General features: G+C 51.0%; 20 protein-coding genes and 3 long non-coding RNA genes across 47 annotated transcripts in view; 9 read left to right on the plus strand and 14 right to left on the minus strand.

The window, feature by feature from the left end:
- Positions 1 to 6,121: 6,121 nt before the first annotated feature.
- Positions 6,122 to 27,645, plus strand: COPG2 (COPI coat complex subunit gamma 2). 3 transcript variants are annotated; one of them, XM_054192930.1, is made up of 24 exons: positions 6,122 to 6,251; positions 7,755 to 7,807; positions 8,552 to 8,632; positions 9,496 to 9,567; positions 10,685 to 10,764; positions 11,603 to 11,678; positions 12,120 to 12,212; positions 13,350 to 13,436; positions 14,493 to 14,650; positions 15,339 to 15,472; positions 16,194 to 16,261; positions 16,881 to 17,069; positions 17,833 to 17,928; positions 18,327 to 18,570; positions 19,822 to 19,897; positions 21,011 to 21,114; positions 21,998 to 22,123; positions 22,806 to 22,868; positions 22,989 to 23,128; positions 23,487 to 23,658; positions 24,661 to 24,758; positions 25,466 to 25,604; positions 25,985 to 26,083; positions 27,122 to 27,645. In XM_054192930.1, exons 1-24 carry the CDS (start codon positions 6,215 to 6,217, stop codon positions 27,250 to 27,252), a joined length of 2,616 nt encoding a protein of 871 aa, XP_054048905.1. In that variant the 5' UTR covers positions 6,122 to 6,214; the 3' UTR covers positions 27,253 to 27,645. The 3 variants fall into 3 exon arrangements, 2 of the variants coding, with proteins under 2 accessions (XP_054048905.1, XP_054048915.1); XR_008465066.1 differs by lacking the exon at positions 27,122 to 27,645 and having other exon boundaries at positions 25,438 to 25,604; XM_054192940.1 differs by lacking the exon at positions 7,755 to 7,807 and having other exon boundaries at positions 6,177 to 6,251.
- A 129-nt stretch (positions 27,646 to 27,774) lies between these two features.
- MEST (mesoderm specific transcript) lies at positions 27,775 to 37,610 on the minus strand. Its single transcript, XM_054192978.1, has 12 exons — positions 37,537 to 37,610; positions 35,614 to 35,768; positions 34,942 to 35,021; positions 34,432 to 34,509; positions 33,876 to 34,012; positions 33,472 to 33,530; positions 33,175 to 33,215; positions 32,706 to 32,776; positions 32,034 to 32,135; positions 30,184 to 30,260; positions 29,583 to 29,646; positions 27,775 to 29,115 (listed from the first exon to the last, which is right to left on the minus strand). The coding sequence occupies exons 2-12, from the start codon at positions 35,765 to 35,767 to the stop codon at positions 28,998 to 29,000; spliced, it is 981 nt and encodes a 326-aa protein (XP_054048953.1). The 5' UTR covers position 35,768; positions 37,537 to 37,610; the 3' UTR covers positions 27,775 to 28,997.
- CEP41 (centrosomal protein 41) lies at positions 34,742 to 52,626 on the plus strand. 3 transcript variants are annotated; one of them, XM_054192962.1, is made up of 11 exons: positions 34,742 to 35,376; positions 38,913 to 38,976; positions 40,024 to 40,071; positions 44,261 to 44,322; positions 45,385 to 45,454; positions 45,929 to 46,064; positions 47,055 to 47,206; positions 47,489 to 47,556; positions 48,299 to 48,413; positions 48,601 to 48,816; positions 49,265 to 52,626. In XM_054192962.1, exons 1-11 carry the CDS (start codon positions 35,365 to 35,367, stop codon positions 49,396 to 49,398), a joined length of 1,077 nt encoding a protein of 358 aa, XP_054048937.1. In that variant the 5' UTR covers positions 34,742 to 35,364; the 3' UTR covers positions 49,399 to 52,626. The 3 variants fall into 3 exon arrangements, with proteins under 3 accessions (XP_054048937.1, XP_054048942.1, XP_054048929.1); XM_054192954.1 differs by lacking the exon at positions 34,742 to 35,376 and adding an exon at positions 37,687 to 37,893; XM_054192967.1 differs by lacking the exons at positions 34,742 to 35,376; positions 47,489 to 47,556; positions 48,299 to 48,413 and adding an exon at positions 37,685 to 37,893.
- Positions 52,627 to 53,117: 491 nt separating this feature from the next.
- LOC128915647 (carboxypeptidase A1-like) lies at positions 53,118 to 56,439 on the minus strand. Its single transcript, XM_054216319.1, has 11 exons — positions 56,315 to 56,439; positions 56,021 to 56,102; positions 55,683 to 55,817; positions 55,503 to 55,604; positions 55,259 to 55,360; positions 55,065 to 55,166; positions 54,825 to 54,935; positions 54,489 to 54,579; positions 53,906 to 54,105; positions 53,529 to 53,613; positions 53,118 to 53,379 (listed from the first exon to the last, which is right to left on the minus strand). Exons 1-11 carry the CDS (start codon positions 56,437 to 56,439, stop codon positions 53,192 to 53,194), a joined length of 1,323 nt encoding a protein of 440 aa, XP_054072294.1. The 3' UTR covers positions 53,118 to 53,191.
- Positions 56,440 to 57,233: 794 nt separating this feature from the next.
- Positions 57,234 to 61,596, minus strand: LOC128916901 (carboxypeptidase A1-like). Its single transcript, XM_054219128.1, has 11 exons — positions 61,514 to 61,596; positions 60,730 to 60,811; positions 59,845 to 59,979; positions 59,594 to 59,692; positions 58,973 to 59,074; positions 58,795 to 58,896; positions 58,549 to 58,659; positions 58,239 to 58,329; positions 57,894 to 58,093; positions 57,507 to 57,591; positions 57,234 to 57,421 (listed from the first exon to the last, which is right to left on the minus strand). The coding sequence occupies exons 1-11, from the start codon at positions 61,576 to 61,578 to the stop codon at positions 57,234 to 57,236; spliced, it is 1,260 nt and encodes a 419-aa protein (XP_054075103.1). The 5' UTR covers positions 61,579 to 61,596.
- Positions 61,597 to 64,999: 3,403 nt separating this feature from the next.
- On the minus strand, positions 65,000 to 74,735 carry LOC128916151 (carboxypeptidase A2-like). The gene is made up of 11 exons (XM_054217459.1): positions 74,671 to 74,735; positions 72,037 to 72,118; positions 71,038 to 71,172; positions 70,139 to 70,237; positions 69,433 to 69,534; positions 69,155 to 69,256; positions 68,293 to 68,403; positions 67,839 to 67,929; positions 67,259 to 67,458; positions 65,470 to 65,554; positions 65,000 to 65,238 (listed from the first exon to the last, which is right to left on the minus strand). Exons 1-11 carry the CDS (start codon positions 74,733 to 74,735, stop codon positions 65,051 to 65,053), a joined length of 1,260 nt encoding a protein of 419 aa, XP_054073434.1. The 3' UTR covers positions 65,000 to 65,050.
- Positions 74,736 to 81,636: 6,901 nt separating this feature from the next.
- TMEM209 (transmembrane protein 209) lies at positions 81,637 to 97,382 on the plus strand. Of its 4 annotated transcripts, none has more exons than XR_008469628.1 (15): positions 81,637 to 81,791; positions 83,534 to 83,673; positions 83,789 to 83,847; positions 84,611 to 84,742; positions 85,740 to 85,978; positions 86,330 to 86,534; positions 87,147 to 87,322; positions 88,024 to 88,095; positions 89,214 to 89,310; positions 90,251 to 90,376; positions 90,810 to 90,907; positions 92,769 to 92,883; positions 92,975 to 93,072; positions 93,146 to 94,706; positions 95,793 to 97,382. XR_008469628.1 is itself a non-coding variant. In XM_054222954.1 (15 exons), the coding sequence occupies exons 2-15, from the start codon at positions 83,537 to 83,539 to the stop codon at positions 95,845 to 95,847; spliced, it is 1,683 nt and encodes a 560-aa protein (XP_054078929.1). In that variant the 5' UTR covers positions 81,637 to 81,791; positions 83,534 to 83,536; the 3' UTR covers positions 95,848 to 97,382. The 4 variants fall into 4 exon arrangements, 3 of the variants coding, with proteins under 3 accessions (XP_054078929.1, XP_054078939.1, XP_054078951.1); XM_054222954.1 differs by having other exon boundaries at positions 94,633 to 94,706; XM_054222964.1 differs by having other exon boundaries at positions 85,743 to 85,978; positions 94,633 to 94,706.
- Positions 97,383 to 99,322: 1,940 nt separating this feature from the next.
- Positions 99,323 to 105,283, plus strand: LOC128906787 (uncharacterized). The gene is made up of 20 exons (XM_054194676.1): positions 99,323 to 99,502; positions 100,000 to 100,146; positions 100,230 to 100,351; positions 100,452 to 100,560; positions 100,654 to 100,770; positions 100,939 to 101,006; positions 101,094 to 101,231; positions 101,387 to 101,572; positions 101,671 to 101,773; positions 101,866 to 102,007; positions 102,094 to 102,277; positions 102,396 to 102,495; positions 102,579 to 102,697; positions 102,837 to 102,874; positions 103,092 to 103,204; positions 103,300 to 103,448; positions 103,647 to 103,741; positions 104,051 to 104,129; positions 104,411 to 104,519; positions 104,873 to 105,283. The coding sequence occupies exons 1-20, from the start codon at positions 99,445 to 99,447 to the stop codon at positions 104,944 to 104,946; spliced, it is 2,250 nt and encodes a 749-aa protein (XP_054050651.1). The 5' UTR covers positions 99,323 to 99,444; the 3' UTR covers positions 104,947 to 105,283.
- A 3,021-nt stretch (positions 105,284 to 108,304) lies between these two features.
- On the minus strand, positions 108,305 to 131,578 carry KLHDC10 (kelch domain containing 10). Its single transcript, XM_054194663.1, has 9 exons — positions 131,416 to 131,578; positions 117,889 to 118,110; positions 117,190 to 117,344; positions 115,846 to 115,994; positions 115,102 to 115,186; positions 114,109 to 114,175; positions 113,443 to 113,490; positions 111,133 to 111,272; positions 108,305 to 109,841 (listed from the first exon to the last, which is right to left on the minus strand). The coding sequence occupies exons 1-9, from the start codon at positions 131,528 to 131,530 to the stop codon at positions 109,632 to 109,634; spliced, it is 1,191 nt and encodes a 396-aa protein (XP_054050638.1). The 5' UTR covers positions 131,531 to 131,578; the 3' UTR covers positions 108,305 to 109,631.
- Positions 131,579 to 131,709: 131 nt separating this feature from the next.
- On the plus strand, positions 131,710 to 142,599 carry ZC3HC1 (zinc finger C3HC-type containing 1). The gene is given in 11 exon segments (XM_054194649.1): positions 131,710 to 131,981; positions 131,983 to 132,077; positions 134,075 to 134,186; positions 134,368 to 134,518; positions 136,586 to 136,669; positions 137,215 to 137,342; positions 138,776 to 138,933; positions 139,818 to 140,043; positions 140,542 to 140,748; positions 140,953 to 141,162; positions 142,121 to 142,599. Coding segments are annotated over 11 exon segments (1,467 nt in total). The 5' UTR covers positions 131,710 to 131,954; the 3' UTR covers positions 142,190 to 142,599.
- A 2,704-nt stretch (positions 142,600 to 145,303) lies between these two features.
- On the plus strand, positions 145,304 to 198,988 carry UBE2H (ubiquitin conjugating enzyme E2 H). 2 transcript variants are annotated; one of them, XM_054188766.1, is made up of 7 exons: positions 145,320 to 145,605; positions 173,208 to 173,284; positions 173,975 to 174,049; positions 185,942 to 185,981; positions 186,688 to 186,740; positions 191,072 to 191,200; positions 197,329 to 198,988. In XM_054188766.1, exons 1-7 carry the CDS (start codon positions 145,553 to 145,555, stop codon positions 197,451 to 197,453), a joined length of 552 nt encoding a protein of 183 aa, XP_054044741.1. In that variant the 5' UTR covers positions 145,320 to 145,552; the 3' UTR covers positions 197,454 to 198,988. The 2 variants fall into 2 exon arrangements, with proteins under 2 accessions (XP_054044742.1, XP_054044741.1); XM_054188767.1 differs by lacking the exons at positions 185,942 to 185,981; positions 186,688 to 186,740 and having other exon boundaries at positions 145,304 to 145,605.
- A 16,246-nt stretch (positions 198,989 to 215,234) lies between these two features.
- Positions 215,235 to 289,258, minus strand: NRF1 (nuclear respiratory factor 1). Of its 8 annotated transcripts, none has more exons than XM_054187892.1 (12): positions 289,111 to 289,257; positions 269,934 to 270,162; positions 267,311 to 267,425; positions 264,943 to 265,069; positions 264,227 to 264,367; positions 256,706 to 256,864; positions 254,749 to 254,946; positions 252,971 to 253,072; positions 249,575 to 249,732; positions 245,288 to 245,412; positions 229,884 to 229,940; positions 215,235 to 217,496 (listed from the first exon to the last, which is right to left on the minus strand). In XM_054187892.1, the coding sequence occupies exons 2-12, from the start codon at positions 270,154 to 270,156 to the stop codon at positions 217,333 to 217,335; spliced, it is 1,569 nt and encodes a 522-aa protein (XP_054043867.1). In that variant the 5' UTR covers positions 270,157 to 270,162; positions 289,111 to 289,257; the 3' UTR covers positions 215,235 to 217,332. The 8 variants fall into 8 exon arrangements, with proteins under 8 accessions (XP_054043867.1, XP_054043874.1, XP_054043873.1 ...); XM_054187899.1 differs by having other exon boundaries at positions 269,934 to 270,165; positions 289,111 to 289,251; XM_054187898.1 differs by lacking the exon at positions 289,111 to 289,257 and adding an exon at positions 270,290 to 273,011 and having other exon boundaries at positions 269,934 to 270,165.
- Positions 289,259 to 289,508: 250 nt separating this feature from the next.
- On the plus strand, positions 289,509 to 299,157 carry LOC128904074 (uncharacterized). Of its 2 annotated transcripts, XR_008464398.1 has the most exons (4): positions 289,509 to 291,159; positions 294,644 to 294,734; positions 294,870 to 295,087; positions 295,885 to 299,157. It is a non-coding gene; the product is annotated as an uncharacterized LOC128904074 (long non-coding RNA). The 2 variants fall into 2 exon arrangements; XR_008464399.1 differs by lacking the exon at positions 295,885 to 299,157 and having other exon boundaries at positions 294,870 to 295,118.
- On the minus strand, positions 291,065 to 312,830 carry LOC128904072 (uncharacterized). Of its 5 annotated transcripts, none has more exons than XR_008464391.1 (6): positions 312,677 to 312,830; positions 307,001 to 307,114; positions 306,815 to 306,872; positions 299,151 to 299,313; positions 293,625 to 293,856; positions 291,065 to 293,029 (listed from the first exon to the last, which is right to left on the minus strand). It is a non-coding gene; the product is annotated as an uncharacterized LOC128904072 (long non-coding RNA). The 5 variants fall into 5 exon arrangements; XR_008464394.1 differs by lacking the exon at positions 312,677 to 312,830 and adding an exon at positions 308,309 to 308,330; XR_008464393.1 differs by lacking the exon at positions 312,677 to 312,830 and adding an exon at positions 308,285 to 308,320.
- On the minus strand, positions 300,367 to 306,807 carry SMKR1 (small lysine rich protein 1). Of its 2 annotated transcripts, XR_008464390.1 has the most exons (3): positions 306,686 to 306,752; positions 304,845 to 305,328; positions 304,178 to 304,263 (listed from the first exon to the last, which is right to left on the minus strand). XR_008464390.1 is itself a non-coding variant. In XM_054187900.1 (2 exons), exons 1-2 carry the CDS (start codon positions 306,761 to 306,763, stop codon positions 304,030 to 304,032), a joined length of 312 nt encoding a protein of 103 aa, XP_054043875.1. In that variant the 5' UTR covers positions 306,764 to 306,807; the 3' UTR covers positions 300,367 to 304,029. The 2 variants fall into 2 exon arrangements, 1 of the variants encoding a protein (XP_054043875.1); XM_054187900.1 differs by lacking the exon at positions 304,845 to 305,328 and having other exon boundaries at positions 300,367 to 304,263; positions 306,686 to 306,807.
- Positions 312,831 to 312,953: 123 nt separating the features above from the next.
- LOC128904073 (uncharacterized) lies at positions 312,954 to 315,660 on the plus strand. Of its 2 annotated transcripts, XR_008464397.1 has the most exons (4): positions 312,954 to 313,539; positions 313,988 to 314,085; positions 314,617 to 314,702; positions 315,580 to 315,660. It is a non-coding gene; the product is annotated as an uncharacterized LOC128904073 (long non-coding RNA). The 2 variants fall into 2 exon arrangements; XR_008464396.1 differs by lacking the exon at positions 313,988 to 314,085.
- Positions 314,825 to 343,816, minus strand: STRIP2 (striatin interacting protein 2). The gene is made up of 21 exons (XM_054187890.1): positions 343,667 to 343,816; positions 341,790 to 341,859; positions 339,778 to 339,852; positions 339,555 to 339,689; positions 339,237 to 339,357; positions 338,619 to 338,687; positions 338,400 to 338,506; positions 338,157 to 338,284; positions 337,640 to 337,825; positions 336,176 to 336,399; positions 334,800 to 334,865; positions 334,058 to 334,121; positions 332,894 to 332,965; positions 332,524 to 332,598; positions 329,819 to 329,916; positions 329,147 to 329,273; positions 327,004 to 327,104; positions 325,313 to 325,379; positions 321,674 to 321,778; positions 320,606 to 320,810; positions 314,825 to 316,727 (listed from the first exon to the last, which is right to left on the minus strand). The coding sequence occupies exons 1-21, from the start codon at positions 343,793 to 343,795 to the stop codon at positions 316,477 to 316,479; spliced, it is 2,475 nt and encodes an 824-aa protein (XP_054043865.1). The 5' UTR covers positions 343,796 to 343,816; the 3' UTR covers positions 314,825 to 316,476.
- Positions 343,817 to 345,444: 1,628 nt separating this feature from the next.
- Positions 345,445 to 458,533, minus strand: AHCYL2 (adenosylhomocysteinase like 2). 2 transcript variants are annotated; one of them, XM_054200676.1, is made up of 17 exons: positions 458,116 to 458,533; positions 384,320 to 384,428; positions 372,681 to 372,824; positions 371,890 to 371,990; positions 371,390 to 371,492; positions 370,401 to 370,495; positions 362,248 to 362,354; positions 360,346 to 360,462; positions 356,556 to 356,619; positions 355,409 to 355,497; positions 353,727 to 353,797; positions 353,305 to 353,399; positions 351,624 to 351,722; positions 351,116 to 351,184; positions 350,952 to 351,030; positions 350,051 to 350,171; positions 345,445 to 348,292 (listed from the first exon to the last, which is right to left on the minus strand). In XM_054200676.1, exons 1-17 carry the CDS (start codon positions 458,500 to 458,502, stop codon positions 348,286 to 348,288), a joined length of 1,857 nt encoding a protein of 618 aa, XP_054056651.1. In that variant the 5' UTR covers positions 458,503 to 458,533; the 3' UTR covers positions 345,445 to 348,285. The 2 variants fall into 2 exon arrangements, with proteins under 2 accessions (XP_054056651.1, XP_054056660.1); XM_054200685.1 differs by lacking the exon at positions 458,116 to 458,533 and adding an exon at positions 388,404 to 388,533.
- A 5,902-nt stretch (positions 458,534 to 464,435) lies between these two features.
- SMO (smoothened, frizzled class receptor) lies at positions 464,436 to 472,994 on the minus strand. Its single transcript, XM_054188788.1, has 12 exons — positions 472,632 to 472,994; positions 470,850 to 471,055; positions 469,474 to 469,683; positions 469,223 to 469,395; positions 468,816 to 469,035; positions 468,587 to 468,710; positions 468,412 to 468,504; positions 468,080 to 468,188; positions 467,697 to 467,882; positions 467,201 to 467,349; positions 466,975 to 467,109; positions 464,436 to 466,811 (listed from the first exon to the last, which is right to left on the minus strand). The coding sequence occupies exons 1-12, from the start codon at positions 472,888 to 472,890 to the stop codon at positions 466,282 to 466,284; spliced, it is 2,394 nt and encodes a 797-aa protein (XP_054044763.1). The 5' UTR covers positions 472,891 to 472,994; the 3' UTR covers positions 464,436 to 466,281.
- A 2,805-nt stretch (positions 472,995 to 475,799) lies between these two features.
- TSPAN33 (tetraspanin 33) lies at positions 475,800 to 480,487 on the minus strand. The gene is made up of 8 exons (XM_054188683.1): positions 480,276 to 480,487; positions 478,501 to 478,558; positions 478,273 to 478,400; positions 478,112 to 478,186; positions 477,908 to 478,003; positions 477,436 to 477,564; positions 477,018 to 477,179; positions 475,800 to 476,764 (listed from the first exon to the last, which is right to left on the minus strand). Exons 1-8 carry the CDS (start codon positions 480,378 to 480,380, stop codon positions 476,663 to 476,665), a joined length of 855 nt encoding a protein of 284 aa, XP_054044658.1. The 5' UTR covers positions 480,381 to 480,487; the 3' UTR covers positions 475,800 to 476,662.
- An 8,340-nt stretch (positions 480,488 to 488,827) lies between these two features.
- On the minus strand, positions 488,828 to 492,112 carry LOC128904400 (uncharacterized). Its single transcript, XM_054188699.1, has 5 exons — positions 492,082 to 492,112; positions 491,108 to 491,189; positions 490,281 to 490,661; positions 489,953 to 490,078; positions 488,828 to 488,997 (listed from the first exon to the last, which is right to left on the minus strand). The coding sequence occupies exons 2-5, from the start codon at positions 491,163 to 491,165 to the stop codon at positions 488,909 to 488,911; spliced, it is 654 nt and encodes a 217-aa protein (XP_054044674.1). The 5' UTR covers positions 491,166 to 491,189; positions 492,082 to 492,112; the 3' UTR covers positions 488,828 to 488,908.
- Positions 492,113 to 510,180: 18,068 nt separating this feature from the next.
- Positions 510,181 to 550,471, plus strand: TNPO3 (transportin 3). The gene is made up of 23 exons (XM_054188599.1): positions 510,181 to 510,405; positions 523,946 to 524,146; positions 524,950 to 525,023; positions 526,371 to 526,527; positions 530,630 to 530,773; positions 533,195 to 533,370; positions 536,339 to 536,477; positions 538,011 to 538,157; positions 538,759 to 538,866; positions 539,277 to 539,368; positions 540,802 to 540,941; positions 541,683 to 541,874; positions 543,878 to 543,969; positions 544,823 to 544,899; positions 545,229 to 545,289; positions 545,778 to 545,918; positions 547,337 to 547,453; positions 548,079 to 548,173; positions 548,315 to 548,471; positions 548,884 to 549,051; positions 549,194 to 549,306; positions 550,016 to 550,107; positions 550,270 to 550,471. Exons 1-22 carry the CDS (start codon positions 510,280 to 510,282, stop codon positions 550,074 to 550,076), a joined length of 2,778 nt encoding a protein of 925 aa, XP_054044574.1. The 5' UTR covers positions 510,181 to 510,279; the 3' UTR covers positions 550,077 to 550,107; positions 550,270 to 550,471.
- A 1,021-nt stretch (positions 550,472 to 551,492) lies between these two features.
- IRF5 (interferon regulatory factor 5) overlaps positions 551,493 to 559,299 on the minus strand; it is a 13,324-nt gene continuing 5,517 nt past the window's right edge. For both annotated transcript variants that reach the window (XM_054188654.1, XM_054188644.1), the window contains exons 3-9: positions 558,062 to 558,251; positions 556,439 to 556,491; positions 556,276 to 556,306; positions 555,882 to 556,157; positions 553,934 to 554,323; positions 552,681 to 552,799; positions 551,493 to 552,587 (exon numbers count right to left, since the gene is read on the minus strand). In XM_054188654.1, coding sequence (XP_054044629.1) covers positions 552,387 to 552,587; positions 552,681 to 552,799; positions 553,934 to 554,323; positions 555,882 to 556,157; positions 556,276 to 556,306; positions 556,439 to 556,491; positions 558,062 to 558,251 — 1,260 coding nt within the window. In that variant the 3' untranslated portion in view covers positions 551,493 to 552,386. The remainder of the gene's footprint in view (positions 552,588 to 552,680; positions 552,800 to 553,933; positions 554,324 to 555,881; positions 556,158 to 556,275; positions 556,307 to 556,438; positions 556,492 to 558,061; positions 558,252 to 559,299) is intronic.

A 559,299-nucleotide genomic window follows, 5' to 3' on the forward strand; every position in this document is an offset into this window, starting at 1 on the left:
TTGATAAGAAAGAGCAATCCTGCATAGATGTTTTAGCCTGTGTATTTCCATGGCTTCTCATCCTTCTTTGCTGTCCATTCTCACAGGCCACCGTGCCTGCTGTTCCTGGTTTTAAAATGGGGCTCAGGTGGGCTGTGATGGGAGTCTCTCCCCCCAGCACAGTGCACATACTGGAGCCCAAGAATCTGTCTGGAAGCAGCAGGGTAACAGCTGGACTACGGCACTTAATATCTGGAGAAGGGCACTTAAGGGGTTCTGCTCCACCCTAAATCAACACTTACGGAGTCATTTCAGGACTGGGGGTTGCAAGAGACACCAGTAAGTCTGCCTTAGCCGCAGCCCATCAAGGAACAGGACGTGCTGGGCCCAAGGTGATGCAATACCCACTTGTCTTATTGTGCCTGATGCATGAAAAGGGCTGCTCGCTTTGTTATTAGCATGATTTACCACTGTTGAGTACTCAGAAGCACAATCGAGTAACACAAAGCTATCCTTGGGACCTCAGGCTGCTTTCCTGAGTCTGCTTCTCATTTCACACCCTAGGTTCTCCGAAGACAGCAATTTTGAGGCTGAAGGACGGTTCTCAAAAACCTTTGCCAGGAAGCAATTAGAAAGGCAATATCCACAACTCTGCTACCAAGCCCTCCCTAAACCAGGTGGGAAATTACCGTTCCTTGAGATGGGGAGAGAAGGATGGGTTGAGTAAATCCAGTACCCAGCCATCACCTGCTGCACGGCTTTTATTAAGTCAGAAGCAAACAGAAACCAGTGTCTAGTTCCTTGAGTAGCTGGAGGAGGAGGACCAGAGGGTGTGGGGAAGGCAAGACACAGCGTTGGTACCCTCCAGCCCATGGGTGATAACGCATAATAAGATAAAGAGTCTCCTTTTCCAGCCTACTACAAGCCCTTCTCTTTACAGGATCTACAAAAGTCCACCAGTCATTCTCCATCCATCTGCGGCAAAGCTGCGATCAGTAAAGATTTAATGGTGGTGAGCGAAGACACACCTCAGCCCTCTGAAAAAAAGCTGCTCTGGCAGCTCTAGTCATCCTAAACCCAAACAGCAACTCTCCAGCAGGGACCCATACGTATCATCCCTTATGGCACTTGCCACCATTTAAGACCTCTGTGTAACAGCTAAAGCTTTGTACATGTGAAGAAGTTACGTCAGCTTGACATCTGTTTTTAAGTTCATTAAGCTAAACTTTTAGGGGCGTGTGTGCCAGCACTTCCTAGATGATGAGACATGAGCACATCACAGGTGAGGTAAAGCATGACATGCCATCTGCCGCCTCTCATTCTCTTCCCGTAACTTATATCAAACTAATTTAGCATCCAGAGCTTAACATTGCAATTACGAGAGCCCCCCTATCCCACCTGCTCTTCTGTACAGCTCTTGCCTTTACACAGGACTCTCCACTTCTCCTCTTTGTAAATGCCAAGCTCCATGCTCGGTACCGCTTCATCTTCAATGCCAAGACCTGATCCATTCCCTCAGCATTTCTGTCAAGAGCTGGGCTTCTCATTTTATACAGAGAGAAGCAGGTGGACCTCTAACCAAAGAATTCAGCTCCAAAAACAATCGAAAGCAAAGATCCTCGGTTGAAAACTAGGGTCTGCAGGAGCGTTGAGAAAAGGGACATGATGGCTGCTTCTGTCTGAATGAGAGTTGGGGTTTTCAGTCTTGAGGAAAGAAGGCTCCGAGGAGACCTTATAGTGGCCTACCAGGATCTTAAGGGGGCCTACAAGAAAGCTGGGGAGGGACTTTTTAGGATGTCGGGTAATGGTAGGACTAGAGGGAATGGATTAAAACTAGAGAGGGGTGTGGCGGTGTGCTCTTCCCTTTTTCCCCGCCCCCGGCTCCTGCTCAAGCCATGGCCATCAGCGGGAGTTGTGATGAGTTGCACTTGAACTGTGGGAGGTGGCTGACAACATAACCAGAACACTGTCTGGAGTGGGAACCTAGGTATCTTGTTCCCTTGAGAATATGACTGTAGGTCAATTCTCTTACCCCATAAATAGTGGACAGCCCAAGAGCCCTTTGAGCTCTCCTGCACGGCAGCGGGCTGCACGACAGGATCTCCCCTTGAGTGGGGACGCTCGCTTAAGGTTCTTCTCCTCGAGGTTGAGAGATTCCTTGCCACAACAGATTCTCGGTAAGTGACTAATAGCATGCTAAACTTTGAAATCTTAGCTAAGTGATCTAAGGATTGATTGCGCATATATAATCCTTTAGACATAAACCGTTGACCAAGTCTGGGACTAGGATTGGATCCAGCCGCACCCAGACTCCTCTCTGAGAAGGAGTTTAGAAAGCCAGGGGGTCCTTTCTGAACCTCGTGACTCAACGGGAGGGTCTCCCTGAGAGCTTGTCTGACCCTGGCCTCTATGCAGTAAATAATCAAGTGTACCCTGGCATCGAATCTCGTAAAACACTGTCGCATTCACTACTAACTTTGTTAAATCACTGTTTTATGTTAATAAACATTCCACTACTCTCTTACAAGTGAAGTTATTCACTCCGCCTGCGACAAGGGGGTCAATTCAAACTGGACGTTAGGAAGAAGTTCTTCACCATGAGGGTGGTGAGACACTGGAACAGGTTGCCCATAGAGGTGGTGGAAGCCCCATCCCTGGAGGTGTTCAAGGCCAGGCTGGATGGGGCTCTGAGCAACCTGATCTAGTGGGAGGTGTCCCTGCCCATGGCAGGGGGGTTGGAACTGGATGATCTTTAAGGTCCCTTCCAACCCTAACAATTCTATGATTCTATGAATGTAGAAAGTCAATGAGACTATGATACCAAGCTGGGAGGGGTGGCCGACACTCCAGAGGGCCGTGCTGCCATCCAGCGTGACCTGGACAGGCTGGAGAGCTGGGCAGAGAAGAACCAAATGAGGTTCAACAAAAGCAAGTGTAGGGTCCTGCACCTGGGAAGGAAGAATGCCAAACACCAGTATAGGTTAGGGGCGGACATGCTGGGAAGCAGCTCTGAGGAGAAGGACCTGGGGGTCCTGGTAGACAGCAAATTATCCATGAGCCAGCAGTGTGCCCTTGTCGCCAAGAAGGCCAATGGCATCCTGGGCTGCATAGGAAAGACTGTGGCCAGTAGGTCGAGGGAGGTTATTCTCCCCCTCTACTCTGCACTGGTGAGGCCACAACTGGAGTACTGTGTCCAGTTTTGGGCTCCCCAGTTCAAGAGGGACAGGGAACTACTGGAGCGAGTCCAGCGAAGGGCAACCAAGATGATTATGGGACTGGAGCACCTCCCTTATGAGGAAAGGCTGAAAGAGCTGGGACTCTTTAGCCTGGAGAAGAGAAGGTTGAGGGGGGACCTGATTAATGTTTACAAGTATCTAAAGGGTGGGTTTAAGGAGGACGGAGCCAGGCTCTTTTCATCGGTTCCCAGTGACAGGACAAGGGGCAATGGGCACAAGTTAGAACATAGGAAGTTCCGTTCAAATACACGGAAAAACTTCTTTACGGTGAGGGTGACAGAGCACTGGAACAGGCCGCCCAGGGAGGTTGTGGAGTCCCCTTCTCTGGAGATTTTCAAGACCCGCCTGGATGCAGCCCTGAGGGATGTGCTTTAGGTAATCCTGCTCTAGCAGGGGAGTTGGACTAGATGATCTCTAGAGGTCCCTTCCAACTCTGAAGATTCTGTGATTCTGTGATTCTGTGAGGCTGTCCTCAGGGTATCAGATGGAGCATGAAGAAAAGAAAAGCCTTACTGATGAGATTCTCCTAAAGGAAAGCATCTGTTTGCCTGCCGGTCTGAGGGAAGAGAAGCAGCAAGGAGGTGCTAGGGATGGCCCTTTCCTCTTGGCAGAAGACATGGAAAAATCCAGCCACTCAAAACACACAAGCAGGTGCTGGATGTTGTTGTACACTGGCAGCAACATGCTTCCAGGATCAGTCCTTCCAAGGCTTCAGCTGCAGCCATGGGGATTTGGGAGGGAGAGGAAAACATTTGGCTCATGAGTAGTGCTAATCTGAGATGCAACAGAAATTCCCTGCTCCGGTTACCTGGGAGGACCTGGAGCATGGGGGTTTCCTCACTCCCCTCCAGGGAATTTCTGAGTTTGAAATACTCCAAACAGTACCTGTGATAACACTCACTAATAACTCCTGCCGAGCACTCTGTACCTCCATCTCTCACCCCAAAAGATCACCATCTTTTGATGTGAAGAGCATCTACTTGCAAGGCAACACAGCCACGTGTGAGAAGGGGCAGGCTAAGCCCAGGGGAGCCCTCAGCCACTTCACACGATGGGTGCTTGAGGTAGGCAGGAGCCAGTTTTGCAGCTGGCCCCGAAACGTGCCCAAATAACACACCCGAGACTGCCCCGACATGAAGCGCGGCCACAGAATCATTGAATCATCAAATCATAGAATCATAGCATTGCCTAGGTTGTAAGGGACCTTTAAGATCATCCAAGTCCAACCATTAATGTAACACTACCAAAACCACTGCTAAACCATGTCCCTCAGCACCAAGTGTACCTGTCTTTTAAATACCTTCAGGGATGGTGATTCAACCACTCCCCTGGGCAGCCTGTTTCAATGGTTGATAACCCTTTAGGTGAAGAAATTTTTCCTAATATCCAACCTAAACCTCCACTGGTGCAACTCAAGGCCGCTTTCTCTTGTCCTATCACCTGTTCCTTGGGAGAAGAGACCAATCCCCATCTCACTACAGCCTCTTTTCAGGGAGCTGTAGAGAGCGAGAAGGTCTCCCCTCAGCCTCCTCCAGGCTGAACACCCCCAGCTCCCTCAGCCGCTCCTCACCAGACTTGTGCTCCAGACCCCTCACCAGCTCCGTTGTCCTTCTCTGGACACACTCCAGCACCTCAATGTCTTTCTTGCAGTGAGGGGCCCAAAACTGGACACAGCACTCGAAGTGGGGTGTCACCAGTGCCCAGCACAGGGGGACGGTCACTGCCCCGGTCCTGCTGGCCACAATGTTCCTGATACAGGCCAGGGTGCTGTTGGCCTTCTTGGCCTCCTGGGCACACTGCTGGCTCATATTCATCCAGCTGTCGACCAACACCTGCAGGTCCTTTTCCGCTGGGCAGCTATCCAGTCGCTCTGCCCCAAGCCTGTAGCGTTGCTTGGGGTTGTTGTGACTCAAGTGCAGGACCTGGCACTTGGCCTTGTTGAACCTCAGACGATTGGCCTCGGACCATGGATCCAGCCTGTCCAAGTCCCTCTGTAGAGCCTTCCTACCCTCAAGCAGATCAACACTCCCACCCAACTTGGCGTCGTATGCAAACTGACTGAGGTTGCACTCAATCCCCTCATCCAGCTCTTTGATAAAGATATTAAACAAAACTGTCCGTGGGGCCCTGGCGAACACATGCCGGGGCCGCCTTGCTGAGGAAACACCCGTGCTTCCTTACAGGCCTGCTGCCAGCCCAGCCGTGAGGCAAGATGGCAACCTGCCCATCAGAGCCCTTGTCCCTCTCTGTCCTTCTCCAGACCCACCACATCGTCCCTGTGCCCGGCAATGACAGCTTCCAGCAGGGACAGCAGCTGCGGAGAGGCTGGGCAGCACCTACCACCCAATAAATGCCTCCATTACCTCATGGGTTGGCCATGGCTGTGGGGAATGGTGCTGCGATGGGGGATCCGTATCATTTCTGGGTGTTTTTCATGGGTATCATCACCATGAAGGGGGCTGTTTGCACCCCATCTTTCAGAAAGACCTTGTTGAGGCGTTATTAACTTATGACAGCTCCTTTCTAGCTTTATTATTTTTAGAAGGGGCGGGGAAGAGGGCAGCAGAGGCCTCCTCAGAGTGCAGCAGCAAGGCCATTGCTTCCAAAATACCTCAGCGTTCGAGCAAAGGCGCCTCGCCTCCCCTTTCTGAAGGGAGCTGGTGGCTGAAATGTGTGTTTATTTTTTTGCCAAGGGGCTCAGATGGTTTGCCTGTCTGTCAGTCAGTGAGTGAAGCCTGAGTACCCCCTCACAAAAGGGAGGCGCGGCTCCTTTAAGACACGCCCTCACTCCGGCCCGTCTCAGCCCCGCCCACTCAGCAGCGGGAGAGGGGGCGTGGCTTAGAGACACGGAAGGCACCCAGGGGCCCTGGGTGCGTGGAGGGTTGAGTGACAGCGCCACGGACCAATGAGATGGCAGGGATTGAGGCGGGGAGGTGGACCTTCCGGAGGGCACTCGCGCGGCGGTGCAGCTCGAAGGGAGGGGGGCGACCGGCGGCGACATGATTAAGAAGTTTGACAAGAAGGACGAGGAGTCCGGTACGGGGCTAGCGGCGGCGGGAAGGGAGCTGGGGACGGGCTCGGGGGCGGGCAGGGCCCCGAGGGGAGCGATCGTTAGGCGTCCAACGGGCGCCGTGGCCTATACGGGCCGCTGAGATAAGGGAGGGGGGTAACGGCCGCTGAGGTGAGGTGAGCGACAAGGACCGCTGAGGTGAGGGGACGGGGGGGAGTAACGGCAGCTGGGGTGGGGCGTGTAACGGTTGCTGAGGTGAAGGGAGTAACGGCCGCTGAGGAAGTAGGCTTCGCCTGCTCTCTGGTGCCCCAGCTTCGCTCGGAGCCTCCCCCCGGCCCTTCGGGACGGTCCACGGGCTGCGCCCTGGGCCCCCTGAGGCCGCACTCGGAGGGAGCCTGTGCCCCCCAGCCCGGCAGGTCTCTTCCCGCCCTTGCTGAGGTGAGCAGGAGCAGTGCTTGCAGGGCTCCGTTGCCCGGTATCGGGACGGCAGTCGTCCCCGCACACAGACTGTGTGGGGTGGACTGTGTCAGGAACATCTGTGTTCAGTTACCCGGCGGGCATGGGCGGGAAAAACATCACATTAGGCACAGATGTGGTCGATGAAGCCATCACTTGCACGTTTTCGCTCCATAAAATCTTCTGGAAGTTAAGTTCAGGTTGCCTGGAGGAATTGATGCTGTCTTGAATTTTCTGTTGCTGCTGCTCAGAGGTCTTCTGAGCCACAAGATGTGCCCGGCTGGGTTGAGTTTTGTTTCATTCTGTTTTCTTCTGCTTGGGATGTGAGAACTGAAGAATGAACGCACTGAAAATGAAAAATTACTGCTGGAGGAAGAGGGTCAGAAGCAGCAGCGAGGGTTTTATGTGTCTAACAGTGGCTCTGAGAGGTGTTTTCACTGTGTGTGTGGATTAGAAGGCTGGTCTCTTTTGTATGCTGCTGACAGAGAAATGAATTTCCAAGAAATTAATTGCTCTCAATGGCTGGATCTGGGCTGTTAAAAGGCTGAGAAGGTACAGTATGGAGATAGTTTAGTGTTAACGGTTTTGTGATGTGCAGCAGCCAGACTTTTTGGAGTTTGCTGAGTAGCCCCTTTTAGTGCTGCATTGATCGATATATTTCTATTTCAGATCCTGATTAGCAGCTCTGTCCTGATGCCTTCAGTGCTTTTTGTGCCTGAAGGAATAAAAATAAGGGGAATAATAAAAAAAAAAAGAGTAAATAGCTTTATGTAAAGGGAGTATTAAGGCAAATTTACTAGTAAAAAAACTTTCTTCCTCACCCTCCAGCTGTGTTGAAACTGCTCTCCCCCGCCTTTTTTTTTTTCCTGTTTTTCTGAATATGCAACTTAAGAAAGTGGATTCAAAGCTGTTGATGGAGAACATCAGTTATTCCAAGAGGAATATCACTGTAGCATTGATGTATTTTTGTAAAGTTGAGGGTCTGTTCCTGCATGTTCAGTTCTATTGGTTTTAGTTACTGGCATTTGTGGAGAGCACATTTCCCTAACTGAGAGGTCTCTTCTGTTCTTCAGGTAGTGGCTCTAATCCTTTCCAGCATTTGGAGAAGAGTGCTGTGCTTCAGGAGGTATGAATAATTATAGTATAATAACTGTTTAACTCTTTGATCAGTAAGTGTGAGCAACGTAGGGAAGTTTTACAGTCTGACTCTCGGGAAATGTGGATCGCTAAATTGATATAGTTAACTTAAAATCACGGGATATATAAATTAAGTGCACATGAAGTTACTTTATGAGGGGTTTATGTATGGTAATTAGATTATATGTGGCTTCTGCCTTGCATGCAGACATGCAGGATCTCAGCGTGTTCGTTCTGAAGAGGTGACCTGCCTGTTTTCCTGTGCTTGTTCATTGTACTGTGTAATGGATATTCCTGCTTCTCTTTGAATACTCCAGGAGTGATTGCAAGTGGTGGGGTGAACAAGCAGTTAAATAATGCATAATTTTGGTAGTTGCAGAGAGATATAAGTAAGAGCTTAATAATTTCCTTTTGGTGTTCCTGCAGACTAGTGCTTAGTAGTGTTTGGGCTGCAGATGCTATGGAAGGAATTAAGTTGTTACGCTTTTATTTTAAAGTATAGCTAGTTTCATATGGTAAACTGAGTCATTGTCATTTGTTCAGATTGCTGCCCATCCAGCAAACTAAACATGCATGAGCTGAATGACAGGAATATGCTCGTTGGGACACATTTTCAGAATGAAAAAAGTTATAAGCTACTTGGTTGTAAACAAATTGCTTTACTTTTTATGGTGAAAGAGAAATTATTATTATTACGTTACAGTGTAATACAGTATTTATGCTGTGTTTGCAGGCACGTATCTTTAATGAGACCCCTATAAATCCACGAAGATGCCTACACATCCTTACCAAGATCCTTTACTTGCTGAACCAGGTAACGTACCACTTCTTCCCAGCCAGAATGAATATTCCTGAAGCTAATTTCTGATAACTTTCAGTGTGAGAGTTTTGTACCTCTTCCTGTCAGACTTGGGAGGTAGCGTTTAAGGAGATAAAAAATTGAGCATTTATGCTATAGTATTATGCTCTCCCTTCCAATTTTGCCACTGAGGTGAGTGAGTTATATGTCTCTGAAGCCTGTAAGACTTTTTTCTGAGTGCCAAATGAGAGCTGCTGTTTGGTCTGTGTTCTCTGCAGTTAATCACTGTGCAATTAAAGAGCTGCTTGTGTTTGCCAAGCTAAAGTAGAAATAACAGGTGAGGTAAGAACATGGGCCAAGAAGTGATGAAGTGGAAGGTGTCATCTTGTTTGGGCAAAAACTGGAAGCATGATAAGGAAGGAAATTTTCTTTAGGTATCCACATAGATCAGGTTTCCCATGTGTCAGGCAGTATTTAACATAGAGTTATGATCAGTTAGGAGGGACCTATGCTGTTCAGTCTTAATTGGCACCAGTCATCTTTAAGTAGATCCCCTTTTAAGCAAGGGGATCGTTCTGGTTAACAAGCAGGACACAAAACCAACTGCTGACACACTAATGTCAAAAAGGAAACACAGGCTACTCGTCAAACTATTCTACCACTGTACCACTGTGGATGGCATTTATATTGAAACCAAGTAGATAATAGTGGTAAACTTGGCACATATTCCCCAAGAAACACAAGGTGAGGGAGGGACTGTTTCTCACAAAAGAAAAGATTCTTCGTGTGTGAGTAGGTATTATGAGTGGGGGCTGAAAGGTGGAGGCGGCTAGATAGTGATGGTGTTTTTTCTCTCGCCGCTTTTGTGCTATTTTCAGGGTGAACACTTTGGAACCACTGAAGCCACAGAAGCTTTTTTTGCAATGACCAGATTGTTTCAATCTAATGATGTAAGTACCTAGTGTCTACCACTTGCTGCCTCCCTGGTTTTGTCTGGATTTGCATTAATTGCAAAACAGTTGAATATCAGGAGGTGGGAGGAGAGTGAGGCAAGTACTTCAGAGAACAAGCTCTGCACACAAAGTACTTGCTGAAGGCAATTCATGGTTTGGAAACAAATGACTGAATAATAACGTACGATTACTTTTGCACCAAAAACAAGGTGGTGGGGTTTTTTTCCAAGTTGAATTACTGTTGTAAAGAATGTGGATAATGTCAGAAAACCTTAAGATACAAATAAGTATAATTTTATGGCTGTTTCTTACACTTGCAAATAATCCCCATCTGCTTAATTCAAAATAGAATTTAAAAGTTGTCTGTTGATCAAATACTGCAGTTCTCTAGAACAACTTGATCTATTCGTGAATCAACATGGAGTCAAAGGATGAGACCATCCTAAAAATGCTGGATTAAACTTTGGACTTTGTGGGATGTCAGGTCCTTCTCTGGTCTCTTTTGCAGAGAGTGTAAGAGCTTAGAGGAGTGTGCTTCATGGGATGAGTCTTACTAATTTTTGTTAAAAATGAACTGGCACTTCAGGGTTTTGGAGATGCACGTGTAATTGTTTAAAGGTGGAACGAAAATTTTGGAACTACAGAGTGTTTGAGACCTTTCTCATATCCACAGTTTAGAAAGTAGTTTTTTTTAAAAATGTAAATATGTTGTTTGCTTTCAAAGAATTAAAATGTCAGTGTTCTGTGCATATTTCACGTAGATCAGAGGAAGCTGTTTTTAAAGCTTTTAATTGATAATTGTGAGGCTTCTGTATACAGATGTGATGTATCATTTCTTTCATAATTAACATGGAATTTTTTTTTAGTCTTATTTTACAAAATAATATACCCCTTGTTCTTCTCCTGGTTTGTTTGATAACAGGGAGTAAGGCTGTGACCCAGTTATCAAACATGGTTTTACTTATTTGTTTACAACTTCATAGATGTGGGGAATAGTGTTCTGTTTTAAAAGTTTGTTTAACTTTTGAAGTTTATTAAACTTTTAAAACTTCTAGGAGGTGTTTGTTCATAATTGCCATTGGGTTTAATGGTTTTCTGCAATACACTTTGACAGCAAACCCTTAGAAGAATGTGTTACCTCACTATCAAAGAGATGGCCAATATTTCTGAGGACGTCATCATTGTCACAAGCAGGTAATAGAACCTACAGAAAACACCGTATCAGAGCTCTGAAACAAGTAGCTGCATTTTAATGTGTTTGGTTTAGCTGCCGTGGTTTTCTGTATTTATGCTTTTTAAAGGATACAGCAAGGGAAAAGAAATTGTTCCATGATAGATAGTATGTGTCACCATATGAAATGTTAATTTCTTCCTATTATGTTGTTACGCTTTTCTAAAAAAGTAAGAGGCTTGCCTACAGTTGATCAATTGGTTGCTACTTTGTTTTCTTGTTTGTTTTTTTTTCTTTTTTAAGTTATTGGTGCTTAGTGGGTTTGGGAAAACTTAGGCTGTGACTTCCATTTCATTTTGCTGGCAGAGCAGTTAGGGGAAAAGCAGAGCAAAGCTCAATTCATCCACCAACTGAACTATCATTTTTTTTGACTACAGAATAGACGTTACAGTCATTGTGAGAGCAAAAATTGCATGTGTTGCATGTGCTAAGCAATTGTTTTATTTTATATTTGTTTAAAGCGGTTCAGCAAACTAAACTTTGCTATTACCTAAACCAAAATTTCATGTAGTAGAAAGAAGAGCAACACTAAGAAGAAGAATGGCTGAGCTAAATAAACCAGGCCTACAGCAAAGCAATCTTATGGACTATGCATTTTGTAATGTTCTGTATTTTCACAGAATCTGATGTTAATGATTTTCAAATAGCTAATTATTAAGTTATTTCTAGACAGTACTAGAGCTTAGCAGTTATGAGGTAACAGCTGGAAAAACAGCTAAATGAGATGAAGTGAATGTCACAAAAGGACCAAGACATCGAGATATTAAAGAAGTGTTCACAGGGTGTCTTTGATTGTTTTAGTTTGACCAAAGACATGACAGGGAAGGAAGATGTGTACAGAGGCCCGGCCATCAGAGCGCTCTGCAGGATCACTGATGTAAGTACAAATCACATCACTGTTGCGGAAGAGATGATGAGCGTATTTAAAATAGAAGAGCTGCTGTCTCGCAGGGTGTATTCTTGTAGCAGTAATGGAACTGCTGCTTTAGGGAGGACTGTTCTGAAGCCCTCTGCAGATATGAGAAACTCTGAACACTGTGGAGCTGTAGCACTGTGAGCATGGGATTAGAAGGCAGGAGCTTTAGGGCTCTGGTTTCTGATCTGAGCTTGCTTTGCTGGAGGCTTTGATAATGTCACTGAACCTTCAGGACTGAGCAGCTGATAATCGCATCTCCCTTGCAGAACTATGCGTTTTCAGAATTAGTTTGAGATATTTTTTTGAGGGCCTTTTGAATAACACTGCGCATATATTTTTGCCTTATACTGCTTTTATGCTCTGCCTCAAAAGTATCAACACTTTTCTTTTTCCCTTTCACAGGGGACGATGTTACAAGCCATTGAGAGATACATGAAGCAAGCCATTGTGGACAAAGTCCCCAGCGTGTCTAGTTCTGCTCTGGTGTCTTCCTTAGTAAGTAAAGCAGTAAATTATTGTAAATCTGTGCATTGTGTGTGGCTGGGAAGGGTAGTCTGCTGCATGTGTAGCTCTGCTTGGTCTTTGTTTTGTTCTTCCTTCATTCCCTTTTCCTTTGATATGACTCTTTTTCATCTCCTCAGCGGAAAATAAACAAAAAATAGTAGCAATGGAGTTTCCTTTGTCTCAAGTGGACTCTATCTTCACAAACTCCCTCCTTAACATTCTCTTGCTTTAGAGTACAACAGTTGTAATAACTTTAAGTGCAAAATGCTCAGTCATCTCTCTATGCGGATAGAGTAGAACATTAATTTCCCTGGGGAGGGGCCTTGTCTGTTTTGAAAAGTCAAGCACACTATTGACCGTAAAAGTGCTTATCAATTTGGTGAGCGTAGGTAGAAACAACTGTTCTGGTCTGTGGAAGAACTAGTAGTGAAAACTGCAAAAGAGTGTATGAGTTCTGTAACAGGCAATAAAAGCAGTCTGCTTTGTGCTCTGCAAAAAACAAATCCATGAAATTGCTGCCCTGATAAGACTGCAATTCAAGATTATTTTTGCTAATATGTAGTAGGAGGGCAAGATGAAGTAGCTCACTGTTTTTCTCACCCTTGTTTAGGAGAAAAGGCTGGAAAAGATCTCGTTAGGTTAATATTTTTATTAAAGAGGAGAACACAAGTGAAAGCATGGTAGTCTGAGACTGAGATGTAAGAAAAACAGTGGTTTATAGGTGTAGAGGATAAAGAGTCTGGCTGCATTGGTAAATCAAGAAGGCAGAGGAGGAGGTAAGAGCTCCAGCTGATGAGGTCGAGTAGACCCTGAGGGTGCAAACAAAGCTATATTAATACCGAAGTCTTCCTGCTGGACTAACCGCAGGCAGGTGAAATGTCCTAGCATTGTCTTCTGTCCTGTTCGAACATAAACAAAAATTCTCGAAGTTACTTTTTCTCTTTATTGAAACACGTACATCCATACAAACTATGTATTTGGGAGTTCTTCTTTGTTACCTGTAGCATGCAACAAAGCCCTAGATTGTCTCAAACTCTTTAAACTTAAAAACTGAAAACAAAGCTCGTGGTACTTCACTGTGCTTCTAACGTTAGCTTGTCTGCAGTCTCAATTTGTGGTTTCTTCCAGCACATGATGAAGATCAGTTATGACGTAGTCAAACGGTGGATCAATGAAGCTCAAGAAGCAGCTTCTAGTGACAATGTCATGGTGCAGGTATGTTTGAGAGTCGTTGCCCCAGGAAACTGTAAACACACGACAGTTTTAACAGTATTCTGTCAGTTCTTAAGATAACCTTAGAAAAAGTAACTTGATTTTCCTTTTTCCCCTTATTTTAAAAACAAGAATTGTGCCTTGAGGGAAACAACTTGACTGTTTCAAAAAATCTCAAGTTTCTCCATGATCCCAGTGCAAGATTCTTAATTAAGAGTTGGCTCTTTAGTGCAGTCCTCTAGCCTTTCCCTGCTAACCTTCTGATAGATGGGATGCCACTGACTGTTTCACAGTAGTTGCTGCAGAAGAGCTTTGAATCTGAGTTTTCAAAAAGCTCAAGAAATTATCTCGTTATCTCCCGGAACACCAGCATCTCTCGTCTTGTCCTTCAGAAAATATGCCCTACAGCACCACAGAGATTAGCCCGAATACAGCATATTTGCATATCAGCAAAATCTTTACACAATCATTCCGGAGAGCTGTGGAAATGAAAGCGTTCTCTATGTTCAACCAGCATTGCAGACTAATGATCAGAAACAAATCTGTAAAATCGGGTTTGTTCTTGCCCAGTTTGCAACTGCATTAAGCCTTACTTTGAATCGGTCTTACGTCAAAAAAAAAAGCCAAAAACAAAACAACTTGGCAAGCAATTAGAAATGTTCTTTTGTACTTTTACCGTAAATGCCTCGAGGATTTTTGTAGGGTCAGCTGTCATTTAAAGGCCTTGGTATATCCTGGATGTTGAGTGTACTAGAAATGCAAGTGCTATTGCGCAGTGTAATTTAGTAAGGTGAAGCCTTTGAAGTTCTGACTATTAATGGGGAGAAAAGGGAGTAAACTAATTTCATGGCTCTTTTGGTCTTCAGAAATAAGTTGAGGCTGTCCTATGGTGGACAGGAAGGGGAAGGAAATACTGTAGATCTTTCTAACTTGTCAGGAAACTTGGATCATTTGAGGTTAGAAGGTATTATTATTAGCCCTCTTTATGTCTTACCATCTGACTTTTCCATCTGCGGTGTGTATTCAATACCTGCATATCTCTTGTTTCTGATTTCCTAGTACCATGCTCTGGGGCTGCTGTATCACCTTAGAAAAAACGATCGCCTTGCGGTTTCCAAGATGCTGAATAAGTTCACTAAATCTGGGCTGAAATCCCAGTTTGCGTACTGTATGCTGATCCGAATTGCAAGCAAACTCTTGAAGGAATCTGAAGAGGGGTGAGTGAAAGGCAGCATGTGAATTACCAAACTAATTATTGTTTGAGGTAAACAGTATCTAGGAATTTAGCATGTTTTAAAGTTTATGGAAATCTACACAGACCTAGAGGACTGTAGTGTTAAAAATAAAATGCAGGTAGAAGTAGAATGCTAGACTGAACTGGCTGTGAGTACGTGTGGTGGGGTTTGGGTTTTTATTTTGACACTGTACTACCAAAATTTAGCTGAGAGTAGGATTAAAACTGCAGAATAATCTCTGGAGAGGTTTTGTACTTTGTCTGGTTAGATGCATTTCAAATGCAATAAGGATCTACCTATGTTGTGGGGATATAAATAAAAGGATCTGTCTTATTCTGATCTTGCACTAGCAAAGGAGGATATAGTTACCTGAGAAATTCACCTCCTGATGAAATTCTTTTATCAGTGGAAATTTTTGTTAGTGGTGTGTGATTAATAAAGTATGTATTTCTGGAGTGCAGCATTTCTAGCTTGAAGAAGATAATGTAAAGATGATTAGAATAACAGTAAATAGAAATCTTAGAGCTCAAGTATGAGTTGAGCAATACGGCAGTGTAGGAAACATGAAAGCGTGTGCATTAGCTGTGCTTTCTGTCAAGTTCTCACAAATGTGGTATTAGTGGTTTGTACGTAATTCAGCGTCATGCTGTGAAATGTCTTCTGTTCGTAGCCATGAGAGTCCACTGTTTGACTTCATTGAGAGCTGTCTGCGGAATAAGCACGAAATGGTTATTTACGAAGCTGCTTCTGCAATCATCCATCTCCCAAACTGCACAGCCAGGGAGCTGGCACCGGCTGTTTCAGGTTGGTCATAGAATCCTTTGTACCACTGATGCAGCTGAAAGAAAGGATGGTAAAGCACATCAGAAACAGTACAGCATAACTAAAATACTGGACTCAAACCCTGCATTTTCTGATTGTCCCCAAGTTAGAGGGCTTGTGGATGAGAAACATCTTGATCCCGTTTTCCCACTTCATCCAAAGATGTAGAGAATGGATTCTAGAGGTAGCACAGGGTGATGGTTGCCTTTTTCCAGCTGTGGGAAGTTGGGGTGGGAGGGAGGGAAGGTAGAGGAGGACTCGATAGCACAGATGTGCCACAGACGACTACACAAACCACGTATTATTGATATAAGATGAAAAACAGGAGGTTATTTTTAACTTGCTTGTGAAGGTAGTCGTAAATTATGAATAGAGCTGCATGAGCACTTAGCAGCATGTAGTTGAATGTAAATACCTTTGACTTTCCTCTCTACTGTCTCTCTTTGAAAGAGGCCGTGTCTGATTTTCTGCCATGGTGAATTCTGACTAAACTGTTTGCACGTCTCAGTATCAAAGTGCTGGCACGAGGCAATTTCCCTTTCCTCATCTGGTATGCTCGTGAGGGCTCTCACCTTCTGCTCCCCAGACATTACTCATGCCTAGAGTTGGGAGACATTTTTTATTAAACACTCTCTACTGTGCAACACTTTCTTGTGAGTTACTTCTCTTGATTATGGGTTTTTTTTTAATTATTTATTTTCAGTGCTGCAGCTCTTCTGTAGTTCTCCCAAACCTGTGTTGAGATACGCAGCTGTACGGACCCTTAATAAAGTGAGTGCTTCCAAAACCTCAAAACTAGCATAAATCTCTGAGCATGAGAAGAAGCCAGACTTCAGTACCTAATGATGCATTGCCTAAAGTAGAGCAACTGCTCATGTGATTACTGTATTTGGAAATACTCCATGTTGGAGAATTGGCTTTTCTCCAAGCGTGTCTCCTGACGTGACAGAAATTTTCTGTACTCAAGCTACCTCTTCTCATTTCTGGACCCCAGGGCTATAACAAGCCGTAGTTTGGTAACTTGTGAGCTCTCAGCTGTAAGACAGCAGAGTCCTAGATACTTAATGCCGTGAAGAGCGTGAATAGGATGTGTGTGAAGGAAATAGCATTCTGACTTCAAAGCCGCACACCACGACAGAAGCGGTTTGAGACTGTCAAACCCACGCGCTGTAACTTACGGTTAGAAGAGTTCATTTGCAACACTGAAGCAAAAGAACCTGAGCTTTGGTTGCATCCTGCCAGCAGTCATATGATGTAGGTTTAGTTGCAATCCTTGGGGAACAGAGCAGTGCTTGGAAAAAAAAATATGGGCATTAATCCTTCCCCATTGAAAACTTTGACTTGTTGGATGTTATTGCTTCCATATAATTTGGAATTGCGTTCTTTACAGGTGGCCATGAAGCATCCATCTGCAGTCACTGCCTGCAACCTAGACCTGGAAAACCTCATCACTGACTCCAACCGCAGTATCGCTACCCTGGCCATCACCACCCTGCTGAAGACAGGCAGTGAGAGCAGTGTAGACAGGCTCATGAAACAGATCTCTTCCTTCGTGTCAGAAATATCAGATGAGTTTAAGGTGTGGCATTGGAGGCCTCTGCTCTTTCCAGCTGCAGGTTTTTCTCCCATTCTTGTTATTACGAAGCTTTTCCCATTTGTTAATCCTTCAGTGACTTAATCTGATAGAGCAAAGCCAGCTTGAAATTCAGAAGGTGTAGTGCTCTGCTTTCCAACTTAAATATGCTGTGTCATTTTCTCCCACTGCTCCAAGAAAGGATAAATGTCATTTGGTGGACTCCTGGCTCCCGTGTAGTATCCTGCAAAACTTTGTACTGCCTTCTGGTTGCCTCTTTGGAGAGGAAGAGGGATTCAACTGTCCAATTGAGTCTATATCACTGCAGTCTGATGTGTAGCTAGCAAATAGTGTGAACTGTAAATTTCTACCTAATTTGTCAAGTTTAGTCACTGTGAACGTGCGTAATAACTCGGTTAAGGATGGTAGCTTACTTGTATCCATCTCTTTTTACACCATGGAGTTGCCTTGAGGAGCATAGCATGTCTCTGCAAAGTCATTGTCCCCTAGTGTACAATGGTCTTGAATTCCTATTTTTACGAGAAAAGGAAATAAGTATTAGACAAATTTAAAATTGCAAAGAGTTTTAATGACAAAAATGTAACTAGTGAAGTTAGAATCACTTATGCTGAGGGTCCACCACCTGATTTGTATCCTTCTTGTATGTGAATTTAATCTATCAAAGTGACAACTTGAGATAGTGAGAAGCCTGTATTTTTCATAGAAAAATAAATGCGCATGACTAACGTCCTTCTCTGTTGTTTTGCAGGTAGTGGTAGTACAGGCTATCAGTGCTTTGTGCCAGAAATACCCTCGGAAACACAGCGTCATGATGACCTTCCTCTCCAATATGCTCAGGGATGATGTATGTTTGAAACTTTCCTTGTGTAGTTGCTGGCAGGTAGCTCTGAGAGATAGCATGAAAGGTCCCTTCTGTCTTACGTCAGTGGGTACACAGCAATGCTGAGACCTGACTGATTACCAAGACCTTGTTTATCTCATGGGTCAGGCCTGTCTGAAATGTGCTTATGAATTAAAGCTGGTACATCAAAAACTAAAGAGACGTTCCTATGATGTGCCTTTATGGGTCGGGGGGACTGGGAAGGTCCCGTTAGGTTATCCAGCCCGCCTTCTCTTTTCTCTTTATGTGCAAATGCTGTGTTTTCTCAATGAAAAGAGGTAATCGAAGCGTGAGGGGAACTGAGCAGCACCGAGGTCTGAGCTCTGCCTGCCAGCTCAGTGTCCTTGATTTTTCTTTCCCAGGGTGGCTTTGAGTACAAGCGAGCCATTGTGGACTGTATAATCAGCATCATTGAGGAGAATCCTGAGAGTAAGGAATCGGGCTTGGCTCACCTCTGCGAGTTCATTGAAGACTGCGAACATACTGTCCTGGCCACAAAGATCCTGCACCTGCTGGGGAAAGAGGGGCCAAGGACTCCATCCCCGTCCAAGTACATCCGCTTTATATTCAACAGGGTGGTGCTGGAGAATGAGGCTGTGAGGGCTGGTAAGTTCAGCTCAAGTGCTTGATGGTTTTATGTCAGCTCTTCTAGAAATCTTGGGTCTGAAACTGGGTTTGGGGGTAGGAGGCAATGGTTACTCCACAGGCCCTGTAAAGAGCTAGCTCTTACCTGCATCAGCTGTGAAGGTGGTTTAAAACTCCTCGTATCATCTTAGCATCATCACTTGGTGCTCCTGCTTCGCAGAACATAAGCAACATATTAGCTTCAAGTCCCTTCTTTGAATGTCTCCCAGAAGTCAAGAGGTAATACATGAGGAGGGAATGCTGCTACTTCCCTAAGAAGCATAATTGTTTGTTATTGTGTGTGTGTCTGTGCGTATATATATATAAAAAAATGTATAATGTTTTTATATGGAAATCTCCCCTCCACAAGCCAGGGATTCCTCCTTGGAAGCGTGTCGCAGACTGATACTTCCTTCCTGCAAAGCCTTTATAATACCCTTTAAGAGTGTTCAGCCTCTTTTCACACTTGGGACTTGGCATTGGAGGGATACCACACGCTAGAAGACGAAATACTTCTAGGAGAGAGGAATTCAAATGAGCTTACACATACAGCCTGGTCCATATTGCATTTGATTTTTGGTGACGGCTCTTTTGGTCACAGCTTCCTAATTGTGATCTAGAGCACATGAAGAACATCCCCCAGAGAGCGTATGCTGTATAGAAACTTCATCGTTGTAAAAATATGGGTTCTTTTTTAACCACCAAGGCCGTAAAGCTTGTACTTCCTTCCAGAACTTTCTCTTCTTTCTGTGTGTGGAATTTCTTCAAGCCAATGCTGAGCTGAAATTAAATCAGTTTGGACAGGCAGCTCTAAGTAGTTGCGGGAGGTTTCAACTCCTTGCAAAGTTGCTGGGTGCAGCCTGGTCCTGATCCCCACTGGGTGTGGAAAAACATTTATCTGTGGCTGTGAGCTACAGGTTATGGCAGAGCAGCCAAAAACTGGAACAAGTCACGGAGATTGAACTAACCTTAGCTGATAGAGCGTTCTCTCAGAACAGAGTTGCAGGGCTGTTCAGCTGATCTTGTTCTGTTATTCCCGGACGCAAAACTATTTCCCTTTGAAAATATGGAAATAGTTTAGGTTTTCCTTAATGCTAAAAGGCTTATGGTGTGGAAGGGAAAACCTGTGTAGTGAAAGCACTGCATAGTATGCGCAGTGCTTTGGATCGTGACTGTTAGAAGTGTTTGCGTGTAGCTTGAGCACCTCTGACATCTCCCCGTTTTCTCCTCTAGCTGCTGTAAGTGCGCTAGCGAAGTTTGGTGCCCAGAATGAGAATCTTCTTCCGAGCATCTTAGTGCTTTTGCAGAGGTGAGTGGGTATGGCTGTGCTGTGCGTGTGCTGAGCTTGTTGGTGACACTGGGCAATCTGGCTCCACAGAAGCAGCAAGATCAGACCAGGTCAGAACTTGCACTGGGTTTTTTACGACATACCAGTAGAGGAGTCGGGAGATGGCTATCTTCTTTCCTTCTTGGCTGGAGAGGGGAGAGCACTGCTGGAGATAAGCAAATAAAAGGGGTGCATAGTCTTGAAAATGCGATAGTGATCTGATCTGAGAAGATTCCTCAGCAGGTAATAAATCTACAGTGGTTTAGTACTTGTCTATATCTTTTGCATCCCTTGAAGCAAGAAAATATGTTTCCGTAAGTAACTTCTGTATATGGATGAGTAGTGATCTCAGGTGTTCCCATCTCACAGATTTGTGTGTCTTGTTAAGACCGTTCAGCTTCCTTAAATTGTCTGTACTGTAAATGTCATGTTCTTCATTTGTATAGCACTATAGTGTAAACCCATGCCATGTCTGGCTTCTGGTGTGTGAGGGGTAATTCAAATTACGAAATGCTTCAGGCAGAAAGCAACCTCAATGTAGGTTACAGCTGCAAGAAGTGACTTGAGCAATGAGAGGAGGGAGGGAAGTTGCCAGGAGAGAGAAAGAATCTTTATAAACCACCTGCTATATTTGAAAAACTAGCTGAATACTTGAGCACGCAGCCATTTTTCCAATCTGAACTAGAAAGCAACTTTAACATATTTGTTTTTGTAATCTTACCTATTTCTTCTGCTTTTGTTCTATTGTGAAAGAATGCTGTAAAAAAAAAAAAAAAAAAAAAAAAAAAAGTGCAACCACATGGTGCCTGTCAGAATTGTTAGCCATAAAATGCGGGTGTATATTTTATAATCTATCAAGTTTGCCTGGTGTTAACAATTCACATGCACGTCTCCTTTAATCTTAGTTTTCTGGTGTGATGCTCGCATATAAACTTCAAGTTAAACTTCAACTACTCTGTTGTATGAACACTTTTTTTTTTTTTTTTTCCCCCCTAATCTGCACATCCATTGAGAGAGTTCAGACTGTCCTTGCAGGATCGAGTCTGTGTGGTGTCCTGAGCTGGCTGACCGCTGTCCTCTTGTTCCCCAAAACAGGTGCATGATGGACAGTGATGATGAAGTTCGGGACAGAGCAACGTTTTACTTGAACGTGCTGCAACAGAGACAGATAGCACTGAATGCTGCCTATATTTTTAACGGTCAGTGATAGAAGGGAAAGAAATCTGAGCTGTTATTTCACATTCTGTATTATGGGTGAGCTTTGTTGCTGTAAGAATAATTTTCTGTAACATAACTTGGGTCCGAACAACTCAAAAGGACAGAACTGTGGGTTTTTTCTGGCCCTAGCACTTTCCTGTGAAAACTTGCGTTAACTAAGAATGGCAGAATTTGCAAAATAGGGGAAGGATTGTCTAGGAAATGGAGCAGGAGTATGGGCTGAGCTTTTTTCATCATTACCTCTTCCTTCGCTTGGGGCAAGTTTCTTAACTTTTGCTCCATCTTCTCCGTTACAAAATGAGGATGGCACATCTTGTTGCCAAGGCTGGTTATAAAAATGTTTTATGGTTTGTAGTTGAAAGTTCATGCAAGCAGAGTAATATATTTAAGACTATTGCAAGATGACTTTTCTAGAGTGAACTGTTTAAACTCCAGTACCCTCTGGAATGGAAACTTTCTGTGTCATCTTCAGAGCAGTTTTTTTATCTATCCAGTGTCTTGAAGTACTTAACGTGTATTTTGTGTTTACTGAGAAAAGAAAGTGCTTTTACCGGTTTTTCATTAGCCAAAGTCCAAATCATATCTGTCTAGCTGCAAACTCTAGATTCCTCGAGAGTTTTTCTCTGCAACCTGAGCCAACGGCTACAGGAAAGAGCTCTTTAAATAGTCTTCCATGTTTATATCTCAAGAAGGAAGGTAACGGAGACAGAAGTTTTCAGACTCTGGCATCTTGTTGCTTTCGGTGCAGTGGGCAATTCAGAATTCATGCTGTTCACTTGTGAACCCTGGATCGTGGCTCCTGTAGGCCTCTGACAGTTCCTGCTGTTAAAACTGACATTTTCTGCCTGTCCCTCTGCTTTGCAGGGCTGACCGTCTCTGTTCCTGGGATGGAGAAAGCCTTGCACCAATATACACTGGAGCCTTCTGACAAACCTTTTGATATGAAAACAGTTCCACTGGCTACTGCACCAATCTTTGAGCAGAAAGCAGGTAGCGCTGAGGCTTCGTTTAAATAGGCTGTAGGCAAAGCTGTAAGCATTCAGGTTGCGTAATGGTATTTGATGTCTGCAAACTGGCTGCTGTCCTAGTAGGGTCAGGCCAAGACCAGAGGTGGTTCTGCCAAATGCTGTAAAGGTTGCAGTGTCACTAGCTTTGCAGAAGCGGGTCAGCCTGGTCCTCACAGATAAAGGAAAACAGCGCCTCTTCCGAAGGAATGTGGGTTGGCAAGAATGCCATTATTTGTTCTCCTAACCTTGTTGTCAGAGAGGAGTTTGTACATCATCAGGATTTATTGGTTCGTAGACGGTTGAAAAAAGTACAATCCAGAAGCGCTTAGTCACTTCACTGGCTTTCTGCCATAATCTTGCACAACTTTTTAAGAAAAAGTTTGGTGGGTTTTTTTCTCCCTTCTTCTTCCAGCTTTTTTTTTCTGGCTGTTCTGGACAAAAGTGTGATTTCTTCATCATTACTCAAACATCTCTTCTTACAATCCAACATTGCCTAGCAGAAAAAAATATTTTGGGGTGCGTGTGAGGAACCAGGCTGGTAATGGCTTGCAGAAGAATGTGTGAAACGCTACAGGCTAATGAATTTTTTAGTGGCAATATAAAGGCATTCAGAACTCCTCCGCAGTGTAATTGACAGTACCGTGTCTTTGCTTTTTTCTTCACAGAGATTGCCCTAGTGACCAGCAAGCCTGAGAAAGTTGCTCCTTCACGTCAGGATATATTCCAAGGTATGAGAGAAGATCAGTGGGTCTCCAGCGCTTGAAGCGTTGGGAGGATCGCCGCAGGTCAGGCAGGGATGAACGAGCCTATTGCTAAGTGTCTGTCATCTCTCTTTCCTTTCTGTGAAGAACAACTGGCAGCCATTCCAGAGTTTAAGAGCTTGGGTCCGTTATTCAAGTCTTCAGAACCAGTGCAGCTCACAGAAGCAGAAACAGAGTATTTTGTTCGTTGTATTAAACACGTGTTCACAAATCACATCGTTTTCCAGGTAAGAGAAGTTAACGCGCTTTTGCCAGGGTGCAGTAGGAGTTGGCCCTTAGTGATGCCTGTGTGTAGCATGAACAGTGTGGTTGCTGTGCCCTGGAGAGGACGGCTTCTCTCCTAAGGGAGTTGCAAGGTAGAGTTAAGAAGGTGTGTGCTCAACAATTGAAAAAGGGTGGGGGTTATGACCCCACCTGTTAAAGAATTCTAGTAAAATTGGAGAGAAAAGCTGTTTAGTGAGAATGACAGGCTTGATCAAAAATGTGGGATGTATGCTCTGGAGTATTGTAGCTGACTTGGGGAAAAATCCTTGATTAGAAATGTTTCTTCACTGCTCAAGTCCTTTTCAATTTATCCTTCTGCAGTTTGATTGCACAAACACATTAAATGATCAGCTGTTAGAGAGAGTCACTGTGCAAATGGAGCCGTCGGACGCTTACGATGTGATCTGTTGCATCCCAGCGCCCAGCCTGGCTTACAACCAGCCAGGCATGTGTTACACCCTTGTCCAGATTCCCCAGGATGACCCCACTGCAGGTATGCACTGGGAGGGAGTAGTTCTGCACGACAAATCCCTCAAATGAACGTTTTGTAGAACAGATAATAAAATGTTTATGTTGCGGCATTTGGCAAGTGCATGCTGAGGTTCTAGTACTGTTTCTTTCTCATGTGTCGCAGGTGCTGGTCTTTATGTAGAACCTGTGTCTGTGCAAAATAGTATATGCACTCTTTATACAAATAGTATACAGACTTTTTAACTAATTAGTGGTATTGGATGAGTAAAAATGGGATATTTAAGATGGCTGGAGAGCGTGTAGGTAATAAAGGAAAATGAATTTATTATCTTGAGTCAATGAAAGGAGCACCCTTGAAAAAAATGGATGGTGGTTAGTAGTAGTCAGGAACAGAATTGGTAAAAGGACAATATAAGTAGAAAAAAAAATTGGTAGTTTGCTCCTCTACATATCTGGCTAATGCAATTTTTCATCTTGTTAGCGAATTAGAAATGACTATGAAATTTAGGAATGAGAGATTTTTCTTGGCCATTAAATTTCCCTTTCTCGTTTTTATTCTTCACACTTAGAAGAAACTCCACCGGATTTGCAATTGGTTTAACATGACTCACCTCATCAGTGGGGTAGATTTCTCGGTTATCACTTAAATACCAGAGAAGATTAGAACGAGTCTGAATTCCTTGAACTGTGGCTTTGGATCATAATCCACTTGTCATAAACCCTTGCAGAGTTTCTGCTGGTAACCAATGCCGAGTGGATCTCGCTGCAGCACTCTGAGTCAGTGGACCTGGCCGTGTTACCCTATGGCCCTGGCGTACTCCTCCCCTGAAATCCTCTTTTGGCCTTCATCTTAGAGTCAGGGCAGGGGGGGAACTTTTATGTGAAGTTGAAAAATGCTCTGCCTACGACGTATTTTCTTTGGCAAAGCTAATGCACGTTCATTCCAGTCCCTTTATTAGAAGCGAGGGCTCAGGCAGAAGAAACTGGACCACTAACCTATACGGGCTTTTCTTCTTCTCCCCAGTTGCTTGTACTTTCAGTTGCACAATGAAGTTCACTGTTCGAGACTGTGACCCAAACACAGGCGTGCCAGAAGAAGATGGCTATGACGATGAATACGTGGTAAGTTCAGGACTGCTTTTGTTTTTCCTTGTCACCAGTTCTGAATACACACGGCCATTGAGTTGACAGTTTCCGGCTGGATCTAAAGCCAGTAGGAGAGAACGGCAGGCCTGCCTGAAACACCACTTCCAAAATACTATAGCTTGTAATTTTTGGATCCTTCCCCAAAACCTTGCCTCTGTCAAAAGTTATTTTAGCTTTATTGCGCTATGAAGATAGGGTTTGTGAGGACAGAGAGGAAGGAAAGAACTTCCATTGTCTCTTTTCAGAACTGTAACCCAATCTTTCCACACCAAGCATTTGCAGTTCTGTTTATTGCGTCAGATCTCAGGAAAGTGCCCGTCTTCTGGGCTTGGAGGATGTAAGGGCTCCTTCTGGATTCTGAGAAAGTCTCTCTCCTCAGATGCCGAGAAAGGGATAGAATGGGCTTTGACTCACAAACCAGTTTCCCCATTTTCTGCTCTCTTCTGGTATCACTGATGGTTTTACATCAATGTTTTTAAGCTTTACGGATGGCCACCATAAATACTATTTTTCCTCTCTGCTTTTTAGATACTGTTATTATGTGCTTCTCCTGAAATTAAAGCCAGGCGTGCCAGAGTTGTCTTGGCAAAATGCTGCTGTCTCTCTTTGTCTTTCTTTCCCTTTCTAAGATTAGGATCGTTTCTGTAACTTGCAGCTGAAAATCTCCCTTGCTTTTCTGTCAGCTGGAAGATTTGGAGGTGACTGTGTCTGATCACATTCAGAAGGTTTTAAAGCCTAACTTTGCAGCTGCGTGGGAAGAAGTGGGAGATGACTTTGAGAAAGAAGAAACCTTTGCACTTAGTTCCATTAAAACCCTTGACGGTGAGATGATCGCTCCTTGTTTATTGGTGACCCACACAGTAATCCTGGTGAATCCCACCATGCTGGGGATATATTTAGTGTGGTAGGAAGGAGATATTTGGTGCCTTCCCACGTGACATGTCCCAGCTTTGCGTTGCAATGTTGGGATAATAGTGAGTGGAAGTTTGGCAGTGCTTGAGGCAGGTTGTGAGGAGGGCTATGGTCCTAGGCTGTTAAAACAGCAGAAGGGACCTGGCAAAGTAGGTGTGTTGGTGGGGCTGCGACCAAGATAATGACTGGAAATGGCTAAGCCATGTGGCTGCTTAGAGAATGCTCTTTAATTGCAAACTAGTTCTCACACCAACCTGGAGGTAATTTTCTTCTTCAATCTCTGAATGCAGAAGCTGTCAATAACATCATCAAGTTCTTGGGCATGCAGCCCTGTGAGAGATCAGATAAAGTGCCAGAGAACAAAAATTCTCACACGCTCTACTTAGCTGGTAAGTATTCATGCCGTTGAACTCAATGTTTCCATGTCCCCATAGATTTTTGCTAAATGAAGGGAAATGGGTTAGGAGATTCTGCTCTTGTATAGAGAATTTTATCTCTATAGAAAGCTGAAGTGAACCAGTGAGTTGAATGCAGCTGATGCTAATTTGGAGCCTGCTGTTTTGGGTGTACTCAGGCGAGGCTCTGTGTCTCTCAGAATGGAGATATTCTACCTATGGGAGCGGCAGTGAATCCTTTGAAGCGTCTGCTCTGGAAGTTCTTCATTCACTAAATTCCTTGACAGCTTTTTACCTCGAAAGGGGGTTCCTAGGACCATCTTGGTTTCGAGTTCCTGTCACTACAGACAGATCCTGAAGTGGCCTGCAGGACCTGTAACTTCTTGTTTGGTGACTGTGCTCCAGGCTCACAGTTCTGGGCAATCCCTGGAAGTGCCCTACAAAACTTCCTTGCCGTTGTTAAAGCAAAACTGCAATGAACATGGCGCACAGCGGTCAGACAGAAGAGTTGGATCTCGGTTTATTTCAGGGGGAAGAATCGGTAACTCCAGGTCTGTCTGCATAGCGGTGTTGAAGTGGGACTGGAGATGGCTCATCCCACACTCTGAATTGCCTCTAGGAGCGCCGCTTGCAGTCTAGTAAAAGCATAGGACTATTGCTCCCTTAATGGCAGGGGCGCTGAGCCAACGGACTGTGCCTTCACGGCAGAATTATAATACGCGTTGCCTTCTCAAACTGGAAGTGAGCTTCAGCTGCCCATTTTCTGGTTTCTACCTCTTTAACTCAGCCTCGCCCTCCAGCAGCACTTGCTGACTGTTTAATTAAGACAATATCTATAATCTTCAGTCTTGACCTCAAGAGCTTAGGGGATTTGGGGGGCTTGGTATTTTTTTTTTTTTGTCATTTTCTCCCTCTCTGCAACTGGCCATAGAGTGAATCTGTCTTGCACTCACCGGGTTGTTGGCTCCTGGGCTGGGACTAGGTCACTGAGCCTCTCTCACGGTAATCGCTCAAATGTTGCTTTGTCCTCAGGTGTATACAGAGGCGGCTGCGATGTGCTGGTAAGGTCCAGGCTTGCGCTCGGAGATGGTGTGACCATGCAGGTGACAGTTAGGAGCAAAGAAGAAACGCCCGTAGATGTCATCCTGGCTTCTGTAGGCTGAGCGTTACAGCACATCAACTGCGGTGGAAAACTCCTTTGCAAGCACCGGTTGGGTATTTACCGGGTATCAAGCAGCCTGTCTGTCCTTCTGCATGTAGTTTTTATTCCTCAATTTGGTAAATATTTTGTATCATGTTACAGTAGTGGCAATAGTGGCTGGCTGGTACTGAGCCTTTCTTGTGTCCCTTTCCTCGTTGTCACTTACACATTCCCGTCTAACTTATTGCATCTCTGGCCACTTGTAGTAGAGCAGGGACGATAAAAGATGCAGGTGGTAAGAAAATGGAATCAGACTTTTGTCAAAACTGATTTTTATTAACAGAAAATAAACACTGGTCCAAGTGGTGGAATTCATATGAATTACTGTTAATAAAATAGAAATTTCTTGTTCTAATTCTGTCTGCTTCAGTACAGAATAAGTAGCCTATAATGGCTGTTTACTCAGCAAAAAAACCCTTATTCCTAAAGGGAAGCTATTAAACTTCAAACATAAGCAGTTAAAAACCACACAAAACCCTGCAGAGTCTTCCAACCTGCAAATTTACGATTTCATGATGATTGTCTCCTCTGTTCCACACAGAAAAATCAATGTATAGAGAGAGAAAGAGATAAAACTTCACTTATCAAGGCATATTCAGTTCTCTGATCCTTAGTCATGTAATACCAGACAACAGTGCAGGCTCGAGAGACCTTGTGGTGACTTCCTTGTGAGGGAAGTTCCGCGTCTCTCTGCTGATGAATTGTTTCTTTTCGTTATCAAGTCAGGGTGAGGAAGGAAGAAATACTGTTTTCATGGTAATTGAAACACCTGTCCCAGCTCCCTGGGGCTGAAATAGCTATTGCTCAGAAGAACACCTTGGCTTTTGCTAGTGCCAGTGCTGCATATTGGGCTTGCTCTAGTGAAACGGGTACGAGCCTGCCCTAGTAGAACTGCGTGCTACAGCCGAGCTTCAGGGAAGCTCCTGAGACAGTCCCAAGGGTGTAGTGTCAGTGAGTGGCTCTGCTTGTTGAACTGAAAATCAGAGAAACAAGGGATGTGGTAAAAACTTAAGGTTTAGAGCTTCCCTTTGGGTAACTGGCCATTACAAAGAAATTACTGAAGACATTACAGTGCCTAATTGCCCCTTTATGGGTGCAGATACAGCAGAGCATCATTGCCTGTATTTTGGCGGATTACATATCCAGCTCTCCTGCTGTACTTAGCGTAGGCAAGCTCAGTTTCAAATTCTTCGGCCAGGTGTTAGAACACTTAGCAGAAGGATATAATTTAAGCTGCCTGTGCAGCGATTCAAAGAACAAACCAACATCCATCTTGGGAATACGCGCATCAACCCTTGGCTGCTAGTGGTCCTGTCTACCCATGTCGCGCAGCGTAGCCTAGCAGTGAAGGCAAGTAAGGACTCTTGGACTGGTGTACATGCTCTGCCTCCCCTCAGGTGCCCCTCTTCTCCCTTGAGCCCCCCCTGGCTCTAAATTCAGAGACAGGCCAGGCAAGAAGCAAGGTGAGTGCAGAGCTGGAAGAGCTGTGGGCATCCTGTAACTGTACCGAGGTTTAACAGTTTTGTCCGTGCCTCCCTGCAGGCTAATCTTTTCCGGTGCTCAAAGGATTTAATTGCATAAAGGCAGCAATTTTGCAGCCAAATATTAGGGTGTTAGTGCAAAATGTTAGATCTGGAGATAAAAATCAAGGTTTCTTCCTACCCCCAAAGCCTGATTCGTAAACAGCGAGAACTGAGCTGCACCAGCTCAGAAGGAGTTGATGAAGTTCAGGTATGCATTCAGGAAGCCTGTCGGATCCTCCAGCTGTGGATAGTGGCTGATGTGGTCATCCAGCACAGACACCGTGGACATGGGAAGCACCTTCCTGTTGGAAGAATGCAGCAAGGCTTAAGCACAGGAACTGCAGCTTGGTGTGCAGCCAGCCAGATGTTACCGGTGAGGAGGACAACACCCTCTTGCACAGTTGGGATTCTCCCCATAACGTGGTTTTGGCACAAAAAAAAACCCTGTAGCAGCTACAGTTGATCGCTCTTCCAAGTGCTGGATTTACCTCAAGTAATTTGGAGGAGAAGACTACCTCAGGCAATAAATCTTGCCTCTGTCTGATGTGGTTTTAAAATGCATGATTGATTTGTCTCAGACTTGTGACTTGGATGCCTAAAATGGGGAAGCCAATTTCCAAACTGCAGAAGGTTCCGACTGAATCACCTGGCTGTGCAGGTCACAGGTGGGAATTAAATACAGGGAATTGGAGGGAAAGTCTGAGACAAAATCTCCCTCGAAATGAAACCCCAGTTGTGTATTCCCACTTTATGGCGGGTGTTATCTTACTTGTAAAGCTGAAGAAACTCTGGGTGCGGATTCACAGGGTCCAGGGGCCCATAGATTAGGTGCACTGTAAGAGAGAAGCACAGACAGAGCTTTTATACCCAAGGACATCCCTAAATCAAGCCAAGGAGGTCTGGTGCAGACACATCCTTCCCTAGCACGGAGCTTGGGAAGCTTTCAGCACAACACTGAGCAAACCAGCTGCCAAAAGGGCTTCTCTACCCTGGGGTCAAGTTCAGCCTCCAAACCTCCTTCGGCAAACATCAAACCTTGCCGTGACACTTCGGCTTCCCTGGGGCAGCAGCTGGAGAAACTGAAGGCTGTGGACCAGCCCCTAAAGGAAAGTTACCTCTGCTCAGTGGAACAAACTTTTTCCTCTTACCTTAATAAGCTCACAGCTCCCCCCTGTAACCAAGCCTTAAACTGGAGCTTGTGACACTACCCCCTGCACAAACCAGATTCGAGCCACGTTGTCCTCCTCAGAATAACGAGAGGCTCCAGTGATTAGTGGAAGGAGCCAGCACCACACTCCAGTGCCTGCAGGTGAGGGGGGCGATTCCCAACATCCCAGCCAGTAAATCAAGGAAAACTGATTCCTACTCACGTGGGACAGAGGTGGACATCAAAGCCCCAACCCAACGGTCTCTGTGCTTCTTTCTCTGGTTTATGTACTGCAAAATACTGAAGAGAAACCTGTTGTTACGCAGCGGACGCTGCCTCGAGGTGCTGCACAGCCTGGAGATTGCTCTCGGAGCAATGCACGCCTGTGCAATGAGGTGGAATCTGCATCTCCCACATACAGCCTCCTAGGGCAGCAGCAAGACAGAAATCAGCCTGCTGATCATCTGTGAGCTTAGTGAACTGCCCAAGTTTGTTGGTTTTTTTATTTATTTTATTTAGATAGTCAGCAAATAAAAGTGCAAATGAGGTTGGGATGCTGACTCCAGGTCTCACCCCTGCCAGCTCTGTGCCTCAATGCGGAGTCCAGAGTCCTGCTGCAGGACAACCCAGGTTCATTCAGGAAGGGCGAAACAGCCCATGATCTGGGGAGGTGGGAGGATGAGGTTTGAATCTTTCCCAGCTGAGATGGAAGCAAGTTTTGGTCCTCTGCTCCCAGTCAAATGCCACTGGGTTGTAAAAGGGGGTGAATCATCATAATCCTTGTGCCAGCCGGTGCAGTTGGTCACAGCGGGCTGCAGCCAACCAGCAAACGAGCACCGAAAGGTTGGTTGCTCCCAAGCCCCTTTAGCAAACTCCACGCTTGCTCAGGTGGCAGAGCAAAAAGCGTGTTTGCAGTCAGATCCTACAGAACAGGGCAGAAATCAAAGCCCACGCAGAGGCAGCACCATCTCAGCACTCCCATGCTCGGCTCACCAGTGGTGCAGCAGCTCTGAGACCATTTCAGTGCCCTGCAGAAGAGGAGTCAACACTGAACTACGGAGCGTGGAGGAATGCAGGAGAAGATAAATTGCACTGGTCAGGTCTTACAGTGAAAATCTGAACTGTTAAAGGCTCCTCAGCCTGTCTCGTCACCCCAGCCAGCAACTCAGGGGGACTCCTTGCTCCGGCACAGCTCTTGGGGGCTGAGGCTCACAATTTAAACAGCAGCTTCAAGTCAGTTGGGTTATAAAAAGCCTTCCAAGGATGGGAAGCTATGCTAAATAAACATACTGATACTCTTGACGTGCGACTTTTAAGGGGCCGGAGATATTTTGGCACTGAGCTTCTCATCACAGCTGTGCTGCTGACAAAGGTGATGTTGCAAGAATCAAGAATGATGTTGCAAGAATTTGCCACGATGGGATTTGCCGAGTGGACGGCGTGTCAGACGTGTATCCATTGCTGGGCTTGGGCAAGTATCCCTCGTTATAAGAGGCAGTTAGCGAGCGCCCTTTGGAAGGGCTGAGCTATTTGGTCCTTGCTGTGATTTATCCAGAGATTGTCCCCAGCAGGAGGAGAGAGGATTTTCCACGCCGGGGGAGAAGGACACGCGCAGGCCCCGCTGAATGGATACTCAAGTCACAACCAGAAGCCCAAGGTCCTTCCAAAAATCCCAAACTGGAGAAAACTGCATTTAACTCCAGTTGTTAACAAAACCCCACAAATTGAAGCCCGTCATTTCCAAAGAAGAAAAAAAACCCACCACGTTGTACAGCTCCAGCATTGTCCTTCTCCCACCACGTGCAGGCTTAGATCCTCCTGACTCCAGACTCCATTTATCTGCCTTGCATCATCCCAGGAAGAATCCCTGCTCCTACATCACACCCCAGCTCTTTTTTGGGGTGCAATGATGATTCCAGACCGCAACAGGAGGAGCTGGAGGCTCTGAGGAGCCAGTGTCCAGGGATGTGGCTGAGCTCCAGAAACCTCCGAGCCATGGCATGGATCTGCCTGCAAACAGAGCGACGCCATGGGTGTAAAATGAAGCTCATGCAGCAATTAACAGCAACCTACCTGTCAACGACGAGATTGCCATCGTTGGTCCGCACTGCCGTCCACATGTCCCAGTACTCTGCTGGCGAAGGCTGTGTGTAGGGCCCGAAGACTGCCCCGAGCCTTTAAAAAAAAAAAAAAAAAAAAAAAGAGTTCAGAGCGGCACGGCAGGAGCCATGTTAATGTATGACTCGAAAACTAGCCAAGGGCAAAAAAAAAAAAAAAATAGTTGAGTACTCCCACTGAAAAACACGTGGGTGCAAGTGCAGCACTGCAAGTTGTCCCCCAAAGGCACCCAGTGTTGGATTTAGCGGCCAGACTAATGGGATTTTGGAAGAAAAAAAAAAAAAAAAGTTTTGCAACATCTGATAAAAATATATATCTGATTGCGCACCACGTGCGGAGTTCGATTAGGGTTTTCATTGCCTCTGTCACACGTGCAAGAGAAGGATTTCAGCGTAGTGAAAAGCTGCGTGGTTTATTATTAGGCTGAAGTGCTTTGGCAACGTTGGGGAGGGAATGGCCTAGAGGACCAAGGTCATTCAAATGCAGGGGCAATCTCTCCTGGGACAGTGCCGGGGGATCCGCTCGTCTGCCAAATACCTGCTACACTAATTCCTACGTTCACCCCTTCCCTGCTTGGCTCACATCCCCCATACGGACTGTGCCCAGCAGCACGGGGACCCGACTCACCCCCTGGAGAAGAAAAAGAAGTTCATCAGCCGCATGATGACTGGGGACAGCAAACCCCCATCCTTGAGGATCTTGGGCAGAAGAGAAAAAGGAGACAGCACCACTCGGTATCGTACAGATGGATAAATCCTGCCTCCCCTGAGGGCTTTTACCCCAGGAAAAATCCCCATATCGCAGCAGTTTCCCAGCTCGGCCACAACCCTCGTTAATCTGAGATGTACGTGAGCTCTCGACAGCAAGACATCGGTGCTTCAAAGGGCAATTAGCCGGGATGTTCAGATGAGGTGAGCCGCATCCCGACAGCCCCTGCCTCTCCCCATCGCCTCTAACGATGCCTGCGAGCAGCTCAGGTGCCATTACCAAAGTGGGAAAAGCAGCGGGCGTCTGAGCCAGGTAAAATCCCAAACACACAGAGTCAGATTCCTGCTTGAGAAGCCGCTCAGCACGACTAGAGGGGGTGGCAGCTCACCTTCTGGATGAACCGGGGGTAGTGCGTTTCGGGGAAAATCCCTGGAAGGATGTCAGAGAACAGAGTTGTAACGTTACAAGTGTTTTGCTCCGCATCTCCCAGTCTCTCCCCTTCTCCACGGTGCCATGAAAGGTGGCACAGGCAGCCCGAGGATGGACACTCCTCATTAATTACAGCACCTTAATTGCTATTTGCTTGAGGTTTGAATGATGCTTTCCCTTGGGTGATAGAGATGGGAAGGCCACCCCATTCCATGGATCCCATCCCTTCCAGCCCACCCAGCTGGGCAAACCTTACCTCCATTGGATAAACAGAGGCTGTTGATCAAGATGCTTCCAGTTTTATTGTTCTCATACCTGGGGACAGAAGAGAAGAAGGTGAAATACAACTTGACTTCTCCAGGCTCCAAGTGACCGACCAGCAGGTCAAATTAACAGTGTCAGATCATCTCTGCTCCTCTGTTGTCCCCAGTTTGATAAGAAGGAACTCAGGAGGGAAGTTAAACATCCTACCAGCCGGGAACTGATGGATGGGAACCTCAGATGTGCCTACCATGGATGTGCCCTGAAGCCTCCCAGCCTTCGTTACAGCTGTAGGTACAGGGGGAAGGGGGTTCTGTGCTACATTCTTCCGCTTATCTGCTGGAAATCATCTTGATGGGGACAACAAAGAGCAGACAGAGCATCAGTGATTGCAGTGACCTGTGGAGCAGCTCCTGTGCAACCGTATCCCCATAATCGTGGGACAGGAGATTAATCCTCTGGTGGTGAAGGCCAAGGTGACGCACCAGCCCCTCAACGATGCTGGCTTGCTCGAAGATGGAGTAGCGATGGGGCCTCTGTGAAACAAAGCACAAGAGAAGCCGCAGTGAGAGCCTGACCCCCTCCATGAGCCCACAAACACCTGAATGGAGGAATATGGGGTGGAGACCAGCAGTCTGCGACCCCAAGCAGAGCAGTCGGGATGTCCTGGGCCAGCAGCTACATCCACAAGGCGACGGGAGCACTGCCTTTGCCCCAAAAGGGTCAAGGTGTGCTTTGGAGTCACGTCAAACACGAGTAAAGGCAAGACGGTGACAGAGCCAATCTCCACCACACACCTTCCCCATCCCTTCTGCTATTATAATGTCTTATTCCTTTTCCAGATGTAAACAGGTGAAGAAACGACTGCAAACACCAGTTTTGCGGGGATGCTGGTACGGCAGAACGACCTCTGGGCCAAAAGCAACAGCACAAGTCCTCCTCGCAGGCTACTTACAGGCTTGTCACTGAAACCGAATCCTACAAAATCCAGAGCAATCACCCGGTGAAACCGCTGGGTCAGCCCTTCCCAGATCTGGAAAGAGGAGAAATGTGTTAAAAAAAACAGTTGATGGGAATGGAGAGAGGAAAATGCTGGAGCGATGCGCAAACACGGATGGCGATGCTGCCCTCCACTCCGCAAGACAGCAACTTCCAGCTCCAAGAAAACCACAGGAGGGTGAAATTTCCCAACAAACAGCAAGACCGTCCCAAAAAAACCCCCAATAAATAGTTGCGGGTCTTTTCCTCTCACTTTGGGCTGGAGTGTGGGAAAGGGCAATGTGAAAAGAGCTTGGGTTCTGTGCAAGGCATTGGGAGAGGCTGATATCCCGGAGCGCAGTGGTACCCCCAGCAGAAATTCCTCCGGAGCATCACCCACGCCAGGCTGAGCACCACCTTGTCACCAGGAGAAACCTCGGGGTTTGCTGTCAGCATCCCACCCCCGCCACGCGCTCGCTCCCCTCACCTTGCACCAGTCGTAGCTGGAGGTTGGGAAGCCGTGCAGGAGGACAACAATGTCGGAGCTGCCGACAGCGCCGGTCGAATCTGGGGAGGGAATGGGGCACCCGAGGGTCAGCTTTTTACCCCCTAATTTCCTCCTCTCCCGCTGGGAGCCCAGCCAGCGGCGCGGTGTTACCTCTCCCTGTGCTCCCTCAAAACCAAGCATGGATTTGACTCGCACCACAGCTTCCCAGTGCCAGTGTGGCTTCGGAAACCCAGCCAGATGAGTCACCACAGCCACCAGCACCAGCTACTTGATGCAAACCAGGGTTTTATTTAGCACAAATTAATTGCAGCTGCCCCAAAGTTTCTACAACTGGTAACAACTGCTCCAGCAAAAAGGCTTTTCCTTGCTGTGACCCCTCGGAGGCTCTTCGGATCCTTCCCCATGAACACCAAGGTATTGCTAATGCTGCACATGAACTTCATGGCTTCACCCAATTAAAACATTTTGATAATGAACAGCCACACTGCGCCTGGATCTGCACAGCAGCTCCCCTTAAAGCCGTTACGCTTTGGGAGGGATTTGCCATCACCCTGCCTGGCCTTGGGAACATCCCTGGGGCCACAGAGCCCCCAGCCCCGCTCCCCGCCAGGACAAACGAGGTGTCCCCAGGGCTTGGCGCAGCCCCGTCACCTCTGTAGAAGATGTTCTGGTCCTTGTAGGTGAAGTAGCCTCCGGAGGACCTCCAGGAGAGCAGAGCTGGGGAGAGCTTGGGGGGTGGGATGTGCAGGTAGACAGCGAGGAGGGGCACGCTCAGCAGCCCCACCTGCACCCACCACTCCTTCATCCTGCGGGACAGAGCGAGGTGTCCGTCTACCAGGATTTGCCCCACAACCCCCACGTCCCCGTAACCCACCACCATGTCCCCAGTAACCCCCACGTCCCCCTAACCCACGACCAGGTCCCAAATAACTCCCATGTCCCCAATAACCCCCATGTCCCCCTAACCCACCACCAGGTCCCAAATAACTCCCATGTCCCCATAACCCACCACCATGTCCCCAATAACCCCCACGTCCCCCTAACCCACCACCAGGTCCCAAAAAACTCCCACGTCCCCATAACCCACCACTACGTCCCCAGTAACCCCCACGTCCCCAAAACCTACTGCCATGTCCCCAATAACCCCCATGTCCCCATAACCCACCTCCAAGTCTCCAAAACCCCCACATCCCCATTCCCTGCACATCCCTGGGGTGGCAGGTCCATGGCAGAAAGTGGTCTCTGCAGTAAAGGGGGGTCTGAGGGGGGATGTGGGGCCCATTGGGGGTCTGAGGGATGGATGTGGGCCCCATAAGGGGTCTGAGGGAGGACGTGGGCCCCATAAGGGGGTTAAGGGGGTGCGTGATCCCACCAGACGTCTGAGGGGGGACATGGGCTTCACAGGGGGTTTGAGGAGATGTGCAGCCCTCTTGGGGGTCTGAGGAGGGATGTGGGCCCCATAAGAGGGCTGAGGCGGGACGTGGGTCCCATGGGAGGTCTGAGGAGGGACATGGGCCTCACTGGGGGTCTGAGGGAGGACATGGGCTCCACAGGGGGTTTGAGATGTGCAGCCCTCCTGGGGGTCTGAGGGGGGATGTGGGCCCCATAGGAGGGCTGACGGTGACATGGACTCCACTGGGGGTCTGAGGGGGTTGTGGGCTCCACAGGGAGTCTGAGGGGTAACATGGGCCCCATAAGAGGTCTGAGGAGGGATGTGAATCCCATGGGGGTCTGACAGAGAATGTGGGCCCCATAAGAGGGCTGAGGGGGGGATGTGGGCTCCATAGAGGGGCTGAGGGGGTGTACAGCCCCCTTAGGGGTCTGAGGGGAGACACGGGCCCCACGGGGGTCTGACAGGGGATGTGTGGCCCAGGGGCACCTGAGGGGGGAATGTGGGCCCCACAGGGGTCTGAGTGGGGAATGTGGAACCCATGGGAGTCTAAGTGGGGGACGTGAGTCCCATGGGGGTCTGAGGAGGGACATGAGCCCCATAAGAGGTCTAAGGGGCGATGTGGGCTCCACTGGGGGTCTGAGGGGGAAATGTGAGCTCCATAGGGAGTCTGAGTGGGGAACATGGGACCCATGGGGGTCTAAGGGGGGAACGTGGGACCCATGGGGGTCTAAGGGGGGAACGTGGGACCCATGGGGGTCTGAAGGGGGAATGTGGGCTCCACAGGGGGTCTGAGGGGAGACGTGGGTCCCATGGGGGTCTGAGAGGGTGTGCAGCCCGTGGGGGTCTGAGGGGGGATGTGAGTCCCGTGGGGGTGTGAGGGGGGACGTGGGCCCCACGGGGGTCTGGGGGTGTGTGCAGCCCCACGCAGGGTGCTGAGGCGGGAGGGAGTGGCCTAAGCCCCGCCCCATATCAATAAGACCACGCCCCGTGGAGAAACCCCGCCCCGTGGGCCCCGCCCACCGGGGGGTACCAGACCACAGACCACGCCCCCTCCCCGCGCCCCCTCTCGGAGGGGGTCAGTCCCCGCCCCCCCCCCCCCCCCCGGCGGCGGTGGGCGGAGCCTCCGCGCGCGGCGGGGCCCGGTGGCGCGGGCGCGGAAGGGGGGATCGCGCGCGCCTCACCTGCCTCAGGTGCCTCGGTCGCGCGCCGGCACGGCGCTCCGAGGACGGGGCCAGCGCCCCGCCCCGCGCATGCGCCGCCCGCAGGCCCCGCCCCCTCCGCCCCGCTTCCCGCGCGTCACGGCGCGTGCGGCCGCGGCGTCCCCTCTCGTTGCCCGGCGACGGTTTAGGGCCGTTAGCCGACCTCGCGCCCCTGAGGCGGGCTCTGATTGGCCGCGGGCGCGGCGGGCGGCCAATCGGAGCGAGGGTTGTTGCGGGGTGGGACGGCAGAACAGGACGGCGGGTGGACGGACTGGAGTGAGGGAGCGGTGCCGTGGCAGCGGCGAGATGTCGAGCAGGAGGAGTGTCGGGGACCCGGAGGTGGGACCGGGGGCCCTGCACCTCGCCGTCGGGAGCCGGGGGGACCCGGGGGCCGGGCTGCGGAGCGGCGGCGGCGGCCTCCTCCTCTCTTGAGGGGACAGCCCTTGGGGCGCAGGGTCCCCAGGCTGCTGAGGGTGTGGAACGATTCGGTGGGGTGCCCAAGGGTCTGGGGGGGCTCTCAGGGGTCTCAGTGGGCCGGCGCACCCTCTGGAGGCGTAACTCGGGGCTCGGGGGGATGGTTTCCTGCGGCCCCCCGAGCCGGGCGAGTTACGGGTGGCGGGAGAAAGGGAGAGAAATCCTCCCTTTGACGCTTTAAAGCGGTGGTTTGGCAGCGATTTAACATCGAGTTGGGGATTCCAGTTGTATCCAGTTCTTGGCTCCCCAGTTCAAGAAAGACAGGGAACTACTGGAGAGAGTCCAGTGGAGGCTACAAAGATGGTGAGGGGACTGGAGCATCTCTGTGCTGAGGAAAGGCTGAGAGCCCTGGGGCTGTTCAGCCTGGAGAAGAGCAGACTGAGGGGGGATCTCATCAATGCTCATCAATAGCTAAAGGGTGGGCGTCCAGAGGATGGGGCCAGACTCTTCTCAGTGGTGCCCAGTGACAGGACAAGGGGCAACGGGCACAAACTGGAGCATGGGAAATTCCATCTGAACATGAGGACAAACTTCTTTCCTGTGAGGGTGGCAGAGCCCTGGCACAGGCTGCCCAGAGAGGTGGTGGAGTCTTCTCTGGAGACATTCAAAATCCGCCTGGATGCGTTCCTGTGCCACCTGCTCTGGGTGACCCTGCCCTGGCAGGGGGTGGGACTGGGTGATCTCCAAGGGTCCCTTCTAACCCCTGCCATTCTGTGATTCGGAGGTCTGTCTTTCTGCCTGAGAGGATGCCTGTGGTCTCGCTCGTCTTTTTGCTGTATCTGAGAGCTCTTCAAATTGCCTTTTCTGTTAAGGATTTTTTTTGCCTTTAAAAAAAATACATGGCTATATATTTACTTCCTCTTATCTTTTCCTTTTTAAAACAGTATTTAACCAGGCGCATTCCTCAGAATCCCAGATACCAACATATAAAAACCCGCCTTGATACTGGTAAGTGAAATTGTTGTAGGGTGAAAACACCAAACGTGGTTGTAGGAGTATACAAAAATATGCTGAATGTCTTAACTGTCTCTGTCCTGAGCTGTTGTACCCCAGAGACTGTGCAGCTTGTGACCGTTCCCATAGAAATTACTGGTCTTGGAGTTTCTGTGTGGGGGCTTTTCTTGTATAAACTAATATCTTGACAAGGGTGTTGGTCAAGATAATTATTTGGGGAGTGTCTTTGGGGATTTTTTTGTTGTTGTTGAAGCGTTTGAATTTTATCCAGTAACACCTGCCTATAGTATCTACACAAAAACATTGGGGAAGGGACGGCATGGCCACAGTTGCACTTGGAGCCATGTGTTGGAGGCAGGATTTGAATACCAAGGTCCTGGTTTCAGCTCTGTAAAGAGAGGGCTGTAACATATGGACTCTGTAATGTTCCGAGTTTTAGGTAGTGACTTTCTGAAGGCAATGACTTTGTTCTCCAAACCATCATCAAAACAACTTACCCTTTTGGATAGAGAGGACTTGGTGTGGAACTTGTAAATGGGAAGGGTGTTATGAGGCTGGGTTTTTGTGAATATCACTATTCTGACTAGCAGGGTGTGGACACTTCTGTACCCTTTGAAAATCCTGTAAAATAAGACTCGGGTGCATTCTGTGGAAGAACTGAAATAGTGCTGGGAGGATATTGAGGAGATTTGAGCTCCTTCTGGTCATGAACATTTACAGTGACTTCCCCTCTCCAGTACAGAGGCTTTAAGCTACAGGGCACTGCCTGTTCCTAGAGACTGTTGGCAGCTGCGGTCCAGCAAGTCCTATGTAGCTGGGCCATCCTTGCAAGAAAAAAAGCACTAAGAAGAAAATTATGGTACTTCTTAATTTATGTCTGCCTGGCATTGTCATGGTGAAAGAGGATCTGCAATGAACACTTGTTATTGTAGTCTGATCTCTTCCTTCGAAAAGATAAAATTCAAGCCCTAGTAGTGCTGGAGAAAACCACTAATAAAAAACTTGTAACAAACTGATTTTATTTTTTTTTTTTTGGTACAGGAAACAGTTTGACAAAATACACTGAGAAGCTGGAAGAGATCAAAAGAAGTGAGTATCTGGAGAGGAGTAGAACATAGCTTGTGGTGGGTTAGTTCAAAACTGAGAGAGCGTCGAGGAGCTGGTTTGAATCCCAGGCTTGCGAATCTCCACTCTGAGGATTCCCACAGCCGTTTGCAGGAACGAACTGCAGAAACATGCAGCAGTAGGCTACAAAGATGCTTCTACCTTGATTCTTTGCTGGGCACACTCCACTTTGTCTTGCGCCTTATTTCTGTTTCTCACAGTGCTTTACAGGTTTAACTCAAGATGCCAGGCAGGCAGGTCTAGGAGTCTTTCCAAATTCTTTGTGAAAATTTTGTTATTGAATGGAAACCAGGCAGGCAGAAGTTCTCTGGATTAAGAAAACTAGATTAGACTCATCTGGGAAGACTCAGTCTGTGCTTTTGAGACTTTAGTGCACTTTTAGGTAACAAAATGATTGAGCTTGAGATCTTTTACTTTTGTATAATTGTAACAGAATTCTGTTAGAATGCTCCAAGACTGGAAAGAGACAGGCTCATCCCTGCGTAACGCATTGAATTTACCAGAATAACATTGTTTACCAGAACAGCATTGATGTTTCGAAGACTTTGTGTTGTTCAAGCTAATGAAAGCCGAACTGATTTTTATTTCAGTCTGGTTTTCTGCTGAAAACAGGCACTTTAAAAATTCTTACTAATAAAGCTAATGTTTTACTACTTTATTTTCAGCTACTGTCCAGATTATTTTCACATAGAGAGCCACGAAAGCTATTAAACCTAAAAGCTGCATTTATTGATGTGAAAGAATAATCGGAGGATTAATTAGGATTTTGAATGTTCAGGTTTAGTTCTTAGACCCACGTACTGTATTCCTCGAAGATGGTAACATTGAGATTATAAGGGAGGTCACTAATCTGTCACGTGAATATATTTGTGCTTGGCTTCAGGCAAAATGGTCCTTTGTTGCTCATTTGTTTGTTGGTATTGTGTTTTTTAAACACCATGGGTCTTTGGGGAAAATCGAAAGAGAAATGACCTTGCTTTCCAAAATCCTGTGTTGACAGACTGAGATTTCAGTGCTTAATACTGGATTGCCATCACTTTTTATCTGCGCTGAAAATCTTGTTCTAGGGGTCTAGTTGGTTTTCAATCTCTGCTGTGAATCTGATTTCGTTTCAGGTAGGAGTTCTTTTGTTTAATCGCGGTTCTGGAGTCCGGTAGAAACTTTCTCATTATATTTGAGCTGAATAGACACCTTGTGTTCCCAGGCAGTTTAGAAACTTCTCTCCATTGATTTCTCATGGATAGATGACACCGTTTGGACGCAATTTAAATACCCAGCACAGTCAACTCTCTGTCTCTTGTGTAATGTGAGAGAGTGGGACTTAATACTGCGAGCCCGCTGTGGAATCAAAAACGGTAAGAGAGCTGGAACCATGATGATTTGTGCTTTGGAGGATTGACTTGAGGAGAGACACCAAGTCTCTTCCTTTTCTCTGGTGTTGCCTTCGCTCATTTCTGAAGCTCTGAGGAGCATCTCCTTGAATACGCAAAAATTACAGCTTCAGACCAGTTCACTGAAGCAAAAGATGTCAGAAAATCCGAATGGACCTTCCAGGACAGAACCGGGTACGTCGTGTTGCTTTTGTAGTCGGAAGCAGCACTTCTGAATTTTCTGGTAACTGCTGGGAGGCTCGCGCAAGCATTCACATTGGTGTGATCCAGGTCGGGCTTTGAATAACAATTTTGTGGTTTTGTTGTTGGTTTGTGTTTATTTTCTTGTTGACAGACGTAGTTTTGCGTGGTAAAGGCAAGATCTAGGTCATAAAGGTTTGTTCTGGGATAAATAGTCCTTGGTGGGAGGAAACCATCCAGCAGCTGTTTTGTATAAGCACTCTGACAACAGTTCTGCTTTGTCAGTGTTTATGTATATGTCCAGCACTTCATAAGCTTTGCTGCTTTTATTTGTCCTTCTAAATTAAATTTATTTCCTGCGCTTTGCATGACTGAAGGGCTCTTTTTGTCCATGGCTGGGGAGTTTTAATCATTTGGACATGGGCTACACATGGGGTTTGTGTCAGGCAGATGAGATGGGCTGTAAAAAAAGATAATTGTTGCTGATATTTCTGAGTTATAAAGGGAGGCTTTAGCAAGTTGAACTTCAGGCTTGAAACCAGGTGGTTTTGCAAGAACCACAAGGGTCATTTTCAAGTTAATTGACATTCTGAAGTCTAGTATATACGCAGGTCTTGTACTTCAGACCCATGGTTTGAAATGCGTAGTGCACACTGCAGTGCACTGGGGTATTTTGGATGGGCTCCTTCTTCCTAAGACAAATTGTTTAGTTGCAAATGGACATCGCTTTGCAGCTTAATAAACATTATGTAGGGTATAATGTTGAATTTGGAAACTGCGTGTTGAAAAAATGCTGAAAATTAATTGGACTACCTCTGCAGAAAGTGTATTTAAGAGGGAAAGGATAGGAATAAAAAAACCCAGAGATGAAAGTTCACAATATCTTTTCTTGTGTCTGTTCTGCTACCTAATGTGCCCGTTGGCTGTGTATGGGAAGAATCTTTTCTGAGCAGAATGTCTGTTGGGAAGCGCGTGATCACCGCCTGTATTGGGAAGAGATCTCAGCCTCCAGCGTTCGTGCGGCTTCTTTCTAAACACATGTCAGCTTGAGAGTTTCCATAAGCTAATGTTGCGGTAAATTTTTGTGTAGTGGTTACAGGAATATGGATTGGAGCCCTTCCCCCTTTTTCCTCATCTTCCTTTGCTTAAGCTAATGGAGCATTCAGCAGATGGTTTTTAGAGGATTTAGAATTGCTTAACTGGCTGGATTTGCTAAAGGTCCTGTGCTCCATTGTTAGTCCTCTTAGCTGAACAGCTGCAGAGAGACCAGTTTGGAATAGCCTACAACAGTTACTAAAATTGTTAGAAGAATGCAAAGGACTTCTCTTTTTTAAAAACATAAAAATCTGTGGTTTCAGAGGTGGAGCCTAGTAAGGGAGGAGGAGGAAAAGAAAGGAGGAGCAATTTTATTTCTTGGGAGAGTTTAGATTTGCTAAACGGTAGCTTCAAGAGCTGTAGGCAGTACTTGGTTACAGCTGCAGTGCTTGACACAGGAAGAATTTTGTCCATCATCTTTGCCTGTCCCTGCAAGTGCAGGATAGTTTTGGGGGGTTTTTTTGTTGGTGTTTTTTTTTTTTTTGCCGCCTGTGCTATCTTCTTTCTAACTGTAAATTTCCCAAAGGACAAGGCTTCCATTACTTCCCATGGGAGGCTATTTCATATCAAGATGTTCCTACTGATACTTGTCTTAGCTTCTCTCTCCTACCACACACACCCTTTTGCTTCACACTAGAAGGCTCCTCTCTTCCTTGCGTTTATGCATCTCGACTATCTGTATGCAATCAGACTTCCATCCTTGTCATCGCTTACTTAGCACTGGTAATCTCTGCTCTGGTTGTTTGCCAGTTGTTCCAACAGACCGCTCGGTTTTCTCGCTGCCTGAGCTTTGTCTTCAGGCTTAAGACTCAATTAGTCCAGTTTCTCGGTAGCAATTAGGTGCGCTTCAAGCTGGTATCCGTACCAATCTGCTGTTCAGTTTTCTGCATTAAACACCTTCTGTCAGTTATCCGTTCCTTTAGATATCTGTATCAGCATATTGTAGGAATTAGAATTTGTCAGATGAAGTAAGAAAACCTGGAGCATTTAAATCAGTAAGATTAAACACACATGTTTAGCTTAGTATTTGAAAAGACATAGTCTTGAGATACAGCGCACTGTTTCTACTGTAAATTACACAAAATGAAAATTCAAGTAAATTAAATCTTTTGGTTTAAGAGGCTTTGTGACCATAGTGGGCTTCAAAGAACAGCAGGCAAGGTGATAAACTCATGAAGCTGCTTCCTGCCTCCAGTGAGCACAGAAAGCACAAAATAATACAGATTTGGGTCTAAAAGCAACTAAATCTGCTTTCTCTGCTTTAATCACATCTGGACAAGATTTCTCTTTATAACTGGTGTTACTTTTCACAAAGTCTTCAGGTTTGCTCCTCCGATCCTTCAGCACAAGCTTAGTGCCCAGAAATCCTGCCTTGTTGGAAATGAGATTCTGCAAGAAGAGCTGGGACTAAGCCCGTTACCCGATGTTTGCAAAAGCTGGCAATTAACTGGAAACTGACATTGTCCTCTTCTGTTTTGTTTTTGAAGATTACAGATATAAAAAGGATGAGCTGTTTAAAAGACTGAAAGTGACTACTTTTGCCCAGTTGGTATGTATTGGTCCCTCGCTGGCCTCTGAAAGCTATCTTTTATAAATAGCATTTTTGCTTTGTCTAAAGCTTTCTATGTATATATGTAGCCTTAGTGTATAATTCTTCCCTGTCAGCTTCTTCCTGTCCTCATAGATTTCCCGAAATAAAAGCAAACCGTTCACGCCAAATGTTTTCAGAGTAGTCAAATGCTTTTAGTTGCAAACTGAAGATTGTAGTGACTCTGTCTTTGAAATTTGTTCCCTATTTTTTTGCCCATTAACTTAAGAGGATCTTCAAGCCTCTTACAAAAGAAAAGGGCTATCTAAAGTAGCATTCAAATCTGCTCTCATCGAGATTTGTGTCAAGGAGTCACAGCCTAAAGCCCTCTCTTATAGTGGGTTTAACTGCAGAAGATGGGAAGGTTGTGACTGCAAGGCTTTCCGCGTATTTTTTTTAATTAAAAGGAATGCATCAAAATATTAAAAAATGGAAAATTTTGTCAGTAAATAAAGAGCTGTGCGTTGCTTACGTGTTGGTTCAAGAAAATTAGTAAAAACTAGAAAAAGACAAGCTTGCCTCTAAGGAAAGGAGGAGAGGGAAGGCTAAACTTGCAGATATTGAAGGAGTGGTTTCTGCAGACTCATATCTTTAGTTCCACCAGATTGTTAAGACCAGTCCTGTGATTCTCACTGCCGCGATGAAGTGATTTATTTTGCGAGTGTCGCAGGTCTGCTCTCACAGACCAATTAACCACGTGGAGTTTTATCCAACGTAGTGTACGCTCTGAAATGTTTCAGTGACTGAACTTCATAAAAGTCGGAAAAATATTCTGCCTGCATGGCGCATCTGGCTTTTCTTTATTATAAGGTTGAACGTTCTTTTTTTGCTACAACTTTTGCTTAATAAAAGGACAGACTTGCAGTACAGGCATCCTATATGTGACCTTGAAGTCCAGTAGAAGTTCCATTGAGTTAAATGTGTTTTGGCTTGAGGATTGTTTTTCCTTAAGCTGATCCCCGCTGTCTTTCATTGTCGGTGCATGTGTATCAAGGTATCATTGCTTGCTTTTGTTTCCTGCAGGTCATCCAGGTTGCTTCTCTGTCTGATGAAACCTTAGAAGTGACAAATGAGGAGATCCACAAGCTGGAAGGTAACAATTATTTATTGTAAGCACAAAGAGAAAGAGCTGGAGATCACTGTCATGTGGTGAACTGTGTCCTGACAGACATAGCTGACTATCAGTGAGTCTTTTAATCAGGAGGAAAAAATAACTTAACCTGTGGCCTGCAGCCGTTCCACTTCGGGAACAGAAACACTCCTAAAACAGAAAGGCTTGAAAATAAGAAAGGCCTCATGCTGCCAAGTTTATTGTAGTAACTCAGTAGATATCATGCAGCGAGAATTACATTTTTATTGAATTCTTGAAATGAGATCTTGAGCCTTTAAAAATCACGTGTCTCTATTATTTTTAATATGAGGCTCTCAGTAAGTCATCCTTATAAGAGGATGAAGATAAGGCTGTCTTTAAGGGACATGCTTTCTTCTAAGAATAGAAACTGCGCTTAAAACCTGCTTGTTTATTTCCTGCAGCGTTTTAACTCTTTGTACCCTTTTCTCTCCCCAGATGGTGATTCTGTTGCTCCAGACGCTGAAGTCACAGCAGGAACAAATGGGAAAGGAAGCCCCGATGGGACACCTAGTCCAGTCCTGTTCATAAACAACACAGGAGCCGGGGAATCCTATCGGTCCACGCTGCAGAGGTGCCTGATAATAATACACTATTTTCTTCCTGTCTTAGCAGATAATTATTTTTATTCAGCTAGCTATTTTAAATTGCTGCTAAGTGGCTTTATATTGTATTTCTCATTAAAGCCTGATTTTGCAGGTCTGGGGATGTGGGTGTGAGCGATAGGCAGGTTTTCATGTTTGAGTGAGTTTGGTTTGAGGCTGTAACCCAGCACCGCCACCTGATAATTGTCTGAATGTCTGACAAAGAAATATGTTTGTGGGATTCAATCCAGGTCCCTGGGTTCAAGAATCCATGTTACAAACTGCTCTGGTAAACTCAGTAATGTACCTTCCTGATGATCTTAATGGATTGTCCTGTGATTGAGAATAAGAGTCTGATTTCCAAACCCACTACATCCCTAGTCGAGGTCAGAGATACCAGGAAGACGCTGTAAGAGGAAGCTTGGTCTCAGCCCTTCCCTTGCTGCACCTGTGCAAGTGTTAACAGAAGAGTTGACAGGCTTGGCGATCACGTATCAAAGCCATCAATTTAGTCACCACTAAGAGTATCGGGAGGTTTCTGTTCACGTCCTGTATCCAGTCCGGTGATGAAATGGGAAACCTCTGCATAGCACTGCTTGTAGATGACTGACGGTTATTTATTGTGTCTGACTTGCTGAGATCTTGACACTGGCAGCTTCTTAGAATTATTCTCCCTCACCCCAAAGTCGCTTATGACATAAAACACCTGGAATTAGCTGATCCAGAAGAGTATGGTATGTTCACATAGCAAAGCTGTACTCTGTTTATTTCTTTATATTGATAAAAATAAAATCAGCCTCTTATAAGGTAATGGAAAGCCTGAAATAGAATCTTTCCATTTTTATGTGGTGTCTGGCTGTACTGGAAAGTAATTGGGCTATTGGAACAGTTTGATGTTTTCCATCACTCTGACCTGGCAAAGAAGTACAGAAGTGTTCAGAGTGACAGTTTGCACCGTAATCTTCTCTTTCCTCTTGTAGTGTGATAAGTGGCATTGGTGAACTTGATATAGAAAAGGACACTCCAAAGAAAGTGGACGCTCAGGCTAAAGACATGCCTTATCCCGACTGCCCCTTCCTGCTTTTGGATGTACGAGACCAAGATGCATACGACCAATGTCACATTATTGGAGGTGAGGAGGCCACGCAGCAGCCTCGTGTCAGCTGGGATCATATGTTAACTCTTTCTGTCATTCTGGCTGGCTTCATTTTTTTTCCCCCCCAAGGTGGGACATCACTTGGGTACAGAATGTTCTCAGCACTCATCTTCCCTGGAAAGGGATGAGGGGACTGAGCTGATGTTAGTCCCTTATTCAGTGGGTTTTCAAGTCTGTTCAACTCTAACAAGTCTATGTCAGTTGTGTGATGGTTGGTATTGAGCCGCTATATGATTTTTCTCTTTTTCTCCTCTGCAGCTTATTCGTACCCTATTGCAACACTGTCTAGAACAATGAACCCATATACAAATAGTATTCTGGAATATGTATCCTTTACATATAAAGTGCTGGAATAAAATAAATAAAATTGAGGGGATGTCAGTGGGGGCTTCCAAAATCAATTGTAGCTATAGCAGTCATTGTGACCAGGACAATGCTTAACAGACAAAATCTGGTGATTTCAAGGAGGGTGGGAGGGGAGGTCCTTTATGCTGTCTGTGATTGCCTGGTGGGAGCTGCCTGAATTTGGCTTTTCTTGGGATTTTGACTGCTGGAAAGCAAAGCTGTACTACTTGGACCCCCTTCTCCTGCTGTTGCTGGAGTGCTGGGCTTCTTGAGGGATGCGTTCATCAAATCCTTTGGCTTCCTCTCAGCGTGTTGATGGGAATTGGCTTTTCTGTGGAGGACAGAAAGAGGATTATTAGCTACGATTAGGCTGATAATTTCCTGGATTGTTAGCTCGAGGGTTGCAGCGGAGAGGGGAGGCTGTAAAAGAAGGTGCTTCTTGCTATTGCCTGTTCCTAACTAACCATCAAAACAGTGGTGGACACAACGGGGCTGTGCTCCAGTGGGGATTAGGCTGTGTTCTTCCAGCATATGGTAAACCTCAGCTACTGAGAAATCGGTTTTAAAGCACAGGCGAAGGGAAGGCATGCCTGCCTGATGCTCGCAAATCAAGTAGGGAGTCTGTCTACAGTCCCATTTGTTTGTCTCTCTTTTTTTCTTTCTAAAAGATATTAATGGTCACCTTCGGTTTACAAATGAATCCTTAGCTCTTCTATCTATCAGAAAAACGCACATGGAAAAATCATCATTTTGTATGACAATGATGAGAGGTTAGCCAGCCAGGCAGCAACAACTATGTGTGAGAGGGGCTTTGAGAACTTGTTTATGCTATCTGGAGGTAAGTGGGGATGGGCAGGACTCCCTGAGATCTCCGTGGTTATACGGAGAGCAGAGAGCAAGGATTGTATGAGCTGGAGGTTGGAAAGAGTTGGATATTCAGCTCTGTTGAGTGTTTGCAACTGATAAAATCACGGATCCCTTTTTAGCTGGCAGTCACTAATAACGTGTGATCTGTATGTCTGCAGGCCTGAAGGTCCTTGCACAGAAAATCCCAGAAGGACTGATCACCGGCTCGCTCCCTGTGTCCTGCCAGGTGGCAGGTCCCCCTGGATCTGCCCGAAAAAAGACCTCTCCCAAAGCGCCACCCACACGTGCTGAGAATAAATGGAGATTCACTGCAGAGGATCTACAAAAGATAAAGTACTACCTGGAAGAGGAGCACATTCCTTCAGACACTGCCAGTAAGACTCCAGGACAAATGCTGTAGCTGCTTTCTGTAGCTCTTGAGCCTGCCCTGCAGCAGTTCCCTGCTTTGCTGTCTTCTCTCCATGAGACTGCTGGGAGAGGGAGAATTTTTTTCTAAACTGTCTGAGAAGATCTACCAAAACCTATGCTATGCTGATCCCAGAGGACTTAAGTCTTATATAGCTACGTGATGGCAAATCCTGGCCCAGCTGAGGGCGGGCATATACCGTTCTGTCTTTCAAATTCTTAGCCCTGCACAAGTAGATAGAGACTGCCTAGAACCCCCTGCCGAATTATTGATGGCTATATATGTTTACAGGGAGAGCTGGAGAGACAGCCAGGGGCAATAGATCATTGGTGTGTCTCTATGTTCTGTCATTTGCACAGCTTCTGATCTTTTCTGTTTGATTTTTTTTCTTTCTCCCCCCCCCGCCCCCTCCCCAGGCCATCTTAGTCGTGGTTCTTCAGGCCGCAATTCCAAGGTGACAACCGCGAGGAGCAGCGCCACTGGCAACGTGGCATCCCTCACTGCCCGCTCGTTCAGCAGGAGCAGCCTCCAGAACAGGCCATGGAAATAAGCAGCGGTGTCTTCCAGTAAATGAATGTCCAGGTTCTGGGAACCCTGAGCAGTGCAGCCCGTTTGTCATTTTAGGAATCCGCAGGGAAAAGCAGCAGTGGTATATAAATGGCAGCTCGGGTAAGGCTGGGGGAGCTGGAACGGTTGATGTTTCATAGAAGCAGGAACGGGATCACTTTGGCAAGGCGGAATTTTAGGTACAGTGTCAGGACAGAGTTATCTAATCGATTTTGTAGGGGAGGGAGGAAACTGGTAGTAAAGCCTGTGACCAGTAGAAATGGTTCTGCGAAGCTTGTAGTTCAGAGGAGTGAACTTGTGTCTGTAACACACTCCTCCTGTGCTGTGCCCGGAACCACAGACTGTGCAAACAGGAGAACGCATGTGAAGATAAATGGGCCAGAAATCATCCATGAGCAAAAAACATGTTTTGTAGCAAAGATACAGACATTCAGCAACTTGCCAAAATGTTGGAGAGAGAATTCCGTAAGTTTGTTGGTTCGTTTTATTGGGGTTTTTTAATTTTTATGTTAATGAACAGAAGTATTAGTAATAAAGATGTTTGTGGAAATATCACCCAGCATGGCACTGTAACCTGACAGCCACGTTTACTTGTGAACAGTTTGTGAAACAATTCTGTATTTTTAAAGGTGAGCTGGAGGAGAAAATAACTTCATTTTCCCTCTTTTCTCCTTCATTGTCTAGAAGGCTTGGCTTCTAACTGTGCTTTTTCTGCTTTGTTCCTTGCCGTTGTTAGAGCTACTGTGTGGTGGTTTTGGTTCTAAATGAGATTAAATGAGAGAGTAAGGCTGCCAGATGTGCTGAGCAGGGTTTTAGCTGGCATTTCTTAGGGCAGAATCATCTGCTGTGCCCTTCTTCTTGGTGTGCAGGCAAGGTGTCTCCTTAGTTCGACTGTGCACCGGTGGTTTGCTCCTTTTCCGACTTGCCAGAGCAGGTTGCTGGTCACTAGAGCTCTAGAAAATGATGTATGTGGAGGAGCCAGTCACTCTTCTGCTGACAAGGCTGACTTCCCTAACCATCATACAGGCAGCTGCGGGTCAAGGTTGGGGAGCAGGATGTCATTTTTGCTTCGTAAAATGATTTTGTGATACTTGGAGGCAAACTGTATTCTTCAGTGGAGCAACGAAGAGCTCTGCGGTCCCGGTGTCTGATAGAGGCTGGAAATGTGTTCCCAGCTACACCCTCGCCAGTGCTTTTGGAGTAGCCCCTTTAAGGTTAGAGGGGCTTCTGTCCCTAAAACCCAGCAGGAATCATGAATTGGGTAACTGAAAAGGGCAGGAAGATTTCATAGATAATGAGTATCACAGTTTTCATCCAATCTGTTCTTCCACCATAGCAGTATTGGCGGGATGACCTGGAAATCATCTGAAACTGGCCGGTGACAAAGCAGAGTTGCCTACTAGAGACATCGTAGGTGGTTACGGAGGGATCCTGCTCTCTGGCCTTTACCTACAGGATTGCTTAGCTTGGTCCAGCTTTGGCTTCTTGGTCTTGTGGGGTTTTGTGTGTGGCTTTTTGGTTTTTGGTGGGGTTTTTTTCCCCCCTTTTCAAAGTAGACAAGTAATCTTTAACAGATCCCAAAATTCCCCCCTGGTGCAGACCATCAGGGGATAATTCTGGTGAAAGGGCAAAGTGAGAGAAATTGCACATAATTTCCAGTTTGGCGGTTTAAGACTCGACATCCCTGAGCACATTTATCGTGTTTATTGTGTCTCCATGAGTCTTAAATCAGAGGAGTGCTGATACAGGGAGCGGCAGTCGCATCCTGATGAGAGCCATAACTTCAGTCCTTTCCAGAGAAGAGCGAGGTGATCGGCACAAACCTCTGATGCTGTGTTGGGATCCCCCGGAGGGAGAATAAGGGGACGAATCAAAGGGCATAGGGCAGAGCCAGCATTTAAAAAGTACTGAATGAAGTACTTCAGAGCTGAATGCCCCCGTGTGTTCAAATGCACATCTATATTTTTATATGTAACAAAATCTGATTGCAGGGAGGTAACTTAAAGCTCTCGGCTTCCCAAAGAAGTCCTTGGATTTTAAGTTGTACAAACCAACTCTAATTTGTACAAACTCCCTTTGCAACCCTTCCGCTAAGGATTGCGCGTGTCCTGGGGTTCCATGAGCAGCGTGTGTGTAAGTATGTACTGTAAGGGTTGGGCTGGTCAGGTATGAAAATCAAAAATTTAAAGATGTTATTTCAGCCCATCCTTAGGAAGCTGGATGCGTCTTGCGAACCGCTCTGCGTTCTTACTTGATCGCACTTCTGGAAGACTTCTTGTTGGTTTAATTGTAGGCATGTTTATTTTGAACGAAATAGCTCGTCTTCCTGTGTCAGGCCGGTTGGCTTTTCATGGAACGGCAGCATCGCTTTTGGAGATTAAACTGGTTTTTAAACGTTCCAAGTGGGAGCTGCAGGGACCTGGATCTTGTCTTGTGCTTGGGAAGCTGACTCATCTCTTGGGGCTTTAGTTACTGATTGACAATGCTATTAGGTGGCCTAATAAAATAAATAAAAGCTAAATAAAGTTTTCAAAGGAGTTTGGTACTGAAGCATCGCAGAAATGCCCCATTTAGCTTTGAACGTGTAATGTGGCGCTCGCATCTGCGTAGTCTGACCTTGATGTCTGGAGTCTGCTGCTCCATCCCGCTCTGTACGATACCTCCGTTTTTATGTCGTCATGAAATAAAAACAATGAACAAAGCATAATTCAGTTGGTATCTTGCCTAGGCATCATGAAAAATTATACTATTGGATTGATGTAGCTGAATGTGCACCAAAGAGGTGAGAGCCAGTTGTTACCCCCTTGAAAGATGGGGACTGGTACAGCACACAGGGTCTCCCTGGTGCGCGAGATCTTTCAGCTCCATGAACGCTTGGAAGCGTATAAAATGCGTCTTTCTGAAAACAGACATGAGAATAGTGGTCATTGTGTCGGCTTAAAATCCTGATTTTGCTATCCGGCTGTGGGAGACAGATCCAAAATCCCTGGCTGCTCGGGGCTGCGTGAAAACCTCCTTCTGAAACGGAGGGACGAAACTAGTCTGAGCTCTCTGAGATCCTCCAAATCCAGGGCATCAAAGGAAGAACTGAATGTACTTTCCCATCGTCTCGATGGATTTGTCTGGTTTTGGACTCTTTAACTTGATATGGTTTGGAGAACAATGTCAAACTATATAGTCTGGAAGTTTTAATTGTTTAATTTAATAAAAAGTAAACGACACCATATGGGTGAGTGCTTCTTTTCAGTTTGAGCTTTGACAACTAAAGCGAGAGTGTGGAACAGCAGGCGCTTGGCTTCCCCTCCCCGTGGGATTGCAGCGGGTGAGGAGGGACCAGCACTGTGAGTTGGTGTTCAACCGCAAAATCACGCTAACCCAATTTCCTCATGTCCCAGAGCCACCCCAGTTCCCCGGGAGGGCTGGGGAAGGTGGGCCCCCCTCCTGCTGACACCGCAGTGGTGTCCGAGGTCTCCGCTTACGCGGTAAGTGTCAAACCGAACCTCTTTCCCTGCTCTGACAGAGGGAAAACAAGCACTTTTTGTGTCCCACTATTTCCGTGCCCTTTTAATGCCCTTTTCGGCCCACTGGGCCAGCACGTGCTGTTTACGTTGGCTGCCACCTTGTGCACCTGCAGCAGCGCTGAGTCAGTCTCTAAAAAAACCTTTTCAGCGTGAAAAAGGGAAAACAACGAAAGGCGTTTCTAATCCTTTACATTTATTTAATGCATTCTTTTCCCTCTCCAGCTAATTCAACCATCGCTCGGCCCCCGATCCCGGTTAGTAGGGATGGTCCAACGTGTACTGCATGATGACCTTCAGCGCCAGCCACGTCTCCTGGGCGGTCGGGACGATCTGTTTGGCGGGGAGCAGGAACCCGTAGCGCCCCGTGTCCCGCAGCTCGAAGGTGAAGGAGTACTTAATGCCCTGGTTGTACGTCCAGTCGATGGTTCCTCCGCTCGCCTGATCTGAGTGGGGAAACAACAGGAAGGATGCGAAACGGTAGTCGCTCTGCGTCGTATGGATATTTCATGGCACCTATTGTCTAAGCCGAGGTGTGAGCGATGATTTTGGCTTATTTTGGGGGAACCACTTCTGCCCCCCCCCCCTTACTTACAGATAGTGGTGATGATGCTGCCGTACTTGTAGTTGGTGCCGTACAGAGAAGACAGAGCTGCGACTGCCTTCTCGGAAATCTCATGCTGGGAATACACAAAACAGAGAAAGATGAGCTAGAGGAGGGGAAATCCTGTGGGATACAGCCTGCAGGAGAGGTTTTTTTTTTTGCTCGTGCCACAGGAAAAAAGGATGCCAAAGCTCAACGGCCTTAGCCTGGGTGAGTCCCCAGGGGCTGGCAGAGGAGCCAGGGCTGCTTCCCAGCTTGCCAATGCCACCTTCACAGTGCAAGATGGAGGTTGCTCCTCCTTGGAGAAGGAGGAGAGCAGCCTCGCGTCATCCCAGCCCCCTTCAAACCTCCGCATTAATTAGCCCTACCAGTTCCTTCTGGTCAGGCACTGGGGTGGTGGTGTAGCCGTAGGGGTAGAGCAGGAGCTGGGAGTAGCTGTGGATGGAGATGAAAGCCTTGATGTTCCCATGGCTCTTCACGAAGTCCACGATGGATTTCACCTCAGGCTCTGAGTTGGCATAGGGTCCATGGTATGTCTCGGAGCAGGCGTTCCCGCTGGCCCCAGGCCCTGGGGAGAAGTGAAAACACAGTGTTGTGGGTGTTTGGTGGCCTTTGGGTGGCTTGGAGAGTCACAAGGGTGAAGGGCCTTTTCCATTTCCAAGCCCAAGAGCTTTTCCCACCCCTCAGCTGCTTGGTGGCCAGCAAGGAATGCTCTTTGTGGCTCCTCCTAAACATTTGTATGATGACTTTCATTTGTGGTCACCACCATGCTGGTCACTAGAGGACACCAAAGCCCTGGTGGAGCCCAAACCCACGTCTCTGCCATGGAGAGCAAATCCCATCTCTTCCCCAGGGGATATCACGTGGGTCTTTCTGAGACAGAAATGGCCTCAGACTCTCCACCTGGAGGATGGAAAACGCCCCCTGTGAGGTTAGGGGGAGAGCTCTGACCTCCAAAACCTGCGTCCCAGTTGCGGTTGGGGTCCACACCGACGCAAACGGAGCCAGAGCGCCTGGACCTGGTCTTGCGCCACATACGATTCTGGAAGGGCAGAGCCATCTCAGCTGGTGTCCAGGGCAGGAACTCCACCAGCCTCGAGCAAGTGGGGGGGCTGACATCTAGTGGGGCTAAACGTCACGGCAGTCCCCTTCCCATCCCATCCCATGGAAATGTGGACAAGGAGGCTTTGACATTTTGGGGGCCTTGATGTTCAGCACCCCAATCCTGCTCCCCAGCCCCATCCGGCATGGCTGTAGGACCTGGGGGGAGGAAAGACGGGGCATTACCTGGGTTTGGGTGAAGACGAAGCCATCCGGGTTGGTGACAATCTCCAGGAAGATGTCCATCTTGTCCAGGATGGAGGCCACACCTTCATTATTCTCATGATCTTGGACAATCTAGAGAGGGTGGCAGTTTGAGGGTCCCTGGTGCTGCTGGAGCACCGTCCTCTCTGTGAGGTCAGCCACAGTGGCTGCAGGGCCTTGTGGCCCTTTGGGGACGTAAGCCGTATCCAGAGGTGCCCCTACCTTCTTGGCAAACCAGACGCCGCTGGCTTGCGTCACCCATTCGCGGGAGTGGATGCCGGTGTCAATCCAGATGGCTGGGCGGTTCGTCCCCCCTTTGCTGAACTGGAAGAGCAGAGTGTGTGTATGGGGGGGGTCAGCTTTGCCCCTGGCCCTGCTTCCCCCCTCCCGTCGCTCCATGAACCCCAAATCCTCACCTTGAGCACGTAGAGGGGACGGTTCTCCGTCGACCGACCGATCTCAAGCTTGCTGACCAGGTTGGGGTTTTCGGCCACCAGCAGGTCCATGAAGGTGTAGATCTGGAGGTGGGGGAGAGGGATGGGAGGGGTCATGCCTGGCTCATCCCCTGCCCTTGATGCACATGGAGCAAAGGGCTTTGTAAAAGCAATTCCAGGATGTCATTTCCCTCCCCAAAATGCCCCAAATCTTGCGCTTTCTCACTTCATCCAGGCTGTGGTAGGTGGCATAGTCGAAGGTGTTGGTGGAGACTGGCAGCCCACGGCGGCCGCGAAGCATCTCCATCTGCTCATCATCCACCAGCGTCTGGGGGACACAGGGCAAGATGAGACTTCATCCTCCGCCGCACCGAGCCCCCGTGTCCCACCCTCTGCCACCGCTGACCTGCACGTCCTCAATCATGATGGAGTAGGAGATGCCGTTGGCCTCCAGGTGGGCTTTGAGGGGCTGCAGGCTGGGGAAGGGCACGCGGATGTCGACCGGGTGCCCCAGGCCGCGGGGTGCAAGCCAGAAATCCAGCTGGAGGGGGAGAAAACAAGATGGGGGGGGGTCAGATCTGGCCTTGGGCTGCCCCCCCCGTACCAGCTTCTCACCAGCTGATCCCCATCATCCCACATCCAGCCCCATCCCTGCTCTACAGCGTGACTTAGGGGGGTGCGAAGTGCAGGGCATGGGCTGGGGAGGGTGTCCCCAAAAACCACCCCTGCTGCTGCCCCCGGTACCTGCAGCTCCTCGAGGTCCTGCAGCTCCTGCACCTTCTGCAGCTCCTCATCGTTGGTAGGGGTGACGCGCAGCACCTGGTGCCTGCAGGGTCAGGGGGTGCTGGGGGGCGCGGGACCAAGCTCCGGCCCCCCCATGGCTCCAACCTATCCCCCACCCTGGGGATTTACACTGAGCCTCTTCCCAGGGCTGTCTGTGTCACCTCGCTGCTGAACCAGCTCCTCCTGCCCCAGCCGGTGCCACCGTCCCCATCCCGGCCACCCCCCCACGCCCCCCCCACCAGCCAGACACCCTACCCAATAAAAGTCTCGGTGCCAGCGGCCACTGCCACCAGGGCAGCCAGCAGCACGAGGGCCCTCATCGTCAGCCGAAAGAGCCCGTCCTGTGTCCCAAGGGCACCCCAGGGCCTCTTAAATCCCATCAGGACGGTGGCCGCCAGCCCGTCTGTCCCCTTTCCCACGGCCGTGGGAAGGCTCCAGCTGGCTCCGGCCAAGGTTGGGCACCGCACTCCCGCCGTCCCCCCTCTGCCGCATTCCCGATCCCAGCCAAACCCGTCCCAGGAACCGGCCAGGGCCGTCGGTGAGTCACCTGCCAGCGGGGCGAAAGGCGGGGAGTTGCCAAAATCCCACCACCCACGGCTGAGGCTCAGAGCCGCGGGGAGGAAAAGGGCAAAATTGGGTCAAGAAAGTGCGAGATGTGGATTTTGGCATGGGGTGGGGGGGAGGGGGTCCAGCAAGCTGGGGACCTAAACTGTGGCCCCGTTTCGGGGGGTGGTGGTGAGGAAATTGGTTTAAAGTTTGGCGCAGGACAGAGGTCAGAGCGGGTGATGGTCATCACAGGTGGAAAAAAATAAAATAGCAAATGCCTGAAAGCACTTTGCACCCAGCGATGGACCTGAGGGTGCCCAGTGTCCCCCCTCCCAGCCCCAAGGGAAGGGACAATGGAGCAACACTGCGCAAAACCCCAAAAATCTGGGGTTTGTTGCCCAAAAAAACATCCATTCCCTCCCAGGTCCTTCAGGGCTGTTGTCCCCAAAGGATGGGGACTTGTAGGGCCAAAGCCACAAGCGGGGATTAAACACCTCCAGGGCTGGGAATCCTTTTTCATCATTTTTTGGAAGTCTAGCGTGAAAAAAATAAAGGTGCCAGCCTTAAACTGTCAACGGTCTCCAGGATTATTTATTGAGATGAGGGGACACCGTGGCAGTCACCAGGCTCAGTATGGATTCTCCAGGACGTGGACCATGATGTCCAGCAGTGCCGGCCAGGTCTCGGTAGCGGTGGGGATGATCTGGGTGCTGGGCAGGAGGAAGCCGTAGCGTCCCGTGTCCCTCAGCTCGAAGGTGAAGGAATATTTCACCCCATTGTCATAGGTCCAGTCGACGGTGGTGCCGTCTGCCAAGTCTGCGGGGAGAAGAGGGGAGATGTGATCCCAACGCTGAGTGTTCGTGGTGGACACGATGCCGCAGGAAGGAGAAGGGACACTTACAGATGGTGTTCGCGATGCTGCCGTAGGAGTATTTCGTCCCATACATGGCAGCCAAGTCGCTCACCGCCTTTTTAGCCAACTCATTCTGCAAGTGAATGAAAAGTGATGAGACCTGGTGACCAAGACCTTGGGGCAGCAGAAACCCCGGGGCAGAGGGATCTAGAGCCCTGCATCATTTCCCACCCCCTCTGGTCTTGCTTTTCCCCAAAACACCCTCAATTTTTGACAGACATCTTGCAATCATCCTCCCTCTGAGAACCAAGTGATGAGCTTCAGTGTGCAGGTTGCATCTAACGAGAGAAGGGAGAGTCCTACAATGATCCGACTGGACTCTTCCAGCAAGGCTGGCGGTTCCAGCCCCATGTCTACGTTTTGGGGCCATCTCACCAGTTCCTGGTGATGGGCTGCAGGACCTCTCTTGTAGCCATAGGGGAAAAGCAGCATCTGGGAGTAGCTGTGGATGGAGATGACCGATTTCACGTTCCCATGGCCTTGGATGAAGTCCACGACGGCTTTCACTTCACGCTCAGAGTGGGCATAGGGGCCGCGGTAGAGGTCGGAGCAGGGATCGCTGCTGGAGCCGGAGCCTGGGGCAAGACGGAGGAGGCACCATGCGGGGGGGCTGCCCTGGGGAAGGGTCTGTGTCCCCCAGGTCTCTCCTCTCTAGCAATAACCTTCATGCTTGAGGCACAAGCGGTGCCCAACATGGGGACCTGGTGGCCTGGCTCTCACCTCCAAAGCCTGCATCCCAGTTTCGGTTGGGGTCTACACCGATGCAATCGGAGCCGGCGTTGATGGACCTCGTCTTGCGCCACAGGCGGTTCTAGGAGCAGATGGGGGCGAGAGTGTCACAGGGATGTGAATCCCCCCGCCATGGGGGACAGATGATGCCCTCCTGCCCAAGCATCTCCAGGGATGGCTGGAAACCTCCTCCACCATCCCATGCATGAAGGACGATCCCTCCCCACCCAAAAACCATGACCAGACATGGCTGCCGGAGCCAAGCTCCAGAAGTTCCCCCCCGCAGCGTCCCTGCGCTCACGGAGCTGTGGGTGAAGACAAAGCCATCAGGGTTGGCGATGATCTCAAAGAAGATGTCCATGCTGTCCAGGATGGCAGTCACAGAGGGGTCCTGGCCATACTCCTCAGCGATCTGCACGGGGAGAGGAGTGGGAGGTGCCTCGGTGGCCCTCGGGAATGAGGGATGCGACCGAGTGGCACCGCAGGGAGGTGTTAAAAAAGGGCTGGGGTAAGAATTGGGGTCTCATGTCCCAGGGCACACGGTCACCTTGTTGGCCGTCCAGACACCGGTGGCTTGGGTGATCCATTCCCGTGAGTGGATGCCAGTGTCCAGCCAGATGGCCGGCCGATTCGATCCCCCGGTGCTGAACTGCAGAGAGAGGGGGGGGTTCAGCCCCGCACCCTCCCAGGGCTGGGCAAGGTGAGGTTGCCCCCCCCGTACTCACCTTCAGCACATACAGGGATCTGTTCTCGTAGCTCTGCCCGATCTCGATCTTGCTAATGAGGTTGGGATGATCATCCACCAACACGTCCATCCAGTCGTAGATCTGAAAGGAGGAGTTGCTGGGTGACGAGGCTCGCTCTGGCTTTCCTTTGGGTTTTTAGGGTATCCAGCACCAGATGCATCATGCAGAGCTTCCCTGGAGAAGATCTGGTGCTTCCCTGCAGAAGACCAGGTGCTTGGACCCCTGTGCAAGCAGGGATGTGCACACAGCGAAGGTTTTTGCAAAAGCAGAATGAACAGCGAGGGGAAAAAAGCTCCGAGATGCCCCAACACCATCACAGCCTTCATCAGCCACCCACTGGTCTCCAAGCACAGGGTTTGACCCCCAAAATGAAGTTGAAGGTGTCTTCTAGCAAGGTGGGGAGATGCCAGGAGAGGCCACGCTGCATGTAGAGGGATGCCTGGTCTCCCAGCTCAGCTAAAACCTCCACCCAAGGAGGAGAGATGTGTCCTGGGGAGGGTCTCGCTGCCATCACAAACATCACCACACGGATACAACCATGGCATGGGCTGAGGGTCAACCCCAGCAAGACAAAGCAAATGCTCTGCAGAGCCAAAGTACCTCCTCTATCGTGTGGTAGGAGGCAAAATCGAAGGTGCTGGTGCTTCTCTCTGTCCTCCTGGACTTCGTCATGTTTTTCTTTTCCTCATCCAATAATTCCTGTTTAGGAGGAGAAAAAAACCCAAACACCCACAGGCTGGAAGGAACAAGGGATTGGGTTTTTTTCTTCTATCTCATGGTTTCCAACTTTTTGGGGCTTCTGTTGGGACCGAGCCTTGGGAGCTCATGCTGCTCCCCGCCGCAGCCCTTACCTGCACGTCCTCGATCATGATGCTGTAGGAAATGCTATGGGACTCCAAGAAGATCTTGACCGCTTGGAGGCTGGGGAAGGGCACCCGGAGGTCGGCCGGGTGGTCAGGGCTGGTGGGGTCACGCCAAAAGTCAACCTGGTGTAGAGGAGAGCAGAGAGCTCAGCTCCATCCCATGCTGGTGCTCATCTGCTGAGCTCCCCGGCACCAAAAAGGGTCTCATAAGAGTTTCCATTGAAGGATTTAAAAAGGTTTTAGGACAAGTTTTGGGACACGCATGGGTACCAAGATGGGTCAAGGTCCCTTTGCCTCACTCAACGGACCTTCTACAGAAACATCTTTCAGCCCACGTTGCCTGTTGGCTGCAAAGGTCCCTTTGAATGATGAGTATTAGTGATTTGAGCAGACACGGTGAGACACCGGGGTCGCCGTGTGCTGGTTTTGCTCTTTGATTCGATGGACGTATCTCCTTACATCAGCTTGGCGGTGCAGATGCAGTTCCCCACCACCCACCTCTCTCCTGCTGCTCCCACAGCTTAAGTTGTTCGCTGGGATTCACCCCCCACCGAAGCAACCAGGGGAAAACACAGCGGGAGCAGAGTCACATCGGAATTCAAGCCAAAAAGGGAATAAATGCAATGACATTTTAGGGCTGAATACTCAGCCTGGGAACAGCGATGCTGCAGTGGACGGGGTGTTCCCGCTTCACCTGAAACAGGAGGGCTCACGGTGCCCCAAGCTAAATATTATATTTACATCGTTATAAGTGACACTTTTGCAAAATGGGAAGGAAAATTGGATGTGAGGTCGAAAGGAGGAGGGAGCCCTAGATGTCACCAGCGTCTCTGTTTTACGCCGGGGGACGCTCGGGGCCCCGTCGCAGCTCACCTGCAGCTCTGCCCGCTCGCCCAGCACCCTGAGCAGGGCGATCTGCTCCTCGTCCCTGGCCGTGATGCGCAGGACCTGGTCCCTGCAGGGAGGCACAGCCATCAGAGCACACGGCAGGCATCAGGGGACGTGGGGAGGAAGGAGCTGAGCCTCCAGCGCTGACGTGGAGCCATCAGGGTGGAGGCTGCGAAAGGTCTACACCGGCTCGGTGGGTTGGAAAGTGCATCAGTTGTTGGAGGTTTGGTGTCGAGAGTGAAAAATGCAGGTTCAGAACAGCCGTGATGGGAAAAAGAGCAAGTGCCAGAGAGCCCATGGTGGTCTCCGTCCTTCCTTTGATCATGAGAGCTCCCAAAATGTTAGTAAATATCAAACATATAGACATTTTCTAACAGAGCCTCTGCTCCAGCCCAGCTGGGTTCCCCTGGGGATGGCTCCAGCCCCCAGCAGAGAAGGAACCGCTCTCCTTTCCCCAGCAGCAAGGTTTCTCCCTCCCAGTTCAGTCCTTCCCTTGGCAAAGCTCAGGGTGATGCTCCCAGGATTCGGCATCCCCTAATTTCTACCCTCCGCAGTAGCCAGGAAGGTGCTCAAAACCTCCCTCCAAAGCTGGGGTGAAACCCCATCTCTCCTGGCGTCCATGTGGCAAAAGCTGCCAGATTTCCCTCCTTTGGGATGTGGCCCTTCTCACTGACCCCCAAAGGAGGGCAGACGGGGCCGGACACCTCTCACCCCCGTCCCCGTCCCCACCCAGGGTGCCCCACCACCCCCTGCTTTCGGCAGGACTCACCCCACGAAAAGCCGCTCGCTGCCGGCGGCTGCCACGAGAGCGGCGAAAACCAGGAGGATCTTCATGGTGAGTGGATGCAGAGGAGCCTCAGGGTGCTCCCCCCTCCTCCAAGGGTATATACAGCCCCCCGCTATAGTGCTCCGGGGGCACTCGTGGACCTTCTCACCAAGGCCACATCTGCTGTTCCTGCGGAGCCGGCAGCGACAAACAGATTAGCCGGGAACGGCTCCCGCCAGCCCAAATGTTTGCTTTATTTGGCGAAGTCAAGGAAAGAGCAGCCAAATTAGGGAGGATCTGATAACGTCTTCCTCGGCGCTGAGGAGGATGCGCACCCACGCACCCAGCTCGACGTGAGTAGGTGTCACGGTCACTGTCATCACCCAACCCACGGGCGGGGGACGGTGGTGACGGTGGGGTCGTAGGACCCTGTAATACACAAGGACACGGCGCTTTGTTTCCATTAATTTCTTTATTACGGGTTACTCTTAGTAAGTTAATTATGATTAGCAAGTGTATATTACAAATTGCTGCAAAATTACCAGCAGAGAAGCAAGTATATATACGTATATATTTTTATGACTAATTACTTACATGCACACCTATCTATCGTATCTAAAATTCAAACTATATCTTTCAAATCATTACCGGTGCCGTTCCCCAAACCGCTCCCGGGAGTGGGGCCAGTTGTCGATGGATGAAGTCTCACTTCAAAGACGATGGGCGTCACGGAGACCGGAGCCAGGCGTCCCCGGCGAGGATCCCAGGGGTCGCACAGGGACCTTCACCTGGGGGTTATGCTCAGAGAGAGAGAAACAGGGGCTCGGTTTTGGGTAGAAAGTGAGTTAGTTTTATGTCTTTAGTGTAGATGCATGAGTAGGTGCAGGACAGCAGCTCCGGGAGCAGCCGTTGCTGATTTCTGCTGTCTTAGGAGGTCAGTTGGTTATAGTGGTTCCTTTGTTCCATGGGTTATAGCAGCGTCTTTGTTCCCCAGGTTATAGCAGTGTCTTTGTTGTGCCCTTATCTACGATGCCCCTGAGCTCCCACCTGCTCTCGTCAAGGATGCTCCGGGTTGCCGGGCCGGGTTCCCAGGCTGGCAGACACCACCTCCCTCAGTATTTTAGCAGACATCTTCTATCCGTGGTTTTTCCCACTAAAACCAGGTAATCTTTCTGGTTGTGCCCACGGCAGGGTGTGTGGCAGGGAAGGTGTCGAGGCTGGGGCTCCATTACAGCTTCATAATGTGGAACCGGTGACATCGGTGAGCTGGTCCTGGCTGGTGGGGCCAGGGGGCAGGTCCTCATTGAGGCAGGATCACGGGGTAGTTGGGGTGGGTCACAGAAGGTCTGTATCGGACCTCCTGGACGAAGCAAGGTCAGCTCTGGGGCCAGACCAGGTCCCCCCATGTTGTGTCTTGGAGTCCCTGGGCAGCCCCTCTGGGCGATGTGTCCCACTGCTGGACTGTCCTCCCGGTGGAAAAGCATTTTCCTGTGTCCAGCCTGTCTCTCTCTTGTTTCGGGTGACGCCATTGTCTCTCCCATCACGCTTTGTGGTGAAGAGCTTGGCTCCAGTTTCTCAATAACCTCTTCGTAGGGATGGGAGGGTCCCCATTAGGTCACCCCACCCCAAAGCTGTCTCATCTCCAGGCCAAACCAGCCCTTCTCCCTCATCATCCCATGATGGGACACATCCTGCTGTTCCTCTTGGTGGCCTCCATTGGTCTTGCCCCAGGTCTCTTTGGTGTCAAGGGTCCAAAAACTGGATGCAGCTGCCATCAAGCCATGCACTTGCAAGAAGAGGGGCCTGGTGGCCTCAAGACCTGGACGGTTGGAATGAGCTTCAAAGGCAGGGCGAGGCCACAGGTCTACAACCCTGGCTGAGGCTCCTCAGGCTCTGCAGCTCCTGCCCACCGCGTGCCACGAGGTCCCCACGCCGGTGGCAGATCGTCTGTGTCCAAGAACCAACCGTGTACCCTGGGCCATCCCCCTCAGCGGGGTTTTACCAGCGGCGTTTTACCAGCGGCGTTTTTATGGCTGGATGAAGCACAGGATTCTGGAAGGGTGGGTCAGTTTGGGAAGCAGGTGGCCACCAGCCATGGCCACGAGCAGAGGGGACAGAGATACGTGCAGGGAGCACCGGCTGCCCCGTGCTCATGTTTGCTTTCCAAAACAGCTGCTATTAACCCAAAACCAAACCCACGTGGTGCTTCCCGATGCCTCAGCTGCACCTTCGCCTCCTTCTCCCTGCCGAGAGCCGCGTGCCCTTTGAGTCTGAACTGGCATTTCACCCGCTCCGTCAGGTGTGTTCGCTCTCCTGCCAACCCCCGGGATCACAGGGCACGGAGATAAACCTGTTAGACTCGATAATCTCTGCGGCAGCAGCAAGGATTGCTGATCTCCGATCCTTCACGGCCCTGAGCTGTTTGCTCTTAATCCCCAAGAAATTAGGTGGGTGAACAACAGAACGAGAGAGTGGGGCTCTTGAGGGACCGTCGGACTGGCCGTGCTGGGTGAGAGCAGGCGTCCTCCCACCTCCACCCTCCAACTGCGCCCCGCTGGGCAAATCTGGGAGGGAGAAAAGGGGCAGGACAAATATATGGGGACATGAGGCCAGGAGACCCCCCTCCCTCCCACCAGCCCGGCCGTGTCCTGAGGCTCGATAAAGGACATTAAATTCCTTTAATTAGTCTCGCAGCCTGGATTACGCTGCTTGACATCAGGCCCTCCGCACAAGCCCATTCTGTCCCGAGAAGCGAGAGCTGCTGCAGCCCCCAGGTTTACAAGAGCGGCACCACGGAGTCGTTTTGCACAAAAAACCGAATTCTTCCCTATTCCCTCTAAACAGCCACTGGACGCTACTGGAGCGGACGATAGGGCAGGCTCAGGTAATCCCCCCCAGCTGTAGTTGCGCTCCAGGAATGGAGCGACTAACTTTCTCGGTGATCTAGTTTGTCATTCAAGTGTTTCAGCAGCTCTGAAGAGCTCACACCACTTTCAATCCACAAATTTCAGAAATACGTTAGAAAACCCGCGCCCTCACCCCGCCGCCGGGAGGCAGTTTCTGCCCTGGGGACAGGGCTGGTTGTGAGGAGGGGGCTGCTGCGAGGGCAGGGAGGTTTGCAGAGGTCCCAACGCACCGCTAAGGGCTCGGGTCGCTGCGAGCAAACACATTTCGCATTTACTAATAGAGATGGAGCTGCAGAGGGCACCAGGCAGGACAGTTTGCAGCTCGGGGACGAGCATCACCTCCTTTCCCAGCACACCTTCCACCCTCTTATCGCTGTTCCTACCGTGTCTCACTGAGGCGGACCACAACCGTGTCCTAAAATCTTCTAAGGGGTTCTACCACGCGCACAGAGTTGCAGTGAACAAGACAAGCGTTAAAAGCTTTTTACAGGCAGACAGACACGCGTTGCTGTAGGAGGAATGCACACAGGGGTTTTATTCAGCCAGGTGCCACATCATCACAGCTGTCGCAAGCGCACGAGGGAAGAGGGTTTACGAGCTCGCTGCCGCAGACAGCCCGTTCCCACCCCAGCTTTTAGTACGGGTTGTCTCGCACGTGCTCCATGATTTTTTTCAGACCCAGCCAGGTCTCCTCTGCAGTGGGGATAATTTGGCTGGCTGGCAGGACGAAACCGTAGCGACCCGTGTCTCGCAGCTCAAAGGCGAAAGAGTATTTGATGCCGTAATCGTAGCTCCAGTCAATGCTGCCTCCGCTGGCTTGGTCTGAAAGAGAAAGAGCGAAGAGAGGGGTGAGCAGAGGGTTCATTTGAGTTCTGCTGCCCTACTTTGTGTATTTGTGAGTATTAGTATGTATTTGTGCTCAGGCCTGATGTTTGACTGGCGGTGTCGCTCTCCAGAAGCATCACTGCTGCCAAGAGGGAGAAACCTTGGCGGGGGGGCAGAGGCGGTCGCCCTGGGACAGCCCGTAAAAGCTCAAACTAGCAAAACACTCACAGATTGTAGTGCAAATGCTCCCCACTGTAAAGGTGGTGCCGTACAGGGACCGGATGGAACTGGCGGCAGCTCTTCCCAAGGCATCCTGGAGAGGAGGAGAGGAAGGACGAGTCAGAAAGCAGCCACACTTAATGAGATCAAACGTGAAGGTTTCGCCAAGCTGAACCATGCTCAGGGAAATCTCCACAACCTTTCGCACGATCTCCAATCTTTCACATCCGCCCCCAATAAACTAGCGCCAAATCAATCCGTTTCTTAATCACCCATACTAGTGACAGCGCCCACAGCTTCCACAGTATTTTTGGGGGAGGCGATATTGTGGGTGAATTAAATGGACAGCAGGTTCTACACCTGATCATCCAGTGTTTCATCTCACCAACCGACCTGTCACGAAAAGGTTCCAGAGATACTGGAAAATCCCAAGGCAGTGGGAGATCTCCCAGTACTGAGTGATCAGCTTTGCGCTCGCTTGTCCTGAGTTGAGCGACACAGGAGTAATTTCTCTTCTAATGCTGGGTAAAACTCCACTTTTGGAAGACTCTAGTGTCTGAATTTGTGAAAATATTTACTTTATAGCCAGCTCGGCTCTGTGGGATTCAAGGCCTCAGTGTTTTCAAGCCTCGCCAGGTGCAGGGATGAGAAGGAGCGAGGCCCGGGCATTTGACCCAGGCTGGCCAACAGGGTTATTTCATACCATGAACGTCACATTCTGTATCAATTAGAAAGTTTGCTGCGTAGTTTCTCTCTCCCTTGATGGCGGCAGTCCAGAGAAACTCCTTGCCCCGGTGCTGGACGCCCGAGCCCTTCCCTTCCTCCCGAAGCCATTGTGCTCGCAGTGTCGGACATTTACTGTCCACTGCTGGGAGCGCACAGCTTCCTACTGATAGAATTGGCGGAGCATAATTCTTGTATATCTTACATTAGTATCGGGATTAATACTGGTTCTTAGTATTATTGTTAATTATTTAGTCTTATCCTATTAAACCCATTTATATTTCAACCCTTGTGTTTCCTTGCTTTCCCCGATTCCCCTTTCCGGGTGGGGAGGGGTCATCGGGTGATAGAATAATTACAATTATCCTAAACGACAATAAATTGTTATGGGTTTTCTCAAACCATAACATCACTTCAACCACGTAACGGGTGGTTGTAGAGAACACAGAGCCAGGTTCTTCTTGGAGTAGGGCAAAAGGACGACTGGCAACAAACAAATCGCCACAAGGGAAAATTGCATTTAGGTATTAGGGAAACAAGAAAATTCCCATGACAGTGGGGAAACTTTGGGACGGGCTTGAAGAAGCTGTGGAATTCGTCTTTAGAAATATCAAAACAAATCAAAACCATTAAGCAAAACTCAGCTGGGCAAGGCCCTGAGCGACGCAACCCAACCTTGAAATTGGCTCTGACTCCAAAGCCTGCCTGCTTTCAGCAGGGGCTTAGACTGGAGGCCTCCAGGGGTCTTTTCATTTGACTTATGATTGCGAGAGCCATATCGCCTCAAAGATATTGTTACAGCTGTGATGCTGTCGTTAAAGCAGAGAGGAGGAGACGTGGATGAGCAGAGAGGGCTGAGAATGGGTGGGGATGGCACGTGTTTGCATATGACCAAGACTTCTCTTTTAAAGACATTGCGTTGCACCGGGTTTTTGTTCGCTCTCACAGATGGTTACTGTTATGGACGGCGGAGTTCAGCCTCTTGTTTTTATCCTGATATCTCACAGCAATGCTTGAGGACAGAAAGCCAGCTGGACAGAAGAGAGGAAGCCAAAGCCAAGTCATTATGTCTCACCAGCTCGGCGTAGTCTGCCGGTTGAGTGCATTTGTAGCCATAGGGGTACATCAGGAGCTGAGAGTAACTGTGGAGGGTGAGGAAGGCCCGGATGTTTCCGTGATTCTTAATAAAGTTGACAACAGATCTAACTTCCACCTCTGAGTTGGCACTGGGCCCACGGTAGGAGTCAGAACAGGGATTACTACTGGCTCCAGGACCTATCGGTGCAAGGAGGGAACAAAGGCAGACCTGTAAGAGCTGACATTCATGAAAGGTCAAAGCAGACCCACACAAAGCCGGGCTTTCCCAAGAACAGGTCTTCAGCCAAGGGCAAGGCCTTAAATCCTGATAAATGCTCAAACCAGAGCGACAGAGCATGAATACTCAAGGGACGTACTTCCAGATGATACACATTACTGCCTTCATCTTGTGCTCACTGGCAATTAATCAATGCAAAATTATCTTTATAAAAGACAGCTGCCATCCTATTTGACCATTTTCTGTCCGGATCCCTTATAATAAGGCAATTGCTGCTCCTATGGGAGCTATGGGAACTTTCTCCTTAGTGACATCCAGAATCCAGAAACTTTATTCCTACCTCCAAAACCTGCATCCCAGTTCCTGTTTGGATCAACTCCAACACACACACTGCCTGGATTCTTGGAGCGGGTCTTCCGCCACATGCGGTTCTAAAAACAAAGAAACACTACGGCTTCAAAACGGAGCAAATCTCCGTCCTCAAACTAAAACCGCTACCCAGAAATAGTTGCCATTCACCAGGAAGCGATCCTAGGCACGAGCCTAAGATTGTTCCTGATGGGCTGACCGCCAAGATGGGCCAACGGACAAAAATCGAAGGGCTGGTGAATTTACAGAGGGCTAAGATGGGTTAGACAAGTAATTAGTATCTTTGGCTGCCCAAATCTTTTGTAACTCCTTCTTACAGCATTAAGAAATGGACTTTCAGAGTCTACTTCCCTCGCATTTATTGTTCGCTCGGAAGAGCGTGACGGCTTTCTAAATCAGCTTAGACACCCAGCTTGCTTACTCACTGTGGTGTGAGTGAATACGTATCCATCGGGGTTTGAGACTGTCAGCAGGAAAATGTCCATTTTGTTCAGCAGAGAGGTGACGGATGGATCGTTCCCATAGTCGGAGGCAATCTACGCAGAGACAATATGACACACCGTGATTATCGGCGTATTTCTTTCCTGCATGCTTACGCTCTAACAGCTATGTACAGAGGCAAATCTGGCTTTTGGGGCGGGCAAACAAGAAACGTTAATTATCCGCTGGCCATAACTGTTCCTCGTTAGACTTGGAGCTTGGAGAGAGCAATGAATCTCGTTTACTATTTTACTCTGAGGACAGGAAGTTAATGGAAGAGGGCAAAAAAATTTTCTCCTCTCTGTCCCTGAGAATGGGCCGAGGCTGGCTCCAAGATTGAGATGGATTACCCAGGTTGGGAATACACAACTGTGCTGCACTTCTCTGGTGGCTCAGTCATTTTCAGCGCAACTTAAATGCTCATTTATATCGAGCTGGAAGCTTTTGCCCTTTTTATGGAAGGTAACCAACAATACGGTGTTCCTCAGTGTCTGCCGACCGAAGCAGCAAACTCATCTTCAAAAAGTCCTTGGTTATTGGTTTAACTACCAGCCATGCAGTCCTCAAAAATTTCACCTGAGCTCCTACATTTTGTCTACCTAAACTTCCCCCAGCTGCTCTAACAATACACAGCATTTTTCAATTCTTTGTCTAAGCAGCTGCCATATCCTCTCTGGAGTCGGCTGTGTTTTAAGGGGGGTGAAGGAGAGTGAGCAGAGCTGGCTAAACACATGCAGGTGTGATACGCTTTTAAATAGTCAAAGGCATTCCCAAGATAAAAGAAAAATCCATCACTGCTGAAGTGACCTTTTTAGCTATCCATATCGCACTCGCTTGAGTAACCCACTCTCGGGAATGGATCCCGGCATCCAGCCAGATTGCAGGACGGTTCCTTCCTCCCGTGCTGAACTGTCAAACAAAACAGAAAGTTTTAAAACTCTCACCTTTTTTTGACACCTTTTAGTCAAAAACATCCTGTATAGACTGGGATGCTTCGGACTGAATTGTGCTGTATCCATAATACACATGTATATTAGCAGATGCACACACATACGTATGCACACATTCTGTGATACATGTCATACCTTCAGCACATACAAAGGCCGCTTTTCATAGGATTGCCCGATCTGGAGCTTGCTGACAATGTTGCTGTACTCAGATGCAAGATGATCCAGTTCCGCATAAATCTGAAGTGAAGAGACATGATGACATTTACATTACATTTATGTATGGTACTGCCCAGAACAACTGTAGGACGCAACGAAATCTACTTTTCTCTCCTTTTGCCTTCATTACTACGACCTCTCCAAAGCCCCATCTCACGTCAGTGTGGTCAGTGCTCTTCTTCCCGTCACAAAGTAGAAGAAAGCACTGCTATATCATCGAGATGTACTTATTTCAGGAATAAGTTCAAAACCCTCTTTAAGAGCTTCTGGTAGTAAAAAGTACCTGACCTTCTGCTCTGCTTGATGGCTATCGCCTTCCTATATTTCCCTATTTCGAGATTCATTTATTTCTCAATCTCTTTTGAGGCTCAGGAGGAAGGTTTTGCCAGAACTCTACAGAAGAGTTTATGAAAGAGTATGATCAACACTTGTCTGTTCCAACACTCCAACAGGGAAAGCACTGGCTCGTGGTGCTGTCCACAAAATTAATCCAGTTAAAAACAAAACCACATGCCAAAAGAAGCTGGAAAGACATTTTAGATCCTAATATAGGATGCTCGATTGAAGACAGCGTGAAAAAAGGCCAGAAAAAAGAATCTTCTTCCCCCAAAGCTGAGGTACTCACGGAATCTAGAGTGTGGTAAACTCCGTAGTTGAAGCTGTTGCTGCTGCGCTCCCTTTGTTGACCGTAGGCCATATCTTCCTTTTCTTTATCTAGAACAACCTAAAAGAAGCCATTCAAATGTTAAGAAAAACACCTGCTTAATTCGCAAATTTCTGACCAAACGTTTATCTCAAATAATGACCTGATGGCATCGCACACCGGCTCCAGCCCCAAGCTGCCCACAGCAGAAACACGTGTTTCTGCTGAACGTACCTGTGGCGAAGCAGGCAAGAACATCAGTGTTCTTGCTTTAATCTTTAAATTCTTTAATTGCTTTAATTTTTAAATTCTTGTTAAGATGAACAAGAATAGCATTGGAAAGCTTGCGGGGGGGGCGGGGGGGAAAGCCAGCGTTTGTGTTGAGTTAATGCTATTTTAGGTGCCATTTTGGGATTACTGCTCATGGAGAAATGTTAGCTTAGTGCCCAAGGGGGTGAGTTTTTTCTCACATGGTGGGGTACGTTTCTTTCAGATTATGATCCAGAGCTGCTCTTAACACAGTTTACTGAATTATAAGTAACTTCAGTGCGGGGATTCCCAAACATCTGAGGCCAAAGGACCACACAAAATTCCTCAGGGGTTAGAAGAAGAGCCCCATGGAGTCTATGAGTTTATTGATGTCACTATTCTCCACGGTTTCAGCCAGCATCTGCAGAGCGGTCAGAGCTTCTCAGCGCAGCAGCGATCCACATGCCATCTTTAAAAAAATTAATCCACAGGCTACAAAAATAAGGGGAGGACCTCAGGGAAAGCAGAGGATAGAAGAGTCCATGAATTAATGAACGAGGCCAGATTGTGAATCACTATTTTTTTTTCCCACAGGATTTAAAAGCTAATCACCCACCAATGGCATTGCCTACCTGCAGGTCTTCGATCAGGATGGAGTACTCAATCCCATGGGATTCCAGGAAGGCTTTGACTGCTTGGACATTGTTAGCAGGGATTCGCACATCCACAGGAAGGGCGGCGGTGGAGGGATTTATCCAGAAATCGAGCTGAAAAGAGAGGAAAATGGATTTGGTTTGGCAAAAGCATTCTGCAAACAAGTCTTCTAAAGCTTTAGAAATGCTGATTTCTCCCAAATTGAGCAACTCCTGCCGCATCGTGCCCCATTGTGATTACACCACACTCCATTCTTTAGCTTGGCCTCACCACAACCTTGTACCAGTTAATGTGACGAACTCACAAATAAAAAGATCCACGGGAGGCTAAAGTCAGCATTTTCACTGACTTCAGAGCTTCAGTCATATAAGCAAGAGGAAATTTTAGTCTTCTGCAATGGTTTTACTATTTTCCCTTTTACCAGAAATAGGTTCAAAGAAATCTCCGTATCACAGTATTAGCTAATATGAAACCCATTGTTTTTATTTCTCCTTTGGTAGAGCCTTCCTAAATTCTAGTTTCTATAATACTCAAATCAGTATTTTTAAAGAAAGTGATAATAAAAACTCTCCCCAATGGCAATAAGAACAGTAATAACCTAGAATTTTATAGTGTGTTTTCCTGTTTCAATACAGTGTAGACTCAAACTAATAAATTCCTCCCACAACGCTGGGAGATAAGTACAAAAACATTAGTACCTCTACTTTAAAAACAAGCTTTTTGATACTAAGATTAAGAGCAGATCAATTCAAATATGACTGTAAACCCAGCAGGAAGAAAATATAAATGCAGTCACTCCTGAACACCAAGCTGGTACTACAACTTGCAGATGAAACACCAAATGTTGAGACAGTAAATTTATTTATGGCAGCTGCCGCAGTATGGTAAGAACCTTCCACACACGATGCAAAGTCCTGCCCTGCTGAGTCCTACCCCAGTCTGAAATGTTAAAAAATGCCTCTGTGGTAATAACATACCTCAAGGTGTTCCAGTGATTCCAAAAGCTGTAACTGCTTAACCTCCTCCTCATTTCTTGTCTTGATTCGGAGAACCTGGTGCCTGAAATAAATCAGTAAGTTTTCAGAAACAGTCTCAAAAAAGGGTCTGGAACTAGCTTGTTATTAAGATAATTAATCTGGTGGTTAGCTACTTGCATTCTACCAGCCATTGCAGACTTCTTTAACGCAGTTGACGTAGCGTCACCCAAGAGTTCAAACAACAGCCTGCAGGGCCAGCCTGCTACACGTGAACTAGATTAGTAACTAGTTAAATGGCAGTTTTTGAGATTTCATCATAAACAAGACATCAAATGGATGAGTTTTTAATTGCTTACAAGGATCAGTCTTGCATCTACTAGTTATTTTTTTGTCAACAACTTGAAAAAAATAAATCTGGTTGAGTTTGCAAATGATCAAATGTTTGGGGGGCACTATACAACAAAGCAAACAGGACACTAAGTACGGAATTCATTTCACCTTTCTTCAATTTAGTCAAAGCCAGTTGACAATCCTCCCCGTGTAGTCAGAAGCTGATACCATCAGAGGGTGGCTTACACCATTCCAGGTGGAAGGAATCACCATCTGGAAGTACCTCACTCCACGAGTTATAGAGGTAACCTCAGCGATTGACTCGGACTACATTGTACAACACACGTGATCTCAGCGTACAGTCTCTACGTGGTTTTTAGATCTCCAAAAACATCTATCCTGTTCAAGTACACAATGTTCCAGGCAGCTTGGTAAAATAGGTACAAGCAAACAGCACCACGAGGAGAGGCTGATGAACCCGGGCTTGTCCAGGCTGATCTAATTGCAGCCTACAACTACTTGAAGTTACAAAAAAATGACGAACTCTTCTCAGTAGGGGTAGATCATGATTACAAGGGGAAACAGCTCCATGCCCTGCTCTGAGCAGCAGGGTGGACTAAAGACTTCTGGAGGTCCCTTTCACCAAAGGCTTTTAGGAAATGACAAAAAGATCTACAAACAAGTGTATGTTACAGTCGGGGGACAGAAGATCATAGAATCATCGAATTGGCTAGGTTGTTAGGGACCTTTAAGATCATCAAGTCCAACTGTTAACCTCCCCAGGCCACCACTAAACCATGTCCCTCAGCACCATGTCTACGCGTCTTTTAAATACCTCCAAGGATGGTGATTCAACCACTTCCCTGGGCAGCCTGATCCTGTTCTGGAGAACCAAGGGGGATTCTGAAGGAAATCTGTAACCCGTAATGAGTTAACAACTGGGAGTGTGGCCCGGGATCAATGCCATAGCCAAAAAACACGGATGGGCTCCTTAGCTGTATAGCTTGGGGATTACTGCAAGTGAGCCGCGCATTAATGCTGCGTTCGCAAATGGCATTTGGTGGTTAAAGCATTTGGTGTGTTTGTTTTCATGCTCTCCCTAGGCATCTGCCTTTGGCTACTGTTGGGAGACAGAATAAAAGTCCACAGAGTTCCATACCCTGACCTGGCCCAGCTGCTCTGCTGGCACCCGCTGCAAACAGCACTGAAAAATGGAGATGACTCAGGGCAAATCGACATGCGTAACTGCAGAATTGGAAAACATGTCTTAAGACAGGATAAACAAGGGACTTGGCATATGAGCTCAGCTGTGTGTGTGTTTATTTACTGGTGTGGCCTCAGCTGCTGAGAAGGGACACTCATTAACACCAGGTTTCTCACTCTGGCCAATTAAGGTGTAAGATTCTTTTGACAGACCAAGTTAAATCAACACTGAAGGCACTTTACCACATTCTCCACCACCATAAGCTTTATTTCTGGATTGGATTCTTCTCATTAACCACAGCTACTGGATGTGACCGAGGAATGAATTAACGAGAATCCGGCCTACGTCATGCCAGAGCCCAGATTAAATGATCAAAATAGCTTCTCCCGGCTTTACAAATCCTGGAGTTTTAGTAAATTACGGATATTATTTCTTATTCTTAATACTTTACATTTTCATGTACATGTTTACTCACTGGAATCTAGTGCTCGCTTACTACATCTCAGGAAGTATCTATCATGTTTTTTATCATCTTCTATTAAGGTTCTTACACGGTCAGTAAGACTCTGAGGAAATACACCAGAAAGAGAGAATTTTGCAACGCAACATGCAGATAACGATTGGAAATAAGGATTTGAATTGCTTAGAAAGGCTCTGAAGAGTATTAAGTATTTAAAGATAAATAAGACACTTCAAAACCAAAGAGATAATAGCGACCTTTTTGATCTGATGCCAGGTTCTGGTTTGTTGCTCTGCTTTGTGCTGGACCAGATCTGTCAAGCTGAACACTTGAGTTTTGCAGTGAGGGTCAGCTCCAGATCGGGGCTCGAGACTGCTCCCTAGGTACAGTCAAAGCCAAAGCCTTGGGTGAACATAAATTTACGAACTCAACCCTGAAGCTAGAGCCTTCTCCTTGGAAAACTCAAATGAAACTAAAGACAGGGGTTCCTTCAAATACCGGAGTACCAAAGCACAAGACAAGTCAGTCATAAAAAGCAAAGCACGTGCCCCAAGGAGATTTTGTAAAGTTAAGATCATGAAAAGCAACAGCTGGAAAATAAGGCCTTAAATTAAAAGTCTTCCACAGAAGCGTAACTCACCCAACAAAAGTTTCCAGGCACAAGGAAGCCCCGAAGAGGGCACTGAAGATCAAAATCAGCTTCATGGTTGATGTGATGTTCAGCTCAGCCTAGCAAAGGTGAATTTATACAGGACTTGTTAAGAAACCCTTTCTCAGATAAAACGTATCTGTATTCCATGTGAGTAAGTTCTCACATTTATCAGAGCTTTCAAGGCAACCAACAGACAGGAGGCCAATTTCACCTCCAAAAAAATATTTTCCACTGACACATTCAAACCTGTACGGGAGGAGTTGTTTTCAAAGCTTTGTCCACAAAGCTCCTTGGTGTCCTTTTACACGTTTTTCTAGGTAGAGGAAAATAGAGTCAAACTGAATGTCACCCCAGCTGTCACTGGGGGTGAGAAGTCGACTCTTGGTCATAGGTTTTTCCCCTGACAGTTTTCTAGTAGCCCACTCCTTGTTACAAAGAGACAGTCAGCAGAAAGATCTCACGCCAGCAGAAACACTCAATCTGAGTGATTATTTTGAAGAAATAATTGAAATAATTGGCTGAAACACTATGGTGATAGCACGCAAGCTCTGAGTCCCGCCTGCTATGCAACAAGTTCTCTCTGATGGACTAGGCCAAGGCCATGCTATACATTCCCTCTTATATACAAGTTCCACACTTCTAGATGCAAGCCAGAGCGTTTAAATATATTATTTATTGAAGTTACTAGCATCCCCCTGAGCTTCAGTTGGCATGGTTTCACACAGACCCAGCCAGCCGGTGCTTCAAGCAAAGTAAGGTTGCAGCAAGATCCACGGGAAAGCAAGTTTTATAGCAGAAGCGGAAAAAAAGCTTTGGGTGAACAGGAAGTTAAGAGCTCAGTTGTGCAGCTAGACCCTTCTCCTTGGACAGGCTTGCCAGGAATCCTCTGCTAGCAAAGCGTCCTTCTCAGGAAGGGGTGACACAGGTTTGAAGAAGGGCTGCAACAGCCACTGTCGGGTCCTCTCAGCTTCACAATGCCCACGGGGCTGTTCCCTGACCCAGTAGCCCTCTGGGTCCCTTTGCTCTTGTGCTGGACTCTGTCTATGTCTCACTCACAGGAATAGCCTCCATCTTGTCACCTTCCCTAAAGGTGCCCAGATATTTGAGGTGTCGTTATCTACGTTGAAGGAGTAACGGTGACGGGCGCTCTCCTGGCTGAGCTTTGGGAATCATCTGACTTGCTTTTGGTCGTGGGAACACCCAGCTGCAGTTGTCCCAGAATGATAGGCAGAGCCAGAGGGCTGCTGGATGCAGTTTTTGTTTGTCCCATTACCCCACCTGGAGTACTGCGTCCAGCTTTGGAGACCTCAGCACAGGAAGGACACGGAGCTGCTGGAGTGCGGCCAGAGGAGGCCACAAAGATGATCGGAGGGCTGGAGCCCCTCTGCTGTGAGGACAGGCTGAGAGAGTTGGGGGTGTTCAGCCTGGAGAAGAGAAGGCTGCGGGGAGACCTTATAGCAGCCTTCCAGTACCTAAAGGGGGCCTACAGGAAAGATGGGGAGGGACTCTTTATGAGGGAGTGGAGTGATAGGATGATGGGGACCAGTTTTAAACTAAAAGAGGGGAGATTTAGATGAGATATTGGGAAGAAATTCTTTGCTGTGAGGGTGGTGAGCCCCTGGCCCAGGTTGCCCAGAGAAGCTGTGGTTGCCCCATCCCTGGAGGTGTCCAAGGCCAGGTTGGACGGGGCTTGGAGCAACCTGGGCTGGTGGGAGGTGTCCCTGCCCAGGGCAGGGGGTGGAACGAGATGATCTTTAAGGTCCCTTCCAACCCAAACCATTCTATGATTCTACAAAATGTTGCTGAGGAAGAGCCAGATGCTGACCCTGCAGATACCTGCAGATGGGGTTCCGGGGAACTAACATGGGACAGAAGGGAGACGGTTCAGCTACTCTACAATCAACCTCAGGAGACCGAGGAAAGGAATTCTCTGACAATCACCAGAGGGTGTCACCCGTAACACTCTCAACATTTGCCAGCACCTCCAATCCCCACGCCCACCCTACCCCTCTGCAGCTGGGGCAGTGGCTTCTCATCATGGGTTCACAGCAGCCTTCAAGCAAGTCTTTTGTAAGGCGAAGTCTCATGTTTTTGGGATCAAGGGGAGCCTCAGGCAGGGATTCTGCCTGTTTTGACATAGAGGAATTAGTCATCCTGAGACTGTTGTAACTCGGGGGCATAGTGTGGAGAACGTATGCTCTGCAGGGAGATAAGGAATGTTCCTGCGAGTCCCCAGGTCTCTGACGTTTAACCTAAACCAGTCCTTGGGAAACAAGCAGATCTCTACTCCCCTCAACGTAAATCAGACAACGCAAATTTATCCTAAGAGACAGAACCATCACGAGAATTTCCTGCTTCTAGCACCACAGTAATTCTGGGGGAAGTCAAATCCCGCCTGTAGCTTATGGCCTTCAACATTTCATAAAGAACCGATAGACTGTCCACACCACCTCCTGTGGACACACTCTTTGAAAACAGGAAGGAGGGACTTAATTCAGGGCAAAATTATAGCTTGCTTCATTACTCATGCTACATCCTGCACGGATTTAAAGGCTGCCAAGAGATCCCGCCAAACATGATGTCAGGGTCTAATGTACACCAACAAGCTCCGAGTGCCCCGACCAGCCTCATCTGGGGCCTCCACCCATTGCATTTAAGGAGCTGCATTTAAACCCAAACCTTTATACGCATTCCCAATCCCCACTGAAAGGGCTACAGAAACCTGCAGCACTGTGACCTCCCGCTGTAGCCATAAGGTCCTACAGGGTTTGGAGATCAGCCTTGAACCACAGGGTAACCTATGGGCGCCATAGGTTGAAAGTCAGCCTCCGTTGTGCTCAGAGCCCAAAACACCTGAGCAAGTTAGGGAGCTGCAAGAGCAGGGGTGCACCGCCCAGCAAGCCAGAAATCAAAGGTGACAGCAAGGCAGGCAGGGGTAGACAGCTCACCACAAGCAGCACAGCCCCATGGGACCCAAACGAGAGGAGCAGAGCAGGTCTGGTGGCGCTGACCAGGGACAGCCACAGTCCAGATCCTCAGGTAAGTCCACTGTCACACAGCAGGTCCACAGCCAGGATGTCAAGAGCTACAAGCCCAAGTCCACCGTGCACCTACCGCAGCTCAAACAAGGGCCAGAACAAATGGCCTCGGCTTAAACACAGCTCCCACGCCAAGAGGCGGAGGGTGTGTGGGTGGGGGCTCCGCATGAGCCCGCTCAGGGCAATTAGCGCGCTCAGGGCCCTGGCACACTAAGGTGGTCAGGGTGGGACATGCCTTCTGCACAGTCCGAAGAGGATGTGGTATCACGCAGTGAATCACGGACACCCTGGTGACACGTTAAGAAGCAGAAGATCAAATGAATCTCATCTAACCAAACTTTGTCTCACTGCTTAAAATTACCTTAATATAGAATCATAGAATCATAGAATCATAGGGTTGGAAGGGACCTCTGGAGATCATCTAGTCCAACCCCCTGCCAGAGCAGGGTCACCCAGAGCAGGCTACACAGGAACACGTCCAGGCGAGTTTGGAATGTCTCCAGAGATGGAGACTCCACCACCTCTCTGGGAAGCCTCTTCCAGTGCTCTGCCACCCTCACAGCAAAGAAGTTCCTCCTCATGTTTAGGTGGACCTTCCAATGCTCAAGTTTGTGCCCATTACCCCTTGTCCTGTCGCCGGGCACCACTGAAAAGAGCCTGGCCCCATCCTCCTGACACCCACCCTTTCAGTATTTATAAGTGTTGATAAGGTCCCCCCTCAGCCATCTTTTTTCCAGACTGAATATAATATATAGATAGTTCGCCTGTGCTGTCGTTGACAGAGAGACAGAGTGGATACGACACCCCCCCGCCAACTAGAAAGGCTTCAGAAGTCATCAAATTTCGGTGGAGTCACTCCTTTTCTGTAAGGTCCGGACCCTCTGTTGTTGCTCCCTGTCTAAAAAAGGTTCTTGCAACCAAGGCACAGCGTAGTGGTCTCTCCCATCACATGGGAAGGGTAAAAGAGTCCACGGCTTGCGGTCCCCCTCATCTCCCATCCTCTTGAAATAAATGTTCAGCAATTTAGTAGGAAAGGGGAGGAGAGAGAAGACAACCCATGGTGGACTGAACCTTCCTTGTGCTCCCAGTGCCTCACGTGTCCCCTCGCTGCCCTCTCCGCATCCGTTCTGCATCGCCTCCTGGTCTCTCACAGGGTCCCAGGAATTTTCTAAACTGCTTTCTTGAACCCTACACATAACTCAGAAAACTCGTATTTACCTTTCGAGTTGCTCTTCCTTTCGTCAGAACATAATCTTTTATCTTGGGCTTTCTGGAGGATCTGTTCCAGGGAAATAACATCGTACACATGATGTTACTTAGAACAACGTATATAAACGTTAATTCCTTATCTAATGCTAATTCTCACAGCGTGCGTGAGCTCGTGGGAGAGGCTCTGGGAGACAAGGCTGAATGGCCCTCACACAGCTACAGCGCGGGGAGCGATGCCAGCCCCTGCCCCAGGAAAACGCAGCCAGGACGGGAGCCCTCGTGCCTTCGCCATTTCCACTGAGACCCTCAACAAGCCCAAATTCCTCAGAAATCCCATACACGTTTCACCTTGGGGTACAAATCCTTCTTTTCTCAACTTCTCCAGCTAGACCAGTAACACCGACGTGGCGAAGGGCTCCGTCTCCTGGATGATCAAAGTTAATTGGCTGTAACGCAATTCATTTTGGATTACTGGCAAGAGAACTATTATTTCTGTAAGTAATGGATTATTTACCCGTCCCTAATCTGCAGAGCACCTTGGTAATGCCCTGGATAAAGAATGAGTAGGGATTTCAGTACGTGGCTCACCATTTGTAGATGTGAGTGGCATCATTTTAGGAGCAGAACCTTCATTTTGATCTCTCTGGAAAGCCTGCAGCTATATGCCCGTGTAATAACGCTGGCTGCGGTGGCACTACTTATTTCCAACTCAAATTTCCTTAAATTAGGAAATCAAGACCTTCAAGTTTCCAGGATTTTCCGCAGATTTCATGTGTCTGAGTCGTGCAGCAGTTTATAGCGCACCAAGCACTCCATCGGATCATGCTGTGGCCTTGCATTTTTAGGACAGCAAGCTCACGTATGAATTGTAACTGGTAATAACGAGAAGGGGATGGGAAGGGTACTGGGAGAGATACAATCAGTTGCCTATACTTGGAGATTAAAGACCGGTTCTAACAGTGACATCATCCCATGAGGTAGTTATAAATAATAATAACTTCAGAGGTTGTGAAAGCCTTTTAAGCAGGAAGGCAACAATCTTCTGCTAAGGGCCAGCAGGTGTCAGCAGAAAACACATAATTAAATACCTTACTCCAGCACAGCAGACAAGACAATCAAAATGCCAGAGCAGGATTTTCCCTCTGATCCCCCTCAAAGCCTTCCTCATCCTCATCACATTCCCTCATCTGGTTTCTGACTTGCGCCAGAGAGCAAGGGCTTGTTCTGCCAGTAATACCACCAAAGGGAGGGAAAAAGGGTACCCCATGGAGCCTCGTCGCTGGATGTGGGGCGAGAATTTCTGCGTTCGGAGCAGCCCCTTGGCAACCCATTGTCCAGCTGGCCACCTCAGGAAGCCCCGGTATGTTGGAAAACAGTGCCCAAGGAGCCACAGGGACGACAGCATTGCAAAGTGGCCTCTTTTCTGCCCGTTAACGTCCCTCGGCTGCGATTCGGGGAAGATTGGAGCGCCCTCAAGTCTTGTTGGTCCATAGCGTTTGGGGGATGTTGGGAGGGATTCATCTCTTCTCGCTTGAGCTGTGTCAAAGCCGGGCATCGCACCAAAACCAAGCGTCTCTTCCTCTGTACCTGAGGACGGGAGATTCACCCCATCCTCAAATAGCTTTTTGAGACTGGAAGGCCAAATTAGGCTTTTAACAGCCCTTCAATATTATCTCCATTTCATGCTTTTCTTGCTTTCATCCTCTTGCTTAGGAAATGAATCAAAGTCAAGAGATGTTTCAAACCAACTGAAATCGCCCATGGGTGTAGATCTACTGAACCAACTTCCAGCCTGTTTAAATTTGTCTCCTCCCCTTTTTCTCCAACTGTATTTTCATTACCATACGTTTCCTATAACCAGCTTTTTATGGCAAGGTAATACATTCCACCAGCCTTTACAATGGGACAACTTGGAAATTATTGTATGTACCCAAATTGGAAGCAGAGTGAGAAAAATTAAGACATAGGCCAGATATCCTGGATAATCAGGGCCAGGGCTCCAGGAAAGCTGGGGAGGGACTCTGGATCAGGGAGGGGAGCCATGGGACAAGGGGGAGTGGTTCTAGATGGAAAGAGGGGAGATTTAGGTGAGATGTCAGGAAGAAATTCTTTGGTGTGAGGGGGGTGAGCCCCTGGCCCAGGTTGCCCAGAGAAGCTGTGGCTGCCCCATCCCTGGAGGGGTTCAAGGCCAGGTTGGACGGGGCTTGGAGCAACCTGGGCTGGTGGGAGGTGTCCCTGCCCAGGGCAGGGGGTGGCACTGCGTAGGCTTTAAGGTCCCTTCCAACCCGAACCAACTTACGATTCTGTGACTTACAACATTTCAGAACAGAAATATGAAGTTACACCTGTACAGCACTCAAAGAGACCCAAAATCTCTTAGTTGGCCTTGGCAAGGTGCGGTCTGATTACTACGTGTAATCAATTAATTTAACTATAACTGGGGGAAACACGGCAACGCGTGGCTCTGCACCACAGAGCACGGGACAGCAAGTTTGCCGGTCACTCTCCCCTCCGCCATCTTCACCCCCTCCGCTGCCATGACCAACATGGCGCCCAACATCGCCGCCGCGGCGCCCGCGTCACGCGCCCCTTCCCGCCAAAACACCCGCGGCGCGAGCGCCCCCGTCGTCCCCATAGCAACAGGCCCCGCCCCCGCGCGCGCGGCGCAGGCAGTGACGCAGCACGGCGGCGCTCGCGCAGGCGCAGACGTTGCGGCGGTTGCGGCGTGGGCGGTTCGTGAGGGGAGCGCTCTGCTGTGTATCCCCCCTCACACGCCCCCGGCTGGGAAAAGGGGGTGCCCCTGCCCTCCCTGAGGGGAATTGTGTGTCCCCTCCCGTCCCCTGACCCTCAGCCCGGCGGCAGGTACTGTGACTGTCTCCCCCCCAGCCCCGCCTGTCTCCTCCTCGGGCCTGCACGGGGGTTGGTGGGGCTCTGAGGGGAGGCTGAGAGCTGTGTGTGGCAGCGAGGCGTGTATGACAGGGCTGTGGGCGGGTGGATCTGTGGGGCCGCCTCCGTGTGACAGGGGACAGGATGGGGGGCACATGTCGGGCCTCTTCTGTGTGACAGGGGTGTGGGCAGTGCGAGCTGTGGGGTTGCCTGTGTGTTGAGGGAGGTCTGGGCGGGGGGAGCCGTGAGGCAGCTTCTCTGACGGTGGGATCTGAGGGGGGGGAGCTGTGGAGACCCCCCCGGGGTGACGTGGGGGTGCTGGTTGGGGGGAGATGTGGAGGCTGCCTGTCAGTGACAGTGGGGTGTGGGCAGGGGGAGCTCTGAGGGTCTCTGTGTCGCAGGGGAAGCTGTGGGGGTTCTTTGTGCATGACAGTGACATCTGGGTGGAGGCTGCCGTGGTGTCTTGGGCAGGGGGAGCTGGGTCTGTGTGTGGCAGAGGGGCATGCGTGGGGGAAGCTGGGGCATCTGGGGCAGGGGGAGGTGTGAGTATCTCCATGTGTGGCACTGGGGTTAGTGCCTTATGGGTTGTCAAAGTGATGCCGATGCCTTCCCTCGTTATTGTGCCTTAGTAGAAGAGGGCAAGGGCGTATGTGAGCATATATTACAGTCTGGAGGTGAAAACCCCACACCCATCCTTCTTAAGTGAGTAGAATAGGACCAGATCTCACATTTATTTCAGTGCCCTAACAGTACAGCTTCTGCTTCTGCAGGAGGACCTGGTTCAGGGAGAGAGGTTGGGAGTGTGAGGATGGGGGAGAGGATCTCTGATTAGGGCTGCTACACTTGTCAGCATGGGAAGGGAAGTCCTGGGGCTCAAACTGGATGAAAAACGAGTCAAAAAAACCCCAACCAGGCAACGCGTTCTTGTATAATTCTTCTAGTAATCCTGATGGTAACTATTTCACCATTGAATCATTGTACCAGTAAGAAGCGGATAATGGGATTTGGGTTTTGTATTTTTTAAATTTTTTTAGGTGGTAATGTATAGTTGAAGTACTTGTCCCAAAAAGCAAATTATTTATGTTCCCACCTAGTGAAGATTTATGTGACAAATTTTTAAGCGAATGGCAGGAAGGAACAGTAGCATATTTAGGTGACGGGACTAGCAAAAAAAGTCACCAGGGTTATTTCTTGTACATAAGGTGTTACTGTGCATAAAGGTAGCTACCGTTCAGGTGTACTGAACCCACAGGAGGTGGCTGTACAGACTGAAAATACTCTGCTACCAACTGAAAAGAGTGGGAATTTTCAGTAGGAAAACTGCAGAGCTGTGCAAGGCCTTTCCTTCCTCTGGCTTCCTTTGCCTGGAGAAGGCAGGAGCTTTGCCTCTTGCTTCCAAAGGAGGTTATTTTTCAAAAATGAGGTTGGAATTGGTTTGTGTCCTCTTGTCTGCACCTCACTGGAGAAGATGGGTGCTGTTCCTCAGTAATGAGGTGACAGTGCTGACAGTAGAATTCATCAAAGAAATATTACCTATTTTTACAGGTAAAAAGAATCTGCTTTTTTTTTTTTAATATCTAAACATGACTCAGTGGCAAAAGGTAAAGCACGTTTATATCATTTTGGATTATGATGTTTTCTTTCATCTCATGCTCACTGAGAATCTTACTGTATAAAAGATGATAGATTTTGTCTTCTCTCTGTATCTTTTATTACAGATAATGACACCAGAACAGAGTCCAGCGACTTCCCTCATCGACAGGACCATCAAGATGAAGAAGGAGACTGAAGCCCGGAAAGTGGTCTGGGCCTGGGGACTCCTTAATGTGTCTGTTGCAGGCATGATATATACTGAAATGTACGTTAATTGTTACAACCAATCCAAATACGCAAAGCATCTTACTTTGCATGTTCCTAGATGTTTCCCAGGACTGAATAGTTGCAAAATGATAACTTCTTGTTTTTCTTTTCAGGACTGGAAAACTCATAAGCTCATATTACAACATCACGTACTGGCCACTCTGGTATATTGGTGAGTTGCTGCAGCATTTCAATTCATTTTCAGCGTTCTTTTCTTTTTCATTTGTCAGTTTTATTGCTGGGGAGGTCATTTTTAAGAAAGCCTTTTTTTTCTTCTTGTTTTTTTTTTTCTTTTTAATTTAAACCATAACTTTGTTTTTCTGTCTGTTACCTGCCTTGAAACTGTTGGAATTTCATCCTTTTTAGTGACGGATAAGGAGTGTTAGCAGCTTTCTTAGATGTATCGTGAAAGGACATGAAGAATTTGTTTGTCGCATTGAATCTGTTTAATGTGTGGAGAACACTGCAGATTTTACTACTGTGTTGTATTGTGTGGGTGGCATTTAATGGTAATTAAAGTTTGTTTTGGATAAATAGACTCTAAGCTAGCTGTATCAATTACCGTTAGAGGATGAAACCAGTGGGGGAGAAAAATCATGAGGTGAGTGACAGGTGATTTGACAGAAGACGATTTTTGAGAAATACTGTGAAACTTCATTGCAGTAGTTTATGTCCTTTTTGGAAAATAACTGTCCATTAAAAAAAAACCAATTTTAATTATATAGATTAGTCTCAATATAGCAAGGAAAATTATCTCCAATGGTTCTTGCCATTGGTGAAGGTAAAGAATCTTAGATACTTCCCCAAACTGGTACTTATCAATAGCACTAATAATGGCCTATTTTTGATGGGCATATGCCTGTTTTTGCAAATAATATACTTTTATTATTCCCCATGCTCAGTCTACGGTAAAAACTTCTGTTTGTTTCTTCTAGAACTTGCCCTCGCATCTCTGTTTAGCCTGAATGCCTTGTTTGATTTCTGGATGTACTTCAAATACACAGTGGCACCGACGAGCTTGGTCATGAGTCCTGGCCAGCAGACCCTCCTGGGGTTGCAGAATGCAGGTGGGTGTAATAAATATCTCTGGCAATCTTTTTTTTTTTTTTTTTTTTTTTTCTTTTGAGATGGTATCTTTCTCAATGGCAGGATTCTTTAGTGAAGTGAGTTCTGAATTACCTCATCTGACATGAGTGGTAGACTAAATCACCTGCAGCATATTAAAATTCACAACATCAAGTGGTAATTTGGTGAGTGTGGGGAGAACTGGAGGGGAAGTAAACACACACGGTGAAAAAGGACAGGATGATAGCAGCTGCTGAAGGACGGTGAGGGACTCGAACATAGTGAGGCTGAACAAGGAATTTGTAACCTGTATATGGGACTAGGAGCAAGGCAGAGAGTGCACGTTTATGTTTGATTTTGATATCCTACTGATATCACACTGGGTATCAAAAACCAGATTAGAGGGACAGACAGACCTTCATGTGAAGTTTGAAAGAGAGCAGAGAGCAGTCACTCAGAAAGCTCTTGAATATCAAAGGAAAGCTTTAACATGCAGCAGAACCTGACAAGGTAAATAAACCGAAAGCAAAATGCTAGCACATAGTGTTACACACTGCTGGTCGGCCCATAGGAAATAGGAATCAGACAGGAATAATGCTGTGTCACCAAAGTTCAAGGATCTCGTATGTTTATTTGCACAGATAAATTAAGGCATTCTGTGTGCTAAAGATGCATGAAGTAGGTGGGTAGAGCAGCTGATGCAGTAGCTTAGAGAAGCCCCCTGGCTTATGTGAGGTGCCTGGTAACATTTAACCAACATCTGAAGCTGTAGGGTTTGTACTGAGTTGTGGTCATGTGTCTCAGTCTTGTCTTTTTTCTCTATCAGTGGATGAACTGCTGAGTTCTGTAGGGGCCAGATTTTTCTAGCGTCCTTTCTATCATCTTTATAAAATTGCTTTAAGATAGCGTTGTGTGTGCATTTTGTTGTGAGTTTAAAGAGGGGAGGAGAGTTCGGGGCTGCTGCATCCACATTGCTAATTCTGTTTTTCCTTATTGCAGCAGTACAAACAACTCCACCGCGTGAGCTGTCAGCAAAGAAAGTCCCATCTTCGACGCCTTCTCCTCCGATCCAGGGTCAAAGTGTGCTGAGTTACAGCCCATCCCGCTCCCCCAGTGCCAGTCCAAAGTTTACTACCAGTTGTATTGCAGGATACAGCCCTCAGCTACAGGCTTTGCCAAGCAACAGTGCTTCTTACGGCAGCGCTGTAACCTATTCACCAAGCAGCAGCTACAATAAGGTAATGACCAAGACAGCACCCAGGGGTACAGTTTGGTTCTTGTGTTGTGCCGTATGCCATCGGAGGTGAGCGGCAGCCAGTGGAGAGTCGTGTATGTGTGTGTTTGCTCCTTTTGCAAAGTAGATGGAAATTCATCATATTGGGATTTGTCCTTTTTCCCTAGTGTCACTTCATTTGTTTTAGAGTGGCTAGTTTGTTTCAGAACAAAGCAAAAATAAGAAACCAAAATGTAAATATAAGGAGAAAAATAAAACCAACCCAAACCCCAAGTCTTTTATATTCATGTTGTTTACAAACCAAGGTGGAATTCTATCTTCTTCATATGACACCATTTGTTTTTATTCACCCAAGGTCTCCAGCTTCAGCCCCTCTCCCAGTGGATCACCATACCCCACGAGTATTGGACCAGTGGAAAGCGGGGGGCTACGGTCTCGTTACCGCTCTTCACCCATTCCCTATAATTCTCCTACTGGCAAAGAAGACTATATGACAGACCTCAAGTCACTGGACACCTTCCTTCGAAACGAAGAAGAGAAACAGTACAGAGTTCAGCTAGGTAAATAAACTGATTTAATTGGAAAAGCTTGGCAAGGAGAAGGTGTTTGGTTTTATTTGAGATTGACTTTTGCGTGTTAGAAAAGTTTTAAAGGATTCCAGCATACTTGTACTGGTAAATAGAACCTAACTTGTGTATGGTAATTACCTGTGACCTTGGTAAAGGCAGCTGCTGACCAGTTTAGTCTTCTACTGCGTAATTAGGACGTGAGGTAGAACGCCATTGTTTCCACATGTCTCCATGGCTTAGGAACTTCAGAAAGTTTTCCTCCGAAGTTTTCCTTTGGATAGGATGTATGTGCTGATAGATTATCTCTGTAGCATGGTTGGCTGACCATGATAAGATGACAGGCTTTATCACCTTTATTGTGGAGGAGGCATTTCAGATAAAGGGTGTGAATTACCTGCAGGCAGTTTTTGTCCTGTGTAGGGACAATCGAGATAAGGGTGAAATCAGCGTTTATGCAGACTGACTTCAGTGTATGTATTCATGGCAGTTTGTGTTTGTGTTTCTTGTCAAAGCCTTAATATACTGACATGTTGCCTGTACTGTTGCTTCCAGAATTACTTGGCGCTAATTGTACATGACTGTTCAATGAATGAATCGTTTCAGGAAGTTCAGATTCCAGCTCTCCTTCTAGCAGCCCAACTTTTTGGAACTACAGCCGTTCCATGGCAGACAACGCACAGATGCTGAGAAAGTTCCAGTATCAGCCAGCTTGCAGGTCCCAGGCTCCATCAGCACACAAGGATGACGCTGATCTGAGCTCAAAACAAGCTGCAGAAGAGGTAAATTCGGCAGCAAGATGGTCAAGAGGGAGAAACAGGCCTCTAAAATATACAGCTTTGTGCAAAGGTTTGGATTTGAGCTGTATTAAAAAAAGGTTGGAGAGAGAAATCCTCTAGCATTTAACCATCTTCATGCAGCTTCACTGTAAATGGATTTTTCAAATTCTGAATTTTCGTTGGGAGATGATTCCTCCCTTAGAGAGCAAGGCGTACTGTGGATAGCATATATTTGTGACATAACAATCGAGTTGAAATGGATCTGTGTTTAAACCCAGTGGAACAGCTGAAGGGTATAAAGCATAAAGCCTTTACTCTTGCGTCTGAAAGAAGTCTGATGTGAAGGAATACAATTCCTGTGCCTTCAATTAAATTTGATCAATTTTCTTTATTTCCTACATTAACCTAATGAAGCTTCCCATTCAAATACCTCTTAAATCAATCCTACAATTCTGACCAATTTTATCCTAATAGAGCAGAGAGCTTAAAACTGAATTTGGGCTCACACAAAATGATTGTACCATGAACAGAGAGTGGGAGTGTTGTATGTGAAGCTGCTATAGAAGTCACATGATACAGCCAGCAGATGTCTAAGAATTTTGGGAAAAATGCCGTTTGAATTACGTGCTGTAGTTAGTATCAGAAATTGTTATAGATCCTAGAAACTCCTGGTATTTCTCTGTACTTAATAAACCTTTCCATAGGTTTGGGCACGGGTGACAATGAACCGACAGCTCCTTGATCACATGGATTCCTGGACCGCTAAATTCAGAAACGTAAGTCCCGTCTCTAAGGACTGCCTGGTTTTTAGGAACAAGCAGAGCAGAGTGGAAAATCACCTCCGTGTCCCCGGATGCCGAAGGAGGTGGGAAGAATTGCAGTGTCTGTTTGAGGATTGGGGTGGGCTGGCACAAGGAGGTAAAAACACAGCATGCTTTAAGAGGGGACTACTGAGATGCGTTTTCGACCTGACCTCGGTGTTTTGTGTTCTGAAAACGTCACAGTGGTAAAGTTCATCCACCTTTGAATGACAAACCGAAGCGTCTCAGATATGACAAGACTTGGTTTTCCTTGCTGTAACTCAGATTGCTAAATTGATGTTTCTGCAGTATTTCTAACTCATCCTCCTGCCCTTGAAGCATGGAAAATTCCAACCCAAAGGCTGACTTTGAATTTCTGACAGTCCTGAGCAGCGTAATAAAAAGCAAAAAGAAAAACCTTCATCTTATCAATAGAAATTGCTATAGCAGAGGAGACTTAATTGCACACAGTGGCAAAATAATTAGTAAATCTCGCTTTGAATTGCCCCTTGATAGCAACTATCAAGTATGTAGTTTTGCCTGTGTGTTTTGTGGGTGTTTTCTTTTTTTTTTAAAGTAATAAGATTGGTGAAAAGCAAAGATTAGCATGAGATTCACACCAGATTCCTGAGCATCTGTTCCTAAACCTCGGGCCAGCTTGCTTCAGTTCCCAAATCCTGTCACGTACCAATCCCACACGTAGTGTTTATCAGCTCCTTGATTTCCTGAAACAAATGTGAGAGGGAGTGGATCCATCAAAGTATAAATTATCTTTATGGAGGGAGGGCTGTGCTTCCTAATAGCCCTTTCCTCATTGTTCAGAAAAGCTTTATCGGATACTTTGTAGAGATCTGTTTGCCTGACTCCTTTACATTGAATTTTCTGGCTTTTTAGAAGGTATTAGAGAGTCATTTAAACTCTGCCTAACTTGATATTTAATTACTCTCCTCCTTGGTTGGCTTCAGTGTTTCAGTTGTTAATGTACTTTGTGATTGTAACAGTGATAATTAGCAGGATGCAACCTAAAGGTTGGGGTTTTTTTAACATTTTTGTTGCTTCTGACCTCTTGAATTTTCACATTTTTTTTTTCCTAGTGGATTAATGAGACTATTCTAGTGCCACTTGTCCAAGAGATCGAGTCTGTGAGCACTCAGCTGAGAAGAATGGGGTGTCCCGAATTGCAGATCGGAGGTAGGGGTGAGGCTTTGGGATTCCTGGTGGTGGTTAATGGAGGGCCGGATGCTTCATAGGTGGGGCGTTGGATAGGGCTTACATAAATCAGGTCTGTTAAATATTAGTGTTGTATTTCTGCTCTGTATTGGTGTGGTCTTTGTTCCACATCATGCATTTCATTAAGCTGAAACAGTTCTTCATAAGACTCCTGGAAATATTGATGAAGTCACACTGATGCTCGTCTCATATAAAATTCATAAACCTCTTTTTTTTTTTTTCTTTTCTTCCCTAAACTTACAGCTGAGGAATTACAGGCTCAAATTATCATTGATTATTGCGTATTAAACTGTGAGAAAACATTTCAAGGATAGATGTGCTATGAACTCCCAGTGTCTCCCTATAACCTCTCAGTGTCTCCAGTCCTATGTGCTTTCCCAAACTCTTCCTTAAAATCAGCTGCTTTTTGAAAGAACTATTTTTTTAAAATTCTGATGAGTGTTCTGTTTTCATGTCATGACACATCTGAAGGAACTGCTTCTCTTGTTGCTTCAGATCTATATCCCCCTAACCAAGAATTGGATTTGGTGTGCTGCATTTAAATTAAATTCACCTTTTATGGGCTGTTTGTTGTAGTGTCTCCTCAAGAGCTGCATCATTTGTGATGCCTGCGGAAAAACCGGTCAGTGCTGACCTCGTCCCCACCTCGTTACTCTCCCTTTGTTCATCGAAGTAGATGTTGGTTCCTTGTAGCTTTTATATTCCATGATGTAAAGCAGATGCCTGCTACACCATTTGAATTGAAATGAGTGTTTGGCGTGGTGTTACATGTTAAATGTTTTGAGGACATTAAATGGTGCACCAAAAAGGAGAGCTCTTTGTAGCGACGCCAGGTAAGGGAGGCTGTTTGGAGTCCTGTGGTGGTCATAGCTGACCTGCGCTGGCTCTTCTTGTGTTGCAGAAGCCAGCATCAGCAGTTTGAAGCAGGCAGCGCTCGTTAAAGCTCCGCTCATTCCAACTCTGAACACTATAGTGCAGTATTTGGATCTTACACCAAACCAGGAGTATTTGGTCGAACGGATCAAAGGTACGTGGTGTCACCATGCTGACTTTAAAACCCCTCCGTTACTGCAGTCAAGTGTTGGTGGTGTCAGACGTTCCTTCAGTAGAGATGTTTGAGGAGTGACAGCAGGGATAAGAGCTACTTTTAAGCAGGAGAGATGTTTCTTCGCAACTTCCCCTTTTAATAGTGATGTAATGAGGCAGGACTTGGATGTAATTTTGGGAATGTTTTTAAAAGCCTTATTTCTCATTTTCCTCCTGTGTGCTCAGGGTGCAAAGTGCTGGATTTAATCTCTTCATTAACTAAAAATAAAAATTATCCTGTAAGTTTCCCTCCCCATATTAACTTTCCCTATTTTGTACACTGGAAACATGTATGAAGCCCCTGAAACTAGCATAAAATACCGCTTTTGTACGCTTTCAGCCCCCAGTACCTGAATAAATCGTGTTGCTTTCAGAGCTTTCTCAGGGAGGATGCATGAGTTCATTCCGATGGAACAGAGGAGGGGATTTCAAAGGCCGCAAGTGGGACACCGATTTGCCCACTGACTCCTCTGTAAGTTTTTGAAGACATCTTGATACGATGGCTTAAAGTGGGTTGCCTTTCCGCATAGGTTTTGGAGGGAGTAGCCCATAAGTCTTTTGGGGAACATGGTAAAATCCTGTTTGCATCACTTACACCGATAATCCTGTTGTAGTTAGTGAGATTCCTTAGGGAATAATGCAAATGGGATTGGACATCGCGTAGATCACAAAAATGCAATTTGTATCTTAGTCTTAGGCCGGGCTTTTACTTAGACTCCTCTGAAATGTCTGTCAGTCTCATTTTCCTTTGCTATAATGGACAGAAGGAAAAAATGCAGATTAAACTGCTGTTTAATTTGGTAATATTTCATGAGAAATCTGAAGATATTGCCTGTCCTACTTCAGAGAAGATTTGTAGCGATGCTTAGCCCTTTAATCTGAAAGGTCAGGAGGAACAGCACCTCAGTGTAAAACAGTGACCTGAAAATTCAACTGAGGTAATTAAAATAGTTAAAAGGAAGACCACAGAACAATTCAGGGAGTCGAAAACGGGCTTTACAGTGTGCGTCTTCTGTTGAACTCTGAACTGTAAGTAGTTCAGAGTTCTCAACTGGAAGTAGAGTTTGGGTGGTTTTTCCTTTTTTTTCCCCACCGTAATTAGATTTTCAGTTACTCAGGAGAATAAAAACCGGATCGGAATGTCAGAGCTTCACAACTTTGCTGACAAAGATATAATGAGATTTCAGTTGTACAAAATCAGTCTTGAAATCGAATTTGATTTCCTGTTTGTGAAGATGATTAAATATTTGGTGGTGACTGGCCACAGAGCAACTCTTTGTGTCTTGACGGGCAGCAGGGTGAACAGCTCAACAGCGTTTAAAGATCATGAGACAGAGTAGCGCACCCTGGAATTCAGTCTTTTCTCAAAACCTGCTGCGAGAGGTGGTGTTGGGCAGTATATTAAACTTTTAAGAATTCTGGGAAAGAAATTCTGATATAAGAGATTAAAATAAACATTTGTCATGAAGGTTTGACATTAACTTACTCAAGACAATTACTATTAAAAGAACCTAAACCACAATTTTGCATTTTTGTTAATCAGATCGCAGGTAATACAAAGCTGTTGTTTCCAAGGTGCATCTCCAGACTTCTTGAGATTTTTGGCTTTTGTTTTGTCTGTGAAACAGATCGTGCTATATATAATGAACACGGAAAGTACCAGACTACAGCTAATTTGGTGACATTGCCCACATAAAACGTTGAGAACTCTCCAGGAAGGCTTAAAACACACACAGCAGATTGTGGTGTGGTTTTCTGGATGCGTGTCCTAGGACTTTATTTCAAAATTTTGGCATTCTTAATAAGAGTTGTGGCCAGCTCATGTTTTTCCAGTGCTTTGTATTTTGCCTTTTGTGAGGAGAAAGGATAAATTTGCTGAATAGGTGTAGTGTCGGTGAAGCTGTAATTTGATTTCATCTGCCCTTTTTGGCCAAATCCTCGCAGCTCATACAAAACCCATCACTAAAAGAGATCGCTTGGAGTTCATGGCCTGAATATGCTAAATAAGATCTGCGACTTTGCCAAATTCTGCGAGATGCCGGGGTAAAGTTGCTTGTGCGTGAACTGAGCTCCTGACGTGCGGCACTGGTTTATCGCCTTGTGACTTATGCTGTTTCACTTACTGGAAAAAATAAACTTGCCAGTGGCGTGCCTGGACCGCTGAAATCTCTGCTCTAAGCATTGAGCTGCCTTGGGGTCCTTAATGTAGAGAAGTTAAGTCAACGTTGCAACCACAGACTACCAAATACTGGAACTAATGCCTGAGATCATGGCAAAAAAAAGCTGCTGTATTTTTAAGGACACTAAAGTGAGATTTGTTTTTCTTTGCCCAGATCATTATGCATGTGTTCTGCACTTACCTCGACTCCAGGCTGCCACCTCACCCCAAGTATCCCGATGGCAAAACCTTCACTTCCCAACACTTCATTCAGACACCAGATAAACCAGGTACTGGCGCTTGCATTTAGCTCCTCTTTGCCTCTTGGGTCACGTCGGCACCCTTCAAATCCTCGTCGTCTTTTAAACTTTTCATTCGCAGACACTTCAAATGAAAACGTGTTTTGCATCTACCAGAGCAGCATCAATCCGCCCCACTACGAGCTGATCTACCAGCGCCACGTCTACAACCTGCCCAAGGTACGATGGTGGTGGTGGTTCTCCTGCTGCCAGAAAATCATTGACAAGTCTTATTTTGGGTGTTTTTTTTCAGGAACTGGCTGCTTTTATTGACTCTTTACATGCAGGCTGGCCCAGTGCAGGAAGAAAACATTACCTTGGTCTTCGACCATGACGTGCTACTTAATCTGCTACCAAATGATAGCTTTAGTATCTATTTAAGTTACACAAATACCTAAGTAATAGCTTCCTCTTGTTTATTTTCTGATAAGTTCTTTTAAAATATCAAGTCATGTAATCCCTGATGTACGTTGATGCCCCTTAAGGCCAGCGAGCCCAGTGCTTTCTGAGGGGAAGCTTCCAGTCTCAAAACAGTGAAATCCTCCTGTGAGTTTTCATTTTGTATTGATCCCTGGTTGTTGCTGGATCTCTGCTTTCCGAAAAGCTCTGGCATTTAAAGTATTTGGAGATGATAATCCAACCAAAACCCACATCTGGTCTTTTCTGGTGTTTACCAGATAAATCCTTATCAATGATTTAGACAGTGGGATCAAGTGCACCCTCAGCAGCTTTCCGATGGCACCAAGCTGAGTGGTGTGGTTGACAGGCCAGAGGGATGGGATGTCATCCAGAGGGACCTGGACAAGCTGGAGAGTTGGGCCTGAGCAAACCTTATGAAGTTCAACAAGGCCAAGTGCAAGGTCCTACTTGGGGATGACGTGATGGGGAGTAGCCCTGCGGAAAAGGACTTGGGGGTACTGGTGGATGAAAAGCTGGACACGAGCCAACAATGTGCGCTTGCAGCCCAGAAGGCCAGTCGCATCCTGGGCTGCATCAAAAGAGCCGTGGCCAGCAGATCCAGAGAGGGGATTCTCCCCCTCTACTCTGCTCTCGTGAGACCCCACCTGGAGTACTGTGTCCAGCTCTGGAACCCTCAGCACAAGAAGGACATGGACCTGTTGGAGCCGGTCCAGAGGAGGCCACGAAGATGGTCAAAGGGCTGGAGCCCCTCTGCCGTGAGGACAGGCTGAGAGAGCTGGGGGGGTTCAGCCTGGAGAAGAGAAGGCTCCGGGGAGACCTTAGAGCGGCCTTCCAGTACCTGAAGGGGGTCTACAGGAAAGCTGGGGAGGGGCTGTTTGCGAGGGCATGTAGCGATAGGACGAGGGGCAACGGCTTTAAACTAGAGCAGGGCAGGGTTAGATTAGACATTAGGAAGAAGTTCTTTCCAATGAGGGTGGTGAGACACTGGCCCAGGTTGCCCAGAGAGGTGGGGGAGGCCCCATCCCTGGAGACATTCAAGGCCAGGCCGGATGAGGCTCTGAGCAACCTGATCGAGTTGAAGATGTCCCTGCTCGCTGCAGGGGGGTTGGACGAGATGGCCTTTAGAGGTCCCTTCCAACCCAACACAGTCTATGATTCTACCTAATTGAAGAAAGTAAAAAACTAAGGCAAAAAGCCTGACAGCCCTCCCCGGAATGCCATTTCGTGATGTCTTTATGGTCACTTTTCTACCTGAAATATTGCTGTGATGTCTCGTCAGTGACTTGGTTTCTAAGTTCTTGTCTTTTCCTGTGGATTCAGGGCAGAAACAACATGTTCCACACGCTGCTTATGTTTCTGTACATCATAAAGACAAAAGAATCCGGGATGTTGGGGTAAGTACCTGATGCTACGCATCATTGTTCCCCGTAAGGATGTGAATGGAGCGTCCTGTTTTGAAGTGCCTTGTCTGAAGGTGCTTCAAACTGAAATGGCTACAGCGGGATGATATTAAGGTCCTGCACGTGGGTGGGGGCAATGCCAAGCACAAATCCAGGCTGGGCAGGGAATGGCTGGAGAGCAGCCCTGAGGAGAAGGACTTGGGGGTGTTGGTGGACGAGAAGCTCAACACGAGCCGGCAACGTGCGCTGGCAGCCCAGAAACCCCCCTCAGCCTGGGCTGCATCCCCAGCAGCGTGGGCAGCAGGGCGAGGGGGGGATTCTGCCCCTCTGCTCCGCTCGGGGAGACCCCCCTGCAGTGCTGCCTCCAGCGCTGGGGCCTCAGCACAGGAGAGACACGGAGCTGTTGGAGCGGGGCCAGAGGAGGCCCCGGAGATGCTGGGAGGGCTGGAGCCCCTCTGCTGTGGGGACAGGCTGAGAGAGCTGGGGGGGTTCAGCCTGGAGAAGAGAAGGCGCCGGGGAGACCTTCCAGCCCCTTCCAGTCCCTAAAGGGGCTCCAGGAAAGCTGGGGAGGGACTCTGGAGCAGGGAGGGGAGCCACGGGACGAGGGGGAAGGGTTTTCCACTGGAAGAGGGGAGATTGAGGTGAGATATTGGGAAGAAATTCTTTGGTGTGAGGGGGGTGAGCCCCTGGCCCAGGTTGCCCAGAGAAGCTGTGGCTGCCCCATCCCTGGAGGGGTTCAAGGCCAGGTTGGACGGGGCTTGGAGCAACCTGGGCTGGTGGGAGGTGTCCCTGCCCAGGGCAGGGGGGTTGGAACGAGATGATCTTTAAGGTCCCTTCCAACCCGAACCATTCTGTGATTAATGGTGTTAAAATCATCTTCTCGTTTGAAACAATAGCAGCTTTTTTATAAAATTGGGTAAATCTTAGGTGTGTGAGCAGTAAAAGCCATGTCCGGATTCCCCAGGACGCCCACCTGCGCGTTAAAACACTGAAGCATGAAATTGATAATTTTTTGTTTAATATTTTAAACAGGCATTTTAATTTCTTTATGATTTATTACAATAACTTTTGGTTTTGCAGGCGTGTAAATCTCGGTTTATCAGGAGTCAACGTTCTGTGGATTTTTGGAGACTGACCTCTCTGGCGGAAGCCGGTTCAGAGGAACGACGCTCGTCTGGCGAGACGAACCGAGCGCCATCCTTCCGTGGTTGACTCAAACACGCACTTACTACGAAAGGCGATAATTCAGGCTCTGCTTTGTGGGCCAAGGGGAAGCGTTTCTAATTTCCTCTGCGGGTTTGGAGACATTATTTAAAACATTTCACCCTCAAAATGCTACTACGAGTGAAATCCAGGCAGGGTTTCTCTTTCCGGCTCCTCACCTCAACGGATCCTCTTTAAAAAGCCTTTTGCCGGTTGTGTCCCATGTCCGTCGGTGCCGTCGCCCCTCAGCTGAGCTTAACTGGCCCCAGGACTCAACTGCGACCCCTCTGCGGGCTGGAGCACCCCCCCCTCGAGGGGGTGCAGAGCCATGAGACGTCGCCGGGAAAGATCCAGTGATTCGGCCAACTTCAGGATCCAAGAAATTCCAGAGAGGCACAAGGAAAGCCAAGTTTAGACACGTTTTGGTTCATTTTATTACATACGATAAGAAAAACATTTTATTTTTTTTTATCCCCGTCGGTGGAATAGGGTTCACTGACCCCACGAGGTGTGTTGGGGGTCTGCGCTGCCGGTGGGAGGGAAAGAGAAAACCATGTTTAATTTGCGGATTTCAGTAAATGAGAGACTTTTTTATCGGTTTTTTTTGAACAAAATAAGCATGCCGTCCAACCTGGGCGGCCTTGCGCGCTCTGAAATAGTGCGTGTCCTCAGTACGACCCCAGCGTTACCCTGCCTTTGCCTTTTCATTTATTTTTACAGCTCCCACCAGCTTTTTTTTTGGCTGGTAACCTCTTATTTTGGGAGCCTTACGGACCGGCACGTGGCTTCAGCTCCTCGGCGGGAGACGAGGCTCTACAAACCCGCAGAGTTTTTAAGTCCTTGCTTTTGGGGATGAACCTTTGAGGGGGGGGAGAAAAAAAAAAAACAAACCCCAAGACTTGGAGTTGTTTCAAAGAAGGGGTCGTTCATTATTTGCCAAAAAAACTTTTTATATAGAGGGTGGGGGGGGAAAGAATCTGTTGTAAATTCTGACAAATGAGCTTTTTAGGAGTGTGTAAGGTTAGTTTTAGTAGTTATTTTTTTTAAATGGGGGTAAAAAATCATAAGCCCTTAGATGCTGAAGATCTTAGCGATGCTGAAGACGAGGTGTTGCCTTGTTCCCCTCATTGTGAACTGCCAAAAAAACGCTTTTCCGTATAAAACATGAAATTCCACTGGCTTGTTACCGGGGGCGAGAACACCACATGTTTTCTTAACGATAATATATTTTTGTACTGTATTTTTTACTGCTGGCCTTGGGCGCACACCAATGGGAGGGAGAAGAGGAATTTGTTCTGTTCCGGGGCCGGGTGCGCTCGTTTTTTATCTCTTCGGGAGGGAATCTGCTATTTTTTTGGTGTGAACCGACTGTTCCTGGCGACTCTGGGAGGCGCAGGGTTTTTCTGAGGGACTGATAACGAACTGGCACATTTGGTTCCCGTATTAAACGGAATTTGTTTTGGCAAACGCTTGTTTGGGTTTTTCCTGCAGTTCAGCATCGCTAAATCCAGCGCTGTGCCAAGGAGGGGATGTTCAGGACCCGGGTTCACCCCAAATCTCGCGCCGTGGGGCAGAGCGGGGCTGTCCCAGTAGCCTTTTGCCCCACAAGCTCCATTACTCTGGGGTGTGAAAGGCTCTTTAAGTGCAGAAATTTTCTTCTTTGACCAAAAAATGGGTGTTTCTCGAGCAGAGCCCATCCTGCGGGGCACCCTTGGGGGCACCGGGTTCCTGCAGCTCCCCCCCGTGCACCCCCAGGATCCTGCGCAACCTCTTCCCCACGCGACCCAGGTCCTCGTGCACCCTGATAAACTGCACCCCGATACTACCCTGCGCCCTGGTCCCCATCCATCCCAGTCCCCGTGAACCCCGATAAACCACGCGCCCTGCTCCCCGTGCGCCCCAGTCCCTGTGTGCCCCAATGCCAGATAAACCACGCACCCCCCTCCCTGTGCGCCCCAGATTCTCCTGCACCCCCCCCCTGCCTTGCCATGCCCCCGGGTCCCCGTGCACCCTGACGCACCCCGGTCCCTGTGCACCCCAGGTTCCTGCGTACCCTGGTCCTCGTGCACCCTGACGCACCGTGTAGCCTGATTCCTCTGCACCCCGATCCCTGTTCACGCTGCGACACCGTGCGCCCCGATACGCCACGCACCCCAGTTCCTGCATGCCCCAGCCCTGTGCCCCCCGATGTACCTCACACCCTGGTTCCTGTGCACCCCTGCACCCCAACACACCATTCGCCCTGGTCCCTGTGAACCCTGATATACCACAACCCCCCGCATTCCCACACCCCCCGGGCCCGCGCACCCCGACCCCCACACACCCCAGATGCCTGTGCACCCCCATATACTGCCCACCCTGGTCCCTGTGCACCCCAATACACCGCACACCCCAGCCCCACACACCCCACATCCCCGTGCACCCCGATACACCGCACACCCTGGTCCCCATGCACCCCAGATCCCTGTGCACCCCGATACACCACGCACCCTGTATCCCTGTGCATCCCCGCCTCTGTGCACCCCCATATACCGCCCACCCTGGTCCCTGTGCACCCCAATACACTGCGCACCCCAGCCCCGTGCACCCCAATACACCGCACACGATGATCCCCACGCACCCTGGATCCCTGCACATCCCCGTCCCTGTGCACCCCGGTACACCGTCCGCCCTGGTCCCCCTGCACCCCGATATACCACGCACCCTCCGTTCCCACGCCCCCCCCCCCCAGCCCCGCGCACCCCGATACACCTCGCACCCTGGATCCCTGGTGCATCCCCGCCTCTGTGCACCCCTATCTAGCGCTCATCCTGGTCTCTCTGCACCCCGATCTACCGCGCACCCCAACCCCGCGCACCCCCACATCCCCGCGCACCCCGATACACCGCGCGCCCCGACCCCACGCACCCCGGATCCCTGCACATCCCCGTCCCTGTGCACCCCCACAGGCTGCGCAGCACGGTCCCTCCGCACCCCGATCCACCGCGCACCCCAACCCCGCGCACCCCACATCCTCGCGCACCCCGGTACACCGCGCACCCGGGATCCCTGTTCATCCCCGCCTCTGCGCACCCCCGTATACCGCCCATCCTGGTCCCCGCGCACCGGGGTATACCACGCCCCCCGTTCCCACGCACGCCCCTCCGGATGCCCGTGCATCCCCGTCCCCCTGCACCCCCATGTACCGCGCACCCCGGTCCCTGAGCACCTCGCTACACCGAGACCCCCCCCGTTCCCACGCACCCCGGATGCCAGTACATCCCCGTCCCTCTGCACCCCCACGTACCGCGCACCCACGTCCCCCTGCACCCCGCTACCCAGCGCATCCCAGCCCCCGGGGTAGGCGGATCGGCCCCGGCCCCTCCCGGTGGGATGGTCGGGGAGGGGGGGGGGCGCCTCCGGGGGGGGCGGCTCCGGGGCAGGGGGGTGCCTCGCGCATGCCCGGCACCGCCCGTTAAATACCGGCGGGCTGGGAGGGAGCGGGACCGCCGCCCCCGGGAGCGGGACTGAGACCGACACCGCCCCCGCCATGGCCAGCGAGGGTGAGCCCGGGCGGCGCCGCCGCTGCTGCACGCACGATGCGCCGGGTGAGCGGGGGGGGGGAGGTTTTCGGGGGAGGGCCGGCACCGGGAGTCCCCCTCCCCTCTCCCGAGCACCGCACCGGGTCCTGGTCCTGGGGGTGGGGGCCTCCCGCACACCTGGGGGTCCACCCCTCCCTCCCCAGCATCACACCGTGTCCTGGGCGGGGGAAGAATCCGCTACCCTGGGTACTTGGGGGGGGGTCCCCCCCATCCTGAGCATCACACCAGGCAGCAAGGGGGTGTATCCCCACCCCGGGCACCGGAGGGTCCCCCAGTCCTGAGCATCACACCGAGCACTGGGGGGGGGGTGTCCCCCTCCATCCTAGGCACCGGTGGGGGTTCCTCTTCTCGAGCATCACCTGGGTACCACCCTGGGAGCTCTGTGTGTCCCCCGTGGGGTTTGGGGATCAGGGTGACATCCCAGTGCAGCAGCACCTGGGTGTCCTGCAGCACTGCGCCCAGGCAGGGTACAGCCCCAGCGTGACTCCACTCCACCCCCCTAGATGTCCCCAAGGCCACCGAGCCTCGGGGTGACAGTGATGGCCCCCGCCGGGGTTCCCTCTGCGACCGGCACTGCGCCGCCATCAACAATGTGCAGGGGGACTTGAGTGACCTGGGCCCCCACCTGCACCGTCCCCGTGTCCTCCCAGGTAGGTTGGCCATGGGATGGGCATGGGGCTCCGGGGGGGGGGGGTGTCCTACAACCCCTGTCATCTCCCTATCTTGTCTGCAGCCATGTCCCCCCCGTCCTGCTGCCAGCAGCACTCGGAGGAGGTCTGTGAGAGCTGCGTGGTGAAAACCACCCTGACGGCCGAAAATGTCGTGGAAGCCAACAAGCTCTCCAACAACTACAAGGTGGGTGCCCACGGTGTGGGTGGGGGCATCCAGGGGTGTTCCTGGGGGGCTGTAATAAGTTTTCTCCTTCTCCCTCCAAAAAAAAAAAATCTCTCTGTAGTTTGGGTTCAAGAAGTGGAAGAGCCATGTGACGGCGCGGCCCTGGGAGGACCGATCGGAGATCGTCAAGGAGCTCTACTCTGACCTCAATGTCATCCGGGGTTCTGGAGGTGAGTGGCCCTGGGGACAGCCCATGTGGTGGCAGCGTGGATTTGGGATGGTGCAAGTGACAATGGTCCCATCTGATGCCTTTTCTCCCGCAGGGTCCACAGTGACATGTGGGAACGTCCTCTACCTGCTGCTCTTTGGCTGGTGGCTCTCGTTCATCTACGTCCTCATGGCTGCCATGATGTTCATCACTATTGTGGGGGCTCCTTATGGTGAGTCCCAAATTTGGGACCCCCACGTGAAGGGCTGGGTGAGCCATGGAGCTCCTGGCTGAGCCCAGAATAGCACTGATGGGTGTTGGGTCCCTTCCCTTCAGGGTGGCCCTGTAGCTGGAGGGGACACATACGTCCCCAACAGAGCTGATGCTTGTGTCCCCACAGGGCGGCTCTGCTGGGACCTGGCTGGGTATTTCCTCTGGCCCTTTGGCAAAGTGATCCAGAAGGTGGAGGTAACGGTGTGCCCAGACTCGGGACCCTGCGGGGGGGTGGTTGGGGTACCCCATGCTGCGCCCTGACACCCCTCGTCTTCCCCCCAGGTCCCCAAATCCCACCGGGCGCTGGGCGCGCGCGAGGCCGGCGCAGAGACGAGTGGCGCGGGGGAGAGCTCAGCCCTGCTCGGTGGTCCTGTGCCACACCGCTGGCGCCCATGGTGCTGGGCAGACGGCAGACACTGGGTGAGCCCCATACTGGACGTGGTGACAACCTTCTTCTGGGTGTGGGCACCCCAGGAGCTCCCCTCATGGTGGGGATGGCACCCATAGGTGCCTCTGCTCCCCTGGGGTGGGTGTTTTGGGCTGAGCAAACCCTAAAGGTGACTACCAATTTGCAGCAGCGTGCTGGGGCCGTGGTGTGGCTCTGCCTGGGCTACCCGATGCTGGTGCTGGCCCATGGACTAGTGTGTGTCATAGCATGGCTCCTCGTCGTCCTCATCCCCGTGGCCAAGCTGAATGCCCGCACCATCACCCGTGTCCTGCTGCTACCCCCGGAGCAGGTGGTCGTCCGGCGCCTGAGGATGGTGGGTGTCTTTGTGCTGGGGTCCTGCACCCTGCTCCAGGGTGGATTTTGGGGTGGGGGCAGTGCTCAGAGCAGTGTCACCCACTTGTCCCTCCACAGACGGAGGTGCCACTGGAGGGGGAGGTGATCCTCTGCTGCTACCGTGCCGTCAACCCCTACTACTACAAATATGCCGTGGACGGCATCAATGTCTTCGCCGTCAGTATCCTTTTGTGGGCTGGAGGGGAACGGGGTAGGGGGGGCCTGGCCACAAATCCCATCCACCTTGGTCATCTCCTTGACCGGCCACCCCAGACCTGCTGCCGTTGGTGCTGGTGACACTGGTGCTGGGCTACGTGGACAGCCACAACCGCCTGACCAGCTCCCCCGTCAAGTTCACGTTGGCCCTGCTCTCCATCATGCCTCTCTCCTACTACATCGGGATGGCCATCGCCAGGTGAGCGTTGATGGGGGGGGGACACAACATTTGGTGGCAAGGTGGGGACACATGCCAGCCCTGCTGACACCCTCCTTCTCCTCCAGCATCTCGGCCCAGAGCAACTTTGCGGTGGGAGCTGTGGTGAATGCCACGTTCGGCTCCATCACGGAGCTCACCTTCTACATCACGGCCCTCATCAAGGGCTCGCGGGAGGGCAACCGCTGCTATGCCGAGATCGTCAAGTCAGCGTTGACGGGGACGCTGGTGGGCTGTGTCCTCTTTGTCCCGGTGAGCCATGGTGGGGCACACTCATGGCATGAGGGTGCCCGGTCTCTGAGGAGAGCTGGGAGGATGCTGCAAGCAAAGTGCTGATGGACATTTTTTGGGGGCTTTCTCCATCCCCAAGGGTCTGTGCATGGTGATTGGGGGCATCCGGCACCAGGAGCAACGGTTCAACAGCCGCTCGGCGGGTGTCAGCTCGGCCCTACTCTTCCTCTCTGTGGGAGGTGAGTCTGGGACAGGGGTGTCCCCAGGCTTGGGGGGGACCCACCAGCATGGGTGGCCAGCCCATGTCCCTCCATCCCCACAGGTGTCTTTGCCCCAACGCTCTTCTCCAAGGTGTACGGGAAGCTGGTCTGTGGCGAGTGCCACAACGTCACACAGAACCCGCTGGGCCACTACCTCTGCCACAACTGTCACTTTGACTTGGTGAGTGAGGATCTGGCCGTCCAGCCTCTGGGGTTTGGGGTCAGGGGTGCTCCAAGCCCACCTGGCTCCTGCTTTTGATGGTGGCAGCGGGGCTGTCCCGTGTCCCCTGCATCCCCGTTGACAGGTTCTCTCTCTGCAGATGGAGAACAACGGCACCCTCTACTACAGTCACGTCCAGTGAGTGTCTGCTGGGGTGGGGACAGTGGTGTCCCCGCAGTGGGGTGGCACCTTTGGGTTGTGGCCCCGCATCCCTGCCAAGTCTCCCCTTCGTCCCCCTGAAGGGCTCCAATCCTGCACCCCCATCTCTTCCATCCCCAGATAGTGCATGGAACCCCCCTGGGGTCTCCATGCCAGACCCTGGTGGCACTAAACATGTGTCACCCATGTCCCACAGACCCCTGGTGTACACCGTGTCCCTCCTGCTCCCTGCTGCCTACCTCATCGGCCTCTTCTTCACCCTGAAAACGCACACGCACATCTATGACATCCACATCAGCGGCTGTCACAGTGAGTGTCCCCAAACCGTGGGCTACCCCAGCTGTGGGGCTGGCTCTTCTCACTGCCCTGGGGCGTCCCACCATGTCTCTGCTCTTCCCCCCCAGTGCCTGGCCACCACCACAGCGCTGTGGTCCACTGGTCTCGCTGGCGGGCCCTGGTCATCCTCCTGCTCTCCACCCTCTGCATGTCAGCCTGTGCTGACCTGGCCACGGAGCACATCAGCCCCATCCTCACCAACTCCACCATCTCCCAGGTGAGTGGGGGAATGGTGGTGAACCCTGAGGACCCAGATGTGCCCTCCAGGGATGGGGAACCTGCCCTGGCTGTGGGGTCGAGCTCCACAAGCCGGGGAAAAGATGCTGAGATGCTCCAGGGACTGAGGAGCTTGGTTGCCCACAGCTTAGATGTGGTCAGGATCAGGCCATGCGCTGATGTTACCTCTTCCCTGCAGTACTTCATCGGCGTCACTGTGCTGGCGATGGTGCCTGAGCTGCCGGAGATCGTCAATGGCATCCAGTTTGCCCTGCAGAACAACCTGAGCTTGAGGTGAGATGGCCCAAAGGATGGGTTTTGGGGTGTCTTCCTCCAGCATGGTCCCAGTCCCATAGCTGGGCCTTGGTGCCAGTGATGGGCTGCCCAGCTTCATGCTAGTGGTGGGTCAGATCCCTGCCAACTTGCCCTCAGGAGGACCTAGAGCCACTCAAAAAAAAAAAAAAAAAATGGGCCCAGAACCAGGTTGGGCTGCATGGTTTGGTTCCTCAGGTTTTTGGTTTTTTTTCTCCCCCTGAGCTGAGCAACCCAAGGGCTGCTGAAGACCTGCTGCTTGGCTGCTCTTAAGTCCTTTGTCCTCCCCAGCATCGAGATTGGGAACTGCATCGCCGTCCAGGTCTGCATGCTCCAGATCCCCATCCTGGTGCTCTTCACCATCTTCTACGTGAGTAGCCCCAGAACAGCCCCTGGGTGACCTCCCACAGCAGGGCTGGGGACACGCAGCTCTCCATGAGACGTGGCAAGGGCACCGCCACTGTCCTCAGTGTCTCCTCTCCTCTGCTCAGTGCAGGGGAAAGTGGGGTCGGGTATCTCTTACCTTGGCTCATGCTGTCCCCAGCCTTATGTGGCAGAGGAGGGTTAAGGGGTCACATGCAAGTCCCCAACGACAAACAGTGTGGGGCTGTCCTGATAGGCCATAAACCCCAAATCCTCTCTGCCTCGCAGCCAACCAACTTCACGCTTGTCTTCAGTGACCTCCATGTCTATGCCAGCATGTTCAGCGTGGTGCTTATGAACTACATCTTCATGGATGGCAAATGTGACTACTTCCAAGGTGACCGCCGGCCCCCGAGGCTGCTGTGAGACCCACCTTCCCTGTGCTGATGGGCTGGGGGGGGTTCAGGGGGTCATCTGCTTGCTGCAGCTCTTGACATGTGGTGGCTTGAGCAATTCTGGGGTCTTGGGTGACCACCTGGGAGGTGCTGGGGCTGCCACCCTGCAGCGGCTCCAAGGGGGATCACTCCCTTCTCACCCTTAAGAGGGAGTTTTAAACCCCTTTTGATGGAGATTTTTGCAGAGGCCCATGAAAGTCCTCTACAGTGGGCTAGTACAAACCACACCAGAAGGTCTTAAAAACAACCTTGCTCCAGGGAGTAACCCCTTCCCAACCTGCTCTGTCTGTCCTAGGCACGGTGCTGGTGATGGTCTACTTCATCCTCCTGGCTGTGTATTTCTTCGCCCCATCGCCCAGTGGTTGCTGAGGTTTGGACTCTGCTTTCTCCAACCCTCTCGTTGGGCTCAGCGCCTGTCAAGGCGTTATCCGATGTCTCAGGGACTTGGCTGGGCCGGTTCCGGTCCGGAAGCATCGTTTGCTGAAGCTCCTGCTGCTGCCTGGCTCCCCCAGTGGGGTGCCAATGGGGCTTCATTGATGGGAAGGGTGGTGGCAATAGAAGCACTCGTGAACCAAGAAGGAGCTTCAATGCACTTCACAGAGGTATTTCCAGCCCACGCTTGTGTGGTTGGAAGGAAAATTGTCCTTAGTTGGAGGGCCTTGAAGGGGATTTCTGTGTAGTCTCAAGGACAGACCCCTCCCTTGGGACATGTTGCACTGGGAGAAAGTGCCTGAGAAGAGCCTCTCGTCCTTCCAGGCAGCGGGTGATCCCGGGCCTGGAAGGGACTTATGTCTGGGGATCACACAGGGCTTCTTGATGGTACTAGAAACACACCAAAAGGTATTTTTCAGCTGTTTTGTCATTAAAGCAGTTTTGTACTAATCAGAAACAAGCTTGTTTCTCCTTAAACGAGCCTTCTGTCACCTGTCTGGGTCCCTCTGTGCTCACCACCCAGGTTAGTGATGGTCTTGGGGTGATGGCCGCTTGGTGCCCACCAAGGATGGCTCTCGGTGTGGTGGGCATTGGGCACCAGCAATGGCTCAGTTGGAAGCAGCATCCCTGGGAGCGGAGCAGGACAGCACTCAACATCCTTTGTCACAGCACCAGAGCAGGTGGCAGGGGAGATCTACCACCAAGCCGGGGGACAGAGACAGCTCCGTGGGCTCCAGCTTTCTCCATCACCCTCCCTAAGCTCCAGCTCTTGTTTCCAGCTTGGTCTTGTCTGACTGTCCTGGGTCATACTTGCTCACAGGTCTTTAACAGGCTCCTAGGAAGGGTCAGGGATGCTCCTGGTGCTGTTTGCAGGGTACGAGGTGTGACATGTCGGGGACCAGCTCATCTCCCTCTGCAAAGGGAAATGCCAGCGGGTGAGGTGAGAGGACAAAGCGGGTGGCTTGGACTGATTTATTATCAGAGCTTCAGAAAACAAAACAAAAATCCCAAAAAACCCCAAAGCCGCTTGTTAGCAATTAATGATGCTGCTTTATCAAGTGTTTGTGTGTTTGTTTGTTTTCCTAGTAGAGCCTCAGTATGGACAATCCTACTGTCATTAATACGGATGTTAGGGACGATTCCCGGGTGAGCACCCAGAGTTGGCAGATCGAGAGCTCAACGGCACAGGGCAGCAAATGATGGAAAAGGTGTGGGACGGGAGGGCAGAAGATGATGGCACTGAGCAGGTTCTCCTACATCTCATCTATGGCTAAATAGAAAACACCTACCCTGGGCTGAGGGATGTGTGGGACTTCTCCAGGAGCAGGATCCAGCCATTGTGTTTGGGAAAGCGTGGCCACTGCAGGTCCCTTCCCCAGTGCCCTGCTCTGCAGCAGGACAAGCCCAGCAGTAGCTGCTGGTGGCTGCGAGGATGCCCCGAAGAGGTCCCACAGCACCCTGAGCTGCTCTGCTGGGAGCAGGGGTAAGTGGTGGGGTGAAGGCAGCAGAGCTGTCCTACGACACCCTATTCCGAGATGGCTTTCTGTGTCTTGGTGTGTCCTGTCCCCATCTTGGGCAGCATTCTGGATGCTCTTACCTCCTCTCCCTCCATCAGATGCTGAAGCCTTTCCTTCTCCCTTAAGGAATTGGTCCTGCCCTGGCAGAGGCGGTAACGCTCTGCTCTTTTGCTCTTGCATATGGAATTGCACGAAGGGAGTTAACTTGCTCTTAAAAGGGAGGAACCAGTACTTGGGCACCACCTGGGCTGGAGGTGAAGACAAGCAGGCAATGGAGCAAGAAAAGCCACGTGTCCTTCAAGCCGCAGCCCGGAGCGAAGCCTCTGCCACCATGAGCCAGCCAGCAGCTTCTGTCATTCAAACACTCAACATGCAGTAGACAGGCAGCAACTCGAGCAAAACCTCGAAAAAGTGAGCTGTGAGCTTTGCAAGTAACTTTTAAGGAAAGGCAGCCTCTAAGATCTGGCCCCTGGACGTCCGTAAGTGGATGATGCTGGTATCCGCTTTTATCAGCAAAAGCAAGTCCCTGGTCCTTTAGTCTGTGGCACTCTGGGCAATACTCTTGTTAAGTCCTGTGTGTTGGGGATGCAGCGCAGCTGTGCTGGAGGGGTGAAACCAGCTCCAGGCCACTGGTGGAGGGCACAGGCAGGCTCTGGGCTTGCACTTTCCAGTCCAACCAGTGGAAGAGGCTTGGGCTGACCCAGCAGTGCACTGGTGTGTCAGGGGGACATCAAGGACTGGGTGGCTGAACGTGTTGCGTGTCAAGATTTGAAGCTAAGATTAAGCGATAGCGTTACAGGTGTCGGTAGGGAGCCAGGCTGAGGCCAGACGTGCCCCAGATCAACACCCACCACCACCTTCCCTGTGTTCACATCAGGGGGAAAGCTCCTGCCTGCCCACATGAGGTTGTTAGAGCAAGGATGACACAAGAGCTTAAGGAATCTACTTGATCAGATATCCAGGCTCGGATGGTTTTAATATTGCCTTGGTGATGATGGGGGATGCTCCTTAAAAGTAGGTAAGGGAAGAACCAGCGCGAAGCTCCCAGAAGGCAAAGATTAAGTGCAGGTGTTCAGCCTCTGGGGTGGGGCTGGGGGGGGGGAAGAGGGAAAAAGTGAGAGCCACTGACTTCAGGTCAGAAGAGGGAGCTGGAGAAAAGGCCCACCACAAGCCAGGCGGGACAGGTAGCCAGCACTTCTCCAGCCCACAGCTGCCACCGGGGTCTGGGGTCAGCCCCTGAGCTGGGAGCAGTGGGATGCTGCAGCGAGCAGCCAGGGAGCCTTGGAAGGGGTTGAAATGGGATGATGACACCTTCCAGAGAGCTGGGGGGGGTGTGTGTGTGAAAGCCAGGCATGGCAGCCAAGGAGCCCAGCTTTGCCCAGTGAAGCTGCATGTCCCACAAAGGGGGCAGATACAACGGACCTGCAAGCAGCTGCCACCTCTTTCTGTGGTCCAGAGCACCAGAGAACAATTCAGATGTGATGCACAACCTATATTTTTCTTGGCCTTAAAAAAACAAACAAAAAAACCCAGCAACTGAGGCTACAGAAGGCGGGGGGTAATCTATCCCCAAGAACAGGGGCCGCTTAAGAACAGGAGTAGGTGCCCCCTAAGATGGGTGGCAGTGACTCAATCAGCCAGCGCTGTTCACATTAACAACATGAAGACAATGCTATGGTTTATTTAAACATAAATGCAATCTCTTAAAAAGAAACTAAAAGCCCAGAGTCTAACCTTTGCCTTTCATGATGGAAGGGGAGGGTACTAGGAGAAGCTGATTTTTAAAAAAAAAAAAAAAAAAGGCACTTAAAAATGGTCTTCAAATGAAAAGGATTTTGCACAAACCTGATACCTGCCCCATAGAGCTGCCCAGAGTTCAATGGTCTCTTAGACATCGTCTCTAGAGCTGACTTCATACTCTGTGGAGCACAGCGAGACAAGAGATGGACATCCCTTCCTCTCCCACCTCTGCAGAGATGACCACTGCCCACAGCAAGACGGAGAGGTGTTCCCTCTCCCCTTCTTTTATGCTGTGGTTCCTGGGATGAGTGATCTGAGGATCCACATGAAAACCACGCGCAGCAAAACATCCCTCAGCCCTGGAGGAACATGAAGCGAACCAGAAAAAGGCCAACGCGTGATGTGTGGGAGGGAAGAAAACACAAAGCTTACAGGTCCACGTTAGAGTCAGAGGCTGATACCCAGGACTGAGCTGACAGGAGCGGTTTGCACCCAAGCGCAGGGGAGAACGTGCTGCAGGTTCAAAGACAGCTCTGAAATCTACGGGGTGAGATTTTGCAGTTAGCTCGTTCAGAGTGCAATGTGAGCGGAAAGGGTTAAAAAAGATTCAGCCAAACCTTTTCCCTCCCCCTCACCACACCGAGTAAACTACACAGTAGTCCGTTAAGTGGCAACTTTTAACCAGTCTTCCAAGCAAACCTTTCAATATGAAAAGGTGAGGAACACAGACACGGGGTGTTTCAAATCACTGCAACACTGCACCAGAAAAGCTGCACAGGCAAAGCTTCGCTCACTGCCCCGTGCGACGTTCCAGACGTCTTCTGAAGCTCAAAGAGAGGGGAACATGCCCATGAAATACATGCAAAGCCTTTGAGCGGCACCAGTTCTCAGTTCTACAGAGGGAGAGCTCAGCTGGGCGTTAGGGGGATGAGTGTTATCCAAAGCAAAAGAACGGGTCGGCTGTCGCTCTGCATTGAGTGTCCTCCGTTAGATACATCTTGTGAAAATATTAAGTTGAATGCGCCACATGTAAGCGTGGGCTCAGACATTCGCTAAGCTCCCCACCCTCCCCAATTAAGTTGCAAGCATGTGCTGATGACAGTTTGATGGCTGGATGTTATGGATTAGTCCCAGAGAACATTTTTGATTAATGGTGTAATTTAGAGATCCATAAATAAAAAGTGGATTTTTTTTTTTAACAACTTAAAAGTAAAAATTTCTAGAAAGGCATCGATGTATTAGCTGAGTAAGGCGTTGAGCGGGTTCCTCCATATTCTTAGCAAGACCATCCACCGTATCCATAAATAGGGGGTAGGAGGGGGCTTCTTGAACGTAGTGTGTCTCAGACAGAAGCACGAGATGTTCTCATTTTAGCCGCTCAACGAGTCCCTGCGTCAGTCCAAGGTGCAAAAGCTGAGATCTGGAGAGAGCGGCTAGATGAGGGAAATATTCCAGGAGCTTCTCCCACGACAGTTCCAGCAAGCTGGGTACCACCAGCCACATTTTAAAGAGAGAGCCAGTCCGTTTGTTTTCGTGGATGTTGACCACCCCTCCGTGAACATACATGCAGCCGGCCTGGATGGGAAAAGGGGGAGAGGGGAGTTACATGGGGCACAGACCGAACTGGCATTCCACAAGGTGCTGAGGAGTGACGCTGCCAGGAAAACCTGCATTTGTCTGTTCAAATTCCCAGCTGGAGAACCAGAGGGTGAGATTTATCTCGCACACCTTGATGTGCCGGTAACAGAAGCGTCACCACCTGAGCCAGTCACCCCTCACAGCCACGGGGAGGAAATCGTGCTGCTGAGGGACATAACTCATCCCAAAACACGTATCCGTTAGCTTAGAGTGCTTTGCCCTGTGCTTTAGGTGCATTCTACCCCACGAAATCAGTTTTAGGAGTGGGGCAAAGTGTTAATAAATTAGTATAGAACCATACTTAGTTTTCAGCTAAAATGTTTTTAAAATTAAACCCCCACCATGGGATTTATGGTGCATTATGGTACAGAGACATGCTGCATTCCCTCCGCTGGCTCGGCAAAACTCTGCTCCAGGAATCACATGAATACGGAGAGACAGGAAAAGCTCAGCTGCTGGCCTATTTTGAGAGTGGCTTTTCTTTAGTGTACAGGAAAAGATGAGGCATTCCTGCTGTCCAGGCGCTCCCCTGCAGTCACCGAGCCGCCTGGAAAACACCTTTATCAGGCCTACAGTTTCCCAGAAAGAGCTGCATTTATAACAATCTCCAAACTAGGTGACGCCTGCTCTTATAACCAAAGAACCCCAATCTCTGCCCTCACATGCTGCCCTAAGGCAACGATCAGCTGAAGGAGGCCGAAGCCAGAGCTAAATGCATTTCTTGCTGCCTGCTGCTTATCAGCCACGGGTCTCTAAGCTTCTAGTTTTGGCAAAAAGCTCCAGCAATGCCAACTTTCCCATTAGCAGTGGTTTCCAAAGAAGGCTGCTCACCTGGCTAATCCTTCTACCCAGGCTGTTCTCAGTAGGCTAAAACCAGTTTAACCTGGGGGAGTATTTGTGCTTTTTTCCCCTTTTGCAAACAGGAACTGCTATTCATACACGGAATTACTCCTAGGAGCTGGTGCAGTTTAAAAGCTAAAATTCTGCATCACCGCTTTTAGAAAGCGGAACATCCTGAGTGCTACCGCTCCTCAAAGAGCAGCGGCAGTAAAAGGAGTCAAGGCAGCGACCTCACGCCAGCCCTCAGCCTCCATCAAGACACAGCATCCAGTGGAGGTCACCTCCTTGGTAACATCGGTTCAGCTCTATTTGCAGCCCACACAAACGTCAGAGCGCTTGGACAAACGGCTTGAACTTCAGCTACGTAGGAAAGAAATGAGTCACTTACCGGTGTAACAGCAGCACAGTGAAAATACACTGGTTCCGGCATGGCAGCTGGGAGCTTGACCCACTGGAAAGTTTGCAGATTCAGCTTCCAAACGTCTCCCAGAATCACTTCTCCGTTATAGCCTCCGCAAACGAACACATCTGTAAGAGTGGAAACCCACAGGGCTTACAGGCCCAGCCACCCTTCATTCAGCAGCTGCAGAACGCGTGGGGACTGAAGTCAACAATCACCTTTGCCAAACAGTTTTAGGATCAACGCTTATTTTACCTCAACACAAGCTCTCAGTACCTCCCAAATCAGTTCCAGCCCACGGGTCATACCCACGGAGGCCACTTATAGGAGTCACAGAATGGTTTGAGTGGGAAGGGACCTTTAGAGGTCATCTAGTCCAGCCACCCTGCCATGGACAGGGACATCTTTAACTAGATCGGGTTGCTCAAAGCCCCGTCCAACCTGGCCTTGAATGTTTCCAGGGATGGGGCATCCACAACTTCTCTGGGCAATCTGGGCCAGTGTCTCACCACCCTCATTGTAAAGAATTTTTTCCTCATGTCCAGCCTAAACCTTCCATCTCACAGTTTAAAGCTTTTACCCCTTCTCCTGTCACTACAGGCCTTGGTAAAATGTCCCTCTCCACCTTATTAGCCTCCTTTATACACCGAAAGGCTGCAGTAAGGTCTCCCTGGAGCCTTCTCTTCTCCAGGCTGAACAACTCCAACTATCTCAGCCTTTCTTCACAGGAGAGGTCTTCCAACCCTCTGATCATTGTTGTGGCCCTCCTCTGCACCTGCTCTAACAAGTCTTTCTTCCGCTGGACACAGTACTCCAGATGGGGTCTCATGAGAGCAGAGTAAAGGGGGAGAATCCCCTCCCTCGTGCTGGCCACGCTTCTTGTTACGCAGCCCGGGATCCAATTGGCTTTCTGGGCTGCGAGTGCACACTGCTGGCTCACGTCCACGTCCCAGCCTGCCTGCGATCACAGCCCACATTCAGAGCTAAATGCCACTGAGAAGCAGGAGCGCAGTGCAACTCCCGCTTGAAGAAGCTGTACGAAGCCCCAGCTAACCTGAGTTCACAGGCACCTGGGTTCGATCAGATTCCAGTGGTTTTAAACCCACGGGGAGCAGCCCCAGCCCCAGCTCCTAGTCCTGCTGCCTACCAGAAGCAGGTCCTTGCTTCCGGCTTCACCCAAGTTCTCGACTCAGAGGTTTGCACTGCAGCGAAATACTGCTCATGAAGGTGACTGGAAGCATCTTCCAGCTCCTGCCTTCCTTTTGTTGGCACAATTAGAACTCCTAAGAAATATAATCTGGCGTATCACTCTCCTTCCTGGCTCAGCATCCTTTAATATACAGCACTCAGTAATCGATCTGAAGAGTTTTGAAAAGAAGGATCAATACTGCAACTGCTTCTTCAGTCCATTATGAGCAATTTGGTTTTTATCAAGTTTGGGGGAATGCATTCTTGAGGACAACGATGCTACAGGAGAGGCTCAAAACTAGTTGAAGGAACACTCTACCATTCAAAATTGTGGGTAACTGAACAGGGATTGCACATGCAGAGCCCTCTCTAAGCTGTGCCTCAAACAGCACTGCGCAAGTGATTTACAGCAAGAACATCTGGAGGATCAAAGCGAAGACCAAAAGGCTCTACCAAGCTCTGTGCAACTCCTAACATATAAAACATCCCTCGTTTTAATAGAGAATGTAAAGACTCAGGTGCTAACTCTGCTACTGCCTCATAATCCACTCCATATGAGCACCTCGGATTTACAGCACCACGAAAAGGACCCACTATCAAAGAAATCCCTGAACCATCTTGTCTCGAAAGAACTTGGCTTCCAGGACTTGGCCCCACCTTGATTTTCACAGCAGACTGTGAAGCTGACAGGTTAGTCACCAAGGTGTAGCAGTAGCATCATTCATACGTGTTTCTGAGCTTGCAATCAGTAAGTTGCAAAGTACCACGGCCACTTGTGGCTAAAATATGTGATATTTTACACTGAAGTGGCCACACGTCCAAAGGAGATTCAGGTGTTGCATAAAATACTGCACAATTCCAGAGAGCGACAGTACTGTCCAGTACAGAGGAAAATTCGCCTACAGCAGCAAGATCCCTCTTATGTAGAATGGTGCCAGCTGGGCAACTTAAGGCCCATTAACAAGAAAGAAATCATCTTCCAGAAAAGACACACGTGCCCTACAGTTCTCTCAAGCATGTGTTGGAGGCCAGTATCTCTCAGGCTAGAAGGATGGGCTTGTCATTGCTAGGTTGTATAAGATACACTGATTTTCAAGAGGCAGATCTTACCATTTTTTATCTGAACGCAGCTATGGCATCTTCTGGCTGCTGGGAAACCTGAGGAGAATTAAAAAAGAGCATGATCTATAGCTGCTTTAAGTGCTTGGGCGAGTGGCGATTATATCTCAACATATAATCATGGACTAGAGTCACTTGTTTCATTTATAAGGGGCTTCTGCTTTCCTACAATCACAGGTATAACGATCTCTAATTTAGCAACCAGCTGTTTCAGGTTTGACTGCTACTTGCTCTCCAGGGAAGGAAGAAATGTGCTGGAATCTCATTCCCCACAGACTCCAGCTCTCATCTCTGGCTTGGTGAAAAGCAGCAGCCAAGGGCCTACAAGGTTTCAGGGAAACCCCTGCTGCTAACCAGGCCAGCACGTGGTCCCTCAGAGGGAGCAGAGGTGATGCATATCTTCTCCTGGGAGGAGAGCCAACCACTATCATCTTTCCCACCCAGGGAGGGACAGAAGCCAGAGTGTTAAATATGCTTCAGATGGTTTAGTCCTCACTGCTAAAGCTCTTAAAAAGCAGAACCCCAAAGCCAGCGTTAAGTCACACACTGTACCGCAAGGTTATGAAAAAGGCTTCCAGCCTGCCAGAAAACCGCATCTTCGAACACCTTGGCCCCTCTCTGGTTTACAGGGGAAGATACGGGAAATTCCAGACTCACCAACTTTTTCATGAGGTTTTGTGGCAATTTCCTCCCAGGTATTGGTTTCAAGGTTGTACGCATGGATCTGAAGGGACAAAGAGGAGCCATTAGTTCCTCCTGGTTCTCCCAGCACTACAGTGACGCAGTTACGGGCTCTGACCCAGGGTGCCACTATAAATAACACCTCTTTTTCACTAAGTGTAAAAACAAAAATAGCTAATTGCAGCCAGTGACTAAGCAGGTATAAAATCACCTTCAAATCATACTGGCTTACTAAAGCTTTCACCTCAGGCTTTGCTACTTGAGCCCCACAGCTAAAGAAAAAGAATGCTGCTTCTAAACTACTGGACTGACTAAAGCCCACACCCTCCAGTTCTCAAAAGTATTTAGAAATACCTAACTTACACCACATGTAAGGAGAAAAGAAACGCAGAGAATGGAGAGATAAAAAGTCATGTTAACTGCTGCAGTTTCTAGTTTTTTGGAAGCAGAGCACGATTTAAAGTCTCCTCGTTTATCATTTTGGCGTTCAAGATTAATTCACTCCTCCCTCCCCAAATTGTATTGGAGAAAAACGCTTGCCACAAGAGAGGAAATACGATTAAGCATATGACTAAGGGAGAAGACAAGAAAAGAGTCACCATATCAATATCTGAATTTAACATCAAGGAATTATTTTCTTTGGCACTTTCCTCTTTTGGCACAAATACACATAGAAATATTTCCTAAGTGTTTTTAAATGAGAATCTTTGATAACAGGTCTACAGGAAATGAAGCTGTTTTGCAGATCGGTATGGTCACTGGGTACCACAGATGCAGCATCTGTAAGTCAACAGGACATGTTGATGGCAACACTGTTTTTTACAGAAACAGGAAAACGATCTGCTCCCAGTTACCTATTTTTTTACCGAGCTCTTCAGGCAAAGCCAGATGAAGAGACTGTGCTGGTTAGGCTTCACTGTAAAAACTCTCCAATCCAGGCAAGCATTCAAAGGTTTCTGATGGCCTTACCTTATCTAAGGAATAAGCTGTCCAGGAAGTTCCGCCTCCCAAGATATAAATCCGTTGACCATCATGAGCGATTTCATGTCTGTACCTGAAGGTGCAAAGAAGGACATTTAGCAGCACAAGCAATTAGTGCAAGTGAGCAACAACAAAAGCCTTCCGGAAAAGACTATCAAATTTGAGAGTTTTAAGCAGACGCCCCAAGCCTGGCTATCTGTATCAGTCCCTCAGGTTGGGAGCATTTAGAAGATGAGGAAGCTTTCATGAGCAATCTAAGCAGCCCTCCAGAAGCTTGAAAGGCGTTTTCTGAGAGCTGAGCATCACAGAACTTAAGTACAATGATTTATGGAGCACCATGATGGCCCTCAACATTCTGTCCCCTTCTCTCACTAAGATGGTCACTGATTGATCTCCCAGCCCTCCTTCCCCACGCCTTGCTACAGAATAGGACAAGCGACAGGGTTCAACTGGAGCCTCTTCCCCTCCCCAGCACTCATCAGCTGCCCCAAGTCCCCAGCTCTGTTCTGCCACTACACAGTCCAGATCAGTGTCCTGGCAAAGGCTTCACACCCCACATCCCTACATCTCCTTGCACGCCAGATTGCTGGAGCACTGGTTGTGCAAGTTCACAGCTGAAAACACCACTCCAAGAGTGCCCAGAAGCCTGTCTGTGCTCTCTCAGCTTCTCACTCCCAGTAAAGGAGGTGACTCCTCTGTGGAAAAGTTCTCTGAGAATGTCCAGCTTCTCACCTCTCCTCTGGCATGTCACAGGACATATTGTTGGGTTTCAGCTGGATCCACTCTCTAGTGTTGAGGTCTAGCTTGTGTAGGTCAGTACTGTAAACGTAACCAGTTGTTCCTCCAAACACGTAGAGACAACCATTGATGATGGCCATGGCCTGGAAGGTAACACAGAGAAACCAGTTAGAAAGGGACGTGTGACATCAGTGTCTGAAAAAGAGATGATTTCCACCCTCCCAAAGCAAGACACTCCTTGCAAAGCTCTACCTACAACTTACAAAATGATGCGTTCAAGAGGAACACGAGGAGCAAACTAGGACAATACCCAGAAGGCGAGTGGGGGTGTCTTTAGGAATGGAAAGTAACTCCATGGTCACAAGACAAGGACCTAGAAGTGGAGCTGCTGAGTTTCAAGCATCAGACAAGACAGATCTGTGCAGCAGGTGTTCCCGGGAGCTAAAACCAAAGTACAGTTAACCCTGAATGTCTTCCATGCTGACCTTATACAGATACTGTTACGGAGAACCTTATAAACCAGGTATCAGATAGCCAGCTGCATTAAGCCCCAAACACAGCGGATAAGTCAGACTAAACAACGGAGCCGGCCTGTACAATCCCAAAGCACGTGGACTATCAGCCTACTGAAACTGCGAAGGTTGTGCAGGCACCATTCCCGGATGCAGTCCGAGGTGGAAGCAGAGATGTAGCTCTGCTCCCAGCTGCCTGTTTGCCAAAGGTCAGCTCAAGCTGAGCTGGGCAAGGGTAAGGCTGCTTTCCTTCCCCCAAGTGTGTGGCACACATCTAAATGAGAAATTAGTTGGGTTTTAAATGTCTGCATCACAAGTCCACTGGCAGTATTACTGGAAAGCATGGCAAAAGCTGGCAGTCCTCCTGTGAGAATGAATCCAGTTTTTTGTGCACCGTGCTCATCCAGGACATTATGGACAGTTTTAAAAGTTGTTATTCTAAAACAAACAAGTCCTACTAACACTGGTTTCATTTACAGTTTGGGGTTTTAATGGCTTTGAGGAGGCTAGAGAGCAACTCCAGAAACTACCAACCACTCTTTGAATCAAACATACTTTTTCACGCAGCTGCATCCGGCATTTAGTTAACACATTTTGGCTTTTCTAACTGCAAGAAAACTACTCCTTTCCTTTGAAATCTCAAAGAACCAAGACAGCTCTATTTCTTTATGCGTGGTAGTTGCCTTTCCTTATACTTAGGAACGCAGAGGACAACTCCGGTTACTAGCAGCGAAGAGATCTCCGTGCTCTAGCGCCTTTTCTGTGACACACAGCGCAGCACACGCAGGGACACTCAACGTGCCTCAACAAGGGGTGTCCTTCGTACCTGGCCATAGATTCGATTTGGTTTCTTTCCTCGGCAGCTGAGCAGAGCCCATCTTTTGTACTTGACATTGCAGACGTGGACATCATTGCCGTTGCTCTCCCCAAAGGGGATTCCGGTGCCCCCGAACACGAGCAGGTTGTTGCCATGCAATACAACTAGGAGAGAGAGACAGAGCAGAGAGACTCGTTGCTGTGAGACGCAGTAAAACAGAATGACTCTCTGGTCCGGAGACAGTAGGCAGCGAGCGTTCAATATTGTTCAAATACGCTACAATTCACACTCCACATTTATGCTTTTGAAATGCTCTAAAAGAGAAAGAATGAAAGCTAAAACCATGGTAACCAAAGGCCTGCTTTTAAAAATGGCTAGTGAACAAAGAGATCTATTTTTGGATGCTCTGAGATGTCTGATTGCACTGAGCACCTGGCTGCTGAAAGCGCAGGGGCCTTGCAATGATCAAGCTAAACACCTGAAGACTACCTCTTGCATTTGAATTTTTTTCTTCCCCTCTGCCTCAAACCAAGTGAAAGGGGAAAGAAAAAAAAATCACAAAACCAACCCAAACACAAAGCCTACTTGCAGAAGAGTTGGAAACAGGATCCAGATTTCCCAGTTCTTGCCTGGTTTTGCATTCCACCAGGGACACCGATTAAAATAGCTTCAGGAGTAGGCACATAGGAATTGAATTTCCATACGTACGTGACATGGAGGCGAGTTCCCTGGGCATGTAGCCTTCAGTACCCATCTGATGCCAGGTGTCTGTAGCAAAGTTGTACCGCCAGAGTTCCCTGAAGAGCGGGTAGTCTTCATTCTCTGGCCCACCGGACTCATCATAGTCAGGATTGTAGCCTCCAAACACATACAAGTTGGCATTATCTGCCACGCAACGATGGCCACTTCGTGCTGGGGGACATCTATGGCCTACAGCAAAATGAGAAGGTGAAACAGCCTCAGTGAAATGTCAGCAGAGGAGCTGAGCTTGTGTCCGAGGGTCAGGACTACACCCGCTGCGGTGGTGCTCCAACGAGAGCGATTGGTGGTTAGCTGTATGGAAGTATGCCTAGAGGAAACAGCTCCGTAATCACAGATCCACACCACGAGCAGGAATGGGGAGAGCCTTTGTGCGTCACCGTCTCATTCATGTCCACTCTAGCCCCTGGACCACACCTGCCTAAGGAGACCTGTCTGCAGGTCGACACATGACAATCCTTCCACGTGACAATCCTTCCATAAAAGCTATTTCCGAGATATCTTACAAATCTCCCCTTCTGTCATTCTGTACGGCAGATTTCATTTAGGTAACAGTTCCAAAATGTTTATATTTAAAGCTGCTTGGTGGGAACGAAGAAGAAAAGTAATCATTTGCTCTCCCTCCTACACAAACCTTCCCCCCGTTTCTTGCTTCTGGCACCTTGTATCTCAACAAGGCTCTTTCACCTCAGACACCCCTGGGCTTCCCAAACATTAAGGAAGGCAGGTCTGACACCGCAAGTAAAAGTTTGCTCATAGATAAAGGCATTCACACCGGGAGCGAATGCAGCAGGGAACCCATCTGAGATCCCACAGGTTGAGCTTGACAACTGGCAGATGCAGCCCTTCCCAAAAAGAAGCACTCTGCCTACCCACCCTCTTCCCTAAAAGCTGATGCAAATAAAAGAGGGAAGGACAATTCAAGCTCAGACTTCAACTGGAACAGGCAAAAAGACTGATTCCATCCAGGAAAATCTAAACAGCAATATTCTGGTTTGACAACGGCAACTGAAGTCTCGGCTGACAAGCGATCAAAAAGTAGTTCTGAGCCTGCTTGAATTCGAGGCACAGCAAGAGCCAAGCACAGTGCCAGAGGTGGATGTTCTCCTTCAATGAGACACAGGATCGCATAACGAATGAGAAAGATGAAAGGAACAGAAAATGATCAGATCCCTGAACAAAGGCGCTGGTTGTGAGACACGTGTAGAACATCTCAAGCTGACTAAACCAGGAAGGTGTCGAAAATAATTTTTTGTATGCAATACAACAGTATTTTGGTAACTCTAACTTTCATCTTGAGAAGAAGGATACATGATAGTCCCCTAAAATGTACAATTTCAGTAACCATTACCCCTTCAAGCACATCCTCTGCTTGTCACACCTGAAGACGGGCCTGCTTTGGTTCAGCTGGCGAAAGAGCAAACTAAACAAAAAAACCACCAAAAGAAGATCCCTGAAGACCCCTCACCCAAAGAACCCAGTGATCTTCACCAGCCACCAGCTCTCACAGCTCTTTTATGGACTTTTAGGATGGAACAGGACCCAGTGAAGCATCGCATTAGGATCCATCGTGTTTTCTTCTTAGAGCCTGTTACAATTATCAGCAGTGAATCAGGCGCGCAGAGCAATAACAAATGAGGCATCAAGCATCTTTCCTACAGTAAAGGTGAAATAAATTATTTGTCCAGACTGAATAATGAATTTTAACTCAGCACAAGCAGCTGTGCTTAATCACGTTCCCCGTTTGCTGCTGCTTTAAGCTCCAACCCTTGTCCAAAATTAAGCTGCTCTACAGGGTTCAGACAAACTCCTTGTGGCTAAGCTTTGACAGATTTGGATTGTTTCCAGCAATAATTGCATCTTGCAGCAATCCCCACTTAGAAAACTAACAAGCACTGGCTGAAAAAGAGGGGAAGAAAGTTAAGGAATTAATGGAAAAATCTGTAGTCTTTGGCCTGGCTATTGAGACAGCGCAGCGCCACTGGGCACCCAGCGTGGCACCAGAGGGGTGGATATTACACGTACAAATAGTGGCAGCCAGGATGCTACTGGCCTCAGTGCTGGACTAAAGCGTTAAAACAAATATTACGTGCTTTAGAGGTGATTCACAAAAGGAAAGAGAAACATCCATCCCTTTGGGCGTTTATATTTTAAACTGTGAAACTATCCAAAGAGATGGATGCGCTTTTGCTAAGTGAGCACACTGACAATAAAGGTTTTTACAATCAAGGCAATCGTTCAGACTCTTCTAATCAGAGATGCTTCGAGAGGGCAGCTCATCTCATCTTGGATATCTGCAAACAAAACCGTGCTTGAGAAGCGCCTATGCCTCTCCGCAGCCTATAGAGGAAACCTTGGCAAAGGGCTCACGTGTCTGTGCTTGGCCAAAGGCAGCTCACCCTGCTTCTTTCTTCTTCTGTGTTTGCCCTGGAGGTCTCCAAAAAGAAGACCTGAAAGAACTGAAATGGGAGCTTAATTCCGGGGAAGACTGGGAGCCTTGATGCACGCACTTTGCAGGTGAGCGAGGATTTAGTTCAATCACCCATTAAATTTAAAAGGTGTTAGGGAATTAGGAGTTCAAATATTACAAATATTATCCTATTTCCCTCTAGTTATAATACTTGCCGTGAGAATTTTCCGGAGGGAAGAGGGGAGAAGGTGGCTGTTTTATACAAAGCAAACAGACTAAAGCCTAAGAGGCATAATTCAAAGAAAATAAATTTAAAAAAAAACAAAAGCAGGGAGGCCTTCTCTGCCATTCACCTCTCAAAATTAGAAAGGGAAGATGTCTGACTTTGCCACAAAGCCCCAGAACAGTTGAATTTCAACAGAAAGGTATCAATGTTTGATGCATGCAGATCCTTGAGATAGCAAGATGGGTACATTAAGCCCAGCTGGTTTCATCTCTTCCCATTTACCTAGAAACCCATCTCCTATCTTTAAAAGATGATTTTTTTTCAAGATGTTTTCAAGTCGCAGCGAGGTCGTCAGAAGCCGGCGCTGGTGTCAGATACTTGCAAGTACCCAACCAAGATGATCTGAAAGGACAACCCTTCCCACGCAGCCGTTCCTGCTGCAAACCACATCCGCCACTAGTTCTCTGCCTGTTCCCACTACTGTCACCAACACCACAAAGAGCTCTGTACACTACAGGAACAAATTTTTTAATTAAACACTCATTCAGGAACTCGGGATCCAGAAGGTTGGGATCCTCATGGCAGAGCCAGCAGGAGAAATGATGCCTGTCCCCGGTCACGCATTCACAGCTCAGCTGCTCAGGGGAAACCCACTGTCCTCAGCGTTAAGCTGAACACCAAACCACAGATGAGAGCATCCCAAATGCTTCTTCCCGCTGTGCCTGCTCCGCAGTGGTGACTCCTAGGGAAAGGAGGGCTGGATACGCCAACCAGAACAAGGTTTCCAAAAGCTCGGGGCCAACCCCTGTAGCTACGAACATAAGCAATTTCATTTCATTCTGCTCGACAGTAACAGATTTTCTGCTCTATTCAAGCAGAGCCCAGCTGCGTTTGCACAACACCGTGCCCCATGTCTGAGGCCTGACTTGTCTCCAACGGCTTCGCATTTCCAGCCTGCTGGTTTTAAGTTTTGCTCTTCACTACCCCCTTCATCTCAATGGACTAGATCCTCCCGCTTGCAGAGGCCCAGAGAAGATGACATATCTACCCATAAAACGGGAAAAAAAAAATATCCAACACATCTTCCCAGTCACCCATGCAAGCACACTCAGAAATGTTATCAAGGAACTGAATGGTACAATGTTAAACTGAGTTACATTATCACCAAACTCTTCTATTCAGCATTGAAGTGACCTTAATTCACTTTAGAAGAAACTCTTAGAAAAAGATTCCTCTAGTTCTGCCTTTTTAAAGAAGGGACCTGCACAAGCTGAATGTATCGAAGAATTAATTCAGATTAGTTTCTTCAGCAGACAAGCTCTGTGACTTGCACCTCCAATAAAGAGCTGCATTTCCATTTAATTACGTTTTATCAGATGATTCACAGCTCCTACTGGCATTCTTAATGCAAGTTTTGGATCTGTTTTTGCTCCAGCATTAGCGGTGTGCAACGAGCCTATTACACAAGTGCAAACTTCAGACGACACAGGAAGGTGGAAACACCCAAGGGTCTGCTAACTTCCTCCTGCAGTTATGAATTCTTTGATGCCCGACATAGAAAGTAGCAGCACGATGTACCAAGTCAAGACAGATCTGTGGGAAAGAGGTCGTAAAGCTAGTTACAGAAAACGGCTTTAAAGTGGGCGGATATACTTTGGAAAGCACTTTCTTTCCCTGTTTAAAGACTCCAAAGCGAAGCAGAAAGGAAGGACGGGAAGGCGCATTCACAGGGAGATTTCTTTTCCTCGGTCCTGAGGGCAGAAATGGGAACAATAAAACTTTCAGAGAGTAAGAAGCTCCACAAACCGAATGAAGCTGAAACATCGCAACAGGGACATAATTAAGGAAATTCCTAATTTAGGACTAAGCTATCTGATAGAAACTTGCTTGCTGGCTGTCGTTACACACTGACCTGTTAACACCCCGTTAAATTCACCTTTTTCAAATGATTCATTGAGTGACTTCAGAGGGAGCTGCTCGGACGGCCCAGATTGGCTTTATTAGCGCAGATTCCTAACTGAATACTTCTCCTACAAGAAGTATTATTAGAACTTAAGAAGAGTAAGCAAAAAGGTGGCACAGACATCTATTCCCGACTTTCCTGACGTGACACAGCACAGCAGCCCATGAGACATTTGTTTCCTACTTCTCTGAAAACTTTGAATATGGAACAGATCTGGGGCAAGAAGGAAATGTTCATTAAGAAAATTTAAAGAAATCCTTCATTTTAGAGGAGGGAAGTGTAATGGACCTGAATGGCATCCAACAAGAATCCCCCTCAAAACATCCTTCTTACAGGGAGGACAAAACTGAATTGCACCTGCTAGTCCATAAATGTTGTTCCTATTTTGACTAACATAAGCATCAAAGTTTAATTAACTCTGGTGCCTTGACAGCTACAGAAACCTTATGGAAGGCCTGGGGATCAAAAACAACACAAAAATTCCTTGGCATCAGCAGATTACTTGAAGTTACAGAGCAGATTAAATGCTACCAGCATGCCCAGAACCACAGCATGTGTCAACAGCTACGCTCGAGTCTACTGGAGAGTAGACTATCAATATCTACTGCTTTTCAATAGCTCTGTAGTTACAGAAGAAAATTAAACTGCGAAGTACCAAGTGGTTGCACTGAATCACACGCAGCACAAGCGTAAGGCGAGAGGCGCTTCAAACAGAGCAGCACAAAGACAAATTTGGAAGAACAAAGGCGTTTTCTTTCCATTCGCTTATCCTGCCTTTCATGACTGCAGGGAAAAAAATTGCTGGCATCATCTCACTGGCTAGCTTAAACAAGAGGGGAGTACCTGCTATTCGAGTTAGTAAGCTAGACAGCTGGCCTTTTTTTTTTTTTTAAACAAGAGGGGAAAAAATGTCTAATCAGCTGAATTCATTTCTTAAAAATAAAAAAACCAGAGAGTTGAATATGAAGTTGTATGGAGAGCCTGCCTGACACTATGCTTTGTCTTATGATGACCATGCTGCAAGAAAAGAACCCAAAGAAATCTATTGATCAACGAGAAGCTCTCGGCAGAGAGTGATGTCTGCCTATGCCATCGGGTTCTGCAGAATTTAATTTTTTCTTTTTAAGGGAATCTGCCCTAATCACTACCACGTCTCATTATCAGTTCACAGCAAACTGATAGAGTGCTGTTCTGCCGAGGTGGCAAATCCACAACCGCTGCCTCCCTTTCCCCACCAGCCTCGGAAGGAAGAGGCCAAGGGTCTGGGCTCTCCCACCGTCCGCTCAGAAACCTGTAAGCAGAAAGGAAAAGAAGAATGAGACCTGTATCGTCCCTCGCCAGGGCCAGGTATGAGGCTGGGCAGTAGCCAAAGAAACCTGCAGCAGAAAAAAATGATTCCTAGATCCTTTGGGAGCAAAGATGATGAGGGAAGTGAAACTGCTAACCTCACGCTTAAAAAGCAACTCTGGAAATGGAAACGGGTTGATCTCTTTTGCCACCACAGCTATCGGAAAGAGATGTGGCTGTAGCTAGCAGAAGTGGCAGAAGGAGAACTAAAGAAACATAACTCTTCTTGCAAACACATACCCTTTCCCCTTGGAGCTGCAACTGCGACGACTTTCCAGCTTCGGGGTGCCCCATTTCTAAACTCTGCCGTGCGCCGTTGCTTGCTAAGGGCGCAAAAAATATCCTTTTGCACAGTGAGATCAGCAGACTTCAAGCCACAGGTGTCCATTTTAGAGTCTTGCCTCTTTATTCATTCTATCTTAAAGGATCGCTAAAGACCCGTCTGAAACTGGAGCACAGTTATAATGTTTTGACACGCTGCTTGCCCCATCCCAAGTCACTGAATTACAGAAAGATCCTAACAATGCAGCAGTCAGAGCATTTAGGATTTGTTTTTCCATGTACTGATTGCTTTTTTCATGCAACCTTTTTCTTGCTTGCTCATTTGGCATTGAAAGACATTGCTGTTCACAAAAAGGAAAGCACATAAGATAAAAGCAACAAAAATTAAGGAGAACTGTCTATTCCATTCAGAATACACAGGGAACGATCCCCAGAGCCAAAACTAATAATTAAAGGCCAATGTGAAAAGTTTCACTCGAATCTTGGAGTCACATACGACCCCAAGAACCTGCATTTTCCTTATCGCATGTGGCTTTCTCCATAGAAGAAACAAATTCCTGTTTTTTCCTTTCCCTATTGCCCAGCTCACGTTAAAACAGCCAAAAAGCAAAGGAAAAGCAGCGGATGCAGCCAGGGGATGCTCTGACATCTGGAAGCTCAGAGTTTGGCGCAGCAGGGAGGTGGTTGCTCAGGGCAGGTTTTTTAAACAAGCCTTCCTGGGCACTCAAGGGAATCGGTTAAAAGTATTCATGCAGTATCAGCCTCCGACAAGGTGTACACACTCAACATCATCTCCTGCAGGAGACCCGAGTTAAAAAGGCCAACTGGTCTCAAGTTCAGGTTTCCACATGCAGGTGGGATTCAAGGTCAGAAGAAACACTTGGTTTCTGCCCTTCAGAAAAGAAGTTTACCCAGTAAAAGTTGCCAATGTTTCTAAAGCTCAAGGACAGGCAACCGTTTTGGGTTTTTTTCCAACCAAGATGCATTTGGAAAAAACTCTTTACATGTGCAGCATATTTTTAACGAACACACCAAGCCTCAAAGTTCTTTAAATATATATATATATAAAGCTTACAGATTCCTATTGCTAAACGGAATTTGCTTCAAACACACAAAACACCATTTATGAAGATGATGGCAGTTCAACTCTAAGTTCACGATGGCCTGATCCAAACATTTACAACCGGCAGCATACACCCTTTTTAAAGTTAGTTATTTAGAGCACGACCTCACCCACGCTGCACAACACAATGCCAGTCACCAATAACGCACAAATTTACCAAAACTTATCTGAGCAAGAGCTGTCAATGCTCAAAACTCACACTGTGGCAGCTGTTTTCATCTCCAACGCGTGCTCAACACAGCAGGCAGGATAAAGAGCCGACCTACCGACGTGATCACGCACTTCCGCCAAGTAATTCTGCTTTGAAAAATTAAAGATTAAATGCTGCTCTACCTGTAGTTCCTTCAGCAATATTAGACAATGAAACAGCGCAAAGGAAGGCAGCCTTTCCCTGGCATCGAGAGAAAGTATCCGTATTCAAACTTTCACTGCAGCACTCAACAGCGAGCTCCCAGTTCATTCCCTGAACAAAGCTGTATCATTTTTCTTCTGTAATCTGACGGATTAGAGGTTGCCATGCACATCAGGTAACCTGAAACAGATCAATGTTGAGGGCCTCGTCCAGTTTAAACACTTGGGGCTGGCAGCGAAATAAAAGCATGGATCACATTCTGCCAGGCTACAATAGGAAAACTCAGCCAAAATAGATTGCTAGAATGAAAAAACAGACTCCTGAGCTGCAAAGCTGGTGGTTTTAATACTCTGAATTTTCCTTCTGATTAAAGACTTGCATCTAGAGAGACGTTCCTCCTAGAACTCCAGTATTATTTGCTATTTTCACGTTTACTGATGAAAACTAATTGCAGATACAGCCATGAATCTTCTTCCTTTTATGTGCAGCTCAAATCGGGACTTGAAGATTATGTTAAAGTATTTTAAATCAAGCCCCTCTTTCCCTCTCCTCCAGACCACCTGGAACAAAGCATGGTTTCAGTTACTCCTGGAGTATAACCAACCGAAATCCAAGTGCAGCCCCAAACGCCTCCCAGAACAGCAACCCCAGCACTGCTCTTTATAAGCTCCCTTTTTTCTCAACCTATTTTAATCACGATATCCACCCAAGGGTCATTTGCAAAGTAAAGGGTGCAAGGAATTAGTGCAACAAAACTCAGTGTGACACCGTAGGGAAGGAGAGGGTGATTTCGTTTTATGAAAACCTTTAAATAAGCAGGTTCTGGATGCTCATCCCCCACAAGCACCAAGTATATCCAACTGATCCGGCCAGGATCACTTACGTACAGCAGAGAGGATGAAAGGACAACATGGGTTGTTCCTCATTTAGAAGGACAGACTAGTTTTGGAGAGGTCCTTCATACCCTCTGGGAACCTCTGGCCCCGACGGCGAGATGCTTTGGCCTCAGAGTTTTGCTTCCTTCTGCTTCCATGAAGTTTAGGCAGGTCTGCTGCCTATTGTCTGAGTTTCCTCATTTTGAGTTTCTTAAAGTTCTTCCTGTCGAACTAACAGGAAAAGGAACGGCACAGGCGTCGAGCCGCAACCGCATCAACTCTGTCCTGTTATCAGGGTGTAGGGTCTTCCGCTTGCAAGACACGTGCATATATATATATATATATAAGGATTATATATATATATACACAGCATTACTACTAGCAATATAATTTGTATTTTGAGCACTCTTTTTGGAAATACAAACTAAATAACTACAGGATGTAAAGCTAATGACTACAGTCTGGCTTTTGGTTCCCATCTTTTTGAAGTAACATACCAGCGGTGAACAGCTAAGGTGTGTGTACCCATCCTCTTTGCTGCTTCTTAAGGCCTTCTAAACATGGTATCAATATTATTTTCCCTCCTACTTAGTTTTTCAACATCCAGAATAGCAGGTTTTAATATCTCCCTTCCCATTTACGATTTCTGCAAGACTTCTGAAGCGCATTTAGGTCAAGGGCTGAAGCCAAAGCACAGCTAGCTCTTGGGAGAGAGAACAGGACAAGTCAATATTGACTTTGACTCCAGCCTTTAAAGTTTCATCTTCTTCATACCAGCCAGACAAAATAAGTTTGCAACTCATGTAATTAGAGTCCCTTACAAATGTTTGGATAAGCAGGATGTGAATGTGTCGCCCGAGAACAAGGTTTAAAACCTGTTCGTTCATCCAGCTGCGTTCTGCCTCTCCAGATTCCCTTCCGTGGCAGACTGCCCGGAATACACAGAAGAGGAAGAAGCTTTGCCTGGGTCCTCGACGCCTGAACGACGACTCTGCCCGGGGCCAAGGGTAGCTGAGAGAGGCCAAAGGATCCAGCCAAGGATGCCAAACACAACCCACAGGCCACCGGCCAAGAGTCTTTCAAATATCTGAAGTCTCTAAAGAAGCATTTCGAGGAGAACGATCATTCTCACATCCAGCCATGAGAGCTTTTGGGTTTGGACTGATGTCCAGAACGGGTTGTCTTCTTCATCCTGCTTCTCGGAGGCTTTTGTTTTCAAACCTCTTTGTAGCAATCACATATTTCATACATTTCTACAAGCATGCAATTGTCTGTCAGTATTTCCCGTGATTAGTAAAACAGGAACGGGATTATAATACACAAGATAGCATCCCAGAGCAGGAAATACAATAAGGAGTCCTTATGAGTGAACTTTCCTTATTGAAAAACCAGAGCAAAAGAGGAAACGTGTGGCACAGAAATATATATATTTTAGATTGTGGTGTGTTTCTATGCTACTAAAAAGGAGTGTTCCTTGGATTGTTTGGTTATTTGGTTTTTCTTTTAACGTGAAAGGGAAATAGAGAAAGGAATTCTGGAAAATGAGAACCACAGAACAGCCCAGATCAGAAGGGAACTGGCGAGATCATCTGGTCCAACCTCTCAAGGGAAAGGGAGCCAAGATGAGATTATCTAGCACCCTCTCCTCTGCACCTTGAAACCTTCCAGCGACAGGGACTCCACCATGTCCCTGGGGTGGCTGTTCCAGCAACTGACTCTTCTCACTGTACAAAATGTCTTTCTTACACTGAGATGAAACCTCTCCTGGTGCAACTTGCACCCATTGCCCTTGTCTTCTCCACATAGCTCCTTCTGAAGAGAGACCCTCCATCCTCTTCACAGCTGGAAAACTGTGACGAGGGGCCCCCTGAGCCTTCATTTCTCCAGGGAGAAAAGACCCGAGTCCTTCAGCCTTTCCTCATAGGGCAGGTTCTCCAGCCCATCGACCGTCTCCTTTGGACCCTCTCCAGTCTGTCCACGTCTCTCTCGACTTGTGGGGACCAGAACTGGACGCAGCACCCCAGGGGTGGCATGACAAATACTGAGTAGAGGGGATGATCCCATCTCTCTCTCTCTGCTGGTAATGCCCCTGCAGATGCAGCCAAGGATTCAATTTGGCTTCAGGCTTTCTCCCCCATGTGACATAAAGGGGCTCAGGATATTTGGGTTTTCTGGTTTTTTGTTTTTGTTTTTTTTTAAATATATATTCAAAACTCTGAACGTCTCCATAGAAAAAAACCAAAACCCTACTGTGACTGGTCCACTGGGAAAATTATAGCTCAAGACACAAGCATAAATGCTGAGCATGTGAAAGTCAAAGATATATTTAGGTTTCCAGATTGTTTCTATCCACTTAACCCCAAGAGTCTGATGAAAACACTAAAAACATTTAAATGTGGACAGGAAGATTTCCAACGAGGAGAAGAACAAACCACTCACCACCTATATTTGACATTTTTGATCTTTCTAAAGCTTACAAACACCTAAAAATAGTTCCTTCCTTTCCCTTATCCAACATACAATTTCACCCATCACGAGGCAGCAAAAACACAAATTGCTTTTTTTTTTTTTTGAACTGTTAAGCCATCGACGAGACTTTTGTAGACGCTGGTTGAGAAATGCCCCTATTGAGAAACGCTCAATAGAACTACTCTGCTTGAGAAAGCAAACAGAGCTGCACAACCCTGGCACCAGCTCGCGCTACCCACCTGCTTTACCTTTTGTAATCATTTCCCCATGCAAATGAAATTCTTTGGAGCGAAAAAGGTGACAGAAGTTTAAAATCTTTTCTACATGTAGATGGAAAAGGAGAATGTGACAAAACCAGCACCTAAATCAATGTGTATGCCCTAGTGTTTAACCCAGATCTACTTCAAATGACACATGGCTTAGCAGCAGCAAAAGAGCTCTGCAGGGAGGGATGTACTGAACGCATCCAATACCAAAGCATGCTACAAGCTCTTCACATGATTTCACGACAGTAATTACTTATTAAAATGGGATTAAACGCAGACAGAATGCTTTATGGAAAGAGTCTAGGGCATTGAATGGTGGGGGGAAATGAAGGAACGCCTCCTGAAAAATCTGAAAGAGAATTGGGAGGTAAGAAAACAAACCTGGTTGGAGGAAATGGAAGGAGGGGGAAAAAATATTCCCCTCTCTCTGTCTCAATGGTTATGCAAGGGCTGCTGCTGGAGCTCTATAAATAGGATGTTAACAGGTGTCAAACAGGGAGAAACCTCCAGCAATTGACTCAAATGGGATTTTTCCATCAGGTAGCTTTTTAGTAAGATTGACAGTCAGCTTTGAGTTTGTTAAGGCTGGACTTAAGTGCTAAGGCTGAGCTGAACGGGGGTAGTTTGGCCCTGGGGATACAACATCTGCCCCATGGCAGGTGGTGGAGGGCAGGATTCCATGTCAGGACATGATCCATAGACAAAAGCAGGGTTGTTAGAACCGTATCAGGAGGATGCATTAGTGGTTCACTCAAGCCAACGATTAAAATTCAGAAACGTGAAGATAATCAGCTCTTGCGCTAGCAAAAAAGGCCCCTTTCACAGATGGAAGGAAACACGTTTGAGAATTTGCCCAAAAATAGAAGGTGTGGAGCCGCTTAGCAAATTCACAGCAGTCTTGCACAAGGTTCGAAGGCGGCCTTGCTGCAGATCCAGACTGTGACAGGTTTCACAGGGATGGAAGCATGGACCCTGGTCTGAAAGCCTGTTCCCAGCTGCTGCTGGTGCTCCAGATGTGCTGAACGCAGGCTCCTACCCCCGAGGCAGCAAGGGGCTTCACATCCCATGCTGAGGGATCTGAGTGGTGGGACCAGGGGCAGCTGGGGCAGAAAAGGATGCCCTGGGCCTGGGGTACCCACCTCCTGGGTGGCAGCACCCCAGCACCACGTAGCCCTTGAGGGCAGGCGGTGCTATGGAGATAAGGAGTGGGGGATACCTCAAACCAGCTGGGAAACCCCCACCATGCCATCACAGAACCATGGGGTGCCCCATGTCCCTCTCACTAACACAGAACTGTTGGGATGGGGATGATCTCCCCAGTCCCATGACTATGGGGTAACCCCAGTCTCCTTCCCCTAATATCCTGGGGTGTTGGGTTGGGGTGACCCACACATCCCGAGACTATGGGGTACCCTCCCCCCCAGCATAATAACACTGCTAGAAGGAAAATGGAAAAGATGAAGAACCACCTTTCTCAGGGCATAGGACTGGGCTGACATCTCATTCAAGGGCCCTCTGGCAGCCTCGACCCCCCATCCCAGGGTCACCCCTCTCCAGACTGCGGGGCCCCCTACCCCAAAAAACATGATAAGCTAGAATTGGAGGTGGGAGGATGTCACTATGGGTTAGCCCAGGCCCATCCAGGATGACAGGGTCACTGAGATGGGGCTGCCCCCCCACCAGGGACCGTGGGGTACCCTGTGCTCCCAACACCCCATGTCCATGGAGATGAACCGCCCCTGTGGGGCATCCAAGCATACCCCAACGCGCTGAGACCGCCGGGATGGGGAGGGAAGAACCGCCATCCCCCGGGGTCGTAGGAGGGGATGACACCCCCACCTTTCACGCTGTGGGTCCCCCTCAACATCCTAACGCCGGTTGGAAAGGGGTGACCGCCCCCATCCGCGACTGCAGACCCCCATAGCCCGGGGTCGTTGGGACGGTGACATCCCGGCCCTCCCCGCACCACCCCCGGGCCTTGGGGACGGGGTGAACCCCCCATGCCAGCTCCGTGGGCTACCCCAGGCCCCTTCAAAATATCCCGGGGGCGGGATGACCCCCTAGGTGGGACCGCGGGGTACCCGTGCCCTCAGGGCGGCGGGGATGGGGGTGCCCCGGTCCCCCACACCCCTCCCCGCCTCGTAGGAACCGGCCGCCACTCACCCGCCGAGCGCGGCCTGCCCGGCAGCTGCACGAAGCGGTTGAGGAGGCCTCCGCTACCCGCAGCACCACCTAGACCCTCCCTGACGCCCTCCCGGGCCCCGTCCGCCGCCGACATGGCCCCGTCCGCTCCTCCTCAAGGCGAGACCAGTCGGCAGCCAGCGGCAGGCCCCCCTCCCCCGCCGCCGACCAATCAGTGACTAGCTTCTGCGGCCGCGGCCTATGAAACGCGGTCTTCTTGGCAGGTGGGGGAAGGCCGCGGCGGGAGCGCCGTTTGTTGTGACGCCTGCGCGCTGCCGTGGGCGCAGGCTGGAGCAATAGAGCGCCGATAAGAGGGAGTGGGGGGGGGGGCGCGGCGCCCAGGGAGGAACGCGGGGCTTCGCCGTGGAGGTGGCAGCGCACCACCACCCCTCCGTGGGGACGAGGGGGCCGTGAGGGAGCTGCGTGGGGTCATGGCCAGCCCCATAGCGGAGTCGGAACGGTCCTGCGCGGCCGCGTTTCCCGCCCCCCCTCCCCGGGTCGTGACGGGGTGAGGGACCAAGATGGCGGCGCCCAGCGCCGGGGAGGCGGGGGGGGGGCCGGGGGAGGCCGCCCGCCGTCACCCCCCAGCAGATCCGCGACCTCATCGACGGTGGCATCGCCCCCGAGGGCGCCGGCCCCGACGGGTGAGGCGAAGCGGCGGGGCCCCGCTGGCGCTGGGACTGAGGGGGGCGGGGGGCGGCCCGGCCGTGTGGCCCCGGCGGGGGTGTGGGGGAGAGATTGGGGGACCCTCGAAATTATTGGGGGGCGGTGGGAGACGACAGGAGTCGTTGTGGAATGTTGGAGAGCTTGGAAGGTGGTCACTGGAAGGTGGGGGGCGCCGGGAGGAGTTGCTGGTGGGACTAAGGGGCACAGGGAGGTGGTACCTGTGGGGCTAGGAGGCACTGGGAGTACTGGTGGGACTAAGGAGCCCTGGGAGGCGGTACCTGTGGGGCTAGGAGGCACTGGGAGTACTGGTGGGACTAAGGGGCACTGGGAGGCGGTACCTGTGGAGCTAGGAGGCACTGTGAGTACTGGTGGGACTAAGGAGCACTGGGAGGCAGTACTGGTGGGACTAAGGAGCACTGGGAGGCGGTACCTGTGGGGCTAGGAGGCACTGGGGGTACTGGTGGGACTAAGGAGCCCTGGGAGGCGGTACCGGTGGGGCTAGGAGGCACTGGGAGTACTGGTGGGACTAAGGAGCACTGGGAGGCGGTACCTGTGGAGCTAGGAGGCACTGGGAGTACTGGTGGGACTAAGGAGCACTGGGAGGCGGTACTGGTGGGACTAAGGAGCACTGGGAGGCGGTACCTGTGGGGCTAGGAGGCACTGGGGGTACTGGTGGGACTAAGGAGCCCTGGGAGGCGGTACCGGTGGGGCTAGGAGGCACTGGGAGTACTGGTGGGACTAAGGGGCACAGGGAGGCGGTACCGGTGGAGCTAGGAGGCACTGGGAGTACTGGTGGGACTAAGGGGCACTGGGAGGCGGTACTGGTGGGGCTAGGAGGCACTGGGGGTACTGGTGGGACTAAGGAGCACTGGGAGGCGGTACTTGTGGGGCTAGGAGGCACTGGGAGTACTGGTGGGACTAAGGGGTACTGGGAGGCAGTACTGGTGGCACTGGGAGTACTGGTGGTACTGGGAGGCACGGGGAGCCAGTACTGGAGGAACTAGGACATACTGGGAGTGCTGGTAGAACTAAGGAGCACTGGGAGGCAGTACTGATGGCACTGGGAGTACTGGAGGGACTAAAGGGCACTGTGATGCAGTACTGGAGGGACTAAGGGGCACTGGGAGGCAGTACTTGTGGCGCTGGAAGTACTGGAGGGATTAAGAGGCATGAGGAGGCAGTAGCAGAAACTGAGAGATACTGGGACACTGGGAGGCAGTAGTGGGCAGTGGGAGGCACTGGTGTGCACTGGGAGGGCAGGGGCGGGTAAGTGACCTGTAGAGTTCAGGTGTCCCCACAGCCGGAGTGAGCTGAACTGGCCATGTACTGGGGCTCTGACCTGAAAAGTGTGGGGTTGTACCCCAGGGAACTCACTGAGAGTCACAGGAGCTACTGGTGGGAGTTGGGGAGTCTGGAAGGCACTGGGGATGCTGGGTTGCTGAGTTCTGGGAGTATCTCATTAAAGCCAAGCAGCCGTGGTCACCCTCAGAGGCACAGTTCGCCCTTGACCCAATCACCCCCAAATTTTGGCCCTTGGAGGGGTGTTGAGGAGAGGCCAAAGGGTAACGCTTGCCATGGGGCTGGCATTCTGGACACAGGGGCCCATGTTCAAGTCCGTGGATGCCAGGGTTGGGAGTGTCCCCAAGTTCAGAGACATGCTGCAATCGTCAGTCTGCCTTCACCAGGCTCAGAGAACAAGTTCTTGTCTCCTCCTTGTCGCGTCAGATCCCCATCTGCCACTTATGTTGGTCATCATTTAATGCTCACCTTTTTTTTTTTGTTGCATTATATTTTTTTAAATTGCTTTATTAGTAAAGTAATTAAAAGTCAAGGCTTAGGAGCTCTGTAGAAAGGGTTCTTGTGAGGGTAAGCCTGAAGGACAAGAGATTAGAAAGTGGCTTGTGCCTTTTTTTATTAGTGAAATCTTTCCAGGACAGTGCAGATGCTTTGCTTGCTGACTTGCTGTTCCTTTTAGGAAGGACACATCCCACTGGTCAGAATCAGCTAATGGATCTTCTCAAATGGATGCTCTCTCCTTGGAGTCTACCAGCAAGGAAGCCTATTTCAGCAGGGTAGAAACATTCACTATATCCTTTCTGATGCTGAGCTTTCAGCCATCCCCCACCCTGCTTTGCTGTCACCCTCTCTGTGGCTTCCCCACAGGCTCCATCTTCTCGGAAGCTTTACTTCTTTTGGCCAAATAAGCCGTGGCCGAAGCTTTGCCTGGTCAACCCGTAATTTATTGTGTTTTATCCTTAACGCAAGCACCCGCTGAAGTGGGCGGGCAAACCCCATGAGCTCTCTCCCCTGGTTTGTGCCAAGTATGGCTGGATCAATGTGGAGTGTGACATGCTGAAGTGCTCCAGCTGCCAGGCCTTCCTCTGCGTGAGCCTGCAGCTCACATTTGACTTCAACAAGTGTACGTATGCCGGCGTCTGGTGGGTACTGGGGGTGGGCTGTAGGGTTTGGGGGGGTGTGTGCGCCTTGTGTGTGAAAATGACTCCCATAGTCTTGTTCTGGGTGGTGCTGGGTGTTTGGTGTCTCTCAAAATAAAGTTCAAGTTGAATAAATTTCCTTTAGGTTGTGAGAAATTGGTAAAACTTCCTGCTTCTGTTGTCAGAAATGGGTTAGAATAGAGGTTCCAGTTGGAAGGGGTCTATGAGGATTGTCTAGTCCAACTGCCTGACAACTTGAGGGCTGTTCGGATGTTAAATCATATTAAAGGCATTGTCCAAATGCCTTTAAACACTGTCAGGCATGGGGCATCAACCATCTCTCTGAGAAGCCTGTTCCAGTGTTTGACCGCCCTCTTGATAAAGAAATATTTCCTGATATCAAGTCTGAACCTCCCCTGATGCAGCTTTGAGCCATTCCCACATGTCCTTTCATAGGATCCCAGGGAGAAGAGCTCAGCACCTCCCTTTCCACTTCCCCTCCTTGGGAAGCTGTAGAGAGCAATGAGGTCACCCCTCAGCCTCCTCGTCTCCAAACTAGACAAACCCAAGGCCCTCGGCTGCTCCTCACAGGACTTGCTTTCCATCACCGTCACCACCCTTGTTGCCCTCCTCTGGACATGTTCACTACCTGAACATCCTTTTTAAAATCTTGTTTCTCAACTTGGTCTGCCACCCTGATCCTACACGAAATCTTTTTCTGATGTGGACTCTTGGTGGCTGCTGGTCACCGAGTCAGTCTGTTCAGGTGGTCACATTGTGTAATTTAATTAATAAACTCCTCCACTGCTCTCTCAACTACTTTGACTACTCCCCCTCTTGTTGCCCTCTGAGCGTCCTGCCCAGGCTCAGCACAGTTTTTTCCCTTGCCCACAGAGCATCAGCCAGTCCCGATGCTGAGAAACACAGGCAGGGAGCAGTAACAGCTTCTGTCTCTCCCGTGTTGGACAACGTGGGGCTGAGAGTGTGGCAGAAACACCAGCCTCCAATGTGTGCTCAGCCCCACTGCCTGAGTGTCGCTCGTGAGCCGCAGGATAGCCGTGGCCTGTGCTTTATTACCTGCGCAGACCTCTACTTTGCTTTATCTGTGTCTGTCCTCTGCAGAAATGTTTATTACCTCACCACAAAAAAGTGTCGCCTCCACTTCTCAATTTTCTTAACTGCAGGTCCCTGCTCTTGTTATCTGGACGGTAGCAGAGAGCACGGCCCCGGTGTCTGACAAACACAAAGCGGGCCATGTATAATGGGGAGCTGCATGAGCTTTTCCTTCTGGGTCACTCTGAATATTGATGTCTGCTGTTTGTTCAGACTATCTTTTTTAAATAAACCTTGGCCTAATTATTCTGTTGGTAATTGCACTGGTTTAGGAAAATCTAAAATAACCAGAGGTTGGAAGAAGGGCTTGAAAAATAAATTATTTGGTTCTGGAAGGTGTGAATAAGTTAAATATCAAATCTTTTGGGGGGGGAAGCTTGGTTTCTAGACATGGCTGTGATTTGGCTCCTACATCTGGTGTGGAGGGGTCAGGGGAGTTAACTAGGGACTGGTAGCAGCCCAGGAGGTACAACAGGCAAGAGCAGGCAGTTTCTGAGCTGGTGGTTGATTTGAGCTGTGTTTCCACTGCACTGCCATGCAGCGTGGCAGACTCCCCTGCCAGCGCGGTCACCGTGCCTGGGAACAGGAGGGGATTTTAGCTGCAGGAAGGTGGAACCCCTCTGGTGATGCTTGCTGTTGTGGAGATAACCCCTTGAGCCAGCCTGCCGTCATTGCTGCGGGAGCTGCTGCGCTGTGGCTGCCTGCAGGGAGGCTGGAGGTGCAGCAGCTCCTTTTGGTGGGGATGGAGATGAGTCTGAGGTGAGAGCTTCAGGCTCTGCAAGCTACAGCCTCAGGTGGCGTCCATCACCTGAGCCATGCTGAACGGGAGGAGCAGGGAAGCCCTCATAGCCTGCTGCCTTCTTCCCTGGTTTATTTTTCCCAACCATTCCCCAAGGAGGTGGCTCCGCAGGGGAGTAGAAATGAGCTTTGCCTTGCAGATAAGGAGCGCTGCATGGAGCTGAAGAAAGCCTTGTGCACGGCTCATGAGAAGTTCTGCTTCTGGCCGGACAGCCCCTGCCCAGGTTGGTGTCTCAGAGCCTGGCTAGTGCACGTGTCTGGCATTATTCCCTTTTTTCTCCCTTTCTGTCGCTGCTCTTGTCTCCCATTGTAGGAATTGTGGTTTCTCTTCAAGTTCTCAAAGCAGGCAGTGTCATCACAGTCCCCTTTTTCCCTCATGCGCATGGTAAAACACACAGTGGCAAAGTGACATCTCTGAACAGCCTCAGCAAATAAACAATTGAGCCATGGCTGGAGCCGCCGGCCAAGCTGTACCCAGCCTCTCTTAACCTTTGTGTGTTTCCAGGGCAGTTAAAATGCTTTTGGGGTTATAACTGGGAGGGGACAGGGGAGACTGGATGACATGGGATGCCCAGAGTTTGACAGATCTCATCTTCAGAGCTGTGCTGCACGGGGAAGGGTGGTTGCAAAGGAAAAAGGCTGTGCTCAGCTTTTCTTTAAAAAGCCACGAGACCTTGGCTGGACTGATCTCCTCTCTTGCCCTGTGGGATAAGGAGGGAGTGGGAAGGCTGGTGGCACAGCTCAGGCCTCCCGCATTTGCTTTCGCCAGATCGCTTTGCCATGTTGCTGGTGGATGAGCCCAGAGCCCTTCTTCAGGATTTCCTGGACCGTTTTCAGAGCCTGTGTCAGCTGGAGCTGCAGCTGCCCTCCCTCAGACCAGAAGACATGAAAAACATGGTGAGTTCAAGTCCCGGGTGACGATGCCAGGCACGCCAGTGCTGTGCAAACTCTGACCAAAACAGTTGCAAGATTCAGGTTGGAGACTTCAGCTTGCCAGGTAGGCAAATCTCAGCCCTGCCTGCGTGTGCAAGTGGTCTGTCATTGCCTTGGCTTTCTCCTCAGGCGTTTCTTCTGTGGTGGTTTTACCTGGTGTTTTTGGAAGCACGTAAAAGGGAGTTTGGAAAGGCTTATCTGCCGTGCAAGCCCCTGACCAATGCAGACTCAGCTGGCTCTCACCATGATGTTACTGGTGGGAAGTGGGCTATAGTGTCCAGTTCCCACTTTGTACCTTTTCTGGCACACGCGGTGCTCTCTGGTGCCCAGGAGAAGTGATTTTGGGGTCCTACAGACTCCTTTGGGACCTCTCTCTGGCAGCTCCCTCCCCTGTTCGTTCGCTCCAAGCACTCCATGAGATGCAGCAGCCTGTGGATCGCCCCTCTAATGAGTGGCTGGGATCCCACTGGAGTCAGTCGTTGCTCTAGGTGGGATTGAGAATTTGGGGTGCCAGGGTTGGGCAGAGGCCCATGAAGGTGAGGGAGCTGGAGGAGCATGGTACAGGGGGTGCCTCTTGTGTGAGGAGGCTCAGCAGGCAGGAGGGAAGAGCAGGAACTATGACAGGAGAGGCTGGAGCTTAGCCGCAGCCAGGAGCAAGTATGGGATTGCCTCCTCCCAGGGACCTGGCCAGGCCCTGCTCTTCTCCAGCCAAGTCTGGCTTGTTGGGCACTCACTGGCCGGGAAACAGATGGCTCTCAGCAGCGAGAAGCCGTACGGGAACCGGGGAACTCTTCGTCCATTCAGCAGAAATGGCAGAGGTGTTTTATGGTTGCCACTGTGGACTGGCTGAGCTATGAAACCCACCAGAGCCCCTCGAGAAGAGATGGCATAAAGCCAGTGGATGTATCACATCTCCACATCTAACTCCCCGGCTGTCCCACTAGCAGTAAGGTCCAACTGACAGCCTTTGGGGACTCTCTTTTCTCGCTGTGTTTCAGCGATGGCCCCAGAAGTGCTCGCGGTTTGCCTGAGCACAGACAAATGCAGCCCCTGCTGCCTCTCTGGGATGAGCGGGACAGATGGGGGCTGTTTGGGCTCGTGTTTGCCATGAGCAGTAGAGCTGCAACTTGCTCTGCTGTCCCCACGCGTGCTTGGGGGAGCAAACGGTGCTTAAACAGAGTCCACGCAATGGGAAGGGTCAGACGGGCACGAGGCAGGATGAAGCCATTGCTCTCTGTGGCTTTTGCCTGTTAACCAGCGTAGAGGTGCTGAGGGTGCTAGTTCATGCACCCAGCCGTTTTGGGGAGTGAAAAAGAGATTTTTCTCCATGTAGGACATGGTTTGTGGGTAGCGGCAGTGTATTGTATCAGGCTCCGTCACCTTTTTCTGTCCCACAGTCCCTGACAGAGGAGAAGATCAGTCTGCTTCTCCAGCTGATCGGGGAGGAACTGGAGCACAAAATGGAGGGAGAGAAATCGCCGATGAAGTTTGCCACAGAAATCCTACAAGTGCACGTTCCTGCCTGCATCCTGGCTCTGTGCGGCTGGACTTGCAGGTGGGTAGCGGTGAAGGACTGATACCAAAGTGTCTGCTGCACTTTGTGGTCGCTGATGAAACCTGTCAGAGGCTGGAGGAATGCAGATGTCCCTCCTGTGAAATGTTCAATATCCCCTATTTCACTATTTTATTATTATCTCCAACCATTAAAATTGATAGGCTTCCAGAAATCCCAGTGCAAAGCTACCTAACCTAAAATAGACGTCTCCCTGAGACAGCAAAGAATTTGAAACAACCGAGCTGTTGGTTGCCCCACTTGTTGCTGATTTAGATGTTGAAGTCAATCCCTGAAATGTCATCCTCAGTAACGCTTTCATTGCTCTTCAGGCCTGTGGGAAGGGAGGGAAGGTTCATGACCCGAAGGTTCACACTTCCCAAAGCCTGTGCTGTGAGCAGAACAGCCACGCTGCTTGTGCCTGAGGCGGCTTGCTGGAGGTGAAACAATGCCTTATGATGCAGGGGGCCCTATGGAAAAGTGCTTATCTCCTATGGAAAAGGGCTTACGGTGGGGAAGAGCGGAACTGCAGCTGTGCCTGGGCAGTTCAGGGATTGAGGATGGGGACATTCTCGGCTGATATGCCATAACTGAGTGTGCTCTTGCTTCCTGGGAAGCCAAAATGTAACTGAACCAGTTTAAATCAATGCTATAGATGGGTTTTAATGGACTTGTTTTACTTCTTAGCACACGGGGCTACAAGAACAGTAAATCTGTGCCTCAGCCCAGGGGTACCGGTGTCTTGAAATGTGCTGGCTCAGGTACCTGGGACTGAGACTGTTCCTGTGCTGTGCCAAATACCTGCGTCTGTTCTGAAAGCTGTGATTTTGCGGAAGGGCCCAGGCTCGTCCCTGACCTTTTCCTGTGACTTGGCTCTGTCCCTGCAGTGCTGCGTCTGGCTCCGTGCACCTCTCGGTGATCACCTGCTCCCGCTGCATGAGGAAGGTGGGACTGTGGGGCTTTCACCAGCTGGAGTCTGCGGGGCCGGAGCTGGACTCCTGCGGCCCGAGCAGTGCTCCACCGACACCCACCGAGCGCTTCCCACTCGTGCCCGTGTCTCCGCGCAGGATGCTTACGCGGAGCCAAGACACGCTCCCTGCAGGTTCCGAACAGGTATGGCCCAGCTCAGCCGTCCTGTGAGCTTGGGATGTCTGAGTGATACCGGGGCACACCCGAGTCCTGACTGATGTAACTTGGGTGTCCACCACCTTTTACCTTGAAAGAGGCTCGTTTTGGTGCTGTGTCTCCAGCTGTAAGCAGCACCAACAGAAGTGGGTTGCTCCTGCCTTTGTCCCTGCCCTTTGCAGCTCTCTGTCGTCCCTTCCTTCAGACCTCCTGTTGGAGGGCACAAAAAGGGCCTTTCCAGCCAGCATCTTGGGGCTTGTCTTACTTGAGGTGCTCCAAATCAGGGGCTGCCGTCACTCGTGTCCAGCTACACACATCTGAGATGCTCCTGGTGTGAAGGGAAGGTGGCATGGCTCCAGCCAGGATGGCTGAGAAGGCTTTGATCTCTTGTTTGAGCTGGGCAGGGTCCCCCTGTCCCCATCAGGAGGAGGACATGCTGGTGACCAGGGGAGGTCTGTTAATTCCTTACTCTTTCCCCACTGGCAGCACGAGAAAAGCCCGTCCCCGGCAATCTCTCGCCTGCGGGGTTGGGACTCTCCCATCGCCACAGACCGGAGTGAGTTGGAGGTTGCCAGCCCCACTCTGAGGAGCCGCCCCGTCACCCGCAGCATGGGGCAGGGGGACAACATGGAGGTGCCATCCAGTCCTCTCCGCAGAGCCAAGCGGACACGGCTCTGCTCTTCCAGCAGCTCGGTGAGTGACCCGGGTCCAGGGAGAGCCTGGGTGGGGAGGAGGCGGATCTGGGCAGGGTGGTCCCGATCCAGGGACCAGTGTTGTCACCGTAGCCAGCTCAAGGCTGGTGTTTAGGCACAGAGAGGGTTTTATCATGTCATTTGAGTTTGTTTTTAAACTGTGCTCTCGCTGTCCTCCTTCACTGTCACCTCCTCCCCTACCCAGGACACTTCTTTGAGGAGCTTCTTTGACCCCAGCTCTCAGCATCGTGACTGGTGTCCCTGGGTCAATGCAGTGGAGGGAGGAGAAGTGCTGGAGGATGCCATGACCCAGACGGAGAAGGAGCCTGTGAAGGCAGAGCCAGGCTGGCGAGTGGTACTGAACACACTCCTCGCCACCAGAAAGTGCGACAGAGTGCCGGAGATGGAGCCTGTGGTGAGCCTGCGGGATCCCCAACCCCAAAACCAAGCGCTTAAGCGCTGCTTGCTCCAGCCTTGCCCAGAGCTGAAAGTCTATGGGCAGAATTTGGGGTAGATGGGCTTTGTTCAGGCCGAATGCAAACCCAGCTGGGTGGTAAGGACCAAGTGTGTGCCTGCAGAGTCTCAGCTGCCCCTCTGGCTGTGCTGACGGCCTCTCGGCCGGGTCTCATCTGTTACAACGATGTGTTGTGTGCGGATCTGCTCAAGGGCTGCTATAAATAACAGCCTTTCCCAAGTGGCTCAGCGCTGCCCAAGATCCAGTTTCACTTCATGTCCTGACAGAGAGCTCCCAACCCTCTCTGCTTACATCCTGACCACTGGCTCTTGTGGCTGCCAGCCCCAGGCTGTTGGACTAGTGGGTTTGCTGAGCCGGGGGAGCAGAGCTGAGGCCACGGCCTCTCTCCGTGAGCGGCTGTGGAGCAGCTGGTACCCGCCACTGCCTCCCCAGGCCCCATTATCCACCTGGATTTCTCCTGATGGCTTCCCCTGCTTTGCTTTGGGGGTTGAGCTGCAGGGACCAGCGGAGCAGTCCTGCCTCAGCATTTGGCCTGGGGACTTTGTATGAGTTGTGTCCCCAACAGGCCGGGCCCTTCTGCCTGTGCCACATCCAGGGAAGGGCCAGCAGGTCCTGTGGGACCAGATGCAAGTCAGAGGTGAGAGCCCCAGCAGGAGCAGCGATGACTGCAGTCCTGTCCTGCTTCTTGCTTGCAGTTGCCTTGCTCTCCCCTCCAGTTCTGGTAAACAGGGCTAACAAAGAGGAGCAAATTGGTGTCTTGGCAGCCAGTTAGGATATTTCAGATGGGTTTTATTGCTACAGTTTCTCTTAGTGTGCTTTGTAGGCAAGTTCGTGGTGGTTGCAGGTCCTGTTGCAGGGCCTTAACCTCCGGTTGTCACTTTCCTCCCCTCTCTTGCAGAGTCTCTCGGTGAAGTCCAGCAAGGTGTTCCGCATTTTCCGGCAGTGGGAGAGCATGAATTCCTCCTGAATGGGCTGCTGCCTCTGGGAACTGCTGCCTGACTGGTGGCATGGGGCATCGCATTGATCTGGCAGAGATCCACTTTGCAGTCGCTCCCGCGGCAGCTCTGTGCCCCGGGGAGGGGATGCCGAGGAGGCTCCATGCCAAACGCAGCCCCCAGCGGCTGTTGGGACCCCCCTCCTCCCTGACCGCCTTCCTTGAAGCCCCCTGCCTTCGCAAATTGCTGTTGGAGCCCTTGGCCCCGAGGGCTTCAACAGCCCTGTCTGGAGCCGGGATGTGCTATGGGCGCGCGGGGCAAACGAGGAAATGTGGTCACCTCATGAGGGTGACCATCTTGTCCAGCTGTGACCCGCCACCAGCAGCGCAGGGAAGTGACGCCAGGTGGGAATAAACATTTCACTTTTGTTTTTTTTTTCTTACTGCTGGTGCGGTGCTTCTTCCTGAGGTGGGGTGAGCTCTGGACCTAACACATGGCTCCCATATTCCTTGGGATGCTCATCATTGTGGGATCAGTGTCTGGCTGTCTCCCTCGCCTGCTTCCCACTCCTTGTTTCACTGTTTCACCTGCCTGATGTGGGCTCTTTGCCACGGCCTGAGCCCCCATACACGCGGAGATGTCCATGGCCTTGTACCCCAGTGCCCGCCAGCATCTGCCCCAGCAATCAGCTGCCCAAAGCGGATTTAACTGTGGGCTGATAGCTTCCCTGGGGTGATAAATCGCCTGGGACAGAGTACAAGGAGGGCTGGGACGCAGCTAAAACCCGGAAAGAGATGGGTTAGGGCTTTCCATGGCTTGGGGCCACAAGGGTGGGTTAGGGGGAGGGACCAGCCTACATGGAAGGGGAAGAAGAATCCAAGAAGGGGGGAGACCCTGATCTGTTGTCTCCATCCTCAAGAATGTTGGGGAAAGGGGTTTTAAGGGAGGGTTGAGCCTCCATGGACAGCCCAGGCGCAGCTGGACCTCCTCACCCCGGGCCTGCTGCAGCCACACAGATGTGTGTGAAGGCATGGAAATGTCATTCCCTTTTTTTTTAAGCAAAGGAATCCCCTTTGAAGGAGGATCCCCTGCCTTGGTAGCCCCAGCTCTGGGGCTTTTTCTGCATCTTGTCTTGCCCCATCCCCTTTGGGGCATTTTCTGGCTACTCCGTGCCTGGGGAGGCAGCGTCTGCCTTGGTCGGAGCTGATCCTTGCTCTCCCTGAACCCCGAAGCTTGTGGGTGCACCTGCCCACCCGGGGGCTTTTTCTGAGAGACACCCTTTACCTGTTGGCTTCTTAAGTGAGTGCTGGCAGGAGGACCCCTGGGGAGCAGCAGGGCTTCAGTTTGGGTGGGTCATCTTCCTTTCCTAATTGTGTGGCCTTAACGAAGGGCTGCTTCACCCCATGGCCATGCTGGGCTGGGAGTTGGGGTGGAGATGGGGGGTGTCACCCCCCCACATACACCCTGGGTACCCCCAGAGGGATGAGGATGGGGCATGAAGGAGCCCTTCCCCAGCTGAACCCACAGCTCCCCTTGTCCCCAAACACACACACACACACACACACACCCCCGCCCCCAGTTTTCCCATAGCTCTCCCCACAGCTTCCTGTGGGTCCTTGTAGCTCCCCTGCTCCCCAGGACTCCTCTGTCTCCCCGTTACTCCCCCTTTTCCTAAGTTTTCCTGCAGTTCCCCATGAATCCCCCTACTCCCCACATCTCCCCTGTTCCCTATGACACCCCCCATTTCCCCTTCCTGTCTCCACTTTGCCCGTCCCCAGCACGGTCACAGAACCACCCCACAAGCCGTGGGCTGCACCCAATGTGGGTGGTGGAACAATGTGCCCGTGCCAGGGTGGGCAAGGCCAGCCACCAGCCCTGCAACCCCATTTTCAGAGCTGGAGAGGTTCAGAGGGTCCCCAAATCCCCTGTGCGCCCCACGTACAAGGGTCTGGGTGCTGCGAAAATGGTGTTAAAGCATCCCAAAAGGGACAGGATGCCATCATAACCCACGTTACCCTGAAATTATCACAAGTTACCCTGAAAAATACCCAAAGCTACAGTATTACGCAGATGAAATACAAGGATTTAAAGAAATTAAAAGAAAATCCTGATTTTTTTCCCCCTCCTGTTCTCCCAGTTGCACTGAGGCTGGGGAAATGGGGGACCCTCTATCCTGAATTCTCCAGCTGCACTGCTCAAATATGGAATCACAGGATGGTTTGGGTTGGAAGGGACCTTAAAGATAATCCAGTTCCAACTCCCCTGCCATGGGCAGGGACACCTCCCACTGGATTACGTTGTTCCATGTAGCCTGGCCTTGAACACCTCTGGGGGGGTGTAAATATATAATATTTAATATATAATATTTAAATATATAAATATAACCCTCTTCCCCTTTGCTGGGGGGGGATCTGACCCTCATCTCCTGTTCCTGCTGGACTCGGGGCTGGAGGGGCACCTTGGGGCATTAAATGGAGGAAATCAGCCCCCCTGCACGCACTTGTGGCATGAAGTTACCCCTTTTCTCCACCTTTTTGGGGTTCCCTGGCTGTGTTTCCTCCCTGTGCAGGGAGGAAGCGATGGGGCAAATTTTTGGGGTGATGCTGGGGTCAGGAATGCGGGATGTCCTCCCCGGGCGTGGAGATGCCACGCCAGAGCCCCTCTGGCTTGAGAGACACTCAATTAAGCGTCATCGTCACGCGTCCCGCTGTCACCTCCGGGTCCCTCCCCCATCCAGTTTGGGTAAACTGAGGCACCGGGAAATGCTTTGCTGGTGTGTTGCACCGGAAAGGCGGTGCGGTGACTCGTGCTGCGAGGCTTGGCCATCAGCCATGTGCCTGCTTTGTGATCTAGGGAGGAGGGGGGATGTTTGGGTTCAATGGTGGCTTCCCCCAAGTTGACACCGGCGTCCTGCGGGGTGGGGACACCTGCGCTGGGTCCCCCGGGCCCCGGCACGGTCTCGAACCCGCGTCCCCTCCAACACTTCCCCCACCACCACCGCCACCGAACTACAGTTCCCAGCGTGCCGCGGGGCAGGCGGGGCCGACGCGGCGTTCCCGGCGCGACCAATCGCGACGCTGCGGGGCGGTGAGGTCACAGCGGGTGACGTCAGGGGTCCAGAGAGAGGCTCCGGCAGAGGCGACGACCGGAGCGGGGCTCGCGGCTGAGGGAGCGCGAGGCGGCGCGGGGGGGGGGGGCCCGGGCGGCGACACCGGCGGCACCACAGGAGGAGGGCGGCGGCGGCGACAGCGGCGACAGCGGCGGCGAGTGGGGGGGGGGTCCCAGCGGCTCGGAGCCCGGCGCCCCCCCGCTCCCCTCAGTGCCGGGCGTCCCCGGTCGGCGGCGGCGGCGGCGCTGACAGCCCGCCCGGAGCACCGGGGGCGGCCGCGGCCACCATGTCCTCCCCCAGCCCGGGCAAGAGGCGGATGGACACCGACGTGGTCAAGCTGTATCCTTCCCGCACCCCCCCCGGAATCCAGCTCCCCCCCCCCCACCCTCCGCTGGCAGCCCCCGGGGGGGCGAGCCCGCCTCCTCGGCCGGGCCTGCAGCGGGAGGGGGTGGGCGGGGGGCATCGGGGACCCCCCGCTCCGGTGTCGCCCCCTCCGGGTGGCGGCAGCGCGCCTTTCTGAGGCCAGGCCTAGGCCTTTCCCCAGAACTGGGGGTTGGGCCTGCCCCCCCCCCCCCGCCATGGGGTGAGGGGCCCCCCCCTTGACGGGGGGGAGGCCTAACCTCACCCTTCCCCTAGCTCTTCCCTTGTTTTGAGGGGGCTTATCCCCCTCCGTGGCTTGACAGCCACCAGCTGGGGTGCCCAGGGGGTGTCCCTGCAGGTGTCCCTCCCCCCTTGGTGATCCCCCCCACCCCAGCTTAGGTGTCCAGCACCCCCCCCCCCCCGCCTGCCCTGGCCTGCGGCCCAGCCGCCGGGGGAGGGTGAGGAAGGGGAGAACAGCTCCAGCAGCCACAGCCCAAAGAAAGGCTTTTGTGGTGTTTATTATTATTTACTCCCCCGATTTCAGCCTGTGGTTCACGAAGCTTCTGGTGCTGGCTTAGGGATTTAATTGGGGGGGGGGGGGATTGAGGGGACCCCCACAGGGACTGGCTCGCAGCAGACCCCTGGCTGGGTGACAGGGGGGTGGGCAAAGGGCTCTGGGGCCCACAGCCCATCTCGCAAGAGGTCCCGTTTATGTAACGCTCCAGGTTAGGTTAGGCTTTATTATTTTTATTTCCCCCCCTCCTTCCATGATAGATCTGTTTATATTTTTGCTCCTTGTTTTTATTCTTGTCCCTTTACAGGGTGGCGAATCCTTTTTCTCTCTGTCTGGAGTGTGGGTGGCATTGAAAAATATCATTGGGAATTTGGTTCTGGGATTGTTTTATTAATAGTTTTTGTTTACAAGGTGGCGGTGTGTGCTGAGAAGGGGTAGAAATGACAAGAGTGGCTGAAATGTTTTTCAGCTCTGTTGACTGACCTCCCTCAGCAGGACTCGGGTCTGGTGGCTCTAACTTGGCGGTGTCAGGGGGTCGGGAAATGGGTCTGATTTAGTTTCCAAAGAGAGATAAACAAACTTACTTGGATTTTGTGTTTTTTTGGAGGGGGGGGGAGGGAGGAGCGACACCAGCTCCTGTTTGTGGCGTGAGGTTGGCTTATCGAAGGAAACTTCTGTTTGACGTTCAGCCTGCGCGTTTCTCTCTACAAAGCTGCTCTTCGTATATTTTTTTGCCTTGTTTTTAAGCAAATAGGAAATGACTACCGATCGTGCATGAATCGGAGCTATTTTTATCACGGGGTTTAAAGTTACACACATGTCATACTCTGCCAAACGCCAATTGCGATTGATGCTTAATCGCACCAGGAGGAGGGTTGGGAATTCCAGCTGTTTGTGTGTAGGGAAATAAAATCTTCCTTAGGGATAGTCTGGAAAGAGGTCTGGGCCGGAGAGGGGCCGAGGCCCAACCTGATCCGCTGCTGCTCTCCTTTCCCCTCCCCCTCTCTTTTTTTTTTTTTTTTTTTCCCCTTTTTGTTCAATTTGTAGCCGGCATCTCCAGCGATCGCAGCATTTTAGGAGACAAAGAGCAGGTTTTTCTGAAGTGGCTTCTCTCGCTCTCTGTTTCTAGCAGCAGCTGGGGCCGTGTGGTGGTAGGTAGAAAGCCCCGAATATCTGGCATTCCTCCCGACGCTGGGTAGTTTCCGCTCTGCTCTCTTTCTCCCCCCGTTGACAAAAGAAACCCAAGGCTTTTCCAAAAGCGAAGCTCTTGTTATTGTCAGCGCAGCCTTCCCGGTGTTTTGAGGGGTGAGGGTTAGAGCGGTCGGTCTCCTGCGGACAACAAACTTAGGAAGTTGGATGTGTCAGATGACTCTCCTCACCACTCCTCCCTCCCCAGCCTTTTTTGTTTGTCTGCCTGACTTGCCTCGCCTGCCTGGGGTGAGTGCAGCTCGCTAGGCCCAGGCTCCCGAGACGCTTCCCTGGGGAATCTTCGTCTCTGGAAGCAGATCTGAAATAAGGGTCTGGTTCAAGATGTGGGAGTGAGGAGGGTCTTGGTGGTGACCAAAGGAGAGAGGCCTTGTCTGAAGGAATGTACTTGAAGGCTGCTCCTCCCTGGGGCTCGAGGGTTTTGTTGTTGTATTGGTTGGGTTTGTTTTTTTCCCCTTTTTGCTGCCATTTTCATTACAGTTTCCCTTTTCAGCCCCTTTTTTTGTGTCTCATGAAGAATAATGGCATGGATTTATGGCCTGCCAAGGGCTACCTTTTTGAGTAGGGAGGGGGGTGATGGCCAGAGTGAATAACACTGCTGCCTTCTCCTGCTCTGACAGGTTTAGGAGCCGAGTGGGGTCTTTTTATTATTCCTATTTTCAATCCTGACACGTCCGTGTCCTTTTGTGGATACCTCTTTGTGAGCAGGGAAGGGGAGAGGTTGCTCAGCTCGCTGGGGCTGGTGGGGGGGGGAAGCAGAGCTCTGTGTGTGCGCGTTAATGTGTTGAACTGATGTTTAATAATCGCCTGGACGATTATGTGCTGAAACTCTGAGTCACTCATTGTTTCTCTCCTGATCGCGCTTGCAACCTTGTGCAAACGCTGGGCAAGGGCCTGCAGTGGGGAGCCACGCCGCCTTCCTCCCCTCTTGGGAGGGCTGCTGCCCCCCACCCTGTTCACTGAAGTTTCCTGGGTGACCTGCACTGCCTGCACCCCACCGGTGAGCAGGGCTTTGCAGGAAGGCTTTGTGGCCCCCCAAAATGCCTTGGGACCCACTTGCCAGTACCCTGGAAGTGTGGGGATGTCCCGTGGGCCTGCCGGGAAGCACTCAAGCTGAAGGCTGAGCCTTTCCACGTAACCCCCAGCCCAGACACCCCCACCCCGGGGACTGAGGGGTGCTGGCAGGGGGGGATCCCATCCCCGGTTCCCCACATTTTGGGGCGATCTGCCGCCCTTGGAGCTGTGTTTGCAGGCAAGAGGCCTCAGGCAGAGCTTGCAACTCCGCGGATTGGCTGCTCTGTTACTACCCGGAAACTGGGGCCGGGGCGGAGCGAGCCGGCAGCTGATGGGGTGCCCCAGCCACTGTGTTTACACCCGTGGGGGGACGCACCCTGACACCCTGCAGCCCCCCCCGGACCGTGGAGCCGTTTGCTACCAACTGCAGTGGTTCCAAGCGGGGGTTTATTGTTCTGTGACGGGGAGCAAGGCAGGCGCTCCAGGGCGAGCTGTTTGCAGCCTCCCCTTGGACGGGAGTTTATTTTGCGCTGATTTATTTTCCTCCTTTTGTGGATAGATGCTCCTGGCTGGGTTGTAGTCCCCGAGCTCTATTTTTAAGCATTGGAGCTGGAAAAGGGAAGTGTCACCCTGTTCTGTGCATGAAAGGAATTATAAATAGTGCCCAGCTTCATTTGAATCTCCCTGTTCTGACCAGTTTACAGAGCTGAACGTTTATAACATGCGTCGGAGCTACCGGGGAGTGTAATACATGGAGCATTGCACTCCCTTCTAATTTTAGGCTCGTCCTGAGTCAAGGAGAATAAAGGTACAAAGCTCCTTAGTTTACCTGCGGAGTATTTTGTAATCGCAAAACTCCCTGTGTTTGCTCCGCTGAGATCGGCTGAGGCAAAGGGTAGGACACAGTTTACATTTGGGATAAATTCCTTTTTATGTTCATTATAGGCTTACACCGCACTTATCATCCTACTTGAACACCTTCCAAGAGTCGCATTGAGCAATAGGACGGTCACGTGGCTTTGTTCTCTTTGGCCTGGCCCCAGGGGAAGAGCATGTGCACTGGAATGTCTTGTTTTGGTAGGGTTTGCTGGTGTTTTGTTGTTGTTTTTTCATCTTTTTTTTTTTTTCTTTTAAAAAAAGATAGACATTTCTGGAAACTTTTACGAGTCAGAATGTAAATTTTAAAATGTCACGCTACACTTCTTTCTGCTCCACTTCTGGGGCTCCGTTTTAATGAGGTCTCCAGGGATGAGGGTAATCGCGTGGTGGTGCTTCAAAACGCACAAAGACATGGTGACGGCCCCGTTTCAGAACTGTGAGAGCCCCCCCCTTCCCCCGAAGCAGTCAGAAATGCTGGCACAGGTTGTGGCTTATAAATAAAATCCAGTTAAACGCAGCTCAGAACGTGTAGTGCTACCTGCCGTTACGAGAACTTTAAATCCACAGATCGTTCTGCCAAAACCAAACCAACTGGAGGAAAAAAATAAATAAATCGTCTTTGTTACCTAAATGACAACTTTCAAGGGTATCATCTTGCTGCTTTTAGAGCTGAATGCGGCATCTTTGCTGGCGGCTGGATTTTTTTTCCCCCCCGAAAGGACGGGCTCTTGGCTGGAACTGTAAGTTCACTCTTCCATTGTTGCCTTGTCAGTTTGATCGCGGAGGCTATTGAAGCTCGGGCTTGTTGAACAGACCTGAAAGCGCAGTGCACCTGCTTAATCATATAATTGCGATGGTCATTGAGATGAAACTGTAGAATATGAATTCGGTTAAGACGGCTTGGAGCAGAGTGCCTGTTCTAGCTTGACATCCCGGCCCTATTTAAAATAAGAAAAATAAAGCCTTTGTATCGCTCTGCGTTTGGGTAATTTTAACTATTTCTCTGTCTCGTTCCCCAGACTCGGAGCAGTGATTCTGGTATTCTGAATAGTATTCTGAATAGTCATCTTTAGGATTATGCTTATGGTAGTCACTTCTTAAGACTAAACTGGCGTTAGGTTACTAAACGCTGATTAAACAAATTGTGGAGGCTGTTTGTTTGTAGTAACAGTTTATAAAAAAAAAAAAAAGCGCGTGCAGGATTTCAGTAAAACTAGTGGCTTGCCTTATAAAATGGTGTCCCTGCTCTCCTTTCTACTGCTATGTCTAGAAGGACGTGCTTGATATTTCTTCTGTCTCTTCTAGTGAAGCTATACTGTGATCTAGGCAGGCTTGGATTTGTAGTAGGTGATTGTTTTTAAGTGTCATCATGACTATCTTACAATCCCGGCAAGCTTTTGGAAACGCGTCTCGCTGAGTGCACTCCCACGTGTTCAACATTTCTTAGCAGCAGCAGCCAATAACGTTAGCTTTGAGCATGGCTGCGAATCTTGCAAACCCTGTTAAAGTCTTAATATGTAGGATTAAGCAGAAGATGCCCCCTGATGAGGCTCTGCATTGTTTCATTTGCCAGGGAAATATTACATCTAATCTTCATGTAAGTACAGCTTGCGTTTTGTCCTGGTTCTGGCTATCGCCGTGCACTGGCATTAAAATTATATTCTTTTTTTAAAAAACATAAACATCAGTCTAATAAAAAGCTTGTAAGCAAAGCCTTGAGGTTGCTGGACATTTGCTTTGTTGATACCTGAGTGGCAAGCAGGAGGAACTGCCCGTGTTGTGCTTCTGCCTTCCTCTCTTGGGTTCACAGAAAGCAGAGATGTGCTCTTTCAGTGTTTTCTTTGTTTTTAGTAGAACATCAATTAATCGCTCTTTCAAATATGTGCTTCTTAATTGCTATCATATCTTGTGCCTACCTGTTGTACCCGGAGCAGGTTGAGCAGACTGTTAATCTGGAAGCCGAGGGAGTAAATCCCGCAAGGTGCTGAGTGCCTCCTTCGGAGGGTTGGGCGCATGCGGAGCTTGCACCTCGCCGCTGGATCGCTCTGGGAGAAGGTGGTAGCAGCTTGGAGGCTCCAGGTTTGCTCCCTCTGTGTGAGTGCCGGCAGCGAGGGAGGGATGCCCGAGGACAACGGGGGCTGCCTGAGGACAGAGGTGGTGGTTGGCAATGCTGCCCTCCTCCCGAAGGGGCAACTCGCTGCTCAGGCTTTCACTTCTTGGGCAGGATCCCGTTCTTGAAGCCCTCAGCCCTTCCCTGTATCCTGTGGCAAGCAGAAGAGAAGGGGTGCTTAAATTAAGATTCTTGATAGGCTTTTCTCCTCGATTGTTTTCTTATTTTTTTTTCTTCAAGCAAGGTAAAGCAGCAGGAATTGGGCTGTTAGGAAGGGAAGGGTGCATCTGAAACCACCCCAGCGTAGAGCGATTGCTGGTTGCAGTATAACTTAATGTTCTCGGCACCTGTTGGTACTTGGTGCCCTTCTTAAATCGTGATTTAATTGGAGTCATAACCAGGATAAACACATAACAGGTTGTTGTTAAGGCAGGAAAATGCCCACAGTTAAAGTGACAGGCTCCCGTATGGAGTGGGTTCCCAGCCAAATAGCTATCTCTTTTACTGTCTGCTTAAATTAGAGGTGATGCGATGCTGAGGGAGAAGTGTCTGAATTTTCTGCTTTGCTCTCCTGCTGTTCTGGACATTATTCTGGCAGCAAAAATGAGAGATTGCTGAATAACATTTTTTTTTAAATATTGGATGTGAATTATATATGTGCATGTGCATACAGGAGTTCAGCGTTTCATTGTGTGTCTTATTGTGTGCATTCAGCTTCCCCCCTTTCACTCCCTCCATTTCCCTGTGGATTTTGTCCATGTATTTCTGGAATAATGAACATAGAGCGTTGCTCTTTGTTTTTCTTCACCAAAATAGAGCTCGCGTGACTGAAGAATCATACGACCTTGCCATCTCTAGTTCTACTAGGTCATGCGGCCTGTGTGCCGGTGCCTGTCGATTCTAGCAGGGAGCTGGCGGATGAGCTGCCCTCACCGTTAGAAAATGCCAAGTGTGATGGATCTTCTACCGCAACCCAGGGAAATGGTCTGAGTTAGTTTTATTGCTGGCAGAACCATGTGGTTCTCACTTCCCCCCCCCCCCTAATTTTTTATTATTTTTTTTCCACCTTCTTGGGATGTTCAGAATTCTTTGTTCCTTGACGCTGATACGCTTTGAATACTGGTGAGCTGTTGCAGAGAGGTACAAGCACTCACTCATCGCTAAGGCGACCTCTGCTTAGTTTCTGCCAGGCTCTTCCCCCTCCTGTCCCAGCTCAGTCCCTTCGGCCTTGTGACCGCTCACCTCTAAACGCTATCTCCTCATCTTTGGTCTCCATCTTCTTCCAGTTCCTCAGCCTCTCTGATAATGATCTGTCTGAGATTGAGGGTGGATTTAGTCTCTTGGAAAAAAGTGATTTCACTGCCTCTTGGGCTTGTGAAGCCATTAATGATTCTCTGCACACTGGGGCTGGTACTGGATTCAAGAGTAAGATACTATTTTTGTGGGTGGGTTTTTTTTGTTACCATTGCAGCTTCCAAGAGCTGTCCTCTAGTCTTAAATCATTTGGCTTATTCCCTGAAGCAAATTGATTCAGCCTTCCAAGAGAAGCCAAATCACTCACAGTCCATTTTCTTGGCATTAGGTGTTTCAAATCAGGTGGAGGGGTGAATCTGCGTGTATCGTTTTTAAACTGAGGAGATGGTGGTCTGTCGACTCTAATCCCTTTTAAACTGCGAATTACAGAGCATGCCTGTATATTCTGCGTGATCCACAGACAGGAAAGCACAGGAGGTGGTGTAGACTTCCAGATACTGGTGACTCAGTGTGAGGAAGGGATTTTTAGGATAGCCATTTTTGATTGTTTTCAGAGGGTCAGGCGCTGCTTTCCAGAAATGATTGTATTTCACTGGTGCGTGCTTTCCTCGGACTAAATGAAGAAAGAAGCGTAAAATATTTTCTTTGAGATTGTACAAATAGTGTCTGGGTGGATTATTCTGAAACGTTTAGCACTATTCTGGCTGTATCTGGCTTCAATAATTTTTTGTGATACTCCCTTAAAAATGAATGTTTTAAATTTGTGTTAATGTCTTCGTTAGGAAAAGTCTGCATTTATGACAGTTGCTGCCCTTTAGGGGAGCTTAACCCTGGAGGCATCTGTCATCCCCTGTGAAAGGTTGAGGTTAAAAGCTGACAGTTGATTGTTAGATAAATTTTGCATTATTTCCAAATTCCAGTGGGCTTTTCACCTGGCCTTGAGCGCTCTCTTCTGCGAGAGCGGTGGTAGGGGACTTAGCATGTAAATTACAGATGTGCAAATCATTCCTGCCTTCCCGACTGCCTGGGTACTCTCCATGTTAACAGCTGATTGTTTCTAGTCAGTCGTCTGTGGACCTTTTATAATGACTGTATTGGGACAGACTATATTCGAACGGAGGTGAACAAGAGGGGATGAGGTAGTGGTATGCATAATGAATGAATGGTATTGAGAGAGGATGAATAGCATCCAGTCTGCCCACTCCTGGCCCCTGAGCAAGGTATGACATTGAAAGGTAAGCCTAAACATGTTTGCACTGGAGAAGGAGACTCTGGCAGGCCGTAAAGTCTGAGATTTTGACTAAAACCGATCAGGGTTTAGGGTAGGATCAGATACTTACACAGTTATCAAGCATACCCCCTAAAAAAGGTAAAAGTCAGCATGTGGTACTAAATCAGGCCTGCGTGTCCCTGATTAACCTCTGGCGTGGTAGATTATTAGATGCAAAGTTGAAAAGATTGATAAATTATTAACTTAAGCACTTTGGCATTTCTTGGTGGGCTGTGTTGTTTTGTTTTGTCTTGACGGTGGCAGGACCAGGCATGCTCTGGAGCTGCGAAGCGACACGTCGGGGCAGGAGTGAATTTCCCACGAGACACCCTTTCTTTTGCAGTAGAAAAACTGCATGATAACATAAACCCAGGTCTGACCAGAGATTGAAAACCATTTTGCTCTTAAGGGTGTTTCTAGGTTGAAATGGTATTTTAATACTGTGCTACGAAGCTATTCGATCACCAGGGTGGACATGGTTGAAGAGTTAAGACTCCTCTTGATTTTAGGGGCAAATGAAGCTGCTCCTTTAAGTCTTGCTCTGTCAAGTGTGAATGGTTTGAAGCCAGATCTTTTTATATTTTGAAAAGAAATGGGTTTGGCTTTTAAATGCATTTGGGGAAGGGGACTGTTGGCTTTTCTTTAAACCCAGTATCAGCCTTAGGAGATCTGCACTGAGAGGAACCTGTTACTTTTGAAACCTGGAGGAACAGAGCGTGGCATAGAGTTGGTGATAGATGAAGTTCAAAACTTGCCTTTTGTGTCCTGGCGGTTCCCGAGCTCTTTTGTTTGGGAAAAGTTGTTTGGGTTTTTTTTTTTCTTTTTCTTTCCTTTTAGGGGTGGGGAGAGGTTTCTCCCTGGTGATACATTCAATGAAAGCTTCTTCATCAGGGGAAGCTGGTGGAAGCTAATGCTCTGCTACGCTCTCCTTTCTGCTGAAGGCAAATGAAACCGGTTATGTTTTTCTTCTGTCTAATACCATTAATTCAAACTCACTGACCTTCCCCCTCAAATCTTCAAAGCCAACACAGCTGAATATGAATGTGTGTAAAGCGCTGGTTTCATGTAGCAGCAAGGCAAGTTTTAAACCTTGCAATAACTGGGCTCCTTTCCTCCTGAGCTCCTGTTCTGGGTGAGAGATGTGTCCTCCGTAGCAGTGTGTTGCGATACTTCTTGAAGGCATCTACTTCATGCTTGGCAGCCGCAGTTGTCGTTCTTCGACAAACAAACTGCATGTCACGGACTGATTTCCACGCAGGTTTTTGGTGATGGCCTTGCTTTGTAATCCTCTAATTTGTATGACAGGATTGTAAAGTAAACAAGGCTGAAATAAAGAAAGAACCATTCTAGGAGTGAAGCACTTATCCTGGAAATGTCAAATCTAACTGCGATGTGACTCAGCATGGTTATACTGACTTACTCCTTGGTGCTACTGAAGCCACCTTCTGCTTTTTTTTGTTTTCTTTTTTTTTTTTTTTCTTTTTAAGGCTTTCAACCTGCCACTGTGTCAGTTGTGAAATGAGGGAAGCAGTGAAAATAAGGAAGCTAAATGATCGGCGTTTTGTTTAACAGGCCTGGCATCGAAGGTAACTTAATACTCCTGGCCTAGGGGAGGAATCCGTGCACGGTTATTGGGGTAAGCTTAGATCCCAAGAGGAGAATGTGGCTTTGAGAGACTGGTGGGGGGGATGACGCTCAGTTGAAAAGTTAAGATGTCAGAAATCAGATCCTTGTAACTCGCTACCGGAGTCTGCGTTCCTTGAAAGGGAAAGTATGCAGGGAGGTGTTAACTCACCCTTCTCGTGGCTGATAGGAGCGACTGCGCCCTGCAAGTGAGCTTATGGCCGGTGCTGCCTCACGCTTTTTTAAAAGTTGTGGACATCATAATGAGCTCGTGTGTTTTGTGTAAAGCTCCGAGATCTTGGACTTAAACAGATTCTGGCTTGTATACAGCTGCTGAGAAAGTTCTAAGTTAGTCATAATCTAGATTTTTTTTATTACTTCATGGTTTCTGCCATGTTTTCTTTTGTTTGATGTTGGCAGTGTGACCAGAAGGTTGCCCTGAAAAGGTAAGTTTAAATACTTGCCTTGTTTGGATCAAGAAGGAGGAGATTTTACCAGTAAATAGCCATGCTCTGCTAACTTGACAGAAAGCAAAAGCAGCGTGTTTTACATGTAGAGAAGAGCCACAGCACTAGCAGCTGGGGAAGGGGGGGAGAATCTCAAAACACTACTTGTGGTTAAATGCAAGACTGAAGAAATATACTCCCGCGGCTTCCGCAAGTCGTTTAAACTGTGAACCCCACTTTAATTGTTGGTCATTGCTTGAATTTCCCCAGCATAATATTGAGACTTACATCTTGCCAAATGAAACAAAAAATGTTGTAAAATTGAAATGATTAGCAATAACGTACTCCTAATGCTAAGCCCTTGCATTTGTGAGAAGGCACTGTTTTGCATTTAAAAGCATTCCACAAATGTGCGTATGGTCTAAAAGAAATAAGAAAATTTGCTGACCCAGTGAAACGAACTTGATGTTCAGTCCTGCAAGGCTTATTGACCACCGGACAATTAAACCATCTGCCCATCCTCTGTTGCTAAACTCAATTTTACAGATTTAGAGTATAGATTGTTCAGGAGAGTGGTGTTTTTGATTCTTGGCGTACGTTGAAGCTAGGGGATTAGATTCTTGCGTTAGGATTCGGAGCGATTAAATGCCAACGTGGGAGCTCCTTTCCCTGAGCTGCTTCTCATCGGTTCCTGCAGACACGCGTCGATTTGTGCAGATCCTCAGGTGCAGTCCCTTGAGTCACCTTTACGGTGACTTCTGCTTGCTGAAAATTTGTCCTTTCAGACTGACCTGCTGTAGCTTTTTAAATGTCAGTTCACTGTGAAAAGGAAAAATAAATCTTCCATCACTTCAGCGTGATGCATCGGAAAAAGATTCAGGGTTAGGCGAAGATTTGCCTGTTACGCCTGTTTAGTCATAGCAAGAAACGTGTTCTGTGGGGTTGTTGTCTGCGTGGGGATTCAGCAAAGGCGATTTGAGGCTGTCACGCAAAGGTGCCTCGAGAGAGCCCAGGTGCTGCTGGTGCCTCGTCTCAACATTGTACACGTGGCTTCGGGGCCTTACAAACTGTTTTTCTCCATTAGCGTTTCTCTGGAGTTGATTGCCTAAGTGGGGATCGTGTATGAGAACAGCTTAAGTTATAACTGGCTGGTTTGAGCCTGAACCAGCATCTCTGTCTTGTTAGAGCCAAAAGTTTTAGTCCTCTTCTGATGAATATTGCATTTGATGTAGTTTCCTTTTGTTTTTCGGTTTTTTTTTGGACTTCAGTTTATCTGTTGGCAAAGGCTTCCTGCTCAGTGTGGCTGGGGTGCAACAGGATTCTTCAAAGTCAGGAGTTGCATTAGTGTGAGTTTTTAAGAGTCTCAGAATACATTCAGCTCAGTAGCAAATGAGTCCTTAAATTGTCCTCTGCGCCTCTTGGTGGCTTCCAAAGTCACAGGTTTCTTCGCTGCTACCTGAAGTTTGGTGTAATTAGGACACTTCGGGATATTCTGTGTGCATTTCTCTCTCGACAGTTTTCTGCAGACTTGGAAGGCACAAGAAGTGAGTCTTAGGATAGGTGAACTTCATAATCCTCTGTAGGTTTCGTTTTATTTCAAATAGCAGCTGGGGATCTGTTGCTGAGCACCCAGGGAAAGGCTGCGCAGTCAGGTGTATGGTGCTACCATGCTGATGCCTTTTACTCTCCTTTACAAGGCAGATCAAACAGCAGAAAAGCTCCGTAAAGGAGAGAGGGTCCTGAGCTGGCAGGTTATGTGCTTCTGCGAATAAGTGTGCCTTGTCACTGGTGTTAGTTTTCTCTTGCTTATTTTCCTTAACGCACAAAAATTGCGGTCAAGAGCATGTAAAACACCTGGGTTGCAGGGGGGAATGTTCCCCTAATTCTTTGGCAAGATATAGGATAGATCAGAAGCTGAAACCGCTTGTCTCAGTCCAAGCCATTGTATATAGGTGTGAATCAATAACTGCTTTTCACCATTGAGTTCTCCTGTATTCACCCAAAAGGCATCAGGACTTTGCAGCGTGCACGTTCTTCTCTCAGGAACTGAATGGAGCTGACCAGGCTGCCACATGCGTCACAGAAACCCACATCAACTGTTTTTAGGTCATTACCAGACTGGACTAAATTTAGTGTATGAGCCAGAAGTGTGAGGCTTTGTATCCAGCCTCCTGCCTGGTCCCTATTTCTGGGCTGTCTGCTTGGGCTGCACCCTACAATGCATTGTGCATCTGCTGAATTCAAGGGTTGAAATCCCTGTCTGCTTTTTCTTTTTAATCGCACAGAGCAGTTATACCACTGAGGTTTGTTTGCAAAGTTCCTGAATAACACCATATGAAGCGGAGATGGAGTTTTACGGAAGAGCATAAGCAGTTTGCTGAGCTAGTAATAGGGTGTGGAGCTTCTCACCCTGCAGATGAAGGGCTTGAGACCGGTCTGGGTTGACAGTGGTTCCAGGTGGCCAAGAAGAGAAGCCTGTCCAGTTTTTGTTTGCCCATGTATACTGGTTGGCTGCTGCTGTAGCCCAAAAGCTGTGGATTGCCGCACTCTGGTTGCTGCCAGAGATGTGCGCTGGTTTGGGGATGGGAACAGCTTGCAGTCGGAGCGAAGGGGGGAAGCACTTTTCGACCTTAAAATACATCTGAAGTGGAGAGTGTTCCCACCTCCTTTCTTTCGAGCCCCACATCTCTGCTAAAATTGTCAAGATGGCAGAGATGAGTAAAGAGGGGGGGAAATAGTCACTCTGACAGTACGAGGGAAAATTTCAAGGCTGCTGGGAGCAGTGTGCTGGTTCTGCAGTTCCAAGCTGTCCTTTATTTTAACTTCCTCGGTTGTTTCGGGATTCTATTTATTTGCAGTAGCACACTGGTTAATTGGGGGTTTTCTGTGGATTAGTAATATTGTCATCCGAAATGGCTTAAAGTTTGTCAGGTCTGCTTAGTTCTGATTTATTAAAGAAGGCTGTGATAAATGTGTGTCTTTGAAATTCTCACTGGGTCTGCCAGAGGTCACCTGTAATTCAGAGCATCTGGCGGAGGTCAGCACTAGGCTTTTTGTTCTGTAGTGGTGTAAGCTTGGGGTTTTTTTTCAGCTCATCTCTGAAGGAGGAGATACTTCAAACTCAGTGACAAAATCCCACTTTTCAGGCAGCTGCACCCGCTAACGACTAAACTGTGTTAATTAGTTTTTAGTGCAGTAGCAGTAGTGTTCCTTTGTCCCTTCTATAATGGTGATCCAAACAGATGATGTCAAGGAATCTTCTGTTTCAGCTGAATTTAACTAATTATGAGAAAGCACTGCCTTCATTCTCAAGGTCTATAACAGTCTAAAAGCTGGGAATAGCAGTGGTCTAACAATAGCTTTTATATTGATAGTGTGGCTTGTATTACAGTGATGTATGCAAAACTCAATTACAAAGTTTAGTTTTAAATTGTTTGCTTTTTTTGTTGTTATTATTTGATCCACGTAACAAACTTCAGGTTTTGTTATTCCTGCAGGAAACCTTGAGGCAAGTGTTCTTCCTGCAGCTATCAGAAATACACGGACATAAATTGGGATGGCTAATTTGTAAAACTCCCCTGGGCTCTGTCATCAGATAACTGATGTGCCTCTCGTTAGGGAGTTGAGAGGGAAGGGGGATAATTAAGCCTGAGCAGATGTGCTAGAACAAGCTCTTGGATCAGAAGCAGAAGGGCCGGGTGATGAGGAGCTCCTGACTCCAGTAGGTGCGAACTTGCTCCTCTGTCCTGCTTCCGCTCTCGAAGTGGATTTGGTGCTTCTGCTGGGTGGGAAGCTTTTCTTCAAAGTGCTTTAAGATGGGGAATTGTGAGAGCACCTTCCAAACCCTTCCAGGGAAGTTTCCCAGTCTCTCTCCAGCCCTTCCATCTGTACAGCTCGGAGGTGCTTTCAGAGGAAACCGCCTGGCCACAGCGACGAGGACTATGTGTTCCTGTATTTCAGCAACACCCTCTGCTGTTCTGCTGGTCATGTTATAAAAAAAAAAAAAAAAAACAACCTACCTTTTTCCCTTCCTCTGATTGTGGTGGTGTCGCTTGTGCCAGAGTGGCTTTGATAAACCCCTGCCTTCCTGTGAGCAGCTGAGATTGGAGGCTTCGCATAGCTAGAGAAAGCCACGGCGCTTGAGAAATAGCCTGGATGACTTGGCTTTTGCTTCGGGTGCAGCTGCTGAGCGAAGTCCTGGTCTTCAAAGCCTAGAAACAGTTAAAAAAAAAAAAAAAAAGGTATTTGACATGACTGAATGCAGCGTGGCGGGTGTCCCAGGGTGAGGGCACCCTCCGTTCTGGGCACCGGTGGCACCCCAGCTCTGCCTTGCTGTGGTTTTGTTGATGGTTGGCGAGCTCGGGCCTGCTGGTGCATTCACATCTCCAAACAAAGCCCCAAACGCTTTGTTAGGCTCCTTCCTTGGCAACCTTTCTGCCGCGTCCCTAAAGCTTGCCTTTCCGTTGCACAAGGAAGCTCGTGTGGGGATCATTGTTAGTCTCCAAGTATGGCTCTTTCATGTCTTCCTCTTGAACACAATGTATCTTTATACCTTAAACTTCAGGAAAATCCTGTGCAGATAATCCTTTGGGAAAAGCCAAAAACCCCTCGGAAGCACTTGAGACTTTTAAAATACTCTTTTGCGGGCGAGTATTTAACTTCTTGATGCAAAAGGCAATGCAAGAGGAATTGCAAGAGGAATTGCTGAGCCTAACAAAACACCAGCCTGATTTCTTAAATTTCCAGGGCTGGTAAAGAAGTGAACTTTTGCAGGTGTTTTGGTGATTAACTGACGAAGCCGTGCCACGTTTGCAGCTAGAGCTTGATGGATGGGTAACGGCATATATTGACCCTCTGTCTAAACTTGGAAACATCTGTCTATCAGTATTTTCTCGAGACGGATACCTGCAGTGGAAGCTGACCTGACCTGGAGTAGGTGGAAGGCTGAGTGATAGACCCACCTTTATAAATAAAACCTTTACATACAGGTGGCCAGAGGGACTCATCAAAATTAAGCTGGGGCAAAACCATGTGCCTTGTGCATCTTGTTTGGTTACAGCCAGCACTGGGATGATGGATCTGTCTGTGGGATCTACTGAGGAAGCACTGAATAGGCTACAGTGCCTCGCTGCTCTCATTACATATTAAGAATAAAGGGGATAATTGATTTAATAGCGATGACAATGGCTTATTGGATTGTTGTAGGCATTTGTGTATACAAAGCTGTGGCACGCAGGAAGCTCCTACACCTTTTTGCAAAACTGAACTGCAGTTTCCTGGTACGTGGGACTGTTTGGTGTTTTCTCTTTATTTTGCACGTGACCTAGAAAGAAAGAAGACAGTGTCTATTAGCTTCAGCGGCTGTGTGTAACCAAGGTCTTCCTCCTAAATCACTTTTTTCTTTTTTTTTTTTTTTTTTTTACTTTTTTTCTGCTTTGGTTTGAGAGAAAACATTGTATGGTCTGTGTTGGAACCTGTGGTCGTGGTTGTCGTAACTTCACCAGTTCTGTGATTTAGATACGGAGTAAAGTCATCTCTCACTCTGTCCTTCGGGTCATTTGTTTGGGTTAAAAAAGCGAAACAAATCACAACATTGCGTGCAAAATCCTGTCTGAGCTGTTCCTTTACAACATCGCTCCTGAGATACCTTTTAACAAAACTGAGGAAGGGAGAAGCAAATCTGATCCCTCCAGAAGTTCTGGCAGGCTCTGTTGGGACTCCTTGCTGTAGAACAGAGGACAAATCTGATCCTCACGGTTTTGCAAGCGGTCTATAAAAGGCACGCTGCCCTTAGGTTCCCCATCATGGGTTTCAGATGTGCCCTTACAAGGTGTGGGTGCTGTATCAACAGACTTGTTAACGACAACATTTTGTTAATGGACATAACCCCTTTGCATAGGTAAGAGGTAGACAGCCCCAAGGGTGATGTTCATCCTTGATGATTTACCACCTGCTCATGGAGCCGGTCTGTGCGTTGTCTGCTGAACCTGAGAATCAGCAGAAGAGCAGAATTTAACTTGTTCTTGAAAAAACATATTTCTAATAAAGTGGTGTGAAAGGAACAGAAATTCACAGGTGCCTAAGGGTATGATCCACCCTGAAACGAACACCTGTATGTGGTGGAGCATCGTGTGTTACTTCAGATTGGACTGTTACGGGTGATGGGAAATCTGGATTGAAGCCCCACAGTGACTTTTCCCCTGTGTTAGTTGAGGTCAAGGGAATTGTGCTAATCTCTAGCTTAATTTCTAAATTCGGTTTGCTTTTATTTCCTACACCCGTGCTGTGGAAATACAAGTGTTTTCTCAGATTTGTTTTGAAGCTTGTTTCTTTGAGGACTAGCAGATGACAACCATTCTGCAGGAAGGCTCAGAAATGCTGCAGCTTCTGGCTCAAGTAGCAAAGTATTCCGTAACAAGCAAATGTCAGTTGTGCCCTATTCTTCAGAGGGAGAAATATTTTCCAAAATGGCTTTGAGAGACCTTATTGCTGTTCTGGTTGGTACAGAAAACACCCAGATGGGTGGCAGTTCGCTACTAGGATTTTTGATGTTAAGCACATAAGCTCAGGACAATAATTGTTGTTGAATGCTTCAAGTTGAAGAAGCTTTGTGAGGACCAGCACTGCTTAATTTTCACTGTCACTGTCCACTTCAGTTCTTGCTCTGGATTCGGAGTCTTCTTCACAGTTTAAGCACAGCTTGCTTTAGCTGGCATTTCAAATAGTTGTTGCTGTCTCAATTCTGATGACTATGGTTTACAAAACCCTTTAAAAAAAAAAAACCCGAGTGCAGGTGTGACCTCACTGAGCAAGAGATACATCATTAAGTTATTCCATCTACTTTCGCATCTGCGGGTGGAGGGTTGGAAGGAACTCTGCAAAACAACACAACGCTTTAGATCACTCGTATCCTTGGTGTAAGAGGTGCTTATGGAACAGCTCTGTCTTCTGTTTCTGCTCTGATGTTTCAGCTACTCCGCTCCAGCTGTCGGCTCCATTAGGTTTATAGCAAAGGTCAGCAAAGCAAACCTCTTCCACGGATCCGGTTTTAATGCAAGTGGAGGCAATACGTCTAAGTAGGTGCCCCACAGGTATCTTTCCAGTCGTGTTGCCAAACCCTTTTGTGCTTGTTAAAAAGGCAGCTCGAGCAACTAACCGTCTTGCTCTCATCGCATATGCTTATCACATGGGCCAGTTCTTGGTGTGTTGCCAGGGTTTTTGCGCTAAACCAGCGCTTCCTGGTGAGCCTCACCTCTGTTGTGCCTGTACACACACACAAAAAAAAGGAAAAATTCTACTGAATTAAGTTCCCGGCAGGCCATGGAGAGCTGCTGTGATACGTTATCCTGATTCCAAGGGAGCGGGATCCTAGACAGGACTTTAAATGTGTTTCCTCCCCCCGTCGTTGTTTTAATAGTTCAAGCTTGAGTTTATATGAAGCCTCTTCTAGAGAGAACTTCAGGGTTTTTTGTTGAAGAGACATCCTGGTGTGAAGTGTTTATTAAAACAATTCGCAGGATTCGCGTATTTAACGCTTTCTCAATGCAGTGTTATGATGTAGCTCAAGCTGACGCAGGCGATCAGCCTGTGACTCTGGGAGTCTCTGTGGCCCAGTTCAGCATCCCTTGTGGGCAAGAAAAGATTCTGGTGAAGGGGAGCAAAGAGGATGGGGACTCTGGTTCCAGAACTGGTAACTGATCTTAAAATTAAACTGTGGTTCAACAGAATAGGACTCTGAATTTACGAGAATGAAAATACTTGCTTTGACACTTTCTCCTTAAACTCTTTATCTTGTTTAAAATCAAGAACTTGAGGTACTTCTAGATTTTTTTTTAAAATTTTTTTTTTTTTTTTGCTAAATAAAAGCTCTTACCAAAACTCAGCTGCTGACCTCCTCTACATCTGTCTGCTTTGACTGCAAACATGTCACGTCCCAAGGGGTTTACTGCCTGAGGAGATGGTTGTTTGTACTTTTGGGGTTTTATGTCGCTGTTGCTGAGGTGGCTTGACACGCTTGCAGTTTCCAAATGACTGTGTAGGTTTCTTGGAGTAAAAAAGCATTTCAGTAAAGTCTATAGAAACCTAAAGCAAGCTTCGCTTGAGGGAAAAGGCCACACCTTAAAATCATGCAAGTCTTCGGGAAGTCTAAATTAGTGAAATATTCCAACTGCACAAACACGTGAAAAGCATTTTGCTTTTAACAGACCTGGTACGTTCTTGTAAAACCTGTGATGGGGCACAGCCCCCCAAATGCGGTTAAATCTTAGGCTTGGTGTAAGGTCTAGCACACATTTGGGGTCACGCTCTCAATTCTGTGGTTTTACAATCATGGTTTCTCTTTCAGAAGCGTTTTGGCACTTCTTGAATCCTCACAAAGAGGAAATCAAGTGTACCCAACACAACTGGCAAAAGAAATGATCGTATTTTCTCGTTCTGGTGTGTCACTTAAAGCACACTTGAAATTTCTTGCTTGTTTGAGAAGTTTGATTATTATTCGTACATTAAATACTCCGTTCCCACCAGTACGTACAATCGCCATGGTAACAAACTTCTCTTGATGGAAGCTGTAGCAATGCAAATATTATATCTAGTGGTTTAGCCTAGAGACAGATGTATGGCCATGTAAACTACAACTGCTGTCGCCTTCGATGCTTCTGGATCTGACTCTGGTTTCCCCCGTGACTGACTTTAAATGTCAGCCTAGTGAATTCTGTGGCTTCTGGCTCAGTGGCTGGCTGAGAGTGCAAGGTTCCCGATTATTTCCACCTTGTTCACACCAGGTGAGCAGCTTATATTGAACTCTTCTGGGAGGCTAGAACATCGGGTCAGAGGAGACCAGTGCAATCGTATTGTCGGGACCTTTTCACCTCTCCACTTACCCCAGAGAAGCCCAGGGCCTTGTGCGCCTGTATCGCGGCTCTGTACATGGTCTTCTTTGCTAGTCCTTTCTGGTTGGATGTCTTCCTCAAACTGTGCAGTCAGCTCCAGCTGGGATCCATTTAAGGAGTTTGCCAATTGACAGTCGCTTATCATTATGGACTAATTGCACTTAAACTCTCTTGGTTTCTTGTGTGTCATTTTTTACTGAGATTCAAAGAAATCTTGTGCTTGTGGAGGCAACACTATATTGTGTTATGGTCACGCACAGGAACGTCAGCTAAGCTGTGTTGGTCACGACTCATTCTGACTCCCTTTCATCAAGTCCAGTCTCTTCCTTTTGTGTTTAAAAAATCTTGCGTGCCAGCTTCTTCTCAACTTGACTAATGCATCTCCCAGCCTTTCTCGAGCAGCCCGTCAGCAACCCTTCCGTAGGTCACAGTTTTAAGTGGTTTCAAGCCATTTCCCTCCAACGTGCTGCTCCTGGGACTGTCCAGCACCACACGGAGCACCGAAACACAGGCATCTCGCAAGCAAAGCTCTGCTGCGATGCAAATCAGAAGGTGTCACCTGGGTCTATACATGTTCTCATCCCGAATTGAGCTTGGCTAACGATACCTAGTAAAACGAGGGCCTGATGCTTGTACATGGCTGCGTTCTTGTCTGCAAATGCAAATTAATTGCATAGTAGTCAGCACTGCAAAACTGGAGTTTGGCTACGGCGCTCGTTATCTACTGTCAAAATGACACTGATTGTTCCCATCTAATCTTATTGTGAAGGAGCTCTTGGTGCCACTGCTGCAATTAAATGTTGACCCATCCAGTGGCAGCTTGAGCACACAGTTTTAAACAAGTTTGTTGCAATCTGTTTTCTCTGCAGCAAAAAAAAAAAAAAAGATCTGCTGTCTCTTTTTGTAAACAAGTTCAAACTCTTCAAAGGATCAGCACGGAGTTGGGGAGGGCGGTGAATTCATTTGTTTCCTGAAGGAAAAGGGCAGTATTATTCAGTCGAGTGTGGTATGAGATGTACCTTGTTGTCTTCTTGTGGTGGTTCCTTTCACTTCTGGTGAGGGAAGACCAGGTGTGAAGCCTGGACGATCCTCTCTGTAGGAAAAATGCTGACTTAGTTTCAAATTGGTTCATAGCAGGCAACTCGTATGCAAAGTGTCTTCTGGGGAAAGCTGCCTTTTCCTTCTACCTTTTCCTTATTACTCTAGTTTCTTGGCACAAAGTTTAGTGGAGAGCGGCCAGATGTAAATCATCAAGAGCTCCAAAGAAAGCAAGCCAGACTGGAGGGCTTGATGGAGCAGCAGTTCCTTCTCCCAAAAAACCCTGATGGCACTCATGGGGTGTCTTTCAGTACACGTGGCTGCGCTTGGAAAGTGTTTTTTGATGGGGTTGCTGGTGACTGGGGTGTTCAACTTGGGGAAATTTGCCATCCTTGATGTGAAATTGTGAAGGGTGCGTGCAGGATAACTTAAGAATGCTCTTTCTTGTGTGATTTCTCATCTCAGTTGGTTAAAATCTGGTAGAGAAGCCGTGAGTAAGGGTTGGTTTTGGTTTATTTTCTTAAAAGCAAAACTGCATTTCTAGCAAGAAAACGCTTGTGTGCAATACAACGAAAACTCAGCAACCAAGCGCAGGTTGCCCTTCAGTTATTTGTTTGCTATTCCCTCGCTTCCCGAGCTTTTTTCAGCTGCAGTCATAACCAGCCGTCACCTTGCAACAACTGAAAGCGTCTCTCTGTAGTGCTGTCCCCAGTTCACTTGTCGCAGTGGTAAGGAGGGCGAAGGGATGGGAAAACTGGTTGTCTTCAGAGCTTTCCGCAACTGCCCGTGAATAACTTGCTGTCCTTCTTTATGCCGTAGGATTGAAGTGAGTTTTGTGTCTTTCAAATCTATGGGATTCCTGGGCGAGCCTAATTCAGATGAAGGAAGATTGAGATTTGCCCCAGGTACATGCCGATAAACTGCAGTTTGCCCCAGTGGTGTCTTCCCTTCCTGGGGCTGCAGATACCGGCACCAGAAATTGTGCAACACAACATCCTTGGCAAAGGCAAACCTATTTCTGGTGCTAGAAAACCCCTTTGCTTGAAGCTGGAAACTGTGAGCGGTGCCCTGTAGCAATGAGAATAACTAGCTTGGGGGAAAACCAATGGATTTTAATAATCTGAATGAGTTTAGCCTGGAGTTCTCAAGAAGTTTGCAACACAGGGTGACGAAAAAGTGCTGCCTCTTGCCGCTCAAAGAAACCACAAGAGATTTCTTTTTCTTTATCACCTTTTTCGCTTCTGACTAAGTGTCCTTTCTTCTGGTGTGCTGCGGGGGTAGACAGAGAAGTGTGAAGGAAGTTAGATGTGAGTAAAGGGCAGGGACGTTTACTCGGGGAAAATACAACTGCTTAAAGCATCAAAGTTCTGGTGCCGGCTGTGGTTTCACGTGTGCAACTGACACCTCGGGTAACTTGTATCAGATAAAGGCAGGGAGTTTAGAGGAGGCAAGGCAGCCTCCGAGGGCTGGGAGGGAGGGAGGGAGGCGACTGAGCTGAACTTGCCCCTTTTGCTGCCCACATGTCAGTGTAACCGGTAACGCTGCTAAATCATAGGGCTCCTTACAGATAACTGCGGGTTGTGTAAGTGCTTCTTAGAGTGGAACTCATTCACCTTTGTGAGAAAAAAAACGTGAATAACCATCAGTCCCAATATTAGAGGCGATTTATGTTGCAAAATTCGGCTTGCAAAGACTTGAGAAGAATTCACACCTCTGATGCCTCAAACGAGCAGAGCGAGCGGTGCTTTCTGTACCACGAGCAGCTGGAGTGGCCGCACTAATATCGCAGGGGTGGTGTAGCAGCACTCCCTGCCTGCAAAGCTCCTCGTGAAGGGAAAAAATCAACTGTATTAATCTGATTTTTAAAACACCCTTCGTCACGAAAAACGCAGATGGTGAGTTATTTCCTCAAAGGTTCTCAGCTGCTTAGGTAGCCGAGCTGGATGATTGATTGATTTATTTATTTATTTTAATATACACAGATGTGGTCTTACCATTGTCCCTCAAATTCAGAATGTCTTCTCTGGTGAGGTCCTTCGCCTGGAACGATAGCTGTAGACGAGTCTCCATGAGTAAGAGAAGATACGGCAGAGAGCCTTAGAAGGCATTAACCTGCTTTCTGGTAGTGACCATCGACCTGTCTGCAACTTGTGTTGAGATGCCTGTAGATAAATAGACAATTTTATTTTTTCCTGGGGCACTGCAGCTTTTTGCTTTGTCTGACACTTTGGGGCAGGGTGCTCGAGGCCACTTGTGTCACTAGGCTGGTAAAAATACTTTCAATGAAATATTTTTAGCTGGAAAACCGATTTGCCCAAGCTTATAACTTATGTTAATTTTAAAGAAACTTAATGAAGTGATTTTTTTTTTTTTTTTTTGAGGCTAAATGTTTGCCAGGAAAAAAGTCACTCAGCCCTGCAAACAGACTAGCCATCTGTTGGCCGTGATGTTCATCTGGGATTTTGGGAGATCTGGGTGTGAAGTTGAATCCTAACAAATTTTCTTTTATTACTGCAGAGGAGATCCAGCCCTGCGGTGGTGGGTGGCCCCGCACGAGGATGAGGGAATGGGAACTCAACCCTGGAACAGGCAAATCCACAGCGGCCAGTCTATTTCTGACTGATGGCTGGGCAGTCTCTCACTGTCCAGATTTGAAAGGTTTTGTGTGTTTTTTGTCCCAACAGAGAATAGGCAAAATGCTTTAAATCACTTTTCATTCTCACCAAAGAAACAATTTCCTACGAGTTCAACCCTGAACAATAGAGCCTTAATCTTGATAGGGGGCTCTGGATGTTACTGTAATGCTAATATGTGTCGCGGTTGGCCTTTGCGCTTCTGGCACATTTCAGGCACTATATAGGGAGTCTGTAATCAGCTGCAGAAAAATTCCCTTCTGTCTCTCTCCTAGCAACCCCTTCTGAACTGATATTTGAAAATAAGCTTGCTTTCCATATCATCATCTAAATATTTTCGACGCTTACTGTCATTAAAATTCTCTTAATAATCTTGGGACTAAGATAATTTATCTTCAGGTCCTCAGGACTCCCTTCGAGTTTCTATGGTCTTAAGGTAAAGCTTTTGAACTTCTTATCCATGAGAAATCTGACTCGTATCCAGATTTTTCTCTTTTCTCTTGACTTTTACACTGGCTATATTTGACACAAAGTCAAATTAGTATACTGAGATGATAAAGAGATAAAAGCAGCAAGGCCATAAGTCACCTACCTAGACTAGTAGTAGGAGCAAGCTGAGAGTCTTGAAAGGGATTTGGTTGTATTTTTGTTAAACGTTCTAGCGCATGTGATGTTTTACAGGCTGGTTTTGTAGCTCTGTAATCTTGACCCAATATATGCACGGTGTCGCCGTGTGCCCTGCTGTGGAAACAAGGCAGACTGCTCGTACCAGTACAGACCAGTGATTTGCCGCTAGAATCAAGAACGTTAAAGTCTTTATCCATTACCTGCTTGTTCCCGTTCTGCAAATCTGAATAATGAAGAGCGCAGTGACAGAGAGCGTGGGCACAGAGAAATCTGTCTGGACAGGGCACAGTAATACAAGGTGAGGGGTTTGTGGTCTTTCCCATAAACGCTGACTGTCCCTTCAAAGTCCTGAGCACTTGCAGGAGCACTTTCTGCACAGATTTACATCAGTACGGATGCAAGAGGTGGCTGGAAATCCTGGACACGAACGTAGATACCCTGGGAGAAATGTGCGGGGGCTGCTGTGAACAGTCTGGTCACCTTAATTGTGGAAATCTTGCTCCAAATTCTTGATGTTCTTTTCCTGGGGCTTCCTGAAGCTGTACTCTGGTTTCTGAAGACCTGGAGTATTTCTCCTTCCTGGGAGCTGCTTGGGCTTTCTGCAGGATCTGGCACCAGGCCCTGTCTAGCTCTGAAGGCAGGAGAGGGGGTTTGTTGTGCCCTAGGCACAACTTGGGTTCCTTAAGTCTTGTGGGTCTCCAAACTGGCAACTCTTTCTTGGATCTGAGACAGCTGATTAATTGCTGGTGTGTTTGGAACGGGATTCATTTGGGATTTGGTTGTAAGATTTTTGCCTTATGGAAAAAAATCTGTCTGAGCTGAGAAAATAGTTGGGTCAGAGCCTGCGTTCTTTGCTCGGTGCTACATCGCCCTCAGCCGTGGTGGAGCTTTCTCCAGGAATGTGGTCTGGGGGGATTGACCTCCAGACATGTCAAATCCCTTCTGCTGCTCACCTGTGCTCCTTCTTTTTTCTGCTAGAGGGATCCCTGCTACGGCTTTGGGGGACGGAGAAGCCTTGAGGTCTGCCTTGGGTTCCAGGTCTTCCTGGAGTCCCGCCTTGTGCAATAAATCTTTCTTTTTCTGAAAACTTCCTAGAGGTGGAAAGAGCTCATCGGATGTGAATGTTCTTCTTCTTTTTTTTTTTTTTTTTTTTTTTAAATTGTAATTGCTCCATGCACTCCTCCTGCTCTCAATCATTTTCTTAGTGGGATTTCAAGGTTTCAGATTCCTGGGCATTCCTACCTTTAGAGAAAACTTGGTGGAGAGGGGAAGATGGTTCACTCCACTTGTGTTTGAAAGTTGGGGCTCAGGGGGAATTCGCTTCATGCCCAGGAAAGAGGGCTTCCCCGGCTTCCTCGGTTCTGCTAATGCATTTCCAGAGATTTCCCCTGTGTTGATACAAGGGCTTTATTGCTGAAATTCACTTTGTGTTCAGTCTGTCCCCAAACTCTTGTATCATTTTAATAAACGATGCAGTTGTTCCCAAGCACACCATCCGCATCCCAATACATACCCCTTTCGTGAACCTAATTCACTTGTTGGGGGGGGTTTGTAGGAATTTTAGGTCCTTGCCACAACAGGGAGAATAATCAAATATGGCACCACATTGCTTACTGGTATTTTTTTGAATTTGGGAATGCTAGGACTGAGTCTGAGTGCAGAAAGCTCTGCTTTAATTTATGGTTGGTATTAACTCATGGAGCCGAAGAGCGCGTAAGCTGCAGCTGCTCAGGAGCTTGGTCTGAAGGTCTGGCCGGGAGAGCTGTTTTTTATTAAGTGGTACTTGATTTAGTCCTAAGTAAAACCGTTTGCATTTAACCTGATCCATGAAGCTGCTCTAAGTGTTAACATGCTTCAGTATTAAACTTTTCACTCTGGGGCATCATCGGACACGGTGAGTTTGTGTAAGAGCCTGTTTCTCAGCCTGGAATAGTTATCCATTAGATGAGCGTGTACATTTTCGAAGGAACTTAAACCTCAGTCGAGCCTATATTTAAAACTTACTCTCACGGTACTGGGTGATGTGAAAAGATCTGGTGACAAGTGTCCCCTAACGTCAGGTCTGAGGCAAGCTGCAATACTTTGGTGCTAAGCTGCTCTCCGCAAACCTGCAGGGATGTCGCTTTTCCCAGAGATGCCCGTTGGCTTTTGGCAGAGAAATGGCTTGCGCTTGGGGCAGTTAGGCATCGATCTGCCCTTTGTGAGCTGCTCCTGGGTGACTGCCAGGTGCAGTGAGCTACTTGCCATTTAACTGTAGGGCAGAGCAGCTTATGCTGAACCAAGAAAAACTCTGGAGCCAAAACAAACCGCTATAAACTTTTCTCCCTCCCCATGAGAATGAGGGGAAGAAGGTTATTGCGTCCAAACTCTTTTGGAGCTGTCACTGTGGGAAAACTCTGCCCAATCTGGGAGTCATTGTACTTGAGGAACTGTAATAAATCCTGACGGACCCCGCAGATGGGACTTGGATCTCCTGCGTACGAGTACACTCACAGGCTGTCGGGGTTGAACTGGCACTTCTGGATACAGGAGCCGCTCCTCTTAAAGTAGTTTGTGATTTACCTTAAGCAGACTTCATGGGTTGCAGTGTGAGATCAGGGATGGGTCTGAGCTGAGAATTATTTGTTCCTGGTGGTAGGTCCCAGGCAGTTACGATCGTGGTGGGTCGGAAATATTTAAGTGAGCGTGTATGTGTGTGCCCAGGCACACGAGTGCCTGTTTGCTCAGTGCCCTGAAGGTGCGAGGGGGTCTGCGTAATTGCTGCAAAGCAGAGAGTCTCCTGGGCAAATTTTGTGCCTTGAAAGCAGAAAACCTTTTGCATCAGAGTGAAGGATGTTGGTTGTAAAAGGGAACCTGGCTTCAGTTCCTCTTAGCCTGAGCGTTTCTGCCAAGCTCGCCGCTGTGATGTTAAGGATCTTTTATTAGATATTCTGTGCTGTTGCCCCCTTCTCTCCAGTGGGGGCAGCCTCTGTGGTGCAGAGCTGAAGCAGTCTGAAGTTCAGGTGGGAATAAACTTTTGGTTTTCTCCCGCTCTGTTTTTTTTTCTGATGCTTCCCTCGTAATTCATATTAAGATTATTGATTAAAGGTAATTGCTGTAGGATATTATTCACAATCCATTAACCCTGATTTATAGCCGAATTCTTCAGCAGGCTAGGGTGCTGAAACATCACCATTAATTGTCTTAACTGAGCCTTATTTGAAATGAAGATTTCTTGCCTTTCTGTTTGTATTCCCTCCTTCCCAAAGCGCTGGTGCTTTGATTCTTTCCTTTAAATGTTGAGAAATACAGTTGTTCTTTTTGCACTGTAACAGTGCCTCATAATCTCGCCCTTCTGCCATCTCTCCGAAGACGCAGAGTTTTTTGGTCTTGCAAGTCAAATTAACATGAGATTGCCGTAATTTGCATTGTAGCTGTGGGAGGCCATCTGACAGCGCCGAAGGCAGCCAAGGAGAATTGAATTCATCAGCTCTCGCATTTGTCAGTGCAGGGACTGGGGCGAGTTCTGCTCCTCTAATCTGGGCAGGAGAGTAAACATTTAATGTGAGCAGTTGGCAAGGGTGGCTTTCTGCTTTGTGGCTTGTCTCCCGAGCGCTGGAAAGGAGAGAGATCTCTCCGAATCCTGGCCTCACCTCCGAGCCTTGCCCCTGGGGTTCATGGCTGTGTGCACTGAGGCTTTGGAGCTGTTGCTGTTTCTGGATTTTTAGCTCCCCTCCACAGCCCGATTATGTTTCCGAATACGTTGCTGATAGGGACTCGGCATTTTCTTAAACTGGAGCTGGCGCTCTGCAGAAGTGGATGGAAAACACGAAGCAGCTCTGAGGGGAAGGGAGGCATCATCTCAGGATTGCTCAATGCCAGGGGAGGGATTCTTCAGTGTGTAGAATTGGCTTTTACGAACGTCATTGTGGTGGTGTGGTCACTTAGATGTGTCAAGACGTTTAAATTGCATGTTGTAAAATATTTTTAATATTTGGTTTTAAACTATTTGGTTTGACAGGCTTCGAGCAAATTACCCGTAACTGAGTAAATGGGTTTTGTTTCCCGGACTAAATGTTTTCCTTTACTTGATGTATCAGTATTGAGAGCAAACACGAAGTCACAATCTTAGGAGGACTCAATGAATTTGTTGTGAAGTTTTATGGACCACAAGGAAGTAAGTATATGACCCAGCCCTTCTATAACAACAAACGAATGGCTTGTGGTGGGGAACAGTGAAATGACACATTCTTCTGGAGTGGAAGAAGGGATGAGCAAATCTAAGTGGGGGTGAGAAATCAAAGGGTAGCAGTGTTTGAAGGCTGCTCTCTCAAGGGCGGGGAGAAATACAACTGTGAGCATTAACGCTGATGAACCACCTCCCTTGGAGCTGAGCAGGACTGGATACTGCCGTCGGACAGCTAAGCCCTCTGCTATGGCCTTCAGCACCGCTCTTGTTGATGCCTAGCTCTTCTAGACCTGGCTCATAAGTTTTGCATCAGTCATCTGAATTTTTGCGGAGTTTGTAATTAAGATGTCTTTTCTAGTGAGTAGATCACAAGTCAGGTCTCCAGTGTGCCTTAATTTAGTAACATCTCTAAAGGTAAGTAGATTATTCTAAAGTCTCTGTTTTCAGTAAGACTCTTGTGTCTTTGTGCCAAGATCTTCTGTAGTATCAGTTAAAAATCATGTATTTCTTGTCAGGCAGCACAGGAAAAAAGCTTTTACTGTAGGAGGTTTGATATGAAATCTTACCCCCTGATGGAACTAAGTATTATTCCAAAGATGTGTTTTGCTTAATGCTGTGGTTCTATTTATTCTCTCCTGCGTTATGAAGTGTCTAATACCTGCGTTTCTTTCATTGCAGCACCATATGAAGGCGGAGTATGGAAAGTTAGAGTCGACCTTCCTGATAAATACCCTTTCAAATCCCCGTCTATAGGTAACCAATAACCACTTTCAGTCAAAATCCTTTTACTGCTTATACAGGAGAGATGTTGTTGCTTGCAGCATTGTTGCAGGTGAAGTTGCTCCAACCCTCAGTGCAATCGTAAGGTCTTTACTTCAAGTCTGCAGAATGCTTTTACCATAGACGTCCAGATATCACGTGCCAAGCCGAGAGGAAGCTCGGTCTTTTGGCTGAAGGGCTAGGAGCTGGAAATGTGATTTGGTCATATGTTTGCGTGTTGATGAACTGAGTCTCTCTACCATGTGCTTTTTTAATAACATAGCCATTCGTGGGTAAGGTGCAGAATACCACAGTGGGTGCTGGAGCCTGTTTATATAAAATGACTCATGTAGTGTGGAGAGCAAAGACCACAGTGCATGTTTGTAATCTTGCGGTGAACCTAGCTTTTGGGACCTCGTGCCCAAAAGTGGATAGAAGTGAAGGCAGGAGCTGAAACCTGTGTCCTCTCGGAAGAGGTGATGCATATGCAGAAGAACGTAGGAACAGGGACCTATCACCAGAAAAACTGCAGCTGACCAGACTGGTCAGGCTTGTTAGACCTTCAAGAGCAAATAGTTTGATAAAGAAATGTTCTTTAGACTGTATCCATCCTATCTTTGTCCTTGGGTAACGGTGATCTAACTCAGATGTCTTGTAGTACCTAACTTTATTCCAGTCACTTAAGCTATAAATAAAATAGCCAATGCTGCTTGAAAAACTGGAGCAGAGGCATGAAGTTCCAAGCTCTCTCTTCTGGCTTATGAAATAAGTGCTGGTAACTCAGTGACATGGTGCTTCTCCGTCAGAAGGGTGTGCTTGTGGCTCAAGCCACCGGAGGACTCTACAGAATGGAGAAAACAGCTTGAGGAGAACTAATGTGGAAACTTGACTATATGGGTTGGACGAGATGAGTCCCTTCCAGTATCAACATCCTGATTTGGAGTTGATAAGTATTGGTTGCTGTCTTAAAATAGACTCTTACGCTAAGAGTCCCTTCTATTTAAGATGTCTCTCTCTGGTGTGAGAAATAATGTGTCTCTTTCCAAATGTGAACTGTGCCTTTTGGGAAAGAGCAACAGTGTTTTTATACCGTCCTTTGCCTTTCTTTTTTTTCCTGTTGAAACCTTAACAGAACCACAGAAATGTGCATGCAGCTGAGTAACAATGCAGTATTGCTGCAGCTATGCGAACCCTCTTCTCCTTCCTCTTGAGTCAGCTCTGAAACTTGCTATAAACCTCTTAGGTTGCAGACTGTTTACGAGATGCACAGGATGTTATTTGGTGCCAGTCATTTTTCCCTCCCCACTTCTCATGTGCCACAAACCGATGCAGATCACGATACCGTCATATTGGCAATTTTAAATGTGGGCTGGCTACAGACAACTCTCTGAAAGCATAAAAAACCCAGTTTCTTTGTTGTTAATTGCTTTGGTGCTAGTTTACTCAAGATTATTTTTCTCTCTCCTTCCAGCGTGTGTCAGAAATTAAGGTTGCTTGAATAAAGCAAACAAACTTTATTTCCAGTAGCCTGTGAAGCTAACGCAGGTAAATGTTGGCCAGGCTCTCATGGGTTTGTAGTGCTGTTGATTGAGGTTCCAGTTAGTTGCATGGAAAGTGGTAGGTTTGACCTTTTGGTGGTTTGGCTTGGAGGCTGTTCAGTGCTGGTTGGGCTACGTGAGAGTAAAAGGCAGCCTGGGATCAGAATTGGCCCAGCTGCATTTTCAGAACTGACACCACAAGGCTGGCCTTTCTCCTTGTGAACTTGGCGAGGATGGTGGGTGGGTGCGGAGGGGGTTATTTTCTGCTCAAATGGCTTTGTCCTTTATAATGTTGTTTTTGCTCTCTACCTTTTAGTACGGTAGCTTTCCCACCATCAGCTTGCTTATACCCACTGTGTTGCAGCTGTCTCGTTCCAGACTCATTGCACCTTCTAGCATGCTTCCCTGGCCCTATGAGTCTCTGGTCAAGTGGCTGGAAACCTCCTCTTCTCTCCCCAAGTTCCCCAAAGGGCTGGCTCTTGCTCTAGGGCCTGCCTTGCTGTCCGTTGGATGAGGGCTGCTGGAAGCGCAGGTTCCCTCCCAGGCAAAGCTGAGGTTTCAGGTTGAATAAAGAGTCGATGCTAGATGAGAGCTGGCGTAGCACAGCGGGGCTCAGCGCTGCTGCAGGGAGGAAAGAGCTGGGGAGTGGAAGCGCCAAGAGGAGCGCTAGGACCCGGGGAAGCTCCCAACCGGCTGCAGGAAGAGGTTTGTTTTTCTTTGTCTGGTTCCCATTTCTGCTGCCCCAGCCCAGCTTTATCTGGACAGCCAGGGGCTGAGTGACGTCTTGGCCCCTTCCTCTGGGCCAGCCCGATCTCCGATCTCCGCACCGCTGCTCTCGGAGGCAGACTCGGCGTGCGGTGTCTGATACCAGTGGTTTTGGCACTACAGATAGCTCCAGAGAAAGCCTTTGTCCCAGCTGAACTGGGAGCATTCACAAGCTTGTAAATGAGACAAGATCCTATTCTCTCCGGGACGCATCAAAAGAAGTGTGGCCAGCAGGGTGAGGGGGGGTGGGATTCTGCCCCTCTGCTCCGCTCGGGGAGACCCCCCTGCAGTGCTGCCTCCAGCGCTGGGGCCTCAGCACAGGAGAGACACGGAGCTGTTGGAGCGGGGCCAGAGGAGGCCCCGGAGATGCTGGGAGGGCTGGAGCCCCTCTGCTGTGGGGACAGGCTGAGAGAGCTGGGGGGGTTCAGCCTGGAGAAGAGAAGGCACCGGGGAGACCTTCCAGCCCCTTCCAGTCCCTAAAGGGGGCCTACAGGAAAGATGGGGACAAACTTTTTAGCAGGGCCTGTTGTGATAGGACAAGGGATAATGGTTTTAAACTGGAAGAGGGGAGATTTAGACTAGATATAAGGAAGAAATTTTTTACGTTGAGGGTGGTGAAACACAGGCCCAGCTTGCCCAGAGAGGTAGGATATGCCCCATCCCTGGGAACATTCAAGTCTAGGTTAGATGGGGCTCTGACCAACCTGATCTAGTTGAAGATGTCCCTGCTCATGGCAGGGGGGTTGGACTAGATGACCTTTAAAGGTCCCTTCCAACCCAAACTATTCAATGATTCTCCCCCAGGCCTGCCTGTTCCAGTGAGTACGGGTGTCTTAACCCAGCAGTCCTCAGCTGGCTTGAGCCCTGGATAACACAGGGGTAGGAATTAGTGGGGAAGAAATTTGCCGTGGCAATCTCTGGTCTGTAAAGAGGTGGAAGTGAAGGATTTCAGAGGTGGTGGAGCCCATAAATGGACAGAAGGTCATCTGGAGCACACATGTAGCTTGTTTGCAGCCCTTCTGTTCTCAGCACTGCCTAGCTCCCACTGCGGTGATGACATGCAGAGTTCAAATTGTCTGTGTAAGTCAGTGGCTTGTATAAAGTATAGAATCCAACAGTTTCTTTTCCTTTAATAAATTACACTTTTATGCTGAAGCTTAAAGCCAAAATGCTGTCCTTGCAGCTTTCCTTGTTCCTCTAGTACTGTAGGCTAAAATTTTCTTTCCATCTTAGTAAATCTTAATGCAGTCTTGAACACGGCATGGGCTTTTTGCAGCAAATAACATGATGGCTTGAAGCATATCAGTGCGTTCTAGAAAGCTGCTTCTGAAAAATGACTGCTAATAGTTGCTTTCTAATCCGTTCAAATTGCTTTTATCCCAGCATGGCTGTGAGTATAAAGTACATGAAAACTTGGTGTTCTCTTCTAAAGTGCAACTGACAAACCTGAACAGAAAAGGTTTTTAAAGTGGGTTCCAAATTTGTCATCTGGAAAGGTGCAGACCTTTTCTTAAACCCTCGAATAGTGGTGGTCCTCTTTGCCTTTAGGGTCTCTCGCAGAAGCCTTTGTTCCGCGCGTTGGCTCTTCTGCCAAATCTTTGCTCGCTTGTCTCATCCACAGCTCCCTTCTCAAATACGTGCGGCATTTATTTCCTGCCCTTCTCAGGTTGGTAATTATTGCTGTAGTCTATTAAGTGATGCTGCCCCATGGACAGCGCTCTCCCGACAATGCAGGTAATGCCTCTGCTTGAAGACCTAAACCATCCTGGGATCTATTTGAAAAGAGCAGTTCTGGGGAGAGCTTCCACAGTTTCATAGTGTCCTGCAGTACTTTTCCGGTATTTCTGGCACCGCCTGTTCTTTGCTTGGTCTTTGCTTTGTAATCAGACAGATCCCATATTGGTGCAGGATGAGCAAGAGCTAGATAATTTACAATAAAAATGGAAATGCGCATCCTAGAAGAACGCAAATCTGAATGGAGACAGTTACAGGGCTGTCGTGTTGGCTCTGGGCTTCAGTGCTCCCGTTGACATGCACTAACTCTGCTGTGATCCCTAAATATCCAGATCTTCAGGGTTGAAACAAACCTCCTGAACTTGAGCGGTTTGTTAGAACGAAACCAACTCCTGAAAAATACCCAGTTGCTTTCTGAAACTAGTGAACGCTGCTGCTCTTAATGCTTTTGTCAATTAATGTAAATATCCCTGCGTGCTTATGAGGATCCGAAGCACTCCCCTGCTAGATGTTTGGTTCCATTTTTGCTTGCTCCTAGACAATATGTTTTGAGCTGTTTATGATTTCAGTAACTCTGCTGGCACTGCTTCGCTACTTTTCCCTTCCCTCTGGGATTTAATATCTTCAGGGGAACTTTCTGCCTACTCTGTTCTGCTTTTTTCAAAGGGGAGTTGTGAAGTACTTAAAGTACTGTTTTGAGCTCCCAAGTCATGAGAACACTTTGTGTAAATTTTGTATGTTTTTAATCAGTCCGTACACCTGCCAAGAGCTGCAGATTAATGGTCTTTGATGCCATAAACAGGGGAGGAAGCGCAGAGTGTGAATGTCCTGCCCTGCTTAGACGAGAGGAGCAATAGAAACTTGTGGACCTGGGAGCCTGAGCTCTTACCTGAAAGCACTGTGGCATTTATTCTATTGCTAAAATGTGCAAAAATATTAGGCCAGCACTGAGTCACTCTGGTTTCTTAATAATCAAATGTCACAGCTGCAAAGTTTGCGTACAATATGCTCAGAGCCTCAATTTCTCAAATAACTTCTGTATATTTATACACAATTCTCATTTTCCTTCCATCTCTGGCCTGGTCGTCTGCAGATATCTTGCATTTCTATTTCACCTTTCTCCTAAGTGTTTTGCAAAACAAAATGCCTAGTATGTACACAAAACATATGGAAGTGTGTGTGTATATGTATGCGTATGTATACAATGAGATACTGTGGCAGCCAGTACAGGAATGAAGCAGCGTTGTTTAGCTCCAGCCAGGATTTAACAGATCTCCCCTGGCCTATGCTTAATTTTTCTTTTTAACTGCAGCTGCTATTTTTACTTTCAGCTCCTCTCTGGATTGCCTTACGTTTTGCTACTTAGAATTTCATGAGTCACTTATCGCCTGTGACCATTCTGAGCTTGCTCTTCCCCGTGTGTGTTGATCCTTATTCTGACCTATAAGGGACGTGAAAATGCTTGTTCTTTCAAATGCGCTTAGCTTTGTCTAAGGGGAAAGACGAGACACCTGAAGGTAATTTGTACCCCTGTCTCCGCTCTGGTCTGACGCACAACTGTGCGCCCTCTGCAGATTCCCTGCTACAGTCGGAGAATGACAACAGACTGACAAAATGGGGTAGGTGTTTTCAGCCTGACTTGGCACAGATTCACTGCCTTCTGTGCCAGCCTCTGAAGCCTGGGCATCAGGTGATGGTGCACCTAAGCAATGAGATATTGGGCAATTGCTTTGTGTTAGTTCTGCATTTTTTCCAGAGATTGCTGCTCTTAGCACCAGTCTCTAAGCTTGTGGATACTGCTTTTTGCTTCCACGAAGGACCACTCGGCGATTCACACTGAGCACGAGGTCCAGAGTTGAGAGCTCTGCCACTATTCTCCGTCAGCTACAGCCATATTTTTCTGTCCTTATCTTTCCCTTGTGAAGCTGCCGCAGAATTATTTATGGTATTGTTTTGAAAAGCTACTAGAATTTGAGTATGGTAATATAAACTGTTCTACTTCTGCTGTTAGCAAGCTGACGTTACGCAGCACCGCACGCCACCACCGTGCAGTGAATGCCTCCACAGTGAGTGCACAGTGTTCTATTTGACTCGGTTGTTAGTGCTCTGAATGGGCTCCTAACCTCCAAATTTCATAAGAAAGAAATCCTTGCCTTTGCCGGTGAGAGCTTACTGACCTGAGAGTGCCGGACAAGGTACGCACCTCCCAGGTGGGCAGATCCTGCGCCCTTCAAATGGGGAACAGCCACGCGCTAAACCAGCTGTCCCAGTCTGCAGAGGGGAGTCATAGAATTGCTGAGGTTGGAAGGGACCTTTAAGATCATCGAGTCCAACCTTTAACCTACCCTGACAAGAGCCACTTCTAAACCATGTCCCTAAGTGCCCCATCTACCCTTTTTTTAAACACCTCCAGGGATGGTGAATCCACCACCTCCCTGGGCAGCCTATTCCAATGTTTAATAACCCTTTCAGTGAAAAAATGTTTCCTAATATCCAATCTAAACCTCCCCTGACGTAACTTGAACCCGTTTCGAATAGGTACTAAGCTGAGGACCGGGGCAGAGGTCTTGCTCTCCTGCCCTCTCCCCCGTCTCCTACCACGGTTTCTCAACCTGTGGTGCACGGCGGGCTCGTGATCAGTTACACAAGAAGGTAGTGCCTGAAATGAGTGCAATGTGGTTTTAAAAATAAAAAAACCCGAACATGTTCCCTTGTAGGCTTTTGGACGTTTGCGGGGGGGAGTAATAAACATTGTTTAGACTAATCTTATCTGGCTGTTTGGCAACACTGCAGGAGTACTTGGGAGATCTTTTTCCATTAGGTAGGTTGTCCAGTGGTTAAAAAAAGCGGAGGAAAAAACACTGCTCTTGACCTCTCTGTGCTGTACATAAGCTCTTGCGTGCTGATCTCTGTGCACATAGTTCTGCCCCAAGCCTTGGGTGGTCACCCAAGCCACCTTGATTTGGTGTGGGATTTAAAACTCGCTGCATCCTGCTTCAGAGAGACTGTAGCCACCCTTCCCACCTCGTCAGCCAGGCAGTCTGAACCGTTTCCTGATTTGGCCTTAATCTCTCATTAAAAATAAAACTTTGAGGCTTGACGGTCTCACTGCACTGGGAAGTCAGGAGTGCTCATACACACTTGTCCTGTTGGCTCTTTGTTTGGCACCATGGTGGAATCTGCTGTCACAGTTGTTCAGGTAGAGAAGTGTCCAGCTGGCCTTATTTTATGAGCAAAGAGAGCCGACACGTGGGCAAGCAGTGGTTAGTTTGGGATGGGTAAGTGGATATAAATTAGCTCCCCTCTGGCACGTTCCCCAGAGACGGTGGGAAGTCCTCTTACAGTTATCGCTGGTGTGGGTCGGCCGTGCAGCTGACTCTTCACAAGAAGACGCGAAGCCGGGAGGCTGGGATGTGCTGTGTTTGCTGGCGTGCTGCTTTGCCTCCTTCCTGCTTTTTTCACCAGGGCTAGCAGCACCGGCATCGCTTTGAAGAGCTGTGCTGCGGGGGGAAAAAAAGTCTCTTTTGGGGACGTCTCACCTAACCTACCAGCTCAGCTGGCTGTACTTTGAGCTCAGATAAACAACGGACCACCTTTTGAAGCGCCGCTTGCTGGATTGCAGCCGGTTCCTGACTTGGAGGAGAAGCACCAGGAGGTACAGGAAGCTTTCTTTCGCTGTGGGCCAGCGTTGTGCAGCTGGAGCTGTGAAAAGAGCGAGGAGACAGTCTCCAGCCTAGGTTTCTGATCCCTCTTATCTCCAAGTTTCGAGTCCTTTTGTGCCTGAAGGGTAGATGAGGGCTCTACCAAGGTAGGGGATGTTTTTTAGATCACAGTCCAGCCCTATAGGCATAGTGATAGGGGAGCAATCGATGCGGAACAGCCTCTTGCAGGAGCTTTCTGCCTAGTGGCCACACAGGACAACCAGAGGTGCCTTGAGAGTCCTCCATACTCCCCAAGTTATCCAGGGATTTGGGATCTACCTCTTGGAGGAGAACTTGCTGGCAGAACAGCTCGCGACAGCCCGTTGGTGCCGGCAGTGCCTTCTAGCCCTTTCTTGGGAGCTTTAATCTGCAGTTGTTCAAGAGAGACGCTGACATCAGCATAAGTGTGAAATTCCTCCCTGGTTCTCCACTGCGGTTTTGCTCACCTGGAGACCGTGTTCAGCTCTCACCCAGCCACAGGGCCCCATCCTCGGAGTGACCGCTTGGACCAAACTGTGAGTCTGTGGCCTGGAAGTTCAGACCCGTCCATGGTTGGTGCGTGCACGCAGTGAGAGAACTTCATTTAATGCTGGAATATGTCCAGCTGCTGGAGCTTTATGAATGTTCTTGTGTTTCCAGCGTCGAGGAAGATTGACAGCCTTTCAGTTAGCTGATTTTTAATTTAAAAATGTGCTTCTCTTCAAAGATTTTGTCGACCCAAGGAGCGATTACTCCAGGGCTATTGCTGAACTACCAGCATTTTTGAAGGTCAGCATCTGCATATTGGTCTCAGCATCTTCCAGTATCGGAACAGATTTGTCTCTCTCTATTGTGTAACTCCTTTGTGGATGTACAGGTTTTTTTCTGTTGTCACCCAAAGGAAAGGCTTTTTGTCCATACAGATTTTAGGCAGTCCTGCTTTACTTTCAAAGACAAGCCTGGATCTTGCTGTCCTTTATGGCGTGTGGACTGCAGCCACTCTGCTGCTCGAATTCTTCCTAAGCGTTGGTTATTCCAGGGTTCAATGTGAATATCGTTTTAAAATGTTAAATTGTTTACAGCCAGTCCCGTACACAGAATCACGACTGCTCAGGCTGTGACTTTGGCTTCGTGCTGCAGGCTGTGGTGAGAACCCAAAATCAAGAGCCTGTCCCTTGGTACTCTTGGTGGAGCGCTCACCTTGAGTTCTGCGCAGTGTATTAGTTGGGGTGTGCCGTGTTCAAGACTATGGCAGTAAGCCTGCCCCAATGTTTATGCCGGCTTGGGAGGTCTTTTTTTACTCCTGACTTCCTCTTTAAATTGGAATTTCATTTTTACCTGGGTGCTTATGCTTGCTTTGTCTTTTGTATTTGGAGAAATAAATACAGAGCAAGTCATACTGACTTATTGGAGGAATATTGGTGCTTTATCACTGCAGGTGACTTGACATTTCAAATAGAGGAGGAGATAATAGGTTTGAGCTTCTTTCTGGGTCAAGAAAAGGAAAAACGTTGAACAGAGTTGCTCTGGGCCTGGGCAGTTTGTGTCCGTAGGAGAACGAGACTGGGAGGACCTTGAAGAATTGCAACAACCTGGAAAACAAGGAGTGCGGGAAGAGGATGTTTGTGTTCTTTCTTGAAGAACAACTCTTTCATTTGCAAAGCTTGAGACCAAGGACAGTGTGAAAGAAGGGATTGTTCCTTGCCTGGATGAATGCAAAGATCACAGAGAAGAATTACAGATCTCTAGCACAGGAGCTGCTTGCGCAGACAACCTTAATCTCTTCTCCCTGGTCATCAAGTGCAGCTTAAATGCTGAAGTGTGTGTATGAAGAATTGACCAAAACCTTACAGGTGGGTTTGCAGCACACCCTTGTCCAACCAGCTGCAAGTGGCTGTGGTAGAAGGTCCTAGGAAATAGGTGAGATGCTCAGAAAACCAAAATAAGAGAAGGCAGAGGGATGCGTGCATCTAGATGGGTTAAAGAGAGTCAGCCTGTGCCCCAGATACCAGAACAAAGAGTGTTTAATTCAGCAGGTTTACACATTACCATCCTATTCTTGTTACCTGGTGTCTTCCCCATCCTCTCCTCTATTCTGCTTTATCAGAATCTTAACTCTTTTTTTCCCCCCTAAGAGAGAGACGAGATTTAGAATCGGGATTGGTGCTCGCTGCAGCTCTCCAGTGCCGGCATAATGGATCCGTGACCTGATTTAAACCTGTGAGAGCTGCCATAACGTAAATATTTGATGGAGCTATGGCTTCCCTTTTTAAGTCTGCTTCAGTTTTTCAAGCTAAAGCATGGCAAAGTATTCCTGAAAGACACTTGTTAGCGTGGAGTTGTTTATGCAGTTCCCAGTTCTTCTTTTAGAGATTGTTCTGGCTTCAGGCATCATTTCAGCCTTGCGTTGTATTTATGCAAAATCCGAGCAGTACAAGTAAACATGAAATTATTTTTGTGTCATAATACGTGGAAAAAAAGGGAGTTAAATCCATATGTCAGCTCTTAGCCCAGATGGGAACCATGCTGTCACTCAAATTGTGGTCGCTCCTTGTTTGGGCAGACATGGTACACCAGCGCTACTGCAGTGCCTCACCTGGTGTAGCTGGATAAAGGTGGTGAAGGTGGAGGATTTGCTCAACGGTAAACAGTGACGTGTTTCTACACATCTTGGACTGCTCTGGAGAGAAAATACCTGTGTGCTTTGAGTCCCGGAAGGAGCTTTTTAAATGGATTGAGTCAATATCCCAGACCTAAATTTCTTACTCGTTTTTATAAACATAGACCTCTGTCAGGAGGAATAATCGCTATTAGCTAAAGTAGATTTCTGCTTATTGCAGAAAGGCGCAATTCCTATGTGGGCAGTGTTCGTAGGGCTTTACAGGCTGCAGGATGGCGGTGCAACAGAGGAAAGAAGGTTTTATTTTACCTTCTGAAAAAAATCGGTGCTAAGATCTGGAAGTATCTTAACCTGGGACTGATGAAGGGTTGCAGCAGCCCTGCTGGGCAGAGCCCAAATGATTTGGCCAAGCCAGCAGAAGTGTGTAGGAATACTGGCTCCGTTTGGCAGTGAAATAACTGGAAAACCCAGTTTTGGATCCCTGCTCCATGACCATTCTGTGCTGGGGACGTGTCCCGCACCCAGGTGTTTGGGTTCCTCCTATTGAAAGGAAAGGGAGGAGTTTGGAAGCTGGATTCTGCATCCACTCACAGCCATCGTCTGAAGCACTAAGCTTTGCTTTTGGGGTGGACATGCTTTACTTCTACAGGCTATGGTGCGAAGTATGATGTGTTACAATTCCTGTAATATCTTTGTTTTATAAACTGTATTGGTGGGAGAAGAGGGGCGTGTTTTTTGAGGTCCTGTCTGTCTTGAACTTGAGGTTAAAGTAGGCGGCTGGAAAACACGGCTTACCCTCGATACAGCTATCAGATACAGTCTTTAAAGTGTGAGGCATCTTCTGCGGTGATGTCGTAAGTCTTGAAACCACAGGATTTTTAAAAATAATTTAATTTGCCAGTCAGGACAAAGAAAGCACTGTCAAATCTAGAAGTCTGAAATGTGGACAAAGCCAAGATGAGCTTTCTTATTCTAGGCCTTGCGTCTGAGCTGTTTTCTTTTCTAGGAGACCAGAGGTACCAACTGATGAATGAATTGCTGTATTGATGCGAAACTTGAAGTATTGGCTCTCTGCACCAGTCTCTGCCCCTGAATGGCTTATAAATGTAGACTAATGTTGCAACTTCATAGAAAATCTTTGCTGGAAGACATTAAAAAAATATAATCTTAAAGCAAATGCTGAACTTTAGTTTTGTGTTTAGAGTTTATTCAAGAGATCCTTGCAGCTTTTAGAAACACTTCATCAGATGTGGGTGTTTGATTGTGCTGACGGGCAGTTGTTTTCAAGATAATACCGAACCACGAAACCTTTGCGGTACGGTTGTGCTGTAAGCAGAGGGTTTTGCTGAATTTCGAGGGAATGACGGAGGACCCTAGGGTCAGAATGTTGCCTGCGTATTTTAAAGGTTACATAGCTATATATAGCTAAAACTGGGTTTTCTTTGAAATGAGTGAGATGAGTCCTTGTTCAGTAAATTCCAGACTTCTCTTGTAAAAACAAAAAAATCTTTGGCTGTTTTCTGCTATTTACCAGTGTGTCTCTTTGCAGGATTCATGAATAAAATTTTCCATCCCAACATTGACGAAGCGTAAGTAAATCCCTAGCGTGTGTTTTTTTTCTAAGGAATTTGTCTAATTGTAACTGTATTTTGGCTTCACAATAATACGCTGATGAGTTGAATAATGCTTTCATCAGTCTCAGAGTCCCGAGAGAGGGATCTGATGGAAGTAGATGTTGTCACAAGTTAACTTTCAGGAGTAGTTCAGGCTGTGGACAAGACTGGAGAACTGCGTACTGCAGACCCTCTTGCAGATGTGGTCGTTTTATTGCAACATGCTTCATTTACAAAAATTCAAGGTTGCCAGTCCCCCTCCTCGTTGGCATTGTGCCGCCTTTCTAGAAACAAGGAGCAGCAGTCAGCTACGCTGTAGCTCCCTCTTTAGCTGGAGTTCACATCTATACTAAAATTCTTTAAGACATAAGATGTTTTGCCACACTTTATTTCAGTTAAGATTGTTAAGGGGAGCCACCTATGCTTCAGTCTCTCCAGCAGAGCTCCGTTTGGACCAACTAATTCAGTAAAGGCACCAATTTACTTTCTTTTGTGCAGAGTACGAAGGTTCACGTAGTTAAAGGCTGCCCCTCTATTAACCACAAGAGAGGGGTAAATCATAGCTTATCTGAAACTGTGGGGCAGAGGCAGGGCAGGGGAAGGGAAGGGGTAGATTACATTAAATCCCCAGAGTATTTGTGTGTGTGACTGTGTTTAATTCCATCCTTTCCATATGTTTCAGGTCAGGAACTGTATGTCTAGATGTAATCAATCAAACTTGGACAGCTCTCTACGGTGAGTTTGGCATTTCCCCGAAAGCTTATCACGTGAACATCCATATTTGGTGCGTTAACATAACACAGCTTGCTGGAGACAGATGATCTTACGCCAACTTTTTTTTTTTTTAACTGAAGTTTTAGACTCCTCACTGAGCCACGATCACGTGAAAAATAGGATTTTCATGTGAAAATACTTTCGTAAGCTGTCTGTCTGCCAGAGAGGCAAAAATATTCCATAAAGCTCACAAAGGATCACTCAGTTCGTTGCCAGACAATACCAAGCAACTGCACAACAGCACCCCACCATGATTCAGCATTGAAAGAGAGGAGTGACTGTATCTAAAGTGAAACCTAGTTCCAGCTGCCCCATCCATGTTCCATACGTACATTCGAGCTGGTATTCTTTGCGCACAAGGCTATGATCCCACTTCTACAGAAGATGGCACCAGAAACCATTCCTGTTTGTCATGGCAGCATCGTTTCATTGCAGGCTAGGAGGTGGTATCGCATCTAATGACTGCACTGCGTACTGCAGTTTTGGGTTTCCCATTAGGATGTTTTCTGGATATAACTCTCCTTTTTAGAGATCTAAAAGGATGAGCTGGTAGCTGAAGACCCATTAAAATAGCATTTAGGGAAAGCTGAAATTGTTAAAAGGAATGCAGCTGAGTATCTAGTCTGGGTTGGCTGCATTTTAAAAATGTGAACATCTTCAGATCTTCCAATTATGCTTTGTGGAAGAGTATTCAGGGAACGCACACGTCAAATCCTTCACATTCCTCTACGAAAAACTGATTTTACCTATGTAAGTTGAAGCTTTGAAGCAGTTGCTAGAGAGACAAGCCACTTCACCTTCCTTTCCTCACAAGGACAATTTGTAAGGAAATACCAGACTTGGTGAATCCTAGGTGGGAAATTGCTATAGCAACTTGTTGAACTTTAACTCCTCATCAGAATGCTTGAAGCCTTCATTTAGTACTTGCATGGCATACACTTCACATGGTTTTGTTGTGAGACATCAGCATAGCCGTGACCTAGGTGGTGTTGCTAATGGAGGAAGAGGATGCTCTTGTGTCCTGGGAGGATCTGATGCGAGGCGGAGGAATTAAAGCCGTATTAGCAAACCAAGCCCTCTGCTGGGGATGAGCCTGCACGGTTGAGTCGGCAGCAGAATCCAGGACAGTTGCAGCATGGGCTGCTGTTCCAGTCCTTAAATGCCACCTGCGGAGTGTGGGGATGACTGGACAAAAGAAAATCGCTCCAGTGTAACTGTGGAGCTGGTTTTTGTGCTCTGGCAGTTTGGGTTTGCTTTGGAAGCCATGCATGGATAGCCTCCTTGTTCTGCAGCACGCTCTCACAGACGGCCACCGTGGGGTTTCTGCACTATTTCCAATTTCATGGGAAGGTTTTCTGTGAGAGGTTTCCTAATGAGTGCTGCTGGGTTTTTTTTGTCATCGTTGTTGCTTGTAAAGGTAGAAAAAACAGCTTGGTATTTACCATGCTTGTGATGTATTAATAACAGCAGGCTTTCAAAAATCTTCTGCGTTTTTGCTTGCGATATCAGTGATGGGTGTTAGGCAACTTGAAGGTATCAGGTGTGTATTCTGTACAGAGCACCTTCCACAGTAACGGGTGAAAATTAGCATTAGAAAGTGCATCGCTTGACAGTCGTCTTATTGCAAACGCCCCTTGCCTTGCTGCACATGCCTTGCAGCTGCAGGGAGGACACTGGGGTGCCTGCATTCGCTCTGCCCCCTCGCTCGGAAGTCATCAAACACTGGAGTGCCAACATCACCCCTTCGCTTCCAGGGCTTTGCCTCCTTGTGTGAAATAAGGGGGTGGCCCATTTGTGAACGTGAAATGAAAAGGGGGAAATAATATTTCCCGGTGCCTCTCGGCACATCTGTGTTGTTTGGAGTGTCACCCCTTTAAACCGGAGTGCTCCTGCGCTGGCAGAGGGTATGGGTCAGATAAGTCAAGGAGCAACTAAGGTGGAAGAGACCCAGAATAGCTACCAATAAATTCATGAGGACCTTGTGGTTAAATTCCCTCTCCTTCCCTAATGAAGTATCAAGTCCCTAGCGCTGTGCTTAGGCATCCCGCACATATTCAACTAGTTCCTGCTAAGCCAATGCTGCTTTGGGAGATTTGGAAGAAAGGGGAAATCACTGAGTTCTCTTAAAGAAGAAAAATCCCTGCAGTGTGTCCTGTGAGCTGTGGTGGCCTCCCAGGGCTCTGCTTGCTCGGCCTACATTAGAGTTTAGTTGTCTAATGGCCACAAGAGATACTTGATCTAAGCCTAATCCGTGGAGAGACTTCACCCAGGAGCAGGTGATTTCACAAACTAAAATCAGCTTCTTGCTGACAGTGTCTGAACCAAATCCCCGGGAGGTTTACCTGATTTACCAAAGGCAAGCCACTACCAGGGCAGAAAATATTCTTATAGAGCTTTCTCACTGGTTTCTGTCGTCCCTTTTTGGATTAGGATTCTTCTTCCAGTTGCTGTTGTGCTTCATCCTCGAAGCAGCTGGTGGCATCTGACCGCTCAGCGTGCCAGCCATGGCAAATTTGGTCAAGGCACTGAGTTGCTGTGAAAGCACTCTGAAGCGCTTCGTCCCTGTCCTCAGCCAATATTAGAAGGGGCAACAGCTTCTGTATAGCAGAGCCCAGCCCATGGCTATCCATAGCCATCGATGCCATTGCTTTTTGCAGTTGGGTGGTGCAGCATCAGCTATAATGAACTCTACGCCCCTGAGTGTGTAAAGCCACGGCCTTTCCTCTTGCTCAGCAGGGTTTATGCTGAAGGGGTGACTGAAGTAGCCATAGCACAGTGTCTGTACGTCCCGGATGTGTTGATGCAGGAGGGAAGAACTGATAAAACCTGGAGGCTCCTTTAATCCTCTTGAGGAAGCTCTGAAAGCACACCCATTGGTAGATCCTCAGGGGTTGTAACATGGGGCAGCGGTGAAGCTCTGCCTGGATCTACTGTGCAGCTCTTTCAAGGCTGTATCTTTGCTGGTGATGGAATTGGAGCCTGGTTTTCTGTGGCTGCAGCCCAGAGCCACAGCAACCATTTGCACAGGGAGAGCACTTGGAGATCTCTCCCTGTACCTGCCCACCCATTTTTGACGAATCCTTAGAAAGTTAACAGCTCTGAGGTCCTTGCCCACTGTCAGATCTGTTTGAATTTAGCAGCTCCATGAGGCTCGACAATGGCTGGGCTCAGGAATAGTCACACAGCCTTGTTCCTGTAAGAGGCAGGTTGAGATGGTTGACTGCTCCCATGGGGGATCCTAGGGAGCGTTGGGCTTCCCTTCTGACAGCTCTGCTTGGACCCGTGCTAGAGGAGCTTGGTGATGCTCATCCGCAGGCAGGATTTCTCTGCCACCAGGAAGGAGTCTCTCCCTTTAATTAGGGAGGAAAGGGGGATGCTGATAAAAGAAGTGCAGAATGTTCACAAACGAAACCCAACAGAAGACCCCATACAATGACTGCTGGTCTGCCTGTATCGGCAGCTCTCCAGTGGCTGAGGCAAAACCTGGTGCAAGCCCTGCCCTGGGGGCTTAATCTCTGCTCTGTGTGGGTGTGCGTGGTCCTCCCGAAGGTCCCGAGGAGGAATGATGGCACAGGGCTTGTTTCTGAACACCCCCACTGCTTGTCGTCTCAGGGATGTGGGAAGAGGGTTTCGTGTATCCACAATTACTCATCGGCACCAGAAGTATGTTTCCTGTTGTGGATTATTTAGTGACAGATGCCAACTGGCACCAAGGTGTTAATGCGAGCTCCTCACATCCTGCGAATTGTTTTGAGTTGGAGGAGGGATTTGTTGGTTGCTCTTTCTGTTAACATAATAATTTAAAGCGCTTTGGAAGATGCTTTGTGCTTGAGATACATCAATTCAGTCATGTGGCGTAAGACGTTTAGTGATAGAAGGAGCCAGAACTAGGAGAAGAATTCAGTGAGAGGTGAAGCACAGTGCTTTGTTTTTCTTTTTTCCTTTTTTTTTTTTCAGCCAGGGCTGAGCCTCAGTGGGAAACAAGACAATGGTGTCCTTCCACTTCTTTGCTTAACCCACAGATACCTCTGTATCTACGTTGCTGGGATGTCAAGTAGTTTGTGCAGTCAGCTGAGGAGCTGCAGCACACCTCCAGCAGCAGCAGAAGCTCCCTATCGGCCCTGTACGTGCTTTCCCTGCTGCCGTTTCCTTCATTTTACCTGGTGCCCGGATTTTCAGTGTGTTTGCTCTTGAAGCTTTGTGCTGCTGTTTCAGTGCCGGTGCTTGCAGGATGATTAATCGGACTGACTCCAGGTCTGTGGACATGAACAACTGTGTTCTTTCCCTTGCAGATCTCACCAATATATTTGAATCGTTCCTGCCCCAGCTGCTGGCCTATCCTAACCCTATAGATCCTCTAAATGGTGACGCTGCAGCCATGTACCTCCACCGACCAGAAGAGTACAAACAGAAAATTAAAGGTAAGGGTGTAAATAACACATTGCGGAATGAGTGACATTACTGTGATTCCACCCTGTGTGTCAGTTCCCATTCTTCCCCATCACAGGGTCCCTGTCAATTTTGAATTGGGGTAATCTGAAGTCAGGGGTGGATGAACTCCGGCTGCTTGAAGACTAAAGCTGGCGCATGCAGTATGTGGGGCAGGATTTTTAAGTCATGAGCAGACCCTAAGCAGGGAAGGCTGTAAGCGAACTGGGTTAGGATTCAACATGATTTTGAGAAACTGGAGGAGCGATTTGGAAGAGAAGGGACACGGAAAAAGTGCTAAACTGAAACGGGAACATCCAGTTGCACAATTATGAATAGAAAGTGACTTGTTAGCAGTTCTGTGCAAAGTTATCTGAGAGCAGCAATCAAGGAATCAGTGGTGATGCTGTTGCAGAAAGCACTTTTGTACTGTGACAGAGGAGGCATTTTCTGTAAATGCCAAGTGATCCTTCCTTGCTACTTCCTGCTCCAGACGAGGCTTCCTAGTGCTGCGCCCAGTTCAGAGACCACCATTTAAGAAAGCTGCAGACCAATTTGTAAAGTCTGGCAGGGTGTAACAAGGACAGATGGTCTTGAAGATGCGTCTTAAGAGGAGAGGGGGAAAGAATTGGGGGAGTTTAATCTGGAGGACCCAACGGGGTTGTGAACTTTGACGTGTCAAAGGTGCCTTCAAAAAGGAAAAGAATGATTTATCCTGTGATCAGAGTGAGCAGGATGTGGTCACAGGTGTTTACCTCGGCTGGGGGAGCCCAGGCTAAAGATTAACAGTGTCTGGTGAGGGTAGGTGAGTGCTGGCAGAGCCAGTGAAGGTACTGGTGTGTCTGCTCCTGGGAGGATTGGAAGGACATGTTAGACAAGGCTGAGGAATGGAGTCAGTACCTCCTTGGGATCAGGGAAGGCTGCTGGTAAGGAGACCCAAATATTTTTGGATAAGTCTGGCGACAGAAGGACTGTCCTAGCAAGCTGGTATGTGAGACCAAATTGAACTATGTAAACATAAGAAATGAAATTAAAAAAAAAATAAGAATTCCACTTTAAATTCATGCTCTGCCTTCCCTGGAATCAGCTGCATGCAGACAGGAGCAGGGCAGCGTTTCCTGACATGAGAAGCCTATGGCAAAGCCGTGGACTTTATATCTCCCTTTATCCAGTGGACACAATCAGCATTTAATCCAGTGGTGGGAAATTTACAGCCTTTGGCCCAGATTTGGTCTTCAACTAAGTTTTTAAGAGACCATGACCACCTGATTATTTTTCTTTTTTTTTTTTTCTTTTTTGGTTACTGAATAACCATAAGACTTGTTTGTCTGTGGGAGCCCTGCCAGAAAAGATTTGCAGGGCCTGTTCAGCAAGGAGAGCCTCCACGAGCGGCACGATCTAATTGTCTTCCTGGTGGGAAGTGGGGTAGCAGCTTTCCTAACGGAGCATCGTGAAAGCTCGCTCTTGTTCGGAGGGTGCAGTTATCCCGGAAAGACGTGGGATTTGGCGATGGAGTCCTTCCATCAGCTCTGCCACGTCACTCTGGAGTGGTTAAACCTCGAGTCACTTTGTTCTGATGCGAAATGACTCTTCATCAGCTGCAATTTTTGTTTGAGGGTGGAACTACAAATGAGGCCAAGCAAAGCTGTGATTTAAATACTGAGTTGTTCAGCCCACTTTGCTTGACTCCTCTGACAGCTGCATGACAGGATTGTAAGAACTACCCTGCAGATCTGGCCTGCCTCAGTATCTGGAAGTCCGTTGCCTGTTTTTTCATATGAACAAGCTTCCAGGCAAAATGGTTTGTCAGATAAAATCTCCAGGGCCGACACAAGGGGCAGTTTGGGTGTCCTTTATGCTTTAATGAAATAGGATTAAAAAAAGATACACCCTTGGCGGGGGGGGGGGGGGGGGGGGGAATAAAAAAAATTGATGCTAGCCAACAGCAGGTGCTCCGAGGAAGATCTGAGGACATCCCTCAGGGAGGCTAAATGGGATAGTCTGCTCTCTCGTTTCCATCCCGACAGCCAGGTACAGGCAGTGAAGATGATGTGGAAGGAGTTTTAAGTGCTTGCAACATGTCTCATGTTCCATATACCCAAGGGTCCTGCCTCTGCTGTCTCTTCCCAGGCTTGCGTGACAAGTATAAGATAGAGCTAAACACTGTCATTCTTCATACTGTAGCGTTTTTAAAAATAGCCTTGGACATGTTAAAATTGATGCGATGGATTGTAGCAGCTTCTCTGCTCTGGGAAACTCAGTAGTGCAGATACATAATTTATTGCTGCTTTTCTTCATTTTTTAGCGATGAGCGCACAGAACAGTTGTTTGACATAGCAGTAGCGAAGAGATGGGTGTAGGCTTAGAGATGTGGCCCAAGATTTGTAGTTCCTGTAATTTTTGGTATGAGACCCAAACGAGTGAGGATCTATTGTGGAACCTGTAAACGTCCATTAATGTTACCAATGCGCAGCTGGAAAGTGCGATTCTTTGCATTAGAGCTTTCAGTTAGATCAAGTAGTTCATGCACACAGAGCCAAGAGCTCCTTTAAGATCTCCTTGACAGTCCTTGGTGCGATGGCTTGCCTGATCTCTGGCAAAAAAACAGAGGGTGGGCTTCAGATACGTAAAAATGGCTCGACATCTGCTTGTGTTGAGCTGTCGGGAACTGGTGCTTAACTCCACCGTGTGCTGCTTTTCTTTCTCTGTGGTAGATCTAATATGAAGACTTCTTTTGAGAGGGTGGCGGTGGTGAGTAACAGCAGCTGAAGGGTACTGGGGGGCAGGTTGAGTGTTTGCCGCGAGCAGAAGACATCCCTGGGAGCAGTTCTCCCATCCCATGTGTCAGCTCTGAAGTTCCAGTAGAGTCCTTTGAAACACCGGTATGGCTCACAGGCACGTACCAGCCACAGGGCGCAACCACATCTTGTTCTCGTTGCTCCAGGGTTTCAGAATGGATGGATCAAGTCTTTCTCTTCTTGACGTGAACAGGCTTCAGTGGAAGACTGTCAGTATTTTTTAGATGTTGCCATTTTCTTCCCGTAATAGACTGAAGATCCAAGTTCAGTACAGCATTCGGCACAGAAGCTCCCTGGAAGTTTGATCTTTCCCAGATTAAACCTGCAGAAAAACCCAACCCAGGGGCTTGGTAGCTTTCCAGGGTAGAAGGTGGCATTTTAAGTTTGAAGTGCTTCAAGTTGTGTTTTAGCTTGGGCTCAAGCAAGCCTTTTCCAACAGTAAGAAACAGTGGCTCCCATGTCCGAATCTCCAGTGGCCCAGAGAGCACTTGAAGTAGTCAGTGAAGAAGCGCTACTGGCCTCCTGTCCTGCCATGGTCACTGGCTTGTGGCTGATGTGTTTGGGGACTTCTGAGGCAGCTACAGTAGAGGGAATGTATTTCTAAGGCACCCAGTAAGGGGTTGCCTTTGTCATTCAAAGGACATCCAAAGTCTTAGAGCAAAGGAACTTGGGTTCCCTTTGCTGGATTGTGCAAGGAATAACAACTTCTCTGGGTAAACATTCCTTTTCCAGAGAGATTAATTCTTGGAAAGCCATGGGAAGGGAGGAGCCGCTGCAATGATACGGCATGTTGGCGTCCCATCTCCTTAGCTCTCCTTGTCATCCGCTGCCAAACCCACCTTTCTGTGCAAATTCTCCGAAGACACGCTGCTTTTTTGGGTCCCTCTCATCTTTAAATCGTGAGGGCTGTCGCACCGATTCTTCTCACTTTGCAGCGTCCACCTCTTTTGGGAGATGGTCCCTGCACCAAGCTCTGCAGCTCCTGTTCTCTGGTACAGGCAGGAGACATGATCAGGCAAGGCCTAGGCTCCATGGTGACACGAGGACCTTCCAAGAAGGGGGTGTTCTCAGTGGCCAGGACCTGAGGATGAAGCACAAGGCTGCTTTTCCGTTGATGCTACGTGGGCTCCAGCAGCCTGCGGGCAATCGGAGACCTTGAGCGCTCCGTGCTTCCCGGTGTTTACATAGCTGCCTTCAATACTTTATCAGCTCTTAACAAGTTCTTGTAAAACAGATTTGAACAGCTGCTTCTGTAGGCCGAGTGAGCAGGTTAATAATGTATATTAAACAGTTAGACTGAAGCTGCGTGCGTCATGAGACGGAGAAGCTGAAGCAAACCGGGCTCAGAAGCACCGTCCCAGCCAGCTCTCACAGCTTTTCCAGGGCGGCGCAGGTCTGCCAAGGCCACCAGTTGCTCCATCCTGGGAATTCCACCAGAAAGTGTTGGCTTTGGGTTGCTCTGCCCATACCCTGCTCCTGAACTTGGAGTAACATGTTTGGGCCCAGTGTCCCTATGTCAGATCCAGAAATGTGGGGGGAAAAAACCACAATGATGAAGACTTTTTGCTGAGTATTTTCCCTTCCAGCAGGCTGAAGGATGGAAGGGAGGAGGGAAGGAGGGACGTCTTTAAGAACAGCCAGGCTCTGCAAAGCACAGTCTTTAAAAATTGGTGTTGTAGCACTTGGTTATCTGGCATTAGATGCATCCTCCCATGGCTTTGTCGGTGCATCCACCTGCCGACATGGTACAGAATAAAAAGCAGTGATCCGTGCTCCTCGAGGAGAGATGCTCCTTGTGCTCCTCATTCTCTGGGAGGAATGAAGGAACATACAGTTGGGACAGCGGCTGGACTGGGATGTGACATTCACACTTCAGGCTCATCTTGGAGCACAAAGAGAGGGTGGTGTTCCCTCTTTCTTCTGTTTTTTAATTATTGCTGTTTGGAGGAGGCTTTGTTGTATTTTAGTACCTTCGTATGTGGAAAGATGATGAGTTTGCAACTGAAATTCCCCAACGGCAACATGAGTACGACACCCCTCTCCTCCCTGAAGTCTGTGACCTGCGGTGTGGAGGGTGTGCTGTCGGGATACTGAGGTTACGTCACTTCTTCATACCATGAAGCTACTTTTTCAGGGTGAGGTGGAAAAGAGGAGATAAACAAGAGGAAGACTCAAAGCTGAGGCTGAGCGCCCCTTCTTCAGCCCAGTTTTGTGCCAGACTTTGACCCCTGCTCCGTTCTGCAGACCTGCATGCGTGTAAGGAATAGGCTCTTGGATCTCAGAGGGGCCACTGCGGGAGCCTCCTGCAGCCGCAAGGGAAGGAAAGGGATTCCAGACTCCTTGTGTTGCCTTTTTGTTCTGTCCCTCTGCACGGAGGTGACCGTGGAAGCCGCACGAGCCACTGTTGGCAGCAGTTACTTTACCTGCCTGCAGGAATCCCAGTCAACCAGTTTTCCTGCTTGCTGTACAGCTTCCTGCTTTGCTCCTGGCTGAAGTTCAAGGTGTTGAGCTGGGTGCCCTCGAGCCGGTGTGGTTTGGACCCCGCTGTGAGACATGGTTTCCATCGGTCGCCTGCAGTGTGGTGGCCCTCCTCCCCGCGGAGGGCTCCCTGCGGGTCCTTCTCAGCTAATCCTACGGCTGCTGTCTGACGCGAAGCAGGTTGCAGGAGTTGTGCTTTGAAAACAGAGCCCGGGGCAAACCTGTGTTTATTTGAAGGCTGGGAAAGGGATCTTTTTATTAAAAAAAAAAAAAAAAAACAAAAAAAAACAAAAACAACCAGCAGCTATTCCTGCCGTAGTCTTCTGCTCTGCTTTTTCTGTCCATCCTTTACGCTCTGCTTATACAGAGTTTAGTCTGGAATCTTGGTCTGACTCTCAGCTTGGCTTCAGTGATGGTTGTTCTGCGCTGTCGGGTTAAACTCTCAAACCTTTATTTCTTAAAGTCAGGCTGTATAATGGTGACATCTGGGTGGCTTTTAGGCTTGTTCTCTAGGTCACCACGGTAGCTCCTGTTTTGGTGTTAAATCAAATCCTGCCCTATTAAGTGAGATGCACCGTACTGGGGAGGACTTAGGTTGTTTCCAGCTACGAGTGTGTGTGATGCTGACGTAGGAACCTAGGGATCGTACTTGTTTTCAAGGGTCTCACATGTCTCTAAGGTCTCCATCAGCTGTTTTACGTTGTTAGGCAATGGTTAGCCTTTGGTCTGAGAATTATGACTTAGCAAACACGATGTGACCCGACCAGCCGTTAGTCAGAGTTCACTCATCCTCTCACTGTTGAATATGCGCCGCTTATACGTCTTTTCTTTTCTCTCACGCACAGAATACATTCAGAAATATGCAACAGAAGAAGCACTAAAAGAACAGGAAGAAGGCACCGGGGACAGCTCATCCGAGAGCTCCATGTCCGACTTCTCTGAAGATGAGGCTCAGGATATGGAGTTGTAGTAGAAGAGGCAACCTGCTTTTCAGAGAGACTCTAATTTCCTAACCATGAGAAGCAGACTATAATATTCATATTTAAACAAAGCAATTTTTTTTATTACTAAACAAGGTTTTTATGAATAATAGCATTGATATATATATATATCACCCTTTAGATCTTGATTTTTTTTTTCTTGGTCATTTCTCGAACCCGAGGTGCATAGCATATTCCCACATTCCATTTTGGTAGCAATATGCAGCCCGAATGCATGCATTCAAATTCCATTTGGCCAAGTCAACTTGTGTGCTACTGAACTGTCAGCTAAAACAGCTGCCCTGGTAGGTAGGGAGTTAGCAAAGATGTTTGCTTTCGTATCGATGTTTCCAAAGACGCCACCTTGGATGCTTAACGTGGAACAGCGTTTTCGCAAAGTCTAAAATCTGGGGGATGATATACTAACCGTGTAGATCAGAACAGTGGAATAAAAGGTGCTCCTTCAGGTCAACCTTGCTGATCGTATTTTACGTGGAGTCACATTTAAAGAAATAAAATAATAAAAACAAACAGTACAAATGCATGGAGCTATTCAGAGCATTGAAGCTTAAAAATTTTGACTTGGATTTTAAGTCCGTTTTTATATGTGGACTCCTGCCTGCCCTTCTGAACTGTAGGGACTGACAACCACTGGTCTATTTGCTTTTGGGACTTTTGAACGCCTTCATCTGGATGTTATTCACTTTCTCGGTCTGGATTACGAGCTGTTCCCCTTTTTGGGAGGAAAAAAAAAAGCAAAACAAAACAAAACAAAAAAAAAACACAAAACAAAAACCAAACTACGAACGATGCTCTCTGAACAGTGCTTTGATTTAGCTGGAGCACATGCGAAGTCAAACTCCTACTTTGTCATAGTTTTGAAACTGCTGCCCTTTAATGGCTTCAAGTTTGCTTTGGTTTTTTGTTTTTTTGTTTTTTTCCTTTTTTCTCTCGCTTGAAGTATGGTTAAACACCTCGCAAACACTCGCCATCTCCTAAGAGGGTCCTCTCGCCAGATGGATTAGCCTTGCTGAGAGCTTCCGATCCAACGAAGATTGGCCCATTGGCTGTAGTCCACGAATCCATCGGCACTGATTTTATTTTCCCTTTTTTTTCCTCCCCCTCCTGCACCAGCTTGGTAGCCATCTGCTTGTGTGTGTACAACAGGATTAAAATTTCTTAAAAAGTTAACAAAGAATATGATCTAGAAAAAAAAAAAAATTGAGATGAATAAAAAAAAAAAAAAGCCTAAAAGCACCACTTGAGGAAGCAAGTGAATCTGCTCTGTTTTGTTTTGTTGGGTTTTTGTTGGTTTTTTTTTCCAGGATGCTTCTGAATTGGAACGTTTGATTTCTCCTGGTGTCTCAACAAGCTGAGATTTTTTTTTTCTATTTTTTTTTTTTGTTTTGTTCGTTTTAATGCTATGAAACCTAATAGAGTAAATGTCTACCTGGGATGCTGGTATACTTGAATTTGGATAATTGTGCGTTGGAGATTCAAACTAAGATGGATTTTTAAAGCTGAATGTTACCTGCTGTATTCTTTTGGGATTTCCGGAGGGGTTTGGACAAGATGTTTTAATTTGTGGTGCAACCTACAGGACAGCGCGCGGAAAAAATCAACCCGCCCTGAGCAACTCTGGCGCGGAGTCTTGAATGTCAGACTGGTACATTTGCCATTTTCCCAGAATTGTTTGGGGGTTTTTTTTGTCTTTAGAAATGCCACCAAGTTTTGAGTCGTTGGGGTTTGGGAGGTTACAATCCTGTTTCTAATTCATAAAGCACAATCAATTTATTTTTTTTGCTTTTTTTGGGGGGGGGGGGGGGGAGGGAGGGAGGGAGGGGGGGGAGACAAAACCAACCTCGTCAAGTACCACTTTGCTTTAGCATGATTTTCCTTAATAAAAATATACAAAGAATTTCCTTTATGTTAATTACGGGCATGAAGCAAAGGTTTTTCCTCTCCTTTTCCCCCCCCCCCCCTTTTTTTTTTTTTTAATTTTTTTTTTTTTTTTAATTTTAAAGCAGTGATGTTAGGGCTGTGGCTAGTGACTGTGCTGAAGTTCTCTATCTAGCATTTGTGGCTTGTCGGAAGGGTAATATTAACTATTTAACATGTAATGGTGTACTTAACTCTTATCTAGCACGCTGTTTTTCTCATTACTTTGGGGAGGGAGGGGCCACGTTTTGCTGGCACTGTTTAACTTGCTTACCTGCTGACCTAGCAGTTTGCTTGTGCTATAACCTTTACTGTAGGTGCTACTTAGGAGTAGAGTTAAGTGCTGGGTGGTGATATCAGTTTAAAAAAAGATTTAAAAAAAAAAAAAAAAAAAAAAGGGAAAAAAAAAAAAAAAAGCCGGGAAAAAAAAAAAAAGAAAAATCACAATAAAAATTTGTATTTTTTCAATATTGTATAAAAATAGTGTTCTAATTACCTCATCCACCCCTTCCTTTGCAGGTTTTTTTTTCTTCCCCCGTCGCTTCATCCCCTAACTCGGATTTAGGGCATCCAACCGCTCGCACGTTTCCCCCTTCCTTTTGTGAAAGGTGTGTTCTGCTTGACAGGGATTCCCAAAAAAAAAACCCCAAAATACTGGTAAAGCCGCAGCTTGCCAGGGCCAGCTCCTGACCCGGGGCACCTGGAGCTTGTCCCGGCTGTGTGGGCCGGGGGCTCGACGGGTCTAGAGCCACGAAAACGTGTGTCCCCGACGCTCCCGAGCTGTGGCAAAACTCACCGCCCCGGCAGAGGCGGTGGAGGAAAACCCCGGCTGCCGAAAAATGTATGTAAAGAGTAAAGATGCTCCTTGGGGGCTGAGGTGGAGGGGGGTGCGCTCTGCGGGTGGGGAGCGCCTGCTCCTGGAGGCCGTGCACCCCTCTGCTGCTTCCCCTCCGTCATTTTTTTTATTTTTTTTTTTTAATCCCAAATCTCCCTTCTTCTCCCAAAAGAAACTTCTCTCCCCAAACAGTTTGTAAATACAACTACGCCTACGTAGTCTGGAAGAAAAGGTGGAGCCATACTGAAGCAAGATTGCTCTTTTTTTTTTTTTTCTTTTTTTTTTTTTTGGTCATCTTGAGGGTGCGTTGGTTTTGGCTTTTTTTGTTCGGAAAACACTGTTGGTGTCACCTTGTGCTCTGTCAGGGTGACAGGAGTTTCTCCGCCAGCCCGTGACGACCCCGGGTTGAGTCGTGTGTCCCCCCCCCAATACCAAAACTTGACGCAGCCCCTGGGCGCTGGTTTGGAAACAACCTTTGGCTTCTCTTCCCGTAATCTCTCCCTTTTGCCGTCGAGGTTTTTGCGTGACGTGAAAGGCCGAGCGGTCGTGTCCCTCGATGGTGGCGCCTGGTGCCTCGGGGCCGGTCGGTGACCCTCCGTGACGAGTTTTTCCTGAGACACGGATTGATTTGGCAGAGGCAGAAGGATGCCGGCGCGGACACAGGCTGGAGCAGAGCTTTGCCATCGGCCCGATATGGCACGGGCTCGTCCTCCTGCCTCCATGGTTGAACCCCAACCCATCTCTCTCTCCTTCCCATGTCTACCCATCCCTTGACGCATGCTGGAGAGACAGAGGTCCCTTTCTTGTCCCCGGCGGGTGTCATCCCTCGGCAGGGACCCTCCTGGCAGACCGTCGGGGAAGGCTGGGAGGTGTTTTGACAATTTTCTCTTTTTAATTTTTTTTGCTTCTTTTTTCGCTCATCCAAGTTCTGCTGGCACTTTAGCAGGGGTGTTTGCAGCATGAGAAATGGCCATGATTTTACTGCCTGTGTTTGGTACCTATCGTGTGATACTTGAAGAGATCAGGGGTGTTTTGCCCTTTGTTTGAGTCAGCTCTTTATTATTATTATTATTATTTTTCTTTTTCCTCCTCTCTTTCTTGCGTTGTTGATGTAGTGGGCACATCTGCCACCCTGACAAAATGCCTCTTCTCCAAGAGTATAACCTCTCCAATAGTTGTGTATAATTAAAGAACTGTAAACTTTTTTTAAAATAAAATATGTATATACCTTGAAGCTTGCCTGGTGCTTGATCGCGGAGGGCTTGGTCTTGCAGGAAAGACCCTGGGCCTTGCGACATTGACTCGACGTCCCACCAGGTCTTCACCCATGGCCCATCCATGCCAGATCAAGGCCGTTCCAGGACATCTTCTGCCTGGAGATGACCTGCTGGAGGTGGAAGCAGAGGTGGTTGTGCACACCCAATGCGCCGATGGTAGTGCTTGGGGTAGCCGGCTCCTTCTCCAGCTGTTTGCAAGGGGCTGGGTGATGTCCTTCCATGCCCGGTGACGGCGGCCGCAGCACTGAAGCTGATTTTTAGGGTCTTGGGCTGGAAATGAGGGATCAGTGTGGCCATGGGGACATCCATCCTGCCCCGTCCCTCCACCTGCGCAGCCTTGTAGGGTGCGATTTCTTTTGAGGTCTCTTCTTGCAGCAGGACAAGTCGTTGCAGGTAACGCTGCCTGAGATGCCGCAGCCATCGTGGGAGTCGTGTTTGGTGTCCTGGGCTGCTAATTATGGAAGAGGTGGCTGTTTTCCATATAATCATGCATATTTTTGGCTTGGTATTATGTGGGATTTGGGATAATGCGTACAGGGGATGTGACCAGGAGCGGGAGCAGTTTGAGGACACCCCCAGGCTGGGTGAGCCAGGGCAAGGGGACAACAGCCTGGACATGTCACTTCTCTTCATCCTGGTTTAACTTGCTGCAGCTGCTGTCCCAGCTTCGCCGGAGCTGAGCGAGACCTTCCTCTCCATCCTCCTCCTCCCCACAACCTTCCCTTACTCCAGCCGGGGCTGTTTGTCACCCGTAGGACCCAGCTTGGGGACAGGGTGCTGGGTCCGTGTCATGCCAGTGCCACCTGCTGCCAGCACCCAGCCTGGCAGCCCTGAGCACCTTTGGGTGATGCTGGGTGCGGGGGGCGGGGGGGACGACGGGGACACCCTGTCCCAATGCCACCTCCTGGGGCCACCAGCCCTCTGGGCTCTGCCCCCCCCCCGGGGAGGGAGCAGGGAAGACGGGGGACACCTTTATACCCCCAGTGCTTTGTCCCCCCCACCTTCTAGGGGAGCTTTTAGGGCCAGCTGGGGGTGGCACTGTCCCCTCTCCCCAGCAGGTGGCCCCCGTGCCACACCAGTAGCCTCCCACTCTGCCCAGTACAGGGCAGAGCTGGCCCCGGTGATGGGTTCTCTCCCTGTCCCCTGGCTGTGGCCCCATCGCTGCTCTGTCCCCACTGTCCCCTGGGTGCCAAATGCCTCCGTCCATCCGTCCATCCGTCCATCCATCCATCCATCCATCCATCCATCCATCCATCCTCCCTCGGGGTTTTGGGCTCGGCTTGGCCTGGCCCGAGCTCCCGTGGGGCTATGGGAGGTGGGTGCTGCTCTGGGGTGGGGGGGCTCAGTGCTGGGGTGACATGGGAGATGGGGACCCATGACTGGTGGCAGGTGCTGCTCGGTGCTCCCAGGAGCACCCAGAGGCCTCATCCTGCCCCATCTGTGTCGGTGCCGAAGGGCACCAAAGGGCAAAGCACTGAGCCTAGGACCACCCCCCAGGCTCTGGGTGCCATCTGCACAGGGGTGACATCCCCATGGAGCTCGGGGTGACATCCCTGTGGGGCTCTGGGTGCCATGCCCAAGGCGCTTTGGGTGCCATCCCCATGGAGCTGTTGGCTACTGCCATGGGACCTTGGGTGCCATCCCCAAGGGACTCTGGGTGCCATGCCCAAAAGCCTGTGGGGCTCTGGGTGGCATCTCCACAGAGCTCTGGGTGCCATCCCTGTGGAGCCGTGAGCTTTTGGTGCCTTCATCATAGGTCTTTGGGTGTCTTCCCCATCAGGCTCTGCTACCACCACAGGGCCTTGGGTGCCATCCCCAAGGGGCTCTGGGTGCTATATTGTAGGGCTTTGGGTGCCATCTGCATGGGGTTCTGGTTGCCACCACCACAGGGCCTTGGGTACCATTCCTGTGGGGGTCTGGCTGCCATCCCCATGGAGGTCTGGGTGCTATCGCCAAGGGACTCTGGGTGCCACCACCACAGGGCCTTGGGTGTCATCCCTCTGAGGGTCTGGATGCCATGTCCATGAGGCTCTGTGTGACAACCCCATGGCCAAGCAGACCCTGTGACGGCAGGGAACAAGCCGGCATCAGCAGGTGCTGAGGGTTCTGGTCACAGCTTTGTCCCTGTGCCAGGTGCTGGGACCTTCCACCACGGCAACTGCTCCCCATCCCCCTTCGGGACCCGAAGGACCTTGGGGATGGCTGCGCACCCATCTGGATGCGACCCCGAGGGATGCCAGCACTGCAGCCTGGCCCAGGCCACCAACCCTGGGGGGATGTGCACCTCCAAGCCCTGAGCGGGCACCGAGATGGGCCACTTGCTGTGACACCGAGGGTCACGGGGGACACCTGAGCCTGCTCCTCCTGCCCCACGCTGGCTCCAATTACGGCCTGAATTGTTCCTCCCGGCTGGAAGAAATGCTGTCAGCGCCGGCGGATCGGTGGCCATTACTAATGCATGATGCTCTGGCGGGAGACGGCTGTGCCCGACCCCCTGCGACGGGGCTGGACCCCCCTGCGAGCTGCCTGTGCCCCTCGGGGAGGGCAGGAGGGACAGAGCTGGGTTTGGGGAAGGGTCTCACTCCCTCCTTGCTTCAGCCGGGCCCCGAACACTGGCTCAGGGTGGTGCTGGACGTGTCTGTCCAATGCGGCAGGCCAGGGCCTGGTCAACACACACCAGGCTGGAGCGCGAGCACGGTGTGGCTGGAGCTGTGGCCACGCTGCCAAACGGGACTTGCCCAAGATGGACCCCACCATCCCTGTCACATCCCAGGAGACCACAAGGTGTCCTGCAGAGGACGTTCACAGCTCAGTGCATGTTTGCTGACAAACAGCTCAGTTTTCCCCATAACCAGTGGTTCTGACCCACTTGCAGCTGGCGGTTCTTCCTCCCCGCTTTGCTCCTTCCCAGTTTTTAGCTCTTTTTCCCAAACTCCTCTCCTTCACCCCCAGTTTTACTCTCCCCAGCTGGGCATGGTGATGCCGAACCTGGCAGCTTCACCCCTCGCCCACCCGGGACCAAGATCCACCTCAAAGCTGGGGTGGTCCAACCCACCGGGGCGGGATGCTCATCCCTGCGCATCCCACCTTGGGATGACACCCATCCCATTGGGATGAACGATGGCGACCACCTCCCCATCCCTGAGCTTCAACCTTATTTTTAAGCTGGGATCTCATGGAGGGGGGATTTTGCCAGCACCGGCCTCACCGGTGCCATAAAACGTGCCGGGGAGGGCTCCCCGGCTAATGTACTTCGGTTGCGCTCCCTCATCCCTCCACATCAATATTGCATTATCGTTTCCATCCCCATCTGAGCCCAGCGAGGAGCCGCGGAAAGAAACCCGGCCCCGGCCGATCCCCCGCACCGAGCGCCGGCGGGTCTCAGCGCCGGCGGGGCGGCTTTGCCCGACCCCCTCCGCCTTTCCAAGGGCTCTTCCAGGTCCGACTCCATTAAATATTCGGTTGAGGAACAAAAGAAGATGATGTAAATTTTTAAACAGGGCCATTTGCTCTGCTCGGTTTACGTGGGCTGAGGCCCTGACAAAATTTCGGCTGTATCTTCGTGGAGCCAAAATATTGATGGTGCTGGGGAGAGGGATGATCTTGGCGCCGAGGGGCCCCATGCCGTGCTTGGGTTGGCACCATGCAGGCCATCCATGGTGCCTTCTGGCTCTTGGGGACCATCCTGGGGTCTCAGGGACCACTGCTGGTCATGGGGACCATTCCAGGTGCCTCCTTGCTTGGGGACCATCCTGGGCTCCTGGGGACCATTCAGGGTGTGTCCCTGCTTGGGAACAGTCCTGGGGTCATGGAGACCATCCAAGGTGCATCCTTGCTTGGGGACCACCCTGGGGTCTCAGGGACCATCCCTGAGCATAGGGACCATCCAAGGTGCATCCTTGCTTGGCAATCATCGTGGGGTCTTGGAGGCCATACTGGCTGCTGGGGACCATCTGGGGTGTTGCTCTGTTTGGTGACCACCTCGGAGTCTCAGGAACCATCTTGGAGTCTCCAGAACCATCCTGGGCTCTTGAGGACCATCCTTGCCACTGGGGCCCATCCAATATGCCTCCCTGCTTAGGGACCATCCCAGGCTCTTGAGGACCATCCCAGGCTCTTGGGGACCATCTGGGGTGCCTACCTGCTTGGGGACCATCCTGGGTTCTAGGACACCATCCAGAGTGTGTCCCTGCTTGGGGACCATCCCAGGGTTTGGGACCCATTCTGGGGGACCACCCAGGGTCCTTCCTTTCTCCAGCACCACCTCAGGGTGCCACAGACACCAGCATCCCGAATCCATCCCCATCCCCAGCGCGGGGCCGAGCTCAGCCCCCATCCTGGATGGTCACCCCAAGATCCGGCATCCTCACCCCCATCCCAGCCCTCTCCTCCCCTCATCCCTTCCCCCCTCCCCCTTCCCCCCTTCTCTCTTGGGGGGGGGGGGGGAGGGGTGGGGGTGGTGCTCCCCACCTACACCCTCCCCCCCGTCCTTCACAACCCCAAAACGCCTCTTCCCAGGGGTTTTGACCCCAAAAAACAAATCCGGGAGGCACCAAGCGGCTTCTCCCACCCTCCATCCCGTCGGCCTGCGGCAACCCGATCCCGGTCCCAGCGGGCAGCCTGGCCCCAAACTGGTCGGGCTGGTTTGCGGCGCTGGAGCCCAGTGCTGCACACGCACTTTCGGGATGCGGGGGGGGGGGGGGACCTGCAGTGACACCCCCTCCCATATATATCCATACATTTTTACATACTGTTTGCATCCGTGTGGTTGCGCGGGTGTGTGTTTGGGGTGTTTGTGTGTAATTTGTGTGTGTGGGATTTAATTTGGGGGAGCATATTTAATTTGGGGGGGATGTAATTTTCTTGGGGGGGGGGACGTAATTTGGAGGTGGGTGCGCACCGTTGCGGGCCGTCCCCGTAGCTCCCGGGCTGGGGCAAGGCGGGGGGACCCTTCCATCACCCCGGGGGGGCCAGCCCCCGTGGCCATCACACCAACCATGTGTGTCCCCCTCCCCAGCATGCACGCAACCCCCCCCCACCCCCCCCGCCGCACCCGGCAGCGGGGTCGTGCCCCCCCTCCCCGGCTCCGTCCCCGTCGCCCATCCCCGTCCCCTCGGGGCGGGCGGCGGCAGCTGCGGGCGCGGCGGCGCCTCTCGGGTTGCGGACCGGGGAAGGCGGGGGGTGGGGGGGGGTCGGGATCGTTTTCCGTCCCCCCGCCCCCCCGCAACATCCCCGGGGGGGTTGTTTAGGGAGCGGGAAACCGGATCGGCGGCGGCGGGGCGGCTCAGGTGCGCGGCCGCGCTGCCGCCGGTGTCCGGTGTCCGACAGCCGGTGAGCGGCCCCGACGGCGGCCCCGGGGCGGGCCGGCCCCGGCTATAAAAATGCCCCCCCAAGGGGAAGGAACCGCCGGTTGGGGCTCAGCCTTTCCCGGCCCCTTGTCCGCCCGCCCGCCCGCCCGCCGGGGACGGAGCCGCCCGCCCCGAGGCCGCGGTGATGGGCGGGCGCCGCCCCCCACCCCATGAAGGGAAGGGAAGGGAAGGGAAAGGGAAGGGGAAGGATGGCGGTGGCTGGGGGGGGTCCTCTCTGCCAGCTTGGGAGCTCCCCCTCCTCCACGCTGGGGGAACACTGGGTGGGGGGGGGGCGTCCCCCACCATCCGCCCCCCGGGGTGGGTGAAGGGATAACGCGGGGGGGGGGGAGCTACCGCGCCGGCAGCCCCGGCGGGGCGGCCCCGGGGGTGGGGTACGGGATAAGGGGTGGGGGGGGTGTGTGGGTGTGGGGGGGTGGCCCAAGGTGAGCCCGGCCTCCCCTCCACCCCCTCCCGCCCCGGGCCCGGCTCCACCTTCCGGGGCACCTGGGCCAATTGGGAGCCGCAGGGGGGGTCCCCCCGGCCGGGCTAAGGCCGCCGCCGTCGCCGCTCCCCGCCACTTGGGCGAGCGCCGGGGCGGCGGGCGGTGGCGGGGACACCCCCCACCTCCCGGGGGGGGGACCGGGGGGGCTGCGGGGGTTCCTGTGTCCGTCTGTCCCCCCCCCACCCAGTCCCGGGGTGACCCCCCCCCCGTCGGGTCCCGTTTTGGCCGCCCGGAGCCGAGGCAGCGCCCGGAGCAGAGGTAAGTGCGGCCGCCTCGGCCCCGGGGGGGGGTGTCGGGTCCGGTTGGGGCCCCCCCGGGGCTCAGGGACCCCCCTCCTTGGCCACCCCCTTCCCTCCTGTCACCCCACGCAGGATCCGGCCCCGGGACGGCGTGTCCCCCGTCCCCCGTCCCCTCGCTTTTCCTCGACGTGGCGTCCCCCCCCCCCCCCCAACTCGGGCTGACCCCCCCCCCCAACTTTTGCCCCCCTCCCAGTTCCCCCCCGCCCCGGGCTCCCCCCAAACTTCCGCCGTCGGGGAGGGGAAGGTGTCGCAGCGATCGCATCTCACCGGGGAGAAGCGGGTGACAACGAAATGGGGGTCCAGCCCCATTGCCCGCAGCCGCAGCCGCCCCTCGGCCGGGGGGGGGTTAATTTGGGGTTCAATGGTGCCCTCCCCCCCCGCCCCCTCGGTGCGATATGTCAGCGCTTTGCAGCCCCGATGGCAGCTCCGGTGTCATCACATAGCGCTCGTAACGAAAACCCGGCCGAGGGGGACCCCCCAACATGGGGGGGTGCTGCTTTGTGTGTGTGGGGGTTCCATGCCCCCAGCCCCCGGGGTAAGTACCCCCCTGTCCGCCCCCCGCCTCTGCCCGGGGCTGCGGAGAATGGAGGGACCCCGGGGGGGGGGGTGTGTGTCAGACGTGTCCCCAGCTCTGCTTGGGGACACCGAAACGTCAGTCGGGGGGGGCAGAGTGGGGTCCTGCCCCGGGCTGGGGGATGCTCTGGGGCGGGGTGGGGGGGTGCTGGGCAGCCGGTGGGGCCGTGGCGGGTGTCTCCGGTACCGCGGCACGAATCTGCCCGAATTAGCCCCGAAACGGGGCTCCCGGCTGCAGGCGGCAGCTCCGGCGCTGTCCCCGTCCCTGTCCCCGTCCCTGTCCCTGTCCCTGTCCCTCTCCCCTTCCCTCTCCCCTTCCCTGTTCCTGTCCCTGTCCCGGTCCCTGTGTCCTTCTCTGTCCCTGCCCCATTGCAAACCCCATCCTCGTCCCCGTCTCTGTTCCTGACCTCATTCCCTTCACCATCCCTGTCCCAATCCCGAGCCCCATCTCTGTCCCCATTCCCATCTCTATTCCCATCCCTATCTTTATTCCTGTCCCCCTCTGCATCCCTGTCTCCATCCCCATTACTGTCTCCGTCCCCATCTTTGTCCCCATCCCTGTCCCCATCTCCATCCCTATTCCCGTCTCCATTCCCATCCCCATCTTTATCCCTGTCCCCGTCTCCGTCCCCATTACTGTCTCCATCCCCATCTCCATTCCTGTCCCTATTCCCATCTCTATTCCCATTCCCATTCCCATCCTTGTCCCCATCCCCATCTCTGTCCCCTTTCTTGTCCCTGTCTCCTTTCCCTCCTTGTCCTTGTCCCCATCCTCATCCCCATCCCCATCTCTGTCCCTATCCCTGCCCCATCCCTGTCCCCATCCCCGTCCCCGTCCCCTCTCCCCAGCTGCCCGCTGGCAATGCCCACAGAGGGGGGACCTTTGGTGACACGAATCGCACCCCACGGCGGGGAAGACATTGGCAGTGGCCATGGCCCCGAGCCACCATGTCCCCTGCCGTGGTGGAGGCAGCGGCCGAGCACCATCTTGGTGCTGCCAGTGCCACGAGCATCCCCGGGTGACACCGGTGGCCTTTTGGGCTCGGGGACGGGATTTTTCCCTGCTGGACCCCAAAATGTGTTTCAGGGACCAGGTGACCCCTGTGTCCCTGTGCCGAAGGTCTCGGGCCTTGCGGCAGAGCCCTTGGAGGGGGCTGCTGGGAGCGGGGCCGGGGGGGGCCCCGGGGGGAGCAGCATCCGCAATGCGGCAGCTCCCAACGTCATGAGCCGGGGTGCGGCGGCTCTGCAGAGGGGCAGGCTCAGCCCCGGGGCCCTGGGCTGCCGCAGTGGCCTTGGGCGGAGGCAGGGGGGGACGGGGAACAAGGGGGGCACCCCCAAAGCTCCCACCCCCCCACGAGCCCGAGTGGGATGCCGCAGCCTCCGGCGTGGGTTGGGGAGGAAGGGCCGGATCCTGCCTGGCGCTGTGCCGGGGCCACGCGGGCCGGCCGACGGCGGGGATTAGGCGAAGCCATCGCTTTCAAAGTCACGCCAAGGATGGCGGCGGGCTCGGCCTCGCCCGCGGGCCCCCGGGGACCGCTGTCCCCAAGCCACCGCGGCGCCGGGTTGGTGTCCCCCAGGTGAGGACGGCGCCGTGGCCTCGGGGGGCTTGGCGAGTGCTGTGGGGCGTTTGGGGGGGGGCTCCTCCAGCCTTTTGGGGTGCTTCGTCGCGGGGCGAGGGCTTTGCTGATGGAGCCCGAAAGGCAGGTGCCAGTGGGGGGGACGCGTCTGTCCCCGCCGGCGTTAAGCCCTCCATGCACAACGCTCCCCACATCGCGGGGCTGGCCGAGCGCTGCTGCTCGTCTTTGGCCCCCAAATTTGACGCCGGATGGGGTACGAGGGGTCGGCGGCTGCGTCCTGGAGGGGGGGGGTGGGGGTGTCACCTCCCGCCACCAGATCCGGGGCACCCCGAGCTCATCCCGGGGCCGCTGGGCTCGTCGGGGCCTCAGCTTCGTCCACACAAAGGAGACTTTGTGCCTTCCTCCTCCTCCTCCCCGCCGCCATGGCCGCTTGGCATGGGCGAGCGCAGCCCCGCGGGGGACAGCGTCGTGGCCAGCTGGGGGCTTCGCCAGCCACCCGGGGGGTGGGGGGGCGCTTTGCATCCATCTGAGGGGGTTCCAACCTTTTTTGGGGAGGGGGGGGTTTGCAGCCAGCTGGATGCTTCGCAACCGTACAGGGGAGGTTGCAACCTTTTGGGGAGGGGGTCTGCAACCGTCCAGTGGGTCTGCAGCATTTTGGGGGGGTCTGTAAACTTCTGGGGGGGGGTCTACAACTTTCTGGGGGGGGGGGGGGTGTCTGCAGCCTTCCAGGGGGTTTGCAACCATTTGGAGGGGCTGCAACTATCCAGGGGCTTTGCAGCCTTTTGGGTGGCTTGCAACTATTTGGCGGCGGGGGGGTGGGTTTATGACCAATTGGGGGGGTTACAACCAATTGGGGGGGACAGGGGGGGGTTGCAATCTCTTGGAGGGGTTTGCAACCATTTGGGGGACTTGCAGCCGTCCAGGGGGTTTGCAGCCTTTTGGAGGATTCGCAACATTTCTGGGGGGGTCGAGGGCGGGGGGTTGCAGCCATCTGGATGCTTTGCAACCCCGCAGGGGAGGTTGCAGCCTTTTTTTTTTGGGGGGGGGTTGCAACCGTCCAGGGATTTGTGACCATTCTGGGGTCTTGCAGCCATCTTAGGGGGGGCTGCGTCCGTCCGGCAGCATCCACTCCCTGGGGCCGAGACACCCGTGTAACCCCCCCGAGGCGACGGCTGGGAAATGGCTTCCAAGGCCGAGTCCCGGCGTCTCCTCAGCCCCATCCCGCTGCGGCGCATCCCCAAAAATCCCGGCGCCCGGCCACCTGAGCTGGGGACCGGGTTTTTCCCCATCTTTTTTCCCCACCCGTTTTTCCCTGGAGAAATGACACGGGGGGGTGGTGGGGGTGGTGGTGAGCATCTCCCTTCACTTTGTGGTTTCCAAAGCGTTTTGCCGGTCGATAATAATTTATTCCCACTTTTTGCATCATTATCGAGGCTGAAGACCAGGCTGGGGGCGTTCGGCTCCCACTTACAGAGGATTTGGGGGGGGGTGGTGTGGAAATTAAGGAGGGGAAAAAAAAAAAAAAGGATGTTGCGAGCGCGCTACTCCTGTTCTGTGTATGGCACTGGTAGAATTCACTGTGCAACCCCGCGGTCAGTGAATTACCATAGGGCCATAAACAGAGCAGAGAAAGACCCGCGAGCCCCGCGGGGCCGTCGCCGACGTCGCCTGGCCCGTTTTGGCACTAGCACATTTTTGCTTTTATTTGTAGCTTTTGAGCAATTATGTGTAGTGCCAATATGGGAGAAGGCGGAGAGAGCAGCGCCGGGGCGGGGGACGGAGGAGCGTCGGGGCCGGGGAGGTGGTTTCAGCGGGGGAGATGCTGGGAGCGAGGGATGCTGCTGGGGAGGGAAGGTGGAAACCACCCGAAATTGCCGGGGCGATGGAGGGATGGCCGTCAGACCCATCCACGGGTGCCATTGAGGGGGTGTCCATCCCAACGTGGTGTCCCAGCCCGTGGAGGCATCTCGGCCAGGCCGTGTCCCCATGGTGGCCATCACGAGCAGGATGCGACCCCCCCACCCCGGGCTCCTGGACCAGGGTGGTGGCATCTCCCCAGCGTTGAGCGAAGCATCACCACGGAGCTCTGCAGGGCCCGTGCCTGGGATTTTCTGGCTGGACAGGTGAAATTACAGTTTTTTCCCCGATTTTTTTTTTGCAGCTCTCCGGGCCTGGCACCGTGGCTGCGTGTGTCTCTCCCTCACTAGTCCCCGTGCCAGGGCCTGGCTGCTGAGACGGTGCCGGTGGTGCCCAGCCCCGGGGCTGCCTTTGGCAATGGTAGAACTCACACTGGTGCGGTAGCAGGATCCGGTGGTTCTAGACTTGCCAACTACAGCCCTGGGGAACCGCCGCGGACACGGGCCCCTGGCACCTATGGGTGCAGCCGGGCACCTTGTGCCTCCCTCACTGTCCCACCCAGGGGTCTGCTGCTGGGTTGGGAGGGTGCTCGCGGGGTCCTGCTCCCTCCACTATGGACTGGGGAGGGAACGCGGTGGGTGTGTGTGCGCGCGCGTGGTATGGGGCAGGGGGGCTACGGTGATGCTGAGCCCCATCCCAAGAAGGGTTCCCAGCACCCCAGGGTGTCCCCTTGGAGGGGGGGGGGGACAGGGACCTGCTGGATGCCGGTCATTGGAGCAGCGTGGCTGCGTGTCCCCGTGTGACTCCGGGTTTTTAGGGCTGATCCAGCCCCGTGATGCAGGCAGGGCAGCTGAGGAGGGGGGGGATTAGGTGGCCAAGTCCTGCCCCCAGCTCTGGATCCGGCCCCTGGCCCTGGATCCGGCCCTGACCCAGCCCCCAGGTTCTGGGAGGCGGGGGGGGGGGGCGGGGGGAACTGAGGCACTGCTGAAGCAGCTTGCGGTGGCAGCTGCCACATGTCCACCGCCTGTCCCCGGGTGCAGGAGGGATGGTGACAGCTTTTAGCCAGGGGGCAGGGGATAGGGTGGGAAGGGGCAGCTCTGGGCTGACATATTGGGGTGGCCGGGGGAGGTGGGGGGGCTATGCACACCCCCTTCATTCCCCTCCATCATCCCTGGGGTGCAGGGATGCCCCCCCCAGGGCGGGGGGCGGCTGGTCGGGATATGTAGGGCAGCGCTGGGTGATTACGGGGCTTTCGGCATAAGCCCGCGGAGATTGGATCACGCTGGATTAGGCTGCACACTCAAATCATCCTCCCTGCACCGGGAGGGGGCGGGGAGGGACGGACGGGGGTCCCCATCGCTCTCCCAGGGCAGGTGGGGGGGACACAGGCTGTCCATGTGTCTGTCTGTTCATTCATCCATCCGTCTGGTCATCCAGCTACCAAACATCTGGTCATCCAGCCACCCATCCGTTGTCTGTACGGCCATCCACCCCCCGTCTGTCCTGACATTGAACCATCCATTTGCCCGTCCATCTACCCATACATACCTCCACCCGTCCGTCTGGTCAGGCAGCCAGCCATTGCTCCATCTACCAGTTTGTCCATCCGTCCGTCCGTCCGTCCGTCCATCCATCCATCCATCCATCCATCCATCCATCCATCCGTCTGTCCATCTATCTGTCCATCCACCTGTTCAACCAGCTATTGATCCATCTATGAGTCAGTCTGTCCTTCCATCCATCCATCCATCCATCCATCCACCCATCTGTCCATCTGTCTGTCCATCCATCCATCCACCCAGCCATTGATCCATCTACCTGCCCATCCATCCCTCCATCCCTCCATCCCTCCCTCCCTCCCTCCCTCCCTCCCTCCATCCATCCATCCATCCATCCATCCATCCATCCACCAGTCTGTCCATCTATCTGTCCATCCATCCATTCAACCAGCCATTGATCCATCTACCTGCCCATCCATCCATCCCTCCAGCCATCCACCTACCAGTCTGTCCATCTGTCTGTCCATCCATCCATTCATCCAGCCATTGATCCATTTACGAGTCAGTCTGTTCTTCCATCCATCCATCCATCCATCCATCCATCCATCCATCATCCATCCATCCATCCATCGCCCCAATGCTGGGCCTAACCCCCCCGCAACCAGCTTGTCAATGGGGCGCTGCCCCGAGGGGGGGGCAGGGGTGGAGCATCCTCCCCAAGCCCCACCCCCTCAGGCCACACCCACACAAGAAGCCCCACCCCTCCCAGGAGGCTCCGTCCCCACCAGTCCCCTGAAGGAGCTGGTGCCACCCAGGACCGCCCCCCCCAGGACCTGGACCCTATGCGGCATCACCCTGAGACACCCCCCACCCCACCCCCCCCCTCGCCCGCCATCCTGCCCCTTCCCAGCTGCAGCAGCCGGGAATGTCCTGAGCATCCACCATCGCTTTTGGGGTCAAAGCCTGCAATTTGAGGCCAACTCCTGCCATCTGGCGCAGAGCAGCGCTGCAATGGGGGGGAGCGGAGGCAGCAAACCGTGCCCACGCTCTGGGACACCCCCCAATGCCTGGAGGACCCCCCCCACCCCCCATAGTGCCCAAGCCAGGGAGCGGAGCAGGTCCCGGCCCCACCATCCAGGCCATGGGGAGCGAAGCTGGCTGGTGTGCGGGGGCCGGCGCGAGCCGCCCCAGCGGGAGGCCCCGACCTGCTTATTAAAGACCGATTAGCAAAGATTAAAGCTTGGCGGCAGCGTCTGCCGAGCGGAGCCGCTTCCCCCACGGCCGCGCTGCCAGATCCGGGGGTGCCTTCGGGGACGTCCTGAGGTCCCCAGGGGTGCCCAGACCCCCGGGTCGCCCTCCCGGCAGACGCAGCATCTTTCGTGTCCGAGGACACTGAGCCACACCAAGGAGCTGCTCCCAGCTCGGCAGGGGATATCCACGAGCATCCAGGGGTGCTCCAGCAAAGCAGCCACCTTCCTCCTCTCCTTCTGTCCGTCTGTCCGTCCTTCCAGCCTTCCTCCGCTGTTTTTCTTGCCGCAGGCTACAAGAAACCCGCAGGATTCACGGCGCCGGAGCCAGGGCTGCCACCGTCCCGCGCCGGCGTTCAAATAAAGCTGCTGAAACCCATGGCCGCGCTTCCCTGCTCCTCCTTGGGGTTCACATCCCGAATAACGTGTCCCGGTTTTCAAGGAATCCCGGGGGCGACAGCGCCTGGGCTCGGCGGCGGCTGCTGCAGCTGAAAACGGAGGAATTCACCCCAAAGGCCAGCCCAGCCCCTGGGTGGGGGCACGGCGCGGGGGGGGGGGATGCCTCAAGCACCCCCACATGGTTTCCACCCGGCCCCAGGTTGCTGCTGGAAGAGTAAAAAAAAAAGAGATAAATTGCACAAAGGAGGAATTAAGCCCCAAAATCATCCTGGCCGCACCCAGCTCCGCATCTCCAGCCCCAGCGTCGTAGCAGGAACCAGCGTGGGGAGGGCTGGGGGTGCGGGACCGAGCCCCGAAACACCCCGGAATACACCAAAACCCCCCCAAAATACCCCAAAACAGGAGAGCCGGACGCGGGGGTAGACACATTTGTAACAATTTATTGAATGAGGCAATAATAGACACTGGGAAAACAAAGGGGGGTCCATGCTCTGCTACTTGCCTGGTTTTTGTCATTTTTTTTGGGGGGGGTGGGGGGGGTGGGAGGGCAGGGGGGAACCTCTCGGACTAAAAGAACGTCATTTCATCGCCAAAGAAACACTGACTTGAAAGCCACCGACATCTTCACAAGGACAATAAAAAAATAATAATTAAAAAACAAAATAATAATAATAATAATAATAATAATAACAACAAATTGGAGAACCAGGACTGTTTCTATGGAAAGATCTCCCTCCCCTCGTTAAAATACAGAAGAAACGTATACAAAGAACATTTGATATTTTTTTCCCCATATAAAACAAGTAAATACGAGAATCTGAAAACTTCCTCGCAGGCGGAGCGAAGACGTGGAGAACTTCGTTAATGGCCACTCGGAAATAATAATAAAATAAAAAAAAAAAAACCCAACCCCCCCCCAAAAACCCAAATTAAAAACCACGCACAACTGCACGCACGGGGGGCGGGGGGGCTGTGGCTGATGGAGGGTTCGGCCCACGGGAAAGTCAAGTAAAATTTGACACCCCCCCAAAAAACCCCCCCGAGGCCTTTCCCTCCCCCCCTCCCCTTTTTTTTTTGGGGGGTGATGGGGATTAAAAGCCCCCAGAGCCGTGCTGGGAGATGCACGTAGGGCAGGACCAGGGGGGTGGCTTGGAGGGTTGGGGGGTGCAGAGGGGTTCCCTGAAGGGAGGGGTCTGAGCTCACATTGCCCCCCCCCCCCCACCCCCCCAACTACCTTCAAGCGACGGTTTTGTTGTGGGAACCAGATGCTGGGGACATTGTGGGGTCCTGGGGGGTGGCGGCGGGGACCGGGACGAGCCCGAAGTGGCTCTTTGGTGAGGAAAGTCCTGGGAACATGGTGGGTGAACTGGGGAAGTTGGGGGGGACGGGACACGCAGCCGGAGCCCCTCTAGAGGCGTTTCCACTTCAGTCTAGATCCACAAAAACGGGAAATAATAATAATAATAACAACAATAATAATAATAACAACAAAGAGGAAGGAAAAAAAAAAAAAAAAGACCAAAAATATCTAAAATGGCAGGTACGTTTCGAGAGCAGAGGAATAAGAACAGGTCTCCAGTGTGCACCAAGGGGCGCCGAGCGCAGCACGGCCGGGATTCTCCGCGGCGGCGCGAACGCTCCTCGAAGGCAGAGGTGGCCTCGCTGGCCGGCGCGGGGAGGGCGGCAGTCACGCGGGCTCCTGCAAGAGCATCATCAGCCCTTCAACAGGTTGCCACCCCCCTGCAGTCACACATGCATTTTTATTTATTTTTTTTTTCCCAGGAGAGGAGCCTTTTCCGAACTCTTTTCCTTTTTCTTTTTTTTTTTTTTGTGTGGTTTTATTTTTTTTTGGTTTTTTTTTTTGTTTGGTTTTTTGTTGTTGTTGTTGTTTGTGGTTTTTTTGTTGTTTTGTTTTTGTTTTTTTTGTTTTTTTTTTTTTTTTTAAATATAAAAGTCCACTTCTTTAAAATCTTTGAAACCTAATTTGCCAAGTGCGGACGGCGGAGGGCCGTGCCCGGGAGCTGCTGCTGCTGCGGAGGAAGGTGCCGGCGCAGCCCGGGAGTGGCGGCGATGCTGCCGGAGCGGTTTTGGCCAAGGGCATCCGTGCTCCCCGCCGTGCCCCGGCCCCCCCGCCCCGTGCCTCACCCTGCTCGATCCCACGCCGGGGGGCGGAATGGGGGCTAAGGGGCTGCTTCGTTTTGTTGTGGGGTTGCTTTTTTTTTTCCGTTTAAATCTTCTCAGAATGAAAGTTCCGTCACAATTTGGCTTCTCACTCACACGAGAGCAGAGTGGCGCTATAAAAATGCACTTAACACGCTTCCTCTGCCAGTATTATTTTTTTCTTTTTTTTTCCTTTTTAAAAAAAAAAAAAAAAAAAAAAAAAAAAAAAAGGTCAACAAAACCTTTGCTTCCAAAGCTGGGAGACTCAATGCCACCTGATTGCATCTCTGGAGAGGCGTAAAAAAATTATTCGCATAAGAGACGAGGAAAATCACCATGATCCTGGCTCTGGGCATCGTCACTGTTCCAAGGTCACCACTTCCACCGCCTGCCCGTCCATGGTGACGGCACTGTCCGCTATCCTCGTGGTAACGGGTGCCATCGCCACCTGAACGGGGCCGTTGCCTTGGGCCAGGCTGGTCACCACGGTCTGGTACATGCTGACGGGGATCTGGACGAGACCTGCAGAGACAAAAAATAAATAGGATTGGGGTTGAGAGGGAAGGAGCGGAGTGAGACCGGCACAAAGGACGAGGCTGGTGTGGCTACATGCCGTGGTGTGGTCCCCAGAGGTTTGGGGGCTGTGTTCGGCACAGGGAGCGCTGCTCCGGAGATGATCCTTTGGATCGTCGGTGTATCCCCACCTGGAGCACTGCCTCCAGCGCTGGGGCCTCAGCACAGGAGAGACACGGAGCTGTTGGAGCAGGGCCAGAGGAGGCCCCGGAGATGCTGGGAGGGCTGGAGCCCCTCTGCCATGAGGACAGGCTGAGAGAGCTGGGGGGGTTCAGCCTGGAGAAGAGAAGGCGCCGGGGAGACCTTCCAGCCCTTTCCAGTCCCTAATGGGGCTCCAGGAAAGCTGGGGAGGGACTCTGGCTCAGGGAGAGGAGCCACGGGATGAGGGAGAAGGGTTTTACACTGGAAGAGGGGAGATTGGGATGAGATCTCAGGAAGAAATCCTTTGCTGTGAGGGGGGTGAGCCCCTGGCCCAGGTTGCCCAGAGAGGTGGTTGATGCCCCATCCCTGGAAACATTCCATATCAGGTTGGACGGGGCTCTGAGCAACCTGATCTAGTTGAAGATGTCCCTGCTGATGGCAGGGAGTTGGACTAGATGGCCTTTTAAAGGTCATCCAACCCCAAACTATTCTATGATTTTACGCACAGAAAGCCAGCGGTCGGGGAAGACACCCGCCTCCCAGCCAGCAGTGTCCGTGCTGGTGTAACCGTGCCTCGGTGGCCTCGCTGTGCCCAACTCGCCCACCACGGTGCCACGTGGGATGGGAGCAGGGACGGGATGGGGTAGGGTTGGGTGGCAGGGTGGAGAGCTCAGCCCATGCTGGGCTGTCTGGCAGCAGGGAGAGAGAATAAGGTTAAGGAGGAAAGAAATAAGCAATTTTTGGAGGAGGAATCCAAAGAAGATGCCGGGATGGTACAGCGGGTACCTGTACAGCCAGTCCCCATGGGATTGCTCCCATGTTTTTCTACTGCAGCCCTGAATGTGCCACCATGCAGCCCAGCAGTGGTCACCCAGAGATGAGGAACACACTTCTGAAATGCATTTTTCCACTTGATTTGCCCAGAATTGGGAATCCTGTGGCTGAACGAGGGATAAACTCGGCTTCTCCCCCCTGCAAGACCTCCATCCCCTCTAACTCTTTACGCCACTCGAACGCCTTCCCACTTTCACGGCACGCGAGAAGGATCCCACCGCTGTGCAGACCACAGACCGCCCGTCCTGCCCATGACCCCTGGTACAGCCGCCGGCCTCTCTCGAACACGATTCCCTTCCTCCAGCTCACTCTCCCTCTCAGGCAGGTCGTTCTGCCTCCGCACCGGAGACGGGTGAAGGGCAGCGTGAGACCAGTGAGCCTTGGCCAAGCCGTACTGGCTCCAGGCACCGGCTGTAGGCACTCATACGTGCGTATACATGACACATAACAGAGATACAGGAAAACAAACCAAGCTCCTCAGCCCTTCCCCACTGATGGATGGGTCCAGCAGAATAGGGAACATCTTTTTCCCAAGGGTGGCTCAGCTACAGGAAGGGATCAGATGCCCCCGAGCTGGAGCTGACAAAACTTCGGGCGCGTTTTTGGCCACGGAGGAAAGCACTGCTGTGGCAAACGTGGTGAGTCGGGGTTAGCTAGGTAACACCAACCAGGGCGACAACAAAACAACGAGGCCCCCGAGGATATTGTGATGCGAACGATGAAAAGAGGTGGAAAAAACAGCAAGGAGCAGTGGCAACTGCTCGATACAGCTGGGCAGGGGAAAGGGAATAGCAAATCCCACAGGCTGGCAAGATCAACTTCATCTTTCTCTTTTAACATTATTTGCCTGTACCCACCACCGACTTTGGCTTGGTAAAGCATGATTTAGACAAGCCAGCCTGTAAATGCTACCCTATATATGACATTTCTGAAATTAACAGCCCCCCTGTTGGGGAAAAAAAGCTTTTAGAGGTCCACAAATCCTCCCAGGCATCAGCACAGGATGGCCAACACCTGAAACAGCACTCAAACGGTTTAAGACGGCAGGTTCCTGACCCAGGCTTTCCTGAAAAAGCAGTCCAATCTCTTTTGATTCAGGTTTCTGTGGCAGAGAGCAGATCTCTGTCCCGCCAAGGGCACTCGTTTAATAACACGAGGCGGCAGAGCACGGCTCGGTGTCCTCAGATTACTTACGGTACAGACAGGAAAGCTTACGAGTTAATCGTACTGACCAGGTGGGTGACCCCGTCAGAGCGCAGCATGCTTTGCAGTCCTTCGACACCCCTCCTCTCAGGATCTCAAAGCACTCCGTGGGTAGGAAAGTTCCAAGATCCCCCAGGCGAAGGGCTGCCCCACACCAGAAAGGTTATGTCCACGTTCATCCAGTTCACAGCCCAACTGAGGGATCTCTTGCCTGGTGAGGTGGTTCAACACCGAGCGCTAGGCACGGCGTGGAGTCAGGAGAAGGTACAAAGCTTCCAAGGTGCTTTCTAATAGATGAGAGTTTTAGGTAACAAAACACTGAAACGAGACCTCATGCTCAGCCCTGTTAAAGACAGCCTCCTACCAGACCCTACAAGGAAATGTAGCACATCCCAGTTTACGCAGGTGCTGGCGCAGACCTGGAGATCTGGCCTGGGATGCACCTAAAATCCCCGCTCCAGACCAACAACCCAACTAAGCCCTTTGGGTTGCTGGGGTTGCTAGCCCAAAAGAGATTGCTGGAGCTCTCAAATGACAGTCTTGGCGAACCCAAAGATCAGAGTCCCCACTACCCTCATGGACCACAAAGCCTGATCCCCCTGTGCTGTCCAAACACGTGCGTTGGCCATGGTAGGGCTGCTGCCAAAGATGGATGCTACCAAAAGATGGCGAGATGTGAAGACCCATCCGGGGTCACTGCCCACGGCCAACCCAAAGACCAGAGTCCCCACCATCCTCATGGACCACAGACCACACAACATTTCAAAAGCCGATCCCTTCATGCTGTTCAAACGCGCCTTGGCCAGGGCAGGGCTGCTGCCAAAGATGGGTGTTATCAAAAGATGGCGAGATGTGAAGGCTCAACCAGGGTCTTCATTGATGAGTTTGTGTCACCCAAGGTTTGGCCACATCTTGGAGCGCACGGATGAGCAGGGAAGTCCCCGTGAGAGACGGCAACAGGCAGATCCCTTTCTGCATGGGATTAAACTAAATCGCCTCAGCATCTGACGTAGCGGCCTTCCTGCCAGGGGTGGTAACAAACCAAAGGAGGAGAGGGCTGGAAAGTCTGCTGTGCATTAAAGCAGAGATGATCGCCCTTGGGAGAGAGACGATTAAACCACTGAGATACTGTAATCAGGTCTAGGATTGGCCCTGCGCTGCATCTGCTCAGACCTGCACCCTGATTAGCCCTAATCTAGCTGGCATATGTTAATCTAAAGCATGGATTTCAGACCCTTTCAATTGTATTAAAAACAGGAAATCCATTAGACAAAAAAAAAAAACCCCAACTTCTCGAGTCTTGGAAAAAATACGTTATCTGCAAAGAAAGTGGAGGCATGCCGGGGTGCTCTGCGAGGAATGGGGTGCACAGGCAGGAGAGCCCCGGCCGAGGGAGGGAAGGGGGATCCCGTCGGATCCCACCCGCAGCTCAGACCGGCTCCTGCCCGGGGAAGGACGACAGCAGAGGTGATGAATCACGCACCGAGCAGCGCAGAGCACGGCCGCGGGCTCCCCGCGAGCGGCAAGATGCAGCCAAGGCTGCACGTTTGCTTCCCCTTCATGAAGGCACCCAAAAAGCCCCTCTGGAAGGAGCAGTGGGTGAGGCACAAGGCCCAAGCATCTCCATCCTCCTGCGAATCACCTCTTCCTGGCCACCAACCTCACCTACCTGCCAGCACCTCCTGTCCTTGGCAGGGATGAGGAGCCAGCTCCAGCCGGTCGGGCGCAAGGACAGCATCCACGCAGGGAGCTGGGGCAGGGCCAGCACTGAGGTCCTGCCTCTCCCTTACCTGCAGCATGCCAGGGAAAGACTTTTTGGTGGAGGATAAGCAGGCTTTGCCAGGAAGGAAGCTGACAGCCACGGAGGGGAACTGGCACCGCGGCAGGGCGTAAGGGTGGCCAAGAGAGAAGGAGAGCTGTGGCAGGTCTTAGGGGTTGAGATGGCCACCATGAATCAAAGGATTAGAGCTGGCCGACTCAGAGACGGCTGCGGCTGTACTCTAATGCCGGGTCAGACTATATTAGCGGCTGCATTTCAGCTGGGGGACTGCGACAGGCCACAGGAGATAATGAAACTCCTGCTGTTTCAGCAGAGAAGAGGTTACAGCTTACAGAAGAAGGAGGGTAAGGGTTAGGCTCTACCTGTGACCAGAGAGCCACAGGATTCAGAGGCCAACAGTCATGCGATGGCTGACAGAGACATCCTACCTGGCATGGAGAGCAGATCAGCAGCGGCATAAGAACAACCATTTTGATCCTACGTTGCTGGTGACTGCATTAGACCACCACAAAGGACTCTGGGGGAGAAGGCCAGGCGGGTGGGATGATTCAGCGCCCTGGGAATTGGTGTCCAGGTTCAGCAGTGCCCTGGACATCCAGGACAGTTGATGTTCAGGGGACCAGGCTCATCAGTGCCGGTTTCTGCCTTGCTTGGACATCTCTTCACCCTTGAGATCAAAGAAAGCGCAGCACGAGGAAGAGAGACTACCAGAGCCTCCAACTGCTGAGCACATTGCCAGTCCTTCAGGATTTGGAACACTGTACTACTCAGCGACACAAGACATGCCTTAGATGCCTGGTACCTAAGGCTGAGTCCATTCCCCAAGGTGCATCCTTATCTCCTGTTCAGCATCTGGTAGTTCAAAGTGGCTCAAGGCCATCTGCTAAGGTGCTCAAGGTACGCAGACAGCTAACTGGCCAAGCAGATCCACTCTTCAATGCTTCCAACTCCACGAACTGGTTCCTGACCATAGCTGAGGTGAGGTTACACTACCCGGGCTGTTGATACAGCTCATCGCTGTGTTGTTTGACCACACCTGGAGACCGGTGCCAAGGACCCATTTGTCAGTATCCCACGTATAAAGATTATTTAGTGGATATCTCATTCCAGGTATGAAGCAATCATACCAGAGGTGGATGGAAGATGGGCTGGGATGCCAATGCAGATCCTACCACCATGAAGGTCCCGTCAGTGAAGAAACTGTGACAGCCCAAGGCAACCTTGGACAAAGCTCTGTCTGAAGCTGGACTTTAAGCATCAGGTTGTGATCTGGCAGCAGATGGTATGAAGAGCCTGGCTGCCATATGTCCCGTGAATGTCTGGTATGCTCTCATTACGGCAGCAGTCTGAGTTTACAGCTGGATAGTCAGGTTCTGCAAGCTTTGAAATGCACCCTGGAGTAGAAAAGTCTTCATTGATACCAAGACAGGAGTCGTCTCAACAACCGGTATGGACAACATAGACATTCAGTGTAATACTTCTGAAAGCTTAACCCTCACATTAAGTGCCCGAAGACACACAGAATGTCTGGGAGAAACTGAAAAGTGAAAAGAAACTGAAAACTGAAAAGAAAAATCTCAAGGGACCTCTCAGGTGCCAGTCACTCAGTGAGAGAGATGTTCTCATCCCAGCTGAGATGGGCTCCTCTGGTGAATGTCTTGGCACAGCCCTATACACCATGGAAAGGCTGAACAGCAGGACCTTGCACATAACGTTTTCTGCCTCGCGCTCAAACAGGAACACAAGCGCAAAGTCCTGGGGGGTCAAGAGACAAGAACCAGCCCCATCCTTGACCAGACAAGACAACAGTAGCCACTGTCACCATCTTGAATATCGACTCAAGAAAGGAAACGGCCGCCGCCTCTTTCAAAAAGTGCAAAACCCTCTTCTTTGGTAGCATCAACTACAACAGAGAGCTGATCTCCTGCCAAAGCAAACTCCTAGGGAACAGCCTCTGGAAAGGGAGGGTGTGAGGAAGCAAAAGGCAAATGGCGCAGCATGACCATTTGGCTCCTACATCAGGGAGCCAGGAGTCTCAATCAATGCCCAGCTTTGCTCTGCGGTACTGCGCCAGCCTAAGCCCAGGAGGAGTGGGAAGGGGAGATGGTGCAAACCTTTTCAACACAGCTTTGGGGAGGCCGCTGAAAGAAGAATTTAAGAGGGATGTTGTTAAGAGGGAGTTGAGTTTATGGCTGTAAAAGCTGTGAAGCCACAAGAAACACCGCTCTGAGTGTGGAGGAGTAAGGGCCACAGGTCTGGAGTCACCAAGTAGCACAAAAGTATTTGCTCTTGGGATTTCTTTTATAGGGCAAAATAGAAAATGTGCAATGACTTCAGTGACCACCTTGGAGCCCTTGACAGTGCGTAGGATATCATCTGTTTTTTGAGCTGGGCGACGTAATCCCTGGAGGTATTTAAAAGACGGGTAGATGTGGTGCTGAGGGACATGGTTTAGTGGTGGTTTTGGCAGTGTTATGTTGATGGTTGGACTCGATGGTCCTAAACGTCCCTTCCAACCTAGGCAATTCTATGATTCTATAGTCTTATCAAAAAAACAGGACCTCTACTGAGAGCTGCATGTCCCCTTCCAAAAGGACTCCACAGCCTGCTTTAAATCATCAGAAGCCAGGAGCCACGGTCAGCTGCTGCTCTTGGGGATCCACTGGCACCAGAATCATACTCTGCACCGAGAAGAGAAAGCAGATCCCATGTGATGGATGCCAAAGTTGGTGTGTCCTTCTCTGTTCTCTTGGACACCAAAATGGCGGTAAGTGTTGAAAGTTGCCTGGTTTATCATGTGCTTTGAACATCTGCAAGAACTGCAGAGTCAGGAGACCACTGTGGGTGGCCCTACAAGCCTCCCAGACCCCCGCTAGAGCTCCAAAGGCCCTATGGTGCTCATGCCAACAATGGAGAAGACTAAAAAAAGTGACATTTTCCACTGGACTTTCTTGGCTGTTGACCTCCAACTCATTCAGAGGACTTTGCTTGCTTCAGTATTCTCAGCTAGCACTGAGGGGAAACTAGTACAAACTTTGCTTTGCACGATCCTACTGTAGCATTTTGCAGTAGATATTCCTGCAACTTCTTTTTCCCCTCCTCCGGAGGCACAGGGATGAGCAGATCAACCAAAATTCCCGTGCTCAGGAATGCACTACAGGGCCCTAGCACACAGGTCAGCAGATACCATCTCATTGCTACGTCTCGTTCAGAGCCAAAGGCGACTCTTGAAGACACGATGGAAGAATTCTCATAGACAATTCAAAATTAGCAGGGTGCAGGTTTTAGCGCACAAAAAACAAGCAAGGAAATGCATCGCTAGAGGACCTCCAAACAATGAAACGTTTGCCTTTGGTGGGCAGCACAATGAAAGGGCACTGGGCGTGCTTTGATCTATATACCTAGGAGAGCCTGCAAATACATCGAGACTGATGCAGCTCAGTTGGGAATAACTTGATCATCTCTTCCACAGCGGGATAGAATAAGATACAAGCTGGAAGTGCAGAATGGAAAGCTGCACTAGATACTAGAGGCGGGCAGCAGGGAACCCAGGCAACCACTAAACATAAGGTTAGTGAAGCTCTGGAGCAAAGTCCCCAACCCTAAAAGTCTTTTAGAGCCAGCTAAGATTGATGCTGGCTCGGGCAAGAGGCTGGTGTAAGCGATCACTTGAATTCCTTTCAGGCTTGTATGTGAACAAGATTTTGCAGGCTCCATTTTATGTAAAGAAGCTTTGGTCCACTCGGTCACCAACTGAGCAAATACAAGACAGCATTAGGACATACAGGACAAATCGGTTGGCACTAGAGATATTTCTTGACAGTAAACTTGGTTCGTAGTCAACCACGGGATATACCTCATTCTCCCAGCCACGTGCAATTTCTTTTAGCAACATGGCAAAACAGGAGGGACTCTGTTACGCTTCACTGCTACCCGTTTTAAAAAGGACAGTCATAAAAACAGGATATTGAGCAGCTCTGTTCCAGCTGATTGCAGGCACGTATGTGTTCTGGCAACGCGGCAGGTATCGTTGCCTTCGAGAAAGGTCGCACGACCACCAGTACTTAAATAACCGCAGAGCAACCGTGTCCTTAAACTGAGTCCTGGAGCAATGTCCATTCCTATCCGCACCAAGACAGGTAAGTGCAGTGCTGGAGACTACCTGGTGCGTAATTGCTAACACAAAAGAGCACTGTTCAGCACGCACATTAAAAGCTCCCACAACAGATTTTTATTAAATCCACATTGCTGTGCATGGGAAACTGGCTTGCCAAGATTTCCGGAAATTATCATCTTGACCACCTCCCTTTTGGGGGACTAACCCGAGAGGCCTTCAAGAGGGGGGAAGGACATGCAATGGGCATGATGAGCGTGTATCTTCAGAAAAACAACACAGATCTCTCTACCAAGTTTAAATCACACCAGCTAAAACGAGTGCTCTCAAAGTCACGTTACCCTGAAAAATCCTCTGACTGTAGAGAAGAAACATCCGCAAACTAAACGCGCCCCCTAAGATACGAGGTGTTGACATGACACCATGGATGGGATTTCACCCCAAGTCAGCTGCAGAAATCAAGCATTTCAAGAATCCTACCACACTCAATGGTGACAAAGGAAGCAGAAGACATCTCTTAACACAGGCACCTACTTTAAGATAAGACAAACTGTCTTCTGAAAGCATGCCCTCCTCTCTCTCTTCCCCCCCCCGCCCCCAACTACTGCTAGAGCATCAATGACTAACTCAAATTAGATGTCTCTTAGGACAAGATGATACTTGGAAGGATTTTCACCATCAGAAAAAGCCCGTGCAGGGATTTAAGCTCTGAGAACTTTCTAGGCACACAACAGTTGCAGTTCTTCCCTACACATCCTCTGTGCCATCCATTTCAAAACACAAACGTTCTACCAAATGATAATTTGAATAAGGTTGCATGCTGACTGCAAGAATACCTCAAGATCATCCATCACTTGTCTTTTCAAGAGCCATTCCGGTCAAAACCACAGCCAAGAGTAATGTAACAAGGCACCTGAGGTTTTGATAGCAAAGTTGAGTCATGGCAGCTCACAGATGGAGTACTAAACCGAGTGTTGCAATCCAGTAGGTTACACCATAGCCTTGACTCTTCCTTAGAACAGAAGATAAGGAGACAAAAGAAGATGCAACGTTTCCATCAACAGCTGCATGGGAGGTAGGAAGGACAGCCCTGGAGCCGCTACTTCCTTCCCTGCCTCCAACCCATCCTCATGATCACATCTCAGTCTCTCAGGCTGTCCAGACCATCTCAGGCTGGGCATCACCTACCTGCTTAAATTGTCAGTGATTTGTTCCCTCCTTAGCCTTGGCTCCTCTTGTTCTATTTCAACGAGCTTTCCTTCTCTGCTCATTCAGAGCAACAGGAGCTGCTGTCTCAGTGACCAAGAAAGCCTGGTTGATTTAGGACCTCCGGCCCCATGCCATCAGAAAGGCACGGGCCAGGATGCAACACCAAGCTTACAGGGCTCATTCTTCCTTCCACTCATTTAACTTCAGCAAAGGCTGTGAGAGGCTTGGCATTTTGCATCGAGGTTTTAAACCCCAAGTCTGGATGTTTGTTTTTTATTTATCCCTAAGTCTCAGTCAGTGACCAACCTTCTTTCTCTAACTGCGAGAAGACAGTTCATTGAACGAGCATCTTTGGTACATTTCTATTTTCTTCCTCTCTACAAGGAGGGAAGGGCCACAGCTCAGTCAAGATCTGAAACACTTTTGGCTTAATCTCCCTTATTTCTTGGTATTTCACCTTTGCCTCTAGAGGAAGGCAATCCGTCCTCACAAAGGGACCACTTGGTTACTTGTGGCTCCTTTCAGCAGACCACAGCAGGGCAGGTGCGTCCATACCTCCTGCTTTGTTCGACATACAATCCAAGAGAACACAAGCCCTCTCTTCATCCTGGAGAGAGGACCTAGAAGTCACCTCTCTCCCTTGTCAAATGACTAACAAGATCCCCAAAGAGGATTCCAAAGCTTCTGGGGGTTTTGAGTCTTGGGGGTTTGTTTTGGGTTTTTTTTTTGGGAGTTATTTTTAAGTTGTAGTACTTTGAGACAAAACCAGTGGGGCTGGGATTCCTGATTTACAGGAGTCTCTGCTGCTGGAGGGGACAGCCCAACCTATCAAGTGACACACAGAGAGGGACTCAGCTATGCTCATGGAATTATCCCCTCTGAAACCCCAGCATTTCCACGGAAAGAGGAAGACCCCAGTGAGCCAACCTGACACCCAGACTCTTCCCTGGCACAGCAAAGACCCACGGTCTTCAAGTAGCGGTGGCAAATGTCTCCTTCACCGATGACAATTTGCAACTGCCACGCACCTCTGTCTTTGCAGCCCTTTCCTGACATACCAGAAGTCTTCCATCTGCAATCATCTGCAGCGAGGACAGTAACATAGGGTAAAACTTGCAATTATTTTTAACATTGGAAACGATCAACCTGAAATCCCAGGTCTTCCGTTTCATCCTCATTTTGATGTAGCTGCAAACTCCCACGGAAAGGGTGCTTGGGAAAGGAGGCAGAGCAGCAGTCTGGTATCCTGATGGTGGATTAGCTTCATGCCTTCAGCCCTTGTGTCCTACAAAAGGTCACCTGTCTCTCCCTCTCCCCTTCATGGGGGCTTGAGGGTGAATTTAGAGCTTGATAACAGGACCTGGACGCCGGCTGAGGCAGAATAAAGCTGTGTCTCTTCAAGCTCAGTTCTTACCTAGACCTCACACACTAGTGCTGGTCCCCCAGAGCACGTCACTCTAAAACCAAGCCAATCTGGTACATAGGAGAAGCGACAAAACACGAGGAGTCTCTGTGTCTACCTGTGAAAAGAAAGCTTTTTTACCGGACTCCACAGATGAAAGCTTAGCGAATAACCCTTCTAAGCTTCCTTGATCGGCTGGCTTTGCTGTGGAGTGAAGGGCACACCTGATAAGATTAGCAGTCTATCATGGTCAATCATGTATACAGGAAACACAGTTAAAAATAGAGAAAGTACAGCAACCCCCAGTGTCTGCTCAAGTTGGGATTCGCTTTTCTTACGATCTGTTCTCTGTTAACAAAAAAGATGGAGCGGACAGGTGTTATCAATGCAAAGCTTCTCCAAGTAGAGACAGGGAACACCTAAGAATAAATTAGAGTCTGCTCCTCTTATGGACAGGTGGGCAATATAGCACCTTAAAAGTTTCTGGACAATCACCTAATAGGGATCCCTATTATATTTTGCCATAAATACTTTACTGACTTGCCTGCTATGCCATTAACATCCACAGGGGCTCTTCCAGAGGAAGAATTGTGTATTGAGATCGATTCTTACCCTGCCTTTAAAAACAGCCTTAGGGTCCCGTATTTCTATATGGTCTTATTAAAGGCCACTGTGAGAATGAAGGCAGGGTACTACCTAAAATTGGTACAATGTTATATTACTTGAATAACAAAAGTCCATTTTAGAATGAAGTCATTTAAATGGAATCATATACAGTTTTTAAGCGCTGAAATATCACATATTCTAATGAAGCTGATAATTATTTGGCAGAGCTTCTGCAGGAACAATACTCTGGGCATCCCTGCAAATCATAAATAATAATGTGCAAGGAGAATACAGCTGCATATCAAGACAGATGTGTCCACAGTCCAAAATCTGGGGGACTTCAGCTGGCAGAAGCGTGAGCGGTCACGCACACAAGCTCTCCTATCTACCCTCCCGTGCCGTGTGACACACGGGACAGCCCACTTCTTTACTTAGGTTTCTGCTACAACGTTCAGTCTACAGTTTCTTAAAGCTGATGGGTGCTGAAAGTGTATTTCTGGGGTTTTCTCTCCTTTGCGTTGCTGCTTTAACTCTGCATCGTGTCCGTGACCTTTAAAAAGCCAAATTTTAGAAATCCAAAAAATCACAACCTCCCCACAACCCCATCCATATCACCAGAGTACCGCTGCTTGAGTGTTATTAAAATACAGGCTCTGAGCCCAGCTCTGCTCCCGCTCCTCACTAATTCTTTACTTAAGTAACAGTTATGAGAGAGCCCGGCTTGCGTAAGGCTAACAGGATTGGGCTGTAAGATATTAGCACACCCCAGAGGCATGCGCATCTCTACCCCGCAGCGGCTGAGACAGCCGTTACAGGGTGCTTGGATGTAAATATATACCCAACATCTGATATCTTCCCCTTGAAAGTGTGAAAGGAAGAGGGAGGAGAAAAAAAAAAAAAAAAAAAAAAAAAAAAAAAAAGACAGATAGATACAGCCCATATAGCCCCAAGAAACACCACACAGTCAGGAGCCTAAAGGAACAAGTGGCAATACCGACGACAGCCAAATCCCATTATTCCAAACTACCACCACAAAAATCCACTCACCTGATGAACTCTCTGCTAGGCTCCACTTGCAACCTGAATAGTCTGCTGCTAGGAAGCCTGACAATAAAATGCAAGTGTAAAAGGCTGAACAAAGGCCAAATACTACAGTTTGGGGGTGGGGTGGGGTGGGTGGGGTGGAGAATTAAGTGGGGTAATTAATATATGCATAGGAAATACATCCTTTTGCTTACCAGGTGAATTAAAAAATTCAATGCCCATATATGAGTAACGCTCCAATATTAGGCACAGTAACTTAAATAATTCTACCTCTATACAGAACATCGTGTGCATAAATGGGAGGTAGAGTAAGTGGGAGGCAAGTGTAAGATACTTCCAGATATTTGTACTGTATTTTACAAATATTTAGATGAATGGCTTAATTGGACCAGAGAGGCCCGATGAGAAACGGCTGCACAGAAGTGAGAGTAGTAAAATCCATCTCGGAGAAGCTAAGGCCACCTCCAATAAAGCTCTCCACTGTTCCCTGAGTAATGAGGGCTGAGAAACAAATGAGAAGCAGAAATGGCTGCCAAAGTGGCATTTCTAGGTATATCCCAAGAGCACGAGGCTAGAAAGTTCATGAAAATCCAGGCACTCGGCCTCGTTGGTCTCTGAAAGGAGCTCAATGTGTTTTTAAGGCTACGACAGACTCGGATCTCAATGAGTTTCACGAGTTCGTACGCTGCGCCATAGATCACATGTGAACACGGACATTAGCATATACTACAGCGCGTTTAGCACATGCAGATATAAAGCAGCTATTGTTCTGGCAGTAAGGTAATACGTAACCAGATAGTCTCTGGCTTCATCTAAAAAACACTTTCCCAGCATTTCGCTGACTCGTTCAGCGGGAGCCTCTCCGCTACAACAGAGTGCACATTCATGGCCAACGAACGGGTCCAAAGTGATGGGTTCTCTCCCCCAGTGCCCCGCTCCCGGCCCCTGTGCCCTCTTCGCTGGGGGAAAACGGTCCTCTTCATCCAAGAGAGGTGACATGAACACACAGCCAAACGAGGTGCACAACTTTTGGAGGAGGACAATGCCTTGGGAAGGCGTTCAAAGCTTTACCTTGCAGATACGGAAAGCTGCGACTCCGGTGTCTCTGCTGGAGCCTTACCTTACGCTAGTTCCTGCACTAGCTACAAGGAGGTAAGCACTCTTCTTTTTAACTCGGGGGGTGGAAAAAAGGACTAGACGCACACCTTTTTTCCTCTTCTTCAAAGCATACCCTTCGGATCTAGCTATAAAAGCATCCCTGCTACAAACCGGCACACACCCTTGCTGCAACGGTGTTGAGTGTCACAGTGCTTTGGTGTCTGCAGCCTGTCTTCTTTACAGGACAAGGGACCCGTTTGGCACAGATCCCCCTCCTCCCTCTGCGTAGGACCTGGCCCATCCTCAGCAAGGTGAGCAATAAATCATGGCGAAGACACGGCTCAGACGGAGAAGGTATCGTGTAAAGAGCAAGTTTTTACAGTCCACATTCCTCCTTTTTTCGCACACCACCGTCTTCCACTGCCCGGGCTGCGCGGCAGGTGGGATGGGTTCCTACCTCTCTCTCCCAAGAGTACTTATTCTTGGTATGCTACTGCCTCTGGCAGATTCCTCCCTTTTAAACCCTGCACATCTGTTGATTAAAAAAAAAAAAAAAAAAAAAAAGCAAAAAAAAAAAAGCTTGGACTCTGGCCTGGTGTCTGAAGGCACAGAACATTTGTGCATCCAGGTAGAGCCCAGGCCACGCAGGCTGGGTGGTAGGAAGCCCCTCCACACACCAAGAGAAGCCAACAATGGGCACAGGGAGAGAAATAATCATTCGCATTGCAGAAACCAGGGGTCTTCCAGGTGTTTTCTCCCCGTGGGTCTCACCCCGGGTGCGCAGGGGCCCGCAAAGGGAAGACTCGTGGCACACGGACCCACGCGGACAAAAACTGCAAGAAGAATCAAGCAGACGCTTGTGTAACAGCCTGTCCCGTCGCTTCCCAGGGCAGGACAGAACAGGTCAGAAACCGCTTCCCCAGAGAGAAAGGAGCTGCGGTGGCTGGAGAATCCCTTCTGCTTTGCATCTGCCGTGGATGATTCAGACCGGAGTCCCACTGGCAGGCTGCAGGGAACGGCTGCTCTGGCTCAGACCGCAGGTCCACTTGGACCAGAAAGCGAGAAAGCACATCTCTTGACAGCAGCAAACAAGCAGAAAGCCTAAAACCCGGCCAAGACCAAGTCCTGTTAATTGGCAGCGGGACTTCAAACCTCCTAACACTTAACTCCTATTTGAAAGTGCAACTTGGACCCTTTTTTGCAAAGGCAACGTACCAGGAATCTCCAAGAAGATTTGGCTGAGGACATCATAAGGCATTTGCAGGTTAGAGCAACAGGAAACAACCACAGGCCAAATTCACCGACGGTGTATAATTGAACACAAACACCCCCAGATGCTGATCCCCGTGACTTCAAAGGAGTTGAACATACTATATTTATGCCAGCAATAAACCTCAGCTTCCATTAGCTATATGTTCACCATTTAAATGCAGTGGTCCTGTGGCGCACACACCAATTAGAATCCCCTAATGCTTGGAAGTACAAAGCTTTTTTTTTTTTTTTTTTTTTTTGATGGGAAGGGGTGGAAGGGAAGAGATCAGCCGGCTCAGGGGAATAGCAGAGAGCCTTTCACTGGGAGGTCTCGCATTCAAATCCGTCGTAGGCCAGCGGTAACAGATGGCCACTTCTGAAGGCTGTTCTGTAGCTTACACGAAATGAGGGATTGTCTCAGGCCACTGGTGGACAACGTATTGAAGCCACAAACACGCTGCTGGTGGTTTCTGGCAGAGACGGTAGAGAAACCAAGGGATTACACGGGTACGAAGCAACTGCTGCCTACCTGATCAAAGGCATCTCCTTTCTGGAGGGAATTGAGGCAAATTGCTGGCAGCTTAGGTTCCTGCGGGAACCTCTGGCTGCGCAAGGCTGGATCTCGGTCTGAGACCACCCGCTTTAGCTGTCATCGGCTCCTCCGACTCGTCAGCACCAGTCCCCATTCTCTGAACTTCCCTTCGGACATGCCTGAGGTTTTGAGGATTAAAATCAGGGGCGGGAAATGGAGATGAGGAAGTTCAGGGATCTGTGGCAACAAGGAGGGACAACAAACCCATGGGGAGGGGAAAGTTTGCTATGGTCTGCTGTAAGGTGGGTATGGGAATAACAAATAATACCATGATTAATTTTAAACCAATTCCAAGCTAGTGCTCCCTCTGTCTTCACCTTCTCAGAGTCTGCGGCTTCTCCAGGACACACTTTAACTTTCTGTGGGCAGATGGCAAAAAGTCCACCAGTGACGGAGTATCCCTGGAGCAGAAGGGGGTCCACGCGAGCCACCAGGAAGTGTTACTCAGAGCAGAATTTGTACACATCAGGGAATAAATTAAGCCAACGGGTATAGGGGGGTGGGAGGAACAAGTCAAATTCAGGCTTAGAAATGCCACCTCTGGTTTTGAAAAAGATTCAGAGGAAACCACTTCAGGAGAAATTGTTTTGGTGGTTGTTTGTTTTTTTTTTTCTTCTTGGAACCTGTTTCGCAGCTTCACGTCGACTCACGGAAGCACATGTGTGCTCCTGACCTGGAGAGCGTGCTCTGCAGAGGTGGCTGGTGTGGCTTCAAACGTACCAACCTCCTGATGGACTCGTGCAACCAAGGAGATAGCAGCCTCCCACAGCAAGCAGAAGCCACTGTCCTGCTCTCGTGTGCTGGCCTGCCAGGGTCTGCAGTGTGGGGAAAATAGGGCGATTCCCCTGCAATCTTCCTGCACAGCTGTTTACTAGCTGCGGATTACCGCTGTCACATGAGCTGCTTTACAGCAAAGCCAAGCTGTCTTCATGAGCTGAGAAGGTCACTGGGAGACACGGGCCTCCAGGGACAAACACACCGCCCTCTACTGCGACCATGATTCACTTCCCAGAGGGACACCAGGCAGCAAGAAAAGCATTCCCGACTGGTCAGATGGCAAGGTAAATGGTTTTACCTTCAAGCCCCCTTCCCAGCTATCGTTAGGACTCACCCAGTGAAAGGGGAGAGAAAGGGTTAACTGACCTCAGCGGTTAGTTAAGTCTCACGCTGTCCATTTTCCAGGCTGCACTCAAGGTGTTGGAAGGCTGGAACGGACCTTACAGTGACAAATTTACCTTCTCCTCCTTGTGTGCCCACAGGCAAGGACACCCCACCAACCTTTCGGACAAGGCCACCCAAGTGTCACCAGCCAAGGGATGCCACGATGGAGTTGCCTCTCCCCAGGCACTCGTGCAACCTGCTGACGCCTCAAAGCATAAATGAATCAATCCCATAGCAAGAAACGTCGTCCTCTTCAAACCCAAAATCTAACCGCTGAAGATCGGCGCCAGTGAAGAAGAATGAGTTTCACTAGGAAAAATAGGAGTCCGAAGGTCCAGTGCGGCCACTTGGGAAGATGAATTAAAACCTGCCGCCTTCATCATTCTGCCATAGGCAGGTCTGGTTGACAATGAAAACATTTCTGTGAGCGAGATCGCTCACAGGCTCAGCGCTTGCAGGACGAGGCCCGTTACTATGCCCCAGAGGCACAAAACAGATGGGGTTGTGCTTTTAGGCTTTAAAATCAGTCCCTGCTAGGGAGATCCCATGAAGAGGATAAATACAGCCACAGAATGATCCTCTAGACATGCTCAGAAAAAAAAAAAAAGCAATAGAGGAACACAAGAGGTCAGACCCTGCTAAGAAAGCAGCTGAGGCTGTTTTCAAAGAGGGGCAGAGCACTTTTTAAGGCAAAGAAAATGAAGAGCACCTTGAGCAGTTTGGAAATGTCTACACCACACCGTGCGCCCGGGAAGTGGGAACGCACAGTCCGAAGAGGAGTCACGGAGTCATGGAGGCTGCGCTGCGAACAGAAAGCGCAAGTAGCTCCGCAGGGAGGAAACTTCGGTCCAATACGCAAGACTACGAGCTCTGTAAATGGAGACACACGCAAACCATGCTGCAATGCGCTGAAGGGCTGTACTTGGGGAAGCCCCAGCTTGTCGCTTAGTTTAGAGGGTATTTCTTCCTCTAGTGGGGTGCCCAGCGGGGGGGGGCGAGTTCACAAAACCCATCTCATTTCATAAGATGCCTCATAGAGTAACAACAGCTTGCTGGGATTTCAGCCAGCTTCCCATTTGGATCAGATTGCACCCTTCGCCCACTGACAGCCATTAAGAGCCTGGAGCTCACAAACTGCCCTCGGGTCAGACGAGCCTCCATCCATTCAAAGCCCAGCAACATTTTCCACAGCCCTCCAGCGCACAGCGGGAGAGGGTGGCCTCATCCAGCCCAGCTCATAGCCACAAGGGTACCTGCTCGGGAAGGCAAGAACTGTGCCCTGCTGTCATGAAACAGCAGATTGCAGCCCAGTTCTGCCATGACGTGGGGGTGCAGGGGGATTAGAAAGCCCCTCTCCATCTGCCCTGATTCAGTGTAATCACAGGCTGCTCTTTCAACTCCCCAAGCCCGCTCTTGCATGGTGTAAGGGGTAAGAGTGGCACGGCACAGGTAGAAAACCATCAACGACATCCCCAGCTTTGTCAGTGGTCACAGCACTTGCCCATCGCTACACAGACGGGGATGAGGAGATGCTATTTCTCCAAGGGCCATCCAACTTGCAAGCTAAAATCTGCACTGAAAGATTCCAAAGCTGCTCCACAGCAGGGACCATTGCTCATCCTTACCCACAGGCAGCGAGGGGTCAGTTGGGACCAGTTGCAGGAGAAATGATACCCCACAACTCAAGAGGCAAGTCTTGCTCCGCTCTGGGAATCATCTCGCCATGCCAGCTTGCAAGGAGGGTGAGCTGGGACCTCTCATTTGGGATTGCCTGGAGGAGCAGAAGGATGACAGAGATCGTGCCAGCAGGATGAAGTTGTCCTTGATTGTCTCCTGTCTGCTGTTAAGTAGGAAGGTCTTCCAGAGATGGGCTACAATATGTCTCAAAGGGCTCAAAAAGCTGAGGGGGATTTGCCACACTCGCAGCATAGGTTTGAATAAGTTGTTATTACAGGCAGAATTCATCGCACATAAACTTCATCCTGGGAGCACCGAGAAAGGAGCAGCAAAGCAGAGGCTGGTTTCAATCTCTGCTTAATCTACCATCCACCCAGTTCAACGCTTATGGGTTTGAATGCTCAGATCCACAGTTGAGCTCCGCCAGCACAGATATATCCAGCAGGAATGGCAAAAAGCTGCCTTCCCCAGCCTGATGTTGCTCATGCACGAGTACCCACCACCCTATTTGCATGGGTGGCAGGAACCCCATGAAGAAGCTCTGCGGACATAGCTCTGCCAACCAAGCCTCTGCTCTGGGTTAGGTTAGGCATGGAGGAGGAGGCCTGGAAAAATGACTCACCGGCATCTGCATCGGGTCAGGAGAGCGATGCAGAACTAGGCAGCTTCACAGAGCTGGTTTTCTGACTCCACCTGTGCCCTTTTCTTTAGGCCAAGAGCTATAAATAAAACAGCACCACGCTGAAGATGTGCAGCTTGTCAGGAGAGCACCTCCCTACCCTAACCTGGGGCCAAAGCACTAACAGACGGCAGCGCTAATGCGATCTGCTTGCAGGCAGACTACACAAATACCTCCATCCCTTCCCATCCCAACTCTTGGACTGGAAATAGTGGCAGGCAAGGAAATGTTTGTCTATCCAGTTCTGTGCTTCCAGACATATTAAGGGAAACACACTAAGTATACTGACTGCCATTCCTTTCCTCATTCAACCTCATCTCTTTCGGACAAAAGCTTGCCAAAGGTACCCATATCTTGCAGGCACCCCAAAACCACTGCTGTAACCAAACAAACTGGTTTAGGTCCAAAATCCTTCAAATATCTAAGTCTTACAGTCAGGGCGCATATAAATTAGGGAGATAAAAAAAAGCCCACACTATACCATCAACAAAACAACCCCACCCCTCCCTCAAACAAAATCCTACACACTTCTCAATCATGCATTAGTTAAAATGAGGAGTGTACCCCATAAAGATGACAAGACACCTTCCTTCTCCAGCTCAGTGTTCATCTTGGCTGAGCGAGCATGGAGTTTGTGCAGAGCTGCCCATCCCCATCACCTTATGCAGACACCAGGCAGAACGCCCCTTCTCCAGCAGCAAAGGTGACCTCCAACCATCCATCGAGCCAAGAGCCACACGCCCTGTCAGCCCCAGACACCCAGATTCAGGGACATTAGCACGAGGGAACCAGCAAAGCTCAGGACCTCAGTAACGTGGCTCTCAAAGCCAAGCGGTTGGGAGCTTCGTCACTATAAATTGAAAAAACGCCTGGAATTTAACGTGAACTTTGGCAATGGTAAAGTCAAATGAAAAGTCTCGTTAAGAGATGGAGAAAAGCAAAGTCCAGTGAATACAAATGTATGCCACATTCATCGCTTTACCTGCCAAAAGGTTTAGCCTTTTTTCAGTAAGTGTCCTGCACTGAGCAGTTCCTTCTGAAACCATGTGGATTATTGGGGGAGGGTGAGAAGACAACGCAGAAGCCTGGACAAATATCATACAAATACACCCAATAAATAGAGCTTCAAATTAAACCTCAAAACGCAATGAATTTCTAGGCAAGCAGCACATTCATTCAGAGCGTTCCCAGCCAGATCGACTTATTACTCTTTTGTGATGAAGGGTCACCATGGGAAAGAAGCTCAATCTTGGGCAAGTTGAGAAAGCAACAATGCAATGAGAAAATACGGTCACTGCCGGCGGAGGAGAGAAGCAGGACAGCCATGCCAGGAAGGGCCTTGTTGAAACGCACCTCTGTATGGAAGGTTATGGAAGACACCAACCCTGTCTGCTTTCTTAAGCCCATGTTCATCCCCAGCCCAAGCTCGCGCTGCAGCTTGGCCAGGCATGGTGGGAACAGCACCCACCATGCTCGTGCTGCCATCCTTCCATGTATGAAGCAACCACGGCCCTTTGCCTTCTCAGCCCTGAAGATCTCGGGCCAAGCATTCCTTAAAATCCGTCTGCCACAATGAAGCTGAGCCTTTATGGAAAGGAAAAAAAAAAAAAAAAAGAAAAAGAAAAAAGAAAGTTTTCATCCTGCCTGCTGCTCCCGAGACGGCTGTGTTTTGGCACTAGAGTGGATGCATGGGTAAAACAATTGGGATCCCTCAAATATGAAGCTGCCCAACGCAGTAATTCAGAAGACAGATCAGTGAACACGGCGTCAGTAGATCTGAATTTTCTAAGAGAAATTAAAGATCAGCAGAAAAAAACTGAAGCTTTCTGTTACGATGGCAAAGATGGGAATTGCTTTAGGTTGTTAAGACCAGAACTGCTTTAAAGTACTGCAGCAGGCAGCTTCTCTTTTAAATTTATGGATAAAGAAGAAATCCTGCCCAGTCTGGAGTCGATACCAGTCCTGTTTCCTCTTCCAGACCAGAACAAAAGGGAACATATTGCAACTACACTGAGAGAGGAGGGCTGCTGTCTATTTCTTTAAATGTAATGTTAATGCCTTGTAATCAGCTTTAATTTTTAAACAGACCCAGCCCTCCTGTCCATTTCCCCTAATTCAGGACACGTGGAAGGTAAATGGCCTATGCTTAAACCGGGACAGCATCAGCTGTGACAGCTGGAGAGCCTGTAAGTCTCAACTGCCTGATAACAGGAATGGATGTCAAAACTCACCAGGGGAGGGGAAACGGGGAGGGCAGGGGAGGTGCTGGAGATGCCGTAAGGTCATCAAGAAGCCGGGAGATGAGGCCAGACGGGGCTCAGCTCATTTACTGGATGGAAACTCACTGAACCCACCAGGACCCAAAGAAACTCTGTAAGCGATCAAACAGCGAAGGACTTGGCGGTGACTCCCCACCCCTAACGAAGTCAGCTTTGCTTTCTGGGTATTGCTGACACCTTCACAAACACGCTGAGGAGGAAAGACAAGTGTCTTTCAGGGGACGGCAAGAGATCAAGCCAGGAACAGAGCAACTCCTGGTGTCTCCCCAGGATGCTGCCTTCTCTCTTTGCGAGCTCAAAGGCATGTTTCAGAGCTAAAAAGCAGCCTGTAGGCTTCACGTGAGACTTGGACACAGAACAGGGGCACAAAACCACCTGGGAGGCTCACCTTGCACTCCTCCGATACCGCTGCCTTTGCAAAGAGGAGACCTGCAGGATATCATGAGGACTCATCATATAAAAACGTTTTCCCCCAAGGAAATAAAGTGACAGAGCCCGTGAGCCTTCCTACCCCAAAAGCCAAACTGTACCCAGAAATAACCATTCTGTGTCTCTGTCAAAGGGACTTACCAAGGTCACTCAATACGTTAATAGAAGCCTTAAAGCCAGCAGCACTTAAGGGCCGTGGCATCCGCCTCCTGCTCTACTCAAACCACCCAGGCAAACTGTGCTGGGCTGCGCGAAGCTGCCTCCATGCAACACAACTGCACGTTGGCGTAGGTAGCACCTGGCTAGTGGGATCGAAGGGAAAATGCGGCCACCACCACAGTACGAAACGAACTTGTCTGAGCCACTATTTTTAGCCCCGGTTGGTGGGCAGACAAATCCTAATCGTCAGCGGCAGCCGCCTCGTCATCAGTCCTAAGATGTCAAAGCAAAGCCGCACAGCGCCCGGGACAGCCCAGCGTCACAAGGACAGCCTGAGCCGACTGCTCCGCCAGCGCTGCCCAAGATTAGTGCCCAAGAGTATAACGCAGGACAGCAGCAGAAGGCACGAGATCCATCACGATGGGTTTAAAGCAGCAGGGCAATGCAAGGCAAGCCGTGCCAAAGCGAGCAGAAATCATCTGTGCTGGTAAGGTTCAGTGCAAACGGAGCAGCGGTCCCGGGTCTCGGAAATACTTTGGCCCTCGTCCTGCTGGGAAAGACCCAGCAGCGCCATGCTGACTGCTGGCATCAAACCTGTGGCTGGTGTCCCACGGTTAACAGGCTGCCCAGGGAAGTGGTGGAATTGCCATCCCTAGAGGTATTTAAAAGACGTGTCGACGTGGTGCTGAGGGACATGGGTTAGTGGTGGCTTTTGTCAGTGTTAGGTTGATGGTCAGACTCAGTGACCTGAAAGGTCCCTTCCAACCTAGATGATTCTATCATCCCAACACTGAATATTCCTCACCACCAACACTGGGCCTCCCCGGACAGCCAGATGCTGACATGGAAAACGTGCAGATGAGGAGATAGCTGAGCTGCAGCCAAGCACCCCCTTCTCTACAGGGCACGCACAGGGAACTGCATGTACTTGACACAGAATACGCTCGTTTTAACTGAGGCTTATGCCAACATATTTTACTTAGAGTGCATCACGGCCCCATTGCTGACAATAATTCATTTATGCACAGTAATTTGTCCTCTAGGAAACACCTCACCCTGCTCCTGGACCTGAAAGGAGGTTGTAGAGAGGTGGGGGTCGGTCTCTTCTCCCAAGGAACAGGCCATGGGACAAGAGGAAACGGCCTCAAGTTGTGCCAGGGGACGTTTAGACTGATATCAGGAAAAAAAACTTTTTACACTGAAAGGGTTATCAAGCATTGGAAGAGGCTGCCCAGGCAAGTGGTTGAGGCACCATCCCTGGAGGTATTTAAAAGACGGGTAGATATAGTGCTTAGAGAGATGGTTTAGTGATGGTTTTTGTCAGAGTTAGGCTGATGGTTGGACTCGATGATCTGAAAGGTCCCTTCCAACTGAGGCAATTCTATGACCTGCTCAGCACATGAACCCAGGAACTCACACTCATCCACTTCAGCTCCCCTTGCTGGCTGCCACCGGCCCCTCTTCTCCCCTGTTGTATGAAATGCATCTTTAAAAAAATTATTTTCCTCACTTATCCTTCAGATTGCGATTAAATCATACCTGTTTCAGGGCAATACTTCATTAAAAAATAAATCTGTTCCCACTGGGAAGACCCTACAAAAGGCACGACTCTTTCCTTCCTGTCCGCTTGGATGCAAGCAAGCTGATCTGCACTTTGCCAAGTTTGTGTCCATCTTCCCTGAAAAGGAGATCCAACAGGAAACAAAGAATTTTCTTTTAAAGAATGATATTTGCAGCAGATCAGCCTCCAAGCTTCCCCCCCCTTGTCTTTTGTATTTTTTTCTCAGGCAAAAAAGCTACCAGTTACTAGCGGATCAGTGTCCTGCACCTCCCTGCCCTGAGGCATCCAAAAGCAGGAACAGGCAGTTCCCTTCGCTGGGTTTGCCCCATGTATCTCCCGCCACTTTCACGCTCTCTAGGAGACGCGCGCAGCCCAGAGAACAGGATCTCGACTCCTGCCTTTCCCCTCCTGGATGTATTTTCAACTGTAAACAGCCTACACGGAGCCTGACGGGACTGGCAACCGCGCTCCAGGCCTGGAGGTCTCTCTGCTGCCGAGAGGAGGGTTCTCCATCTCCCATCTGCGCAGCCGAGGGTGGAGACAGGTTTCCACCTGACACCTTATTGCTTTCGTGCGGGAAGCTCGGCAACCTCACCCAGGGCTGAAGGCTTTTCAGCACTTAAACCGCCTCTGATATAGAAATCCCCAACTGGAACAGCTCTTCTGTGCAATAAATTCCCCGTCACCCTAAATGCTGCTCCAGGCTTGTTTATTCTATGCTAACTTGCAAGATATGCTCCTGTACTGACGCCTTATTTCCTCTGTTTGCGAAAGCAGAGAGCTTGCTAATCCCCGTTGGCCCACGTCAGATTCCTAATGCTCTCCCCAGGCTTCCATCACAACTCGATAATCCTGGCTCACCCCCGGCCATTAGCACGGCTCCCTTTGGTTGTATGGAGAGCGGGGTTTGGATTTTTTGGATGACTTGGGGGGGATGGAAAAAGGCAAGACATACCGTAGGCTCCTCTTAGTGCCCACCTGTATGCCACCGCCAGGCACATCAGTGCTCCCAGGAGCATGTCCAGCAGCACAGGGAGGAGATACACAAGTAAAACGTGCTTTGGGGCCAGGAAAAAGAGCAGCAGTTGCCGCATGTGAGGAATAAGGTGGACAAGCAAGGACCCATTGGGTCTCTGGCTGTGCCTAGCTCAGGTCTGTTACGTAAATTCCCCGGTCACAGCTTGATTTCACATCTTCCACTGCCACTTCTCTTCCCAGCACCAGCTCTCCACCGTGGCACCATGCCCTGGTTTTGAACCCCAGCTGGACCTTCCATCATACAACCCCTCTTGCCTTCAAATCCGCCCTTCAAAATGCTGCACACTGAGCAAAACCGCAAATAACCCCAGGCTTGTGACGACACCGAGGCCATTAAACTGACTTTCCTTGGGCAGGGAGCCTGCTCTGTCCTTCACGGGCAGCCCAGCGCAGGTACTGCTTAGGCAAAACCTTCATCAATATTTAAAGACGAAGCCAGGAATCCCGTAGCCCAAGCAGCTTTCAAGCCTTCCATCAGATCAATGTCGAACAAAAGGCTGCAGTATGAGGATGCTCCAGCGAGCGGGGTCCAGACTGCAGGCTGGCACTGGCACCTCTCCTTCCCAACACCGATCGAGTTTCTCTCCTCCAGCCCCGGCAGGCTGGGACGGCTCCAGCACCAGCCCATCACACGGATCTGCCCATAGCGTGCACCGAAAGCGGCCCCAGAGCGCACAGTTTCCTCTTACCAAAGTATTTTCAGTTTCCAGCCAACTTCAGAAATCAGGTGCTGCTACAATCCCCTTGACTTGCTTTGAATATTACTTTGCTTTAATGCCAACCACTTAAGAACAAAACACCTGAGGCTCAAACCATGGGGTCATCGGTTCCAGCATCCCGACTCGGAGCAGATGCTCCAGACTAGCAAGAAAACCATAATGCACTTAGCTAGTTTGACACTGCATGGGAGATCTTATTTCCCTTAGCTATAAATGTAACCGATCACAAGATTATCCGCAGCCCTTTTGCAGTTCAGCCACGCTGCCGGGCTCCCTACTCCCTGCAAGACTGAATTTAGCCCTTGCTTCCGAGACATCCACAGACACATAGAAGTTGCCTCTTTTTAGCCGTCTTGGTTCTCTCGTATCACTTAATTATTATTCAGATGCCAGAGAGCAGCTGGGAAAAATACCATATCAAGATAGAAACAAAAAAATTTTAAAAAAGAGAATAATTACATCTAATGACCAAAAATCAATAAGATGGGGATAAATTTATGTCCCTTTCAGGGAAAGTGACGTGGGTAGGGGATTGGAATCCCTCAGAAAGGACCTGCAGAAGGCTAAGAGCATTCCTAGAAAGAAGCATCTATTGGAAATATCAACAAATTAAGACTTTGCAAGCAATAGCGAGCAGGGGCAATTTGCTGATTAATACCATTATGGCTCTGGAAGTCATCTTCCTGCAACCAATTGCACCGAATCACTCCCCATTTCATCTCCTCCCAACAGAATGACACGCCGAGCGGTTTGTCCCCACCGCATCAAATAACCGAGCACCGGTGTCCGGGACGATGCTCACACTCACACCCTGGGCTTCAGGGTACGAAGAAGGCGGACAAATCCTCCCGCGACCGTGCCAACGCTGAAAATCCATCTGCTCTCCGTCCCCAGACAGAGACAGCAGGAATGGATACCGACATCTCCTCCATCCCTAAGGGAGATATATTAGCTGGTTACGTAATAAAACTAACGGCATGGCGCTTCCAAGGACTACCTCGCCGACAAAGCCCTTCCCCTTAATACCACCGGAGATTACAGCAAATCGAAGAAGAGTGGAAACAAGGCGAGGGGCTGCGGGCGAGGTTTTGCACAGAGGAAAATGCTGCAGTCTCTCTCCCCTTAATGCACTCTAAATCCCATCTGATTTCCAACTCTGCTGCTAAAAAAAAAAAAAAAAAAAAGAAAAAAAAAAGAAAAAAAGCCCAGCCTGCATTAAAATTATATTAACGCTGGGTGAGTGAGGTAGAGTGACTCAGGAAGGGTGTGGAGGAGGAGAGTTATTTAGGGGAAACATCCAGAGGAATCCAGACCATGATAGCATTTTGGAAGCAGACCAAAAGGAGCCTGGGGTGCAGATCTGCTAAAGGACGCTAACGTGCTTTTGCAAATCTGATTAGTTGCTGGTTTTGAGCATCCAGGGTCAGATCCTTCCTTCGATAAACACACATCACTTATCCCCCTCATGCCGGGCTGCCGGCAAAGTGTAATACAACACAACCCTGCTCTTCCCTCTCAATATCAGATGCTTTCCCAGCTCCGAGGACAGGGTTTTCACTTCATTTCTGCTCCCTCTTCAGGCTGACTGACTCCACAGCAAGCGACGTCAAGTCAAACACCCCGAGCAAAACTACTTTTCCCTCCACTGTCCCGTTTTTGCTGCCAACTACACGTTGACGTTTTAAAAATATGTTCCCTATGAGATGCGGATATTGATGGAAGTCAAACTGGAGGTCTCATCTAGCCAGACTTCTGCTTTACATGCAAAGTGACAAGGCAAGAAGTCACCGCCCTGCCACCCGACTGCACCTCCTTGTTCCCCCTTTGACAATTAGAGTCCAAATAGCCCCATCCTCAAGGCGACGTTTCTTTACACCTTCACACTTGGCATCCTTTTTGAGCTTATTTTGACGTACCTCCTTCCATTTAATCGAAACAACCAGTGAGTTTCATCTCGGAACTTGAAAAGCATGGTAAAGGCATCAGGCAGAAGTACAGCACAACTGGAGGCAGTGGATGAAGCACCGACTAGACACATTCGTACATTCCAGTATCGCCTCTGGAACCAGTTTCTATGAATTTACTGTTTTATTCTCTACAAGATTATTTTGAATAACTGCAAAAGTCACCAGACTCGGCAGAAGAGACATCCAGATAACAGGGGAGAAACGCTACAGAGGATCCCTAGAACTAAGCCATCGACTATGGCGCCAAGATGGAAAATAAAGCAGGAGGCAAACAACCCGAGGCTGAGTGCCGAGGGATGACTGCAAGGTGCCACCCAAGCAGAAAAAGCGACAGTTGCTCAAGAGCAGCCACCAAAGCATACAAAAAAAAGTCCTGAGAAAGGAAGGAAATGATTGAGCAATAAAACATTGCTCACACTCTCTGCCAGTTCACTGTGAAGCGTTTTGGAGATGAGTTTCTTATGGCACTGACTAGTTGTGTTAGTTGACCAAGTCTGGTCCTACCTGTACAGATACGGAGTGGGGAGCAGAATTCCCACCCAAAACTGAGGCTCAATAGCAAGCTGGCAGAAGGAGGAAAAGAGGAGAGCCACCAGCACTACAGCAGTAAACAACAGGTTAGTGCTCCCCTTTTGTTCTGGGCTTTTAAGTCACAGCCTAGTTAGTGACAATCTGCAGTGAGGCAGAACTCTTTTACTAGTGAAAACTTGAAATGTCAAGTAAAAGCGAGGAAAAACCCCTAGCTAAGAGCAAAGGAAAAAAAACCAGACAAAGTAAAAGCTTTCCAGCGGCCTTACCATTGGCATCTTGGACTCCGGTAAGCGCTCCTACTGCTGCTGCAGTTTCACCAGACAGGACAATTTGTCCTCCACCTTGAAGAGTGGCTTCAGCAAGCGTGGCTACTGCATGGGCAGCTGCTTCACTGCGGGCACAGGGAAGGGGAGATAAGAATTAGGAAGACCAAACAAACAAATAACTCCAGTAGCATCCATTTTAACCAGGCACTGTATGTCAAGAGAACAAATCCAGAAAGGAGGGATTCTTACTGGGCCCAGATGAAGTTATCCACGGCAGAAAAACTACAGTGGAGGAGGAATATATGGGAAGAAGCTGCTTCCACTGGGTTTTTCCGGCTTGCAGATCTCTTAGTCAGAACATCCCTGCCTTCTTACCTTCACCTTCATTTTCTTGGGACTTTACTACAGCTTTCAGACAATCCAAGTAGTTACACCACATGGCTCCTCCCTGCCTCTGTTTTCTGGTACAAAACACATTCTTTTGGCACTGTCACGTTCTGAGTCTCTACAGATTTTAGAGCTTTCCCCTTCATTACTGATTCCGCCAGTTCACCTTGCGCTGAAACAGACCCAGAGGTTTACCATTACCAGGATCACATCAGCAGCTCTGTATTTAGCCAAGATGGAGTACTCCTCCCCAGCCAAGTGGTTTAATAATTCTTTTTAATGAGTGATCGGTAGCTTAGCACAGTATTCTTAAATTTCTTCATATGAATGAGGTCAGACCAAAGGTCCTTCTCGTGCAGCAACCCTGCTGTGAGAACAGCCAGTATCAGACATTTAGGAAGGAGCGTGTATGTTCCTTCCCTTCCTACACTCTCTCAGCTTCCGACAGTCAGCAGCGTATTGATTTCCTACATCAGAGACTGCATCTGGACCATCAGGTTTGATTTGTCTAATCCCCTTTGAAACCCATTTATACTTTTTGCTTCCACAACATCCTGTAGCAATGAGTTCCACGTTTAATTAGATGCTGTGTGAAGAAAAATTTCATTCTGGTACTCCGAAAACTACGGCCTCGGTCTGGCTGGGCAGCCCTGAAGCCTGATATTGCGAGAAACAGAAAATAACCGCTCCCTTTTCGTTTTCCTCACGATTTCATAGACTTTCAGTAATCTCCTTCCCAAGCTGAAGAGCCATAGTACACTTAGTGTGCAAGGACTCTTCCTGGCTTCCGATCACTCTTGTCCTTTCCAGACTTTTTCTAAATGTAAGACATCTGTTTGAGTGGGGTAACCGTTTCTCACGCTGTCCAAGACGTTGACATACCGTGAGTCAGCCCAGGGGCCTAATCCTGGCTTGTCCTCCATGCCTTTCCCTATAATTCCTAATATTCAACTTATTCTTTTGACAAAATTTGCTCAGTAGTGAGAAAACAGTCGTGGAGGACAGTCCCCTGAAAGATTTCTGAACGGTAACTGATAACATATAGTTAGTTCCTCATTGGGTGGAGATATTTCTTCGTATGTGTGTCACTTTGCATTTATGGACATCGCATTTTATTTGCCATTTAGCTGCACAGAGTGCTGTGAGCATCCTTCAGCAGCTGTCCAGATTTCTCCAGACCTTTTGGACAACTATCAGCTACTTCTGGTGACCTACTGCTAGTCATAAAATTATTCCAAAGCTACCTCCTTCCTGCAGCTGAATCTCCTACCATTTCTTACTTTAATGAATTAAAAAAGCAGGTATTTTCTTTAGCACTTCCAGTGGAAAAGAGATCGAAGGAGCCATCTAGGAGCTTCCCCTAGGATGCTTTTCCTTAACTGCCCTTCTCGTTCTGTGGTAGACCAATTGACTCAAATATTTTCCAAGTACTTCCCACTCATTCTTTCTCTTTCCTAATTTCCTGCCTAGGTGCCGTAAACTTTCCAGCTACATTCACTCAGGGTGTATGATCATTTCTAAATAGCCCCTCTGCCTCTCAGAGTAACTCTTAAACACCGTTACTGAACAAGAGTATTTTCTTCTTCTGCTTTCCTGTTCCCTTTGGCTAATCTCTCTTCTGAACCTGCAGCTGGGTGAAGGCAGTTATGCTGCAGGAAAGCCAACTACAATACAGCAAACCTGGGGTAAGCATGGATTTACTGGTGTAACGCTGTTTCCCAGATTTGCACAGCACTTATTTGAATCCACTTTCAAGGGCAACTGAGCATTTTAATAATTTGTTACGGTTGCATCCCTGAAAATAATAATGATCTGCAGCATAAAAGCTTTTTCCAGTTACAGTGTGCTCCACAAACATTAATTGGTTCAAATGAATGAATTAATTACCCACCTCCACTTTGTCCTCTTTTACTAGAAGGCTTAATACTTCCCATCCTCAAACCTGACAGAGGCTGCGTCACCCATCGTGTCATGCTGTTGGCAGACGTACTGCTCTACACGGGACTATGGAAGACTCTGCACTCTGCCAGTAGCCATTGGAACAAGATTCAGAGAAGGCAGCCTTCAGCTAAATTGGGCATAAGGTTTCCAGAGCAGATGAGCCACCAGCTTTCAAGGACCAGAACCTTGCCAAGATCTTCCTACAGGCAGGGGAAAGACCACAGTCCTACAGCTGAAAGCTACAAGGAGCATTTTGCGGCAAAGGAAAAGGTACACCTCTTCCACATGGAAGGGTGTTAGAGGATAGTCACCCGGAAAGGTCTCCAGTAGCGGTGAGTAGACCGCTAGGGTCCTGCTGACACCCCAAGAGGGTGACAACAAGCTGGGAAGTAAAACATGAGGCCCCTCATTCCCACTGCAACGCTGCTACAGTCTTCACATCGCTCCTGTTTGAACAGACTTATCACAGGGTTTTCCTGGGTATAAACAGAGCCAATCCGGTCCCGAGGCACAGTAGAGCCTTGCTGAAGGCTCTTCCATTCATATTTTCTAGAAAACTCTTTAATTCTAACAACATTTATTTTTATCAAAGACTGAATTTCCTGAGCTAATGCAGGAAAAGGAACTGCTCGCTGCAACCCTAAGAGCTAAAACTAGTAACGACAGGATGAAATTAAATCCAAAAGCCCACGGATGTTCTAGTCCAGAAAAACTTCTAGAAAAAAACATAGAAAAATCTATTGCCTGGAAGCGTGCAGGATACAAATCCTGCAAGTCGGATTCCAGGGGACAGGGCTTTTTCCTGCAGCTCCATGCCTAGTTACTTTAGCTGTTCTTCCTACAGCATCCTAAAAAGATCACTTGTTTTTAAAAGGCAATTTTATAGTGAAACTATTAGCAAAAAACAACTTAACCAACCTCACATGGTAGCAGAAAAGAACGTATCTGATGGACCCGAATCTGGACCACAAAGAGAAGAAACAGCTCCAGGTATGTTTGTGAATCAGTTGCAACAGGAATTTGGAAGCAAGATGTTGCATGCCCCAAGATCAAGGTGACTGCTGTAGTAATTCGTGTCCGTAACAAAGTCTTGGAGCTTTACTCTGACCACCAGCAGTGTGGACTTGTGCCTTGTCCTAACCCACGGCTGCTCCGTCAACTGCCTCTAGACCAGAATCCTGGTTTGGATGAGGAAACTATTTTGTTTACACCTCAGCAGTGTGAAACCTCCCGTGTTGCTGGGGCTGATGCCCATGTTTCCTACAGTCCCTCCGTGCTCTCTCGGGGTGCAGCTGCCGTGTGCCACAGCCATTTCCAGTTTTTAAGAGCAGCGGACAAAGCTTAAGCAACTCCCCAGAGCTGAGCAAAGACCTGCTGCATGGACCTGTAGGGAACTACGCTGCAGATCTCAGTAACTTCAGTACAACCAAAAAATCTAACAGAGCTCGTTGCAAGATGAAGAGGAGCATTACTATTGCAGTTCATTCACGTTCTACTTCAGAAACACATTTGTGAGAAAAACACTGGCTTGTGGAAGAGAGTCTGACTTCCAAAGAGAGACTGTACTGCCACGCAACAGGGAAATTCAGCCTTAGCCTTTTAGTAAGAAACCATTAATAGTATTGAGGGAGACCCAGACCAGCGTACTTTAGAGGTGCTGTTAGCACATCATGACTCTCGCTTGCTTAGGAAGCTCAATTCTGTACAAATAATATAATTTAGAGGGTACAGTTACTACCCATCTTATCCTCTTTCAAGAATTTTCCATGTCAGCGTTTTCTGTCATTACAGTGGACATCAGGAACTGCCCTGCAGACACCTGGACATGGGCCGACATAGGAATTTACTGAGGAAAAGCCTCTACTGGGACTGTACGCAGCGGTCTTTGCACCATTGGAGTGAAAACCTAGAAGGAAATGTCATGTGTGCATGCTTCAAGCCTTCATCTCACACCCATACCTGTTGAGTGCCATGGTAACAGTTGCTCCTTGTTGCATCTCCTGAGATGCTGCCACTGCTGCTTCTGCTAACGATGCCACTGCCTGCGTGGCCTCGGATGCCTGCGTCGTCTGGATCGTCATCTCACCCCCCTGTAGCGTTGCCCAGTTCTGCTCCACCTATGGGAAAAAACAAAAAGAAAGGCCCTAGGATAGGATGTCATCCCATGAATGCAGAGTTGCTTCCTAAAATGAACGAACCAGATAGCTTCGAGAGGTCTTTGCAGAATCCTGCACATGCTCTGACTCTGAGAGACAGGGAAAATAAGGAGGAAGCCTGGGATCCACCTGAGAACACTGATGGACCCTACAACCCTCTATCAGCGGTGAGTGAGTTTCTCTATAGTCAGCCCGTGATAATAGTTGCTGTTCTCCAGGTGTTCAATCTTCAAATAAGAACTTTCGTTTTCTCACGCACATGGAAAGTGCACCTCAAACATCTGTGAAGCCCCTCAACCTCCCGCAAATCCCTCTTGTCCAGCCACGTCCACAACAAAGCAGGCCAGTGTTGACCGTTGCTGTGCTCGGATCCCTGCCTGCCAGCCTGGGCAGTTTATGAAGTAGCTGCATTTCTGCGGTGCTGGATCCCTAGCGTGGATCACGTCCCCCAAGGAAACGGCCCACGCTTGCCTCGCTGTTCCTATTTGTTTGCACCCATCCGATGTCGTTCTGGGGAACAGTCCATGTTCCCGTTCAGGATTTATTTGTACATCACTAGTGAACTCAGATGGGTTTGAGCAAACTGGAATCTCTTTGTGCAGCAGCAAAATACTTAACAGAAGACAGCAGATGGTAAGTACTGTGTTCATGTATCTCAGTAAGGGAATTTCAATTCCCTTACTTCAGACCTTTACGTAGGTAGGTTTCGTATTAAAGTTCACTCAGTTTCAGTCGCTCATTTTCCACCTAGCCCACATTTCTCCATTTGGGACTTCACAGCTCAGGAGATAAGGAGTGTACAGCCACAAAATCCACCAGGATGTGAACCAGAAACATGCATTGGACCAAAAAAACTAAAGAAGTGGAGGATGAAGGCCCATCAGCTGACAAATCCTACCGGCTGCTTTGCAAGATGAAGATCTTCCCTCACCCTCCCATCTCTGTTCTCATCCCCACAAACATTTCAGGCCACTCACCGTCTTGCCAAGACTCACAAATAAAAATGTCGTAGAAGGTGATGAAAAAACAGCCCTCCATTTGTTAAGACAGAGAAAGCTAAAAAGCCCATAGAAGCAGAGCTGGCTCAAGGCTCCCCGCAAAAGGACAACTAAATGTTGCTGCCTTTGGGCAAGAAAAGGGTTAGTTCCATCGAAGGATGGAGAGGGAGAGAGAAGCTGTCGCGGCCCCACTCACATCTGCTATCACACACTCCTCAGCAGCTGCCAATCTGGTTTTCCAGCACTTGGGCACAGGCAAAGCTGGCGCTCGTCGTAGCCCTTTAGCCATCCCCAGCCGTCTGATGTTCAAGGCAACTGGTTCATTCTCCTGCGCCCAGAGCTGGCCCTGGGCGGAAGGATCCAAAGCAGGGAGCAAGCAGTGAGATAGAGAAAGGAAGTTGATTTTAGAGAAGGCAACGTTCTTTTTAGAGAAAGTGGAACCGAGTTTGAGTGCCCGGAGAGGAAGAAGTTGCAGATGGCAGAGATCTCGAGAGAGTCGGATCAAGTTTGTGGTACTCGTTAGCCATGCCAAAACCGAACCGAAGCAGGGCTGAGCTGGGAAAGACACCCTTGCCACCACCACCACGCAGAAGAGGAGCAGACACACATTTTTTCAACTACATGGCAACATGCATTTGAGTGACAAGGGAGGTCTCTGCCTGTCACTGTGACGTTCGGTGCCCCGCAAAGATGCCTAAGCTTTTTCAGAACAGGGATGGAGTAAGGTCTGGAAAAGAAGGGGGGACTGTCCAGGCCCTTCTCCGTGCTAACGCAAAGGTTGTGCTGCTGAGATGCTAGCGAGCATCCCTGCTCCATGCTGCTTGGTGTCCTATAAACACATCGATTTACTCAGAGCTCACTGAGATCTTCCCACAGCAAAGAGATACCAGGACAAAAAACGTCCCTAGAGAGGCTGCCAGCAGGCTGCGGATCTCCGTGTGCAGAGAAATAGCACCCATCCCCAAAGCAAGTTTACTTTTGTATCTTTATTTTGAGAAGATATTCCTTAGACGTCCCGTTCACGTTAGGAATTAGACGCCTGTGTTCCCTTCCTTTATATTTGTACCTTTGAAAAATTTCTTTCAGATCTCAAGAGATATAGCTGGTTCTTGAAAACCCTCTAAGCAGCTCCAAAGTAATTCAAGGTCACGGCCACAGGCTCTTTCACCCTGGGTCTGAGATGGAAACAGGGTTTTGTGCAAAGCAAAGCTGTTCTGTGCTGCCACCTGTCGCTGCGACAGCCCCATCCAGGCAGAGGGGATCAGACCTCGTCATTCCTGCGCACAGACTCTCCGGCCAGAAATTCTGGCATGCAAAGGGGCAGAAAGTGCCCTGCAGCCTCAATTACAGGTGGGTTTGGGGGTGAAGAGGGTAAAAAAAAAAAAAAAAAAAGAAAAATTTTAAAAAATCTTCATAATCTTAAAGGAATGTTCCTTAAACACACACAAAAAACCATTAAAGAAAAAAAAGTGGAAAAATAAATGCGTGTAAATTTGAGATTTTGGGATTGAAATAGTCTGATCAAGTCCTCGAGAGAAACAACTCTGCCGAGTTGTAAAGCGGTGGAAGAAACTTCGACAATAAACAGAACAGTAACTCCGCAGTGTCTCCTATTATCTGTGCATTTATACAGCTCTCCCTGGGATTTACTTGCAAAGCTCCCGAAAAGCTGCAGCAAAGGAACAGTCCTGTTTTGTCCACAGATCGGTGGCCAAAGAATCACTGGATTTGCCCACAGCCGTGCGATATCCTTTGCAAGCCACAAGCTCAAAATATTCCAGGCATCACTCCAAACCCTGAACTGACAAACCAGCGCCCAGGATCTACAGCACATATGAAACAGTTGCTCAATATGAGTACATTAATGTGTATTTGTGTAGGTCGTTAAGTCTTTATCTGCTACAGTAGACCTCACAAAATAAATAATCTATAGGAGATATCAAAAAAATTTATGAAATTCAGAACGGAGGCTTCCACCATAATTGCATTTGTACAGCCCTGAGTCAAAATGACAACAGTTCAGCACTTTCTACATGAAATTTTACAGTCTTGTGTTCGCGTGTATTTTAACCCTTAACACGGTGGGGAAACAAGGCCTGGTGTTTCCTGTGACCACTTAATTCTAGAAAATATTTAACTTCATTGAAGTTCAGATAGGGAAATTCTGGTTTGTGCACCACAAACATGACCCGGGTCCTTACCTCTCCATCAGTCACTGCAGAATAATTGACTTGTGCGACGGTAACTGTGGTAGGCAACTCTGAGGCATCGGCCAGCGTGGCAACTGTAGCACCAGTGCCGACCTACAAAAGTCAACAAAATGCAGTCAAACACACTTGTTATTGCTGGAAAAAGTCCGCATAATTCAGGCAAAGAGATACTCAAATGCTGTCAGGTTAAAAAGCACCATGCCCACAGTGAACAAGAGTAATTGCAGAGCTCACAGAAAATACAGAGCTGTCTCAAAGGGCCGTGGGAGGAAATCACACGTTACAGCCACGTTAATCTATGGCAGCTTCCAGAGTGGATATGGCCCAGAAGCAAGTTTTGCACAGCCCTCATGCTGTCCCCTACGTTCACGTAGAAGACAGAGTCCTCTCTATCCTCCCAGCTTCACAAACAGCAGCTGTGGGACACCAGTGCCATTTCCAGGTGCGAGCGTGGTGCGCCAGTGGAGCCAACACGCTTCTCCCACGGGACAGAAGTCACTTAAAAAGCCACCGAGTAGTCCTGGATCAGAACATCCTGCACATCAGCTCTCATTTATGATGCTCCTTGCTTACCCTTCACTGGGACTCTCGTCTCCAGGCACTTGCCAAACATTAGTTCATCCTCAATACCCCACTGTCTTTGGAAATTACCCCATTTAACAGCTGGGAAAAGACAAAGGCAGGGAAACGTGCAGCTTTGTTTCTAAGGAGAATTAAACCTATAAATGCTAGAAAGTCAATGGGATCTCAGATGCCCAGCACCTGACAGAACACCAGTCAAAGTAAAAACGTACGTTAGCAGATGAGAAAACAGAACCAGCTTGGCAAGTCTGCCAGGCCTTGGTGGGGGGGAATAGAAAGCCGTAACAATCACTGAAAAGCTTTCCGTTGGGAAAACCTAAAACAAACTCACACACCATGTTTTTATCGTCATGGTTGTGAGATGAGAACAGCCAACAGAAAACATCTGAGATTTTACCAAAAATGTGATGCTGAAGAGGGACAAGCCGCTGGGCCAGTTGGGTACAAGAGGGCAGTGGTGGTTTTGAGGCACAGGGGAAACAGGTTCAAATCCCACACCCACGAGGAGTTCTTGGGAAGTTTCAAGTGAGCACTTAAATTTTTGACATCCTGAGCTGCCAGAACCTGCCTCCCCACACCGGGAACACAGGGAAAACAGCAGCGCCACAGCCACCGCCTCAATGCACAGCCCCTTCTGCCCTGAATCCCCTCTGTAAAACGGCGTAAGAGGCATCTTTACTGCAGGGGCCATCAGGAGGATAAATACATATTTGGTGTGTGCAATATATATATTACACTTTAAGCGTAAGATGAAGAACAGGGGGCACAGAAATACCTAATGCCATAGATGAAGCTATGAAAGGCAGTCCCACCACCTCTCCTCCCATCGCTCCATCCCATTGCCACCACAGGCGTTGTGTGGCCACATGATGAACTGTATTTGTTTGTAAATGGGTTTTGTTAAATCCAGGTCAGATCCCCGAATCGCTTGACTGAATAGCTGCAGAAATGCTTGTACATAACAGGAGAACTAGGGATGGGAGTGGGGAAGAGAGGATGAGACTGCTGCTTTGGGTGGGAGAACTGGGTTAACAAGCCTGCAGGCTAAGACATACAGATAAAGACAAAATTCTTGAAGGACAAGTTAAGCCACCAAAAGGAGTTTACTCTAAACTGCCTCCCTGACGCAGGCAGCTTGATCCCGAGTCAGCCGTGCTGGAAACGCAAAGCTGGAGGGTTTCACTCACCTGGATGAGGGACACGGTGCCATCAGGGTTACTGAAGGTTTGTACCACTGTCTGTGACGGCACCAAGTGCGCTATACTGTGTGTGGTCGTAGTCTGCTGCTGTGTCTGCTGATCCTCAAATGCGTAGAGCAGGTCTTCGCGCCCATGCTGCTTGTAGCAGTTCTTCACGATAGTCCGCAACGCTTGGGTCCACGACACCTACCAGCAGAATGAAAAAAAAGAGTGAAGACTCAGCGTAAGTTTTCTGAACCACCACAGCTCTGCTACTGCTGTGATTTCCGTGCTTATCTTTACTGGGTTTTATTGAATCATAGAACCATAGAATTGCCTCGGTTGGAAGGGACCTTTCAGATCATTGAGTCCAACCATCAACCCAGCACTGACAAAAACCATCACTAAACCATATCTCTAAGCACTATATCTACCCGTCTTTTAAATACCTCCAGGGATGGTGACTCCACCACTTCCCTGGGCAGCCTCTTCCAATGCTTGATAACCCTTTCAGTGTAAAAAGTTTTCCTGATATCAGTCTAAACATCCCCTGGCGCAACTTGAGGCCCTTTCCTCTTGTCCCATGGCCTGTTCCTTGGGAGAAGAGACTGATCCCCACCTCTCTACAACCTCCTTTCAGGGAGCTGTAGAGAGCAAGAAGGTCTCCCCTCAGCCTCCTTTTCTCCAGGCTGAACACCCCCAGCTCCCTCAGCTGCTCCTCACCAGACTTGTGCTCCAGACCCCTCACCAGCTCCATTGTCCTTCTCTGGACACGGTCCAGCCCCTCAATGTCTTTCCTGTAGCAAGGGGCCCAAAACTGGACACAGCACTCAAAGTGGGGTGTCACCAGTGCCCAGCACAGGGGGATGATCACTGCCCCGCTCCTGCTGGCCACACTGTTCCTGATGCGGGCCAGGGTGCTGTTGGCCTTCTTGGCCTCCTGGGCACACTGCTGGCTCATATTCATCCAGCTGTCGACCAACACCTGCAGGTCCTTTTCTGCCAGGCAGCTCTCCAACCGCTCTGCCCCAGGCTTATAACACTGCATGGGGTTGTCGTGACCCAACTGGGCGGCTTTCAACAAATTCTCAAACAAACCAAAGGCCCCAACACCTAATCCCTCTCTCCTCATCTCCCCGCTTTCCACAAGACTAAAAAAACCACTCTGGAGAACTATTGCGTTGCTGTGTACTGATACAGAATGAGCACATCTGGCCAAGGGAAAGTGAAGCTTCTCAATGAAATCTGTTTCGCCAGCTTTCAAGGAATTCTGACTAAGGGATTGGGGCCAGCAAGTAGAAAACCATCCCTACCTAGGAAAGCACCGACTGCCACAGCACCATTTCCAGCCTCACTAGGCATCCAACCAGACCTACATCAGCCTGCACAAGTCCTGCCACTTGGACACCCTGGTAGCTTTGATTCTCTTTGTGACAGGTTGGTAGAAACATCACCTGCATACAGGATCCATGGCCAGAATTGATACCCAAGACCTTTTCACTGAGTTGTCTCATTTTTTCCTGGCACCATTGCACATCCTTGACTGCTTCTCTTTAAATACAAGGTCCCTGCTGCTTAGGGTGGGACAGTATCCCTTCAAAGTCCTCAAGACACCACGATACAGACTCAATGATAAACGACCTGCATACTTGGAGAGTAGACTTGTCTCAGGCTGGGGAGGCTGCTTCATAAGGCCACAGAGGCCAGCAGGTTCTGCAGCTAGTGAAAAGGGCACCCACTGCAGAAAGGCTCAAATACCTGCTCATCACACCTTCCCAGCAGGGACAGAGCAGATCGAAGGTTACGCCTCTCTCATCGCTCTCCCAGGCTGAATGTCTGACACAAAGTCAAGGAAGGGCCGATGTCATCATTTCTTCTGTCACTCGAGGAGAAAGCTATTCCCACAAAAACTGGTTGCAAGCCCCTGTGCTCAATTTGAAGGCAGACAGACGTGGGAGATACATACCCGCTGCTTCTGCTCCTCTGTGCGGACATCGCTGCGAACGTTGGCCCATGGAATGTCCTCAGGCCACCAGATGGGCTTGCAGCTTTCCTTGCCCCAGCCTGGTTTCCCGCGACCTGTGGAATACTTCAGCATCTCGGGGATGAAAGCTCGCAGCTGTGCCTGGAACAAACCGCATAAGAGTTTTTTAAGAACTCATATCTCTGGTAGTTTTGAGGTGCATAGTACAGAATTATTACATTTAACTTCCATCCTATTGGAACCATCAATTGGCCTGAGTGTGTCAGGAAGATGGACAAATACTTCACCATCTTCTCCCGAGATTCAGGTGAGAACAGCTTAGTAGCACGTGGAAGAGCAGACACAAAATTAAGTGACCCAATTACAACAGTAAGGCACAAACACAGGCAGCATTAACACACTTCATGGTTCAAACACTACCATGAAAAGAGCTAGCCAACCTGAAAGGGAGAAGAAAAACTACATCAGAATAGCACAGAGAAAACCCACACTCAACATCCCCACAGCGACAGGAACTCAGACGTGAGCTGACGTACATTTTACACAGGTGCTGCAAAGAGGATGGCGCTTCAGTGAGCCCCTCGAATGTAAAAAGCCAGTCTTGCACATACACTTCTCCACCCCTGCAGAACATAACACACACTGGACTAATTTTCTGAATCTATTTTTAACTTCTGCCAGAGTGGGGACACCTTTCAAGCTGATTTTACTTCTCCTTAGCACCCACAGAAACTGGTCAACCAGTGACCGCCTTTACCATCAGGAGACAATACCTTAAAAATAGACCTGCAGATCAAATCAAACAGACGTGTCACCAAGAGCAAGTAATAGCCTCAGCGTTATCAAAGAGACTACAAAACTCACACGGGGTTTTATGACACATTTGGGTTTTGTACTAGACACTGCCTGGAGCCTCAGGAAAAGGCTGGTTCAGCTGCAGAAACAGAGCAGGAAGAGAAGCAGAGCTCACGACCACATACATCGGAGAAAACCATGTTAACTTAAAGCTAAATAGCTGCATTTAAGAACACCTCCCTGCATCCCTTCATAGCTTTAAGGGCAAGTTATCTGAGCTTGTGACAGTGCCGCTGGGAGTCCTTGGGCCACTTCACAACCCCGAGATGCCAGCACGTTCAGGGCTCTGGGGCACAGCCATGGAAGAGCGTGCCAGGGCCAGCATCGGTCGCTGCCACAGCCATGATGTGGTCCCAGCTAGCAGAGACACGGGTCAGCTCGTAGAGAACTTTTCACCCATCCCCGTTCTTCTGCCATAAGAGCATCCCTTCTCCCAGCCACGATCCTGCTTGAATGACATCCTGGTTCCAGTCTGGATCTTGTATCCTTTGGCTCCAAGCTTTAAATCAATTCATTTACATGCTGCCTTTTCCACATTAGCATAGGGAGTACGTGCTAAAGTCCCCAGTAACATCTGTCTGACAGAGGAATGGAGGAAGGCTTCAGAGGAACAGGAGACTGCAGATTGGCCCTGTGGTCTCTGCAAAACCCCTAAGCACACTGCTAAATGTGCTGGGATCTGCAGCGGCTCTTTCGGACACAGGACTGCTCTTCAAAGCCAGAGCCCAACTGGAAGATGTAACATGGGCCCTAGCTCACCCAGTTAAATAGAAAAATTGAAATGTGTTTTGGTAAAAATAAAACAATTTCTTTGTATGCACGATTTACTACATCGCATACAGTTTGCAACAGTGGCTAGGGACTTCAAAGGCAATAAAATTCCAGTATACTTGTGTGTTCATATATAGCCTATCTGCTGCCCACCCTAGAAGAACCACCCCTGCTCAGAGAAGCAGCTGCATTTCAGTTCCTCCACTCCATGGACACCCTGAGCCATTTCAGAGAAGCTGTACCAAAACCCTGAATAATAAACGGAGGCACAAAAAAAACACTTTGGTGCCCTTTTTCCCAGCCCAGGCCAAGCCTGTCCATAACGCACCTTCCACTGCAGGGCCAACCGCCACCCTGACACGCTTCAGGTTCCCCAGTTGAGGCCTCATTTATTCAAATAAACCTGCTGAGGGCACTGAGTTGCCTGGTGCAAAAACAGTTAAAAGTTCCTTCCCAGAATTGCTATCTGCAAGCCATGCTCCTTGTTACCAGATGGATTAATTACTGGTCCTAGGGAGTTCAGAGGCTCAAGCTACTCAAGGCACTTGTTAAGGAGGGTTTGTCTTTAATCCGCCGGGAAGACAATCAGCAGTGGCGTTACAACCTGCTCCAGTGCGAGGACTTCTCTAATTAGTGCCATAACGAGACCTCACCCGGGCAGCTCAGAGGGCTCTGACAGAGGCTACGGCACCAAGACAAAGACCCCGCATCTCTCGGGGCGCCGCTGGGAGGAACCGGTGCGACCACTTCATCTGGGGGAGACACGCGTTCTGCAGACTCCATCCACAAACCACCCGAATTCAACATCCGCTAAAAAAAAAAATCCCAGCAGCTCACTCCAATTTCCACAGTCATGCACAGTCACCAGGTCTGGGAAGGGCTCATATAAGAGAAACTGTAAAAAATATTTCTTTTGCACCCTTTGGTACACAGTCTGAGTGCCTTCTAAGTGGTTTAACTTAAGTGGTAGCGAGCTAATTGTGATTCTACCATTTGCAATGGCCCAAAGCACAGACAACTGCACTCCAGTGCTGGGAACAACAAGCTGTCCTGGGCGCAGAGTACCCAGCAATGCTCTGGTTTTAAGATTTATGGCCTGCTAAGGAAAGTGGTTTCTAGACCGGAGCAAAACCCATGCTGGGAATTTTCTACCTGTCCCAACAGCTCAGCGACAGGATCTCCAAAAAGCAGCACCCGGGAAAAGCACAGTCGAGTCCACGCAGGACCTCGGCTGCACCTCAAAGTGGAAGAGGGCAAAGCAGCAACTGCAGCAAAGCACCCAGGTATTCTGTTCACGGGCCCTTCTTTTTGCCACAGCCAATTTTAGACTAAATGTCTTTTAGGTTTAAAAGTCCCAATTAATGTTTAAACATTCAGATTAAAAAGCCAGGCATCTGTCAAGGCAGCAACCAAGCTGTCACCATGAATTTCCTGCTGTGAAAACCCACATGGCCCTGACCGAACTCTGCGAGGTCTCGCTGCTGGGTGCTTTCTGGCAGGCAGGGTGAGAGCGGGCTCACCGCTGTCATAAATTCATCACAGCAAAGACAGGGATGAGGGTCAGCCTGGGCGTCCTCAACGAGAAGCGATGGCACTCAGCAGACACAGCACAGGAATCCAACGCAAAACTAACCACCTGGTCATCCGTGCAAAAAGCAGGAGGTGCCGTGGGTCTCCCCGCGGAAGTGTCTACTCGTGGATTTGCTCTTTATGCAAATCCTTCTTCTCTTCCACCCTGAAACTGTGCTCAAGTCGTAAGAATGAGCGAGTAGTTCTAATGTTTCAGAGTCACACTGGGGGACCAGGCTGTCCCTCTCAGGATCACCACCTCCTAGCAGAGCTTGGCAATCTGAGCGTTGGACACGACTGCTTGTTCTTGCATGAAGGCACGAAGCAGGCTCTGAGCTTAAATGCTATAAAAGCAGGCAGCTGCCTGCATGGCAGAAGTAGACACTCATCCTTGTATCCAATACCTTGTAGGGCTCACTACCCTTCCCACTGCTGGTACAACCAGCCAGTGCTAGAGCTCAGCTGCGCAGGGGACTCGATTCCTAACTTTGAGCTCCCTCCTCCACAAAACAAGGATGCTCCCTCTGCCCCACGCCAGCGACCTGCTGGGAGAGCAGAAACACAGGCTGTCCCCATACCACACCTCTGACACGGACCAGAAGGGAGCATCAGCAAACCTTGTACCCGGGTGATGGGATCCAGCGCTGGGGGATCACCTCCGCACCTCCAAGGAGAGCATCCGACAGCCACAAACTGAGTTTAGTTACCATCTTTCGGCTTCTCCTGCATACAAACTGTCACGTGCATAAAGGTATCTGCTGTTTGTGCTAAAGCTTTTTGCAGGGCAGCATGCAAACAGACGTCAAGGTGATTTTTGAGAGGCCTGGATAAACTTTGTCAGCTTGTATAAGCAGGCTGCAAATCGTTAAGTTTAAAAAACATCAGATTAAAGGACAAATCACCTGTTCAGAAAGTATAAACAAATTCTAGTGACCTCAGTGAGAGCTGACTGAAGCATCGACCTCATCATTACCCAATCTTATTCCCTAATCATATCAGAGAGCAACCGAGAATGAGTTTCGGGGCAAATTCAGCTCTGACGTGTAGCGTCAACGTAGACAAAGTCCGTAAAGCAACAAGATTTCTCTGTGTAATGGCTGCAGGGTTAAAGCCCCACTGTGATACGGGGGTTTTTTCCCCGCACAGCCGAGGTGGGTGATGCTCTCCATTCGCAAGTTTATAGAAGCATCTTTGCTCAGGCTAGTAAAGGCTTTATTTCCCTCAAGACCACCAGGGAAGCAGAGCAATTAAGAGGAGAGTTATTTTCATCTCCTTGTTGAGGAGTTCACGCCTCTACCACCTGCCTGCTGACACCTGCAGCTGCTGAAAGCACAGGCCCCGTTTTTCTGCTCCCCATGACACACCTCTTAATTGTGCTGCCCAATTTATATTTATAAATATTTTGGTTTTCCAGGGGGCTTTATGCAACTTACTCAGAAAACCTCACTTCTTGTTAGCAAATACAAAGAACTATACTGGCAGCTCTGGGAACCAAGGCTCCTACAAAAAAACCCCCGATGGCACGTCTAGCAGTGCAACAGGTTGCGGTGAAGTCGGCGTCAGAGTTATCATCCACTCTCTCAAACAAATGTATTTCAAATGGCATTTGTGGCAAAAAATGAGACAGCATGGTGTCCTCATCATATTCAACATATCTGTGCTTTGTTTCTATTTAAGTTTGCCCCCGAGTCTGGCAAAAACTCTGTAGCAGCTGGATGCTTTCAGCAACAACATCATCTCCCGAGCACCACATGCAGCATCCCACTCCTTGAAAGTTTTCCAAGACAGACCAACCTGCCGGGCTGTGAAAATCCACCCAGGAGTTGCGGTCTTGTCCATTAAATCTAGTGCTCTGTCCTCAGGTGGCCTGCAGCCATTCAAGGATCTCAAAGTATTTTTTAAAGACGTTTATAAAACATCATCCCTATGTGATATGCGGGGAAACCGAGGCAGAGCAGCGCTGGGTGCCCACAACATGGGTCCCCACCACAGCAGCTGGGCTGAGACAGCGATGGATAGCCAAACGGGGTACAAAGAGCACAGACTCTGTCCACAGCTCAGGAGAAACCTTCACAAAGCTGTTTCCAGTTACCACATTGTACTAAAAAGCCAAGGGCTACTCCTAAAAAGATACTTGTTTTACCCTAATGCAGCATCAGAGGACTTGAAATAAGAGGCTCTACGTTGCTACGCTCTTGCATCAGCAGTTCGCACGCTTGCTGACCAAAGGTCCTGCAGACCACGGAGAAGAAAAACCGTTTCTCACCTAACAGAGCCACAAGAAGACTGGGAACACAGGAGTGTTGGGGGAGGGGGGGGGGACAGGGAAAAAAAGCCTTGCCAGTAGCTACTGCCTTGGACTGGAGAGCTGCTTCACGCGTGGAAATGCAGAGCGATCAAACCCCAGGGGCAACTGGGCTTGGCCAAACCTTTGTGCAAGATTTCCTGAAAACCAAGGCCATGTCACGTTTGGAAGAAAAAAACCCCTCCAACCTTATTTTTAGTTTAACATGAAAAGTACTAGTATTTTATCCATAGAATTCTATGGATATTAGTATTTCATCCATAAAATAGAACCAGAAAACCACTTCAACAACCTTTGATGTTAAAATATTTAATTTCCAGCTCTATCACAAACAATAAACAATATGCATTATAAATCCAGCTGAAGGCTTCTCTGAAGTGAGAGCTTGTCACTTTTATTGCTGCTTTGATGGCACGTGCAACATTAACAGCCAAACAGCTGACAGATCTTTTTATTGGCCCTTTTTTACGTGCACATATTCTGTGCGCTGCAAACCAGAAAAGTTTCTCAGATGTGTTACTGGATTGCAACAACCTCACATCCTGGTCTCATTCATCCATGCTCATTTCTCTCTCTCTCTCTCATTTCTTTCCACCACTCCACCAGCAGCAACTCATTTGCTTTGTTCCTCCCTCAGAGCCCACGTGCTGTGGGTACGAGCACCTCCAGCTTCACCACTTGCACAGCGCTAGGATGGCCTCCCTCTGCCCGCGCAGATCTCCACACAGATGCCTCCTACCCCGTTTTACGCCCTAGGCACCTCTCTTGCTGTTACTCAGGTTAATTACTGCAACAACACAGCTATGAAGAAGTCGGATAAACACGACTGTTTTGTTTGCCAATACAAATGAACTCAGAGCTACATACCTGTGATCTTTTTGTGGTCTCTCATTTTACCTTAAAAATAAAATGTTTCCATTTTTTACTTTCCCATTTCCATGGGAAACTTAATGATACAAAACAAAGGCTGCCTGTCAACAGCTCTTGCAGATACCACCTTGCACAGTGGCTTAAAAATCTAGTGACTAAATTTTGCCTTATGTTGTCATGGATTAGGAATACAATATGTTATCAGCCAAGGCACCGTATACTTCTTTGTAAAATTTTATTAGAAGTGTGAGCTTGTCTGATGCCACCTAAGTAATGGAAATCGTGTTTTGACCAGAATGTGATTTTTCTGTAGAGCACAGAGGAAAACCACACATCTTTGCTCTACTACAATGCCTCTTTGTATGTTGCCCAAAGCCTCTGACCGTTCCCTCTTGCTACTCCCTCTGAAGAAACTGGCTTTCAGCACTTAAAATTTGTTGCGGTGCATCAGATCGAGTGTATCCAGAGCCTCCTGCAAAACACACCTGCCTGCATTCAGGTCCTGTACCCCAGGAGAAGGAGATTTCCCTACAGATGATCCCTCCTACACCAAGGAAGCTTCCCTGGGGTGTCCCCTCCACTTCCTCCTAGCAATGAGGTTAAAGGGCTGGACCTGGAGAGAAAGGGAGTCCCCCACATCCCTGGCTCCCTCAGAATTGTCTCATTCAGGGTCTGATCTGGAGTTAAACCATCGGCAAGCTCCCCTCTGCTCCAATCCACAGCAGAAAACAGAGGAGGGAGCAAACTAGAGCATACAAGAAATGTCCAAGGAGGATAAGCCAAAACAGTACTCCACAAACAACCTTCCTGACCTCGGTGCCTAAAAATCACTACAAAGTACAGAACAAATAGCTACCCTGTTCCTGGTTTATGGGAGGTGACAAAAACAGCTCAAAGGGGAACAGTCCCAGCAGCCTGAGCTCTAGTCCTTACCAGCATCACCTAGAAAATAAGCACCAATAACAAAGTGTCACACCTAACTACTATCTGAGCTGTTACAGCCCCACGGGAAAGAAAACACCAAATGCATCCCCTGGAGACGCAGACATAAACTCCACTGCAAACGAACAGGATGTGACTGCAAGATGCCCAATATCTCTCTCTCTCTGGTTCTGCCATCTCTGGCTGCTTACCTGGGTCATCTTGTCCACCGAGACGGGAATGCCATCGATGGTGAGGGGCGGCAACTCTGAGTTAACCTCCTGAGGCGCAGGAGCATGCTCTGCTAGTGCGGACTCCAGGTCTTCCAGAATCATGCTCTTGTACTTGCGTACCTGTGGGGAATCGTTAAGCTCAGATAAACAAGGTAAGGAGCCACCAGGAGAGGCGAGGGCAAGGACGCAGGGCCAGCCACCTTCCCCAAGGTGCTGCAGAACAGAAGGAGCAAACAACGCCACAGCTGGCAAGAAAAAATACCCACTGTCCCTGAAGACTTGGCCACATCGAAGAGCTGATGATGAAACACTGAGTAACGTTAGCAAGTGGAAGTATTTATGGGATTAAAAGAAAAGTTCTGAAGCAAGACTTATTATGGTTGGGATCTGCTCCGTTTACTGTCTGGTCTGCAAGTACTGACAGCTGAGCTGAGTTCAAACACGTCACCCCTACCTGCTCCCTCTGCTTTTTAATCCAGGATATTCAACCCTGGTGAGATGTGCTAGGCAACCCATTCATACCGGGGACAGGACCTCAGTGCTACCCTCACGTCCCTACACTCTTCCAGTTCCATTTCCAGGGTTTTAAACATGACCTTCAGATCCCTACCAGGCTTGCAAGGCTGCCTTGAGCAGAACGACACCTGCAGAGAAGGTGAGCAATTTATTACATAGCTTTTCCTAGAGACACCTACCACATTCTCCAAGGGTGCAGCACCGAATACTTTAAAGACGGGATTGGGTTTGGAGGGCGAGATGCACAGAACGATGGCCTGCTGCCCCACTCTGGTGGTGTACTCATCCAGCGTGGCTCGAAGCTTCCTGAAACAGAGATATAAAACACTGAATAAGTATCAGCTGAAAGCCCAGCAGAAACACAACCCTTCGCATTGTTAGCTCCCTTTGTTAATGCTCCCCATTTGTAAAGCAGGTGAGAAACGGAGCCCCAGCTGGTCAGGATCAGCCACGTATACCGCATCCTCCGCTCCCGCAGGCCTGCTGCATTCCCTGCAGTTGCCCAGCGGCTCAAATATCAATTATTCTCCCTTCTCTCCTTTTTTCATTCATGTAAAAAGTAGAGAAATCACCAGAGCAGCAAAGCTAGGACAGCAAGAGTCTGCATATCCGCTCTGCCACCACGTAAGTGTATTAGGTGTAAACTTGTAAGGTAGAGAACTTGAATGATTCAACAAAAGGGGACTGCAGACACAGGTTATTTTACATCCAGCCTCATAACAGTGCATTGCAATTCTCTAGTGCCAAAGGCCTGCTCAAACCAGGACCGTACGCAGTCAACCGACAGCTACACGACAGGCAAGAACCAGAAATATTGCAACAGCTCAGCAGAGGAAACCCATGTATTCAGACACCTGCCACGTCAGCAAGCCCCTTTGGAATGATCTTTCCGTAGGAAGAAAATGTTCCATCATCTACTTTCCGCCTCTTACTCACTTTTAAGCAACGCAAGAAAACGTGTCAGAAATGTTGGCAGAACAAAGCAAAAGAGCAGTAGCAGTTATCACTAGATAACCTGAACGCTCTGTAAGATGATAGTTTAGTATTTGCCCTGGTCATTTCAGAACCTGCTGTTAGCAGCAGACACGTTGCCAAAAAAGCACCAACCCCACCACAAGCTACGCAGAGATCCCCCAGAATCAGAAACTGTAACTTCCTACTCGATTCACAGGGGTGTAAATATCAAGCACAAACACATCAAACTGATCAGAGTGCAAAAAACCGACGCACTTTGTCAGTAACTTGCATGAAGTAAAATTAAAGTTGTTGCATAAAGGGAGAAGAAATAATTCCTTCAAATATGGAGTTTATTTAAAAATAAATTGCTCACATTTCAAGAGAGAAAAGAATTTGCTCTTCAGAAACGTTGCAATAAACATGGCTGGGTTTGCAGAGTTAGGAGAGAAGGGAAAAACAGAATGACACTACAAGTCCTCTCCCAGGGAATATATTTAACACTAACCCTGCTCCACTTCGTTCCAGTTTGATCATCACGTGCAAAGAGTGTTGTGGAACTCAGCAGATGAGTAAGCAGAATATAAGAAAACGAACTTAATTTCTCATCAACTTTACAAGAGTTAGAATAGGAGAGAAGGAGAAAAGATTAAAGTCTGGCCATCGCTACTTCAGTGCAATAATGTGCACGTAGGAGGAAGGCAGCAAGTAAGGGGGTGACAAATACTCCAACTCTTGTGAGATAAACCCGTTAAATCCAAAACAGTTTAAAAAGCAAAAATTGCCTTGTTACAAAACCTATTAAATAGTACCAGCCAATATTTACAAATGTTTCCTGAGGAGGGAACTGCAGGCGATCTCTCCAGGCTTGCGGAACGCCTGTGCAGACACTTCAGCACCAGCGCTCCTAGGTGGCCATCAGGCGGGCAGACAGCCTCAGAGCACCTGGAATGCAGCACCTGAAGGGCTACTGAAGTTTGGTGTCTACAGAGCACATTTCTAAAGCCAAAGAAAGTATTTCAGCTCTGGCAGGCATCTCCCCTCGATTATTCTCCCCCAGCACTGTGCACTACGGGCTGGGTCAGTCTTCAGCACGGAGCTCACACAACGGGCTCTGCTGGCAAAGGAAATTCAGGTACACACACGCTAGATTTATTCACAGGATCATTTCGTAATGCAGAAAAGTCTTTTTTCGTTAGGTAGATAAGTCCTTTGTGCCACTGCAGATTTGGGATAGGGCTGTAGCTCCAGATTCTCAGGCCAGCTGCTGTTAAACCCACTAGGAATACCTTGCAAGGCAATGTTACCATGACAGATTTATTCTGTGACCAGCTTGGGTTAGAACAGAATGGTAGATGCCACCAGAACGGTTGTGTCAGTCCTGGTGATCACAATATCACATTAAAGATGATAAGAGCTGCAATTTAACCCATTTCTGCAAGCTAAAACACAGCTCTTGAGTTCCATAAAAGATGCCCAAAAAAAACCCCAAGCTGGGCAACTTCTGGACAGCACGTGGTCTCACCACGCACAGCACTGGAGACAGATCGAGGATGCAGAGTGGGGTGTCAGAGTGCAGGCGGGAGTCCTTACCGTAGCAAACGCGTCTGCTGCCTCTTGCGGATTGACGGGTTAGATTCAAAAACGTGTGGTCGCTTCCGTTTTTTACCCGTTGCCACGGCAGCAGCTGCTGCCATCCCCACAGGGCCTGGAAATCAAATCACAAAAGGTGAATCAGTACACACAGCTCAGGAACGGGCCAGAAAGGACATTGCCATTGTCCCCTCCTCAGGGAAGGGTCCCAAGGCTCAGCTCACGGAGCAGGGTGACCCGAATTCCCCGCTGAGCTCCCCAGCAGCTGGGCTCCCTCCTCTCCAGCATCAGAGAGGTGCATCAAAAGGCTCCATTCTCCAGTCTGGCAAGTCCCAGCTCAGTCCCAGGTGAAAGTCACATATTCCAGTCCAGAGTTTTCCTTGCAATCACATAACTATGTATTTCATCTTCCAAACGTACTGAAAAACTCTCAAGTACGCCAAGACTTTAAACACATGCCTGCAATCAAGGAGATCGCGGTGGCAGGGAAGAAGAGACTGGATACAATGCCATGAACCCTGCTCGGACACTTCAACTACAGCATCAGGGGATCAAGGCTTTCCCCAGGGATTAACGACCAGCTCTGATGGGGAAGAAACTGTAAATCCCGAATCACCGGCAGCATCCTGGAATGGTCCCCTCAGGCACAGCAGGGACCATGGCAGGGCAGCACTATTGCTTTCGTGATCAAACTCTAGACACAGAGTCTATGTAAGGGGAAGTTTCATTAAGTTAATTAGAAGTGAACCAAGTAACATGCAGTGGATTGCACTTCTACCGGTGATCTCCAGAAATGAGTGCAGGGTCCGAGTCCAAAAGCCCTGCGGGTCTAATGCAGGCTCAAGACTTGCCTTTGATTCCTGAGCAGAACTCAGCTTCTCTGTGTGTAGTTTCTCCACATGTCAGAGGTGAAAGATCATAAAACTCACTATATTTTTGTGTTTAACAAAGATGCAGCTACTGGATCAGTGGAAGCCGGTAGATGATAACAAAAGTAGCATCCAACGATATGTTTTCTCTAGGCAGCTGCTCCGGGAGACAGGACACAGTAACGGACAGAGCTCTGGGTGACACTACAGAGCCACGTTTTGTTAATCAGTAACGAATTACTCAAGTGCTACCCACGCTGAGCGCAGTAAGCACAGCTGCACAGTGCTCCAACGATCCCGTGCTTGTGAAAAACAATAATAAAAACACTGCCTTTTGGGGGGCTGGAAAAACATTTGCTCTGGGGAAGCGAGGAAGGGCCACGCTGGGCTCTCGGGCCCATGCCACGAACTACAGCCGCAAGCCCCAGGGTGCCCACCTGGTCAGGGGCTGGAGGGGCACCAGGCTGCCCCTGCACCGGGCGAGAGCCACCAGACCCCCTTCCTGCAACCACCACCTGGGACTGAAAAGCTTGTGTGCTAGAAGGGAAGGGGGTAATTAAAAATCCTGCAGGAGCTGAGGTTGGAAAATTAATAGGCAAAGGGCACAAGATGCTCAGTGGAGTGGCGGAACTTCACAGGCTCAGTCAAGCACATCAAGAGCTTTATTCCTCAGATAAAGTCTGATAAGGACTCAGACAAGCCTGTGACTGCTTATTTATCACTGCATTTTCCTACTAGTGAGGCAGATGCGCTGCAAGGCTGTCCTGGTTTCAGCTGAGATAAAATTAATTTTCTTCCTAGTGTTTTGGATTTAGTATGAGAATAATGTCAATAACACATATTGTTTTAGTTGTTGCTAAGTAATGCTTATATTAAGTCAAGGACTTTTTCAGCTTCCCACAGAGCTTGAGAGGGAGCACAGACAGGACAAGCTGGCCAAAGGAATATTCCGTACCATAGCAATCATGCTCGGTGTATGAAAGAGGGTTGGTCGGGGGGACAGGAATATGCGATCGCTGCTCGGGATGAGATGGGCAATCCATCATCAGGTGGTGAGCAACTGTATTGCATAATTTATTTTGTATATTCTTTTACCATGGTTATTTTTTTCTTTTCCATTACTGTTCCATTAAACTGTCTTTATCTCAACCCACGAGTTCTTTTTTTTCTTTTTTCTCCGTCTTCTTCCTACCCTATCTAGGGGGGTGAGAGTGAATGGCTGTGTGGTCGTAGTTGCTGGCTGGGGTTAAAGCACAAAAAAGGCAAATCTGGAGGACATTTGGGAGGGGCTTCACTGGAAGGAGCCTGCGATTCTGAAATACTTTCCCAGTCCAGATATGCCGGGACCCTTTGTGACATCTCCTTGGGAGAGGCTTAGCATGTGAGCTCCCTGGCTAAGCAGGCTTGCGTAGCACTCCTGGGTTATTTTTGCTGTTGTTTATATGGGCCTGAAATAAGCTTGCTCTTTGACATATTCAGTATTTTAGTTTCGTTATTTGAGGCAGCATTTACCAGGGACCATTTTTATTGTACAAACCAGTCTCTTATTCCCAGCACCTCTACATTACACACGATGCAAGAGTCAAGCAGCCAGCAGACCTTGCAAAGAAGCGCTATTGAAGCCAGGGCAATAAGGAAGCATTCAGAGCATCCCGTGGGGTGACAAGATCCCCCACCACCCTCAAAGCGCTGTTTGCAACCTCTGCACGAATGCAATGTTAGGTGAACGACACTGAGCAGCCCGCTGACTTTACCTGCAGCAGCCAGGTGGGCAGTGACCTCATCGGCAGCCGTGGAGTTGAGGATGTCAGAGTCATCGTAGGAGGTGTCCTCCGGCGAAGACGGCGAGTCTTCGTCCGCACTCAGCATGCTGTGCTCTGTGTAGGTGGCCACATGGACCTGCTGCACCTGCTGGGCCACTGCGTGGGCCTCGATGGTGGCCATGTGCTCTGTTTGGGTCACCCCGTGTTCTTCCATCAATAGCTACTGTCAGAGGAGACAAAAACCACAGGAAGGGGTTACTGACATTGACGTACCATAAGGCAGGACAGCCAAAGGTTTCTGAGCCAGCTAGGTGAGCAGGCTGGGACCAAGAGGGAACAGAGATTACCTCTCCCAGTGGCAGTGGTCTTCTATGAGAGGGAAATAACGACTACACCAGGAGCCAGAAGAGAAACTTGAAGTTTAAGAGTTTTGGAAAATCCATACTTTCAAACAACGTGGCATGGCACCCAGAGGCAGTCATCTTTGCTGGAGGAAAGGCCTTTAAGGACCTTGTAGCCCCAAGATTACGTGCCCCTCACCCACTACATATTCAGAGGTCTGACCAAAGCTGGAACTTATTTTTGCTACTTCAACATCTAGCTCGTAGGGAAGATGCTCAAGGGCAACACACAATCTCTCTCCTCCAACCTCAATGGCTCAGGACACAAAGGAGGATGCCAGTACAGAAGTTTACTGGCAGCAAGTTGCGTTCTGGAGACCACTTTTGTTGCATTACTTGTTTAGAGTCCGGAAGCAGGCAAAATCATTACAACCCAAACACAAATATTACACAAAGCATATTTATTTAATGCATCTCGTGGTAAACCACTGAGCAAAGCAGCAGCTTACATAGTCAGCAGGGCACTGGACCACACACCATGAACATAAATCTGCGCAGAAGGAACAAGACAAGAAGTACGCAGATATTTTCAGTGTGCGTCTACCATACATTTGAGGAAAAGGAACAGCACATCCTTAAAATATTTTCAATCTACATTAGAAGAATTAGCACATCAACCCTCAAAAACAGATCCCTCAAAAACAGATTTCCCAAAAGCCTCAGGGCAAACAGCAGAAGGAAAGAGATGATCAGCTGTAGGGAACAATAATATACCCAACAAATTCTGACCCCATAAGTAGAGCCGTTGAATTTAAAGCTCTTGACTGACACCTTCTTCATGGAAACCTATTCAGCTTGTCAGGAGGAGGCAGATGGGAGCACAGACACAGGCCACAGAGTGGCCTCCAATACATGGCTGGGTAACTGCTCTATGAACTCAGACAAACCATTCCATCACACACGGCTTTGTCCTTCAAAAGCTTTCAGTGTTGTTGAACAGGGGATGAGGTAAGTTTCTAATGTAGCAGCAGGACCAAGATAATTGAAAGGAGACTTGGAAGGACCCAAAGAAGTCTGTTGTGTACTGAAGACAAAACACCCACTACCATGAAAACAACGCTGCATACATTACAACAACCAAACCATGCTGGTCTTGCCCTACTTCGGCCACACAGAGGGTGGTTGCAATCCATCACCTCATCTGGACTTGCCCAGCTGGCCAAGACTTTTGCAAACATTGTGTTATCCCTGAAAGGGCTGCGGGCAGTCAGACAGCCACCCTCTCCCTCAACAGATCAAGTTTCCCAACCATCACATCCTAGGGTTTAGGATGAGTTAGCTCCACGTATTCATTTGCAAAGTGAATTCATTCCTTCTGCAGTCGCCTTAGCAGCCTTGGGCTGCCTGAGAAGCCAAATCTGACTTAGCCACTTTGGCAAGATTCCTCATTTACTAATACAAAGAAATCCAGGTGCATCTTTCCAAAGCCTTACTGAGCTTTCCAGAGAGCCAAAACCAATCTCCAAAGCTTTTTGCCCTGCTGAACTCTGTCTGGTTAACTGATAATTCAGACCTTGGAGGCCAAGCTCCTCGGGATGTACCAGCCTCCTTCTGCTGACCAGAGAGGGAGGCCGCAGCAACTGCCTTCTAACATAGACATCATGGGTTTGTAGCTAAAACACAAAAAAAGGGTCCAGATTACAGAATGCCTTTATTTTCCACCTCTGGCTGGCTGGTTTCTCTCCAGCACTCTACAACTTCTAACACTAATCACATAAAATGAACGGCTTCTACTAAGAGACTGTAACTTCCACACGTAACACCAACTTCATTGTGGAGCATGAAAGCTAACTCCGTTAATTTTGACGTCTTCCTGGGGGATAGAAGCAGAAGGGAACTTTTTATTTAGGCAGTGGATTTTCATCCATGAGACACCAACAGTGCTTTAACGCACAGCTATATTCTGAACGTTAAGGTCATACTGGTTTGACAGTGGTTTGAGGGTCCCAGTTTAGAAGAGTCTGTCTGGTTTAAACCAGGGACCTGTACTCCCAACTGAGATGGGAGGAAGGACTTGGTCACATATTTAATTATGTAGCTGGCTGGTGCGTGATGAAAGGAAGAATGGTCTAGTGGCTAAAACAAAGAAACAAGTATCAGGGTACAAGTCCAGTACTGGAAGCTGCCCAGATGCTAAGGTGACCATGGCATCAGAATCACCCTCTGTACCGGGAAGGCTGGGGAAGAGGCACATCTCCTATATTTACACTCCCACTAACATTACTGCCCCAAGAAAATGAGTTTCCCATCCATGAAACACTAAGAGATCCCCTAAAAGGTCATAAATGGTACGGATGGGAAACTAAATTCAATCTGGGCCACAAACAGAAGTTTTCAAACTTCTGTTTTCTATCCGGGCATGCGCCAGCGGAACTCAAGCCTGCGGAACAGCAGAAGTGCTGTTGTGAGACTGTTACGAACACACTGAGGTTATGGCTAAAGCCAAATCACCTTCAAACTCACAATCCTCCCTAAAAGGCTGCCAGAGTTAGATGCTGCTGTTGTCCAACCCTGTTTACAACTCAGATTGTAATATTAGAACCATCCAAAAATAGCAGCGATTCAAATGCTGCCAGTAAGGAAGGGACTAAGATGCTGAGGTACATTGAAGCACACTGAAAATTTCTGGCTGAAAAAAAAAAAAAAAAAATCAGCCGTCATCTCCTTCTAAGGAACTTATTTTGCCATCGCCATAGAAAAATGGGGAGTAAAAAAAAAGAAAAAAAAAAAAAAAGATTTCAGGCAAAACCTTAATGAAACAGCTCAGCAAGCCAGGCCTTTCCCAAGTCACCGTGCTTTTTCTGAAAGGGTATATTGCTGCTTTTCTCCATGGAGAAATACAACTGTAAGTATTTTCCAATAAAATTAAAAAATACATTTGTCTACAGAAAAATACGACCACAATATAATTGACAAAGCACAGTAATCTTTCAGCTCATCAGGAGTCAAGACTACAAGACCACGAATGCTTCCGATCGTGTCTCCTTTGGAGGGAAACCTGCTTGAATGAAGAGGCAGTATACACCTAATGTCACTAAGAAAAATGCTTTTTTTAATAAATAAAATTGGTAGTAGGCTGAAACTATGCATTTCTGAGTCAGGAAGTGAACAGCTGGGTATGCAACATCAATATTCCTCATGGGCAACTATGTAAATTTAAAGACACGTCTATTTGGTCTAGTTTTTACAGGCACACATCCTGCTTCAGTGCACGGTGCCTGGTTGAATTTTGGCATTTTTGGAAACAGCTATAAGCAACGACTGGGATAATCAACAGCAAGGTCATTGTGTTTATTTAAAGATGAAGTCCACTTGATTCAAACAAGGTCTAATAACCATCAATCTACTACAAACTCTTTCCTCTCTCCACCTCCCTTCCAAAGGAGTCCGAGGTACGTGCTGCAACGTCTGAAGGGCACTTGCTTCCTCGGTGGCGTTATTAGATTTCCTCACTTTTAAGCTTTCCTGTCTGTGTAAAAGTAGGTATAAGCTGGAAAAAAGGCAATAAACTGCTACAGCTCTTCAGTAAAAGGCGCAGCCTGGCCAACTGTGCACACAATAACACCACGAGCCCCCGTAATTCATTTCCAAGTGGTAACTTGGATTAATTCTAGTTTAACCTGAGAGCTTCGTTCAATGCGTGTTTTCTACTTTTCCAACTTCTGCGCTAGTTTCATACCTGCACGTTTTCCTCCCAGGAAATTTCCAAAGGTCTCCAGAATCATACACTGAAAGGGATGAAGCCTTATCTTCGAGTGTTGAAGCCTTGGGTAGTTATTTGTATATTCAAATTATTCCCAAAGGATTCCTGCTACAAGTCAGGCTTTGTGGGCAAACACCTTGACTGGCAGTTTCTGCTGGTGATTACCAACCTGTTGACATTGTTGTTGCCCCAGCCACAAATCATCTCTGTTACGCATCCGAAGGGTCCGCACTCGGATTTGAACAGGGGTTCAGGCACAGGGGATGAAAGGAAAGTTGTTCCTGATTAATTTTAGATTCATCATTCCAGAAAAGCAAAGTTTATTCCCGTTTTCCTTCAGAAACCAGAACAGTTTCAGGTGCAAGGAAACCCTAATGATACGATGATGCCTGCAAAGACATTTCCTGGTAGTTGTAGCTTAGTCCAGAAGCCTTGGATGACAGCCAGAAGTATTTTAAAGTCATTTAAAGTGCTTAAAAAAAATATGAGGATAAAGTCCCTCTCATCGCGCAGTGCAGTTGCTTCATGACTGTGTCAGAGGTTCCTTTGATGTACTGTCAACTATGATCAATGGCTGTTGACACCATCGCTGGAAGAATACCAGATGCAGGAGGAGCAAAGCAAGCTAAAAGAGCAGAAGCCGTACCATTCAAACCAGCACAAAACAACAGAAACCGCACACAAACCCCATAAATTCTACGTTAAATTTAAACCCACGTGGATTAAAATGAAGGTGTCATCTGCTCAGTGTAATCTGTGGTGCGAATATAAAGAGATACAACTCGACCAACAGAAAACCACGTGGGTTATCCTACTGTAGAAGTTGTCCTCTACCACTGCCATCTACTTTAACGTTGCTTCACGGGTGCTTTAAACTGAGCCAAAAATAAAATGTCCACACCAGAAAAAATGATGAGGTACACCAGCATGACTGGAAAAACTCTCTTACACAGGCAGGGCCCGGACTTATTTTTATCCTTTAGACCACTGAAGCGGTTTTACTTCACAGGCTGTAGAAGCACAAGACGCTGCCCTCTGAGACAGTCATCACTTAGAGATGAGCATTTATCTGCTGGCATTTCAAATCATGAGGCCATTTTTACTAACTCATCCAACACAAAGCCTAATTCATCTGAAACCCTGTTCAGATTAACAAAAAAATAAAAGAATCGTTGGGTCTCACTTCTTTGGCGGTTTAAATAATTTTAAAAGGATGCAAAATATGGATTATCTGAAGGAATACTGAAGAAGGGCTGAGACCCAGAATATTTTGATGGAGACCTGCTCTGTGCTCTCCTGCCACCTGTGCTTAGACCCCTCCTAAGAAAGCAGCTACTGCACGAAACAGAGCTCGGGGAACACAAGGGCACAGGTTCTGAATGAAAAAGAGGGTAAATTTAGATCAGACATAAGGAAGAAATTCTTTGCTGTGAGGGTGGCGAGCCCCTGGCCCAGGCTGCCCAGCGAAGCTGTGGCTGCCCCATCCCTGGAGGGGTTCAAGGCCAGGTTGGACGGGGCTTGGTGCAACCTGGGCTGGTGGGAGGTGTCCCTGCCCAGGGCAGGGGGGTGGGACTGGGTGGGCTTTAGTCCCTTCCAACCCAAACCCTTCTGTGATTCTACGACTCTACCATTCTGAAATGGGGTGGGAACAGCTAACTGCCTCATCAACATCCCAAACACCAAATATAAAGTTCTCATGTTCAAGTTTTGCAACCAGACCTTCCTTCTGCTTGGGCATTTCAGCGCTCACTCGATGACCAAACCTCTCTTCCATAAGGCAACGCCATACAGCCCACGAAATCACTGCGAAAAAGAGCGGGTTGTCTTTTTTACAAAACTTGCTTCTTCGTCAAATAGAGAGTTCTATATTTTCTTTGCAAATAATCCCAGCTGTCAGAATTCAGGCTTCATATTGTCCTATCAAGGGTATGGTATATATCTACCACTATGGGTAGAACACCATAAGCGAAGAGTTCACCCGTATTCTGTAACAGCATCCACATAAAAATGAGTATGACATTTTATAATTAAACTGCAAGAATTAGCAAATCATCAATAGCAAACAGAGGCCAACTCTCACGCAGCCTGCTCAGTGCACTATAGCACGAGCTGTCCTTACCAAAGGTTTTGGGAAGAATGAAATCCCACCCTACCCGGCTGCAGGGCACTGCTGCGCAGGGGAACTAACCTTCTTTGATGGACGTCCCGAGCTGAAGCAGCAGCTCTGCCTTCCACGGTGATATACGCAAAGATTTAGAAATTACACAGGAGGAAAGGCAGATTAAGGGACACACATACTTTTTCAGAATCCACTTTCTAAGTGATCAATGTGAGCAATTAGTTTAATAGAAACATTAACCTTTCCAGCTCCGAGTATCATCCCTGTAGTTGTTTCAGGCTGGTCGGGTCATCAACCCTCTTCTCTACCAAGCGATGAGATTCAGGACCAAGGCTGCATTACAAGACCCACCTAGCGTCCTCTAAAGAATTGGCCTTGAATTGCTGAAAAGATCTTAAATTTAGATTATACAGGAACAAACCAGATGCGATGGGAAGCCACAGTGAAAAAAGGAGCAATAAGCTTACATCAGCTCACGTTTCTGACCAAAGCCAGCCAGCCTGCATCATACCTCTCCTCATCCTTCTTTACCCTAAACACGAGGGGAGTCAATACCTAAAGCTACAAAGGTGCACGCAGAGGTCTCGGCTGGTGTCCACAGAGGCCCAGCTCTTCTGAGCACAGATGGGTTGTTTGAAAAGGTACAAAAGGTACAGACCAGCCTGTTAGCTAGCGATGGTCCCACCGAAACACCAAGAAGCCTCGCGGCCTCTCTTGCAGAGGAGGATTTTCCCCAAAGCCATGCCTTGTATTCAGCATTCTTTAAAGTGAGCAGAGAGAAAAAAGGAAGAGACCAGCCAATGTCGTGGTTGCTTGGTTGGCTTGGGGCACATTAGATGTTCCTGGGGTTTTTTTTATTTATTTTTTTTTTTAATTAAGTAATTTAGAGAACTTATTCGAGAAGGCCCATTCTACATACCCCCTCTCAAGAATAATCCCTCTGCCTCATTTCCTAATTTGTTTCAAAGGAATGGAAACACTCCTGTTTTTCCCTTTGGCAGCCCATTTTCTGTCTGATCCCCACACCGTAGTCAGTACCAATTCCTTATCGACAGTCCTACTCCACACAGGAACTCAGCACGTAGTACTTTGGCGCTACACAGCAGTCTTGAGAGCAGTGTAAAAAGAAAGAAAAAAAAAGGAAAAAAAAATATTCTGTTTCATCATTCAAGCTGGTCGCCCTCCTCATGACTTTAACTTCAGTGAAACACTGCTCCATGTTTGGCAAGCTGAGGTTTTTTTTCAAGAAAATGTGCAACACCTCCTCCCTTTCTTCCACTCTTTTTGTAAAGTTGACAAGCATCTGGAGTTTAATATGCCCTTAATGGATTCAAGCCTCCGCTGTAAATAAGTCGTTTGCTTTGCATTAAACAACCGACATCACACTGGCACTTTTGTTCTCGGAGGCGATTGCGGAGAGTTAATCAACGGGGCTCCTGTGATCTGGGTGTGTTAATCCTCGTGCAGCAGCTCCGCGGGCTGCCGGGTGGCTGCTGCAGCCATCAGTCGCCGCCTGCTAAGCCCCTTCTTGCAGCTCTCCAGTGGTGTTCAGCCACGTAGACCAGCACCTCTGCTGGAAAATGGGCCTCTAAATCAGGTTTTAGCCATCTGCTGCTCAGTTCGCTCTTCCCCTGCCCCTACCTTGCAGGGGAGCCACGGTGCTTACTCGCTAAATGCTGCTTCTTCAACGATGCTGCGTGGAGGTGGCGACGACGCTCGGCGTCACCCTTGTGCTTGTCCCCATCCTTTGGCCGTTGCAGCGAGGCAGGAGCAGAGTTTCGCAGCACACATGGTAAAGATGCTGGCAGTGGCATGGGGGGCTTCACACATGCACCCTGCTGAGCCCAGGGTTTATGCTGTAGCGGGTAAAGTGGACCACACCACCCCGATTTATTTTAAGACCTACCAACTGCTTGCAGCTGCAACAGCTCATCTGCCCGCCTGCCACAGCAACCATCAGCACTGGTGTCATCTCGCGAGGAGGAATCTAAAATACCTTTGATGATCCGGGCCAACATGACGTGAAGGACTTTTTTCACTTAGCTAGGTTTCATACTTCATGTATTCAATCAGATTAAAAAGCACTTCCTATGCACTTAGTACATAAGAATGTTTTATTTAAAAAGCTATTTCAAACTTCCGGCTGTGTGTCTAGATAAACTCCAAATTCCCTGCAAAGGCAGCCTGGAATAATTTGTATGTGAAAGCTGATCCAGCAAGAAATAAATCATTTGCCATTTACTAATAAAATCAAATCCTGTTTGGATGTAATTATACCTTTGAAATTGTCCGGTACTGCTTTTTGCTATTCTGGCACAAAGCCCTCTACACATTTTTTAAAGCAAGTACATACATCCTGATACAGCTGGTTTCTAACTGCCAGATTTCAATGGTTACATGAACCATGAAGAACTAACCTCATTCAGAAACAACGGCAACACAAACCAAGGGATCGTCCACCGTGATTTTCACGAAGATCCATGACTGAAATCACTGGTGTTCATCAAACCTCATTAGTCTTGCAAGACCTGTGCCTACCCTCCAATTAAAACAGTCAAAAATGGTCCGGTTTTGATAGTTCCTGAGATAGTCTGAATTAGAGGAGCTGCCAACCTCCCGCTGAGGAGAGGACAGAGGACAACCTTGAACGGAGAGATGGCCAGTCTTGGCTTGGGATTGTTTCTCCTCTATCTAGGACCAACGCTGGCTGGCACCTGGACGCCACATCTCATGCAGAGATGTCCACCTCCCAGCCAGGCCTGACCCGCACGGACACAGAGCTCTTTCACAGTGTTTCCTGACGATGCTGGTTAAAAAAACCACTTCCAGGTGAAACCTGAGGTCTACGCCAGCCAATTACAACTGCACTGGATTCTGCGACTGCAGCTAGCAACCGAAAACACACTGGAAAGCCCGCATCTCCCACCACTCAGCTGCGCTGTGTACCAACAAACAAGATCCAGACCTTCCGCTGGTCTTTCCTCCTTGGGGAGGACAGAAAGAGGATGTTCACGTTGTCCCTAGCATGAGGTTTCACACTCCCAATAGCAGAGATCTAGCTCTTTCCATCATGTCCACCTGTCACATTGCATTGCCATCTCTGACTGATTAAACATCATTAATTCACCTTCAGGATAAATTTAATACCATCCTTGTGTAAAACTGCCTAGAAGGAATTCCCACTGTTGGTTTGATAAAGAAACAACACCATTCCTCAGGGACAAGATCGATTAATATCTTTATTGTAACCACAACTCAGTTAAAATGCACATTTAAATCCCCAAATCCTGTTTTTCCACGGCTGTGGAAAAAGCCTTCCCTTACTCATGCAGAGAATGTGCAGGTTTACACCTCAATCCAATAAAAAATGGGGTTTTTTTTCTGGTGAAGCTTGCGTTGCTCTGGAAGCTGTGCAAGGTTTTAGATGGGACTAGCTTTCCGGGACTTCAGACACTGCTTCATGTCAGCAGCAACAACTGATACCCTGCACAAAGGCAAGATAAGACACGCTAGTTTACACCTCTCCTATCAAGATTGAAGTGAACATCTTATTTCACGCTGTCTCACAGCGGCACGTGGATTGTTGCCGCATGTCAGCAGAGACGCGGTAACTCAAGCACTAAGAGGAACTACAGAACCAAGCTCTCATTCCACAGCGTCCTCCTGTGGCATAGTATTAGTATAATGATCCTATTAATTAGGATGGCAAAAAATTCCCTACGCTACCAGTCTCAGCATGAGAAGACCTAAAATAAAATTGATTCTAGAAAACAAAACCAACCCCCCTTCTATTAATGTGCTCGTTTTATCAGCACCTCACATAAAAGAGCAAACACATCACAATGCAGGAAAAACTTCACACGCAGGAAGTCTGGAAAATAAACAAATATGATTTTACACAAACGTATTAGGCATACAAACTCCTATTGGCTGCTGAAGTTTCTGCTGAAAGCCACCATTTGGCAATGTGATAGGACATTCATCTCATGACATACGACGCAATTTGCAACGGATCTTTTTTGCAGCTAAACTTCACGTATTTAGCACCAAACAGCGGCAGGAGGCCATGTGCCGAACGTTAAGGATGAGGTGGTTTCTACTTGGAGGCTCTTGTCAGGTTTCGGCACGAAAGCGATGGCGAGCACAGGGAGGACTTCACTGTAGAGCTCCACCAAGGCGAGCAGGAGCAGACACCTGGTCTCCCTCCTGCCCGGGCCAGCAGGGAGCAGAGGGAGCACATCGGAGAGAACATGAAGCTCTCCAGGAAAAAAACCCACTTATAAATTACCCCAGCAGCTGAACTGGGCTGGACTGGTTGCCAAAGCAGTTTCTCTTCAGTTGCTTGCCTCAACCAGAGCAATGGTAGTTCACAGGGAACGCACAGCATGTACGTGCAGAAGGACTCCACTTTCTTAGACTTTTTTTTTTTTCCAAATTTTAAGCAATTCACTTAAAAAAAAAAAAAAGTACTATGGTGGAATCAGTCCTCCCCATGAAGACACCGAGAAAAAGGCTAGCACACGTTCAGCGTTTGCAAGCCCACGGGAAGGGCACACCACCGCATCCCGGCCCATGTTGGCCAGCGAGTGTAATTCAAGACTGGAAGTCAAACTACACCGTAAAATCGCAAGCCACGGGGTAGAATTCTCATTTAGCATTCCTGTGCTTCCCCCAGGCTCTGCGGGTGTCATGTTAAACATCTTGGGTGCAATACGCAGAGGTGACTCTCCCTTATCAGTAACACCTGGGGCAGAACCTTCTTCCCTAAAATCTTTTGCAGGATGTGTAGTTCTGACATGAGTCTGGGAAACGTAACACATGATAAATGGCATTCTCAAAGGTAATACTTTGTCAGCTTACACATTCTTTAATTTTATTTAAAGAACCACACAGAAATCCCAATTTCAAATTATTTTTACTTTCTGGGCATAGCCCAGAAGTCATTTTAACAGCGTGAAGCGAGTTTAGTCATCTCTAGTTGATACAGATTTTTTAATTAACACGCAAAGCAGTCTTTTAAGAATTACTGACCCAATAAGCGCAACTGCCGAGAGAGCTGCTACTTGCTGATCGCCGACAGCATTCCTGGCACCGCACAACGGCACAGCCCGAGCCCCAACAGGATTACTGCCGAAAAGACAGAGCGCAGCCCTGGCCGGCTGCATTAAGGTGCAAATGTTCCCAGTTTTAATCCTCTTTTATCGAGAGAGAGGATTAGTGGTTATGCTGGTCTACCACAGAAAAACATAAAGGAAGCATGTTTTACCGAGGGATTCGAGCGAAAGGGTGGTGATGTGACACTCCACAGTCTCGTCCAGACCAAGACTTGGAGGTGTGAAGTATCACATTAACCCTAACATCCAGCTTGGACAAGGTCTGCTGTCTTCAACCTTCGCTAGATGGATCATCTCAAGGACTTGGTCCTCACATTGCTTTTATTCAACCGGATTTGCATACGGTAAATAAAGGCAGACGAGACAGCCCTAACCACATTTAATGATCTAACTTCCACCCTAAAATGGCAAGCCTGGCCCACCCCTCCTTGATGGTTCTGTTAATGATGCAGTCTTCAGGGAGATGCTTAATACGGTCTGCTTGATCCTAAACCCAGGATGAGTTACACCAGTATGACTGCAGCTGGTTTTAGGAGGGGTGGTGCCGCCTTAGCCAGATGAGGAAGGGTACAGGTATGCAACTTGTGTGTACAGAAGGTCCCCAGCAATGGACTACGCAGTGACAAGTTGTCCCAGACCACAAAAAAAAACCCCAAAACACCTCTCCTCTTGCCATTTAATATTCTTACTCTTTCAATTAATTTACCCTCTGATCCTGCAATACATACTGAGCAAACAAAAAGATTAGGAACCCACACCATTCTGTCTTAAAAAAAAAAAAAAATTAAATCCTGTAGGGAAAATACACACTACGATAGGATTTGTTTTCAAGATCTTTTCTACCTAAGTTTGGGTTGTTTTTTTTTTTTCCTACAGCTGTTTAAGAGGAAGGAGTTGTTGTGCATTCACAGGTCTGCAGACAGCCTCCGATATCAACTACGGTATCTGCATTCACACACGGAAGAATTTGGGAATTCTCCTCCAGGCACACAAGAACAGGCATCTCGGGTTACCCTGTGGTGTCCTTTAGGGCGTCTGAGGTGACAGAATACAGCGAGGCTTGGTTCAGTGCCAGTAAAAAAATAGGATACCTCCTCCCCTTAGCACCTGGAACTGGGAAAAAGGAAAGGACAGGTTCCTTCCCAACAGTTTCCTGCAGTTCAAGAACATGTCTGCTTGCCTGCCCCGCAAAAGACTGTGGACGAGCAGGAAGAACTCTCCAGCAAAACCACTGGAAACTGATGAGCAACGACCCTGGAAAGGGAAAGTGTCACCTCTGTAAACGAAGCGAGAAAACCCAGTGTGTGTTACCTTTGCAGCTGCGCATTGTGCAGGATTAAGATTTGTGTCTTCTGGGTGGGGGGGAAGAAAAAGTGCGTCTACAGCTCAACTAGATCAAAGAGATTTGTCTGCGAGTTATTTAAGTCTTAAGTACCTGCACGCTGGATTTAATGCTCGTTCAAACATTTTTCTCTCAAGTATTGACAAAGAGCCTGTTAAGCAGGCCACCGTGCTCTCCAAGCGTCCTGCTTAGTACTCGGCTGTCTTCCACACAGGCAAACCTTAAGACTTCAAGACCCAAACCACGTGTTAAAAGATGAAGCAGGGTTATAACAATCACACGCGCACATGAGTACATCCGCTAATACTCTTCTCATTAAGCACAGTTACTTCTTTCTGTCTTAGTTTGAGAAGGGGCACAGGTCAGTATGGCTTACAGGAGCACTACTGCACCAGAACCTCAAACTTCCCACGCACGTGGAGAACATCCGAGATCATCACAGTTTTCCAGTCCTGACCCATCTTAAGTCAGCGCTCAAGCAGGGCTTCTCCTGCTTTGAATGCACAGCAGGGTGTGCAAATCCCACGGGAATTCAAAGTTGTCAGAGTTCCTGCAACGCACAGCCGTGTATTGGAAGATACATGATTGTACACTGAAAATGGACCACCAATTTTTATTTGCTGCTACATCTTGTACTTAGGTGTCCTTCACATTTCTTCACCACCACCACCTCCATATGCTTCTCATTATGAGGGTTTAAGTATTACAGCTATCACACCATTTCCTTCTCGAGCAAGAGACCGAATTGACTGATTTACCTGCCAATTGCCATGAATACCCATGTTGCAGAAATCATAAGCCTGAAAAAAACCCAACTTGCAACCCAAAGCAACTACGAGAAGAGCTCTGAATCAGCTAGCTCTTTCTAGGCAGGAAAGAGAGCAGCACTATTTGAAGTCCCTTCTCCTTCAAAAGGGAAATCAGGAGTTAAAAGGATTTTCTTTGTGCCCAAGAAAGCGGCTGCAGGAGCAGCAGCGGGAGACACTAATGGCCAATGCCAAAAATAAACTTATGGGGAAAATAATTAATTTACACACCAGTCCTCTACAGAGGATGTTGCAAGGTAAATAAAGCCTGGAGACTCTGGGGGTGTGGTCTTGCAAGTATTTTTGACCCAGACTATGGGGAAGTTTTCCAAGCCTCGAAGTCATCCCCCATTTGATTACTTTAATTAGATGGTTATGTAATAAACAGTGGGAGGGACTCGGTTTCTTTTGGATTTCATTTCTTGGTCACACTGGTTGCAAGCAAGAAGCATGCTCCATAAATGAAAGCGTACTTTCGTGTTTTTCTGCTTATGTACTGGAAGTCAGATGAATTTTTGTAACAGAACTGAAAAAGTTGAGTTACCCTCCAAAGTCGCTATCAGTCTGCAGCATCTGAGCCATCCATTTATTATTTATAGGCAATAGAGACAGCACACAGAGCAAACAGATAAAATAATTCACACATCTGCCTTACACACAGCCTCACAGAGGCAGAAAATCATCAACACCCAACAAAAATAATGCGAGCGAGGAGGCAGAGGCTCAGAGCCCAGCACCGAGAGCAGAATGCACCTCACCATGCTCCATACTGATGAGACACCTGCTTTCATCCTCTGGCACAAAAATAGGCTCTGGTACCCACCGAAAGCAGCATGGTTTCTAAGAAAGGATGGAAAACAGGAAGAAAAGGGGATGCTGGACTTCACAATCCTACAGAACCAATGCTCAGATGGAATACACCTTCCATCTAAAGTGTTCTAAGAGTCTTTGTACAGCTACATCTTTCCTACAGGAGGAAAAAAAAAAAAAAAAAAACACACCACGGTATTTCATTGACATCAAAACGTCAATGCGCATCAGGATGCCTATCACTCTCCTACATGCTCCACCAAATATAGCCTCCACCTCCCCATTTTCTATCCGTCAATAGAAGGGACTCCTTCTCGGAGTTTGGCAGGCAACTCATCCACAACAAAACCAGAGCAGCCTCAGACAGAAGTCCTTGCCATAAAGCTAAACGCATCAGGCGATCTCCAAAACAAAGTGGGTGTGCAACCTTGATCACTCGGCCGTCCTCTCCCAGCTCCTCCCTTACTAACACTCCTGCCGAGAACACAAGGTCTGCTCCTAGCGATAAACTGTGCTATTCCCAAAAGGATAACAGGCTTCGATGTTTCCCAGCGAGCGGTGCCATTGCACAGGGATGAACGACTCCAGCCAACCTTCCCAATCTACCTGGCAACTGGGTCAGCCCCACCAGGTTTTGGGACAAAGCAAAGGCAACAGGGCCAGAATCAGCAAAACACTGCAGCTACTGAACCCCACTGCAATTGCTACAGTGGATACGGAATAGGCTTGAATTCTCCCCAAAGCAGGATGGTGCCTGGATGGTCCAGGTTTAGCCACCCACAGCACAAAGAGCCCTGGCAGCCAGCACAATTCTGGACCTCCGAACCTTTCTCCACACTCCACTGCTAGCAGCACAGCCTTTATGTTGGAAAGCAGCTGAGAGTTTCTGGTGGGGAAAAAAGAGAAGATGCTAGTAATGCTCAGTATTTTATAGTTTGCGATACTTGAAAAACAGTGGGGTTGCTACGACACATTCACCTGGTCTAGATTCACAGGCAAAACGAGCAGATGAAGAGACTCACAATAGCTGACACACAAATTCACTCACTAAAGCAAGTGACAGATCGGGGCAGGAGCGCGTATCTGCATTCAACAGTGGGAAGGTGAGAAACCATTAAACTGACCCTCGCACAAGTAAGTGCATTCAAAACCACAAGAGGCTGGACTACCTTTAAACACAAACAAGCATTGCCCAGAGATCCTGCTAGAGACTACGTGCCACTCGACTCCTTCGTACGGAGTCTTCAGTGGTTCGTGAGACTTCCAGCAGGACAAGCCGTACTAAAGATCCAGAAGAGCACAATAACCAGCAAGAAAGCTCAGAATCTGGCGTGAAAACTAAACTGGAATAAGTGGAAACTTTTATCCTTAATTCTGATTTACAATGGGCTGTAGCCAGTCCTAATTTTAGACAAGCGTGCTTAACAAATGGCTATGTATCAAAGAGCTAATGAAGTTCATTAGAGCCGCATGAGTCACAACAAGTATCTGCTTCAAGTGCCACCTCAGCACCATTTTCCATCTTTCTACTACTGTAACTACTACGTAGTAAAAGTAAGATCCCCACCATGCAGTGCAACTTATTTAAAAAGATCAAGGGGTGTATTTTAAATTATTTTATTAAATAACTCAAGCACTGGGTAATTGGTAAGACAAAAATATTAACTATATTTTTTCACTATGGATCTCCTTCAGAAACAGCAGTAAGAAAAATAAAGTCCAAGGCCAAATTTACAGTACTGCTTGCACCAAAAATCATCAACACAAGCCGATTCCTACTGACAGCACGCAACATTCTTATGGATAAAAGTCTGTATTAAAATTTTCTTGATAAAAGGGATACAGGAGCACAGCAGAGTCACTGCACTCTGCTTCCTTCCTAGAGGATACTTTTCCAGCTCAGAGGAGGGTAAAAAATGATAATTCCCAAAGCTTTCAAGAGACTGAGAAGCTGCCTGGAAATCTCCCTCAGCTGGTAAACGAAGAGCAGGTGGAAGCAGTAATGGAAATATTCCCAGAGCATGTACACGCACGTGGCAGCAGAAGTTTGACACGATGCAGCCTAGAAGTGAGATTTACAATAAAGGCGGCCCCAGTGCTCCCAACCTGGGCTCCTGCAGTCATTTGTGGTTCTTTATTTTCACTTACGAGGCTGAAATCTTCCAGGCTTGAGCTTGCCAGAAGTGAAACTGGCTGGTGGAGGTCTAAAAAAAGACGATTCAGGCTCCTGAGTGACAGAAAAATTATGAAATTCCAACACTTCAAGTAGTCCTCACGCCAAAATACCTGCAGTCTGAAAGCTGACATCTGTGCAGCCGACCAGTCCTGGGGCTTTCATCCAGGGAAGTTGAGACAATTAACAGAAGTGCAATATTACAGTGTGTAAAACACCTGCGTGGCCAACCTTGCTCAGGAGCAAAGTGGCCTTTGCTCACTGTAGCTTAATCCTCTATGAACAAGTTTATGCCACGCATTTTCCCGATGGAGCTATAGAAAAGGGCAACCTCCAACCAACACAGCACACGCTAAGTTCTCTCGCTGGTGTAACTGGTTTTTGCCAGGATGGTTTATTTGCTTCTTGAGGGAGGGTATTTCTTGTTCTAGCACGCTGGGCAGCACAGTTGGGATGGCACGGTCCACATCCACCACATAAACTCGTGTCAGGATAACTCACACGCTCGTGACACAGAGCGCGGCCAGGCCAAGTTACCTCGAAAGGAGCACCCGTGCAGCCCAGCAGGTACAAAGTGAAACGCCGTGAGTTAATGGGGTCCACAGAAAGATTTCGATCCAACAGAAAGGCGGCGCTTTCACCGCTCCCCACCAAAAAACATATTGCCTACGCACACGCAAACCCGGCTCTATCCAGGCTGCCAACAAATGCCACTTTACAAGACCTGTGCTTCATTCCACCTCTATAACGTGAACGTACATCAGGCCACACACTTTGTACAGCGCAGATGCTATTGCGGCACGTGAAATTGTAAAAACTGCATAAAACACATACTGGACGAGGCAGAGGGTTCCCCAGCTCGCTGTATTTATGGCACATGTGTAAGGGCCCACATTCATCGTAAAGCCTGTATATAAATGACGTGAGACTTCTGAAAAACAACTGCGACACAATAAAATATAACAAAAAACCAACTGCAATACTCTATAAAATAGTAAACACACACAGAAAATTGCATGAGGATATGAGATTAATTAAACACTACAACACTTATCCACAATGGACGAGATTAAAATACTAAAAAAAGAGTTAATATAATCCTGACCTTTCCACAGTTACCATCATCATGTAGTTCCTCTTTCCCCCTCAATGAAAAAAAAATTTTTGCTCCCAGTTTTACCATAGGCATGAAAATCTAAATTAAAAAGATGAACAATTTCCTTCTCATCTATTTCCCCAACACTTGGGCATCAAAATTTCAATATAACAGGTTTTAAAAACGAGCAACTGTGATGCAGATGAATAAGAAGAGAAGGTAAAGCTGCTGCTAAAGTAAGGATGAACACAAGTTGCCATGATGTCACGAACGAAACTCTGAAAAAAAAAAAAAAACCAAAAACGACTGCGCACAGCCACCACAACACCAAAAATACTCTCATGGTGTCCGGGACAGGGGAAGAGGTCTAAAACCATGCCTGGACAGCAGCAAGGCTAACGCATTAGAGACAAAAACCAGAACAGCAATGCCCTTCCTAAGATAAAAATCCTGAATTCTGGAAATAACGAAGATGCTTCAAGTGGAGGGGCAAAAAGAAAATAGAGCAGAGATCTGAATTCTGAAGAGGTACATAGAAAACATCTCCCCACGCTATGGAAATTACCTCTAGCTGCAAGAAAGCTAAGACTTAGTAACCCCACACGTATGAAGACTTTTGAGCCGAATATTTCTGCTCTGTAATTATTATTTACACTAACAAGATCCTGAGCACCTCAGTCATGAAACAGGTCTCTCCTGAGCCAGATGTTGTATAACCCAAGAACAAAGAGACACGACTTATACCCCCTTTTGGGCATATTAGAAAGAAGAGGGGGGGTGGTGGTGGTAGAAATCTACTTGCATGATTAACAGCATTTAAACTCGCTGCCTTCCCAGCAGCAGCCCTGCTCCCAAACTCAATGTATAAAAGGGCAGCGTTGGCCCAGGAAAAAATAATCAGAAAACAGAAAAATAAAAGGGGGATGGGGAAATAAATAAAAGGACAGGGAGGAAAAAAATAAAAGGGGGAAAAATAATAAAAGGAGAGGGAGAGGAAAAAAAAACAATAAAAGGGGGGAGGAGGAAAAATAATAAAAGGGGGAGAAATAATAAAGGGGGGGAGGAAAAAATAATACAAGGGGGGGATAAAGGCAAGGGGAGGGAAAAAATAAAAAGAGGGGGAAAAAATAAAAAGAGAAAAAAAAGGAGGGGGGGGGGGAGAGGAGATAAAGGGGGAAATAAAATAGAAGGAAACAGGAGCAAAGCCCCGCAAATGGCTGCAGCCGCGACCCGGCTCCCCTCCCCGGCGCGGGCCCGGCGCAACCTGCTCCCGCAGCCCGCAACACCCGCCCGGGCCCGACGCGTGGGCCCGGGGCCGGCCCGCACCCGCCCTCCCCTTCCTTCCCTCCCTGCCGCCGCCCCGCTGCCCCCCGGGCTCCCCCGGCCGCCGCCCCGCCGGCCGCCCCCCCCTCCCCCGTTCCTCCGGTGGGCCCCCACCCCCACCCCCGGCGGGGCCTAGCGCGGCCTAGGCGGCCCCGCGGCGGCGCTGAGGGGAGGCGCGGACGCCGGAGCCGGGGGTGCCTGGTCGGCCGGCGGGGGCCCCCGCGTTGCTGCGGCTGCGCCGGGGCTGGAGGAGCTGGGAGATTGCGCGGTAGGACACTCACCTCAGAGCGGCTGCGCTGCGGCGGGCCTGCGCCGTGGAGCCTCTGCCGGGCGGCGGCCGGGGAGGGAGGCGAGCGGGGACGCGGGGCGGCTCGCCCTGAGCCGCCGCAATGGCGAGCGGGAAAGGCGGGGACCGGCGGCGGCAGCGGCGGCGGGAGGAGGCCGGGGGGGAGAGGGAGAGAGGGGGGGAGGAGGAGGACGTATGGCGTCATAGCCCGGCGCCGCCGCCATGATGAGGAGGGCGAGGGCCGCGGGGGGCGGGCGGTGGCAGTGGTGGGGCCGCCATGTGCGGGAGGTTCGGGCGGCGGAGGGGCTGAGGGTGGAGGAGGCGGCGGCGGTGGGAAGCCGGGGGGGGCGCTGGCGCCATGTTGGGGAGGTCGCGGCGCTTCTCTCCCGCAGGGAGAGGGGGCGCGGGGGGGTGGCGCGCGCGAGGGAGTGTCGGCGCCATCTTGGGAAGGTCGTGGCCGTTCTCTCCCTCCACCTCCCTCAGTGAGGAGGTTGCGAAGGGGCTTCGAGCGGCGGGCGGGAGAGCCCTGAGGGGACGACGGCCAGGCGGAGGGACCCGGCTTGGGTTGCGCTGGATCTGGCGCTTCAGCCAAGCGGGCTGCCGTCGCAATCGCGTTTTTCTGTGGAAAAAGGAAAAAGTGTGTTTAAAACCATCCCAGCCTGGGCTGCGCTGGACCTGGCGCTGCAGCCGAGGGGGCTGCGGTCCCAATGGCGTTTTTCTGAGGAAAAAGACCGTTGAAAACCATCCCGTCCCAGCCTGCACTGGACCTGGCACCTCAGCCGAGGGGGCTGCCGTTCGCAATTGCGTTTTTCTGTGGAAAAAGCCAGTTTAAAACCATCCCATCCCAGCCTGTGCTGAACCTGTCCCCTCAGCCAGGCGGGCTGCAGTCACAATCGTGTTTTTCTGTGGAAAAAGACTGTTTAAAAGCATCTGAGCCTGGGCTACGCTAGACCTGGCACCCCAATGGGGTGGGCTGCGGCCCTAATGGCGTTTTTCTGTGAAAAAAGCCCCTTTAAAACCCTCTCAGCCTGCTGCTGGGCCATGGCCTTCCCGCCTGCACACTGCCACGTTTTGGTCGTAGGAGAAGCAACCGCCCTGGTGGGTTTTGGGGTAGGAGAAACCATATTGCTGAGCTAATCTGGGGTTAAAAAAAAAAATAAATATAAAAATAACACGTTGGGAGGCCGGCGGGGTGTGCAAGAGGCCATCTGTTTGTAGCTGTAAATCTTTGCCCGCTCCCGGCGAGGGCCGCCGGCTCGAAGCAGCTGTGGCTCCTGCGCTGGAGCTCCTCCGAAACGCAGCTTGGTCTCGCGCCAAGGGGACGGGTGTCCCTTCAGCACGTAAGGAAATGGTGAGAAGACGGTTAAGCAGACTGACTGCCTGCTTTTTGCCCTGGACACGAACAGAGTCCACTGTGGGTATCGATGAACTGAACTCGGTTTTAGCCCCACTAATTACCCTTCCCGGTATATGGAAGCTAATGATTTCTTGTATTATCATATCAGGGCTCAGAGACATCTATCAGGATCACGGCCTTGTTCTGGGGGACGGTGTTCACGTTTGAAGGCCGTTGCTCTCCCCACGCAATCTGGGTTTTCAACAGGAACCTAAAATACAAAGGAGGAGGATTTAAAACACAGAGATGAGGGAAATAATAAAAATGGGTATAAGCCTGTGTTTTGTAGGAGGGAATCTTAAGATGGGACTTGACATCTGATGCACTGAAGCCGTCAAATTTAAGATGTTTTCCACACACCTAAGGAATGACGTGGAAAATACAATGAGAACAGGTACTAGGAGAAGAATTAACAGAAGCTAGTTAAGAGCAACCTGGAAAGCAAACTATTTTCAGTAATATTCCTTCATTAAGGATCTTATGTGTTTATTTTGCACTCTGGGCTAAAGATCTGGGGGAACAAAAATTCAATAAACTTTTATATTAGAGTAATCATAATTTTATTTTTCTTGGCGTAAAATGTATGTACTTTGTTACATTTCAGGACATCAGCCTACCATCTGTGCCTAGTAGAAACCTCTTCCATGGGTATGTCGTTGTACTAAAAATGATAAAATTTTTGTCATTATGCTAATATCCACTAGTGGGATTTTACAAGTTCCCTTGAAGGATGCAATACCAGTCCCTGTAAAAGGGGATGGGTCCGACATGCCTGCCAGCTCCCAGCATGCTGCAAATTTACTGATAATCAGGCAAATACAGAAAATACTGAAATAACTTCATCTGATAGGTGGAATGAAACACGGCCATCAGTTTTTTCTATTTACAACTAGAGTAAAGCAATAGTAGATGACTTCTTAGAGCAGGAAGTGACGACTGTACTATAGCCATGTGAAGGTGCAAGAAACATGGAAAGCACGGAATGGAAAACAGATGCTAACTGGTGTGCCTGGCCTGCAGAGCCATCCCAGGCAATTGGTACGAGCGTCAGGTCAGCTCGGGATCGACTGTCCACTCTGCAGTCACACTCCAGTTGTCGCTCCTGCAGTGCCCCTGCAATTTTTTGGGATCTTTGCTACCACGTACACTCACAGCGTGTTGTGGGGAAAATAACGCTTCTGCTTTTCACCTGAACGTCATTTTAGCCTGTAGACTTAATCACTCTGAGTTTTGTATGGCCTGGATTTCTGTCATCGGCCTCCCGTAGGTATGAAATGTGGATCCGGGCCAGATGATGACTTTACGCCAGTTGCCGAGATGAATAACTTTTGCTGCAGAGCCGTGAAGGTGTTTTGGCTGGGGCTTGCTGCTCCGTGAAGACGGGGGAGTGCCTTGCCAACGCAGGCAGACATGTGGAGGCAGCTGATGCGGACTGTAACAGCAGTGGAATTCCCTTGTGCTAATCAGCAGTTTTGGAGCAGGGCCACAAGCCCTGAGACCTGGGATTGTGCCACCTGACAGGCCTGGTATAACCCACAGTGACCCAGCATCTCTGCAGGAGGATGGTCAGTTCCTGGTACATCACAAGAAGGTAGATTTAGGTGATTCACCGCGAAAATTTCGTAATGGTAGGTTGTGATAATACTGGAAGAGCTTTGGGATGTTCTGGAGTCTCCCCCGTTGGAGGTTTCAAGAACAGGTTAGACAAAATACTTCTCAGGAATGCTGCAGGTAGAGTTGCTCCTGCCTCAGGGAGAGGGATGGATGACATGATGTCTCAGGGTCCCATCCAGGTGCATATTTTCAAGGCCACATGTTGCTAATCGGTTTGGAATGGGCAGAACAACCCATGGGCTTGTTAAAGTGCACATTTATGACTCAGTGGCTGTTAAGTGTGCTGAGACTGTGGCTGGGACATGTGCTCCTTCTTTCTCCACCCCTGTGCACACAGGACCAAAGCCTCTTGACAGGCAACAGCATGGACGTTCATTTGGGATGTAGCAGAAAGGTCCTCAGAGAGGCAGCATTTGAACTGAACAAACTAACTCTCTTTGAAAAATTGAGCATCAACATGTGCCTCTCCAGGTTCTCATGGAGATTCAGACTGTGCTGTGTCACAGACCCATAATCCCATGTGAAAAGGGTTGGGAAAAGACTAATTGTAAGTAAAAATGTATGTTTAGATTTAGCAGAAGAGTAGGGAGCCTGGCTTGCACACCCATGGGAATGCCAGGCACTGTTGTAGGACATGTCGTATCCAGCATTCTTGGAAAGACTGGGGAGGAAGAATGATGCATGGTGGGGAAAGGGAGCTCTGGTGACAGAGCAGGCCCAGAAGGGCTTACCTGTTCACATCCTGGGTCTGGGAAGAGAAGATGTGGAAGGGATAATGTGAGGACAGTGTTATCAAGTTACCAGCTGGATGTATGGGCTCAGGTGCTCTGAGGCGGTGGGAGAGAGGTCAGAGGGCTATGTACAGGCTGTTGTAGCAGATCGCCTTGTCTTTGGTTGGTGACTTCTGGGACAGAACAAGAAAACAGATGAGTGACAAGGAAGGATTGGATAGGAAAGGATGCAGAGGAAAGCATAAAGGGACTGGGAGTGCCTGGCTCAATTACCTGGCGCTGCTTTTTAACATGAGTGGTTATTACTGGCAGCATAAGTGGCTTTTGGGCTTTGGCCAACAGCCTCAGACAAGTCTGGCCTGAAAGTGCCACCAGCCTTGGGTCACAAATTTGGTGTGTTTTTAGGTGCCATGGTAGGGTCTGTGCACAAGTAAGAGCCCTAGGTCAGACGTCTCTTCTGTGTAAGCGTGGCTGTGTTACAATCAGAAAGTTTACAAGTGTGAAAAAATACCATAGACTTTTAGGGACCGCAAACAGATTACATTTTCGTAGGGGGATGAGACCCGTGCCCTTGGTAGCATGTTTAGCCCATCTCACAGACCAGGTCGATCCAACTAATTGGTCCTATCAGCTAAGCCACTGTGGACAAGAGGGAGATTTCTCCAAAAAGTGTTTCAGAGACATAGGCATGGCTTTAGGACTTCCTGAACACACCAACACTTGCTTATTTTATGAGAGCAGACATTACAACTAACAAGAATCTGTTACCTTTCCTGGGTTTATATGGGAAGGCTGATCTCTGACAAGCTGGAGATGAAGGAGCTGCACATAGTTGTGCAGTGGAAGACACGTTCCTGGCAGCAATTCTCTTCGGGGTCTGCTTGTCACAAAATGTCCTAGCTGCCTCAGAGTTAAAACATCTGCTGCCTCATGGCACTTCTTGGCTGCCTGTGCTTGCAAGTGATGGAAGAGGTGGAATCCACCTGGCATCTTGTATCATCTGGGGAGAAAAAGTGGATGGGTCTTTTTTCTTTCAAATGGGTTTTTAGTCTCATCTTAAACCCATAGAAGAGAAAAGTAACTGATCCACCCTCTGTGCTGTAAACAAAACATCCCGATGATTTAGCAGAACTGAGCAGTTTTTGAATGTTCATGGTGCAGACCAAAGGGGGGGAGAATACAGACAGCGCTGCTTGTACTTTTCCTTCTCTCCCTTGTTTTCAGATTAAAAAAATTGCACCCACTGCTTTCCTTTAATGTGAGTCTTTGCAACAGTGATTGTTCAGTAACGTGCAATAAACCAGATTTGCACGGCTCATAAAGAGCCGGGTTGGTTTTCATTACTCTAGGGAGAATATTGATAGTGCAATGAGTTTGTTATAAGTAGCCTTGACTGGGCCCTGCCTGCCACAGCTAATCTGGAGCCAGATTACACCAAAGCTGAGTCTGAGTTTGGGGAGGATTCCTGTGATGAAAAGCTCTGTTCTATTTTGTGTAGTCACCAAAAACCTACACAGGTGCAGTCATTCTGGAGAGCTGCTACTGGCAGGATAGTGGATTCTATCCTGGATAGAGTGGATAGAGTGGATAGAGTCCTGCCAGGACTCTGCAAATAGAGATTTCTGGTCTTCCATGTGTATATCCCCTCTCTTCAATTTTGATCCTTAGACCTAGTTCTCCACCTCTGTGGACACTCCTCGGATATTTTCAGCTTCTTTTCACTCCTTCTGCCCAAATATAGTTTGGTCAAGTTCTGCATACGCTGATCTTGCTGTTTTTCTGCGCAGAGTATGACAAGCACCTCACGTTGTCCAGTGTTGCAGTGAAACATGGGACAGAGTGAAGAGGCTGAAGATAACACGTGATTAGCTTTGCCAGGTATTAGAGAAGGAGGCATTTTCCCATAGAATTCCAGTTCTCCATGCTTATTATTTAACGTATTCCATCTCTTTCCCAGATTTGCCAAGACCTTTGTGAAAAAGACATGTCCAGAGCTTTTTTTCTCTATTTCAGGTTCAGCGTCACAAGAGCAATCTCAAGACCAGAGTTTCCAGTATGGCCTCATTGGGCTGTGATGCCGTAACTCTAACTGCAGAGCTTATCCTTTTTTATAGCTCTTTGGCATCGCCACCCAGAGCCAGCTCACACTCAGAATTGCTCCAGAGAGAAACCCTAGTATGGAAAGCAATCAGGGAGTCAACAGTTAATTTCAAGATTTGTTTTCTTGGATGGTAATAAATTATTTTAGGGCTTTGCTGCCTATTTTTGAAGTCCTGTTTTGGGTATTCACCTGGACCAGCAGCGCTCCGGGGCAGCCTTGAACCTCAAAACTTTTCCCTTAGGAGCAGGGAGGGTTACAGGAGAAAGGGCATCTGTGCTATGGACTCTGGAGACCTTGATTCTCTCATCAACAGGGAGAAAGGCTGCATGGTGTGAAGACCTAGAAGATACCCAAGATAGGGGCTGAGCCCCTTGTTTCGGCACATGATTATACAATAAAATAGGGTCTGAGTGTGCAGCAACACAAGTGATGCATGATGTGTCTTGGGGACAGCAGCTTCACTTGTGGTTCCTCTTCTGCAGCAGACAGTAACCAAGAGCAGTCCGGATTTTGGGCTTGCCCCGCAGCAGCTGGCTTCTTTGCTGCTTCTTATAACTAGTGATTAACTGTTTCTATTTGCCAGTACCCAGAGTATTTAGACAGCAGTGCTGGATGAGTGCCGTTCTCTCATCTCTGCGAAACAGCAGTAACAACTATTGAGAGAGAATGGCACGTAAGAGCCCACTTAGGCTATTATGTATAGCTTGTCAGTGCCCATTGCAATGTTCCTTGCAGCTAATCACCAAACTAGGGTAGATTTTTATGGCAAAAATAGTTAATGGGGAGACAAAGATGAGACTGTGAAAAAGGAAGAAATGAGCTGGGAACTTGGGGGCGGGAAGGCTTTCCTCTCCCGTCCCCACAATTTGCCTGAAGCTTATTTTCAAACACACTGGTGAAGATATATTTTTTTTAATCACTTTTTAGGACAGCGGTACCCTCCTTGTGACTCAAGTATCTAATTTCCGTGCTGAGGCTTGTCCTGCGCTGTGCTGCTGTTGGAGCACCTGGTAATCCCAGTCCTTGCTTGTGGGACAGAGCTGTCAGGGGTGACTGTGGCCAGTGCCGCTCCGGTGAGCTTGGGAGCCCAGCCCCAGGGTGACACCTCAACAGCTGCCGTCTCCTTAACACAGACTGTAGCATGCAGTGCTTCCACTGTGTTATTACGTGCTGCTGCAATGCCTTTTGTATGGGGCTGCAAAGCTGCTCATTGTGAGATACTTCTTCAAGTCCAATCTGCTTTTCTTAGGGAAATAAATTCCCCAAGCAGTCACTGAAGACTGATTACACCGAGTTGGATATTTATAATTTGCTTTTCTTCATTACTCAAGGCAATTTCGCCTAAACTGCGTAACACGCAAGGCTGTTTTCCCCTGGCTGGGCCAGCCGTCTGAACACAATTACACTTGGCTATTATTAGCGAGAGTGAGCAGGGCTGAGTTTACAACTGTGCAGGAGTGATAAGCTCGAGACGACGGCGCTTCCTCTCCAAGGAACTGGCTAGCTCTGCTCCACTCCTTTGCCTCTGAGACACCACTGTGCTGAAGTCAGGAGGTATTTTTGTTCTCTGAACAGGGATGCCCAAAAGGCACAGGCCGAGTGGTTTCCTTTTAATGGAAGATTAGATGGAGAGAATATCCCACACAATTTTACCCTCATCATCCAAGACACTAAAGTTTTCAAGTTTTCTGATACCCCTTTTTTATGGCCTTTAGCCCAAATTCCTTAGGACCCCCAAGCCATATCGGTTTCCCTGGACTCATCCCTTTGTGAAGAACTTACATGTCTGTATCCACACTAAATTTGAATTTGCTTTTTCAGTAAAATCTTACACATCACAGAGTGTGGGATAGATCTCACTGGATGTTCCTGTACCTAAACAAGACACCTGGCACTACTTTAAGCCTTTGCGTACATTTGATCAGAGGAATCAGATCCTGAACTGCTCTTACTATATCAATCTAGACGACTAATCCAGGCATTTAGATTTAGGGCGGATTAATCCCATGAGTCTCAGTTTTATGACTCTTGTGTAGTAACATGTGAGAAGAAAAACTGCACATCGGAGGTGTTAATTGTCACCTTGTGCTGATGAAGCGGTAGCATTGTGAAGCACAGAGGAAAGCAACAAGAATAACAGGTTTAAGAAATGTAACATAGGAATAAAAGGCTGAAAGTACTGTACTTTCTTATCCTAAAGAGCTGAAAGGAAGGAATTTTAAGAGAAAGGAGACATAACAATGCTCTGTTCATGGAAGATCATTGTAAAGGCAGTGATGAACTGTGGGTTATGACTACTGCTAAGCTCAGGACTAGCACAGCTTTGCCTGGTATAGGCATGGGAACAGTCCTGGAGCTGCCTGAGAGCTGAACGACCCTGGGACATTTCAAGAGACGCTGAGAAGCTCACCAAAGACACCCCCAGGAGGTCACCAGTCTGAAATCTCACAAACCATTAAGACTACTTTGATCTCCTCTTCCAAGTAATCTTGCAGTGCCAGCTTGTGAAGAACTTTTAAGACCTGCCAAAGCATTGCGACAGACCCTAACTGTGGTTCTAGGCAAGAAAAGCAGAGCATCAACTGCCAGTGTAAGAACTCAAAGTGTTTCTTACTCTGCTATCTGCTTTCTGGTGATGGCAACAGAAATGATGCAAGCCACATGCATAAGACAATGGAAAAGGATGAGGAATCAATAAAAGCATGTACGCTTCTAAGAAGACAGAGCTACTCCTTGGACAGTCCCCAAAGGGCAAGCTATAATTATCAGGTACTCCCAAAATATTATGTCTATTTTGAGAAGGTGCCAGACTTCCTGGATAAAGTATCTCAAGATCCAAAACAACTGGTGACAGAAGATGGACTCTTGCTTTCAAGGACACCATTTCAGGCCATCTCATTTGAGATGAGCCGGACACCATGGCAAGATCAACACTTATTACTGGAATAAGACAAAGAGCCTCATGCTTGGAAAGCTCCAGTGTACCCCAACAGAAGATGACTGTTTCACTAGGTCTGGGAGCTTCAGCTTTAAATAACAAATAAATCATTACTTACATTGGAGAACTGAAGCCCAAGGGGAGATTACAAAATTGAGATCACTAGGGGAGGCAATACTATCAATAGTATTAGAAAAAGCAGTGATTTCATAAGGGTTGGCATTTTCTTCCTTTCAGTTCTTCAAGCATCGGTTTGTTGCCAATAAGCAGGTTGCAAGTCATGTCAGAAGCTTTAAAGCAACCATAACTCTCCTTGTGAAGCTCTCTTATGAAGCAACTGATGTTGCAAGAATTCACTTCCAATAGAAAGGTCAAATTAAGAAAACTAGGAACATGATATCATTCATCTACATCACACATGATCCAGCTTTGACTTTTGCTGTCTTAGAGGCTTGATAAAATCTACTTACAACCAAATCAAACTTTACAGACATGAAACAGATATCCTCAACAGGCCCCTCTTCTTCTCTAATGAAAAAAAATCCGCCTTATACATGCAAGGCATTCCCACTTGCTCCTCCACAACCATCTCTAGTGAAGGATACATTAAATCAAGGATGGAGAGCTCCCAGGATCATCAGAAGCAAGTGGCACAGAACAGAAATTCTCCCCGAAGGTCGATCAACCTACATAACATTTGTATGAAAATGCCATGAAAAGAAAACCAGAGAAGCTATCACAGACAAGGTTTCGTGTGAACAAGAAGGGATCCAGATCATTCCTGCTATGCAATGAGCAATCCAAGTAGTTATAACTGTGTATTCGACATGCAAAGTGCTACATCATTTACTAGGGTAGTACATCCATCAGATCAGCTGAGGATTTGGGGGCAGATTTATTCTACAAACATTTTTTTCGGATCAAGAGAGGTCAAAAAAGTCTTAGTAAATTTTTCCAGGAATTAAATACTTTAAGGAATGAGCGGTTTGCCATAAACGTGACAAAGAAACATCAGACCTTTTGGTCCAGAAGTGGTCATGCCTCAGATGCCTGTTTCCCACCTCCTTTTTATCTATAAGGAGATCCCAGCATGACTAACCCTGGCAGAGACAACTATGCTATAGATATGCAAAACAAGGTGAGCTGTCCCGTGTTTAAAGTCTCTTTCATGTGTGTTGACCATATCACCACTAAGAAAACTCAAGAAAAACCCAGCTGCAATAATTATTGTAACTAATTGCTTAACCAATACAACCTGAATTCAAACATCAGTTTTGTAGCTTCTGGTTTAACATCTCAGTATGCGTGGAGAACTCTTCTCCGAGGCTGGGTGTCTTCGTACTTCACAAACCAGGCACTTCCTATTAAATGATGGGGGAAAAAGGCCCCCAAGGGATGTGTGACCTGTTTGAATCACCCTGAAAGAGAAAAGATGTTCTGAAATTAGATATAATTTTCAACTTGCACTAAACAACATTAAGTATTTTTGCTTTCTTCATATAACCCTTATACTCCAGTCTACCTGCTAACATTTAAAAAGGGCTTCCTTTTAGACTGTAGGAGCACTTGGCCTATCGGTTGCAATTGCAGCTATTAAAAATATTCTAACATTCAGCAGTAATTGCAGGGGAAATTTTAAAGCATTTGGTTCAAGACTTTCCACCAAAGAGCAAACTGCTCCCTTCATGACATATAATCACCGCCATTCCAAAGAAGCCGTTGTAACCATGTGTTGCATTAAATATTTTCCTCATTTTTTCTTAAACATTTCTCTCTTTTAATGACAGTTACAGCTAGAAGACAATTGCTTAAAAAAGATTTCACACTCAGTTCGCTTTAGCTTCGTCGTGAATAGATCAGAGCTTAATAGTAAATTAAAAAAAAAATCCCTTTTGGTTATGTTTCTCCTGAAATATAGCAGTAACCTAGAAGGAACATTGCAGACTTAAAAGGAATATATTTTATTTTAAAAGAATTAAATATTTCTTACCTTTACAAAATTATGTGCAGCCTAAACCAAAAAAAGTCAAGGAAAAAGGTATTTTCTCCCCAGGATTCTTTTATGACTAAGTTATGGTCTGAGGCTGTTGGGGTGGGAAGCCCCATAAGCTTCCTCTGAGGCGACATCAAAAGCATCTGCAAGAAGCAGGATTCCTGAATTCACTGCATACCTCCAGAAAACTCCCAGTAACTAAATAATTGTATCATAGAACGGTTTGGGTTGTGAGGGACCTTAAAGATCATCTAGTTCCACACCCCTGCCCTGGGCAGGGACACCTCCCACCAGACCAGGTTGCTCAAAGCCCTGTCCAACCTGGCCTTGAACTCTTCCAGGGATATAAATATATAATATTTAATATTTAATGTAACAAAACCATCCCAGTATCTGAAATGGAAGATGTCAATATATGCAGGTGTCATGGCACCTAGACTGCAAGTTTGTTTGTTTTAGTGTGGTTTTTTTTAACAGAAACAGAAAGCTTGAAAGAGAAAGGTTTATAAAAAAGACAGTGAAATTGGACTCTCTCTGTTCCTGGAGGACATCTGAAATGGCAGTGGGGAACCACGGCAGTGAAAAAGGAGCAAATGAGACAGGAGTTAACCTACTGAAAGCTTTATTTTATTTACTTCCGCTGACACTATTTAGTGACAATGTCTAATATGCCTTTTGGATGGAAGTTTTTCTTTAAAAATTCACCACAGTAACCTCTTTGTTATGGAGATAGCATTTATGAGCAAAAGAGTCCCTCAGCTATCCTCCCCTGACGTTGAGAAATAAGAGCCAGGGCATTTATTTAAATGAGAAATGAGACAAAAGGGTATGTGCCACTTCTCGGGCTTTTCTTATGCATCATAAAGGTCCACAATGCTTTTCTTCATATGAAAATAACTGCCTAGGAGATACCAGGCAATACAGAAAGGCTGAGTGAAGGAAAGAGTAAAGAAAGGAAGCTGCTCACATACAGCTTGAAATATTCTACTACCATATGTGGTGAATGATACCTTTTTTTAAACTTTTTATATATATTTATAGCCATCACTAACATCAGACAAGAGTCCTGTGGCTCTCCCCTCCCCGCCCAGAAACATGCACATCAACATCCAGTGTATTTTTAACAGTGGGGCTTTGGTATACAACTTTCTACAGGAAACGTTAACCTCGCGTACTCAAAGCGGCACACTGCGCTCAACTGCTCGGTAACGGCAAAACGAAGGAAGCCCTAATAGTAGAAAATTGTAACTCCCTGCAAGAGGTGACGCACATAGCACCGCAAAGTTCCCTTGCACCGTGCCTGAAAGAGCCTCTCCAGATTGCAGTTTCCCCTCAAAAGATTCTTTGTGGATTTGAGCAGAACAGGCTTTATTCACCATAAACCCAGCTTATAAATTCTGCAACGCAGCAGGCCGGAAAGCCCGTCACAGAATCAAACTCTTACAGGTTGTGATAAAATGGAAATATCTGCAAGTGTCATCCCGCAGCAGCAGAGACTCCCCGCAAAATCACGTCCACTTGAGACAAAGACTTTCCCTTAGAAATCAGCAGCACAGCCCACAGCACTCTAAAGCAACACATTCAAATACAGAATTGAGCCATTTGAAGTCCAAACTTTTCTTTAGAGCTGTCTGTTGGTCTTTATTAACCCCCAGGGAGCCTGAATTACATGCAACATTGCGATGGATCAAGGCGTGAGGGAGGTAAAAGGGTAAAAAGGGAAAAAATAAGTGTTTCATTTTTCAGTTTGGGATGGTTGGAAGGGTCGTCTCATCTGTTGTCAAAGAAATGAATGGCAACTTTTCAGATACACTAGAAAGCAGAGTCTTTGTCCTTTGCACTTCGCTGGTTACCATCCGGTGTGCTCAATTGCATCATGCAGAAATCAGATTTAGTTTCATTTTTTAAAGAGAGAATATATAATGATATTTCACTATTTGTTCCAGTATTTTTTGCATACTAAAAACTTTGCTTTGGAGTCTTTAAAATCATTGTAGCTCTGGTCTATCACGGATGTAAAAATGGCTTTGCTTACTGGTAACCGTCGTATCAGATCAGACCACTTGCCTGTCTTGCGTGGCACGCTGCCTCCCACGCCGGTCAGATAACAGCTGCTTCAGAGGAAACTGCGCACGATGCTGCGATAGGTAGCTGGAGACTAAGTTGCCCAGAAGGAAGTTCCTTCCCCAAACACCTGCTCTGCGTGCAATTGCTGTTAAACTGGGTTCTTCATCTTGGCAGGAGATTGTACTGCTCTTCCATTTCTGGAAACTGACCCTAGGACCCAACCGGACAGTGATGGTGGGGGGCTGCCCCATCATGTTAAGCAGTTCCTACCTCAGTGCTCGGAAACCTTTGTCCCTTAACGCTTCATGGAGAAAATCTATCACACAAAAAGGGAATGATTTTTTTTAAATTTTTTTTTTCTAATGTTTAGCTCAAGATGCTAAACACAGAGGTCACTCACAAGGGATTTCTTGCTTTAGAACGCAAGTATCACTTGGAGGAAATAGTTGTAAGTCTATGCTGTGACCTGAGACTTCCTGGTGCGTGATGGGGAAGCAAGAACTTGAGTAAACGCTGAGGAAGACACGTTGATGCACAACATAGAACAAACTGGTACTGCGAACCACAGCTCTGATTCAGCAGAACATGCCAACGACAGACTAATTAGCAAGGAAAAAGGATACCCAGCATGATTTTCTTGACACGTAGATGAAACAAATTCAGTGGAGCAGCACAGTAGCCTACATGATAGTAGCTGGCCTACAAGCAATGCCGCAAAACTGTGATTTTACCAGGTCAAGACCTCTTCATAGAGGGAAAATTTTAAGATGGAGAAACAGGGTGAGGCTTTATAGGCCTTTATCGGTTTGGGTTGATCACATTGTAATTGACTGTTACGTTATCCGTAACATAAAGTTACCTGGAAGTCGGAAAGGTGCTGCACCTCCTCCTGCAGTTAAGGCAATCAGAAATGGCCCTGAGGGCCGGCTCGCTGCTCTGCCAGACCAGCACCACAGATGTTCAGCCCTGAGAAACCAACTGCAATTCTGATGTGAGACTTCCTGTGCACGTCACAGTGCCGCTTGGTGCAGAGAGCGGTCTTGCATGCTCGCAGTCCCTTGGGTGTCCTGGAGAACTGGGACATCTCCCAGCAGCTCTAGCCCATTGTGCATTCTCTTTTCCCAGCTCTTTCGCCGAGATTCCAGCCCTCTTGTATTCCTTCCCATCTCTCCATAGCCTGCATCAGTTCAGGACACATCCTCACCCCTCTCAGCCACTCCACTGCATCCTTCCAGTCGGTGTAAAAATCTGGGCGAGATGTACAACTTCGCTTGACATGCTGCTTCACAATTTACCAGGGGCTGTGTTAAACACATGGGGAGGAAATACAGTGGAAAACCCTGAACCATAACACCAAGCTTGTGGTCTCTAGCCAGGATGTTTGGACTAAGACCAATTACTGTAAGGGGAGACCTGGTGGGGGGGTTCATCATCACCTCCAACTGTGTGTAACACCATCACTGACAACATTTAAGCTAGATCTCCAGATTTTAACTACAGCCAAAGGAGAGCTGGTGGTAATTCACTGGAGCTTCAGGTACTGCTTATCCGACCAAACGTAGCCATTTCCTTCAGAACAAGGTGAATCGCACACATACACAGATGACTTCGCATGGCTCTTTGTTGACCCAGAGGGGGAGCGCTGGGTGACTCTCAGATAAGCTGATGTTATAGAAATCATACTTAACACTGTCAATCTTACCATGGTATCCACTTTCTGAGCTCAAGTTTCCACCAGCGCTGGTTAAACCAGCTGGAGGTACACCGCTATTGGGGAGCATGACCCATCCGTAAAAGAATGGCCGCGGTGTGGGTAAAGCAAACCCCACTACAAACCCTTTGGATGCTGAGGCGTGATGCTTTATTCCACACAAAACTGGAGGGCGAAGGGCCACAGCTGAAATTACAATGGCACAGTGTCACTTACCATTTGTCACTCTATGCTTGGGCTATATAAGAGTGTCTTTGTACGGACATAACAATGATTATGGCAAAATATTTGAGCTAACCAGTGGAGAGGTCAGTACGAGTTTAATCTGCAAAAAAGTCTCTTCTTCGCTGGGGAGCCTGGTTTTCATGAAGTCCTTTGCTTTCCAGCCGCCCGTTTCTTTCCTTTCTTCCCCCTCTTTCTGGGGGAGCCAGGCCAGGCAAAGCCCCGAAACTCCAGGCAGGCAGCGGCACTGTTGCAGATGTAGTAGGCGTTGAGCATGGCAGCTGGGCTGAGGATATCCACTTCCTTCTCCACCTTCTTTACTTTCTTTTTGGAGCTTTTGCTTTTGCCACGCTTGGGTTTGCTAGTTTTAACTGCCTGCAGAGAGAAAGCGACCACAAAAACACTCAGTTAGTCCTGCGTCTTTATGGTCTTGCTTCTGGGTAGAGGATCCCAAGACATCCCGGAACAGCTGTTTCATTGCATCTTGGTCCTGGCTCACAGTATTAGCTCAGAGCCCCTCACCAGAGTCCTGTACTTTGTGGTGATTTTATATACGGACTCACAAGCATTAATACACTTTCAACAAATCCATATTTGCTGTCTAGGCTGTAAGAATCTTTAAAGTCATTAGATACGACTAATTAGTGTTCCCCTGTGCTTCTCTCTGGCTAAAAAAATGTGCACAGTGGAAATCATACATTCTTTTCAATTGATTTTTTAATTAATGCATTACGATACAATCCTAAAGTGAAACAAGCCTATGTTGTGTGTTCATCCGCTGCTGTCTGTCTGCTTGTGACTCTGGATCATAAACCAGAAAAGCAGGTCTCCCTTCCACAGCTGTGGCCTTTTCAAGGCTCTGTAATATAGTTGCGCTTCTACCATTAGCGGTAACACAAATCTAAACACCAGCTCTGCCATTCTGTATGGAGGAAGAAGGTGTTGCCAAGACTCACCCAAGCCCTAGAGAGGGCCAAAAAAATACTCCTTTTAACTCCAGCTGATTAGCGCTGGTGCCTGAACACCCAGCCTCTTGCCTCCGAGAGGGATTTGCAGGAGTCTGATTCACTCCCTGGATTGTTTTCTCACCCATCCTGGCCACTCGTCGTAACAAGCCTGGAGCGTGTCTGTGTGGAAGATGCTGCCTCCGGGTATTGAGCAACAGAAACTGGGTCGCAGACCCAGAGGGGTCCCTCATTGCTGCTGTGTAGGCAGGAAAATGGTGATGGCAACATGGAGCCAGAAGGTGGGCAGTGTCCCTGCAACACCGAGGATGGAGCAACAGCTAGTCCCAGAGAAAAGGTTGAACGGGAATATTTACACATTGTGAGTGACTGGAAGTATTTGATCTCTGGTCCGATGCCAAGAGCACTTTCAGTACACACCAAGTCACTTTATGCATCTGCCCATCTATTTCTGTTATTTGCCTAGGATTGCACACTGTAATTAAACAGATCCAAGCACTTCATTAGGAAGAATTAGCACAAATACAGCCAGAAAGGCCACGTGTAACTATCAGTTGGACATAAACTAGGGGAAGGCAGTATACATCGCATATTTTTCATGGTATCAATTCTAAAGAGTTCCCTTTACAGCTCAGTAGTACAAAAAAGACAAACATTTGCGCTCTGAGGTATGAGAACAGAGTCAGGAGTATGATCTTCAGAATCAGCCAGGACCACAATGTGAAGGAATATGTATGGGTAAAGGAAGAAAAAAAAAGTCACGACTTCTATATCAAACACACAGAACCACTATCCACAGAAGGAATTAGGACAGACAGAAAATACAAACCGCAAGCTGCAGCTGATGGCAGATCGGTTGCTAAACCTTCAGTCATGCAGACTGCAAACTACTTGAACTCAAGACATATATTAGAGAAGGCGACAAGCCTTTTTTGCAGACCATAATTGGATAGAATTTGTTGAATACTTCACGTATTGGAATGTGCACATTTCACAGAGTAGATGCTTATGTCAGATTTTTCAGCTGGTCACCTGAATCACACTCCCTGTTTACCCACTCCCAGCAGGGTTACTGGTGGATTTTCTGAACACAATTAAGCTCCTGGTCAGAATTTGGCCTGTAGCACTTCTTTCAAAATAAAAAAGGTGCTTACAGGTAAGGGCAAACTGTTGTCATAAGTCTGCAGAGAGAACCAGGGAATGCCTTTTGTCTGGAGCAGCCTCATTGCTCCCGCTGTCCCCCTGCAGCGGATACCTCCAACCTCCAGGCTTTAAATGGTCTCTATCATCGTCAGCAACTGTCTTGCCTTCTGCTTCCCATCTCTCATGAAATGTGGCCTCAGACTGTAGTCTGCAGTCAGCTCACACATTTGAGCACAGCCTAGAGCAGGGAAGAGTTCCCGAAGCGCTGGAAGCTAACAGTCCACAGCGCAGCATCGACAACGCAGTCAGAAGTAACATCGTGTACGTGCACATACGGCAGTGCCAGAGCCAACGCTTGGTGCACCGGCTGGCAACCCCGGGATTTCTCATGAATTTATCAGGCAACAAAAGGACATGTGATGCTGAACAGAACACAGGTCTTTTTCGGCATGTAGAGGCAAACTCACACAGATCAGACTTCCTACCATGGTCTCTTTGGAGAGTTTTTAAACTACAAGCCAATGTTGACACATGAACACTCTTCAAAATTACTGGGAAATCCATGTTTGTGCAGTATTTTCATCCACCCACAAGCAATAAGATTTGAGGCTTTATAAGATGTGTGCAAAATTTTACAGCCTGGAGCTGAGAACAGCAAGAAAAGCAAAAAATCAGAATCAGGTGCATACTTGCACGAAACGTGAATTTGGGCAGGTCAGTTTGTGTCCTGCAGCCTTGGGAAAGAACCTCTTGGATATTAACTCCATTTCCTTAAAAAGTGGTATCAGTAGACTTCAAAAGAATCAAACCCGTATTACCATGGCTATGTCCTTTCACTGAGCGGAGGGACTCCACGTCAAGCCCTGAGGACGGACCCTGCAACACACAATCATGCAGTGGGTTACATACTGTTCCTTACAGTTGGCAGGGGGAATTAAAAAAAGAAAAAGAAAAAAAACAGTGGAAATTAGGTGATTGCAAAAACAGGTTGAGGTGTGCCATACCTAAAAGTGTTTTTTTGCAGACAATCACCTCTGAAGTCATCTACTGACTCTGCCAGATTCCAGAACTCTGAGCTTTTCAGCAAAGCCCTTGAAATTTCCTTTAACACCGCAAGACTAGACAGAGAAAAAAAGGAAAACCTTAACCTCAACTCGGTGTCAGCGACTGCTCATGGCAGCGCGGCCGCACTGCTCCAGGCTCACCTCACCCACCCAGCCCCATCCCTGCCTGCAGGACACCCTGGGTAGCACTGGCAGGACCTCGACCCTCTGTCTTTACAGCAGGGGCTGAAGGAATGAAGCCGTGGAGAGCTTGCAGAGTGCAAGGTCCTGCACCTGGGTTGGGGCAATGCCAAGCACAAATCCAGGCTGGGCAGAGAATGGATGGAGAGCAGCCCTGAGGAGAAGGACTTGGGGGTGTTGGTGGGTGAAAAGCTCAACACGAGCCAGCAACATGCGCTGGCAGCCCAGAAACCCCCCGCAGCCTGGGCTGCATCCCCAGCAGCGTGGCCAGCAGGGCGAGGGGGGGATTCTGCCCCTCTGCTCCGCTCGGGGAGACCCCCCTGCAGTGCTGCCTCCAGCGCTGGGGCCTCAGCACAGGAGAGACACGGAGCTGTTGGAGCGGGGCCAGAGGAGGCCCCGGAGATGCTGGGAGGGCTGGAGCCCCTCTGCTGTGGGGACAGGCTGAGAGAGCTGGGGGGGTTCAGCCTGGAGAAGAGAAGGCGCCGGGGAGACCTTCCAGCCCCTTCCAGTCCCTAAAGGGGCTCCAGGAAAGCTGGGGAGGGACCCTGGATCAGGGAGGGGAGCCATGGGACGAGGGGGAAGGGTTTTAAACCGAAAGAGGGGAGATTGAGATGAGATATTAGGAAGAAATCCTTTGCTGTGAGGGGGGTGAGCCCCTGGGCCAGGTTGCCCAGAGAAGCTGTGGCTGCCCCATCCCTGGAGGGGTTCAAGGCCAGGTTGGACGGGGCTTGGAGCAACCTGGGCTGGTGGGAGGTGTCCCTGCCCAGGGCAGGGGGTGGCACTGGGTGGTCTTCAAGGTCCCTTCCAACCTGAACCATTCCATAATTCTCCCACACCCCCGCGTGAAAAGACAACGAGTTCTCCACAGCCCTCCCGCCCCGACCCCCGCCCAGAGCCGCCCGTCCCACAGGCGCTCCAGAAATAAAACCACGTCGCTCAAGCGCAGCCCACCGGAGCCCCACCGTGCCTGCGCCGGGTGCCGGTGCCGCTCCCGACCGTGGCCTCCCCTCACGACCCCCGCCGCCACGGCCTCCTCCCGTTTACCTCCCGCGTTGCCATAGCGCCCACCTCCGCCTCCCCGGCCCACGCATGCGCAGTGGGAGGTGGGAAGGCCTTGAGGGGCGGGGTCTGCCACTGACGCTCCGCTCCTCGCCCAATCAGCTGCCGGGGCGGGGGGGGCGGGCCGCGCACGGCCCGCGACCGTTGCGGTTCAACGGCCGCCTGAGGAAAAGGGCGGGAAAGGCTTTTCCGGGGCTGAGGGGAGTCGCCGCCGCCCTCTCGCTCTCCGCGCCCGCCGGGCCAGAAACAAAGCACAAAGGGGCCTGTCCTGCCCCGCCCCCGGCCTAAAGTACCAGCGAAAGGTCGCCACAGCAGCTTAGAGCTGAGAAGAGGAGGAAGTTGTGCTTTTTTTCCAAAGGTTATGGGAAAGATTGGCACTCGGTAGGCTGTTAAATGAGTATTCGCCTTATTTGTGGGCAAAAAGCCTCGGGTTGGGAGATATTGTGCCTCAGCTTCCTGCCCCTGCGGAGGGAGGCACGGCCCACGCTGTCATCCTCTGATACTGTGGTGTGAGAATGGGGGGCTTTTGTCTTTTTTTAACCACCTGACCAGCATCCTGTACCACAGTAAGATTTTTAAAAACAACCTCTGCTTTTGGATCCTCTGAGAGCCACAGTTTCGCACAGCAAGCACCAAAAATTACACGTAATAGATTTTGGATGTTTTCAAGAAATCCCTATACAGTGAATAAAATTAAGCCGAAGTCTGAGACCCAGGGGAGCAATGCAGGTGGGGGAGTAGGGGGGATGAGCAGGCAGCTGAAGGCTTAATTTCATTCCCTTTTTAGAGACATCAGCTTTATCACAGCCATAATACCATTTTTCTAAAGCCTTGGAGAAAGGGTGGGGGGCAGGTGTCTCCTCTGCGCCCCTCAGAACCAGGCTTTCACTTGCAAAGTGCTAAAAATCAAAAAGCACAAGTGAAAAAAAGCGGTAGGAGCTGAATCGCCTCATAGAAAGAACTAGCTCATAATTACACAACTGCCAAGCCCCAACACATCAATGAGTCTGCCTAGATCGTGGATTTATTTTTATCTCAAACATTAACCTCTCTAAATCTGCTCTCTGGTACGCCCATAGGATGCACTTCATCATATTTTAAAACTCTTCTTCCAAATCATGACAGGTAGGAGCTTGGAGGTGTTTTTATTTTAGTGCAATTTCCTAAGGAAACAGGGCTTGCCCTGGCACACGGGTTACCCATCAGTGCATCCGCAATAACTTCTGAGCCGGTTGGCTGATTCCAGCCAATATTGACACAGGAGTAAGAGCTCAAATATATGATTTTCCTACGCGTTCCATGAAAATCATCAGCTGCACAGAATGTGGGAGAGAGACACTGTTAATCTCCATCGAGGAAATGCCAACCCGTCTCTTGGGCAGAGACACGAGCTGTCATTGCAGTGGGGAGGACAGAGCGGGACAGCTTTGTTTCAGAACAATTAATTTTAACAAAAACAAGAATTCTCTTAATTTTGGGTGCTGGAGGCTAAAAAATAAGTTTCGAATCTCAGAAAGGCTCATCATTTTAATACAGTGACTGAAGACCAATGTGTAATTTCTTTTTTTAAAAAGCACTTTTGGGAATGGACATGCTTTTACTTTTTAATTTCCCTATTTGACGTCACAGCTGTCCAGCCTCTGTTTTCTCCCCTGCTATGAAGTTTGTACATATTATAGTCTGCTATGTAGAGACATTTAAATAAATCAGCATTGGAAGGGACGGTGGGTAGAGGATTGTAAATCTGATTCAGAAAAAAATATCGAACCATCTTTCCTGCTCTTTCTGGCAGCTACAGAGATTGTTGAGTTTATTACAAACACCATCTCATGGAATTATAATGATTAACAAGCATTCACCGGTTGCTTTGGACGCTGTGAAGTGATGTGGTGGTTAGAAGGTATGCAGATTTCGTAAAGGGGCTTTTTAAATACTGATAAAAGAGTGAATATATTTGGCTATGAATGTACAAGTACTGAAGGGGGACTGAACGAATCTGTAGTGGTGGAAATGTTTGCAGGGACAGTATTTCAGCATGCAAATAGAAGTGGACATAGAGAATGAGCCGAACTGGTGATTGAGTAAAATGCGGTTTAATGAAGAATGATCAGAAGAACTCCCAGAAATGAGAACAAAAGAAGAGATGAGAACAACAAAGAAAACAAGAGCCCAATAAAACATGGAGAGAGCTAAAGGTGCCAGTGAAAGCAGGGAAGAAGGTGGTCAGGAGGAAACGTTTGAAGGAAAAGAATTGTCTCTGCGTGTAGATTAGATATCAAAAGAAGGCTAAACGACAGGAATGAGTGCAACAGCAAAAGGCACCAGGTGATGACTAGAGGAGGAGCTCAGGAGCAGAGAACGCAAAGAGCAAAGGCACTCCTTGTAAAAGTACAAGTCTAATGATTATCTCTCTTATCAAGAGGGAAAGTTGAGCCAGGAGCACAGGTTGGATAGAGAAATGAGACCAGGAAACTTCGGAAATGATATCGTCTGTGTCGTCACCCGACATCGTCTCTGAGCATGGCTGTCAGCGGAGAGTGAGAGGCTCCTGAGGAGGATGTTTTGAAGAGCAATTTTGAAACATGGAGTGGAAACCATTAGACTTATTTGCCTTGAGCACAAAGGGATTGAGTTAATGGAAAACACCATTTTATCTTTCCAGAGTAATGTGTTTGAGTGCCTGACCAGCTGAATGCCGTTACTGTGACTATGATGCAGACCTCCGGCTCAATCCAGTCGAAAAAACTTCCCTATTGTAATCCAGACGTGTGACACGTTTTCAAGAACAAGTGATAAGACATTTAGTGTAGGAAACACACTTCTCTCATTTTTTTTTACTTATCATGGATATTTTGTTTTCTCTAGAAAATACCAGCCTTTTCGCTCTCATGACTGTCTTCTGTTGCCATGAGTAGGATCCAGGAGAATGTGCTATTCAAAGGGAATTGCTTTCTGATCAGTGAGGAGTATCAAGCTTCACTGAGGCTAATGAGCATGGTATCTCTCTTCTACTCAGACTAAACGGTGGAGCAGCTGAACTTCTTTGTATTTAGCAGTGAAGGAAAATGAGGGATACTGTTACCCTGTCTCACAGACTATTGTCAGGGTGATGTGGAGGGTGAATTACGGAGTAAAGAGGTTCCTCGCCATTTGAAAAGTTGCAGGGCCTTGGTCTTTGGTTGTCCTAGGCATGTCTGTGGTTTGGGTCTTGTTTTCAGTGGCTAAGTTCACTAAAGCAGCTCCTGTTCTTCCTTTTCTCTCCCTTTTCTGTCTCTTAAGAGGACACGGGTAACTGAATCAGCTAGCTATTTGGGATTAAAATAGTCCTGCCAGAAGAACTTTCACTGCTGAGGAAAATCTCAGAGGAATCCTGGTACCCGGTCAGAAGGAGCCAAAAAAGACAGCAAAAGGCAAAAGAAGCAAAAGAACGACAGAGGACAGGGAAAGGCTCGGTAGCGTAGCTCAGAAAGGTCTGCAGATTGTTTTCTCTTTTGAATGAGTCTTGGGATGGATAATGAAAGAAATAATGAAAGAAAATAATAATTGATTTTTACTGTGTTCAGGGAAAAATAATTTTGTGTAATTTTTATTAACAAACCACATGGCGTAAAAGAAGCAATCATAATTATACCCATTATCTCCTTTTAGCAAAAACAACTGGCAAGATACCACATTTTGATTACTATTGAGGCTAAAAAGAAGTAACAGTAGTGACAAGTGTGCCTGAAGTATTAGATTGAGAAGACAAACATTAGCCTGTGCAGTCAACGGGTGTATTTTGTGAAGATGCTTGGACCTGGCTAGAAAACAAGCTACTGTTTACACATGCAAGGCTTTTGATAAATAATTAAAGGAAGTTCCTGCAAACTAAAAGTATAATAAACCTAACCTCATAAAGTCACTGCCGTAGTTACAACTGGATAAATAAAGATTGCTTCAGCTCTGGCAGCTGTCAGGCCAGGACATCTCAGTATCATTATTTTTATGGAAATACTCATGTGTGAGAAAGGAGGGATATTAGGTTATGGTCATTTTCACAGAGAAAGAAGAAAATGTATACGCACAGGCAGGGAACCACATCCAAACTGAGAATCGAATGACTACTGAGAAGTGTGTAAACATACTGTCTTATGTTCCTTACTGCAATAATAGGGTCACTCTTTACCTAGCTGACAACTTTCACAGCTCTGAAAGGAACTTCATATCTTTGAGGCCTTTTATCCTTCACTCAAATTTGCATGAAATTAGCTAACCAGTTCAAAAGTTGCTTATAGAGGACTGAGAAACTAATAACATAATTGCACGTGCCTTATATCCCTAGGAAACAAGGCTTAAAATAGAAGAATCCGTACTGGGGTACTGAAGAAAATGACTTACCGACAGCAAAACTTTCAGCAACAAGCTGTAGGCTGAAAAAAAAAAAAAAGCTCTGCATATACCAATTACAACAGAAACCGAGCAGCATTCTTGGAATCACCAGTCATGTTTGGGCTAAGATAACAGTTGTTCCTTCAGCTGTACAGAAACCATCCGAAACTTTGTTCTGAAATTTTCTTGCTGTACATCAAAATTATTATTCCGTAATTGCTGCCTCTTGGCTCTTTTGAGATTTTTTTTTTTTTTAAGGAGAAGAAAATCCTCACTGTGAGGCAAAGAAGTTTTAAACTGATGTTTGCCGTTTGAGAAGTGCAATAGGAGGATGGAGTCTTTTCTAGTACTGCTGGAGAAGCAGCATCTGGGACTGTCGGAAGTAAAGGAGTTTTCTAGAGGGGCCTCAGTTAATATACTGCTCAAAGACCTCGAGGGAAAGTCTTAAAGTATTACGTTGTTTGAGTTTCCCGCATCTGTTTGTAAGTGGAATAAACTTATTAAAATAGAGGTTCCCTCTATTCCTGCTAAACTGGCGTTTCAGCCGTGCAGATGCTCTGCAGAACGCTGTGCAGTCCGGACTGAGGCCAGCAGTTTTTATCAGCCTGAACCGAAACCCATGTTTTCTGGCTTTCCAGAAGAAACCCTCACTAAACATGGCACATCTCAATAGAAGTACAGTCTTTGTGGCAAATATGTGTTGAGACACAAATATTGAAGTTAAAAGGTGTACCTTTCCCTAGTTACTTTTCTACACAGAGCTTCAGGTTTTGTATAGAGGTACATTTCTAGGAAGCATAACTTGTGGTGGTGGAAATAAATAGTATTCAAAGATAACAGTTTACACCATCCTCTACCACACAGACATTCAGGTAAGAATGTGTATTTCTATTCTCTACCTCACTAAAAATAGAAAAGGCACTGAAAAGCCTCGGAAACCTTATAAGAAGCACAATTTAAATATAAAACGTAGAAAAGTGTACATTGTGTAAGTACTGCTTATTCTGTTTAATGTAAACATTCTGGGAACGAGACACTTTGATGAAGAAAAAGTTTTGAGCCAAATACAAGGGCTTTTCTAAATTTCTCGTTCTTTAATAATTCATTCATTGCATTGTCCCCTTGAAGAAACACTTACCTTTATGACCAACCTTAGTTTATTAAGACTAAAAGGATTTGGATACATTAAGAGTACTTCCTTTATATTCACACTTAGTTATTGGGGAATTAGAGTGTTTTCTAAATTACTCTAAAACAGAATACTGGAGGAATCACAAAGCAAGGGGTGTAATATGGTTAACCAGAAAAAAAACACTCCAGACTTTTTCCATGGCGGGTCACCATGTGAAGGAAGGAAAAAAAGGAACCACCGGTGCTGGAGAGGTGTCCCGTGTCAGAATACGTGATACCACACAGAGGTACAGCTAAATTCTTGTGACAGTGTGGGAAATCACACATTCGATGATAGGAAAATACGGGACAAAATATCATAGAGAAAATCCTGAACTTTCCAGCTAGTCCTGGGCTCTGGACCCTAATACGTGCTGAAAATAGTAGTATTCCTGCTGCATTTCTACTACTTAAATATTTAACAGCCCCTTCAGATGTCTGCCATCTCTAGTTGGGGTTTGTTAATTTATTTGTGTTTATTTAACCTTTAGTTTACGCACTACCGGTAGGCTCTAGGGAACACAGGTAAATGCTAGGTGCCATATTTTGGAAAGGGAGCTGAAGTCCAGATGCTGAAGCGACTTGTCCGGAGCTACAGAGCTCTCCCAGTTCTGGGATCCCTGAAGACAGCACCATGCTTCCATTATAGATTGTATGTCTGGTTTTCATGCATTACAGCTTGGAGAGGCGTTATTTATTTTTAAAAAACTTTTTACTTTTTAACAAGCACGACCACTGTGAAGACATCTACAGCCCATAATTCTGGTTTTATTTTTTAGAGTTTTATAGATACATCAGAACAGAACGTTCAAAGGATGTCGGACAGAAGGCCTTTCCTCAGCGGAGAGAGTGGATATGGGCAGGGGTGAGAGCTGAGTTTATGGGTTGGTTTGTGGGGGGTGTTTTTGTTCTTTAAAAACAAAAGAAAAAGCAGCAAAGGAAGTATTTAAATTAAGGCGCAGGAAGAAAAAAGCCGAAGTAAATGTATGTGCTTTAAAAGTCGCTCTGGTTTATTTTGAACAAAAGCATATTTAAAAAGGTGAGCGGGTTTACTAATGCAATTTCTTTGAAAAATGCCTTTTACAAACCACATTAAGGAAACATTCTCAGTTTCATTCCACAGAAAAAAGCACAAATCCTGTCATAACAAATACTTGTGGTTTTATCACTTGTGTGCTGGATATATCGATAACGGTATGGCCTAAGTTCTTGCCTGCGCTATGTTAACACATGCTGCTTTGACAAAAGCTGAACTCCTGGTTTCATGGCCAGGGGGGAAGTTAGATCCAGGATTCCCTGTGCTGGACCGATAACATTTTGTAGAGAAAGATTATAGTTTGCAGGCTCAGTCATAATACTAAAGAGAGTACTATGAAGCCCAGCCTGCCATTTTGGTGTGGGCTGTTGGCCGAGGAGAAGGGACTGTCACCCTGCACGGTACCAAGGGCTGAGATTCATTAAGTGGGGCAGCCCCAAGGGTTTCCAGCCTACCTTCAGCTGCCATCCTCATGCAACGCAGCTTTACCCAAGAGTAGCTTACAGAAAGCTTACAGCTCAATATGCCGTTAATTCTGAAAGTTACGGACCGCAGTGTCTGCTCTTTTCCTCATACAATGGCAATGAAGTGTTAGCCAAAGCAGTCTTCCTCCCCACTTTAGGGTTTGGCACAAACCTTCCCCCACATAACCAAAAATCTCTGTAAAAATTAGGTTATTTAATGTGGCATTTACTGTCTTCTCTAGGGTTAGAAGAGCTAAAAGAAAGTTACCTGCAGTAATTATCCTTCAAAAACAATCAGGTGGAGAGAAACGTGGCAATCAACCTCCACAGCTCTAAACACTGCACAGCTTACTGATCATTTTACTTGAATACAAATGGTAAGTGAAGGGGGGGCGGTGGAAAAGGTAATGGATTATTATCTTGGTGAATGATGCAAAACTTGTCAGTTGTGGAAGCAAGCCTCTGTAAGTTGGGTTGTACAATCCCAGCAGCAGCAACGGCAGCCCAGGGACAAGAGGTAATGTCATCATCTCCTTTGGTCAAGTCAACCTGTCACCTCTGCTTGAGACTGTCACAGACAGTGACATGATTTCTTATTTGCAGCTTCATTAGGGAAGCTTGTTCGGGGCAGTAGGGTGTTTGAATCACATTATCAGACTGCCATAACTGAATAAATGAAAACGAATTGAGCATAGCGTGGGGCATTTGGGAGAGATGAAAACCTTTCACCGTTGAGATACTCTTACAACAAACTTACATGCGTGATCCAAGCTGAGAGACAGACCTGGACTCTGAGCTCCCGTACACTGGTGTCAATCTGCAGTAAAGACCAGATAAGCTCACTCTTGACACTGCCACCAGCGTGACGCTGCAACCTGGTCCGTGACCTCTATGCAGGCCTGTTGATACTGTATGGTCTCCAAGAAGTCACAGGAAAGGGATGACCTCCAAAATGATGGCAGTTGCATACTCGGAGGTGTCTGGGTAGATACAAAGAGGCTTGGTCTCTTTGGAAAGACTCTAATTTTTTTCCAGCTGCGCTTAAGAACACCCAGGGCCAAAATAACCTTCCTTTCCTCAGCCTGTAGCACCTTGAGTCCTCATTGAGGTGGGACCGGGCGCAGGTGAAGGTGTCGCTCTCACTGGTAGTGCAGCAGCTCCTCCCAGCGAATGGGCTGGGAAAACACCTCCCGCTCCAGCCAGAGTTCGTAGGAGTAGTGGAAGTCCTCGGGGAGCTCCAGCTGCTGTCCCAGCACGCTCTGCAGGCAGTTGTCCACCGGCGCAAACTCTGAGTCCTGAGGTTTGTCGTATCGCCGGCTGTTGAAGGCTTCGATGTTGGCTCTCAGGGTGCATTCTTCAGCCTGGAAATCCCATGGTCTGGCATCGATATCTGCATTGAAGAAGGAACAAGACCAAAGCATTGTGGAAAAAATAATTCTGCTAACGAAGATTTTACAGCAACCACATGCCTGAACTGACCAGAATATTAGCCAGTCAGTAATTCTGATTATTATTTCTAATCAGTTCCCATTACTATGTATGCATTTAATTTAAATAAAATATCTTAAAATCACTTGTAGATTAAGCAGAGTCAGAAAGTTTCCTATAGAAATGCTATTCTTTCTGCTCTGTAGCATGCTTTAAGGACTCTCTATAATTACCAAGCTCCTGCTTTTTTCAGAAAGGCCCCACCACTTCTCCTGAAAATCTCCACAAATGTCTGAAGCGGAGATCAAGATTAAATGCATATAGCTAAAACCTGGCAAGCTTCTTATGAGTTACTGAAAACAAAGTTTTCTAAAGTTTGGACAAGTTTAACTATGAATGATGTTGAAAAGCTAATAACTGGCTGTAATAACCATGATATTTTAATATTAACATATTAATATTACATAATACGCAATATTATGTAAAGATATAACATGTCAAAAATATATAGTATTTTGAAAGTTGGTCTTATGAGCTCTAAATCTATATGAAATGGTCATTCTCTCCATAAAAGTTCAGTAAATTCGTTGGCAAAGCTCAGCAGTGCTCAGGGGAGGGAAATGGCCGAGCTGGGTATCAATCCCGATATACAAAGATAAAAATAAACACTCCAGGAAGAACCCTTTCAGATTGCGTCTCTGGAAGCCAAGAGCTTCCCTGGCAAACTGTCCAGGTCGAGATGCAGTCTCTGCTAAGCACTGAATTGTGCAAGCGAGTGTTGCTTTATGTTGCTGATTAACTCTTTTGGGGGAAGTGGGACAATTTATCCTTTGCATCTGTCTTAAAATTGCATTATTCTCAATATTGCCAGGTAAATTCAGTTGTTACAGCAAATCCTTGCTCCAGGGCAGGTGACGTTTTATTCCTGCTGTTTTGGAGTGCTCAAGCTATTTAAGTCACTCAAGGCAGGCAGTATCCCATAGCTGTATCCCATTAATGGCATAAAGAAGCCCTGCTGCTGTATTCAATCCCACAGGGAACAGTCAGTGTGCTGAGAAAGACAGCAACGGAATAGAAATCCCCCTAAAAGAAAGGAAGTCCCCAGCCTTCCCGCCCTTAGATCATTTGGGGAACTCCACTAGCCCTAGCGTGAAATTCATAGAATCACAGAATGGGTTGGGTTGGAAGGGACCTTAAAGGCCACCCAGTGCCACCCCCTGCCCTGGGCAGGGACACCTCCCACCAGCCCAGGTTGCTCCAAGCCCCGTCCAACCTGGCCTTGAACCCCTCCAGGGATGGGGCAGCCACAGCTTCTCTGGGCAACCTGGGCCAGGGGCTCACCCCCCTCACAGCAAAGGATTTCTTCCCAATATCTCATCCCAATCTCCCCTCTTCCAGTGGAAAACCCTTCCCCCTCGTCCCGTGGCTCCCCTCCCTGAGCCAGAGTCCCTCCCCAGCTTTCCTGGAGCCCCTTTAGGGACTGGAAGGGGCTGGAAGGTCTCCCCGCAGCCTTCTCTTCTCCAGGCTGAACCCCCCCAGCTCTCTCAGCCTGTCCCCACAGCAGAGGGGCTCCAGCCCTCCCAGCATCTCCGGGGCCTCCTCTGGCCCCGCTCCAACAGCTCCGTGTCTCTCCTGTGCTGAGGCCCCAGCGCTGGAGGCAGCACTGCAGGGGGGTCTCCCCGAGCGGAGCAGAGGGGCAGAATCCCCCCCTCGCCCTGCTGCCCACGCTGCTGGGGATGCAGCCCAGGCTGCGGGGGGTTTCTGGGCTGCCAGCGCATGTTGCTGGCTCGTGTTGAGCTTCTCGTCCACCAACACCCCCAAGTCCTTCTCCTCAGGGCTGCTCTCCATCCATTCTCCTCCCAGCCTGGATTTGTGCTTGGCATTGCCCCCACCCATGTGTAGGACCTTGCACTTGGCCTGGTTGAACTTCATGAGGTTTGCACAGACCCACCTCTCCAGCCTGCCCAGGTCCCTCTGGATGGCACCGCTTCCCTCCAGCGTGTTGGCTGCGCCACTCAGCTTGGTGTCATCGGCAAACTGGCTGAGGGTGCCCTCGATCCCACTGTCCATGTCACTAACAAAGATGTTAAATGGTCCCAGCACTGACCTCTTAGGAATGCCACTCGTCACTGGTCGCCACTTGGACATCGAGCCGTTGACCACAACTTTTTGAGTGCTACTACCCAGCCAGTTCCTTATCCACCGAGTGGTCCATCTGTCGAACCCATGCCTCTCCAATTTAGAGACAAGGATGTTGTGCGGGACAGTGTCAAATGCATTGCACAAATCCAGGTCTGTTGCTCTTCCCTTATCCACCAATGCTGTAACCCCATCGTAGAAGGCCACCAAATTTGCCAGGCATTATTTGCCCTTAGTGAAGCCATGTTGGCTGTCACCGATTGCCTCCTTATTTTCCATGTCCCTTAGCAGACTTTCCAGGAGGATCTGCTCCATGATCTTGCTGGGCACAGAGGTGACTGACCGGCCTGTAGTTCCCCGGATCTTCCTTTTTTCCCTTTTTAAAAATAGGGATTATGTTTCCCCTTTTTCAGTCAGCAGGAATTTAGTTTAATTTAATTTAAATTAAATTTGGTTCTTCTGAATTAGTGTCATAGTGGTATCATGACTATCAAAAGCATACAAGTCTTCAAAAAATAGATTATATCTTTCACAGGTGAAATTAAACAGCCTAACATAATTATAATGCCTTTCTCCCTTGTAAACAGTTAAGATGTTAGGCTTTTACTTCTCGCCCTGTTTTCTTTTGAAACAGGAAAGCTACGCAATTTTTCTGCTTAATCCTCATTAAAGAGAAGATGCATGCAGAGCAAAAATTTAGGACTGTGTTATCAAGGCAAAAAAGATATTTTAATACGTTCTTGTCCTAAGCTTGGGTCAGTTGTTGCAGCAGCTGGGTGCACTTACAAGGCAATAAGAGTACGTGGTCTGATGCATCCCATGAATCCAAACATGAGGAACATCAGAAACTTCGTAACGTCTCTCAAAGAACACAGATTTAGACTACACAAGAGCTGTTTAAACAGACCAGTCTGCGACGCAGCTTAAGGATTCAGAGTATCCACGCTGCTGGGTTGTAACTGCTGCTGTTCCTCAGGTGTGAGCTGCAGAGCTATCAGTCAGACTTTCACTCCGTGGCCATCCTAAGCGTGCAGATTTGGTGGGGATTCCAGGACAGTTTAATGGCTCAATGTGTTTTGGGAATGCAAAAGTGCAGGCCTGGGCTTGGTGGAAACTCTTGTCTTGGAGACCTGAGCTGACCGTGTCCCATCCTCATCTGATTATTCCCACCTTTCCTCATGCAATCAATTACATTCTCACTCTCTACAACTCCCTGAAAGGAGGTTGCAGAGAGGTGGGGGTCAGCCTCTTCTCCCAAGGAAAAGGTGATAGGACAAAAGGAAACAGCCTCAAGTTGCGCCAGGGGAGGTTTAGATTGGATATTAGGAAAAATTTCTTCACCGAAACGGTTGCCAAGCCTTGGAACAGGCTGCCCAGGGAAGCGGTGGGGTCCCCATCCCTGGAGGGATTTAAAAGACGTGGTGCTGAGTGACATGGTTTAGTGGTGGACTTGGCAGTGTTAGGTTAATGGTTGGACTCGATGATCTTAAAGGTCTTTTCCAACCTAAATGATTCTATGATTCTATAATTCGTTCTCTTCTGATGGTGCTGAACTGAGCCTTAATGTTTTTAAAAAAATCCCTGATACTGACCCAAACAAGTTGATGGGATCCTAACAGGTCATAAGCCAAACCATGTCAAAACCCCGCGTGCCGATTTCAGCTCCGCACGCAGAGAGGATGCTTCCCTGGCACTACTCACCGTTGCCGTAAGCCCAGTCATCGTTCATGCGGTGCCGCACCTTCTGGTAAATGGCAGACATGGTTTTCATGTTGCTCTTCCTCCACTGGCGCCCCAGGTATTTGGTCTGGATTTTCAGCAGTTTGAGGACGTACAGCTGCATCATGGCCTGCTTCACCTTCAGAGCTCGCTTCAGTATTGGGGCTGACTTAAAGACTACCAGCATCTGTCAAGGAATCAACACAAATCCACGCAGCGTGTTCAAGAAAGCCACACGAGTACTGTCTGCACGGCTCTGGGCACTAACACCTGGGCCATGTGTAGTACAAACCCCAAACAGGTAGAATCACAGAATCACACAGAATCACAGACTGGCAGGGGTTGGAAGGGACCTCTGGAGATCATCTAGTCCAACCCCCTGCCAGAGCAGGGTCACCCAGAACAGGTGGCACAGGAACGCGTCCAGGCGGGTTTGGAATGTCTCCAGAGACGGAGACTCCCCCACCTCTCTGGGCAGCCTGTGCCAGGGCTCTGCCACCCTCACAGCAAAGAAGTTCCTCCTCATGTTTAGGTGGAACTTCTGATGCTCAAGTTTGTGCCCGTTCCCTCTTGTCCTGTCCCCGGGCACCACTGAAAAGAGCCTGGCCCCGTCCTCCTGACACCCACCCTTTAAGGATTTACAAGTGTTGATAAGATCCCCCCTCAGTCGTCTTTTTTCCAGACTGAAGAGACCCAAATCCCTCAGCCTTTCTTCATCAGAGAGATGTTCCAGTCCCCTCATCATCTTCGTAGCCCTAATAGAATAGGGCTAATAGAATAGAAGCATTCATCATAACCAACACTTGCTGCAGGGGGCTTGATGGTCATAGAAATAAGTATTATTTGCAGAAGAAAAAGTATTTCTGCATTTAAGCTTCAATCTGTGACAGAAAAATGGGCAGCTAATGAAGCAGGAGAAGCCCCATCACTGCCAGGGGAAACTCTCAGCAGGACGGCTGGGCTGAAGCCCGCAGCGTAGAGCTGGGGACACGCTCGAGACGCAATGCTGACGACCCACGGTGGTCTCAGAGAGACGGGACGTCACCTTACCATTGTCCTCGAGTGCTTCCACTTGGTCAGCTTGTTGAGGATCCTCAGCAAGTTGATGCAGGAGAATAAATTTCTCCAGCAGAACTGGTTGTTGTCTCCGGCTTCCTGCAAAGCAGAGAGGGAAAAGCGTCACCCTGACGGCAGCATTCAACAGCACAGAGACATCCTGGTGCAGAAAGTCTTTGTTTTTACTATCCACACAAGTCTTATTTCTGATGGAGAGTGCGCAGTGGAGCTACCTCCTCGCGTGCATTGTCGTTGTGCCGCTGAGAAGCCAAAAGAATCTGCGGAAAACCGTTCTGAAAGACTCAGATGTAAGCAGCGTTTTAATTTGCATTTCGGTTTAGAGTAAGAGCTACGGTAAATCACATCATTCCGTCACGGGACATATATATATTGTGGTAGAATCGTATTTGTTGTTTACAGTCAGAGAGAAATTACAGCCTAGTGATCACCGCTGCTTAGAAAACAGTTTTTGGTAATTACATAAATTAATTCATACATTACCACATGCTTAGAGGACACATTACAGAGAAATAAAAGGCAATCACATAACAACGCAGGATGACAAACAGCAGCATTTGTATCGGGAGGACAAGACTTTTCTGTAACAAAGATCCCCTCCGGCTTAAGCGCAGCTGATCTATTATTTTAAGTATTAGCTAAATGTAAGCACCCCCAGCTCCAGCTTGCATCAACGTTGCCCGTGGCCCATCTGAGCAGTAATTCCACCACTACAGTAACAGCACTGAGCACGGCAGAAGTGTCCCACAAATAACCTCTTTGCGGATGAGAGCAGAGACAAGTGCTGCTTAATTTATAAACCACTTACAGCCAGCTACAGCCTTAACAACTCATGGAAAAAATGCAATATTTTGCACGATCCGGGTTCTGGGCAGCCTCAGGAGGAGAGTTTGGGGATGACCCCAGGGAGCCCCTTCTGTCAGTGTCTAATCCAGCTTCAAAACTAGATTCACCCAAGAAAATCCCACCAGCATAACGCCTTTGTTCTTAAAAGCAAGCACCAAACCTATCATTTCAGTAAGCTGGTAAAAATGCTGCTGTACTTAGACTTTTTAGAGGCCAACAAGAAAGTGCTTCTGATTTATTTAATTCGGGGATTTGGTAAAAGCCACTCTGAGCAAATGCACTTTTCTGCCAGCAGAGGCTACGTCTGTGCTGCAGGCTCCTGCGCACACAGCGGAGCTTGCACAGCAAAGCCCAGAGGTGGGATGTCACCGAGATGTCACCGAGATGCCACCGAGGCACCACCGAGGCACCCGCGGATGCTGTGTACAGCTCTGGGGGTACCAGCTCAGGACAGTGCCCGTGCGGTTTCATATTGCTGCCCAGTCCTAATCTGCTCCCTCTGCACCAAGTGGTTTTTCCCAAAAGACCCCAGCAGAATAAGGTAACACCCATTTCACAGGCAGATGGATTTATTTTTGTCACCAATCTGATATCGTCTCTATAGCTTCAAGTAAGAGAGTCTTTCCATCAGATTTACGGAGGAGGGAACAGGCTAAACAGACTTTAATCCCCCTTTTGCCCCCGTCTCCTGTTACCCTCCCCCTGGCACCACGACACGGTGGAGCAGGGTCCTCTGCAGCCCCCTCCCCACAGACGGGGAGCTGGAGGGCAGCGACAGGAGAGGGGAGATGGGGATCAGCAAGAAATCAGAGCTGGTCCCACAATGATGGGTGAAGTCCCTGCTACCTCGCCTGATTTACACCATGCGGGGACAGCAGTTACCCCACAACCAGAGTTGTCCCTCCTCTGGAAACAGCACTGCTGAACTCGTCCTGGTTTTCCGTGGAAGTAAACCAAACGCACACGATCCTGTGTTCAACCCACTGAAAGCGTAATCATCTGTGATAGCCGCTAAGAAACGCGTTACGGCTGGGATGTTAAAATCAGTGCACCCGAGTGTTAAAAAAAAATAAATCTAAAACAACGCATAAAATGTTGGCTGAAGAAAAATAAATACGTGCACAAGCATATGCCTCTGAAGTACCAGGGCATGTTTAATTTCTATTAAATCCTTACATTCGTAGGTATCCGCCTAAAGATGAATGCACATGATGAAATTCAAGTTGGTTTCTGCATATTTTCTAATTAGGCCCCCATGAGGCTGACATCTGTGTCAGCCGGAGGAAAGCGATGAGCCACTGTCATCTAATGCAACAGCTCCCAAACTGGGGACCAGACCCTACTGGGAAAGGGTGACAGGGAATATTTTCCCTAAAAAAGTTCAGCCTTCTCCTACAGCCATAAAGCTTAGCGTGAGCGTCAGGATTAGCATGAGCCATCGGAGCGCTCGGTGACATGTCGCTAGATGTCCCCATCGGGCCACGATGCGGTGGGTGGGAGCCTGGCAGGGCTGGATGGGCACCCAGCCTGGCCGGGACACCCAGCCTTCGGCAAGTAGCCCATGGACCAGCGCAAAACAGGGGACTGATCCCCTTGATAAGGAAGGAGGCGATGTCCAGGAGCTGTCACCCCAAGCAGGCATCCAAAAGCAGGCAAGAAGCGCTGGTGGAAAGGCACGTAGGACAGCAGCGGAGGACCGAGCCAGCACGTCGGCCGCGCGTGACCATCCCACACCCACCCACACGCGCTCCACAGCGGGTTTTTACATAAATCTGATCTGGCATAATCAACTCACGGCACGAATTTGCATCGCAGCGACACATCAGGAATGCCGTGGCTACAGTGGCAACAAAATCAGTTTTGCTGACCACAACCTTGGAGGGATTTGTGAGCAACTTTGGCTTGTAGAAACTAGGGAAAAATCTTTCCCTTTAATGATTTTAACCTTTATAAAGCTAAGGAAAATTACATAGGTTTAAGATTTTAGCAGCCAGGTAACAGGATGAGGCTTTGAGCAGCCTGGTCTAGTGGGAGGTGTCCCTGCCCACGGCAGGAGGGTTGGAACTAGATGACCTTTAAGGTGCCTCCCAACCCGAACCATTCTGTGATTCTATGAGATCATCCCTGCTCGGACTGGTTTTCGTCAGGCTCTTTCTTAATGATTCCTGCATCATTTAGGGTCTCCCTTCCCTTTGATCCCCCTTGCCTGTTAACCCCAAAGCTTGTCCCTGCTCTGTGCCCTGCCCGAGTCCAACCTATTCTGCATTTGAATTATTGCAGTTACGAACGTGCCAGCGTTAATGTTTCATCTGTACTTTGCGTACTCACACAGCCCATCGTGCTGGCCGGTCTCTGTAATACTTAGTCTCCTCTCCGCAGGGAATTTGGTTCGTTCCTCAATCTATGGGCATCTTATGAAACGTGAGTGCTGAGAGCAATTTAAACCTGGGAGGAAATGGCCTCTGGACAAACGCTTTTGAAAAGCAGGCTCTCTCGTTTGGAGAAGCAAAAGGGAAAACCCTAAACCCAACTATTTTTCTGGGGTGCGCAATGCCAGCAGTGCCTCCTCCCCACCTCCCCATAGCTGACAGCGAGTCAGAACAGCGATGGGAGGAATTTTCAAGTCTGGTGGGGAAAAAAAAAAAGTCTGATTTTGGAAAGGTGGGAGGGGTACAGAAAAAGAAGAGAGAAAAAAAGAAAACGAAAATCCTTCCTCACCCTCTCGCATACAGCAATACGGGTTACAAGGACCCTTTCTGTGCTGCTTACCAGGCTTTCTGCAGTGAGCTCGGGCAAATCGCAGACTGTACAATGCGGATAATCCAGGACGGAGATGCTGTGGAAGATAGTAAAGAAGCGGCTCATTAAGAACCAGGTAAATATGAAAGCAACTTTTTAAGATGATATACGTGATTATGGCCAGCAACCTGTAACATCTTCCCTGTGCTCGGGGTTTGAATTGTGATGGCAGCCTTACGCAGCAGGTGGTTTGGATGGGTAGCAATCCCATCTCCAGCGAGCCACGTTGGGCACGTGAACCAGCCCGCAGCCGGTGCCGCGCAGTCGTGCCTCCCCCCCGACTTCCCGACTGCACGGACGGCATCCAAATGGGCTCACCGCTGCCTCGCCTCTCAGCTTAATGGAGCACGTCGATTGCTCTTGGCTCCGAAACCCATCCTGAGTGCGCTAATAAGGACTCGAAGGATTTGGATCCATTAAGACGTGACAGATTGGTTATTCACGTGCACATTTGAAAAAAGGGGAAAAAAAACCCCAAACAAATCCAAAACAGATCTTAGGTTAAAATGGAGGCATCTGATTAGCAGCAAGAAAATTCACGACGAGGGCATCAGGTCTTTCAACGCCCTCCAGGCCTATCGCCTTTGTAAAAGTAGCCAATAAAGAAAAAAAGAAAGAAACGTGTGTGTGTATATACATATATATAACATATACATACACACGCTGATGCTAATCCGTGCCCCGAGATGTGCACCGTTCTAAAACAAAGCGTGTACTATCACACAGCTTCAGCTCTTGTGTTTCCTCTTCTTTGCTGTTTTTTTTGTTTTTAAATTCAGCAGCTGAACAACAAGCTGACCTGTAACCGCCCCTGAGTCAGAGGCAATCCAGGGTGAAACCCAAGGTTGGGAGATCCCCTAAAACAGGCTTTATTTTAAAGCGTTTGGCCCGGGAAGAGCTCGTCTGACCACAAGGGCAGATGCTCCTCGTTTCCTCCCACCCATCATCATCCTAAAATGTATTACTTTCTATTTTTCCACGCGTGCCTTCTCACACATACGCAACCATACCATGCAGGAGACAGACCAGCCTACACATGCAGCTGAAGGGCAACAAAAAGAGCATCAAAAAGCAACAAAAAGGATTCTTTTTCGTCGTTCCAACAGCAACATCCCCCCCGGTTCTCCCCTCCGAACGGGGAAATCCTACCCAGTCCCACTGAGTCGTGAAAGCTCTTTCAGTTCTTACGCTGACAGTCCCTATACAGGCTCAAAACGGGGCTGGTGTCTTTCTCAAATCAGAAGTGAAAGCCAGTGACAACTGTGCAAAACCTGAAGCAGTCAGGAAAGCTGAATTATGGTGGAAAATACCTAGAAGACTCTACCCCATCTGGCCTTTTTGACGCTGTGGCCCACAGATGCCTGGTGGCACTGTACAGCTTTCCAGGAGTCCACGTAAAGATGAAAACAAGCCTACCGTCAGCAAGGGAGACGGGTCTATGTGTATTTTAGTAGTCTAGTGAGAGATTGGAAAGCCCCCATCCAGTGCTCCTTGTTAAGCAGAAGGGATTTTCTCCCCTCCAGCGTATTCCTGTAGTGGAGAGCATACTGCCCCAAAGCCGTGCTTGGTAGGGACCAGAGGTCACTCGGTCCCACCGCACGTTCCTCATGCACAAAGCCTCCCTGCTCCATCATCCCTCTCTTCCCCAGAAGCGGCCGTACCTGTTTTTGGCAGTGATATAAGACATGATGTTTTGGTTGAAGAACTTCAGGATCAGCGGGATGCAGTTGGCAAACACCAAATGCTGGGACACGTACTCAAACTGAGGAAGAGAAGTGAAAGGGGTCAACGTTAGCCGGAACAACTGGGAGCATCACCTGGGAACGGGAACCCACTTCCAGCCGAAAGCAAAGCGATCTCGATGGTTTGCTCTAGACACCTCGCAGACCCCCTTGCAGAAGTCTGCTGTATGAGGCTTGCATCACGTACAGCAGCTCCCACCAGCTGGAAAACTCTGCCGTAGAGTGGAGACACAAACTTTATGGCCGTAGTTCAGGAATAGTTGCACCTAAGGACTGCAGGGTAGCTTTTCAAAATAAAATCTGTGGCAAAAGAGTGTATGGGGAAGAAGGAAGGAGGAGATGTAGCTATTACATGAGAAAATGCAACAATTCCTATTGCAGTTAGACGCTAACCCCATTCCCTTTTCAAATTTTGACTGAAAAATGTACCCTTACCTTCCTATATGCTTTTAATTTCTCTTCCCCTCTAAACAGCAAATGGCCTGGGTACGTACAGCTGCATAATACAACAAATCTCTTCCGTCCTCTAAAGAGACAGACACGAACAGCAGCAGCATCCTATCCCGTCCTGCCCCTGCCTCTTGCTAACCTGCAATCAACATCCCAAATTTGAGAGCGAAGGAACAGTTTGTTCCTACGCGTCTCCGCTCGGCCTGGTACCAGCTGTCGACACTCGGTACCCCACCGATGACACACCGCCGCCGTTATTTGCGAGTGAGTAATCGGCAGTCCCCGCTAGCCGGCATCTGAGATGCTCTCACTGCTTTGAAATGCAGCTGCCAGTGACTCGCGTGTTATATAGGATCGGACGGAAGATAATGCTGAAATGCAATAATTTGATGGCGTTTCTCCGTTGGCATAAGAAACACCGAATCTCCACAGAACCGAGCCAAAACCCCGTGATCTGTGTTGGTGTGCAGGTCCGTGTGGTTGCTGCTGCACCGACGTGGCAGCCGGTGGGCACAGGGTGACCCCCGGCAGAGCCTGCACCAGCCACGTTCTCCACCACCCTCCGCTGCCTCCATTGATGCCACCAGCTCAGCCCCCGCGGCAGTTTTTGGGGTGGTGCTTGAGACCAGCTTCATCACCAAAAGAAATTATTCAAATTACCCAAAATCAGACCCAAAATCAGAATCAGGGGGAGAGAACCCCACAGCTTTCTCCAGACTTAGTGCCAGACTGCCAGGGTCCTCCTGCCATGGAGGAAGAAATGAGAGGAGCCGTTTCGGGGGTGAAGCGAGAAAAATTAGTGAAGGGACGTGGGGGGAACAAATCCAGGACTGTAAAAATGTAGGGGTTTGTTTCATTTTATCCAGTCCAATATATGGATTTATATTTATGCCCAGATAAATATCAGTGGGCTTCATAACACAGATGGATTTGTACCATGCTGAAACCTTCAAAAGAAAAAAAATAAATTAGAAAACACTAATTGTTTGACTTGCAGAATGGGTGGAGAACTGGGCCCAGGCCACAGCTCAAATCAGTCCTCGGTCCTTTTTTAGCCAAGGAAAGCCCTCGTGCGGGTGCAGTTCAATCGGTGCCATGCAGATAAAACAAAAATCAGGTTGCATCTAGGACCCAGACCTCCAGGCTCTGTTGAAACTGGAGCCCCAAGAACTTGATCCTGCTGAGGGACAGAGGACCAGATTAGTTGACCTCGTGAGGTCCTACCCAGCACTATTTCTGGTCATTGGAGATGAGACAGAGCAAGAGAGGGTCTTGTCTAACCCCCTCCCTTTCCCCCTTCTGCCGTGCAGGCTTGTGCTCATGATATCTCCTGAATTTTAACCTGATCAGCCACAGCGTGAATTTTTCCAGAAGTCTGAAAACTCCTTCCACGTGAGTGGAAACGATCCTGTCAAAACACCGTCAGAGATATATTGCAGGGAGGTTATCCCTGCCGGAGTAACTCTATACAAATCCTGGCCCGGGGCTAGGGTTCACCGCCACGGAAAAGCGATCTGCAGCTCCTCATGGAAACCCTCCCTGGAGAGGGTCTATCAGGACACACCGGCTTCAAGACCAGCTTGGCAATGGGCGACCCCTTCTCTGCACTCACCTGGTAGATGTGATTCAGCTTGAAATGCTTGAGGAGCAGCAGCAGCAAAGCCGAGATGCTCTTCACGATGATCTCTTTGTGTCTGTTCACGTCAATCCCCAGTTTCATGCTCTGAAGAACGGTGATGCTGGGTTGGGGGGAAAGAAAAGAACAGCACAGTGGGTGTGGGAGCAAGGAGGACAAAGGGACTGTTGAGATCTTATTCATCTGGACAGGCTCTACGGAAACAGGGATCCTCGCTTCCCCCTGGGACTCCCATGTCCATCCCCTCCTGTCCGGTGACGCCCAAGTGCATTAAAAAAGGGGAAAAAAAAAAAAGCTGATTGCCCTTGGCCAGCAATCCTGGGGGAGTGGTACGAAGGACACCTGCCATATGCTCATGCGTCTTCGTGATTTGTGTCAATTAGTATGATTTTATGATCTGTGTCACTTAGCTAGCAGAGCACGGCGGCGGCCGACCGTGCTCCAATTGTTACGCTCCTGAAAAACTGGCATTCACACCCTTGGCTTTCACCCCTCCGCCCTGGCAGCAACAGTAGCTTGCACCTATCCAAAGAGACATCCCCAAATCTGGAGCCCGCTGAACCTATCGGCAAACCCCAACTCTCCCGCTCGGTCCAAGACTTCCTGGCAAAGCTGGGATGGCTGGCGGCCACCTCCTCGAGGACTTACGGCATCTCTTCAGGCAACACGTCCGCCAGGATGTTGATGGAGTCAGTCTTGGCTTTAGAGGTGGGCGCTGCAGCGAGGAGGATCTTCAGCAAAGCTATCTGCAGGGGAGGACAGACATGGAGGGATGCTCCCAGGAAGGGGCATTCCTTCCTTCCTTCCCCTTCAATTGGTGAAACTGGACAAATTCAAGCCAAGGCTATAGGGTTTCACCAGCCCAAGCTCCGCTCACCGTGATAGACTGACTATGCCAAGGCTCAACCTCTCCTTTTATACCCTGGATGGACAGGCCAAGTGGGGGCAGCACGGCAGCTCTGTTTTACCTTTAACTTAATGCATCATGAGCACCTGAGTATGGACGAAATAATGCAAGGAACAGCTGAAGCTTAATGCATTTGTATCTGTGTTTGTCTCTCCCTATCGACAGAGTGCAAGTGACCCAATTAGGTCTCCGGGGAGACCTTAGAGTGGCCTTCCAGTACCTGAAGGGGGCCTACAGCGAAGCTGGGGAGGGGCTGTTTGCGAGGGCATGTAGCAATAGGACGAGGGGCAATGGCTTTAAACTAGAGCAGGGCAGGGTTAGATTGGACATTAGGAAGAAGTTCTTTGCAATGAGGGTGGTGAGACACTGGCCCAGGTTGCCCAGAGAGGTGGTGGAGGCCCCATCCCTGGAGACATTCAAGGCCAGGCTGGATGAGGCTCTGAGCAACCTGATCGAGTTGAAGATGTCCCTGCTCGCTGCAGGGGGGTTGGACGAGATGGCCTTTAGAGGTCCCTTCCAACCCAACACGTTCTGACAGTGTAGCTGAACTTCAGGACATGCATTGTGTTCCTCTGGGAATCTCTCGGGGCCATGGGAAGGCTGCAAGGGATGTCCCTGCAAAGAAAGTCATAACCTACAGACTCTCCACGGTTTGAATAGCCGTTGAGAGCGCAGCCAGGCTGGCAGAGACCTGAAGGCATTACCACCTTGTTTGCTGAGCCACATAAAGCATGATGATGGTTTAGTTTGGTTCCTGGCCCAGCAAGCCAGAGATCGGAGATCAGTGTGATACTGTAATGGAAAGTTAATCTCAGTGTGGAATAATTACTAAATTGGCCAAGAATCCAAAAGTACAGCATCGTTCACACGTTAAGGAAAGTCATAAAATCAAGAGGCTTCTGAGGTAGAATACAGCCGCAGCTGGCACACGAAGAATGCAACATCTGCGATTCCCTGTACGAGGTTGTTTGGGAAACTACGCGAGGGATGGAACGGAACGCGCTTGTTCCGTGGCCTTCCCTTGTGACGAATAGCAGATAAGGGAACGAGACGGTACTACGGAACAGATAAGCTGCCTGCTTGCTTACTACGAAACAGATAAGCGGCCCCACTCGCTACCCGAGCCAACATGTCATCAAATGTTGATGAAATGGTGTCCTTTGTGCGAACTTTGCTCATTACAATGTACCAAAACACACCTCCATCCCAGAGGCTACCCGCCCCCGAGGTGCGCCCACTCCTCCTTGAGTACACCAATCGTAATAAAGGCATTTATGACTAAAGTCACTCAAACTCCACTTTGAAGATAAAAAAATAGTACAGAAATAGCCCGAGAGAGGGGGGATATCGGGGAAGACACCATCACGAACAAGTCAGGAGAACTCCATCACTGAATTCCAGGACCAGACGACGGGCTGAGCCTTTCTTCCCCCCCATAGGGACGCCTTTGGGTAAGACTAAGGTTACACCGAGTGTTTCCTTGGGGAACTTAGAAATTTCTCTAGAGAATCTCTATCCTACATTTATAGCCAGCCTGTATCGTTTATAACTTTGTCGCGCGTTTTGTATACTTAACAATATCTTTATTTGCACGTGCTTTGCAGACAGTGTATTTATCACCAGCAATCCTAAGAACCTGTATATCTGTTGTTTAAATAAACTGCGCTGTTTAAGTGGCTGGTCGTTTTGGTTTCTCACTGAACGCAACCAAAGACTCGAGAGTGGCCGTGCTAGTTCAGGAGCACGACTAGACTGAAGGCGCGGTCCACTGTTAGTGTATCCAAATCGTGATAGTTTAATACATATTAAACGCGATTGGACTGATAGCGTTGAATTGGGCATCACTCAGAATTTAAACCCAGCCGCACCTGGCCTCCCACCTCGGTGAGGAGGGTTAGAACGCAAGGGGGTTTATCTTCTGCTAAAACCGCTTTGCCCCTTTTCACGCAACACTCAGCAAGAAGGACAAAGGCTCGAGGGAGCAGTGAAGTCCGTAGGTTGCTTCTTGAGGTCAGAAGTGAAGATGCCTGCGTCAACACGCCATGACTTGCTGGTAAATACTACAGTTCATGCAGCTCAAGATATAACATGGGGCCATCCCCAACTGGTTCCCCTTGCTGTCCAGAGGGCAGGAGCCAGTTTTGAGCTCCCACCAACATGGAGGACTTCGTTCCTTGTTCCTCCACACACATCCTATTTTCCAGCCACTGACCTATCTCCAACCCTTTGACTGTGTCCCTGGGTATCTATACCCCTTGATCTTCCGATTCCCTCCTCTTGGGCTGTACTTCCCACCCAACTCTGCTCGGGATTCCCACCAAAAATCTCACCATTCAAGTCCTGAACATACCCCAGCAGCCCCGTGCTGAGCTCTGAAGCTCACAGATTGGCACCATTCCCCAAAAGCTCAAAAGCTCTTCTTTACTTTTAAGAAACATGGGCTTACCATATACTGGGGGAGATTGTACAACATTGCTCGATACAAGATCTCACAAGGGGTTTCTTGGACTTCCTCTTCCCCCTAGCACAGAGAAACAGAAACAAGGGAAAATTAAATATTTCCAGTCCACACGCTTGAGATACGTCAGTCACCTCCATAAAACCCAGCCTGAGGACTTAATGATGGACATAGCTCCGTGCTGACTGCAGGAAGCTCCAGGCCTTTCTCCACTGCTAAATTTGATCAAGATATGGGCTTCTAGAAAAAAAGAGCACCCAATGTGTGTCCTAAGGATCACGGAGAACATATGGATTTCTGTGACACCTTGGAAAACTTCCGCATGTCTATCTAGTGATGGGGTGCAGCAACTTCTTACCAGAGACATGGGGCACTTCTCCAGCTCCTCCTCGTTCTTGATCTGGACGTCGGAGATGGAAACGTACTTGTGCTGGCAAAATACACGGACAGAGGCAGAGCAATTTCACAACTGACGGATGAAACACTCTCAGCAATGACAACAGTTGCTGATTTCAGCAGTATCTCGTTAGGTGTATAGGTCACAGCAGATACATGGAAAACTCATTTTTATGTGGGACATCCCTCTGTCCCTGAAGCTCCTCACACATCATGCCTTTGATTACTTCCAACTACTCCTTCTAGGATCTCTCTGTAAGTAAATGGAGTAAGTAAAATCGTCTCCAAAAGGCAATCCGGACCTTAGATAGGGTCAGTTGCCCTCTGGAGGTGTCTCACTCCATGTGAAGTGCTGTGGGAGCCAAGGTTGGCCACGCTTCCCCCTGGGAACAGCATGGGTCTGGGCATGTATGTCCAGATCCAGCTCTTGAAGTCTGTCACCTTCAAAGCACAACGTGGCAAATGCTTGCCAGGACACAGCAGTGTTACACCTCGGATAAAAGGGTGAGTCCAATTGTTGGACAATCTACTTGGAATTGCAGTGAGGACTCGGTTTTTCCATTTTTTTGCCCCAATTCCTGCAAGAAGCTCCAGAAGTTTTTCTTGTGATAACTAACAAGAAGGGACCCTCTTACTCCCTCCAGGAGCTGTGTTTCAGTTGGAGGTTAGATGTGAGGATCCCACACCACATGTCACGGATATTGAGCTGTTTAGACCTTGACCGGATTCATCGGATTAACTTCCCAAGGCAGAGAGAGCGAGAGCTCAGACCGAAGGCACTGCTGTACATCAGCTGAAGAGAAGCAGAAGACTAAATTCACATGAAATATTTACTGTGGGCTAAGAGCATACATCTGAGGAACTTGAAACTCGTTTTAAGTGCTGCATCACAAAGTTTACGGGTATGAGACTTGATGCCCTTTGGTCCCCCTATGGCCCTGGTGATCTTGGCCAATGATTTCCCCACCCCCATGAGATCCCCACGGGTCTGATACCACCTCAGAGCATCTGATCAGTGCCACGGAGCAAAAATAGCAAGGGATGAGGTTAGACAAGCTGACTACCATTCAGCAAGACTTTCTGGGCTCCTTCACCCAAAGCGCCACACATGGAGCCACCATCTCACCTGCTTCAGTGTCTTCACGCTTTCATGGATGGGCCGTGGTAGCCCGATCAGGGTTTCGGTGTCTCTGTGGGGGATGAAAAAAGATAAGTACGAGGCTGGGAAGAAGATCTGGGTTTAACACTTCCATGTCACACACGTTAAAGAGGGAGCCTGCAGTCTACTGAGTCTTTTGAACGCATCCCACATGGGTCAGGAATTGGGAGAGGTGTTGGCGTGAGCTGCCTGCCCTCCCACCTCCTCCCCAGCAAAGCCTGTACAAGAGAGGGGCAATGTCGGGGTGAAGAATTGGGCTGAAATCAGGTCTCTGTGTGGAGGCGGCTTGAGCCCAGCACCTCACCTAAAAACGAATATACCCTGCTGGGCCCGTGCCAGGGTGACTCCGTACTCGCAGCTTGATTTATTCACAGACTGGGCAATTTGCTGTGGATACCAGATTGTCCTGACTCCCTCCCTTGTGAAACCGGTCTCTGGCTTGGGCCAGGGGTCACTTATTCTGGGCTAGGTCTGATTTTTAATAGAAAGGTGTCCTTGGAGACCAGCATCTCCAAGAACACATTTTTATAACGCCGAGTGCGCTGCTGCAGCCCCAGCGAAATCCAGCGCTGCGCCGCATCGTCCCCAGCATGCCTTAGGCTGGTTGAGTTGAGAAAAAACTAAGCTCTGGGGACACCTCCCACCAGTTAAATCGCACTGATGGGAGCTAGGGGACAGACTTTGTCGGATGTGCACACGTAATACTCACTGTCCCAGCGTGAATCCGATGAATTTGTTCCTGCTCGCTTCCAGGAAATGCTCGATGTCTTTCTGTCTGATGGAGCAGCAGAGAAATAAAAACAAGGAGAAGGTTGGAAAAGAGACGTATACCAGATCACAGCCTACGTTGCTCAGCGGGACCAGCAAGAACCTTTGAGCTTTCTAGGATTAATTTCTAGAGGTCTTAATAGCAGTGGGCTAGAGCCACCATTGGTCTCGTTGGCTGGCAGCAACGTGAACCAAAACCATTTGTATTTGCTGTGCAACTCCGCGGGAACGTGCAAATGGATGGAGAGGAGTTCTCTATGACCACCACCCTTTTATCCACCTTCTGTGCTCCTAGCACATGCATCTGCTCGCTTTGAGTGAACAAATGTTGTCTCCACAGTCTGGCAGAGCACGTGCTGCTCCAAGAGAGCAAGCTGACGTCTTGTCCACCCTGGGCATCTTTCGTGAGAACTGGTCAGGGGTCTCAGCTCTACACGTAGGACACGAACTGTGAGCCAAGGCTCTCTCAGGCAGAAAGAAACCCAGCTGGATTTCCAGGCACCAGCCAAGAAAAACAACACTCATTTGATTTCGAAGTTGAGAGCATTAGGTTACGTGGAGGACCACGGCACCGTGTGTGCGGAGACCCACGTGAGAAACCAGTTCTTGCCATGTCCCTGCGAGGAGTGCTCCGTCTGGAGAGACACACTTAACCCTGTCACTGCTTCCACACCAAAAAGATGTATTTGCTCCTGTGTTTTAAAGATATTGGATTAAATCCAGGCTTTGGATCAACAGCCAAAATCCCCACATGGATTAGAGGGAAAGGGGCAGAGGTTTTCACCCTCTTTTCCTAACGCTCCCCAAATCGTGTGTAGCAGAACTGGTCTTAGGAAGGGAAGGCACCGACTTCTTTATCCTCACGTGTTTTTCTCCAATTTTTCACCTTAGAGCAAGGCTGCTCAGGAAGGCTTCATCTGGCAGCACAAGAGTCCCACTCAACAAGCAAGAGGCAATGTCATTAATGAGTTCCCAAGATGATTAGTCTAGGACCTTGCCCTACCGAGATCCATTGGTGCTGGTTGGGAAAGCTGACCTTGCTCCCGCAGCCCTCCGGCACAAGCGTCCTTCCCAGTACAACCTGGGATGTCCAAAATGGGATTGCCACTTAGTGGCCAAGCTTGGCCATGCGTGGTTTGTAAAGCCTGGGGAAGGGCTCAGCTAAACCCAGCCCAGAAAGGACCAACTGAGACAACAAAACAACTGGAGTCACTTCAGTTCAACTTGCCAGAGGCCAAAAAACTTGCCACACGTTGACGTTCAGCCCGCAATGAACTCCAGGATAGGTAGGACGGCAATGAAACCAGGTGGATTTACCTGACTTTGGGGGCCCAGGGGAGCCCTTTGGGGAATGACACCCTTTCGATGGGTGGGCGCTGAGCAGGCATCGCGGGGATAATCGCGTCCCGCTCCATCAGGTCCAGTTCCCCCTCGATCCCGTTGTCCACATCATCGTTCTCCTCTTCATCCACTCCTGCTTCATCGTTCTTGAAGGGGTCTCTCTCGTTGTAGATATCCAAACTGTCTTGCTTCACCAGGGGCTGCAGAAGAAAGGGGAAGGAGAAATTCAAGTCACTCTGTGGATTTCATTTCCCTCCCAGCCACCAGCACCAGACCTCTCCATCCTGGAAGGATCAAGCTCCCAGATGTTCCTCAGGTGAGGATTTGCTTCCTAGCTGTTGCCACCAGAGCCTGGACAAGGAACAGCCTGCTCTGTACCTCTAAGCTTGCTGCTCTAGGAGATGTGACCCTATTTTCCATCTTAACTTTTGGAGCTACCATCCAACATCTAACCCCTAGCAAAAGAGACGTTTTCATCCTCAGACCATAACACAGCAATTCCAAGAGTGGAGTAAAAAACATCAGGCTTCCTGTGAGCAGTTTGCTCCTCAGTGTTTATCAGCCCTTTGCCATAGGGTCGGGATGTCCTCTCACTTCCTCCGGATCAAGTGCATCGTGGGGCCGGTCTGCTGCAACTGAAATTGGTGGGTGAAAAGCTCAACACGAGCCGGCAACATGCGCTGGCAGCCCAGAAACCCCCCCACAGCCTGGGCTGCATCCCCAGCAGCGTGGGCAGCAGGGCGAGGGGGGGATTCTGCCCCTCTGCTCCGCTCGGGGAGACCCCCCTGCAGTGCTGCCTCCAGCGCTGGGGCCTCGGCACAGGAGAGACACGGAGCTGTTGGAGCGGGGCCGGAGGAGGCCCCGGAGATGCTGGGAGGGCTGGAGCCCCTCTGCTGTGGGGACAGGCTGAGAGAGCTGGGGGGGTTCAGCCTGGAGAAGAGAAGGCGCCGGGGAGACCTTCCAGCCCCTTCCAGTCCCTAAAGGGGCTCCAGGAAAGCTGGGGAGGGACTCTGGCTCAGGGAGGGGAGCCACGGGACGAGGGGGAAGGGTTTTCCACTGGAAGAGGGGAGATTGGGATGAGATATTGGGAAGAAATCCTTTGCTGTGAGGGGGGTGAGCCCCTGGCCCAGGTTGCCCAGAGAAGCTGTGGCTGCCCCATCCCTGGAGGGGTTCAAGGCCAGGTTGGACGGGGCTTGGAGCAACCTGGGCTGGTGGGAGGTGTCCCTGCCCAGAGCAGGGGGGAGTGTTGGACTACGTGACATTTAAAGGTCCCTTGCAACCCCAAACCATTCTATGATTCTACGAAACTGGAAAATGCACGAGCACTTGGGGGAGGAAGGGAAACACGTTCCCAAGCACAGGCTGGCTCCTTGAACAGATGATGATCCCCATTGGAAAAACATCCCGGGCCGTGTGCCAGGAGGATGAGCCCGCTCTTACCCTCCGGCTGCGGTGACCCCGCTTCTGCTGCTGCTGCTCCATGAGCTCGATGGAGTAGGTGGGAGGCGAAGCGGCGCGCATGCTGCGCATCACCTGGATGCTGTCCTCTGGCAAGGGCGGCAGCCCCAGCTCCTCCCGCTTCCTCACCTTCATCGCCTGCAGAGCTTCAAATCCACCCAGCGTGAACTAGGGACCAACAAGAGAGGTGAGAGAACGGGCAGGAGACATCCCCCCTGGACCACATGGTTATTCTGGGCTTCCAGGGCCATCCAACCGGAGAGCTGAGGATGAAGAAACCACGTCACTGGTTCGTTCTCCAGACTTCTCCCCCACCCCGCATCCTCTGCACGGCTCAACCCACTCTCATCCCAGAAGAAACCGTTTGCCTTGTGTCCGCTTCCTGTGCCACCCTAAATAACCTCGATTTGGTTGGATTGAATAGTCGGGAACATCCAGGCTGCATCAGCACTATTCCCAAAAGGACTGGTTTCTGGAAAAAGGAATGGTTTGCACCCACCAGAAGCACCTTCCAGAGCAGGAGCAGCACCTTCTTCATGGGGAAGTGTGGAGCATGGCCACTGCAGAACTTTGTCACCATTGTGAAGAGCAGAAGAGCAAATGGCTCTTCAGTGTGCACGGGGAAACCTGGTGGAGAGGGACCAGGAGCAGGTTCAGAGCAGATCCCCCATCACTGAGGTCTCCCCGCTGGTCCAGCATGACAAAGGGACCTGTTCAGGGCACAATGAACTCTGTGGCTCACTCAGCTCCATCCTGAAGGTCTCCCGGCAGGTCTTCCACTCAGGGGGATCCTCCTCCTGCTCCACACGGATGTTCTCCACCATCAGGTACATGACACTGAGCAGCACCCTGCCGGGACGGCACAGCAGGGAGGTGACACTGCCAAGCAGAGGCCGCTTTGTCCCCAGCGGCTGTCCCATAGCCTCCACCCACGTGTTAGTGGGGAGCAGAGCGGTGGTACCTGAGCTCCGTGCTGTCGGCCAGCGAGATGGCCGGCTTCCTCAGGGCGCTGCTGCAGGCCTGGCTGTTGCTGCGGGGAAGGGGACGAGCTCAGTGACAACCACCGGGCACGGGCTGCTCCTTGCCCCAACCCCCAGCCTACGTCTGCAGCAGTGGGAAACACCACGATGGGGGACGTGCCATGGCTGCAGCACCTCCCTGGTCCTCGGTGAGGAGGAGGAGGAAGGAGAGAGAAGATGATGGCAAGGAGGATGGGTACAAAGAAGATGAAAGAGGATGAGCATGAGGAGGATGGAAGAAGAGGGTGAGGAAGATGGAGAAGAAGAAGATGAGGAAGAGGAGGGTGAGGAGGACGGGGAGAAAAAAGATGAAGAGGATGGTGAGGAGGATGGGGAAGAAGAAGATGAAGAAGAGGGTGAGGAGGATGGAAGAAGAGGATGAAGAGTATGGGGAGAAAGAAGATGAAGAGGAGGAGAGTGCGGAGGATGGAATAAAAGGGCGAGGAGGATGGGGAAGAAGAAGATGAAGAAGAGGAGGGTGAGGAGGGCAAGGAGAAAGAATAAGATGAAGAAGAGGACAAGGAGGGTGAGGCAGGTGAGGGCAGTGTGGGTCCTCTCACTCGATCTCCATGTTGAGGAGCTCCAGGAAGGCGGTGAAGGTTCCCAGCTGGTACAGGAGGAAGCTGTTGTGCCGAGACCAGTGCAGGACATCACCTTCGTTATCACAGTCTCCGAAGACACCTGGAGAGGCCCGAAGGGAGGCACTGGTTAGGAGGGAGCTGCCTTTGAAGCCCTGAAGCACACGGGACCATCATGGGAAGAAGCTTTGCTGCACCGACCTGGTGCAACCCCAAGAGAAGGCTTCTCCCAAACCCTCCGTGATGAAGCCAGGCAGGGGGTACATGGCCACATCCAGCCACGGGGGATGTGGTCCTTACCCTGTGCCAGGTAGAGGATGGCCCGTGCTACTTTGAGCCGCTTGTCCCTGTTGACCACCTCCAGCCCATCCAGCAGGCGCATGACGTAGGCCTTCTGCTGAGCCTGGTCCAGCTCCAGCCACCTCCTGCCCTGCACTGGAAAGGGGACACAACAACCAGCCGGGTGCTTCCCCGGGGGTCCCGCTCTTGCCCAGGGGAGTCCCCCAAGCCCCAGAGCTTGTACCTTGAGCGTGAAAATCCTCCTCGAAGCATCTCCTGTTGGTGCTGAGCTCGGGCTCCTCGGTGTAGCTGTACAGCTCTGATGGAGAAAGGGGTCACCAGGGACCCGGAGGAGTTTCACCCTCCTCCTCACCAAATCCCTCGTGGGGCTCTGAAGCATCAGAGTTTGCAAGTTTGCAGATGACACCGAGGTAAGCGGGAGTGTTGATCTGCATGAGGGTAGGGAGGCTCTACAGAGAGACTTGGATAGATTGGACCGATGGGCCAATGCTAACGGTATGAGCTTCAACAAGGCCAAGTGCCGGGTCCTGCACTTGGGCCACAACAACCCCATGCGTCGCTACAGGCTTGGGGCAGTGTGGCTGGAGAGCTGCCTGGCAGAAAAGGACCTGGGGGTTCTAATTGACAAGGGGCTGAACACGAGCCATCAGCGTGCCCAGGTGGCCAAGAGGGCCAATGCCATCCTGGCTTGTATTAGAAATAGTGTGACCAGCGGAAGGAGGGAGGTGATTGTCCCCCTGTACTCAGCACTGGTGAGGCCACATCTTGAGTATTGTGTCCAGTTTTGGGCACCTCAACACGAGAGAGATCTCGAGGTGCTGGAGCGAGTGCAGAGGGGGGCAACGAAGCTGGTGAAGGGCCTGGAGAATAAATCTTATGAGGAGCGATTGAAGGAGCTGGGACTGTTTAGTTTGAGGAAGAGGAGGCTGAGGGGAGACCTCATCACTCTCTGCAACTACTTGAAAGGACATCGTAGAGAGGTTGGTGCTGGTCTCTTCTCACAGGTAATTAGCGATAGAACAAGAGGGAATGGGTTCAAGCTGCAACAGGGTAGGTTTAGGCTGGACATTAGGAAAAAATTCTTCCCAGAAAGAGTGGTCAGACACTGGAATAGGCTGCCCAGGGAGGTGGTGGAGTCACCGTCCCTGGATGTGTTTAAGACTCGTTAGATGTGGTGTTGGGGGATATGGTGTAGGGGAGAACTCTGTAGAGTGGAGTTGATGGTTGGACTCGATGATCCCAAGGGTCTTTTCCAACCTAAATGATTCTATGATTCTATGATCCCTATGCACCCGAGGAGACATGGGGCAGAGACCTAAACTTATCCTCCACGACCTCTTCTGTAGCTCCAAGGGGCTTCTTGGAGCCACCCAGTGCTACCAAATTCATCATTTTCATCCCCGTGTCCGAGCTGGGCTCTTCCCACGCTCCTGCCCACAGCGACGGTGATCGAGCTGCATTTGCCATTTCACAGGGGGGGGGCGTTTTGTGTGTGTGTGTGGGGGGGAATTTTCTGTCCCAGTAAAGCCAGTTTGCAAAGGGAAGGACCGCAGGAACACCCGGGCAAGACCTGCACTGATTTCACACCCAGCGCCTCGGATATTTTGGGACCTGCAAATAGGGGCTGGACTTGGAGGGGCACGATGCTGTGCCCGTTCCTATATCATTCCTACCGGTTCCTATACAATCCCGATAGGTCCTACGGTGCTGAGCAGCACCACGGGGGTCTGAAACGGTCCTGCAAGGGAGGAGGAAGGATCCCTCGAAGGAAAAAAAACGTGCTTTAGCCAGGCCAGCTCGCGCGGCTGAGACGCACACAGCTAAAAATAACCCCTTTGCTGGCCGAGATACGCCGGGGACTGGGAGGGTTACAGGGCGACAGCAGCCGGAGCGGGAAGATACAGGACGAGGACTCGACCCATTGTGACACCCGCGATAAAGGGTGACACTTCCCAGCCACCGGGCACGCCAGCCGTCCTCCCACCCCCTGTCAGCGCGTCCCGGATCATTCGGAGTGCGGGCTAACCCCCGTGCCCCCACGCGTCCCTTTCGCTCGTCCCCGGGGAGCGAGCGGCTCTCTATTAATAAATCCCTCTTGCTCTATTACCGCAAGGATGATACCACCTGATATCCATCCCCCGTCCCGCTCGCCCGACTGCCTGAGGGATTCGGCTTTTTTTCCCCACCCCGACGGGCACCTATTAATAGCAACGCAGCCCCCAAACGCCGCTTCACCTGCTAACTCGGCGCCGTGGCCATCGGCATCCCCATATTCGAACTCCAGGTTGGGGCAATCCACCGAGCCCTGCGGGAGAGCGGGTTGGGGTTAGCGGGGGAGGCTGCCGCATCCCCGCGGATATTTCGGGAGGCAGGACGGCTGCCAGCGCTCTCAGCCTTTGCACTAAAGCTCCTCCAGCTGCCGGAGCAGCGAATCCTGCACGGATGATCTTGACATGGGTCTCCGGGGCTCAAGCGGGTCGTCCGCGCGAGGCTACTTAAAATACAGCGCAAATTCGGAGTGTAAAAATAGCATTTCTCAAGTCCCAGGGAAAGCAGAGGCAGGACCTAAAGCGCCAGTGAATGTTTGATGCATTTCAGTGCCCCAAATATTCTTAAAATCAAAGTCTGGGGATGGTTTGAAGCAAAAGTGCCCGGGAGGATTCGAACCCTCTGCGTGCTCTCCTCAGCATCCCACATCCGACAGCTTTCGGGGCCGAGATTTGCCCTTTGGAAGCCCGTAGGGTTGCGGATCTCCCCCCTCCTCCCCTGCGGAGGAGGAACTGGAGCATGAAACTCCACCGGAGGATTACGGCGGGGCCGGGAGCGGGCGGCCGCAGCCAGACGACGACCCAACGCCAGCATCGCGCCGCCGAGCCCCGGGGAGGGAACACATGAATGGATAATCAACCAAATTAACATAATTTCTCATTCTGAGTCCCAGCATCCCTCTTCGGCAGCCGGGCTGGAACCGATGCGCATCGTCACGATTAATATTGATGACCCTGGAGGATGCGCGGCTCAGAAACATTGGTTTCTCGCCCAATTTTTGTAGCCAAGCCAGTTCGGGGAGCTAAAGCCGAGGAGGAATTCGGCGAAGCGCGTGCGGCGCTAATCCGCTTGGTGAGGCCGAGCCGCTGCTCTTGGAGCCAGGAGGGAAATGCAGACCCCAAATTCAAATTCACGGGCAGGGCTTGGAGGGGGGCACATCTTGGGAACCGTCTCCCAGCAAAGTGGGACCCTTTTTGGGGTCAGATCCCCAGGGAGCCCCTCGACTCCTTCATGTCCCCTGCTCACTCCGTGTCCCTCGGTGGCTTTAGGGTGGCCGGGGACATCGGTGCCAGACCGGCCCCTGGTGACCTGAGCCTGGTCCTGCTTCCCCAGCCCCGCACCCATGAAGCCGGGTGGGTGCAGCCCAGGGCAGGGGCGGGAGTTTAGGGGTTATGTTATTTTGGGAAGAAGGGGTGAAGGGTAGCAGAGGGGACTGTGGCCCCCAGACCCTGGTGAGGGGGTGTAAGTGGGTGCCTGGAGGGTGTGTGGGGGAGCCAGGGACCCAGCTGGGACCCCAAAACCTTGCTGCCAGCTCTGGGAGTGGGGCGGGGACGTGCCAGTACTGGGGACACCCTCCCTGGGAACCCCCACACTCCAGAGCGGGCGCCCCCACAGGACTCCCAAGTCCCCAGGCTGGGGGGACACCCCTCGGACCGGTAACCCCCCCCACCCGAACCATGGATCGGGCCCCGCAGGACCCCTCACCTGCGAGGTAGGGACCCTCAACTCCCGGGGCAGTGACCCCCAGCTCCCAGGGACCCCTCACCCCCGGGGCAGGGACCCCTCACCTCCAGGGCAGCGACCCCCAACTCCCGGAGACCCCAACACCCGGGGCGGGGACCCCCCCACGCCAGGGACCTCTAACCCCCGGAGCAGCGTCCTCCAACTCCCGGGCCAGGGACACCCAACTCCCGGGGCAGGGACCCCAAACCCCAGGGACCCCCAGCTCCTGGGGCAGGGAACCCCCCCTCCACACCCGATATGGGGTCCCCCCTCCCCCGAGCAGCGGCCAAAAAGGATCCCCGGGGGTGGGAGGTGGTGGCAGGGCCGCCCCCCGCCCTTACCTCGGACTCCTTCCGCTGGCTCCTGAAGAGCTCCCGGCTCTTGGGCGGGGGCTGTTGGGGGGGCTGGCCCGGACGAGCCCTGCCCGGGGCCGGGGCCGGGGCCGGGGCCGCTCCCCCCGCCGCCTCCATCGGCCGCGGCCCCTCCGCAGCGCCGCCGAGCACGTGGGGGCCGCCCCTCCGCGCCCCGCCCCTCTCCCCGCCCCCCAGCGCCCATTGGTCCGCCCCTCCCGGGGGGCGGGGACAGAGGACACACCCCCTCTCTGCCATTGGGCGAGGGGCGGGGCCAGAAGGGGCGTCCCTTGGTGGGGGTCCGCCGGGGTGATGGCGGGGGGTGGGAGCGGGACGCAGGGACGGGGCGGGGGGTGTCCGGGGGCTTTGGGGGTGCGGGGGCGTGGGGTGACCTCGGGGAGGGGGTGGTGCCAGCGGGGGATGCTGGGGGGGGCATGGGGGGGTGCCTGGAAGTGACAGGTTGGGGGGGGCACGGGGTGATGAGGTGTCCTTGGGGGGTGCGGGGGGGGGGGGGTGTCGCTATGGGGTGTCCCTGGGGCTGCTGGAAACATGAGTGGCACTGGGGGTGTGGGGGGGCATGGGCTGGCCATGGGGTGCTGGGGGGGGGGGGGGCTATGGGATGTCCCTGGGGCTGCTGGGAACAGGGGTGCTTCGGGGGGTGGGGGGGGGGAAACGGGATGTCCCTAGGGCAACGGGGGTGTCCCGGGGGGTGCTGGCATCTGGGGTGCCCCTGGGTGCGGGGGGGGGGTGTGGGGGTGTGTTAAGGGTTGTCGCTGGGGCTGCTGGAAACAGGATTGTCCCTGCGTTTTGCTGGGGGGGGGGGGCGTTATGGGGTGTCCCTAGGGCTGCTGGAAACAGGGGTGCCCCTCGGGGTGCTGGGGGAGGGGGGGGGGCTATGGAGTGCCCCTGGGGGTGATGAGGGGCCCCTGGGAGTGCTGGGGAGGGGGGCGTGGGGTGTCCCTGCGGCTGCTGTATGTTGGGGTGCCCCTGGGATTTGGGGGGGGGGGGTATGGAATATCCCGGGGGTGATGGGTTGGGGGAGCAGGGGGTTGCTGGGGGTAGTTAGAGGTGCCCGTGGGGCTAGTGGGGGTGGCCATGGGGGTGCTGGGTCCTGCCGGCACCTGGGGCAGGGGAGGGGGGTGGCTGCAGCTGCCCCACTGCAGGTGGGGGGGTCAAGGGTCCTGTCCCCCAGGCACCCCCCAGCATCACCCACTGGGTTGGTTTATCCAAACCCCCCCCCGGTACCACAATTTGGGCTAAAAGCAGCTCCTGGGAGGGGCTGGAAACCAGGGGAGGGAGGGGGAACACCGCTCCTCTCCACCCAATATTGGGGGGGGGGGGGTGTTTTTAGGGGCGACCACGCAGGGAGGTGCTGGAGGCCCCATTTTGGTGCCGCTTGTTTCCCGCATCGTTCCCCAGCCGGTGGAAAAGCAAAGCCCGGAGGGGGGGTATTTCCCGCGGCCGCCCCGGCAGCGATGGCAGTTCTGCAGCCGAGAGGTGACAGATCGGGAACAGGAGCGATAACGGGATTTTTTCCGGCACCGCTCAGGCCGCTTTCCCTAAGGAAAAAAAGCCAAAACAGCCGCCCGGAGCCCAAACAGCCCCGGCTGCCCCGAGGACACGCGGCCGCCGGAGCAGATTTCCCCAGCGGGATTTGGGACAACATCCCCATCCCCACCCCAGGGCATCACCGCCCCTCGCCGCACCCCCAAAAATTCCCCACCTGCTCCTGCCAGACCCGAAAAAACACTCCGGAGAAGCTGAGTTTTTCCAATGTTTTATTTGTGTTTTGAGATTACAGAGTCTTTATTGCTGATCTAATACAATCACTCAGACATTAATATTTAAAACATCCTTTTGAAAATGTTACGTTTGCAAAGTTTTCATTTCCTCGCTGCAGGCTGATGACAGGTTTTGTCTTATTATTTCTAAAGTTCAGAACAGAATTAATTTCCTTATACGATTTTGCTGGTGTTACCTAAAATCTCCTTTTTCCTAATTCTTTAAAAATGTGTTACATTAAAAAAAACAAACAAACAAACAAAAAAAACCAACCCAAAAAACCCAAACCAACCCATTACACGTTTAATTTAGAGATGATCACAGAATATGATTCCAGATTTGATTAGGAAAAAGCCAAGCAAGCAAAAAAGCCTACAGAAGAAGCAGAACGGCAATGGAGAAGGGCTTTAAAAATCGAGGTGGGAAAAGCCGGTTGGGAGTTTATTATTAATTATTTCTTTTTCTCCTATCTACCTGGAAGATAAAACGGGCTTAAAAATCGGCAGGAAGGAACTGACGGGTGAGGACAGCACCACCGTATGCTGCGCGAGCGACGGACACGGGGGCGGCGAGCGGCTGCACCGAAGGGTCACGCCGACGGAGAGGGATTTTCCCGGGGGCAGAAGCGGCTGCGGTTGGGACGCCCATTTTCCAGAAGCTGTTTGGCTCGCCGTGACCCCGCGACCGCGTCTCACCTCCACCGAGAGCAGGATTTCGGGCCGCGCATCTGCAGAGAACAACTGAAGCTCTGGGGTTCGCTGGTTGATGCAGACGAAGGGACTCCAGCACGGGGAAAGACCCGAACGTGACGTTCCAAATAGCTCAAGGGGACTCTTCCCCAAAATCTCAGGGTCTGGATAAAATTCATGATTGAGTAGAGATTATTTCAAGTTTGTGGTTAGTGATCAGTCCATGATGAAGCCTTCTCAAAGCCCTAAGGTCTCCTCAAAGTCTCCTCAAAGCCCTAAGGGTCTTCTCAAAGTCTCCTCAAAGCCCGAAGGGTCTCCTCAAAGCCTTCTCAAAGCCTTAAGGTCTCCTCAAGGTTGTACAAAGCTCTAAGGTCGCCTCAAAGCCTTCTCAAAGCCCTAAGGTCTCCTCAAGGTCTTCTCAAGGTCTTACTTCTAGGCTTTTGAGTAATTTCAAAGAGAAACTTGGAATTCGCAAACCTACGAGAACGTTTGCTCCAAAGATGAGCATCTTGTGGTCAAGGTGACTTCAGAGCTTGGCATCAAGAGCCGTGAGGAGGACTTGGCCGCCGAGACCATAATTCCACAGTTTTTCCTTTCTTGTGCGTGAATGAGCTGCCACAAAAGAGTTTTTTCATGATGGCAAAGAAGTCCGCGAGGACAAAACAAGAATCTGTAGCTGATGAGGGACTCGGGTACCAAAGCAGCAACCACAGGATAAAGGCTTTTGTGCTCACGGGGTCGGGCAATTTTATTTCAGAAGGACCATGTTCTCCACGTGAACCATAAAAGTGACTCCGATGAGACGTGGAGACTTGGAAAGCCACCTTGGTAAGCGTGCCGTGCTGTCCGCAGCGTTCAGGTGGGACATCCTGGGCTAAAACAAGTAACTGTGGCAGATTCGTTCTCCATCGGCTCTGATGCATCAAGATTCGAGGCGACTGAAGGTCTTTAGTGATGCTAAATTCTTCCCCGCGCACAAAATCGGGGTGGAGATTACTCCGGCGTACGTCTCATGCACTCAAAGGGGATGTCCAGATTTCATCACACAAATATTACTAGAAAATAAAACTCTGAAGATTTCCAATGAGGACTGAAATTCAGCTGGAGAAACACCTTGCACGGACAAGGGTCCTCCCAGCCGGGATGGCCGACGAGCTCGGTTTTTGGAAGAGCTCCCGGACACGTGAGCAGCAGTTGTCGGCGAGGCCGCAAGGCTCTTCCACCAGCGTGGGCAACGCAAGGCTGCCCCGGAGCCCCACCGGGAAAACGACTTTGGTTGAACCATAGGAGGTTGGCACTCGTTAACGTGAGCAGCAGGAAAATACTGCGGAGCTGTGACGAAGGGAGCGGTGGTGGGTCTTACCCTACAGCCACCAGGTCTACCTCCGAGCGGGCACCGCTCTGCCCTCCCGGCTCCTACCAGGGCCCATCCGCGTCTGACGCTCACGACCGGACCCTTCGTTTCAGCTTTCACAGCAGTGCTAAGGCGAAGTTCACCGACTCGCTGGCAGAACCGTCCCTTGGGCAGTTCGGCAGAATTCCGAGAGGTTTCTCCAGCGACGGCCGGCGAGATTTACCGCTTCGCTGATGAGGCGGCGCCCGGCTGGTCGGCAGCGCCTGGAGCGAGCGAGGTTTTTAGCTGCGTTGTCAAACGGCATGAGAAACGCAAACGCGGCGGCCCTCCGGCCGGCTCCCGCGGCTGCCGGGATCCTGCTCTGCTGGAAGAAGCGCTGGGATGAGAAGGAAACCAAAAGCGACGTGCGACCTCGAGGTCGGATCCCGCGTCGGATGAACGGTGATAACGGACTGTTCCAAGGACATCGCAGCGATTCCGCTCCACCAGCTTCCTCCTCGCCTCCCCCATCCTCCCAGCCCCGAAAAAGAACAACCCGAAGAGAAAAATGAAACAAACGGAAAAGAATCCACCGTCTCCCAGTCCCGCGGCAGTACGAACACCAGTGGCAGAGGCCGCATGTACAGTATTCTAATTTAATAAATAAATAACCTAAACACACTGTCTACTATGTGAGCAAGCCCGGCTCTAACTTAGGAAGCTTGCGCTGTTTCATCCTGTACAGTAGTTGAGAAAAGACTTGGGTTCTTGTTCCTCGCGATTCTCCGGGATACAGCGGCAGGAACTTAATATCTGGGGGAGAGAGGAGAAAAGGAGGTTTTGGTGAGATGCTGGGGAGGACACGAAGCTCCCCCAGCACCAACACGGCGTGTTTTGGGAGGGGCGGCCGCCAAGAAAAGGAAGGATTTAGGAAGAGGCTCGGTCCTCATCTCCTCCCCCACAAATTCCACATTATATTTAGCCGCCCGCCTTCCCTGCTCCGACGCTGCCTTTCGCTTCCAGTGCGGGAAGGGGAGAAGTCAACGGCGCCCGACGGACCCGGGGACCGAGTCCCAGCGGTTTGCAGTGACATCGGGTCGGGAACCCAGGAGGATGCACCGAAGGTGCAGGAGCAAATGCCTCGGACGCCAAAGCCCGGCTCAAACCGGCTGAATTTATCGGGAGGCGTCCTGTTAGGCTGGGAGCCGAGAGCAGGTAATTCATATCACAGAGCCACGCGTGAGGAGAGAGAGGTGCCTGCTCTAACGAAGCAAGCTGTCGAGCGGCATGAGGCTGAAGCCTAATTGCCCGTTAACATCCAGAAAAAGAGCCCGTGCGCACCCGGAGATCTCCTCTCACCTCCCTACACGCCAAAATAGGGACCTTTGGAAAAGACTCTTTGCCTTTTGTACGTGGAGGCTTAAATTCCCGCGGGACGTCAAGCTGAAGCTGCCCCCGTACATCTCCCCCCACCACCCCCCGCGGCGGGGTCGTCGTGGCTCGCCCTCGGTGCCGGGGATTTGCCGTGACCCTCTGCTTATCCTGACTTCTCCGTGCCTGGGACAAACCACGCTCCCCGCGAGGTCGGGACGACGGCCAGACACCGAAAACGGGCAAAGAAAACGGAACCGGAGGAAATTCCTCCACGGCCGCGCGGCGGCACCGTCATTTTGCGCATAAAAAAAAAAAAAAGCTCAGGATACGGCAAAACCCAGTAAACCCCCAAAACTGGAGCGTTTTGGTGCGGAGCTGCTCTCGCGTGAGCGCCGAAGACCTGCACGCCGAGAAAATGCTTTTTCCTGCAAGAAAAGGATCGGGGCTTCAACCCCCCCACAAGCCGATCCGTGCGCGTGCAAAGGCCATTTCATTTTTCAGGGTGAAAAAAACGCCTCCCAGCGTTGGCTACAAACATAAGCCTGGAAAGGGAAGAGATCCAGGGGGCTCACATTAAACATTATCATTATTTCTGGGAGAGCCACGGCGCCCAGCAGCCCGGCTCTGCGCCATCTCGTCCTTCGTCAAACTTTAAAAATAAAGCCGTCACCCGGAGTTGGCCGCGTGGCATCGCTCTGCCGTTTGTCCGGGTGACAGCTGCTGCCAGATACAAAGGGCTCGTGTCCTGCCAAGCCCTCTTTTGTCACAGCTCCAACTGTGCCGTCCCCTTCCCGGCCGCACCGCTTTCTACGTGGTGACGGGAACCGTCAGAAAGCCTGTGAGATCTTCACAGGGGACTGGTGGGATCAAACCCCATCCCTTAATGGGCTGAAGCTGCGGCAGGGGAGGTTTGGGTTGGAGATTAGGAAGAATTACTTTACTGACGGAGCGGTCAGGCGCTGGAACAGCCTGCCCAGGGAGGGGGTTGAGTCACCATCCCTAGAGGTGTTGAAGAAACGTCTAGATGTGGCACTTCAGGGCACGCTCTAGCGGCAGAGATTGTAGGTTGGTTGGTTGGACTCGATGACCTCAAAGGTCCTTTCCAACCATGAAGATTCTATGATTCTGTCCACCCCCCCTCCACCCCCGGCATGTGCACCCCACGGCAGAAGAAAGAGAGAGGTTGGGGAGCAGCACCTGTAGTAGTTTGGTTTGAAAGGTCCGTTCTTATTCAGTCCCAAGTATTTGGCTTGTTCATCCGTTAGTTCCGTCAGGTGGGCATCGAACGTTGGGAGGTGAAGGCTTGCCACGTACTCGTCTGAAACGATTCCAAGCCTCGTTAGTACGCTGAAGGGAAAGCAACGAGTCCCCTCCTGCTCTGCACCAAGGTCCCTAACGCCCCGGCTGGGAAGGGCATCGCTCCTTGTGTCCTTCCTGCTAAACTGTAGGACTTCTTTTCACCCCGACTGGGGAAAACCCAAGGCGCTCATCTATTTCGAGGTAAAGAGAAAAACCTTTCTCCAAAATACCCTTCCAGCAGGACTCCTGGGTCTGCTGCTGCCTTACACCATACTCTTGGGCAAGCCTGGATGCTCCACTGGTGCAGGAGCCACCGGACATTTCTGGTAGGTGCCACCTAACACCCAACCTAGGGACAAGCTGCACCTGGCCTCAAAAAAATACAATTAACACCCCAAAAAAGACCAGTTCTGCAGCAAAAGCGTGGTCAGTGTAGCTTGTGCCCTCAGGAGGGGGTGAGGCAGAGCTGTTGGTCAGGGACTAAGTGTCTTCGCAGCCAAGGACGGCAGCTCTGCTGGCGGAAGCCCTACGTGACAATCCCTCGCATCAGCGTGGAGGGACTCCCGCCGTCGGCCGAGCGCGTCAGCCTGTTTTCCCCCGGCTGGGATGGGGAAACAACGCGTCTGATTTAGCAAAGAGCCCAGACCCAGCGGGAAGAACTTGCTGGAAGACCCTGAGCTTGGCAGAGAGGCCGACGAGAGAGCCCAGGAGGCTGCGGTGCCCTGCCGTCCCCAGCCCAGCCGAGCAAACCCTCCCATCTGTTCAACCTCAAAAAAGAAGGCAGTAAGTATATCTTTACCCATTTTCTTGGGCAGCAGGTACACGTCTTGCTTGTAGCGGCCTTCGGGAGCGTTGTACAGCTCTATCAAAGCCAAAGCCTGGATGGAGAAGACACTTAGGTAAGAAACTGCCGCCCGCTGTGGAGCGAGACGCTGCTTTCGGCTCGGCCCAAACCCTACTCGCCTGCGTGGTGGCAGTGATGGACAGGACGAAGGTGGGGACGGTGGAGCAGCTCAGGTTCAGCAGGCGGCCCTGGGAAGCAAAAACTGGTTGTTATCTCAACGCGGCACCAAAACCCGCCTACAACCCTACAGAAGGTACAAGAACCACCGGCGAAACGCGTTTCTTCTGGGACGAAACACCATTTATCAGGTGCCCTTGAATCCCAAGATAGTGGTTGCCCTTGTAACTCAGTAAAACTATTTAGAAGTGAAAAAATCTGATAAAATACCCTGTGGGAGATGCCCTGGAGCGTGATAAAGAAAAACCCAGGAGCTTTTCTGCGTTCCAGCAACTCATGGACCAAAACGGGATTGCACCGAGCCTTTCGGCCAGAGGGACCGTTGAGCTGCTGAGGCCCAAGGAGGCAATTTCTGGACTCGTATCGTCTCCAGCACTCATCCAGCCCTTGTTTTCCTCCTCCGCAAGCAGAGACCAGGCTGCAATTCCCGCTCCTTTGCCCGCGACTCACCTCCGCCAGAAGGACTATTCTCTTCCCGTCTGGCCAGATGACGTGGTCCACCTGGGACCTCACCCTCTCCCAGGTCAGCTCGGGTGTACGCAGGCTTGCCTGAAACACGGTGTGAAAACAGTTAAAAGCGCTGGCAAAAGGTCAAAACCCAGAAGCTACGTTAGCAGGAAGGAAAAAAGGAAGCAACTCGCTGACATTGTCCTGGGCTTATGGCTTCCTTTGGGGCCGGCGGCAGTCCCAGACCAATGAAACCTTTATGACTCATAATCTGGAACAATTTCTATGATTAGGGTACATCAAAGCTCCTGCGACAACTATTGTTCAAGCTCTTCTGGCTGATGAGGATTCGCGGTCACCAACTGAACTCTGCATGGCTGCGGTCACTTCTTTCCAATGGTTTTAAAGCCTTGGGTTCGGCCGAGCCATTCTCCACTGACGCTCAGACAAGGCTCTCCTGTTTTTCTACCCATCTCTAAGCGCAGAGGAGCAGATTTCAGTGCCGTTGGGTAAAGCGCGGCGGGGTCGAACGTGCTGTGACGCACCAAGTTGAAGTTCAACAAGACCAAGTGCAAGGTCCTCCATCTGGGTCGGGGCAATCCCAAGCACCGATATGGGCTGGGCAGTGACTGGCTGGAGAGCAGCCCTGAAGAAAAGGACTTGGGGGGGCTGGTGGACGAGAGGCTCAACATGAGCTGTCAGTGTGCACTAGCAGCCCAGAAAGCCAATGGTATCCTGGGCTGCATCAGGAGAAGGGTGGCCAGCAGGTCGAGGGAGGTGATTGTCCCCCTCTACTCCACCCTCGTGAGACCCCACCTGGAGCACTGCGTCCAGTTCTGGAGCCCCTGCTACAAGAGAGATATGGACGTGCTGGAACGTGTCCAGAGAAGGGCCACGAGGATGATCAGAGGGCTGGAGCACCTCTCCTATGAGGACAGACTGAGAGAGTTGGGGTTGTTCAGTCTGGAGAAAAGAAGGCCCCGAGGAGACCTTCTAGTGGCCTACCAGGATCTTAAGGGGGCCTACAAGAAAGCTGGGGAGGGACTTTTTAGGATGTCGGGTAATGGTAGGACTAGAGGGAATGGATTGAAACTAGAGAGGGGTCGATTCAGATTGGACGTTAGGAAGAAGTTCTTCACCATGAGGGTGGTGAGGCACTGGAACGGGTTGCCCAGAGAGGTGGTGGAAGCCCCGTCCCTGGAGGTGTTCAAGGCCAGGCTGGATGGGGCTCTGAGCAACCTGATCTAGTGGGAGGTGTCCCTGCCCATGGCAGGGGGTTGGAACTGGATGATCTTTAAGGTCCCTTCCAACCCTGACAATTCTATGACTCTGTGAAGCTGAACTTTTGGCTGGGTCTTAATGGTACAATACCCCGAAAGCAGAGGGACTGGGCTGGAGAGGGCAAGTCACTGACCCTCCAGGGGAAGGACTGAGGCTGGTGGATACCAGGCACCACGCTGGAAGCTGAAGGAGTTTGCCTGGCTCGCTGACATTCTTTGGGATCGTGGGAATGATGCCGACGTGTCTGACTGTCTGCTGAGACACAGGGAGCGACGGATTGTTTTATCTCCTCCCAGGTGCTTGCTAAAGCAGCACGGGTCAGACACGGCTGACAAAGGGTCCCGAAAGGACCGTTACCAAACCCCATGCCGTCCCCGCGCCCGACGCGCGTCCCCGCGCTCACCACGTCGATCTCGGTGTTGGAGTGCCCCATGTTGCAGACGATGCAGCTGTTCTTCATGCGGTCCAGGTGTTCCCTGGTCACCACGTTCTTGTTGCCTGCCAGACAGCAATATCCATAATAAATCACAGAGTCATGGAATCACAGCATGATTTGGGTTGGAAGGGACCTTTAAAGGCCATCTAGTTCCAACCGCTCTACCTGCCCCGGGCAGGGACACCTCCCACCAGCCCAGGTTGCTCCAAGCCCCGTCCGACCTGGCCTTGAACCCCTCCAGGGATGGGGCAGCCACAGCTTCTCTGGGCAACCTGTCCCAGGGGCTCACTGACTTCACTTCCCCCATCTTTTTTGCCCTTTCCTTTGGAAAACGGCAGCCCCAAGGATGGGGCGTGCATCCCTGACGACCCGCCTCGGGGACCGCGTACCCGTGCAGGTGATGACGATGTCAACTTGTCTGATGACTTCATTGAGTTTCACGAGCCGGAATCCATCCATGCTAAGAAGAAAGGAAGAGGAGGAAATGGTCTGAAAAGCAGCAAAAATACGCCAAAAGTAGGGAAAAAACCCCACCAAATGACTCTCAGATACTCATTTTATCTTTCTAATGCCGGAGACTGGAAAAGAGCAAGGCAACGTACTCAGGGCCGTGCACCCCAAGCCATGAGGAGCGTTTCTAGAGTCAACCTGGAGGATTTGGGACTGTTGGAGGGGGGAGGGGCGGGAATTGGAAAGAGATTTTGGGGGTTTCACATTTTCCGTCAAGGCCTCCGCATCTGCAAATCTCCATTTTCGACCGAGACGGCCTTTTTAAAGCTGCTGCTCCTGCAAAATACACCCAGAAGATGCAGATACGCCCTCCCTCCCGCTGCAGAATCCTCTCTGGTACGGATTTAGGTCGTCTTTAAAAAAAACCCAAACAAACAAACAAAAAAAACCCCAACAAACCAAAACACCCCCAAACCCCGCAGATGTCTATCATGAACCCCGCCATCCAGATTTAGGCACCTCCGCGATCTCCAGAAGCGCTCAGCGGCTCTTTCCCGACTTCATTCAGATAACAAGGGCAGGATTATTTATATTTTTATTTTTTTTTAGGATTTGGTGACAGCCCTCCCGAGAACTTACTTCCGTGACTCCCGCAAGCTGCAAAATCGTAGTTACTATAAAAAAATAAGTAATTTTTTTTTTTTTTTTCTGCCGTATGTCCCATTTACTGATTTATTTATTCCCCACCCCGCAACCTCCTTCCGAGAGGGGCCGCGCGGCGCTGCCTCGTGCCACTGCAAACGACCGAATTCCCAATTACGGATGCGCCGGCTGGATGTGAAGGTTGCAAAGCAAACCGAAAGTGGATCAGCTCTGCTAATTAAGCAGGGCTCATTAGTTTCCTCGCCGCAACAGCCCTTTGAAAGCCGGCCGTTGGGAAGAGGCTGCGGGTTTCAGGCTCCGGGTGTTTTTGGGGACTCTGCTTCCGCGGCCACGTCCCATCTGGAGCCTTGGGATGCAGAAGCAGCATCTCGGCCCCCAACAACCTTTACCTGGAGGAAACGAGGTTGGGTGTAAACGCAACGTGCCTGTGCGAGGGGGGGAGCCGTGCGCTTTCAGCCCCGCGTCGGGGCACCGGCGCGAGCGGGGAGTGGTTTGTGAGGGGTCGGTGACCACGAAAAACCCAAAATACTCCTTGGGTGAGGTGCGCGCGCAGCGCGGTAAAGCCCGAGGTCCCTCTCCAGAGGTCGCAGTTCACTCCCAACCTCCTTTCAAGCCGGATCATTAAACTCCTTCAAGCTGTATCGTTAAACTTTCAAGCCGTGTCATTAAATTCTTTCAAGCCGTATCGTTCAGCTCTTGGCCACTGTGGCTACGGTTACGCGAGCTGGCGCGCGGGAGCCCGATAAACCGGGTGACGGTTTAGTGCGGGAACCCTTTCCTGGCTGTAGGAGAGAGCTGTGGGTCCCTCCGAGGGCGCAGAGGAGCCACGAACCCCTCACCAGCATCCCTCTGGGGAGGGACCGCTGCCTCTGGTCGCGGTTTTCCTGGCGGGGGGATGGGGAAAAAAAAAAAAAAAAAAAAGCCTAAGGAAGAAGCCGGGCTCGGTGGGACCGCTTACCAGGCCTGGAGGGCACAGATCGGATCGATCTCTGTCACGTACACTATGGAGCCCATGGCCTTCAAGGCAGCACAGCAGCCCTTGCCAACCTGGGGAGGGAGAAGAGCACAGAGGAGGAGTGAGCCGCCGAGAGCTCGGGAGACGCCGAGCGTCCGTTCGGCCACGGGAAGCTTGGAGGGGACGGATAACCCCGGGCAACCCTTCGGAGCAACCTGGGTGGCATATATTGCGTTTTTGGGTGCGTGAAATTCCGGGATTTGGAGTAAATCAGGCCCAGCTTAGCTAAGAGAGGCACTAAAAAAATCGCAGAGCGCCGTTGGTTTCGGTCCCGGGGAGTTCTTTTTCCCACCCAAACGCCCGGGTATCTAGAAAGCAGCAGGATAACGAGAGATTACGCTTATCCCAGGGAAAGTTTAAGAGTCTGTTGTAGCCTTTACTCTACTTCGGAAGGTTAATGGTTAACTCTCCGAGGGTTAACGAGCTTTAACCTTTACCCAGGGAATTCAGGGGAACGGTTCAATGACCAAGGGTTCCCCAAAAATGCAATCACACGTGAGAAAATCGCCCCAGTTCGGCTCTTCTCGGGGGGGGGGAATAAAAAAAAAAATTTAAAAATCCCAGTACAGCACCCACAGAGCACAGCCCGCCCCAACTGGTGGGAACTGGTCCCGACACGACCTGCCGAAGGGCGAACATCCCGGTCTCGCCTCGAGAGAGGATTCCTCCGTTCGGGGGTGAAAGCGCAGTCAAGATTAACTTCTCTTTCTTGACCGCGCTTCAGCATGCAACGCTGCGGCTGCATCTGCAGAACCCAGCCTCCGAACACTTTACCATTACATTAGATGCCATATATAATCGAAATATAAAAATTAGAATGTATACTCTATTAATATCTGGATATTTCAATATTCAGGCATGATTCAGAATACTTCATACTCATGTATTTTACGATTCAGGCTCGGCGTCTGTTTTAATACTGAAGAAATATACTGGAAATCAAGAAAATCTTCCGTTTCGGCAAACCCGGCAGGTTTGAAGCAGATGCGGAGAAAAGCCGCGGGGGCAGGAAAGCCCCGTGGGATGAAGCCGTGCAAAGGATGCGCCGATTTTACGTGCAGCACCCGCCTGTAAAACGCGAAGCCCTTACCTCCCCGTAGCCACAAACCACTACTTGCTTTCCTCCAAACATCATGTCTGTTGTCCTTTTAAGGCTAAAGGAAGGAAGCAAAAAAACGCAATTAACGACCAGCAATAAGCTCTATCCCACCGACGACGCGGTCAAGGACGCGGAAGGTCCTAAGCACCGCGGTTGTATCCTGTATCCCTGCGGACACGCAGCAACTCTGGGTGTGGAGTGGACCCGAAGGCACCTCAAAACCGACTTTTTCTGTTGGTAAGGGTGGGTGCTACCAGTGAAATGAAACAGAGAGGAAGGATTTGGGGTTTGGATCCCTTTTTTTTTTTTTTTTTCCCCGTCGGATCCCTGCGTTTTGGTACTCCAGAAGTATTTAAAATATTTTCCCAAAATATTTTATTTTCTTAATTTTTTTTTTTTTTTTTTTTAAAAAGTCAAAATACCCCACCGGAATAACTACGGAAGGAGCCAAAAAAAGCGCTAATTCCTTGCCAGAATCCCAGCGCTTTCCACAAACAAAGCTCTCCCTTCCACTCTGTTTCCTTCTGGTTTCTCCCCGAGAGTGTCCTACATTACAGGCTATTTTTAGCACAGGAGTAAATAGGTTAGCAGTGCAGGGAAGGTGAAATTCCCTTACATTTCCCAAAGAATTTAGATAAAAAAGCACCGCAGATTCAATTGCACCTCCGCTCAGGCTTCCCTTGGCCCAGTTTTTAGGCGCCTGGGCCAGATTTAATTCCCATCCCAACCAAGCTCCCCATGAGGTCCATCACCCGTCACAACCGAAGACAACGAGGGAAAGAAGATTTTACAGGTTTTAACGTTTCTTAGCCGCTGACGGCATCTGCTACACGTGGGACGCGGAGCTAAAAGTCGCGTCCTCGGACACGCAAAATCTGGGGGCAATTCTTCACGGGGCGGCCAACCCTGGCGACAGAAGGTTGTGTCTTGAACCCCGTGACCACAGAGCGGAGCCACGGCCACAATAAAGAAGGAAGGGCTACTTCATTAGAATTACTTCAGCAAGATGTTTTCATTGAATCATAGAACGGTTTGGGTTGGAAGGGACCTTAAAGGCCGTCTCATTCCACCCCCCTGCCATGGCAGGGACACCTCCCACCAGCCCAGGTTGCTCCAAGCCCCATCCAACCTGGCCTTGGACCCCTCCAGGGATGGGGCAGCCACAGCTTCTCTGGGCAACCTGGGCCAGGGGCTCACCACCCTCATTTTTCCCATTACTGCTTCTAGGAAAGTCCAGTTAGTGATGCGTTGCATGTTGGAGTACGCTGCTCCACATCACAACTTCACAAATTTTATGTATTTTGGAGACCAGCTGATGCTTTTAATTGAACTTTGCCAGTTTTGTGAGGCAGGAAAGGCAAGAAACCAGTGGTCATCTGCAGTGACAGGTTCTGGCTCCTGTAATAAAACATCTTGGCATGGAAGAGCCAGATTCCATCACCGCTTGACTTGACAAGGAGCCTAAAATTCAGTCTTCCAGAACAACATGGGATGAAAACGCGGGGAAGAAACTGCACATGTAGCAGATCACCCAGGGAAGCACATTCGGTGGTTCCCTAACTCATCTGGCACTTGCACACATTTTAAAGCTCACCTTCGTGCCCCTGGATTTGGACATACAGGTTGTTGTCCAGAGAAGCTGTGGCTGCCCCATCCCTGGAGGGGTTCAAGGCCAGGTTGGACGGGGCTTGGAGCAACCTGGGCTGGTGGGAGGTGTCCCTGCCCAGGGCAGGGGGGTGGAATAAGATGATCTTTAAGGTCCCTTCCAACCCAAACCATTCGACGATTCTATGATTTACAGACATGAGTCTTTTTCACTCCTCCTGGTCAAGATGACCAGGAAGACGGCTTCAAAGCTGAGTTGACGCATGAGGCGCTCTATTACAAATCCCACGAAGATTTGGGAAAAAGACGTTAGAGGAGACTCCGTGATCAACAGGGAAGCCTGCTTTGGGTCTCCGAGAACCTCTGGTGCCGCCAGACTGAAGGCAGCAGTAGCACAGCTGAACACCAACAGCAACGGCCAGGTGGACTTTGATTAAACAGGAGACACTTCTACATCAACAAGGAACTGTGAACTGCAGATCTTGAGACTTGTTTAAGCTTTAAGCCCTACCAAGTTATCAACGTGAAAAAAAGGTCTTTTCTCCTGAAGCCCGCTGTCTTCTCCATGGAGGGTTCCTCCTCCGCACCACAGCTACCTGGCACAGAGCAGGCAATCTTTTCTCTGGTAGTCATCAGCACGAATGCCAGTCCGGAAAGTCAAATTTGTCCTTGCTTCTGTGCTTACTTGTCTACTGGGACCACTACCAGATGCAATATGTCACAGTCCACCCATCTGCTGTAAGAATAAAACTTGTCCTAATCTCATTTGGCTTTGACAGAATTTGTTGGTGGAGGTGGTGGGGACATGGACACCCAGTTCCATCAGAAGAAAGGAAAAAAAAAAAAAAAACGAGAGGGAGAGGGAAGAAAAAAAGATATCACTGAGATTTCTGAGATTTACACCCTCTCTAGATCGCAGCTTCAAGTATTTTGCGCTGCATCTCGAGACCGACAGTCTCAGAAGACACATCGTGTTCCCGGTGCCCACGTATCCATCAGTGACGGATTCCCGTCCGATCCTAAAAAGTACAGCACCATTGGGATGCTGCAGAGCTGGTCCCAGTCCCACCGTCTGCCTGCTGGGAATTCGGGGGGGAGGGAGCACAGAGGGAAGCAAACGCTCTCCTCCTCGTTCGCGTGGCACGTGGCTGTAAATCCTGCAGGAGCAGAGTGGGGAAAAGTGGACAAAGCCCCGTCATTCCCACCTTCTGCCCCTATTTATTACGCTCAGCTGAAGGACAGGGTTTAATCCTCAGACTCAAGTCTACACTTCGGACACGCAACTATTACAGGATAAAGTCTTGGTCTACCACAACCTCCTCTGTTTTCTTTCTTTCGGTTTACTGTACGTTCACAGGAGAGGATAAAAAACGTAGAAAGGCAAAAAACGTCGTGAAGAAGCAGCTGGTTGACTCACACACAGGCAACAGACACAGATGGGTTTTATCCTGATGCCATGGAGGTAAGAGGGACGGGAAGGAGCATCGTAGCCACGTGTGGGGGCTTCTGAAGTCCTCACACAGGAGTACGAGGAGCTGCAGGGCTTGAGCACAGCTCCGGCCACGCTCACCGAGAAGGAAAAGGGCACATGAGTCACCTACAGTCATGGAAGGGCAACCTGACCCTGAGGGCACAAAGGCTCGGTGAGCTCCCCTGAAGGGTGCTGAGAAGCGCCTTGTATCACTTATGGCTAACGAAATATCTGATGTGTCCTCCGGACACTCTGGGAAAAGAGAAGACGTGCTTTCCACGAGAAGAGGAGCAGAATTTCGGTGACGTGCCCCATTCACAGCTGAGGTAAAAATATTGAATCCAGACTCCTAGAGATGCTAAGGTCTTTGCTGCAAGATCATTCTCCTACAAACACAAAATTAAACGTTTGTTTTAGGGTGTTCATATGTGTGTAGAGTTTTACACACAATTGTACAAATAAGTCTTAGGACCTTCCGACCCGTAGAGACATAGCTGCTGTCTCCAAATGCCTTGCAGATTCCCACCTACGATACAAACAGGATGGACCAGGGGTAACAAAGGGTCTTTGTTCTCCTCTGACACATCGGTTGATCTAAAATGACCTAAACCAGCAGGGAGGACACACACATGGACCCAGTTCCCTGTTGGGTCCGACGCAACCCGAGCAAGGGACGCAGCCCCGTTTGGGGGGCCGTGTACCTACCCGTCGAGGATGGACTCTCTGCAGCAGTACAGGTTGTCAAACTTCTGCTTTGTGACCGAGTCGTTGACGTTCATGGCTGGGACGCAGAGCTTCCCCGCTTTGGACAACTGGTACAGCCTGTTAGGAATACGGGAAGAAACAAATGACCAATGGAAAAATACTTCCCTACGCTCTATTGCTGTGTGCTCTCAAGGTTCTTGTTTTGCTGGAGTAGAGCAGTAGACATCTGGCGGGTCAAAGATGACCTTGTCATAGGAGCTCCTCCTTTCAGGAGGAGAAATAGCACCCTTCCTTCCACAGGCGTTTGTATCCGTTTTCCTCCTGTACTGAAGAACTACCAGGTTGGCAAGAGGCATTTCTTAAAAACCCAAAATAGCAGATCAGAAGGTGCTCTAGACTCCCTGTGCCTCATAACCGTTGATATTGCAGCCATCCTCTGATGTCTTCAAAAGGACAGAGCCCCCCATCTCCCTTCTAAAGCTCCCCCTTGCTTCAGATAACCTAAGATGAGAGCTCCCGTAATTCCTCAAGCTCTTACAGCTGAAGACAAATAGGAACGGCCGCAGAAGAGTAACATTCACAGCAATGTGAAGCTGCTGCGATCCAACACCCGCAGCAAAACACCCACTCGAACAGCAGCAGGAGCGTAGTCACCGAGATGTAGTACAAGAAGCAACCAGGATGGGGAACACACCAACCCGACCTCCTCCTCCTGACAGCAGACTCAACGCCCGGCGGCAGCAGCACAAACCACTAAAAATCAACCTAAACGCTACACCACGGCTATGGAGAGAATCCGAAAATCACCTCCCTGCTCCAGACCTTGGGGAGGAGAACCCGCTCCCTCCGTTAGTGCCTACAGACCACCTCCAGATTTCTCCTCACGCTCGCTTTGTCACCTGGGGAGCCTCAGTCCCCACGTTGCCTGTCCCCTGGAGGTAAGGGGCACGCACGCATCCGTACCACCAGCCTCCGAAAACAACCTCGCCCCTGCCATGAGACCGCGGGGGACAATTTTTAACATCATTTTGGTCTTGCACATCCCTTTGGCCCATATTTGCAACGATTCCTGATGCTAAAAATATTATCGGGTCCTCTTCTTGACCCCACTGGCTGCAAACCTGAATCGGTCGCTTCCTTGTTTCAAATATTTCGTTTCCCTGCACCTCTGGCCGAACTCTCAGCCAGCACCAAGAGCTGCAGCCAAGCCTGTCTCCCTGCAAAAATAAAGAAAAAAGCTGAGTCTGCTGCTTGTCCCCTATTTTCCCTCACCCGTGACATGATTAACGCCGTTGGAAAAGCACCTCTGACACCTCTCCGAACCCTGGGAGCCACTTCTCCCATCCTAATTCTGCTTCCACCGCAGACTGATGGACGTCACTCAATTATACGGCTGCATCTCTGCAGTTCTCCCTTTCCAGGCTCCCACCCCAACTAAAGACTCGTTTCCTCTTCCCAAATCTCACTTCTTCCCATAGATTTACTTTAGGACTATGCTTTTGACTTTCTTCAAAGGCCACCCCTTCTTGTGCAACACCCTCACCCTCACCCCTTCCTTCTTTCATCTGCAAAATGAGGCGAGAGAACCACTGCCCCCGTTTCACAGGTGGAAAAACAAGACCTTGCACACTTTTTCCACGCACGCGACGGTCAGTAGGTGCTTCTACCCCTCGTCTGAAATTCAGAGCAGTAGTTCCAAGTCGCTTTGACGGTACGAGAGATTTAAAACCACTCGAACGGAAAAGCCAAGCCCAAGGTGAAGGGAAACCACAGACCACGTAGTAGGAGGTTCAACATTCAGCCAAGTCTGTGGCATCTGACAACTTGGGGATCTTTTGCTACCGGTGCCCTGAGGCAGAAGATCCAACATCTCCATGCTCACAGTCCAGCCTGTCCCGTTACCTGTGGACACCAGTCACGCTCTCCTCTACGATCCCCTTGATCTTCTTAAACATGTTGGGATATTTCTTGTAAATCCAGTGAGTCAGATCTCCTCCGTCATCCAAGATCTGTAATAAAAATAACCACAAAGTCACTGCTCTGGAAGTCCAGTAGGGCCTGCTGTACCTGACCCCAAAAAGGTACAAGGGGTAAATCAGAGGCTCAAATCATTCCTAATCGAGCCCTAGATTAGTACTAGATGATCTTTAAGGTCCCTTGCAACCTTGACGATTCTATGATTCTGTGATCTCAACCGCCACATCCTGACAGCTTAGGTGAGACTACTTGGCTTGACTACTCCGCGCAGCAGCGCTGCTTCATCGGTACCGTGCTGGAAGGGCAATAGATCAGACAAACACAACAGACCTTGAAGCTTATAATAAGACCAGGGAAAACATGGAAAATTGCTGTGGAAGCTCTTCTCTCCCCATCCCCCAGAAGTGCAGATGGAAAAGCCTTTGAGCCATACACAGTCATCAGCTTTTCCAAAGCAACTGCTAACGGAGGAGGGAGAAGGATGGAGGAGGAGGAGGATGGAGAAGGAGGAGGATGAAGGAGGAGGATGGAGGAGGAGGGGGATGGAGGAGGAAGAGGATGAAGAAGGAGGAGGATGGAGGAGGAGGATGGAGGAGGAGAGGGATGGAGGAGGAAGAGAATGGAGAAGGAGGAGGATGGAGGAGGAGGATGGAGGAGGAGAAGGAAGATGGAGAAGGAGGAGGATGAAGGAGGAGAATGGAGGAGGAAGATGGAGGAGGTGGGGGATGGAGAAGGATGGAGAAGGAGGAGGATGAAGGAGGAGGATGGAGGAAGAGGGGGATGGAGGAAGAGGATGATGGAGGAGAAGGAGGATGGAGAGGGAGGAGGATGGAAGAGGAGGGGGATGGAGGAGAAGGAAGAAGGAGGATGGAGGAGAAGGATGGAGAAGGAGGAGGATGTAGAAGGAGGAGGATGGAGGAGGATGGAAGAGGAGGATGGAGAAGAAGGAAGATGGAGGATGAAGAAGGAGGATGGAGAAGGAGGAGGATGGAAGAGGAGAATGCAAGAGGAGGATGGAGAAGAAGGAAGATGGAGGATGAAGAAGGAGGATGGAGGAGGAGGATGGAGGAGAAGGGGGATGGAGGAGGAGGAGGAGGATGGAAGAGGAGGGGGATAAGAAGGAGGATGGAGAAGGAGAAGGATGGAAGAGGAGGATGGAGAAGGAGAAGGAAGATGGAGGATGGAGAAGGAGGAGGATAAAGAAGGAGGAGGATGAAGGAGGTGGGGGATGGAGGAGGAGGATGGAGAAGGAGGATGGAAGAGGAGGAGGATAGAAGAGGAGGATAGAGAATAAGGAGGAGGATGGAGAAAGAGGAGGGGGATGGAGATGAAGGAGGATGAAGAAGGAGGAGGACAGAGAAGGAGGAGGAGGGAGAAGGGGGATGGAGAAAGAGGAGGATGGAGAAGGAGATGGATGGAGAAAGAGGAGGAGGGTGCAGAGCCACTAATGACAATTATAACGCAGCTGCATCATAGAACACTGCGTATGAAGAAGAGTGACCCTCTTTTAGACGACAACTTTGGGTCTCTGCCCATTTCATCTGGCTTTGAACCTCAAACTCAGAAGTACAAAACTCTTCTTGATGGGATCCTGAGCCTCACGAGCCACCCATCTCCTCCTAACGACACATTTCAGGGCGGTGGAGAAAGCCAGAGACTTACCGCTTTAATAAAAACATTGAAGATGAGCAAGTAAAGGTGCCCTTTGAAAAAGTGCCATGGAAAGGCCAGACATGAAAACGATTCGGTCACAGAAATCTAAAAATTGCAGTGACAAGAGATGACTAAGAGCTCGTCTGTTCTCTGCTGGTGTTATAATCATCCAGCATGTGGAAAGACCCGGTAACGCCTTTGGACATGGAAGTCGTAACACTGCTAAAAGTCGAACACGTCCATCCAGATACGCCTCTGCACGGGTTGACGTTATTCTGGTATTTTTGTGACGTGCCATAGTGTTGCCGGGACAATCAAAGACTTTAAGTCAAGGCTTATTTTTGACCTCCGTTACGTACAGAACCTCTGATAATTACAGAATATGTCACTGCTCGTGACAGCCGGCGGAGTATATTAAGAGACTCGTTTGTGCCCTACACACTTCCCTCGTAATGAACGTGGCCCCAGCCCCAACCACTTTGGGTCATCCCCTGCTACATCTCAACACACAGCCAAGCCCGAGGAGGGTCCTGAGCTCTAAATGCTTCAAAGAGGGACCCACTGGGGCACCACAAGGAGGTGTCTGGGACAGAAGAAAAGATCCAAGAAAAGAAAAAGCCCAAACGCGTGCCTTTCCCCGAGTCCTCCTGCCACCTTGGTGGCCTCAGGTGGCCCAAGCAGTGCCCAAGCAAGGTGGGAAGCGTGACAACCCCCATTAGACTCAGACTCAAGAAAAAACAGGGAGCAGATTGCACCGAGCGGCAGGTGACGTGCCCAGGAGCTGCGCTGGCTGGGCTGGCTGAGAGCACATTCCCCCATAGCAGTACTATTGTTTATTATTATTCTCCTGTTTGCATGTCCCCTACACCAACGGCAAAGACTTCTGACTCCATCCTCCTCCTCCTGCTCCTTTTTGCATGTTCCCTATCATCATCATCATCCTCCTCCTCTTTGCATGTCCCCTGCATCAACGTCAAAGACTTCTGACTCCATCCTCCTCCTCCTCCTCCTTTCTGCATGTTCCCTATCATCATCATCATCCTCCTCCTCTTTGCATGTCCCCTGCATCAACGTCAAAGACTTCTGACTCCATCCTCCTCCTCCTGCTCCTTTTTGCATGTTCCCTATCATCATCATCATCCTCCTCCTCCTCTTTGCATGTCCCCTGCATCAACATCAAAGACTTCTGACTCCATCCTCCTCTTCCTCCTCCTTTTTGCATGTTCCCTATCATCATCATCATCATCCTCCTCTTTGCATGTCCCCTGCATCAACGTCAAAGACTTCTGACTCCATCCTCCTCCTCCTCCTCCTTTTTGCATGTTCCCTATCATCATCCTCCTCCTCATCATCATCCTCCTCCTCCTCCTCATCTTTGCATGTCCCCTACACCAACGTCAAAGACTTCTGACCGCATCCTCCTCCTCCTCTTTGCATATTCCCTACACCAACATCAAAGCGTTAGACTTCTGATTTCATCATCATCGTCGTCATCATCATCATTGTCATCCTCTCTGCATATCCCCTCCACCAATATCAAAGACTTCTGACTGCAACTTCCTCCCCTTTCTCCTCCTCCTCCTCTTCCTTCTCCTCCTCCTCTTTGCATATTCCCTCCACCAACGTCAAAGCGTCAAAGACTTCTGACCCCACCACCACCACCACCACCACCATCATCATCATCATCATCACCCTCTCTGCATATTCCCTCCACCAACGTCAAAGACTTCTGACTGCAACCTCCTTCTCTTCCTCCTCCTCTTCCTCCTCTTTGCATGCTCCCTACACCAACGTTCAAGACTTCTGACTGCCAAGCCAGCCCTTATCAGCCTACTGGCGTGGTGTGCAGGTGTCCTAAAATGCAACTGTCAAACCTGGGGAGAAGCACCTCTGCTTGTGGGCCAGCGGTGGAGCCCGGCAGGGACCCTCTGCCACTCTCCCACCACCATCTGCAGCCACCCAGAAAAACTGAACGCTCCCACCACCCTCCTGCGGCAGAAGCCCCATTGCGGGCACAAAGACAGCGTTCCTGAGCTTTGTCATGACACGACGTGGTGGCTGCACGGAGCCACCACCCTGACATCCGTGGGCAAAGAGTTGCTTGGAAACGCTACGTACTATCACAACCTTTTTCTCTCTAAATCGCAGGATTTTCCACTGAAGGCGAACGCTGTGGGTAGCAGCTGCTCCTCCACAAACGTCTGGGAAGCATGAGGTGTCCTACCAGGGTCTTCCACGCAGACCTGACCCTTGAGTCTCCAGGGAACCTCCAGATCCGTGCACAGGCTGGGAAACGGAGGTAGGTAAGGGTTAAGTGGGCTGAGAAGCTCTCCTGGGCCAGCCGAGGTAGGAATTCAGCCGCCTGGCTCCCAGGACGTCTTCATTTCATTAATCCCCGTTTAATAGGGCACATAATCCTCTTTCTAAGAGAGAATTCTGGGGGTTGGCACTTTCCTCATTCCTAGGAGGGCAGGAGATGAAAAAAAAACCCTGAACCAAATCAATGGAGGAACTAGTTTTTGACGGAAGGTCACCTTTGTGCAGCAGCTGCGAACGGCCAGCAGCGAAGCCCATGGTATGTGCCCCATATTCCTGCAGTTTTCTCAGCTTTACGCAGGTTATCCGCTTTCATTCGAATTTGTCCCAGGCAGATTTTTTTTTTTTGTCCCCGGAAAAAAAAAAAGCGCCTTTATTTGCTGTGCGAAGAATTTTTCATACAGAAAACCAGCCGCGGTAGATGCGAAGCCTCGCTCTGCCTCTCGCTGCCGCTGCCTGACGCCCACCGAGAGGCACGACCTGCAAAAACGACGCTCCCGCCTGCGGTTCATCAACCTCCCTCTTGATTTTGGCACCTCCGCCTCGGAGCAGAGGCTGCTGGAGTGGTCGCGCCTGCAAAAAAAACCTCTTCCTATCGCCCCGTGCCTGCAAGGAGATGGGATCCTCTCTTTGATGATGGGACCATCTCTTTGATGATGGGACCCTCTCTTTGATGATGGGACCATCTCTTTGATGATGGGATCCTCTCTTTGATGATGGGATCCTCTCTTTGATGATGGGACCATCTCTTTGATGATGGGACCATCTCTTTGATGATGGGATCCTCTCTTTGATGACGGGACCATCTCTTTGATGATGGGACCATCTCTTTGATGATGGGATCCTCTCTTTGATGACGGGACCACCTCTTTGATGATGGGACCATCTCTTTGATGATGGGACCATCTCTTTGATGATGGGATCCTCTCTTTGATGACGGGACCATCTCTTTGATGATGGGACCATCTCTTTGATGATGGGATCCTCTCTTTGATGACGGGACCACCTCTTTGATGATGGGATCCTCTCTTTGATGATGGGACCATCCTCTGACCCACGCACCGGAGGTATCTGGTCCTGCTCCTCCACAGCAGTACTCATCCTGAATTTTTGTGATTTTTGACTGATTTGGTGTATCCATTCCGCATCAGTAGGTGTTTCTCTTTCAGTGCTCTTCTCTCCCAAACAACCAATTTCCCGTCGCTGCCTGCACAGAAGGACTGTGACTTCTCGGTCCCTCAGTCCTCCCGTTTCATGTTTTCTCCAGCAGAAAACCTCCGGCTCTTCCACGAAAGAAACTGGTGTCTCAGGGTGCCATTTTACAACCTGTTTAAACCCATCTGAGATCCCGCTGCCACCAAATGTCTCACCCTCTCCCCGCTTCCAACTCTGTTGGGGCAGCAGCCGATACCGTGGGGCTGCTCTTGCCGAGAACAAGCGGATTAAAATTAGCTTGGAGCAGCTCAACAACACGACGGAAAACAAAGATGCCCGCTGAAAACGCCAGGAGATGGCAGGAAGGCACGGTCGGAGGTGGCATCGAAATGCCCCGGCATCAGCGTGGTCCTACATCACCTTACGCTGCAAAGGAAACCAAACTCTCAGCGCTGCAGATTCAGTATTTTTCAGAAAAAAACCCCTCTGCGCCATTCCTGTCCAGACTGAGCACTCCTCTAAAGGTCTGCTATCCCCATGGGAAAACCCAATGTGTCTTTTCTTTGGAGACTCTCAGTATTTGTGGCTAATCGTTTCCATGGAGTAGCGCCGCGCAGAAGCCCAAACATTGAATGTTCAGATTTTTGGGCTAAAAGACATCCCTCTTCATCTGCACGGGACGTGCAAGGTCAGCTCCATCATGCCTCGCAGTGCCCACCTGGACACGGGACTGGTGGGGGCCAGCGAAGAAACGCTAAACAGGACCTGGGCTGTATTTCAAGCCCCGGTATCAAGTCAGCGTGGCTTACAAGGAGCTGCTGAACTACTTGGACCCATTTCACTTTCTCTTAGGTAGAAACAGAGATCGCACGTCTCCTCATTGAGCTTAAAGACGCAGAAGCCTGGAAATGGAGGTGGATTTCCATGCTACGTTCCTCTGGGATCAACGAGCACAAGTTGGATGGATCAACAAGTACAAGTTGGATACTTACGCTCTGAATTACTCCACGCTTTGTAAGAGTCCAAATTGATTATTTCTTGCTGGATAGATGTAGGCGTGTTACTAAATCACTTTTCACAGAGAGAGAGTTTCCCACTTGATCGCACCGTGGCATGCAGCGCCGCACCGAACATCTTCAGGGCGCCGCACGGCCACCAGTCATCACCGACGCTGAAAGGTGTCGTTGGTATTTTGTTGATGGGAAGAGAAGAGAAGAGAAGAGACAATTCTTTGCTGTGAGGGGGGTGAGCCCCTGGCCCAGGTTGCCCAGAGAAGCTGTGGCTGCCCCATCCCTGGAGGGGTTCAAGGCCAGGTTGGACGGGGCTTGGAGCAACCTGGGCTGGTGGGAGGTGTCCCTGCCCAGGTCACTGGATGAGCTTTAAGGTCCCTTCCAACCCAAAGCATTCTATGATTCCATGAAAAGAGATTAGATTTGGATTTACACACAGGTGACGGGCTGCCAGGAGCAGCAGGTTAGAGACCAGCAGCTCAGGCTCAGTCCTGCAACCTGGGGGGGGACGTATCTCCTTGATTCAGGATATTGGGGGAAATTCTCAGTCTCGAGAACAGAAGAGCAAAACAGGATGCATGCTCTGAAAAGCTGCCGTCAGCACAGGGAGCAGAGTAGGTCCATCCTGCTTCAGCCCTGAGACTGGAAAGGCTACTTTGGTCTTTTGGCTACTTTTTTGTCTCTTTGGCCAAGTTTGCCGGCTCATCTCTCCTGAAATAATACGAAGAAGATCCTTTCCACACCCATTCTTCACCCAATATCTCCAGTGTCCCATTTCTTATCTCTTAAAACACGGACCTCCAAAATCCGACATGTAAATCTTTGGGAACTGCCAGATACGAGGTATTTGGTGCTCCCCAGCAATAACTTCTGCGCTCCAGAAGCAGGTCTGAAAATACCCTGAGGGACAAAGACGCGTCGCAGAACCAAGAGGTCTGGCGAGACCCTAGGAAAGCATAACACGCATATTCTGGTCCGTTGAATCTTCAATTACCGGCATTTTCGATGGGAAATTATTCCTCAGAAAGAAGAAGAAAGCAGCTACCGCGTCTAGACTCAGACACGTAGCTCGGGGGCGGATTTTTCGACATTCACAATTCTTTTTAAAGGTGACAGCGAGGAAGTGAGCAGGTGGAAGGGACAAAAAACCTACCTCAAACAAGCTGATATTGGCAAACAAACAGTACAGATACACCCCCATCTCCCGCCTTTGATTACTTCTCATCTAATTTAGATCATAATCTCCGGGGCTCAAAACCTGTTGGGAAGCATGATGAAAACAGCACATTTGACAGCTGCAAATTATTCCGCTCAACTAATTCAGGTTTCTCCGTTTCTCCGTTTTCCCTAGAAACAAGGGCAGAACATAAACCAGCGAAGGACGGAGTTGGGGGTTTTGCGTTCGTACAGTAAGGACATCACCTAAAATCTGATTTTTTTTCCGAAACAGAAGCCTTGCCGTGATAAGAAACATCACATCAACCAGAGCTGTGAATTTAATCGAATATGGTAAAACGGATGCAAAACCCTCTTCAGAACATACTGATTTCGAGCCTTTTTTCACTGGCTTGATTAAATGAGTTTGGCTTAAACCGTAACGAGCTACTCTGGGAGCAAACTAAGCACCCGAAACACTTTGCACTGACGCGGCCCTGCTCATTTAGAAAACAGTTAAACAAAACCTTGCTTGGTAGGCAAGATACGCACGCAGAAGTCATTTAACCCACCTTCTCCCCGACTTTAGGCCCGCGAGACCCAGGTAAGCTAATTTCCCACATCGCGTAGTTAATCGTAAAGCCCTCTGAAGGTAAGCGCTGCGTTAGCGCCAAGCCTTCGCTGCGAAGTTAGGTCTAAATTTGGGAGGGAAACACCGAGCAGCACCAAACCCTCCTCCTTCTCTCTAGACGAGAGCTACCCGAGCTCCAAGAGTTGGCCCCGTCTCACCATGTTGGGCTGCCATCCCTCGACGTTGACGCAGCGATCGATGCACCACCAGAAGTCGTCTTCGGATTCTCCCTTCCAGGCGAAGACGGGGAACCCTGGCACAGAGAGGGAGAGGGGTGCTAACACAGCCTTAGCAAAGCCCGTGGGGCTCGGCTCTCCCTACGCCCACGCGTGGCGAACCAGGCTCCCGACGCCACCGCAGTCTTGCTTCCAGTCTGACTGGTCAACATCTACCTTCCAGAAGAAGCTTCAGAGATAGACGGTGAGGACACGCGCCGGAGGCAGCAGATAGGAGTCAGCTTTATCCTTCCTCATTTCTTCCTCGCCCCCAAGAAAAAGCCCCAGCCACCGGCCGAGAGGGCAACGCGCTCTCAACGATAAAGTTTATTTGCAAATGCAGGATTTTGCTGCGAGTTAGATGCCCTGCCTTCCTGTCGGGCACATTAGCCACAAATTTACTTGAATGTAGTCTGACTCACGAGCAATTATCGTTCAGCTTCAGCGAGCAAGACCCGGTACCAGGCAAGCTGGGGGCTTTGGCTTCTTCCGGGTCTCTCGACTCTCACGGTAAAATCCCTGGCCTTAATTTGACTTAAGGCATCTCCCAGTTGAGCAGCAACACAGACCACTTCTGTTTTGTGAATTACATCCCCCCCAAATTCTCTCTTTCACCCCTTTCGGCCAAAGTTATGACTCAAATTTATGGAACTGGAATCAAATTCAGCTCAGTTTCTTTTAGCAAAATAACTTCCAGGGTCACACAGCCCTGAATAACGGCTAATAACGTGCGTCACCATCAGCTGTACGACGTACTTTTACACTCCAGAGAAAAAAGTCATGCTAAGCTTTTCAGGCTCCTGTAGGTTTATTCTAAATCGAAGAGAATGAAGGGAAAAAAACTACAGGACGTGGTGAATGGGCTAAATATGATGGGGGCAGTACGAACTCTTTTTAAAACCAGGAAGAAGGAAGAGGGTGACGTTTCCTACCGCTCTCAGCGAGGGCAGCGGCCACTTCGTTAAGAGTAGAGTAGATGTTGCACGCCGCCCATCGGCACTGCGCGCCCAACGCGCCGAGAGTCTCCATTAGGACCTGGATTAAAACAAAAATAAATCAGAAAGAGCAAGGCAAAGAGCTTTACACAACGCAAAGAGCAATACGCAACCGGGGTTGTTATTTGCTGTTGACGGGGAAGCTACGGGGGCGGGTTATCGGAAGCTGGTTTTAAGCAGCATCGGGGTCGTTAGAGAGTTGCACAGAAAACCATTTTGCAATTCCTTTTTCTTTTTTACAATTTAAAATGGATGAAGTAAGTAAGAACTTCCAAGTGTATTACATATGCAGCACGTATACGTGTGTGGGTATGGGGGTGTGTGTATATATATATATATATTTTATACATATTTATATATATTTTAACAGCTCAGGGTCTATTTTAGAGGCTAAGCAGTGGAAAATCCCTGTCTGGAGTTTATTGTCGGGGTCTTACAGCCGTCTGCGCCGTAATGTGCGTGCAGCCCACGATCTTGGCTCCGGCCAGCGGCTTCTCTCCCTGAGCTCTCTTCCTCAAAGCCATCAGCGCAGGCATTTCTGAAAGGCAAAATAAAAAACCAGAAGCCCATCAAGGTGACGGGAAGAGGGAGGAGCACATAAGGAAGAGCCAGCGTCACTTCTTGCCCCGCTATCTGCCACGATTTATGAGTTTCTACAGCTGGGGCAGCTTCAAAAAAAAGCAAAAAAGCCTCGAGAGCAGGGATTAAATAAGTCACAGCACGGCTGAAAAGGACCCAGTATCCCTCTGAGGTCTTCTCCTACTATTCAGGATGAAGCATCATCACGTTTTCAAATTTCTACCTGCGAATGCCCAGGTGAGGCTGGAGGAACATCTGCTTCAGAGCAAGAAGGACTTGGGACTTGCTGCTCGGATCAGCCCCTCCAACAACCTCGACACCGCGCTGCCTTTGCTACGGATCTCTGGAGACGTGCAAAACCAGAGTCCTCTCAATTATTTGATGGATTTCATCTTTTCTACTGACTTCAACAAAAGGCATTTGAGTACAGAGTAGCCCTTCAGTAGTTGGTTGGTTGGAGCTACACGGCGCAACCCCGTAACTCCTTTCCGTCCCACAAAATCCCATAGGAGTTTTCCCGTCTTTAACAGGAACGGTGTGAAGAAATCGCCAACACACTGAACCTCGCACAGCGAGGATTTGGGGAGAAGGAGGAACCCCACGAGACAGCCTAGGATAACCTGGAGCCTGAGGAACGCGTCCCATTTACCTTGTTCAGCAATTTCAATCTCTCGGCGCCCGAATTCTGCCTGCTTTATGTTTTTCACACAGAAATCGCTGCTGCCTTTGGAGTTCTTCTGCTGCTTGTCGCGGGGGGAGGTCTCATCATCAGAGCTGTCTGTGTAGGAGGCAGCTGGAAGAAGAAAAGGAGGTCAGAGACAGAACCAAATATTCCCTAAAGCCGAACCACCTGCAGTGGCAGGGCGCAGGTGATCCGCTGGATGCGTCCACGGACGTGCTTCTCCACGTGCACATCCCAACTCCGTCCTCAGCTGGGATCTCCTCCTTACAACGACCATTTCCCCCCAGCTTTTACCTGCCACGACGTCCTCACTCTCATCTCCCTCTACTGCCGCACCGCACTAGAGGTAATCAGCTCGAGCACTGCCCGTGTCCCCCATGGGCTCATCTCCTCATGCTTTGCAGCTCCTCTGTGGCCTTCTCCCATCTCTCTTCCCAAATGTTAAGCCTTTACAGCTCTCAGATAATCAAGAAAAATGCTTATTTATGCCCTGACTACTTCCAAAACATTGAGAGTTGTAATTTAAGACAGGATAGATACACGACCCTATTTCATTTTAAACAACGGCATGTCGGAGCCTGCTAGTTAATCATTATTCAGTTACGGTGGTATTCCCAGCCCTTGGATTTGCTCAATTTTGACGTTCCTCAATAAGGGCAATGGCCACAAGTTGCTGCCTGGGAGGCTCACATGGGATGGCAGGACGAAACTTCTTCATTGGGAGGATAACGCAACATTGGCACAGGTTGCCTGGAGAGGTGGTGGCTCTCCATCCTTGGGGGTTCTCCATCCTTGGAGGTTCTCCATCCTTGGAGGACTTCAGGAATCGGTTAGAGAGAGCCACGGCTCACCTGATCCTGTGCTGGCCATGTCCTGCTCTGAGTGGGCAGGGAGGGTGAGATGACCTTGGTGCTTCCTCCCAACCAACATCTCTGTACACCTACAGACAGCTCAAGCCAGCCTTTGGATATTCCCCTCCTTTTTTATTATAAATAACAAACACTTGGAGATGTTCTTCTGGATCTTCTTTACGCCCTCCTCCCTCTTGCTCTTTCGGTAAAAGAAGAGGAAGAAAGATGGCACCACTCCTCTCCATAGTAAGGAGCCTACAGAGGACAGCAAACATACGGTCTCACAGAATCAGTTTATGCTTCTTGTTTTAAGACGATGTATGGGTACCGGGCGTGGATGTGCACGCCAACACAGAATTAATTACAGTTGCTGCCTACAACAGTCTTCCTTTCCTACCAACGTCCTCCAAACTTTTGGTTAGGCAACTAGTCTATGGCGGACACACGGAGATTTACTGAAGAGCCCTTCGTGGAGTTAGAAATCCCCCTTCTCATCTATTTTGATTACTAAAATCACATTTTCAACTTGAGACGTGATGAATTAGCCACAATGTCTGCTTCCAGTTTATCAGGATCAGATGAAGAGACTATTTGCGTCAGGTTTTCCTCTGGAAAATGCCTCCATGTGGGAGACCAGACCCACATCTTTCATATTCTAGGACTGGCATCAGCAGTCAAAGCAACACGTAAGGCTTGGAGATGAACTAGAAAGCATCACTTCTCTTTCCTCTCCAGAGACAAAGCACCTGGAATGCGGGCCAGCTTGGTCCAGCTGAGCTCCTCACCACTACCACCTCCTCCTCCTCCATCTCCTCCTCCACCTCCTCCTCCTCTCTGGCAGGAGCCACACCTTGGGACCCAACTCAAGAGCCTCATCCACATGGTCATCCCCCATCCCTCATGAAATTGCCCTGAAGTTTTACTCCAAGTCTTTACTCTCCGGATCATGTGGTACTTCTAAAATGAATGCGAGACCTGGCATCATGCTATTTGTTCCAGCAGAAGAGGACCAGCTTTGTAGAACAGCACTACCCATGACAGCCTCAGTGGAGTTGGCCGATATTGTGCATCGCTAGCAAATGATGTGCACGTGTGAGGGCATCACACGTGATGACGAGCTCTCTCTGCTGTCTCGATGATGGGCTCTCTTTCTTCCACACCACCAGGAAAAGATTGGTTGAATCTTTACCTAGGAAACATTGCGTAGTCAAACTCAACAGCTGCTGGCTTTGGGTGATGTGTTCCTGCACGCATGAGCTAACTTCTCTCCCAGGCACGGTCTCCAAGAGGGAATGATCTACACCAAACACCCAAGGGAGTCGTTTTACCCAACAGTCAGTACAGATTCCCAACTTTCTTCCCCAATTCTGTGCCAAAGGAATTGGGCAGCAGGAAGGGTAAGACCATGAGCCAACAATGGGCCCTCATGGCCAAGAAGGCCAATGGCATCCTGGGGGGCATCAAGAAGAGTGTGGTCAGCAGGTGGAGGGAGGTCATCCTCCCCCTCTACTCTGCCTCGGGGAGGCCACACCTGGAGTGGTGTGTCCAGTTCTGGGCTTCCCGGATCAAGAAGGACAGGGAACTGCTGGAGAGGGGACAGCAAAGGGCTACGAAGATGCTGAGGGGACTGGAACACCTCTCTTATGAAGAAAGACTGAGGGATTTGGGTCTCTTCAGTCTGGAAAAAAGACAACTGAGGGGGGACCTCATCAACACTTATAAATTCTTCAAGGGGGGGTGTCAGGAGGATGGGGCCAGGCTCTTTTCAGTGGTGCCCAGGGACAGGACAAGAGGTAACGGGCACAAACTTGACCATGGGAAGTTCCATCTCAACATGAGGAGGAACTTCTTTGCTGTGAGGGTGGCAGAGCCCTGGCACAGGCTGCCCAGAGAGGTGGTGGAGTCTCCGTCTCTGGAGACATTCCAAACCCGCCTGGACACATTCCTGTGCCACCTGCTCTGGGTGACCCTGCTCTGGCAGGGGGTTGGACTAGATGATCTCCAGAGGTCCCTTCCAACCCCCACCATTCTGTGATTCTGTGATTCTTACACAGCGTCACAGGAAGAATGGCGTGGTTGAACCCATGGTCTTATCACCCCCCACCCCCCAAAGAGCTGCAGCTTTCCAGAGGCATCCAGACCTCAAGTGCAGATTGACACCGAGAGCCCCTTCAGAGAGCTTGGGGGGAAGGCAAACCACCCCTCTACCCGGCATTTCAGTGCCTCGGTTAGCATTTTCACGCCGGAAAACCCAAACCGAGGAGTTAAACTCTTCCCCCCCAGCATGGCCATGGGTTTGTCTTTCCTGCAGGACCCAGCAAGCTGATCACTTCCCCTTCTGGCTCGCGTGAAGCGCTTGAACGATCCCAAGGAAAAAAAAGGCTTAGCGCTGCCACTGTCGGCGTGCCAGGCTCCCCAGGACCCGCTCGGCTCTTAATCCGCTTAATCTGGAGGAGAATTACGCATTGCTGAAATTTCTCCGCAAAGGCTCCATCCTCAGCGGGGTGCGAAAGGCAAGTCCGACCCTGCAAACACCGCGCCGGCGGCAACTTATTTCTGAATTTGTGGGCACAATCCCCCAGCAGCTCTTGAAGGAAGGAGCAGGAGCCCGGCTTGGTAACAAAAGAGCACCTTCTACAATACCAAGCTCTGGTATATCAAGGACTCCAGAAGGATTCATTAGTTAAAGGAGGATTATTTCCTTGAAGACAGCTAATCTGCGCAGAGGTTTCTTTAAAGCCATAGATCTCGGTTCCGGGGGCTGAAAGCAATTTTTTTGAACAACAAAAAAAAAAAACCACCCCCCCCGCCTAGATGGTAGCCAGATTTTCGTACGCAGATGGTTCTTTACTGTTTCATACGTATAATATAGAGCATTGCATATAGCGCTATGGTAATTAAACTAATATTGTTAGCATAGTATAATAGCGTACTAATATATAATAGTAAATTTTGCCCGTAAAATGAAAAACAAGCACAGAAAGGAAAGGATTCCCAGCACCCGTAATCTAGAAATATCCAATTAACTGACGGGATAGACAGACAGACGGTCTCCGAAACATCACCTCCATCAGTTGATTAATGAAAGCTTCATAACCGGGGCCGGCATTCCCTAGAGCCACACCATTTTAATATAAATCGTATTATTTCAAAGAGAACGACACGAAACCGGTAGCAGGTCTCTCGGGCACCATTATCCAGGGGGAAAATGTTGGTGGGGAAAGGAGACACCTGCAGCCTGCATCCTGACCCAGCAAAGATCGGACCGCAGCCCAAATTCAGCAAATTTTAGCTTTGCTAATATTTTAGACGTAGATCCACTCACATCTGTAACGTTGGCATCGGTACGGGGCAAAAAAAGGGCAACCCGCTCCCGTTACAGCCCCACTGAAAAAAAAAAAAAACACTTCTTTTTTTCTGCCCAACCTTTGGAAAGTTACGAAACAGCACGAGGATGAAGTCAATCGCCTTTAATTAAAGATATTACTGCTCTAATCTCATTCCAGCACCCACATAACGTGCATGCGGCGCGTAATACGCAACGCTGAGTGCATTAGTATTCCAACCAGCTGATCCCCCAAAATCTTTGTTTGAGCAGAGAGCAATTACCTGCGTTTTGCAGAAAGGGAAAGAACAGTGACCGAAATTTAAGCGATTTGCCCAGCAAAACACCAAAACATCCCCTCAACTCCGAAGCTGAGCTGTCGGGTCGGTGCCTTCCCCTGGTTAAACGCCCCGGCGTGTCCCTGGGCGTATAAACCACTCCCAAACGGTGCAGAAAAGGGTCCATTTCCCCGGTGAGAAAAATGATTCGTCTTAAATGATGTGGAACAACTCCAGAAAACGGGTGGCTCGTGGCAAGGGTAACGAGATAAGAGACTTTTACTTCTAATTTGAAGAGCCAGGTCAGCACGGATCATCGGTATTTTCATTCTTCGTACTTTACAGCAACCAAGTGATAAAGTTTTCTCACCTTCAACGGCGTCTCTGCTGGTTTTACATAAAATCATAGAATGGGTTGGGTTGGAAGGGACCTTTAAAGGCCATCTAGTCCAACCCCTCCGCAACGAGCAGGGACACCTTCAACTAGACCAGGTTGCTCCAAGCCCCGTCCAACCCGGCCTGGAACGTTTCCAGGGATGGGGCATCCACCACCTCTTTGGGCAACCTGGGCCAGGGTCTCACCACCCTCATTTTTCCCATTATTACTTCGAGTAAAGCCCAGTTAGTGACGCGTCGCATGTTGGAGTACGTTGCTCCACATCGCAGCTTCACACATTGTACATGTTTTGGAGACCAGCTGATGATTTTGTCTGAACTTTTCCAGTTTTGATGGGCAGGAAGAGCAAGAAACCACTGGTTGGTTGCAGAGATGCTGTTTCCACGCCCAGGCCTCTCTTGCATCACTAAACCGGCACCGGCACCTCCCCATTAGTTTGGTCAGAGATGCTGGGACAGCTGCCTTCCCACCAAGCCCGTCTCGGGGAACGGTCACTTGGGTTTTGCTCCCTTCTTCACTCGTGCCCACCACCTCCAAACCTTGGGACCTCCACAAACCACTTGTGTGTCCAGAGAAGGGCAACGGAGCTGGTGAGGGGTCTGGAGCAGGAGTCTGGTGAGGAGCGGCTGAGGGAGCTGGGGGTGTTCAGCCTGGAGAAGAGGAGGCTGAGGGGAGACCTTCTCGCTCTCTACAGCTCCCTGAAAGGAGGGGGGAGCCAGGGGGGGTCGGGCTCTTCTCACAAGGAACAGGTGATGGGACAAGAGGAAACGGCCCCAGGTTGCACCAGGGGAGGTTTAGGATGGATATTTGGAACAATTTCTTCACCGAAAGAGTTGTCAAGCATTGGAACAGGCTGCCCGGGGAAGTGGTGGAGTCACCATCCCTGGAGGGATTCAAAAGACACGTAGATGCGGTCCTGAGGCACATGGGTTAGTGGTGGATTTGGCAGCGTTGGGTTAATGGTTGGACTCGATGATCTTAAGGGTCTTTTCCAACCTAAATGATTGCCCGATTCTCTGATTCTTCCCCTCCATTATCATCTCTCTGTTCCTCATGTTGCTTCTTTTCCAGCCTTCTCCCCTCCCGGGAGGGCTTAATGGGTTCTTTCAACTGTGCTATTGCTCAGCCCTAAAAGAAGAATGACAGAGATCCACGCCGAGAGGTACCACTGGGATCAATCTACCCATCCTGCAACCGTTCTGAGAACAGGTCTTCTGTCCTCACTGTCAGCCCAGCAGCTTTCATTAGGAGGGAAATATAATACTTTCACAAGCTAATTAATTGCAATTGCTGACGCTTTAGCAGGAGATGCTAAGTGCAAGGGGCGGAGGAGAATTCCCCAAAGTTGCTCAAATTCTTTCAGCCGTGAACGGGGAGCAAATACGATGACATTAGCCGGGCTAATCAGCCTATTAGTCTTGAAAAATGACAGTCATAAAGTGTACCCTGCTGATTAGATATCGGATGGAGTTGTAAAACCTGTACCAACGTTATATTAACCACAGACCTGTATTAGAGAAGTCTAATCGTTAACGCCAGCTTAAAACACGCTACCAAAGATGATAACGTTACAAACACAATCCAGGTGGCTTTCCAAGTGCAAGCGGAGCCGGGGCTGATGTCTCTCTGGAGAAGATGTGGCATGCATGTTCCTCAAGGTCTCCTAAAAGCCCTTTGCGTGGTAGCACAGCCGCTGCAGGGGTGATGGGTCAAACCAGGCTGTCCCCAACCCCAGGGGGCTCCTCCAAGCTTCTGGAGGTTCCTCGAAGAATGCGAGGCAGCACAAAAGAAGAAACAACCCAAGAGCCAGAAAAGGAGACCAAGAGCAGTTGCTCGTTCCATAGGAACCAAGGTGAAGTCATCGGATTGTGCATGGCTTTCGCTGTTCGTGTTCCCAGGATCACATCACAACCTCCAGCAGATGCATCTTCTGGAAATGGGCACCTGCCTCTGCCAGGAGCACAGAGGACCGGATAACCAAGCCTCTTCCACCAGTTACTTTTGCTCTTCTAAACTTGGGTTGCTGAAAAATGTGAAAAGCTTGTTGGTCCTCATCATGTTTTTCGCGTAGCCCCCAGGCAACGATCTCTTATGGCCACTTCACATTAAGCTGCTCGGTCATCTGCTCCCACTGTGGTTCGGAGACACGTTACCCCCAGAAGGAATGGGAGATGGGCAGGACCAGTAATACTCCCTGTCACAATGGGCTGTCACAGCACAGTGTGCTCCTGTCCCAGCTCGTCTGCGAGAATCAGGGAGATGAGTAGAGAAACACAAAGGAGGCCTTCCATCCCTCCGACAGGAAGACTTCTGGTGCACAACCCAGGCTCAGGTACAAGTTCTGTGCACAGCGTCTCTTCGCAGCAGCCAGCCAGGAGCCAGACCCTGCGTTCGTGGAGGCTTTCTACACTTAACAGAGCTAGAATATCTCTGTTTAAACCTCTCAAGCGTCTGCTGTCTCCTCAACCTTCTACTACTAATGTGGTCCCCCTTTAGCGGTGGCATCTAGCTCATCGCTTGTGCTGGCAGAGAGGATCGCTCCACGCTCCGCTGCTCGCTCACACGGTGCTCTGCACACCTTCTCCGGACAGGTCAGGAAAAAACCACGAACCCACGTTCATCACACGCGGGAGGTTTTACCCTGTTTGCTCCCAACAGGTTATGGCACAAACGATGACAGGATGGGCCCAAGAACAAGGACATTCTCTAAAGCTTCAACAGTCAAGACCTACTAGAACTTCAGACGGGCATCAGCTTCCGCCGTAGCTGTCAGCTACATCCACCCCAGGAGATCAAGCAGGCAAAGAACTGGTCTCTGGTGGTGAGGCCGGCCGGCACAGCAGATCTCAGATCACATCCATCCATGCACACAACCGGAGAGCGTGGACAGCCCTGGGCGAGCCCACGGGCTCTGTCCTGCTTCCTTCAACAGCAGACACGCAGCTGGAAGCTGCAGGTGGGACACGGCCAAAAACACCCTCCTACAAGCAGACGTGGGTGGACCACCTTCAGATTTGACTTTTGGCCACAGTCTTTCAACGTGCAGAACGGGACTTGTCCGTGGCCAGCAAAGTCTGCAACCAAAGCCCAACCGTAGGTCACAGCACTTCATTAGGAAGAAGTTCTTTCCACTGAGGGTGGTGAGACACTGGCCCAGGTTGCCCAGAGAGGTGGGGGAGGCCCCGTCCCTGGAGACATTCAAGGCCAGGCCAGACGAGGCTCTGAGCAACCTGATCTAGTTGAAGATGTCCCTGCTCACTGCAGGGGGGTTGGACTAGATGACCTTTAGAGGTCCCTTCCAACCCAACACCGTCTACGATTCTATGATCTACTCCGAAACAGAATTATTTATTGTTATACCCAAGGTATCTAGCTGAGAGGGTCAGGGTCGTACGCACCTTTGAGCTCTTGTGGTCCCTGACGCTCCAAACTACCAGATTCTCCCCAGATATTCAGTGACCCGCCAGGTATCCAAAAAATGCATCCACGTCATGGTCAGGTGCATCCATGTCACGGACAGGGACTAAGGGAAGGAGTATGGTGGAGCCTCATCGTGAATGCTCCTTATTCCCCGTGGCTCTGGCACAAAGCCAGACCTCTGCAAGACCTTGGCCACCAACCTGAACACCCCTCTGAGAGCTCTTGACGGTACTCCACCGTGAGTTTTGGTACAGGTCACCAGAAAGGCCTGATCATTTGCCTTCACAGCCATGAGGAACAGGGGAATAATGCCTCCTCCAAGTTGCTTGCATCTCCGTTCCTTGAAGCCTTGCGTTGGAAGCTGATTTCTTCTGCATCTTCTTCAAGGGGCCAGGACCAGGAGGGGATCAGCGGCATTAAGACTCCTTGAGGGATGGGGAACTGGATCCAAATTCCTTTCTCTGATGGTCTCAGCTAGGACAGTAGCTGTAACACTTCAGGTAGCAAGCAGTATTCCCTTCAAAATGCCAAGGATCCCGGATGGACCTACCCTGAACAATTTGAGAGCATCCCTCATGACCTCTCCCTATTCCTGGAAAGCCACTATCCTCATAACCAACTCCCGAAGTGACATAAGGTCTCCCGCTCAGCAATGGCACTTAATGACATACTGAGAGACAAAAGGGGACACTGGAAGGTGAGGTACGATACCGGTCCCACACAGGGGCTACCGGACTAGGGTAGATTTAGCTGAAGGTGCCACGTGGGGGCGTAACGTTTTACCGAACGGGTCGGTGACGTTCCTACGCGCTGGGAAGTGCGGTGGCACGGAGTTTCCTCATCACTTTGTGGTTACAGCAACGTATTTGCTGACTAAACGGATGCTAGAGACTGTTTGCGAAGTGCAGGGCAGCTTCGCCTTCTCCACTCAAAGTCAAGGTAAGTTTTAGCGGTCGTTCCCTCAAAGCCGCCCTCTCTCCTGTAAGGAAAAATGCCAGTTTCCACCAGGAGACTTGTTTTCAGGACTTTCCTGTGCTGCCTTTTTTTTGCATCAGCTCTAAATGTCACACGTTTGATTGCTAAAGGTTTGATTCCTAAATGCTGAACGTTTGATGAACGGGACACTCGATGAAATTAGACCGGTTTTCATGGGGTTCTACCTTTGATTGAGTTTTACAAAATCTTCACGGACTGCTCCAGAACTTAAGTTTGAGTTGTCTACATTGAAAATGATGCATATTCAAAGAAAACAAAACAATTTGAGCACCTACAAAGGACAAAACGGAACTTTGCTGGGCCATGTTCTCAAAGGAACGAGCCTGCTGCCGGGGAGGACTGGAGCCTGAAGGTTTCTGGATATCGCTGCGCAACTGCCAAATACTAGTCCAGAGAAATCAAGTTTCCAGAACCAGTCTTCCTAAATACACCTGGGACTTCAGAAGAGCCCTGAAATTTAAAACGAAATAAAAAAAAAAACCCAACGAACCCCAACCTCCCTCCCCAGTGAGTTCCCATAAGTGCGACCAGCAAGGGACGGAACAGCAAGTCCACCGCTCGCTAAAAAGTTTCGTTTCAGAGAATCCAGCGGGAAAAACACAGAAGACACCTGTGGCCTTCAAAGGTCCCCGTTGCTCTTCCAAAGACTCCCATTTGACGTGCAACGGGTGAGTTCAAACCCACAGTGGGATCCACGTGGATTTATTCAAGAACGGGAAGGGCAGATGACACGCAAGCATGGATGCAACGGAAACAAGGTTTTGCAGAGGCGGGGAGGAAAAGGAAGGGGAAGAGAGGAGGAAATCCAGCAGCAACCGCACACGGAATCACGGAATCACGGAATCTTCAGAGTTGGAAGGGACCTCTAGAGATCATCTAGTCCAACTCCCCTGCTAGAGCAGGATTACCTAAAGCACATCCCTCAGGGCTGCATCCAGGCGGGTCTTGAAAATCCCCAGAGAAGGGGACTCCACACCCTCCCTGGGCAGCCTGTTCCAGTGCTCTGTCACCCTCACTGTAAAGAAGGTTTTCCGTGTATTTGAACGGAACTTCCTATGTTCTAGCTTGTGCCCGTTGCCCCTTGTCCTGTCGCTGGGAACCATTGAAAAGAGCCTGGCTCCGTCCTCCTTAAACCCCTTTAGATACTTGTAAACATTAATCAGGTCCCCCCTCAACCTTCTCTTCTCCAGGCTAAAGAGTCCCAGCTCTTTCAGCCTTTCCTCATCAGGGAGGTGCTCCAGTCCCATAATCATCTTGGTTGCCCTTCGCTGGACTCGCTCCAGTAGTTCCCTGTCCCTCTTGAACTGGGGAGCCCAAAACTGGACACAGTACTCCAGTTGTGGCCTCACCAGTGCAGAGTAGAGGGGGAGAATGACCTCCCTCGACCTACTGGCCACAGTCTTCCCTATGCAGCCCAGGATGCCATTGGCCTTCTTGGTGACAAGGGCACATTGCTGGCTCATGGATAATTTGCTGTCTACCAGGACCCCCAGGTCCTTCTCCTCAGAGCTGCTTGCCAGCATGTCCGCCCCTAACCTATACTGGTGTTTGACATTCTTCCTTCCCAGGTGCAGGACCCTACACTTGCTTTTGTTGAACCTTATTTGGTTCTTCTCTGCCCAGCTCTCCAGCCTGTCCAGGTCACGCTGGATGGCAGCACGGCCCTCTGGAGTGTCGGCCACCCCTCCCAGCTTGGTATCATCAGCAAACTTGCTGAGGATACACTCTGTCCCCTCATCTAGGTCATTAATGAATATACTGAACAAAATTGGACCAAGTATTGACCCCTGGGGGACACCACTGGTTACAGGCCTCCAACTGGACTCTGTGCCGCTGATCACAACGCTCTGAGTTCAGTCACTCAGCCAGCTCTCGATCCACCTCACTGTCACCTCGTCTAGCCCATACTTCCTCAGGGAACACGAGGGCTATAAGGAGGGATCAGAAGTGTTAAGAGCAGCAGAGTAACTTAATTCGCCATCCAATTACACACAAAGATGACAAAAAAAGGGAGAACCCTCTTCCCACGCCTTCCCTCCGACACTGCCGACTACACAGCACAACTGGGAGATCCTTGAGGTGCTGCAGGAGCAACCCTGAGGTCTGCAGAGACGCTGATGGAGATGACCACAGAATCACAGAAGATCTCGAGCTGGAAGGGACCCATAAGGATCATCGCGTCCAACCCCCTGCTCCTCGCAGGAGCATAACTGTACATAACTTTGCGTAACTGTACATAACTTTGCGTAACTGTAAAAGATTTCATTTTGCCTTTAAATAAGCTTAAGCTTTCCATTATGCCAATGAACGGGACCAACCCCCACCGTGAGGGCACACACCTGAGCTGTAGCTGTCTGTTGAGGACTGCGAGATGGAGCGGGAGAGCGAACGGCGGCCGATCTTCGTCGGGCGCTTGTTGAATTCTTGCTTTTGGTCGGCAAACTGGATCTGTTAAAAGAAATTAATCGTGAAGTCAGATGTAAAAAAACCAGCAGTCTGATAGAGAAGATTAATCCCAAGAACCCAAAGCCTTGAGCAGACACCGACACCATCCCAGTTACGGGCTGAATCGCCATTCCTATTATTTAATTGGGGACAGGGCACGCTAAATTGCCTACTTTGTTTAATTTCAGACACTCCACCAGTCGCAGCGCTGGCACGCTTGTCTTTTAAATACCCGGAGCTCCTCTTTTAACCACACAAATTAGAAAGCTCTGTCCCCGTCACACACAAGCTTATTTTCGCAAAAAGCTGACGATGAGGGTTATTTGTCACCAAGAGAAGCCCCCGTCAGGGCCACCCAACGTTTTCAGAGCTGACGCGGGGACTGACCTATCATTTATTGTGGTGACCAGTCTGAGATGCTCCCTCATCTCATACGGAGTATTTCCGTACGAAATACAAAAGGCAAAAATAAAAGGACTTCAAGTAACAAATGCCACTTCCAGCTGCACTCTACACTAAGACTTTTTTGATGATTTGCTTTGCGATCAGACACATCACTCAAGGCTGCTGTAACTGTTGGGAGCACGGACGCCTGGAGCACGCAAGTATTTCAGAGTACACGGCTTTATCCAACAGATCACAAAACGAAGGATAAGGCATGTAAATGAAGCGATGCGCAGACTGGCAAAATGTAATTATCCAGGTGGGAGAGGAGGAACCAACTATCCTTTACCAGCAACGCCTACAGTAACACCGCAGCAACGGATGCGACACCAATATTTTGCGGCATTTTGCACCTCCCCTCCTTTTCGAATGGAGCTCAGCTCATTGCAACCAACTGCTGTGGATGACAAATGGAAATCTGCTCAACCCGGGGTGAAGAATCGAGCCCGTTTCCATTTCAATTGCAATCACCGCCAAGGAATGAAGGTTTTCAGCCGCCCCAGGAACATCTGCGAAGCCCCAAGACCCGCAGCGGGTCTGCGAGCAGCCGAGCCCCACCAGGCTCAGCCCTGCCCGCGTTACGGCCGCGGTAACTGCCCAGCCCAGAGATAAACTTGTGTTTCAAGTCAGCAAAGCTCATCTGCTCCAAAGAACGCAGAGGACAGAAGAGAGAAGTGAAGGAGTGTCACTTTTATCTAGGTACTTTTAAGGGGAAAATGACATTTAACGTCGGTATTCACAGAAGAACCTCTTTCTCCAAGCTTCATTTTACTCCTGCCCTTGGCTGAAAAGAAGAGCAAGAAAGCCAAATAATCAATATTTCCTTACTATAAACTGCCCAGATCCAGGTTTTCACATAAATTAAACATCTGCCCTTACAGATGATTATTAGTAATTCTACAGTAGAAACTCAACCCTTCCGTGTCCCCTTGAGGTGCACCTTGGGTTGAACTTGTCCTAACGCTTCTCCGCTCACATCAACACCAACCTTCACCTACTTGACCCCGAGGGGCGTCACGAGCATCAGACGCATCTCAAGGGACGCTGGAACGGCTCAGCGCCCGCCTGCCTTGCCCAAGGGACACGGCGCATCTCAGGACCACGCCACCAGCTCAACATCCCTTTGAATCCTCTCAATATGCGGCTGCTGGGCCATATTTAAGCATTCGGGAGAACAGGTTTATTTTTTTAGGAAGTATTTTAACTCCCAGTGCTCCTCGCTTTGTAAGCCAGCCAACGATGCTCCCAATGCATTTACGGTTTGTGCTGAATCTCGGGGAAATCGGAAACACAACTTCCCATTGCAAATTCCCTTGGACTTTGCTACGAGCGTAAACCGGCTCGATCTGCTGCAACGGGATTAAATATTTACATCTCCAAAACACCAAAAGCCAGTAATTAGGTCTACTAACTAACCCTTTGGGGTATGTTGAGAAGTTAGTTTTGTTTAAAGGAGTCACCTAACCATAAAGAACTTGATCCCACTCTGGAAACTCAAATTCAAGCTCAGTGGTTTAAGTGGCAGCACTTGACATCGCACTTGGGACGGGCTGGGGATGCGACAGAGCTGGTACCCCGGCTTTTGGGGCCAGTAAGTGAAGGAAAAAGGTGCTGGGGGTCTCAGGTGGGTAATTCGGAGTCCCCTGTGAAGCCAAGTCTGAGGTGGCCTGGGGACGGCCACCAGCCCAAGCTGCTGGGGAGGGGGAAAAAGGACTGGGGAGAGGATTTGCAGCAGAACCTGGAAGCTCTTTTGTGTTTTTTTTTTTTCTGCTAATCTTAAGCCAAAGAACAGAACGACAGCGGATCAGGAAACACACAGGGGAGAAAAATAAAACCACGTCAAACTCATGTTACAGTCAAGAGCTGCGTTGTGGATTAACACCTCCGGTCCTGGTGGGACGGGGTCTCTGCACACACATACACCATTTTTTTTATTCCTTTTCTAAGAAGCTGTTGGCCCGAAATAACTTTTTTTTTTTTTTTTTTTTTGTATTTAAAACAAATCCCTTGACAGCTGAGCTGCTTCGTCAAAGCATCAGGTTATTTGTGCGAAACGATGCTCCCGGCGACGCGAGACAGGCTGGAAGTCTGACAAAGGGCGAATAATTGGTGTCATAATTAACATCGCCCTTCCCCACACCATCTCTTCAAGGATTTTCAACGCACCTATTTCAAGCGACACGGTAATATTGGTCATTACATTCAGAGCTCTTGAAGCACTTCCACATCCAAGATAGGCAAGTACATGCCGAAAAGCAAAAGAAGTTGAACCAAATTCGGCAGAACCAGAAGTAGACTTTATAATAAAACCCTGCCCTCAAGCCCTTTGAGGGTTTAAAGCCTTTAAATGCTGCCGAAAGCTGGGTTTAGCTTTAGCTGAGCAAGGCAGTGGGTGGCAGGAGGTGGTAGGAGGCATCACAAGAGGAGAACGTCGGGACTGGGCGCCTGCCAGGTCTTGCTTTTAGCTGGGCTTGACCCTTCACCACCGTCTCTTGGCATCACCCTTCGAACAACAGAGAGAGCGGGCAGGAACGGATGCTGGAATTTGATTTATTTAAGACATCGATTGTACCCACCCTCTTTCAGGGCTAGATTTCGTATGGCATGGACACCTGAAGGGTACAAAGTGCCGGCAGGAGTGTCCCCTTAAGCCCATTCCCACAACACACCTTCGTTTTTGAGTCGAAATCTCAGCGACGCGTGCTTGACCCAACCAGAAGGAGAAAACCAGACCTTGCTTACCCAGACCGAAGCTCTGGTCGAAATCCCTACCGAGTGGCAACGGCACAACAGCCCGGCTGGAAAGATGGGGGCAACAGAGACGGGGATGACAACAGGGATTTGGTTCCAGGTTGAACTTCTTCAGCTCAAACCAAAACGTCTTTGAAGGCAACAGCCAGCTCTGCACAGGCTAAAGCTCAAAGGAGAGACCGCGAAGCCTCCGAAGAAGAGCCGCAGCCGCTTGGATTTAGGAGCCCAACCTGCACTACAGCTACACAAACGCCGCTGCTCTCAACCTCCAGCAAGAAAAAACCAACTCAAGCTAAAAAGCCTCCCCTCCGGAGATACAAGGGGTTAACGGCTTCTAAATGCAGGTGCGTCCTCATGGTATTTCAATGAGCTAAGTCCCACTTCAACCTGGAGTTTCCACCATGAAGAGCCGCTCTACGCTACTACACCCAGCAAAAAAAACCCAAAAAACGACCCCCTTGTCGTCCGAGGTTTTTCCCGGGACATCTCCCTGCTGGCAAAAAACCCATCGACTCCTCCGGCACGGTGCTCCGAAGAACAGCCCCGGAGCAACGTGTTCGGCTCAACACTTCACGGTTTCAAACCTCCTGAAAATGGAAGAGAAGTCCTCCGGAGACCGGGATTTTTCTCGAAGCGGGGGATGCAGCCAGCTCCGGAAATAAGTGACTGGGGAGGGGGGGAACGGTGAGGAAAGGTGGGGAAAAAAAAAGGGGGGGTACAGAGAAACGAATGTATAATTTTAAATAGGAAAAAGGACATCACGGTACTAAAGACTGCCCTCACCTGGGCTTTGATCCCCGAATCTCCGTTCACGTTGTATTTCTTCTTGTTCGGCATGACGGCATCACCCACAGCCCCTCGGCACCGTCTCCCGCCGGGGCGGGGGCCGCCCCCCCAATTTATACCTCCCGGCCCCCGCCGATCCCCATCCTGCCCGCGGGCCGGAGGGAGGGAAGGAGGGAGGGAGAGGGGAAGGAACCGCTCGGATTTTCAGGCTCCTTTTTTTTTGTGGTTGTTTTTTTGTTGTTTTTTTGGCAGGGAAGGACCCCAAGACTTAATGAGGCGTCCCGCCGAACAAGCCCTACTTCTGTTTTATGTTGAATTACAGCGTTTGCCTGACCTCTAGACAGTTAGCGGCAGTTTTTTAGCGTGGCCCGGCTTGTGTGTGCATAACAATAGCTTATTTATATAACCAGAACATTTCCCTGCTCGCTATAATTAACTTGCTAATTAGGCTCTTTTTAACTTGGGTTCTCCCCCCACTTTCTCCCCCCCCCCCCCCCCCCCCCCCCCGATGTCAGATGATTACGTTAACGGAGCCTCATTAGAAGAAAATTAACTAATGAGCAACTAAAACAACGAAGGCATTTGTTAGATGGCAAAGTGGTTTTTAATTATGCCGGTCCCTGCTCCGTGCCCCACGGCAGCAAGTGTAGAGTCTGTCCTTGGAAGGGTCCAGACTCCGACACCCATCCCACTGCTCCCGCGTCGGACCGTTCCTCTTAGAACCGTCAAATCACGGAATAGTTTGGGTTGAAGGGACCTTCAAAGGCCATCTGATCCAACCCCCTGCCATGAGCAGGGACATCTTCAACCAGCCCAGGTTGCTCCAAGCCCCGTCCAACCTGGCCTTGAACCCCTCCAGGGATGGGGCAGCCACAGCTTCTCTGGGCAACCCGGGCCAGGGGCTCACCGTCCTCAGCGTAAAAAAATTCTTCCTTATTTCTAGTCGCTTCCCACCTTCCAGGTACCTACTGCAGGAGGAGATGGGCTGCGGGGAACCCCAGAGGGATGCAGGGTCTGGGGAGCGCGATGCTTTGCTACCAGCCATGGAGCAGGCCCAATGCAGGGCAAGTTTTTTTTTTGATTTTTGTTTAGTGCTTGGAGCTGTTATCCAAAGAGTTTTGCCCCTGACAACGTACCCAAGACAACTCCCATGGAGAACCTCCACGTCCGCTTCCAAGGAAGAGGGAGCTGGGAAGCAAGCGATGGGGCATCGCCGAATGACCCCAACACCAATTCTAACCAAATACGAAAAAAAAGCTCCCCCCACCTCCGTCTGTTATTATATACACGGGCTTTAGAAATAATTTATCGCTGATCTGATATAATATTGCTCCTCGACAGTTGTCCCTGTTGTCCAGTGGGTGGGGAAATGCTGACAGGGAAACGTTGCCTGCAAGGGCTCCTCCGAAGCTTTTCCGCAGACGAGCGTGAGACACGACGGCGTGTGACGTCTCCACGGCACATTTCAAGGAATCCACTAAAAGAGTAAAAATTCCTGGGCTATATGAAAGCGACGCCTCCTTTGTGAAGGGGAAAAACCAGAATTCCCCGCTTTAATCAATCTGTAGAGTAATCGTAACGTGGAAATATGGATTATTTCCAATGTGGAAATGCGTCAGGAAATAAAAGACTGGGATTAACACCATTTGCCTCAACTGATACTAAAGCCAAAGTCGCGTTTTCAAGGCAGGTTTTCAGTTTTGAACGTTACCGATGATCCTCCTCATGCAAAATCCTACAGGAGACGCTACTTTAGCTCAGCGTAAGCTCAGGAAAGCCTGGAAAGGGGGTACGAAGCTCACGCCAGCAAAGCACAAACTACTTTTTCCAGTCGGTTACCACGTCAAGATGCTTCAATCAAACAGCTTTTCCAGTTGGAGGGGGGGGGGGAAAAAAAGAAAAAAGCCCTTTTTTCCCCCCGTAAAGACTGAGTCTGAGACACTAATATTAAGAACCTCCATACTATAAAAATGCTAAAAAAAGTTCTTTCCCGGCCCTCCAGTCCACAGCCCGGGTATCTTCTGCAAATCGTACGTCCGTGGGAATCCGGCTCAATCTTCAACCGAAAACAGGGACGTTCAGTCCTAGTACGATCTGAGTTCTCGCTATAACGTAAGAAACCGGGTCAAAATCCGCTTTTTCACCACGGCTGGAGACCAGCCTTCCCGCAGCCTCCCTCTGCGTTAGTTTAGCCGCGCCGTGGGCTCGTGACGTTTGCTACTCTTTTAAAAAATTGCTGAATGAAACCTTAACATACCGTAAGCGCTACAAAATCCCCCCACCGCTTCTGCAGTGTGCAAGAGGAACCGCCCTTTTAACTTGTAAATTTTGTGAGCGTGGCGTTTTCCGGGTGCTAATCCCTTAAATTTATTCTTAGCCGTGGATATTTCTGGGTTTTTTTTTTTAAAGGAAGAAAGGGAGAAAACAAGAGTTTTCCGTGCGACTATGTCGCGCAAGCTCTCCGGGCATTGCTAACAGCCCGCCAATCCACCTGCAACAAACTTGGGAAATAAAAAGGAAGTTATGGAGCTAATTCAAATCCATCTATTGACGTACGGAAGAGCAGGTCGAGCCTGTGGTCTTCAAGAGCTGCCGCTACTTGGTTATTCATGTCACAAAGCGCCTGGAAAGTCTTTTCCCGGCGGAAAAACTTCTCATCCATCCATGACGCCAAGTGATAAAATCAATTTATTCTTTTTTTTTTTTAAAAAAAAGAAGGGTAAAGATGGGAAGAGAAATGACTCTGCAGCTGTGACTGGAACGGAGGGGACCGATGCGACTATTTTGATGTTCCACCAGAGCCCAGCGCTTGCAGCTCCCGGAGCAAACCTCCTCCTCCTGCCCTCTCATCCCTATTCATGAAGGAAAAGCTGGTTTTTCCTCCAGCACTCGACCTGCCAAACCAGATACCTCATCTCCTGCTCCGCTTTCCCCCGTGAAACCGGAGATGTGCACGGAGACGCCAGGTGTCGGCATCTGAGAAGAGACCTGCTGCCCTTCCGCGGCATCAGCGATGCCTTCCCTTCTCCGTGCTTGAAACGGTCTGCAACCCTCAGCTTCAACAGCTCTCCTAACCCACCTCCTGGGCCTAGATCATATCGCTTCAAGAAAAGGACTCTCCAAACCCACTTATTGCATAGTTTCGCCCACCTTAAATTAATATATAATCCTGACAAGGCTGCTCACTGAGCCAAAACTTCCACTGGAGCTCAAAGTGTTTAAGATTCCAGTTCTCCAGCCAAAAGGTCACGCGGAGACAAACTCCGGGATTAACATATGCGTTTAACCCTTTGGTATCTTCCTTCTGAAAAAAAAAAAAAACAACAGCTTGAGAACGTGCAGGTTACGGTTGGGTTTTACCTCCAGGGCTTCTTGGGACAGCAAGGGTGGGAGTGACGAGTCACCCACCTGGGCCAAAGGGGTCTCCAAGCGTGTTAGAAACTCAAGCCGTTGATGCTTGAAGACCACCCACGGGTGGCAGATCCGCTCTGCTCTGCAAACTCTCAGCCCAGCGTATTTCTAACTCGCGTTCAGCATGGGGTTGAGGTTAGAATAGACCTGTTTGGGACCACGGCCCCAGACAACTCGATTTATTATATTTCACTAGGACTCAGACTCATTTTTGGTCCTCAGACCTCCAAGACAATTGCTAATGAGGACCGAATCACGGTCCGCGTCTATCGAGCCATTGCTCTAATTTTAATGGCCGAGACTCACTCTTAATTTAGCTCTTTAAAAAAAAAAAAAAAAGGCAGAAAAGCTGCAGGTGGAAAACCTGGAGACAAAACTAAAAGGAGCTCTTCCAACATCTTAGCCCTTATTGACAGAGAGCACTCTTCCATGGTAGCAAAGAGCGGCTCCACCATCCAACGCACGACAAGACCGAGCGCGGCCATCTCTGCCGCTGTAAGCGGTGGGAACAGGAAGGAGAAATCTTTAGAAAAAAGAAAATAACAAAATCCTGAACCAGGCAGCTCCAGTGGGGGACAACGGGAAGGTCAAGGAAGAAAGAAACCTTCTCCCCATGCTGTAGAGCAGACCCCTTGGTCCACCCCTGGCTCTGTTGGTCACAGTCCCGTGAGAAGGCAGGCGAGAGCGGAAACGGTTATTTCCACATCGCTTCAACTTGCAACGAAGGGGTAACTTGTGTTTTGTCATTAAAAAACGGAGGATCTCAGAAGCCAGAGGTGGAAAACACCTACTGGGTCATCGCCAGCCAGAGCATCATCTCTAGCAGCAAGTGCATGGACACGCGGCCAGCGTTCCACGTGGTCCTACAGCTCCTTCATACGCGTGATGCTACGGCACAACCCAGGAGCATCAGCTTTCCCTGGAAAAACCCAGGGACCACCAGAGCGGAAGCCTCTCCCATTAATTCTCTCCAGCTTACTATTAACAACTCCACAATTAGAGATTATCTAAACCATCGCTCCATCCTACAACCTCAAAGCGCTGAAACCTTCACAAATAAGACCCCAACTCAAACCAGCATTTCTGCCTCACGCACGCACAGGCTGCGGGATTTCAGAAAAACTTAGGAAAATTCAGAATTTCTCCTTCTTTTGACCCCATCCCCAGAGGGAATGAGACATTAATGTCCCGCAACCACACGCAGAAGTTTTTCCCTGACTACTGTGGGTACAAAGGCGTTCAGGGTCGACGTTAAATCCGAGTTGTAGATTATTTGAAAAATTGAGGATTTTTTTTTTTTTTACCCAATAAGGGAAATACTGTGATCCCTCATTTAGCTCACGGGTTCAACGCGTGTCAGCTTAACTTTGTGTTGGCCAAACCCCAAATCTCAACCACGGCTCAGATGATGAAGTTCTGCAAAAACCCGACTCGACCAGCTGCGGATCTCCCAACCGTCGGCCACGCGATGCGGGAGAACTTGCATTTTAACCCACTCTTTTGAGAAGCAAAGCAGAAGAGATCATTATTATTCACTAATTTGTCAATATTTGATTGGTCGGTTAATGATAAGAGGTGCCCTGTAATAAACGTAGGACCTTGGTAAGAGCGTTAAGACATAATAATTGAAATAACGGCCATAAAGATAATGAGTGTTTTAAAGCTTAGGCTAATTATTAATTGAAAGGTGGTTGTTCACTCCCACGTTTTCCTGAGAAACCCCATGGAATGCAAATCAGCCAGGTTAAAATCCCGATTAAAAACATTGCTGGAGGACGCAACCCCCAGCCCTTTGCCGACGGAGTCCGATGCCACAGCGGCCTTAAACCATCCGACCGGTCATACATCCACGCCGCGAAAGAAAACTGCTTTAAGAAAAAAAAAAAGGTCTATTTAAATCAAGTTTTTGTCATCTGGTCCCAATCCCAGCGGCACCGAATCCACACAGGGAAAAATTACAGAGGGGGACAGACCCGCGGGGAGGGGTTTGTTGCTTGTTTTTAAGCAGAACTCCGCATTTTTACAATTGGCACCAAAAAAAAAATCCACGTTTGAAACCATAAAGGAAGGTGCGCACGTCGCAACGTTCATCCCTGCGAACCCTTAAACGCAAAAACTCGTCTCCTCGTTGCTGACGCGGCCGTGGCACAACTGGAGTGAGGGGCGAGAGAACCGCCGTCTGCAAGAAACCAGCGAGGAGCGGGAGCAACGAACCGCAATTTCACCAAAATAAAACCCACGAAAGCTTGAGAAAGCGATCCTGGGGGCTCGTAACGTCGCGTGGTAAAGGGGAACGACGAAGCTTGCATCAAATCACCACGCACGGACTTTTGTTTGTAGATAAAGGTCAAATCGGGAGGAACGCCTTTACAGGAGCACGAGAACGCCGGCTTCTTATGATGGTGACGGCGGCATTTTTAGAAGATCGGCCACGAGGGACGACTTCAAAAATAGAAACGGAAGATACGAGTGGAAACCGAGGAAGATATAACAAATATCGATAGGGAATGGCAGCGCTTCCCAAGCCTCAGGAGCGTTTTTGGACCACGAGACGCTGCAGGGGGGACACGTGACGCCCCTTGGGGACACGTGAAGCCACCTTCCAGAGACACGAACCTCCCGTCTTCCAAGCCCTGCCTGCTTTTTTGGGGCGGCGTCCTTATATTTGCAGCTGCTTTGGGAATTCTTTCCGCCAGAGAAGCAAAGCAGAGAAAAGCGTATTCTCATATTTGCTCCCCTAACCGCTCGAACCACCAAACTGAAGGGTGTCTGAAGTTTTAGAGGTTTTATTCCAACAACGGGATGTAAATCGATGATAAAAATGACAAGTAGCCGAAAAGACAGTTATCTGCTGCGTTGATCCCGATGAAATTCCGAGTCTCCTGGACACACTGCAGTTTCTCCTCCCCCCCCGTCCTAAATTGCTATAAAAATTAGTTCCGAATATAACACATCTGCAAGACGGGGTGGCCACGGGGGACCATTCCCTCCGTCCCTTGACCATTTTCAATTAAGCAGCAGACGCCGAAGAACGATGCTGCGCTGGCGGGGTGGGGGGGCGGGGATGCCTGACAGTCCTCGTTAATACCGGACTTTAACGACCCTCATTCTGGCTAAACGCCATCGTATCCCGACGCCGAGCAGCGAGGTCTGAAGCTCCCTCCAGAAACTGAGCAGCAACGGGCTGGCTAGGGGCTGACTGAAACAAGAAGTTAAATAACTCACCAGCCACTGGGGGAGGCGGAAGGCGGAGGCGCTGGCGTTGCTGCCCCACTTCTCCATGGGCGAAACTCTCCCAGCTCACATTTGCTTGGCAGAGGGATGTAGCGGGATGGAGAGGGATGGAGGGGGATGGAGAGAGATGCAGGGGGATGGAGAGAGATGCAGGGGGGATGGAGGGGGATGGAGGGGGATGGAGAAGGATGGAGGGGGATGGAGAGGAATGGAGAGGGATGGAGAGGGATGGAGAGGGATGGAGAAGGATGGAGAGGGATGGAGAGGGATGGAGGGGGATGGAGAAGGATGGAGAGGGATGGAGGGGGATGGAGAAGGATGCAGGGGGATGCAGGGATGGAGAGAGATGGAGAGGGATGGAGAAGGATGGAGAGGGATGGAGAAGGATGGAGAAGGATGGAGGGGGATGGATAGGAATGCAGGGGATGGAGAGGGATGGAGAAGGATGGAGAGGAATGCAGAGATGGAGAAGGATGGAGAGGGATGGAGAAGGATGGAGGCGGATGGAGAGGGATGGAGGGGATGGAGAGGGATGGAGAGAGATGCAGGGGGATGCAGGGATGGAGAAGGATGGAGAGGGATGGAGGGGATGGAGAGGGGTGGAGAGAGATGCAGGGGGATGAAGAGGGATGGAGAGGGATGGAGAAGGATGGAGAGGGATGGAGGGGATGGAGAGGGTGGAGAGAGATGCAGGGGGATGCAGGGATGGAGAAGGATGGAGAGGGATGGAGGGGATGGAGAGGGGTGGAGAGAGATGCAGGGGGATGAAGAGGGATGGAGAGGGATGGAGAAGGATGGAGAAGGATGGAGGGGGACGGAGGGAGATGAAGAGTGATGCAGGGGACGGAGAGGGTTGGAGGCGGGTGGAAAGGGATGGAGAGAGATGGAGAGAGACGGAGGGGGATGGAGAGAGATGGAGAGGGATGGAGAGAGATGAAGAGAGATGGAGAGAGACACAGGGGGATGGAGAGGGAGGGAGAGGGAGGGAGAGGGATGCAGGGGATGGAGGGGGATGGAGAGATGCAAGGAGATGGAGAGGGATGCAGGGGGATGGAGAAGGCTGCAGCGGGATGCAGGGGGACGCACCAGCCCAGCAGCCCAGCTCCCCCCTCTTGAGCTGCTCACTGTCAGCTTCGGTGGCCGGATCTTCTCCCAGCTGAGGTCTTCGTTATGAACGAGCCTCGTTACCCCGGCATTCAGATGGGAGACGGGCAGCTCCGAAAGTTCCCTCGGTTCCTCATTTCTGTTCAAAATCCCGCGCCGGGTGAAGGGCTCAGATCCAGCCCGCTTTTGCAGCCGCGATTTGACGCCGAGCCCGGCTCTGCTCGAGGTTTGAGCTGAGAGCACAGGAGAGCAACCTCGCCGTGGCGCGGAGGAGACGTCCAACCATCCCCTGCCAACACCCCCCAGCCCTGCCTCACCAGAACGCCGATACCCCGACCGATACAACAGCGAGGTCAAGGAGGCACACCTGTACGTCGAGCTATAGGTCTCCCGGACCGTACTTGGCACCACCAGAAGTTTACGCAACGTGGAAGAAAACGGCATACGGACACCTCCAACGCCCGACGGCTTTTGGATTTAAACGCGATATAGTCAGAAACGAACTTCATAATCCCCGCGGCCGGGCGCAGGAGCAGGTAAATATTTTTAAATGACTTGCATTTTGCCCAGTCTGAGGGAAAAGCGGGGACGGAGCGGGCTGGCGGGGCTGCAGCTCCCTCTGCTGAGCACACTCAGCCCTTGCTCTGCAGAAGGGGAAGAGCAGAGGAACGAAGGTTTCGCAGCTGGAGTGACTGCAAAGGGATCTCCTGCTCCTGCAAAGACACTTCTCCACGGCCGGCAGCTCCACCACGACCCGGGTTACGAACAAAGCTTTGCCACTTGGCAGCGCTGAAGACCCGAGTTGAGGTTTCACCTTAACAGAAACCTCTCTGGTTCACTCAAAATAATGAAGGATTCCACCCTGGGGAATTAAAGAGCCACCTGCGACCGTTTTCTGAGCCCGCTTGGGTATTTTATCCGTACATTTCCACCCGCAAAGCGAAGGGGGCGAAGCGAAGGCGGGCCCGGCAGCATCTCGCTGGAGATGCTCACGGAAATCCCCCTTCTCTGCCGGGAAGGTCTGGCAGCTCCTCAGCCCGCACAAACATTTCCTCGGTGTTTACTTTTATCGCACTCGAGGAGTTTTATTTGGGGTAACAGTTGACACAAACCTCCCTTCACCGACTTTCTCCTCCTATTCTGGCAGCTGGGCGAGGAACTTGGCTTGTGGGCCACCAGTTTGTGGGCCACCAGCTTGCCCACCAGCGGCAGACACGTCCCGTTGGGTCGCCAGCACACCGAGGTGGACAGAAGAAGTTCCCAGGTTCCTTTCCTTGCTCTGCATCTCTCAACAACGCAAATGCCCGAAATTTTGGAGTTTGCTGAGAGAGGACGGCAGGAGGCTGCAGGTGAGGACAAGCCGAAGAGGTGGAACTCAAATCTTCTGGGCAAGCACCAGGCACAACCCAAGTCGAGCAGATACATTTTGCCTGCGTCACCACCTCGGTCGATTAGCAGAAACCGGGAAAAGTTTGTTGGGTTTTTTTCGGGCGATAATTTTCAGGCCGTTGGCAAGCTCACCCTTCCAGATTGAAAGAAGCTTCTGTTCAGTGCTGCCTTCGAGCCTTCAGGCCATCATATTCCCATCTCCAAGCAACGCTAAGCTTAATTTGAGCCAGAAAAAAACCCCTCTTCATCTAGGCACCCCCGATTCGGCCAGCTGTGGAGGCTGGTAACGTCCCCTCCTGCAGCAGGGGGGACGGCAGTCCACGGCGGTCCCTCATCGGGCAAAGAGACATTCCCACCCGACCCTACACACCACGGGGCACCAGATGGACGGGTTCTGCGCAGCAAGTATATTCCCCGGCAGCCAGCAAAATGCCTCCCAGAACATCCCTGCCCCAGCCCAAAACATCTCCCAGGCTGCTCCACTACCTTTGTGGCTTGAAAGCGAACCCCCTACCAGCATCCATAAAAGAATTACGCCTTCCCCAACTTCTTTTTAAGGTTGACCATCGGATGGCGGCCACCTGCTCTTATAGTGGAGGTCGTTCCTTAAAACAGCCGCTGCGACCACCAGCCCCAGTGATCTTCAGAGCCCGCTTTGCAACGCACAGTCATGGGCAGCCTTATCTCAGGTGCTCCCCGTAGCGACAGGGCAAGGTTCTAAACCGAGAGAGGGGAGATTCAGACGAGATAGAAGGAGGAAAATTATTCACAATGAGTGGTGAGACACTGGCCCAGGTTGGCCAGGGAGGTGGTGGCTGCCCCATCCTTGGAGGTGTTCAAGGCCGGGTTGGAGGCGGCTCTGAGCAATCTGGTCTTGTTGAAGACGTCCCCGTTCATGGCAAGGGGTTGGACTAGACGGCCTTTAAAGGCCCCTTCCCACCCAAACCATTCCATGACTCTATAATAAACATGGGCTCATACTGCTGTAAAACTAACCTCAAAACCATCTCATGCATCGCTGGTGCCGTAGGTGAGCCAGCTTCAGTTCTGCTGTTAAATGCAGGGGGTTTGGGTCATTTCAAAGACAGAACTCGCCATCTATGTACAGAATTCGGCCTGAAAAGGACAGACGACACAAAACCTTGCCAAAAATACTGCACCGGCACAGTAGGCTGCAAAAAAAAAAAAATAAAAAAAAATACGCAGCCTGGCTGCCGTAGACCCAAGGGACAAATAGCTCAGCCTGTTTGAGTCATGTTTTTCCCAACTAACGTTAAGAAGTGATCGGGATTTGCAGTTTCAGGGTTCCCAGGTGAAAAACACAGCGGAAGTTCAATCTTGTTGACTATCCACACCTTCGGCCTAAGCCCTGACTTCTACCGACACTACAGACCACGGTAATGTTCCCGGTTACTGCTCAAACACAACTTCTAGCCTTCAAAATACCAAAGAAACATTGACAATTAACCTCCCTGTCAACAAATTAGCAACAGCACTGATTGGTAAAGGAATTGCAAAGGCAGCTAATATTTAGAAGTTGTTACGTACACTGGCAAGTCTTGCATAGACGTTGGGCAAGCGGACGGCAAGGTGGGCTGAAAACTGGCTGAACTGACCCAGAAGGTTGTGACTCGTGGCACCAAATCTGGCTGGAGGCCAGTTGCCAGCAGCATGCCCCGGGGTCCAGAGTGGGGCCAGCGCTGTCGCACATCTTCATTGTTGAGCTGGGTGATGGAGCAGAGGGACACCCTCACGTAGTCGGCAGGTGACAAGTGGGAGGAGAGGCTGATCCACCTGGACAGCCTGGAGAGACGTGTGGAGAGGAACCTCACGGAGCTCAACGAAGGGAATTGCCAACTCCTGCTCCTGAGGAGGGACAACCCCATACACACACACATACACCACACACATACACCATACACAACCCCATACACGTACATCCTGGGGGCCAACCAGGCTGGGAATAGAATCATAGCATCACAGAATCATTTTGGTTGCAAGAGACCTTTAAGATCGTTGAGTCTAACCATCAACCCAACGCTGCCAAGGCCACCACTAACCCATGACCTTCAGCGGCACATCTACCCGGCTTTTGAATACCTCCAGGGATGGCGACTCCACCACTTCCCTGGGCAGCCTCTTCCAAGGCTTGACAACCCTTTCAGGGAAGCAATTTTTCCTAATATCCATCCTAAACCTCCCCTGGCGCAACTTGAGGCTGTTTCCTCTTGTTCTATCACCCCTTACTTGGGAGAAGAGACCGACCCCCCCCGGCTACCCCCTTCTTTCAGGGAGTTGCAGAGAGCGAGAAGGTCTCCCGTCGGCCTCCTCTTCTCCAGGCTGAACACCCCCAGCTCCCTCAGCCGCTCCTCACAAGACTTGTGCTCCTCCTTCTCTCACTCTGCAGAGAAGGACCTCAGTGTCCTGTGGACGCCACGCTGACCACGAGTGGCAACATGCCCTCAAGGCAAAGGCGGCCACCAGTGTGCTGGGCTGTGCTGAGCAGAGCGTTGCCAGCAGGAGAGGGAGCTGGTCCTGCTCTTCTGCCCATCACTGGTGTTCTGGGTCCAGTGCTGGGCTCCCAGGACAAAAGAGACAGGAACACGCCGGAGTGAGCCCAGGGCAGGCCCACGGTGATGGTTAAGGGAGTGGAGCATCGTCACATGAGGAAAAGCCAAGAGCTGGGACTGCTCAGCCTGGAGAAGAGTTGGCATCAGGTACAAACACCTGATGGGAGCCAGGGTCTTCTCAGTGGCGACCACTGAACGGACAAGAGGCATCAGGCACAAACTGAAATACAAGAAACTCTTTTTAACCACAAAACCCCCTTCTTTACTGGGAGGGAGGTCATGCTCTGGCACAGGCTGCCCAGAGAGGCTGTGGAGGGTCCATACTTGGAGATACCCAACACTTGACTGGACGTTGTCCTGACCAACGTGCTCTAGGTGGCCCTGATTGAATACGGTGGGCTGGACTTGATGATCCCCTGAGATCCCTTCCAACCTCGACCATTCTGTGAAGTTTGATCCAACTCTGCTTGCTAACAAAAGGTTCCAATACATTAAACACCCAGTTGTTGCATTTTTCATCGAAAACGCATGCAACACAAACCTTTAAAGTTTTGGACAATACCTCGGACCAGGAATTTCAACAACACATTTGTCTGCAAAGAACAAGCGTTGTGTTCCCATCAGTTCTCGTGTTGGGCCCTACAACCTTATTTTAGCAAAAGAAACCTAGAAAAAGTGGGTAATGTATTCTTGCCTGCTACTATTCAAGTTCTTTTTAAGTTTGAGATGAAATGAAGCTTTAGTCCAGAAAGAGTAAGCAAGGATCTGTTTTCCTCTTCTCTGACACGATCCCTTCACTTGAGAGGTGACAACACAGTGAAAACATGTTGACACAAATCCTCTCTGAAGCTACCCCAATGTTCACCTGCCCATGGATGGTGGTTTCTAACATCCATGACTCACATAAAGGTTTATAATTAAAAAAAAAAAAGATACCAGCACTGAGCTGCTCAGACCTGCACTGTGCTAAGTACCCAGCTCCAGGAAAAGTGCCAATAGTTAGAAAAAGCTTTTAAAAACCTACTTCAGCAAGGAGACGACGGCCAAACGAACCAAGGACACTCTTTTGCTTAGTACTATTTTTCATAGCAGAGAAAAGAACTGGTTCAAACCTCAGTGAATATACAGAAAATGAAAGCTAAACGGGACCAAAGCCCTGACCAAAGAACAAGAATTAGCAATTATTGCTCGCATATGCAGAAATACGTGGCTCGGCATTTCTGCTGAAACGTTGGGCGCGATTTAACGACTTCCTTGAGAGTTCTTCCACGCCGGCCCTCGATAGCGCGCCGGGCTGTTGGAAGAACACGATAATGAGAAATTAATGCAAGATGAGAGGCTGCAAAAGCCCAGCGCGGACACGAGGGGGAGCAAGAGCCTGCGGAAAAACCCCCAACGTTTGAGCCTTGACCTATGGAGACAAATGCTAGAAACCGGCGTGGTTTTGAGGGACCACCCAGGCGTTTGTAGAAACTTCTTCCAACCTGCAAGCGTGATCAGCTGCTCGGGAAATTAATGCAGGTTGGCAAAGCCTACTAATCTCTAGGCAATGTAAAAGGTGAGATAAGGAGGAGTCCCGATGCGGTGTCCCGGTGTCCCGGAGCTGACGCCAACGCAAACCTGCACAACCCCATCCATGGCTTTAGGCGCAGCTCATCTGGGACGTGCCCACAGGCAGGGCACGTCCCCTTTCCCCGCTATTCCAGCGAGGCATTTGCTCTAAGGTAGAGTTAAACCCCACTAACTTCTTGTTCTGAAACTGTTCTCAAATTTGAATTCTCTTTAAATCCCGACCGCGCCCTTCGCCCCACCGTGGCGTAACCCACCCAACCGGGAGATGCCGGCGCAGCAGCACCCGGCGAGCGTTGGGCTGCCTCCGTTCTCCCAATTCTGGTTTTCAAAGGGATGTTTTCCCAAGTGAGTTATAAATTCTCCCACTTTGAAACTTTCTGCCAGAATGGTCTTTACGGGAGCTACATAATTTCAGCAGAACTTTACAGGTTTATATAACATCAGTTTACCGCAAATATTACTGCAGCCCGGACTGCTAAGACCACGGACCGAGCACCTCGGGGCAGGGAGGCATCGAACTCTTCGAAGACTCGAGCCGCAGCTTCTTGAACATTTTTCAGTCGTCCTTGCAGCTAGACCAGGGAACGGTTCCAGCTCAGGACACCACCACCAAGGCACGGAAAGGTATTTTTAAGGCAGACGGGTCACTGCCTGGCCCTGCAGGCAAGCGTACAAGATGCTGCAAACCAGCACTGCCGGACCATACCACCATACCGCTCTGCTCCCTTGTTTTTCTGGTAGATACAATGTTTCTGAAATACAGAGACACGTAATCCTCTTCCACGTAGGGCAAATGGAAGGGGAAAAAATAAGCAAAACTAGATTTGAAAAGCCCTTTCCGTTAACATTTTTCTGTGACGCCTCTAAAATCCGCTCGTGTCAGCTCTTGCCCCTGCTCAAATACTCACAGGGAACTCATTTTATTGCTAACTTATTCCACGCCGTCAGGTGTCTTCCACCCCTCGCCTTGCAGGCAGCACAACTCTTGAGCATCCATCATGCTGTTGACTAACCGAGCCATCAACTCAGCTTAGTTAAAGGGTTTGCAGAAACTCCAGGCTGGGCTTTACAGCAAGGACCATCTTTGCAGGCAGGTGTAGCTCCCGGCATCATGTTCGATTTATAACGGCGTAGGTATCACGTGCATAAATTTAAGTCTAACGGTCTGGGTATCATGTTTGTATCTAAAAAAGAAGACGTCAGATTGCACGTGGGCTTCAAGCGACACAAATGATTTAAAACAGTTAAAAATTTGCTAATAAATCTGTTCACGTTCCCTGCCTTTTTACACAGCTGTTCCTAAAACCTGCTCCTAAAGGTCCCAGCAAGCACCACGAGCAGCCTCCTCCCTCTTCCACCCGAGAGGGTGACCATCGTGTCATCACTGACACCGATCTCAACCCCGGTGGTGTCTCACCATGCTGCTATAACGAGCTCCGTTGTGAGCTTATCCAACCCCCTCTGCCGCGCTCCCTGCAGACCCCGCGCATGGTACGACCTGCCTGGGCGCATCCAGGAGATGTCCACCCTGTTGACACCTAAGCCTCCTTCGAAGGTCTCTCTGCCATCCGTTTGTCTACTTTGCTGCTTCTCCTCCTCATTGCCTGCTCACCCTCCGGCCATAAACTTCTCCGAGCAAGTTCTTCATCAGTTTTTGGAAAGCACTAATTTCTGCAATCCTGTGAAATTGCAGGGACGTGGAACTTCCAGCTCGGGCAGAAGCTCCAGGTCAACGCGTGAAGAAAGCATTGAAGGTCCATCCCACCGGGGGGGATGAGTTTGCTCAAGATTAAACGTGGTTTCAAAGCACTCTCAAATGGGAAGATCGTCAGCTGCTCAGCTCTAGAAGTCAAATGAGTGTGTTGAAGGTGCGGAGGCTAAATAACAAACGGTAAATTAATTTATGCCCTCCTTTCTTCTATTTCTTTTTAAATAAGGAGCATCCAGAAGCATAGCTAAATGGTGCTTGAGCACAGAAGACCTTGCTTCAAAACCAGGCTGTTTACAGATCCTGCTTCTAGATTTTATCATCAGAGGAAAATTCTTTTAAAACAATTGATTTTCACAGGAGGCTTCAAATACACCAGGGCCATGCAGACTTTTGCACCCAAAACCATGACCGTGGGTATCAAGCAGAAGGCGAGGCAGCACCCCATGAATTCCTGCCATTCCTGAATTACAGCATCACCGCTGCTAGAAATAATTCCAAAATACATCTCTCTGATAATACGAATACAGGAGAAGTTGGCTGGAGCAGACAGGGACAAGCCCCTATCCCTGAGGAACAATGTCCCTCCACCCTCTCGGGCACCAAAAGCCACCAGCAGCATGGTCACGCCGGCCAACCAGCTCGAACGCGTCTCTGGTTTAGAATGCAGGAAACGTTAATAGATATTCCAGGAACAGCTTAAATAAAGCATTTTCTCCTTAATAGAATTAAAATGTGTTCTAAGCGCTCCCTGAAGAATAAAATATCTGCACTGTGTAAACCGGGAGGACCTTCAAGGAGAAAGAGGCGCCTTCTCAGCACACCTTTGCCTGCAGGCAAATATTCACCAGCCCCTATGAACGTGATCGTGCAGAGACGTCTTGCTCGAACAAAAAGCAAGGGGCAAGACCTCGAGAGCTGGAAAGTTTCTACGAACTAGAAACGGATCCTGCCATTAAGATTACAAGAAAGTAATTGCGTACGTTGGAGTTTGAATTAGAAAGGGCCGAACTTGGAGAGAACGGCTCTTCCATGGGTTGCGCTGCGGAGCACCAGCTTTCAGGTGGTTTCTTTAATGGCAAAGTGGAGCTCAAAGCTCAGAGCAAGATTACGAGACTCAACACATGCAAACGCAGAGGCCACCCTGGATCTACATCTCTCATCAAGACACCCGTCAAGACGGCCACGCTTCCTATTAGAGCGAGATGAACCTGGGTCAGATCCAAGCCCAGGGCGGCGTTCGTGCTCTCTTGCAGGAGAAGCTCCAAACGCGAGTCGCATTTCGACTGCTTCTACTACTCCTGGTCCTACCTACAGCACAAAAACCCAACAAGAGACTTTCCAGACTAGTAGTGGTCTTGAGAGAAGATAAAACTTCTGACGTGTTTCCAAGCTGGCGGCGACTCAAGGAACCCACCTTCCAGGAGGCAGACGAGGGTTGTCAAGAGGCCACACGCAAAGAGGTGACAGATCGGTACGGTCCCGTGTAAGGGCACAGGCCCTGTGGTTTTACAGGACGCTCCTTGTTCTGCTTTCATTTTTAAAACATATAAAATTGCTCCTTCCCAGGTATGTCAGAGAACACAAGGGCAAAACGTTTCATTTCCCCAAGGTAAGGAAGGCTTTTGGCACCGAGAAGCTGAGCGTAAGTCTAGCTCGCCCCAAAAAATTAACTACACAGTTTATGTTTATTTTATTCCAGGAAGGCACGTACAAAAATCCTAATGTGCAGGAGAAAGTAACGTTTTAATATTCTCTTCTCCCAACTCCTGCGCAGCAATACCTGGGAAGTCAGAGCCTTCGTAGCTGAACCAACAGCCGCCGCGTACCAGGGAGATGGGAACCGCGTCAAAAAAAAAAGGGAGAACCAGCTGTCTCCTGTGTGGAGCTCCGCGCCTGTAGGAATGCCAACATCACCAACCCACAAAATAACCCCCAAAAAAAGGATTTTTAAAATTTGCTCTAAACCAGGAGAAGGAAAGGGCACTTGTATCAGCAAGTTTCATCCCAGTGCAGGGATGACTGTGGCTCAAACACAAGTAATAAGAAGATTAATGAGGAGGTCCAAAGAGAAAAGCCATGTCCGCATTTCTGAAGGCAACGACATCATTCATAGAATCATAGAATCATAGAACCATAGGGTTGGAAGGGACCTCTGGAGATCATCTAGTCCAACCCCCTGCCGGAGCAGGGTCACCCAGAGCAGGTGGCACAGGAACGTGTCCAGGCGGGTTTGGAATGTCTCCAGAGACGGAGACTCCACCACCTCTCTGGGCAGCCTGTGCCAGGGCTCTGCCACCCTCACAGCAAAGAAGTTCCTCCTCATGTTTAGGTGGAACTTCTGATGCTCAAGTTTGTGCCCGTTCCCTCTTGTCCTATCCCCGGGCACCACTGAAAAAAGCCTGGCCCCGTCCTCCTGACACCCACCCTTTAAGGATTTATAAGTGTTGATAAGGTCCCCCCTCAGTCATCTTTTTTCCAGACTGAAGAGACCCAAATCCCTCAGCCTTTCTTCATCAGAGAGGTGTTCCAGTCCCCTCAGCATCTTCGTAGCCCTTTGCTGTCCCCTCTCCAGCAGTTCCCTGTCCTTCTTGATCCGGGAAGCCCAGAACTGGACACACCACTCCAGGTGTGGCCTCCCCAGGGCAGAGCAGAGGGGGAGGATGACCTCCCTCCACCTGCTGGCCACACTCTTCTTGATGCCCCCCAGGATGCCATTGGCCTTCTTGGCCACGAGGGCACATGGCTGGCTCATGGTCATCCTGTTGTCCCCCAGGACTCCCAGGTCTCTTTCCACAGAGCTGCTCTCCAGCAGGTCACCCCCAATCTGTCCTGGTGCAGGGGGTTATTCCTCCGCGGGTGCAGCACCCTACACTTGCCCTTGTTGAATTTCATAAGGTTCCTCTTTGCCCAACTCTCCAACCAAACGGCTCCGCATTTTCACCACACACCCCGCTGCATCATGTCGCGTGAGGACAGATCTGGGATGGGAGAGGACAGGTGGGTAACCACCGCTCAGGGCTCGGTGCAACAGTTTAGGAGTCGTCTCCGCACAAACAGTGTAACGAATCGGCTTTCAAATGGTCCAGCGGCTCATTTTGACCACGAGCAAACTAAAAGCCCCCCCGCAGCCTGGGCTGCATCCCCAGCAGCGTGGGCAGCAGGGCGAGGGGGGGATTCTGCCCCTCTGCTCCGCTCGGGGAGACCCCCCTGCAGTGCTGCCTCCAGCGCTGGGGCCTCAGCACAGGAGAGACACGGAGCTGTTGGAGCGGGGCCAGAGGAGGCCCCGGAGATGCTGGGAGGGCTGGAGCCCCTCTGCTGTGGGGACAGGCTGAGAGAGCTGGGGGGGTTCAGCCTGGAGAAGAGAAGGCGCTGGGGAGACCTTCCAGCCCCTTCCAGTCCCTAAAGGGGCTCCAGGAAAGCTGGGGAGGGACTCTGGAGCAGGGAGGGGAGCCGTGGGACGAGGGGGAAGGGTTTTACACTGGAAGAGGGGAGATTGGGATGAGATATTGGGAAGAAATCCTTTGCTGTGAGGGGGGTGAGCCCCTGGGCCAGGTTGCCCAGAGAAGCTGTGGCTGCCCCATCCCTGGAGGGGTTCAAGGCCAGGTTGGACGGGGCTTGGAGCAACCTGGGCTGGTGGGAGGTGTCCCTGCCCAGGGCAGGGGGTGGCACTGGGTGGCCTTGAAAGGTCCCTTCAACCCAAACCCTTCTGTGATTCTACGATTCCATGACTCTGGCCAAGTCACTTGGTTGGATGATCTTGAAGGTCCCTTCCAACTCTAACCATTCCATGAGTCTTCTCTATGATTCTACGATCTACCTGTACCAGACCCACTGGAACACTGCTACAGGTCCAGATGCTGATTTTATTTTAAGTTTTGGTTTGTTTTTTTTTTTTTTAAGACGACAAAATACTATAAAGACTATTTTCTATTTCAGTATGCTAAAATTTCCAATTTTATTAACTTCTTAACTTTACTACCTCATCAATGGCATGCATTTGGAAATTATCTTAAAGTCTAGCCATCTACGGAAATATTTTTGGAGCTGAAGCTCTGAGCTGGAGCTTTACGTGGATGTGCAGGTCCACCAGCCTGTACGATCCTGTTACAGAGTCCTCGCCATTTACCCGACTGTCTCCTCCCTGCGCAGAATTAACAGCACCTTTCTCTCCCTCGGGCAGTAGGCTAAGGGAACAGCCGCGCTCGGAGTACCATCGACAGACGTGAGACGCCTGGGGACTTCTCAGGGGTTGGAAAAAACCTGAAAAGGAAAAATAACTCAATATAAAATTTTCAGCGTGGAAAATACGGGGGAGCGAGAAGTCACCCAAGACCGGATCGAAGCAAACTGAAGAGCTCTCCTGGCGGGAGGAGAGCAGGGAAAAGCGGGGCCCGAACGGGGTGATTTCGAAGGCGGGTGCGCCCCTGCACCGTCACCAAATACCGCGCTTTTTCACTATTCTTTGTATCGGAATCTTACACGGGTTTACGGCAATTAAACCCTATCACCAACATTCAGAACGACGACCCGTGGCCAGATATTCAAAAGTCCAGACCGGAAACATCACATCACTTCGAACAGTGGCCAAAACCGCCCGAAAGACAAATTTCTGTGAAAATTAAATTGAGAGAGTAGGCAAGAAGAGAAGCGGGATGGGAGAGCAAGGAAGGCAGCACGGCAAACGCAGCACGGCGGCACGGTCCCACCTGCTTTAATTGAGCGAACACTCCTTTGAGAGGAGTCCACCCCCCACCCCCTGCGTGACCCCTCCCAAAACTGGAGGCGTGGGAGGAAAAATGCTACTGGGGGGAAAAAAAAGAACAAAAAAGGGAAAACAAGAAAAAGACCAAAAAAAGGGGGCGAAAAAAGGGCCAAAATAGGCGAAAAAAAAGGAGAAAAAGGAAAAAGGGGGCAAAGGAGAAAAAAAGGAAAAAAGGGGCAGAGAGAGGCAAAACAGGGCAAAAAAGGGGGCAAAAAAGCGGGGCAAAAAAGGGAGCGAGAAAGAGGGAAAAAGGGAAAAAAGAGCCAAAAAAGGCCAACAAAAAGGCAAAAAGGGGAAACAGGAAAAAGGGTGAAAAGGGGGGAAAAAAGGCAAAAAAAGAGGGAAAGAGAGGCAAAGAAAAACAAAATGGGGCAAAAAAGGGTGCAAGAAAGGGGGCAAAAAAGGGCCAAAAAAAGTCCAAAAAAGGGGGGGGGGGGGAAAGGCCAAAAAAGGCAGGGGGGGAAGCCAAAAAACAACCAAAAGAGGGAAAAAAGCGGAAAAAGGGAAAAAGGGGAAAAAGAAGAAAAAGGGGAAAAAAGAAGCAAAGAGAAACAAAAATGGGGCCAAAAAAAGGGGGCAAAAAAAGGGGGGAAGAAAAGGGGGGCAAAAAAGGGGCATTAAAAGGGGGGAAAAAAGGGGAGGGAAAGGCCAAAAAAGGGGTGGGAAAGGCAAAAAAAGGAAAAGGAAAAGGGGAAAAAGGAAAAAAGGGGGAAAAGGGGAAAAAGGGGAAAAAAGAGGCAAAGAGAAGCAAAAATGGGGCAAAAACAGGGGGCAAAAAAAGGGGGGAAGAAAAGGGGGGCAAAAAAGGGGCATTAAAAGGGGGGAAAAAGGGGTGGGAAAGGCAAAAAAAGGAAAAGGGGAAAAAGGAAAAAAGGGGAAAAAGGGGAAAAAAGAGGCAAAGAGAGGCAAAAATGGGGCAAAAACAGGGACAAAAAAGAGGAAAAAAAGAGGGCAAAAAAGGCAAAAAAAGGGCAAAAAAGACAAAAAAAAAAAAAAAAAAAAAAAGGTGCCCAAATGCCTATTCAATCTATTGACTTGCAAGTGGAAAGCGGTGTTTCATAAACCGCGCCCCGGCCAGACCGACCAGCTCCCGGAAAATCTGCCGAATAATCCCCGCGACCCGCGTGTTTCCCCCGTCAGCTCCATCGCGTTGTCACCCGCCTCCTCCTCCGTCACCCGCCAACGCCCGCACCGTCGCTCTCCTCCCTTACAACCACCGTTACGACCGCGTCCGCCCCGCGCTCCGCACCCGGATCATTTTATAGGAGGGATTATTTCATAGGCTTCAGGTGCAACCAAAATACTACGCCTTTAGCAGCCACCGTTATAGATGTAATATATATCGCAGCAGCCACTGTGTATATACAACGTGTGTGTGCGTGTATAGAGAGAGAGAGATATATACATAAAAAAAATAACCATCCAAACCAGTAATCTCTCACGCTCCTACCTGCTTCTGCGAGCGGTTTTAGGCAAATTAAAAAGGTTTGCCTTTGCTTCTTAAAGCACGGTGCGCATCAGTTTATACTTAAATCGGGCCCTTCAGTAACGAGTCGCACGTCTAATTTCTCCCACGGCCTCTCGTCTTTCAGAGCTCAACGGCCTTCGGAGCTCAGTCCGGTTTTATTTGCGCAGCCGGAAGCCCGATTACCAACTGGTCCCAACACGGACCCTTTTAAGAGCCAAACAAAGGCTGGGTGGAGCCACCCGTACGACCAACTCACCCATTTTTCACTCTAATCTCTTACGCACCCAACGGCACGACGCTAACGGTCGTTTAAGCGATACGTCTGCAGTCTACACTCACGGGTTTCTTACCTCAAGAGGGATGCAGACGGCTTCCAGTTCTGCCCATCGGGAGAACGACCTCGCGAAACCACAACATTAAATGAAAATTAGTTTGAAAGCTTTAGCCGCCGCTTGCTTTCTGTGCTTAAAACCCAACTCCTAAGACAGTTTCTACTTGGAAAGCCAACCTGCCTGGGGATGGTCAAGCCAAAATGACCGTGACTGTTGGCGAGAGCGGTAAACCACAGAAACCCAAGAACTCACGGTATTTTGGGGACACCGTAACAGCCAGACACAAGCTCAGTAGCTCTTGTGGAAGGCGGCGTAAGGACCACACAGGTGTAAGGACAACGTACGGCATCTTTAAAATATCTTCTAGCAGGAGAGTCTTATTAATGGTGAAAAAAAAGGTCCTTCCAGCAGGTGATATGAAATCGTTAAGGGACAAACCACAGCTCATCCGCGTTTCCACAACCCTCGCCATTCCAGCCCCGCCAGCTTCCTGCAGGCGGCATTCCGGCTTGGCAGAACCACAGCATCGTTATCAGTTGGACAAGGATTGATCTGTGGTTGGGAAAGGAAGGATAAGAAATAAAAATCTAAACTAAATTAAAAGTCAAGACTCTTGGGCTCGCTGCTTTACCTGACTGCCACCGCGCTAACGAGGAGGCGAGTTGGTGATTACATTCAGAAACGGCGATTTGGAAATAAAATGAACACGTAGGCGGTCGATAAGGTGAAGGGGAACATCTCTGAAAACCGGAGCGCTGGGAAAAGACCTCCAAGATGGTTAAGAAGACCATGCCCTGATCCACCACCGAACCCAGAACTTGGGAATCTGAAGCAAAAGCTTCCCTGCCTGCACACTAGGAGCCGTCAGGTCAGCGAGTCTTATTTATTCTCCATGCGTCGATGGCTCGATACAAAACGAAGCCCAACTCGATGAGTACATCGGCAATAGACACAGAAACGCCACCCACGGAATCCATCCCCGGCAGCAGCGAGATGACGGGGTGCGCTGACTGCAGACTCACCCCGGCTCTCAGCATCCCCCCCGCCATCCCGCGTCCCCGGAGGTATTTAAAAGACGGGTAGGCGTCGTGCTTAGAGAGATGGTTTAGCGATGGGTTTTGGCAGCGTTAGGTTGATGGTTGGACTCCATGATCTGAACGGTCCCTTCTAACCGAGGCGATGCGATGATTCCATGACTCTACGGACCCACATGCGGTACCCCCGGCAGCAGAACTTCTGGGGGAACCGCCAAAACCGGGGCTGGAAACGCGGCTCAGCTGTCAGCCAGCGAGGGAAAATGAAGTTAACGAGCAAAGCTTTAATCAGCGGACCTTGGTGTAATCGGAAACGGAGCCCCCTGAATACGTAATGACAGGCCGCCTCTCCCCGATTCTCCATTTTCCCATGGGAAGAAAGTCACAACCCATCGAACGGAAAAGAAAAAGCCTTCAAATCTGAGGTTAAAGATTAGTGTTACAGAAATGCAGCTTTTCTCTAAGCACTGGTTCGTCCCGCATGTCCTGCCCAGGCCAGGAGGCAACCGGACCACAGGAGATCCAAGAGCGGGATCAGGCTGGAGCAAGGAGAAGAAACACGCTTGCTCATACAATATTGCCGTTTTTCTAATAAATTTACATCGAGACACGCCTCATTAGCCGAGGAACGGTTTAATTCAAGTTTGTGGCAAATAAAAACAAGCGGTTATCTGAAATCTACCCAAAATTACGAGGGTTCATCCGCGTGTCCTCGCTTGGCCCGGGGAAGGTGGGTGCTCTCTCAGAGCAGAGCTGTGGGTGGCTCTTCCGGGCGCGGGTGGTTTTTCCAGGCGAAACGCTCCCGAGTTTTGCTCCACTGAATGTCTGTCCCCCACCCCGGGTTAAGAGTCTTTACTAACCCTCGTTAGCGGGCCGTTAATGATCGATCCCTCATCACATGGAGATTACAGCGGTCAGCCAAGAGCGCAATCCCCAGCTGACGGATGGTAGCGCTTGGCTTTCCCACAGCCAGAGCCCACGGATGGAATTCCAACAATCTCCACCCATTTAGACTCCACGACTCCACACTCCACCACCCCTTGATGTATTTAACGTATTTAACGGGGATTAAAACCCACGGATGGCCGAGCCTGGCCTCCGTTTAGCTCATCTAAGCCGAGACTATAAACCTGCACATCTTCCTCGGGCCGTTCCCTTGACTGCTTACCCCCAGGGTTAAACCCATTTAAAATTTCGCCTTACAAACCGCTCGAATTATTTATATTTTTTTTTTTTTTTGCCTGGCTTTAGCTTGGTGTGAACGGCCTCCCTGTAAGCGTACCTTTGTCACCGAGTTCCTACCGAGTCTTCGCAACAACCTCAACAAAATCAGACTCTCGGCATTAGTGAACTTCCGCAGCGCCCAAACACCCCGCGAGCCTCCCGGGATGCTCCGCGCGTCAACCGCTGCTGGCACAAATAAATATCTTTACAGAAACCGGGTTATCAAGACCATAACCAAAGACAAGCCGTTCTCCGCCGTTCATCCCTAATCTGTATTCTTTATAGTTTGATTCAGGCCTTTTCAAAGCACTCATTCATGGGTCTTACCAGTTTTCTTGCCCAGAGGGACCTTTTTTAGAGCGGCCCCGATTAATGAAATAACGCTTTTCTTCCCCTCTGCCCGCCCACGGCCGCGGTCTCCAAGTGCTGTACCCTGCGTAAAAACTTGAAAATATCTGGTTTTGCACCCAGTTCTAGGGGTGCAGAATGAAAACGTAGTAACGACAGGACTACTCTGACATCTAGCCACCGTTTCTTAAGCCATTTTATGTTTATTTTAGTATTTTGAACAGTTTTATTTAACTTTTGGACCCTTCCCATTACTTGCGACTTGGAGAAATCCCTGCCCATTCACTGATCCTAACGTGACTGTCACCCAGTGCCTTCTTACCTTGCAGAAATGACAATATAATCGTAATAATATATACAATATAATTGTAATTATATATATTATTACTCTATATACATTAAATATAATATATAATTAACCTTCCTGCACTGGAAGCAAAGTTATAATCCAACCTCAGCCGTCGCTTTTTGCCCGGGGAACGTCTTTTTGCCATTGAGGACACAAAATTCCATCACCGGGAACTGGCCGCGCGAGTCGTTAATCGTGTTTTACCTTCTGTAGACCAATCCTAATGACATCACCTTGCTCCCAAGCTTTCAGACAAGCCTGGAGGTCACCTAAGAGGAAGCTGCAGGGAAAAGAGCACAGTGCGAATTCGAAATATCAACTCACTTGATTAATACGAAGTTACTGGGGTGGGGGGAATAAACCAAAACCCGCTTGGTCCAGAATAACTGTGCTCTGAGAGGGTGGGAAGCAGCGACTGTAAATGACACCAACCTGGCTGGCCGCTTTAGACGTTCTCCAGGTTAATCAGGCCTCAGTGAAATCAAGTTTGACAAGTTGCTGTTGACATCCCCTAATTTGCACGTTTTAATCCTTTCGCACCCAGGGCGACGCCGAGCGCGGGGCGCGTTGGCTGCGACGGGCCCCAGAGGAACAGTCATCGCTGTTAGCCAACATCTTCCTTAAACGCGCCTCGGTGCCTGGCTCCGCAGAAAGCCACTGGAAAACCCTACCCTGCCGTTAAATATTAATTTGTCGTAACAGCCTCCCGCTTCTCAAGGTCAGAACTGTTTTATTCGGCTTCCTTCTCTCCTTGTCCAAGGCCGTCACGGACCCGATGTCCAAATCCAAACCTGTCTAAAATACCGTTTTCACTGACCATATCAAAAATACGGCTTTGATTATCATTTATTATTTCCATTGTATTATTACTTATTATTATCACGGATTTATATTGGTTATATTTATTTTATTATTTCAATAATCAGATTTACACTCTGCTTTTTAAAATAACCACCTTGCTCCGGATAACAGAAACGGCAGCACGTTTCCATCGAGTTTATAGCGATTTTCTCCCCCATTTCGAGTTTATAGCGATTTTCTCTCCCGTTTCGAGTTTATAGCGATTTTCTCTTCCATCCGACGGTCCGGGATGCAAACGCAGCAGAGACTGACCTCTGCTCCGATCTCCCCTCCCGGTAAAACCCAGACTTAGCGAGTGATTTGAAGAAAATCCAAGCGGAGTCCCAACTGGACAGGAAGGTGTTCTTCATGCTTTGAATGATTAAGGAGCCATTCTCAAAATCTGCGGCGTGAAGAGCCCCGTCGGCGTTCCCGGGGAGCTCTGACTCACCCCAGCGCAGCGAGATGAATAAATCCGGCGTTAACGAGCACCATGGAAATCAGGAGTGCAGGTAAATCAATTAGGCATTCTTCATGTGCATTAAAAGATCAAGAAGAACATTTAAATACATGCGAGATACTTAAAATTAGACTAATGAGGGATTACTAACAATTTCTCTCTCTCTCTCTCTCTCCAACCAGAAGGCTCTGACAGTTTAAAAGGCAAATGCTTTATTATTTCGTACGTGGGCTCAGCATTTACTCCCACGCGTGGGGCTGGGATGCGGGGAGGTGACAGGCGTTCGAAACACGTGAAATTCGCCGCGTACGGATCGAGAGGGCTGAAGGAAGCATCGAAATCCCATGAAGAAACCCTCCTTCATCAATATTTGAAAAAGGATAAATTGAGATCCGGATTGCATTGATAATTTCACCCTTCCACAGCAAAACCCCCAAATGGTTTGGCCTTTTTAAAAATCAAGCCAACGTGCTCTTCTACCTCTTCGACTGAACGGGAAATTGTAGATTTACCTTTGCAGCCCCCTCTACCCCCTCCCTGCCTGTCCTCGACGACGGCGTTTCTCCCAGGAAACAAATCCCTTCCGTTTCAGCGAAACGGGAACCGTCGCCGCTGCGGCAGAAACCAGTTGCCTCCCGAAGCCTGGGATGATAAACTCATTTAAAGCTCAGATGGCATGCAGATTGGGAAAGCTGTCTGTTTGGGTTTTTTTTTAAAAAAAAAAAAGAAAAAAAAAAAAGCCACGCTGTCCAAGCTAATCATCTCCCCCCAGTTGTTTTTTTTTAAAATAAAAGTAAAGTCACAAAGGCATTTCATGAGCGGTTTAGGAAACACCCACTACGACAGCAGGTCCCAGGAACACGGGAGGGTTTGGCCCTATATAACCTCAGGGATTAAAAAAAAAAAGTAAATTTAAAGTACGTCAGGGATGTTGTAACTGGATGTAACTCGAATGTTACATGAAATAAACTGGAATAAATACATGGAATAAAATGTAACTGGAATAAACAGTTACGGGTTTATTCCAGAGTCCCGCCGAAGCGGCAGATGGATGACTCTTCCCTGCCCCGGCTGCCCCGATGCGAAACTCAGCCTCAGCCTGTTGAAAACTGGGGTTTTTACCCAAAGAACGACACATGCGGCTTCCGCCTGAGCCCGAGCCAACGGCACCTCGTCCGCGGATGCTCCGTAGCTGCTGACTCTTGAAGCGAGGACTCGTTTCCAGAGTGACAAGAAGATGAGATCGCAGAGCTCAGACGCTAATACGAAAATGAATAAACCGCAAACAGAATGTATTACAGACCGTGTAACGGGACGCTCCTGCAGCAGACGAGCTGTTGGAGCGGCGCCAGAGGAGGCCCCGGAGATGCTGGGAGGGCTGGAGCCCCTCTGCTGTGGGGACAGGCTGAGAGAGCTGGGGGGGTTCAGCCTGGAGAAGAGAAGGCTCCGGGGAGACCTTCCAGCCCCTTCCAGTCCCTAAAGGGGCTCCAGGAAAGCTGGGGAGGGACTCTGGAGCAGGGAGGGGAGCCATGGGACGAGGGGGAAGGGTTTTACACTGAAAGAGGGGAGATTTACGTTATATCTAAGGAAGAAATCCTTTGCTGTGAGGGGGGTGAGCCCCTGGGCCAGGTTGCCCAGAGAAGCTGTGGCTGCCCCATCCCTGGAGGGGTTCAAGGGCAGGTTGGACGGGGCTTGGAGCAACCTGGGCTGGTGGGAGGTGTCCCTGCCCAGGGCAGGGGGTGGCACTGGGTGGCCTTTAAGGTCCCTTCCCACCCAAACCCTTCTGTGATTCTATGCCAGCACTATAAATCTGGACCAACGCAACAGGATACTCCGTGTTCATGCACCACAGACGCTCTCCTGCATTTATCAAGCGCTACCACCACCGCGCAGAATAACTCAGAAGCAGTAATTGGCTTAAGGGAGCTCTAGTTACATTTTAAAGCCATTTAACCTTAACTCTCTTGTTTTAACATAGCAATAATCCCTCCAGGTGAGCACCACCTGCATGCCTTGGTTACCGCAGGCCGCCCGTCCTTCGTGTTTAGCTCTGGCACGGCACAGCCGTCATCGACGTCACCGGGCTTTCATCATAAAACGCAGCGATAATTTAACGTGCAATAAAAGCCGGCATCATCACCAGGGCCGGGGGGTGGGAACGAGATGATCTTTAAGGTCCCTTCCAACCCAAACCATTCTATGATTCTGTGATCAAACCCAGCTGACAGCACGCATTTGCATGCAGGCAGCCATAATGGATATTGGATATTAAAATTATATATATCTATAATTAGATAGATTGGATATTGGGAAAAATGTCTTCACGGGAAGGGTTGTCAAGCCTTGGAACAGGCTGCCCAGGGAAGTGGTGGGGTCCCCATCCCTGGAGGGATTTAAGAGACGTGGTGCTGAGGGACGCAGGTTAGTGGTGGACTTGGCAGCGTTGGGTTGACGGTTGGACTCGATGATCTGAAAGGTCCCTTCCAACCCAGACGATTCGACGATGAGCATCGTTATTCCATGCTCCGCAGGACCCGAGGAGCATCCTGCCCCACGGGGCTGCCAGAAACATCCCCCCCTCGCCCAGATGCCCCGTCACACATCGATCCCGTTTCCTTGACTGACACAGACACACACTGGCACTTCCCCTGGGAAAGCCAGGTCCACTCATGCCCTTCACGAGGGCAGACTCTTTAGGACACGGCGGTGTGGCATTGATTTAAGGAAGAATTAAATTGGGAACCCGACCCTGCCTCCTACCTCTCGCCCAGCCAGGTGAGCCCGAGCGTCTCCAAAAATGGGACAAAGGAATCTCGGTACGGGCTCAGTTGCTTTAAAAGTTTGCCACAAGCCATTTTTAAAATTGTTTTTCCACTTTTTCTACTTCTGGGGTATCTCTTTATTGCGAGGAGCAACTAAAACATATCCCAGGAAAGGATGAAAGGGGCAGAGAATCTGTCACGTGCTCCTCAAAATTACGTATAAACACTTCAAACGTTCTTATTAAGACAAGAAGAAAGTCTTAAAACTCTTGAAACTTGTCTTAAAATTTTCCTATTGTTTTAACAGTATGGAAAGAGGGATGTTTCTTCAGGACCACGGTGCTTGCTTTACCAAATGGAACTGGATAATGGGGGGACAAGGCTGGCAGGGGCCCAAAAACTTAAAACTGCTTAATTAAACGCAACCGAGTCGTAAGCACGCGCCGTTAATAAGTCCTGAGGTATCTATAAAAGAGAATTAGCGAACAAGTGTCTTGGAAACCAAACGGAGACGTACAGCACACAAAAATTCCCACCTCCAGTGACAGGAGAGGTACCAGATCTGTCCCACGGGTGAATTCACACACGAATTTAGACGGGGGAAAAAAAAAAAAAAATCCAACCCGAAACCGAAGCAATTTGCCCGTTTGCTTCACATTCCACAGGGGAGGGAGGGGAAAAAAAAAAATCATACCTAAAAATGGAAACAACTTCACTTACCAAGCACAAAGCGGGCTGTGTATCTTCTTCCTGGCAAAAATCAAACTAAAATGAAACTAAAAATCCAACTAAAATGGAAGCTTACAATTGAAAGACTAGGACAGAGGCTTCCCAGCCTGCAGTGGGAGTTATGGCCTACAGCGTTGGAACGGCTCATGAGACAATATTCCCCATCAGAAAGCTCGGAGGAGAGCTCACGCCGCTCCAGATGAGGGACACAGCCTATTTCAGTTTGGTTTGGAAGAAAGTTTTGGGTTTTTTTTTTTTTTTTAATTTAAATAAACGCCAGAGATTGCATCACTGGACAGCATGATTCAGCAGGATCAGAAGCAATAATAAAAAAATAAAAAGAAAACCAAACGCTGAAGCAAGCAAGCCCACTCCTGCCCTCGGCGTGCCTTCTTTCCCGTCTCGCCGCCCTCCACTTTCTCCCCAAACACGACGGCTCCGCGCACAGACGCCACAGCCACCGCCAAGACCCTCATTGTGCCACCGGCAGGGCAAGGAAAACTCATTAAAAACCAAAAAAAAAACCTAGGAGGCCCCGGAGATGCTGGGAGGGCTGGAGCCCCTCTGCTGTGGGGACAGGCTGAGAGAGCTGGGGGGGTTCAGCCTGGAGAAGAGAAGGCGCCGGGGAGACCTTCCAGCCCCTTCCAGTCCCTAAAGGGGCTCCAGGAAAGCTGGGGAGGGACTCTGGAGCAGGGAGGGGAGCCACGGGACGAGGGGGAAGGGTTTTCCACTGGAAGAGGGGAGATTGGGATGAGATATTGGGAAGAAATCCTTTGCTGTGAGGGGGGTGAGCCCCTGGCCCAGGTTGCCCAGAGAAGCTGTGGCTGCCCCATCCCTGGAGGGGTTCAAGGCCAGGTTGGACGGGGCTTGGAGCAACCTGGGCTGGTGGGAGGTGTCCCTGCCCAGGGCAGGGGGTGGCACTGGGTGGCCTTGAAAGGTCCCTCCCAACCCAAACCATTCTATGATTTTATGACTCCGGCCAAGTCACTTGGTTCTCCACCTTTCACCTTCCCCATCAGTAAAGTGACAACAACGTGGTCTTTTCCAAAAAAGCGCAAAGCTCAAGGTTTTGGGAGTCTCATCAGAGAATGGGACACGACTCATCCACTGCAGCTGAACTTCGGCTCAGTCACCGTGTTTAGCAGCATTCGTAAGAGCTGGCTTGGAGATGGGATTTAACGAGTACGTCAGAAGCAAAATTGAAAGGAGCAGTTTAAAAGACCAAAATTTCTAAGTAACACCAGCTCTAACAAAGCATGTCCACGCATTTAAATGTAACCTACTGAGATAATGGAAGAAAAAGTCTGAAGAATCAAACGTGGGTGGGCTTTTAAAAAAAAAAAAAAAAAAAAAAAAAAAAAAAAAAGGAAAGCCTAGTGAAAAGTCCAAGCTAATGGAGAATGTGGGAAGAGCGGCAATCAAGACTGCCTTCAGCTGCCTCTGCACAAAAAAAAGGTTAATAGCTGAACCATTTGGAATCTCAGCAAGTTTCAAGTTTCTGTCTATAATTTTCATGATAGAAGAGAAAATATCTGGCATTTATTAGCTCAACTAACATTCACGCTTGAGATAGAGAGACTTGTGGGCTGACTTAAGGTCTTCAAGTTCAAAAAAAGGCCGCTGAACTATTTGTAAGACACAGCAAGGCAACGGTGTTACACAAATAACGTCTCTACAGAACCATCTTAGACGAAATCTGACTTAGACGTAGCTCACGGCCCTCTGAATGCTCTTCCACCTCTAGCAGGGGAGAGCAGAACCATCCCAGCACGCCCGGATCCATCAGCCCGGTGGAGAATATTGTTTTCGGGAACTCGGCACTGCCACTCGCATCAAGATCCGGAAGATTCACGCCAAGAAGGGTATAATGAGATATTTGAGCTCAGTCGGGATCACGTCGGAGATCTCCGATGATGGACCCGAAGCACTGGAAGAGGTGCCCATGCCTCCGTTGGTTCAAACACCCGGGCAATCGCTAGCCCTTCCTGAAGGCGGTTCGGTTTACGCAATATTAAAAGCTAAATTTAAACGCGGTGAACAGCGAACAGAGATGTCACGAGAGATACAGATCCCCGTCTGGTTAACCACGGTAAGACACACCATAAATAGGAACGCAGACGTAATTCCCTGCTGGCCCGCAGGGACGGTGCCTCAAAGCCAGAGGTTTAATTAAGTCAGGTCTCGCCCGGTTCCGATGGAGAATGGAAAGTGCAAGAGAGGCATTTGTCCCGCATCCAGGGAGAGAGGCTGGGCTGTGTCCACAGGTTATGCCAGGGATAACCTATGGACGCTGGTGTCTACGCAGCTCTGCCCAGCAGGAGTCACAGCAGGCTATTTGGGGTGCATTTTGTATAAAAACTACCCCTTTTTTTTTAATTTATTCTTAGGTGAAGTTGATTTGATAGGGGCAGGTGGAGAAGCCAACCTTCTGTACGTCAAGGGTTGGCAAAGAGCTTAAATCGAGCAAACAAAAATCAAAGGAATCCGCCCGATTTCACTGGTACACAATAAAAGCCGAGTGTGCGGCTTCGAGCTAACAACGCTTTGCGGCTTTTCCATTTGCAAAGATATACGGGCCTCGTATCAGGACTGCTTTCAAAATTCGGGATTAGGTTTTCAATATAAACTGGACTGAGCCAGATTAAAGATTCGCCCTCAGAACGCTGATCTGACCCACGTTCAAGGTCAAGGCCGCATTCATCCTCATTCTTTTAAAAATTATATATACATTAAAAACCAATAACGCATTGTTTATCGAAACAAAGCAGCTGGTAGATGCCAAGGCTAAGAACACAGGAGATAAATTAGAAGGCCTTTAGATTAAAACCATCAAGAAGCTGAAGCCAACAGGGGAAAAAAAAGCCTAACATTTCGCTTGAAGCCACTCATTACGGCAGCAAGAATTGCACGGAGTGTGTGCAAGAATATACCATGTAATTACCACGCAAACGCAGGATCACGAGACACCGCTGCACCGGGCAGAGGAAAGGAGGGGAGGCAGAAACGACCCCCTAACGCATTTCTGGACATATCGATGGGATGAAGGCACGAGCGATGCAGCCAACCGGTGCAAAACCTTACCCTGAAAGAGGAACAGTCGACGCGGATCGGCACAGAATTGCGCTGTGGATCGTAAAACGTTGGGCACAGACACAGGAGAGTGGTATAACTAAGGGAAATATACTAAGAGAGCATAGAAGGGAAAGGAAAATTAGGGATAAAAAGCCCTGATGGCGGCGGTGGCATAGAATCATAGAATCATCTAGACTGGAAGGGACCTTTCAGATCATCGAGTCCAACCATCAACCTCACGCTGACAAAAACCACCACTAAACCGTGTCCCTCAGCACCACATCTGCCGATCTTCTAAATACCTCCAGGGATGGTGACTCCACCACTGCCCTGGGCAGCCTCTTCCAAGGCTTGAAAAACCCTTTCTGTGAAGACGTTTCTCCTAATATCCATCCTAAACCACCCCTGGCACAACTTGAGGCCGTTTCTTCTTGTCCCATGGCCTGTTCCTTGGGAGAAGAGCCCAACCCCCCCTGGCTGCCCCCTCCTTTCAGGGAACTGCAGAGAGCGAGAAGGTCTCCCCTCAGCCTCCTCTTCTCCAGGCTGAACACCCCCAGCTCCCTCAGCCGCTCCTCACCAGACTTGTGCTCCAGACCCCTCACCAGCTCTGTTGCCCTTCTCTGGACACACTCCAGACCCTCAATGTCTTTCTTGAGGGGCCCAAAATTGGACACAGCACTCGAAGTGGGGCCTCACCAGTGCCCAGCACAGGGGGACGATCACTGCCCCAGTCCTGCTGGCCACAATGTTCCTGATACAGGCCAGGGTGCTGGTGACCTTCTTGTCCACCTGGGCACACTGCTGGCTCATAGCCAGCCGGCTGTCGACCGACACTTCCAAGTCCTTTTCCACCGAGCATCTTTCCAACCACTCTTACCCAAGCCCATTCATGGGGTTGGTGTGATCCAAGTGCAGGACCCGGCACTTGGCCTTGTTGAACCTCACACTATTGGCCTCGGCCCATGGATCCAGCCTGTCCAGATCCCTCTGTAGAACCTTTCTATCCTCCAGTAGATCGACACTCCCACCTGCGGAGTTGTCCCTCAAGCTCTCCCCCAGCACTGGATGCTGTGCCATCGACCAGCGCAGGCATTTAGCCCAGGTATAGGCTGATTGCTTATTAGGAAAAATTTCCTCACCGAAAGGGTTGTCCAGCGTTGGAACAGGCTGCCCCAGGGACGTGGTGGAGTCACCATGAAGTTCCATTCATCTGTGCTTTCGGGGGCCGGGGCTGTAACGTTTACTCCATCGAAGGACCTCTAGAGCTTACGACTGCATTTTCCCAAGAGACTTCTGGAAGAGGCTGCCCAGGGAAGTGGTGGGGTCACCATCCCTCGAGGGATTTAAAAGATGGGTAGACGTGATGCTGAGGGCCATGGGTTAGCGGTGGATTTGGTTGTGTGGGGTTGATGGTTGGACTCAATCTTAAAGGTCCCTTCCAACCTAGATGATTCTACGCCTTCAGCACTCAAGACAGGTCACCTGTTAAAAAGCATACCTGACAGGGAACAAGGGAATCTTTCCCTCTTCTGGATCTGCACAGAGCCAAAAAGCAGCTTAAACAGCCAAAAAAAAAAAGAAAAAAAGAAAAAAAAAAGAAAGAAAAGGAGGTGGTGTCCTAATATTCGAAGCAAAGGGAAGGAATAGTAACAAGCAGCTGTCCAACAATAGCGGCACTACTTTATTATTCAAGAGCTGTGAATAACGGCAAGCTACAAAAGGTACTTCCAGATTTTATCTAACTTTTTAAAAACTAAAGAAGTACTACAGTGACTTTTTTTTTTTTTCTTTCCCTTAATAAAGAACTAATCAGCAGGCCTCAATAGTTTCCTTAAAAAGCAGCTCAAAGTGCTTTTCACCCCCATTGTTCGTGACTTTTCCAACAGCACTTGCTCTGGAGAGGAACCCAGGACGTAGGCAGCTCAGTTCTGTACTGCAACAGACTAACCTCCCTAATTACACCTCTGAACAGTAGCTCTTAATTACACTCCACTCCGGAGATCTTGTTTACTCGGCTGAGGCTGCAGCAAGACCTTTACAACTCACTTTCAAAACCAAGCCGGTAAGGTTTGCTGCAAAGGCTCCATTTTTCTTGTTATCAGCCCAGAAAAAACAGTCCAGGCTTTGGAGACGTTCCTGGGACACCCTTTAAGTCGTGTCTTCCACGTTTATACCCAACACAGGGTTCATATTTCAGTTTTAAGTCTTTAGGATCCACCAAAATGTAAAAATAGTACTTCTCTATTGAGAAGCATGACAAAAATGGCCAAATCCTTTAATGAAACACAAAAACATTTTAAAAATGCATTTATAATTTCTCTTAAGGCACTCAAATCATAAACGAGCTACAATCTAGACCCCAAAACTCTTTACGCGTACACACACATGAAACAGCAAAAGCTGGTTGCCATAATTTAGCTTCTCTGAACGGCTCCTCATGAACCAAGACGCGTTCCCTCTTCTAGAGCCACGCTTCATTTATTGGTGCTCCAAATTTCTTTGGAAAAAACACCATTTAAGGGGCTTTTTACCACTGATCTTCACCTTCTTTCTAGAAATAAGTTAATGTTGCAAGTCTGAGACTAACTCCACCTTCCGCTGACGAAGAACAATCTCTTTCTTGGACCCATAACTTGAAGAAAAAAAATTTACAGGTTGAATTTTTATTAGTAGGCAAAACAGGCACGGCCAGTTAGAATGTAAGAAGGAAGTCACCTCTCACCCAGCCTGAAGGTGACCTGCTATCTGGATGCTCTCTTCCACAGCTCATTTCCTCCTAATTTGTCTTTACTCGTGGAAAGAAAGGCAAAGGATTCACATCTCCATGTGACTTTTCGCAACGCCGTATTCCTGCTACAGGATGCTCTTCATCTACAGCCTAATTTCCCGCACCCCATTTAACCGCTTACTTCCAACCAGACTTCAAAGATTCAGTTTTCACCGTTCAGATCCTCCCGGTCTCTTCTCTGTAGCCGGGCTTCCTTCTACTCATCACTTAGCCACGACACGGACCCAAGTCCTTCACAGATCACTCACTGCTACTCTCCTATATATATTTTTTCTCCTTTGATAAGCTTCATCAAATACCGCGTATGGACCTTCCAACGCAAAACTGCTGACGCTGTAGCACAATAATCCAGTCAACGTCTTGAGCTCTAAAGAAAAGCGGCCCTTAATTGTTGTATGCGAACAAACTGGAAGGGTTCATCTCAGAGTTATCAAATCTGGCTTGTTCACAGCATTAACACTCCGTTTGTTGCTGGCATCGCTATGATGCGGGTAGATCTCAGTCGCTTCACAAGTTATCTGTACGCGTGTCGGCCACACAACACGCCTCGAGAACAGTCTGTCTCAAAAGGACTACAGCCTGCCTAGCCCGCACTGCTCCAAATAGGTCGGGGGGGGAAAAAATCTGCGATGAGGATTTAAGTCCCATTAAAAGGCAAAGCAAGTTTTTGTTCCCACCGTTTCCACACCAATGAGAAAAGGCTAATTGCACTGAAGCGTAAATGTACGTATTTTTAGTGGAAAGAAAAGGAAGACTGGTGAACGTGAGCTACTGCACACCCAACGCCCTGACTCTGCAAAGGGTTAAGCGCGTTTAATTGTGCGCTTTAAGAGCGATGCAATTAATTCCCAGGCATTTCAAATTAGACTTTAAACCTTTGGCGGATTTGTGTGCCAGCCGGTGAACCCGTCCAACTGCCCCAAAGGGTCAGGAACTGCTTCAAAGTGATCTTGTTCCCTTATACGGGATTCAAACTTTGGTTTGTGTCGCTTCCTACGGCTGTGAAACCAGCCGTCTCCACCAGACAACCTACAGGATCAAGGATCTTACGATGGAAGAAACAGCCCAGCAGAGCATATGTTGGAAGAAAAGATAAACTCTGCTATATACGTTGGTCAAATATTGACCTTCAGCACTTCCCTAATGCATTAAACCCTTTTGGTTTAGGTCGAGCTTGCTCACGAGCGTTATATCGATGCGAGATCCAAGAGGCAACACCACTTGTTGCTACACGAATAGACGCAAATGTCAGTTCTTGGTAAAGAACTGGTACGTGCATCATTAAAACCCAACGCACTATAAAAGAAGTCTCCAAGAAATAAAGCAGTTGTGCAAGACTGATAAAAAAAAAATAAAATTACTCCTTAACCCAAATGCTCCTTTCCGATCTCTCAAGTTGTTCTTCATACGAGTATCGTTGTCTCTTCTTAAGGGCTTTTAAAAAATGGAAATTAAGGGAAATGCCAAACACAAAGTGTTTTCCTCTTCTCTTCCAGTATTCAAAAATCCCACGGAAGCTAAAAGACGGCACATTCATTACCAGACACGGGATGAGAAGAAAGTCACCTCCGTATTGCAGTCTCTACCAACTACCCTGTTAAATCCGTTTCTCCTAATTTTAATCTCCTAAAACCTCTTTTCTCATAGTTTTCAGCAGGGAAGAACCCCGTTATCCAAGATCACAGCTGTAATAGTTTGGCCCTAGAAAAAAAGAGTAAAAGAAACAACGAAAGTCTGGGAATGCTGGCCTTGAGACAACAGTTACTAAAGCTAACGGGCGCAGAATTACCCATAATTATGCATTTGTTTTTGCAACCAAAATATTCAACACTTTAAAATGCATGTTAGAAATGCACAATTGTTCAGTTGCAATTTAAACCAAGCCCCAAATCCAGATTTTGCGTGAAATAGGCTAAGAATCATAAATACGTTAGACTTGCCCCAGCTGCCAATGAATCGAACGTTAAAATTTTGTTTTCTTTTAAAGTATTAGAAATCCCAAGGCAAGGGATTCTGCTCGCAGAGGAAAGTACTGAAATCCGCTACAAACGGGGCTTTGCCGTGCAAAACTGAGCAAGGACAGGCAAATTAAGACACCAAACTTATACTCAAGCTTATTCAAAGAATTGGCTACGGCCAACATTTGGAAGATGCCCAATGGATGAGGATAAGGTTTTACACCCGAGCAGAGCCACCTTCTTTTCCCCCAGGCAGCTCAGCGGGTTGCAGCCCACACCATGCCGCGGGTAACGACCACCTCCCCGAGAAAGCTGGAGATGGTGTTCCACAGGCACGTCACCGCTGGTTTGAGTGGAGATTGCTGCTGTGAGGGACACCCACAGCCTGACCCTGGCACCAGCGCCACCCTTCACAGAAGGGGTTGCACCAAGGAAACCGCTTTGCACCTCAAAAAACCACCTGAATGAGTTTCCTGAGTCCATAATTACCTAAATGGGGACCATGAAGGAGGTGACCAGAACATGTTGGCAGGTGGACAGGTCTGCAGCTCGGTGGCCAGCCTTTGAGTAGATGTGGAACTACAGCCTGGGAGAGGTTCAATTAGCTAAATTCATCTCAAGGCTAGATGAAGCCTTAAAAAAAAGCACGGCCAACAGGTCGAAAAAAAGAGCGTGGCCAGCAGGTGGAGGGAGGTCATCCTGCCGCTCTGCTCCGCCCTGGGGAGGCCACAGCTGGAGCACTGGGTCCAGTTCTGGGCTCCCCAGTTCAAGAAAGACAGAGAACTACCGCAAAGCAAAGGGTTATGAAGATGATCGGGCACTGGAGCATCTCTGTGCTGAGGAAAGGCTGAGAGCCCTGGGGCTGTTCCGCCTGGAGAAGAGCAGACTGAGGGGGGATCTCATCACTGCTCATCAATAGCTAAAGGGTGGGTGTCAGGAGAATGGGGCCAGACTCTTCTCAGTGGTGCCCAGCAACAGGACAAGGGGCAACGGGCACAAACTGGAACACGGGAAATTCCATCTGAACATGAGGAAAAACTTCTTTGCTGTGAGGGTGGCAGAGCCCTGGCACAGGCTGCCCAGAGAGGTGGGGGAGTCTCCGTCTCTGGAGACATTCCAAACCCGCCTGGACGCGTTCCTGTGCCACCTCCTCTGGGTGACCCTGCTCTGGCAGGGGGTTGGACGGGATGATCTCCAGAGGTCCCTTCCCACCCCTGCCAGTCTGTGAAGCCAAATGTGGGCGAGATCCTTCTCCTTACCTCTGGCCTGGTGGGTACGGTCATCGCCCTGCTTCCACCAGCACCGGTCCTCCTCTGATCTCCACTGACTCAAAGAGATAAACCAACAGAGAACATGACGTTTCTGGTAGCACCTTTTGTGAAGGTAATAAAAAAGGAGCTGTTATTCAATAATCTAAGCGCACACCGAGTACCAATTGCAAAAAATATGGCATCCAACTCATGGTCAAGAAATACTGCCTATGGTCCTTACTTCTGTTCCACTTCTAGACTGCGAACGTGATGGCCTCCAGCCAGATGTACACCGCCCCCAGGAAGCTTTGCTACCACTCCTGCTAGACTTGAGCCACGCAGCACATCAGAAACCACCGAAAATTCTGCAAGGGCTCGATCCGTCTGCACACGGGAGCGTTCGGGATCACCCACGCCAGCCTAACTCCCCACGTGGGTATCGTTACTGAGAACGAGAACACCCCCAAATGCATCCTCAGGGGTGGCCAATGCACTTCAAAATTTGTTCTACCCTTAGCAAAAGGCGGCTTAAACGCAGAAAAGTTCTAACAGGTTTTTAAGCTGGTTTTATTGGCCAAGCCACTGCATTTAGTAGATGTGCCATCTCTCCAAAAACCAAACAACTGGTCAGATTGTTCCTGAAGCAACTTCTTTTTACACCTCGCTTTTATACTCGGGCCGGTTCTATGGATAAGGAAACGGCACTAAAAAGCTTCGCAAAACTTGTTTCAGCGACACTTCACATTTTGAATTCTGACGGATGTCAGACGTTCGCTACGGCAGACATAAAAAATTTTACTCCATTTTATGTTTTTTTTTTTCTTTTGTTAATTTTAAGTGAATTCGGGGCAGACGGCAAGGTGCAGAAGAGCGAGTCCACTGTGGGCTAAGCCATCCCAACGATGTTTTTTTTTGGTCAGCCATCAGAAGGAAAACTGCAAAGTATCACAAGCAGATTTTAAAGTTAATGAATAAGCAAATACTTCCTAAAGCCATTTACTCGTGTTTGTAGATAATGATCTCGCTGCGCTGGTTTCAGCTCGATTCTCCTTTTGAAGATTCTCTTTGTTGCCACAGGAAAAAAACAAACCAAACCCAAAAAAACAACAAAACCAACAAACGCTTTAAAAAATATTAAACTATTTTATAGCAAAGGGCAAGTTTTACGGTTAGGGCATGGGAATAGACGGAGTTTAGCGGGAATAGCGGTGTTTAGGAGAGTCTACGGTCTGTCCTGCCGTGCCCAGCAGTGAGATTTATTGCACCTCGGTGCTCAGAAGGTTCTGCCCCTGCATCCCCGCCACGGTAAGCCAATACTTGGATGAGGAGGTGAAATCTAACACCTTTTTAATCCACTCGCTGTAAAGTAAGCCTCAATTAGAGTGGTTTACATTAAGACACATCCTCATTCGGGCAGGGCTGCCAAAGCTGTTAAGAAATCCACGGGGTGAGTTAAGTAATACCAAGTGACCCGTTTCCCTCAAGAGGCACTTGCTTAAAGTCATCCCCACGAAACGCAAAAGCACCAACTGCATTTTCATCACGACTCATTTAAATAAACACTTTTAAAAAAAACAAATAATTGGATAAAGGAACGGGAGCCAAAGCAAGAAGCTGGTTTCTCACTAGGCTCCTGGCAAAAAGCAAAGCTGGAGCTTGTTTGAAAGGCACCTGTTTGCCCAGGCAGCGGGTTACGACACAGGCTTTACCTTCATCTTTCCAATTAATTTAGGGGAGGAGATAAAGGTGAAGACAACAAAATTAAGTTAATGGCAGTTTTTTCCTTCTCAGGAACAGCTGCTATCAACTCAGCTATCAACTTCTTTGATTTTTCTTTTCCTAATACGCTGACAGTCATCGGTAGGACAGAAGGTATTTCAGTTAATGAGATTATATCGTTGCCCTTCGCTGCTCTACTCTCATTTATTTACTGTGCCAGCATCTTCAATGCCAAAGAAGAAGTGGAAAGGGAAGTGCTCAATACGTTTGCGCGTGGCAGCTGAAGTAGTTCAATCACCGATGTTAACTTAAAGAGAAGTTAACACCAAACGGGTTTCAGAGAGAGAAATTTCAAGAAATTTCTTTTGCGAAACAATATTTGTGAAAGCCATCTGAAGTTATCATAAAATCATGTTTTTAACCTGAATCTCCACTGGCCACTGAGGGAAAGCGAGTTCTGTAATCCGGTATTTTCAGGATGAAGGGTCTGTGCCCCTACTGCAAAATCTGGAAAAGGTTGGAAGTCGTCACCGCAGCATCACTGTTTTCACTCAAAGACAATTCATAGCCCGCGTCGCCACAGGATTTTCGTGCATTTCTTCTGTGGGTACACATTTAATTATTACTCTTGATCTGCTTCAGTTACCACAAAAATGACCTATATTCCAAACAGCAAATTATTAATAGTTGGCTCTTTGCTATAACTGGGGAAGCGCTGGCTGCGCGGGTATCGAATTTAACGGTATTCTTCTCCAAACAACAGAGAAAACAGGGGGTGCCACCAGAGAAAGCACCCCAAAGCTCCCCCTCTCGACTGCGTGGGCAAGAAAGGCTGGTTCTTGGAAGAAACTCATGGATGACAGCAGTGGAAATAGAGGACAACCGTGCTGGAAGGTCAACCCAACCCAACGAACACCACGGCAAGTAACGCAAACGGACACCGGAGCAAGAAGGATTAATGGTGCTGTAGCACCGCAAATCTTTAAACAAAACCCCTCAAGCTTACAAGACTACGAAGAATAAGATTTTTGCTCAATCATTCAAGGGGACAAGTGTTAAAACTCTATCCAGCGACGTGTGGTGAGACGAGAACCCCACAGCTCTGCCTCGAAGGCCTGCTCTCCCGATGCGCTACAGCAAACACATGCCTTGGGTCTTCAGAAATTTGGGAATATCGTCAAGCACAGACTCTGAGCAGCAAAGGTCTGCAAAACATCAAGCCTTAAGTAAGTAATTAACATGCTACGCAGAGAACCTTACAGCGTGTTTATCACTAGAGTTAGGCACTTGCCAATAACGTTAGTTAGATTTCTCTAAACGTCTGTTGAGTTTGTTTTCATTTTCTACCCAAAGAAAGGAACCTTGCCTTTGGCACCAGAGTTGTTTTATAGAGCGGTTCTGGATGTGCGGGGGTAGGATTTTAACAACGACACGCGGGGAATAGCACAAAGTCAGATACCCAACAAGAGTCTCCCCCACAAAGCCGCCGTCTTTTCCGATAAAAGGATTTGACGGCACCAAAGCTCATCAAACGTTCCTTGGAGAATTTCAGGCAGGACTTCAGACATCCCGGCACCAGGCTGGGGAGCGCCTTGAAGAGAAGGATCAAGACCCTAAATCTGATTTGATGTTTTGTAGAGCGCTGATAAGCAAACTCAGTGCTTTCACAGCAGGCTGCATTTCTGCTCGGTTATGCTTAGCGTTCGGCATCAGTTGGAAGCTCCCAGGGGTGAGGTTTTATGTCCAAATAAAACCTGTCAGCTGGTAGCAATGAGAGCAAAAATTACGGAAGCCCTGGGTCTCGCCGTGTTAGGAACACCGGCTGCGTACCTATACCGGGGCTTATCCTGCCACTGTTTTTCCAAAGAACTGACAACAACGTCAGGTAGCCTTTTGAAAGGGTAGTGCTGCTGAAACGGAAGCGTAAATGCAGCTCACACAGCTAACGCAGCCTCCGCGCTCTAAGCTCCTATTCATCATCCTTCCATTTCTCATACCGATGCGAAACCTTTACAAAACAGTCTTCGGCGAACGCGGCTCATTAAAAAGAACTGCAAAGTCATCACGCTTCCAGCGATAAATAATGTCTTCTGGCAGGGAGCTAATACAGGATAATACCTTGTTTTCTGTAGCAGCTTTTCCTCAAATAAAATATATTGCCTTGATGAGTAGTAAGATCTTGCACAATCTTCTCCCTCTACTAGTGAAAGCGAGCTGAGGAGTGATGCGCAGCTCTGAGTGAGCCTCCGTGGGGACAACGTGAGAACCGCTCTGGAAAATAAAGAGATAACCAAAAGGGTTTTCCTACCTGGAGTACTCCCTTCTTGACCTGCTCCGGTTTTCTACCCTCTTTCTGCGTGAAAAAGCCCAGCAGAGGCACTCGGGCAGGACCACCAGGAACGATGAGGCTGTCTGGGGCTACCAGCGGATTTCAGGAGAAATGCCGAGCGCTCCAGCAGGCTCCGGGCGTCTGCTCAATGCACCAGAAACGCTGAGTTTCTCTCTCAGAGGTAGCAAAAGGTCGTTTGGGCACAGCTAAAACCAGCCCTTGAACCAATTACGCCAAAAGCACGTATACTTTTAGCGAGTGGAGTTCGCCGGCTTCAGCGGGCAACGGGGAGAGATAAAATGATGATTTCGGTTTCCTATTACACACATCAGTTATAAATGCAGACAAAAATGATAAGGTTTACTACACAGTGGTAGCTATGTATTACGATAGTCTCTGAAAAATGTAATTTTCAAAGGCAAAGATTTCTAGAAATGTGCATGCCGCCAGAAAAAAAAAAAATCCCGCAACACAACAGCTCATCCTCCAAGATGCCGTTACACGTGAATCCAACACAGAACGTGCCACCAAACAGAAACACGCCCTGCTCTGCTAATAAGAAGTCTGATAAATGGCCAAAAATACCAATTACAACAGAGATATTTGGATGTGTTTTGGACAATACTGAAAATCACCCCTCCCGGCACCACATAGTAAAGCCTTGTAGAGCTAAACGAGAAAAGCAGAGTTCCCACGTAAAGATTAGAAGGTGTGCTGGAGAGGACCCGACCAAGATCACCCTGTTGCCATCTAATGAACGTCTCTGAATTTCTGTACATCTCCTCTCATCCCTCATCCTTTGCCAGCCTCCCTGAGGGATAACACTTACTACAACACCAAACTTCTGGTGTTCAAGCCAATTTTTCAAACCTTCTCCCTCTTCTCATGAAGAAGTATCACCTCTTTCACCCCAGTTGTAGCAGCTATCTCCCTGCAAGCTGGTTTGGCAAATAAGAATATGAAATTACAGTCATTTAACATTAAAAAAACCCAAACAACTCATCAGAATACCCCAACCCATCACAACCAAAACTCTTCTTGAAGGCTCTTCCAGTGGTACCACCCATGACCGTCTTCCAGAAGCTGAAGTTTCCTCTACTATTGCACACGGAGAAGGAAAAGGTGCAACGGGACACTTGGCCTGCAGGACACTGCCAGCATGGTCAAAACGCATCAAAAATGGGAAGAAAAAGAACTATTGGAGAAATTTCATCACTCGTTTTTAGGTAACAGGAGAGTCAAGAGCCGATACAATAAGGGTCTGGACTTTCTAAAGAAGCAAGAGGGTCCATCCCAAGAAGAAACGTACTTTGGTTCAGAACTCCATTAAAATGGCATCTTTGCTGCGCACAGAAACAAGGGGCGTCGTAATAAATGTGCTTTTCACGCAGCTGGTTGTACGCCCGCAATCACAGCTTCAGGGGGCACAGTTAACTGTGACATTAATTCTTTAAAGGGTTTCCAAGAATTGTCAAGCGTTGGCCACCGTGCAAGTGTATTTAGGGATTATTTAGTTTATTTAAAGGTTTCTCAGAAGGTGTGTTTTTCTTAGAATACAAAGGCAGAGCTTAAGCTCTTCTTCCCCTTATTTCTCAAACACAGGTAGTGCAGAAGGTAAATTACCGAGTCCCCAAGCTTTTCAGCAATTATTTGACATTTATTAGAAAACTCCAACGCTCAAACCCTTCCAGCAACACTCTTTCAAGGCTCACAATACAATCACTTCAGTTGTACAGCTACGAAAAAGGAGTTTCTTAAAGCGGTTGATATTAATAATTCTGCAGTTAAATAACTCTGTAGTTAAAGACCAACAAGTTTCTGCCCTTTTCTGTATTTTCACCGTTCCAGGACACAAACCTTACGCTGAAGCAAAGAAGTTTCTGGAAATACATGGAAAAGAAACGAACGTTGGAGAAACACCCAGCTCATCACCGTTAGACAGACTTAAAGACAATCGGCTGCTACAAGGGCAGAGAGAAACAAATAAAAATTAAACTCAAAGTCAGTGTTGGCCTTTCTGTCCTCATTCATGTCCTCTCTCCAGGCTGACTTTTCACTCCGTTGCGTGTGGCTAAAGGTTTTGGTTACTGCTCTCTGCTTGCAACGCATTTTTGTTACAGAAAAAAGCGACAAAAGACCATAAAGAAAGGATTCCTACATATTTAAATAGGGGTTTGTCCTTTAAAATGGGAAAGGTGATCAAAAGACTCTTACACTCTATTCTTTACTGCAAAGAATAAGGTTGTCTGTCATGACGCCAAGTGTTCGGCTCTTCTTGCGTTGGTCCATGACTGGCAAGACCAAGCCCCAGTTTTGGGCCAGACCTTCCATTTGCAACTCCGCTTTTTAAGGCCACGGAAGCTTTCCCAGCTATATCTGAAGGAAAAATTTGGTTCAAAAGCTTTGTATTTTTTTTTTTTTTAGGTCTGTTATTGTTTAAGCGTGCAGGTACTGCCTGCTCCCTACTGACGCGCTTAGAAGACAGTTTTGGGTTTTTCCCTAGCGTACGGCCACCTATTTACGTAACAGTTTTCGCAAAACTAATTTTAATGAGCGCTTCAGCTACAGGCTCTAATAACTGCATCTGTAAGGCATTGAGTGTGCAAAATAGCAACTGCATGCTGAACAGAAACCTTCTGCAGGAAGAGACGCGTAATTCTTTCTTCTAAAAATGATTCCCTTTGTGTGGAGAGAACATTTACGGCACATTTACAGGCTACTGAAGTTGGGGTTTACGATGGAAATAGGGAGTGAACCATCAGAGTCAAGACCAAAGCAGCAGACGCTGCTGTAACGAAGCTACAAACCTCAGAAAAATATTTTTCTGAACTCGGTATCTGCCAAAAAAAAAAAAAAAAGAGCCATAGATGAAGCTGATATACCTACAGAGAAGACCCATTTCTCCACACGTCTGTGTAAGCACAAAAATCTGCTAAAATGAGAGTCTGGAGGTTTCTTCCTCCATTTTCTCTTCAAGTTTGTCAAAGGCTAAAGCTTCAGGAATGCAAAGGACAGCATTTTGCCAAGTCATCAGCTGGGACAGTGAAACAAGAAAAGAGAAGAAATCTCTAGGCTCAAAAGACCTGAAATATAGGGCACGACTTTATTCTACTAGGATTTCATTATCTAAAAATATAAGATCAGTAGAGCAACGTATCTTCTCTGAAATTTGGCTTTTCTAGTAAGCACATCCAGTCTGCCGGAAGCTGACTCTTCACGGATTTTACCATCTCCGGATGGCACCACAAACACACACCTCGTGGCCAGGTTGTCGTGAACGGCCATTCTGGGGTGTGACATGCTGCTTTAAGGGACTGTTCCCTACACCTGTGTGACGGCTCAGGCCAGAGGAAGACTTGGGTAATGGTTTGGGTTGGAAGGGATCTTAAAGATCATGTAGTGCCACCCCCTGCCCTGGGCAGGGACACCTCCCACCAGCCCAGGTTGCTCCAAGCCCCGTCCAACCTGGCCTTGAACCCCTCCAGGGATGGGGCAGCCACAGCTTCTCCGGGCAACCTGGGCCAGGGGCTCACCCCCCTCACAGCAAAGGATTTCTTCCCAATATCTCATCCCAATCTCCCTCTTCCAGTGTAAAACCCTTCCCCCTCGTCCCACGGCTCCCCTCCCTGAGCCAGAGTCCCTCCCCAGCTTTCCTGGAGCCCCTTTAGGGACTGGAAGGGGCTGGAAGGTCTCCCCGGCGCCTTCTCTTCTCCAGGCTGAACCCCCCCAGCTCTCTCAGCCTGTCCCCACAGCAGAGGGGCTCCAGCCCTCCCAGCATCTCCGGGGCCTCCTCTGGCCCCACTCCAACAGCTCCATGTCTCTCCTGTGCTGAGGACTCCAAAGCTGGGTGCAGTAGAGTCCTGGAGGAAGCTCACAGCAAAGAATTTCTTCCTTATGCCCAAGAATCTCGAAGAGCAGCTTTCTCTGCAGACCCCGGAAAACCAGAACGGCCGAGGAGTGTGCCATCCCATCCTCAGGAATGGCATTAGACTGCAATTTGGAAAATCGTGCGGAAGAAAGGAAGAAAGGAAGACAAACCCATCAGGGAGGGCACTCCTGGTTCCAATTTTTCAACAACGTACCCCATAACACCACCTCTTTCCCAATACCAACTCCTTCCTAAAACACTTCTATTAGGGGAGACTTATCTATTTATTTTTTTTCCTATGTTAGAATGTAAAAACTTTCCAAAGGCCAGAAAATCTTGTGCCTATGTATTGGTACTGTGTCCACCTGAAGCAATATCACCCACCCATGGCCTCAATAATTTTCATCTTAAGTTGGCTCTGGAGAAGCAATTTCTCTTTCCTGAGGAACACAATCATTTCCGAACACAGATGGAGGCATTTTCTTTGGGAAACCATAATGTGGTTATTTCCAGACGACCCTGCTTTGCATTGTAATTGCATTCCCCGGCTTTTGACACTCCAAATTAGAATAAATAAAAAATAAATAAAGGAGGACGTACAGTTTGTGTGATATCACACTGAGCCAGCCAGCTTCACGTCTTCTGTAGCATCCCGAAGACTCAGTTCTGCCCCAGCTCCAAATAAAATATTCCCTTTACTCCTCCTAGTTTCTTTAATAAAATTTTAATTACCCTGAAGGCAGTTACGGCTGCATACGAAGATGGATGCCTCATAATTAATATAACAGAACACCAGGACTATTGTCTAGCCACACTCTGTAAGTCCGAGAAGATTCTATTGGGCAAAATGCTTCGGCAGCCACATTTTTCTGTTTTATTTTCTTAAATCGCCGCAAGTGTCGAGAAGCGGGAGCATTTATCACCCCACAAAACCCCCCGTGACACACGGGCAGGCTCCTTTCCTAATTGGAAAATTATTTACGTCCAGCTTGCACTCTCCTAAAAGTCACCTAGGAAAAGCAAAGACTTTACTGCCTTGGATAACTGCCTGATGCGCCCTGGGGACGGGGCTCTTCTAGCAGCTCCACTGCACGCCTGACAGCCCCGGCTTCGGCACCGACGGACCACGATGCCCAATATTTGCAAACGAATCCAACAAGAAGCTTTAGAAATCCCAGTTGAATGGAGGAGCATAAAGTTACATGGAGAACTACCGGCGGAATTATGGGAAAAACCAATTATATGGGTTATTTCCGGCGTGGAATTTCTTTTAAAGCACGCTCGTGTTTAGAGCGCAGCTTGGGTTGGCGGCAGCTTTCGTTTGGGGACTTTGGATGACCGAGTCGCGTAAAGAGTTAAGTTCCATCTTAATGGCAAGCATTCGCCCCACAAGCCCCAAGCGGCCTCCGTGGCCAATCTTGACAAGGCTTAAGACTAAACGGGTCAGGAAAAATAAATTTAAATAAAAATTAAAAATCAACTCTTCTATCCCCCTGTGCTCGCCAGGTGAGAACAAGAATACGGTTCACAAGGATGCTTAATTTACTTGGTAATGATTTATTTAATATTTGCTATAAAGCAGACAGAAATCAAGAGACAAAGTAGAAACCCAACCGCAGACAAACTCCTGAACAAGGAACGAGCTTTTCTTTAAAAACCTCGATGTGGACAGGTGAGAAGACCCCACGCTCCCAGGCGTTCAGGTAGCTAGAGGGGGAAAAGTGACTTCTGACAACTTCTTCAGGTCAGCTATTGCTAACATCCTAATAAGAGAGCGCTATTTGCAATCAACGGAAAAAACAGCACAAGCAATTTGGCACCAAGATCTAGAAAGTCTCCAAAGCCACAGGTGGTCAAGACTAGATCACTGGAAGCAGAAATTGCTTTTTTTTTCTAAAATAAAATAAATATCAGATTCAGCGAGACTAGAAAACAGTCAAGGGGATATTAAGAGTGGAGGACGCCTGACCAAGAGAGGAAACTGCAGGGCAGGTGCGTCAGGAGGCCACGTCTAGAGTCCATTTGTTGAGGAAACCGTCCATCACTCACGCTTCGCACGGAACGATTTCTGACCATTTTTAAAGGGAGTTTGAGCCGTATAGTTCATATGTTTTTTGTCTAAAAGGATTGTTTTCCTTCTCTCCTTTCCTTCCTGGGACTGTGCTGTTTTAACCTCAAACACAGACCAGATCTAAGGAGACCTGGGTGCTAGAGGACGCTTCTGAAGGGCGACCTTAGCTCCGTTGTGTCTCCTTACGGAACGGATCGCTCTCCCAGAAGCAGCTTCTTGCTGAAGTACCTTGTCCATCAGCTGTGAACGGAAAAGTCTTACATTCAGGCATTACTTGGCTTTTCAAACTGCCAGAGCAGTGAAGCCCCATGAGGCGTTGGCCTCTTCAACGTGGTGCTACACTTTGCTCTCTTCTGCCCCTCTGCATTCACGAGAGAAATGGACTCCGGCACACGGCTCTAAATAAATCTCGCTCTAGATAAATCTCACTGCCTGGGGTGAAGTGGGCGATTTAAGCGATCCCTGAGCTGTCGGTGGAAACAACCCAGATCTTCGGGTTAGACATCTCAATCCTGTTCTTCCAAGAAACGCCAGGTCCCTAAAGCATGGAGAGCTCTGCAGCTCCAGTCCTAACCCGCAGCATTCCCCAGCAAAAAAAAGAAGTTTAGGTAAATTTAGGTCACCGACTCTGCCTTAAATCAGCGGTACGTTATTTTAAGACCCAAAGATTGGACGCACTGCGTCTGTATCAAAGTACCCACCTGCGTACCCAAAGACACAGATAATACAATCGCTTGATGCAAGCGCAGTCCCTACTGTGAAACGATGATGCAAACCTCAGCGGCGTTAAAAAAAAAAAAAGCTAAAATTTGCAACCTTTATTGTGCCTGACATAGCAGGACACGAGCAGGTCTCCGCTGGGTGCTCCGAAAGCGTCTGGCATTCTTTTGCGGGCGCAGGTATTTGACAATCTAAATGCATTTTGCACGGAGAAAATAAGCAAAAGGAACAGGATTGGTGAAAGCCTCAAGACAAACAGGGGGTGAAAATCCTTACAGTGGCTGATTTAAATTCCACTCTGCTGTATTATAACGTGCTTGAAAGGTGCCTTTTAAGTGGTTTTCTGCTCTTGTTCTCTCCATTTTATTTGTTTCTGAAACACATTCTCTCACACTTCTTTTCCTCTGTTCAAAGATTTCTCAGAAACTGAGTAAAGACAACGAAGCTTGACAGCACAAGAACTTTACATGTATTAAAAAGCCACCTCAGAACTGAGTCAAGGCTGAACTTCTCGGGTAAGAGGAGGCCGAAGGAAGCTGCGTGAAAAGGAATACCTGGCACTTCAAAACCGAGATTCACCTCGAATATTTTTCCGATTCTTTCTGACACAACTCACAAACGGATTTGTCTAAGACCTGCCACCCCGATTTCGTCATCCTCGTTGAGGAGAGCTGGTTTTTTAATTCACTGACAGTTCCTGCGTAGTCAGCGGGGAAACCATAAAGACCAGCGGCGTCAAATGACTTTAGGGATACCATAAAATCAATATGATGGATGAAGTTACGAGGCTGCTTGGTCCAATCCAGCGGCTCTGTGGCACCAAAAAGGAAAGGTTCCTCTTCCTCCTCACTCAGCCTTCCTTCTCCTCTTCTCCTGACCATGTAGCACTTAACTTTGCATCTAGGAACCCATTCAACTCAGCCCAGACCCACCTCCATCCTCCCCCACAACCCTCCAACTTTTTCTTTTTTTTTTTTTTTTTTGCAAGGCTACCCGGTAAAATCAAGGAGCAACAACGCAAGGAGGAAGGGTGTGGAACCACACAAGTACGAGCGAGACCTCCTTCAGGCAGCAGCAAGCAGTTGAGATGATTCAACACTCTTGCCTAACGTCAAGATGAAGAGGGAAGAAGGCTCTGACTGGCAGAAGATGATGGTTATTATATACAGATTTCCACCTCGCCTTTCTGCCCGAGGTCGCCATTCCCACAGGAGACTCGGCAGCAGCTAACGCTTGCCAGCACTGCAGCAGCATGCCAAGTTCATATAAAATATAGGCGACGTCAATTTAACACATTGGGCTGTGACTCACAGGGGCTAAGACACGTCCACTTTCACGGTACCTCCAGCGAGGGAGAGGGATGGACAGTCAAAGGCAGTCACGGGTCTAAATGCTTCACGAAGAAAGGCAAAGCTTTTCTGACACAGAAACACGGATGCTCATCTCTTGCCATGCCTGCAAAAATAAAAACAGACAAACAAAAAAACGACCAAAAAACCAGCTTCTTCTCAAACCCTATTAAGGAAGTCCAGGGAAACCACCAAAAGAGCAGAACTAATCTGATGTCAAAGACAAGGTCATTTGATATAATCCATGACACCTCTCATCTGCTGGATGAAAATGGAGGACAAACTTCAAGATATTTTCAAGAGTGCTTCGTTTAACTTGTTTGGGGAAAACCGAAATTCCACTCGAAGCAGGCCTGTGGTTGTGTGTATGAATCTAGAGCAAGGCTGCCTCCCTGCAGTTCAATAACGAGACTAAAGCGTCCCTTTAATCAACGCCACCAGCACGAACTTACTGTTCCCTTAGACAAACGACAAAGAGCAGGAAACAAAGGACAAATAAACAAGAGAAAAAAGCAGCTCAGAATCCCTCAAGCATAAAAAGACCATTGTCTGGGTTCGGTTTTGGCCAGGAAGCTCAGCAGGTCTCTACACACCTACGCAGTTTTGCCACTGCGTTACTTGAGGAAGAGTATCCAAAGATCACGTCCAAAAAAAGAAATCGCTTGAGGAATCAGCCAGAGCGTCACTGTCCGAACTCTGCTCCTTCCTCGTACAAGTTCCTAAAACACAGCTTTGTCGGACTTTTCATGTGATTTACCAGAGAAGCAGCTTCTCTCGTGCTTTATAACCGCTGTATTAGCAGCTAATCTCTCTACAGTCAGATGAGACAACAGCAGACGCAGGCTGGAAGTCGTCTCATGAAGAACGTTGACTGAAAACGCTTTACGTGTTCAGGCGGCCCGATGACTCATTTGTGGTCATTTTGCTGCATCTGCCGCAGAGAAACCAGAAAATGTTTCAGCTTATTTATATGAAAAATAAAAAAAAGTCAAGGAAAAACGAAAAGCAAAGCACAGAAAGTTCTTGGCATTGAGTTACCCGGCAGCATCTTTGCTGTGGTGACCAGATAACCAGCTTTCTAACCCAAAAGCCTCCTGCGGACAGTGTCTGGGCACCACCTTCCTGTAAGCGTCAAAGGGCATGAAACCTAAAATAATTCTTCCATCAGTCCAGCAAAGCCGGGTACTGCGCAGCGTGTTTCAGAGGCAATGCGCTGTCTCAAAGAAACCGACGCCGCTTTTAAGAGAGTCCCACCAAAATTACATTTATAAGCAAAAGATTTCAGAACTTCAGAGCTGGGAGATTTATGCCAGACGCTTTTATGGATGTTTGAGTCATCACCCATTTAAAATTAAAAAAAAAGAATAATTAACTGGTTTAGAACTAGCTAAACTTTTTCCATCTGGGGGGTTGTTCCCTTTTAAAAGCTCAAAAGATATCCTGGAACAGCGTGAGCACGGTGCGGCCGGGAGCAAACTCTCTCCACACCCAAGCGCTCTCCTTCCTCTCCTCTCAGGATCCACTCACCCTGCCCTTGAACTCCTTGGATGTGCGGAAACGAGTCCCGAAGACCTCGTTGGACCGGGGTTTGTATGGGATGGTGGAAGAGCACGGGTGTGAGAACTAGCGGGTCGGCTGGCCAGCGTCCAGGCAGGAAGCAATCTGGAGCGTGGAATAATTCGGTGGAGACACACGAGCGCTGGGGGAGACAGAGCTGGAACGGCACAAGGAGTTCCAGGGAGACGCTCTCCTGAAGCACCCAGCGGATTATCGCTTCGTCAGTCTTGTAATTGCAAATGGTCTTCGAACAGCACTGTACAAATACGGCACAGAGCGCGCGATAAACATTCATCCACCCTCAGATCGGCTTCTAAGAGATGACTGATGCTGTCTCATTTTGGAAATAAAAGTACAGCTAGCTAAAGCAATTTGCCCAAGGTCATCTTAAACCATAAGCCAGCCAAGTTTGGAGAGTCACATGAAGATTTTCTCTTCCTCTCTCCCCTACTTCCCCTTTTCTCAAAGTCTCTTCCCACCCCAGAGATCAGTGGGAGGTTTCCATCCTCAACAATGAGAGTTTACACGTTTACATCCTTTATTTTTCTCTCTGCCATTTGGGTGAGAACCTATGCTTGCACGTCTGGTCGTAACCCACAGTGAAGTCCGGACCACAGCAAAATCTCGCATAGCGTTTCCCAAGTCAACCGAACAATGCAGAAACAAAGGTCTTTCAGTGCTGCATTCAAGGCTCGAGAGCGAGCCAGGAAAACAGTAACTGAAGTGGGTTTTTTGGTGGAAGCCTCCTTCCATCAGGAACTGACACTTCAGCCCTTCTGCACCAGCTGGTGACGGCGAATGAACGATCCCGAGCAGCTCCCATGAAGCAATTCCCTTCACAAACACAAATATCAGTGCAGCAATTCCGGTTTGCTGCTCTTCTCTTCCCCCTCCCTCCCTGGGCCCAGAAAGCAACTTCTAATTCCCAGGACTCCTTCTGCCATTTGGACCATCTGAAGGTACGTGGAGGTCTCCAAACCCGCGTATACGCGCAAGTCCTCATCTGCAGTCAGGCAGCTTTTCTCCAGCCCAGGCTAACCAGCAAGAATAAGCCTTCTGGGCTCTCTTACGTATCCTGCCTTTGTCTGATCCTGTTTGTTCGGTAACCACAGAAACAGTTTTTAAAAACTAGAGGAGCAGACACACAACCTCCAGAGACCAAAGCTTCGGGCTTTGTTTCCATTTAGAAAGACCCATTTGGCACCCACTCATCTGCTCCTCTCTTTGTTAGAGCTGCCGGATGAAGGATGCACTTACCTCTTAAGCCGCTTCTCTCGCCTGCATTCCACACAGACCTGCTTTAAGGGAAAATGCTTCTTGCTTTCCTGCGTGACAGCTATCCGGCTCCCTGCAACCACCGCAGACCTTCACCGAGGCACGCCGTAGCTTCAGATACAACCTCACGCTATTTTACAGCGGAATTTGCTTACCAGCGGTCACGCAGGTATCATAAATCCAAAGCTGGAACACGAAGATCGCAGCACATCGCACAAGAAATGCCATTAATAAAAGCCGGCTCGACTTTAACCATGGCTTCCTCTGCAACCGAGCTGGCCTGGCACCCGTTACACGCGTAACGCTGCCCTTGGTATCGGTAACAAAGCAGATTGCAACCACACAAACGCATTCACCTACAAAACATCACTCGTTCCTTTATTACTTTTCGGTTCAAAAATCGTTCGGGTTGTTGAAAACTCCCCAGAGACCCATTTCCAGCCTCCCTCCTCTTCCCCGCCAAAGCAGTCGCCTTATCCCTTCACACAGCCCAGCAAATACTGCTAAAACAGCCTTCGCTACACAGATGGCTTTTCTGGACCTCTCCTCTACCTCTCCAACGATGGGAATTTAACACAAGGATTTCAAGCAAGACTTGGAACTGGTTTAGATTCTCCCCCCCCGCCCCCCTTCCTTTTCTTTTTACTCCTACTGCCGCACCAATTTGGACCGTATTCAGCTTAAACATTATGGGCTGCAGTCTGTACCAAAGGTATTTACAAAATAAAAGTTGGTGCGTGAAGCATTTACCGGTTCATTGTGGCGTCCTTATGGTACCTTTACGCCCACCAGGAATAGAGTTGCCAACAGAAGTGATGAGCGGGGTCCTGTCCTGTAGGGCCGGAGCCAGCGTAAACATCCTTTTCGGATGTAGCCTACAGCAACTCCTTCGGAGACCAGCAGAGAGGAGCTCTAAAACATTGTCATCCTTCTCGACAACCAGAAAGTCAGAGAAGCGCAAGCCAACATCCCCGAGACAGTGAACGGTGAAGGGCGGCAACCCAGACAGAAAAAAAAAAAAAAAAAAAAAAAAAAAATCTTATTCCCCCCCCCTCTCTTTTTCTCTCTTTTCCTCCAGATGTTGACCAAGACACAATTTATCTGTTTGAAAGCTCATCTGTTCCCCCCCACCTTTTCTCTCTTTTCCTCCAGAGGTTGACCAAGACACAATTTTTCTGTTTGAAAAATCATCCGTTTCAGGCAAACTAGCTGTTCCACAAATGGAAGAACATTTAAAAATTAAGCGAGGAGCCACCAGCGAGGAAAATCGGCCAATGCAGAAAAGGAAGAATGAGCGATTGAACAGGCGCCGCCGAATGCACGAGGAGAAATCTCTGGGTGATTTTTCACTTAAAAAAAATAACACAAGATGCACATAAACAACAGGTTAAAAAAAAAAACAGGAAAAAAGCTTTGGATTTTGAAAGTTCAATACCCCAAGATTTTTTTCTTGAACATTCATACAATGACTCGCTTTTTACCCCAGCTTTGACCTTCAAGGATTTCTCTACCTGCGCTGTTCCTCTGCCTTCCAGCGGTACAAACACCTGAAGCAGCCATTGCCAAACTCCTCAAAATAACAGCGCCCAACCACACCGTTAATTTTGTATTTTCATAAGAGCCAGAAGTTGGTATAATTAGCCTGAATTACAGGAACCGACTCCCTGCGCAACCTAAAGGAACCATTAAGCAAGACCAGAGTTCGCTGCTCTCACGGCCCTGAACCCACGCGCGCATCGTCACCATTACTCGGAAAAACCCGAGCGATTTGGTTACACGCCGAGCTCCGCACTCCAGCGGCGTCTGCGCCCGGGGAGCTGAAATATTACAGAAGGAAACATTCGGGAAATGAATCTGAGGGAGCTAACAGGTTTTGCTTTTCAGAGAAAAAGCAGCAGAGCAGAGAGGGTTGGCGAGGCCGAAGGCTCACAAAAGACGCGCTCAAAAACCGGGACGGTCACCCCGAGCGCCGGGACACTAAAACGTTTTGCATAACCCCGTGCCGCCGCACAGGGCAGGAATGAATGCATCGAACGTGTACACAGGGACACACACACAGCCCCGGCTTCCCAAGGAAGCCTATTTTAATTATAATGGTTGCCACGGTGACTTTAATTCCACCATCGCTCCAAGTAGTCTCACAACTCCAATTCCACACCACTAATCAGGAATCTTGCATAACATTAGCGCTGAATAACCCAATTTAAACCAAGTTAAAAGCCTGGATTATTGCAGAGGGTGTTGACGCAAAAGGAACAAAAAAAGGGTAAAAAAACAAAACAGCTTTGTTCAGGGAAGCGCTTCTTCTGTATCTGCTTCCAGCAAGCGCTCGTCATTCTTATCCATGTGGAAGCTATGGATGAGCCCAAGCCAGAGGGAACCAAAATTAAATACTCTTTTGTATTTCAGTCGAACACGATCCTCTCAATTTCTTATAAAGAAGAAAGAAAGAAAGTGCAATGACATCATATCGAGTCAACGGTGCCGAGAGAGTAACTCCTAGTTCCTGGGAGAATAAAACAGCACGGCGACCCTGGAGCATCAAACATGGAAAGTCGGGCGCAAGAGTCTATGAGCTGCGGGAAGAGGTTTCAAACTGCAGCTTCTAAATTTCTTCTTTGCCCACGGCCCGTAGCATGGCCGGCAAAGCTGTGCGGAAAACATTCCCGTAGTTTAAACACAGCTGTAATAAGTGAAGTTGACCTTAGTTGAGACAAAGAAAACTCCCTGAAAGCTATTCTCGTCTCCCTTTTGGGCTCCAGGTCTATAAAATTAAGGGGTACCGGTCTAGGAAGAGATGATCGCCACACTGTTCCATCGGTAGTCCTTAAGCAATTCAAACACAAACATCTCGGCAGAGGACAGGTGAGATACCCAACCCCTTCGGATGTAACTCTTCCTGCTGAACAAAGCCAGCCTGGATCCTCTCTCCAGGAATTTTGAAAGCAGGACTCCTTGAGACTGAGGCCTTCCACAGGCACCCATCTAGTGGTCAATTACCAGGATAGTAAAGGCAAATATATTTTTTCTCCCTATCAAAATACGAAATATTTTCTTCTTCAGTTAACTTTTTTCTCCCTCATAACCTTTGCTCACCAGAATTTTTCCTGGACCTACAGAATTTACGTCTGTACAGACCCCAGGCGCAACAGGATGAAGTTCCGTTTCTCACTCCTGGAAAGCGGTGAAGACGTCACATTTCTCTTTCTCAACCTTAAATGTCCAAAACGCAGCATCTCCCCCAAAAGCAAAACAAGGAGCAGCAAAATCTGACCTTTAGTGGTATCAGCTTTGGTGATCTACCCTGCAGACTGTTTTCAGTAAAGTCACATTTAAAGCATTAGCTTTGAAAGGGGCAGCAGAAAGAGAATTTTTTCCCACTGTTTGCAATATCCCCTTGGAGATAAAGTAGATACAGAAGCCGCGTACACCGTTCTCAGCTCCCGGAAAATTACCAGCACGGTCCTGACTGTATTCAGCCCGCGAACCCTTTGAGATACAGCCTGTGCCGCGCTCTCAGGGCCCTCCTGTGACTTAACTCCTGCACGGCGAACAACGGAGGCTTTCAAAAACATTAGCGACTACTCCCGCAAAATCCCGTTTTCTACAATGTCTTCCAACTCCTGCGGCCAGGGACGACTCGCACGGACCAAAACCTGGATAAATAACTGAGCCAAATGCCTCATTCGTTTGACGAGCGAAGCACAGAGGTGAGAACCGTAAGAGCTGGCAGAGTCTGCTGTGTGCAATATAAAGCCCTCGGTTAGCAAAGCTCAAAGAGGAAATTAAACAGCATTTCTAGAATATGCAGATACCACTAATTTGATGGGAGTTGCGGACACCAGCAGCACTGGGGGGGCCACCCAGTACGGCGGGACAGCCCTCCGGCAAGGAGACGCAACAGTAGTTTAATAGACTTCCCCTCCCATAATTCTCGTATTGAAGCCTAATTTGTTCTGCTTGTATTGTGCTCATCTGTGCATTATTTAAACGCATCACAAAGTCAGGCAACAAAAATCAGGCATAGGCTGGTATTCAGCACTTCTTCCACTGTTTATTTTGTTGCGCGGTTATTCTCCTCTCCAGAGTTGTTTGTTTTGGTTTTTTTTTTCCCCCCACCAGCTAAAATTCACACTTATGTTAGGAAATAATAATTACGGCAGGAAAGGTAAGGTGGGAACAAAACCATCACCCCCCACTCTTCTATTTAAGTTCGAAATACGGTTTTCCATGTAAGACTGTGGATATTTCGGCAATATTAACGGCAGTGTTTAAAACGCCGCAGTCTAAAATCCCTGCATTCCGAGCTGCAGCTCTCCTGTCATCAGTCTCAGCGGCAGCAGGTTAGATCTCAACACCCATCAGAGCACAAGAAATAGATCACAGCGGCACCAATAAAGCAGAAGCAGAGGAAATTGCTAATTTTCGTGCAGAGCTCTGGCGTGCGATTAGTGCTTTGTTACTTGATAGCCAGGAATCTGTCATTTCTGGCCGTGTACCAAATCACTTCTAGCTCTAACAGGTAAGTTACCGTGATTTTTAATATTTGATCCAAACACGGAAAAGGGAAAGCTGTTTGGAAGGATGCAAGATTGAGAATATAATCACGGAATGGTTTGGGTGGGAAGGGACCTTAAAGGCCACCCAGTGCCACCCCCTGCCCTGGGCAGGGACACCTCCCACCAGCCCAGGTTGTTCCAAGTCCCGTCCAACCTGGCCTTGAACCCCTCCAGGGATGGGGCAGCCACAGCTTCTCTGGGCAACCTGGGCCAGGGGCTCACCCCCCTCACAGCAAAGGATTTCTTCCCGAGATCTACTTAAATAAAGTCATCGCTTTATGACAAGAAAGTGTTGCTTGTTTGGCCTTCACAGCAGCCCTGAGACCAGAAGACCATGGGTTCTAGATAAGGAAAAGAGATGGATAAAAGCCGACAGAGGAAGAGGGGAAAGAGACGGTATTAGCCGATATCCCAGTCGTTGGGAGATGCGTTCTGATGTGAACCCCTCCGCGCTCCAGGTCCTCCTACCAAATTGTCTCTCCAGACCAAAATTGTCTACCCACTCCTTTCCAAGCCAAGACCTTCCGCCTCCATACTCCCATCTCCTTCAGTTTTATACTCCTGTATGGAAAAAAAAAGGATGAACACGGGTTAGTTGAGTGCAACAGGGAGCGAGCTGCACACTCATGGCGCTTCCAGCTCCCCCCGCGATAAGGGGGGAGATTTGATCAAAGGTTTGATTCGGGCGCATAAGGTATTATTACTTTTTACGTTACTTGAAAAAAAAAAAAAAAGGATTTTATTATCAAGTCTTGAAATCTCACACACTAACAGCAGACAGCAAGACTGAAGTGGGATTCAACGCCAGTGAAGAGCAGAAAAATTACGGCAGTTCGGCATTACAGAAAGCCACTTCAATTAATACCCGACTGGTTGAATGTGAAACACTGGAAAGCACGGCAGTAATCTCTCATCCCAGAATACAGGTTGGGTGTTTTTTTTTTTTTTTTAAAAAAAAAAAAAAAAATCCACATCAAACACACATTAGCGCATTCTGCAAACAATAAAAACCATCTTAGCCCATACTGAAGAGGATCCAAGCAGATTTCCCCACCTCCATAAACACTAAAGCTACGGAGAGAACACCAAATCCCAGGCAGCGAGCTTTCGGGCAGCCGGGAGGAAAGCTCGCTGGGAACGGATACCAGCATGAGCTGCAGTAAGCTGTTTTCCTAAATTGCTCCTTGAGTCATTTCTTTTTTTTTTTTTAATGGGAACACTCCATTCCCCGTTTTTTTTCTCACATAACTTCAGGATTAAACGTCGATCACTTTACTTCACCTCTGTGAAGTAATAACAAGCAAAGCTTCCCAACTGTCAGATGAAGGCACGTTCATACTACTTCTATTTTTAAATACTTGCTTTTGGAATAAAATTTGAAATCGGGTGGTTCGGCAGTTCTGGGTAGCTAATTTTTCGACTGGCTTTCCTCTTCTTTCTGACACTCATGAAAAATGCAACTTGCTGCCTATTTAAGGCTCTGTCAGGAAGGAAAAAAAAAAATAAAATACCTGGAGTTCCAACATTGCCACCCCTGCAATTTAAAGTCAGGTCAGCACGCTGCAGCATTGGAATGTTTTACGTAGCAAAATGCTAAAAATGCTACTAGAAGAACCTAAATAATAGAACCTAATAGAACATAGAAGCTAAACCATTCTATGATTAGAAAGAAATCCTTTGCTGTGAGGGGGGTGAGCCCCTGGCCCAGGTTGCCCAGAGAAGCTGTGGCTGCCCCATCCCTGGAAGGGTTCAAGGCCAGGTTGGACGGGGCTTGGAGCAACCTGGGCTGGTGGGAGGTTGGAACTCGGTGGTCTTTAAGGTCCTTTCCAACCCAAACCATTCTATGATTCTAAGAATATTAAGGCTGGAAAGCTGACCGAAAATAAAGAATCCCAGAAGTAAGGTCGTTCGCTCAGCCTGGAGTCGCACACGCGGCAATTAAGTGCACGCACACACACACTATTGCTTTCAGAAGAACCTGTCTCCATCAGTGGACAGGACGCGGTTCCAAGGTTGGGCTTTGCTGATGCTCTGCTTCCCCCGTTGGGAAGCTGCAAAGCGCACAGAGAAGGAGGCGGGAGACTCCAAAAAGAACAAGGGCTTTTGGTTCGGCTGTTAAACGCTGCCCTGCGTAATTAAATCCTGTATTTTTCTTTGCCAAAGTTGCTATAGGCAAGTCTACGCAGGCAGGTGCAGACAGACTGGAGCTTAAGCTGGATGGAGAGAAGCCAGCTCTGGTCCAGGAGCTGCACGGTGGTGGTGTCGGCTCACGCAGAGCGCTGGGCTGAGGCACCCCAAAGAGAAGAAGACATTAAGTGAGTCATATCTGACCAAGTCGGCATGTGCAGAGCAAACCTGGGTCTGCCTGCATCTGTTGAGGCACGTCTTCGCAAGACACCCGCAGTAAACTTTTCACATCTGGCCACTAACTGTAAGATCATCATCTCTTCATGGCTCGTGATCCAGAACTTAGAGAAGCGCTGAGCACTCACAGCTCCAACCGCAGGCGGTGGGAACTGTGCTTCGACGAATGACACGAAGGTCAGATCATCTCCACTTCACAGTGGAAACCCCAAACGTATTGAGAAATAGTCGTAATTTCAGCGCCATCGATACCCCAGCTACAAACCTGCGATGAAGCGGTGCTACCTTCCAAAAGCCGGGAAATACTTTACGAAGCATCCCAGCGCCATGGTGACCTTCTCGAGGATGCAGAGAAACGTTAATTCTAGGCTCTCGCCCGTCCTCGCTTACTCTCGAGCACTCCAAGGGTACACTTGCCGAAAAGCCTTTCATCTCAGACATCAAAAGAACACAAGCCTGACCATGTCGCTCCATTCTCAGAAGAGTCCCCGCCAATGTCAGCCCCTTCAGGGAACTGTTCTGCTGGTCACCCAGGCTCCTGGAAAAGCCACACGGAAACCTCTGCTCTCTCAAACAACCATTTTGCTTAAGACAGCTGTGCGTTACTTCTACTGTAATAAAAACCAGAATAATATTTCACTACATATCTATACAATTAGACATGTATTTTCCAATAACAATACTATAATAAATTAACAAACAGTTAAAGGTTTCTCTCTACAGCACAAACTATATGAAGGCTCATACTTAGGGAGAACCACTGTACATCAGGACACCAATTTAATCAGCTTCACGTGCGCTTTTACAGGGTAAGAAGTAACAACTTCTGATCAATCAAAGCATTCTTCATTCTACGAACTGCATTTTGGAGTAAGCACAGAGTAGATGAGCTGCACCTACGGAAAGCACGAAGTTTCAAAATCTTCTTAGGAAGCAGTTCATCAACAGCTCTGCCTGCGAGGCTGAATTCCTGCTCCGCTCTAGGAATAGCCGTACAATTTCTGACGCAAAAAATGCCAAACCAACAGATAGATAACATTGGCCTTCCCAAAATACAACTAGAAAGAAAAAAAAAAAAAAATCTGTTTTCTATTCAGTACACAGCTAATGGGCACAAGCACAACAGCAATTTACTGCTTCAAGGCCTTAAGCGGTAACGGTCAGTTGAGAAGTGGTCTCAAAAAAAAAAACCCAACATTTTTTTCTACATCTTTGACCTCAAAGCTCCCTGAAGAGCTGTTATTTCATGTTCCTCAGTCTTATTTTCTCACTCACTGCCTTCTCCCGTTCCAGAGTCTGGATTAAGCTGGAAAGCCCAGGCAAGTCTTCCGTTGAATCCAGTACACGTGCCCTGAATTTAGGTTTCCAGAATCGACTTTGCCTCTCTCCGCTGGCTGCGGCAGACCTGCGAGCGGGCACTGCGGAGTTCCTCCACGGCTGCACCATAAAAATGAGCAAACGGAGTTTAGCAAAGCTTCGCTCCTTTTGACCTCATCGCAATATTTCCTCTTAATCTCGACAAGATCGGTTCTAACAGAAGACTGGATTGCTGTTGCAACTATGAACATTTTTTTCCCCTTTCTGTTGGCAGCCTGCATCAGTGACTGACAGCGACTGCTCCTGCGGAAGTCCGGCTGTACGACTCCCCAGCTTTGGTTTATATTTACAGACTTTCTAGCAAGAAAGACCCTGAACCGGCATCGGTAGCCGCTTGATAAGAAATGAACTTAATTATGGCTTCTCTAGGCTGAAATTGAGGCATTTCAGCGGGATCTTTTTGCCACAGAAGCCTTTAACTGCAGACCTGAGCAAGAAATATTTAAAGCTTCTCTTACCCTTAATTCACCCTTTTTCTTCCCAGTCACTTTGTTGCTCATTTGAAGCCCTGGCACTTCACGTAAAGCAAACAGCCTCCGGTATTTTTATTTAGAGGCTGGGCCTTATTCCTCGGGCTGCATCTCTTCCATTCATCATTCGGATTTTGTAACTTGCCTGTAGCTCATGTGTCTACACAGGGATTTAACGGGACGCCAGCTGTCGGATTTTAGGAAGGAGATTTCCTTCACGACTGAGGTTCTACTCTTGGACCTCTGGCATGAATCCGTGAAAATAAATATCAAAGAAGAAAATTAAGTGGCTAGTTTTTGTCGTAGCTCTACAGAACATTTGGACCAATTCTATTCTTTCAGTCTTTAGTTTTCTTCAGATTTAACCAAGGCGGCAGGTCCCTCGGTCATACAGAGAAATCTGCCTACTATCTCCACACTGCCTAGCCGATTCCTTTCTCTTGAGCTTTACCTCTTCCTTGTTTGAGTTAAATCATCACGTTGTTTTACAATTCGCAGGCAGAGTTAAAAAGAAAACCTGAAAGGTCAAACACGGCTCCGAAAGTTGTAATTGCTTTACCTTGCTCATCCTTCAAGCGTCAAGTCAGGGCCAAAGCTAAGACTAACACTTTTAATTGCTTGTAAATTCAAATACTGGGTTTCTGTCCCTCCAGGAAAGATGTAAACACAAAGATCATTATGTGTTTCAACATTTATTTATTTTTTTTTATCCGAGAAAGCAACAGAGGTACGGTGCCACGGCTTCCCGGCAAACACAAGTTCGCCATCCCCAGTTACGAGGTCGGAGGTACCTGCACCACACTCCGGCTTCTCATTTCCAGGGCATTACGGTTTATAGCCCGCCATCTACTCGCATTCACAGCCATTAGTCTTCTATCACTTTTTTTTTTCCTTCCCCAGTCTTCTATCTTCTCTTCTGTTCCCGAGCCTCCATGCCAAAGGTTGACGTATCGATTTTTGTACGCAGTTCCAAGCAGTCACACGCAGGCACCTTCTAAAATTAAACCGCGCACATTCATAGGGAGACAGACCCACGAGTACGATACGTAATAAAAGAATATGGCCTCCAATGATAAGATTTTACTAAATAGCTTTCAAACCACGCTCATTACGAGCGACACTTGGGAATTCAGCCTCGGGGGAAACATTTATTACCTAGCATAAGTGATCACTAGGGGTTAGAATGAAACCGAGAAAACAGAAAAACAACACGCAAGCACGTAAGAAATCCGTAAGGGAGGCACGCACCTGCCAAAAAAATCCCTCTGCCCCACAAAACGGTGCGGGAACATCGCAAGGAATTTACACACATTTACCAGGGAAAAGCTCCACTTTCATCGCAGGCAATGAAATCTGCTGGGAGTCAAGGTCAGAAGCATCATTTAGACGAGCCACATGAGAGTCATTTATAGTCTTAGCAGAATAAAACCTCCCATCGCAGCTCACCAGTCAGGTGATGTGCCAGGCTAGTGAGCACCAGGCATTTATTTTGATGTAATCGCTTCCCCGAAGAATTTTTACAGCGAGGAGTTTTAGAAAAGGTTATGCTCCAGCAGTGACATTACACAAGGATGCTGCCCCTCGTTTCTGTATTTTTTTTTTTTTTTCTACGCCCTGCTTTTTTTTTCCTGCTTTGCCCACAGACAACAGCCACAGCTTTCTACCGCCGCTGGCACTGCAGAGGCGGCGTAGCTCTGGAAAAGCAAACTGTGCTCTGCTCTAGCCCACTAAATGAATCAACAGCACCGGCAACCCAGCAAATCAATCCCTTCCAATTCTAAAAACCTCTGTTTTAATGATGCGAAGGAGCAAAAGAACACAGCTTGAAATTCAAGGAGTGAGCTGCACTTTCGGTACTGAGTGGCAGGGACGAAAAGGAAAAACAACCTTTCCTTTTGTAAGTGAGTATATGCTTAATATAAAACTTCACAGCTACACAATTGCTGGCATTTAAACTTCCCAGTATGGTGTACAAGCATTCACTAAGCCTTACTTGCCGAGTAGTTAAGAGTCATTAAACCAAGAAGTGCATCCGTTCAAGTATATGTTCTTCTCTCAGCTAAAGAAAGAGGGGCACAGAGTTATCATTAAAAGGCTAAGATCACACGGCTAATCAGTTTGGGAGTCTTAATTGCAACCCCTTACTAGCTCCCACCCCACGCACACTCACGACAGTATTTCCAGAAGTTCTATGACTTTTGGCCACTTTTATTTAGTAACACCCTCAGGAATAACACAAAACATAAGCAACCACCTCCCCCCAAAGCCAATGAGCGATCACCTAATCATCAAACCACACTATTCAAATCTCAAAGGGTAAACAATTTGTGTGACTCAGGGCCTTGACTCACATCCACGGATAAGTTTAGCCCGGGACACCTGAAACTGTTACTCAGCCCCACGGCTCACCCAGCTCCAGGAGCGGGGACGGCAGAACAAACCACGCATCTCCTGAGTCACCCCCGCCAGCGGCTGCCAGCACCCTGGCACGTAGGCTCGCACCACCACCGAGCCAATTCCACACCGAGCTGCTGCTGGAGGGGCCTTTCCAGCCCTCCCATCTCCACCAACCTGCTCCTCACGCTTCTCCCGCACTGTTCCCTGCTCTTCCTTGACCCCACATTGGAGGGAATCAAGCCAACGGAACACTAACTCAATGTAAAGTGAGAGATTTTGTGCAGTTTGAGCTCCCTGGACTGCCTCATCTCGGAGCAACGCAAGAACCTGGCAGCAGGGGAAGGGGAGAGGGTCAGGACATGCAGTCTGAGGCAGGAGAAGATGTGGACCACCCCTGAAGCTCAGGCCATCAGCCCATGCCTCGGACACGGGTCAAAGACACACTCAGCAGCCTTTCTCGGCAGCAGCCAGCTCTGAAGCAGCGCCAGAAAACCAGGCGTCGGCTAAATCTACCTGTGTAGACGCACGTAAAGGTCACAGCCGCGTCCATTAGAGTTAGCTGTAAAAGTCAAGTCCATCTCAGAAATGAGGTCTTCTAGCCACTTCTTGAGAGCGCGGATCTACAGCAAGAATCCAGCGAGAACAAGAACGTGATTACAGAGATCTTCACCTCGATCTGATGGGAACCACCTCTGCAGGTGCCATGAAGACTAGCCCAGCGTACTTGACCGTGACCTCTGGGTTTGTAGAAGGGCCACCATTGTACGAGCAGGTGTGCGAGGCTGCAGAATCAGGACTATACACCAGCTGTAATATCATAACAAAATGAAGGAATCGCCTAAATAAAAAAAAAAAAAAAAAAAGAAATCGCAAAGTTGTTAACATTCACCAGTGCGGGCACATGAACTGTCTCCAGTCTGCCAAGGTAAAAGATTAATTAGCCCATCTAAAGGCAGACGGGCGTAAGGAAAACACTAAGCCAGCATAAAAAAAGAGTTTTAAAATAAGAGTGGTGTTCAGAGGAAAGAACAGCCACAGCTATTTACTGGGAACTCTGTGCTTGTGTCAGAACTATGAAATAAACATTTGGTCACACAGTACTTCAAGAACACACGTTAAAACTTCAAGGAAAGGGGGAAAAAAAAAAAAAAGAAAACCAGAAAAAAAAAAAAACCAGCACTTTTAATATATAAGCCAGTCGAGAAAAAAAACTACTGAGATTTTGTTCTTCCAGGCAAACACTGTTAAGAACTACAGTTTAATTTGTTTCACTACAAATCTGATATGATCTTGCTTATCTATTTTAAATAGACCTTTACCTTTATTTCAGGTCCTAAAGCAAAGTTCTATTAGATAGGAATAAAAAATTTATCTGCTTCTTTTCGACTTATTTTTGTACTAAGCCTTCTTTCAACAGATGCTTTGGCTCTGCGTGCCCAATTTTTCAGTCGCAGGGCTGGGAACAATTTTATGGCTACCAAATCTGGTGGTTTTTATTTAACTAACACGACTTCCTAAGAAAACGGCGGAAAGGACTCTGGATTTGTAGATCTGGTAAATGAAATGCCTAACAACCTCTCAAGTCTCTGGAACGCACACAGAGAAGTCACTGGAAAGCAACGGTATGGGGGGGCAAGAAAGAGAAGGAACAGTACGTACTCCCAGATCCCCTCCATCAACACATCTCGCTTCCTTTAGCAACCAGACAGATTGTCAGCTCCCAAACAAACCCAGCAGCAAAGCAAAGGCAGCCAGCTGGGGAGCTTTGCTGCTCCGTCAGCTTTACTGGCTGTTCCTCCCGCATCCAGGTTTCTCCGGAAAGCCTGGCATCCTCTGCTCCTCTCACAATTGTAATGCACCCTCTGCTGCTGCTGGGAGCATCCAGGGAGAGCGGCGCAGGTTCCTCCGAGCTGTTTCTGATAACGACTCCATCACCCACCATCAATACTCCCCTTCCCTCCTAGACGCTGCAAACCCTGTGCTCCAGACAAGAGCTGGACTGATTTTGGCAGCGTTAGGCTAATGGTACCTCCCTGAAGGTATTTAAAAGATGTGTAGACGTGGTGCTGAGGGACACGGTTTAGCAGTGGTTTTGGCAGCGTTAGGTTGATGGTTGGACTCAGTGATCTTAAAGGTCCCTTCCAACCTAGACAATTCTATGATTTAGGAGCATGGTGCAAGGAGAAACCCTTTTTTGTCATTTAACAAAAAAAATGAGAGGGATAAGGGAGGAGTTCAGAAGTATTAACCACACTTGGGAAATATGGATACCCTTGAGGGTGTCTAAAAATCAAGAGATTGGATTAGGATATCAAATGGGGAGGGCTCCAGACACTGGGGATGGAAGTCACAGTCTTAGTGGAAAAATGTCCCTTACCACGGAACTGAACCCCCCAGCAGGGATTTCTAAGGGGACGAAGGAGCCCTTGGATCCAGACTCTCTTCACAGGGAGACCTCGCCTTACGGGGATGCGCTGCTTCCCACAGAGTCTCTAGGAGAGACTCTAGTTTCAGGGAAGCCACACAGGAAGAGATCGCAGTTATGGAGATAAAGTCCCTCATCCTGGGCCTTCTGCACGGAGAGGAAAAATGAGAGCGACAATGAGAGAGGGTGGAAGCCCAACAATATGCCGATGAAGTCTTCACCCCAAAGTTCCAGGAGCAGGGAGGTTCCCCTTATGACAGGGACGTTTCTTCCCCTACATTCCCCAAGAGGTCCTTGCACCATGGGGGAGAACTCCTTCTCCTGAGGCTTCCAAAGGAAAGGGTGCCAGGCACCAACAACTCAGGTTGTTAATACGCAGGAATCTCTGTCTCGGCGCATCTGAACGCATTTGTGTCTGTAAGGATGCCCACAGCTGGACGGCTGCGTGTGGGCAGGTGTGCACTGGTACAAGTGCGTGCCTGAGCACGCAGCAAATGGGCGCCCATAGGCACAAAGGTGCTGCTTTGCACCCATACGCCGGCATCCCGGGAGAGCAGGTGTCCTTTAGTGTGTATATAGCGATCTCTGTCAGCGTTCGTGCAGCTATAGGCATGTGTATGTAGAGCTGCACGGGTACGTGCGTACTGATCGGTGCGCGTCTGTGCACCTCTTTGCATCCCTATAGATCTCTAACTGCGTAGACTTGGGAACAGAATTGTCCAGGTTGGAAGGGACCTTTCAGATCATCGAGTCCAAGCCCTAACCTGACACTAACAAAACCACCACTAACCCATGTCCCTCAGCAGCACGTCTACCCGTCTTTTAAATACCTCCAGGGACGGCGACTCCACCACTGCCCTGGGCAGCCTGGTCCAAGGCTTGACAACCCTTTCCGTGAAGACATTTCTCCTGATATCCAGTCTAAACCTCCCCTGGCACAACTCAAGGCCGTTTCCTCTTGTCCCGTGGCCTGTTCCTTGGGAGAAGAGCCCGACCCCCCCTGGCTACCCCCTCCTTTCAGGGAGCTGTAGAGAGCGAGAAGGTCTCCCCTCCGCCTCCTTTTCTCCAGGCTGAACACCCCCAGCTCCCTCAGCCGCTCCTCACAAGTTCTCCAGACCCTTCTCCTCGTGCTCCAGACCCCTTACCAGCTCTGTTGTCCTTCTCTGGACTCGCGCCAGCACCTCAATGTCTTTTTTGTAGTGAGGGACCCAAAACGGGACACAGTATTCGAGCTGGGGCCTCACCAGCGCCCAGTACAGGGGGGTGATCACTGCCCCAGTCCTGCTGGCCACACCATTCCTGATACAAGCCAGGATGCTGGTATGGCGTACTTGCAGGTACACCTCCCCTGCATGTGCAAGGATGTGTCACACATGCGTATAGCTATGGCATACGGACACCTGTATGAGTGTACACACTATATACATGTTCCTCTACGTACCAGCACGCATTATGTAAATGTGCACGTCCCCATCTGTGACCTCCACACGCGTGGGTTCATAAATACACAAGCGGATGTAGAGCTATGGCTATACGTATTCATGTGTAGGTACAAAAGCGGTTGCAAGCGTGTTTATAACCAGCTACGCGTACTCCCGTGTGTGCATATATACCCCAGCAGTATATATACCTAAACAACGTAGTCGCCGGGCAAACAGCGGTCCTTGTGTTCCCAGTGTCTGCCCATACTCCTCAATGGGCAAGTGCCAGAACAGGGGCACCCCTGAGGCGGGGGCACCCCATGCGGACCCACCCCTGAGTGCCCAGCAGTACACCCCAAGGCGCGCACACACACACACACACACAGAGAGCCCATACTGGGTACGCCTGATTATCCCTCCCACCTCTCTCTGCACATTTTTATCTGGCGCATATCCGTATTCCCAAGCGAGCAGATAACCCCGGGGATGTGAACCCGCTGTGAACCCACACACACACCCGGGAGCTCATGTACCTGGCACGCGTGTTTCCCGCAAACTCCCCCGCAGCCCTGGGTGTGAAGGAGTGGGGTGCACACACAGCCAGCAAACCCTACGAAGCCGGCACGTCGCCGGGCACACGTACAGCTGATGCGGACACCCCAGGCAGCACCACGCTGGTCACACGTATCCGTGGGCATATCTACGGCCAGCGTTTGCCACGTACCCACAGGGCAGAGAGGCACGGGGCGGGGGGGGGGGACATAAGAAGGGGATAGGACCCCATGTCCCCAGAGCACGTCCCCACAACGCAGCCGTGGCCAAGGGAGCATGGCATGGGAGCACCCCCAAAGAAATGGGAGCCCCCCTCATGGGAGAACCCGCACAGCTATGGGAGCATGGCACAGGAGCAACCCCACAAGAGCGCACCCACGACCACGGGAGCCCCCCCCCGCCTCCAGCAGCAAGCCCACGGCCACGGGCGCACAGCACAGAAGCCCCCCCCCCCCCCACGGCCACAGGAGCCCCCCCCAGCCATAGAAGCCCCCTCCACGGGAGCAACCCCCACGGCCACAGGAGCTCCCCCCACGGTAGCAAGCCCACGGCCGCAGGAGCCCCGCCACAGCCATTGGTGGCCCCTCCACGGGAGCCCCCCCCACGGCCAGCGGAGCAACCCCACGGCCACGGGAGAAGCTGCCACAGGACACACCCCACACCCCCCCCAACGGCAGCACCTCGGGGCACACCGACACCCCATACCCTCGCACCGGGGACCCCCAAGCCGGGATGGGATGAGGGGGGCAGCGCCATGTCCCCACGCACCGGGCCGGTTCCCCTTCCCCGGTGTGCGTGTGTCCCGGTGGGGGTGCGGGGCCGCCGCCCAAAGCCACCGGGGGAGGGGGGCTCTCCCCCGGCGTGTGTCGTCCCCCCCTTCCCCCGTTACCTTCTTGACGGTGCGCGGCGCCTCGGTGACGGTGCCGTCGGGGCTGACGAGCGCCTCGGCCGCCGGGCCGCCGCCGTCACCGCCGTCGCGGTGCCGGTGCTGGGGATGATGCGGGTCGCTCCGCTTCATGGCCGAAGCCTGCGGTACCTTGGTGGCGGCGGACAGCCCGGGGCAGCCGCTGAGGGGAGGCCGCTCGCCGCCGCCACCGGAGGAGGAGGACGCCAGGGCCGCCTCACGCTCGGTGGCCGGCAGCGGGCAGGGGGCCGCGGCCACGCCGTGCCCGGGAGGGTGAGCGGCCACCGGCTCACACGGCGGCCCCGCCGCCTTATCCATGGGGCCGCTCAGCTCCTTCAGCTCCACGGCGGGGGCTGCCACCTGCACCGACATCGCCGCCGTCTGCCTCAGGGACCGCCCGCGGGGCACGCCGGGACCTGCAGTCCTCCCGCCCCGCCGTCAAGAACTACAACTCCCGGCAGACCCCGCGCCGCCCCGCCGCGCCCCGCCCCCGCGCGGCGCCGCGGGGGCGCCTGGGAAATGTAGTCCGGGAAGGGGGGGGCGCAGACAGGGCCGCAGGACCCCGCGAGGCGCGGAATGGCGGCGGCGGGGGGCGAAGGCCGGTTAGGGCCGCTGGCCCTTACACCCTCTGAGGGCGGCGGGTGCAGCACTAAACCTCCCTCCCCGTGGCGAAGTTTGTGGTTTTTTTCACGTTTTAGTGAAATTTTATGTTTCGGCCCATTGCACACCCCCCACCCCGCCAGGGGGCTGTGCCAGGCCGCTCTCACAAGCCCGCTGCTCCGCCACAAGCAAAACCCCTTGAAAACAATGAGGAAAAACCTTCTGGCAAGGCAAGCACAACATCCAAGAGCCCGGAAACTTGCTGTCCTGCCAGGTTCTGCGAGCCCACAGAGCCCCTTTGTGCGTCGGCCTTCCTTCAGGAGCCTTCCCACAGGGAAGAGCCAGCCACGAGCCGCACCACAAGAAAGACTTTGAGGGTCTGGAGTGTGTCCAGAGAAGGACAACGGAGCTGGTGAGGGGTCTGGAGCACAAGTCTGGTGAGGAGCGGCTGAGGGAGCTGGGGGTGTTCAGCCTGGAGAAGAGGAGGCTGAGGGGAGACCTTCTCGCTCTCTGCAGTTTCCTGAAAGGAGGGGGTAGCCAGGGGGGGTCGGGCTCTTCTCGCAAGGAACAGGCCATGGGACAAGAAGAAACGGCCTCAAGTTGTGCCAGGGGCGGTTTAGGATGGATATCAGGAGAAATGTCTTCACAGAAAGGGTTTTTCAAGCCTTGGAAGAGGCTGCCCAGGGCAGTGGTGGAGTCACCATCCCTGGAGGTATTTAGAAGATCGGCAGATGTGGTGCTGAGGGACACGGTTTAGTGGTGGTTTTTGTCAGCGTGAGGTTGATGGTTGGACTCAATGATCTGAAAGGTCCCTTCCAGCCTAGATGATTCTATGATTCTATGCCACCGCCGCCATCAGGGCTTTTTATCCCTAATTTTCCTTTCCCTTCTATGCTCTCTTAGCATATTTCCCTTAGTGATACCACTCTCCTGTGTCTGTGCCCAACGTTTTACGATCCACAGCGCAATTCTGTGCCGATCCGCGTCGACTGTTCCTCTTTCAGGGTAAGGTTTTGCACCGGTTGGCTGCATCGCTCGTGCCTTCATCCCACCGGTCTTGTGAGGGACGATTCTGTGATTCTATTTTTCTAAATCCAGTTCTTCAGGAAAGCTCCTCTTAGGGAACGGGAATTCAAGTGCATGCTTGTTTGGTTTTTTTATTATTATTGTTATTATCGCTGTTAGGATTAATGCAGTATCTCTGGGCACAAGCCAAGGGCCGAAGCCTGTGTGTTTGGGGCTGCGGAGCGAGCACAACGCGGCAGGAGGTCGCATCTGCCACGTTGCGCCAAGTCGGAGGCAAAAGGACAGTTTCTTGATACCAAATGGGATGTGAGCGGCCAAACAGGAGGGATGCGGAGGAGCCCGGAAAATGGAGAGGCATGAAATACTGCAAGCTTGAGTGGAGCTTCAGGATCCATCACAAATGCCAGAAGTTAGAAATGTGCAGGACAAAACAAGCTGCAAGATTGCGATGACCGGGAGAGTTTCCGATTCCCAAGTTAACACCCGCAGCCCCAGTATGTTTGAGTTACTCGCAAGCCCTGGGCGAGCTCGGTGTTTGGGCTGAGCTGGCTGCGAGATGAGGCGCGGTGGGAGGGGAGGAGGAGCCCACAGAAAAACCCCCAAAATCAGGAAGCAGAGGAGCAATCGAGGGCAAGGGGCAGTAAAACCTGAGAAGCCGAAGGAGTATGTCACGCTTGGAGAGGAAGAACCTGGTCAGCAGCTGATGACACGCTGCGTTGATAAAAACTCACTGGGGACAGGAGGAAAAACGGTTTAATTATATGCCAGGTTGGCAGCTGGACTGGAAAATGCCGAGGACGGAGGCGAGGAGAGAAAGGGCTGTAAAGCATTTAATGGGCTCCGAAGGCAACGCTGTACAGGAGGCGGCGGAGAGGACGCTGGGAGGAATGCGTGAGGGGGGTTGAAGTTAAAGGAAAAGAAGCGCGTTACTTTGTGCGTGGAAAGTGCCGGGGAGAAGTCCCGACTTTATTGAACTAATGCTATTTCCATATTGAAGCGAAATCAGAATCTGCGTGCGGGTTTCACAGCGCGTTTCTGCCTCTCCCTAGGATCAGAAAGCTCCGTCTCAGGGCAGGTTTCAGTCTCAGAAGGGGCCTTTGAAAACAAAACTCTCTGAGACCTGCCGTGGGAGGGATTTGAAGTTGTAGCCGATGAATATCCCTCCCCTTCGATATACGCTGCGTGTTTCTTGCAGCCGTAAGACATGAGCAGGCTCCATGCAGAGCTCTGCTGCAGAGCGGGGCTTGTGCGGACCTGCAGCTCGGGGCAGAAATCCGCCAGATTTTATCGTCTCCTGGTGCTGCAGATCCCACAGTCCGACACAAAAAAAAAAAACCCAAAAAACCGACAACGGGTTGTTTTGCACACATTTGACCCGGGGGAATCTGCTGCTCGGGCAAAATCCTGACCCGGAGTTTGGTTCTTTGGGCTACCTGCACCCCAGCCCACCCGGCTCAGCGTAGGAATCATAGGATCTTCACTGCGCTCGCCCTGCTCGCCTTGATATACCACCAGGGATGGCATTTTCCTGGAAAAAAAGGTCATACACTAATCTCAGCACGCCCGAACACCCCGGCACTAATCGGACACGCCTCCGTCACATCGGGGCACAAACCACTGGGCAAATAGATAACCGCAGCTCGCCAGAGATCCAGCAACCCGAGCAATCTGCCCGGCTCCGCTCGACGATTTATCTGGGAAAACAACGGATATCAGGAGAGGAAGGGAGAGGCCGTTTGGGTAGGGAGGACTGGAACGGTTCGAACAATCGGGGCTCTGTGAGCGCGGCGCTGGCGGTGCCTACGGGAGAGGTTCGGGCTGGCTCCTTCCCCGTGGACGGGAGCCCGGCAGCGAGGCAGGGCTGCCTTTGCCCGAAAGGAAATGTCGGAGAAAACAGCTTCGGAAAGGCAAGAGCCTTTCCTTTGAGAGCCGTGGCGGCGTGTAGATCTGCTCAGGAGATAGCCTGGCTCAGGAATGTTTTTTCTTACCAATGACGATGCAACAAAATTAAGCCAGAAAAGGAGTAAAATAGCTGCGGTCCTTCCCGGCGCTGTAAGGGCAGGCTCAGCTGTGGCCTCCAGCCCGTTTCGCCTGGGCCTGACCTGCTGGCATGGAAATGCCCCTTTCCCGGCCGGGCTGGGGACGGGCACGCCGTGCGTGTTGGAAGCGAGCTGGACCCAGTCCATCCCACAGCGGAGCTGCCGGCCGGGCCTGGCGTGCAGGATCCTGCTTGGAAGGGACCGCGCAGCCTGCGCTGCCTGGCAAAGGTCAGGGAAGAGCGAGATTAGACGCCAGCGTCAGACATTTTGTCGTGGTCTCTGTCCTCTTCACTTCCCTGGCACGGGATAACTAGAGAGGGAAGGATGGAAGGAAGCCCAGGCAGATATCGGTGCGCCCTGGTGCAGACCCCCATGCCTTGATCTTGCAAAAACAAAGAAAACATGGAGTTTTCTCCACCAAAACAGCTGGAAAATTGAGCGTGGCTGAGCCGTAATTGCCATATTGCCCTGAAATCCTTCATCTGACCACACCACATCATGTGGTGATGCCGGACGCCTGCCTGGGAGGAGACCGGGCTGGTTAATGGGTCAGCAGAGCCCCCACTAACGACTTTCACGGTCTGGATTTGTCCGTTCCTGTGATGTTCAGTCCTAAAAGCAGTGCTGGAAAAGGGAGGCAGCAGCCGGCTTCGGGGGGACGGTACAGGCTGGTCCCACCGTAGAGCAGGGGAGCTTCACCCAGCACCGCTACGGAGGCTGAGCCTTCCAGAAAAGAGGGAAAAAACCCAGATATTTATATGGAAGTTTTTCAATTCTTTAAGATTAGTACCCTCCTGTAGGCTGACAGACGCAGTAGTCATTTCACCCAGATATATATAATCCCAAACTAAAAGTCGATACCACCCTGTAATAACTCTTCTAATTGTACCTCCTGTACTGCAGATACGAATTTCAGCTGATTCCGCCCCTCCCTGCCTAATGGCGTTGGGACGTTTGATAGGAGCAATCCGATTTTACTGCAGCTATCGATTCGTCCCCGCCACCGACTTTCGCTATCGTAGTTTTCATTCATTTAATTTACGGCAAAGGCAACCAGATGGCCGGGTAGCGCCAACGTTTGTCCCCGGGGGGCGAGTAGTTACGCGTATTCATAACGAATATTATCCAGATTCCTTGAAACCTCCCTGTCTCGCCCCGATGAACGCTCTCGGGGGCGTTTTGTGTGACCCTCCCAAAAAACCACTTAAAATGCAGAACAGTGGGTCAGGGGTGCACAGGCGCGTGGAATTCCTCTCCCTGCGCTCAATTTTCATGAAATCTTTGCAATCTTTACCTGCCACCTTGCTGCCGTGCCGCGGGGGGGGATGCTGGCCGGCCGGCCAGACAGACACACGCACAGGCATGAGCCTCATTTCCTTAGGAAATGGGTTTAAAATAATAACTGGAAGATATGAAAAGCCGTTTCACAATGGGAGGGCAGGCGGGGGGAAGAGGAAGGGCTTTTTGCTCCTTTGTCATGTAAAGTGGAGCCTGAAATATTGCGCCTCACCGAAAGGGAAAAGAATAATAAATAAGAGGATGGTATTTTACGTGCGACCGTTCGAGCTCTTCCTTTTCTGTCCTGAGGATGCTCGAGGTACAGCTGGGGAAATTAATTGGGTTTTGCCAGCCAAGGAGCGGAGCGGGTGACGCCTGGGCCACCAAAAAGAGGAGATTTGGCCTTAAAACTCACCGGTAACCTTACCCCGGCGCTGAAGGAGCCAGAGGGAGAAGATGCTCTTGGGAAGAGGTTCGGGGGATGCAATGCAGGGAGCAGGAGCATCCCGAACCCCAGCGCCAGGGTGCTGAGGGTGGCGGGGACCCTGATCCAGCCTTGTCCCCGTCCCTAATAAAGCCATCCCGAGGGAGGCATCTCCTCCATCGGAGCTGGCTCGGCCGCCTGGGGGGTCTCTGGTCCCTTTCCTTGTCCCACGTCACACACGTGAGCGCTGCTGCGGGCAACCGCAGGGCTTTCGCTGCTCGCACGAGTGGTTTCCTGGCTGCGGTTTCCCTGCGACCGGCATCGGTCAGGGAAACCCACGGCGGCGGCTGGCAGCCGCTGCGCTGCCGTCCCCCATCCCCAAAAATCCCCGGGGAGCCAAAAGGGTGGGAGAGGCAAAGGAAAGGCACCTCCTCCCCACCTTCTTATTTCTTATTCCCCTGCAGAACCAGACCCGGCGCTGCGTACGACACCTCGAGCAGCCACAGTGCTGCGCGGAACCGCCGGCCGCTTTCAGGTGGGGACGCTCAGGGCACAGAGGGTGTAAGAAGTCGCAAATTCGCGTGCCAGTTGTGAATTTGTCCCCCGCCAGGCGTTTCATCCCTTTTAACCAGGATGTTTTAATCCTAACCCGGTTTAAACGGTGGTTTGTGACAGCTGCTTCGCCTCTTTCCCCACTAGAGCAAAGAGCTGGTTCCATCTTCTAGGCCCCTTACGAGGAAGATGCGGCATTTCCCAAGATAAATGCTTTTTCCTTCCTAAAAAAAAAAAGACTTTGTCCCTGTGTGACAAATCAAGGGGGTTTTTCTGTTGCCTGGGGGAAAACATAGGGGACGTGGCAGGGTCAGGATGTCTCCCGTCCTTTACAAAATTAAATATTTTAGCTTTTTGTTTCAAAAACAACGTATCATTTAGGAGCAGCTGCTTCAATCCGTTTTTCTTTTAAAAAAAGAAGCCCACAAAAGTAAAATACAGATAGATAAAGAGAAAAAAAAGCCCACAAGAATAAAATAAAGGTGTATAAAAAGAAACATTTTGTCTCACCCCAGACAAACCAGCCTTTACTCCGGCTTCCCCCTGCGCCCCAGCACAGAGCCCTTGATGGCAGCGGAGCGGAGTCGGCCAAAAACCATCAAGAAAATTCAATTTTCACTGTCCAAATCCACCCAAATTTTCAGCGGGGCGCGCGGTCTCCGGGATAACCGAGCACCCGGATGCCTCCCTCCCAAGCGAAATAAAAAAAGGACACTTTCCAAAAGCAGCGTTTGTCCTCAAAAGCACCATCCCCACAGCCCATCGCCTGGCACCCAGGAGCACCCCGAAACTGGGGCCACCCAGCTGCGGGTTCGGGGATATTTAAGCCCGTAGTGCCATCTGCTGGCAAAGGGCCCCCCCCACTTCGCTGCCAAAGTCCCCCCAAACTGTCCCCATAGCGCCTGCAGACGCTCCCAGCACCTCACGCCTGCCTTCCGCAGGTTTTAAAGCAGTTTAAAGTCGTTTTTAAAGCAGTTGGAGCCCTTTTAGGAGAAAGGGCAAAACCCCACGATGTTTCCCCGCACCCGATACCTCCCCAAAGAGCCCGGGGCAGCCGCTGGCAATGGAAACTTGGCAAATTTAATACTGATACAGGAGGTTTTTTTTTCCTTTACACAGCAAAAATTAACCCGTGGAGGTCACCGGGATAGCGAGAAAGCCAGGAGCCTACCAGGATTTACTAAAGATGTGTACAGGGATAATGGATACAAAACACCAGCAGGGACTGGAGTCCCACCTCGGGGCTCGGCCGGGTTTGCTGGAACTTGGGGTTTTTTTCCTTAAAAAAAAATAAAAATAAAAAATAAAAAACTTTGCTCAAGGGGGTTGGTGCACCCAGACAGCAAAGGCCACGCCGGCTCGCCTTGCGCACCCTGGGATTTTAAAGTTTTGTTGGTTTTTTTTTTGCATCGTGGCTCGGGGAGCGCCCGTGCACCCCGAGGCAGCTCCTCATCTCCCGTGGCAGGGGACGGCCGTCCCACCAGCCCTGCGGTTTGGGTCTGGTTCAGCTCTCTGGGGGAGCTGGAAGGCACTTTGGGACCCCTGAAGAAATAGGGATGCACCCCAAAAAAATGGGTGCACCCCAGGGATGCTGCTGCCGCCCTGTGAAGGTGGGGGTCAGCGCATCCTGCTCTCGGCCGCAGCACCCGAGCGGAGGCCGCGCTCGGCCATCACGTCTTGGTGTATTATACAAAGATTAAATTTTTTTTTAAAAAAAAAAAAACAACGAACTATTGGCACAAGTGTTTGTAAGCTCTACGTACCATCTAGCCACGGGTGGGGGCAGAGGGCGAGCGAGGGGTGTCAGCGGGTCCCAAAATCTACCCTCACCTATGTTCGCCCGCTGCCTGGTACCGCTGTCCCGGGGCGGGCCACACACTCCCGTCCCCATCGGTGGCAAAGGCAGTGTCCCCTTTGTCCTTAAATCCCTGCAGGACCCGGGTGGCTTTTGTTCCACCAACACCCTGTTTCTCTTCTCCCAGCGATGCCGGGGGGGGACCCCAAAACCCTTCTGACGGCATCTCGCTGGGCTGGGATGTGCATCGAGTCTTTTCGGGCGATGTGAGGAGAAACACCATCCTCCGAGAGGAGAAATCGGCTGTGGCCGGGATGGAGGGATGCTTGGGACCGGCCCTGGTGGGATGGGGTGGGCTTCGGGGTCTCCTCGCAGGCTGGACGAGGCTTCAGGTCTCACCCCAGGTGCCCCTGTCCCCTCGCAATGTCCCGCTGGGCTTAAAAGTCCGAATCGGCATCCAGCAGCTCCGCGTCCACCAGATTGGTCCGTGAGTGGATGGGGGCCAAGCCGGCCCGTTGGCCCTGAGTCCTCGGCCCCCCACCGTGGGGCAGGGTGCCGGGGTCGGGGGGCCAGAGCAGACCCCCGTTGTGCTGCCGGTGCCCGCTGCTGGGGCCAGGGCTCTCCTCCGGGGAACCGCGCTCGGGGCAGAAGGGGTTGCTGATGAGGTGGAAGACGTTGGCTCTGCGGCGGCCATCCCACGGCCCCCCAGCAAAGGCGGCTTCGGGCTGGAGCCCCGGGAGGACGTCGGGGGCGAAGGCGACCAGACAGGGCTGGGGGGGCAGCCGGGGCAGGCGAGGGACGGCACTGGGGGCCAGGGGGGCTGCGGGACCCCCCAGGCAGCGCTCAGGATCTGGGCACACCTCTTTCTTCTTCTTCCTCCGCTTCTTCTTGCGGGCACTGCGCTTCTGCAGCTCGGGGGAGACGTCGGCCTCCACCACCCAGAGGTTGGCCCTCTCCTCCGGTGGCACTGCGGGGGGGACACGGGATGGGGTGGGTGAGAGCGGCCGCATCCTGCCCTGCGCCCCCCCGGCCAGCCCCAGCCCCCCAGCTCTGCCTCCCTGCACAGCCCCAACACCCCTCAGCTGGGCTCGTCCCCCCAGAGATGCCCCACACGGTCCCCAAGGACTTGCCAGGTGTCGCCACAGGTGTCACGGAAACATCCTGGGGCAGGATAGCCCCTCGCCTGGCCACCATCTTGGTGACGTGCTGGGCCCACGCTGAGGACACGTCGGCCGACGGCTCGTTGATGTCAAACGCTAAACCGGCTGCAATGACAACGGGGGAGCCCCGGTCAAGGGCGGGGACAGTGGGGACCCCGGGGTGCTGGCAAGGTGGCCCCCTCCCATGGGCACGTACCCACGGGGCCATCGTGCGAGACGGTGTGCATGCTGAAGGACAACTCCTGGCCTGGGTCACGCAGCAGCTCCTTGCGCTTGGAGAAGGCTTTCGCGATCATCTTGCTCTTCTTGATCCTCTTGGGCTGGTCATCGCTCTGCCCCGTCAGCCTGGGGACATGGCGTGTCAGAGCAGGGACACGGGGGACACACACCCCCAGGCATCACAGCTGTGGGCATGGGGACTGTCCCCATCTCCCTCCCCTCCTCTGGATATGGACACCAAGGGCTGGGGACTGCGTTGGATGGGCCCCCTGGGGCTGGAGGTGTCCCACAAACAGGACATGAGACACCTGCAAAGGGGGAGAGGCCACCCCGGTCCCAAACTGCTGCCTGCTGTGAGCCCACAACTCATTGAGCTGATGGACAACACTCCGGGGACAACCTCCAACATCTCCGGATGTTGGATGGGGCAAGAAGGGTCACGTGGAGCTGGGGTGACATCCCCAGGGTCCCACCTGCACCAGGTGCGCTTCCAGATGAGCAAGGTGGCCTTGGTCCAGACCCAGGTGCTCATGGAGACGCCGGTGCCGAACATGGCGAAGAGGTTGATCTTCTCCACCAGCAGGCTCGGCCGGTTCTTGATCTCGCAGTCTGGGATGGGCTTGTTGGTCTGCGTGGCGATGGTCACGTTGGCCTCGCACCTGTGGGGACAGACGCAGGATGGTGGCCCTAAGGAGGGGAACAGCCGACAATGCCCCACAGCTCTGCAGAGTGGAGATGTGGTGGCAACGCTGGTGGGGGACATGGGGCTCTCCACTCTGCAACGTCCCCCCGCTAAACACGAGGTGCTGGGATGCCACCAGCGTCCCACTCGCCCTCCCGTCCCCATCCCACTCACAGGACGTATTCCCGAAAGCTGCGCTCCCACTCCGCCTGGTTGAAGAAGTCATAGAAGTGGCAGCCAAACGTGATGAAGACGAAGCCGAAGGCCAAGAAGCCAAAGATGCCTGGAAGAGAAGTGGGACATCCCTGATTTAGCCAAACCCGAGCAACACCACGACAAAGTTGCTGCACCGGGGCTGTGTCACTGCACTACAGCTTTGTCCCCCCCTGCAGCCAACCCAGGGAAGGTTCAGGGTTCTGTCTGGGTTCTGTCTGGGTTCAGGGGACAAAACATCCCCATTCCCACTCAAATTCCGATGGAAATGGTGCTGATGGAGCCCCGCTTACCCAGCCGCAGCATGGTCTCGTTGATCTTGCTGGCCGCCTTCTCGCTCAGCAGCCCGGGGTGGTTGCTCTTGATGGAGAAGAGCGTCATGACCCCTGCGGTGGAGGGACACGGTGGTCAGGGTGGGGGAACACCCACAGTGTCCCCATCCCCGTGCTGGGGCGAGCCCACACCTACCCCGTATGAGGAAATAGCCCCCCACGATGAGGACGAGCCCGATGGGTGCCAGGACGAAGCCAGCCCGGTAGCGGTAGTTCTTGTACCCCACGAAGCAGATGCCGCTGACAGAGTCACCATCCACCTGGCAGAGATGGGGACAAGGGGGGTCAGTTGGCTGTGGCCACCCTTCCCCACGCACGTCACCCTGGCAGGGAACTGCCAGGACACGGGATCGCAGTCCTGTTACCTGCGCCACGGCCAGGATGGCCACGGTGAGGACGAAGGGGATGGACCAGGTGATGAGGTGGAAGTAGGAGGTCTTGCCCAGCAGTGGCTGGTAGGTGGTGCCCAGCGCCTTGAAGGAGGTGTGCCAGGCGTAGGTCAGCATGACGAACCAGATGACACCCGACATCAGTGAGTAGTAAACGATGACGAAGATGATGACGCAGGAGAGCGTCTCGTTGGAGCTACGGAGAGAGATGAGACAGGAGTGTCACCAACCTCCACGACGGGACATGGGGAGGAAGGAGATCTCTCCTACCCCAAGACTGGAGCATTGTCCATCCTCCCAGGAAACCCCGAGAGCCCTCCTTGATCCCAGGGACCTCTCTTGGCACATGGCCGTGGTGGGATGGGGACGAAGGTGACACATACGTGGGCTCCCCCAGCCGCATGGTGCCATCAGCCCGGCACACGATCTCGTCGCGGGCGCCATCCATGAACTGCGCCAACCAGCCGATGCTGCCCACGAAGAAGCAGGCGTTGACGTAGAAGAGGATGACGGCAGGGTAGCGGTTGGAGTTCCTCCAGTCAGCGACGAATGTGGCCTGGCGAGGGGGAAAAAGGAACAGTTTGGTGCCCAGTCCTCTTCTGGGGACACCTCCCCGTGTCCCCCCGTATCTCACCAGGGTGAAGAAGGTGCAGAAGATGGTGACGGAGCTGAAGGCAGCGATGTAGACGTGCATCTCTCGGTGCTCCTTCTCGGTGAAAAGCGGGTTCTGGCACTGGATGCCACAACCCTCCACGTCCTCATACCAGCTCTTGGGGTTGTCCGTCCGCACCAGCGGCGCCTCGCACTGCCCCGAGCTGTTGAACTTGATGTTCTGCACTTCGTTCTGCCGGAGGAGAAGTGAGGCCATGAGGAGGAGGAGGAGGAGACAGCCCCACGGCGAAGGCTGGGCTGCTGGGGTGGACATCAGTCCCCTGTGAGGGCTGGGGACAGCCGGTGTTTCCCTGTGGGGATTTGGAGCCCGTGGCAGCGTGTCCCCACTGTGTCCTCCCCCAACATCCTTCTCTCTGAATTGGAGAGATAAGGATTTGATGGGTGGACTGTTCAGTGGATGAGGAATTGGTTGGATGGTCGCATCCAGAGGGTCATGGTCAATGGCTCAATGTCCAAAGAGAGATCAGTGACAAGTACGATTGGATCAGGGATCCGTACTGGGACCAGGGCTCTTCAATATCGTCATCAATGACACGGACACTGGGATCGAGGGCACCCTCAGCAAGTTTGTGGAACACGCCAAGCTGAGTGGTGCTCAGTCCCCAGCCTCAGCCCAGGCTGGGGATGGAGAGATGGAGAGCAGCCCTGAGGAGAAGGACTTGGGGATGCTGGGGGGGGAAAAGCTGACCAGGAGCCGGCACCGTGTGCTGGCAGCCCAGAAACCCCCCGCAGCCTGGGCTGCATCCCCAGCAGCGTGGGCAGGGGGGCGAGGGGGGGATTCTGCCCCTCTGCTCCGCTCGGGGAGACCCCCCTGCAGTGCTGCCTCCAGCGCTGGGGCCTCAGCACAGGAGAGACACGGAGCTGTTGGAGCGGGGCCAGAGGAGGCCCCGGAGATGCTGGGAGGGCTGGAGCCCCTCTGCTGTGGGGACAGGCTGAGAGAGCTGGGGGGGTTCAGCCTGGAGAAGAGAAGGCTCCAGGGAGACCTTCCAGCCCCTTCCAGTCCCTAAAGGGGCTCCAGGAAAGCTGGGGAGGGACTCTGGCTCAGGGAGGGGAGCCACGGGACGAGGAGGAAGGGTTTTACACTGGAAGAGGGGAGATTGGGATGAGATATTGGGAAGAAATCCTTTGCTGTGAGGGGGGTGAGCCCCTGGGCCAGGTTGCCCAGAGAAGCTGTGGCTGCCCCATCCCTGGAGGGGTTCAAGGCCAGGTTGGACGGGGCTTGGAGCAACGTGGGCTGGTGGGAGGTGTCCCTGCCCAGAGCAGCGGGGTGGGACTGGATGATCTTTAAGGTCCCTTCCAACCCAAACCATTCCATGATTCCACGATTCCCCCCCATACCGGGCATCCCTCGGGGAAGCGGTCAGGTGTGCACTTGAGGAAGTCTGGCCAGCCGCGCTCGCGCTCCACGATGGTGCATGGCGCCCGGGTGGCCTGGCAGAGGGTCTGGCTGGGCAGCTCCACCTGCCCGTCCTCGCACTTGGGCATGTAGACGGCGCAGAGCAGGGGCTGGATGACGTCCCAGCAGCGCGGGGCGTTGCGCAGGCCTGCGGGGACAGCGCCGTCACCACCCCCAGGCGGACCCCCATCGTCCTGTCGTCCCCTCCCACCATGGGGATGTGGGGCGGGATGGGACGGGGCTGACCCCAGCTGCATGGCACACGCAGCGCCCGGACCCCTCTATAACGCCTCTGGGGCACCGTGCCCATCCCCGAGTGCTCTACTGCTCCCCTGCGCTACGGGGCTCAACCCCGCTCCCCTGCTATACTGCTCCCCCTCTATACTCTACCCAACCCCAGGGCCCCCTCTGTACCACACACATCCCTGCTCCCCTGCTATGCACCTGTCTATACTGTACCTACCTGTCGTCCCCTGATATACTGCTCCCTCTCTATACTGTACCCAACCCCAGTACCCTGCTATACTGCTCCCCCTCTATACTGTACCCACCCCAGTCCCCTGCTATAATGCTCCCCTCTATACTGTGTGCATCTCCTGTCCCCTACTATCCTGCTACCCACTCCAAGGCCCCTGCTATACTGCTCCCCTCTGCACCATACCTATCTCCAGTCCCCTGCTATACAGTTTTCTATACCGTACCCATCCCCTGCTATAGTTTTCTATGCTGTAACCACCCCTGTCCCCTGCTGTACTGCTCCCCTCTATACGGCACCCATCCCTTGTCCCTTGCTATACGGTTTTCTATACTGTGCCCATCCCCTGTCCCCTGATATACTGCTGCCCTCTATACTGTACCCATGCCTAGTCCCCTGCTATAGTTTTCTATACTGTACCCATCCCCTGTCCCCTGATATACTGCTGCCCTCTACACTGTACCCATGCCTAGTCCCCTGCTATACAGTTTTCTATACTGTGCCCATCCCCTGTCCCCTGATATAGTTTTTTATACTGCGCCCACCCCCAGTCCCCTGCTATACTGCTCCCTTCTATACTGTCCCCATCCCCAGTCCCCTGCTGTACAGTTTTCCATACTGTACCCATCCCCTGTCCCCTGATATACTGCTCCCCTCTACACTGTACCCATGCCTAGTCCCCTGCTATACAGTTTTTTATACTGCACCCACCCCCAGTTCCCTGCTATACTGCTCCCTTCCATACTGTACCCATCCCCTGTCCCCCAGTATACCACTTCTCTCTATACTGTGCCCAGCCCCAGCCCCCTGCTATAGTTTTCTATACCACCCCCAGTCCCCTGCTATACCGCTCCCCTCTACACTGTACCCATCCCCTGTCCCCTGCTGTACAGTTTTCCATACTGTACCCATCCCCTGTCCCCTGATATACTGCTCCCCTCTACACTGTACCCATCCCCTGTCCCCTGCTGTACAGTTTTCCATACTGTACCCATCCCCTGTCCCTTGCTGTACAGATTTCTGTAGTGTCTCTGCTATAGACACTATAGTGTCCCTCAGGCCCCTGCTATACTGCTCCCTCCCCCTCTGTGCCATACCCAAGCTCCCTCTATACCGTCCCTGTCCCCCCCTGTAGCGCTCCCCGGCCCCCAATGCCCCCCCATAGCCCCTCACTACCCCCCTCCCCCGCTATACCGCGCTGGGCCGGGGTGTGTGTGGGGGGTTCGGGCCCCCCTTTCCCCCTCCGTACCGGACCAGAGCAGGAGCTTTCCGTGAGCCTCCTCCTGCGAGGCGGAGTCGGCAGCCAGCAGCGTGGAGGTGGCGGCGTAGGGCAGGGCCGAGCCCAAGCAGGCACCGTACCGGAGCCGTTCGCAGGGCGCCGGGCGGCGGCAACGCTCGGGAACGGCCGAGGAGTTGAGGAAAGGGGCGGCGGGGCAGCGGCGGCCGCCCAAGGCCAGCGCCATACCCAGCGCCAGCGCCCACCGCCACCCGCCGCCCTGCGCCGCCATCCCGGCCCGCACCGGCCCTAAGCGGGCGGCCCGGCCCCGGCCCCCGCCATGCCCCGACGCCCTTTGTTGAGCTCGCCGGGAGCGGAGCGGGGCCGCTCCTCCTCCTCCTCCTCCTCTTCCCTCAGCGCGGCCCGGCCCGCCGCGGCCCCGCGCCCCCCGCCGGGGCGGGCTGAGGAGAGGCGGCGCGGCGGGAAGGGGGGCGGCCCGCTTTTGAGGGGAAAAGTGGCTTTTTGTGAGGAAAAAAAGTTACTTTTTTTTCGAAGCGGGCAGGGAGGGGGCGAGTTTTTGAGGGGGAAAGTGGCTTTTTTTTCTGTGAGGGAAAAAGTTACTTTTTTTCGAAGGGGGCAGGGAGGGAACGAGTTTTTGAGGGGAAAAGTGAGTTTTTGTGAAGAAAATCGAAGCGGGCAGGGAGGGGACGAGTTTTTGAGGAGGAAAGTGACTTTTTGTGAGGAAAAAAGTTACTTTTTTTCGAAGGGAGCAGGGAGGGGACGAGTTATTGAGGGGGAAAAGTGGCTTTTTGTGAGGAAAAAGGTTAACTTTTTTTCGAAGCGGGCAGGGAGGGGACGAGTTTTTGAGGAGGAAACTGGCTTTTTGTGAGGAAAAAAAGTTACTTTTTTTCGAAGGGGGAAGGGAGGGGACGGGTTTTTGAGGAGGAAAGTGGGGTATTGAGGAGAGGGATGACGCTCAGGGAGGAGGGGAGAGGGTTGTTCTCCCGAGGGGAGCTGCTGGAGGGGGGGTGGGTGTTTTTGGGGGGAAAATGTTGGGTTTTGTGAGGGGAAAGTCGTATTTTTAGGGGGAAACGATGAGGACTGTGAGGGGGAAGTTGGGTTTGGGAGGTGAAATGTTGGGTTTTGTGAGGGGAAAGTTGGTTTGGGGGGGTGGACATGTTGGGTTTTGTGAGGGGAAAGTAGGTTTTGGGGGGAAGAAGTCACTTTTAGGAGGGGAAATGTTGCTTTGGAAGGGGGAGGAGTCGCGTTTTTGGAAGAGAAGGGTTGTTTTTTTCGGAGAGAAGTTGGATTTAGAGGGCAGAGGAGAGATTTGGGAGGGGGGAGTTGGGTCTGAGGGGGGAAAGTTGCTTCTTGAGGGAGAGAAGTCGGGTTTAGGGAAGACAAAGGTTGGTCCGGGGAGAAAAAAAGTTACTTTTGAGAGGTAAAATTGCTTTTTAGGCAGAGAAATCACTTTTTTTTCAAGAGAAAAGTTGGTTTCTCGGGAGACAAATCGCTTCTGGGGAGGAAAGTTGGATGTGAGGGGGGGAAGTAACTTTTTTTCTGGGGGAGAGTTACTTTTGGGCAAGGAAGAGTCACTTTTTTGGAGGAGAAACGTTGCCTTTATGGAAGAGAAGCCACTCTTGGGGCAAGAAAAGTCCGTTTTGGGGGACAAAAGTCACTTTTTAGGGGACAAAAGGCACTTTATTGTGAGAGAAAAGGTTTGGGGCATAATAAGTCACTTTTTTGTGGAAGTTATTTTTAGGGGAACAGAGAAGTCACTTTTGGGGGGAGAAAAGTTGCTTTTTGGAGACAAAAGTTACTTTTTTTTAGGGCAAAGTTACTTTGGGGGGAGAAGCTGTCACTTTTGGGGGGACAAAATTCACTTTTGAGGGGACAAAAGCTGCTTTTTGGGGATAAAAGTTACTCTTTCTGAGGGCGAAGTCACTTTTGGGGGAGAAAAGTAGTTTTTTGGGGACAAGAATCACTTGGGGGGGGAGAAAAGTTTTTTTTTAAGGAGGAAGATACTTTTGGGGACAGAAGTCACTTTTGAAGGACAAAAGTCACTTTTGAAGTGAGAAAAGTTGCTTTTTGGTCACTTTTGAGGGAGAGCAGCCACTTTTGGGAGAGAACTTGCTTTTTGGGGGAGAAGTAGCTCTTTGGGGGGGAAATTTTGGGGAGAAAAGTAATATTTTGGGGGGGGAGAAGTCACTTTTCGGGGGGAGGTGTCATTCTTTGTGGGAGCAATCACTTTTGGGGGGGAGAAATCGCTCTTTTGAGTGAGGACTCACATTTTGGGGGGGGTGAGGTTGCTTTTTTGGGGAAAGAAAAACCAGCTTTTTTGGGGAGAGCAGTTGCTCGGGGGGTGGCACACTTTTTCAGAAGTTGCTCTTTTGGGGGGAAAAGTCCTTTTTAGGGGGAAAAGTCACTCTTTGGGGCACGGAGGGGACAGTTTTGGGGTAGTTTTCCCAGAGCACCCAGCCGGGAGCTGGCCCTTGGCTGACGCTGGGGCAGGATGGGGCCAGCGCGGCCACCTCCGTCCCCGAGAGCCCTGTGCCCCCCTGGCTAAAAGCTGTGGGGGGTTGGCACAGGGGGGCCAAAATCAGTGCAGGGAGGTGGCAGCGGGGCACGGCCCCATCCCCGGCCCGCCTGGGCGCCTGCCGCCCGCACACAAAGGGCCGGGCGCTGGGCCGCATCCCGACTCCCTCCGCGGCGGGGCGGCGCGGGGGGGACCACCCAGCCCGAGGAGAAGAAAAAAAAAAAACTATATAAAAAAAAAAAAAAAAGAAACAAACTAAAAAATAAATCTCCACCCACGGTTTGCGACAGCTCCGAAAAGCGAGGCCGGGGCCTGCTATCCCGGGGAAGGGGGGGAAGCGGCAGCCCCCCCCCCCCCCCCCAGCTCACAGCTTTGCCCCCCAGACTCTTCCCCTGGGGCAGAGGAGGGGGGAATGTGGGTCCCCCCCTTCCCAAAGCCATCCCCCCCCCAGCAAGGCAGCAAAAACCGCCCCAAGCTGTCCTCGCTGGGGGGGTCTCTGATGGCTGTGCTGCCCCTCGCCCCCTTCTCCCCCTTTTTTCGGGGGGGTATTAACATTTGTTTTCCCCACAGCCGACCTCCACCAGCATAATACTGTTGCGATGCCGGGGGATGCTGCACGGGAAGGGGCTGGCCTCGACCCTGTCCCCACCGAGCCATGGCCCAAAGCCATGGTGTTGCAACCCCCCCCCCCGCAAGCAAACAAGCAGCCCCCCCACCCAGCGCGGCGGAGATCGCAGGGTCCGGCCTCATCTCTCTTTATTCTCCATGAAAGCAAAGGGAAACGTCATGGCACCACACCGACACCTCAAGAGGGGACACAGGACTGCGCCTGTCCCCTCCTCTGCACAGAGGGGTGCGACCCCCCCCGGGGCAGAGACAGGACCCCCCCTCTCAGCTAACAAAACTCCCATGGGTCAGCCCTGGGCAGGACATCCTCTTGGCCCGTCTTCTTCCAGGGCGGCCACACGGGTGATGGTTCCTGCTCCCGGCCGGTGAGTGAAGCCATCGGATGTCCCCAATGGAGCCAACGGGGTTGGTGACACCCAGCGATTGGGGGAGACATCCCCAGTCCTGGGGCCAGCCTTGCCCCGGGCGAAGGCAGCTCGGTGCACGGACGGACAGACAGATCTCCAGCACAAGAAGACATGGGAAGGACGTCCAAGTGCAAACCAGCTCTCGGTCCCCCAGGACGGACGGACGGACGGACGGACAGACAGACAGCAGTTCACCGGGGCTGGTTCGGTCCCCAGAAAAGGGTGCAGCAGCACGGCACACCCCTGCTCTCGCACCGCCTGCCGAAGGCACAGAGTCCCCAGCGTCGCTCTCCGCAGCAGAGCATCCACCGCACACAGATGTTGGCGTCCACAGTCCACTCCAACTTCCCTCTTTTGCAGCAAAGCCCCTTCGGCTCTTCCTACGGATCCAGGGTTTGGGAAGTCACTGTTGAGGTCCCAGCTCCCTGAGCCACTGCCACGCTGCGGGGACAGACGCAGGGATGGACACTGGCACTGCCACGATGCGCCGGGACTCAGTACCAGGGGTCTGCCCGGTGCTGCTGGTTGTAGAGCTGGAGCTTGATCTGGTCTCTGATCTGGTTGATGAGGATCTGAGCCAGCAGGATGCCCACCAGCTGTGGGAGAGGAAGAGGAGGAAGAGAAGAGGAAGAGGAGGATGAAGGTGCTGAGGGACACTGGGGAGTGTCACCCCACCATCCTACAAGCGAGTTACACAGCTCCGGGCAAGGACGTGCCCGACGTTTACATGGCTCCCCCCACCCCAAATCCTGCCCTGACTCCGCAGGGTTGCAATTAGATGCATCGTTAAGGCAACTCCCGAACGAGGTAGAGCTGCAGGATGGTCCCTTCTCCCCCCGACCCCGGTACCTGGGGGACGGCCAGCCCCAGGGCGATGCCCCCCAGCAGGAAGAGGTTGCTGTGGATCCAGTTGACCAGCGTGTCGATGCAGCCGTTGGTGTAGATGAAGGCGCTGGCCTCCAGGTAGCCCATGGCCTGCATGCCCTGCCCGCACATGGTGTTGATGACAGCCTGGGAGGGAGGGGACACAGAGGGGCTGGGGACAAAACCCACCAGGCTGGAGGAGGCGGGGGGGGGGCCCTGCCACCTGGGGGGAAACCAGGACCTCTGCCCTCGCCTTGGCGCCGCTTGGGGTGTCCCCTTTGGTGTCCCCAGCCCCAGCTCCACCGCTGGGCTCCCGAAATGCCCCCCAAAGGGGTGATACCTGGGGGTGGCAGGGTCTACCGAGGACACACAGGGTCGTCCCCGCCCAGGACGCCGTCCTCACCTCCTGGGCGTCCTGCAGGCAGCAGGAGAAGGGGACGGAGCACCGCTCCCGGCTGGGGTTGGCGGCGGTGCAGTTGAAGTACATGTTCTGGGACCAGTCCTTGTAGGAGACGCCACCGCAGCAGCTGAACTGTGGAGAAGGACACGGGGTGCTCAGCTGCGGGGGGGGGGCCACCCCTGACCAGCGATCCCCCCCACAGCGGTTTTAGCAGGCCCTACATAAACACAGGCTCCAACAGAGACACTGAGGGATGTTTCTCCCCCCCTCATCCCTTTCCATCCAGCTCTTCACCATGAACATCAAATCCTCATGGAGGGGCGACCCAACGTCCTTGGACCGGAGAAGCCACCAAGCATCCCCAGCCTGGAGGAGCCCATGGATTTACGGCAAGAGCCAAGACCCCGAAGCCCGACCCACAAGCGGGGACATTTCCTCGTTTGCTGGAGGGACATCCTGGCCCCCCACCACACACCTCCTTCTGCCCAAAGTCGATGAGGTTCTGCAGGTCCAGGTCATCCCGGTAATGCACGATGGCACCGTTGATGATCTCGCTGACCTTCCCGCGTGCCTGTGGGGGCGGACACGGCATCACGGCATGGGGGGGACATCAGCAAGGCTGTCACCCAATGGGACAGGCTGGGGGTCATTGAGCCCCCCACCAACACCGCTGTGGTACCTTATCGGAGAAGACAAAGCCCAGCACGCCGGCGGCCAGCTGCAGGAGGAAGACGATGGTCAGGCAGATGGAGAACTGCGGAGGAGAGGAGTGTGATGGTGAGGGAGGGGGGGCCACAGGAGGGAACCCCCCCATCCCCGTCCCCGTCCCCGGGTCCTCACCGTCTGGAGCAGGCAGATGTTCTCCCGCAAGGAGCCCACGCAGCCGCAGAAGGTGATGAGGAAGGTGAGGACGCCGACCACGACCAGCAGGATGGCAGGGTCCACCGCCAGGCAGGCCAGCGCCGCCTCTGCCACGGCCAGCTGTCACGGACAGTGTCCCCCCGCCCCCGGCACCGCAGACACCCCCCCCGGGGTGTCCCTCGTCACCCCCAAGCCCCCCAACCTCACCTGCGTGCTTCAGTAGCCGGGCGTAGACCCCCACTGCCACCATCACCATTGAGATCATCTGTGGAGCAGGACGGGGAGGGGGATTGTGAGCCCCCCCCCCCGGCTCTGGGGGTCCCCTGGCTGCAGCCCCCCGGGCTGTAAACGGGGCACCGGACACGGACACGCTGCCTCGGTTTCCCCTCATCACCCCCAGGCGGAGCCGGCTTGCGGTGACATCCCTCCAAAAAATCCCCACCCTCCAAAAAATCCCCACCTTCCAAACCACCCCCCTCCAACCCCAAACATAAATAAATCCCCCAAAACCATAAAAAACAAACCCAAAGACATAAAAAACCGCCACAAAGCATTAAAAAAAAAAAAAATCCCTCAAAACATAAAAAAAATCCCCCAAAACATAAAAAATCCCAAAAAACAGAAAAAAATCCCCCAAAACATTAAACAAAAACCACTCGAAACATTAAAAAAAATCAAAACATTAAAATCCTTCAAAACATAAAAAAGTCCCCCAAAATATTAAAAAATCCCTCAAAGCATCAAAAAACCCTCCCCAAACATTAAAAAAAAATTAAAAAAATAAAAAAACATTAAAATCCCTCAAAACATTACAGCAAAAATATCCCAAAACATAAAAAAATCCTTCAAAACAATCCCTAAAAATGTTAAAAGAATCACTCAAGACGTTATAAAAAAACACCCCAAAACATAAAAAAAAAAAATCCCTCAAAACATTAAAAAAGTCCCCAGGAAACATAAAAAAAAAAAAAACCCAAAGCATTATTTCCCCCCCGCAAAAAACATTAAAAAAAAAGTCCTCCACAAAATTTGAAAAAAAAAACCCAAAGCCCCCAAACCACGTGGCTCCCAGGCAGGAGGCGTCCCTGGGGTGGGCTGGGGACAAGAGGGGACCCTGTGTTCCCCCGGGGGGGGACGGGGACACCCCCAAAGGGCTGTGTCACCCCAAAGATTGGGGTTGGGGGGGCACCCAGGAGTGACACCATCAGCGAGGGGGACCCCAAAATCCCTCGGGGGGTGAGGGGACACGGGGGGGGGGGTCGGGGGGGTTGGGGAGTCCTGGGGGGGTCCCGGGGAATGGGGGAAAGGGGGGTCCGAAGGTCTGGGGGTCCCCATTGGGGCCCGGGGATGGGGTTGGGGGGTCCCAGGGTCGGGGTTTTGGGGATGGGGGGTTCCCCGGTGACACCCTCAGGGACGGAGGGTCCCAGGGGATGAGGGGATGGGGACAGTCCCAGGGTCTGGGGGTCCTCGGGGGGGTTTGGGGATGGGAGGGGTCCGCGGTGACACCCTCGGGGATGGGGGTCCGAGGGGGTCCCGGTGGGGTTCGGGAGTGGGGGGTCCCCCGTCATCCTTTCGGGGATGGGGGTCCCGGGAATAGGGACAGTCCCAAGGCCGGGGGGGGTCCGGGGATGGGGGTGTCCCCGGTGACCCCCTTGGGGACGAGGATCCCAGGGGGTCCGGGAATGGGGAGAGTCCCAAGGTCTGGGGGTCCCTGGTGACACCCTCGGGAATGGGGGTCCCAGGGGGTCCGGGGATGGGGACAGTCCGGGGGGGGGGTCCCAGTGGGGTTCGGGGACGGGGGGGGGATCCCCAGTGACCTCCTCGGAGATGGGGTGTCCTGGGGTCCGGGGATCCCCGGGGGGGTCCGGGGATAGGGGTGTCCCCGGTGACCCCCTCGGGGATGGGGGTCCCGGTGGGGTCCGGGGATGGGGCGGGGGGGGGAGGGGGGGCCCGGTGCTGGTGTGCCCCCCGCTGCCACTCACCCAGAAGAGCATGTTGAAGAAGAAGAGGACGTACTTCACCGCCGGGCTGACGAAGGAGAAATCGTCCCCGTGGGGACCGCGGCCGCCCGCCGCCCGCCTCGCCATGGCCGAGCCGAAGCGGCGCGAACGGAGCCGAACCCAACCGAACCGGGCCGAAGAGAGCCGAGCGTCGCCGATCACGGAGCCGCCGGACCCCACTTCGCACCCCCGAGCGCAGCCGAGACGGGTAACAGCCCGCCCCCTTCCCTCCTCTGCCCGCTCATTGGTCCGTCCGCCTCACTCTGCCTTCCCATTGGTGGCTCTCCCCGTCGCTCAGCCACCGCCCTTTCCCAGCGCGGTGTGTCGCCGGCGCACCTGTTCGCGGCGCCCCGCCGCCTTAAAGGGACAGCGCACCCCGGTGTTCAACTACGTGATGAGACAGGTCGGTCCCCAGTCCCTCCTTCCTCACCCTGCAGCTCCTCCTTCCCCCAGAATTGCCCGAATTATCCCGTCCCTGCCCCAGAGAGCCCCAGCCCCGGGGCGGGATTGTTGCATATTATAATTAATGTCATTGTAGTTAATAATTGATTTCTGCCTGGGGTGACAGCCTTCGGGAGGGACGCGAGGGGACAGCTGGGACCCTCGTGGGGACGGCAGGGACATGGGGGAGCCCTCATCCCTGAAACGCGCCCGGATGGGGAGATTGTGATTTCCCTCTGACCCCAAATTTGTAGAAATCACACCAAAACGGGCAGCGCCGACGCGCCATCCTCAGCGACATCGCCGGCATGGGGAAGTGGAGCCCGAAACCCCGGCAATTCCCCTCTCTGCTGCTAAAATCTGCGAGCTGTGTAAAAAATGGGATGCTTTGGTGGATTTCTTCATATTCGCCTTTATTTCCAGGTGTCCAGTCCCAGTTATTATTATATTTATTATTATGTTTATTATTATATTTATTAGTATTTATCTACTATGCCAGAGTTCATCGAGGCTGGAAAGCCCCGGGGAGCAGCTGCTGGCGCCGGCACGGCCCTTCCTGGAGGAAGGTGAAGAGCTTCGGGCAGAGGAACTGAAACCAAAAAATCCCCTTCTTGCTTTTAGGGTCACCAAGGTGCCACCACAGTGATGACACGCAGCCCATGTCACCAAGGAGCCACCACCCGGCCCCAGCTGCAGGTCCCACCACCAGAGGAGGCGCCTGCTTTGGGTGCTGCTGGAAGAAGCCCCCAGGGCCCCAAAAACGCAGCGGTTGGTGCCCGTGGGTCTCCGGAGAGCCCCTGCAGCCAACCCACGAGGTCTTGGTGGGATTGAATGCTCTGTGGTCCCCACAGAAGTGCTTCTGCCCCAGCGATGAAGAAGAAGGTGCCCATGTTGGCCGATGGATGCACTGTCCTCCCGTCAGGTCTACACGTCTGTTTGTCTGTCAGAGCTGTACCCATCAGATCTGTGTGTCCACCCATGAGATCTGCGTGTCCACCCGTCAGATCTAGGTGTCCACCCATCAGATCTACGTGTCCAAGCATCGGATCTGCATGTCCGTCATCAGATCTACATGTCCAGCCATCAGATCCATGCACCCACCCATCAGATCTGCATGTCCACCCCTCAAATCTGTACCTCCGCCCGTCAAATTTCCACATAGGCCCATCAGATCTGTGCATCCACCCACCAGATTTATGCATCCATGTGCGATCTGGGTGCCCACCCATCAAATCTGGGTGCCCACCATCAGATCTACGTGTCTACCCACCAGTTTTGCACCTGCCCATTGGATCTGTGCATCCACCCATCTTATCTACGCATCCACCCACCAGATTTACGGGTTCGCCCATCAGATTTGTACATCCAGGTGTGAGATCTGTGTCCAGCCATCAGATCTATCCGTCTGCCCATCGATCCGCGTGTTCACCTGTCAGATCTACGCGTTGACTCATCAGATCTATACATTCACCCTTCAGATTGACACATCTGCCATAGATCCATGCATTCACCCATCAGATCTATGTGTTGACCCACCAGATCTATACATCCACCCACCAGATCTACACATCTGCCATAGATCCATGTGTTCGCCCATCAGACCTTTGCGTTGACCCACCAGATCTATACATCCACCCACCAGATCTACACATCTGCCATAGACCTGTGTGTTCGCCCTCAGACCTTTGCGTTGACCCACCAGATCTATACATCCACCCACCAGATCTACACATCTGCCATAGATCCATGTGTTCGCCCATCAGACCTTTGCGTTGACCCACCAGATCTATACATCCACCCACCAGATCTACACATCTGCCATAGACCTGTGTGTTCACCCTCAGATCTACGCGTTGACCCACCAGATCTATACATCCACCCACCAGATCTACACGTCTGCCATAGATCCATGCGTTTGCCCTCAGATCTACGCGTTGACCCACCAGATCTATACATCCACCCACCAGATCTACACATCTGCCATAGATCCATGTGTTCACCCATCAGACCTTTGCGTTGACCCACCAGATCTATACATCCACCCACCAGATCTACACGTCTGCCATAGACCTGTGTGTTCACCCTGAGATCTATGCGTTGACCCACCAGATCTATACATCCACCCACCAGATCTACACGTCTGCCATAGACCTGTGTGTTCACCCTGAGATCTATGCGTTGACCCACCAGATCTATACATCCACCCACCAGATCTACACGTCTGCCATAGATCCATGTGTTTGCCCACCAGATCTACGCGTTGATGCACCAGATCTACACATCCACCCACCAGATCTACACATCTGCCATAGATCCATGCATTTGCCCATCAGATCTACGCGTTGACCCACCAGATCTATACATCCACCCACCAGATCTACACGTCTGCCATAGATCCATGTGTTCACCCATCAGACCTTTGCGTTGACCCACCAGATCTATACATCCACCCACCAGATCTACACATCTGCCATAGACCTGTGTGTTCACCCTCAGATCTACGCGTTGACCCACCAGATCTATACATCCACCCACCAGATCTACACATCTGCCATAGATCCATGCGTTTGCCCATCAGATCTACGCGTTGACCCACCAGATCTATACATCCACCCACCAGATCTACACGTCTGCCATAGATCCATGTGTTCACCCATCAGATCTACGCATTGACCCACCAGATCTATACATCCACCCACCAGATCTACACATCTGCCATAGACCTGTGTGTTCACCCTCAGATCTACGCGTTGACCCACCAGATCTATACATCCACCCACCAGATCTACACATCTGCCATAGATCCATGTGTTCACCCATCAGACCTTTGTGTTGACCCACCAGATCTATACATCCACCCACCAGATCTACACATCTGCCATAGATCCATGCGTTTGCCCATCAGATCTACGCGTTGACCCACCAGATCTATACATCCACCCACCAGATCTACACATCTGCCATAGATCCATGCGTTTGCCCATCAGATCTACGCGTTGACCCACCAGATCTATACATCCACCCACCAGATCTCATCGAGCACCCATCAGATCCACACAACCACCCATCAGATCCATACGTGTCCCCCCCAGCCCTATACCCCCACCCACCAGATCCCCGTGTCTCCCTCACCTCCACTCGGACAACGGGCGTGTTCCCAGAGCTGCCCCGTGACAGCTGGGCAGGAAAGGGAAGTGAGAGCCACCAGCGTCCCCATCCCTGTCCCCTGCCTGCACACCATATGTGGTGTCCTCGTGTCACCCACCCCCCTGCCTGGTAAGGAGCTCCCCACAGCCATCGGCATTGAGGGGTTGGGGGGCCCTACCAAGAACCCCTGGGAGATCCCACCACTGGACCACTCGCCCTCCGTGGTGACAGTCTCCTTCCTGCTGGCGCCATCCTCCCCAGATCCCGTGACAATGGCAGAAAGTGGCTCTGCAATGCCACCAGGCAGGTCCCCATGGACAAGTCCGCATGGATGTCTCCTCATGGACATGTCCCCATGGACAAGTCGCCATGAATGTCTCCTCATGGATGTCTCCCCATGGATGTCTCCCCATGGACATGTCCCCATGATGAGTCTCCTTGGACATGTCCCCATGGATGTCTCCCCAGGGACATGTCCCCATGGATGTGACCCCATAGACAAGTCCCCATGGATATCTCCCCAGGGACATGTCCCCATGGGTGAGGTGGCCCCCAACCATGTCTTCCTCTACAGGGGGTCATGCCACCATCCCCCAAATCTGGCGGGACCCAGGGCAGACCTGTTGCCTCTGCTTGTCCCCTGCCTGCGGTGGCTGTGTCCCACCCCCCTCCCTGCCTGCTCGCCCCCCCATGTCCCCCTGCCCACAGAGTGGCCCTGCTGGGGGGACCCCAGCCCTGGTCCCCCCCTGCCCATGGCTCAGTGGCCCCGCAAGAAAGGGACATCAACCTGGGGGCTCCATCCTGCTGCACCCCAGGGTCCCCAAATCCCACAGCTGGGTGGGCGATGCGGTGTTTGGGGACAGGGGACCCCGTGATGCCACTCTGCTGTCCCCATCACAGGTGCCACCAGCATCCTCTGGCTGGGGAACCCACGGGGTGTGGGACAGCGGTGGGGTGACATGCGCGTCACCACGCTGCTTGGGAGGGCACCCCTCTCGCCCCAGCAGTCCCCCACCAGGTGAGTGGTGCCACCACCGTGCAGGGACGTCCTCGGGGATGCCACCATCCAGGTGTCCCCACCCTGCACGTGCCCCACAGGGTCACCGTGGGTGACAGTGACGGGGCCGCGGTGGATGGCAGACCCACGGGTGCCCTTCAGGCTGTCACTGTGAGCGCACGTCACCCGTGCTGGGCCTGGTGGTGGCTGCGGTGGTCATGCTGCTGGCCTGGGGACACGGGGGAAGGAGGGGGGACACCGGACTGGGGTGGCAACACGGAGGGGGGAACTCCTGTGGGGTGGGATGAGAATGGGATGGGATGGGATGAGAATGGGGTGGGGTGGGTTGGAATGGGGATGGGATGGAATGGGACGGGATGGGTTGGAATGGGGATGGGATGGGATTGGATTGGGTTGGGATGAGATGGGATGGGATGGGAAGGGGATGGAGATGGGATGGGTTGGAATGGGGATGGGATGAGAGGGGGATGGGATGAGAATGGGATGGGGATGGGATGGGGATGGGATTGGATTGGGATGAGATGGGAAGGGGATGGGGATGGGATGAGAATGGGATGGGAATGGGATAGGGATGGGATGGGGTGAGTTGGAATGGGGATGGGATGGAATGGGATGGGATGAGGATAGGATGGTTTGGAATGGGGATGGGATGGGAATGGGATGGGAATGGGATGGGGATGGGATTGGATTGGATTGGGATGAGATGGGCTGGGAAGGGGATGGTGATGGGGATGGGATAGGAGGGGTTGGAATGGGGATGGGATGGGATAAGAATGGGATGGGGTTGGTTGGAATGGGGATGGGATGGAATGGGACGGGATGAGAACGGGATGGGGATGGGGATAGGATTGGGATGAGATGGGATGGGATGGGTTGAGAATGGGATGGGAATGGGATGGCGATTGGATTGGGATGAGATGGGATGGGATGAGAATGGGGTGGGGTGGGTTGGAATGGGGATGGGATGGGATGAGATGGGATGGGAAGGGGATGGTGATGGGGATGGGATAGGATGGGTTGGAATGGGGATGGGGAGAGAATGGGATGGGAATGGGATGGGATTGGATTGGGTTGGGATGAGATGGGATGGGATGGGAAGGGGATGGAGATGGGATGGGTTGGAATGGGATGGGATGGAATGGGACGGGATGAGAATGGGATGGGGATGGGATTGGATTGGGATGAGATGGGAAGGGGATGGGGATGGGATGAGAATGGGATGGGAATGGGATGGGGATGGGATTGGATTGGGATGAGATGGGATGGGAAGGGGATGGGATGGGTTGGAATGGGCATGGGATGGAATGGGACAGGATGAGAATGGGATGGGGATGGGACTGGATTGGGATGAGATGGGAAGGGGATGGGGATGGGATGAGAATGGGATGGGAATGGGATAGGGATGGGATGGGGTGAATTGGAATGGGGATGGGATGGGATGGGATGGGATGGGATGGTTTGGAATGGGGATGGGATGAGAATGGGATGGGAATGGCATGGGGATGGGATTGGATAGGATTGGGATGAGATGGGCTGGGAAGGGGATGGTGATGGGGATGGGATAGGATGGGTTGGAATGGGGATGGGATGGGATGGGAATGGGATGGGGTGGGTTGGAATGGGGATGGGATGGGATGGGATGGGATGGAATGGGATGGGGATGGGATGGGATTGAATTGGGTTGGGATGAGATGGGATGGGATGGGAAGGGGATGGAGATGGGATGGGTTGGAATGGGGATGGGATGAGAATGGGATGGGAATGGGATGGGAATGGGATTGGATTGGGCTGAGATGGGATGGGGTCGTGTGGGTTAGAATGGGGATGGGATGGAATGGGATAGGATGAGAATGGGATGGGAAGGGGATGGGGATGGGATGGGGTGGGTTGGAATGAGGATGGGATGGAATGGGATGAGAATGGGGCAGGGATGGGATGGGATGGGATGAGATGGGATAGGGATGGAATGGGGATGGGATTGGATTGGATTGGGATGAGATGGGCTGGGATGGGAAGGGGAGGGGGAGGGGATGGGGTAGGATGGGGATGGGAGGGATGGGATGGTGTAAGAGAGGCAGGGATTGCTTTTGCAGAGGAGAAAAGCCGTTTCCGTCAGAGGTGACGTGACAAGGGAATGACCAGACAAAGAGGCTCCAGCAAAGGCTCGTAGAACATCTCCTATCGCACGGACAGAAGGACAAACTGATTCTTCCCGGATTAGCGTCTGGAAGGGTGGTCAAACATTTAACCAGGGCTAGTGCCACCGGGCAATTTTCCCGAAAAGGAAGAAATAGTCAGATAAGCCCTCTAGGTGTAGCATAAAGAGACGGGAACAAGAGGCGGACACCCAGGAAGGATTTTAGGTGCTCCAGACTGGCTGTGAAGCCTGGAATACCCAACCAATGGGACACAGGGGAGGGAAAATTCGGCCGGGATTAGGAAATAAAAAGGTGTGCTTCAAGAAGCAAGAGTGTGCCCACTTGCTAGGTCACCCGCTCTTCCAAAAATGGTCAAATACAATGGGCTTCGTATCGTCCACTGCCTGAGCCCCGGTTACTGGCTAAGGAGCGTTTCTCACAATGGGATGGGATGGGATGGGATAGGGATGGGGATGGGATTGGATTGGGATCAGATGGGATGGGGATGGGATGGGATGGGATAGAATGGCGATGGGTTGGGATGGGGATGGGATGGGATTGGGATGGGATGGGGATGGGTTGGGATGGGATAGGGATGGGATGGGATTGGGATGGGGATGGGTTGGGATGGGATGGGATTGGGATCAGATGGGATGGGGATGGGATGGGATAGAATGGGGATGGGGAGGGATGGAATGGGATGGGGTTGGGATGGGATAGGGATGGGATGGGATAGGGATGGGGATGGGATGGAATAGGGATGGGTTGGGATAGGGATGGGATGGGATTGGGATGGGATGGGATGGGGATGGGATTGGGATGGGATTGGGATGGGGATGGGATGGGGATGGGATGGGATTGGGATGGGATGGGGTTGTGATGGGGATGGGATGGGATTGGGATGGGTTAGGATGGGATAGAATGGGGATGGGGAGGGATGGAATGGGATGGGGATGGGTTGGGATGGGATGGGGATGGGTTGGACGGGATAGGAATGGGATGGGATTGGGATGGGATGGGATGGGTTGGGATGGGATAGGGATGGGATGGGGCGAACAAGACGGGACGTGTCCGTGGATGGGAGGGAGGAGGTGTGTGCCTGTGGGCGGGACTGGGGGAGGGGCGTGACTGTGGGTGGGGCCACCCCACCCCACCCCATCCCGTCCGGCGGCAGCGACACACAGTGGGAACGGGGGTTCGGGTGTGCAGGGGGACCCCCCTGGGGCTCCCACACCCCATCCCTGCCCCAGGAACCCCCCGGGGACCCCCATGTCCCATCCCTACACAGGGTTCCCCCCCCCCTCCTGGGACCCCATCCCAGCCTCAGGATCCTCCCTCCCCAGGACCCCCATCTCCCCCCAACCTCGGCCCCATCCCTGACGCAGGAACCCCCATGACCCCTCTCCAGGACCCCCACGTCCCATCCCTGCATGGGGACACCCCACCCCACAGCCCCCACACCCCAGCCCTGCCCCAAGCCCCCCCAGCCTGTCCCCACGGGGGGTGCAGGCCGGGGTGGACCGGGAAGGAGGGGGCCACCCCCTGCTCCGGAGCAACGTGCTTTATTAGGGGACCGAAGACACCCGCGGCAGGTTTGGCCCCCCCCAGCCATAGCCCCGTGGGGTTTGGTTGTTCCCCGGTGGGTGGGGGGACCACGACCAGAGCACCCTGCACCCACAAAGCCCCCATGCACCCACCCTGCCACCCCCCAGCACCCGTCCTGCCCACCCCCAGGTCCTTGCCCCCCCTTTGCCTGCATCCCCAGAGCATCGCCCGAGCCCCAGCCCCTCCAGGCCCCCCTTCGGTGGAGCCAGGGCCGCATCCTGCACCGGGGTCACTGCTGGAGCTCCTCCATGGGGCCGCCGGTGCCCTCAGGCATTGAGACTCTTCAGGTCACTCAAAGCCACCGCTGCTCCTCCTCCTTCATCCGCAGCTCCGGTCTCCGGGGCTGACCCTCGCGCTGAGGGTGACGGTGAGCCGGGGCGGCAGGACCCCCATGTGCCACCCATGGGCACCCAGCCCGGCTGCGCCCCACAGGGCAAGGAGCAGCACCCCGATGTCCCCACACAGAGCTGCTCCCACCCCCATCCCTGTCCTCATCCTCATCCCCATCCCCATCCCTGTCCTCATCCCCATCCCATCCCTCATCCCCATCCCCATCCTTGTCCCCGTCTCCATCCATGTCATTGTCCTGATCCCCATCCCATCCCCACCCCTTCCCCATCCAATACCACTCCCATCATATTGCTGTCCCCATCCCATCCCCGTCCCATTCCCATTCCCATCCCCACCCCCTCCCCATCCAATACCACCCCTATCCCATCCCCATCCCATTCTCATCCCATTCCATCCCATCCCATTCCATCCCCATCCCCATCCCTTCCCCGTCCAATACCACCCCCATCCCCATCCCTCATCCTCATCCCCACCCCCATCTTGGTCCCTGTCACCATCCGCGTCGCTGTCCCGATCCCCATTCCCATCCTCACCCCTCCCCATCCAATACCACCCCTATCCCATCCCCATCCCATTCTCATCCCATTCCATCCTATCCCCATTACCGTCCCATCCCATCCCCATCCATTCCCATCCAATACCAGCCCCATCCCCGTCCCCATCCCATTCCCATCCCCATTCCCATCCCCACCCCTTCCCCATCCAATACCACCCCTATCCCATCCCATCCCCATCCCTTCCCATCCAATACCAGCTCCATCCCCATCCCCATCCCCATCCCATTCCCATTCCCATCCCCACCCCTCCTCATCCAATACCACCCCTATCCCATCCCCATCCCATCCCATCCCCATTCCATCCCAACTCCGGGTTCACAAAGGACCCGGGAGCCAGCTGCTAACCCCCTCCCAACCGGAATGGGGGGTTCACGGGCTGCCCCCCCCCGTCGCAGCACCCACCTCTGCGCCCGCAGCACCGCCTCCCGCAGCGGCAGCAGATGAGGACCCCGATGGCCACCGCGGTGAAGGCGGCGGTGAGGACACACACCACCATGATCATGTCCGGCTCGGCATTTTTCAGGACCTCTGCGGAGCAACACAGGGACGTGGGGACAGGAGCCAAACCCCCCCCCCCCCCCCCGCCATCGATGCTCCCTGCCCCGTGCCCGGGGGGGCAGGTGGGACAGGGGCTGGTCCAGGTGATGGACACACCAGAGAATGGGGGGACCCCCAAAGAGGGTGGTGTCACCCCCCCCGAGGACCCGTCCTCTGGCACGACCCCGCTCACCTTCCTCGGCGGGCTTCAGGACCAGGCTGCAGAGGAGCCGCGGGGCATCGGTGGCGGCGGCGGCCACGTAGCAGGAATAATTCCCGAAATCGGGATCGCTGAGGTTCCTCAGCAGCAGGGACACGCCGGTGTCCCCCGGTCCCACGGCACAGAAGGCGACTCTGCCCCTAAACCGGCTGTCGGGCTCCTCCGGCGGGTGCCAGCCCGGCTCCGGCGGCGGGTGCCAGCCCAGGCGGTGGCTGAGGACGGGGACGGGGTGGTGGGCGCCAGCCTGGTGGGTGCAGGTGAGGGTGACCCCGCGCAGGCGTCCCCAGGGCTGGGTGCCGCAGGGCAGGCAGGCGTCCTGGCCGACGGCCGCTGTGACGGTGACGGGGGGCTGGTCTGCAGGAGAGAGGGGACAGTGGCGTCACCATCCCCGTGCTGGCCCCTCCGATTCCCCCAGGAGTCCCGGGATGGGGACGCGGTGGGATGGGGCGGGGGGAGCAGGACACCCCCTGGGACGGGAGGACATGGGGGTTCCCTGTTGGATCCCATCCCGGGTGCTGGAAGTGGGTCAGGGATGGGGGCGGGGGACGTTGGGACAGTGGCGAGGATGATGCTGGTGGCATCTGAGGTTGAGCGGCGGCTCCTGCCAAGGCCGAGGGCTCGTCGATGCCAAGCAGCCGCCCGGTGAGTCACCACCGCCATGCCGGGAACCGTCACCCCCTGCCTGCAGGCAGCGCCTGCCCGCAGCCCAGCCTCGCCCCACGCCTCGGGGTCCCCACAGGGAAGGAAAGGGGGTGCGGGGTGGGGGGTTGTCCCCAAACCCACCCGCTGCCGGTGGGTACCTGCCCGGACGAGGAGGGGAGCCAGAGCCCAGAGCGCCGCGACGGGGACCGGCACCATCCTGCCGGCGTGCGGACCCGCCACCTGGGCAAGCACCCGGAGGAGACGGTCACGTCACCGACGCCGACGGGTCACCCCAAAAACAGCCCCCCCTCCCCTCCCCCCCCGGGGTGAGGGAGGGGACCCCAGGGGACATCCCCCCCACCCAGGGCGGGGAGCAGCGGGCAGGGCAGGGGTGGGCAGGGCAGGGATGGGGAAGGCAGGGAACGGGGTGGTTATAGGGCTGGGGCTCCTATAGGGCAGGGTCTGGGGCAGCTATGGGGCAGGGGACAGGGCAAGGTCTGGGGCAGCTATAGGGCAGGGCCTGGGGCAGCTATAGGGCAGGGGACAGCGTGGTTATAGGGCAACCTCTGGGGTACCTATAGGGCAGGGTCCGGGGCAGCTATAGGGCAGGGGACAGGGTGGTTATAGGGCCGGGGCAGGTATAGGGCAGGGGTGTGTAGTGGTTTTAGGCAGGGGTATAGGGCATGTATGGGGCAGGGGGTCCGCGGTGGTTATAGGGCAGGGACCTGGGCAGGTATAGGGCAGAGGTCTGTAGTGGTTATAGGGCGGGGGTCTGGGGCAGCTATGGGGCAGCTATAGGGCAGGGTCTGCAGTGGCTATAGGGCAGGGGCTGGGGCGGGGGGGGGATATAGGGCAGGGATCGGTCCGTGGTGGTTATAGGGCAGGGATCTGGGGCAGCTACAGCACAGAGGCAGGGCCTGGGGTGGCCATAGGGCAGGGTGTGGGGCAGGGGATCCATGGCGGTTATGGGGCCGGGGGCGGGGCGGTGGGCAGCAGCCCCCGTTCCCGCCGCCCCCGGGATGCTCCGGGGCCCGGTAGCCCCTTCCCCTCCGCCCCCGATCCCGCCCGGGGAGGTGGTGGTGGTGTGTGTGGGGGGGGAACGACTCCCCCCGCCCGGCCCCGCGCCCCTCACCGTGGCCTCCCGCCCGCCGGCGCCGCGCCGAGCCCCGGGAACCGCCCCGGCGCCACCGCCCCGCCCCGACAGGCCCCGCCCCCCGGCCCCGCCCCCGGCCCCGCCCTGCACCGGGGAAGGGGGGGGAGGAGGGGTGGGGGGGGATGGGATGGGGCCGTTCGTCCCAGCTGTGCCCCAGCCCCGGCCAGATGTGACTCCCCTCGGCGGCCCCGGCCCCGGGCAGCTGCGCCCCGTCCGGCGGTGACTCGTCCAGATGTGCCCCGGCCAAACCCTGCTGGGGCCTGCCCAGCTGTGCGAGCCTCGACGCGATCTGCCCCTCCCATCCAGCTGTGCCCCATCCAGCTGTGCCCCTGCCCCATTGAGATCTGCCCCTCCCATCCAGCTGTGCCCCATCCAGCTGTGCCCCTGCCCCATTGAGATCTGCCCCTCCCATCCAGCTGTGCCCCATCCAGCTGTGCCCCTGCCCCATTGAGATCCGCCCCTCCCACCCAGCTGTGCCCCATCCAGCTGTGCCCCTGCCCCATTGAGATCCGCCCCTCCCACCCAGCTGTGCCCCATCCAGCTGTGCCCCTGCCCCATTGAGATCCACCCCTCCCATCCAGCTGTGCCCCTGCCCCAATAAATTCTGCCGCATCCACCCAGCTGTGCCCCTGCATGATCCAGCTGTGCCCCTGCCCCATTGAGATCTGCCCTTTCCATCCAGCTGTGCCCCTGCCCCAAGAAAATCTGCTTTTTCCATCCAGCTGTGCCTCTGCCCAATCCAGCTGTGCCCCTGCCCCCCAAAAATCTGCCCTTTCCATCCAGCTGTGCCCCATCCAGCTGTGCCCCTGCCCCGATGAGATCTGCCCCATCCACCCAGCTGTGCCCCATCCAGCTGTGCCCCTGCCCCAAGAAAATCTGCCCCTTCCATCCAGCTGTGCCCCATCCAGCTGTGCCCCTGCCCCATTGAGATCTGCCCCTTCCATCCAGCTGTGATCCATCCAGCTGTGCCCCTGCCCCAATGAAACCTGCCCCTTCTCATCCAGCTGTGCCCCATCCAGCTGTGCCACTGCCCCATCCAGCTGTGCCCCGTCCAGCTGTGCCCCTGCATGATCCAGCTGTGCCCCTGCCCCAATAAAATCTGCCTTTTCCATCCAGCTGTGCCCCATCCAGCTGTGCCCCTGCCCCGATGAGATCTACCCCTTCCATCCAGATGTGCCCCATCCAGCTGTGCCCCTGCCCCGATAAAATCCGCCTTTTCCATCCAGCTGTGCCCCATCCAGCTGTGCCCAGCTGTGCCCCACGGTGCCGCCCCCCCCCCAGCCCCACTCCTGCCCACACGTGGGGTCTCGGGGCTGGGCCACGCCGGGGGGGGGCCCGGAGGGCAGGGGAGATGCGACGGCTCTTAATTAGAGCTAACGAGGGGGACGAGGGGGGCAGGAGGTGACGGGGGTGACCTGGGCGGGGGGGACCCTGGGGGGGGGGGGGCCTCGGGGCTCCGGGACACGCGAGGACGCGGGGAGGGGGGGCTGCGCTCCGGAGGGTTCCGGGGTCACGCGTTGGTGTGGAAAGAAATGGAAAAAGGGGAAAAGAAATGGATTTCATAAACGCGTAAGAGAGATATTCACATCGCACACAAAATCGGGACTATCGCTAGAGTTTAACATTACACACAAAATGTAAAAGAAGTGGGTATTTTTATATCGTCTAAAATGATGGATTTTTAATTTTTATATTTTATATGAAATATATGACTTAATAGAAGGTACCGTAATGTAACGTAGAATGATAGAATTGTCCGGGCTGGAAGGGACCTTTAAGAATAACATAACGTAAAGTAATAATAATATAATACAATACAATACAATACAATATAATAATATGAGATAATGGAATTAGAATGGAACGGAATAATATTCTCTCTCTCTCCCCCTCCCTACTATAAGTCACTACAAAATTACCACTCGGAGAGTGTAAAAATAAATAAATAAATAAATAAATAAATAAAACAAATAAATAAATAACCCCCCCCCAAGAATAAAGCAAATATATTGATATTACAGGTTATTACAGAATTGCCGGTGGGGAAGCAGGTATCGACTTATGAACTTTTACCTCTGCGCAGATACAAACTTAAATATCTAAATAATATCCAAATATCTAAATATCCAAGTATCTAAATATCTAAATATCTAAATATCTAAATATCCAAACATCCGAATATCCAAATATCTAAATATCTAAACATTTAAATATCTAAATATCCAAATATCTAAAAAATATCTAAATATCCAAATATCTAAATATCTAAACATTTAAATATCTAAATATCCAAATATCCAAATATCTAAATATCAAAATATCGAAATATCTAAATATTGTAATATCAAAATATCCGAATATCTAAATATCCAAATATCGAAATATCTAAATATGGAAATATCTAAATATCCAAATATCGAAATATCTAAATATCGTAATATCAAAATATCCAAATATCGAAATATCCAAATATCGAAATATCTAAACATTTAAATATCCAAATATCCAAATATCGAAATATCGAAATATCTAAATATCGTAATATCAAAATATCCAAATATCGAAATATCCAAATATCGAAATATCTAAACATTTAAATATCCAAATATCCAAATATCGAAATATCGAAATATCGAAATATCCAAATATCGAAATATCTAAATATCGAAATATCTAAATATCGAAATATCAAAATATTGAAATATCCAAATATCCAAATATCGAAATATCTAAACATTTAAATATCCAAATATCGAAATATCGAAATATCCAACTATCGAAATATCGAAATATCTAAATATTGAAATATCGAAATATCGAAATATCAAAATATCCAAATATCCAAATATACATATATCCAAATATCTAAACATTTAAATATCCAAATATCTAAATACCCAAATATCCAAACACCCGAACACCCAAACAATGCCCAGGTGCGTAAGCACCGACGTGTCCACGCGTGCACATACACAAACACACCTACAGAAGCGAAGGCACGAGCACAGAAACGTGCAAACGCCCAAATATCGACGCAGGTATCGCCGGGACGGGAGGGCTCGGGGCGCGACGCTCCCCAGACGGCTCCAGGAGCGGGGCCGGCGGCCGACGGATCCGCATCCGCGTCGCTTCCGAGAGGCCCCGTGTCACCGAGCCGGCCGGGCCTCCGTCCCCGGGGGGCTCCGTCTCCCCGGGCCCCCTCCTGCCTGGCAAACCCCGCGGAGAAGCTCATTTCGGGTGGGCGACGACTTATTTTTTTTTTAGACGTTTTTTGGGGTTTTTTCTTTTTATTTTTTGGCGCGGAGACGCGGGTGGGTGCAGGGGGTCGGCTCCTGGGCGGCCACTCGCTGACGGGGGGTCCCCGGGTCCCGCCGGCCGCAGGACGTCCCCTCCCACCCACCGACCTCAGGGTGGTGGTGGTGGGGTGGTGTGTCCCCCTGCAACGCGCCCCAAAACCCAGGGGGCTTCGGCGCCCTGGGTTCCGTCCGTTCCTTTATTAAAATCACTATAAATTACTCCTGCTGCCAATTAGCGGCGCCGTTCGGCGCCGTTCGTGGCTGCGGTGGCTGCGGCGTAAAACGCTGTTGGTAATTACTGACGGTCACATCGGCGGTAACAGGAACAGTAGGAGTAGTAACAACACCGACAAATAGCAATGTTAAAGACTACTATTAATAATTGCTGTTACTAATTAGTTACTAATTAGCACTAGCAACCTGTCATTTCTTTATTACCGGTGGTGGGTAAAGCAAGAGCGCGATTCCGAACCGCTGCCGCCCGGAAAAGCGAAGAGATGCTCAATATTACTAGTTCTTGCAAATTACCGCTAATGAAGCAAGAAGGGTTCTTATGATTAATTACTCACACGGCCACATCCGTGCTTAATTTTGAGGGGTCACCGCCATCTTGAGGGGTCACCACCGCCTTGAGGTGCCACCACCGTCCTGAAGGGTCACCACCGTCTTTGAGGGGTCACCACCGTCTTGAGGTGCCACCACCATCCTGAGGGGTCACCGCCGTCTTGAGGTGCCACCGCCGTCCTGAGGTGCCACCGCCGTCCTGAGGGGTCACCGCCGTCTTGAGGGGTCACCGCTGTCTTGAGGTGCCACCACCATCCTGAGGTGCTGGCTTCTGCTCTCTCATCCCGCCGGTTCGTTAGCGCAGCATCTCTGCTCTGCTTGTCAAGGATGTCCCCGGCTCCCAGCTGTGTTGGTCAAGGTTGCACCGGGTCCCCAGGCCAGCAGGAATCCTCCTCCACCGGTTCTTCCATGGGTTGCCTTCATGGGTGCTCAACCGCTCCGCCTCCTGGCCTACGGCCACTTGGAGGTCACCAGGAATGGGTCACCACAGCGTCCCTGGGGTCACCAGGAGTGGGACCACACCATCGCTGTGGGTCACCAGCAGTGAATCACACTGTCCTTGTGGGTCACCAGGAGTGGAACCACACCATCCTTGTAGGTCCCCGGGAATGGGACCACACCGTCCCTGTGGGTCACCAGGAGTGGGACCACACCATCCTTGTGGGTCATCAGCAGTGGATCACAGTGTCCTTGTAGGTCCCCAGGAGTGGGACCACACTGTCCCTGGGGTCACCAGGAGAGAGACCAGAGCATCCATGTGGGTCACCAGGAGTGGGACCACACCAACCCTGTGGGTCACCAGGAGTGGGACCACATGGTCCCTGGGGTCACCAGGAGACAGACCACAGCCTTGATGTGGGTCACCAGGAGTGGGACCACACCATTCCCAGTGTCACCAGCAGTAGACCACAGTGTCCCTGTGGGTCCCCAGGAGTGGGACAACAACGTCCCTGGGGTCACCAGCAGTAGACCACAGCGTCCCTGGGGTCACCATCAGTGAAACCACACCAACCTGTGGGTCACCAGCAGTAGATCACAGCGTCCCTGTGGGTCACCAGGAGCGAGATCAGAGTGTCCTTGAGGGTCACCAGGAGCGGGACCACAGCATCCCCGGGGTCACCAGGAGTGGGACCACACCATCCTTGTGGGTCACCATCAGTGACCACACCATTCCTGTGGGTCATCAGCAGTAGATCACAGCATCCCTGTGGGTCGCCAAGAGTGAGACCACAGTGTCCTTGGGACACCTCTCTGGCCTCCTGATGCTTGAGGAGGAGGACACCGACCCACATTGACGGGAATGATTTGATCACCTTTGAAAGAACCCCTTGTACTAGCCAGCTGATCGACAAGGACGTGCTGGAGCTCGCGCACCGCGAGCTACAGAAGATTTGAAGAAGGGAGTGTTTTGAAAAGAAACTTTTAGCGGACTAAGACTGTTTACCGTCACAAGATAAGCTCAGCAACAGGATGTGTAAGAGCCAGATAGCCTTGCAACGTATAACCAATTAGGAGCTCAGCTTTAGCAATATGTATGAAGCTATTATCTGTGTAACCAATGAGCCTTTTACACGCTGACTTATGTTGAGTAACTTAAAGGTATAAAAAACAACTATTGAACAATAAAGTTAGATCTAGCTTGCACCCGACTAGGTCTCCGTCTCTCAATCGCGGCAAATTGGTGACCCCGACGTGATGGGTTTATGAACCGCCTAGCTGAGCGGCTTGCTGCGAGTCCCACAGAACGTTGAATGTGCTGCTGAAAGGAAGCAGGAGCCGGCCGGCCTGAAATCCCTCCGGAGTAGAGAGGTGAGCTGTGGGAAACATGGGGAATCAAGCGTCTTCCCCGGAAAGAGACGTATATGAACTTATGAAAGGTCTTCTTAAAAAGCATGGGAAAAATATTTCCGGGCATGACCTCAAAGCAATGCTTAAATGGGTGCAGGTGAAGATTCCCACTGTAACTGCATCTAGTATTTTTACACGGGAACTCTGGGATGACGTGGGGGTAAAACTATGGGACGCGGCAACGACCGGGAATGCTGAAGCACTACGTATGCTTCCTTGGCGGCGAACCATTTTTGAAACCTTAAAAGCACAAGAACGCCAGGGTAGTAAAGACGCCGACAATCAAAATAATCCGCCTGATGTCGACTCTGTTAAAGGGCTCCTTACGGTGGGTTTGGCTGGGCGTCCCCCGGAGGAAGATCCCTTTGACCCTGGTCCTGTGGACCCTGACAAAGAGCCACAGCTTTACCCCCCAGACCCTCATGATGTATGGGCTAACATTAAACGACAAGCTTTAAAGGAAGGAGACTTAGACGTAGCCCGGACAATAGTCGCCCCTGTGATTTATCAAGGTCGGGGGGGTGGAGCACAATGGGAAGCTCTGTCCTTCCCGGTAATAAAAGAACTGCGCCGCACTATTACAGAGCATGGGCTCTCTTCTCCATATTTTGCGAGCCTACTATCTTCTGTATTCGACACTTACGTGATGACTCCTCATGACTTAAAATCTCTTGCGCAGCTGTTATTAACTCCTACTCAGTACTCGTTATGGGAGTCACATTGGAGGGGGGGACTTCAAGCTCTCCTCCTGACCTATGTAGGTCATGCCAATGAAGGTCTTACTGCTCTGACTATAGAACATCTTACGGGCACAGGACGCTGGGCGAGTCCGATCGCCCAGGCGCGAGATATTCCACGAGAAGCTCTAGAGGCAGTTCGAGAGGAAGCAAGAAAGGCTTTAGGAAAAGTCCCAGACTCCCAAAAGCCGCAAAAAGCCTTTACTTCTATTACACAGGAACCACGAGAACCCTATATGCAGTTTATCGATAGACTGAAACAAGCCTTAGAGCGTCAGATAGATAACACAGAAGCTCGTGAAATCTTGTTGTTGAAATTGGCAGTAGAAAATGCTAACGCAGATTGTAAAAAGCTTTTGAAATCTCTTCCTAACCAAAACCCTACCTTAGTCGAAATGGTGGAAGCCTGTAACAGAATTGGCACTACGGAGCACAAGTATGAAGCAATGGCAGCCGCCTTTGCAGCTATGCGCGGCCCGATGACTCCGGGTGTATGCTACGGGTGTGGTAAGCCTGGTCACTTAAAAAAGAATTGTTTGACCGCTAATACCAGTGCGAGACCTCGAGCTCCGGGAATCTGTCCTAGGTGCAAGAAAGGGCGTCATTATGCTAATCAGTGCCGCTCTAAGTATGATTTGCAGGGTCAATTGATCCAGGGAAACCGCTCACGGAGCGCGGGGCAGCGACGCGTGCAGACACAAATGCCGCAGCCGATACCTCAAAACCCCCAGGGGGGGGCAGCAGCACCTCAAGTCTTCGTCCAGCAACAGCCGGTAGCGCCGGATTGGACTTGGCAACCTCCTACACGGTAACGTTACTCGATCCCTCAGTCCACCTATTGTCAACCAATATCTCGGGGCCCTTACCCTCTGGAACGCAAGCACTGTTGTTAGGAAGATCATCTACAACATTGTCAGGACTTTTTGTATTACCAGGGGTCATTGACTCTGACAGTACTAATGAAATCAAGATTATGGTATGGACCCCATTTCCTCCCTGCACAATACCACAAGGTAGCCGTATAGCGCAACTGATTTTAATTCCCAAAGACCCGGGTTCCCCCATCCCCACTCAATCCCAACAGAGACAGGGAAGTTTTGGATCTACAGGGCACCCCCAAATTTTGTGGGTAGAATCTATTTCTCACAAACGACCCATATGCCAGTGTACCCTCACTCTCAAGGGACAACGACTTGTGTTGAGTGGAATCGTGGATACTGGAGCCGATGTTACAGTTATTTCTTGGGCCAAGTGGCCCCCACAATGGCCTCTTGCTAATATTCCCCAGGCTTTAGCAGGGATTGGCGGAACTGGTAGTAGTCAACAGAGTCTAGAGTTGATCCAAATTGAAGGGCCGGAAGGACACGTGGCTTCTGTTAAGCCTTTTGTATTACCTGTTCCCATGATTTTGTGGGGACGAGATGTATTGTCCCAGTGGGGGGTATCCCTTCAGACACATTTTTAGGTGGGGCCATTGGGGGGCGCGACACCCTAAAATTGACTTGGAAAACCGACACCCCTGTTTGGGTTGACCAATGGCCCCTGCCGCTAGAAAAGCTTCGCGCCCTCCAAGAATTAGTCGCTGAGCAACTATCAAAGGGCCATATTGTGCCCTCTGTTAGCCCTTGGAATTCACCTATTTTTGTTATTAAAAAACAAACTGGCAAGTGGCGCCTTCTCCACGACCTCAGAAAAATTAATGACGCTATGGAAGACATGGGAGCCCTCCAACCAGGACTCCCGTCCCCCACTATGATCCCTCGACATTGGCATTTGACTGTTATTGACCTCAAAGACTGCTTTTTTAATATCCCACTGCATCCACACGATGCTCCTAAATTTGCTTTTTCAGTTCCAAGCGTCAACATGCAAGCCCCGTTGCAAAGATACCAGTGGGTTGTGCTGCCACAAGGAATGAAAAACAGCCCTACAATCTGTCAGTGGTATGTAGCTAAGGTACTTAGTCCTGTTAGGACCGCAATGTCCGGTGTCTTATTGTATCATTACATGGATGATATCCTAGTGGCCGCACAACATCACGAGGTCATGGAGGAAGCTGTAGCCCTTGTCACAACTGCTATCAACTCAGCAGGTCTCTGTATTGCACCGGAGAAGGTTCAAAAGGTACCCCCATGGAAATATCTAGGCTGGCGCATACGAACTCAAACTATAATTCCCCAGCCACTACAAATTCCAATAGATGTGAAAAACCTACACGATGTGCAGAAACTGCTAGGAACAATTAATTGGGTTAGACCATTATTAGGAATTTCCAATGCAGACTTGCGTCCTTTGTTTGAACTACTAAAAGGAGATACTAATCTCAATTCTCCTCGAGCTCTTGGCCCTGAGGCTGTTGACTCCCTGCAAAAGGTCGCTACCGCGATCGCCTCAAGGCAAGCACACCGCTGTGCTCCCGATTTACCTTTCTATCTAATCATTTTGAATCCTGTTCGACAGCCTTATGCCTTGATATTTCAATGGGACTCGCAGAACTCTGATCCATTGTTAATCATTGAATGGATTTTTTTACCAAATCAACCCACGAAAACTGTCCTGACACAGCATGAAATGTTCGCATCTTTACTCATTCGAGCCCGGCGACGTTTATTGACATTGTCTGGACTAGACTTTGCCTGTGTTTATTTACCTGTAGCTAAAGACTATCTGCAGTGGCTTCACCAGCAATCAGAAGCCTTTGGTATGGCACTCGCCAACTATGCGGGACAACTTTCTTCTCACCCGCCTTCACATCGACTGTTCAGCACTACCTTTTCTATCATGCCCAAGCCTAAAAGAAGTGACCTACCTTTACAAGCCCTGACAGTATTTACGGACGGATCCGGCAAGTCACATAAGTCTGTGATCCTCTGGTGGGACGATCATAGCGGCCGGTAGGATTCAGACATAGAAACTGTGCCAGGCTCTCCCCAAATTGTAGAATTAGCAGCTGTAGTCCGAGTCTTTCGGAAATGGTCTTTACCGCTTAATATTGTTACAGATTCTGCTTATGTTACAGGAATTGTCGAACGGGCTGAAGCGTCTCTGTTACGCGAAGTTTTACCTGTTAACTTATTTTTTCTTTTGCAGGAGCTTGTTTTTCTCCTCGATTCACGCTCTCACCCCTATTTTATTATGCATATTAGATCTCACACCTCTTTGCCTGGCTTTATTGCAGAAGGCAACCGGCGAGCCGATTTGCTTACGCTGCCTGTACATGTCTTGCCTGACCGCATAGCACAAGCTAAATTGAGTCATTCTTTTTTCCACCAGAATGCTGGCGGTCTCAAACGGCAGTTTGGACTTACCTCCCAACAAGCGTCTAATATTATTGCTGTATGCCCTGACTGCCAAAGACATTCTTTCCCGTCGATAGCGGGCGGAGTTAATCCCAGAGGACTGCAAAGTTTACAGCTCTGGCAAACAGACGTTACACATTATCCAGAGTTTGGTAATTTGAAATGTGTCCATTCCTCTATTGACACCTTTTCCGGCGCCTTGTTTGCCTCTTGCCACACAGGGGAGAAGGCGCGTGACGTCCGCAAACATTTGTTGCGTGCCTTTGCTACCTTGGGCATACCCTCTCAGGTAAAAACAGACAATGGTCCTGCATATGTTTCAACCGCAACAAAAGCTTTTTTTGACTCCTGGGGCGTGACCCACGTCACCGGCATTCCTCATTCCCCTACAGGTCAATCTCTAATTGAACGCTCCCACCAGTCTTTGAAGCGCTTATTGCAACAACAGAAAGGGGGAATGGGGACTGCTACTCCTGAGGAACGACTACAGAAAGCTTTGTATGTTTTTAACTTTTTGAATTGCTCTTTAATAGATAACAATCCTCCGATAGTCCGACATTTTAATGCCAATGCTTCACTTGAGGTGCGAATTAAAGCCCCGGTGTTGGTTCGAGATCCAGAAACAGGTAAGATCATGGGACCGTATCCTCTTGTTACATGGGGAAGAGGTTATGCTTGTGTCTCCACAGAAAAAGGCCCCAGGTGGATACCAGCAAAGAACGTACGACCCTTCCGTGAATCCCTACCACAATCATCGAGTGACGACTCCGATCATCTCGACTCCGGTCATCTCTTTGATCAACAAACTCCTGCATCCACTGAGACCCCGGACGGCTGATGCTATAACTTGTGGAAGTGCTAGAGTGCCCGGATAGGATCAGGCTAGGGCTGTTGGCTGTGTTTGTCCCCCAAAAGTCAAAGTCTGGTCCTGTCCCTGCTACTTGGAAAAAACTTGGGACCATGATTAGGTGTCTGGTTTTGATAACAATAGGTATAGGACCCTTACCCCTTTGGGGCAGTCCTTTCCCCCCTCCTCTTCCCAAAGTAAATGTGTGGGTTACATTGGCAAATTTGACCGGACAAGACACTTTGTGTCTTGCTACTGCCTCCCCTAACAACCCCTTTTCTACGTGCCTTGTGAGTTTGCCGCTAGATGAGTGGCCACAACCAAGCAATCCGGCTATTAAAACCGTCTACAACAATTCTAGAGAGATCGTAGACAGTTGGGACGGGTATTTTCCCTACTTCCCAATCGGTGACCTAGAACCACAAGAGATTGAGCTCCTCGGATCAGTAAAAATGGATTTTTGTATTAAGTTTAACTACACAGGACAAAATCAATCTAGAGCATGGGATGTCTCTCCTTCCCATCCCGTTTTTAAAAATGCTACTGTTTGGTGCAATTACACGGCAACAAACTTGTCTCGGTCTACCAATGCTCCCCTTCTCCTACCATCAGGGATGTTTTTTATTTGCGGGGACAGAGCGTGGTCCGCTGTCCCTTCTCACATAAAAGGAGGTCCCTGTAGCCTCGGACGCCTTACTGTCCTGACTCCTAATACATCCATGATTTTACAACACCGTCTTTCTCATAGGGTGAAGCGCAGCATTCATGCATATGCCCCTGACTGTGATGATAACACAGATTTTTGGTCTTTTAGTCACCGCTTTGCCGCCTCTTTACTCTTACCAGGCGTTGCTGCTAGCAAAGCCTTATCAGTCTTAGATAAACTTGGTTGTTGGCTTGCCAGACAGACTAATGCTACTAGTGGAGCGCTATCAGGCCTTTTATTAGATGTTGATAGTGTGCGCCACGCTACATTGCAAAATAGAGCTGCTATTGATTTTTTGCTTTTGGCGCAAGGCCATGGCTGTGAAGACTTTGACGGTATGTGTTGTATGAATCTCTCCGACCACTCGGAATCGATTCATGCCAGCATTCGACAGCTTAAAGATGGGGTCTCTAAACTCCGACAAGACGATAGTTGGGATTGGTTAGATAAAGTTTTTGGAGGATGGGGCCTCTCAGGATGGTTACGAAGTTTAGTGAAAACGCTCGTATATGCCTCGGCTGTTTTTCTTTTTTTGTTGCTCTTTTTGCCCTGTTTATTGCAATGCTTGCGGAAGTTAATCACTGACTCTATGACACGAATCCTTGTTGTGCAACAAGAGGGGGGAAGTGACGGGAATGATTTGATCACCTTTGAAAGAACCCCTTGTACTAGCCAGCTGATCGACAAGGACGTGCTGGAGCTCGCGCACCGCGAGCTACAGAAGATTTGAAGAAGGGAGTGTTTTGAAAAGAAACTTTTAGCGGACTAAGACTGTTTACCGTCACAAGATAAGCTCAGCAACAGGATGTGTAAGAGCCAGATAGCCTTGCAACGTATAACCAATTAGGAGCTCAGCTTTAGCAATATGTATGAAGCTATTATCTGTGTAACCAATGAGCCTTTTACACGCTGACTTATGTTGAGTAACTTAAAGGTATAAAAAACAACTATTGAACAATAAAGTTAGATCTAGCTTGCACCCGACTAGGTCTCCGTCTCTCAATCGCGGCACCACATCAGGCCCGATGCCGTTGTTTTAAGTCCTGAGAGGGTTCCTCAGTTAAGACAGGAGGGTACCGCACCCATCACCGCCGCAGCGATCCGACACAAGATATAACCCCAAACCCACCACCCCCACAGCTAGAAGAAGAGCCGCTGTCGCTAAACTACTTGGCGACCTCCCAGGCCTGGTGGCCAAGACCGTGGCCGTGTGTCAGCTGGCGTTAGCGGCAGACCCCGAGCAGGGATGGCTCCCGGTGATGTGCTGCTGAAAGGCGTTTATGTTGTATTTTCGTTTAAATTCATTAGTGGAAAAACGAGTAATATTTATTAGCACACAAACGTCTCCAGGCTAGAAAAGAGTCTACGCGCTAAATACGGTCAAGGCGATGGTTGCGTCGGAAGTTAAATATTAAATTTATACACAAGGACCAAGATACGTCATGGTGCAGGCATCTGCCCGCCACGGGGATGGGATCTTGTAGATGTTAGTGCCACCAAGCCAGCACCACCAGGGTCTTCAGATGGCGGGCCACCACCTTTGCCCAAGGTCAGCGTGGTGTTGGCCAACTGAGCACCACAGGTTGGAAGAACAGCTGAATTTCTTTAAGGACTTAATGGGACTGAGCAAAAGGGATTGTGACTTCCACGGCCCGACATGTCGTCTGGGCCACGCGTGTCCCAGTCATCATTAGCGCTCAACCACCCATTAAGCTGTAAGCGGGTGAAAATTAAGACCAGTTAAATTGGTGTATCTTTGGCAATTCCTATTATTAACACCCTGTGTCAGATGCCAGAGTTCCAGGTTATCAAACGTACCATCGTTTGTAATTGGGGATTAATTACTAGCAGTCCATGAGGTGTCCAGGTGAGGGTCATTAGGAGGATCATTAGGAGCTGGTGTTCGGTTGTCCCGTTTAAGTTGGGTGTGATTGCAGCGCCGACTGTAATTACCACGGCTCCTCTTCCCTGCCCAGGCTGAGTTGGTGCCTTGGGGTGTCGCAACGCTTCGTAAGGCTGCAGCCGATAATGTGGGGCGCTGGGGAGTCATTACGCCACACGAGGTCGATGCCAGGATGCTTCGGGGCAGGTTCTGCTGACCACCCAAATTCGGCATCTAACGGTGGTGGGTGACGAAGTAACGCCGACAACCCGATTCATCACCCACCGGAGAAATCGCATTCGTAATTTGAGTGATTTGATTGCCGTCCCATCCCTGGGAGAAGGGAACGAGCATTATCATCATTGCTAGATGCGACCTCATCCTTAGACAATAATGACTACAAGAGGGAAAGGAAATTAAAGGGTTTTCCCCCCAAATCCTTCTTAATCTGGTACTCCCGGTTTCCCACACGTTGGGTTTGACTCCAGGCTAATTGTCAAACAAGCGATCAGGACGAGGAATAAGGTTGAACCAAGGATCCAGGGAAGACAACCTGAGTAACAGGTGGTTTGTCCATCCATCGCCTGGAAACAAGACGTTTGTTACCCTGATGGTTGACCACCTTCCACGTGGAGCTTCGAAGAGGTGTTTGGAAGGAGAACGATCTTATTGCAGATGATTAACCCGGTCAGTTCATCCAACGGACAACTGATGATCATCATCTGTACCCGAAGTTGAAGTTTCGCCATGGTTCCCATTGAAAGCTTTCCAGATCGGATGGTGAAGACCAGTCGTGGTCTACCAGTTGCTGTCCAGGTGATGTTGCCACCCATGGTAACGGGCAGGGACTGGTTGAGGTTTGGGACTCACTGGTCCAAGTGCCAAGCTGTGGTTGAGTTTTAAGAAGTCCGTTCAGGAAAAACATTGGGCTGGTGATGATGAGGGGGGTGGAAGATCCACCAGATTCCTCCAGATTCAGCCCACCTCTGTCTATCTTTATTTTTGAAATGTGATCCTTTGTCTGAGGGTGCCCAAACCATGGTCCTAATCCCAAAATGACGTCTTTCACGTGAGCTTGAGGGCACGGGTAGACCGTACCTAAACCACTGCCCATCTCTAGCCCAGTTGAAATATATCCCCGTTTATTTGGAGCGTATTTTAGAAAATCTACTTGCCATGAGGACCACAAGTATCTACCTTCCCTCAGGTTGTCCCAGGCGAGCACGTAGCCAGCCCACCATCACGCCATGGGAGGTGGGGAGGGTGAGTGTGTTGCGTGGGAGATCAACATCAATGCTTTTGAGGTCCTTTGGACAAAGGATCTGCTTGGTGGTTCCACCTGGATCCCTGATCCATGCCCTAGACCTGCGTCATCAGACCAAGCCGTTGTCTCCTGAGTGTCCCCCTTGACCCAGCCACGGTGTGCCATGAGCATCATCATCTTCTGGATTGTGCTGGGCTGTGGCATTCCCTGTGGAGCAGGAGCAGACTCTCCCCGTCTTCCAAGGATGGGGAACAAGGTCCATATTTTAAGGGTGCGTCTCCAGCGATGGGTCCGATATCCGACAGGGAAGGAGCCAGTAGAGGTTTAGCCCATGGTGACAACCATGATGGGGAACATTGCCACCCCATGGTTGACCCAAACCATATGGAAGCTCATTGGGCTTTGTCGGGAGCTCATTGACATAATCTCTGTTGTCATCCTCCTTCTGTGAGTCCTCTACGTAGGCTGAAGGGTCTCCATCCATCGTCAGGCCGTGGCCTGATGATGTAAAACGTTGCGTATCGAGAAACGAGGTGTCTTGTCACGAGTCACTGTCCCTCCCCGTCCTCAGGAGCAGGTGGGCAATTGAAATGAACCCTGGCATTCGGCCTTGCCGGGATCCCTACCAGCTCCTCCCAGTCCTGAAGTTCCCAGGACTTGCAGGAGCTCCTCATTGAAGGGTGACCTCAACTCCGGTGTCCGCTGCGAGGCGTGGGAGGGAATACACCACCTGCCACCTTACGCCTAAAAATCACACCCTTTGGTTGGGTCCCCGTCATTCCCCCTCAGGGACGGACACCCCCTTCCCCTCCAGGCGGGCTGGGGGGTGGTTACACCTTCTCCAGACCTTACGGGTGGAACCTCCTCCCGTTAAAATGCCCTCTAGATGTTGACATACCATCACCCCCTAGTTCTGGTGGGATTTGTTGGGCTTACGGACCGGGGAGTTAGGCGGGGAATGAATTTGCTGAATAATACGCTGTCGTTTTCCATCCTGAAAAAGACCGGTTACGGCCAACGTGGCTTCAGGGCCAACGTGGCGTTGTCCTACACGAGTCACGTTCGGGTCCGGTCTGTGATCCAAAGGCGGTTGACCCCTCGGTTGGTGTTTTATCCGTAGAGACCACGGGGTTTTGAATCTGAGAGCTTGCCACCCATGTGCCCAGTCAACTCGTGGTCTGGGATTTTAATATACCCCCGCTTAATATATTTCTAATATAAAATATATCGCGCGGATCCCGTAGCTCCTGGGTGCGGGGAGCCGGTCTGACCGGCCTCTCCTACACCCCGTTCCTCCAGGAGACCCATAAACGGCTCCGTTTTGGATCTCGCTCCTCTTTGTTGGGATCTTTCTGCGCCAGATCACTTGCTTTTAACGAGCGGTCCCCGGTCTCCTGCCAGAGTTGGTGTTTGTACCGAATTTGTACCAAATTTGGGTCTGGATCAGCCCCGCATCCATGTTTGGAGCTGGAGTGCGGGACAAGAGGCAGCCCAGTCCCGGGAAAGGGGGGGGGGGGGGTCCGGCTCACGGTGGCCCCCCGATGGGATGGTTGGGTCTGGATTTGACCCTTTCCCATCAACGCATCCGACCAGATCCGCCGGCAGCGGAGCCGGAGGATTAAACCCCGCATGCCGGAGTGGAGTCAGCAGGGACAGGGAATTTCGGCACCATGCCGGGGACACACACACCCTGACGAGGGAGGCAGGAAAATGAGCATCACCCCCAGTTTGGGGCTTCCGCTCGCTCCCCGTCCCCCCAGCCGAAGCCTGGTCCCCGCGGCCGGGGGGATCACCCAGCGGCAAAGCCCCTTCCCACGGGATGCGGGGTGGATCCCGGCCACGGCGTGAAGGCAGCGGGGATGCGGGGAGCCGTCCCCTGCCGCTGCCGCAGCTCTTTTCCCGCTGATCCGCAGGTTTGCTGATCCTCCCAGCGCCGGGAATTCAGAGAGGGGTCAAAAAAAGGTCCGGATTAACCCAAAGTGCCCCCGTCCGGTGGAAGATCCCGGTTTTCCGACCACAGAAGGTGCCGGAGCTCAGTACAGGGGTGGGAGAGATCATGCCGACCTAAAACGGCTCAGCACGGGCCGAGCACCCCGCCACGCTCCCCTCTTCTTCCCTGGGGTGTCCCCCCCCAGATCTCGTTATCTCCCCCCAAATTTTGGTGGGACGAGGGCTCCAGGGGGGCAGGTCTCGTGGGTCAGCCCCCTTCCGAAAAAAGACAAGCATCCGTGGGGCTGAGGCCATGGAAAGGGGGATTGGACCCCAGTGGGATGGGGCCGGGGGGTTGGGGGGGGGGCGATGGGACCCCAATGGGACCCCAATAGGATGGGGCTGATGGGACTGGGGGGGTGATGGGACACCGGTGGGATGGGGTCAGGAGACTGGGGGGGGGGAGGTGATGGGACCCCAGTGGGACTCCAGTGGGATGGGGCTGATGGGACTGGGGGGCAATGGGACCCCAGTGGGAGAGGGTGATGGGACTGGGGGGTGATGGGACCCTGGTGGGATGGGATGATGGGACTGGGGGGGGTGATGGGACCCCAGTGGGATGGGCTGATGGGATGGGGGGGTGATGGGACCCTGGTGGGAGGGGGTGATGGGACTGGGGGACGCAATGGGACCCTGGTGGGAGGGGGTGATGGGACTGGGGGGCAATAGGACCCCAGTGGGATGGGCTGATGGGACTGGGGGGGGCGATGGGACCCTGGTGGGAGGGGGTGATGGGACTGGGGGGGGCGATGGGACCCCGGTGGGATGGGCTGATGGGATGGGGGGGTGATGGGACCCTCGTGGGAGGGGGTGATGGGACTGGGGGGGTGATGGGACCCCAGTGGGAGAGCGTGATGGGACTGGGGGGGGCGATGGGACCCTGGTGGGAGGGGCTGATGGGATGGGGGGGTGATGGGACCCCAGTGGGATGGGGTGATGGGACCGGGGGGTGATGGGACCCTGGTGGGAGGGGGTGATGGGACTGGGGGGGGTGATGGGACCCCAGTGGGATGGGCTGATGGGATGGGGGGGTGATGGGACCCTGGTGGGAGGGGGTGATGGGACTGGGGGGGGTGATGGGACCCCAGTGGGAGAGCGTGATGGGACTGGGGGGGCAATGGGACCCCAGTGGGGTGGGCTGATGGGACTGGGGGGATGGTGGGACCACAGAGAGATGGGCTGATGGGATGGGGGGGGCGATGGGACCCCAGTGGGACGCGGTAATGGGGCTGGGGGGGGTGATGGGGCCCCGGCGGGACGGCGTGACGGGACTGGGGGGGAGGATGGGACCCCCCCATACCAGTCGACGGTCACTGGTGTGACCGGTCCCATCCCGCCCCGGGTCCCCAGTGGCTGCGTCGCCCCCCCGCGGCCGGGCCCACGGTGGCCCCGCGGCTCCTTCCCGCCGCGCCCGGAGCGCTTTGCCCGCCGCACCCCAGCACCGGCGGGACCGTTCCGGGGGAGGGGGGCGGGCTGCGACCTCCCCCTTGTCGCTGGTCCGGGGGGAGGGAGGGGAGGTGTCGTCGCCCGGGGGGAGCCGAGCGGGGTGGGAGCGGTGCGGGGCGGAAGGGGAGGAAGCGGAAGGGCGGGATGCGGCCGGGGAAGGAAGCGGAACCCGCGCGTCGCCGGGCGCGTGTTTCCGGGGGGGACGCGCTGCGCGGTGGCACCGGCCCGTCCCGGCAGCGGAGATGGCGGCGGGCGGCGGCGGCGGCTGCGGGCGGCGCTGAGGGGAGCAGGAGGCGGCCATGGAGGGCGGCGGGGGGAAGCCCAGCCTGCAGGTGGTTTACCAGGCTGTGCAGGCCCTTTACCACGACCCGGACCCCAGCGGCAAGGAGCGGGCGAGCTGCTGGCTGGGCGAGCTCCAGCGATCGGTGAGGCCCCGGGGGTGGGGGTGGGGGGGCGGGAGGGTCCGGCCCGCCGGGGAGGCGCTGGCTCCGCTCCCCGGGGCCGCCCTGGGGGGTGCGGGTGGGGTCTGGCCGCCCTCCGAGGGGAACCCCGGCCCCGGGCAGCGCCTTCCGCCTCCTTCGGTCTTCCTTATAACGGGGCGGCGTGGGGGGGGAGGATTGCGGGAGGCGGCGGGGGAAGCCTGGGGGGGGGTCACCCCAACCGGGGTCGCCCCAGGTGCCATCCAGCGTCGCCCTCCCGGCCCGGTGTCGTAGCCGGGGCCCCCTTCCTCCATTCTGACCCCTTTAAGCGAGCTCTTTCTCCCCAGGATTTAACCTTACAGCTCAATTTGGGACTCAATATGTGTTTTCTATTCTCGTGCTGTCCTGGTGGAGATGGATCTGGTCCCTCTTAGTGATCCGGCTGGGGGTGACTTTGTTTTCTCCCCGCCTCCCCCCCCCCCCCCCCCCCCCAAGCCCGTCGTTTCTCCCTTTGTGCGGGTGCGTCACTACCTGTGGGGCTCCAGTGCCCTTGGTGGCTCCGTCGTACGGAGTTTTCCTCCTTTGCTCTTCCCCCAACGTCTTCGGTGGCTGCCGACACCTTCCCGGGAATCACAGAATCGCAGAAGGGTTTGGGTCGGAAGGAACCTTAAAGGCCACCCAGTGCCACCCCCTGCCCTGGGCAGGGACACCTCCCGCCAGCCCAGGGTGCTCCAAGCCCCGTCCAACCTGGCCTTGAACCCCTCCAGGGATGGGGCAGCCACAGCTTCTCTGGGCAACCTGGGCCAGGGGCTCACCCCCCTCACAGCAAAGGATTTCTTCCCAATATCTCATCCCAATCTCCCCTCTTCCAGTGGAAAACCCTTCCCCCTCGTCCCGTGGCTCCCCTCCCTGATCCAGCGTCCCTCCCCAGCTTTCCTGGAGCCCCTTTAGGGACTGGAAGGGGCTGGAAGGTCTCTGCTATAAAGAGAATTCCGATTCCTTTTATCTCATGCGCTGTGAGTCCCGGAGGGGCGAGTCTCCCGCCCCCCTCACTGCCCTGCCGTCTCGAAGCCTGAATCCTGTGGAGCAGAATTCCTTCCGTGCCCTCCCAAGCTCCCTTCAACTCCACCATCTTCCCACCAGCTGATAAGTCTTTACACTATTTGTTACCACAAACTCGTGTTTTCCCCCCACTTTTTTTCCCAATTCACTTGAGCGGGCGGCGCAGAGTGACGTCCCCGGTTACCAGGAGAGTTTGCAGCAGCGTTTCTTTCCGCAGCGATTCCGCTAAGCGAGGAGAGCCCCGTCGGTCGGGGGTGTGGGGATTTAGGCAGCCGCTTTCCTCCTGTGCCCCCCCCAGCACGCGGGCTTCACCCTTCAGAAAGCCCTTGGGCAGAATTTGGGTTCCGTGAAGGGGCTCGATGCTGGTCCCAGCCCACGGTGGTTCTTTGGTGGGTCTGAGCCGCCGGCCGTGGTTATGCCCGTATGAAGATCTCGTTTCAGTTGAAATAGGGAGATCGTTATTTCAGAGATGATTCCTTTGCCCGAAACAACCCAAACCGCTGTTTGCTCAGCTCCTGGCTGCCGAGTCCCTGCCCGAGGGGGCCAAGAACAGTCAGAGAACTCTGGCTTCTGCGCTGTGTTAGTTAACGATGCCGCAATTAATGCAGATCCGTTCAGGGGGGAGATTAGAACCATTTTGCAACGTGCTCAGAGGAGTTCCTGGTCAGCCCTTGGGGCAGGGCGGAGAATGGGGGGTGGGCGAGGGATGCAAGGGGGTGAAGAAGATGGATTTCACCTGAGCCCTGCGCCGGGACAAGAGGCTGAAGGTGTTTTAGAGGTCTGGGCTGCGCTCTGGCTGCTCACGCTCGCTACAAACTGCCCCATCAAAAGGACAGCTTGAAGCATTTGGGACGTGTTTTGATTTTTTAATACCCCAACCACCCTGTAAGGATGGGATCTCGCTGCCTGGGGAAAGTCTTGGGGTTTGTTTTCCTCTGCTGTGGTTTCTCTGGGCTCTTACCTGTGTTGTCCAGGTTGTCTTTAATGTAAATCCCAGGTTCCCTGAAGTGTTTTAGCCGTTGTGCTCCTGGGAGGCATCTCTCCGCGCTGCACTGGCCGTCACAGACAGTCCTGCGTCTGAGCAGAGTTTCCCCGCGTGGCTCTTCTTGTCCTGCCGGGCAGATAACGTGTGTGTGAAGCGCCTCAGCTCTGCTGCCAGGAAACCGCGGGGATCCCTTTGCTTTTCAGAGATAATACCTCTGCCCGCTCTCCTCAAGAGAAACCGTAGACTCACAGAATGGTTTGGGTTGAAGGGACCTTAAAGGCCACCCAGTGGCACCCCCTGCCCTGGGCAGGGACACCTCCCACCAGCCCAGGTTGCTCCAAGCCCCGTCCAACCTGGCCTTGAACCCCTCCAGGGATGGGGCAGCCACAGCTTCTCTGGGCAACCTGGCCCAGGGGCTCACCCCCCTCACAGCAAAGGATTTCTGCCCAATATCTCATCCCAATCTCCCCTCTTCCAGTGTAAAACCCTTCCCCCTCGTTCCGTGGCTCCCCTCCCTGAGCCAGAGTCCCTCCCCAGCTTTCCTGGAGCCCCTTTAGGGACTGGAAGGGGCTGGAAGGTCTCCCCGGCGCCTTCTCTTCTCCAGGCTGAACCCCCCCAGCTCTCTCAGCCTGTCCCCACAGCAGAGGGGCTCCAGCCCTCCCAGCATCTCCGGGGCCTCCTCTGGCCCCGCTCCAACAGCTCCGTGTCTCTCCTGTGCTGAGGCCCCAGCGCTGGAGGCAGCACTGCAGGGGGGTCTCCCCGAGCGGAGCAGAGGGGCAGAATCCCCCCCTCGCCCTGCTGCCCACGCTGCTGGGGATGCAGCCCAGGCTGCGGGGGGTTTCTGGGCTGCCAGCGCACGTTGCCGGCTCGTGTTGAGCTTTTCACCCACCAACACCCCCAAGTCCTTCTCCTCAGGGCTGCTCTCCAGCCATTCTCCGCCCAGCCTGGATTTGTGCTTGGCATTGCCCCCACCCATGTGCAGGACCCTGCACTTGGCCTGGTTGAATCCCATGAGGTTTGCACAGACCCACCTCTCCAGCCTGTCCAGGTCCCTCTGGATGCCATCCTGTCCCTCCAGCGTGTTGACCACGCCACTCAGCTTGGTGTCATCGGCAAACTTGCCGAGGGTGCCCTCAATCCCGCTGTCCACGTCACCAACAAAGACGTTAAACAGCACTGGTCCCAGTACCGACCCCTGAGGAATGCAGCTCGTCACTGGTCGCCACGTGGACGTTGGCCACAACCCTTTGAGTGCAGCCATCCAGCCGGTTCCCTGTCCACAGAGTGGTCCGTTCACTTCGGTCTGTCCATCCATTTGTCCGTCTGCTCCCCGTGCAGCATCGTTTATCGCCTTTTAACTGCTAATTATTTCAGGGGAACGAGGCGTGCTGTAACCGAGTATCTTGAGGAGCAGTTGCGACCTCGCCTGTGTCTTGTACGGCGCTGAAGAGGTCGGCTGTAGGGAAAAGTTTACCTAAACCACAGGATTCGAGGATCATTCAACCAGCGAACCTACGCTGTGTCTTCGGAGTTGCATAAAGGCATTTCCAGACGACTTGGAGTACCTTTAATGCGGAAGAGCCGTAGCAAACGTAAGGATGAAACTTGTTTCAGTCGTGCTCGTCGTTCTGATCCTCATTTCTTCAGTGTTTCTTCGTTAGTTCGTCTGCGGGGCAGAGCGTTCGTAAAGCGCACGGCGCAGATAAGCGGCTGCAAGCTGCTGCGTTGGGTTTTGTTTTTTTTTTTTTCCCATCGTGGGTGAAGTGCGGGTTGGTTTGTCGTTTAATGTTGATTCATAAAGTGCTTTCTAGGAGGCAGAAATTATACGTGGCTCGTAGCCAGGCGGGGTTCATGTAAGTGACTAATTCTGATATGGATTTCCTTTGATCTGTCCCTAAAGTTAATTTAATGATAATATTGGGTAGAAGTATAACCCCTAACTAAATAAAAAAAACCCAAACCCAAAACACCTTTTACCAATCGAAGCATGCTGCAAATAATTTTGGCGTCCTTTTCCAAACCATTTCAAGGGAAATAAAATCTCGCTGCCCTTGCACCCCGCCGTCAGTGCTGGCGTGTGGGGAGGAGCCCACAAAGCGCATGAGAAACGGGTCGTCTCAGCGAGGAGAACCCGGGAGGTGAAAGAAGTCGGGCACTCGCCGCCTTCCGCCTTGTTTACAAACCTGGTTTAAAGCTTTTTCGGTTTCGGGTGATGAGAAGGGAATTCCATGTAAAACCCCCGCGTTGCCTGCAGCCGGGTGGTTGGAACCTTCGAGCGCCGATCGGCCGCAGCATCTGACACGGCCACACTCGCTGTCCCCTCCCGAGGTCCTCGAAGGTGTAAAGCAGGTGGTAGGGACTTGCTTTAGCGTCTCGGACAGCCTAGATGTGTTTGGTGGTGTCACGTCGCTCTTCTTTTGTGTGTGCTTGTTCTCGGTGCTGCCTGTCGCTTTGAGGCTGGCGTGGGTTGGCGTTGTCCAACCAACCTTTCATCCCGGCCTTTCATCCCAACCCCTTCGTGTCCAACCCTTCATCCCTAAACCAAAGAGCTGCTTCCCAAAATCCGCGTGTCCTGCACCCTGGTAGCCAGAGAATCACAGAATGGTTTGGGTTGGAAGGGAGGGACCTTAAAGATCATCCAGTTCCAGCCCACCCCATGCAGCAGGTCAGCCTTGGGACAACCGGCTGGAAAGCAACGTGGTGGTTTGGGGTTTAGGAGACCAAGTTGCCCCTGGGCTGCATTAGGATGGGTAAACCCTGCAAGAAGGACCAGGGCTGAGGAGGTCTCCGTCCTTGGAGACATCCATAACCGCCCTGAATGGGCTTGACTTAGGTGGCCTCTGCTTTGAGCAGAGACCTCCAGGTCTGCTGCTTCCAAAGGCCTCCAGGTCTGCTGCTTCCACCCTTAGTTACTCTGTGATTCTGAGTTTTAGGTTTTTCTGGTGGCTTATTGAAGTCTTCCTTGCTGCAATGTAAATCTTCCACGGTAAAGATCGCCTACGGTAGCAGTTGAATTCTTTCAAGGAAGGGGCCAGAGATTATAATTTGGGGGAAAAAACCCAACAAGTTAAACATGTTGGTGGAAGCCCAGAAGGAAAGCAGCAGGGTTTTGCCAAAAAGCCCACCACATACTTGCCTTTTGAGCTGGAAGCCCTTGGTTCTCACAGCACCTCCACCTCGTCGTTCATCTTTGTGCTGGTTTGGTATCTGTCTCTCAGACTGGCGTCGAACAGGCCCGTTTCTTCCTTAAATTTGATGTGCTGGAAAAGGAGAGAAGTTTCAGGGGTCTTTGCTGGACTCCGTCACCAGTCCTGGCCTCGTGGTGAAACCGCGTCTCCAGCGCACAAGCTGCCGTCTGTTTTCTCAATAACCAACCCAAGTCTGGCTGGCAGACCGTCTACTGGAAGATGCGTACCTTTACTGGACCTCTTAAATCACCTTCAAAGTCTTGTGTCGTGGTTTTGGCCAAATGAGCCAATGGCCGGCGACGGATGCTCCCCCCCAGCCTCTCGTACACGGAGAGGAGGAGGAGAGATGGAGAGATCTATGAGTTTAGAAGAAGCTAAACTACTTTAATGAAATATTAATAATAAAAAGGAAAACAATTAAATAGATACAGCATATATAAAACTGTATTAAGCTCCCAGGATGACATCACCGGCAGGCACTGGGGAGGTCCCAGGCTGGTCTCGGCGACGGGTGAGAACTGGATTCCACAGATGGAGTCAGGAACTCACGGATCGGGATCAAAGGCAGACGAACAGACAGGGCCCTCCTCGGACGTTGGCCATTGAAGGAAGAGGGCTGACCCTTTGATCCCTCAGCTTTTACGCCGAGCATGGGGCAGATGGGATGGAATACCCCTGTTGGTCAATTTTGGGTCGCCTGTCCTGTCCGCTCCTCCCCGCAGGTGGGATCCCTCTGCGCTTTTCCGCTTCCGACCCTCCAACGGGGCAAATAACGAAATGAGCCGACCTTGGTTGTTACAGCAATAAGTACAAGCCGGGGCCTCTCTGCGTACCATCCCTTGGCACAAACTGTAAACATTGGTCTTAACACCCTGAATGAGCCGTTTTCGACGCAACGTGCGGTTAATTTTGGAGAGTTAGAAGAGGCCTAGCTAAGAAATAAAATTACTGAACCAGAAAGTTGGTTCTGTTTTACCTCAAACCAGGACATCTTGTTGAGCAGAAGACTTGACTTTGCATGCATTCTCTTTGCCTAAAGCTTGCTCGAGCTCAGTGCGGCGATGTCCGTTAGACCCGTCCTTCAAAAGCCTGTAGGAGACCCTGGGGAGAGGCTGCTCAATAGCTGAGAGGGTTGGCCAACTGTCTTAGCTTGGGAATGATGACCTTGGGCGTATCGTCCTTTGGAGGTACCACTTGACCGAAGAATGGAGACAGGCAGCTCTTTGTCGGGAGGCCGGGGTGTAAGAGAAGCGCCTTGGGGCTGCCTTTCAAGCGTGAAGCCTCCCCTGTTTTCAGAGCTTTTTGGCTCAAGCCAGCCTTTGTCTAAAAAGGATCCATAAAATTGAAGACTCCTTCAATTAGGAGCTCCTCTGGCTGGTGCTTCAGCTTCTGTATATTCCGTTCGGCGAGTAACCCTTCTGCCAGCAGGGATTGAATGGACTGGACGCTTCTCTTCCTCAGGTTGGCTTCTCCAGAAGGACTTGCTTGTCATTGAAGGTTTCTGGCTGGAGTGAGCGACGTTGAGTTGTTATGAGCTCTCTCCAACCTTGGCACCCAATGTGGTGCAGCGCTCTCTCTCGTGGTCTCCTGCTCCGTGCTAGGAGATTGAATTCTGGTGGAACTCACTTGTTTCTGGTGACCATCACGTTCTAAACTGGGTTTGGAGCTTAGGGAGGAGCTGGGGCCTTCACAGCTGCCTAGAGCCATCTGCACGCCCTTTGGCTAGATGTGCGTAGCCAAACTCCATGAATTTTCTTAAATTCACATCTCGAGTCTTTCGGTGCCTCACGTTCTGCACCGATGGGATGCAGCGAGCAGTTCCGTGGGATGCTCGTTGAGGGATGCTTCCTGCCACACTCCCATCAAATGACGGCAGCCCTTGAGATGTCCGTGTGGTTCTTCGTCTCTTTGTCCAGCCCTCACCCTTCACAACCTGTGGTGCCCATTTCAGTTCCCTCTCTCCATCTCCGCTGTCTCCAGGGTCTCATCAGCTAAACTGAGGTTGCTTCTGGCAGTTGGTGGGCCAGATGGAGGAGGAGGTGGTGGGAATCGGTTGCGTCACTCAGGAGCTGTAACATTAGCTGCCGTAAGCTCGTTCCCTTGTGGGTGGTCACTCTATGGTACTGGGGGCCAGAAGGTGATGCGGTGCCAGCAGTAGGTCCTTCTGCGTGGGCTGGAGAACAGCTGAGGTAACTGCAGGGAAGGTGACGGTCCCTTTTCTCCTGGAGATTCACGGTTTGGGGACCGAGCCCAGGACTGGAGCTGGGGAGGCGGTTCTGCACCAAGGCTGGTAGATGTGTCCTCCTACCTAAAATCCTTCTGCCTCTTGGGCAGCGCATCCCCTTCTGAGCGGAAGAGGCAACATTACTTGGGTTTGAGAGCCGCGTATGGTTTCCAACCTCCCAGTGGAGGTCCTCTTTGAATTTCCTTCTAGCTGCAAACGGCCCAGCTCTTCTCTCCAGGAAGGATGCGTCTTCCCAGCTCCGTCTCCACCCAGCTCCAGGGTGGAGGCGCTTTCCATCGAGGTTCTTTCGTCAAGGCCGTGTTTGTGTAGGGGCTGGGATGGCATCGAGGTGAGCACGTGGCTGCTTTGTGAGGATGGGGCTGGGAGGCTTGACGTGGGTATGGGTGGTTTGGGCATGGAGTACTCGTTCTGCTCTGTAGAAATCTTGGAAGAAGGTTTTTATTTATTTAAAACTTCCTACTCTGGTGCTTCATTCATGAATCTTAATGCTTCTGTCCTCCAGCTGATGATCTCTTCCCTCTGGATGCCACCAGCACGGCATCGCTGTGGTCCTCTTTCCTTGCAGAAAAGTGAGGGATCCGCAGAAAAGTGATGGATCTTCAGAAAGCGAACAGCAAAATGGTGAAAAATACACTTGGTGTTTTTTGCAACTGTTTTCAATTGTGACCTTCTGGGGTTCTAACGCTACGAGTCGTCTCGAAACAAATGCCTCCTCGTCTGCCCGTTTGTTAAAATTGAAAGAAATACTGCTTTTTTGGGGGTGTGGGGAGGGCGTTTTCTTTGCGTGAAGGTCCCCAGGCTCGCCTTGTTTATGTCTCTTGTTGTTAAAGGCCGTGTAAACACCCGGCTCGTGTTTCAGCCCGGTGTTCAATGTCAGGCTGCAAATGTTCTGCCCTTCGGCGCGGGGTTGGGGTTTTTATCGAGAAGGCGGGTGCCTCCGGACGGAACCCTTTGGCTGGGGATTTTTGGGTTGGAAAGTGAAGATTGGTGTAGTTGATAAGGTCCTTGGGGTGTCCCCTCTGCGGGGTTAAGGAGGGGGACGTTGTCACCCGGGCTGGGTTAGTTCGTCCTCACGGGTCTCTCTGGAAACCCAGTTGGAGCCCAGTCTGCTCGTAGGTGAAAACGAAGAACGAGCTTTTATTTTCCAAGACTTCCAAGGCGGGCTGAATTCCACGCGCGCGGAAGAGCCGTGCCTGCCCCGCGGTAGCCGTGCGCTCTCGGTGGGAAGGCAATTTGGATTTAAAAACCCCAAATCCGCAAGGCTTGGGGCGCTTTGCGAAGATCCTGCGTGCCCAGTCTGATGGTGGCGGTGCCTCGTCTTCCTTCCCCCGAGCGCCTGTATTCTGCGGGATGGTCTTAACTCCCTTTTTTTTTTTTTTTTTTTTTGGCGATCTGGTGGTCAACGCTAGAACCTAAAATCGTTCTCTTCGGACATCTTGGAAATATTTTCTTGTCGCGTGCCCAGAAAACAAACCCCTAAATCATGTTAACCTGAAGTGCTCGGCTGCGCCCCGGTCGTTGGCGAGGTGTGTTCTTCTTTGCCATGAGATGCAGGTTGGGTGTTCGATAGCTGCGGCCGGAGGCTACGAATTAATTTATTTCCCAACCTGACGTTTCTTTAAGGTCTTCCTTAGCTGTCCTGCTGCCGTGTACATCTATTCTTGCTACGTACTATTGCAGGGTGGGTTTTTTTTCCCCCTACATATTGATCGCTAATCATCGTTGGAGCTGTCTGAGGGCGCGCCAGCCAATTTATTGCAACTTTTTGGAGGCTTTACGTAATTTCTGAACGTGCCGCGGTAAATTCAGGGCATGCAAATACCTTCTTTTTGTACCGCCGGTCATTAGGGATCACCAAACCATTCATAATGACGGGAGCTTTGTTGAATCAGCGGCTTCCAGGCGGGTGTATAGCGGAGCCGGGGCTTGTTGGCTTTGATTATTTTTTTTTTTTTGGGTCATTTTTGGTAGGATCTCCGTATACGCTTACTGCCGAGCGCGTAATCGTTCAATTCTGAACGCTGCGGAAAAACCTGTGCCCGTTAATACAGTCGAGAAAGTTTTTTAAAAGGAGTCGCGGAGGGTCTGGTGCGATTCGAGCTTAAGTGTAGTTATTGCGTTTCTCAAGAAGGGCTTTTTATTTATTCCTAGCTTGGGAATTAACTGGGGTGAGCATAAATAAATCCGTACGGACATTTCCGTCAGAAATACGTCCAACTTTTTCTTCCTACCCGTTTTGAAGTTTTTACGGGCGAGTTGTGGGCCAGCAATAGCTGGAGTTCTTGGAGAGGGTTTATTTAACGGCTGGAGAGGAAGGATCAAAGCCCGGTACCGGCAACGGAGCTTGTCTGAAAGGAGGCAGCTCGGAAAGAGTCTCCTCGGAGGCTTCGAAGCCTGGTGAGCACCATCCGATGGCCCCTGGCCGGCCGTGTGTCCGCGGGCAGCTCGTCCCTCCCTCCCCCGGCAGCGGCGGAGTCGCCTGTCGCTATTTCTGCACGTCTTCTGGGGCTCTTCCCGTTGTGTTTGGACGCGGTTGTTTGCTTGAATTTTTCAGGGTTGAGCTACAAGGAGGAGGGGAGAGGGGAGAACGTCGGAGCGCGGAGTTTCCCGGTCGTACGTTTGTCTCCTGTCTGGGCACTTGGGTTTGACGGTCATCTCAGGTGCTACGTGCTGGGACAGGAAGGCCGTAGAAATATCTTCCAGCAAAATTTCAGGCAGTAGAATCGTAGAGTGGTTTGGGTTGGAAGCGACCTTAAAGATCATCCAGTGCCACCCCTCTGCCATGCGCAAGGACACCTCCCACCAGCCCAGGTTGCTCTAAGCTCCGTCCAACCTGGCCTTGGACACCTCCAGGGATGGGGCAGCCGCAGCTGGAATCAGGAGCTGAGCCCTGGGCTAATGTCACCTATAAAGAGATCAGAATTTTACTTTGCCGGATGCGAAAGAGGCTGTTTTTTCGCTGGGAATAAGCCTGGATCGTGCTGACCTTGACCTGAAGCCTTGAAGAACCCGGTAACCGTTCTCCTGTCCCCGTGCGAGATGCTGCAGACCCCTGGGCACCTCCCTGACTGCGGACCCGGGACGTCTGGTGGTGTGTTGGAGACCGTCGCTGTTCCTGGGCCCCCGCGGGGTCGAGAAGTTTCGAAAGGTGATTATTTCTAATCTCAAGATGAATTTTGTTCGGTCTCTGCGCGGCAGAAGACGGATGGGGGAGCGAGGAATCCCCAGGAGGCGTCTCAACAGCAGAACTGGAAGGTTGGCGTCCCAACGTGGCGTCCCCGGACGGGGACCGGGGGGGATCCTGCGCGGGGGGGGGAACAGAGGTGCCGGGTTCATTTTACATTTGGGAAACTGAAGGTGGAGGGCTTTTAATTACGGAAGCCGACAAGCGGGGCGCGGGAGAGCTCGCTGAACGGGGATTCGTCGGCGGAACCCCTGCGCGCTCTGTACCCGCTCTGCCGACGCGGGATCGAATTCTCACCTACGGATGCGGCTCTTTACTCCAAAGACATCTGGAAGACAAGGCTAGACAGACCGCGTTTTTAAAAAAAAAAAAATAAAAAATATATATATTTAACCTGATCCTAGTGGGAGGTGTCCCTGCCCGGGGCAGGGGGGTTGGAGCCAGGTGATCTTTAAGGTCGCTCCCAACCCAAACCGTTGTGTGATTGGAACAACTGGCCAAAGGTTTTGATGAAATCTCCTGTGCTAAAAAGACTGAAATGGGGACTGGAAGGGTTGTTTGGTTTTTTTGTTTGTTTTTTTTTTTTTTTTTTAAAAATACAGAGGTTTTACTTCACACTGGATTTAATTCGGGGAAGTCCTGCGGTTCGAAGGATGTCGGAGCTGAGGGCCACGACGCCACGGCCTCGTCGCGTGGTTCGAGCTCGGAAATGCCGAAGTACCGCTTCCAGGTGTCCAAATCTGTTGAATTTGGCATTTTTTTTTTAAACGGTGTTAAACCTAAGAGCGGTAATCCTGCCGCCTTATACAGACACCAGCTTGTGTTCAGTGCCGCCTTAGGTCCACAAAGGGCGAAAATTCCCAGTGTTTCAGTAAAATAAAACGTCGGTCTGTCTTATTTTACCATTCCGGGCCGGGCGAGGGTAATGCCCAGGTGCCCTTGCGCGCGGAGGGTGCTTGAAACGTGTAAAAATAAAAATACCCGGGACCACGCCGTGGGTTTTGTGGGTGTCTGACCGAGCTCTCCTTCGATCTCCAGAGGGTGGGCTGTGGAACCTCCTGGACCTCATGAACCCAAAACCTGATTTTTCAATAAAAAAACACCCCCCGTTTTTCCATCCCGCGGTACCCGCTGTGCTGTTGCTCGGCCGAATCGCCGCGTCCTCTGGGCTGGCCCGGTGCAGCGCAAGGCTCTGCGTCCTTCGGGGGGTTATCGGCGCATCCCAAAAAGCTTTTTTTTTTATTTCCCCCTTTCCATAGCTCAAAGGAAGCTCAGGAGGAGAAGTTTGCGTCTGGGAAGGCAACAGCCTGGATCCGCTTTTCTGCGCGGATGTTTCCTCCGGGTCGAGCAAGGGGATGGCTCTTTTTTTTTTTTTTCCTGGGATTTCCATTCCTCGTGGCAGCTTCGAGTGGATGAAGAACCTTAACATCCACCCCTGGCAGTGGCTGGTGTCACCGCCTGGGTTTTTGCTTATAAAGTGGGGTTTTTTTTAAAAGGCAAAGGGACAAAATCCTTTGTACTGTAGGTGATTTTGAACGTGTTTAATTTATTTAATCCTTCCCTTCGCTGTGCTGTTGGACCTGGATAAACTTGAGATATATCTGAAGTCCTCTGTGGTGGCTGTGGGGTCCTGCCTTGCTGGCCATTAACCATTAAAAAAATCAGAAATATCCGCCGTCCTCCAGTCCCGAGACCTTTTGGAGTCCAAGGGAGTGATTTTCGTAGCAATTCCAGTGCTAGAAAAGAGGGTCTGGTGGCGGTGGATGTCTCTCCGGGTGCGGGTCCGAGGAGGGGACTGATGGGAACCCCGCGCACGGGCTGGGTCGTCTGCGTTGATTAGTTCAAGCCGAAATGCAGATTTCGGGTGTTCGGGAAAAATAAAGCGTTAATTTTCATTTTAAAGAAGCAAAAACACACGATCTTCGCAAAGCTAAAATGTGTTGCGGATGTTTCAGGAAAGGAAGAGGATTTTATCAATCGTCTGAGTCCTTTGAAGATCTCGTTCCTTAACAGGAGACCCCCAAATCCAAGGGTTTCTCCCCCAGCCGTGCCCACGTGCTCCGGTGGTGGCCCCCGCCGTCCCGTGGTGGAGTTTGGTGACGCTTGGTGGCCCGCCGAGCTTTTCGTTGCCCGATTTGGCTTCGTTGTCCCACCAAACCCCGGGCAGTCGGTGCCTCGGCAGGTCGGAGCGGTGCCGGGGGTGCAAAGGGCTTGTCCCCCGTGGCATCTCGGCGAGGGTGGCAAGGGGTCTGCCCGGTGGTGGCCACCGCTCCTCTGGCTCGCCCAGCGCTTTCCTGGTCTCCGCCAGCCAGGTGGCTGCTGGTTGCCCTCGTTGCCGTCTCTCCTCCAGGCTCTTCGGCGCATCCGTAGCCCGCTGCGGAGTCACCCGTCCCGGTGTGTGCTCTTAGACGGGCCCGGCGGCTTCAATCGTGCAATTACTTATCTTTATTTTGGTCCGGGCAGACCTTTATCCAAGCCTTCTTTTTCCGTTTCTCCCTTGCTGGGCTCTCTCCGGGTTTAGGCGCAGCAATTCTCCAGCTTAGCCCGAAAAAAGCCTCTTTTATTGCTTTTTATTGCAAGAACGGGCATCGGATCCGTTCTCCCGGAGGGATTGTGGTACCCGAGCATCTCCACCCGCGTCAGGTCCGCGCTGGGAGCTGATCTCCTCCGTCAGTGCGTCGGGGGGGTGTCGCCTTCGTTAGCCAGCCCCCGCCGCCCGAGCTGGGACGGCAACACGCGTGGGCACTCCTGGGGAAAAATTACGGGGGTATTTATGGGGAGAGGATGTGTTTCCGTCCGGGGGAATTTGGGCTTTGTCCCGTTGGTACCCGCTGGGGTTGCTCCCCGCCCGCTCGCTGAAGGTGCCGTGCTTTTCCCTCCAGGTCCACGCCTGGGAGATCTCGGACCAGCTGCTGCAGATCCGTCAGGATGTGGAGTCCTGCTACTTCGCGGCGCAGACCATGAAGATGAAGATCCAGACTTCCTTCTACGAACTCCCCACGGACTCCCACGCTTCCTTACGGGACTCTTTGCTCTCCCACATCCAGAACTTGAAAGACCTGTCGCCGGTCATCGTCACTCAGGTGGGGGCTGAGCAGGGGGGTGGAAGGAGCCGCTCTATCGATGCCTGCGAGCGAGGGGGGTCGCAGGCTGCTCTCAGCGGAAAAAACCTGGACCCCTGAGTCCTAATTTGCCGTTGAGAGCCGGCTGGTGGCCAGGCTCGTCTCACAGCCCGTCCTTGCAGAAATCGCCAGCTCCGCGGGGCGGGGATAGGTGCTGCAGGTCACGCTCCTCCAGCTTTTGTCACCTCTGAGACAAAGCCCTTGGTCTCCCTTGGTTGCTTTTCCTCCAGGACGGAGAAGGACGATGCCGGCAGCCAGCCCGGTCGCGCCTCCCGGCGCAGGGTTGTTTGCCCTCCGTCGTTATTTGGGTCCTTTCGTTAAATCAGTTACTTTATAGTTTGCTGTTTGGAGAGGAGGAACGGCTGCTCCTGGGGTTTTCCCTGTGCTCGGAAATAGGGAGGAAACATCCATATGGCCAGGAACGACCTGGGTGACCGGAGGGAATTCTCCCGAGGCGCTGGCATGTTTCAGAAATCCTTCCGTTCTCTATACAGCATTCCCGTTATCCCGTTATTCCCAGGCACGGGGGTGTGCGACGCAGCACAGACTGGGGCGAGGGTGCCTCTTCGGCCCCTAAAGAGCCCGGGGGGAGAATATCACCCCGTCGGTGGCCACATGGAGTTAATCACAGGGATATTGGCAATTAATATCCTGCCGAGCGCGGGTCTGACGGTCGCAGCACCTTTTCTCCCCCGGGCTTTTGGGCAGATTTCGTCGGTCGCCGCACTTAGCTGTGTTTTTTCTTTCTCCTCTTCCCCTTTCAGCTTGCTTTAGCAATAGCAGACCTTGCCCTGCAAATGGCTTCTTGGAAAGGCTGTGTACAGACACTGGTTGAAAAGTAAGTAATTGTTTATGTCGTTAAACTCTACGGTGTTCCTCGAGTAAATGCGGAGCGGGTGGACCTGCGCCGTCCAAAAAAGCAGGGAAGCAGCGAACGGCCTGACGATGGGGCAGTTTTTCTTTCCGGATTAATAATTGAAAGCGTTTTGGATGGCGGCAGGGGGAGGTGGGGCTGTCGGTGGCTCGGTGTAACGGAGAGGGCGTGCGCGCTTCCGCAGGCACCGCTCTGAGCCTCCGCGATTTCCCGCATCCCTGTTTTTGTTGGGTGATGATCCCACCGTACTTCTGTAGCGGGAGGGAACGTGGTTTGTCTGGGCAGTGTCACTTAGAATCACAGAAGGGGTTGGGTGGGAAGGGACCTTAAAGGCCACCCAGTGCCACCCCCTGCCCTGGGCAGGGACACCTCCCACCAGCCCAGGTTGCTCCAAGCCCCGTCCAACCTGGCCTTGAACCCCTCCAGGGATGGGGCAGCCACAGCTTCTCTGGGCAACCTGGCCCAGGGGCTCACCCCCCTCACAGCAAAGGATTTCTTCCCAATATCTCATCCCAATCTCCCCTCTTCCAGTGGAAAACCCTTCCCCCTCGTCCCGTGGCTCCCCTCCCTGAGCCAGAGTCCCTCCCCAGCTTTCCTGGAGCCCCTTTAGGGACTGGAAGGGGCTGGAAGGTCTCCCCGGCGCCTTCTCTTCTCCAGGCTGAACCCCCCCAGCTCTCTCAGCCTGTCCCCACAGCAGAGGGGCTCCAGCCCTCCCAGCATCTCCGGGGCCTCCTCTGGCCCCGCTCCAACAGCTCCGTGTCTCTCCTGTGCTGAGGCCCCAGCGCTGGGGGCAGCACTGCAGGGGGGTCTCCCCGAGCGGAGCAGAGGGGCAGAATCCCCCCCTCGCCCTGCTGCCCACGCTGCTGGGGATGCAGCCCAGGCTGCGGGGGGTTTCTGGGCTGCCAGCGCACGTTGCCGGCTCGTGTTGAGCTTCTCGTCCACCAACACCCCCAAGTCCTTCTCCTCAGGGCTGCTCTCCAGCCATTCTCCGCCCAGCCTGGATCTGTGCTTGGGGTTCCCCCGACCCAGATGCAGGACCTTGCACTTGGCCTGGTTGAACCTCATGAGGTTTAGGCGTGATGGGCTCATGGGCTGGGAACGCTTTTGCTGTTTTTCTGTTGAAAATTTGAGCTAATCCACGGACGGAGGCTCCTCTTGACAGGGCTCTGCCCTTGCAGCTGCACGCTGGAGCGTGTTTGCAATCAGCCTTGTGCTGAATCTCTTCGAAACGCCCCTCCGTCTCTCACGGTGCCGTTCACCTGCCTGGCTCTCACCTGCCGTCATGCATTGTCCTTCCTCCCGTCGTTTCAGGTACAGCAATGACGTTACATCACTGCCCTTTCTGCTGGAAATCCTCACGGTGCTGCCAGAAGAGGTTCACAGCCGATCCTTGCGCATCGGAGCCAACCGTCGGACTGAAATCATAGAAGATTTGGCCTATTACTCCAGCACGGTCATCTCTCTGCTGGTAAGGAGACCCACCTGGTCAACTGCTAAAGAAGCTCATGCAGCTTCTTCTCCCCCTCCACGTCACTGATCCATCCAGATCGTTCCAGGTCGGATGTGATCTCTGTGGAACAAGCTGATTTTAGATATTTTGGTTCCAAGCAGATCAAAATCATGATCAGGTTCCTGCTGTCTTTAGTCTCCTGGACTGTCGGTTCAGCAGTTGGTTGGGACTGGATTCCTGCGCAGGCTGGGGCGGTTTTGTCTTGGTTGAGGGTTAAGCAAGAAATTACTTCAGCCTATTATGGGGGTGTGCGTAGGTCTCTAGACGTTCCTTAGACGTTCCTTAGATCTTCTCCAGATCTTCTCCGGATCCACACATCTCTCTCCATATACATATCTCTTAGAAGAAGGGCATTCAGGTACTCGGAACTGTGATTTCTCTCTCTTCTCCCGCCCCTTTCAGATGTCAGTACGTACCTAATTTCTGACCGCTGTGTGATAAGCCGAGGTCGTGCGTTTAGCTGCAGGTCACGTTCAGTATTGGCCCAACGGAGAGACTCGACCCCAAGAACGAGACTGTTGTGGGCCCCAAAGCAGGGCAGGTTTGGGGAGCAGAGAGCAAGCGTTGAGGTGAATCGCTTCAGGGACTGAGAAGAAATACTCCTCGCTGGCAACGCTTTTCACGCTCTTCAGTCTTGTTTGAGCCCAGTGAATGAATGGCCAACCTGATCCCCGACTCGGGCTTCCAGTGGAGCGCGTGCCGTAGCCTCCAGAGCTTCCCCTTAACCTCGACCATTTCACGCCGCTTATCTGAAGAAGGAAAGATAACGTGTCCTCGGCAGCGCCTATCAAGTCTGTAGCTCCTCCGAGCAGCTGCTTGATGTCACCGTTGCTCCAGACGGAGTCGAGGTTTGCCGCGTTTAATTGCGGCGCCTCGTCAGCGCTCGTCTCCCTGCTCCGCGGCCTCCTCGTTCCGTGCCCCGCGCTGGGCTCTCCCCGTCTCCCCCAGCCGCCTCCCTCGCGCCCTGCTGCTCCGTCTTCCTTTGGTGATGGAGTTGTGGCCGGTGAAGACAGGAGGAACCTTCACCTTCAGGATACTTTATCCGCGTGAAATGCCCCGTGTTTTTATGCCGAATCTCCGTCCCTTTGCTGTTAGACTGTCCTTTAGATTTCCTTCTCTTTGACGAGCAAAACTGTAGGGCTTTAGTTTGACCTGTCACCAACCATCTTCTCTTCTCCTCAACTGGTGGGGGTACTTCTTGGCTTTTCTCAAACATCGTGGCACGTCCCTAGCAACCCCGCTGCGCAGAAATACGGCGTCAAGCTCCGGGCTCGCTCTCCGGAGCAGAGAGAAGGGGGGGGATGTCCCCTGTCCCCCCGCCCCAGGGTTTGATTCTCTGCCCAGAGAAGCTTCGCCTCTTGCGGGGCATCGCTTCGTCTTCCTCCGGGCTCCCGTAACCTGCCGTTTCCTTCGGCCCCTCCTGCCTCTCGGGTGTTAGATGCAGCCCCCGATATCCCTTCCCTCTCTCAGTTGCCTTCTCGGGCGGGACCCAACGCAGCCCCCAGCAGTTTTCCTCGGTTTAACTGGGGGGAAAAAGGCGGAGTAGAGGTAAGAAGGGCTCGGTTTAAGTTTGCACCTGGCCTGGAAGCTTTGCAGCAGGTCCCTCTACTGGTTTCACGCTGCTTTTTGTGGGTCCGTGGTTAAGAAAGCCACGGAGAGCAGCTGGAATAGAGGTAGGAGGGCGGCTGATGTTTCTGGTGGATGTTTCGTGTTTGTGAAAGAGGGTGTGGAGTCTCCGTCTCCGGAGACATTCCAAACCCGCCTGGACGCGTTCCTGTCCAACCTGCTCCGGGTGACCCTGCTTTGGCAGGGGGTTGATCTCCGAAGTCCCTTCCAACCCCTACAGTTCCGTGATTGTTCAACGCCTGACGTTCCCCGTGGAGGCCTGGGGAGGAGGCGTCATCCTCCGGCCTTACTCCGGGAACTCCGAGGGAAGGGGGATCGCGACGATCAGGGATGTCTCAGGACACAGAGTTGAGCTGCGTCCTCTGGTCGGGTCCGGCTTGAGAAGACCCTTTCCCCCTTTAAGCCGTTTGTGTCCCAGGAGAGGCCCGTGCCCTTCCCACCACCGCCGTTAGGGGAGCCCGGCTCCGCTTTTTCCCTGGGCTGACTTGTCTCTGAACCAGTCCTCGCTCGCTCCTGAAACTCTTGTCACCTTCCTCGAACCCCGGCGCCGTGCCAGCCCTCGGCGTTCTTCCTAGGACGGCTCGGAGAAGTCCGGCTGTCACATCGGTGAGACAGGACACGTCACCGCGCTCCGGTGGCTCGCAGCCCTACCGGAGACGGGGATCGCCCAGGGCCGTAGCCTTGTCCTAAGACTCTCTCCTCAGACTTCTCCGTGTCTGCCTGCAGCTTTCTTCATAAATCCCAGCACGGAAGAGCACCTGAAGAGCAAAATTAAATTACTTTTTTTATGGATTTGAAGGCTAAATTCACGTTCTTGACCTACAATAATGGGGTTTTAAAAAATTGTGCAGGGACCGTGAGGAAGTAGGACATTCCGCCTTCAGGACTGAACTGTCGAGCGAGGGTGAGGATCTCTGGCAGCGCTCCTTCGTAGGCTTGCTTGGGCTGGTCTCCGCTCTCTTCTGGGAGAAGGGATTTTGGGATCCTTCTCCGGGTCCTGCCCGTCCACCCGTTCTTCGGTTCCCTCAGCCCGGCGAGGTCAGGCCTTCCCTGGGGTCGGGTTTTGGTGAGGATGCTGCTGTGCGGCAGAAGTGTTGGCCATCACTGGAACGACACAGCGATGGTGCCTCGGGGCTGTCCTCGGGAGGGCTTTTGGGGTAGGTCTGGCCCTCAGGACCGATCCTCTCTTCGGCAGCGGGTTTTTTTTTTGCGTGGTGAGGAATACTAAATTGAGATTTGAGTGAGTTTAGGAGTTTATCACATATGAAACTCGGTGGTGTCTGCGCTCCACTGCTCTGAGACAGGATCCTGCAGAAAACCGATGGCCGGGGAATGAATGCAGACGCTCAAACTGCTTGTTCTTGCGTCTCTAACGGCGGCTGAAGTTGACTGAGGGGTTTTTGGCTCTGGCCCGACTTCTCACTAAGTCCAGGGCGATGTTACTGGGCGACGGGGATCTTGGTAGCGGTCCGTTCTCTTGGAGAGTCCTTCATGTGGACTTTGAGAGGATGCTCAAAGTCCACGTGCTCTTGAGAGGCTGGTTGCAGAACTGTCGCGTTCCTGAAAACAAAACCAGCGTAGGGACGTGAGCACCCTAGGTAGATGCAGAGTCCTCCCTGCTGGTGGGGGCATCCTCAGGTGTCTTCTGGTCAGAGCGTAGCGTCCACGTAGGAACAAGAGTGTTGTGTGATTGCTGGAAGTTGTGTTTCCCTCTTGGAGGGATCGCTGCTGACTGCCCCAGGCCCTCTGTCTTGTGACGGGTCATAGAATCACCGAATAGTTTGGGTTGGAAGGGACCTTAAAGGCCACCCAGTGCCACCCCCTGCCCTGGGCAGGGACACCTCCCACCAGCCCAGGTTGCTCCAAGCCCCGTCCAACCTGGCCTTGAACCCCTCCAGGGATGGGGCAGCCACAGCTTCTCTGGGCAACCTGGCCCAGGGGCTCACCCCCCTCACAGCAAAGGATTTCTTCCCGATATCTTATCCCAATCTCCCCTCTTCCAGTGGAAAACCATTATCCCTTGTCCTGTTGCTACAGGCCTTGCTAAGACATTTGTCCCCGCCTTTCCCGTAGGCCATGGACACGCTCTCGATACCAGTTGTAGAGACTCCAGGATGGCTTGCAACAGTTATTTATTATTTTGCTTGGAATCATAGAATCATCTAGGTTGGAAGGGACCTTTCAGATCAAGTCCAACCATCAACCCAACGCTCCCAAGCCCACCACTGACCCACGTCCCTCAGCCCTGCGTCTGCCCGGCTTTGAAATCCCTCCAGGGACGGCGACTCCACCACTGCCCTGGGCAGCCTCTTCCAAGGCTTGACAACCCTTTTCCGTGGAAAACCGTTACCTAATACCCGACCTAAATTCCAACGCTCGCGAAATTGCGCGTTGGAGTTGGGGTCCTCAGGGCTTCTTCCTTCTCCTGCCGTAGATGACGTGCGTGGAGAAAGCGGGCAACGATGAGAAGATGCTTATCAAAATCTTTCGGTGCTTGGGGAGCTGGTTCAACCTGGGTGTCCTGGACAGCACCTTCATGGCAAACAGCAAGTTACTGTCACTCCTCTTCGAGGTGCTGGTGAGTATGTCTCTGGGGAAACGAGGTGGGGTGGGGGGCCTTGGGTGCCAGGAGAGCATCACTTTTACGTCCCAGAGGGTGTGAGGAGCGGCGCTGCTGTCCCGTGGGCGTTGCGCGGGTACGGAAGGTGAGTTTTGGCCCCGCTCGGAAGCGGGGAAGAGCCGTCTCTCCGCGCGCGGCACCGGATCTGTGCTCCTGACCTGATGATCCTCCTTTTGTCCGCCTTGGAGGACCTCGGGAGAGCAGCAGCACGGAGCAAGAGCCCTCTTCGGGCTGGCCCCGCCGGTTCCCACGGCTCTTCTTGCCTCCCGTTAGCCCCGGGACCCTGCGAAGGCGGCCCATGAGGAACATCTAATACTGGCTGCTCTCTCCAGGGTGGGACCAGAAGCTCGCTTGAGGATTTCCTCTGCCCGTGCGCCTGGTCCTTAGTTCAGGATTTGTGACGTGGGGACAGGACTGATGGAGGGGAAAGTACCGACAGAGTTTTCAAAAGTTAAGAAAAAAAACCGCCTGGGTGGTTTTTTTTGATTATTCCATGGAGGAAAGAGACGCTGCGGCTCCTTCAGGGTTATTCTTTCCTGCCCACCTCCTGGTTTGACCCGGAGAAGGTGCGCTCAGAGGCGAGCAGCGTTCCCTGTTCGTGGGCAGACTCCGACATTGCCTGGTTTTACTGGGAATCGCGGCTTTTTCCCATGGACGGGAGCGGAGCTGCCGCAGGGACAGAGGCGTCGGGTCGCGGGGACCTTCCTGCCACCTTGCCCTGTCTCGTCCTTTCGTCTCCACAAACCCGCTGCTGCGCTCGCCAGCAGACAGCGCATCAAGAGAAACCTTCAAAGGCTGTTAAATCTCCTATTTATATCTGCTCTCCTTATTCCTGCTCCGCTAATCACCAGGTTTGGAGGCTGTATTAAGCGAATGTCTTGTCTAGCTCACGCAGGAGCCGGTTCCGTTTCTTCTGCGATGGCCGTGGAACGCTCGGAGCGGAATAAAAGGTGTTCACGTCTTGAGAAACGGCCGTTTCTGGCCGCGTCCGTGGGTTGCCGCTGCTGCCGCAGTAGGCGCCAGGTGGACTTCGGAGCGTACGGAGGCTTTGAAAGGGAGAAATTCGGCCTGAAACACGTTGTGCGTGGCCTTTCCTCCAAGCCCGGTGGTTCTATGGGGCTCTGAGCAAAACCCGTCTGTTCCGTGCCCCGGTGACGTGCGCTTGCCGTCCCCGTGGCTTTAGGAATTGATGGGTTTTGGCTTTAGAGAGTTGTCTGTCGTTGAAGAAAACTGCATTTGCTTAATACTAAAATCACTGGGTTTTGGGGGTATCGTTTCGTTTTCTTCCCAGACTTTTCGATAAGACAGTATTTTATTCCTTTTCTGACACTTTTCACCTTGGAAAATTACCCGCTGGAGGTCGTTTGGGGTGGGTTTTCCTGCCCTGTGGGAGGGGGACTGGCTGCCGCAGGGAGGGCGGTGAGCTGGACAAAGAGAAAGGAGGGAATTCCCGCAGGACGGAGGTTTCTGCGGCGCGGGAATTGTCTGTTCCTCCTCCCCTCGTCAGACAGGATCCCTCATTTGCATCCGTTCCGTGGTGCCGATTTAATTAACGAGGGACGCAGAGGAGGGCTCCCGTTCGGTGGGAGGAGGAGCAGACCATCTTCCCGCGGGGACCCGGCGTCGCCGCCGCAGAAACCCACCCCTCTCCTCCTTTTCGCTGTGTCGACGGCGCTTTTAAATCCCGCGTTTTTCCCTCCCTCCTTCCACCCTCGCGCGGCACCGCGGATTGTCTTCCGAATGCGCTGGGATCTCCCGCGAAAGGGCGCGCGCAGAGCTGCCGCCTCTTTGTTCGCTTCGCGGTTTGCTCTCCCTCCTCCTTATTATGCTGGATTCGGCTCCCTCCTTAATTACTCAGGGCTCCGCGGGGGCCATTAAAGGCGCCCGTTAAATCAGCCTCGTGCAACCGCTATAAACATCCACCAGACGGGACCTGAAATCCGCTTGTTCGGCCCCAAACCCTCGCAGTGAGAAATATTTGCCATGTGCTTGTGAGAAACCTCGTCTCCGCCTTCGCCGAGGACTCGATGATCCCGATGGGTCCCTTCCAGCTTTTGGGACATTCGACGACCCAGCCGGGTAACGAGCAGCACGATGGGTTATTTCCTTCCCGGCTGGATTTCGGTTGGCGTTTTCCCTCCTGCGCTTGCCTCTCCCAAGGAAGACGCGGTGGGATCCCGCCACGGAGGGTCAGCTTTGACCTCGGGCGTCCGCGGTGGTGGAGCACAGAGGCTTTGCGGGGCTGGTAGGAGGGGGTTCTCGGGGGCTGCGGCTCCGCAGAAGCTCTACAAAATATCTCAAGGACAACGAAAGGCTAATTTTCCCGTTACCGTCCCATTTCGTGTATAATCACCGGGCTCCTCTTCTCCTTTCTTGCAGCAACAAGACAAGACGTCGTCCAACCTCCACGAAGCGGCTTCGGACTGCGTGTGCTCAGCCCTCTACGCCATCGAGAACGTGGAGACCAACCTTCCCTTGGCCCTGCAGCTTTTCCAGGGCGTCCTCACCCTGGAGAGTGCCTACCACATGGCTGTGGCGCGCGAGGACCTGGACAAGTAAGTCAACGGAGGAAGGCCAGGCGCGGTAATTAACCGTCACCGCGTCCGTCTGCCCGCCCGCAGGTATTTTTGGAATCCGCCGTGTTTTCCTTCACTCTGACGTCTCTCCTGCGAATTTCTTGAAGGAGGACAAGTGACAAACGGCTTCCCACCCCCTTGGGGGAGACGATTTGTGCCCAGCCGGGGCTTCGGCAGAGGGGGGCCGTCGCCAGGCTCGCCTCGCCGGGACGCTTGGTCTTCCTCGCGGCGGGCGAAGCGCGCGGGGGGAGTATCCCGAGGTGCGGCTGGTGGGTTGCCAGCCTTAAAATAGAGTTTAGAAGCCACCTGTGGTGGCTCCTGCTGCATCCTTTCCATAAATGTCCGTACTGGCTCGGCTGTTCCCCACGGAAAGAGGTGCCGGATGAGTCTCGTTCTTGACTTAAAGAAACTTCAGCCTTCATCCCTTGGTCAGACACATCGAAACCAGCATCTTACACGTGTCGGGCGCTACGAAACGTCGCCGCTGGGATTGGAAACCCTCTGATCTCCAGCCCCGGTTAATTCTCAGCCAGTTGATGCTCACCCTCTGCCGCTGGCATTGCCGTAAGGAGAATAGCTCCCCGGCGGGTGCTTATTCCCGGCTGCGTTGGCAGGTGGGAAGCAGCCGGCCTGGAGTTGGCGTAAACGAGCCGAGCTCTTTCAGCCCCGAGACGGTGTTTTCTTCTCCCCCGGGACGATCCGTGGGGCTCCCCCGCCCCGGCGTTTGGCTTCCTCAGCGCGAGGGGCCGAGAGGTCCGTGCGGCTCCGGGAGGGATCGTGACGTCCAGGGGCATCGTGACGTCCCCCGCGTGCGGGCAGCGCCGGGCCTGGCACCTCTTGCCGTCCTCGTCACCTCGCCGTGTCGGTGTTCGGGGCTTTGTCCTGGTTTGAGGACCGATTTTTTTCTACTCGGTAATTTTACTTTTCGGTCAAGTCTCTTGTGGTTAACTCTCCGACGAGCCCTTCCACAAGTGGTCAGAAGCGGACAACTTTTCCTTGCCCCAATTCCGACGGTTTTCGCTCTCTTCTTCCGCGCGCCTATGGCGTCCCAGCTTAACGAGCGAGCGCCATTAGCGCTCCCTCTTCCTTTTTTTTATGTGGCTGCGGCTAACGAATGTAGAGGAGGTCGGTTCCCTGAGATGGGTCTGGAACCTCCCTAGCACCAAACCGGTATTTCCTCTCCGTCGCTGCCTGCAGCCGCCCCGTTCCTCCGTGCTTTAGCCAGTTCAACCAGCTTCTGCCTGCCACCGCCGTCCGCTCTGCCCCATTTCTCCTGTTTTAAAGTGTTGCCGAGAAGAATTCGGTGGGGCCGGTCTAATTACGGGTGAACCCCTCTTGCCTTTAGCCCGTTTCCCTCCGAACTCCACGTATGTGGAAAACGAGGTAGGAATCGGCCCGCGTTTGCCAGACCCTCTGTCCCCGTTGCCAAACGCCGAGCGCGTTTTGTGGCTGCGCGAGGCGTCGTCGTGGTTGGGGACCCCCCAAGACCAGCCGGGAAGCCGCAGGACACGTGTTCGGTGGCCGATTTTATTTTTTTTTTGCCTCCTGAGATGGAGATCCGGCTCCTTCCGCCCTGGAGCTGAGCAGATCCTCGCCTCTCGGCAGCCTCCTCGCCCCGCCGTGGAAAACTGATGCGTATCCTCATCGTTTTAGCTGCTGCGCTGCAAATCTTGAATTGTGCCGGTGTCTTCAGGGCGCAGCGATTCCGCCGACTGTTTTTTTTGTTTTGGTTTTTTTTTTTTTTTGGTTTGCCTTTTTTTTTAATTACAGCTGAAAATCCCCGTGCTGTTTTTGTCGCCGTCCTTGGCAGGGGCTGGGCGCCGGTTCGGCGCCTGGCGATTCCGGCTTCATCTCTGCTCGTCTCGCCTCCCCCTATCCGCCTCCCCGCGTTTCCACCCTCCTTCCCGGCGCTCGGCTCCTTGCTGCGGCTTTTCGGGTGACTTTAGGCGGAAAAAAACCCAACAAACAGCCCCCAGCTCCCCTCGTCTCAGCGTGGGGCGTGAGTCCCAGATAACGCGGGCGCCTTTGGCTTAAGGGAATTCCGCGTTAAACGCGATTTCCATGGGCAAAACGAGCCGTTACTCCTCGAAGTTAGCCCTTTCGGAATTGCGAATTATAAGGATAGTTCCTGATTTTCCTTCCTTCTAACAGAATTAGTCGTCGGTTGTCGGGCACGGGGAAGTTCGTTATAATCTCCTCTCTGCTTGGCCAGACCGACTCCGCCATCGCGCCTCTGCCTCCTGGGACGTCCTGAATCCTAAATCCAAAGCCCGGGACGAACGGCTTATCTCCCCAAAATTCCTCATCTGGGGGTCGCTTTCTGGACCTCTTCCCCCGAAATCCCTCATTTAGGGTGGCTTTAGCGGGGAGGAGCCGTCCTCGGTGGGACGCCACCGCGCCGTGGCTCCGGGATTTTCCCTCTTCCTCTCCCCTCCTGCAGCCTTAAAGCAGGGCAGAGCTCGGGCTTCGGCTCGGCCCCTAAATTCTGTTTCTCTTCAGAGCATCCCGCGTTTTATTTTGAAAAGGTGGGGGGGGGTTGTGTATTTGTCTCCCGGAACGCGGCACCTCCCGGGCCCCGAGTTGGACTCCAGCTGTTTTTGTCACCTTTGTGGCTCCGGGTTCGGAGAGGTTTTTCTCAGACGCTGGGGGCGGGGTGGGGGGGCCAATATGAAAATTTTCATCGGATTTCGTCAGATTTGCGTATCGGAACCCGGTGTTTTCACCGAACAAAGCCAAGTTCCCCTATTTCAAGTGTTTCCCAACCGCTGACGGAAAGCTAAAGCAGAAGTTGGTATTTCTCGGTCCGAGACGGGGCCCCGGGGCGCTGCTCGGACCTCATCTCCCCCCCGGGCTGGGATAACCGGTCCCCCGTGGAAGATCTTTCTGATTTGTGCCCTGTGTGTTTTTGTGTTTTTGTTTGTTTTTTTTTTTTTAATTTCTTCACCAGGGTGCTCAATTATTGCCGCGTTTTCACCGAGCTGTGCGAGACGTTCCTAGATAAAATCGTCTGTACGCCGGGCCAGGGGCTGGGTGACCTGCGGACGCTGGAGCTGCTGCTGATCTGCGCGGGACACCCGCAGTACGAGGTGAGCCCGGCTCTGCCCCCGGCTTCCTCCCATCGCCCCGTCGCGCTCGTCCGGAGATGAGTCAGTGGAAAAACCTTTCTCTGGTGTTGCCACGTGGTTGGGAGAGGCTTCGGTTCCTCCGAGCTGCTGGCCCTGGGGCGCCCGCTGGGCGTTGGTGACGCAGAAATCTGGCTTCGCTTCCCTCTCCTGGGCGCGCGGGGCCAGGAGCGCAGCTCTGAAAACCTCCGTTACTTTCTTGCCGCGTTTTATTCTTGCCCGGGTGGTTGTTGCCCAGAGAAGCTGGGGCTGCCCCGTCCCTGGAGGCGTTCAAGGCCAGGTTGGACGGGGCTTGGAGGAACCTCATCCAGTTGAAGATGTCCCTGCGCACGGCACGGGGACAAGATGCTCTTTAGGTCCCTTCCCACCCAAACCATTCCGTGATTCTTCCAAACCTGTTAATTAAACCCCTGGCTTCCCTCCCTCCCTGTGCAAGGTCCCACCGGGGGTGGACGGAACCGCTGAAGCCGTGATGGATGGGAGGTGGGTCGGGAATGAGCGAGTGCCTTCTCCAGGACCGGGTTTTCCGGAAGCTTCCAGAGCCTGAAAGTTCCTCAGCCCCGAGAACCGGCAGGCGAGTTAAGGAACGACGGCTGCTGCGGCGCAGCTTGTTTGCGGTGGAAACTGTGGAGCCGCTCTGCGGCGCTCGCCTGGGACTCGGCCACTCCTTTAGACCCCTTTCCAGGGCCGTTGAGCTCCATCTCCCTTGGGCATGGCCATGTCCTGTGCCAGCGGTGCTTGGTGGGAATTGAAACTCTACAGCTGCTCCTGAAAAAAAATCCGCCTTCCTTTTCTTGAGGGACGTGGCTTAGTGGTGGCTTTGGCAGCGTTGGGTCGATGGTTGGACTCAATGATCTTCAAGGTCTCTTCCAACCTAGACAATAACTCCCCTTGTAATAAAGAAGCCGTAGGCTTTGGAGCAACGTCCCCTTTCTTGGAGATGTTTTCTCCTCTCTTGGGTTGCCGTCCCCTCGCATCGTTAGCCCTGCGTCCCACTCCGAGCCGGCCGTTGGGATGGTTGGCCCATGGAAAGCCCGGGCAGGGGCGGTGAGGGTCTCCGGGTGGGGAAACCCTTCCACCCCTGGGGCTCTGGGGAGGACGGCGTAGACACAAAATGCCCCGTGGCTTGTTGGGGCGGGTTTGACCGATGTGAAACGAGGTGACGTCCGCGCTCCGAAGCGGTTTCTTAGGCTTCCGTGTTAATTTTCCAGAGAAGAGGCTTTGCTTCGGAGGGCTGGGGACAGGTTTTCACATTAACTCGGTGGGTTTCAAATCCCTTACGAAGCGACAAGCAGCAGAGGTTGGCAAAGCCGGGGACAAACGGGTCCACGTTCCGTTGTCGCACGGTGAAGCAGCACCGACGGAGCCCTGCGGTTGCCCCACCAGGCTGCAGCCACCCCCGGAGGAGGTTCCTCCATCGGCAGCGCCAGCAGAATGGGGCAAAAAAAAAACCCCGCTCCGTTGCTAACGAGGTGCTGAATTTTTCTTTCTAACCAGGTGGTAGAAATTTCGTTTAACTTCTGGTACCGACTGGGGGAGCACCTCTACAAGACGGACGATGCGGTCATCCACAGCATCTTCAAAGCCTACATCCAGCGCCTTCTCCACGCTCTGGCCAGGCACTGCCAGCTCGACTCGGACCACGTAAGGCTCTGCCTTTGCCTTGTTCCCTCCGGAGGCAGCGGGGGCGGTAGGATGCGTCCGTCCTCCCTACGCTGATCCACGTGTAGGGGTCCACAGGCGATGGTTCCGCAGTAACTGCGGAGAGAGGCTTGAGAGTAATTAAAATCGCTGCGTTAAAGCTCTTTCCGTTAAGTCGGCTCTCGTTCTACCAGAGCTTTCGGGCGTCTCGTTGCTGCGGGATGACCCTCTCCCGCCGCCCCGCCGTTTCGAGAGCTGGGGAGAGACGCGTTGTCCCCTGCTGGGGGGCGGTTTTGTTGGAATAAAGCCCACGCAGTGCTGTCATCCTCCGCGGAATCCGGGATGCTTCATCCCAGACGTTCCGTTTCTCCCTGTGCTCCTCATCCCCCTGCCTTCCATCCCTTCGTCTGCCTGTCAGAGCGGGAATACGCGGCGCGCGTTCAGGCTGCGTTAGCCTTTTCTCCATTTTCTTCCCTTCAATCACTTGATCTGGGGAGAGGAGGGCAGGAAGGATCAATCCCTCCTCTAAAACGGAATCCCTTGTCTTGTCCCAGCTGTGGAAACGCGGATTTCTCACCCTTTTGCTCTCCCTCATCTCTCTTAGGAGGGTGTCCCAGAGGAGACGGACGACTTTGGGGAATTCCGGATGCGGGTCTCGGACCTGGTGAAAGACCTCATCTTCCTGGTGGGATCGGTGGAGTGTTTTGCTCAGGTGGGTTTGCGGGAGCGTTGCGAGGAACGCCCGCATCCGTCGCTGTGCTGGGGGGTGGCTGAGCCCTGGTGGCCTCGGGGATGGGGAGGAGGTCACACACGTCGTCTCCCCCCGTGCGCGAGGAGTGGCTTGAAGTAGGTGTTGGGGACCGTTTTGGGAGAAGCGGGAGGTTGTCACGTTTTGGGAGAAGCGGGAGGTTGTCACGCTTTGAGGAACGGTGTTTTGCCCCCAAAAGAGTGGGGTGGTCAGTGGAACGCGGGGGGTTTCTGCAGGTCTGCGCCTGGAGCCCCGGTGTTTCAGGTGTCGGAGGAGGTGAGGAGCGGGTGGCCGTCCCGCAGGGTGGGATTCCTGCCCGCACGCCCCCGAGCTGTGTTTGTACCTTCTTTTGCGAGCGATCCTCTCTCTTGCAGCTTTACGCGACCCTGAAGGACGGGAATCCACCCTGGGAGGTGACGGAAGCCGTCCTCTTCATCATGGCCTCCATAGCCAAGAGCGTTGACCAGTGAGTGTCCACCATCCTGCTCGTGTCCCTGAGGGCTGTGGGCTCAGGGCTTTTGCAGACACCGCGAGTAGACCCCTAGGAACGTGCTTTCCCAGACGGAAAGGTTTAAAACCCCCACTCTATTTCAGATAGTCCTCAGCGAACGTGGGGTGCAGTAGCCCTTGCTGGTGGAGACGTCCTGTAGGCCAAGGTCTCCCCTTCCTGGCCGGGAATTATGGGTCCAGGACGGAGCTGGGACCATGTGAAGCAGTTGGACCTTCTCAGGTCTCTTCTGCTTGGAGAGTTTTGTAGAATCCTGGCACGGTTTGGGTTGGAAGGGACCTTTAAAGGCCACCTCGTCCAACCCCCTGCCGTGGGCAAGGACATCTTCCACTAGACCAGGTAGTTCAGAGCCCCGTCCAACCTGACCTGGAATGTTTCCAGGAATGGGGTGTCTCCCACCTCTCTGGGCAACCTGGGCCAGGGTCTCACCACCCTCCATGTCTTCCTTACGTCTCGTCTGACGAGGCTTTTGTGCCACGGACTTTGTTCTCCCTGCTAGAATAGAGTAAGGGTTTGTTTCCCCTCGCTTTATCTCCCGAAAGCAAAACATTTTGGCCTAGGCTGGTTATCTGGGGATCATTCCGCATCCAGATCCTTCCACCTCCAGCTGGAGTTGTCCCAGATGTCTTTAGGGAAGGTTAAACCCCTTGCTGGAAGCGCTTTTCCTCCCCTATTAGTGTAGTGGAAGCATCAAGAGATAACATCCAGGGCGGTGAGAGCGCGGTGAGTCCTCCGGCGCCGTGACGGCCGCCCGGATGCCGTGGGGCAGCCCGGCTGGCCTTCGCCGGGCCGGGAGCTCCGCGTCCCCCTTCCCGGGAGCCTGGGGGAGTCGCTGCCGTCCCCCTACGCTCGCTGGCTCCGCTTATCGCTGTCAAGGCTGCTCTTGCTGCTTTTTATCCCTGTCTTTTTATTTCTGCTTTGTTTCCGAGAGCGCCGGCCTCTCCTGGCCTTGGGTGCTGGAGCTCGGGGGAGTCGGAGGATCCCAGGAGGTTCTCGCTCGCCCCGTGGCTCCTCCGCTCGTGCCGGGAGCGGGCAAGCAGTGCCGGGCGAGCCGGAGCCATGCCACCAACCTGGGCTGGGGACTCGCCCGGTTCCCACCCCGGGAACAGGCTCCTCTGGCTTTCCGCGGTCCCGGCAGGATTAATTAAGCTTTGTTCTCGTGCCATGAGCGCGCTTTACGTGGAGGCGTTTAGTTTATTCTGTTCTGTTTGGTAAAGCTGGAGCCTGCTGCGGATCCTGGCTCCAGCAGCCCTGGGACCTCCCCGCCGGGTTTGCCCGGCTGATTCTGAGTGACGCCGGAGTCCGTCAGGTCCGATAAAACCAGTTGCTCGGTTGGAAACGGGCTGGGATGCGCCGCGGGGCTAAACCGGCTGCCTTTTTTCCCCTCGCAGGGAGAACAACCCGACGCTGGTGGAGGTGCTGGAGGGGGTGGTTCGCCTCCCCGAGACGGTGCACACCGCCGTCCGCTACACCAGCATCGAGCTGGTGGGAGAGATGAGCGAGGTGGTGGACAGGAACCCCCAATTCCTGGGTGAGTCCCTTCCTCCTGCCCCGCCGGAGCTGGACACGCCACCGCTCTGCCCCGCGGCCGTCCCCTCCTCGCCCCGTCCCGTCCCTTCCTCGCCCCATCTGTGTCCTCCCTTCCTCGTCCCATATGTTCCGTCTCGTCCCATATGTTCCGTCCCTTCCTCGCCCCGTCCTGTCCCTTCCTCGTCCCATATGTTCCGTCTCGTCCCGTATGTTCCGTCCCCTTCCTCGCCCCGTTCCGTCCCCTTCCTCGCCCCGTTCTGTCCCTTCCTCGCCCCGTCCTGTCCCTTCCCTTCCTCGCCCCATCTGTGTCCTCCCTGCCCCGTCCCATCCCTTCCTCGCCCCATTCCATGCCCCGTCCCGTCCCTTCCTCGCCCCGTCCCGTCCCTTCCTCGCCCCATCTGTGTCCTCCCTGCCTCGTCCTGTCCCGTCCCTCCCTCGTCCCATACGTCCCGTCCCTTCCTCGTCCCATGCCCCGTCCCGTCCCTTCCTCGTCCCGTCCCTTCCTCGTCCCATGCCCCGTCCCGTCCCTTCCTCGCCCCGTCCCATGCCCCGTCCCGTCCCCTCCCTGTGCCGTTCCGTCCCATCCTGGTCCTGTATGTTCCGTCCCCTCCCTGCCCCGTTCCGTCCCCTCCTCGCCCCATCTGTGTCCTCCCTGCCCCATCCTGTCCCTTCCTCGTCCCGTATGTTCCGTCCCCTCCCTGCCCCGTCCATCCCCTCCTCACCCCGGCGTTCTCCTCCGCAGATCCCGTGCTGGGTTATTTGATGAAAGGCCTGTGCGACAGACGACTGGCCTCGGCGGCGGCCAAGGCCATCCACAATATCTGCTCGGTGTGTCGGGACCACATGGCTCAGCACTTTAACGGGCTGCTGGAGATAGCCCGTTCCCTCGACTCCTTCACGCTCTCTCCAGAGGCCGCGGTGGGGCTCCTCAAGGGTGCGTATGGAAAAGCTCTTGGGGTTGTGGGGTTTTTTTGGGGGGGGTGTCACTCACGGCAGGTGCTGCGACCGCATTTTCACGTGGTTTTTCTTAGATAAGGGTGTCTCGGTTTGCCCTGAGGCGCTCCATGTGTCCACAATTCATCTTCAAAGAATCATGGAATGGTTTGGGTGAGGAGGGACCTTAAAGACCACCCAGTGGCACCCCCTGCCCTGGGCAGGGACACCTCCCACCAGCCCAGGTTGCTCCAAGCCCCGTCCAACCTGGCCTTGAACCCCTCCAGGGATGGGGCAGCCACAGCTTCTCTGGGCAACCTGGCCCAGGGGCTCACCCCCCTCACAGCAAAGGATTTCTTCCCGATATCTCATCTCAATCTCCCCTCTTCCAGTGGAAAACCCTTCCCCCTCGTCCCATGGCTCCCCTCCCTGCTCCAGGGTCCCTCCCCAGCTTTCCTGGAGCCCCTTTAGGGACTGGAAGGGGCTGGAAGGTCTCCCCGGCGCCTTCTCTTCTCCAGGCTGAACCCCCCCAGCTCTCTCAGCCTGTCCCCACAGCAGAGGGGCTCCAGCCCTCCCAGCATCTCCGGGGCCTCCTCTGGCCCCGCTCCAACAGCTCCGTGTCTCTCCTGTGCTGAGGCCCCAGCGCTGGAGGCAGCACTGCAGGGGGGTCTCCCCGAGCGGAGCAGAGGGGCAGAATCCCCCCCTCGCCCTGCTGCCCACGCTGCTGGGGATGCAGCCCAGGCTGCGGGGGGTTTCTGGGCTGCCAGCGCACGTTGCCGGCTCGTGTTGAGCTTCTCGTCCACCAACACCCCCAAGTCCTTCTCCTCAGGGCTGCTCTCCAGCCATTCTCCGCCCAGCCTGGATCTGTGCTTGGCATTGCCCCCACCCACATGCAGGACCCTGCACTTGGCCTGGTTGAACCCCATGAGGTTCACAGGGACCCACCTCTCCAGCCTGTCCAGGTCCCTCTGGATGGGGGTCAAGAGCTCTCGTGGGGCAGGACGTAGAAAAAGATCCTTCCTGGGTTTATAAGCTACGGCCGTCCCTGCTCTGAACTTGAAATGTGGGAAGAAAACGTCGGAAACGCTCCCAGCCCGGTTAGCAGTGGGTCCCTGCTGTATCCCAGCACGTGGAAATGAGCTGCTCGGGGTGGAAAATCGCAAGTATTTGGCATTTTAGACACAGTTTGGGGCACAAGAATGTAGTTTCTCAACTCCAGGCTGCAGTCGGGGGGGGGGATTCGCGTCTCGCATCGCGTCCCCCTCCAGCCACGGCGGGTTCCGGGGAGGTGCAGGACCCGTGTCCTGCCTCAGAGATTCCCAAGGGATCCGAGCGCTTCCCAAACCTTTCCAAACGGAGCTCCTTTTCAAAAGGGAGCCTTCTCGCGGCTCTGCGGCCGGGCTGTGCGACTAAAGAAGACAAAAACCCGCGGTTTTTCGCTTGTTTGCACTCCCGTATCGACGCGAGCAGCTCCCGAGCTGCCCCTCGCCCCGCCGCGGAGTATTTTCTCCTCCTCCTTTAAAAGAAAAGAAGGAATTAATGAGCCGAGGGGAATTTTTCCCTCCCGGAATTGTCCCCAGCCCCGCGGTTGTCCGACGCGGGGCGCGTGTGCGGCTCCATCCCTTGGGTGGGAGGCTGGGATGCGGCAGCGGGGGGCGGCTCGAGCCCTTGCCTTTCCATCTTGTTTTCCCGGGAGCCCCGAAACGCCCGAGCCGCGGGTCAAAAGCAACTTCCTCGGACCTCGTGATGCTGCCGGGCAGGGGCGAGGGCGCTGCGGGGACACGCCGGGGTGCCCCGATGTGTCTGTCCGCCTTCGGATCATCCAGACGCCGACATTCCTTCCTCCTTCCCGCCCCGCGGAATGTATTTCGGTGTCTGGTTTGACCAAGGAGTTGGGTTCAAAGCTGCGGAGAACCGTCTCTGGTCCCCGCCTTGGCCCCGGAGCGGTTCCACCGTGCGCGTCCCCGCTCCTGAGCCCCGTCTCCGTCTCCTCTTGCCTTCCAGGGACGGCCCTGGTCCTCGCCCGGCTGCCCTTGGAGAAGATCGCGGAATGCCTCAGCGAACTCTGCGCCGTACAAGTGATGGCGCTGAAGAAGGTACGTCACCGCGCTCCTCCTCGCTGCTTCGGGGGGGACGGGTGGGAGGTCACCCAGCTGCCCAGGCTCCGTCTCTGCCCGGTGGCGTGATCCGCCGCGGTGATCCCGTGTCCTCCGAGCGTACCAGGAGTCCAGGAGCGAAGACCGTTCTTGTCCCTCGGTCCCTCCTGGCTGAGAAACGCCAGCTGGCGGAGTGGGAAGGGGGTTAAATGGGAAGAAAACGGTCCCCAAAAATCAGTTTACGTGGCAGGAGCCAAAGAACCTCCCTGGACCCCCCCTCGAAGGCAGCCGCCGGCTTTCACCCCGCGTCTCCGGGATGGAGGACGTGGCAACTCAACTTCTCCATGGGTCACCTTCTGGCTGTCCCAAACCCGCGGTGGCCGTAGTGACCTTTCCGCGCAGCTCCGGCGGAAGGGAGAGCAGGAATGTCGGGGGGCAGCCGCGAGGAAGGGACCTGCGCGTCCCCTGTCCCTCCAGGATGACCCGTAGCCGCACGAGAGCCGTTCTGGAAGCTCCTCCTGCCACCTCCGCCTGCTCCCGGCAGCTCTCGCCCGTGTCCGAGCTTCTCTTCCACCTCGGGCCCTGCTCCCTTCTCCTCCCGAGAGCCCTTTGCGTATTCTCGGGATGTGGGGGGACGCGGAAGGGGAAGCCCCGCTGGGCTTTCGGAGTGACCCGCACGCGTGTGGCCGGGGTTAGGAGCCTCCCGAGCTTCGGGGAGGTCCCCGCTTTGCTTCGAGGGGGTGTGGAGGTGCTGCCGGTGAGGTCCGGCCTCCAGGCAGGCTTTATTCGAGTTTTCTTGGGAAACGGGTCTGCCTGCCCTCCTGAAATCCCGTCGTTTTCCCTTGTTTTCTAGCTGCTCTCTCAGGAGCCAAGCAATGGCCTCTCCTCAGACCCTACCGTGCCCCTGGACCGACTCGCCGTCATATTTAGGTGAGGAGGGAGGAGCTGGGAACGCCTGCGCCGGGAGCGGGGGGGACGAGGCGAGTCCAAGCCCCTCGCCCAGCGGCTTAAAACCGAATCGGCGACGGCTCGTTTCCCCCCCACCCCGCCGGCCCCAAGAGGAGGGGGCTGGGAGCCGCTTGGCCACCCAGTTCAAGGTGTGTCCCCCCCACCCCGGCCCCTCTCGGCCAGTTTCTGGTCCCTCGGCGGGCGCTTTGGGGCTCCGACCCCGTTTTCTCAGCTTTAAAACGCAAAATCCGACTGTTTCGGGGCGGGGGGGGGAATAATAATCCCGTTGACTCTCTGCTGCTTCTTCGCAGACACACCAACCCCATCGTAGAAAACGGACAGATCCATCCGTGCCAAAAAGTCATTCAGGAAGTAGGTGGGGGATCGGGGGAAGGAATTTCTGCCGGATGGAGGGGGGATGGAGGAGGGGGGTGGGTACCAATCCCCGGGATCCGAGTATCCCACGGCACCTGCGGGGATGCTGGCGGGGGTGGGGGTGGGGGGGCACCTTCCCTCCTGGAAGCAGGGATTGATGCCGGGGGAGGAGGGGGGATGGAATTCGGGTCTTCAAACCCCTGGAAAAGGGGAGCTGGCTCTGGAATTGTCCCGGCCGCTTTTGATTTCTCCGCCCTCGGAACGCTGCCGGCTCCGCGCCGGAGGCGTGAAGCCACTCCGAGCTCTTCGCTCCTACATAAAATGAATTTACGGGTCTCGTAACGCGGGTGCTTCTTCTTTTGGGGACCTGGGGGGCACCTGGCCTGACTTGGCGGGGAGCCGGCTGGTTTTCGGGACGGGAGGGTGGTGGTTTGGGGGGGGGCGGTTGAGCTGCATTAACCCCCTCTTCCCCGTCTGACCCTCAGATCTGGCCCGTGCTGTCGGAGACCCTGAACAAACACAGTGCCGATAACCGCATCGTGGAGCGGTGCTGCCGCTGCCTGCGCTTCGCCGTCCGCTGCGTGGGAAAAGGCTCCGCCGCTTTGCTGCAGCCGCTCGTCACCCAGGTACCGGGGACCTGGCAGGGCCGCCGCCACGGCTCCGAGCATCGGAAAAGGCTCGGAACGTTGGAAAAGGCTGGCTGGGTTGGCCTGAGCGGGCTGGCGCGTCTGGTGGGCCAGTGCCGGGCTGGGAAGCGCTGTGGAAGGAATGACGGGAGTCTCGGGAATTCCTGCGGAAACCCCTCGGGGATTAGAAAGAGACTTTGAGCTCTGAGCTCTGGCCCGTGGCTACCGGGATGGTTGGCGATGGATGCCGGGATGGTTGGCGATGGGTGCCGGGATGGCTGCCGGGATGGCTGCCGGGATGGTTGGCAATGGATGCTGGGATGGGTGCCGGGATGGCTGCCGGGATGGGTGCCGGGATGGTTGGCGATGGATGCTGGGATGGGTGCCGGGATGGCTGCCGGGATGGGTGCCGGGATGGTTGGCAATGGATGCTGGGATGGGCGCCGGGATGGTTGGCGATGGCTGCCGGGGTGGTTGGCGATGGATGCCGGGATGGTTGGCGATGGATGCCGGGGTGGTTGGCGATGGATGCCGGGGTGGTTGTGATGGATGCCAGGATGGCTGCTGGGGTGGTTGGCGATGGATGCCGGGATGGTTGGCGATGGATGCCGGGATGGCTGTGATGGATTCTGGGATGGTGGCGATGGATGCTGGGATGGGTGCCGGGATGGTTGGTGATGGTTGGCGATGGATGCTGGGATGGGTGCCGGGATGGTTGGCGATGGGTGCCGGGATGGTTGGCGATGGCTGCTGGGGTGGTTGCGATGGATGCCGGGATGGTTGGCGATGGATGCCGGGATGGTTGGTGATGGATGCCGGGATGGTTGGCGATGGATGCCGGGATGGCTGCCGGGATGGTTGGCGATGGGTGCCGGGGTGGTTGGCGATGGCTGCCGGGATGGTGGCGATGGATGCTGGGACGGGTGCCAGGATGGTCGGTGATGGATGGCGGGATGGTCGGCGATGGATGGCGGGATGGCTGTGGGAGCCCCTACGGGTCATAGCCGTAATTTGAAAGGTAGGCGTGAAACTCCACGCCCTGCCACTCCTCCGAGAGGTGACATTGGGTGTCCCCTGGACTCCTCAAAGAGGTGACATTGGGTGTCCCCTGGACTCCTCAAAGAGGTGACATTAGGTGTCCCCTGGACCCTGCGAAGAGGTAACGTTGGGTGACCCCTTGAAGAGGTGACGTTGGGTGTCCCCTGCTCTGCTCGGTGCTTCCCCTGGGCTGCGGCAGGACGGGAAGCGAGGGGAAGCTGCCTCGGCTCCGGCAGCCGCCGCAGGGAGACGCTCCCGAGCGCCAGGTGCCGAGCGAGTCCTTCAGGGCGTCCCCTGCCCCGCCGGGGGGACGGGGGAAGCTCTGGCCGAGGGGACGGGGGAGCTGCCGGGGGTCCCAGGCGGCGCGTGTCTCCCCGCAGATGGTGAACGTGTACCGGGCGCACCAGCACTCCTGTTTCCTCTACCTGGGCAGCATCTTGGTGGACGAGTACGGCATGGAGGAGGGCTGCCGGCAGGGACTGCTTGACATGCTGCAGGTGAGCGCCCGGGGCCGGGGGGGGCCGGTTCTCACGGGTCTAAATCAGCAAACCAGGGGGTCGTCGGGCTTGGAAAAGACCTTTGAGATCCTCCGGTCCAACCGTTAACCCGACGCTGCCAAAACCGCCACCAAACCGTGTCCCTCAGCACCGCGCCTGCCCGGCTTTTAGGTACCTCCAGGGACGGCGACTCCACCACTGCCCTGGGCAGCCTGGTCCAAGGCCTGACAACCCTTTCCATGAAGACGTTTCTCCTAATATCCATCCTAAACCTCCCCTGGCACAACTTGAGGCCGTTTCCTCTTGTCCCATGGCCTGTTCCTTGGGAGAAGAGCCCGACCCCCCCTGGCTCCCCCCTCCTTTCAGGGAGCTGCAGAGAGCGAGAAGGTCTCCCCTCAGCCCCCTTCTCTCCAGGTTGAACACCCCCAGCTCCCTCAGCCGCTCCTCACAAGTTCTCCAGACCCTTCTCCTCGTTCTCCAGACCCCTCACCAGCTCCGTTGACCCTTCTCCGGATCTATTCCAGCCCCTCGGGGTCTTTCCTGTAGCGAGGGGCCCAAAACCGGACACGGCACTCGAGGTTTAATGATAGCTCATTGCTAATGGATATCCCAATCCTTCTCCCAGGCGCTATGCATACCCACCTTCCAACTCCTGGAGCAGCCCAACGGCCTTCAGAACCACCCGGACACCGTGGATGACCTCTTCCGACTAGCAGCCAGGTACCGACGCTCTCCTGTCACCTTCTCCTGCTGCCCGGCGACACCCCGGCGGGGTCCCCTCTCGGCGGGTGGGTGGGAGCCAGGGCAGGGTGCTGCCGGGGGAAGCCAGTCCAGCGCCGCTCACGTCTGTCCTCTGCCCAGGTTCATCCAGCGCAGCCCCGTCACCTTGCTCCGCAGCCAGGTGATGATCCCCATCCTGCAGTGGGCCATCGCCGCCACCACCCTGGATCACCGGGACGCCAACTGCAGCGTCATGAAGTTCCTGCGCGATCTCATCCACACCGGGGTGGCCAACGATGTGAGTGACCCGCGGGGTCGTTCCCAGGCGGGGGTCTTGGAATCCGTGGAATGGTTGGGGTGGGAAGGGACCTTCAAGACCACCCAGTTCCAACCCCCTGATGTGGGTCGGGACGTCTTCAGCTGGCTCGGGTTGCCCCGAGCCCCGTCCAGCCTGGCCTTGGTGGGACAGCCACAGCATCTCCAGCCCCTCCCAGCATCTCCGGGGCCTCCTCTGGCCCGTGTCCTTCTGCTGTTGGTGTCCCGGAGCTGGAGGGGCCACTGCGGGGGACGGAGCAGGAATTGGGGACACCATCCTCGTGGGCGTTCGTCACCGCCGTCCCCCTGCCATAGCCAGGCCGGCCACCCGAGCGAGGAGCGGCGCGTCCCCCCTTCCCAGGCGCTGCTCAACCCCCTTCTCCTTCCTCCCGCAGCACGAGGAGGACTTCGAGGTGCGGAAGGAGCTCATCAACCAGGTGATGAACCAACTGGGCCAGCAGCTCGTCAACCAGCTGCTTCACACGTGCTGCTTCTGCCTCCCGCCCTACACCCTGCCCGACGTCGCCGAGGTGCTCTGGGAGATCATGCAGATCGACCGGCCGGTGAGAGGGACGGGGCGACCCGGGGAGGGGTCGGGGTTGGGGTTCAGCCCATCCCCCTGTCCCCGAAGCCGAATTCCAGAACCGGGACCTGGGTTTGGCTCCCGCGTCCTGAGTTTTCCCCCGTTCTCCGCCCGCCTCGCAGACGTTTTGTCGCTGGCTGGAGAACTCGCTGAAGGGTTTACCAAAGGAAACGACGGGAGGAGCCATCCAGGTGACACACAAACAGCTGACGGACTTCCACAAGCAGGTCACCAGGTGAGCGGGACGGGGGGACGCGGTGACGGGTGGCCGGCGTCTCCCTCTTCGCACCCTGGTCTCCTCCGAGGCTCTGCCCGACCTGCTGCTCGCCAGGGTTTGGCCACCGCCAGCCTCCAAGTGTCTCCGTGAGATCCCGGCGTGCTGGCGGGACGTCACCTTCCAGCCGGGAACGCGCTCGGGGCGTCACCCCGGCCGGTCCCCGTGGGTTGGGACAGCCGGGCTCTGGAGGGCGCGTCCTCCCGTGTCCCTGCCACCACCGAACGGGTTCTCCTGCCCTCCGCCATCCCGCCCTCCGTCCCCTCGTCCCACCGAGTCACCCACGGCCCGGGGCTGCCACTGCGGCTCCTCCGCCCCTGCTGCCACCGGCCCCTTTGGGGACATCGACGGCTCGACCCCCCAACGCTCCCTGTCCTGGAGCCCGAGTCTCCCCCCGGGCTTGTCCCCGGGGCGGGATGGCTCCTTCCGTCCAGCCGCCCCCGCGGTGGCACGCGGGTCCCCTCTGGGGACAGTCCGGGTGGGCTTCCGAGCCCGTTTCACCCCGACGGTCGCCCTGACATCTCGGAGCCCAGCTCCTGGCTCCCGGTCCCCGCCGCGGGACACCTTCCCGAGGGTCCTCCTGGTGGTGTGTCACCTCCTGGTGGTGTGTCACCTCCTGGTGGTGTCGCCCACCTTCCTACCGTCCCCCCCCCAACCCCTTGCCTTGCAGCGCCGAGGAATGTAAACAGGTCTGCTGGGCCCTGAGGGACTTCACCCGCCTGTTCCGATAGCTCCGGCGCGGCGCCCGGCGGCGTCTCCCAGGTAAGAGCCGGGCTGGGAGCGGGACACCGTCCCCCTGCCCCACGCGGGGTGACGGACGGACGGTCGGTGGCACCGCGGGGCCGTGCCATCACCCCCCCCCCCACACCCCGGGGGGAGAGGCAGGGGCTGGGACGGAGCTGACCCCCTCTGTCATCCCGCCAGGAATGTCCGTTAATCAGAGGAACCGAAGCGAACCGAGAATGTGTCCCACAATCAAGAAAATTGAGGGTGGCCGAGGGTGGTCGCTCGCTCCAGCGCGGCCCCCAGCGCCGGCGCCCGCCGGGAGGGTGGCTCCGGGGTCCCGGTGGCTTGGGGGGGGGGTCCCGGTGGCCGGCTACCGAATCAAGAAACCAAACCAACTAGGGGAGGGGGAGGGAGGGATCGGGTGGGAGGGGGGGGGGGGTGAGGAAGGTTGGGGGGGGGGGGGGGGAAAGAGGGGAGGGGGGAAAACCCACCAACCAACAAAAAAAATCCCCAAACGACGACGCCCGGGAAAAAAAAACCAAAAAAACCCAAAAAAACAAACAAAAAAACAAAACAAACCCCCAACAACAACAAAAAAAAAAAAAAAGCCGCACGCCACCCAAAAACCACCCCGCGGCCCCAAAACCGCCCCCCCACCCCCACCCCACCCCCCCCAAACCGGCGTCGCCCGTCCCGGCCGAAACGCGGAGGGCGAAAACGTTCTGTGACGCGGAGAGGGGGGGGGGGGGGGGGGGGAAACGAAGGAAAAAAATTAAAAAAAAAAAATAAAAAATTTAAATAAAGAAATAAACGATAAAAAACGATTTCGGGAAAGTTTGGGGCAGGGGGAGGGCGGGGGGGGGGGGGGGCGGCGTTAAATAGATGGGGCTGCAAGAGGGCAGAGGGGCCACCGTGTCCCCCCCCCCCGGTGGCCACCTCCCCGAGAAGGCGCGGGGGGGGGGAGGCGCGTGCTGACGTTATAGAGATTATATTTATTTTTTTTTTTCCCTCCTTCTTCTCTTTTAGTTTGTTTTGGGTTTTTTTTTTTTTGGTTTTATTTTTTTGGTTGTATTTGGTTTTCGGGGAAGCGGGGGCGCGGGAGCGGGGCCGGAGCGCAGGCGGGTCCCTCCGTTGGGGGGGGGGGGGCGGGGGGTGCGGAGCCATCGCAAGAACAATAAAAAAAACCAAAAAAAAAACCCCCAAAAAAAAAAATATAAATTAAACACCCCCCCCCCCCCCCAAGTCCCGACCTGGTTCTTCTCGGGGGCTTCGGGTGCCCTGAGCTCGTGGGTGGCCCAGCGGGGGCCCAGCCTGGTCCCATTTTCTTGCCGTTTCTCCCCAAAAAATGGGGTGGGGGGGGGTGGGGGGCGTTGTTGGGTGCTCCAGGGTGTCGGGGGGGGGGGGGGGGGGGGGGTCCGGCTTCTCCTCCCACCCAGCCCCCGGCAAAGCCTCCGTGGGGTGGGTGAGTGTGGGCTCCTCCTCCTCCCCCTGGAGCACCCGTGGGTGCTTGGCCGCGCCGGGGGGGTCCCAGCTCCACCAGCCCGGGACGGGGACGGCGATGGGTGGCCCCAGTTGCACCAGCCCGGGATGGGGATGGGTGGCCCCACCTCCACCAGCTTGGGATGGGTGGTGGGTGGCCCCAGCTCCACCAGCTTGAGATGGGGACGGCGTTGGGTGGCCCCAGCTCCACCAGCCCAGGATGGGGACGGCGTTGGGTGGCCCCAGCTCCACCAGCCCAGGATGGGGACGGTGCTGGGGGGGGTCCCAGCTCCACCAGCTTGGGATGGCGATGGGTGGCCCCAGGTCCACCAGCTTGGGATGGGGATGGGCGATGGGTGGCACCAGTTCCACCAGCTTGGGATGGGTGGTGGATGGTCCCAGTTCCACCAGCTCAGGATGGGGACGGTGCCGGGGGGGTCCCAGTTCCACCAGCTTGGGATGGGGACGGCGTTGGGTGGCACCAGCTCCACCAGCCTGGGATGGCGATGGGTGGCCCCAGCTCCACCAGCCCGGGATGGGGACGGTGCTGGGGGGGTCCCAGCTCCACCAGCTTGGGATGGGGATGGGCAATGGGTGGCACCAGTTCCACCAGCTTGGGATGGGCAGTGGATGGTCCCAGCTCCACCAGCCCAGGATGGGGACGGCGTTGGGTGGCACCAGTTCCACCAGCCCAGGATGGGGATGGTGCTGGGGGGGGTCCCAGCTCCACCAGCTTGGGATGGCGATGGGTGGCCCCAGCTCCACCAGCTTGGGATGGGTGGTGGATGGTCCCAGCTCCACCAGCCCAAGGTGGTGGCCCTCGTGTCCCCCCACCCTCAGTGGGGCAGGGACCAGGGCGCGGGGCCGGGCTGGGGCAGGCGCTGCTGGTTCTGCCAGAGCTGGTGGAGCTCCTTGAACTGCTCCACCATCTTGTCCTTGAGGTCGGGGTGGGAGATCTGCAGGGGGATGCTGTCGGCCGACCAGGACAACTCGCCCGAGAACATCTCCAGCAGCAACCGCGCCGCCACCGGCACCACCTGCAAGAGTCCCCTGGCGCGTCACCGGCGCGGGGACAACCCGCCCGTGTCCCCGAGCTGGGGGACGGCCCCGGGTTGTCCCCGTCCCCTCACCTGCACCGTGATGAGCTTTTTCTCCTTGGGCTTCTGGTCGGGCCACTCCTCGCCGAAGCAGAAGAAGATCTCGAAGGGCGGGGGGGTGGTGGTCTGCCCCTTCTGGAACAGGATGAGGCCTGCGGGGACGGGCGGGACGGGACCTCGCACCAGCCTGTGCCACCGGCCGGCGTGTCCCCCCCTCCCCCCCCCGGCCCAGCTGGTAGCCCAAGGGCCGGCTGGTGTCCCCCCCGGCCCATCTCAGGACCTCATGCCACCAGGTCCCCGTGTACCACTTGGTGTCCCCCCATCACACCTTGGTCCCCACGCGCCAGCTGGTGTCCCCCCATAGGAGCTCATCCCCCCCATCCCAGCCTGGTCCCCCCATGCCACCAGGTCCCCGTGTGCTGCCTGGTGTCCCCCCATCCCACCACATCCCCTCAGCCCAGCTTGTTCCCCCATCCCATCTTGGTCCCCCCCCACCACACCTTGGTCCCCGCGTGCCACCTGGTGTCCCCTCCTCCCAGCTTGGTCCCCCATGCCACCAGGTACCCACGTACCACCTGGTGTCCCCCCATGCCAGCTTGGTGCCCCCCCATGCTGGCTGGTCCACGTGGTGACGAGGTCCCCCATGCCACCAGGTCCCCAGGTACCAGCTGGTGTCCCTCCATGGGAGCTCGTCCCCCCATCCCAGCTTGGTCCCCCCCACGCCATCAGGTCCCCGTGTGCTGCCTGGTGTCCCCCCATCCCACCGCATCCCCTCAGCCCAGCTTTGTCCCCCATGCCACCAGGTCCTCACGTGCCACCTGATGTCCCATCTTGGTCCCCCTGTGCCAGCTGGTGTCCCACCACGGAAACTTGTCCCCCCCCATCCCGGCTTGGTCCCTCCGTGCCAGGTGGTCCCCGTGGTGACAAGGTCCCCCACGCCACCAGGTCCCCAGGTACCAGCTGGTGTCCCCCCATGGGAGCTCGTCCCCCCCCGTTTCAGCTTGGTTCCCCCCATGCCATCAGGCCCCCACGTGCCACCTGGTGTCTCCCCATCCCATCTTGGTCTCCCCATGCCACCAGGTCCCCACGTGTCAGCTGGCATCCCATCAGCCCATCTCGGTCCCTTCATGCCAGCTGGTGTCCCCCCCATCCCAGCTTGGTTCCTCCATGCCATCAGGTCCCCACGTGCCACCTGGTGTCCCCCCCGTGCCGCCTGACCCCTCCATCCCATCCGACGTCCCCAAGGGGGCACACAGGTGTCAACCACCCCCCCGTTCTCCTCTCACCGTTGAGAAAGCCCTCCAGGCTGAAGAGCTTGGTCTTCTTCTCCCTCTCGATGGGGTTGGGGCCGCCGTGGTGGGCGGCGCAGGGGCCCGTCCAGAAGACCTTGCACTGGCAGAGGCGGATGGCGTAGATGTCCTGGCCCTGCAGCTCCAGGATGAGCCCTCGGTCCAGCACGTCCAGCAGCTGGTGGGTGTAGAACCGTTGCTTCTCGTTGGGGATGGCGTCGGTGGCGGGGAACCGGACCTGCTCCAGCGTCAGCGGCCCGAAGAGCTCCACCTGCTCCTGCGTGGGCTCCAGGCTGCTGTGGAAGAGGCGGCAGCCGTGGGGGTTGCTGATGGTGAGGACACAGACCTGGCGGCCCCGGTACTGGAACTTGATCTCCAGGTCGGTCACTGATGAAAGGGACGCGGACATCAGCTGCCCGACGGGGACCATGCCACGGCCACTCCTGGCCAGCCACCCCACGGCCACCCCACGCCCATGGCCACCACCATCCAGCCACCACACACCCATGGCCACCATCACCCAACCATCCCACGGCCACCCCACAACCATGGACACCCCGTCCAGCCACCCCATGGCCACCTCACACCCATGGCCACCACCATCCAGCCACCACAGACCCACAGTCACCACCACCCAACCATCCCATGGCCACCCCACAACCATGGCCACCCTGTCCAGCCACCCCATGGCCACCGCACACCCATGGCCACCACCCTCCAACCATCCCATGGCCACCCCACACCCATGGACACCACCATCCAGCCACCCAGTGGCCACCCCACACCTATGGCTACTTCTGTCCGGCCACCGCACACCCATGGCCACCACCATCCAGCCACCCCATGACCACCCCACACCCACAGCCACCCCATCCAGCCACCACACACCCATGGCCACCATCACCCAACCATCCCATGGCCACCCCACACCCATGGCCACCCTGTCCAGCCACCCCATGGCCACCCCACACCCATGGCTACCACCACCCAACCATCCCATGGCCACCCCATACCCATGGCCACCACCACCCAACCATCCCATGGCCACCCTATGCCCATGGCCACCACCATCCAGCTACCCCACACCCATGGCCACCACCACCCAACCATCCCACGGCCACCTCACAACCATGGCCACCCCATCCAGCCACCCCATGGCCACCCCACACCCATGGCCACCACCACCCAACCATACCATGGCCACCTCACAACCATGGGCACCCCATCCAGCCACCCATGGCCACCCCACACCCATGGCCACCACCATCCAGCCACCCCACACCCATAGCCACCATCACCCAACCATCCCATGGCCACCCTACACCCATGGCCACCCTGTCCAGCCACCCCATGGCCACCCCACACCCATGGCTACCACCACCCAACCATCCCATGGCCACCCTATGCCCATGGCCACCATCATCCAGCTACCCCACACCCATGGCCACCACCACCCAACCATCCCACGGCCACCCTATGCCCATGGCCACCACCATCCAGCTACCCCACACCCATGGCCACCACCACCCAACCATCCCACGGACACCTCACAACCATGGCCACCCCATCCAGCCACCCCATGGCCACCCCACACCCATGGCCACCACCACCCAACCATACCATGGCCACCCTACACCCATGGCCACCCTGTCCAGCCACCCCATGGCCACCCCACACCCATGGCCACCACCATCCAGCCACCCCACACCCATGGCCACCATCACCCAACCATCCCATGGCCACCCTACACCCATGGCCACCCTGTCCAGCCACCCCATGGCCACCCCACACCCATGGCCACCATCACCCAACCATCCCATGGCCACCCTACACCCATGGCCACCCTGTCCAGCCACCCCATGGCCACCCCGCACCCATGGCCACCACCATCCGGCCACCCCACGGCCACCCCCCACCCCCACCCCCCCCCCACCCTGGTGCTCACGCGGCAGCATGTGGGGGCTGATGAGCAGGTTGGGGATGACGTGCTCCATGGGTGCCAGCGGGCAGGTGGCCGGGGCCCCCAGGGTGCCCAGGGGGGGTCCCGTCTCAGCGATGGCGGCGGGGGGCAGCTCAGGGGTCCCGTGGGTGCCCCCCACCTCCCCGGGGAGCAGCGTCGGGGGGGGCGGCGCGAAGGGCCCCGGGGGGCAAGCGCTGCCGAAGGGGGGCTCCTCCTTGGACCAGGGGTAGGGGGGCGGCAGGTCCCCCCCGTGCCGGGTGTCTGGGGCACAGCGTGGGGTCGGAGGGTGGCCACGGCCCCCAACCGCCCCCCTCCCCCCCCCCAAAAATTGCCGGATGGGTGCCCCCCCCCCCCCCCAACTCAACACCCCCCCACTCACCGTCGATGCTGAGCGACGTCATCTTCTGGAGCTGTGGGGAGAAGAGCAGCGGTCACGGGGTTGGGGTGTAGGGACACCCCCCCACACGCCCCCCCCAGGACACTACGGTGTCCCCGGTTTGGGGGTCCCAACACCCTGACACCCCCCCCCCCCCTCCAGGTACCTGGCTGACGTCCTCCTCCCCACCGCAGTCGTAGTCGTCCTCGGCCACCCCATCTGCAAGGGAGAGACGGGCTGGGGGGGGAGCTGGGGGGGGACCTGGGACCTCATGGGGTGCTGGAGCTTCACAGGGTGCTGGGACCTCATTGAGGTGGTGGGACCTCATGGGGTGCTGGAGCCTCATGGGGTGGTGGGACCTCATGGGGTGATGAAGCTCCATGGGGTGCTAGGACCTCATTGAGGTGGTGGGACCTCACGGGGTGCTGGAGCTTCATGGGGTGCTGAAGCTCCATGGGGTGCTGGGTCCTTGTGGGGTGCTGGGACCTCCTGGGGTTCTGGAGCTTCATGGGGTGCTGGGAGCTCCTGGGTTTCTGGAGACTCATGGGGGGCTGGGACCTCTTGGGGTGCTGGGACCTCCTGGGTTTCTGGAGACTCATGGGGGGCTGGGACCTCCTGGTGTTCTGGGACCTCCTGGGTTTCTGGAGACTCATGGGGTGCTGGGAGCTCCTGGGTTTCTGGAGACTCATGAGGTGCTGGGACCTCGTGGGGTGCTGGAGCTTCATGGGGTGCTGGGACCTCCTGGGTTTCTGGAGACTCATGGGAGGCTGGGACCTCCTGGTGTTCTGGGACCTCCTGGGTTTCTGGAGACTCATGGGGTGCTGGGAGCTCTTGGGTTTCTGGAGACTCATGGGGTGCTGGGACCTCGTGGGGTGCTGGAGCTTCATGGGGTGTTGGGACCTCCTGGGTTTCTGGAGACTCATGGGGGGCTGGGACCTCCTGGGGTGCTGGGACCTCCTGGGTTTCTGGAGACTCATGGGGTGCTGGGAGCTCCTGGGTTTCTGGAGACTCATGGGGTGCTGGGACCTCGTGGGGTGCTGGAGCTTCATGGGTTGTTGGGACCTCCTGGGTTTCTGGAGACTCATGGGGGGCTGGGACCTCTTGGGGTGCTGGGACCTCCTGGGTTTCTGGAGACTCATGGGGGGCTGGGACCTCCTGGTGTTCTGGGACCTCCTGGGTTTCTGGAGACTCATGGGGTGCTGGGAGCTCCTGGGTTTCTGGAGACTCATGAGGTGCTGGGACCTCGTGGGGTGCTGGAGCTTCATGGGTTGTTGGGACCTCCTGGGTTTCTGGAGACTCATGGGAGGCTGGGACCTCCTGGTGTTCTGGGACCTCCTGGGTTTCTGGAGACTCATGAGGTGCTGGGACCTCGTGGGGTGCTGGAGCTTCATGGGGTGTTGGGACCTCCTGGGTTTCTGGAGACTCATGGGGGGCTGGGACCTCCTGGGGTGCTGGGACCTCCTGGGTTTCTGGAGACTCATGGGGTGCTGGGACCTCCTGGGGTGCTGGAGCTTCATGGGGTGTTGGGACCTCCTGGGTTTCTGGAGACTCATGGGGGGCTGGGACCTCCTGGGGTGCTGGGACCTCCTGGGGTGCTGGAGCTTCATGGAGTGCTGGGACCTCCTGGGGTGCTGGGTCCTTGTAGGACGCTGGAGCTCTGAGGGGTGTTGGGTTCTCCCGGGGTGCCAGACCCTCATGGGTTCCCCGAAGCTCCCCAAATCCCGTCCCCCCCGTCCCGTCCCGTCCCCCCTGGCCGTGGGTGGTGGTGGTGGTGGGTGGGGGGTGTTACCTGCGCCCCCGGCGGGGCCCTGGCAGAGCTCGTAGACCTTGTAGGGCTGGAGGGGGGTGGCCTTGGTGCCGTCGAAGAGCAGGCGGAACTCCCGGCTCTTGTTGAGGGCGCAGCGCAGGTTGGCCTTCCACTTGGCGGGGTCCGGCTCGTCCACCCCCGCCGTGAACTTCCCCGTCTCCTGCGCCCACGCCTGCCGCACCCCACACCCGCGTCACCCCGGCACCCCAACCGGGGACCCCCCTGTCACCCCGGCGACCCCATCGTCCCTGTCCCCCGCTGTCACCCCAGCACTTCCAGCACCCCCATCCCATGTCCCCACTGTCACCCCAGCACCCACCCGGCTCCCCACTGTCACCCTGACGCCCACCCCGGGTCCCCGTGTCACCCCAGCACCCCCATCCCACGTCCCCACTGTCACCCCAGCACCCACCCGGGTCCCCACTGTCACCCTGACACCCACCCCGGGTCCCCGTGTCACCCCAGCACCCCCATCCCACGTCCCCACTGTCACCCCAGCACCCCTGCCACCCCCATGTCCACATTGTCACCCTGGCACCCACACCAGGTCCCCGTTGTCACCCCATCATCCCTGTCCCATGTCCCCCTTGTCATCCTGGCACCTGACCTGACTCCCCATTGTCACCCCAGCACTTCCATCACCCCCACCCAGGGTCCCCATTGTCACCCCAACACCCGCCCCGGGTCCCCGTGTCACCCCGGCACCCCCATCCCATGTCCCCACTGTCACCCAAGCACCCACCCGGGTCCCCACTGTCACCCTGACACCCACCCCGGGTCCCCGTTGTCACCCCAGCACCAATCCTAAGTCCCCCTCGTCACCCCATCACCCCATCATCCCCGTCCCATGTCCCCCTTGTCACCCCAGCACCCCTGCCACCCCCATCCCATGTCCCCACTGTCACCCTGGCACCCACCCTGGGTCCCCATTGTCACCCCGGCACCCCATCATCCCTGTCCCCACTGTCACCCCAGGTCTCCACATCACCCCAGCACTTCCATCACCCCCGTCCCCGGTCCCCATTGTCACCCCAACACCCGCCCCGGGTCCCCGTGTCACCCCGGCACCCCCATCCCATGTCCCCACTGTCACCCCAGCACCCACCCGGGTCCCCACTGTCACCCTGACACCCGCCCTGGTCCCTGCTGTCACCCTGACACCCACCCCGGGTCCCCATTGTCACCCCTTCACCCCATCATCCCCGTCCCATGTCCCCCTT

Source organism: Rissa tridactyla, chromosome 1 (genome assembly GCF_028500815.1).
Source record: "Rissa tridactyla isolate bRisTri1 chromosome 1, bRisTri1.patW.cur.20221130, whole genome shotgun sequence".
NCBI classification, from domain to species: domain Eukaryota; kingdom Metazoa; phylum Chordata; class Aves; order Charadriiformes; family Laridae; genus Rissa; species Rissa tridactyla.

Excerpts from the sequence above, each read along its gene's own strand:
- SMKR1 (XM_054187900.1), bottom strand. The coding sequence starts at position 306,763 with ATGGAGTTAATATCCAAGAGGTTCTTTCCCAAGGCTGCAGGACACAAA. Across the intron at positions 304,264-306,685 it reads CAAATTCACGTTTCGTGCAA|GCAGTTAAAACTAGCAAACC; the intron begins GTATGCACCTGA and ends TTCTCTCTGCAG.
- LOC128906787 (XM_054194676.1), top strand. The coding sequence starts at position 99,445 with ATGGCCAGCGAGGGTGAGCCCGGGCGGCGCCGCCGCTGCTGCACGCAC. Across the intron at positions 100,147-100,229 it reads CCGTCCCCGTGTCCTCCCAG|CCATGTCCCCCCCGTCCTGC; the intron begins GTAGGTTGGCCA and ends TCTTGTCTGCAG. Across the intron at positions 103,205-103,299 it reads CCACATCAGCGGCTGTCACA|TGCCTGGCCACCACCACAGC; the intron begins GTGAGTGTCCCC and ends CTTCCCCCCCAG.
- MEST (XM_054192978.1), bottom strand. The coding sequence starts at position 35,767 with ATGAAGGAGTGGTGGGTGCAGGTGGGGCTGCTGAGCGTGCCCCTCCTC. Across the intron at positions 34,013-34,431 it reads TCGGTTTCAGTGACAAGCCT|AGGCCCCATCGCTACTCCAT; the intron begins GTAAGTAGCCTG and ends TTTGTTTCACAG. Across the intron at positions 33,216-33,471 it reads CCTCTGTTTATCCAATGGAG|GGATTTTCCCCGAAACGCAC; the intron begins GTAAGGTTTGCC and ends ACATCCTTCCAG.
- UBE2H (XM_054188766.1), top strand. The coding sequence starts at position 145,553 with ATGTCCTCCCCCAGCCCGGGCAAGAGGCGGATGGACACCGACGTGGTC. Across the intron at positions 185,982-186,687 it reads CATCCCAACATTGACGAAGC|GTCAGGAACTGTATGTCTAG; the intron begins GTAAGTAAATCC and ends CATATGTTTCAG. Across the intron at positions 191,201-197,328 it reads GTACAAACAGAAAATTAAAG|AATACATTCAGAAATATGCA; the intron begins GTAAGGGTGTAA and ends TCTCACGCACAG.
- LOC128916151 (XM_054217459.1), bottom strand. The coding sequence starts at position 74,735 with ATGAAGCTGATTTTGATCTTCAGTGCCCTCTTCGGGGCTTCCTTGTGC. Across the intron at positions 67,930-68,292 it reads ACGTATTCACTCACACCACA|AACCGCATGTGGCGGAAGAC; the intron begins GTGAGTAAGCAA and ends CTTTGTTTTTAG. Across the intron at positions 67,459-67,838 it reads CTGGGATGCAGGTTTTGGAG|GTCCTGGAGCCAGTAGTAAT; the intron begins GTAGGAATAAAG and ends TTGCACCGATAG.
- SMO (XM_054188788.1), bottom strand. The coding sequence starts at position 472,890 with ATGGCGGCGCAGGGCGGCGGGTGGCGGTGGGCGCTGGCGCTGGGTATG. Across the intron at positions 467,350-467,696 it reads TGGAAGCGCACCTGGTGCAG|GCTGACGGGGCAGAGCGATG; the intron begins GTGGGACCCTGG and ends CCATGTCCCCAG. Across the intron at positions 466,812-466,974 it reads GACACCTGTGGCGACACCTG|TGCCACCGGAGGAGAGGGCC; the intron begins GCAAGTCCTTGG and ends TCCCCCCCGCAG.
- TMEM209 (XM_054222976.1), top strand. The coding sequence starts at position 82,765 with ATGGTAACTATTTCACCATTGAATCATTGTACCAGTAAGAAGCGGATA. Across the intron at positions 87,323-88,023 it reads CAAAACAAGCTGCAGAAGAG|GTTTGGGCACGGGTGACAAT; the intron begins GTAAATTCGGCA and ends ACCTTTCCATAG. Across the intron at positions 89,311-90,250 it reads TCCCGAATTGCAGATCGGAG|AAGCCAGCATCAGCAGTTTG; the intron begins GTAGGGGTGAGG and ends CTTGTGTTGCAG.
- STRIP2 (XM_054187890.1), bottom strand. The coding sequence starts at position 343,795 with ATGGAGGCGGCGGGGGGAGCGGCCCCGGCCCCGGCCCCGGCCCCGGGC. Across the intron at positions 339,358-339,554 it reads CATCCTCTACCTGGCACAGG|GTGTCTTCGGAGACTGTGAT; the intron begins GTAAGGACCACA and ends GGGCCTCTCCAG. Across the intron at positions 316,728-320,605 it reads TGACTGGGCTTACGGCAACG|ATATCGATGCCAGACCATGG; the intron begins GTGAGTAGTGCC and ends TCTTCAATGCAG.
- CEP41 (XM_054192954.1), top strand. The coding sequence starts at position 37,861 with ATGTCGAGCAGGAGGAGTGTCGGGGACCCGGAG. Across the intron at positions 40,072-44,260 it reads GCTGGAAGAGATCAAAAGAA|ATTACAGATATAAAAAGGAT; the intron begins GTGAGTATCTGG and ends TTGTTTTTGAAG. Across the intron at positions 48,414-48,600 it reads CTTGTTTATGCTATCTGGAG|GCCTGAAGGTCCTTGCACAG; the intron begins GTAAGTGGGGAT and ends GTATGTCTGCAG.
- AHCYL2 (XM_054200676.1), bottom strand. The coding sequence starts at position 458,502 with ATGTCGGTGCAGGTGGCAGCCCCCGCCGTGGAGCTGAAGGAGCTGAGC. Across the intron at positions 371,493-371,889 it reads ACATTACGGCGCAGACGGCT|GTCCTAATGGAGACTCTCGG; the intron begins GTAAGACCCCGA and ends GTTTTAATCCAG. Across the intron at positions 350,172-350,951 it reads CCTGCTGCCCAAGAAAATGG|ACGAGTACGTGGCAAGCCTT; the intron begins GTAAAGATATAC and ends GAATCGTTTCAG.
- COPG2 (XM_054192930.1), top strand. The coding sequence starts at position 6,215 with ATGATTAAGAAGTTTGACAAGAAGGACGAGGAGTCCG. Across the intron at positions 13,437-14,492 it reads GTGACAATGTCATGGTGCAG|TACCATGCTCTGGGGCTGCT; the intron begins GTATGTTTGAGA and ends CTGATTTCCTAG. Across the intron at positions 23,659-24,660 it reads CCAGGATGACCCCACTGCAG|TTGCTTGTACTTTCAGTTGC; the intron begins GTATGCACTGGG and ends TCTTCTCCCCAG.
- KLHDC10 (XM_054194663.1), bottom strand. The coding sequence starts at position 131,530 with ATGTCGGCGGCGGACGGGGCCCGGGAGGGCGTCAGGGAGGGTCTAGGT. Across the intron at positions 113,491-114,108 it reads AAAACCTCATGAAAAAGTTG|GTTTCCCAGCAGCCAGAAGA; the intron begins GTGAGTCTGGAA and ends AATTCTCCTCAG. Across the intron at positions 109,842-111,132 it reads ACTGTGCTGCTGTTACACCG|GCCGGCTGCATGTATGTTCA; the intron begins GTAAGTGACTCA and ends TTTCCCATCCAG.
- NRF1 (XM_054187892.1), bottom strand. The coding sequence starts at position 270,156 with ATGGAAGAACACGGGGTGACCCAAACAGAGCACATGGCCACCATCGAG. Across the intron at positions 267,426-269,933 it reads TGCCCACCTGGCTGCTGCAG|GCCCTGTGGGGATGGCAGCA; the intron begins GTAAAGTCAGCG and ends TTTGATTTCCAG. Across the intron at positions 253,073-254,748 it reads GCACCGTGTCCCTCATCCAG|GTCGGCACTGGTGCTACAGT; the intron begins GTGAGTGAAACC and ends TGACTTTTGTAG.
- TNPO3 (XM_054188599.1), top strand. The coding sequence starts at position 510,280 with ATGGAGGGCGGCGGGGGGAAGCCCAGCCTGCAGGTGGTTTACCAGGCT. Across the intron at positions 541,875-543,877 it reads CGCGGTGGGGCTCCTCAAGG|GGACGGCCCTGGTCCTCGCC; the intron begins GTGCGTATGGAA and ends CTTGCCTTCCAG. Across the intron at positions 547,454-548,078 it reads GACTGCTTGACATGCTGCAG|GCGCTATGCATACCCACCTT; the intron begins GTGAGCGCCCGG and ends TCCTTCTCCCAG.
- LOC128904400 (XM_054188699.1), bottom strand. The coding sequence starts at position 491,165 with ATGGTGCCGGTCCCCGTCGCGGCGCTCTGGGCTCTGGCTCCCCTCCTC. Across the intron at positions 490,662-491,107 it reads TCCCCTCCTCGTCCGGGCAG|ACCAGCCCCCCGTCACCGTC; the intron begins GTACCCACCGGC and ends TCTCTCCTGCAG. Across the intron at positions 490,079-490,280 it reads CCTGAAGCCCGCCGAGGAAG|AGGTCCTGAAAAATGCCGAG; the intron begins GTGAGCGGGGTC and ends GTTGCTCCGCAG.
- LOC128916901 (XM_054219128.1), bottom strand. The coding sequence starts at position 61,578 with ATGAAGATCCTCCTGGTTTTCGCCGCTCTCGTGGCAGCCGCCGGCAGC. Across the intron at positions 59,693-59,844 it reads TCATGATCGAGGACGTGCAG|GAATTATTGGATGAGGAAAA; the intron begins GTAAGGGCTGCG and ends CCTCCTAAACAG. Across the intron at positions 58,897-58,972 it reads GATCCCTGTATGTGCTGAAG|TTCAGCACCGGGGGATCGAA; the intron begins GTGAGTACGGGG and ends CTCTCTCTGCAG.
- LOC128915647 (XM_054216319.1), bottom strand. The coding sequence starts at position 56,439 with ATGGGATTTAAGAGGCCCTGGGGTGCCCTTGGGACACAGGACGGGCTC. Across the intron at positions 55,167-55,258 it reads GTCCCCTCTACGTGCTCAAG|TTCAGCAAAGGGGGGACGAA; the intron begins GTGAGGATTTGG and ends CTGCTCTTCCAG. Across the intron at positions 54,580-54,824 it reads TCGTCTTCACCCAAACCCAG|AATCGTATGTGGCGCAAGAC; the intron begins GTAATGCCCCGT and ends CTGCCCTTCCAG.
- TSPAN33 (XM_054188683.1), bottom strand. The coding sequence starts at position 480,380 with ATGGCGAGGCGGGCGGCGGGCGGCCGCGGTCCCCACGGGGACGATTTC. Across the intron at positions 478,004-478,111 it reads GCTTTGTCTTCTCCGATAAG|GCACGCGGGAAGGTCAGCGA; the intron begins GTACCACAGCGG and ends CCGCCCCCACAG. Across the intron at positions 476,765-477,017 it reads TGGGGCTGGCCGTCCCCCAG|CTGGTGGGCATCCTGCTGGC; the intron begins GTACCGGGGTCG and ends CCTCTCCCACAG.